A 481138-nucleotide genomic window follows, 5' to 3' on the forward strand; every position below is an offset into this window, starting at 1 on the left:
CATTTTGCTGTTTTGTTGAAGTGCAATTGAATACCATGAGTGGAATTACACTTGTATATTCATTTGACTCCATGTATGATTTATCTTTTGTACAAGTATAATTAAAGAGGGACACTAGGAAGTTAGCTGATTCTCTTGCTCCTCTTCTACCCAGAAAAATCCAATCTGCAACTATGTATAGAGAAGAAGTGAGGTAAATGGATGCATGCCTAATTTGACTACAGTGAAGATTTTTTAATTGGTATCAACACATAGTTCAATGATAGGGGTATCGTGGGGTATTGTGGTGGTACAGCTCAATCCTACCTTGACACAATGTAGTTTATTAATAAACTGCTCAAAAAAAAAAGAAAATCTTATTGCTTTATTCTGTTAGGACAGAGAAGAACTTATTTTTCAAAATCCTAAACTTTACTTTAGACTAGAGTTGCTTATTTCTCTACTGACATTTAGAACAAGTATAAGAAAATATCTTCATTCTTGCAGGTTACAGTCAACATCTGGGAATTTAAATGGCAGGAGCTTGAGTCTGTCACAAAAGCCGGTCCAGATACTGTCAAACTACTTTGCAACATCCGCCACAATATATGAAAGAGAGAGGGCTACTTCTTTGCATGTGCACAAATCAAACAGCTCCTTCCTCCTTCTCCAGTCACATAGCATGCATACGTGGTACTGCAAGAACTCTTATAGCAAAAATCATATTATGAAAGGACTTACTACGACAATCTGTGCAAGTATAATCTGGCAGAGAGGAAAGAGAAGGCCAGACAATGGACTATTCTAGAAACAGTAAGCTTTCTGAGAAGCGTCATTTTTCCAGTAATGATGAAGGCTAACTTTCCTGCCTCACTAAGAGGAACACGAAGGGTGTGAATGTTATTACGACAAAGAACTACAAACATCACAAAAGCTTGGGAAATGGCCAACTGGCACAGGAGAGCTTAGTTGCCTCTCTGGTGAATGCAGCTGCTGTTTCTTACTGTTATAGATATGTGCCACAGCTGTCACAAGTGGCACTTGATACAGTGAGGAGCTCAGTTTAGCGGGATCATTTTGTATCTGCAAACAGACTTCACTGATTTATTTCAGTGGAAGTTTGATTTCAGTGGACATTTGAGCATTATTTAATGCACTGAAAGAAATGGTTTAAAAACATTTGGACAAGCTTTTGCATTTAAATAAGCACTTTCTTTCTTTCCTAGATTTAACTGTTTCCAGAGGCAGAATATTATCTCAGACTAGTTGAAGTCATGTACAGACCACAATGCTTTTCCAGGCAATTGCATTCAGATGTTTGGGCTGCCTATTTCCCTTTCTGTTTCATCTGTTTAAATTGTTCAGGTGCATTGCATGAAGTGTAAACATCAGAATGGTTGGAATTAGTTTTCTTTCCTGGAAATTTTTGTTACTTAATCAACTCTTTGATCTACACAGTGGCTTCCACAATACTGTATGACCAAGAATAAAGCCAACTTACTGGGAACAAACAAGCCTTGCAACTCCAGTTTTGTTGGATGTCTATCTGCAACATGCTCCAACAGCCTTTTCTTGTGTGAACTGAGAAAGCGCAATCACTGAGGCTGTTTCTGCTAAAACTGACTTCTTAAAACATGTTAGATTTTGGAACATTCACGCAAACAGCTGGCATATGCCAACCTGACTCTAAAAAAGTCATGGCTTTAATGATAGTTGATGCAAATAACTCAAACAATATTTTCTAAGCAGAAATATTAGCTTGATCAACTTCATTTATTGCATTATTTGCATTTTTTTTCTGTCCCCATGTCCACTGTTCATACACTCAGAGTTTTATTTGAAAATGTTTTTCTGATTGCAGAAGGAAGCAAAAATTGGTTTATACATTAGAGATCTTAAGCAAGCTAGAGGAAGAATCAGCTTCCCATAATGTGAAATGGTAGAATAGATAGGCCACAGAATATCAATTTAAGTCTGAGAGAAAACATAGGACAGTAAGTCCTAGGTATGCATTATTCAGTGTTGTTACCCACTGACTTTTATTAACAAAGAAAACTGCAGCTTTTGTTTCCTTACCCCTGATGTTTTCTAGGCACTACTAGCAGAAGTTTAGTGGTAATGAATACTCCTGTTATATTTATGTAAGAGTTAAACAAAATGTTTCTTGTAGTGAGAAAGGAAAAATTGACAGAAACAATGAAAATTCAGCTGAATAGCAACTTAGACAGGGAAATAATCACTTAGTCCAAAAAAATATACAGACTTTTGGGTAAAAAATATAACAAAGGCATCCAGATGTTAACAAAGTGCCAGGAGGATTCTCATGTGTGTAACATAATTAATTTGAAAGTAGCAAGGCAAAAATTAATTCAAGGTCATGCAAAATGTGTCATGGCTTCACATGAATGTTTCTAATTGACTCTTTTTGTCAGAAACTTACAGAGAACTCTAAATTTAATCTTCATTTTAAGGACAATTTTGTAAAAAACCCCATATTTGCTATTTTATTTTTCTCTCAATTTTCCATTAACACCTTAACTTGAGAGTGCTATTTAACTATTTGTATTTTAAGAGGGCAGTATTTTTTGTGGTTAAAAGAACAGAAAGGGGAAAAGAGAAAGCAAGTTTCAGCTAAGAGCTAATGCATACAGAGGGCTGAAGATGGGTAAGAAAACAGCTTCCAAATCCTGGAAACAGAACTTGGAGTTCTCTAGACTTTTGAGTTAAAAACCTACAGGGTGGGTCAAGGCCTGATATTCTGCATCACCCCAAGCTTCAGGGAGTTCACTCAGGTCTCATTTCAAAGCTTAACTCTCATTAAAATAGGAATAAATAAACGGAGAGATTAAAAACTCCTCATTCTTATGTCACCCAAATGCTTGTGTTGGATTAGATAGCACTACTAGTGACGTAACACTACTAACACTTCTGCAGCTCTTATATGTGCATCCAGGAGACAGTCTGGCAGGCTTCTTTGTAAAAACGCTTTTAATTACTCACATACTGATATCAGTTATTTCTTAACTTCCATTTGATAACAATGTTTAGCTGTGACAGGAAAAATTGCCCTTTTTTATCTCAACCTTTTTTTGTTTTAGTGTTTATACTGCTTGTCATTTTTACAGCTCTTCCATATGCAAAATTATATGAGTAAAGAAAAAAATTAATGTAAGAAATGTAGTAAAATTGTATTTCTTTATGCTGAACTATCTTTAAAATAACAAGAGCCAACACATTTTTTCCCCAAGAGCATACTAGTTGGAGATTTTAAGTTTTGGTCATAATAAAAGCTAAAATTTTAATTAGTGTATTGGATATCTGCAGCAGCCAACAGACTACATTTGTTTATGTATAACCATATTTATCTGCTCAATACAGTCAGTGCTCAGACTCTTGCTGTACAAACTTTTGGCATCTACTTTGCTGCTTCTTTTAGGCTTACTTCTACCTGCACAACAAATTCAGATCTCCTTTGAGCATGTCATGGCTGTTTTGTTTAAATATGTGTTAGGAAAACAGTGGAACTGGTGAAAATTAAATCTCTGTTGGCTCAGAGTTGTGGTGGCCAAAGAAGTGTCTCATGAATCTTTGGAGCACCAACCTCAGGAAGACAAAACCAGGAAATATTTAAGGTACCAAATAAAGACAGCTCTGCTCTCAGGAGCTGGCAGCTGTCACCAGAAGCACCATGACAGACGCTTTGTCTCTGCTGGGCATAACACTAAGAAGCAGCAAGGGAATTAGCTGGAGAAACTTGCTCATGCCATGATTAAGGTTAGGGGAATAGGACTTTCTCTTGTTTTAGAGAGAGGGTTTTGATCCCATCTGCTTGTTCCCTGATTCCTCCCATGTGTGTAATCAAAAGAAAGATGACTGCGTGTCCTGAGAGACCTGATCTATTTCATAACAGTGATCAGTTCTGTAGTTTGTGCTGGTAGAAATCTGTAGGGAGATGGAAGCGGCTTATGGGTCCCTGCTGATTCACTGTGGGAAAGGGAAAATCATACTACTAATGTGCAACTTCAATGTAGGTGTGAAAGACATTAATGTTAAGGACAAAAACAAGTGAAGGACAATCGACCTGAATGGGTGTAATGTTACTCCTGTGGAATAATGCTGCTCTACGGGGCAGGCAGAGGTGACTGGGAGTAACCCCAGCAGGTAGGTTTTCCCTCCCCAGGTGAATGCAATATCCACTGACCTGCGCTGTTCACTTCCCATTTCCCATTGCCTTGTGCTGGCGGCATGTTTACCTCTTACAATGCATTGGGCATAATATAGAAAACAGCTACAGTTGCACCGGACCCCTATCTTTACTCTGTATTTTCTTCTTTTCATGTGTGGCTTCTTCTGACCCTTGCTAATTCATGGAATGGTGCATGAGATTCCTGAGTAACAGAGTCAGTAACAGCAAGGTTTTTCTTTTTAGTGAATTCCTTATTTTCATTTTTGAGCTAGAAAGAGGAACATTTCGTGCCGAGGGTCCTGCTCACAGCAGCAGCTGGAACAGCCAGGCCATGGCGGGTGGCTGAGATGTTGCCCTGGCTGGCCAAAGGCCAAGGCCGCACTGGCCTGCTCTGCACACACTGCTCTGCCAGAGCACAGAGGAAATGTCATGCTTGGACAGAGCTGGAGGGCAAAATCGCTGGCAAAGCTGGGAGGGGAACTGCAGCCGGGATCTCTGTCCCCTACCGTTGCTGGCTGCATCAGTTACAGGAACTGTCAGAGCATGAGAAGCAGACAGCATTTCCAAGTCGTTTTATGCACCCCTCACCCACATGCATACTATTTCCAGGTGACCGCCTCTATTCAAATTTCATGAATTGCTGTGAGCAGCTTAAAATGCCCCTTGCTGACTGGCACCCTTGGCTGTTATATTTACTTATAACAAGGAGCAGCCCACAACTAATTCCTCTGTCTCCTACGCTGTATCCAGAGTCCAGAGTCCATTCTCCACAGTGCTCCCAGTCCATCCCTCCTTCAGTGCTCTTGAGCTGTGCCTGTGGCCCCTGCATCCCTCCACACCTAGCCCCTTCCACATCTGGAGCTGTAGGACATACTTTTACCCTTGTTATGCAGAAGCTTGAATGACTTCAGCCCGCTCTGGTGGCTCTTCTCCTCCTCAACACTGCAGGGTCCCCACAAACTGCAGCATGTGTGAGGCAGGGGTGAGGGCAGGCACAAAGCCCACTTACCTGCTGGCTCTCTCATGCCAGCCAGAGGATTATCTAGCAGTTGTTCTTAGCCAATTTGATGTCTTTCAGAGAAGGCGCGGTGTTTGCTTGTGCCAATTATTGGGAAAGACTTCCCCAAAGTTTAACAAAAGAATCTGCCTCTTCAAAAGGCACGTAAGAGAAGTTTGCTAACAGGTTGTTCTCTGGTTCATGTCAATGGTTGAGACTGGTTTTAGAGGACATAGGTACATGTTAGTTTGGGAAAAAAAAAAATCACAGGATGTTTCCTTCAGCCATCAAATTACTGCAACATTTGAAGGTCAGTAAACTTTCCAACCCAACACAACACACATGCAGATTTCCTCATCAGGAACGCTTGATACAAACACTTCTAGGAAGCATAGCATTTCCTTTAGTAATATTTTCACTAGTGCTTCCAAAAAAAACTACGAAATAGGATGAGCAACTAAAATCTGCCAAACTAGCCTAGATTTTGAGTTTCCATACCTCGTGTGCTCCCCAAAGTGTGAGTAGGCTTAACAATTTATTTAGTCATGCTACATTTTCTTCAGGGAGCTAGATTTCTGTAGCTAGCGTCTTAGTGAAAGGTGCCCAGGTTAATTTTGTTAGTCCACAACACGTCACTTCTTACAGCATCACAGAATAGTTGAGGTTGGAAGAAACCTCTGGAGATCATCTAGTCCACTCCGCTGCCACTCAAAGCAAGATCAGCTAGAGCCAGTGGGACTGTGTCCAGCTAGGTTTTGAATATGTCCGAATGTGGAGACTTCACAACCTCTCTGGGAAACCTAGTCCAGTGTTTAACCACTCTCACAGTGGAAAAAAGTTTTTTCATATGTTTAGATGCTTTTTTTCCTGTATTTCATTTAATGTCTGCTGCTTCTTGTCCTGTCACTATGTAAGGTGTGCTCTGTCCCATCATGCAGGTTATTAATGAATGTATATTGGTCCCCGTATTGATCCCTGGGATACATCACAGATTACTGCCTCCAGCTAGGCTTCATGCTGCTGATCCCAAACCTTTGAGACCAACAGTTTAGCCAGTTTTAAATCAAGCTCACTGTGTAGTTATCTAGCATGTACGTCATAATTTTGTCAATTAAGTTGTTATAGGAGACAGTGGTGAAAGCCTTGCTAAAATTAAGAAGCGGGTCAAGCAGAGCAGGTCCTCTCTTCAGCTCCTCAATCACTTGTTATCAGTTATAGTCAGTTACTAGTACATCATCAGTGATGTATTCCAGAAACTACCTGTATTATTTGTCCCTGCTGTGTTGTCCCTCCAGGGGATATTGGGGTGGCTAAAGTCCTTCCTGAGGGCCACGGGCTGCACACAGTAAACTTCTTTCAGTGGTCCAAAGAAGGTCTCATCTACTTTTCCCTCTTCAAACAGCCTGTAGGAGACACCCACCACAACATTGTCCTCATGGATCTGCCTCTAATCCTAACCTGTAAACTCTCAACTGGCTTAAACTCCATCCCAAGGCAGAGCTCCATGCATGCTTGCTGCTGTCATGTACAGAACAATTCCACCTCCTTTCTGACCCAGTCTGTCTTTCCTGTAAAGCCTATATTCACTCAAGGCAGAACTCCAGTAATATGAGCTATCCCACAAACCCGTGATCCCAATGAGATCAGAGGCCTGCAATTGCACATAGACTTCCAATTCCTTTTATTCTCCCCTTAACTCCCACGCCAATGCATTAGGGAGCAGTTAATTTTTTCAGCAGGAAGTACGTGAGTATCCAACATTTAAAAGCAAAAAATGGAGGCGGTGAAATTTTTAATTCATTTCTAAAATTGGACTAGGAAGTAGATTGCTAAAATACTGTTATACTGTGATATTAAGTGAAGGGATCAAAGGTAAGTACAGGAAAACAGTGCTTTTTCACACCTCAGTTAACTGCCTTGAACTAACCCAAGGTCAGGTGTAAACGCAGTCAAGGTCTCTTGTCATTTTAGCACCTCCTGGCTGACATTCCTATTACAGAAATCATCATGTCTCTGCCCACTTTTACTGGCAATCTCAAAAAAAAGAAGGACAGTATCCTGGCCATTTATAGACCAAGTTTTTCCATTTGAAGAAATGAGGAGCAGTATATTTACAGAAGAGAGATTTATTACATTCAAGAAGCCTAAAGTATCTGGTTAATTGCAGTTAAATTCCTGGAATAAATTGACAATATTCCAAACAAGACTTTATCAGCTTCTTTGCAATACAGTCCATTTTACTGGCATGCTGTTCAAAGGTTTCTATTGCAACTCATATTTCGGAGAGTTACGTAAAACTTGATGTAGGAATGAGTGACAAAGGTTTTATTTATTTCATATTATTATCTGTTGACTTTTAAAGACCTAAGTAACAAGACAGGTTAAGCAACAAGTCAATGATTAAACTGATAAAATGAGTATCAACTATGCTAGCTTTAAAAGAGATATAGAAAGTATGAAGTATAAAAAATACAGTTCTCTGAGTTTTATGTAAATTGAAGTACTAAGATTTTTCTGTTCTACTGCTTATTTACAGTACTCTGATATCACAGTATTTACATACTCTGATATTTATTAATTATCCTCTTTCTCAGGAAATTTATTTTTGTATAATCTTTAATGTTGGAGGAGAGGCATATGTTTGGTAAATTTCATGTTTAGATCAACTTTACAACACGACAGGATTATGCTTTGTCAAATTTTTAAAAAAGATTTAAGAATTTATGTTTCTTCAGAGCAAACATTTTTTGAATATAGAGGGTATCATGCTATAGCAGTGGCACTAAGGTCTTGCATAGTTTAAGGTTATAGTTCATCACCTACTTGAATATCAGTTCTACCTCTGGGAAAAAAGCAGTTCCCTCACATTTCCTAATTTTGAGTTATCTTCCTTGGACTAAGTTGAAAGTGGTAAGAGCTTGGTATACCCTTCCTTGGCCCTCTCTGGAATGAATTGGATGTGTAGAACAAGTAATGTAGTTCCAGGGTTTATGTACATTTTCACTTTGATAGCACATATGCAAGAGAAAAATATTTTCTGTTTTTAAAACCTGATGTTGCTACATGCATTTTTTTCTTCCTCTATCAACTTTTTATTTGGCAGGATGTATGTTTACTGGCTGCACATTAATGAGACAATCTGAAATACAGAAATGTTTGCTAGTATCTGGGTAATTGCCATGCATACAGGAAGGAATCCCTTTTGTTGTGTTTACATGAGGGCGACTTTCTGTCAGCATGCATTACATGTTGGAAGTCGTCAGTTTAATAACATTAGAACAGCATCAGTTTTATCTAACATTCATACTAATACTCCAGTGTTTGATACCTTTGATGCTGCCATCAACTTCTACTGCTGTGTTTATCATCATCAGCCATTACAGTGGAAAGACAACTGGAAGAAAGAATAGGGCATGATTTTTGCCCCTCTGTTGCCAGTGATATTAATTTCTTTATTAATCACATGGACAGATTGGGTTTCCTTTGAGTAGAAATACCAACACCTACAAATAGGCACACATGTATGCTTCAGCCAAAAAAATATTTCATGTGTAAGTTTGCTGAAGCTAAGACCCAGCTGTAGTCCTCTCGATAACCAGAACAGCAGCTCCCTAGTTATCAATCACTGGTGCTGTCTTGTTCTAATTTTTCGCTCAAATTTAAAAGATTCATTCTCCACACTACATGGCAGCTGGTTCATGGCGGCTGGGGATGTTTTTGCTAGGTAGTTCTGCCTGGAGCTCACTTCCTTGCTGGTTCCTGCCAGACAAAACAGAGTTAACATCAGGGCTGGCTGCTTGGTCCATCCCTTGCTCCAAAGAACTTCCTAGCCAGTATTTCTGGTACAGTTAACACCTTTCTTTCTCCATTTGCCAGTGTGGTAATCAGTTTCTATGACCAAGAAATAGAAATATGGCTAAAATAGGCAGGTGAAATGCAGGGACTGATCCCACAGGCTCTTGAAGACTTATTTCATCATGGGTTAGCAGCTGAGAAAGAGCTGTTTTCTGTATGAATATGGCACATCCTCTGGGTGAGCAATTCCATTGCTCATGGGAAACATCAGTTTGGGGCCAACGTTTGTAAATTCGGAGTTACCCACCAGCTTGACACAATTTTGAGGAAACCTTGAGGGAACAGATAGAAACCTCTGAACAGGCTCCATATTTGTGAGGAGCCAGTTTGGAGGGAGGAACAATGACTTATGCTGCCAAGTAGGTGAACTGCCATACTTTGAACTGATTTTTGGCCTTTTTCACACAAATTTGTTCATCCTACACACCTATTTAAAGAAGCAGTTAAAGCCTAAAATTCATTACTTTGTAGGACTCCCTTCCTTGTGAAGGTTTGGCAGGAGAGATCATCAAAGACACGAAACAGAACTAGAAAAGTTTCCCATGCATGTTATCTACTCTATCACTATTCTCTAGATAACCTGTTTTTGTTACACTTTCTCTGTTGTGTGATGAGATGGGAACATAAAATGTATTTGCCAAGTGAGATTTGAGATAAATGAGGGATCTGCCAATGCAAATGATTCATATTTTGGCATATGACCCAATTTTGGACAAAAAGGGTATTCAGATTAGGTTCTGATAAATAAAGGTTTTTTTTAAAGTGAGCCCAAATTAATACTGCCCTGAGATAAGTAACCTCTCCATTTCCTGATATGTGTTTTTTAAATTAAATAAACTTTATACTTCATTTAATTTCTTTCTTCCAAAAAGGGAAGTAATTTGTTTTCAGAATGCAGTGATGTAAACTGAAGATTAGGAAAAAAAGGAAAATAAACTAATTCTCCTGAGGTCTATTGTTTAAAATCCCCTTAACTTTCTCTTCAACGACCACATTTTTCTTTGGCCTTCAAAGCTCTTTCTCTCCTCTGTACCGACTGTTTTCTAGGTGGAAACCAAGAGGATAATCTGACTAATCTGGGCCCTAGTACACGAATAAGAATTCTGTGCCCAGTTGTCTGTGGTCTTCCTCACTCTCCTCCATTCCACCTCTGTGTTTCCTACCCTCCACTACGTGGGCACTGCCTGTTCACTTGCTTGTTACTGCTAATTACGGCATTAAGTACCTTGTGCTTTGTTTGCACCTCCATGGCTAAGGAGAGGTTGTCCTAGGACAGCTGGGGCCGTTGCAAAGCTCTTTGCTATAATGTGCCTAGGAGCTGTGCAGTTAGGAGTGTGATGCAGTCATCCCACTGGCATCTTCCACAATGAAGTGGGAAGGGCCCCACCAACATAGTCATGTCTGACTTTGTTGGAATTAAGGTGGAGGAAATTGAAAGATAATATCTTTCTGAGTTTGACAGTATCTCAGCTATGTCCAGGACCCAATGTCACCTAATTTCTAGCCCCTTTCATTTTTCCTTAGCTGGGTGGAGACATGAGTACTCTTCAGCTGAACTTGTGATAATATATATAAAGACTGAGATATTTTTCATATCTCACTCTTTCCAGTGCAAGTTGGACATTAAGGGTCTAGTCCTGCTGCTGCTTCTCTTGCCTGCCACAGGTGACCATAACTGTGTCCATCGTTTGTCCAAATTCTGCTAGGGAACAAGGCAGAGCCAACAAAAGCTTTAAAAGCTGCTCTGCGTCAGGGTCCTAATAGGCTTTAACACTAATAGGCTTTAACAGTCCTGACCAGTCTCACCTGTGATCTCCCACACACCTTGCCCATGGGCTCAGGATGCTATTTAAGGGCAAGCCTGGGCCTGTGGTACTGGTCTGTGATAAACTGGAGGTGTGCTTGGCTCTGCCTTCTCATATCCTGGATTGCTGGTGGATTTTTCCTAGGTGAACTGTAGGTATAAGCTATAGCCTGCATTTTCTCTAATCCTGCCTCTGCTCTGTCTCCTGGATAGACCGCAGGCTGATGTTACAAGTACTGTGTCTCCAGTCCTGCATATGGCCTTATCTTTTCTTGCTGCTCTTGACTGATTCCTAGATGGCCTCTGCTTCTGATCCACCACCTTGCTTTCTCTCAGACTTGCCATCAGCACCCTGGTCCTACTTGGGTGCTGTGGGGCTATCCTCAGCTCCTGGGTAATCCTCCTTGTGGAGCAGCCTTGCTCCTGCTTAATGTAGTGGTCATGGACTTCTTGGGGCAGGACGGGGCAGTTCCCCTAGGCTTTACTCTGAGTATTTGCCTGGGGTCTGATGCCTGCTTCACAGCCATCCCTCTCAAAAAGGAATGACAGCAGTCATCTGCCTGCAATGCTTCACAGCATGGTAGGGCCTCCTTTAGAACAAAGAAGTATAGAACTGAGGGTTTAAAAAGTGAACAGTGACTGGCTTGCCAAATAACATTAACAGAGGCCATCTTGCACCTCCAATGACTTACACTATCCATTTCATTTGATGCCTAAACTAAACTTTCTCTCCCATCCTGAAAGAAATGGTTGGCTACTGAACTAGTCCTTTTAAACAGCTTTCTTTTTACCTTGATACTAGATCCAGTAAGAAAAACAAGTAGAGGTTTAAAAGTTTGCAGAATGTATTTAGTTAGTGTGAATATTTTAGCAATTCAAAAGCCCACCTAAAAATAACATTTATTAATAATACTTTACTCATCACCTTTGACATTTAGTTTAAAAGACTGACTTACTAATGAAAGGACAGTGCATTTATTTACTGGAATAGATCAACATTTCATAATATTTTAATCTCTTCAAATTTTACACAAATGAAGGCTAACCCTTATTGAACTCAATCACTGTCATACTGTATAGCATCAAATGTCAAGAGGAAAAAAATCGGAAGAATAAAGTATATATTTACTCTGAGGCCTCTAGGAGAATTTCTTATCAGCTAATGCTGTGCTAGCATGTTTAACTTAAAGCTGTGTTTCCTCTAGGAACTTTAAAGCTTGTAACCCCTAGCAGGAGGGGGGGGGGAAAGAGAGTGTAATATCAGTGCCTTAATTAAAATGTAAAATAATGTGGAGAGAATCCAATGTGGAATAACCATAACTTATTAATAGAAAAACACATTCTGGATTTCAGTTGAAGTCAGCTAGAGGAACATAGACCAAGTTCCCTATGCTGAAGCTTTGTATCTGGTACTGTAGCTGATTCCATATACACTCAGCTTTCCTCTTGCACCCAAGTAACTGTAAGATGCTATCTTGCTAATAACATATATGCTTTTGCTAGAGCATGTTGGCTAACTATTAACTGCCCGTCATCAGGAATTCCCCCACTTGGGACAGATAGTTCCGCTGTTGTTTTACCCTCATGACACTCCACTTTAAATATGTGAGTGATAGAGAGAATATTGGACTCATCAAGGCACAATATAAGATTGTTGAGCAAATTTTGCCCTGTTCAGAAACCAAATGATCAGAGAGCAACTTATAGTGGAGAGGCTCTGATTAATGAAAGGCTTATTTGATAAGCTAATCTAATCTTAAAAGTGGAGTTATTCCTCTGCTTTTGAAATGCAGCAGGAAAAAGAAAATCAACAGCTACTAGAGTTAACTCACTGAAACTTTGCACCCCATTTCTTCCCTATTTTTTTGTCTGTACAGAAGCAGCCTTATCTATTAAGATTGCTTGATTATCTTCATATGATAAAATTTATTGTAAGCTGGTGATAATTTTAGCCATCCTTCAAGAAATTAAAAGCTTCCTTTATTCATAAGAATAGTGAATAGTGGTATTTCTGAGAGTGCCCAAGAGTAAGAAATGGCTGGTCTGAGGAGATGGACTATGTCCCAAAGCGGTGCAGATGATGTGTCCCCTCTAGCACAGCAATAATAAATAAGTGGTGCTGCAGGTGATGCTGTTCAGTGGCAACTCTTTATAACCAAGTTGGGAACACTTTCCAAGCTGTAACTGATGGTTGGTGCTGAGGCGCAATTTGGATCAGATAAGCCCTCAGGTGTCTGCTGGAAGCTGTCAGCACAGGGGAAAGAGGTTCTTGTGCACAAGCAGATCTCAGTCAAGACACATGTCCCTTGGCCTATCAAACAAACACAGACCCAAGGTCTTCACTAGTTCTGACAGGTTGTCATCTGTCTCATGCTGCTGAAGCTCCAAGCAGGTGGCTGTGAGTAGGCAGAAAGATGTACAGCTGTTGACAAGATATTCCATGCAAAAAGGAGAAGGTACTGGACATTTGTGTGTAGCGTTTTTTTGTTGTTGTTGTTTTGGTTTTTTTTTTATGTGCAGTGATGCATTCATAGGGGTGTTCTTTACCCTAATGCTGAAGATGAATGCCCAACCTACCTTTTCTTCCTTTTCCCCTATCTCCTTCTGTGCTAGATTTTCCCATGCACACTTTTGATGACAAACTATTTTGTTGCCAGGATTTGTCTTGCCTTTCCATGGCTGAGGTCATGGAGCTACCTTGTCAGTGCAAGTGTGGGATGGCGATTATTTCAGTGGAGAAAAGGCAGGATATCAGGAGGAGAAGCAAACAAGTGCTACAACACCACCTCCAATTCGTTCATGGAGTTTGGAGTTTATGAAGCAAAAGGCCTTTATTTTCAAGGCAAAAAGATTTCTAGCCCTGAACATTTTTAATGTATATATATTCCTATTTTTGTAGCTGATTATGTATTTGCGCTGATGATGGCATGGATATGTTTTAGGACACGTGCTATTTGTCAGTTACAGAAGTAATGTTAGTACTGTCCAGAGAAGTTTTAGGATGTCAATTTTCTGAAATTTTACAAATTGCAGCATGCAATGCTATCTTTAAAAAAGCTACACTGTTTATAAGTAACTGGACTTGACACTTTTCCTTGCTCTTCTCTCCCTTGATGATGTGTATGTAGTCTCTTGTAACACTGCAGAAGATAAATTTGATTTGCTTTAATTCCTTCCTGTTCAATCTTCACTTGTACATCAACCGCAATAAAATATGAACACCTGGCTTGAAGTAGTAATGCCACATGTTGTTGTTACAGGCAACATCTTCTCTTTTGATCATGTGGAATCTTTCTTTGCTTTTTCCAATAATGTCTTGAAAATATTGATTGGTGGACCACCAAAGCAACACTTTCCTTTCCTTACAAAAATAGAGGCAAGTGGCAAAAATATTTCAATGCAACAAATTCAATAGTGAATAGAGAGATTAAGTTCAGTTTCCTTTGTGGTGAGCTCTTTGCTGTCTGGCAAACAGCATCCACACAGACGAAAATATTTTTTGGGGAAGACACTTTATAGAAGGTTGGTCTCTAGGGACTTCTAAACAGCAATTTCTCTGTGCCGTCAACTATTTAGGACCAATGCTGCAGGAGGCTGAAAGCTGAGAAAGAGATTTAAGGTCTTCAGAACTAGCCAAGAGATGGAAAGCTCCATGAGACACAATATGACGTTTGCTGGACTTCTTGGCTCAGCCTCCACTTCTTCATCTAGTAAGACATAAATCCTGTCACTGGCCTCAGGATGACCAAAGAGAGAGGGGTTTTTTTTTTTTCTGGCATATGTTTTCTAGGCCACACCGCTGAAGTGGACGTTTACTGGAAAGTGACAAATGGGATGTTGCCTTGGACTTGTGGAGACCACGTGTAGGGTAGGGTTATCTTGGAAGAATTCTCCTATTTGAAATTATTTTGTCTATTTTGCTAAACATGAATTTGTAAAACAGAAATCTCAATGCTTACAATAGTGATGGCTTTCAGAAAGTCAGAAATGAGGACTGAGAGAACCTTTGTCTTAAATGTATTTATATGGCTAGTGCCTGATGGAATAAACTGTAGGCATAAATTCCTGAAAACAGTACTCCCTTGGGAGTGCTGGTGTCCGGACAGCCTTATGGCATCTTTCTCACATTGATCTCTTCAGAAACCTGTCATACCATGCGTGTTTGGCTGGTTACCAGGTGAACTTTCAAGGGATAGAATACATGAGGAAGACCTTTTATTAATCACATTTTAAAGGATGGAGTTTGTTTCCTTTATATAAGCTTGAGGATGAATATACCTTTTTTGTTTGTTTGTTTTTCTCTTAAACTGGGGGAAAGCAAGTGAATTTTACTCTTGGTAATTTCAGGGCCAGCAGCTGTCACCTTTCTCCTAGAGAGGACTGTGTTTGCCCAATGCCTCTCTTTTTTGGAGGAGGAGGTACAGCTTGCGTCTCTGTATTCACTCTTGACCAGACAGTGCAAATATGTAGAGAAGGATGGAAAGCATATACCATGTGGCAGGCATGAACTTGCTTACCATGAGTGATGCTGCCAACTGTCCCCTCTGGCTGAAATTTGCCTCATCAGCTCATCCCCACTGGAAATGTTTAGCAATGCAAAACAGGGAATTATTACCCTCACTGTGTAGGTGGGATGTTGAAACAGAACAGCCTGGATTCATTGTGCTTTACTTTAAAATACTGGGTAAGTGGGGATGTAGAGGTTCAAGGTCCCCTTTCTGTCAGTGGCAAGAGATCAGCATTTTCAGATGCAGAGCAACCCACCCAGGATGTGATTCACCATCTACAGGTACTAACTTCTTTCCCTTGTGTATAAAAGGTGCGTTAAGTCTACTAGGTTTAAAGTTAAGGGCCTCAGTTCATGCCTAAATCTTCATAGGATGAGCCCAAATCAAAATGATGCTGTTTGTTCGAGTATGGCAGATCCAGAAACTGAACTTTAATGTCCCCAAACCCTGTGATGCTGTAATTTGTAGCCCATTCTGCTTCTTCAGCATTCAGTGTAATGTTCAGTTCCCCAAAAAAATGTAAATAACAGAAATACTTAAAAGTCAAGTATGTGTCTTGGAATGACATCTGTGCTCCTCAGGTAGGAAAGACAAGGAGGCTGAGAGTTTCATAAAAATGTACATGTGTAAGAAAAGTGTTACAATCAGCAAGAAGGTATTATCACCTTGAGCCAACTTCCCCCCTGCGCTCAGCCAGAGTATTAATGGGCATCTTGAGCTTCTGTGCTGATGGAAGAGCTGGGATTCACAATGTTTTAGTACAGCCTGTGTTTAGAGAGTTTCGCAAAGAAAGAATTGTTAATGAGTAATCTTTGTCCATTAGGGCACTGAGCCAAAGAGCCCAAGCTTTGATTCATTGTGTTATCACTACAGGCTTCTGCTAAACCTAAAAAAGAAAGAAAAACAAACCAAAACAAAAATTTCCTCTGTGAGAATCATTAGGATACTGAACTGAGCACAGAACTGTCTTACATCCTCCTATTCGCAGTCTTCCAGAAAAGAACAGTAAGTAATAATTCCTTAAACTGATAGCTCTTGCTGTTGGGTAGTATAAAAGCAGTTTTCCAACTTGAACTATTTAGTGGATGTTAATGGATTTTTGATCAGAAAAAAAAACCCAAAACATTTTTAATGCTGGTATTTTATTGAGGAATAATATAAGAAATCATTTCATCTACAAAATTGGCGCAAAAGCAGGAATTCCCCTTGGGAAAAAAATCTTAAGCTCATGAAAAATACTGACAATGCTGGAATTTGTCTTTAGAAAGCTGGCTATTGTGTATCACTGGTAAAAAAAGTGTAACTTTGATACTGAGTCTTTCCTGCAATAACACAATCTAGTTAATTATGTGCATCAGCTTTAAAATTGTACTCGTTTGTTACTTTTTTTATACTTTTAGGAACAGAAGCTGTTGTAAACATGATAAATGGGAGAAAACCAGGCAATCCACGAAGGGAATAGTTATATTTGTTTTATGTAATTTCTTTGGTTTTGCGTACAGACTCCAGATGCATCTTAAGAAGTCCAGTACTTTAGCACTTATTTCGCATGACTAGCACAAGCAAAAAGGGGTTTCACATTTCAAGTGATTACTATTTGAATCCATTACCAGTTTTTAAGAAAATGTCGGCTTATTCTGTATGTTTCTGCTAGCCATTTATCTTCAGAAAACTATAATCATGGTAGGACAACATTTGGCTTTTGTTAATTTTATCCCTAATTGCTTGTGTTACAAAGAACCTAGAGATCCCAAACTGTATTGTGATCCCACTAGGCTAGATGGGGATACAGCAATGGGTTAAGAAAGGAGGATTTGCAGTTTTATCAGGTGAGACATGAAAAAGATCCTGGAAAAAGGAAGACAGAAATGGTGTTCAGCAGGTCACCCTAGGGGCAGTCAGAAGCTGGCCCCACCCTTTGAAGTTGCTTGCCTACCTACAGAAGTGCCATTGAGGCTTCTAGTAGAATTTTCAGTTCTACTTTGACTGACTTAATTCTGAAATGCAAATAAATATCTTTAAGTTGTAAAAATATCTTATATTTTTTCCTGTGTCTCTTTGCTGCTCTGACTTTAAATGTTGTATTAAAAATCTAACCAGTAAATTTCAAACACAGTAGCACCAGTCCTGCCTCTGGTTCTCAAACTTGCTCATTTTGTTGCTTGTACTTTGCATCAGCTGCTGTGAAGCTGCCCGTGGTGCCATGCATGCCAGAATGATCTGGCAGCAAAAGGCTAGAAACGAGGAGCACAAATCTTCCTAATGCTTTCATGTCTCTTTGATACACTTTAAAACAAGCAAGCAAGCAAATAAAAAAGCCTCTCAAATAAGTGAGGCGCTGCATTAAATATTCTATAAAAAGGCTATGAGGCCAGATCAAAAGCCTGTGAACTAGATGGAAATCTTGCCATTGATGTTAACAGTGTTTGGATCAGTCCATAGATTAATGATGTTACTGAAATTTCTCTTTGAGCAGTCAGCAGCGAAACATGTAAAGAATAGGACAATATTATGGGGCAGAAGGAGGGAAATGAACCTCACTAATATTCGTGAAAAATGTTGCCAGTGCTTTGATATATCTTCCTTCACTGAGTAATTACAATAGATTCAATCATTCTTCTGAATGTCAATGCAATTAAACTATCATGGAGCTTTTCTGATGATTAAACGTATTTTTATTTTATCTGAAATTATGGGGCTATGATGCTTTTGTATTTCAGTTAATTTTAACTTTAGTTATTTAATTAAGAGGCTTGGCTTTGCTTAGACAGAAGCTAGGGTAAGCTTTACTGTTGCCATATGAGGGTCAGAGGCAGCCCACTGATAAGAGTCCACAAAGAATCTGAAACCTACACCCGCATGCATTGTGTACACATATATATTTGTATACTCCCATGAACATGTATCCTGTAAGAAAGCTGAATAAATATGCATGCATGCAAGTGCCACGTATATACATCTCAATTTTCCCAGTTAAACATAGAATATATGCATTGATTGACTGTCCTGAAGTATGCTAAAGGATACATTTAATAAAAATTTATGTAATTCAGAGCTCTTCATGATTATTTTGATGATACATACTGATCTCTCTTTTATTTGGCTGTACATTTTCAGCCTATGAAAATAATCTCAAAATGTGGTGGAGAAAATAGGTTTATTAACAAGTTAACTAAAACAGTTGTTTGGGGGGGGAAGTTATGTAACTTATCCCATGCTGCTTCATTTCTCTTGAGGGGGTCTTATTTTGGAGAACAATATTGATTTCTTGTGCACCTATTGCCTTTATTTCAGCTGTTACCTATCTATCTAATACTTTTTTTTTTTTTTTTGTTACATCTCAGAATGGAGCATCAGCCAATTTGTCTAAGGTAGTCTACATTCATCTTGATAGCAGTAGGTAAAAGGTACATTTCATATAAGGAAGCAAGTATGAGGTAGAAATACCTATGAATGTTTAGTCATGTCAAAGATGCCTGTGAATATCAAGAAGCATTCCACTATCGTGTGATTTTGGTGGATAAAGAAATCTGAATTGAGAGTGGTTACCAATCCCAGATCATGTAGATTGATTCTGGAAGCTGAGATGAAATAGTTTCATGTTACCAGCCAAAAAGATGCCTCAGGCTATCTTTGGAAGGAATACTTCTGTCAAGAGGTTCTGTGCACAGGTGCCGCACATGGCACCCTTCATCACCTGCCTATATTGCTACCAATTTGGATGCCTCTGTATGTCTTCTGGGTGTGACTATCCCACTGGCCAGAGCAATGCTTCTGCTCCATGGGAATTGCAGCCAGCTGGGACCACAGTTGTTTAACTAGGGGGATTAGGCTGAGAAGACACTGATGATGGGGTGTGCATTGCGGAACTGGCTCTCTGAAAGTAGAGTCCACCCCTGGGTCTGTGATGCCTTGTGACACTGGCTTATGATGACCTATTTTCCAGAACTGAACAATGTGTGGAATAAGTGGTGCTTAAATGCTCTATATTGTGTACCTGATGTAGGTCTGAAAGCCGGAAATCAGTAACTGTTGCTTTTAAATACTGGTGAAATTAATTGGATAAATTAATTGGATAAAACTAATGTAGGATAGATGGCTCACAGCAGGCTGGATTCAGAGGTGAATCAAAGCCAAATGTTAATTAGTATCTAATGAAGAGTTTCTTGTCCAGGCAAATTTACAGTAGCAAAGCTACATGTAATGACAAATATATTTCCAGCCTTTTTAATGGCGATCATGTTTTGTGCCTTGCAGAAATCTCCAGAAGATAGAATTAATTTCTTCTATGAAATCCAGTGAATGGTCTACATCAGCTGAATATATTAAGGAAAATGAAGTATTAAAAAAGGTGGGAACTGTAAAATCACCCTGAACATTTGACTCCATCAAGATCAAAATTAATGTTGCAGGAGGAGGAGAGTCACAGAATGTGTAATGTCCTACCATACTGGGAGGTTATGACAAATACATACTCAAGTTTCTTACTATAAGCAAGGCAGTATTAATAGCACCAAGGGTTTCTTTTGTGTGCGTGTAAACAATAATAGATTCTAAGATTTCTATCTTGAGGTTAAAGAGTGACATTACCTAATGACATGCTAAAAAATGGAATAGCCTCAAAGAAACAAGAAAGAAGTTTACAGACATTTCAAAGAGACTGTAAAAACACAGACACTTTATTAGTGTTTAAAAATAATATAGCTTGCTTGTTTTCTCCTTTATTTGCACCACAGACTAGACAGATGTGGGATATATCCTACAAGCTAAGAAGCTATGCATTGAAAATCTGGCTGTATACTGACAGTCTAACAAAATACTTGAAAATGGACGTCATCTTGGGACAATCTTTAAAGCATTTTGATATAACAACATTCCCTAGGAAGATAAGTTCTAGACTCTGTATGAACATACAGAAATTCACAGTCCCAAAGCTGACATGTTAGCTGTTGGCACTGTTAGCTTCTCATATGGGGCCTGAGGAGGAAACATGAGAAATACTAGTAGCGATGGAATGTAACCTTCAAGTCTGGCTGCAGGGAGAGGTAATCCTGCAAGGAAATCCCATGGGCTGTAAGAAAGTTATTGGAGGGCTTGAATAGAGTAGAGATGGCCCCTCTGTTCTGGTCTTTGGCAAGAAAATCCAGAGAAACATTCAGGAGCCCTCTGAAGATGCCTCATTTTGATGTTTCCCTTACTGACCATTACAAGGGTCCTGACTGTGCTGCTCTCTTCTCCCATCACAGAACCCTTCTAATGGGCTGTAAAAGGAACCCCCTTCCAGGGGTAGTTAATGAGAAAACTGGCTCTCGGGAGTTGTAAGACCTTTGCAGCCATGTGGGCAGCCCCACCTCTTGAGTCCAGCAGATACCTTCCCCAGCAAATGTGATGGTGAGGCAGTAAAATGGTTGGAAGTAGATGTGGGCCTGCTGGGGTGGCTGGGCTGGTTGCCAACCCACATCCCAAGACATGTGGAGAGTTTTGCTGTTGCAAAACTGTGTTTCTCTGCTAGATTTGCAACTGTGTGTTTACATGTTATTTGCCACAAGAACCTTATCTGGTCTGTGATACAAGTAGTTTTTGACATTTCTGAGTAAACTGTTTAAATTATCTGTGGGCAGACATTTAAAATGCATCTGTCTAATTAGAGGGCTTTTGTTTATGCTAAGGAATAACTTAACAAATCGTTACAGACAAATCTGAATATAATTACACAGTGTGCTTGCCACTCTTATGAGCTACTTCCTAGTCTGCTCAGCACTGAGGCCTCCTGCTGCATTCACGTTTTTGTCAGATGACTTCACTTCTGCTAGAGAAACATGCTGAGACCTCACTGGGAAGCAGGCTGGACTATAACTCTCAAATGCCTTCAGTGAGTGGAAACACAGCCCCAGGGACAGTCTCACTGGGAATAAAACTGAATAAAGAATTAAGACTAAATCAAAGCAAAACAGATTAACTGTCAACTTTGTGCAGAATCCTCTTGGTGTCTGCATAAACCCTTGAGCTGTCTCCTTTTTGGAGCTGTATGTTCTCCTGTTGCTGATGGTCCTGCCTCAACGCGGTCTTGAGTTGCCCCATTCCATCTACATGAGCCAGATGTGGGCAAGGGACCCTCAGGCACGCTTTCCTCTTGGATGCAGTGCTGCTCTAGTTATAGCCTCTGCTCGAGTAGGAAGCAATGGCTGATATTTTGCATCTTATTTAATAGCTATGTGGAAAGGAGAAGACCTGGGTACAGTGCTACTGCCAGCCTCAGGCAGTGGAAGCTGCTCCATCTGCCCACTAGCATACTTACCTGCTAGGAAAGCATACTAGTGAGAGGACATAAGCGTCTCCCAACCTCCCCAAGAAAGAGTTACGCAGCTGCTTGAGACCATAAAGGGAGTGGGTGGCAGAGCCTGGTTATTAGACCAAGGCTTTGCTTTCTTTTCTTGCCACCATTTGTCTTGTTCAGACAGTAATTACAGAAGGCAAGATAAAGAGCCAGTTGCTGGAAATTAAACTCAAGTTTCTTGGCATGATTCTTCTGACCTAACCATAAACTTACACCTTTTCAGGAAGCCAAACCGATGAAATGATGAAAGGGCATTCGAAAAATAATGCAAACAACTGGTATTCTCTGAAAGGGGCACTATGCCCTCAGCAGGTCAGGCCAGTGCTTCAGCCTGAATATTTGAATAAGGTTGAGTGTAAACTGCCATCGGTTTTAAATGAACAGCAGAAGGATGGCAAATATACCACAGCAAGAAAACAAACAAACAAAGTAGATGCAGCATTTTATGTAAGGGTTGAATTAGATCTTGTAACTTAAAGCGCGTGTTTATTACCACAAATACTGAAACAACCTCCTTAACACTGCCATACAATAGGTGCACAAAAATGTTTATCTTGTTTTAAATATTCTTTTTTGCTTTACATCTTTCAGGGTCTCCTTTCAACCTATTTCTTAGTTAGTATACTTCTCCTGAAGAATAAATGGGATCTGAAATGAATTTAATAGGACATCACCAGCTAGCCACTACTGATGGATTTTCTATTGCTGAAGGTCCTCATTTGTTTGGTAAGTCACCAAATTGGTTAAAATAGCAAGTTATCCTTTAGTCAGAAACCTAGAAGAAAATGTACTGAAATTTCAAGTCAAGGATGTGTGGTTGACATGTGCTAACCTTCTTGTATCTTTAACACCTATAGAAGGAATAAGAAACAAAGGGTCTGTGGTGTTAACGCAATCCTGCACACTATTGCTGTCATCATTGCTTATAGCAGAGCTCGTAGGTAGTTTTTGTAATGCTATTCTAATACCTGAAACCATTCTGTAATGACAGACTTTGTATGTAGGCTGGATGTTATCTTCATGTGATTCATTTAAATGAAGCTGAACAGATATATTTTCAGTTAATTTGCAATAAAATTATACTGCAATGTATCTGCAGTGCCATATTCTGCAAATTTATTTAACCTAAATTAAAACCATTGTCTTCTTGAGACCATTAAAAGCTTATGCTATTAACTTCAATGCACAAGAAAATTTATAATGAAGGCTGGAAAAATATCCTTGCTCCAGTTTCACTGAATTTTTCAAGGCTAAGCATGGGTTTGTTAATGAATGAAGTATTCTTGGTCAATATTTTAAAAGCATGGGGAAGCTGTCTTCTGTTATATGTACTGCCAAGAAAAAAAGAAAAATACATTTTCTCGCCTTTCTTTTGGCAGTAGAGGGGGACCTTCATTGAGTAACATGATACATTCAGGGCCTCACACACAATACGGACCTCCCCTGAAAGCTGAAACACTTCAGGAGTTTCCAGTCCAAATAAGACCAGAATTCTGTCTCTGAATTCAACACTGAAGAGTGCTGGAAAAATAGAAAACATTTCAGTTTCATCACCCTGAAACAAGAATAGTAGCTTGGGTATGGAGGGACTCTGACACTCACAGCCAGTCTTGCTGCAGAGCTCTTAGAAGTTGGAAGCATCTCTCCGAATCTGACCACTTCTAGTGTCCTGGCCCCATACAGCTGAACTGAAGCACAATCACTAATGATAAGCAAACCAAATTGCATTACTGTGTGTTATTGTGTTTGGTGGGGGTTTTTTTCCCTAAATGTTTTGGTGGTAGAAATGTTTTTGCAGTTGTCAAAGTAAGGGTAAATAGCTAAAATGTTTCCTTGCTACCTGTTAAATCCAACCTCAGGCTATGATACACAAAGAGGAAAATAACGATCAAATCTAGGGTTCCAAACTTTATATCGAGTCATCCCTTTGAAATTCCTGCATAACTGAACTTCTCCAGATTTTTGTCAAGGAGGTTTTCCCCCGACGTCTACTTTTTCACTAATTATTTTATTATTTTCAAAGAGTAATGATCAGGGAGCTTCAAAATTCAAGAAAGCATGTTAATGTAAGATATTTTCCCTCCATGCTGAAATCTTACTCACAGATTGCGAGGTGTTCAGAAGAGGGATTTTGTCTCCCATTATAGGTATTCAGAGTTTAGCACATGGAGATTTAATTCAAACTGACATTTCTGTAACAGAAATAATATATTAAGGGGTTGAATCAGGAGTCCCATTAGGAAAGAGACTTAGCACTCCTGTGTTTCACTTAAGCTGACTTCTGTTTTGTATAGCCTTGGTCTTGTTTTGCAGGATGTCACTCAAGTCTCAGAAGCAAACTCTTCACAAATTTGGTTTCTTTTGCTTTTATAGCTGGAAAAAACCAGAACTAATATGGAACTGTTTCCACAGAGAAAGTTACTCGTGAATATATGACTCTGTCTCTTCAGAATGCTTGTAGAAAATGATTTTGCCTCTCGATTTTATATTTGTAGACTTCTTGCACTTTTTGACATTCAGTTTTGGCAGGTAGAGACTTTGAACCCAAGGAAACAGGAAGAAAGCTTTTCTTTCAAATGACCCTTAGAATATACATTTCTTCAAGGACATTGCACATATTATAGCTCTGATGCAATACAGGTGAGAAATTGTTGGCTTACAAACATCACCCTTTATACAAAACAGTCTTCTTTTTTCAAAGATGCATACTCATATTCTGCAAAAAACCTTGGAGATATCTTTTCATTATGCTTCATTCAGCCTACAGGGAGAGTGTTCTTAGAACTTCAAAACCAAATCTAAGTGCACCTCCAAACATAATACCAGGTCCAGGTGTCTCAAAAGAAATGTCAGTTGTGAGCTCCTTGTGCTGTAAGCCTCATCACCATGGTAATTCCAGGGCAGTTCTACGTACCCACCCTCAAGATTTTTATTTGCAGCAGGTTTCAGAAGATCTTAAAAAAGAAAAGGTTTTCTACCTTTCAGTAGTTGCAAACTGTATGTTGTTATTTTAGCAGTATAAATCTAAGGTAAAGTATCTCTTCATGTCTTTGGAGTTGGTGTGTTTTAACTGTAGCTTTTCACTTCTGTAACTATGAGTCCTCAGAAAAAGGGGCTTCAAATGCAAATGAAGAAGAATCTTCATCCTAGCAGAAGTGAGCATCTTTCCCTTCCATCCTGTCTTCCTGGAAAACTGCTTCTATTTTTCTACCTCACTACTCAGGTGATTTGGAAACATCCTAGATCTCTTTTACAGAAAATATCTTTTTGATGAAATGGCTAAAACTGGATACATGAAATGATACATCCTTTATAGCATCTGCATGCAAGATCAACTTTTTCTTCCTTGAATCTCTTGTTTTCCCAGTGAGGGAAAGTGAGACTTGATGACAAGAAATCCTCGGTGTGCATGGGACATGTCCTGTTAAAATATTTCCCTTCTTCAGTCAAACCCTGGTTTTATTTTGCAAGCCCCACTGAGCTGAACAGGGCTAGCTATGTGAAGACTGGTCCAATTTCATGACCTGAACTAAGAGGAAATTACACACCTACCAATCTGCATTTTTGAACCCTTATAACAGGACCGAAATCCTGGTCTCTTTTAAAACCTTTGGAAGTTTTGTAGCTGACTGTGGAGCCATTAATTTAATTCATTCTGTGGATACTTCTACCATAATAGACATAGACTGACGTGAGCTCTTCTGCTTTGCTCCAAATTGACTGGACACAAACTGTGACCTAGAAGATGCTGAGGTGCATTAGCAGAGCATGGTGCTCATGCTGACAAGCCTTGCTCTAAGGCTTGGCAATTCAGCTGAGACAGCAAGACTTGCAAAAAGATATTTGATTATATCTTTCAATTGCCTTTGAAAATTTTTCATATTAGGGCCAACACAGGTTAAATACCTCTATCTCCATTATCTTCTTTCTTCTAATGGTTATCACATTTTTATAAGGGACTGAACTAAGCTTCAGACACCAAAGTGTCTTGTTCATATTTTAAATGTGGAGGGTGAGCTTATATATTTGTGCGGCATCTGAAGTATATATGGCATTTGTTTGTCATTTATATAAGTAAGCAGTGGTCCTTTAAAGTAATAGCCCCATTCTGTTTTCTGTGAAAGAATCTTGTAGAGGGGTTATTAATATGTATGATATTAAGTATGAAACTTCAGCTATCAGACATGGAATTATTTCTAAGAGTCTGGAAAGATAAGTCAGTACTATTATATGTTTTATTTGAATAAAGACCTATTTTAAGTATTTTTTGATGGCCTGACAATGTTTTCTTGTAAAGTGATATCAGAATACAAGAAGGCAATAAATTCTACCTTCATTGTACACGTCCCTAGCTGAGAAAGAAGATTTTGCAGTGAAAGCTGTATTGAAATGGACAAGGAAGAATAAACAAAAAATGACATGTAACAAAAGGGAAAACAAAGCCATACATCTAAACTTGTCTTTAATATTTGACAATGTAAGAATAATAAAATGCCACTGAAAATTGTTGTAGTCATAGAACAGTGCCTAAAATGAGCTTAAAAGTCTCTTCTTCCAGAAAGGTAGTAGGATCAAGTGTCCAGACTGATTAAACAGCTTCAAGATGATAAGATATGTTAAATAACTATTTGTCGTTAGCACTACCCGGCAGATGATGCAACATCTGGCTTCATCCCTGCGGAGAAGATAATTAGGCCTGTAACAAGCCCCCAAATCAAAATGAAACAAACCAACACAAATTAAAATAGAAAATGGTGTACGTACAATAATTACGAAGAGAGCCAAACCAAACAGAGTGGCAGTCTGAAGAAAAAAAATTTGCAAGAAAGCCAGGTTGGATGGGGCTTTGAGCAACTTCCTCTAGTGGAAGGTGTCCCTGCCCATAGCAGGGGGCGTTGAACCAGATGATCTTTATGGTTCCTTCAATCCAAACTGCTCTATGTTTCTATGAGAGGGAATGCAGATGAATGGGGCTCTGAGCATGAAGGTTGCACCACTGAGGAAGGCAAAACCAAAATGCATTTGTGGATCTTAGCCTGGAAAGGAAACTGTTTTGTGAAATGAAGGGAATCTTGCAGTCTGGGGCTTGATTGTCTGCCTATTTACTTCCAGGTGTGATTCTTAGACATCTGGTCACAAATTTGCTGTTGGGTCTTAGTGGGCTCATCCGCAGTGCTAAATGAAAGAGGCTGAAGACTGAAAGAGGCACAACACCCTTACTGTCCACCTTGACACTATTCAACTCTTATCTTTCTCTGGGGCTCTGTTTTGGATTGCTTTAGTAGGTGTCTTTAAGACATGGGCTTACTCTAGGGACTATTCCCAAAAAACCGGCATGGACAAGACTACAGTAGGTTTGGGTCCTTTTACCCTACACTGCCCTTTAACACTGGCTCAGCAGGGTTTGTATCTTCTGGCTTCATGCTGTCTCAGTAGTGCTGTGGTGCCATTCCACACAGCCCTCACAATGTTACCAATGCTTTGAACTGCAGTGCCATATATTAATAATATCTGAGAGCCACAGGGAGGATACATGGACCTTGAAGAGGTCAGCAACAAAGACTTACATAGTGCAGATGCATCCTGCCCACTCTAGAGTTAAGAATTACCTCTAATCTACACAGATGAGAATCGATCTGTGACATTTGGCCTTGGGACAAGGACAAATCTCTGGCACTCTTTTATCTTGTACAGATGTGTCCAGTACGGCCTGAGAACTTTGGTCTTTTTTTGAGAATACATTTCTGTGCTTAAAAACAATTGTTAATCCAGTCAGCTAAAACATGGTTCTTGTGATATTGAAGTAGTTAATCTATTGCACAGAATCACCTGACATTACTAAATATTTGCTGATAAAAATTTTGTTGTAAATAAACCACAATAGGTAAAAAAATTCTAATGGCTAGGCTACTTGAAGGCATCCCCTTGAATAGTCATCAAATTTTATCCAGTTAAATCCACACTGGGAACAGACATTTGTATTGTTTCAGACATTTACAAACAAGTTTCTCTGTAATGAAGTTAATCAGTAAACTATATAACCTCTGGCCTGTGTCACTCCTTCGCTAATCTTAAAGAAAGTTCTCACAGCAAAGGAGTCAACAGAATACAGACAAAGCAGAATTAAGAAGTACTATTTATATGTAGTCTTTGGGGCTGGGAAGAAAAAGAGAGGGAAAGGAGGACTGTGTGCCTTAAAGAGAGTATTTTTCTTCAAGAAATGATCAGACTGAAGACAGCCTAAGGTAGGATACTGTTGTGTTCTCACTTGGACATGTTTGCCGTCTATTCTTGCATTCTTCTTTGAAATGGGATGCTAGAAGGTTGTTTAAACCAAGTGATCTTTAAAGATCTGTGAATAATTTGTTTGGAATTAAATCAGGATTTCGTTAATGGTTATGCTATGCTTTCCAAATTACTTAATCCTGAATCTTGTTCTTATTTCTTTAGGTTCCTTCATTAATATTCTACAAAGAGCCAGAGGTTCATATTTTAAACCTGCTTAAGTTTTTTTCTCTTCAATTTTCTTTATATTAGTGGAACAATACATTTTAAATTAAAATGTGATTTCATTGTAATTTCTGTAATACACCTTCAGTCTGCACATAACCTCAGTATAATTTTGCAAACTGAAAACACTTTCTTTAGTTCTTACAAAGAAAATTCTCTTCCACTTCCATAAGTGTTTAAGCCTATGGCAAATATTTTTTCAAGTCTTATGTAAAATATTCTGTGTAAAATTTAAAGGAACAAGAGCAAAACTTTCTGAGTTTCAGTTGCAAGTGATATTGTGGAAAAAATATTTGTAAAATGATGACCATATCCATGTGAAGGTTTCACTTTGATATTAAGAAGCTTTCCAGATTTCTGTAAAATGTTTTTTATTGAAAAACATTTATTTGCAAAACATAATCTAGAAGATCTACATCTGCAAGTAACATCACATTTGTGTGTGCTTAAGCTGTCTTTCATCAAAAATATAAAACTATGCTTCCAAAAGAAAAAAAACCCAGATGTTTCAAAAGAGTTAAGACCACAAAAACATGAAGTATTTCTGTATTCCAGTAAGCTTTTTTCTGATTTCACTTTCACTGCTTATACTACTGCAACTCCTGTGATTTCACTGGGCTGGCTCATGCATTACAGTGGTGTGAGACCAGCCCATCTCAGACTTCTACTAGCATGTATCTGGGTAAAAGCATATGTACGTTCCGGTCGGCAAGATAAGATTAGTTTTCTTTTGAGATAAGAAACTCTTTGGTCTAGACTCACATGTACTTTGCAAAGCATAATTTCAAAAATCAATGTGGCTTTTAAATGTCATGCAGGGCAGAGAAGTGCACATTGTGCCCCTGAAAGTAGAACCCCTTCCGCTTTAGTTGGAAGCCTTGTGAATGCAGAGGGCTGGGTAACACAGCTCAAACCATACTTTTTGGATCAGGTCATAGAAATACTTTGTCCCAGTAATTTCAAAACATCTAGTTTCTGTTTCAGCCTCATCATTTGTTTTAGTTTTTTAAGATAAAATTTCAGAGTAAAAAGACATTACAAGTAAAAAACCTGAAACAGTTTAATTTTAAAATCAATTTTATGGAACACATCCTCAGTTTTAAACAATTACTTTTAGTGATTTAGATCACTAATTCTTTGGAGCAGACCATTTCTTGCAATGTTTAATACTAGACTCATAGTCAAAACAAATTGAAAACTGTTTTTGATCTGCTCTGGGTAGAGAATTGTGTCTCACTGAATCAGCCCAAGTTGGCTGCTTTCTAAGGATGAAATACAGATACTCACCAAGCCCCCAGTATCTGAGCACTTCCCAGAGTTTTAGCTGTAAACCTGTTTTACATAAAACAAGACTATGTTTTTTCAGTTTCTCTTGACCCTGTCCCTTTCCCCTTCCACTGCTCTGAGAATGGTCTTAATTCAGCTGAATTATTTAACTATGTGCCTGAGACAGAAGGAAAAAGGTTGGTTGTTTTTTTTTTTTCCCCCATATTTAACTTCGTACAGTAAGACTCAGATGCTTACTTCCCTCCAGAAACAGATGATTAATGATTGAGAAGATTTTACTAAATGTATCAGTAGCCCTAATGGATCCACAGTAGTTTAAATAAACACCCAATACTGTATCAGGATGTGCTGCAGCTCTTTAGAAGTCCTGAGTTTTTTAACAAGCCCTGAGATTATTTTTTTGCTGTCGAAGGAGTAGTTGCCTTCTCTTCGTGCTCTTTCAGAGGCCCAAGCAGTTCAGAAAGTTGTATAGAGCTTTTGTGGAATTTCCTGCGGATGGCATGAAGTTAAAAATCAAGTTTTTTTCCTTTCATTTTGGGATTGTCCCACTTTTCTTTAGCAAACTCAAGCAACTAAGTAATTACTAACTAGCAAATGGCTACTTAAGTCTCTGTGGTAAACAGATTCCTTTCAAAAGAGACTGAACGATTTGTATAATAATTGTGTATCTCACAGTTAACACCAGTTTTTGCACCTGAAGTACCTTAACCACTCTTAATGAGCAGCAGTCTCAAGAAACAGTAAATACAACTGAAAAAGACCACCCACTTATTAAACCTATACTGATCAATAATGGCCAGCATCAAATCATTGCTGTCCTCACCCTTTACGTGTTTTGTTTCTGCTGCAGTTGGCAGGCATCAGTGACAGCTTTCATTTGATGTATGAAGCTGTAACTTCTCCCCCAGGTTCTTCCATAGAGTTCCCAGATACCTGTATATTTTGCCTCATGTCTCTATACGTTTATGCTGTTTATTTAAAGGGCATGAATTTGGGTTTGGGGAGTGCATTCTGTTATTCTGCTTCTGCTAGAGTAGTACTTGGGGCCCTGGCCTCTGCTGCAGCAACTAAATGTGACCATAATTACACTAGTTGTTAACAATAAATGGCACAATTATTCTCATTTGGTTTTGTGTCACATTTTTCCAGACCTAGATCTTGCTGCTTATTCTGGAACCGGGACCTCAACATTTGTTACTGGCAAAGATGTGCTGTGGAAAACACAGCAATCACACAAATCCAAAGCACTTGTATGGCTTCTGCAGCACAGTAAAGTAGGAAGGGAGAAGGCTGTAGAGCAAAAGCATAAGACTTTGAAAGTGGAAAAAGTAGGTGAAATGAAAAGGTTCTCCTTTGTCTTGCTTCAGCACTAACTGAAGTGAGACAACGGAGAGTGAAGAATTCCCCGCTATAGATTTTAATTATCATTGTCATTACAGATGTTCCCTCTTCTTAACTGTTAGCATTTCTTCGTTGTTTCTGATTCCTCAGAAGTGAAGCAGACTTGCCAGGGAACCCATTTGGTGTCCGCAAAAATATATTTGGAGTGTTTCTGAAGCACTGTTAAGTAATGGTCACCAATGAACATCAGTCTGTGATTTCCTTGTAAATACTGCTGTTGACTCTAATATAAGTGGGACTCAGCATCTTCCTGGAAATATGTACTATCTTTCTCCTATTATCTTCTTGGAACTAATGAAGGAATTGTGTCAGTGTTTTCAGGAAACAGCAAGATGTGGCTTTCTCCAATAGAAAATATGAAGTAGTTTGCAAATAACTTTTAAATAACTCTTTTCAGCTGCTTTACATGAGCTTGATTTTAATTACACCATCCAGGGACTGCCAGATGTTGTACTTGTAGTATAGAAAAAAAAAACCCCAAACCAAAACTTATTTGCATTTTTAAACCTGATATTTAGTGGGCAAAGTTAAGGTAGCCTCCAGGTACTGTGTCAATCTCAATAGGAAAGTTTGCTGTTCCTTGTACCACTGCCAGGTTTGTTGTTGTCTCAGGGGTGAATAGTGCTGGTGTACAGAGGTTCTTCATATGTAAACCACACAACTTCACTGAGCGGCACAGGCCTTTAGGGCCTAGGGACCAGGCTGCAGAGGCTGGCTGGGTGGTCACTGGAGGCTGGATGGTGAGAAGGTCACATTTCACCACTTGTATTAGGAATAATTTCCCTGGTCCTTCACTTTCCACTTTCAGGCTTTTCTTGAAGGTTTATTTTATGTTCTTAGCCTTCTAATTAAGCCTAATTCTATTTGTCTTTCTCTAGTCCATCTTTTCCCTGTCGTGGTGTATTCATTCAGAATTAAATAAAACTAATACGATGTTTGAGTCTTGATCTAACTTCCACCACTCCCATAAGGTTTTCAGCTTTTGTTTTATTCTGTGAGACCTAATTTGGGTTGCTAGCTTCTCTGTGGTGTGGACTGTTCTTTCTTGTGAAGTGAACATTTGTATGATTAGCTGCATGGTATCTTTCAAGATTTTATTTTAATGTAAGCGCCAGCACCGTACATTTCTACCAATAACAAAGGAGTGGCTGAGAATGGCTAAGTTACTTTAAAAATATTTTGCAACGTATTTGCGTAGGACCAGGACCATGGGAAATCTAAGCTCATATAATACAATCTTTATGATTGTGCCTTGTTTTTGAGATGGATGTCTGGAAGTGGAAACTGTTCTGATAACTGTAGTTTCATAGTAGTAATAGAAATTGGTTTTGCGCTATTATTTTCCAGGTGTCCTTCCAGAGCCAATGAGTTCTCCAGTGCAAGAGGCAGATGTGTCACCTTACACGCAGTACAACAGTGTGCCATTTCCCCAAGTTCAGCCTCAGATCTCATCGCCGCCTTATTACTCCAACCTAGGGTTCTACCCTCCGCAGCATGAGGAGTGGTATTCCCCCGGAATGTATGAGCTCAGGAGAATACCCTCAGAGACCTTTTTCACAAGGGAGACAGAGATAATGGATATCCCTGCAGCCAAAAAGCCTAGACTGGGTCATTCCACGGGAAGAGTGAAAGGAGAAGAGCTCTGTGTGGTCTGCGGTGACAAAGCCTCTGGGTACCACTACAATGCTCTTACTTGTGAAGGATGCAAAGGTAGGATGAAATCAATTACAGAATGCAATTTAGCTAATAAGCACAGCAGTTTCTGAATATTTTTTTCTTTGTTGATAGTTTTATCTGAGTCATTAAGCGTTTTAGACATTTACATTTGGATCTGGTGTACACTATTCTGTATTTTCCCTAAAACAGATTAGCAGCATCATCCACCATTGTCCTTGCAATTATAGAGCACAGTTAGGCAATCTGCAGCTCCTGAGGCGCCATTAGCTCTTGTTAGACTGAAGAACAGCTTCCATGTGGGAGCCTGGCAGCCTCACTCTGCTGCCTTGGAGGCTGTTCATGCTGATCTCTGCCTGTGGAAGGAACCAAACCCATGGAGCCCCCTGGGAGTTCAGTCCGAGGCTGCCCTTGAAATCAGCTGCAAACTCAGCCCAAATACCTCCTGTAGTGTGCAGGTAGGAAGCGAAAAGGAAAGTGAAAGGAAGTGAAAGCTGTCAGCTCCCACCTGCAAGCTGTTCCCAGAGAATCTTTTCCCCAGCTCCCAAAGAATACGGTGGGTGTCTTCGGGTTTGTGAAATGAAAGGATTTCTAATTCTAGACTTTCTACTAGAGATAGCCCTTATTCCATGGGAGAGAACTTCAGGAAGCAGATGGTATCTGTAGGATAAAGATCTTGCTTCTTGGGAGAACAGTTTTTACAACTTGGTGTCAGGATAAAAGGGATATAGGAAATCATTGCCATTATTGGAAACAGGATTGCCAGCTATTTTAGCAGAGAGGGACAAAAGGTTATGCTGATGGAATAACTATTACACCTAAAGAAAATGCCCCAGTTTTTCATTCTATTCTGTGAATAAATATTTCATTATAATTTCTGTTCTAGGAGTAAAGCATGGACATTACTGAAGCACTAAAATATTTTAGTGGAACTCACTGTGATTGAGAGTAGACGTTGAACTAATTCGGGGGTTTTGTTTTATCTATTACAAATTCATTTCTGAGTGCACAACAGATCACACTGGTCAAGCACTCTAAACACAAACACAGTCGAGGGTCATACAGTTTATCTCAATAATTCCAACAAATGAGATTTGTTTCTTTCTGCTGTCTGTGTGAATAGTCTCAAAGTCAAAAATATGAACTAACTCATATGAAGGCCATAATTATAATCCAGATTAAACTCAATTTTCATGTGAAGATTCCAAGAAATGATACATTTGTTAGTAAACTATACCTATTCTTTATTAACTTAATGATTAAATGTCAGCAATTTTTCAAAGACTTACAATTGCAAACTATGGAATCTGTAAAGAATGTTTCTAGGAGAAAGGTTAAAACTACCAGGTAAATACTCAGACTACAACCCGTGGTGGAAGGAAATAAGTGTTCATCTCTCTGCTGATTCAGTTTGAATCACTCTATGTAACCATAATTTTACTGCTTTATTGGGATAATCTATTTTATGTTTTCACTCTGTTTCATGACTGCAACATCAATTACAAAGAGTAGTACCCTTGATCAAACATAGTAAAAGTTGAATTATTTAAAGATAATGCATTCTGTTTCTACAATAAACGTTAGAGGTGATTAAAGTATCAGCTGATTCAGTAAAAAGATGTGCTGAGGGTAGTAATTCTGTTTGACAAGGTGAAGGGGATACTATGTTTTCTAGATCCCTGATCATTCTTGTGTATCTGTGGTACTTTTTACATACATTATCCTCGAAGCACGGTGGCCAAAAGTGGGCTCGGTACTTCAGTTGTCTCTGATCATTGCAGTAGAAGAACTACCTCACATCCAAGAACTGTGAGACAGAAGAACTGTCTCACATCCAAGCATGAGATTAGCCTTTCTTTTTGGCAACAAGACTGTTAATTCATGCTCAATATGCACCCAGAGTAACATGCAGATCCCTTTCTGTAGGACTAGGGCTCACCTTGCAGCACCCCTGCTCCACTGATGCCATGGACACTCTTATTCAAAGCGGGAGGCTTTGCGCGTGTTTTTATGGGATTCAGTCCTCTGTGATGAGTATGTTGGGGTTTTTTTCATTTCTTTCTTGTGTAATGCATTCAGCAACACTCTCCATTCTTTTTGTCTTTCTTGAGCAGAAGGAGCAATACTAGATATTATTTCTCATCCCTCATGAGAATATTAATCTAAAGATATGGGCAGGAGTATATACTTCTATATATTCTTTTAATACATTACCATCCATCAAAAAGTAAGCATGAACGATTTCCTTAGTATTTTACATATTATGCAATGGCAGATTAAACGGAACATTTTTTCTCATACAGCATTTGCCCATGGTACTATATAAAAAGAAAATGTTTCTTTGAGACTTCTCTCACCTCTAATATATCACTTTAGAAAATGCTGCCTTGATTAACAATAATAATCAGTAACATTAGAACAGCTCTATCCATAATTAATCATACTCAAGAGTAGCCAAGAGAACAAAGCAAATTCAACATTTCCAGCCAACATGAGCTTTTTGTAATCTGGCAAGATCATATAAAAGTTAGACTGGGCCAGAAAAACCTTCAGCTTTGGGGGCTACCCTTTCATTAGTCTAACAGATGCCTTATACAATTTACCTCTGAATTTCTGCAAAACTCCTCCTGGTATAAAAGGTCACACATCAAATATTTTAGGCAGTTTAAGTTCATTTTGAATTATCAAGGAATAATATATATAGAAATTCCATTCATACCAAAAAGCTAATTTCAAAATTAGTTATGAAGAAGTCTGTTCAAGAACACAATGATTCAAGAGTCATTTTATGATAAAACTGAAGCAAGAGTAGTGTTATAACTACTTTTTGCCAGAAAAATTATTTCACTTTTCATTTCACATAATTTCACTTTTTCAGAAAATTTGTTTTCAAGAGAAAATATTTGATTGCTTGATTCCTGTTGATTCCTACCTTTTGCATCCATATTTTTGCATGCTTCTTTCACATTGTTACATACTTAAAAATTCATTTACTAAAGCTCTTTTCTTTGCTCCTCTATGTAAAAGCAAATGCACTTCTGGGGAGAGTGAGTGATAAAGTCACCAATCGGACTTAGAAGTCATAAATATTTGTACAGAGCTTTTCAACATTTACTATTAATTAATATGCCATAAATTACAGGATTTAAATTTAATAAATAGAATTCATAAATGATGTAAAGCTGATGCATTTGCCTTTAACTGACACTGAAAACTTACAGCTTAAATCCAGGCCTTTTTCTCTTTTCCCTGACCAGTAAACGTATTAACACATGAATGATGAATAAAAATAATGCCTGGGGCTGCTGGAGGTTCTAGGTAATCTGCATTTCAAAAGAGACTGATGCCAGTCAACTATATTTATCTGAAAAACAGCCAATAAAACTGACAACACAGAAAAGATTTCAAGCAGAAATTACAGTAGATTTAGAGAAATGACAGATTTTTTGTGGCTAGATGGTTGAATTGTTTTACTGGTAGTTACACCTTGGTGCTTGGATGAGATTATACAACTATAAAATCATGGGCCAAAGTTGGGAAATTGTCACCTGACAATAGCAAAATCATGATGTCGTCTGTTATCTTGGTAGATTCAGCAGGACAGTATCTTAACTGAATGTGTTCTGAAAACATAGACAAATCCTGCAATGGACACAAATTCAGATTCACATCCGAATTTGCTCTATGATTTGAGTATGGGAGACTGGGTCTTATCTGGTGCCTCTCTTAGTGCCTCAAAGTGCCAGGCTGGAAAACAATGGTGGTGTTATTATACCAGCCAGTGGCTATAAGAAAGCAAAAGCTATGTGAATAGCTCCAGTTAATGCAAATTTATGCAGAGCTCTAGTTTAAAGTGCACTATAAATCAGTGGTGTCCCAGTTGAAGCTCCCAGGAGCCTATTTCAGATACCTGCCCTCAGATGGGGAGGAGAACTGATTCCTTCTGTAGCTGACACTAAATAATCTCTGCCATATGAAAGACAATGTAAAAAGATTGTGATTGCACAATGATTTGCACTAAAAATTCAAAAACCATTCAAGTCATTCTTGGCAGCAAAGACTCAGTTGGTTTGTGATGACTCTTTTATTCAATTACATTTAATATCTTAAGCACTCCACATTTTGTCCACAGTGCCACTCTCAGAGGTGTGCTTGGCAACAGCCAAATAGGAGATTTGGACAGGGCAAGGAAAGGTCCTCCGAATTTCTTGTATCAGTTGCAATTTTGGAGTGAATCCAGTGACGATACCAGTAAAACTGCCTGCGCAGCTGAAATTAGGTGACTGCTTAACTCATCAAGTGGACAGTATTTAGTGAATGAGGCTGGAGTATCTTGTAAACAGGGGAGGAGGCCACATGTACAATAGGCAGATATGATACAGCTTCCATATTAAACCTGGGGGTGGGTAAGCAGACCAGTATGTGGAGCTTCTGCAGGTCCCAGGAGCTAAGGGAACAGTGACGAGTTATTCAACTCTGTGCATCCTGTACCTCGAGAGACTTGTAATTTTTCACCGGCTATTTGTGTGGTATCACCCTACAGCTCTAGTGCTGGTGCTCAACCTGTTCCTGGCAGGTTTCTGATTTGGATTGGAATTTTCCCAACATTCACAGTTCCAGAACCTTACTTTGGGCTAATGTCTAATGTTTGGGCCTGTAATTTATTATGTTGATTTATTAAATTATATGACTCTGATAATGTTGTCAATACAAATATCAAGAATATAGTAATCCAGGCACTGAAAGAAACTCATGGTACAGCACAACATGTGTCATTCAGAAAACCCAATGGAGATGGAGGTGCTCTTCAACTTGATTGTTTTTGCTTCTTTCAGTGTTTTCTTTCATCTATGTCACTGCTGTCTTGTACAGGGTTCTTCAGAAGAAGCATAACAAAAAATGCAGTATACAAGTGTAAAAATGGAGGCAACTGCGAGATGGACATGTACATGAGGAGAAAATGCCAGGAGTGCCGTCTAAGGAAATGCAAGCAAATGGGCATGTTGGCTGAATGTATGTATACAGGTATTTGCATCACATAGCCACAGTGTCCCTATTTGTTTGATTAAGCTGGTTTTAATAACAAAGCTGTAAAATATGTCATCTGGCAGGTGGAAGGCACATTAAAGATGATGCCATGCCTGTGCATCAAATCCTCTTGAAAACGTCATATGCATTTATAAGCAATGGGATTTAGTTGGTGGTCAGGGTCACAAGGGTGTACGAGCTGAGCAAATAGTGAAGGAAGGGCTGTTCTGCACTAGATAACAGACATTAGTCTGCTTGAGTGGGAACAAAAAGCAGGCAGGGAAAGCGAGTCTATGGGCGTCTCCCCAGGAGCTTGGAGTTTACAGTGTTGTAGAAGCCAGAGAAGGAAAATCCTGCCACTTTCCTTTGCTACTCTTTTTGGGGCTTTCCCTGTCAAGTTCTTGCTAGCCAAGTCCAAATTTTGACATTCAAACAATGTCATATTCAAGAAAAGAGGAGGAGTTCTGCTAGCAGGAAGTTTCTCTGGACTTGCTAAGTGTATGTTCCCAGACCTCACCCAGCAATCAGGCAAAGCCTGCTAAGGGCTAGCCCTTTTTTATAGTTTCATTAGCTCTTCTCGTGGCACTACAGATTTTCCTGAGTTGCATATAAGCATAGAAGTAGAACTGTCTCCAGAAATGAAGCTGAGGGACTTCAGTAATATTTCATATTAGTGAATATTTTATTGACACTAACAGCTTACAAACTTCATTGAGCTTCACACCTATAACATCAGGAATATTAGAGCGCAACTTTAAACACATTTAAAACTAATTTTTGAGTAAAATGTTGGCCAATCCATTATTTTTGCAAGCTTGTTCCTGAAAACAGTCTCTAAACATCTGCTCTTCTGCCTTCCACGAACAGGGCTACAATTTATTTTTCTTGATGGGTCCAATCATTTTAGCATACACATATGCGTGAAACCAATTTAGGTTCATACAGGAAATTAATCTACTTGGAATTTTTAATATACTTCTATCCCTCAATCTGATCAGAAGATGCTATATTAACTGTTGGTTTTGTGAGAAACAATAAGCTCCATCAATATTTGGAATGCATTGGCAGCATAATGTAATTAATCTTTCATTCTGCAAATTGAACAGACTACAGAGATCCTGAGATATGACATATTCTTGTGCAATATGTAAATATATGAGCAGACACCACCACTGTGATGACAGCTCTCAATGTGTCCCTAAGTATCAGAGGAAAATAACTCCCCTGTGGCGCTGATCCCAGATCCATTGTTCCAAAATTTGGAGGGTTCAAAATAGTCTGAGTGACTCACCAGACAAAAAAACAACCCACCAGTGCAAAAATAGGTCAGCGTAAATAATACTGACTGGGCACACATGAAACTTTTAAACTGGCCTATCACTTTCACAAACTGGCATATGTGAAATAAAAGCCAATGAGTGCCACTGCCATCTGACTCTCCCTCTGCAATGGAAACACTGGGTATCCTGTGTCGCTCATGACTTAACCATGTGTGCTCTAATGCACTGCAATGAGGATGTTTAGCAAAGTGCTATTTAACAGCTTTTAAGTAGGAGTGTGCTGTATAATTGCTTTTAGTTCAAGGCAATCTGGGACAGTAAAACACGAAGCTTCTTGTAGTATAGAGCATTTATTTGGAAAACAGTAGGAAATAAAAGGTTACCTTGAACTTTGTGTCACTTACTCATTTTGTAGGATTGTAATTGCAAGCTCTGTGGATTCTTTTTCCCCTGTGAACAAGGAGGTAAAGTCTTATAAATATTTATGGCATGGCTACTCAACAATCCTACTCCCACCCTTTATACACAAACTACGGACAAATCAAAATTACTAAACATCAATTTCAGCCATTTGCTGTCATTTTGATATAAACTGCAAGTTTCTTGGGTGAAATGTCTACCCAGGCTCTGCCACTCTTCCTGGAAGGTAATACCCATTTAATACCCATTGAAACCTAGCTATCGCTGAGGTAAAAACTAAAGTCCTGTCTCTCACACAAGTTTTCTAGCTAACTTAAATGGAGCCAGAAAAAGATGCCAAGGTAATAATCAGTAACAGAAAACATGAAAAATATCTGTCTTACTGCTTAAGGCAAATGTGAACCAGATTTTCCCTAGGAGGGTAGTAGACCAGATCATAAGCTGGTGGGAAACAGTACAAGGCCATTAACACCACCAAAAGATGCACTGAATAATTTAGAAAAAGAAATCTATGAAGCTGTGCAGCAGCACAAATTACATGGCTCGATACCAGTTATTATCTCCATCATTCCTATTCCCCCTTTTCAAGGTATTATTTGCAGGTCTTATTTTAATCATGTAAATTTCCTCTTCTCTCAGCAGTTCAGGTAGGTTATTTTATATAGTGCTTAAACAGGAAATTAAAAACATTCACAAAAAAAATCACTGTTTTCATGGTATCTTCCTCCACCATCACATACTCACTGAATGAGCCTCTATTCCTATTCTGCATTTTCAAAGGTGAAGAATGGGAAGGATACTTGAAAGAAGCTCAAAAAGAAAGAAAAAAGCCCTGTGCTGATAGGTTTATTTTTAGATGAATGCTTAGCTGTTTACTTTTTCGTTTGTGCTTTCTGGCTGTCTTCCACAGGTTGTGCAGGGTACCTATTGTCCCCGTCTTTTGTTAGCACAAGCAAATTGCTAGTTTTTATGATATCCACACAAGGATGCTCTCTGGTTCAAGCTACTGAAATGTAGTCTAGAACAAAACCAAACAAAAAACAAAACAAAAATAAACAAAAACCCCACCAAACACAAATGTAAAACTCCTTTCCTTGGGGCAAGTAAAACCAGGGCTTTATTCAGTCCTCTAATACAATGAAATGCAAAATAACTAGAACAACTGGGTAGCATTTTAAGTAAATACATTTTAAAGGTACGTTTTCCAGCCTGAGTTACTTCTGAGCCTATATTTTAAGCTGTTGGTTTATCTATATAGTGACACTGTAATGGCTAAAGCCCTGGATTCCTCTCTTCTGAGAAGGCTTTCTGTGCAAAGATTCTGCACTGCTTGTTGCTTAAGCATTACAGAAAACATCCAGTGTTCTTTTGGTAAGAACAGCTGCACCTTGGTTATTGTTTTGGATCAGATGAGGTGCACGCTTTTGATGACAGTCTTTCAGATGTTCCCATTTATTGCACTTTGGTTCAGGTCTTGGAACACATGAAGGGCTCTTCTTTTGGGTGAAACTAAACCAAAGACACACTCCAGCGCACTCCCATGGCTAATGGGTTTTCTAACTGTAAAACCAGATTAGAGCTGGTCAAAAACAAGACCCCTGACATGCATACTGTGTGGATGCTGGATCACCAGAACCAACCTTTTCACTCTGAAAATGGGCTCCTGCTGAACTAGACTACTCATTAGTGTGTATTTAGTGTCTCATTAGACTCACATCAAAAGATAATGACACATTCAGGAGATTATCTGCACAGGTAAATGGCTTTGTTAGTGTAAAGGGCATCCACAGGCATGTTTATGTACCTATTCAGTGCCTGGGGCATATATAAATCTAATTGCTATCTGTTGTATTATGTGTTCTAGGTCTGCTAACAGAAATACAATGCAAGTCAAAAAGACTACGGAAAAATGTGAAACAGCCCCCAGATCAGACAGTTAATGAAGATAACGAAGGCCATGACATGAAACAAGTGACATCTACAACTAAAATGTATAGGGTAAGAAAACTCTTGTAATAGTTCGTACAGTAGGGGTGATGTTTGAGCTAAATGTAGCTAGTACAGTGAATATAGAATAATTGCAAACTCTCTGGAGCTGTCTTTATTAATTAAAACTCCATCTCCCACCAAGCCGAGAGAATACCTTGAGTATAGAAGTAATTCTGATATTTTTAATGTAACTCAGTAAAAACACCAATAAAATCCATGAAGTACTTTTTGTCAGGTATATATCATATATGATGAGGTATGATATTAAAGTTTGAGCATACCTAGTTATTTGCTAAGCATTTCCTTATTTCTAGTAATAAACAATACAAACTCATCCAGTTTAGAAGCACTATACACCTCTCTTTGGTATACTTCTATAGAAATCTTAGTGACAAGCAAACATCTTGTCTGCTTGGTCTCCAAGTGTGAGAAATAGATGTATAGCTTTTGCCTAAAGCAGTAGATGCTAGATTATTTCTATGACTGCATTTTATGACGGGGTTTTTTTTTTTGCCAGTATAGGAGAAAGTAGAATTTACCCCAGAACAGCAGAACCTTCTTGATTACATCATGGATTCATACAGTAAACAACAAATACCGCAGGAGGTGTCAAAAAAACTAGTAAGTATGTTGATTAATTCATTTTTTTGATGTGATTAATGAAGCTGAGGATTACATAGCAGCAAACATTTGTACTTAGCATAAATAGTTGTAGTAAGTAGTAGAGCAAACCATGGGTAAAAGCTCACACTTAAGACATGCTGCAAGTGGGGCAGAATCTCTCCCATTCTGTCAACGGTTAGATCGTATGCTTGTTTCTCAAATGCTAAGAAAAAGCTTTCAACTCTGGAAATACACTTTTATGCTCAAATCTAAGTTTTGTTGATTGGAGGTTTGTTTTTCACATTGTCAGTATAGACAGTGATTTGAGATTGACTTGCAGCCGGGCTTCCTTTCCATAAGAACAGTAGCCTGGAAGCTTGAAAATATTTCTTTTTTTTTTTTTTTGTGAACCCAAATTCACAACATTTTTGTTTCATCCCTTCTTCTTTCCTTTCCCTCTCTACCTTTTAGAAATTTCATTTTCCCTTTAAGAGCTCCCCGTTTTCATGGTAAGATGGAAAAAAGGTTGGAAACAGGGAGAAAAGGAAAAAAGGGTTTAAAAGAGGTGGGGTTTTTTTACAAAACTCTCATGCTCAACCTTAAAAACAAACAAACAAACCCCAAACAACTGTAAAAAACTATTTCCTAAGTCATCAGCTTTGAAAACTAAAAGGAGGACACTTGCAGGGGAAGGGTTGAATCACCCGTAACTAATATGCAGAACTTATTTCCATGGGGGATTGAGGAGGTCAAAACCAAAAATATATTAAAAAAAAAAAAGAAAAGATAAATTCACGGATAACAAGGCTTTTGGTTAAATATTATGGTACACATAGAACTTCTAGCTCAGGACATGCCTAAATCATTGATTTGTAGACATGACACTGAAAGTGAGACAGATATTCCACAGGAAAGGACACTGTCTACTTCATTCACTTCTTACGTTGCCTTCTGCAAAATACCTGATTTTGACAACCATTGGAGACAAATTACAGTATTAGATGGACCTCTTGCCTGATCCAGTCTATAATTCTTGTACTTCATGCTCTTCACTGTGAAGTGACGATGAATATTAACAGATTTTGTTTGGTTTGATCTTTAACAGTTACAGGAGGAATTCAGTGCGGAAGGGAATTTTCTGATTTTAACAGAAATGGCTACCAGTCATGTGCAGGTTCTTGTGGAATTCACTAAAAAACTACCAGGTATATGCAGTGTGCTGGGGCAAATTTTGTTATTGCAAAGTTTACATGCCTTTTGGTTGCCATTTGGTTATTGTTGTGTGTATTTTGAAGACTATATAAAAATTCCTCCTCCTCTGACACATATGCATTCTTCAGACATTGTCTAAAGAAAAAGAACTTCGAGGAACGATAAGTTGAATAATTCAGACTCTGCCACCTTGAGATGTGGCACTCTTTACCTATTGACAAAAAAAAAATAAATGCTCAGAGAAGGGTTGTGTCTCTAGAGAGATTTTATTTGTATATATCACTGCAATGACAAATAGTCTGGCTCTAAATTGCCACTAACATTTGCCAGACTGCTTCACTCGCTTTGCAGCCTTTCTAGCAAAGTCTCTAGGTCATGACATCCACTGAATTGTGAGTCCTAAACAAGAACTTCCCTAGTTGGTGGCACCAATATTTATGGTCCTTGCATGGTGTGTTATTGACAAGCACTGAAAACCTGAGTTAATCGTTAGTATTTTTTTAATGCCCAAGTTCATGTTACCTCAAGAGGTAACGCTGGGCATGGTACAGATTCCTTTTTATTAAGGAAGGTGCATTGTGATGTTTAGCTGTATGAAAACATTATTTTCCTTGCACTCCCATCATATGGACCCTTCCTCTGTGTGTTACAGGCTTGCTTCAAAGCCTAGCACTGCAGTTGTAACTATATTTTTTATACTAACTGGGATGCTGGCTTGCAGGAAATGAAGAAAGGAGGAGCTTCGTAATTGAATAATCTACTATTTTCAGTGTTGACAGGATAGATCTTGCAGGATTTATCACTTTTTTTGTTTCGTTATCTGCTTTATCTTTCGCACTTCCTCATAGCATCAGGGGGTGGGTATAAAGTGGGCACCTGCATTGGCAAGTATGAGGAAAGTTTCTGATGATCTTTAGTTTCCCCTTCTTCAGAGGAGCAGATGTATATTCACACAAGTCACCAAATTTGTCCTGATTTCTTCAGTGGGTTTTAGAGTCTCTTCCCTCCAAAATAGGAAATACATATTTAAAACACAGCAGGAAACCTCTATGTAAAACAGTATATTAGTCCAAAGGCAAGACGAAATATTTAAAAATAGATGCTTCAAAGGCTTTTGTCGCCAGAGCATGGAAAGAACTGAAAGCAGCACAGCAGTGGGAAGTAATATAGAAAGCTCTGGTGGAAAGATGACAGAAGATGTTAGGGATCTGCATCAGGCTAGACAAAATTCCCACATTGGTTATGCTATGCCACTAGACTTCGCTTGTCATGTTCCTCTCAAAGTACTATGAACACTGAAACACAAGTCTAATTCTCATAAACTTTGTTGAGGTCCAAATCTGTGTCATTTTCCGGAATCTGGGTTTCAATTTCCCAACCATTTGGCAATCCTACTGACATCAACATTGAGATTATACAGATGTGTAGCACCTCACATGCAAGAACTTCAGGATGGATAGCATGGGGGATTTTTCTGTTGCTGCCTTTCTTATCTCCAACATTTCCCCAGGCTTCCAAACCCTTGACCATGAAGATCAGATTGCTTTGCTGAAGGGCTCAGCAGTAGAAGCTATGTTCCTCCGTTCAGCTGAGATCTTCAGCAGGAAACTTCCTACAGGACATACTGTCCTTTTAGAAGAAAGAATTCGCAATAGTGGTAAGTATCTTGTTTAACGAGGGAAAAACAAGCCACACCATTGTACGCCTGAGTCAGTAGTTTGCCCTTAGAAACCTAGTAAAATTGTTTATTAGCACTGAAACAGGTTTATCTGAATGGTGTTCTTTATATTAACTAGAACAAATCTAACTCAGCCTTGAGGCTAAAGGTCGTTAAGTAAAGGTTTATTTACAAATACATTGCAAGTATTACAAATAACACTGTATCAAACCCAGTGCAAGTCTCCAATGATAACAATGAAAGAACAATGATGAAGAAATACTGTAATTTCAATTTATTCACATAAAATAGCAATATTTATGCTTTCAAAGGTAATCCTTATGAGAAGGAAAGAAAAAAAAGATTTTAAGGTGTTACCGAACATGACTGAAGGGAATCACCTGTTCTTAGGGTCATTTTGGTAAAATTGAATCACTGCACACAGTGCATAGAAGAATTATAAATGTGGCATATTGTCAGTATGTTTTCTACTTCTTAAGGTACATCAAAGGCTCAGTGGCTATGATAAATTCTTCTGGTTCTGGACATAAATTTTTATAATTATGAAAGGCCAAACGGGGCTGGATATGGTTTGTTCCTTAAAGCAGGCAAAGCGGTGTATTCTCTGTGCTCCACTGATGCAATACTGAATGTTTTGCCTTCTTTATGTATTGACCTGCAAACTTTATCCAATCCATAGCTACCTATCATTCAAACTTCAGATGTAGCAACAATTCTGAATCAAAGAGTCTGTCTATAGCTTATGGCCTTCCTTTTTAATGGTCATAAGGAGAAGACACAAGAACATTAAACCTCAAGAGTAGAAATGGGCTTGAACTCATTTCTGAAACTCTAAAAATCAGTGACGTGAAGATACTACTGATGTATGTAAAATTAGGCCAATACTTCTATATTTAAAACCTGAAAAGGAATCTTGAGAATAACGCTCTTGCTGAATGTATATATTTGATTTGGCTTAACATACTAATTTCTAAGTTTCTCTTTTATATATTTTTTAATATTTCTTTCATTTTGATTTATTATAAGAGGCTATTGTTTCATGTATTGGAAATGGTGACTTCCAGAGTGATATGAATGGCTTCTGATCCAGAATCTGCAGGCAGAGAAGTATGCCAAGAAGGCCAGAAAAATTTCCTGGAAACTGTAATGAGTTGTCATGGATCCAAATGTCTTCATTAAGAGATTTTCTTTTGGATTATAACCTAAATTGTTGATAAAAATAGGTCTTAGAGAAATGAATCCATATGAATACATAATTACTGAAAGCTTCTCTAATCTATACAATGAATGTCACTCTTCTTGCTCAAGGTGTCAACTGTTCATAAAAAAATAGAAGTAGGAAATACTTCGATCCAGAACATTACAAAAGCCATTATGTCATACCAATAATTTTCATCTTAGTCAGACTTTTAAAATAGCTTGTTAATTCTCTGTAACTTTTGAGTCCAGATGAGATGTATTATTATTTTTCGCAAGTTTTCACTAGAATTAAAGGTAGCATTTCATATAATAACATGACTACGTGGAATATGACACTGTATCATGCAGTAATATTATTTACCTGTCATGCAACAGATTAAAAAAATAGCATTTTGTGTAGAAGAAAATTTTAACACAAGTAACAATTGTACATTTGGTATTATTTATTCCAAAGGAAGATTTCCTGCAATTCTTTTTTTTTCTGTGGGAAAAAAAACCCCTCTAAGGTAAATTAAACATGAGTTCTGGATCAGAAGAAAACCTGGGTTGAATAGTTCCCAAGCAATGAAACACAGTCACTTTTTTAGTGTGCATGTATACAAATATATATCTTATCACTCTTGTAAAAGGCACTCTAAAACATCTTCCCTCAAGCCAGGGTCAAGTTGGAAACATAAGAAGAAATACTGTTGCTAGATTTCTCCCAGCCTATACTACAGGAGGATAATATATTATCCAGCTTCCTTGCTTCTGGCTGCATTCTTTCCTTCCATTAATAGCCAGAATACGGGACAATATCCTTTCCCATGTATTTAATTTCTCTGCTTTGTGCAAATTCAAGCCTACTTAAAACACATTTTCCTTGGCTGCACTTCATAGGGCTGTGACAGTAAACAACAAATGCAGTTTGTAAATCTCTGTGGCAGTGTTAATTTAACTGCTGCTACTGATGCTATTTAACTGTTAGTGCTACTGCATTGGCCCAGAAGTCACTCAAAATTTTCAGAGTCTCTCATTTTGGACTGGCATTGCTGCATGCTGGAGTATATCTGTCAACCTGGCAATGTCCCTTGCATGAAAGGCTTAAATGTGTTTTTTAAACACCCATCTGCCTGTGTTTTCAGTACTGGTAACTGCCTGTCAGTTAGCGGTATTGCTCCCTTTGCACCGAAAATGCAAGTAGATTGGTTTATAAAAGGAAGGATTTTTACTAGGTAGGTTTGACTCTTTCATGCTTCCCAAGTGTATTTCTCAGCGTTCACTGAATTTTCATAGGAATCCTGTTCATCATCACACAAGCTACCAGAGTTTTTTGTTTTAAGAGCCCTCATTGGTGCAATTTTTCTGTGCATTTTGTCTTAGCTTAAGGTAAATTCCAGAATTATACAATCAGGCAAATCAAATAATTTCAAATTGTTTAAAAAATATGAATACCAAAACAGATTCTTTTTGTGGTTTAAATCCTGGTCATTTTCAGGTGTCCTGAGTTTAAACAAAAGAAAGGTATCCAAATTATTCTGTTATCATTGCTTATACATACAGCTTTCAAAAATATTAAATACGCACTTCATGCCTCTGCATGTCATAGGGCTCTAGGTTGAATAATAGCCTGTACCAACTGTGATACTACGGTAGAAACTTCAGCAGCCTCTTGCAGCCTTAACCACTAAGGACAAATGTTACTAAAAGCTGCAGCTGGCCCTTACCATGTTATAGACTGGTCCAAGAGCTAAGACTGGCCAGAAAAGATTAATCCCAAGATAAAGAAGAAAACCCTAAATGCAGCAAACTGAAACGCCCTGAAATGACAATAGAGAGCAGCAGAGGAAATGCAGTGACAGTTGAGTGAGAGTTTAGAAAATAAATTTATAGGTAATGAATAGCTTTTAGTGAGGTCCTAAACACTGTCAGGCCATCAGCCATATATTATTTCTGTTAGTCAGATCTTCTGTCCACATATTTTTAGGTGCAGACATATGTCTGAATGTCACATAAGACCTATTGTCAAGCCTTGATGTCTGTATCCATAAAATCAGGGAGGACAGTGCAGATGACATCCTGCCTAAAAGTCACAAGCTGTCCAGACTTTTGTCACCTGCCACCATGTCACTTTGAAGCTGCTCTCACCTATTAATATTTATGCCTTCTCCAGTCTGTTTTTATAGAATGGATTTTTTTTTTTTTCCCTTTCTTTTCTGATAAAGAAGCCAGAGATCTGGTGATGATGACCTTTGAGCATTAGCAAAATTCATTTTTATTCTCATGCTGATGAGGTGTATTTTTATTTCTTAGCTTGAGCATATTGCTCAAGTCCTGGTTCATCTCAGGGACTGCCTTTTTCTGTGCTCTGGTGGTCTGCCTTCATAAAGTGTTGTGGAAATTCTTTCATTAGCTTTCATTAGCTCCTGAGACTGGGATCCTCTTCTACTCACTTTAATACTGGGACTTAATGAGAAATACAGACATTTTATTTAATGTTAATGAGAGCTTATGCCACTTACTCATCTTGATGCTTCACTACGCATATACCATGTTGTGACTGATTGACTCATTCTGTGAAAGGCTGACATCCTAGTAATTTAATACTTAGTTTCTTTGTGTTATTTTGAAAGCAAACTATCCCCATTATTGAGCCGTACATTATTTTTAAAAGCGGTGCTGAGACACTGTTTTCTCAGAGAGCATTTATAGTTTTTATTCCTACAATATAGTTTTCAGCAGTCATGAAGAGACACAGATCTTTATTTCATCATTTTATTCTATAAAGCAGTTCTATTAATTTCAGTACTGGGGAATAAGATACTATCTAATATGAACAGAAACAGAAGAATCTGGATCCAAATTTTCAGTTAGCAGCAGGACACCTGACACACATAGTGAAATATACTTTTGTCTTCCTGGATGGGTTACAAGTGCTGAAGAACAGTCAGATCCAAGGAATATAAGAAAAAGCCACAATTTCAGAGCGTTGGCAAGAGGTCCCCTTTTGCCCTTGAATGTGATATACAAAGTTCCCGTTTATTTGGACAAGAGGCTCCTGCAACCAAAGGCAAAATCTGGAACCAGAACAGTGGAGACCTAATCACTTCTGTTGACTTTCGCTTTTATTATTTTATTATTAGTACTGAGTAACAGTAGTGCTTCAAAACCCCATTGTGCTGAAGTGTGTGCAAAAAACCAAAATGGAGTTATCTTCACTGCCAAGTCCGAAGTGTCTAACGCACCAAATGGTCACATGCATCCACGTGGAAGGAGACATCATCCTGTAACCTGACCCAAAACTAGCACACTGCCCCAAATATTTAGAAATTAGGAACACTTTCAATTGCAGAGTACAGGAAAGAACTTTTCTGTTTGCATACAGTCTTGCACAAACTACCACACTGAGTTATCCAGTGCCATGTTCCTGAATTACTAATGAAGTTGCTAAAAGTGTTTAAATCATATCTACAGAGTTAATTTATACCCATAAAAACAAGAACAGATGTCAGGGGATCCAATCTCTTCCACATAAGCGTACTGCTGCAGGCCAAAATCTTAGTTAGACTTGACCTGTGAAGTCTAGCTCAAGGCAGTGCAGGTGCTGCCGCTGTGTGCTAGACCGCACTTTGCTCCTGACTGCAGCCACCCAGGCCACCGCCAAAGGGTGGTGTGTGACAGTGTGGCAATGCCACTTGCATCCTCCTTGCAGGTCTGGTTTGTTTGTTGTTTGTTCTTTTTTTAACTGAGGATTCTTTGCTTTCAGTGATGGCTGCACAGTGGTCCTACTGATTGCTTTTGAGAAGGTGGGGTTTTTCTATCCTGATTGTGAGTTCTTGGCACATGCTAACCTCTCATTTAAGTTGGGCATTTAATCTCTACAAGATGATGACAAAAGAAAGGTCAAGTGCAGATGCTCTTGTGTATCTTCTCTACTGGCTCGACTTTCCCCTTTTTGACTCTCAGCATCAATAGGGTGAATTTGGTCAGTGTTCAAAGGGCTACTGATGCATTTCAACAGCTTAGCAGGGAGAGCTCATAAGCTGGTGAGAAAGCAGTTCTGGTAGGTGAAACACTGTGAAAGATAAGATGTAATTTTGTAAGTAATTAATATATTTTATTTTCATAAAACAACCCTTGGTTTCATATCCACTGGCACCTCCATGTTTATCAAGAAAAAAAGATCTCTATATCCATATTAATCACACAGTGCTAGTTACTGTTAATTAGTAATTACTCTCAAGCTTTCTTCTTGCAATAGATTAATCTACTCAGTTTTACTGAACAGCCAAAATAGAAGAGAGAATGCTGTCTCCAAAAGCTGGCAATACTGACTCAATATCACAGTAAAAACATTTATTTCAGGACTACATTAACCAGATAATTATTTACAGCCTGCAACTGCAAACCTTATGAAAGCAACAGTCACCTTCAGTGAGAAATCGTAGGAACAAAACCCTAAAAAAGGCAAGGTCTAAACCAATGCTCTGTCATGCTACGGACAGGAATGAAATTGTGCAAGAAGTGGTACTGAATTAATAATGCTCATGGGATTAAATCTGCTTCAGACTAATGCTGCAAGTACGCAGTAAAGCTAGTACTTCCCATTGACTACGCTGAGGTTTACAGCAAATTCTGCATCAACATAGTGAAATCAATCAAATGAATTGCAGTATCTTCTGCAGATGATAAGAGTTAGGCTGGTGGTTAGGTAGAAATTCATGTCATTCAGAATGATGCACACTGCAACGTGAAGGAGGAGCATGTTCTCATTGCTGTAATGCTGCATGAAACAAAGTTTGGAAACCTTTTAGCAAAAAGTTAAGAAGGAAGCACTGTTAACACTGACCAGGAAGCTCTGCCTAGCTGACACAGTACTCCGCAGGGCTCTTGTCTGATCTAAATAAAGAGGGTTAGACACGGTTAACTTTTTTGTTCACAGTAAGGCCAGGAATATAACTTTATCTATTCGGTTATTTTTTTCCACTTCTGCAGTGTGATTTGTAACAATGATATTTGAAAAGTCATAGAATTCATTTTTCCTCTAGCCTTTCCAGTTATGAGCACCAAATCACTTTTAATTCTTTTTCTAATAACCTGAATTGAAGTGACAACATCTTGTATAGTAGATAAGGGGGGGGAGGAAAAAAGCAAGAACTATAAACATCTGTTTCCTGCTTTTTTGCTTTTTGGTGTAGCTCATTAAATCCAAACTGAAGCGGTTTCAGTCATATTAGAAAACAGCCCCCTCTTGTGGTGGAACAGTGGTTTGTGGAACGTGCATACCAGATGATGAAGTAACAGGGAAAATCCCACACAGATGAAATGAGAGCAAAACTAGTAAGCAAGAAAAAAATCCACTACCCTAGTCTCAAAATTGCTCATTTTGCATGGTTTCATTCATAATTGTCCTGTAACATATTTCTGTTTAAAGATTTCAAAGTTCTGTTCTCTTTAGTAAATCAGTTGCATTGTTGAAACATTCCTTTTCACTCCTTTTCACTCCTTTTCACCTCTTCTGTTTTATTTCTCTCTTTGGAGTACAGTAATCCAGAGAGAAGTTCTCTGCTGTAATTTCATTTGCTTCCACATCTATACTAATTTTTTTGCTTCACTCATTCATGCTTTATTTTCTTAATGTTTGATTATAAGCTTTCTGGGCAAAGGATTGTTTTACTGCATGCTTATACAATGCCCGCACCAGTGAGGACCTGAATTAGTCATTCTATGACCTGTTCACCACCATCATTTTCATCTCACTTCTGCTATATTGACATCAGGACCTGAAGAGCTTTGCAGTCAGCAAAACAATAAATTCATCCAGCTGAAAACTAACCTCCCCCCACCCCCCCCAAAAAAAGGAGGGGGGGGGGTGAAAAATCAAACTATGAATATGCGAAACAAATGATGGGAGTCTTAGTCACAACTCACTTCCTTCCATTTCTTATCTGCTGCCAAGATGATCATGCCCAGTGGCATGATACCTTGCACAGACTCCTAAAAATATCCACTTTGTCTTGGACTTTTCTCATGTCATTGCTGAGCTACTCACTTCCATGAAAAAAAAATCATTTGCTCTGCTTTAGGGCTCAGCTAGGTGGGTTTTTTTTCCCTGTTTCTAGATTTATGTGAACTTTAAGACTTTGGTGTGTCACACGTATGTGTTCCTTACATACGTCACATTGTAAGGAGCTTAGCACTTATGTCTGCCTGAGAGAGACAGGCGGTTCCCCTAAAGTTAGCAATAACAAGTGTTTAAAATTTTAAATACTTCATGCTGATGACTAACAACATAAACCTCGTAGAACATTAGATGACTGTGCTATTGTTTGCTCTGTATAAAGCTCCAGATGTGTTACTAACTTCCACAGGATGAGCTGACCCGCATCATATATGCCTGCTTAACTGACTTAGACTCTTCTCAACAGTATTGAACTTGTTATAAAACCCAGATTTGTGGCTTGTAATTTGACATGAACATAGGTTGCTTATGTCACATGTTAAACACATCATCGAGCCACAAAATAAACCACACCCTGCAATACCATACTTTCACTGTTGGGACACATAACTATTCCACTGCCTGAAGTAAGTTCTCACTGTCAAAGCAAAATATGACTGTTTCATATTAAGTCAAGTTAAGTCAAGTGACTTTATGTTTCCTTTCCTTGAGTTCCACCTGCTGAGTTTCATTTTGAATCTCCCCTACTGGAGGAACTCCAAACCTCACCAGTCTGGGACTTCAGCTTTGTGTTTTATACAACACTCAAAACCGCATTATTTCATGTGGTTTCCACACCAAGTTATAAAGGCTCCTCCTAGAACAGTTCAAAATTAAAAGTAAAATTGCAAGAAATCCTATGGCCCTCATCTGTGAGAACGGAGGAGGTTTCCATCCTTTCAGCCAAGGAAGGCCAAAAGGCTCTTGCTGCAGAACCACTGGTTTGGATGTCTACACCCCATTGGTGCCACTGCTTCAGAGCTGCAAGCAGCCATTGCCAACGGTCTAGTGGCTGTTCTGAGTGACTTACACACAGCATTAAAAAAAAAAAAAATAATTGATGTCACAGGACCTACTTCTCTTTTACACCAAAAAGCAGAACGGAGTACATCTGTAATTTAAGGCTAAGAACGAACATCGTGACTTGATGACAAAGTCAGTAAGGGGAAGCCCCATCAGCATGCCCCAGTTTGGTAACCCCAAAGGGTTTCACTGATGGGAGGAGAATCACATGATCCCATCCTTAAATTGGGCTAGGTTTTATTTATGGCCCTGTACTTTATAACACACTAGTTTACACTTTAAGGTAGTAGCAGTTGCAAGCAAGTTGATCTGGGACTACAGGTAATCCTAGACCTAGCTAAAGTTTCAGGCTACATAAAAGGAGCAATTAAGTCTCTTTATGGAAACGACTGAAGCAACTGCCCAAGGCAGTCAGCTGTAGAGTTGGACTAGAATTAAACCATACACCCTGAGATGTTTACATATAACTAATGTAAAGATAGGAAGCATGGGGACTGTTTCACAAACTGCATCCTGGAAACAGAAGACAGCTAGAAAATCAGCAGACAGCAAGAAAACCACCTATGAGGCTTGCCCTGAAGAGCTAGATGGACAAACCTGTAGAGGAAAAGGAATTGCTTGAAAGAGAGACTTTGAAACCAAGTGAAATTTCCAGTGCTTGCCTGTTTCTACTCTGAACTGCAAAAAAAGGATGTACTTGCCGTTTTGTAACTGTCTTGCAACAGCCCTCATTTGTGTAGTAAATTTTCCCCACCAAGACAGCCAAGGCTTCAAGTACTAAATAATTGCTCTGTGGTAATAACCCAGATTATTTCAATAATTTCAAAATATTTTTTTTTTTCCCCTCTCACAGGTATCTCAGCTGAATTCATAACTCCCATGTTTAATTTTTATAAAAGCATTGGAGAGTTGAAGATGACACCGGAAGAATACGCACTGCTCACAGCCATAGTTATCTTGTCTCCAGGTAACTTCTCATCCAGAATTAAATATTAGTGGTTTGGGAAAGAAAGAAAGAAGAGTGTGACCTGAGACTTGTAAAATATTACATTCTACATAGCATAAGTGACCATACATGCTTATTCAGTATATTCAGTTGTTAAACCAGGAAACAAGCACACAAATCCAAGCTTCAAATGTCCTGCTACACCATCTGGTTTTGCATAGAAATCAAAAAGGTGCTTAAGTGCCATGCTTAAAAAAAATACTGGTATCTCTTTACTGCATACCATGACAGGCTTCTTCCTTCAGAAAATCCCAGATGTGGTTACATGCACACCACATTGTGGAATGTCACCATTTTTTAAAGGGAAATTGGGAAGCTCTGTAGCTTAGAATAGAGAATAGCGATGAAGGTCTTCAGCCTCTATCGAACAAACACTAGGTGTCAAGAGCAGGACGGTAGCAAGCTGGCCTCTCGACCATACAGTGTTGGAAACTGACATTTAAGAAGTGTCAGCACAATAGCATCTCAGCCCTGATTACAGGCTTTGCTGTAAAAACTAATTCTTTGACAACACAAAACTAATCAGCTCTACCTATGAAACATGGAGGAATTGTATAGTGACTCAAACAAATTGACTGTCATAAGAATGGGAGAAGCCGATGCCTCAGGACAAAAGACAGACACTGAGGTTTCCAAACCAGGTTTCACAGAAGATGGGATGGTGAAGCAATTCCATTGCTGTTTGAGTCAGTGTGGCTCAGGAAATTTTTTTTCATCAAAAATTTCAGTTCCTCCCTCTCCAAATACCCGAACACACACAAATCAGCAAAATAAAAGAACAATTTCTAATAAAGAAGTTTCACCAGAGGAAGAAGATGTTTGATTTTCCCTGGTGACCAGCATGTACACTTTTGTCTACTGGCCAAATTCCCCAGCTGTACTACACCTCCAAGAACTTATGCCATGCTGCTCAGTTGCTGCAATGCATTGCAGGACGTACTCAGCTGCAGAACTGCACTGGGAGATGACAATTCAACCCCAAAGAAACATTTCTGAGTTAAAACTCTTCGGTTTTTGACAAAGTTGAAAGTGTTCCCTAGCTAGAAGTGGGCAGTTTACGTGAAAACCCCAAACCTTAAAAACAATCTTAACTATTTTTATTACCCTTTAATTTGAATATAAATATTCTGTGTGAACATCGGTACCCAGTGTAAATACAGGAATATTTTTATATTCATTTACCAGTGTAAATATTTATATTGTATCAGAGCATATATTTGCTAATTACTTCTTTCCTTTTAAAACCATAACCAGATCGACAATACATAAGGGACAGGGAGTCCGTGGAAAGGCTTCAAGAACCACTGCTGGATATACTACAGAAATTCTGCAAACTTCACCACCCAGATAACCCTCAACACTTTGCTTGTCTTCTGGGCCGTCTGACAGAATTACGGACATTTAACCATCATCACGCAGAGATGCTGATGTCATGGAGAGTGAATGATCACAAATTCACACCTCTGCTCTGTGAGGTCTGGGATGTGCAGTGATGGATACTTTTATTTTAGGAGAAGTATCTTTTTAAAGGACCACATAGCGTTTATTTTCGTAGAAAGATATCCCACCGTACATTAAATTTTCTTTACTGCATTTTTATAGAAACATGCCATGGATTCATAAAAGTAATTTTGTTCACTGTACACAGAATATTGCATAGCTTTCAGAGCTTCATACGTAAGCACAACTTTCTCTGTATTTATATTCTCTGATCAGAAAGAGTCCACCAGCTCTTCAGAGGAACCCTGGTAATTCCTGCTGCAATTAAGCTGATTGGAGTTACAGTTCCTCTTGATGAATGGGGATAGCAGGTTTCCATTCATATTTTTTCATTGCAGTGTTTTTGTGCTTGGCCTCCACTATATTCCAGATACTTACTTAATAAACCAGCTGAAATGGTTAATGCCAGTCATTTACTGTTCAACTGTGAAATGTGTTCATGTAAGATGTGCAAGATGTTATTTCTCCATAAGATGAAAAATGATGTAATGGAGAAAAGCCACATACACACACAAAGAAACCCCAAACAACCTTCTCATGATATAAACGTGTAACTTCATTTCAATTATTATTTCAAAGTAAAAATTATACAGTATGTAAACTTTGTTAAAGTGCACCACAGGTTATTTTGCTTTAAGACTTTGATTGTTGGCGATTAGTGGCTCTGAACAATACCATCACCAACATCCCCAAACCAGGTAAGCGGTCTGAGTGCTGTGAGAGGCTGCAGGCAGGGTGGGTGGTTTCCTTGTGCCTGGCTCCGCTCGCAGAAACCCAGCTGGCTGGCATACTGGTGACCGTCCCCTCCTCCAAACGGTGGCCCTGCGCTGCCGGCACTGCGAGCTGCACGGTCAGGCGTTGGGCGCAGAAACAGCTCTTCGCCCTGCTGCCAAAAGGGCTCTCCGGATGCAAGCTCCCCCGCGGGCCGGCGCTTCCCCTGACCGCGGCGCAGCCAGCACCCTGCTCCCGCCACCCGTGACTAAGACCGCCACCCGGGGGAGCAGAGCTGCTTTCGAAGGCGGCTGGTGACATAAGGAGGGGACGCTGAGGCCAGTGATTTCACCACAGCTGGAGCGGCCGGTGGGCGGGAGGACCATCTGCCGCAGCGCCCGAGACAGCAGCCCTCCGGCCGTGCCGCTGCAGCGGGTGGGGCACCGACGCCTGAACCGGCCTCCGGGGAGGGGCTGACAGGGGGCCCTGGCTGCTAGCGGAGCCGTGACCTTCCGCCTCCCACCGCCTCCCACCGCCTACCCACCGCCTCCCACCGCCTCCCACCGCCTCCCACCGCCACCCACCGCCTCCCTGGGGAGGCCAGAGGGGCGGCCCCGCTACCCAGCGCCTTCACCCGAGCCGGCGCGGGCTGCGATGGAGACCCCGAGCTGCTCCCAGACAAATCGGGTACCGCGGGCAGGAGCGGGGCGTGCGCCACGACCCGCCTCAGGCGCAGCGGGCGGGCGGTGCCGCGGCCCAGCTCCAGGTGCGGCAGGCGCGGCCCGGCCTGGCCCGGCCCCGCCCCCCTGGCTCTGATTGGTCCTTTCGAACGGAGCGGCCGGCGCGGGGCAAGTGGGGGGATTGTCCTGGTGCGCGGCGCGGTGGCAGGTCGGTCCCGGTGAGTAGCGCGGTGCCACGGAGCAGGGCAGTGGCGGCAGAGGCAGGGGCAGTAGCAGCGCGCGGGTCTCCCCGCAGCGGGGTGTGGCCGGGGGGCGGCAGTACCGCAGCCGCGGCCCGCGGGGACTGTGAGGGGCGCCCGAGCGACGGCAGCTCTGTCCCCGCGTGGAGACCGGGGCGCTGGTGCTGCTGCAGGGTCCCGCTTGCTCCTGTGCATCGGGCGCGCAGGACCGGAGCGGTGGCACTCGGTCAGTTACGCCTATCTATAGAGGTAGCGCTGGAAACGGGTTGAGCATCGCTCGCCGTACGGGACGGACCTCGGTGTTGGGCTGAGGCTGTCACTGGGATCGGTCACCTTCCCGGGGGCAGCAGCTCTCGTCCGGCCGAGTCAGCCTCTCTGGCATGGGTGTTGGAAGTGAAGTGCCGTGAAACTTACCGTGGGGAAGGGAGAGGGGAGAGGTTTTGCATAACAGCCTTTAAACCAGTCTCTCCTGTGCCTCACACAAGCATTGAGGGTGCTGTGCTGTTTTTGTAGGAAATTTGCCCTAGTGCTGTTGACTAAAATACTCTTTCATATTGTTTAGTAAGCTAAAAAATGTCTGGCTCCTTTATTTGCCCAAAAGCTGGCTGTATTCCAGCGATACTGTGTCTCACCTTTGCCATAGTATAAGAGCAAGGGATGGGGAAAAAGGACGTATACATTTAGAACCTCTAAGGTATAGCTGGCCTATGCATTTGTAATTCTAAATGTACTGGGTGGGTCTTTCGTAATAAGATAGGATTTTATATTTAAGTCAAAATAAATTCTTCCTGATTATGGCCAGCCAGCAGCCTGTTGCCTGAACATCAAGTGATGCTCCCCTTGGTGTTGCTTTGCTGGAAGAAGTGTGAGGTGGAAATGGGAGGGAGAGGAGAGCTTGTCCGGGAGCACTGCTGAGTGGCAGGGGTAGCAAGGTGGCGTGTCTCTTGTTAACCAGCCTCTCCCCAGACTGGATGCTCCTGTGGTAAAGGAGCCGTCTGCACGTCTGCTGCGGAGATGGCAGCTGTTGCGATGAAGTGCTCCTCCCTGATTTCAAGTGGGTTTCTCTGCCCTGACAGGTGAATCAGGGCCTTTGCTACCTTTTGGAAGGGGAGAGTGGGCTCGCTGCCACGGAATGGTGCAGAAAGGCAGTACCGGAGGAGAGCAGTCAGCATGCCTTGATGTAAGTAGTTGGTTGCCACCTTAAAGCCCATCACCTTGGACTGACTAGTCTGGTTCTCTCTCTTTTGTGCCTTTGAGGCCTCCCCAAGGAAATAGAGCTCCTGCTGACTCAGTAATGCAACAAAAGGGCTCTATAATTGCTGTAGTGACAGAGAGAGTAGCGCTCTGCTCCAGGGATGTCTCTTGTGCCTACCTCTTTTCTTCTGCATGTTAGGATATGTGTATTAAAAAAAATCTTGGCTATCCTGTAGCAGGTTTCAACAGATGATACTGACTTGACAGCTTCTTTCATTTCAGAGTGTTTAAAAACGTGGTTTTCAGTAGGTACTATCAAAGCTAATCTACAGTTTCCAGCTGCTCTGGGTTAGTCTGTTGTGACTGCCTTTAGGTGTTGATGGAATAGAAGATGATATGTTATATATCTTAAATATAGGGTGAAGATGTAAAAGTGTTTCTACCTAAGTTTTTTTTAATGGGTCTGTGCATTCAAGGCCTTTTAATCAGTCTGTGAATCCCTTTAGGTTCCACTTAAGCTAAGTCAGTGGCTGCTTCATCTATGTTTTAGGTATCTCTGAGTTGTGGATTTTTTGTTTCTTTGTAAACTGCACAGCCAAATAAAATGGGACTTGGACTCAGTTCATGTTGTGCTACAGAATGGCTTGTAATTAGTGTAGCATGTCTTACTGGTTGGGCCCCAGTGAATGATCTGTAAAACCTGATACAACTGATACTAACCAGGCTATCTTCTGTAGCATCTAAGAGCATGTGTTTAGCACCCTGAAGTATTTGTATAAAGCGTTTTAGTATTCGCTGACTTTGCTGTTTCTCAGATTGCCTGATGGCAAAGTGGTGGTCATCCCTCTGGAGAGTAGAGGCAGACTATGGTCTTGCAAGGCTGTCCTGTGCAGGTTCATGTCCAGGGTGTGTCTGCACCCCTTTTTCTCTGGAATGCCTGTCCCTATGCCACATGTCTGTAGATAGCTACATTTTTCTGTCTTTCCTAATGTTGATCCATGGCTCTAGTCCTTTATTGGAAGTTTGGCAGTCAGCCAGACAAAGGCAGCTCCTGCCCTCCCTATTATATCATTTGAGGTCTGACCACCCATCTCGCAGTAAGTCAGTGTCGCTGTATTGATCTAGACATAAGGTGCCAACTAGGACTGGGCGGTGTTTCCGTTCTCCTCCCATCCCATGAAGCCTATTGGCAACAGAAGTACCAGCAGAAGTGAGGTGTTTTCTGAGAGTGGTGCTGCTGGGTGGCAGGGGAATTCTATGTTTGCTGAGGTTGGAGCTGGGCTGTTTGTCCCCCTGATTGGGTAATGCTTGCAAGTTTCTGGTGCTTCCCCTGTTTTAAGGGGTGAAGCAGGTAGAGACCCCTCCTAAGGACCTTCAGGACATCAGCTGGCTTGGAAATGGGAATGGTATGGCCTGAGGCTATGCACGGGACATGGTATGATGCAGTCCATTTTCATTCTGTGGTATTTTCTTTCACAGCTGTGATCCCTGAATACCAAATGCCTGTTGAGTGAAGGTGAGTTGATAAAACTGGCATGTGTAGAAACTGATACTGTTCTAGCTGGAGCTTCCTGAATTCAATATCAAATACTTGGTTCATTCATTATGTACAGCTTTTTGATGCAGGAAACCCAACTGGTTTTAGAGGTTGTCAGATTTGGTTATGACTCTACACAGTACTGCAGTATTCGCCTTACCACAGCACCTTCTGCACCCTTGCAGGCTGACTACTGGAAGGTGGCATACTTCTGGGTCTTCTCATCCCATTTGCTCTCCCTGTAAGTGATAAGGCTACATTAATCTGTATTCCCTGCAATCTCAGAGTTGGACTGTTCAGGATCTGAAAATAGGTAATTGTAACTATATTAATTTTTCAACTCAAAATTCGTGCAGGGTGGTCTATATCATCAGAGGGTTTTTTTGTTAAGTGTTATTCAGATGCCCTGATAAGTGAATCTGTTTGACTTTCTAGAGAGCCCTTTGGCATATGGGCTTACAAAATAACTTATTTTAGAAGAGCAGGCTCATAAAGTTCAAATGCTACAATTTTCCTCAATCTCCTTTAATTTTTCCTCTTTTTTTTTTTTTTTGCCTAGTTTTTGTTAGGCATGCCACAAAACTGCAGATGCTGAACATTCTTGTGATAGCTGCTGTGTGAATATTTTGCTTTGTTCGTGTTTTGAGTGCTCCCTGTGAATTAGGCTGCCTTTTGTTTTCCCTTGGCAGTTAGTATGCTAGAGCGCTTGTTAGCCTATATGGAGCTCCTCTTTTTAATGAGACCGACTTCTCTACTGGCTGTTCTGCTGTTGTTTTATTTATTTTTTTAATCAATGAAGCCTCTTATTGCGACTCCCTTGGGACAATAGCTTTCTTATGCTAAAGCAAAATGTATTGCCCTGGACAAAGCTGTTGGAAGCATAACATGCTCATTAGTAATGCTTGTTATATACACTGCCCTTCCCTTGTTCATTCATAGAAGGAAAAATGACATCAAGGAGATGATGTGTCTCTTCTTTTTTTTTTTTTTTTTTTCCCCTGGAAATAAAAGGAAGGGGAAAGATACCACTTGGAGTGTCCCTGATAAAGTTTGAGAAGCGCTAGCAGTCCTGATACAAGGAAGTGGTTTCAGGCCGAAACTAAACTGGTTGCTTGTTTGCTGGTCATAGGGGTAAGTTGGTTGAAATGCCTGACATGTGTGGTCCTGTGTAGCGTGAGCAGGAAAAATGGGAAGGAAACAGCACCATTCTGCTTTCTGAGTAAGAGGAAGGGGGAGAATTTTTACAAGAATGGGGTCTTCTGTGATGGGCTGTGGAGCCTGTTGTTATAGGAAGGCCAGGTTGTACATCAGATGGAGAAGAATGCCATCTACATATAAAGCTTAAACATCTGGGACAGGAGGGGGAAGTTATTTATTTTTAAAGGAAAACAGATGAGTTAAAACTGCCTGACAGTGTCTGCAATCTGGTTTCCAGCTTCATAAGCAAGATGAAGTTTTATTGCAGCTATTAAGCGATGGAGCAAGAAAGTTGTTTCTAAGTGGCTTTGGGACACAGATAGGTACATTTTGAGGTCATAATGCCTTCCACTACCACTGCGGATAATTATGCTGAGGAAATTCCTTCTGGTATGTGCATATGCAGCTAACCTAGACCTGGAGCCTACATAAGAGGCTTATTGATTGATCCCAAGCCCAGTGTAGAGTTTGTGCTGGGTTTTCCCATGATTGAAAGCATTGCTGGAAAATACTGTGTTGGCTTTAGGAGAGAAAAGTGTTGACCAAATTGCCCCTAAAACTTTCCTGGAGGATTGTTTTGCCAAGGAATTGTCCTGATAACCATATTGCTGCAATAGCTTGCAGCATTCTGTTGAAAACGTAGGTGTGTGCTAGTTGCCTGGAAAAACAAAATTCTAACAATATTAATATTGATTTCTCTCATGTGTCTATGCAAGAAGAAATCTCATTCTTCAAAATTATTCTTTGCTTTAAGATTTTCATAAACTTAAAAGTATTTACTATAAACTCAGGATACATAGATGTGTATGCATGCGTGTACAAGATACACTTGTGTGATAGCTTAGAAAGAAGGAACGTTGTTACATCCAAGAATGGTTTGGAGTATTTATATTTCTCTTTGGTAAAGTACATGTCTTACAGCTCCTTACATTCATGCAAACTTTTGACTGTTATTTATACATATGAAGTTAGTTGCTACTTTGTGCTGTAACAACTACCCATTTACTTAAGGGCACAGAACTCACATTGACTGAATACTGCATCAAAACGTTAGCTACTAAGATACTTCTCTCTTTCCTCTTCCATTCCCGATAAGACTTGTTCTTGTTTTACCAAAACAGCACTGATGGGTTTTACTTGAAAGCAGGAGGGACTGTATTAAAAATTCTCTTCTCTTTTTCTAGGGGGAGATTCTAAGGCAAATGCAGGTGACCATGCAGAATGCAGTTCAGGTAAATGGCTTTTTAATGTTTGAATCTCATATAATATTTTTTTTGTTTTAATGCAAAAATTAACCCTTAAGCAGATGAAATGCCAGAACCCCCAGAGTCATTTCTATTAAAAAAAAAGTAATAATTTTCCCATTTTGCTAATGGAGCAATGTGACAAGATATGTAACCCACTGTTCTCTTCCTAAATGCTGTTACCTAAGCTTTTGAAGTCAAATGCTAAGTTATTAAAGAACTTGCTTGTTGATTAAGAGGTGTTTTTAAAACTCCTATGTAAGCGTAAATAAATATCTTTTTTTATACACACACTGAACTGAAGAAAAGTATTTAAGAATACCAGAAGGATTCTTTGTCTTCAGGAACTTTGTGCATCAAATTTCAGTGTGGTACTTTTCTTGAAATGTAAGGTACCTCTCAAATACGAAAATATACAATCCTTAAGAGAAATGCTAAGGATTCATGTTCAAGAACTGTGCCATGTTCTTGCATGGAAATATGTTTCCTCTTAACATCATCATTTTAATGATTTAAACACTAAATGCTTCTGAAACGAGTGTTGGAGAAATCAGTAGTCTGTAGTAAATTATATGATAAACTGTAGATTTCATTACTTAAAGTGTGCTGAGGGAAAAAAAAAAACACACCACAGATTTAATGCACGTTTTCTTCATTTAATGTTCAGGAAAGCATGTTATTTTAAATCCAAAGAAGTCAAGAACATGAATGTAGTAGTACTTTTGATGCAGGAGTTATTAATGAGAGCTGCACCATTCATTACTACTGCTGTGTTGGTGTATCTGTCTGAAGGGGAATGAACACTTACTTACTCTTTGAATAGTCTTCAGCATAATTCAGAACTGCAAGTCTTTGCAATCTGCCTGCAAATACTAGAGCTTGCTGTCTGCAGCTTCCTGACGTCTTCTGCAGGTGTGGTTTGGAGATGACCTTCCCTTAAGTTCCCGAAGTCCTCTAACTCCCAGACATGGGCCAGGTTTGGCAGATGTGTGCCTGTATGACCGATGGATATCTGTGCGGCATGAAGCAACTTTGGTGCCTATGCAAGAAGATCTGTCAATCTGGCTGTCTGGCTTGCTGGGTGAGGTTAAAAGTCACTGTCTAACAAATTTCAAAGCACTTTCCAATGTTCCAGTCAATGCTGACACTTAATACCTCTGGTACTGTTAAGATCCGTGTATCTGAGCCTGAATGGCTAAGAGAATTGCATCAAAATGCATGTTTTGGTTTTGGATTTTATTAGCTGCCACTTCTTAGAGGTAGGATGATTAATCATTCTAATTTATTTGCTGAATCTTGGTAGTCTAATTAAAATCTAATTAAATGGATATTTGATTTTATCTTACTTGTATATTTCTATTAATTTTCAGTGTTTAACACTGGAATGCTATTTGAGTTGCCTCTAAGTTCATATGAAATTTCTTTACCTTCTTTGGAGTAACTCTAATATTGATGATTTATTTTTTTTTTTTTTTAGGAATAGAAGTCAAAGCAGAACAACTGCTAGAAGAACTTGATAATGGGGTACTACTCTGCCAATTGGTTGGTGTTCTTCAAAACACAATTAAAGAATGTTGTAGCTCAAATAATTTAAGGGTGAGCCATTGTGATTTTTTTTAATGCATATATATACTCTTTAATTGTAAGTATTAGTAAAAGAGACTGATTAACAGCAATGTGGCTTATAGATGGGTAAACTGGGTTTGTGCAAAAAATTACTTATATGCTTTGTTAATCAAATCCTAAAGTCCTTACCAGGGTTTTAGTTTGATTTCAGAAGTCTTGCCTGAAGAAGATCTAGTCTAAGACTGGAGTTTGCTCCCCTGACATCAGTGTGGGTTGGTAACAAGATATCCATTGGCACTTGGTGGTATGTTTTATGCCAGAAACTGGTGGCTAGACTCTAGTATGTAGGTCAGCCACCAAAATATCTGAACTGAGATGTACCTGGACATGGCTTTTTGTTAGGAACCAAGGCTGACTTAAACCATGAATCTCAAGCAACTTCCAGTCTGCGTTTGTACCATGAAAAATACCGAGCTGTCAATTTAAAGTATAAAGCCATGTAACACCGGTGTAGGTAGCGTATGTTCAACGTACAGGGATATAGCTACAAGCAGTGCCTGGATTTGTCAAACAGTAGGTCACCAGCTAATGTGCCCTGATGGGTAGTGTTTCCCTTGGGTGCAGGAGGAACTGTTTCACCATATCCAGACCATTTTGATTTTGTGGTTACCTTTTACTATTTTATTTAGTAAAACAATAGTTTTAAGTAATGGATATTTACCAGTAAGTAATATGATTACAAATATTAGAATTATTATTAACTGGGAGGGCAAGTCTTAGGATGCCAAAGGGTATTTATTCAAGAGCCGTATGAATGCTACAAATCCTTAGTTGCTTTTTTGTTGGCTTTTTTTTTTTTTAAAGGAAGACTAGATGCATAACTTGTGTATCTATAAACTGAATTTTTAGTTCTGAAGATACTAATTTAAAACCAAATAAGTACTGAATTCTTTTAAAGGAAACTGCCCTTTGTTCCCTTCTGATTCCCTCTGCTTTCTAGAACAGGCTCTAAAATGTTGAAGTCTGGCAACTGAGTATATTTTAGTTTAGTTGGAGTTCTTTATCTGTGCTCATTCTGCTGCTGTGAACAGAGCTTGGGAAGGGGGAATAATTATCCAAACTGGTGAAACCACCAGTAAGACTTCTACTCTAGCACGTGGGGAAACAGTGGAGCAACTGTACAGGCAGCTTTGGGAGAGGCTGCAGAGCTAAGGATCGTTCACTCCGTGACTGTTCATGATAGGGTGGAGTGCTTTCTACATTAGTGTCGCTTTTTTAATATAATGCATAGTGGGTTGCACACAAAATAGTTACTAACCACTGTTTCTGTACTCTGAATTGAGGGTTTATTTTCCTTTGCAAATATGCTTTGAAATCTGTTGGCAATGTTGATGTGCACAATGTACTTTTTGTTTTCTTCCCTTGCCAGAATTTTCCTATGAGAAAAGTTCCATGTAAGAAGGATGCTCCATCAGGATCTTTTTTTGCCAGAGATAATACAGCCAACTTTCTTAACTGGTGTAGGGCCATTGGAGTTGATGAGACTTATCTCTTTGAATCTGAAGGTTTAGGTAAATCTACCTTTTTGTAAGACTTGCTTTGATCTGTATGTGAATAACTATCTGGGCAGGGAGATCTCTTGTGTACAGTCTTTTGAAGCCTTTGTCACGACTATGTCTGTCTCATGCAAGCTATTAATGCTTTTACTTATTTTAAGGAAGTGTTCAAGTAGAAGCCTTGAAAAATCAGTTCAGTGACTGCTCTAACTCGCATGACGCTTTTCCAAACTTCTAAAAGTTGCTGTGTGGAATGAAGCTGGGAGTGACAGTTGTGCAGCAAACTTGCATGTTTTCCTTCAGTGAAAAGGCCATCTGAGAAACAGAGGAGAAAAGCGTGGTTTCACTTTCCCTGTGCAGGAAGACCACAAGGCCATGGATTCAACTCACAATAAGATCCTTTATTTGGAGTTAGAGCTCATTCTTGTTGCAGAAAGCCCTCAGAATTATGCATTCATGACTGCTAAATTTGGTAACTACAACAGGGCATTGTGCCTGAAGTGGCAACAGTCTGTTGGTAATTAACATTTACTTCAGGACCTACTTGACATAACTGCAAACCATTTGTGTTTTCCCATTTAATAAGATAGTTATAAAAAAAAATATTGCCAACTGTGTGTGTATGCCTGCCCCAATGCACAGTCTGTCCCTTATAACAAACAGCTTCTAGACTGATACTTCCAGATGGAATAAAACTTGCTTAACTGCTAATTAAGAGGAAGTGTGCTTTAATTGCATGGTAAATAATGAAATGCTTTTCTACCAGCTATTATGTCAGTAAAAATTAATTAATACAAACCTTTCTGTGGCAAGCCAAAGACTGGAGTTTTTTTGGCTGCTGCTTTTTCTTTTTTAAAGGCAAAATATCTGCCTTTCAGCAGAACAGCAAAAATTTGCAAAGTACCTTTTGTTTTCCGAAATCAGATGAAGTTGTCACAATGTTTACTAGATTTTCTCGAAGTCTTTATGACATTTAATGTAATTAATGTCATGTTTTCATTAACTGCTTTTCTTTCAAGCTCTCCTCCCAGCTAGTTGGACTGCCCATGCTTTCTCTATTGGATAAGACATCTTTTAGAATAGTTGCGAAAACATCCTCATTTGCATCTGTCTCAGTCTGATTTAATTAGTGAGTGTATCTCTTTTCAGTGCCATGAAATACATTTGAGTAGGAGAGCTGAGGTACAAGAAAATTAGTTTTAAATTTATTTTTTTTGCAGTGTAACTTGTATGAACTGCATTGCTTAAACATCTGTAAGTGGATGGGGAACTAGAACCTGTTTAGCCTCCCTGAGATAAGCAGACAGGATTTCCTAATGCTGTGGCTTTTGCTTATAGCTAAGAGGTGTTTTGAAGTCTGATTGTAACTCTTGACACAAGCTTGCTTTACGGCATAAATATCTTCTGTGCGCCTTTTTGGCAGTCGAAATGAGCAGACTTGCAGCCTCCCTGATGAAACATTCTTTCCACTGATGTTGTCCATCAAACTTTCAAGCCATTCTTTATGAATTAAATAGGGGAAAGACAATTTGACAATTGTCTTTTTCCCATCAGATACATAGAGTAATGCCTGCTGAAAAGCGTGGGTGGCGGTGAAGGTACTAAATCAAGTGCCTCCTGAAACTGCAGAAAGGGAGAGTAGCCATCATGGGGACCCGCTTTGACATCAAGCCAAAACGAATGTCTTGATCGCTCTTAGGGGTAAATTTGTATTTTTCTATTCTAGATTCAGGCAAATAATGCCATTTCTGTTACAGCTGACAAAAACACCAAATAATAAGGGATTAAATGATCTCTAGCACCTTTTATTTTATGGCTGTGTCAACTTTCTATTTTAGATTTACCTTTCATAATCAGATCTTCTAAAAACTAGACTTACAAACTGGTGTGGGTGATGTAAACAAGAACATCTGACTTTGTACTCTGCTTATACTTTAGGAAACACTTCAGTCTTATTTAAAGCAAAGTCATTTTAAATATAAAATTGAACATCAGAAAGATGTTAGATTTCATCTGCAAATATAGAACTGGCTCATGTTTCTCTTCAGAGTGAATTTCCAGTTTCTACTGAATATTGTTACTGCATATTGCAAAGAAAGTCAGACTTCTTAATATAAATGTTATACCACACGAAAATCGTATCTGCAGCTTTTCCCATTTCTTATACTTAATGCTGGTTGGGGAAAGAACAGTGCCATGTGTGTGGGTTGAGGGGAGCTGAATGACCTTTCTCCCAGCCTTTGGTTTCTGAGTTGTTAGGCAGTACTCCTAGTTGGCTAAAAAATTGCAGGGATGTTTTGGTTTTTTTTTTTTTTCCAAAGCACTCATATAACTGTTCTTAGAACATGTCGAAAGCACCTCAATTTTAAGGGTTGTATGGGGACAAAGGAGGAAGTAGTTACGTGGGGGTGAGATTTTAAACTATTTTCTTTCCCTGTTCATTGCCTTGCTGCTTTTTCCTTGTGCACCTAAAGATGGAAAGAAACCAAAACAGATATTGTTTTCCTTCTGCATCTTCCATTCTTCAGTGCAGCAGTAGAAATGATTGAATGTTTTCATTTCAAATCTGTCAAGAAAACCCAGAAGACCTGCCACAGTCATCTTCACACTGTTTGGTCATCACCTCACTCTTCCACCTCGTTCTTCAGCTCTCCTGATTGTCATTCCGTGTGCCTACATGGCCACGTACATGCAGCTACTAAAGCCTTTCTGAATTGAGGGGTGCAAAGCAGCCTCTGCATTGGGCACTAGCTGGGTTAATGTGGGAACAGTCTTTGAACAGCAAAGCCTAATGCAAAACTCAGTGCTACTAACATCTGAAATCGAGTTGCTGCTTCTCTGTGATCACAGCCGATATCTGATGTTTGAATCTGAGTATTTGTCTCTTAAACCAATGTCATTCTTACCTCCTTCTTACAATCAGGTGTTTTGACCATCCTTTTCAGATACAGCCTCACAAAGATATCAAATCCTGAAGCAAACCTCTGGGTAGATGGGTCAGGAGGTATAGGCTGATAGCGTGGGGTGAAATGTGGGTATAGCATGAGGTAAGGTAGCTGCCACTGGCAAAGCGGAACTGGGTGAATCTGCCAGCTCCTGCTGGCACCCAAAGCTCTTAAAGTGGTAAGAAAAGAGATGTGTCGCTTACTGAAATGGTAAGTCACCCAGATTATTCTTTCACAGCCATGGGTTTAAACCACTTAGGCTGACCAGCTGCATAGCCATCCACTTGTCAGCTAGGTCACTTGTATTCTACAGGTGTTCACCTTTAGAGTGTGTGGGCCTATCTGTGTCTGTAAGCACAAGCAAGAACAGATGGAGCATGTTTTCCTATTTGCAGTTGCTGAATACTCTTCATCTTTAAGACTGTGATAATGTATTTGGGGATAGCAAAGGGAAAGCTCTTGGATCAATTTCCTCCTAAGCATATTTCTCTTAGGAGGTAGAGAAGAATTTGATTTCAGGATTGCCAGGATGAGTTTAAACGTTTTATGGAATAGAAAATTAGAGCTGGAAAGCATATAGTGCTTTATCAATGATAATGTAGCTTGCTTCTGGGTAGAATGATGGCAAAGTTACAGTTATCTATTCCTTATCTTCCCTTCTTCATACTTAATTGCACAGGCCTCTCTACAGTAAATATGAGCTGTAACTCCCTTTTATTCTCTTCCCTTTTAGTTTTGCACAAGGATCCAAGACAAGTATATCTTTGTCTGTTGGAAATTGGGCGCATTGTATCCGGGTATGTAATCCGCACATGCTCCTAACTAGACATGGAAAAACACGTTCTATTAAGTAGAAGCTAAGACAAAGTTAAGACAGTCTGTGGTCATTAAGTGCAATGCAATAAATGTTAATTCCGCACAGAAAGTAGTGAAGAGTTCTTCTAGTACAATGTAAGTTTTTGTTTTGGGTTGTTTTTGGTTTTTTGTGTGTGATTTTTGGTTTTTTGGGTTGTTTTTTTTTTTTTGGGGGGGGTTGGTTTTTTTTTTGGGGGGGGGTTGTGGGGTTTTTTTTGTTTGTTTTTTTTGGGTTTTTTTTTTTTTTAAAAAATTCATCAGACTTTTTCCATGGAGAGATGCTGATCCACTGCTGTTTATAGCTGTATGTTTAAATGCTATGTTCAGCTTATAGATATGTCTACATCTTGGAAGAAACTCTCTGGACATTAAATACAGTTTTAAGGTTGTTACTTTTTAAGCTTTTTGGCAGGTATGTCTAGCATTCTCTAATTTTAGACTTTTATTTCAAGTGCAGAACTGGAAGCTTTAAGATAGTTTATCTAAATTGGATGTGACCTAAATTATGTAGTTTTGACTACATTTTTACTGTTTTCTTTGGTAGCTCCAAGACCATAGGGAGGGCTTCTAGTAGAAACTCAGAGCTGTTCCTTCTCTTTGGATTATCAAGGCAGTTATTCCTCTGACTGATTTAGTTCTGTTCCCTGTCAGTCAAGCCACTCAGAATTTTGCATGTTTGTTATCATCACTTTTTGGTTTCTTTAGTAAATTAGCATTTAAACTGTCTACTTATGTATTTGAGGTACGGAGTTGAACCTCCCGTGCTAGTAAAACTAGAGAAGGAAATTGAGCTAGAAGAAACACTGCTAATGACCTCTGGACCACCATCACCTATTAGCACAGCAAAGTCATGTTGTCACCATGGGGAGCTACATGAGGCAGTAAGTACTACTTATTTATTGTGTTCTGGGCTTTACATCAAATTCTAAGTTTGACACTTCTGTGATCTGACTCAGTAAGCATTTATTTTAAAGGTCCTCTATGTTGTAATGTAAAATGTCTGCTTCTTTGGGAGAGTCAGCCACGAGATCTTTGCTCACTCTGAAAACTCACTATTTTTCCTGCTTGGCAATTTAAGTTTCTAAGTGGCTGTAAGAGGCACATGTTTTCTAACCCTGGACTTATCTGGGGACCTTTTCTCCTTTTTTTTTAGTGGTTTCCTTCTTGGGTGTCACATAGAAGATTAACCTATAAAAAGTTAGGGAGAACTCTGAAGTACTCCTGGGTCAGGTGTAGCAATAGATTTGGTCAGAGGGGAAACCCAGGCACTTGTTTCAATTTCTAGAGACCATAAGAGTGTCTTTACAGGTTGTGGTTGGAATTGATGCTGCTATGCATAGTGTTATGAACAAACCTTGAAAGTGAAATTAGAAACAACTTAAAATTGAAGAAATTGTGAAAATTGGATTGGGACAACTATAAATGTTTGTGCGTGCAGTTTGTTCTTTTAATCTTTTATTCCACATTTTGAAGCTCTGTGTAGCTAAGATTTTATTGTGAGGGTACAGAATCCTAGGGTTATTTTAGATTATAGGATGAAGATAATGAACAGTGTCTTTTTGTGTATTAAATATCTCAAACTGTTAAACACATGCTTCTGTCAAAATACAAATGCTTTCATTTTTAATAACTAGGTTAAACATATAGCGGAAGATCCTCCCTGCAGTTGTTCCCATCGATTTTCAATTGAATACTTATCGGAGGGACGTTATAGACTGGGAGATAAAATACTCTTCATACGAGTAAGTACTTTCTCAGAATTCCAATTTATATTCATGTTGGGAAGAGAAATGCTTTTAAGCGACATACCTCATTCTGTGGTACTGTTTTAGAATTACAGAATGATTTAGGTTGGGACCCCATGCCATCCAATTCCCTATTCAGAGTAGGTGTAGCTACTTAGATCTTACAAACATTGATGTTACAGTCTCACTAAACGAAGTTAGTTATGCTTTTCTGTGCTGTTTCTTAAATTTCAGTAACAACTTGGAATATAAATAAGGACAATGCTATAGAATATTCTGAGAACATTGCTTTTTCAAAATCTGGACACTTGGGGTTTATAATTTGTAGGATACTTGATCACTCTTTTCAGCAGGCATAAGAGTTTGTGTTACAAGGACATACATCATTTGAACAAAACCTGTATCCAAAGCTCTATATACTAAATAAAGATGCTGACAGAATGGTTAAAGTGTCTTCTGAATATATGCTTTCATTATTTCCTGACATGTAACAACTGTCTCTGCAGGAGAAACTATCTAATAAAAGAATTGGGAAGCATAAACCTTATTTATCACATAATCGCTCTTTTTAAAAAAATGTTTCTCTGTAAGAAAGGAGGTCCTATTTCTGGTCAATTTCAATAAATGTTAATGTAATATGAAGACATAATGCTGCATAAAACAAGATCGAAACATCTCTTGTTCTTCTCCTGCTCTCCCCCCCGCCTCTTCCTCCATTGTCAGATGCTACATGGCAAGCATGTGATGGTCCGTGTTGGTGGAGGCTGGGACACTCTTCAAGGTTTTCTACTTAAATATGATCCATGCCGAGTGCTTCAGTTTGCAACTCTGGAACAAAAAATTCTGGCGTTTCAGAAAGGAGTCACCAGTGACAGTGTCCCCAGCTCATCAGCTAGAATTCAGGAGCCTCCTGTTATGAATCCAATGTCAGCTGTCAATATGTTTCAAAAGCAGCCATCAAAACCCCCGACTCCTGTTTCAACTCTTGGGGCCAGCGCCAAGAAGGCTTTACCTAAACGTCCTCAGTCCCCTGTCCTGGCATCACCAAAAGTGCCAGTGCTTCCATCCTCCACAGCCAAGTCCTTGACAGTCAGGTCCAAATTACAAGGGTCTTCAGCTCCAGGCGTGCAGTCTCCTCTCAAACCATTAGCTGGCACCTCAAAGAAACTGGAGTCTCCTACACACAGTTCACCAGCTTCTGCTCCTTCACAGCCTGTAAGCAAAAGCTCTTCATCTTCAGGAACGAGAACAGCTCTTGTTCATTCTGAAACATTGCGCAAACGTATTTGGTCCCCTGATGCTCCCAAGATGAAATTTACCCTGCCTCAGGGCTCCCCAGCACCAGTGCTGCATCCTGCCCTCTCATCCCCTAAAAAACAGCCATCTCCCTTGCCTGGGACAGCTGAAACCATCACTTCAAAACAGAAGCGTGTCCCTGCTAAATGCAAATCTGTATCTGCCACTAAAACCAACGTGAATTCAGTTGCTCCAAAGGCTGCTCAGCCACCTGCGACAAATCTGCGTGCTGTTGCCAAGTTTGCACAATCACAGCAGCTCCTTGCTAAACCTCATTCTGAAAATGCTATTCAGACCTCAGGAACTAGGTCTCAGCATCCTCAGAAAGCTCCACAAACAGCTACTGACCGGGCAAGGAACCTGAAAAGTCCTTCAGTCCTAAAACACTCAGCTTCTGCACCTTCCCTTGCAGTTAACAAAGCATTAAAGTCACCACCTATGCTGGTATCTACAAGCAAGAATATGTCATCAGCTGTCAATAAGCAGCCTAATGTCAGTAAACCCCCTCAGGTTGGACCCACTTCATCCAAGCCTCCTGAACGCACTCCCTTGTCCGTTGTACGGCTTCCTCAAACTTCAGCCAAAGAGGCAGTGACCAAAAAGCCAGTGCAGCCTTCAACAAAAAACTTGCAAGCAAACGAAAGCTTGGCCCCAGCAGCCAAGAAGCCTCTCTCTAAGGGAAAATCAGCAACGGCATGTAACAAAGGAATGCCTGGTGCATCAAAAAGTCCCCTTATGAAAAGCAGGCAAGATGATCACTATTTTGTTATGACAGGGAGTAAAAAACCCAGAAAGTAAATTTAATTGTTACTTTCTGTGGAAGTCTGAATTTTATTCATATGGGCCTCTTGTAACTGCTACGCTGAAGACAAGGAAAAAAGTTTAATAGCACTATATTTACCATGAAATATTAGGTATAACCTACATTTTGCTGCATAACTTAGAGTAAGAACTGTATGTATTTTGTGGGTTTGAAACTTCTAATCAGATATATTTAGAAGTGAGCTTGCTTGCTGTGTAGCACTGTGGAACAGAGAATAAGATCCCTGTTTGCTGCTAGCCTGACCTGCTGCAGAGAAGGTGGGAGAGCAGAAAGGGGAGCTAGGGCTGCTAATTTTGCTGCTGCTCATTTTCAAGGGAGCTAAGCCTGCCCCAGAAACATCTACCCAGGCCAGAGTCTGGGTGGTTCTGGCACATCTGCATTGAGGCCCTTGGCAAGCGATAGAGCTGTGCACAAGCTGTAGAATTTATAATACCTCAAACAAAACTGTGGGTTTTAGTTCACTGGTGTCCCAGAACACAAATTTGGGTCATCTGCATGTATTAGAAAGAAATTTCTAGTCATGTTTAGCTTTGACAACTGCCATTATCAGTGTTCACTGTGCCCCCCATATGCCTTAAAGTGGCTTCTGCTCACTTGGAAGTCGAGCCTTCCTAGTCTGTGTTATGTTGGATGTGGAAAATCATGGTGTTGGTTGCTTGCTCTCATTGTGCCTTAGCCTTTCAAATTCAGGACAGATCTCTTCAGCGAGCAATGCTGCTTTTAAAACCTGGGGCAGATAACCTTGCTTAGAGCCTAGTCTTTGCTAGAAAGCTCTTGCTACATGGAAAGAAGCGCCTGAGTTGCTGGGAGGATGCCTTCCCCTGGGATGGAGCCTGAAAGCAACACCTGCTCCAGCAACACAGAGTTGCCAGTACTGACCTGTACTGGCAGAGCCTTACTGCTCTGCAGGAGTGCCCTTTACATGTAAAAGTATTTAGTGATTCTAAATTTGGTTTTATCAGTGTTATAGGTTAATTTTTATGGGTAGTCTCAGTCTACAGTGGCTTTTTTTGTTTTATTATGGAGACCTTTTTACTGGCTCTCCTGTATTACTTTCTGGAGGTGAGGAATAGCTTCCCAAAGAGGCACCAAGGGACTGCGTTTGCCTTTAAACATCTGAAAGTGCCAGAAATCTATGCACTGTTTAGGCTTTCAACTCCTGAAGGCTTTCAGGTTTAAACATCTGTGGTGCTCAACACCTTTACCCTTAACAGAAGTGAGTTTAATGGTAGATTAATAAAAATTACTGTCCTTGGGAGTAGCATTGTTTGGGATATTTTGGGTTTAATGAACAGTTGTTCCTGCAAACACTGAGGAGCTCTCAAGATCTGTGAAGAGACACTGCTGACTTCCACAGATCATCACTTCTGCTCTCTGTTCCCAGGTTATTTACTTATGGGCAAGAGAAGACATGCATGGAAACTACAGTTTATGATGTTATACATTTAATTATATTTTTCCCCCTGGAACTAGCATAAGCAAGCATCATAAACTGAGTTCTCATGTGCAGTGGCAAAATGATTGAGCTGTCTTTCTGAGCACCTTGTTAGCTTTTTTTATTTATGATTCTATTTATGCATATCTACTGTGGAATACTGCTTACAACCTGCTGGGAGTAAACAGTAAATACCAATATCAAAACTGCATAAGGAAAACAGATCAGTTTTAATAACATGGACACAAGTCCCACAAGCAAAGTTGTATGTTTGGGGAAGGCCTTAGGCTTACTTGTTTTATAAATATACTGGTCAAAGCCACTACTGCAAGTGTTAAGAATGGTATTGACTGTAGTGGACTGCTTTCAGGTTTGATAAATTTGGCACACAGTTTCATATGCTGAAAGCATTTTACAGTAGTTGACTTGATTTTTACTTTGGGCTTCCAAATAGCGAGCTATGATGTGCTATATCTCATGCAGATTAACAGCTGAATTGTTGGGGTTTCTTTCTGTACTGGGTCTAGCTGAGATGGAGTTAACTTTCTTCATAGTATCACATATGGTGCTGTGTTTCAGATTTGTGACTAAAAACCAATGTCGATATCACACCAATGTTTTGGCTGTTGCTGAACAGTCCTTGCACAGGGTTAAGGCTTTCTCTTTTTCCTCTTCTGACCCCACAGCAAGTAGACTGGTGGTGGGCAAGAGACTGGGAGAGGCACGTCTGGGACAGCCAACCCTAACTGGCCAAAGGGTGATTCCATATTGCATATCGTCACCCTCAGCAATCAGAATAGGGTAGAAGAAGGACAAATGTGTAGAGGGATTGCTTTACAAGATGGCTATTGTTTGCAGACTTGGCTGGGCATTAGTCTGCCTGTGGAAGGTAGTGAGTGATTGCCTTTGCATCACCTGGTGGCTTGTTTTTGACTGTTTCCTTCACTTATTAAACTGGCTTTGTCCCAGCTGGTGAGTTTTCTTGCTTTTGTGCTGCTCTTCTCTTCCTTGTCTTGCTGGGGATGGAGGGGAGAGTGAGTGAGCAGCTGTGTGGGTGCTTGGCTGCTGGCTGGGGTCAACCCACACCTTTTGAATCATTTACAAGGGCTTTAGTAGTAATTTAAGCACTGAGACTCTTGGATCTGAGCATAAAGCTATCTCAACATCTCTTTTTGAACTATAAATTAAAGAGAAGATGAAGCAGATGGCTTCATCTTTGTGCTCCATTGTTTCATGTAATAGAGTGAAGGGTCTGGTTCAAAATTAAATAAAGAGTAAGCTTTTACAGTTGAAACCTTAATCAGCTAATCTAAAGATGGTTCGCCTGTTGCATGTGGGTAGGTTTGGGTTTATTACAAAAATAGTATATTTGAGCATGGACCAACTTCTGTGGATATTGCAGTTTCCAACTTTCATAGCCATATTCTAACTATGGGTGTCACGTAACATGAGGTGAGCCAAGAATTAAGATGTAACAAAGTACCTCCTAATGGAAATACATACTGGTTTTGCAACGTTGACATTGCCAAATAGCAAGTCTAATCTTCAGTTTGTATTGCTTTTTGTGAGGGAAAGATAACTTGGAGCAAGAATCTGACTGAATTCTCCATGTGTATCGATGCCCTTCTGTACGAGTACTTATTTTAAATAAACATACACTCTGCCTTTTTTTACGTGCACAAATTGGTTTTGTGCTGTCATCTTTTTGTGGGGAGGGAAAGAGAATTTTTTTCAGGTTTATATTTTCACTCTACCAACACATAAATAATAGCTTCTATCCCAGGCTATTATAAAGACATAAATAGCTGCTTCTAATCCATTGCTTTGTTAGGAGTCCAAGACCTCTTCACTCTGATCCTCGTTTCAGTGTGACTAATTGACTAGAAGGGGCTTCCTACTCTTCCCTAGGTGTGATACTGTGCCTGGGTAGTTTTGGATAAACCTCAGAGAGTTTTATTCTTTGCAGCTTTATTTGAAATACATTTGTGTACCAATATTTTCCATGCTTACATCATGTCAACAAACTTTAGACCCATTTAACAAACTTAATTGGTTTTACTAAGAGGAGAATTGGGTCGTCTCACTGGAGTCACCTAATTAACTTTTTTTTTCCTCCATATTTGATTTTTAAAAGATGTTTTAATAGCTGCAGTTCCCTGCATGTTCCAAAGTGGTTTCAGTTCCTGCCACTGATGCTGGTGCCTGATCAGATACATATACTAATCCTTCCACTTCTGCTTTGCCTAGTAAGTGCATTCTTGTGGCATCTACCATACTTGTTCATACAGGACCAAGCTCTGCAGAGATGTTAGTTACGACTTTCTTTTGAGACATGGCAGCATTACAGCTGGGCAATAAAATACAAAGACAGCCCAAGACTCGCTCAGGTAAGTATCTTAATAATCAAACTACAATGTCATACCTTATTGTTTCAGCGAATCTTAAATGACTTACTATCCATCAGTAAAGCTTTGATACGGAAGATGTTTTTTCCTCCTACTTCAAAACTGCCTTCATTGTTGGTAGATATTACATATTGTGGTGAAACTGCATGTTTTATTCTGAATGAGGATGAAGTTGAGATCTCCTCCTTCCTGGTCTAGCTTTCTAGCTATTAGACCTTAATAGAAAAGATGGGATCATTAGCACTTTTTGCCGGTAGGTATATAGGTTTGGTATTTGCTTTTTTGAAAAAAGGGCTTACTCCTAGTATCCACAGTCCAAAGCCATTCTTCTAACTCAGTGGAGAGGCATTCCTGAAGTCTTTAGTGCTTGCTTCTTAAACTCCATTGAAGAGTGTAATTTCAGGTTGTGGCCCTGCTTGCAACTAGGCAATGGGAAATTCTAAACCTATAGGTGCATCAAAATCAGAATAGCCTCTCTGGCATGTTCTAGATGCTTTAGTTAGGGCTCCATTTACTACTCCAACATGTTGTTTCTAACAGGGGGAAGCCAGGCTTTTCCGCACTTTTACCTTGTGCTGACAGTGTGCAACTCCCTTTCTAGAAGTATATTGTGCAGTGCAACTGTCATGCTCTTCACAAAGTTGTCCATATTTTTCTAGTAGTTGTGTGGCTGTTGTATTGTCTTGTGCTTCAACAGATTTTCTATAGTAGTCTCCAAAATGCCCTGTCCCTTATAGTACATATACTGTAAGTCTGGCTGTCAGAAAAGCACAATTTTTTATATTGTGACAATTTACTGCATGTACTCAATAGAACTTAATGGCTGGACTTGATAACCTTAAAGGTCTTTTCCTTTTTCTGTTTGTGGTTTGTTATTTTTTTTGTGTGTGTGTGTCTGTTTTCATTTGGTTTTGGTTGTTATGGTTTTTTGTTTGGGTTTTTGGTTTGTTTTTTTTTCTCCCCCAAAGCCCTACATATTTCACATGGTGAAATTTGGCTGTGCTACTAATTGGTGTTTTACTTGTAAAAGACAAAGCCAACTGGACTATCCTGTAGGCAAATTCCGTTCAGAACAAAGTGAACAAAAGGCAAAGGCCAGTCAAATGGATTTTTGGGCCCCATAGGAAGATGCCTTGAGATGGCTAAAATGTAACTCACTTAGGATTGACAGCAAAAAGCTCAAGAAACAGCAGGAAAGCCACTGAAAACCATAGTTTTCTGAGACTTTGTTGTGGCTGTTAGAAGAGCTCTGCAGAACTGGGCTGCTCTGTGGCACTTCAAAACTTCATTCTCCCTTCTATGCCAGTATCTGATATAGAAGAAACCCCAAAACAAGAGCACCATATATGTAGTAACATATGGAAAACTGAGTTTAGAGGGGTGAAGTACACATGCATGAATGCACAGTAAAATATGTATGCAGTCCAAAGATCTTCAGTTATATCCGAGCAATTTCATTCATATATATATATACAAACACACATATCTAAATCTGATAAAATCCAAGCCAGTTTTCTTTCTAAAACTTTAAGTAGCCATATCTTTGAGCATCAAGCTATACAGCTATTTCTTTATTTCCCTACAGGGAAACTGAAATCTATGTTAGATGAGTGAGTGCTATGGGGCCATATGGTGTCTGAATTTAATAGAGGCCACTCTGGCAATGGAAGACCTTTAACTTCTAAAATCCACAGGCAAAACCTTTCTCTTTGATTCAAATTAAACCTTTCAGCTAGCAAAATCCAGACATGGCATGCAATAAATAGTGCAAGAGATGCCTTATTTTGTAAGACCCTTTCATCTATTGCAAATGCAGTTTTGAAAGCCTCCTTTTCGTTGTTTCCTGAAGACCCAAGATTGAAGATCACTTCCTTACTAAAAGTTTTGAAAAATAAATTGTGTGAAATGTAAATAAGCTCAACACTTTTATACATTTCAGACATCTTAAGAGAAAGTAAAACATTAGAATATTTGAGAAATGAGATCTACTTACAGACAGATTAGCTAGCCAGTAATCCCCATTAACTCAGAAATGAACTTTCAGATATGTCACCTGGTGGGAATGACAGCAAAGGATGGCTTTCTAGTCGGGGAGGAGAACTGATGTTCTCTAAGTCAATGCTGCACTTCCTGCAAAGTATTGTGCTCCAGATGGAAGAAAAGCCTTTTAGGATGGGAGCAGCTCATTTCTCTGAGGAACATAGCTAGCCAGAAAATACTGACAGATTAGTTGTGCTAAGAGTTTTTAGGAATTGGGACTGTAGCATAGAACTTCAGTGCTGAGTTAGAAAGTATTGTGCAAAGCTGAGGTCCTACTAAACAAAGGCAAACTTGCATGTTCCCTCAAAAAAAGAGATCATGTTTGGATATTCACACAGGAAAAGTAGCATGCATTAGTTTTTGTTGAAGTACTTAAACACGGCACCTCACAGGAACACCTCACAAGTAACAAGATCAATTACATGCATATTTACAGCATGAAAGCACGTGCTTTAGCTCTCCTGCATTTGAAAATAAAATGAATTGTGGAAATTCTGGCTTAGAATCTTGTAATTTGGTGGTCTTTTATATAAGCATTATCATTTTTTTACTTTTCTGAAGGGAGACTGCTGTAACAGAGAGTTCCTTCTACTGGAACCTCTATTGCCAGAAGAACATAAATAATTACCATGGGGTGTCATAATGATGAACGGTATGCTTCCCCACAGCTTTTTTTCCTTTTTGCTGAGAACACTATTCTATAGACACCTGTGAAAGAAGACCATAATAAATTACTTTTATTGTGTACACACTGCAGCATTGACCCTTGCGGTACCTCGGCGTTTATTGATGCATCCAAAGAAAAGAGCAGTGGAATGAGTTTATTTAAAAATCAAACTTAACATACATGCTCTGGGTCTATAGTCCTGGAATTAGGCTCCTTTATAATACATCAGATTTGAGAGATTTTTTTTTTGAATACACAGTTGGTCTGTGTATGGTCTGGATTTTAACACATCCTCAGTTTTAGCAGGGTATTCAGCTATGTCATATTTTTTACACATATACACATGAGGAAGCATTTTTGGTATCCAGTAGTCTATATGAAAATGGTCATAGGATCATGTATACTAAACTATGGGTGGGTTTGATCGTGTAAAGAAAAATGTTTGGAAGTTTTGTTTTGTGGTTTCCTGCTTAAAAACCCACTAGTCTCCTCCAAGACCTCGGTCCTTAGTCATAGAATCATAGACTGGTTAGGGTTGGAAAGGACCTTAAAGCTCATCCAGTTCTAACCCCCCTGCCAGGGGCAGAGATGCCTTCCACTAGACCAGGTTGCTCCAACCCCCGTCCAACCTAGCCTTGGACACTGCCAGGGATGGGGCAGCCACAGCTTCTCTGGGCAACCTGTGCCAGTGTGTCACCACCCTCACAGTGAAGAACTTGTTTCTAATATCTAATCTAAATATACCCTCTTTCATTTAAAATCCTTTCCCCCTTGTCCTGTCACAACATGCCCTTGTAACAGGTCCCTCCAGCTTTCTTGTAGGCCCTTTAGTTGCCTTAAGTCACAGTCCATTTACATTGGAATATGAAAGTAACATATTATGACCTGTTGGAGCAAGTCCAGAGGAGGCCACGAAGATGATCTGAGGGCTGGAGCACCTCCTGTATGAAGACAGGCTGAGAAAGTTGGGGTTGTTCCAGTACCTAAAGGGGCCCTACAAGAAAGTTGAAATGGGGCTTTTTACAGCCCTCTCTCCTGGTGAACTAGGAAGAAGAGAGAAAGAAAAGAACAAAATATATAAATCTTGTTCCTAGGGGCTAAAATTATTTGCCTGAAGCAAGAGGTAAGAGAATTATCTGGCTTTCCTGTATTACCTAAGTGTGTTCATCCCTATCTAGCAATCCCATGGAAGTAGTACCTGTCTTCAGAATGTTACAGTTCATCTCATCTTAAATACACGTAAGAGATCTGAGTTGAGGAGCTGCAAGCAATTCTGACCAATTTAGTTTTGCTATTTACTAAATTTATAATGTTTGACTGCTTTACATTATTTATATTTTTTAATGTGGTTTTGTATGTTGCTTTATAGAATGAAACCTGAAGTATCTCTTCCACAAGCTCTGGATCACACTGTAAATAGTGTTGAACTAGGTGATTGTTGTAGATCCCTTCAGCTGAGCTGTTCTACTCCATATGTCACTGCCACAAGTGTTCCTGTTCAAATCAAGGAAAAGTAGGTTCTTGTGTTTGCGAAAGATTAAGCTTAACTCAGGCAGAGTTTGAGCTACTCAAATGGGTCTGGGCTATAAAGGGACAGTACAGTTCCTGTGCCAAAGGTGAAAGAAAGGAAATAATTAAGCAAGAGTAACTACATACAACACACAGCTGATGTTTTATTGTTTATCTTTTTTTGATTATTCATCTTCTTAGCCAGTGACTACCAGCTTAGTTGACAACCTTCTTGTGAACATTCTAATGGAAATTGATACCTGGAGAACTGTAATTAGTGAGAGATTAGTGCTCTTGCTGTGCCTGTGCAAAAAGGCATGATTGGTTTTCCAAGAACTGGCTTTTAGAGTGATTTATAAAGCTTAAAAAAAGCATGTAAACTTATTTTAGGCCTTACAATGAGTCCCACCTTTCACAGCAAAGCAGTTGTATTAATCAGTCACAAATTCACACCTATGGTCTCAAAATGCTATGTTGAGGTTTCTACAACAACATTGTTCAGCATTTGACTTCTCTCTTTTCACCCCCAAAACAACAGTCACAATCTACAACCACGTCAGCCACATAATGTGCTCTGCTCCCTGGGACAAGAAACATTGTCACACTTGGAAGATTAAAAAGCTGCATCTCTACAGCAACTCTCAAACCCCAAAAATAATAAACTAAGAAATTTTGACCAAGAAACCTGATGACTAGGTGACTGCCAATGGGCTGGATTAGAGGGACATTTTACTTCTCTGGGAAGACTCTTCTCTGGAAATGCTCATCATCAAATGTTCTAGTAGGTAATGAATTAAGATAGCATTTGACTTAGCTTGCCTTTCACTTGACACATAGATAAACACAAAAGAGTGTTTAAAAACAATGTAGCAACCTGGGTTTTGGAAAATATTGCAGTGTCTGTAAAAACAAATGAAGCAGTATTGTTGTGGCAATAAAGTGTTTGGTGTTAGCTGGGCAAGTACTGCCCTCAGTAAAATCTGATTCTGCAGAGACAGTCTAATAAAAATTCAAGGGCATGTGCTGTTACATCGCCTGAGTTTTCACAGATTTCTGCAATTCATACAGTATAAAACAAACATGAGATATAATGATGTTACTCGATGCTAGGTCAACCCAGTATTTTAAATGGAGCTGGATATAGAGTGGTGGTTTGATAGGCTCTTTGGAAGCAAGGCTCAGGCTCTTTGTCTGCATGCTTTATTCCTACACAGCAGGAATTCTCCAACTGTGCTCAGGCCAATGGGATCCTTTTGCGTGTAAAGTTAAGCACATGCTCAGGAGCTTGCAAAAATGTACCTTAATGAGCAATCTGTCAAGTGAGTCAGATTCTTTCTTTCATCTTTTTCACAGAAGAGATGCCTGTGCACTAAAATATAGTGAAAATTTAGGCTTGCATTAAATTCAACATGTACAAGTCAGTAACAGCAAATGAGAGCTTGTTAAGCTGAAAGCAACTATTGTTTACACCTGTTCTTTTGCTCCTAACCCTCTACCAATGACTAGAAAACAATCCCTCGATTTTATTTTTTTTTTTTAACCGTGAAAACTGCCTAAGACTCAATTTATTTTCATAAACCTGGGTGGTACCTTATAGAGCCTGCTGCATTCGGATGATGCTACTCTTGCAGAGAAGCAAGAAAGATTGTCCTACATTCAAACCGCAGGGTCTGCAATGTGGAGCAGACATGCCTGAGCCTTTGGAGGTAACAGAGACTGTTGGGAGCTTGTAGAGAGCTGTGCAGAGTCTATTGCAAGCCAGGGAATTGGTGAAAGTTGCTGGGCTGAGGAAAGGACTAATTCTACACTGGGCAACGGGAAGGCTTTATTTAGTCTGTCTCATGGGCAGAGCAAAGTGATCTCTCATCAAAGGCTTACCTTGTACTTCAGTCTCCTGCAATTTTTACAAGAAAACCTTGCTGTGCAATTCAAAGCTCCTGTGGATCTCTGGGTGTGCTTATTTTCAGGCAAAGGTAGGACCAATGGTGCCATGGGTCTTGGGACAGGACCCATGCTGGGAAAATGACTCTGAAACACTTCCATATCTGTCAGATATGGAAGGGCCTGAAGTGTAGAGTAAGTAAGGAAAGGGGGGAAGAGGATGATGCACAAGCAGGTGAGGAAGGAAAAAGAGGAGTCTCTTTCAAATAGGAGATAAGGAGACTCACCCATCTTTATAGGCAGATAAATTTAACATTTGGATCTAGTATCGATATTGTACCTTTAACCATCCCTTAAAGGTACAAAAATATGAAGGCTTCTGAAAAAAAAATAATAAATAAATGCTTCATTAGGCCTGATTACATTCTAAGCTTTTGCTCTTTATTTATTATTTTTAAACACTTGGGGTTATCAGAACTGGGCTAAAAATATGAAGGGAGGGCAGATCTCAATGAAAAGGGGCCAGAGGGGAAAAAAGTTGAAGAAGATAATTGCTCAAAGCACAGAAGAATTTATGCCAAGGTAGAATTTCTTCTCTTTAAGTAAAAAGTTAACTTTAAACTGATATTTAAATCATCTGTGATGATATTAGGTTATATATTTCAGGCACCTAGCACTCTGCATCTAACTCTTCTTTCCTGTTGACCGAATGCTTGAATTAGGGAGGTGCATTCATAACTTGCATCTAATCCACAGTGAGATTTCCCAAATAGATTGTGATTGATGTTATCACTTATTTTTTGCCAAGGTCTATAGCAAAGCCTTTGCTGTCCATTTTGCAGCACTTGCAACAGGGCTGTTTTCTGAACACAGGTTGGTTTTTTTTAGATCCGAAAACTTAGTTAGATAGAGAGGCCAGGGTGAATTTCCTGCTGCTGTGAAGTCTAATCTTTATTCTTTACTTCCATAGTAAAAAGTATAGTTTCTAGGATTTATTTACCTCTTATTCAGCTAGAATATCACAGTTACTGATGCAAAACTGTTGAGCATGTGCGTTTTGCTACTGTTAGATGTCAAAGCATTTAAAGCTTTCTTTCTGCATAGGCTACAGAATGCAGCAATCCTGTCTCTTCTTGAACTATTTGTCTTTTAATTAAAATACTAATATATTTTACCAATAAAATACATATATTTTTTAATTAATACAAATTACTTAAACCTTTATAACCAGCTACTGGAGAAGACAATGACTAATAATTTCTCATCTTCAGTCATCTCAATTCCAGACCCTCTGAATTCTTCCTGCTAGAGCCTGTCCCTCAGTGTCTTGGCCTTACTTGAATGCACCTAGCAAATATATGCCGATGTAAGAACATGAACAAGAGAGAATTACAATGAAATTAGTTGAATGCTTTTTGCTGTTAAATTCTTGAAAAAACATTAAACTGCAGGTGGAGTGATGACCAAAGAATGAAAGCTGTGTTCCTGCCTGGGCTCTAGCAAAATGCCTGGATTTGTACTTGGGACTATAGGTCAGAGAGGGGAAAAGTATTTGGAGGGAAACAGGAGTGAGAATATTTCATTCTGCCTGCAGTGCTGCAGACGTAAGTGCATTTTAGCTCCAGCATAGGAGAGTAAATGGCTTTTAGAGACTCTCTTAGGCAGTGATTTTGCTATCTCGGTGAGATATGAAAGATGTGAGTAAGAAGAACTCCATTAAGCTGTGCATTAAGCATCTTCAGGGATGTCTTTAATGATTGTTCTCCTGAGCTGCTTCTGCAGTGGGGATTTTAAATGAAGTCACAGTCCCTAGTGTAGATCTAAATTATTGCTGTAAATTAAATCTTTTCCTCATGCAGTATGCTCAAACTCTCCCCAGTCACTCTACTATGGTATGTCTGCAACAGTGATCTGCAGTGCTCCTACTGTATCTTGCGTAGCTAAACAGACTATCAAAAAAATCCATCCTGTCAATCCCACCACTGGTATAGTGGACATCCATTACAGTCTACTCCATTGTGCTAACATGAAAAGACTCACCAAGAGCTCTCAGTCAAGTTGAAGACATCTGGTAGATAAACAGTCTGATCTGATCAGCAGAAGACCAAAGCTTTTGTGTTACTGACATAGATCCTTCTGTGTAAGCAGAGCAGAAGTTTTTCTTTTAGATCTTTCTTTTAGATCTTTCTAGATCTAAAAATCGTTCTAAATTTTCTTTTAGTGTTTTCCAAACCTGCTATTTACACTCTCTCCTTCCACAGGATCAAAAATCCTTGGGTAAGGAGACAAGGAACTCTTTGAAACCTTTGGCTGTTCTGGCTTTGCCAGGTGATCTGTCCACTATTCTGCAGTGAGACCTGTAGAAACAACACCTTGTCCTTGATACCGTATTTTGCCTTGAGCTGTATAGCTAGCCAGCGTGACCTCCATCATCTACTTATGATTTGCACTCTGTCCTGATCTTGGTGTATCTCCTTTTCAGGGGACAACAAGCTGTGACAGTGGAGGCCGGTGCTGCTCTTTCCCTCAGAACTGGAAAATGCACTTGCGGAATTGCCTCTCTGCAAAAAACTCTTCAGTGCTTACTGAATCAGCAAAAATTGGAAGGAGACTGAATCACAAAATAGATACTTGGGGTCATTGTTTACACTGCCCATCTTCAGGACACTAATTTAGTCAGCTTAATTGGGTAGCTAGTTCCTTTGTGCTGCATCTGTACTTAATGAAGACAGAGAAAAGCTCTTACCAAGGATGATTCACAGATCACAGTTATGATCTTACTACAAATTAGTCATGAGTTGATCCTTGCTTTCTCCATTTATTAGAGGAATTTACGCAGACCAGCCATCTAGCTCAGCTAACTGAAGTTAGGCAGTGAGAATATGCCATTTTGCTGTGTGACATATGGTCTGCTGTCTGTCTCTTCTGTGGTCGAATGCAAAACTCTGTCCTTCGATGATGTGCACCATAGGAAACTACTCACATGACAGCGGGTGCAATGTGGCCAGTGTATACAATAATACTTTTTTTATCTGTTTGTTAAATATATGCATAAACAGCACTTAGCTCTTTAGTAAAGGAAATGTAAATTGCTGTGTGGCCACTGCTCCAGCTAGGCTGGAGCATAAATTTCAGTTCTTGTCTAGTCTAGGTGTGAAACAATTAACAAAAACAAGCCAGGGAAACCTGGCTCGCCCCTGAGAGCATGTATCCAAATGAGAGGCAGCTAAAGGATAATTCCATTTCCACAAAGGACAAAGGATAGAGTGATTGCCAAGATGATAGAAAATAAATTAGTCGCATCAAATCCCTGTTAACATAACATGGTGAAGTTGTTCTTTGTATCGGGTTTGGTGTTATTCAGTCTACCAGCTAACACCAGTATTTGAAAGCTGGGCAAGGAGATGTTAAGCTCAAAAGCTAGAACTGGGGCACATATAGACAGTATAAAGCTAAAAGCAGCTTTTCTGCTTAAACCAAACTTTGAAAAAATCCCACGTATGCACTTTCAGTTTTATGCTGCGTGCAAATGTCAAAAATGCTTAGCTGGAACAGAATTTCTTGGAAGTAATTATTGTCATCCCATGTGGCTAAATATATTTATATACATACCAGAAATATGCAAGACTAAAAAATGCTGATATAAGACTCATGGTTGATTGATTGATTGATTGATTTATTTAAAGACTAGTATTGTTGGGTCTGTTATTGTGATTTTTGTTGCCATGTTACCTATATGTCTTCTATTCCCAATATGTATCTTTTCAGTGGAAAGAAATAGAAAAGTTTATTTAGAACAAATTTTTTCAAAGAAGGAAACTAAAATTGGAAATGTGATGTCCCAACCCCTTTAACTGCTTAGAAGAATCAGAGAATATAGAGAATATTTCCTGGAGTAGGTACCCCTAGGAAGTATTTCAGGTCAGGTTTGTAAGCAAGCTTAGCAAGGAGCAAGGCAGGCTCTGATCCTAGACATGGTCCTACTCATGTTCTGCCTTACTTCCCTGCATTGCAGAGATTTTAATTAGCCTCCCGGGGCAACCCCAGAGCTGTTACCACAACTCGGGGAGTTTCATCCTAGTGGGTAAAAATAAAGGGGGTGCCCTGCCTCGCCTGGTCCAGCAGTGATAGGTCCTCCCCAGCATGTTGAGGCCTTTCAGAAGGTTACTCTGTTAGAGGGGTTCAGTGGGATAGTCTAAGAAGGTGTTTTAGGAGTTTCTAGCAAGCTGAGCACTCAGAGCCGGCCTTGAGCTTTTGCAGGAAAGCGGCAGGGTGTGAGACTCAGGTGGCCACTGTTTCCTTCCTGTGGCCAAAGAGGCTGGGTCGTGACCTTGACTAAACATCAGGCCCAGATAATCTGTTGTGCTTTCTGCCTACTGCTCTGAACAGGCGCAGGTGAGGTGGTAGAGCGTCTCAGGTGGTAATGCAGCAGTGAAACTTGTCACCCAAGCTCCCTGGACTCAGCTTCCTTTTACTGTAGTATGTACTAAGTGGGGGCTTTCTCCCTATGTATATGCATTTTTTTCAACATACTATCTTTTGTGCATATGTATTTGGCCCATGCTGCAGCAGCCTCGCTTCCCCATGCAAGGTGTCTGTGTCCGGTTATCCGTTACCACCGTGGCTCAGGGAAGGGTTTGAATATTGTAAAGGTGTTAGGTGAATAAATACATGTGTGTCTTTGCAAATCCTCCCACATGTAGTAGTGCCTTTTTCCACACACACCTCCCCCTCTCTCTGGGGGAGTTCAGTTCCCTGTGGAGCAGCTTGGCTTGAGCAGCAGCCACATGCACCACGTGAAGAGATAGCAGCTTGTGCTCCACCTCAGCTGCAGGAGGGGAAAGGTGTGCTTGATTGCTAAGATCAGGACTATCTGGAGAAGTGAAAGAGGAGAGGAGGGGAGAGGAAGCAGGAAAAAAAGGCTTTAAATGGCAAAAACGAGCCTATAGCATGTGGCCGGCATGGGTCATACAGGCTTCAGGAGGCAGCAGGAGCACACACAAGAGGAGGTTCTGGCTGGGCAGCAGCACAGAGAAGAGGTGTTGCAGGATGGGGGAGTCCCAGACACCAGCAGACAGGAAGGGTCTGCAGGCGCACCAGGCACGACTGACTGTCAGTTACCCTGCAGCAAACTCAGCCTGGAGCCCAGGTAGGGCAAGTGCATGGATCGTGTTTTGTATAAATTAATTTTTCATCTCTCTTAAATAGTTTTGGCTCATGATGTAGGGCAGAGGCAGGAGTGTACTGAGTTATGTGGTTGCTGTATGGCATTATTGTGTTTGTAAGGGAGGACGAATATTAGGGGATTGGTTTTGAGGATCACTGCTTCAGGAGGATATACAAAATTTTAGGTTTTCAGGGAGAGTCTCTGGGCATGGTGGCATCTGTTAGAAAACAAGCCTGGGCGCAATCCAAGCATAGCAGAGAGAAAACTCAGAGATGCAAATCAACCAGTTTACAGAAAACTGCAGAAGAAAGGGAAATATCTGTAACAGTCAAACAACTGCATATAAATGGATTGCCTGATAGAAAAATCTGAGAGACTGGGGTAGCCAGGTTTGTATCCATTTTCAAGCTCTAAGATTTGCTCCTTGGGGCATTGCATCTGCAAAGCTCTGAGGGATCATCAAGCCCCTTTCATTTCTCTTCACCAGGAGAAATGGCTCCAGGGTATTTAATTTCCATATTGCTAATAAAGGGTGCATGTGCTTGTTTTTCCACAAAGCATAATTGTATCTAAACAGCTGGGAACAGCATTGAGATTGCAGCAGGAATGCTGCCTGCAGATTCATAGGTGTCCCTGTGTTTCCAACTACATATTGTATTAGGCTGCTAAGCAGCCTCCTTGAGCTTATCTCAGCAACCCTTTCCCTGTGTTGCTGCTGAGAAGCTGTGTTGAAAGCTAGATAACTGCTTTTCTCTGCGGTTATAATTTTGAAACTCTTGGCACAACTTGAAAAGTATGGAATTGCTGCAGTAGTTTATTTTTTGCATGCTTTCTTCTGTTTCAGCTGCTGGGTTGCTATCAGCTGGTAAAGCAAGCAGGCAAAACCAGCTTATGCATGTATCGTGCAGTCAAGTGTATCTGTGTATAGTGTTGCGGGTTAGCTAGTGTTCCTTGCCTTTCACAATGATCCATGGTGTTGTGCTTACCTTGAAAGGTACAGTTTTGAACGCTGGCAACTCTTTAAAGTGGCTTTTGCTTTTTTTAAGTGAAACATCTTCATGGCCTCCCCTCCCCCCCCAAAACTCCAATCCTACTTGGCTTTGCAATTTAGTAATTTAAAACTATTACATTTATTTTCTGAGTGTCACAGCTTCTCATGCACATGTACACACTTTTGTGCTTGACTGAGGGTGTGTGTGTGCGTATATATATATTTTCATATCTAGGTACACATATATATCGTCAATATATATGCATTTCTGAATGTATTACTTTTATTAGACAATTATTTTAACGTGGATGCAAGAATTGGTTATGGTGAAAGCTGTTGTTAACAAGTGGGACTAATGAGATTAAACAAAGTCAGAAATCTGAAGAACTTGCCTTCACTCAAGAGTTCTGGGTAGTTTTATGTAAACTTTCTATAACCTGCCTTTAGTTTTTCTGTATGTTGTATGCTTAGAGCCGTAGCATATGCTCTCTTGCAGACAAAACAGAAAGTGAAGCTGGAGGTTTTAGCATAGGCAAAATAGCCTTGTACTGGTGAACAGATAAATGAGACAACTGATAGTCTCTTTGATACGATGCATCTGTGTTGGTTATTTTTTCTCAGAAATGTTCAATTCCGTGTACTTTCAGATGAATTTATGGAAAGACTATTGGTAAAAGTGAAAATCAATGTCTACTGGAAATGATAAGAAAGGAGTGACTGCAAGTGTATTTAAAAAGTCTGAACATAAAGTAGAACACTAGAAGTGCTTATGGATTTTTCATTATTATATCAACAGTTAAAAACGGCCATAAATGTCTTGTCTTATAGGCACAGGTACATACTAATGCTCTTGCTTCCCTGAGCATCCATGATCAAGGAGTCAGGCACTATGGGATAACTGTAGTCTTTAGTTAGTGGATATCTGTATATAGAGAAATCCAAATTACAAGCAGGAAACCTGAGTGGAAAGCTGTGTCCTTTTAGGTACAGCCAGCCAAAGCTACATGTTGTTAGCTCCACATTCAGTATTGTCAATACACTCAAATGCATTGTATATTGGCAGCTAACTCCCTAGAAAATCCATCAATTTTGTTTCCAAAAAGGCATGAGCCAAAGTTTCATATAAAGAAATGGATAAAAGTAGGAAGGGTGGGGGTTTGTTGTTTAACATGATGTCTATGGCAATACTGGCTAGTATTGAACAATATTTTATTACACTTCACTGAACATTCTGCAGTGCCACCCAGCTCTTTTTCTGGAGTGGACACACTTGAAAGTCCTTGATATATGTATCTGTCTGTCTAGTGGGAAGCTCAAATAACTCTTGTTGCGTGCACATTCATTTATCAGAGTTTATTTCTGAACTCCTAGAGGGTCCTCTTCTGGAAGATCTGATGAACAATTTCTGTTTTGTTCTCTTTTTAAGGCACCTACATTTAGACAACTAGCACTCTTCATGTGCGTTTGATTAGTTACAGTACCTGACAGAATTGTGTTTACAGCAATTAAAATGTGCATTAAATTAGTTGCTCTCATATTGCTCTTGCAGAAGTTATGAGCCAGTAGTATGGCTTACCAGTTCCATTCAGGCATGCTCTACTATTAAGTACTTAGTTTTCGGTAGAAGAATTCATTACATGATAATGTCTGAAGTCTGAGTTGTTGCATCATATTTCAGTGCTTGATGCAGCAGCACCGGTAGTCTCAAGTGAATGTTGCCATAATTGCCTGAGGGTGCTTGTAGGACCATCACAGATTTGAAGCATTTGTCTTCATTTGAAAGTCCAGTTTTGTGGATGTTCCCAGTCTTGCACATATCAAAAACCTGAAAGTTTTAAAATTAAGATAATACTTGTAGGAGAGACATATAGGAGTCCCCTTATTTTGCAGTTATAGGTAACCAGTGCTCCAAAGGTGTTGTCTTTTTTTTTTTTTTTTTTTTTTTTCCCCTACTGTCTTTTTTTTTGGGGGGGGGGGGGGCGGGGAGAGGCAGTGAAGGTGATATCACTTGCAGCCGAATGATCTCTACAGGGCAGCTCTCCTCCACAGTCTTGTGGCAAACTGACACAATAAACCCTGCTGTTTTGTGTCACAATGTCATACAAGTTGATCTATTACAGTAGATCTGTCTTACAGTAAGATGGAACATAGGTCTTCAGAAAGTGCAAAAATATTTAAAGAATGCAAAATAAAGAGTGATTTAAAGGAAATGTGAAACAGATTGAAAAAAATTCCAAGCCATTGGTTGGTGGATAAGAGAATTGGTGAGAACTGCAGCAGAACAGAGTTGTGTTCTGGCAAAGCCTATGCATCTAATGGCAGAGCAGGATCTGAAGTGGCAGTGGAGAGGCTGTGCCTCCCACTTCCGGATTTCCACTGAGCTGTGAAACTTGCAGGAGTCAGAAGTAAGATGCTGATTTAAAATAATAATTGAAAAAAAAAAAAAAATGCTTTCTAGTGTCACTGAGAAACCCTCAGGTTGTAATGTGTGAGCAAGGCCCTACAGAAATCTGGATATAAGCAAGACCACGACAAATTGTAGGTTCACATTAGAATTGTGCTGGCTTATGTCATGCTAAATGCTATTTTGTTCAGTACAAGGAGAATATGTGCTAAAAGTATACTTCCAGTGTTACACTAGCATTTAACAGCATTACTGATAGTGGATCAGAATAAAATATGGCATCCCTTTTCAGGGAACAGGCTAACTTAATGATCAAAATCGGAATTGATATTACCTTATTATAGCTTCCTTCTCCAAAATTATAAGCTGCTACAATACAAGGGCACAGATTTTAACTCCTCATGTTTGTTGTCAGGTTCTGATGCTGTTGGCCCTTTTGCGATAGGACAGCGTCGTTGGAAAAATCCGTATGCGTATGGGAACCCTCACCTCCCTCTCGCCTTCTCTGAAGATGCCTGTGTTCGTGTATTTCAGTATTTTGCTACACAAAATGACTTCTCACATCCATTATCCTGCCCAGCTTCACTTTCTATCACTCCAGTGCCTTCTTACAGCAGTAGTAGTCAAGAAACTTTGAGTCAAGACTCTACAGGTAAGTGATTATTTCTTTTTTACATGACAGGGCTTAGGTTAATCAGCAGTTTTTAGTGTTAAAGTTAAATAGCAGTTTCTGCTGCCAGACTGCTTTTACTGCTCTTAAGGAAGGATTAGACCACAGAACTTCATGAAAGAATTTATGCTTATGCCAGGTAATCCTTATTGAAACAATTTGCCTAATGGTTTAAAAAGTATCAGAAACAAAAAGCATGATGTTCTCTGCCGCAATAATATCATTAGTGTAGTGTGTGTTTGTGTTAAAACTGGCAGACCAACTCTTTGATGAGGGTGGATCTATGGGAGTGTACGGAGGCATTTGAGGATAGTATCCTCTCTTCTGTGCCTGTCATAAAACTTCACATGATGGAGGATACCCTGAAAAGTCCATCATTTATTCAAAATGCTGTAAGCACCTGGCTAATCACAAAATAGGATGTACAAGGAACATCCTACTACATCCATGGGAACGCATTTGTGCTCCCACCCTGTTAAAAGGCTTATGTTGGTAAAAAGCTATTAAGAGAGAGCAGCATGCTGGTCAGCAGCATGATGAGGCCCTTCCAGACTGGGGTTTGGAGGTCTCTCAGGGTCTGCAGGAAAGATGATGTTGTGGTGTGAGAACAAATCACTTGACCCAAGTCTACTCCCTTATGTCTCTTGAGAGTTTTTGATCGTGATGATTATAGGAAGTGGGTCATGAGCTCAGCAAATTTTTCTGGCTGGCAAATGAGGCCCTGATCTATATGCTTCCTAACTGAACCCCTATAATTATATTAATTTTAATTCATGCTGCATTTTTTTGTGTTGTTAAGTGGAATTAGCAAGGTTCTGCCTAAGTGCCAGGTAGCAGAAAGGTATGTATGAAGAATGGGGTTTTAGTAGATTCAGTACTGAGAAGGGTAATGCTAGAAAAAGATTGGTCTAAATATCTAGTGCTGACCTAGTTCTTAAAATTGTAGTAATTGCTGACAACAGTGGCTGAATATAATCTGTAGTAAAAACTATAATCAAATATCTCTATTACTTTTGGGGTTTATTGCTGCTTTTTTCAAGCTAGCACATTAATGTGATTTAGAGTAACTGACGTACTGATTACTGCATGTTGCCAAAAATAATGGACCTGAAACTCTGGCGGTGCTGAAATAAAAAAGAAAAATAATTGATTTCTCCCTTCCCAGAACCTTCTGATGTAATGGTGTATCATTCAGAGCTGGTTGGATGCTGATGGTAGCTGAAAGTTCTGGGCTCCTGCACTTCAAGTACCATTCTTAATGCCTGCTCTGATGTTGACACTTGCAATGCAAGAGTGTTAGGGCAAATGCTGAACAACTCATGCAAGGTTAAATGTTGTGATTTTCATTTATATTTTTTTCTGCTTCCAATTAAGAGCAGTGTAAATCTGCACCTCTTGCTCACAATCCAGTGTTCTTTGTATGATCTCTGTGACTATTCTGGCAGCTGAATTTGTATCATAGTATATCTCACCATCTATTTTAGTGATAGAAATACTGTATCTGCTGTGAGATACTTAATATTTTCCCCATATGAGAAGTGACAACTCTAGTTTTAATTGTGAAATTTTGGGACAGTGAGGTGGTGAGTGAGCCTTACTGTAATGTTTACAGGCACCTGCCACCTAGAGGTGATGTTGCCAGAGAAGGGGAGAAACGTTAGTTTAAAATAGTAGTATAAAATAATAAAACTAATTAATAAAAATAATAAAATAACTAATAAATAAAGTAATAAAATAATAAAACTTGTTAAGGAGATGCTAGCACTTCAGAACAATTTTCCAGTTCTAAAGTATGGATGCATATAGCCACAGGTGTGAGTATGGTGTTAGCAAGTCTCATACAAATGCTATAATTCTTGATCTTAGTTTAAGAATCTACAGGGTCTCTGAAGAGTTCACAGTGAGATGTTTATAAAAGTATTGAAGCATAGCAGCATGGTGACTGGTTAACACAGAATAAATGTCGATTTCCACAGGGCTGGGAGGTCCTGGTGCGAAGCATGATTCATAGCACAAGATACGGTCTTCATCCTGAGGATTTAATGTCCCCATTTCTATACCCAATGAAACAATTGATAATCTATGGGATTATTTTAAATGTAAATGTCTCCTGCAGCAGAGGAGAGGGTGCTGCATGTCAGAAAGGTTAAGTGTTTCATATGTATTGATTAGAAGTACTTCACCCTATTGCATAGGCGTATGAGAGTGTCGTCAGCGGCTTCTCTCTGTGACTGAGTGTTGTGTGTGCAAGAGCAGTATAATCCATATTGCCATTATAATGCTTCTAATGCAAAGATTCCTCAAATTTTTTAAACTTTATCAGTTTTCAGGGACTGTCTTGCCATGATTGAAAACTCACTGGCAGCAAAGATAACAGCTGTTCAGAAGCATACAGCATGGCTGTGGAAGCTCAGGCAAGAGTACTGTATCAGCTGAAATGGGGAAATCTCTGGAAAGACAGAGGGTAACTTAGAGGTTGATTAATGAGATAGGATATATCTTAAGGTTATATCCAGGCTTATTTATGTCTGAGACTACTTCATCAGCTCATTTACAGGAACTTGATATGCAGAAGAATACCATGTTACAGGCTTGCTGTGCTGTTTCTTGTGAATTTACAACAAACTATAACGTTTTAATAACAAATTCTTAAAAAACAAACTACGCTAAACCACCAGTATATAATGCAGACATTACGTATGTTGTAGTTTCAAAGAATTCTTTTTTAACTGCTAATGGTGGGAAAGTTCTGTCTGCTTCTTACTGAGCAGGGCATGTTCAGGGCCTTGTAATAAAACTGTTCTTGGGGATGTCTGAGCTTGAATTTTCATGTTCAGAGCAAGAAGACAGTGATGTGGAAAATAAGGCATTGACACAATAAAACTCCATGTATTAGGATACACAGTATGAAAGAACTGCAGCTAATAGTATTTGGGGAGCAGGTCTTAGTGGGTGTTTTGCATCCTTCTTGGAAATATTATTTTCAATTTAGTGCTTTTGCTGCTTTGCACCATTCTGACAATGCTTGATGATTTACAGAGTAGTGTCAAATTTTGTCCTTGGATATAGGAGTATAACTGACATCAGAATCAATCAGTTTCACTTACACTGGAAGGGAATTCTTGAACTTTTAATATTACGTGTGACTTGAAATAATGTGTTGTGCTAAGATTGCACTGGTTAATAAAAACCATGCTTCTGTTGAAAATGGGACAAAACATTATTCTGTACTGATTTTCTAACCTGGAAAATCTTGTGAGGGCATACCAGAGAAGAACGTAGTTTTGATAACTACTTCATAACTACCTATCAGTTCTTGAACTGAGCCTTGAAGTGTTCCTGTTGATTAACTTTGTCTCTTCTTATGATCATTATCCAATTCTTAATTACCTTGAGCAATATATTCCAGAATATCCAGAAGAATTTCCTAGATAAAATGGAATGAGATTAATAGATTTGCATTGGATAGGAATAAGTCAGGAACTGAACAATACCTGTCAAGGTTGTGTCATCTGCAAAACTTGAAACAAATATCACAATTCATTAAAATATTGAATATAGCAAATCTTCCTGAAAGAAATTCCCATTTTTACCAATAATAATCTGAATCATAGGATCACAGAATAGTTAGGGTTGGAAAGGACCTTAAGATCATCTAGTTCCAACCCTTCTGCCATGGGCAGGGACACTTTGCACTAAACCATGTCACCCAAGACTCCATCCACCCTGGCCTTGAACACTGCCAGGGATGGAGCGTTCACAAGTTCCTTGGGCAACCCATTCCAGTGCCTCACCACCCTCACAGTAAAGAACTTCTTCCTTATATCTAACCTAAACTTCTCCTGTTTAAGTTTGAACCCATTACCCCTTGTCCTATCACTACAGTCCCTAATGAAGAGTCCCTCCCCAGCATCCTGAATCTTTTCTTTCAACCATTTCTGACCTGAAATTAGTGCACCTACATCTAGACTGTATTTCTGTTGTTTGTTCCTTACAGGGACCTGTCTCTTTGTATGCCAGATCAGCTGTTTTGAAAGCAATTACATTGATTTGCCATGAATTGTTCCAGACAGATCTGTTGGCTGTTATCATCTTGTTTTCTTTGAGGTGCTTACAGACAGTTTGATTTATTGCTTGCTTACTAATTTGTCACCATCTCTTTTCAAATATCGATGTTACGCTGATTGAGCTGTAATTATGTGAAGTACTTTGCTTGCCCTACTCCACGGTTATGGGACCTTACTCCATCTTTACTTGGATGAAGTCCTCCTTATAATGTATTTCGGTTCCTAAATCCCAGCAAGGTAACTGAAATGTGAAGTAGGCAACTATCTGTCTTTTCTGGGTCTGTGCTTGATCTCTGGTGTGTGAATGTATGGAATAGATCTGTTCCAGGAGAACTTTTACTCCTGGCAGAGACAGGGAAAATGAAGAGAACTTGAGTCAGCTGGACCCTCTTCAGGGATGCAGCTGGGTCTGTCTTGTAGCTGGTCAGAAGAACATGCTTCTGGAAAAAACAGTATTCTTATGATTGTGATACACAAGTTTTTGCAAACTTAAGAAGATCTGAAAGAGTGTTCCAGCTTCATTGCTCAAATCTCTTGGAACTCTGGCTGCAGCTTGAGTCTTGAATTTTGTTTACATAAATTCCTGTGACCTCTCCATTTTATTTTGCTGGTGAAATCACAGCATCAGACCTTTCCCTTCTGTTTCTACACTGCAAGATATTGCAACCTGCTGTGATTGCTATATTTGACATGACAAAAACCAAATTCATTTGTTATGTATTACTTGATTTGTAAGTAGGTGCATACTTAAATTAATACTTAAATGGATTCTTTCATTCTGCAGCTTCCATATATTTTTTGACAGAGATGTCTTGTCTCATGCATTTTTCAAGACCTGTTTTAAATCACACAATAACAGTAAAAAGCTATATAGAGAGATTTGTGACATTGACAACTTTTTAGTAGAGTGTAGGACTCCAGTTGAATTTATTTCATAAGCTAGATGCAAAGAAAGTGAGTGCAATAGGTATAATGTTAGCTCAATTTTTTAAAATGAATGGTATTTGCCTGCCTAGCAGTTATTTGTTCACCTGGGGGAAAAAATGAGACTTAAAAGAATTATAATGTGAATAAGGAGATGATTGAGGGAGACATGACAAGAGTCTTGGGAGGGGGAGTACTAAATGGAAAGAAGATTAATAGTGTTTTCCCAGTACCGGTTTGGAAATAAGGTTAATATTTTTATGGATGACTTCTGCCTGGAAAGGAGGAGTGCATTGATGAGATGTGCTGATGGGTCTAAGCTGAGAGACACCATTACTACAGGGGAGAATCTGAATGTCAGGTAAGAAGAAATGGATGGCTTTTGGGAACAGAATAAGGGAAAACTGATGAAACACAATAGTGCAGGTTTCAAGACTGTGCATAACAGGATTTGATTTTTTTTTATGCCTCCTGTGAGCTGGGAGTCCTCAGCTGGAAACAGTAGAGAAAGATAAATCCAGCTACTAATCCAAAGTGTGCTGCAGCTGTGAAAAAGCAAATGGAAGCCTGGGATGTCTCAGGTGAAATATTTGCCACAGAGGGAGAGATTAAAGTTATTTACTCAAATTGACTGCTTATTTTCAAAAAGGACAGAGGTGTACTGGAGTTTAAGCAGAGAAGAACTACCAGAATGTCATGGGAGAGAAGAGCTCATCTAGTAAGAGGAGAGTAGAAAAGTTTGCTGGTTTTAGACTAGTAGAACAAAAGCTAGCTAAAAAAAAACAAACCCAAACCCCAAAAGAGTAGGTTACAGATTCTGTTTATTTAATAATTTAATGTTTGTAAAGTTTGGGAAATAGCTGGTTCTGAAAAATAGGCACCTGATCCCTTCACTTATCCTGACCAGCAAAGAAACTGATGGGCAACTCGGAGGTGCAGCTGCTGGTGTTAGCACTTAGAGTTAATGGGTTCCAGTTGCAAATCTTACAGAGTTTATGAGCCCTTCAAAGTAACTCCTGGGGACTGCATACAAAAATGAAAGCCACAAGATGGTGCTGACACTATTTACCATGCTTGAAAGCATTTATAAAGATGTAGAGTAACATACAGTGGCCTGGGTGTAACCAGACAAAGTTTTCACAGAGCTCAGTGTGTATTAACCTGTAAATAAGCAATAAAGTCAGTGGTTCAGTTTGGTTTACAGTTTATGGTTATGCACTGATTTTTGTTAAGGAGTCCTAATACACCCTGTATGTTGGAGGGGAAAAAGGGAGGTGAAGACAGAATGAAGGGAACTGGAAAGGTGATGGTTATTTCTGAGGCTGTACCCTCTTTTTACTTGTCTTTCAGCTGCAGAGGGATTGATGAAATTACAAAATTGACAAGTAGAAAGAAAACATCTGTGTTTTCTCTGATTAGAATCCTCATTTGAATTTCTGTGCTCTTCCAACTGCCAATGGCAAAATCTGCTGTACCTACCGTGTTGCTGACTGCATGTGCTTCTCTACCTATTTTCTTTTTATGGTTTCATCGAGGCAGGGACCATTTTGGGATGTTTGGTGTTTTCTGTACAGTGTCTTAAAAGATAGTGGAATAGAGATAAGACTTCTGCAGTTTATGTCTGACTAATAGAGAGCTTCCAGTGAGGTTTATAAAGAAGAAAAATATCATTGCAAAAATTTTACTTGGGACCTCTGAACTCAGCTGAATGCAAGAAATGATGCTGCCCATTCACAACTCCATAGATTTAACACAGTGCCCTGACTGCCAACAGCCTGCGTTTGCTACTGTCCTGTCATGTCTGCTAACACAGGCATATCGTGTCTCTGTTTGTTATTCAGTCTGGCCATGAAGAGGAGAGGTTTATCTTTCTCGGTTCTTTCATTCAGCCACCAGCAGAATCTCTCAGTGTATGAACAGCAACTGCTAACTACTTTTATTAAAATGAGGGCATGTGCAATTTGTTATGAAATGCTTATCCTGCAGTGCTGTGTCATCTTTTGCTCCTGATATGCAGTGTATGCGTTTTTTTTCCCCTGAATAAATTGAGACTATGTATATTTAAGTCTGAACCTAAAATGGCTAAAAAGCATGCTGCATTCAATAAGTATGATAAAGTAGGATCCTAAAAAGATCAGTAAGTATTTTGGTAACATTAGTGTCCTTGCTGACTCTTGGGACAGAGTGTGCCAGATACTTCCAAAGACCTAAATAAGTGTACTTAACCAATTTCAAGCCTCTTGCTACCAATAGGATTGTTTTTATGATTCAAAGATTTGTAATATCGTTTACTCAAAATTCTGGCTTATGTTAAGTACACAGATCATTCTAAAAGTCTCATGTTTAAAAGGAAGGAAATAAAAATTGTGAAACTTCTGTAGCCTTTTGACCGTATCATCGGATCAAGCCTAGAAGGTGCTGAGCTGCTTGGTTCTGATCCAGTAAAACAATTAAGTGTATGCTTAATTTTGGCCTTGAAAGCTGTGCCATTGAAATCAATTTATCTGATTATTTAATGGTTCTTACCAGTAAGAAACCAAATTTGTCTAGGCACAATGAGCTGGTATTTCCTGTTATAACATGTATTCAGAAATGCTAACTAGCTGTGATTGTGCTTTGTTTGTTGAAAGCATTTAGTACTGGCAGTGCTAACACATGCCTCCTGTAGTGCTGTATCAGTGTGCTTCAGTCTTGTCTTTAGAAAAGCATCTTTAGAGCTGGAAGTGCATTTCTCACCAGCCATCTCTTTCTGCTAATTTTGAAATTCAATACAAGCCCTGGCTTCTCTTTTTGTCTAGAATGTGGATATTTGTCCTTTTTTCTGATCTGAGGTTGGCACATTATTGCACAAATCTAAGCTGGAATCTGATACTATCACTATTTACTCATTGCTGTTGCTTCATGTGAACTTAAATTCAGGAGGGTCTGTAGTACGCAGTCTCCTTTTCAAATTGCTACTTAGCTAACACAGTCTTGGGTTTAGAAGTTTTCATTGGTTTTGGTTGCCTTATTCTTTCTTCAGTACACTTCAACAATGTCCATTTACTACAGTTGGTGCATCAAAAATTGATTTGAACATCAGATTTCCTTTTCTCTGGGTAATATTTTGGTTTTGTATGCTAGTCAGTTAATGCAGAAAGGGTTAGGGTGGAGTTCTGTTAAGTAACAGAAGAACTTCTTACGTCTGTACCACTCTTCCAACTGCAGCCTTCTAGTGCTAGAGAATCTTTAAGGCTTGGTGCAAGAAGGAAGTATTTAATTAGCTCTTTAAATCTAATATGGCTTTACTGATGCTGTGCATAGCAGCAATCTGTTTCACTCTTCTGTCAATTACATGCCTTAATTTGTGAACAATGTACTTATCTTGCATATTTTATAACCAAAATACTTGTGTATATTAAAAGACAAGCATTAAGTTATTAACTCTGTGTCGTCTTGTTCCTTCCTGCCCAGCCCTTTCTTCTGTGTAAATACTGTGAATCTCTCCTCCCTTTTTTACCTGTTAGTTTGCTTTCTTCATTTATCAGTTTCCAGTAAAAGGCACTTCCAGCTATGTACCGTATTGCCCTCGGCCTGCTTCTGCTCAGCTCTGATGAGGAGATAGCTAGAGGAAGGTTCGTGTAGATTTTCCTCTCATGCTGCTTGTTGCAAGAGAAGTGATTTCCCCACCTCTGGCTCATAGGCAAGGTGCTTTGCTTAGCTTGTGGCTTCAAGAAACTAAAAGGTGTTAAAAACTTAGACTAATAAGGAGAGCAAAGCAGGGTGTTACCTGTGACTCCCTTGGTTAGGAGGGATGTATATGGGCCTGTGGAGGTGGCTGGCTGCTGAACTGGCTGATTAGGGCTGAGGGGAGAGTAGATCACCATGCTCCAGAAAGCTGGTCTGTTCCCAGCTTCCAGCTACGAGCCTCTGTTTCTACAATAGGTAAGCAGGGGGCTTATTTGGCACTTACTCATCTAGTGTCTAGTAGATTATCTGCTGCTTTGTGCTTGTGCCTGATCAGTTTGAATATTTCCGTGGCATTTATGTCTAAGCAATGCCTGGGGCAGGGTGGGGGGGGGACGGGACAGGACGACGATGACCTCAGACAGAATTCCTAAGGCTACTGACATGCTCATAGTTGAATCCTAATTACCAGAGTGCAATTCAGGATTTTGTTTAAACTCCATTATAATCAATGGGAAGACCCTCTTGCACTGCAATATAAGGTAATGTAACTCAGGACGAACAAAACTGTTGTTCAAATATAGCATAACTTGTTTACACACATTTTAGAACCACCCCCTGCTGCCTCCTCTCTGTTCATGCATTTGCCTTTAGTATTACTGGGTTTATAGAATAAGCCCTATTTTGCTGTCACACAACTGCTCTCTCTCTCTCTCTCTCTCTCTCTGTGTGCAGTCTATGCTTCCTTTTGCTGTTGATTCCTACTCTCTTGTTTCCCTTCTATTCTGGGAATAAAGCTACAGAAATCCCCTGAAATGGGCACTTACTCCCTGTTGTCTGCATAGGAAACAATAAAAATGCATATATCAGATACCATTCTGGGGTTACAGAAGTAATTGCTGCTTTGCAAATGACAAGTTCTCAAAGCCCAGTTATCTTTTTCCATATCAAGACTAAAAACTCATGCTTAAATATCTACATGCTTCTTTCTTGTTTCTTTTAAATACATCCCCTGGGTGCTTTTTTCTCTCTTGACAAAAATACTGTCATTCACATCCTCGAAAAACTTCAGCCTTTCAGGTGAAAATCCTGCAGAGTGAAAATAAATTACTGGAGATTAAGGTTGTGAGGGAAGGGAGAGCATTAGTGCAGCTCCATATATAAAGAACATGCTGCACCTAAAGCTTGTTGAAAACAGGCCTTTATGTTTTTTTTCTTAGGCAGTTATTATACTATGCCGTTGTGGATGGTAGGTGAAGGAGGAAGAAACAGAAAGGTGGAGCCATTATCAAACTCTTCTGCAACGTCACAAGGGTAGTGTTTGATACAGTCAGAGCAGAAATCGGACCTCTCTAGGTGATTTTCAGGACAGCAGATTAAACAAGATATTATCTCTTCTGTTATTAGTAAAGCTGATAGTTTAAAACCTGCATTAGTAAGCATCCTCTGTCACACTGGAGTAAAAGGCATCTTTGTCATAAATTATGAGCAAGCAATGAAGCTGTAGCAGTAAAAAAACTTGAGCTGTATGTTTTGCTGGGTTGAGTTATATAATAGTCTTGAACTGAGAGTGTGAGAGGGTGAGAATGAAATTAAATGAGTCATTCTTAAAAATAGGATGTGGATCTGAATTACATGTTGAGTGTGCTGGGCAGATGAGTAGAGGATGCAGTTTTCTGTGAGGAATAGACTGTGTCTGTACTATATAACTTTTGAACTCTATGTGAACTCATAGTGATTAGGGGTAACTGGTGATTTTGGGCAGTTTAAAAACTACTTGGAAACTGAAATAGTCTGGGAATTGTGTGTACTGTTACAACTGCTGCTGTGGCGACAAGAAAGACATCTGACTGGTCCAGTGATCGGTGTTTCCTCCTATGCAAGGAGATGAGGCAGAACACTTTTTCTTTATGTTGAATATCGTAAGTGGCAAGTGGGGAAGTGACTATATAAGCCAAGTGGATATAGCAAAAGTAAAAAGCAGCTATGCTGGTGTATATGCTAGAAATCATGAGCTCGACTTGGTTTGAAGATGTAGCTAGTTAGAACGGTGTTTCTCTCATGGAGTATGGGTTTCTCTCTAGGAGTTTCTTTCATGGGTTTCTCTCTAGGAGTATCTGATGGTTCAGTTTATAGGGTGAGGGAAGAAGCGATGACTTTTAATGATGATGAAGATGACAAGGAATCACAACCTCTGGCTATTACCGGAGACAGCATGCTTCAGCAAATGGGCTAGAAGGCTTCTAATCTGACCCAGCACACCAAATTTTTAGGTTATGTTCCTAGGCTATTTAAGGCTGGAGCATGATGAGATTGAACAGAGTTCACCTGCTTGTCACTGTCATCCAGATGGCTTTAAAGAATTTTTTGACAAAACATTTTCATCAGCGTATTTACTAGTAACTATGTGGGATGGGTGAGTTTTCATAATCAGATCACATTGCTTTAGATAAAAAGCACCACGCATTATGGTGGTGCTGTGTGGGCATCTAAGTCCTATACTTGGTTTAGATATTGGAGGGGGGAAAAATATCACATTTCTCTGAGCTTATTTTGCATCCTAATTGTGGGGATGGGTGACACTAGAGAGCAAGGCCTTTAGAAAACAAAACAAAAATCAGAGGATGTGCTGGTCACCGTGGAAACCAGGCTTTTGATGGAGAGGTTGTATATTTGGTAATACTTTTATACTGAGTTCTGATTACAATAAAGATCTATGTTATTTTTTCAAATTCTTCCATTTCCTCTTCTGCTCTAAAGTTTACTTTTTAGATGATTAAAAAGGAGGAAACTGCAAAATATGGAGATTTGTCTAAGTACAATAAAATACTTATTTCAGCAAAATAGTAACTTATTTTGCTGAAACAAGGTTTTTATGTAGGGCTAGAACATGCAAATGGAAGATGGAAGCTATAGCTAAGGAATTCAGTGCTTAACAACTCTTTGGACATGCACCAAGTTTAAAGGCCAATTACTTAAAAGAAAATGTGGAAAAATCTGTCAGTAAAGCACTGGCTAAAATTGAACATTTGTAGAAATAATGCTTCTGCATTTGTAAACATCCAGATATCCAGTACAGCATTTCATGATCTCAGTGAAGTTATTCATGCATGTCTGCACACTTTGGGCTCCTAGTCCAGAAACACGATCTTTGTATAGCTTACCAAGCCTGAATTTTGTAGCTAGGCATTTTTATTAGAAACATTATTGAAACTGTCAGTCAAAGTTTTTCTGAACTCAGGTACAAGAATTTGGCAGTAAATATTTGGAAGCTGCGCCAGAACAACCATCAATGGCTGAATAAAAATGGCTTTAAGTAAAAATCTCAGGATTGACTGATGTAAGCTTCAGTGAAACAGCTTCTGAGACACTTCAGAATAACATCAGATAACCTTATCTTCACAGAAGTGGGCCCTCAAAATTCTCATTTAATGGCCTGATGTATATCGGAGAACTGATATAGGACTGAGGTAGCTTCAGTGCGTATTTTAGGATGCAGTCTTTCCATTGTCTGCCAGGTTCATGAGCACAGCAATACTGCTCTTGGATCACAAACACAGGGTTGGCTCTTATTTAGAGCAACTTACTAACTGAACATTAAAGTAATAGTAAATCCAATGCTGAAAAAATGTAAATGTAAATTTTAATGAATGTAAACTTGACTGGTAGAACACATACTTTTTTTTAAAACGTGGATTTTTTTATTATCAATTATCATCAATATTTATTCCTTATCCACATGTATTAAATTTATATCATAGTATAATTCTAATATGATACTTTTTAATATAGAATTTCCTGATCATGTGATAGTACTGCCAATTGGAATTGTATCGGACAGTGACACCATCTTCTTTCAGTCCTTCCTGTGTGCATTCGAAGTCTCATCTTCCTTCTTTAGCTGTGAGAAGTACTGTAGGATATTGCCACCCTATTCTTTCAAAATTGACAGGGTCTATTGAGGTTCTACTGAATAAGTTGCCTCCTGTGACCTCTAGCTCAAGAGTAATCAAACATATTCTTAATTTTTTATTGATACAATCCTTTCTTTAGTGGAAGACTATAGTACCTGGTTTCATAATTCTTTAAATATCTGTATGAGTCTCAGGCACATACAGAGGAGGGTTTGGCTCAGAGAAAAGAGCTTCATTTATTTGTTTACAGGCATACTGTTTAAAATTCTCTTTGGCAAATGAAGGGACATGACATAGAGTGTGGTAGGACTTAAAGTATTATATTCTTAACATTGTTTTACACTGATTTAGTTTTCATTATGAAGAAACTTAAAGATGCTTTATACTTCAAGCATGTCAGTTGTCTAGAAATTGTTTGCATGCATGATTATTTGAAGATTTTGATATTTCATTTAAAAAATTGTTTATACCTGTTTCAACAACCATGTGATAAACATTGATTTCACTCTGCAGGTCCTGTGCATGGCTGTCTTTAAAAAAATACACACACACATCCCTTAAGCTCTATATATACTAGTTATCTTTACAAAAGTATTTGTTTTATTGCAATTAAGGCACTTATTTTTGTGTTAAATTCCTCTCTTTCAGTCTGTTCCTTCATTATACAAAGTAAAGATGATCTTTCTTTTACAGTGCATTTACTGAACAAATTCAGGTTTTTTCTATGATCATGCCAAATGCATTGACTTAAAAAGCTGGGCTATCTTTCTGTATTAATATGTCTTTATGCAGAGCACATTGCGAATGTGTTAGTCAAACCAGTCTGAAAATACTAATATTTGATTATTCATCTTTACATTATTTAAAGTTATTAGAATAGTTGTTGTTTGTTTTTTTTAACCAAATTAAAACATAAGCATATTTGAATTCTAGACCTCATGTTCAGTCCTTTGAAGAGGCCCTTAGTTTTCTTAGATAAGTAAGCCAATTAAACAAACTGCTGAGACCATCATGGATGATCTAGCAAAATATTTTAGCAAATGTCTAGGTTTTAGCATCTGAATTATCTTTTCACTTCAGTGGTGCTTTCTTGTGCTTTAGGATTAATGTTAAAATGTTTTGGTCAATTAGGTCTTGAATGCTTAGTATCTTGGTTGGTGCCTCTCCAATGAGAGCATTTAGTTCTCTGTGCACATGATCTCTGATTGGAACTTTGCTAGTTGCAGGGAAACTTGTCAGTAGGAAACTTCTGGGAGGTTTTACTTATGAAAACTGTTTTGGCAGCTTGAGCAATAAAAGAATTTGGTCTGCATTGAAATAGAAACAAAGTCCTTTACTGATGCTACAAATTTTTGCCCAGAGGTTGGACTTAACGGTCTCAAAAGGCATTTATTATTAAGAAACTTTGATATTCTGTAATAATGGGTACCTGCAGAAACACTTGCAGGTATTCAAAAATCTTGAATCATAGAATGGTTTGGGTTGGAAGGAACCTTAAAGATCATCTAGTTCCAACCCCCTTGCCATGGACAGGGAAGTCTTCTGGTGATTGACTTCCACTCTCAGACTTCAGAAGGTTTTTCCTCTTCATTTTATTCAATAAGCAACTTGCAGTTGAGAAACTCTCCTGCTTTACTCCACTGTGCGTGAAGGGAGGTGTGCTGAGGAAATTGGTCTAACTTCTCCAAACTTTGATTCAGTGGGATAACTGGAACGCTCCTTTTGCATGCAAGACCTGTCCCCTGCATTTTTATTCTGCAGTGTGGTTGATCCCTGTAGAGGCTGAAAGCAAATCAGGCTGAAATGACAAATATTCCTAATGGTTTGTTATTTATGAAAAACAGGATGGTCCTGAGGGCACTGCAAGTACCTGAAAAGCTACCTAAGGTTGGAGAAACTTAGAAGAGAGCATGATAACACTATGTGATCAGAGGAACTGCAGGGGCAAGAGATCCTCACTCCTGTGCTTTTGTATTCCAGAGTCTGGGGATACAAAAGAGAGACCTGGAAAACAGTAGCCCCAGTTGTTGAAGAGGAACATGAAACCAGGAGTGGCTTTCCTGCTTCTTAAGAAAGCAGATAAGAGAAGCAACAGAAAGGCAGGAGACTTGAGTAAATGCAGGTACAAAGGAAGGATCTGTCATCTTATAAAACAGGTTTTGGTTCTTTTGTTCTCTGCAACTTTGTCATCAGGAACAAGCCTTTGGCTCTGACAGAATAAATTTGTGCTGCTTTCACCTTTTCAATCTTGTTATTAAAAATAAATCCCAATGAAGCTGGCAAACTTAATGTACGTTACTCTTCCAATTACAGTGAGTATGTATAGGCAGCCACTTGGGAGGTGTAAGGGAAGGGGATGGATGCCTGCTGCCAAGCTGCAAGGGCACTTTAAGGACTGGCACCATGAGAGGCCAAGTTACAGGGAGAAACTTTCTTGTCTTACATAGATTAGCATATCCTCACAAGAAGAAGTGGTGAGGGGAAAAAGCTCAATCCTTGGCTACCACATGTTGTGTTTGAATAAGGTGCTATAGAAGCTGAAATGGCTTCACTTCCATGCTCGTCTGTTGAGAGGCTTTGATTTTTGCACTGAGACACTTCTGCTGCCCTGCCACTGGCGTTGCAGTCTCTTCAGTGGGATTTGTGGTCTGCAGCCCTTGTCCCTGAGAAAGTGCTGCTGCCTCAGCAGAGCATCTGCCTAGACAGAGATGGCAGAAACATGCCGTTCAGCATGAGCATGTGGAAGGGGGAGAACAGCTCAGCTGAACCAAAGATGAGATCATGGGCATTGGGTTCAGCCTGCCTCTGTCCCATGGGGGAGCCCATGTGTAAGGATAAGGATCTTCTGCCCTGAAGTGGGGCAGCTGGAGGACATCAGGGCAGCCCTGGTCATAACGCATCTCTGTGGGAACAGGGATAGGGGCAGGCTGAGGCCAGGCTGGGATGTCAGCCCATAGTGATGACAGGATCAGGCCCGGTGAGGGCCATCTATAGGCTGATGGCCTGGCCCACCTTTGGCCCCTCTGTGACCCTCATGGTGGTTGTCTCCCAGTCACTTTCCTCACTGACCTAACTTGATGCCGGAGGGTGGTTTTGTAATTGCTTTAGTCAAATTTGGGCTGGAATCAGAAAATGGAGGTGTTTCATCTAGTCAGGAATTTATCACCTGAGCTAGCACCCCTAAAGGGGAAAACGGTGATAAATGGGAAGACACAGGGGAGCAAAATCCATCTTGCTTTCCTCTAGCCCGCTGCGTAGCAGCAGCGATCAGGTCAGCATGACCCCATGTCATCCTGGGGACAAGTAAAAGTGTGAATGTAAGCTGATTTTCTGACTTTTCTAACAAAATCTTCCTTTTTGACCCTCGGGCAATAAAGTGGCTGAAACATGAGGGAGGAAGGTGAAAGGAAAAAGAGTTTTACAGTGAAGTTGATATTAATCATTTGTTTGATTTATTGTCTGCATGCCATAGATTATTTTAGCCAATTGATCAATTTCGTTTGATTTTCCATATGTATAGGTGAAACATCTTTTTTTCTGGCTTATCATTACTTCTTACTAAACAGCTACTTATGGTGAACATTTTTCCTTAAATCAATCACTTCCTGATCATCTTTGTTTAGTGTGGAAATGGCCATCAATCTGAATAACAAAACAATTACTTCTCCCAGGGCCACACTAACATTTCAAATCCACAACCGTTAAGTGTAAACATGAGGCAAAACAGCAACATTAGAAAATGGTTGTTCTGAATCTGTGGCTTTAGGAAGCATGGAGCATGTCAAAAAGTCAGGCTGGGGAACCTGTTGGTTTAAGGAGCCTTTTTCAGGGTAAGACAGGAAAAGAGAACCAGACCGTGTCTGGGTAGGACACTTCTCCCTGCATTCAGGAGTGTCTTCAAATTGTGTTTTACTTCAGATGATAATAGTATTTAAGCTGAAAAAAATGTAACTGTAAATGGCAGCTACTACTTCCGAGTGTGTACTGGTCATTAATCAGTCTTTTGGTGGTATTGGGGAAGCTGAGGGTGGATCACAATAGGCACAGTGGTTTGGTTTGATTTGCATTGTATTTCTAGCCTCTCTTTGGCCAGTTATCTCCTGCATTTTGCACAGGACATTCCCCCCACAGCGTGCCCATGGGGAGCCGCAGAGGGATCATTGTGACATATCATTGGTGCCTGCTGGACACTGCTGCTTGCATGATGCTTTAGCAGCAGAGTAATCAGCTGCTAAAGATTGCTGGCCTAAGTTAGCAATCTTTCCACCCAGTCTTAGTTTCACGTAATAGCAGCAGTTATCAAATCTTTAAGTAACATAACAGCATTTTCCACCACGGATATTCATGCCCCATGAATCTTCTTTTCTTGCATATGATTTATTGGTCTTTCAGGCAACTTACTTAAGACCTAAAGCAACATTAATTCCAGATGTCAGTATCAATTCTTTAGAGTCAGCTACAGGAGCTGTTGGGCTACATCTGGATTTTCTTCCTGACTCTTTCTGCTGAACTGTGTAGGACTTTGTACTTTTACTGTCTTTCAGAGATGATGATGTCTTTCAGACATCAGTGTGCAGCTGTCTTCCATTTGACATTGCCAGCAAGTGTCCAAGACTGAACTGCTTCCTTTTCCTCACTGCAAATGAGAAGGCACTCTAGATTACATGAAATATTTTAAAATTAAACGTAACACCAGTTACAATCAAAATAATAAATTATAGGCTCACCACTAGCAGGGATTTGGATGGGGGAGGGTGGAATGGGAACTAAAACAGAGAATACAGGTCAAATTTAGTAAATAATCTTATTCAAGGAGAACTGTTACAATGTCAGTGCCTTTTTGCTTTTGAATTTTTCAGACTGGGTTGTTTGACTTGAGAAACGCTGGTATTTCCCAAGATCTTGATATTTTGGGTGCTTTTTTCGCTAGGTTAAAATTTTAGACATGTGGCAGAACTCACCAAACTTCCTCAACCGGTCCTGTGCATTTGAGCAGCAGCTCTATGATTACGTGCAGGACCTACTGCACTGCATATTTGGATTCTTGGTGTCCTGAGGTTATTAATTTCCCACCAGGCTCCCAGGGTAGGTGCTGAAGCTGTGTGGGCAGAGCACAGTGTTATATTACAGACATCATTTTTCAAGGTCTCTCTTCCAAAAATACATTTTGAAAATTTGAAACCCAGTTGTCAGCTGAAGAAACGGTTGTGTTGACATTTTTAGGCTCTTGCCTTTTTGTGACTTTCTACACTGGAGAATCAACAATGGTCTAAAAATATTAAATTGTGGTTTTTAGTTCACACATTTTTATGTGTCACTGTAGTATATAGAGGGATGGTCATCAGTAAACACCCACAAAATACTGAGTTCATCACAAACAGATACTCATGTTATTACATTTTGTCCATTATATTAGGTTTTAAGTGTCATATTATACCATTTATTTCTTGGTTGAGAGCCAGTTCTTTTGAGCTTTTTGCAAAAGATCTTTTAAAGGGGATGTGAGCTACTATTAAAAGGTTGTTTTGAAATACTGTTGTCAGTGGCTGTCAGTATTTATGAATGTGGCCTGGAGTGATGCATTTGTAAGTACAGTTCCAACCATACCAACCACTTCAGGATTTCTTTTCATTTCCTCTTGCTTTTGGTAGAGATCCAGAAAAATGAGTAAGAGTGACATTTCTGGAATTTCTGTTGCTTATATTACAATTCTATTAAAAGTTGTAAAGCTCAAGTAAATAATGAGTCTTTGTGCTCAATTTATGTCTGTTGCATTCCTAACGTTTCAAAGGTTGAATGTCCAAAAATAGAGCCGGTTTAAATGGTTTGTGCTTCTGAATGAGCTGACATAATGGACCAACTAAATAGGTAGTAAGTTAAGTAAAAAACCAGCTTCCCTTTCTAGGAAAATACCTAAAAATAATCCTATTACTTACGATGCCCTTGAAATATTTTTATAGAAGAAAAACTCCTTTAAACTTTGATAAAGGACTAGGACATGGGGAATTCGTCCCAGCCTTGGTAGGTGTGGTGGTATTTAGAAGGTTGTCATTAGATGGGGTCACTTTCCAGAGTCTGATCAGCTACATTTTGGAAATTCTTGGTATGGGGCCTTCTATATGAGTCCTTGCTGGGAGAACACAAGCTAAAATTCTGTTCTTTTCTTGATTCTGCCTGAAATACCAGTTAAAGATGTTCAGGCTCTTTGATTATGATGTATGTATGTTCATCAGTGGTTATGATTATGGTTGTTATTAGTGGCTGCTATTATCAATGTTGCTGCTGTTTTGTTTCTATTTGAAAGATTTCTTTGGTTGGGTTGCTTTTAGAGTTCATCTTGTTCAGTGTCTCAATGAAAACAGGGACAGCTTAGACCAGTTTCGATTTTGATTAGTTCAAATTAGATTCATATCCTTTAATTACAGGAATTGGTAAACCTCAAATCAAGAGTTAATAAAACACTTTGTCTCTTCACAGAGATGATGCATTCTTAGTTACTGTGTTTTATTTTAAATTATTCTTTATCTAAATCTCTTAAAAGTTAGCAGTGAAGGTGTCAAGTGTTTACATGCTCAGCAACACTGTCTACAATTGCAAACTCTCAAGTGTTTGTCACACATGCGCATGTGTGCACATTCGTCTCCTAATTGATAACGTTTTTGTGTTTGCTTCATCATGTCTGATCCCAATGGACCTGCTCTCCAAATTTGAATAGTCTGCCCTTGGCATCTAATGCTCTCTTCAGTATCCCTGTGCTAATGTTAATACTTTCTTTGCAATTCCGCTCACCATCTAGTTGCAAACAGCACTAGAAATAGGGCTGTATGCAGCTGTGAAATGGTATCACAGAACCGGTGGTGCACTGGTTACAGGGCACAATTTATTAGGTGATATTCTGTTGGGGCCATTCTGATGTATCTACCCATGCTGGGTCCTTCCTCTCTGCTTCAGCATTAACTTTAGTTCATGTTTCTGCTTTCATGAAGATGAATAATGATTAGCGTATGATCACCTCCGATTTGACTAATAGTCTGGCGCAGCTCTAAGCCACCTGCTTTAACAGTGGACTGGAAAGCTTTTGTGTGTGGGAGTATCTGGGGGCATGTCTGTTCCTGGCATCTGGCCCTATGCTTTCTAGGTGGCATTTTTCTCCTGATTCATCTTAGGAGCTCAGTATCACAGCCTCTACCTGCTGTGTGACCTGATGTAACATGCTTGTCTCCTTGCAGGTAAAAACATCCTACTCTGCTTTGGTCCGCAATCGAAAATTTAAAAGGGGATCAGTATGTGAAGAAAATATTTTATTACTTTTTTTTTCTTACATGCTTCACTGAAAGTTTGTCATGTTCATTCAGTGCAGCACACTGTTATCATCTCCAAATCTTCACCAACTTTTGCATCTTGACAGAGAAGGGCGAGGAAGCTGGTGAAGGGTTTAGAGCACAAGGCTTATGACGAGCAGCTGAAGGAACTGAGATTATTTATTCTGGAGAAGGCACAGGAAAGCCTTATCTCTCTCTACAGTTACCTGAAAGGAGGTTGTAGTGAGGTGGGGGTCGGTCTCTTTTCCCAAGTAACAAGTGATAGGACAAGAGGAAATGGCCTCAAGCTGCGCCAGGGGAGATTAAGATTGGATATTAGGAACAATTTCTTCACCAAAAGAGTACTCAGGAATTGGAACAGGCTGCCCAGAGAAGTGGTAGAATCACCGTCCCTGGAAGTGCTCAAAAAACATGTAGACAAGACCCTCAGTGACATGGTTTAGTGGTGGACTTGACAGTCCTGGGGTAACAGTTGGACTTGATGATCTTGAAGGTATTTTAGAAACTAGTTGATTCTATGATCTTCTTGTGCTGGTAATTTAGTGCTTAAAAACTTCCATGGAATCCACTCTTTGTTCTAAGGAAAAATTTTTTTTTTCCTTTGTGTTCACCCTAAATTTCTAGCCTGTTGACAGTGAATGTTGTCACAGGCTTTAGAATGTTCCTTTATTTTTCTCTTGGGGGGTAAGAAAGTAGGTCTAAGTTTTGGCATTATATATTCATTTGGGCATTGTATATTCAGATATATTCATTAAGTATTCCTGTTCTGCATTTGGAGGGAAAACGATATCATAACCTGAAATACTTTATTCCAGTAATCACAATAGTTTCAAACTTGAAACCACAAATTAAATTACCTTAGAATCAGCAGAAAGATATCTTCTTCTAATGTGTTTTAAAAGAATTGGTTACATTCCTACTTGACCAAAAAAAAAAAAAACAAAAACAAAAAAACAAAAAAAAACAACTTTCTTGAAAAATTGCAAAAGAACCATGTCACAGACTAATAGACCAGAAAACATCTAAGTGTACCAAAGCAGCAACTAAGGAGAGATTTTTGTCACTGCTCAATAGATCAGTGTAGAGGTTAAAAATCTGATAAACTGAAAGCACTTCAATCTAATGGATAATAAAAATAGCAAAATCAGAAAGTTGAAGGATGTTCAAACTGAGTAGTAGCAAGCACTGATTTTCCTCAGTCACCTTCAGCCAAGATAAAGGTAGCAGAAACTTTTCTGCTTTTTTTGCTCTCATCAAGCTCCTCAATACTGGGCACCAGAGCTGTGCTTGAACACCCTGGGGAGGCTCACAAGCACTCTGACCAAACAGGGAAGAAATGTTTTACGCATTTCTTACCTTCTTGCTTTTACTGTCTCATTCTTGTCTGTTTCATTTAGTTCAGAGCATGGAAATTTTCTTCTGCATGCAGGAGTCATCCTGACAGCATGGAGAAACAAAACACTTGCACCTAAATTACCCATTGAAAATTTAAACACCTCTCCCTGAAATTTATGTTTTATTCCTTTATACTGTCTGCAGTGTGTCCTGTTCACACATTCACCTGCTGAGCTGGGATGCACACACTAGCAGAATCCATCGTCCTTGTACCTTCCTAAATCTTTCTGAGCAGTTGTCAGTTCATTTGAGGTTCCAGTAGTGAGAACAGAGCTTTATTAAATTCTGGGTATCACCTTTAACTTCCAGCTCAGGAATGCTGATTTCAACTGTTGTCCCATAAATTATTGGATAGGAATAGAGAGAACAGCTGTGGAACACCTAGTCCTGAGTTTGTTTTGCTTTTCTGGATGAACAGGTAGAGAGGTAGGACAGAACCAGTCCCAGTTTTGACTGGCAGCATGCTCTTGGCTCTCACAAAAAAAAAAAAACCAACCCAAAAAACAAACAAACAAACAAAACCAAAAAAGAAAAACTCAGTGAGCTTTTTCTCTTAACTAGATATAGAACGGCTGGTTTCAATAATTTTTTTTTCAGGTAGCAGTTGTTTTACTGAAATGGAAGAGAGAATTATCTTCTTTCTGGGGACATATTGGCGTTTTCCTCCCCCATTATCCCTAACCCCTGAAATGGTTTGAAAGATAACACTTAAGTAGGTTGCCAGTGTCCCTGGCACGTGGCTACAGCCTCACCAAACACAGTTTGAGGCATATTGAGAGGACCGTCTGCAAATGAAGGAAAGAAAAAATTGGGTTTCCAAAGGGATTTACTACCATTCCCTCAGCTATTCCACAAAATATTTGGGAACTTTTTTTCACCAGAAACATAGACCCCCACACCCACTGTCAGAGACTTCGTACAAATTCTCAGAGGTGGTCTCAATAGGAGCTTAAACCTAAATTACTTGAGTGTTCAATCCTCTGCTTTTAGCTGAAAGCCTGAATTAATTACTCTATTAGCCTTTCTTCATATCTTTTGGTTCATTCTAGCTGTCACCAGAGAGAGTGATGATGGAATCACAGCAGCTTTTCCTACTTTTGTAGGTGGAGCCTCTTCTCATGCATTTTAAATGGCAACATTAGAGACCCCCTCCCAATCCCTTCCTTTTTACAGAGTTTGGGTCCAGGTTTCTTTGCTATGAGACTCATCACAAAATATTCATGGCATTGTCCACTAAATTCTGCCTATGATGTTGCTTTCTTCTCCCCAGGGAGCTGCTATGCCAATGTTTGGCGTTTTTTTTCATGCATCCTTATAGGAAAAAAGGGGAATTGAGAGTTTTGTTTACAAGGGATTTATCTCTGATTTCTTCTCTGTTTATTGCCTAGTTCAGGATCTTGACTATAAACGTAGAGAAAAACACTATTACTGTTTGGCTGTGGAATTAATATAAAACATGATCTGAGCGGTGCGTGTAGACAGGCTCCTGTAATGAGTATCTTAAGAAATTTTTTGAAGGTCTCCCATACTCAGTTTCCTGAAACAGAAACTACCTACTTCACCAAGGATGTGGTGTGTCAAATAGTAATCTTTCTGCTAGCACTGCAGTATGTTTTGAAAGCTTACTGCAGAGTTTAAATGTATTTTCTTCTGCTGCTTCCTCCTTTTCTTGTGCTCAGTCCTGTATTGGCTATATTTTAGATTTCAGTTATCTATATGTATATGTGCTATTACCTGTATACATCTCATGTTCATTATTTGTATATGGTAATTGCCCTCTTTTGTTATTTATTATTTTCATCTGTCCTTCACCTGTGCCTTCCACCTCTCATACCAGTTACCTTGTGTTTTTTGAACCGATAATGTTTATGAAAAGGGAGGAATAAATACCATACATGTTCTGTTGATAGAGTGAAACAAGCCTATTAAAACCTAAATGGAATGAGAGAATGTAATGGACCTTCCACTGTCCTGTCATCTGAGGAGATACTTTTATTTTTTTTTTAAGTAAGAAGAAAGAGATAATTTTGGTTATGACCAACATGGTGTATCAGCCTGGTGTTCCATTAAAGTCGCTGCTGCCAGCTAGCGGAATGTGTATGCTCTTGCACTATATTCACACTTTCAAACATTTCAGAATACATTAGTTGTATTGCACTTTAGATTGCTAGTCTTCAGGTCATAGAAGCATCTGATTTTGTTGTTTGTTTGCTTGCTTCGTTTGGGGGTTTTGTTTGGTTGGTTTTGTTTTCTTATCCCCCACCCTGCTTATGTTCTTACCTGGTATGTTCTACAAATACTTGATACTGACCAAATAATACGGGTACCACTACTGGGAATGCTTTGAGGTTTGTTCTCCCCACATTCTCCCCTTTACATTACATAGCCTTTTCATCTTCTGCAATATGACTATCAGATGGATGATATTCATGTTTACTTTGTGATACGGCAGAAATCCAGGACTGACTGTTTAAAAAATGTTTTGGAAAGGTAAGCATCTAACTTTCTCTACTGAGAGAATGTCTGCTTTAAGTAAATGCAAATTTGCATGCTGCATTTAGGTTTCCTCCACTGTGGACTGCATTGTGCAATAGGACCAGAAGAGTTTCTTCCCCGTAGTCAAATGCAGTAAATGTATTTTAGAATCAGGAGCATCCCCTGGAAGTTATGGTGTTTGGCAGCTTTAATGTTAACTGCATCACTTTCTTGTGCAGAGTGTTTGATGGGTTAAATGCCATAGGAAGGTTTGTCTACAGATCCTGGATATCGTTATTACAAATTAAGTTGAAGTCTTCTCCCCCCCCCCCCCCCCCCCCTTTTTTTTTTTGTTGTCCAATAGTATGGTAGATGACAGCACAAACATTTAATCCATTTGTCATCCTGGCGGGTGGGGGGAGAGGGACCTTGGTTGTATATTTTCTGTGGATCTGATGCCGTCAGGGGTCTATGATGTAATGTCAAAACCAGCACTGGCTCTAACAAGGCAGTTCACAGCAGCGGGGCTGCCTGTAAAATCTCTAAGACTTCTTTCTTCTCCAGAAAGAAATCTCTGAAGTGGAAGCGATGGTTAATGTATGTTTTATATAGGGAAGCTGCTGGATAATAAATTGCAAGTTAAATGGTGCTGATATTTAAACCTCCAAACTTTTCTTGCTTTTGTACTGTTGCACAGATGTAGAAAACAGCCTGTCAGAGCAGCAACACAGAAAAGCTTGTAGTTTTCAAAGCACTGCTCTTTGGAGAAGAAGACAGTGCATGAAGATACTGCTTGTGTCTGGGCACAGAAAACCTTGCTGGGGTTAAGAAGCAGATTAGCCCCATCAGTGGTCTTGTGCAAGCCAGGAATGCACTGGCAGCTGGCGCGCCAGGCTGCCCTGTGTTGGACAACTGTCACGCTGGCACCACTCAGTTCCTCTGATTGGGTACTGCCAGCGCCTGATTAAAAATGCTGATGCTGTTTCTGCGCTTCTTTCCACTTGGAGGAGAAATCTCTTTTCCCCACCCCCAAGCCCACCTCTAGGATGTAAGTAATGGTGAGAAGATGAAGATGAAAACAGTGCGGTCGGAGTGACTGAAAATACAGCAGTCTGTTTTAGCTGCAGTGTTATATAGGAGTCGTGTTCAGACTTCTTGTCTTTGGTTTTTCAGCACAAACTGCTTGCAGGCTTTGGAAGGCTGTGAAACGACTTACCATTTGTGTGTTAGTGTTCTCTGTGTATCATCATATTACCTTGCTTTTCCCTGGACAGCTGTGTTCAGAGCTTCATGTGGAAATCTTTCTATTGAAGAGAGATAAAAGGGATCCTTAATCTGATTCTCTTTGGATCTTTCTATTTTTATGGTAAGTGCCAGCATGTATTGGCTGAGCATAGCTTCTTTGCTGCAGTGCTCGTGCGTTCTCTCTCTCTCCCCCTCCCTCCCCCTTCCCCCGTCTGTTTTTCTCCCCCTATATTCTTAGATAAGCCTCGTGACCTTCAGTCAATATCTAGTCATCATTTTTAGCATCTTCATAGCAGATGTTAGCTAACTACATCCAAGTTTTCTCTTTATTTTGTTCTTTCCCCTCTCTGACCCAGAGCTCTGAAGTACTGATTGCAATCTGAGTGCTTCCTCTTTGTCCTTGAGATGGGAGGCTTGAGTATTGCTCTCTATTGCCGGTGGCAGCAATAGGATGAGGTTCTGGGGAACTGGAATTACAGATGTGCTAAAGGTGACTTATTTCTGTAGGTCTGTACCACTGTGCTGGAGGGGCACAGAAAACCCCTGCTTGACTAGCATCTAGAAAACTCTGAAGCCCCTCAGTGCTCGAGTGTGGGGCATACATGTGGTTTCAGCTGCTATTTGCTGTCATTGGCATGGGAAGGATGGGCTCTTTAAGCAACTTTCAATATAAGCCTATGTCATCAGGTGTTTGTAAGTTGGACCTTTTGCATCTTACAAGTGCAGACTGGTTGGGACAAGAAGTTACAGAATAGGCAGCCTAATAACCCTTGTCTGTGTCTGGTCTATACATTTGCAAATTCTTAGCCTTTTGAAGTGCTTTTACAATTCTGCAGTAGAAAAGAAGTGCATTTAAATGTTTGAAAATCTGTGCTTGCGTAATTCGTGCTCTAAGCTATTTCAACAGCTCTGATTTTGTAAATAGGAAAGGTCATTGTTTAGTCCACAGTAAACTGTGCCCTTAGATAGGCTTCCCCCCCACCCCCCTAGTTAGTTGCATGGATTTAAAGTAAATGCAAATATATGATTTCTGACAGATAGCTACATTCCTCAGTATGAGAGAACTACAGAAATATTTATTTTAACTTAAATGTGTTTCATGTTATGTATCCATTATGTGGATTGACTATGCATAGCCCTTACACACTGCAGGAGTAAAAAAGACTTTACTAAATTTTCAAAGGTCCGCTGAGGGCATAGGTACAACACTAGCTCAAGCTCATCACAGGCTGGTTTCCCTTCAAACCAAGGCAAAGAGGTGATGTGTTCTTATACCTTTGTTTTACTGAGGTAGGATGAGAATAAAGCTTTTATTCTGTGTCTGCATTGCCTTTACTGGGTTTAAGCAAGAGATATGCTGATGTCTGGAAATTGTTTTCTTTGTTTAATGTGTCTTACATTTGTGTGGCTTAATAAAATAATTTTGTTCCTGATTTATCCTGTAATTCAGAGGGTTTTGCTTCACATGAGCTGTTTAGTTCAGCGGAGTTTGTGTACCTCCTTCCCCCTCCCAAAAACTTTAAAACACTGCTGTTATTTTTAATACCCTTCATTTCTTTTCTGTGCTTGAGTGTAATGTCTAGTTATATCGATATCATGTATGTATGTGCTGGGGGAGGAAGCCCAGATTAGGCAATTGCAGAACGTGCTGGGGGGAGGAGGAGGCTTACACAGATCTGCATATAGAGGACTTCATGGTGCAGTGAGGTACCTGCTGCATTGCCTTCACCAAAAAGCAGTAGTGGCCAGCACATGGTCCAGATGTCAGTGGTCCAAGTCATTTATCCCATCAGACTATGCGTTTTGGCATCATGTTGCGCCTCCTGGTGCAGCTGATCTGGAGACCCGTTTCCCTTCTCACTGTCGCGGTGAGGGCACGCTGCAAACCTGCCTCCCTCCCACTCTCTCATAGGGAGCAGGTCTGGCACCTGTGCATCGCAGTGAACTGTTTAAAATCATGGACCTCTACAGCAGTCCTCCCCACTGTCTGTTACAGAAAGGCTTTGGCACTTTGTAGGGTCTATACGTTACTTAGTTTGTTAAAATCAGTAATGAAGGTACCTGAGTTTGTTCTCTTCCAGTTTCAGTAAGTGCTGACACAGTGACAGCAGCAAAGAAACTTTTTGCTGTGAAAGGAAACCAGCAGGGGTCTTGTTAACACACATAGGGAAGTGGTCCCAAGTGGCTGCAGGTTTTACAGCGCCTTGGGGAGACCAGGCTTAGGCTTTTCTTAATTAAAGTAATTGTGCCTGTCATCTGAATGTAGAACTGTTTACTGTACCATTTTGTTCCATATGAAATTACTGTAAACTTAAAAAACCAAGAGGGTTTGCAAAATAGATGCATAACCTAAATAACTCTGAAGATCACACATTTAAGTATGGTACAGCATGTTTTTATTTTTAAAATGAGTATTATAAAGTCAGACATTTCTGTGCCTTAAAATAATGTGCATTCTTGCCTCACATTTAATTGAAAGGACTGTTTTCACCCAAAAAATATTCATGTCTAAGTAAGACTATCTTACAAAAGCTAATTTTAACCTAATTATAATATATTCGTAATTATATCTGTCTTTTTCAATAAAAGTTTTAAATCCAAAGTGTATAATGTCACGTCCTTTCTAAATAGCCTTAAGGCAAAAAAAAGGGAGGAAAACCAATAATCCTGAAGTATTTTCTCCAGTTTAAACTACAAGAGTTTGCAATGGGATGTTTACTTTTGGAACCTGACGTCTATGTACAGCAACTGAGAAGTCTATGCGTCTAAAATCCTTGTCAACACATCCTGTTGCAGGCCAAAGGCTTAAAAAATAAAGATTTGATCCTCTGTAAAAGCCTTGAGAGGTAGAGAGAAGAGCAAAATCCCCCAAATAACATCAAGTTCAAGTAGCTAGATGTGCTTTTCATTTCTTGGGAATCCTATGAATGCTCTGGTAGGGGAATGCATGCATAGCACTTCCTTGTTTCACAGCATGGTGTCATGTTAATTCCTTTGCAAGGTGGCTGAAGACTGCATAGAAAACAACTGCAGGGGGGAAAAAAAAAAAAAGCTCTGTTCCTTAGCCAGCCAAAATCACCCAATGGTCTGATGAAGTCACTGCATTATTTTTTTCCTGTGTATGTTCAGTATGCATTCTTCACTCGACTTGTCCACAGAAGCAGGTTCTTTAAAGCTTTGTACTCCACAAGTATTTAACTATTTACATGTATGTTGCAATATAAATGGGTATGTTTTTACAGAAAGCTTACTCATTTTCCATACTGCTTCAATAGTTTTATGTTTTTTATCTGCTCATATCCTTTCCAATAAAATCTCTGCAGGCAGCTATTAATTATCACTGGCTGAAGAATCCAAGTGGTGGTGGATGAGCCATGCCCCAACTTCCCTCTCTGCCCCAGACTGGAAAGTGATACTGGGATATGCATGATGCAGAGCTGAAGTCATCAGTACAGGCAGTGCTCTGGCTAGTAATTTTAGTTTTGTTTTTTTTTTTTTTCTTCAAAGCTCCTTCTGAAAACTGTTTACAAATGTTTTCAAAGGTAATGTACTACATCATATTTTTACAATGTACATGTAATCGTAAGTTATAGTATACGTAATCTATGTACGTATCGCATGTTATGTTAATTCTGGTTTTACCTGGCTGTTTCTTCATACATAGTTGAACCAACCCAGAAGCACACATGGATTATGAAAGTTAACTGCAATTTCTCCTAACTCTTACGGTTTTCCTGGACACATTCTCTTGTTTAGTCTGCAGATTTTGTCCAGGATGATTTCAAGGACTTTATAGCTCTAACGTTGCAAATACTACAAATCTGTCCCTGTATGTTTGGTGACTTTAACAGGTGAGCTGTCTTCAGTCCAGCTGTTGCTTTTGCAGTTCATGGATGTCTGGAAGTCCTGTGTGTGAACACTGCTGCATAACCAGTCAGAAGAAGTTTGGTGCTCTGGGGAAATACTGGCCAGGGTGTTAGTGTGCTACATGCTTTCTCTGTATCTAGCAAAGGATTAGCTTTCAGGCATTGTTAAATGTGTCTCATGTCTTCTGTGCATCTGCTGCCCTTTTAGTAAATGCTTGCATTATACACCAGTCATATCATGGGGAGTCATATTTTCTGCATTTGTACAACTGCATAGTGCTTGTGTACATCTGTCTGATTCTTCGTGGAAACTGTGGCCTTTCAGTTCATGCCAGGCAGATTTTCTCATACAATTTCTGCATGGGAAATACTGGACAATAAGGTGAGAGGTCTTCTGTACGGTAAAGAACTTTCTCCTGCATAGTGTAGGTCACATTTATGTTGCTCCAGATTCAATGTGGTAATAATAGAACAGCATTAGGCCCGCTTGCTTTGGGAAATATCAATGAGCTGAAGCATTCCCAGGGGATCACTGTCTTGTAGACTTCTTTAGCACCTGAACATAAGATTAAATGAAAAATTTTAAAGGTAAAGTGTGTAATTTCAAGTGATTGTGGAAATATTCATAGCCTTTTTTGGTGGCAGATGTGGAGAGGGCAAAACTCTATCCTAAATTGACTCAACCAGCTTTAAGTGGTCCAATTCTGGTAATCTAAAATTACTAGAATTAAGAACTTTACATTGTTCTGTTTGCAGTATAAAGCAAAATAAGAATCTGGTTTAAAGTTATGGGCTAGTTCGTTAGCATCTCAGTGGCAGGGATCATGGCACTGGATCAGGTAATGCAAATGTTCAATCTCTATGAGCAACACCTCTGAACAGGAAGAATATCCCTGAAGCTGCAATTAAATCCCCAAACAGGGGAGCTAATGGCACAGAGCTTTCTGCCCATTGGATGGATTTTACTCCAGGAGAGGACAAGTCTGAGAGAATATTTTAAGGAAAGCCTCATGTTTCTAAGAGGTTTATAACAGTAGACACTTAAAATGCTGCAAGGCCCATCTCTCAAAATAGCTTCCCTTTACCAGCTCAGGAGGAGCTACAGCAAGCAAACCCCTACATGTGCCTCCAAATTCAGCCTTGAGAGATCATTGGTCCCCACCAGATGGTGAAGTTTGAACACAAGTTCACAGATTTCCAGTGTTTACAATCTGACTGTCCAAAGGCAGGCTTGCTGTCCAAGAATTTTGCACAACTTGGTCCTTCAGGACCACATACTACCCATAGCTAAATATTTTTAAAAAGACAAACCTAATGAATTATTGAAGTCACTTCAGTATTGGTGTTAGGTTTTTTGTAGTGTTTGTTCCATATCAGGTCATCCACACGAGATTAGAGCCACCAGCACATTGCGGCACTAGTGTGGCACCATAAACCCAACAATTTTCAAACAGTCGATATCCAGATGACACCCACCAGGATTACACCCATGTCAAGTGTGCTCTAAGATTCCAAGACTATGAAGGTATTGAAGATGATCATGGGAGCTGGGCTCCTCATGCTTTCTGCAGAGGTAGAATAAAGAAGTTAGAGCTTCTAGAGCATGGTTTGAAAGACATCTAAGGTAGATGTCCCAGATCTCCTTTAGAAGCCTATTACTGTTTGATATGAAGCTAGGAAGAGTAGACTTCTGTATAATTTAGTTTATCTGTAGGGTTCATATCACTACTGCTGGGAGATGATTGAAATAGATGCCTGTTTTAGGTCAACTTTTTTAACTTCAACCATTTACGTTTGTTTGTAGTTTCCTGCAGTATTTACATTCATTCCTTATTTTATATGGTGCTTACAGCCTTCAAGTATAGAAAAATGATTGTGCCTCCCTTCATTTTTGGAGGAAGAAGTTAATTAACAAAATCACTTGAGAAGAGCAAGACTGAATCTCCTTTGAGCCACTTTGCTGTAGGGAAAAGCTAGCATGGTGATTAGTTGTTTTGGATCACCGGGAGATATATTCTCATTTCAGACAATTTTATTTGACAAAACCGTTTTTCATTAAATTCAAGCATAATACTTTAACACATGCTGTATTAGACTCCTGGAGACTTCTAAATGAGCTTGGTGCTTCTTGGAGAACCACTGCTTATGAAATGCCAGCTGAAACACACAGCTTTGTGAAGTCCATTAAGTATGTCTCCATTTATCCTGGCAGATATGCAGCCTCTGACATGTTGTTCATCTATCCCCCCAGGCTCATATTTTCTTGTTTGCGCTCTGAGTCACACTCTCTCTCACCTTTTTGTCTCTTCACATATTGATTTGCCTTCATGTTTTTCTTAGTTTTGGTTTTCTTTTGTTGGTGGTTCTTTGTTCTTCACAGAGATGATATCTGTGTTAGGTTGATTGTTTGTTGGGTTTTTTTTTTTCATACTGATTATCTTCTTACTGTTTATGTTGTTGTTCATTTTTTCTACCATACTAGATGCCACCCTGTACTGTGTTCAGTCTACGCACAGCCCTGTTCTGATTCAGTGCCTTGGGAACAGCAAATACTGTCTTTTCTAAATGATGCACTTGGCCTGCAGTCCCAATATATTGTGAAGCTTGTAAAGAAAAATGGAGGACAGAAGGCAGTGATAAGCAGGCTTAGCAGGACAAAAGGGATGGAACCTAAGAGCCAAATAAAATGTCAGCCTCGTTAGGATGAATACTCTTTTCCTGAATCTGCTAGGAGAATAATCTATTCTGTAGTGTTGGAATCTGAGGTCAAAGAACCCGAGTGAAAAAGAATTAGGCAAGTGATACTGGTCAAAGTTGTTTCAAGCTCTCTGCAGTTTCATGCAGGCAACACTGCTTTGGTTTATGCTTAATGTTTTTGAGGTTACTGCCATAAAAATTCTTTATTTTAGGTAAGAAGGGGAAAATGAATGAAGTTGAAGGCTGCTTGCTCTCAGGAGAAGGAAAAGAATTCCTCTTCTAATTTCTTATTATCCTTTGTTCCCATAGAAACACCTGCAGTATTTGATTTCTAACCTATGGCATTCAGATAATGAACTCTTCCAGAAATAGATTGGGGGAAATTCCTTATCTTGTTTAACTTAAATGTAGGGTAGTCAAGTTTCTACCCATAGACTTATTTTTGGTTTGTATGATGCTGAGTGTTGATAATATCCTGGTTTTTGATCTCTGCATCTTTATGTTGACCACCAACTCAGATTAAGTTCTTTCTCACCGGCCACACTGATATTCCTGTTGAGCCATAGACAGGATTTCCTTATTTCCCTTGTTAATGCAGAATGTGTGGGGTGTGGGTTTCAGAAATGAGTTGGCAAAAGATTGCATAACTGTCTGCTTCAGCATGCTTCATAAAGTTTACTTAGTTTACTAAGTAATAATAGACTCTGAACCATTCTGTTAATATATTATGGTAAATTCTGGCTATACAAACAACTTTCATGAAGCTTACATCAGTACTCAGTGTTACTGCAACTTATCATTGTGCTGTTGTCACCAGAAACAGTTCTGCAAACAATCTAAACATTCTTGTGTAAGAAAATATGAATTTATTTTCCTTTTCACCTGAAAAGCAACATGACTCAATTCTTTTTTTATTAGTACAGAGCCTTATATATGAACATACCACACCTAATTTATTTGTGACAAACTTTTAGGCCTAAATTATCTGCTTTTTTTCCTTAAAGCTCAATCAGACCAGCATTCAGATAACTCTTTCTCTACAGTATTTATTCTGTCTCTTCTTTTTCAGCTTCTCTCTGATCTTATTGCTTCTAATTCTCTGTTCTGTGCTTCTGCCACTTGCTGGGCCCTCCTGTCCTTTGACTCTTCTAGGCTCTGCTCCGTTCCCCATCTAGCATTTCTCTTTCTGCTCCTTCTGTTCTTTACCTGCACCTCAAGGCTATTTCTGTGTCCAGGTGTCCCACTCGCACACCAGTGTTTATTTTTCCCCTGAAGTTCTGAGCTGTGAGAAAATGAACTCAGGCCACTGAGTCATGGAACTTCAGCAGTGCTTGTTGAGCAGGTTAGCTTTCTTCGCAACGGCAGTAGCAACTTTCTGTTAATTATATGTGAAACAATGCAATGAGGGAGTTAAAGCTGACATTAACAATGCAGAGGCATATGAGAGCAGAAGTGTGGTGACAGATTTCAATATGATAATTTTATTTCCTGAGCTTAAGGTAAAATGTTCACATTGAAACTTAATATATATTATGGTGAGGATGGATGATAGACCTGTGCTTATCCTGATGCTCACCATGTGAGACTGGCTGCTGAATGGTGTCACCTCTGCTCATGAGTTATGTTAAAAAGGAAAATAGAGAGGGAAAAGGGAGATAGGCTTAGGATATGTGCATCATTTCAGTCCTAAGAGGGAGAAGAGTGAGAAGCAGCAAGATGGATGTGGCAAAGATTCACAGATTTTTGTTTGTTTGTTTTGTGGGTGGTTGGGGGTTTTTTGGTGGGGCTTTTCTTTTTTTGGTGGGGTTTTTCTGGTTTTGGGGGTTTTTTTGTTTTGGGTTTTTTTTTTTGTTTGTTTGTTTTGTTTTGCTTCAAGATCATGTTGTGATGAAAAAAACTTTGTACCTCTGGGAGTTGCTATGTGCTTTCAGGTATCATCTGATAGAATGACAACTACTTCAGAGAAACTTGCTCATTGTCAGAGATTTAAGTGTCTCACTCAAGATCATACAGAAATGTATGTTTTAGTTCAACCCAAGACTCTTGAAACCCACGCCAGGCTAGCCTATTTCTCCTGTGGGGACAGTATAGAGAAAAAGAGAATTCTAATACTAATAGATAATAATAAATAAGCTACATTGTAATGCACAAGGTAAAAAAGAAAACTTAGAGGTTCAAAACCAAGTGAAAGTCCTCAAATAAATTTTAACAAGAAAAAATTGCCATAGTGTTGCAGAATGTATATATTTAATGAGTAATATTTAGGGTATTCGCTAATTAACTTTGATATCATTGCTGCTTGTCATTGCCTATCTGAAAATTCCCAGTCGTTTGCTTTGTAGGGCTTACCATGAAGTCTGGTTAGATTTTGATGTGCTCTGATTGCATAACACTCCGGGCTAAGTAGCTTGCAATTCATGTGGTGTTTCTCCTTCACTGTTGTCAAACATATGTCCTCTTCGCTTTATAGACGGCAGGGGAAAAGCATGTTCTGGGGGCACACTGTCAGCACTAATATCTTTTGAACTGCATTTTTAGAAACATCTGTAAGCCCGCAAATAGGTTTTAAACCTTGGGTATGGCTTTGTGAGTACTTCATTGCATTGTTGAGTACTAGCACTGTACAATCTAGAGATGTTTTATTATACTAAAAAGCCTGGGAGGGTGCAGCTTTGAGCACATTTATTAATTTAAGAATTATTAAATGCCAGAATTTTGTTTGGCTGCATTTAAGCATTATCCTGGATACTTTAGTCATATGCTCACATGCTGTGTTTTTCATTGAGTTGTTTCTCTTTATTTTCTTTGTGAAGTATTTTTGTTATGTCTCATAGTTATTGTATATGATTCAAACATGCTCCAAATGAAAAACAAACAAGTATTTCTCAATAGATATATTTTTATGGCAATCACCGCAACTTCTGCTAATGTCCAGATGGCAAATAATTATTCTCCATGGAAACTATGAATTGAGATGATATTATTTCAACATGCTGATGTTATCCGTTGTTACTACTTCATAGATAAGGGGCTGAGGTTTGGCATGAAAGAGAAATGCTCATTAGCTTAGGGTGCTGAATGTGAAATGCCAAGGACATGGCTTTTTCTATGTCTTTAGCACATCATAGCATTTCATATAATCAGAAAAGGCTTGAATTGACAGTGACTGCAGCTATGACTGCCATAACTTTGATTAATCAGATGTTGTAAGCTGGATACTTGGACACTGACCCACACCCACTGAAGCCATTTCCTTAACATCACTGAAGGCAGAGGTGGGTATGCAATCAAGTACCTTAAATTACAATTCAAATTCTTAAATCATGAGACCAACATTGCTCTTCCTGCAGTTTCAAACTGTGCTTCTGTACAGCTTCCTTCTGCACCAAGGCTGGGGAGAGGACATGCAGAGCTGATGTTAATAACAGAAATGTCTGTCTGAAGCGCACACTGAGGATAAAAATTGTGTGGTCTGGAATGAAAACCCATACTGTATTGCATAAGCACAAAAGTGCTGAGCATATTTCACGGATGAAGCCTTAATCCTGGCACTTCTCAGGCACTTGATACTGCAAACTCAACAGCCTTCTGATACAGTTGTATGTCTACGCCTAAATATTTTAAAAGACAATATAAAATCTGGAAATTTCATACTCTGATATTGAAAAAAAAAAGTTGTCTATATATGAAGGATATCTAAGAGCTTCAGTTTTCTCCATTATGTGGAGTCAGCCTGGTATCTGTGACTTGTCGTTCCACAGCTGGTAGACTACTCAGAAGGGGCTCATCTTTTGCTACAGAGCTCCCTAATAACCTGTTGAGAGTAGTTTAGTGGAAAAACATGTCCTCTACTGCCATAGACCTTTCTACCTTGCCATTACGGTAATTCTTCCTTCTTTATGATGCGATGTGGCTGCTAGCCATGGGATCCCAGCATAGAGGTTCTCTGCTCTTCTGCAGTTGCAGTGACACCCCTGAGCTATAAAAGGGACAAATGCAGGAAAAACCAGTAATTTGCCACATCTGTTGCTGAGGGGAAAAAAAAAATTAGGTAGCCTGTAAGTTCAGGTAATCTTATTTCGTTTACAATAATATCTATCTCTCTAGATAAAGATATGTAGATATTGATAGCATACATCTTCAAAATTGACTAATGCTTTTCTGTGGCTAGGATGTTCTAAAATAACCAGAAATATTTAAAGTTCTCCCTCCGAATGTCAGGGAAGCTGCTTTTAATTTGTCAAAGCAGATGTCACGAGACAGAAATGGCATTTAAAATTTTGAGGTGCCTCTGTTTGTATCTTTGTTGCTAGTGATTTTATGGCATATTCACTGATGTGGTTAATACTTTAAAGCTGTTTTAATGCTGATTAGCTATTATGTGAGCACAAATTCTATCTTTACAGTTTCAGTGTTATAAGTAAATCCAATTAGATTGTGAAAATGTTTTCATTCTACCTTATTAGCATAGTTTTTAGTAAAAGTCATAATATAAATAGTATAATTGCAATCAGTCAAGAAAAAAAACTCAAGAAATATTCTCCTGTCCTGCTTTAAGAGCTGTGAATAAAGCAACTAGTCCTTTCCTCGTGTGCCCTTGGAAATAGCATAGGCACTGCCTTGTTTCAGGTGCTTTGCCAGAGGGTCTGGCCTGTGAGCCAAGGTTACAGGAATGCAGGTTTTAAATCAGCAATGCCCGCTAAATGCTGCTGGAATGCTGTTGGCAGGAAGATGTCACAGCATGGTGTTCTACAATGCCTGTGGCTTTGTGGTGATTTGTCACCTGCACTTTGCTGTCCCAGGGCAAGAACAAGAATTGCAGTTAATGCATAATCCCAGGAAAGGACCTGAATTTATCATCTCTGCCTGTTGGGCTTCAGTATATACCTTACTCTGACTTCAGCTGCAGGGAAACCATGAGTTAGATTTTCCATGCTTTAAAATAATGTCTTTCAACAACTTTCTACATTGAGATATATCAGTGGGTATACCATGGGCTTAATATACTCTGAGCCAATTGCAGAACTTGGGGACCAGTACTAAGGATGTTCGTCTAATCATCGTTTATCACTTAAAATTATAACTTGAATGTATCATTTAAATGTTTTTATATGTAATCACATTTACAGTTGTGTGCTAAAAATACTGACACTCAGGAGGTGAAGGCAGCCATTTGCATAAATAGAAGCATAGAGAGCAAGATGGTAGGTTTAGTTACTCTACATGGCAGTTTTAAGGCAGTAAGTACCTAATTTTGTGTCAAGGAAATTAGAGACTTATTAATTTCCACTGAAGGATATACAAAATGCTCATTTTCCCACAAAGACCATTTCCTTTCCGCATAAGGAGGTACATATTAGTTGATCAAGGAAAAGTCAGGTTTGCAACCTTCAATACCTATGCAAAGGGTCACTGTTGTGTTGAATTTTACACTTTGGGAAAGTCTGGAGAAGTTCTTCCTTACCCTTCATATGAAGTCTGACACATCACTAATATATCCTGTTAGCTGTCAGATGCTGAGCACTTTGGTGCAATGTTAATCCTTCTGGGTTTAGTATTGCTATTCTGCTGAGCAAACTCAGACTGCAAGTGCGATAAAATTATTCAGAGGTGCTTTCGATAAATGGAGTCATGCAAGAGACGTTGCAGATCTTCTGATCTCACATAAGAACATCAGTAGGAATTGATGTAATTGAAAATCTTTGAAAGAGTGAAATAGAATCTAGTGCTTCAGTTTGTCAGGAAATCAATTATAAGTAAAAATGCATGCTTTCCATTTTCGTTCTGCTCTTGCACCCGCCTATTGCCTGGCTCAGGCAGAAGCTGCTGTTCAGAAGCTGGAATTTGCAGCTTGCAGTAATAGCTGTCCAGTTGATTTTAGAATAAATTTTTTTAAAAACTTTAAAATTCAAAGCCTGATTTGGTGCAATATTGTAGTTGCATCTGCCTGAATGGATTGATATTAGTTTTTATAAGACACATCTTATTATTTCATAAGCTTTAGTAAATGGTCCGTGCAATTAACAGTAGCAGGGAATAAGTGAGAGCAAACTAGGTTTGTTCCAATTCCTGCTTATCACATTAAGTGCATCCTAGTTTCACTCTTTTACTTATTTTATCTGCTTTATACAAAGACAATAAGCATTTGAGACAAGGGATTTTTGTTTTTTAAAAGCATGTGATATCTAGCACCTGGGATTGTGGCATCCTGAATGATGCGGGAATAATCTTTTGTGCCCCTTGCAGATTTCTAAAAGATCCTAAATTTTTTTAGCCTATTTTGGGTAATTTCAATGTTTTGAGAGAGAAATAAATCTCCACTGCTTACTGAAAGCCCCCCGTAATACACAGGTCAGCAGCCTGTGCAGTGGAGACAGGGATCAAGACACTGTGCCTGCTTTGGACAATGGATGGTTGACTTAACTAGAAATTCTTTGTAGAGCTGAAATGTGAAAGATCTCCTTTCTATGCAAATTTTTTACTAATTCTGATTCCTGGTGTTTAAAGAAGCACTGCTGTTGAAGGCAGTAACAAGTGGAAGTGTGAACAATAAGTAGCAGGGTCAAGGGTTTTCTCAGCAGTTTGCAGTTTGTGAACGACACAGATGTATTGAGCTTGGAGCTGGATCTTACTGAGGATGTTCAAGAAATCAGGTAGGTGGGAAACAGGCAGTTGTTTTGAGGATTTTTAATTTATCTTGCCCATGCTGGAAGGATAACTTGTTGCTAATTGACATTTACTCATGATTATGACTGGGTCTCACTCCATAGGTCATCTGGCCTCCTGGAGTCTCTGGGGTTCCTCCAGGGATAAAAGAATCAACCCAGCCTTCTGTGCAGCCCTGGAGGCAGGACTCTTTTGGGTGCATAGCAGCACAGGCTGCATGGAGCAGTTACGCACTGTAGGGAAAATGCATAAGGCCAAGAATTCTGAAACTGTGTGTTTTGTGTTTGTTTAGGCTTTTATATTTCTCAGGGTTAAAAAAGAAAAGGGCAAGGATGGTCTGTACTTTTCCCCCCTTCTCTTCCTTTAGAAAGAAACAGGTTTTGTTTTAAAGGGAAATTGAAGGTAGAGAATAATGAACTAGGATAGCAAGTATGGTTTAGATGCTGCATTAGCACAGAAAAATTGCAGTGTGAATGAAGATAAGATAAAGTTTACTGAAACTTGCATTGTTCACTGCTGTGAAGTTCTCACTTTTCCTTGAGGTACATTTTGTCTCTTTCAGAAACATACTAAAGCCAGCACAGAGGTTATTACCATCAAATAAATGGTCTACATCTTCATGTTATAATCACCGAAGGCCCATGGATTTTATGGGCTCTAAATTCTATATTGAGTTTGAAGGTTAAATTACTAGAAATTAACAATGCTTTGCTTAAAGTTTATGGAATGAGCAACTAAGAAAAAGAAAAAAAAAAAGCTGTTTAATAATATTATTTCCAGACCATTGTATAGAAAGAGCCCTGAATTAGTAAACAGTTTAATTTGGCAATTAATTTTTAATGTGAGACATTCATTTGCAGACATATAAGGCTCCTTGACTCTAGCTAGCTGATTTCCTGGAAGGAATTCCCATAGTTGTGTTACAGTTTACAGGAGATTAACATGGGGCAATGCCTAGTTCAGGATTGAAGTGGGGAGTGTTTCTTGCCATGGATAAATGTGTGAGCAGCCAAGGACTGCCTGGTTTGTAACAGTGGAGCCTGAGGAGCTTTTATGAGGACTATAGTGTTTAGGAGTTGCAAACAAATGAAAGAGCTGATTCTACCACAACATCAGACTGAGGAGAAAGGTGTCCATCTCTAGAACTATTGATGTCAGCTATGGTTAGGTGAGGCAGTCCTGGAGTGTGTTGGCAACCCATGAGTGAAGCTACTTTAGAGTGAGCAAAACACCATTCAAGCTAGGCAAACTTAGTGCTAATTCTATCCTGTGTAAACCAGCATTCAACTTGTACAGAATTAATTTGAACACAATTTAAGTAGTATCATGAGGAGGCTCTTTTTTGTTGTTACTGTTTGTTTGTTTGTTTTTTCCCCATGGTAATTTTTCAACATTATCTAAAACAAGATTTGACTGTACCTCTCACTTTGTTTAGTGTTTTCATTTTTATACTGTCAGTTGTGAAAATAAATATGTAGGGGCCAACCTGACACTAAAAAATTGTGATAAATAGAATCAATTAGAAAACATTTTCTTTCCATAAACAGCTCAAAGTATCTGGAGATGAGCTTATACATTTTTATATCTCTGCTTATGCAGTGAATAAACTAAAAAAGGGAGAAAAGTGAACGTCCATTTTATAGTTTTAAAAGATATCACAGGTCCCACACCATGACTTTATCACAATCATAACAAGATGGTATAAGAAATATAAAATATAGTGGTAGTTTCAAGACAAAAGGTCTTAACAAAGTGAATGTTCTTGAAAATCTAAATTAGGTGAGTTTTAGTTCTCTAGCATGTCACAGAGCAGTTCTGATAAAAATTTTTTTATTTCAAGCTTCTCTTTTTGACTATAAGAAATAGTTTGGGATGATAATATATAAATAAAATTTCCATGGATATGATGCTGACTTGCAACTTTCAAAAAAACCCCAAAATATTGACATTTAGGCAAGGAATATAGGTTGTGGTGAAAGAGTTTTTGAACCTCTTAATGAAACTCCCTGTGTCTAGATGTATAGGGTTTTGGAGGAAAATCCAATATCCACCAGGGTGTGATATATTCAACAATCAAAGAGGCCCATCAGTGGGACGCAGCGATGGGTACACTCTTATGAGAGTAACTAATCTGTCATTCAGTAATTCATCCCTAAGTGTATCAAGAAATTAGTATGATTTGAATCAGTTTCAATAGAGTTTTTAGTGTGTGTTCAGTTCTGAACAGCTGCAGTGCAAAGCAACCATAATTTTTATCCTCCTCTTGAAACCCAGACCAAGAGGAGCTGCAGGGACACTGCACAGGCAGCCTGCAGAGTAAGGGAGAAAAACACTGGCTTGGTGGAGATCTGGCCACTTTGGGAACCTTATTGTTATGCAGAGGTAATTTATTCAGGTTCTGTTAGCCGGAGATAATGAACATAAAGACAGTGTCCATTGCTGTGGATCACTAGATTTCATGATGAACTCAGAAAAAAACTCCTTCAGTTATATATATATATATATATATATATATATATATATATATAAACCACAGTTATATCAAACAGCATGGAACTATGTCAGTAACAGGATAGTGACAAAACCATCCTAGTATTTCTGCAGGTGCAGCAAAATCCTGATTTTTGTAAGCACGGGCTTCCTTGGGCTACTTTAATAGAAAGCAACTACTTTTAGCCACATGCATTGTTGGTAGATTTTTCTAGATTGATTTCCCATTACAATGAGATTAGTGTTTTGAACTACAGTGAATCACTGTGGTTTTTCCTTAACTATATAACTGCTCTTTGATTTTAAATATTTATTCTAGAGAGAAACAGAAAATGAGGTAGTGGCCTGATCTCAGCATAGTATAGCTGATGGGTGGGGACATCCTTACTGATTCTGCCAGTATTTTGCAGTTTGAGTTCTGGTCAAATTACTTGGGCCTTGCTTTACTGCTTTGCTGATTAAGCTCAGTTATAGCCATTGCCATAACTGCACCAGGTCCATATAGGAAAGAGCAGCACATACAGGCAAGATTCAGCTTTTCCTGCTCATCTTGTGAGGATACATCAACACTGATGACTGAAACATAAGCAGCCCTTCATATCTTATCTTCTTTCTTGTGTGTGAAATAAAGTTTGTCTTGTGGGAGAGGTTTGAAAGATGGATTATCCAAAGTTTGGAAACAGATGATAAATGTATACATTCAAAGTTGTTAATTTCTGTTGAAATGTACTTTGGTTCTAAATTGAGAACAAAATAGCACAAGTTTGCTGAATTTAATTATCTGACTACAGGCATGGTTATCTGTAATAAGTTTACCTGATCAGAATTTAGCATCTGAAGTAGAGTGTGCGAATGAGAGTCAAAAGCAGGACATTGGTGGTGAAGTATACTCAGCGTGCAGATTCAGCACTGTATGCTGTGCCAATCGTTGCATTTAAACTAGAGTTTATCACCTCACTTTCAGTGCACTTTCACTGATGTTTGCAAATGAGTTAGAGAAATGCTCTGCCACACTGTCAAACCAATGACATCCAAGAACTTACTGAGCTTCTAATAAAAAGAAATTGGAGGTCACTTCTTCAGATCAGTGGGTTTATCTCTAATCCAGTGCGGTAAACTAAATGGACTGCGTATTTTGCAGCAACAGCAAAAGTTTCAGAAGAGCTGGAGCGTAGTGTCTCATCCATTTCTACAGTAATACACATTTGAGAGAACCACAAGGAAAGGCCATAGGATTTCCATGAAGTCTTAAAACTAATGAGCCTCCAGGAGTATGAGCATTTGATTTGACTTTCAACTTAATGTCTGATCTGTTCTGACAAATTCACTTAAAGTCAGATGCTGTTTATGGCCATATTGTTGCCAAGATCTCTGTCACTACACTATTCTTACTGAGGAATATAGGAAGATATTGAAGGTTCTCTCTTTATCATACTGTCGTATTCTGAAAAATATGTTCAGGGGCACAAGCAAGCAAAGTGTCTTTTAGAGCTGCAGCCTGTTGCTAAAGTGTGAACAGATTCCTGTCTTCCTAAGGAGAAATATTTAAAGTATTGGTCCAGATTTTCTCAAGTCCCATTCTTTGCTTGGCAGAGGGGTAAAACCAGTTGGAACAACAGTTCCCAGTTCTTGCACTGCCCCATCCTGATACCTGACTTAGCAGGTTCCTCCGTTTCGTCAGCAGCAGCAAACTGCAGGCAAGGATGTCTGCCTTCTGCTGGAATCCCTTGCCTCTGCCCAGTCTGTGCAGGGCATAGCTTTGGCTATGTTCCTGCCCTCTGAGCATTCCCCTCCATTGCTGCTGATCTCCATTTGGCAGCTAGGACCAAGTTATGTCCTATTTGTACTTTTTCCATGATGCAGAGGGGAAAGAACTGAGACTGAGGATTTATGCTTTAGTTTGGTCAGGACCACTGCAAAGCCTGCCATTTCTGTTTGTTGACAAGACTAATGAGAGGGGTTTATTCCACAGGGAAGTGCTGCTACCCTAGGGGCTGATCCAAAACGTTTCTTATTCATTCCCAAAGTCAATTAAAAATTAACATCATGGGTCTTATCAGTGCATGCACACAAAAAATTAAAATCACTTGGAACATGGTGCAGTTAGCTGCTATCTGACTTCCCTTTCTGTGATTAAAAGGGTAAGCAAAACAAAGGAGCACGTTTACAGCCTCTGGTTGAGTATAACACACATGGTAAGCTTATTTTTCAGTTTGGATAGGAGTTTGTGGTTATTGCATTTGTATTTCTGAAGCTTTGCTGATCAGCAAGGAAGCACTGGCAAAATTTTGAAACAAGGCTGCTCCCCTGGGAAATAGGTCCTCGTGTCAAACATTGGCAGGGCAGCAAGAAAAGGGAGTTATGTGCAGTAAAATAAGGAGAAATTGACTCAGTTATGCTTTGAATCGTTTTATTCACATTTAGTTTTGTCAAAAATTGTTGTGAAGCTTCAGGAAAAATGGTCTGTGATTTTTATCCTTCTTGGTTACTTTTGCTGGTTTGGATGTTTCAATGTGTTGCTTTAGGGGCAAAGATGGTTGGAGGCATTTATATCGTAGTACCTATGAAAGCATCCGCAGCGTAAAGAGCAGTCTTCTAAGCCAGTTCACAAAAATGAGTGGACCTTTTTGCTATTTGGTTGTGCATTGTAGCCTGGCCAAGGCTGGGGTTCACCTTCCTACTGGTAGATGAGAAATGAGCTGGTGGTATTAACACTGCTCCAGTTATGTTTAGTACGTGTGTGGTCTATACCAAGAACTTGAAAGGTGCCTGAATGTTGGCATGTCTCTAGATTAGAACCAATGAATTTGAGCATTGGTGCTTATACTGCAGTGTTTAATCTGTGACAGCTTTGACATCACTGGAAATTGCTGACAGGAGGGAGACTGCAGTGAAGCAAATGCCCCATCTATTTCCGTCTGGATTGTTCGACTGCTCAGAAATGCAAGGCAACTGGTTTGGATACTGTAAGATAACAATCCCTTTTGCTTCATGGGGTATTTGGGCCTGTTTATAAGCTCTGGGAGTAAGTTCTGCAAGCACTTGATAAAGCTTCAATTAAGTGTTCATCTTGCAGCCAAGCACTAAATTACCTGTATTTCCAGGTCACTAGCTATTTGCTGATTAAGCGCTGTTCTCCATTTTGAAAGGATTGCTGTCACTGAAACAACTGCTATATCTCCCAGTAGCTGACATAGCACCTTCTCCCGTCCCTATGCTCTGCTCAGGTCGAAGCAGGGAAACCACAGGAGCTGGTGGGGAGAGAGAACAAGAAACATGCTTATCTGATATGCTGCTGGGCAATGAGGATGCATCCTCCCACCTAACTTGCTTCCTGACTCCCCTATGCGTAGTGAGGTGCAAGGAATCACTTCCATATAATAAAGCTTGTGCTTGGTGCATAAGTATTACAACATACATAAAAATTTCATACAGGCACAAATTCAAAAAATCATTTTGCTAAATGAGAGGACTGCATCCAGCTGTATCCTATCCAGGGTAGCTGCAGCTGTGCTGGGAAGACAGGACTCTTGAGATCACAAAGTGGGATTCATGAGAACAGATAGTGAAAAAAGGAGTCAGCACCACTGGGAAACTAGCAATACACAGAGGGCCATTCAGTGCAAATAGAATAAACCTGCTGACTAGACAGAAAATATTGTTTCCTTCCTCTAATCATGCTCATCTTCAGTAATCCTCCAAAACCCAAGGTCCTGATGGAAAACCTGAGATTATCAAGTCAGTACAGCAGATTAAGCAAATCTATGAATGATTACAAAGTAGAGCAGCAAGTGCTAAATCAGACCATTTCTTCAACTACTGCACTGCATTAGCAATGGGTTGTTCTTAATGCTATAGAGAACAATGAAGCTTCCTCAGGATACATGTGATTAACACCATATGATGGTGATACTCAGAAAAATAAGGCCCTTTTTAACCCTTTGAGGTAGTTTATTTCTCTGAAGGACAAGGTCTATTTTCCCATGTGACATTGTCAGGACTTGCAGAATTGCTAATAACATTGAAGTGATCCAGTGCACATAGAAATTGGTTTGTGCTGTTGGTGCTTGTTTCTCAGTGAGTCCTGCAGGTTGTTAGTGTAATGGATTTAAAATGAGACAAAACCTCCCTATTGATCCCAGTGGCTTCAAGCAGCAGTTTTTAGTGTCATCAGAATCAAGATGGGGAAAGGAGAACAAATAATAGGGAATGGCTGATATGAGCTGTCCTACATTTTCCTCAGCTGGCAGGACTCCTTTTTTTAATGAAGTCTTTGCTCAGTGCTCAGAAGAAGGTGGGTTTCTCTCTTCTTCTTTTCTTCTCCTTATGCTTCTCCAAGATTTCTAAAGAGTCCTGGGACTTTTTCTTCCTGCTGTCGTGCACTGAGCTGAAAACAGTATTCCTTCTGCCACCACCCATCCCTGGGTGAGAGAGATGGGGGAAACTCTTCCCACCTGAAAGCCCAGCCCAGGGTGGAATGTGGCCCCTTCCACCCCACCAGCCCTGCAGAAAGCCATAAAAAGGAGACAAGAGCTAATGCCTAGGATCTCAGAACAAGCATTTCCATGCAGGGAGTTATTTTGGGAAGAGCTGTTCTTCCTCAGTAGAAGAGCTCCCATGATGTGCGTTTATGAAAAGAAATGATCATCTGAAGTCTGTAGGGCTACTTTTATAAGTCTTCAGCTGCAAACATTTAGGTTGCACTGCCTATCAATTTTTGTCTAGTAGCTGCCAGGCCTGGAGTCAATCTTGCATTAAGCATCTTTTGGTTGATTTTTCTTGCTATTATGTTTCCTATGCTACTTATTTGAACATCAAAATTGAATGTAGTGCTGTGAACAGAATAAGGTATTCTGCTACAAGGAACTTGTAGTCTAATTCAGGCACAGTGACGCACAGGCATACATAATATACAGGATAAGGATGCAAATTCAAAGTAATAGAGGTGTCTGGGGAAAAATCAGTGCTGCAGGCTAATTTACTAGTCCTGAAGAGCTACTAGGCTGCAGAACACAGAGAAAATATTGAACAATAAAAAAGATGTCTTTTCCCTTCTTTTTTTTTTTTTTCCTTCCCAATATGTTGATACCTAGCATGTCATCAGGTAGAGGGGAAATGCCCAAATAAAACAGGGAGAGAATAAGATAGGGATCTATCTGTGTTCCTGTTTTCCAAACAAAGAGCCCAGGAAAAAAAATTGGAGATTTCTTTTCTTGAGCCTGCCTTGTAGAAGAACTGCATTTAAAAAAAAAAAAAAAATAAAAAATGGATTGAACCTGAATTATAAACCACTATTGATGTAAATAGAGATGTGTTGATAACATACTGTGAGCTTTTCAGAAAATATTTAGTCTGTATTCATCTCTGTACGTACCTGTAAAATTGAGACATTGGCCATTGCTTTTCTTGCAGAGTAAAGCTGCAGACTGATGAGATAATGATCATAAAAGGTAGATACCAGGGGTACACAAAGTCAACGAATCCAGATTTGAATCTGCTCCCAATCTAAATGTCCAGTGGAGATCCAGGCAGTTCCACACACAAGCAAAACGTGGGAAGCAGCGATCCTACTGAATTTGCTGGCAGTCTCTTACTTTGCATTTACTTTCTTGTCCAAGCCTTGATTTTGTGCCATTTATGGTTCTTCAGGAGTGATATCAAACATTTCTTAGGCCCAGTGCATAGCCTTTCAGTACTGAAAGGGTTGGTTGGTCTAATCTGCCTTTCATTTAAATGGACAGTGATGGCAGTGAAGGAATTTGTGCACCAAACTCAGTAACATCTGTGGCAATTTTGTCACTGGTACTGATTCTTCAAACTACAGCCCTGTCTACCAGTGACTAGAAGGTCAGAAGAAGCAGAAGGAACACAGATGAAATGTGCACAGACAGAGAATTTCTTTGCAAATTTGCAGGTGGTGGCTGCAAGTCCTGACACCAGCTCCAACTCTGACATGCAGTGTGGTCTCAAACAAACCACCTAGCTTCTCAGGAAATACATTCAGGTAAAGAAAAATACTAATCTCAGGACAGTTTTTGAAGGGCAATCACTTGAAATGCAAGCGGAGTTATGCACACACAGACATGCAAGCACGTGTGTACCTGTGAGTTATTTAAACGCAGAAGCACAAATTAACTTAGTTAATTCCAAAGAATTAACTAATTATTTCTAGTGAGATCAAGTGTAGTGGTTTATTAGTGTTTCGATAATGAGATACGCTGGGAGTTGAGCTGCTTTAATTGTGTTGGTGGGCTTGCAACTGACTCTTGTGGTAGATGAGCAATTAGCATCACAGCCTTGAACTTTTTAATTTTTCAGAATATTTTTATTCTTCTAGATCTATGCTTTGAAAATAATGCATTTGAGGAAGCTGGGTGGACAGTATTTACAGTAGCTGTTTCTGGACTGCCTGTAGTCTTCTAGTGTGACCAGAGGGTTATCACAGAGGCTGTGTGTATCTAGTAGGATAAGGTCAGTAAATTTTCTGTCTCATGTTTTCTTTATGAGGATGTACCCATTAAAGACTTTGAGACATTCAGATCCTGTAGGGCTGAGTCATATACCTCTTTAAGATAGATTAATGCTGGGAACATAAGCAGTGTATCTTTCTCTGGCATCATTTCATGAGGTTGCAGTAATTCTTTGTTATCTTTTTAAAATGTAGTTAACGTAGGTTATTAGAAACCCCACAAGGTATCTTGTCTATTCATATTTTCTTATATGCACTTGACAAATACCACGTGGTCAGTGAAGTACTCTCGTCTTTCCTCAGGAGTGAGAGTTTTTATGGCACTCTGGTCAACAAATGCCAGATGCCAAATACTGATGTGAAAGTATTCATTTTCTTTTGTACTTCCAGCACAAGTGGCAGCATCACACCATTGCGTTTTTTCTCTTAATGCACTGGTAAGTATTTTAGCACTGTGAAAACTGGAGATTGAAGAACAAGTGCATAAATCTTTATAAATACCTTTGAAAAGAGCAGAGTTGTCTTCCTTTTATTTGATTAAACCAGCATTTTGAAAAGCAGAGCTCCCACGTCTGTATCTTTGGAGATTATGCAAATGGTCCAGTTCTCATAAGAGCCGAGCACTTGCCCGCAGACTTCTGCAAGACAGCAGTTAGCTCTGTACTGAGGGCATTTCAAAGACCTAGTCTTGCAGTCTGAAAACACTGTTCTTGGCAAATTTGGGCTGCAAAAAAAGTTTTTTAAGCAAGAACAAGATAATAACAACAATAAAAAATTGTTATTGTAATAATAAACATAACGACAATAATAAACAACAAGCACAGACCTTTTAGCAGCCAAACAAACGTCCATCTGGCTCTTTGCATTGTGTGAGAGCAGCATGCTGTAATTTTGTAAGCAGAACATTTTTATTATTTAATTAGCCTCAAAAGCTAAGTGATTCAAAGAAATAAAGTGAGTTTATGAAAAAGAAAAAAAATAGTAACAGAAGGCCCAGTGCCTAAGGGCCTTACTCATGAATGTAAAGATGACTGGTTTTGTTACCAGCTGTGTACTCTGGTAAATAATGGGCTTGACCTTGCAATTCCCTATTTATGTGAATATTTCCTCTGCTTCTCTATTAGCTAAAATTACTCATGTGTTTATAAGTTTGCAAGACCAAGCCTATTAGAAAGCTGAACATGATGGGAGATCATAAGCATCCAAAACCTCTTTGCCTGGCACTGTGGAGTTCTGGGTTTCTGCTTTCTGTTGCGGTCCCTCTTTTGCTGTGAGCCTGTCTGCCCTACTTAGCGTGTGAAGGCAATGCCTCTGTGAGGAGTTAATATGCTGGAATAGGTAACCCAAGGAATTATCAGTCTTCTAGGTTTTGAGGTGAGAGTCAGGTTCCAAGAAAGAAAAATTCGACTTACATATGTATATGGAAAGTCCATCAGGGTAGAGGGTCAATAGGGGTCTTAGTGGAAATAGTTAATTGTCTTCAAGGCAAATAGCATGGCCATTGTGAAGCTAGTAGGTTTAGGTACCTACTGCCTGGTTTGCAGCATGTGTGGAAAATGCAGTATCAGTTCTTCTCTCAGATTAGGAATCCTTCTGGAAGTATTTTTTTCATTTGCAACTTCAGTGTCAGTTTCAGGGATTGATGTGACACTTCCATGTTTGAGCTGTTTGCTTATAGTAATGAGGTTTGGATCTGCTGAGGTTACTCTCCTAAGCAAGTTGTAAATTAAGAAGGAAAAAAATAAAAAGGCAATTTGTTTTCTGTCTTAGGCTGTTCCTGCTGTGAGATGTTGCAGGCTTAGGCAAGTTGGAAAATGCCTGCTGCTTTTTTACCAAATATTAATGATGTACTTTCTCCTTGATCACCCACACTCAAGAGAAGTGACCTGATGACCTTCTTCAAGAACTGGAGACAAAATCTGAAGTAGTAGTGGCAGCACAGGAAAGGGGATTTCCTTAACCCTCTATAGCAAATGCTCTCAGGCTACTTTCTGAAAGTCTTGTCTCTTGTACATTAGCACCAAAATTATTTTCAGGTAGTGGTTGCGAGGGTCCAAGTGTGGCAGCTGCTGTCAGCAGTGGACTCTGAGTTAAGTAGTGGCTGGTTCTGCGTGTGGAGGCTGGTGCAGGGCTATTCCCAGTTGCTCCCAGAGAGGAGGGCAGGGCACTGAACGTGGGGCTGGGCTTAGCAGCTGCTGCTCCTATTGACTGCAACCACAGATGGGAGGTGGTTTCCATCTTCCTCTCTGTTTTGACTTCCCTGTGAATTTATCCACTGCATTGCTCCAAAATGCCTTTTCAACCTCTGTGGTTTTACAGCAATTTACTTTATCTGGCTGTTGTATCCAGGGAAAAAATACTAACAGAAAATTTGGATAAAGAAAGAAATTAGATAAAAATTGCAGGCAAGCTACAAATAAGTACTAGAAATACTTGAGCTGTTGTTAATATTGAATATAATACATACCTGGTGCAGAAGGTCACAGGGCTGGAAAAGCATCTAAATAGCAATCATGGAGGTGCTTAAATGATGTTATTATGAGTAACTTAGCAGCAACTGCTGGAAGAGAGAGCTTTTTCTTTGCAGTAGAAATTTTTAGATTTGGATACTGCTTATATTATTTTCAGTACAGTATTTTTGAATCCCAAGTGACCCTACCATATGCTGTGAGCAGATCATATATTTGTTGGAGGATTGAGGAAAACTAGTGGTAATTTGAATAAACTGGAAACAAAAATGTCTTTAAACATTTATTTAGAACTTGAAGATATTCATCTTTTTGGATGTAAAGGAATGGCACCATAATTCATCAGAGCTCCCTCTCACCACTACTCCATAGCAAAACAAATGCTGATGATATGAAGTGGGCTGAAATACAGCAGAAAGGCAGAGAGTTTAATTAGCATGTTGTTCCTCTGCTCCTCTAGTTCCAGCAGCAGGGACTTACCTTGCTACGCCAACTTCTTTTGCCGTTGGGGCTTCCTGAGTTGTAACACCATTTGGTGAGGCAGAACGGTGCTTGCAGGGAAAGGCCACAAGTTATCAAGGGGAGAACCCAGCAAAAGCTGGCACTGCTGATGTGTCTCTTACACCCTTTACAAGCTGCTCCTTTCTTTTTTTTTTTTTTAATGATCATTAAAACTTGTATTGAAAATTCAGGAACTTTTGAAAATACTTTCTTTCTTTACTTTAAGAAGACCAGATTTCTTACTCTTTTCTTTGTGCAGATGTAACTGGTGAAAAATAACATCCTGTCTCAGAAACTCTAATTTTCTAGTACATTATATATCACCCTAATCAATAGTTTTATCTCTTTTTTGGAAGAAATGTGAATGTAACTATATGCTTCGTCCATCACAACAGTAATCATACTGCTGGTAGACTGTATCTGTTATTCCTTTCTTGTCTACCAAGTGCCATCATCTAATCTCATTCATTCTTTTTCTCCATTCACTTTTTTAGTTTTGCTCCCCCCAACTCCCATACCAAGGAGTATTCCATGACATTCCAGCTTAATGATCAATATAAGGCATGTTCATAATAAGCTGGTCATACTGCAGTCCATTATGATCTTTGGCAACAGAGCTGAGTATTGCTGAAGTCTTCTCCTCACCCTGTGAGAACATTTCCATATTTGAATTGACACAAAATAATTTGTTCTCCTACAAGCTGTCCTAAGGAAATACGGAAATACTTTGGAAATATTTACAACTGATTTAATTTTTCATTGTGAATACCTGAATAAAATGTTTATAGTTTTTTTGCACAGTCCTGAAAACTTGTAATTATAGTACTAATTTTGTCAGTTAAATGGGCTGTGTACTGAAGAGTGCCTGTATGTCTTCCCAGAGGAACAAGAATTTATTTCCTGAATACAGCTTGGCTGTAAATAAATATAAGGTTATATATAACATTGCAGGAGGCAAGCAGAATCCAATTTAGTCAGTGAGAAGTAAAATAAATAAATAGGGAAGACCATTAGCTCTTTGGCAATATATTTGTATAATTTTAAGTTAATATGATGTAATGAGAATGAAAATTACTTGGGAGGGAAGCTGTGCAAAACCAGGCACTTTCAGACCACAGAATTAAAATGTCTGGTGAAAAAGATTAATGCAAAGTATCTGAGCTAATCCACTATTTACTAGGAAAATTCAGGTCAAACTCGGGGACTAGTGCTTTGTGTTCTCTACTGATAGCCTTGATATTTCTCTACGTACTTATCTCACTCTTGTATAGTTACTTCAGCCCCATATTTTTTATATTAAGAAAGAAACCCACCTGTCTCTTACAGCTGATACCTGCTCTGTTAGCACTGACAGAACAGTGCTAGCCTTGGTGCCCTGAAATTTTGGTGGAAAAAGCTTCAGATGAGTAAATATCAGAGATGGCACTGAACAGCTGCTTCTCTGGGTAAAATTCATCTGTGCATCTGTGAGTAGTTGGGCTCTTTGTTATCTGACATCTGAGCAGCAGTTGCAAAATGGGAGAGAAGGAAAACATTACAAAAAAATCCTTCTGATTTTTTGTCAGATATTTTTACACCTCCAAAGTTTCTGCTAAAGTATTTATCTTATGTACTATTATAAAAATATTGTTTTGCTAATGTTAATAAGATCTTAATAATAATTCTGTTGAGCAGCTTTTGCAAGTCTTTGCTTTGTAACAAATCTTTGTTTTGCAACAAATGCCTTTTGACTGGGTGTGATGTCCTTGCTGTTTTGACAAAAAAATTTCCATGTGCTAAGATATAAAACCTTATAAAAATCACAATTCATAGGCAAAGAAAAAGTGATAAAATTGTGCTTTGAGACAGAAAACAGGGACACAAAGCAAACACTCCAGCTTATTTGCCCCAAAATAAACGATAACATGTAATTTTAGGCTGCTTTAAATGATTTGCAAACTTAAGTCAAATTCAGCACTTACAGCTTCATGAAACTATGAAAATATTTGAGGTGGAGTCAGTGCCTTGTCTCAACAGAAGTGAGGCCCTTCAGCGTTACCTCATTCACTTCCTCATCAGAGTGGCGCTATGTTCTCAAGTGGAACAAAAATAATCTCAAAACCCTCCCCAAATTCCCAAACCCGGCGCTCATACAAGAAGGTTACATTAGAAGGCAAATTGCATATTCAGGAAACCACACGTCTCTCTTCCCAATGCCTGCATTGCAAAATTCCAGACTGAATTGTAAAGACTGAAATGTAAATCAAGTACAGAAAACTCAGAGCAAATCACAGTTAAGTCAGGATAAAGTGCCATGATAATGGAAGCTCTGGGTATATGCAGGTACAGCAGCAAATGGGCAAAACTCAACCTGTCAGCCCCACCAGCCCTGTCTAAAAGCTGTCTGCTGCTTTTCTAGGTGTTTCAAACCAAGCAGCCTTCTACTGCAGAGTCCTGAGTAGAAAGGGGTTACATTTTAAGAAACTAGGAGAGAGACATTTTCAAAGGCAGAAAGAACAGAAAGAGGAGAGGCTGGCTTAAAAAGTCCTATTTAGGGTAATGAGAGGGAGAGCACAATGCTGCAAAGGCAGCTTGCCTGTCTTACAGTGCAGGCAGAGGAGTTAAATGGACTTTGATGTGTTAAAGAGGAATTACGGTCCATCAGGACAGCACAGGAGTGTTTTACTAGAATGAAAAAAGGGGGAAAAAATAGCGCCTTTATGGAGGAAACAAAAAGGGAGCCAGGAAATTACTGACTAGTTAGTTTAGCATTAATCCCTGAAAAAAAAGCAATACACCCCCCGCCCAAAAAAAAAACCAACCAAACAATGGGAGAAGCTACTAAGCAAGTAAGCTTTTGACACATATTTAGAAGATAACAAGGAGATGAGCAGCAGCCATCAGACTATGTCAAGGAGAAATTGTGTGAAAGCCATCTGATTTTTTCCTGTGACAGAGGAACATGTTTTCTGAATATGGGAAGAATAGCGGCTATTTTCTTGGCTTCGGGGATGGATTTTGATGAAGCCTTTCATAATGCTCTCGTTTGTAAACTGCTGAATACTCATGAAACTCTTACAGGGTAGGTACAACATTGTTCTGAAAAAAACAGGTACAAGATAGATATTAAACCTATTAACCTGAAAGGCTGTGTAGTACAGGACATCTTAGGGAGGTCACCTGGTGTTTGGTACTATACAATAATTTTTTTAGAAACTGGGGTGATAGAATATGATGTACTCTATTTATGCATGACACAAACCTGTCAAATATGCTGCAGATACTTTGAAGGGCAGGAGTCAAACTCAAAATGGTCATGCTAAACTGGAAAAATTGTCTGGAAAAAATAGGATGCTGTTCAGTTGGGATGACCACATTTAGGCAGAAAAAAAAAATCAACTGCAACTGTGGAGGATGAAGAACAGGAAGTGGCTGTTTTCTGGAGAAAGATCTGGGGGAGTGAGAGTTACAGTGACACAAAAACTGAGTGTGAGCCAGTAATGTTGTATTGCTGCAAAACTGGCAACATACAGCGATGTAGGAGGAGGATAGCTATCTGGAAGATACCTGGAGAAATCCTCCTTCTGTTGCTGAAGGAAGATCTCAGCTGCAGTGTTTTGCCTAATTTGGGGCAGTACTTTTCTAGGAGAAGGTGGAAAAGCTGTGGAAAGAAATTCTGGGAGAGAGCAGCAAGAGAAGTCAAGATCTGGAAAACAAGGTGTGTAAAAGCACGGCTAAGAAGCCGCTGGTGCTCAGTCTGGCAGAGAAAAGACTGAGACTGTCCTTTTGGTTATGGCACATTAAAGGTGTTGGCAGACAGGAAAGAAATAGTCTGTTCTTTCTCTCTACAGAGAGCAGATCAAGAAGAGACCTTAACCTGCAGCAAAGGAGCTTTGGACATTAAGGAAAACATTCTAATTGTGAGGAGAGTGAGACACTGGAGGAGACTGAGAATGGGGCAGGGGCTTGTGTGAGCTCTTCTAGATTTCCAGGGTGGGTTAAAGTGGCTTGTCTCCTGCATAACCTCGGTGTCCCAGTATAGAAGCTAGAGGAGAAATTGGGTGGCCTTGCAAGCCCCTTTGTGCCCTGTTTCTCATGTTGCTGTGGCACTTGCCCTGATGAAGCAGGGTTTGTACTTCCCTGGAGTGCCAAGTTGACTGCTGAGCCCTGCAGTGAGGCATCTCAATGCAAGCATCACCCCACCTGGTGCTGTTGGGGGCATTATAGTACCAGGTTTTGGGCACCATTTTAATGTCATTACCTGCTCCTATTAAGCAAACGAGGTTTCAGGGGATCTTTTGTAGTGCTGCAAAGCACCTTTACATCAGACCTTTTGAATCCAGACAAGTAGGAGGACTCCGAGCTAGGTGAACTTTCATTCTTGTGGCCCTTGTGATGAGTTGTGCCCATTATGATTAGGACTCTGCTAATGTTTCAGGTTTGCAAGGCTACATGTGACTTCTTTTAGGATGCATGTCTCCATGTAATACTTTAAAAGAGCTCCAGTTACTGTGTAACCTCATTTCACATAATGAGGTTTATCTTTCTTTTGCCTTCTTAAATGTCTCTGCTACACCTGAGAACAGCCGTGGGCTAAGAAATTGTTTCTTCCTGAAGTATTGCAGTGGAACACCTCAGTGAGAGCTTGGCTGCCCCTGCTGTTACTTGCACCTCGTTGCTGAACCACTGTACAACAATCTGCTGCTATTTGAGCAAATATCACTCAGTGTTTCAAAAGAGCTTGTATGGTTGACAGTGGTCATATTTTAACTGAAAATTTTAAAAAGTTCATCATCCAATAAAAGCTGGTCATAGCGTATCGTCAGTAAAACTGAGTAGGTTTAAGCAAAATTATTGGTAATACTTTAAACGAGAAGTGGGATAGATTCTAAGGCTACAAGGTGGTAAGTGACATAAAACCTAGTGCAGTGAACTTGTGATGACATTTTAGATCTGTGCTGATCTAAAACAGAGATAAGCTTACTTGCCATTTCTTTCCTGCCTCCAACTCTTGTATAGGCTCAGTATCTACTATCAACTCTGTCTTGCTATTGTGAATCTGAAGGAAAGTTTTATAACATGTATAGAATTAGATAAGCAATGCACTGATGATTTCAAGAACTGTATAGCAAATCATGCTAGAGGCAATCCAGGTGGTAATTATGTAGTCAAAAATCACTCCAGTCAAATTAAAATTAATCTTCCTCTCTAAGACAGCTGATGACTGAAGAAGGCTCCACTAGTTCATTGTTTCATAGCCTCCAGATAACAGTATTTTTCACAAGGAAACTTGAACTTTGTTGCAAAGGATTTGAGAATAGTCATTTTTAATCTGTTTACAGTAGAAACAGTAGTGCTAGAGAAAAAGATGTACTCAAGAAGGGATGTTGTATAAAAATGATCCTTTTTCCCAGATTCTTTAGTGCACAACAAGTGGCTTTTATTATGTCATTTCAAACCCTACATCTGTAAGTCAAAGAAAACATTAAAAGACAGAAAAAGTTGGGGGTGGAGGTGGTGGGGTGGTGTGCGTGTGTGTCATTTTGGGGGGAGTTTTTTGTCTGGTTGGGCTTTTTTATTTGGTTGGTTTCTTTTTTCTTTTTTTAGTGAAGGCCAGATCATCCTGGGCTTCCACAGTCAAAAGCAAAGAAAAATAAGATGTCATGACACTCATGTTGTGAGATATTGTGATATCTTTGAGGGCTTTGCATGTTGTTTCCAGGTTCCTGTGAAAATATTTGGTGAGAATTCGGCAGCTCCACATGCATGACCAGTATTGCTGATGATGTGGTCGAGGGCTTTGCAGCATATGTTGCATTGGTATCACAGTTTTCATGTGGTAAAATAAAGCACTAAGTGAAAAATGAAATGTAATATGGACAGATAATATTTGTGATTGTGGCAGGACAGGAACCAGGTAACTATGAGACTGACTGAGGCTTAGTTGGTTTATACTGAAATTAGTATTCCTGAAGTCACTTCATTTGCTGGCATTTTAAACCTTTTATTTCATTCACCTCTGAGTAATAGGTCTGTAGATAGGTATATTCTCCTCAGTTTATTCTAAAGAGGAAAGTTTTTTCACATTTATATAATAAAAATAAGAAATTCATGCTACAGTATTACTGCAAACACATTAAAAGTCAATATACTTTGGGAGTTTGCTAAAAACAGAAGATTCAGAAGAGCAATCTCTTTTTCATGACTTCCTCACAAATAAAAGGTATTTTGAAAATAAGTAAGGTGCTATTGTGCTCAGCCACAGAATGTAGTAGCTGATTCTTTGGTTGTTCAGTTGCTAACTAGCTCACCGTTAGAAAAGCAGAAAACAGGATTAGGAAATAAATCACAGATAGTATGTTACCATCAAAATAAAAGCTGTGCTTAGACTGAAAGATTCACTTTGAAGAGAAAGATAGATTCACCTAGGCTCTGGATTATCAGAGCATGCTAATATTAGATTTTCTGTTGTGCTTTTAATGTGTGAATGAAGAGTTGATCTTATGGAAACGTGGGATCTTCGAGTTTTCACGGTGGTGCTTCTAAATGCACTCTCTAGTTTTGTGGTTTTGGTAGACTGTGCAATGTTTATCTACATTATCTGTGGCCCACAGTGGTGTTGGTTTCCACCTCGCAGCATACACTTCAGACTCATCCTGCGTATCTCCTAACACTGCAGGGCAACAGTTGAGTTGAAGCTTGGTTTTATTCACTTGGGCTGTTCATTTGCCTCCCTGACTTCTCTTAGACTTTATACTTTTTATTAGCCTATGTGAGCTCAATTACACACCGCATATTTTTCTGTCTTGAACTTACTATTGTTGCAGTTGATTGCTCAACAACCATGTGTTGAATATACCTGTGTCGTTAGAAACGGTGTGCTTTGCCAAGCACCACACAAATTAACAACCCCATACATAATCTTCAGCTCTGTTATCCTATTTAGTTTTGTTTGGAAGTGTTGCTCTGTCTTCCTTGTCATTATTTTTGCAACCTTTTTTGAAACATATTGCCCTGAGGGAATTGTGCCGTACTGCTATATTTTACTGAAGCCTGGAAGATCTTCTTTCTTGCCATACTGTTCCCTAGGGAAAACAGGAATGTTAATGTTGTTAGATTTAGAATATCATTATGACTGTATTTTGCAGAGATGGCAAGTATGACTGCTGCTGTAGTAATACTTATGATGACTGATGGCTTGTTAAATATATAGGTGTGGGGGATTCCAAAAGTAAGTAAAAATATATGCATAGAAAGAGAGAGGCAGAAAAATCCTTGTTCTGCACATTCAGTTTGGTGTGGTTTTCCAATTAATTTCCTATGGGCTGGACAGAGACTTCTAGTAGATTATTTTTAATCTCTAGTCTTTTTGTTTTGTTTTGTTTTTCAGCTGGGTCTTTATTGCTTTCATTTAAAGAAATGTCAGTAGTGTGAGTTTTTTCTGGAAGCCAGATATGTAAACCTCTCCAGTAGTTTTGAAGATAACTCCCAAATCAAACATGTTGTGGCTGGATTTCTCTGGAGCACCACAGTCAGGGAAGACTGTAATATTGTTCTATCTTAGATGTTGCTAATTCAAGCAATGACTGTGAAACATTTTAGTTGGTTGCAAGAGACTGAAATGATTTCTGTCTGTAGCGCCAGAGACTGCTATGGCATTTTGCTGAAAAATAAGGGTTGTGCAGTCTCAGCCCCTGGGAATGAACTGAATGGAGAAGGCAGAGATAAGGGAGGATGAACATGGCATGGAAGCCATGAATGAAAACTACTGAAATTTGTCTGATGCCTTGTCAATTCGGGATTGCTTTTCTAGGAAAGAGAGATGGTTTGCAGTGAAAGGGCAAACCAAAAATACACGTTTCCAAGGTAGTTTGGGGCAGAGTAGAAGGTGCATGGCAGGGGGAGATTAGTCATAACTGGATGGCAGAGGCTGTAACGCGCACATGGGGAAGCAGAAAAGAGAGCAGATACTGCAGTCTCTGTGTGCGGTGAACACAGCAACATTTGCATACAATAAAGAATTATTTAGATAAGGCAAAACTAAAAAAGACTCTACAAATCTCTAATAGGATGCAACAGAATAAAGTTAATGGGCAGCATGCTGGTAGATGGAATTCAAAGTAGATAGACCCTGAATTATGTATATAGAACATTAAATAGTTTGAATTATTTGCAAGAAGGGATGTGCTAAGTCAACTATAATTAGTGCTTTTAAAGTACTACAAGGCAAGTTTATTTTTCTTGGGTTTTAATTTCTTTTGCTTTTTTAAATACTAATTTTCTTTACCATAAGGATACCCTGGCCTTAAGATCCCAAGTAGAATTTGATGTTTAAATGAGGAGTCTGCACTGAATTGCAGAAATCTGGCCTACTAGAATAACTGATGCATTAGGCAATCCAAATGCAAGCTGGTATGAAATATACACAAACCTGTAGGCCTAAAGTATTTGTTAAATTTGCATTTATATCTTTCAACTCGTGTAAGCTTCCAGCTAGTAACCAGAATGACAGTGTTGGCAAAGGAGTCCTGCAGCTGGAATCTATAAGGTTGTATTATATTAATCCTTTTGTGTATATATTTGTCTGCAGCTGTGGAGAAGGTGTTCTAGTGGATAAATTAATTTACCTAATCTAGTCAATAGCAACACATCAGAAAGAAAATAACGGTGGTCTCTGATCTTCTCTGCAGCCTGAGGTAGAAATATGTTGCATATGGATTCGCTATGTAAGGATTGCTCTGCGTGCCAGGACAGCAGGACAGTGGTGCCAGTGTGGGCCACAGAAGCTGCAGAAAAGACTTTTGTCCTGTCTTATGCCGGTCCCAGCAGTGCTATTTCCCAGCTGCTAGAGAAGAAGCAGGGGTTCAATTCATTAAATACTATACCTAAATACCATTTGGCATACTGGAATATTCATGAATGACATACAGTTTGCCACCTGCTGGAACAATTTTTCTGAATACTGATTTTGAAATATAATTAATGGATAATTTTAGTGGGTGCAATTATATGAAGATGTTTTTGTTTTCTTTGGGAGTAAATTGGTTTTACTATGTTTTACTACCTTCATGGTGTTGGCATTTAGGTGTTGTTCATGCCCGGATGTAAGAGTTAAACAGTGGATTAAATCCACAGCATATTTCAATGCCACTTTCATAATGACAGCTTCATTTACAGCACAGTCTAAAAACCTTCCTATAATTATATGACATCCTGTAAATAAGCCATCTCCAGAAGGCTTTAGAGAATAAAACAAGGCGATATACTGTACAGAAAATAGTGCTGCAGAGGCATCGTACTTCGCTTGAACAAATGAAACCAGATTAATTAACAGATCAAAGATAGAGGAAAAGGAGGAAAGTGCATTATAATGGAACTGAAAGGAGGTGGAAAGTAAGTGAAATGGGGGACTTTTTTACAAAGAAGGGGAATCTTTTGAGTGACAGATGAGATTGGGTAGGGAAAGGCTGGCAGGGTCCCAAGATAGGGAGCTGTGGAGGAAGCCTAAGTAGCCCCAGAGGTGATGCAGCATGGGCTGGAATTGAGCAAAGCCAGGGTCTAAGTGCCAGGAGGTCAGAGCTGGCTCCTGGCAGAGGTACCCTTGGCAGCTGTAGGAGGGAGCAGCCAGCCTTGCTTTTTTGTGCTTGTGCCAGAGTCCTGGTGAGGCAGTCTGGGAGCAACATGAGAGGATGTGAAGCAGCAGCATTTGAGGTTGAGATGTCTTCTCAGGAGTGAGGTGGTTGTTACTCCACCCCTTTATCCTCTAGGCCACAGCAGAGGGACAGACCTCAGCTCTTCCTGTTTCGGGACTGGTTTGACAGTCCCTTGGCCCAGCCCAAGGTCACATCAGGGATGGCATCAGTCTGGAGCCAGGGCTGCACAACGCTGTTTGCAGCTCATTGCAATGCCTATGCTACATGTGATGGCTTGTTTCTTAGCGGTAGTGGCCAGTGAGCCCACCAGAATGGCACTTCTAACGTCACTTTTTAAACAGCATTACTCAGGTCTGGGGTGGCTAACAAGAGGCGGCATCATTAACAGCAGGAGCAGAGCCTTTTCTGGGAAACATGTCTACTTCCTAAAGTGATCATTTGCCCATGATTTACTGCTTTCTTTTTATCTTGTAAAAACCACAGGTCAACATTATTGTACCATTTGCACGATGTAGGTCAGTATGAAACAGTAAATGTCTGCATTCAGAGCAAAACAGTGTGTCAGTGGTGCTACATGATCTGTTACAATGTGACATTGCTTATGGCATAGCACTGCTGAGGAAAATAACTTCAGGACTGAAAAATGATTAACAAGCTCTCAGACAAGTGAAATTTCTTAACAAAACATGTAATTGCAGGAGATTTTGCTTTTGTTCAAGGTTACTCACTATTTGTGGGGATGGGTTCTCCCCCTCTTGGCTTAGAAGGTGGATGACATTTTCATAAGGAGATCTGTGAGACACTGTTAGATACCTTCATCATTGTCACTTCTCTTGTTGTTTCCTAAGTAATTTTACAGTAAGTTTTCTGTTTCTTGTGATTCCAGTTAAATCTGGGGAAGAGAGTCCATGGTGACTAGAATCTACATCTGTTCTTTATTTTTCTGTGGTGCTGTGTAGTATTAATGATAATTCTAATAATTAATATGAGAAAGTTTATTCTTGCTCTCTCTCTGACATTATATGTCGTTGCAAGTTGTTGTATTTAGTATTGCTGTTTCTGTTCTGTGGCTATCTGACAACTGCTCTTGGACTGGCACATCTGGCCTTTGTCGTCCTGTTGTAACAGTCCATCTGCCCAACAGCTGTTCTCCTGCCTGTTCCTGTGGCATGTGCTCCACAGCTCAGCACACTGCCTGCCTGCCAGCAGCCTTACTTCAGCTGGTGGTGGGCTGCTGTGCAGTTCCTGGGAGTCTGCAGTGGAGTCATCCAGCTTTGAAAGATGTTGATTCCTTCCTACTTGCCTTACCTTTGCTACTAAGCTCTTTTTATTGCTGAATATGTGTAAAGATGATGTGTGCATAAATTTCTGGGGTTGAGCTGCTTTATACTGGTGTGACGTATTTTGGCTTGTCTTTTAACTCTTTAGTATGTTGGATAGTACACCACCTGCTTCTGTTTACATGTGATAATGCTGATGCCTTTGCATAGCCCAAGGCTCAGAATTTGGAGGAATCGTGCTGTGGTTACATGCTTCCTGCCCCTGAAAGTAAACAGACCCTTTCCATTTTCTCCTACGCTGATGAATCCCTTTTCTGCTCTGTTCCTCAGCTTGCACTGTATGACTCAGGCATACATTATGCCCCAGAACTGGTAACTTGACATACTACTTTGCTTTTCTCTGTCCTTTCATGTGAAAGTGGTGTTCATCTCAGCATGTCATTCCTTAATTCTGCTGGGACAGTATGGAAATCCCCTCAAACAAAAACCAGCCTTGAGGGGGGCCTCATCTCTCAGCTGGCAGGAGGAGGTGCAGTAGGTACATTTTGCCCCTTGAAATCTGCCTAGTCATGCAGTGTGCATAATTTTTGAGTGCACATAATAACTCTTCATTTTCACTATTTGCCTAGACTGCCTTTAGCTTTCTGCAAGACATGTTAAGTTATTGACAGAGGCTGAAGTCTTTATCTTCTGCTCCAAAGAACTATTGGTGTGGCAATGTAGAAAGTACATGCTGTTTGGTATTTCTACTGGCAACAGTGAGCAAGGTGTTTTCAGTCTCTGTATAATGCCTTCTGTATTGTCAGGACTCCTATCATGTATGCTGAGCTACTGGCACTGTGCTAAGGCTGCTGTGGTTGACCTCTCGGACAGAGTGGTGCAGTTCTGGCTAGTTATGGAGGACTCACAGTGTTAATCATAAAGTAATATGCTAGGATTACTGCTTTGCTTATTTCTTTACTTACCCAGACATATGCCTGGTGCCAGGTTTTGGACCACCCCCACTATTCACTAGCATGTGCTAGCTGCCTTGAGCACCCTCAGGGTTTGCTAAGCTATGTGAAGGATGTGGAGGTATAACTGATAGTTACCTGAGTCCTTTTGTCTTCGTGGTCAGAGCATTTCCTGGATGGCTCAGCTCAGGAGTCATTCAGATGTCCTCAGATATTTGATGTTTGATGGGATAGACAGCCCCCACCCTCCTTGGTGTTCTGCTCCAAGTACTTGTTAAGAATTGGATGTAGCCTAATGTTACTGGATTGTCTTTACTTCAGCTCCATTTCTCCTACAAGAATGTCCTTGATGAAGCTTCGACACTTGGTTCAGTTTAGACTTCACCTCTAGACCCTGGCTGGTGCTTGCAACAGATCAACAGTACTTATGATCTCTGTGACAAATATACTGAGGAACCTCATCACCTTCTCCATTATGATGGAACTTCTCAATGCCACACGAAGCAGTAATTTTGTTGTAGGGTAAATGGATTTTTTTGTCCTTGACAGGTACTAAATAGAAATTATTCCTACTAAGTAGCAATTTATATTCAGTGCTTTGGTCCATCGTTTTAGGCCCATACAGACTTTCTGCCAGAGGGCTTCCTCCCTGAAACTAGGCTGCTGACTGTTTCAGTAGGAGCAATTGCATTACAGTCAGTTAGTTTTTCAATAACTCCACTGTCATTAACACAATCGAATATTTCAGGAAGCTTGGGGCTGGATAGAGCAAAACCAGAAGACTTACTGCTTGAGCTTTAAGCATCCAGCACCTGAGGGGCACTGTGTTGCCTTTGTCTCCCAAAACTGCTCTCAGACCTCAACTTACCCTGCATTTCTGCCATGCAGTGTGGAGGATGTCCCTCATGTCTACTTCCACAGACTCTGAATGTGGCAATGTCTGCTCTTTTATGCATTTCCTACGGGGCCATACGTTTGTGTAGCAGTCATAGATTGCTTCTGTGGCGTATTAATGGCACTTGGCCACAATCCTTCAGCCTAATGGTGCCACAGCAGTGCTGCAGGAGATTACATTGCAGTGGCTCACGCATCCACCTGGAACTGAATTGGTCATATTGATGTAGTAGCAAAGTTGCAAATTTAGCAGCTGAATTGCTAGCAGCTTGTTCTGATAGTGCGGAATATGAGACGTTTGCTACATTCACACAGCAGCTCACTCTCATCTGGAAATGATGGGGATAGGTACAATTATGGTCTGGATTGGAAAGGGAGAGATTAACCAGTCACACTGGCTAGTGCTAATGAGAAGTGCACTGGGAGAAGGGAACAAGCTGTATTTTAGTTCTCCCTTTCATTTTTGGGTTTTGTTAGTTAAAGACTGATTTCCTTGTTCTACTAGCTACTCATTTTGATTCAGTGCCAGGGTGGCTCAGCTGGCCTTCCTATCTGGAAGCATTTCTTTATGTTTAGATCTGCAGTGCCTTCTTGTAAGCTGGAAACATCCATTTAAGTTTTGCCTCTAATTAAATAATTCCTTTATGTTTCCAAGATTACCTATAGCATGGAATTTCCAAGATTATAATGAAAGCATCTATTCCACATACTGACTCTTCCCCTCTTTTCAAGAGGAGGGTAAAAAAAACCAGTATCTTTATTCCCATTCTGTGCAAGATCAAAAATTCTCCAAAAATTTTTCTGTGTTCAAATATTTCAGCCACTGTACTCAGCTATGGTGTCTTCATTTGCTTCTTACTTTTATTTCCAGGTGGGCAAGCTCCTGGGGAGACCTGAGATGTGTTTTAGGGAGGGAAGGGAGATATCAACACAGTTCTGAGCTGGCATATGCCTGCATGTGGTGGCCTGGGGATCTCTCTGGCTGGTTCCCTAGCAACCTGCCCCCAGGTGCCATTCTCCCCTCCTTTATGTGCTGGGATCTCTTGCATTGGTTTTTTGGGGGTTTTTTTTTGTGGTACAAGGAGTTGGTTGTAACACATTGGTGAAGTCATGAGGGAAATATCACCTGCTTGAGCAAGGATGTTGAAGGAGAAGGTTCACCTAAAACTACAGCATTTTCCTTTGGTTTATTTGGTTCATTTAGCCTTGTCATAGCTGAAAAACACACTTCCAACTCCAGGCAACTTTTATGAGATCCTGCTCTTTCATAGTGTCAAGAATTAGCCAGTTGTGCTCTCCTTACCAGCCAGCATCCTTCATAGTATGTTTGTGTATTGCCTGCTTCTTCTGAATGCTGACACCACCCTAGTGAAGGACAAAAGGCCAACACTCAGGTTTCATCTACATTCAAAAGCAGATAGATACCAGATGCTTAACTGCTTCTATAATCTTCTCTCTGTGTATCTTTGCCTCTTTAAAGACAACAGTAGCAATTAGATTAAGTTCTAAATTAAAGCTTTCTGGGCATTATTATTATTTATAAAACCCTGTACAAATTAAAAGTAGAGGATTATTACACAGAATGTGTTTATTGATTTTTAATCTACATATTCTATTGCATGCCAAAGCTTAAACAGGTCAGCACTGGTTTTGTCCATTGAAAGGATTGTCTTATCCTCTCAATACACAACAGGTTCACAGCTCTATGTGGGGGCCTGAAAAAGCCTCCACTTCTTCTTCTGGCCGTTTTTAGCGTTAGCTCCAAAACTTGCAGGAGTCCCAATCCAGCAGGTAAGGCCTGATCTCTCTCTCTTTCACTCTCCTTCACTGCCAACTAGTGCAGCTTGCTTGACCACCAATACACTTTCAAGTGCTTTCTCTACAAGTTGTAATTTTGAATTTGTATATCATCTGATGCCTGTTGCAGACATGCTGTTGTCTTTGAAATGAAGTAACTGTAACAGGCTTTGCTGGTCTTTTTATTGACCAGTATTTGGACTAGTTCCCACCTTGCTTATACTCCTCCTAAGCAATGGTGTTTCCAAAGCAATTCACAAACACTCTACTTAGGAAAAAACTGTTCTGCAATTTGCTACAAGTGAGTAAATCAGAAGCAAGTCAAAGGAAAGAAAACAGAGAGAAAAGGAAAGAAGAGAGGTACAAAGGACATGAATGATGCTTCACTGCTGTTCTTAGTTAGCTTAGCTTACTTCTGAACACAACATTAGTATTAGCTTTCAAAGACACATCATGGAGCAATTTAGCTCTGGTCATTCTCAGCTTTGTTCTGAACTAAAAGGTGCTACATGGAGACCTCCAGCAACTTCTTTGCTCCCACGTAGAGTTTGACCTTTGTATTTCGAAGCAGCAGGCAAGGGCTGAATGGGCTTTTAGACCACTGAAAATGGTTATAGAGGAATATTAGTAATGCACAACGCTCCTTGCCACCTCACCTCAGTTTCATCCAGTAACATACAGAGTCTGGACATTCGTATCTTTAAATGAAGATAAACCAAGAACACAGAAGTTGATCTTTGGCTGTGAGTAGCGAAGATGAGGAGTGGTTGGAGTCCTTTATCTCCTTTTGGCATTTTTTTTCCTCAGTTCCACAAGTTCTGAGCCCAGCAGGGGTACTCTGTGCGCCTGGAGTTTAAAAGCATATGATGGTAGCTGCATGGGATTGCTGATATCTCTGAAAAGTTATGCTGAGACTTCCTGGGACAAATATAATCTTAATCAAGAAGAAAACAGAGCAACGTGCTTTTTCAGACAAGCAGCCTCTGAGAATATGCCACCTCTTGCAGTTTGAAGGAGTTAATATTTCAAATTCCTGCCTGGTTTTCACAGATCTCAACTTTTTTGTTTCTGGAGCTTTGTATGATTTAGAAGTCTTGCACTTGTTAAATCTGTAGTTTTGCTTCTGTTTGTGAACAGGCACTCCTGAAATGACCTTTTGACCTTGTTTGTGGTTTTTTTTTTTTTTCCCCAGGTTGAAATCTGTGTACATGATTTCAGGTCTAGGAGCAAAATCTCTTATGAAAATCATGGCAGGAAGATGAAGGGATGAGCTTGCTGTTTTTTCTTAACTGTCTTTAATAATCTTGAAGACTTCTGGGCTTATTTTCAAAAAAGTAGAGGAACACTGGAAACTGTGAACAACTACAGAGATTTAGGAATTCCTAAGTTTGGGTTTCTGGAGCATGGTTTGTTTCCATAGTTCTTAAAAAGACTTATTCAGGACTCTGTATGAGGAATAGTTACAATTTCATCTATTTACTTTTTCTATAAAAATTATTGTGAAAAAAATTAACTTACCTGTTAATGACATAGATAACAATGTTGAAATGCTTGTACCGGTTTAGCTGTTTGCACTTTGGACTCCAGTTTTCTCCTTGCTCAGCAAATAAGTTTTTTATCAGTTAAACTCCGTGTGCTGCAAAATTGATTCTCTGGGACTTCTTGTATATTGAAACCAAACTGGACTTTCTTTAGTGAGCAAGGAGTTGCTGATAGGTGTGATCCTTGCCTGTAAGTGGAGACAAAAAGGCATGAGGACTAGTAATTTAGGAGCAGTGTTGCTGTTCTCGGGGCTGAGGAAAGATATGATGACTATTTCCTACCCAACTTTCATTGTGTTAATATCTGTAACTCTGATGCCATCCAGATAACAGTTTTTCCCCTAGACGTCCTAATGACAGAGCAGCAGTAGTAGATATTTGTGCATTCTGCCATTTTTAGAAAGGTGATTTCTTTCACTGTCATCATGACCTTGTCTGTGTAAAATAATTTCATGTAACTTAGAACATCTTACAGTAACCATGATTGATGTGGTAGCAGATCAAGTAAAGAGTCTTTCTTGGGTAGTCATTCAAGGTAAAATGAATGACACCCAGACACTGCACCACATGAGTTTCATCATGTTTTTCCTTCTGTCCTTTTAAACCATAGAGATTTAAGGGCAAGCAGGTCTCTGAAACAAATTTGATTGATTGTATTAAAATCAGCTCTGTCTACATCAGACATTTGAATTGTGCTTGTATAGAAACTTCTATCTAGAGAAATAAAATATTAAACAGATAATGAATAATGCAGGTGTCTCACAATACTATGAGCTTTCTGTGAATGAGGAAATCATAAATTGCCTGGGTATTGAACTGGCACAACACTTGCTATTATTTCTGCAGTGACAGCTTATACAGTGACAGGTTGCATGATGTAATGTCGAACATTGTATGTTTTTTTGAGAAGAAATGGTACTTTTCCATCTCTCACTACAGGAAGAGAGCTGTGCATTTGTTTGCTCCCTGGCAGCTAACACAGTTGTGTGGAAAGCCAAGGTTTAACATAGCTCTGCACAGCATTGTGCGGAGAAGTCAATAGATAGGAGACATCCATGTGAAATTGCATCTTGAACCATGGAAAGAAAACTGAAGATGCCTTAGGTAAAGAGCTGTTCATTAGTGACCTTTGGCTTCTAGACTCTTTCTTTGGGGATGCAGTTCTCTTCTCTCTCTTGCCATGCAATGATACTATCTCAGCTGAGTCTACTTTGCTGGTTTTCTGCTGAGCCCCAGCTACCACTACCATTCCCTCCTTGACTTTCCTCCTTCCTTTCACCAGTATAATCTGGCCTGCTGGCTTACTACTGGAAGATGTTGCTTTTGTCCCTCAGTTCTTTCTCCCATGGATGTATTTTTCTTTCATTTTTAGGTAAAGATATATATTTTTCTGAAAGTGTCTCTGTTGCTGAAGTTTCAGTTATATACAGGCTAATTCCTGTAATCTTCAAGATTAAGATAGGATTTTCATTCCCATTTGCCTTGCTGAGGACTAGGCCCTAGCATGGAACATTTCTTCTTTAAAGAAAAAACTTTAAAAGGAGAGAATTTCACTTTTAAAATTAATCACCATGGCAACCTCTACAGTGAATTTCCAAACATAGGAAGTTGCCTTTAAGAAGCATACTCGTCTAAGAGAAAGGTGAGTTTTTACAGCTTCTAAAATTGTTCCCAAAGAATATAAGATTTTATAAGAATCAGTTAGAGGGTCTTTTGTGTGCAGAAGGGAAAAGTTATATGATCTTGATTATTTTGGGGTTTTTTAAGGATGCTGCGTGCTAACTAAGCTCATAACGCTGGCTTAAAATAGATTTGGAGAACTAGATAGAGCCTGGCACTAATACTTGTGGTATCGCTAGATATCATCTAGGTGAATTTATGGTTAGCAATTTGATAATGTTTCTCTCATATTTAAAACATTATTTTTCCTTTTCCTGTTTCTGGGCTACGTTTTCACACATATTCAGAATCTTATTGGAAAACACTTTTTTTTTTCTTTTAATAAAAAAAGAAAGTGAGGTTACAAAAGGGGGGGGGGAGAAAAGTTGCTGATGCATTAGAAGAAGAAAATCCCTCACGCATTACAGTTCAGTGAAATGTAACTGTAGCACTCATCTCTGTGTTCCTTAGATTGCTTTCAGGACTCAGCTGGATTATTATATATCCTGTTATCTGTGTGTATTAGGGCCAAGGAACATGGAATTTGTTTTCCCACTGGAAATTCCACAGTGAAAATATTGTACATCAGATGAAATCCCGATTGTTTCCCTGAAATGGGAACTCTGGTGTTTCATTTTGAAATTGCCAAAATAAAAGCATTTTAGAATGAAACTTTCCATGTCCAAAGGAGGTGGGAGACTGGGAGAAGGCCTCTACAGAGAACTTCAGTCTCAGTGCAGGTTTTGGAGGGTGGTGGGGAGGCTGATGAACTGGCAAGAGACAGCTGCTTTTAATCGAATTGCAAAAATACCATGGAAAACCTTCTGCTAAAAAATTCCAGTTGGCTCCACTGAGGTTGAATATAATGATTCTGAAGTTTATCAGGGTGCGGAGGAGTGTTCCCACACTGCACACAGCAGGCAAGAGTGCAGGTCAGTAGCGGACTTTCCTTTTCTCCTTCCATGCCATCTGTGATTGTAATTGCGAGGTCCTGAGCTGCCCGCGGGTGGCTGGCTGAGCCACACTGCTGACATCTAGAGCCACGTGGTAGGCTTCAGCTGGGAGCTCACCACTTGGCTTTATTTAGCTGTATGGCCACAGTTCATTTGTATTTCACTAGTCTTGTCCCCAGCTTGGAGAAAGCAAGGCAGTTCTGCTGGAATTAGGGCTGGACGATGCATGTCAGCACTCCAGAGGTATTTCTCTGTGCAGTGCATATCTGAAAGAAACAGATTATAAAGCACCTTTTAGCAGGGGAAACTTTCCGAAAGACTTTTCAAAATTTATTTTATTAATCTAACAAGTCATTTAAAGGTGACAGCCTTAAGTTCAATACCTCAGTAATTCAATTAAAAGTGCAGTTAAAAATAAGCTCAATTACTGAATTATTCATGTTATGTAACATCTTCAGAAAAGTTTAACTTTTAGAGCAAAGTTAGCAGTCAAGTTAGTAACAGTTATCTGAAGTGTGTGTTCTTTTGAGATGTCTCTGCCATCATGCAGTGATATTTTTATTTTATGTGAAATGTGGGTAAGTAAAAGATTGCCATTTGTGCTTTTGTAATGGAGGATAGGATCAGTGAGATCTGAAAGGCTGTTTTTTTGTCATGAATACAGGGTCCTGTCAGGAACTTCATTTTAAATTCCAAAGGCAGCTGAAAGCTTGACAAGGTGTTTGGTCAGCGAGCAGTTCAGCAGGCAGTACATTTACAAAATACCACTGAGGCATGGGATAGTGTCTGCAGGAAAACTGATCGCAGGTCATGCCAAGTGATTGCATGTTGAACAAGGATCTTTCAAAAGAGAAGAGACTGTTGTGAATTACCATGACTGAGTTTCTGAAAAATTGGCTGCAAGTTGTCAGATGCTTTCCTTCCCCAACGCTTCTGATAGATGGGATTATAGCCAGGTCAAAATATTTCTCATACTATCTATCAGCACACAGCAAAACCTAGTACATAGTCTTTTTACTGAGAAAGTTGGGTTTGGGATTTGCAGCTGTCAAAGGTGCATCTTTATTGATATGTTTTTACAGACAGCATACGTTCATTTCTATAGAAAGGGTGAACAGTAGTTTTAAAATTAAGGAGAAGAGCTGTGGCACAGTGCAATAAGAGAGGGAGAAAAGAACTTTGTTTCATACATTTAGAGTCTCTTGCACATGTATAAATCAGAAAGCAAGCAATCAGGGATCTATCACTATGCGTGAATTAAGTACTTACATAGTCTTTGTACTCACTGAATGTGAATTTAGTGTCAGGGAGAATAATCACTGAATTCTAAATTGTGGATATTCACAGAGATTGGATTAAAGTATCTGCTTTGAGATTTTTATTTTTTTTTAATTGAATATAATATATAAAACATTTTGACATTCACTGTTAAATTCTAAGAAGGAAGAAGCAGTTATGGAACCAATAAAAGCACCAAGTATCTCAAGCACATTTGGACCGCAATTTTTAGAACTTATGAACCATCATTTTATTTGGTTTAATATTTAGGTTGTGGTGTTTCTCTGGATAGCTTCCCATCCCTTGGGCATGTCAACTGCACCACTCAGCTTGGTGTCATCTGCAAACTTGCTGACAGTGCGCTCAATCCCACTATGTCATTGATGAAGATATTAAAAAGTACTGGTCCCAGTACAGACCCCTGAGGGATGCCACTTGTCACTGGTGTCCATTCAGAAAATGAGCCATTGACGACTGCCCTCTGGATACGACCATCCAGCCAATCCCTCATCCACCAAACAGTTCACCCATTAAATCCGTATCTCCCCAATTTAGAGAGAAAGATGTTGTGGGGGACTGTGCCAAAGACTTTACAGAAGTCCAGATAGACAACATCTCTTGTATATCTTGATTGGTTTAGATTTACTTTTTTTAAGTCCAGGTGGAGACACATAATTGAAAAATGCCTTATGAGAGGAATAAGGTTGACAGTTGCAAAGGCAGGAGTAAAACCAAAATCTAGCAGTTTATGAAAAAGGGAGAGAGTGTAACAATCGTTTCCTTGCTGTGACTTGATCACTGAAGAAGGTATTGTCAGTAGCCTTAAAATTAAGACCATGCCCAATTTTCTTCAAGGAGAAATGTTGCATAAGGAGACTGAAACATTGTGAATGTTATCAGGATTTGAGAGGAAATACTCTCTAACAGATTTTATTCTTATCTGTTCATTTTTTCTTATCATTTCTTATCAATCTGATCATTTATTCTTATCATTCAAAATGTTCATTTTCTCCCAAACCTTCATGCACTCCAATTCTAACTCATCTAATGCTTTCACTCCTGGGCACATATTGATTGAGGCATTAAAATAATCTTTGGAAATCTATTTCCAGATTGCTGTTCATGCAATTGTGATTATGACTGCTATGATCCATTAATAGTCTTTGGAAACAGGCTCGTATTGCTTTGCAAATGAAGAAAAATGTTTCTGGTTGGTGGTTAACTCTTCATAGAAATTTAACAAGAACATTGTCTCTAAATCCAGCCTTACCAGGTTTTAGGCTTGTGTTCCTACAGAATTATGAAGGAACAGATGAGTCTAGTGGGACCCATGATTTTCAGTGCCATTTTGATTCTGAGGCTTAGATTTAATGTGAAGAGGTACACATTGTTCTTTCTTTCAGGGAGTATGTAAGACAGCTTTCTGTAGTTATGTCTAACCAGGCACTTACCCAGGGAAGGAATAAGATAGGTGGGTTGGTTTGTTTTCATGTTGTTGGGTGGGTTTTTTTTTTTTTTTTGGTGGGGGGGGTTGGTTTTGTTTTGGGGTTTTTTTTTTTTTTTTGTGGGGTTTGGTTTGGTTTTTCTTTTACATGAAAAAGGGTTTTGCATTTGGAAAGCTTTGATGGTTTTTTTGTGTTTGTGGTTTTTTTTCATTGACTAGGCTGCTCATCAGGGTTTTTTTGATGTTTAAGTGCCCTGTTGATGGACTTTACTATTGCCTTGGTTTCTTAATACACTGCTGCTCCTGTATGGCTCAAATACGGGATGGTATATCATCGTAGGAGCAGAGTTCACAACCATCTTTAATTGTTCAGATACTGTGTATTGCTCAAAGGCAGTTCCAGTTAATGACATGTTAAAGCTCTTCTCAGAATCATTGCTAACAAGTTTCAGTATTGTATAGGTAGTTCTCGTGATGAGATTTCAGTTTAGGAAGTGTTCATAAAAATTGTGTCGTATGCATCTGTTGAACTGCATGTTCTTGACTCTTAAGAAAATGGTATCTGTGAAGAGAAACAGTCTCTCTTCCTTAACTGTCTAGTTGTTTTGAATTCTCTGATATTCGGAACAAATTCAGCATCATTCTTTGACTGGTATGTTTTTACAAATATAATCTACAATACATTTGCAATACTTGAAAATACAGCTTACAAATATTTGCAGTATTTGTTACGTATATAATTTTTTTAGGTTTTTTGTTTCTTTGGGGTTTTTTTGTTTGTTTCTTTGTTTTTTGTTTTACTTTCTGTTCATGGTTTTGAAAATGAATGAACAATACTGGGACAGTGAGGGTCAGAGAGATGAGCGAAGAAAGGGGAAGTTTTATAAAAGAGTATTTGTGAATGTCCTTTTCTTGAGAAGACATCAGTCACAGGAGCTAAATTTTGACATATGTTTCAATTTATAGGTTCTTTCTATAGTTAAACTGGTTTAGGTGTATTCAGACAATTTGGGTGCCTACTTTGCCTCATCTTAACCTTTAGGAACATCCAACTAACACCCAGTGTCATATGTTGTGCATAAAACATGGCTTAAGGTCTATCTTGCATACTTTACATGTTTTTCTGAATTGCTAATGTGTCAGAGAATTATTTGTACGTGAAGGAGCGGTGGACCTTGCCCTTGCACAAGGCTGTTATTCAGTAAATGGGATGCCTTGTACAGAAATGAATCTGTATGTTATAGACCTTACATCCTCAAATGTAGTTACTGTGTTTTTATAGCCTCCTACAATTTCTTCTGATTCTGCTATAAAGAGATAGAGAAATTAAAATGGTATTGATCAGTAGAGCACTTCTTTCCATCTCTATGTGCTTGTCTGCCAAATTCAATCGTTATGTGATTACTGTTGTCTTTCAGACTTTATTGGTCTTTGATCAGAAATGCAATCTAGCTCAGAATTGAAATAAACAAGACCTGAGCTTTGTTCAATCCAGATCACCATAAGTTGTGAATGATCAATTGGATCCCTATGAGGAGCATATGAATGAACATAGCAGGTTTGCATATTCTTTTCAATAGCATCTTGTTATTGTTAATTGCCTGGAGTCTTGCCAGAAAGATGAGGTGGCAGATGAACACAGATTTTCACTGGCATCTGCTGCATACTACAGCTGCCATCTCCTCTGGGGATCACCCTCACTTTTTGGCCATTTAGAAAGCTTGGCACCATAGGCTTTATGACAACCAAAAGCATTATTTGCCAAGAGAGAGTCTGCTGGAAATTAATGATGCAATAAAGAAAGACAAGTAGTACACATGCCTCAGAATTTCTGACACAACTGGCCCTTGTTAACATGTCTTTTCCACAGAAGAGGCTGATGGCAGACTTAGGTGTTTCAGTAAGCGTGACTGTGGAGGCTGGTGCGTCTTCCTTACAGAGTGATGCTTGTCCAAGCTCTCCTAGAGCATACCACAGCACATCATTCTAGCCTACACAAGAGCCCCTTCCCCAGGCAGGGGTGGGAGATTCTGGGCCTCCCTCCAGCTGGTGTCCCATGTCAGACCCTGGACATGTGAGGTGCTGGGACCTGGGATGTGCCCATGGGACCCAGGCTGTAGGAACAGCCTGTATATCCATGATGGGTGTTTGTTTCAGAGGGCAAAAACCCTGCTAGGTATTTGACTTGACGCAGCACTTGTGACCTGTTCAGTCAGATATACATCTGTCCAGATGCACGTTTACTTTAAAGGTATTTTATTCACGTAATATATCCCATATTGCAGCAAAATATAAGATGGTTTTTGCCATTTGGGGGAGGGAGGAGAAGTAACTTTCATTGTCTTGGGACCTGCCTCTGAAGACATTGGCTGATAATTAAAATTATCATCAAAGTAAAAACCAATTGATAGTTAATAAAACTATCTGCAGGCAGAGAGCATTTTGACACCAAGCCTGTAAAAGGTCCTGTAGCTGGGACATAGGCTGGGTGAAGGCAGGAGCTTATGTTTGACCTGCTGCTTATGGGTTCCCTGGAGAGCATGGCTGGGGCTGGCCTGGTGCTGGAGCAGCAAGAGAGTACCAATGGTGAACTAGGCCCCTGAAACAGGACGCAGAAAGAAAAAGTTAAATCAAGCCTAGTTGCTGTGCTGAAAATCATTACTGTCTGAGCCATGGAGGCAGACACATTGTATCCTGAGCCTTTTTTCCCATCTGTGAAGCCTCCTGGGTCTTTTCCTGTTTCACAAATGATGTTTCAGATTGATTGCACTGTTCTGTATTACAGAAAATATCTGATTAAATGAGGGAAAATGAGACTTCTGGTATTTGTAATGTAGCAGTTGACATTCAGACAGCACAATTAAGATGTAGGAAAAAAAATATCATTTTCTGCTTTTAAATCTACCTACACTCAAAATATACCTGCATGTCTAGTGCTTCACTTCATTCTTCAGCCAGCAAAAAGAATCTGGGACTTGACTTGGTGTTTCGTTTCACAGGGCATTCTGGTTTGCCCTGGTGTTTGTACCACATATCACTGCTGTGTGTGCAGTTAGCTTTTACTATATGTATATAGACAAAAGGTGCAAAATTAGTGCAGATGTGATGAGAATGCTCTTGATTTTGAAAATCGGAGTAATAGCTAGTTGTTAAGAAAGAAACCAATTTTGAACGCCATGCTTAACACAAGTGAAAGTAAGTTTTAAATCATCTCTTTGTTCCAAGTCTATTTTTGGCTAGTAAATGCTCTGCATTTATAGTAAAATGAATTAGACAAGAGTTACTGCATAATTTCCAAATCAGTAAGTGCCACTTAAGAAGACAGACCCAATCTTCCAATTTTTTTTTTTTTTTTTTGAAGAAATAGATATTGCCTCAAAAAAAAAAAAAAAAAAAAAGAAATGCTGACACGGTGTTATTTATTGTGGCAGAAACTGAGACATGAATCTGTTGGGTTTTTTATGAACCTACATTCATTCTAGCACTTGGTTATAGAAATGGCCAGTCAAAAGCCAGAATATCTAATCCACAGAAATTCCAATATTCTTGAATTTTTTTTCCCCTTTGAATCTCTTTAAAGCACTTTCTGAAGTCACTTTTCAACAGAATCCTTAAAAATATTTCTATCAGAATTTGCTTCTGGATAGTCAAAGTACTTCATCTTGGCTGGACCTCTTGTTTTCACTGTATTTTGTTTAACTGTTTTTCTGGATTTAATTTTTATGTTTTGAATTATTTCTTACTATTTGGATATTACAGTAACATTAATTGATGATTGGTGTTACAGATGGTATTTTAGCAATTGAAATGATAATTGTTTTTTGGCTTGCTCAGAGGCAACTGGTATTCTAATTGATAATTTGTATTATATTTGCTGTGTTAGATTATATTTTTCAAAGTGTCAAGTAATTACAAAATAAAAATCCAGGATATTCCAGTCCAGATAATAACAGATTTATTTTTCTAGACAAAATTTTTGACAGCAACTCTTGACTTTGAAACACTTTCTTTTCTGCTAACAAATTGACTTTTTTTTTCTTTTCACAAAGAAACATTCTACTGAAAATGTTTTATATCAGCTTCATTTTTTTATTTCTATTATATCTGTTAGATTTCAGTACAAAATATTTTCTCACTTTTGTTTTCATAACTTTTTAAAATTTTTTATTTTTTTTAATTAGTCATCAGAATGTGGTTCTAGTACTATCAAAAGTCCAGTTGTAGCAATAAAGTAAATCAAAGTAGATAGATACTAAAGGAACAAAAACCGAAAAGTAATAAACACAACAACAGAAATGCAGGCAGCCCCAGTAAGAATTCAGTCAAGTGGGATGGTGACAGGTAACACTACTTGTAGCTTGTGGGTGAACTGAAAGGTATATTTTACACACAATTTTTAGGCATTTATCCCAATAGCCTAGAAAATATAGCAGCATATATGCACTATACTGTGTGTTTTCTTTTTGTAGAGAGGAACTAAATAATGAGGTGTCAGACATATAAAAATACAAGATTTATAATCAGATTAGGTATCTCAGGGAAAAACCTTCCATTTATTCACCTGGGCTGGCTCATACAATTTGTGTAGGCAGCACCTTGTATTTGGCAAGATGGTCCTGTAACATGTCCATGACAATCACCGATGAGTCAACAGCAGCCAAAACCAGCTTTATATTCACTTAACTAAGCTTTTCTCTTCACTCATGCCTGAGGAAGATAAGTCATTTTTCAGACTGTCCTGTAGACCATTAAAGTAGGATTATTATGACTCTCTCCAAGATATTTTCATGGCTTCAGGTTATCTTGCATCTCTGTGAGCACTATGGGAGTTTTTCAGTCATGCTAAATAATCGTTGTTGAATGCTAGCTTGTAATTTAATAAACCACCTTCGGGGCTATAAAAACAACCCTTCGATGGTGGGCCTAAGGTAAGAATGATTGTTTTATTCATTAGGACTTTTATCAGATTTAAATTAACACTGACTTTGGATGCAGTTATGCCACAGGTAATGTAGCCACTTCTGTAGGGCAGAATAAGCTATTCTGGCCTAACGAGCATTTGCAAGTGTAAACACATGTCCCCCTGGAGTCTATGGGTCCTTAACCATTCATTTCTAAATCAGTGCAGATAAAGCTGCATAAAGCCAGTGTGTACACAAGCCCCTTCTTCAAGGGTCCTGGTTCTAGTTCAGACATGCCTGTGATCACAGTTCGCAATGCAGATCCTAACACCACCAGTGGCTGGCAGGCACAGGATGATGCTACCCTCCTCCCATTGAAGGAGGGTAATCGGGGAAAAAAAAAAAAAAAATGTAGTGACAAGTAATACGCTTTTGTGAAGATTTGTTTTGCTGATACAAAATGGCTGTATGGTGATGCTCTTACAGAAGTGATCAACATGAGACCTAGAAAGCAACTGAAGTGGAAAAAGGTGTGATATACAAATGAATGAAACAATGAAGTATTGTTTCCTGCAGACTTTGCTTGACATAGGGACCTCAAGCAAGTGGGTGAGGAGGGAGATCCCTGTTTCACTGGAAAATTACCTGAAGTGCTGGTAAATGTGACAGGGAGGCAGAGTCCGCTTACAAGTATCTTGAGGCAATTGAAATTGCAAGGGACAAAACAAAACTAGATACATCATTTTGCCGCTGTGTAAATCCTTGTTAAAGGCACAGCCTGAACATCATGGGCATTTCTGGTGTTACTTCTTGAAACTTTCTTAACGTACATTTCAGGTCTTCATTTCTTGAAAAAGCAAAGGAACAGAGAAGGACTGACGAGGGATGACTGGAAGCATACAATAGCTATATTGGTGAAGACCAACAGTGCAAACCAGGTCTCTTAAACTTGGGAGAGAGGGGATAGGATAGAGCTCTGGTATCATGAGTGGAATAAAGCGGTAAAAGGAAGTAGCTGTTCACCATCTCTTTAAATACAAGACTTTGGGGATGATATGGTTTAGGCAAAGAAAAAGAGCTATTCCTTCACAGCCTGTATATTTAAGCTTTGTGGTTTCTTTTCATGGAAAATTAAATATGCTAAAAAAATATGTAAGTTCAGAAGCCAGCCAGACAAAATTTTTGATAGAAAATAGAGGGGGGAAGTAGTATTTTTGGAATAGTTTCTGAAACTACTGTGTGTCTTGAAAATCTTGTCACCTCTCCAACATTTGGGAGGGAGTGGTGGGGAAGAGCATGCAAAGCTCAGAAAACTGAACACATGTAATGTGTCAAGGTGCACAGGTTAGTCTTGCTTTCCAGCCAGTCCAGTTTCAGGAAAGTTCTATAACTAGTAGCATTTCTATTTGCTTATTTGAATGTTTGCATTTGTGGAGATTTTTTTTACATCTGATGTGTAGTCAGAAGTATTTCAACATTTTCAAAGATATACTTGAAGCATAATCTGTGCTTAGATACGATTTCATGAATCACTTGTTTCCAATGGCAAGGGACTTGATACTGTGTTAGAGAGGTGATACTTAAACTTCTGAAAAATAATTTAATCTAACGTGAGAATCCTAACGCTGTTGTAACATTTTTCCCTGAAGTGTGGAGAGGCAAAGCCACACTTTTCTGGATGTATTTGTTAAGTAAAGCATAGAGTGGGGGGAAAAAAATGGAACTGCCTTTAGACTGTACTTTCAGGCATGTGTACAGAGGGCAGCAGATGAGTTTTTCTCTTGTGCTCATTCATTTCCACCTAGGATTCAGAGCAAGCCCACCATGGCATCAAGCATAACTATCTCTGCTGAGTCTCAGATGAAACTGGGTTTGCATGAGAAACCTTTTATGTTGCTTGCTTTTTTTGAGCTTCCCTTTACCAAGTCTAGCTTCAAAAAGAAAAAGCTGAATCTGCCTGCAGAGTGTCATTGACTTTAAGGGGAAATGTGGCAGTTTGCACAAGGTGAGGGAAGGATGCTTAACTTCTTAAGGTGGACAAATTAGGTCACTTTCTCCTTTCCTGGGTATAAAGGTTGAAAGGAACTAAATATGTAGTGTGCCCATTTATATACCACACCTTAAAACCTCATTTTCCGCTCCCTGCCCATGCTTCCAAAGTGCTTCTTTATGACCTTGCTTATCTGTGCCTTGATGACTACAAGCTTTCCAGAGCTACTTTACTTGTCAAGGCCCTACATGACACTGCAGCTGAGATTTTCTTCCTCGCTTCTTGCTCTGTGCTCCCCTGACGTCCTCTGATCTGAAAAATGCTTTGAAGAAGGGTCTATCTCAGTCTTCTCCTAAGGCCTCCACATAGGGCTGAAATATAATAAAAGAACCACATAGAAGTGAGAAATAGCTGGAGTCATTTGTCTACAACATGAGCACTGGCATTCTAATGATACCAAATCAAAATGACTTAACTGCACCTGCCAGCAGCAGTTTATTATCCTAGAGAAGGTCTACAAAGCAGGTCAGGGCGCTTGAGGCTAATTAAGCACTATTAGCTAATGGATTGTTTATACAGTGTAACTCTGCATTGCATTATTATTGCTTATTCATGTTCATATTGTCTCTGCATAGAGACAGACACACCAAGAGGGAATCTACAACAGGAAGTAACCTATAAATAGGTTACCAAAGTCATACAGGGTGGAGCAGAACTGGAGCTGACCCAAACCTGACAGTCACTGCAGGGGGTGTCTCCCTAAGCGGAGAGGTGTCTCAGTCCCAGCACAGTATAATTTAGATACAGTGCCTTGCTGGCCGCGGTTCTGGTGTTAGTGCCATCTCCACCAGTACCAGAGCCACTGCACTATGCCCAGATGAATACCACAGGCATGCTGGATGAGGTCCACTGAGTGCAGGTGTTGCTCCATGCAGAGGTGTGTGGTGCGCAACACCTACTAGCCATGGATCAGACAAGACCAAAACAGGTGCCTTTGCATGCAGTCAAACTGTAGCATTTTCTACTTTTAGTAATTTCTCCCTCCTTTTTCTTCTTTATGTTTGATTTTATTGCTTTTTGACTTGGCAGTACTTTAATACTTCACTTTTAATGTTCTCCTATGCAGGTTTGATGTGGAGCTTTATAAACTCTTCAATGTCATAAGTATACTACCACTTCATAAGAGGCAAAATATGTTAAATGGAAAATAAATGCTGCTTTGGAAAATTTATAGTAAAAAGACAAAGCTGGGAACAATAAAAGTTAGCCAGAGGCAGGATAGAGGCGGCTTCTCCCTGCTGGCAGACTGCACAGCAGAGGTGTGTTGGTAGGAAAGGAGCGAAGGTGTTTCTCTTACATGAACCTGCAAGCTCAAACAGAAGCATCAGTGGGAGAGCTGAAGAGCACCAAGAAGAGCAGCTCCTCATGGAGACAAGAAGCTTATATGAGAAAAAAAAAAAAAAAAGATAGAAACATAAGTAAGGAAGAGAAAACCATATGAAGATTTGAAAATACAAACTATTTTTGCATGCAAGAAAGGAAAAGAGCTCAGTGATACATATAATACTTGAAGGCTCAAATCTTGTCCAGCTTCAAAACACTAAACTTCTACTTCCCACTCTGCAAGATTTGGTTTGCAGCCAACCAAGTGCAGGTGACTGAGCCCTGTCTAGAAGTCATTCCTCCAAAGCGAACAGTCAGCTGTGGCTACTGGCCAGCGTTAAGTCTTTCGCTTGAATTCGCACTGCAGCCCTGGGTCAAAATGGTGCTCGTGAGACGCTGTATTTTACTCTAGAATCTGTTAATGCCGATAGTTCACCAAGTTTTCCTCTCCCATAAGCTACGTGTGCTATTCCCAATAGCTTTTCTACTTCTGATTCCCCCTCTCTTTGTCTCTGCTTTTCTGCATGTTAACTGGGGATGTATTTTCAACTGCCAATATTTGTTTCAAGAGGACTTTCGCCCACATGAAAACAAGGTATTACTGCAGCTTCCTGCAATATTACTGTCTTACATTTTTGAAGACTTTTAGTTTAAGAATAGAAATGTTCAAAGAAAAGCAAGATCTAGACTCTCTCTGGAAAAATCTGAAATGGTAGTTAAATAAGGATACGTGCATCTTTGTCCTGTACCTGGTTCTTACGAAAATAATGGAAATTCATTCTCCTAGTCAAGAGAATGTCTTCTGAGAAGGAAATAACTGCAGTGGCAGGGAGAGTGGGATGGAGAACCCCCAATTATGTTGAATATATTGGCGACATACCTTTGGTGTAAAATATAGTAATTTTTGAGAACTTCTAAGTTTTAAATATGTCCAAAAGATAAAATGTAAAAATAGCAATAATGCTGGCACATTCTTTCTCTTGTAGCTTGGTGTTATAATTTTATAGTACCTCTCCTTACTGAAAGAAACAAAAGGTTGCATATAACCAGAGTCAAGCTGTTGATTGTGCATAATTTTTTATGTGATCCATCTGAAAATTTTGCAGTTCTTAATGGTCTGGCTGCAGTATCCTTTATTTTGATGTCTGAAAAAAAAAGTGCTGCAGAAACTGTTTAGGAAGCTGAGTCACAGCTGCTTTAGAGTTTATAGACTGTTTTCAGAACATGAAGAAGCAATTGAACCTCAGAGAAATGTAGCAGTCAGTTTATGTTTGGAACCAGTTCCTAAAATATATCACTCATTTCATGACCAAATGAAAGCACAGCCTTACTGAGATGAAGCTAGTAAGTATGTGCCCATGCCAGATTCATGTTTAACATTGGCAGAGTAACTTAGTGAGGCCATTGTAAGCTTCCAAGGGATGATCGTTTTAAATTATATGACAACCAGTGATGATAAAAGGAAATAGTTATGGTTGATTTTTTAATACCTTGGGGATAATTGAACAATATTTTGAGCATCACGAGTTTTAGTGACTGCACAAGAAATAAAGAGCTCATTTTATAGCTGGGGCTTAGCTTCTTGCTGTTTGAAGCCCCTTATGGCTAAGCTATATGGCTAACATGATCAAAGAAATGTGTTGTTGACTAACATTCACAAAATGTGTTGTCCAGGCATGCTCATTGTCATTCTGCTCACATGGATTACTATGCTGCCTTTCCCAAGATGGGAAAAAAAATGGGATTTGCTGGCCGTGCTGACGGAGATGTGATATCAAGAGTTTTTAGAAACCAATGACAGTCACATTAGCTCTGTAACCAGGAGGTATCTGAGCAGTTGCTGCAGGAGAGTCCTTATCCCTTCACACTTCCTGCAGGAGATCAGCTCTGCTGAAGCGCAGCAAGGTCAGGTAGCAAGTATGCAGTTTCGGTTCTGAATGAACAAAGTCATCTTAAAGAAGACCAATTTGCACAGCTTTTCCTCATGTGTGCAGCCCCACTGCGCTCACAATTTGCCTACAGAAGTGTCAGCTCTCTTTCCCTTGGTAGTATATTATGGGTAGAAGTGTATTAATATTTCAGAGATTGAAAATCTCTTTGGTGACCTAGAGGTCCATTGGCTTTCAGTGTAACTGGAAGAGCAGAGTCATTAAGGCATTCTTGGACATTTCAGTGAGTGACCCCTTTCTCAGAAATGAGCAATCTAATCGATGATGTCTTATGATTTTGAGTGACTGCAACTTACAATGTGCTTACATCCACATTTCCAGTTTTTAGGATCTACTTTTTTCTCAGTTTGCCCATTTATATCTAGTTAGGGTTTTTCAGTTTGTTTTTTAAAACAAAGAGTGGTTGATGATAAAAGCAGTAAGAGTCACAATTAAACTAAGCATAAAACATTAGCATAGAATTATCATTCAGCTTTGTTACCCAAAAGAGATTGTCTAAATATTTTCACCAGAGTATGTTGAGAGTAATTAAAATAAAGTTGGAGCAGTTGCATCAATGTGAATGTAAGGAAGTCGGAAACAGCATTTTTTACTATAAGATGGTGTTTCTTTCTAAGACTGTACAATAAATAGACATATAGGAAATGTCAACTTTGCTTTTCTCTTTGGAAAAGTAAAGCCTGTTTTTTCATCACAATTTCTATTTAAAAATTGGCTATGTGACAAAATTGAGAATGTTTGGTGCGAAAGACGGTTTCCAGTGTTGTAGATAATGTTTCACAGGACTGATGAAAGTGGAATTGTTTTTCAAGCTTAAGGTCATGTTCTTGTTGCTTGTAGCCTTACTGTTTTTCACAAAATAGACCTTAATTTTTTCCCTAAAAACTAGTTACCACATGAAGTGTAGCATCTTTTCCATATGATGAGACTTCCTAATACTTGTGAATGCTCAGAAGAAAAGAAGCCATTATTGCCAGATTCTGGTCCATCAATCAGAACACTGTCATTTAATAAACTCTGTGGTAGTTACCTCAGTAATATCGTCCTGTGTAAGCTGCGTGGTGTTTTTGAAGGAATGGAAGATAATTCCTCCTGCAGGCCAGTAATGCAGTAAACCATGACTGTGTATTAATTTAAATATCTATTAGCGTGGCTGACTGATGTCTGCAGCACAGGAGCAAAGATGTTCACATTCTTAATTTTCATAGAAAGTTCATGGTTTTATAGTTTGGTTTGTTTTGCTTTTTTCCTTCAAGAAGGCTGTTACAGCTCCATTTTAAACCATGGCAATTTTTATATTTTAGTTATTCCATGCTGGGCTCTTGTATCTAACAGTACTAATTCTTATTCCTGTCAGGTATAAGTTTATCTATTCATGGGGCTGACAAGCGTGTGCAAATCTATCAGAGGAGAACTGCAGCAAGCTACCCAGTGTCACAGCGTCTGCCTGTGGTTGGGCATCCTTCACTCTCACAAGTCAGAGGGTCAATAAAAATGGAAGCCTCATCTTCTGGATCTAGTATTTTGGCAGTCACTGGTGGAAAAGCAAAAACGCATCAGCCAGGTAACAGATTTGCCTTGACACCTTTTTCAGTTCCGTTTCTTGTGTGATGTGCCATGATGTTGTGAAGTGGTATTAATAGCATCAGATCATGCTTGCATGGAGATCAATCTTTTGATTGTCAGAGCTAGCGATCAATGTTTTTTCTACATTCGGTATGTTTTTGTCAGTTATGGATTATAGGGAGCAACGACAGTTGGGACATCTGAAAGTGGGAAATAAAAATGTAAGTTTAATCATAAAAGACCCCATACAACATGTAGTGCTATCCAAAATGTCAAAGCAGAGAGAGCATCAGGCTACTATTTTTTTAATACTGCTCCCCCTTATATATGTTTAATTCTGATAAGCCCTGAGCTAATGGCAATGCTCTAGAGGCTGCAGGCATCCCCGTTGGAACTCGGTAATTGACACTAGTGTTGGTTTTGAACAAAGGCACAATCCAGGGCGCAGATCAAAGTCATGCTGCTAGAATGCAAACAAAAACTCTAGATCTGAAGGAGATTTTACAACATACGTTAACTGGTTAACAAAATTAAGCTTTTTAAAAGAAAGCCAGAATCTCCTGGGAACCATCAAATTCTAATTGACATCTTGAGTTCATTCCTTGTTATGTTAATTGCCAGAGCTATTTTAGAAGTATCTTTTCTTATAACAGGGGTCTACATTTATGCTGGCCATGTTCAGTCATTCTTCATGGTGAAAATTAAACTCTGAATTTCTTTCCTGAGTAGAGCAAATTACAGCTGTTCATGAAGTCAGTTTTGTAGCTTCTATATTGAAGGTTGTCAATAATCTTCCAGGGTTTCTGCCCAGGAAAGGGCATGATGAACCCTGTGTGCAGCTAGTTGGGTGCCATGGAGCAGAGTCTATTTGTGTGAGATGGACAGTTCTGTATGCAAACCCTTAGTGTACTTCTATTGCCTTGCAGGTCTAGTAAATGGCTTAATTTTTGTAGAAGTTGAAAATTTAGGTTATTTATTGTGGGTTGCTATGCAGGTCTACTGCCATGAGTTTCATGTACACATGCTATTTAGTCACCATCATCTTTGTCAATATAGATTAATTAAGAATTTACAGTGACTCATAACCATATGCTTTGTTTATTTCAGTTCTTCTGTTCACTTGTTTGTCCTATTTTTTCAGCTTCTACGTTTTTTCTTTTAGTACAGAAATTAGTACTACTACTCCAAAAGTGTTGTTGTTGCTACAGATATATAATCATAACTGCAGCATGCTGAAAGATTGAAAAAGAAAAAACCCCTGCATCAGTTTGTGAAAAAAAGTATCTTGAATGTGCACAATAACTATATTCATTTTGAGCTGCTACACATTCTATGTCTATGTGTTGACAGATGTGGCCTGTGCTTTAATACTGAATAATGTACAGGCAATATATGCTGGGTTCTGATTGAGAAAAAGATCCCCTTTCTACTAGACCCCAGAGGATTTCTAAAATGGAGCTCATTAGTGAGCATCATTTGGATGATGATTCTCTGAGGAATTTAGCTTTCGGTACAGTCTTATAAGATTACTTTTTCTGCTCTTTAGACAATAACAGCATCTATGACCTGCAGAGAACATGCTTGGAGGCTTGGCGCAAGGAGCCATTTAGTATTGTGAGCTTCAATGAAGTCAAGAGGAGTTAGTAGTACCCAGAGCCTTAAAGGGTGCAGATTTTTAGAAGTATGTTGTATGATAAGAGTCTTCTCTTAACCAACTTACAGTGTCATTGTTTCATCTGGAATGAAGTAATGTTTTTATTATTTGGGTCTGACTTTAATTCTATATAGGAACATGAAATTTGTCTCTGTGTCCAGGTTAAATTGCAACCATTTGAGCTGTACGTGAGTCTAAGAAAGATTATGGTCAGGCAGCAATAGTAAGAAGTAGTATTCCTAAGAGAAAATTTTAATTTAAATCTAAAATCATATGTTATTCATTCTTACTCAGCCACAAATTAACAGCTGTGTCTTCGTAATTAGCCTTATACGCTAGTTGACCAATGGCAATACCTCATCTAAGACATATAAACATTATAAACAGTTATGGTATTTTAGAAAGAAAATGTTCTGACATACATTAATTATTCAGGCAACAGATCTTGCACCACCATTTTCCAATCTTGGCTCCTGCTGTTGCATACGGTAAATTTCTCTGGTTTTTGTTTGGTCTAATTTTAAACAGTTCATACAATTTGGGTTCTTCTATTGGAGTGCTGTTATCACAATCAAGCAGGTCTCACTGTTGGAGTAGTATACATTATATTTAGTCTGAAGTTTCCTTTGTCCAGTTAACAAATACTCTGAACATGAAGACAGTCCAGCATAATAGGTTGTACAGAAAGGCATTTCTAATTCTTATCAATTGGAGTGGCTAGAACCCTGGAAAGATGTGAATTTTTTCCCTCTAGTAGCTTATCACTTCTATTTTCTGCACACTACTTTGTTTCCCTTGGCCACTTCTTTCCAGAATGACACCTTTTATTATTTATCATTAATTCTTTTTAATTGAGAGCTGTTTCTTTTGAATGAAGTTCATAGGTAGTTTCCCACTAAGGAGGAGAGACTATGGATATCATTCAGTGTTACAGCTCTCCTTTTCAGCTTGCTTCCCTGCCAGTTTTATTTCTAGCTGGTAAGGAGCCTGAGGCTGATGACTTCTGCTGTTACTTTGTGTGTTAGAGTGGCTAATGAGCAGTATGTTTTCTGTAATGTGCCTTATATTAAAAAAAAAAAAAAAAAGGAAAAACAAAAAACACAAAAAAAACCAAACCAAAAAAAAAAACCCCTCTAAAAAAAATTGTGTTGTGCAAGCTTGCAAAGAAGTACTGCTCAGCCAGGAGAATCTAAACTTCTGAGCTCTAATTTTAAGCAGATCAGAAGGTGTCAAGTAACAGAAACAAAACACAGGAAAATGGAGAAATGAGTGGAAGAAAATGGTTATTAACGGTGAAGACTCCTGATACCTTTGCAGGTGCACCTGTATGAGGGAACTTCCTCTTAGAAAGGAGAAAAGCAAAGAAAAATAAAGCAATTAGATGGTAAATTTAGATGCAATGATAGTAAGAAAAATACACATTCCTTACAGAATCAGGGGGTACTTTAAGTTTTGAGAAACCTCCAGTTATCATCTCCCAGTTATGCAAGCAGTTGTGGTATACTGTGGCTAATGGGATACAAGGCTACTGAAGCCCAGGGTTTGAAGCACCTGAGGCAAAATTTTGGAAGCTGTAAATTGTTACAACCCCCTGAAGGCAGTTTATGATCAATGTGCCTGTATTGCACACAGGAGGCTTATTTTGAAAGCAATAGTAATCAGCATTTTGGCAGTCTGTAAGAGTAGCAGAACCAAGTACTGAACAAGCCTTGAGGAGGTTCAACTGTCATCCGGGTTTGTTCCCGCAGTGTTGGGGTTAGGCAAATCTGGGAACAAAAAAATGCTTGCCTCACTTCTGATGGCATTGCTGCTTTGCTATGGAGTAAGCAGGACTTTTCTGCCTGCCCTTTCCACTGATTTCAAATCAGGACAATGTTACCGTACTTCTTCCCATTGGTGATGAATCGCTTTATTCTCAGACTCTGCAGAACTTGTCAAACCTAGTTTCTCTAGAAGTCACTAATTTTGCCGGCTGTGGCAAAAATTGCCTTATTTAATATGTACAGGCAGCCTCAAAGTGAATTCTTTCATTGTGTGAAACTCTGAAATCATCTTAGGTCTTCTCTACTTGCAATGCTTGCTAACAGCTGTTACCTATTTTATAGTAACAGGGATTCAAAGGTTCCTCAGCAAGATTTTTTTTCTCTGTGCTTCCTGTAAAGGCCTCTGGTTAATCCTTAATGTGTTTTGAGTTTATATAGGAGTGTATATATAATAACATAGTTACACAGTTATATCACTTGTACAAATTAGATCTGCAGGCAATCTACACATACAACAGGGAAGAGTTATTTGTGAAGCCATTTATTTCCAGAATTTAGTAAATATGTAAAGAGTCTTCAGGAAATGCAGAAAAATATTCTAGAAATTTCTGCTTTCAAGAGGTTACTGTTTAAAATACCTCCTTTAGAGCCAAAGGACAGTACATTTTGGAATGGAGATTCCTTGCCACCTGAAATGATATAGGCATATCCATGATATTTGAAAGAACTTTATATTCAATGGCAAGGAAACATTTACTGAAAGGCCTGGTTTCTGGCATTACAGTGGAAATCTAGTAGAGTCATTGGAATTCAGTGAGAATCCTTTTCTTGGCAGTCTCTTGCTTTTTATGACAAATAGTACCTGATGTGTTACAAATGTTAAAGGAAGATGTATTTGCATTAGGCATGCTTTTCTTTAATTTTGGATTATTTTTTCTTTTAATTGCTCATCAAACTGTAGCATTTTTATTAGTTCCTCTAGATATTAAGTGTGAAAAAAAGAAAGAAGAGCTAATGGTGTTGACCAAAAGAACACTTGACTTTAGGAGGCAAGGAAAAAAATATGGTTCTTGAAACTGTGGCAATCTAAAGGAAAAAAGGAAATGTATGTTTAATGAGCTTAGTCACAACTTAATGAACTTAGAATCATCAAACAAGCTAGAACTGAATCCTTCAAAAAAGAAAATTTACTGTGCAAAAGATACTCTTTTCTCATCACAAAATGTGCACATGCTTGTCAGCATTCACATTTGGTTGTGAATGATCGTTGGAAGATCTGTATCAGTTAGATGTGATTTGTTGGTTAAAACACATTCTCTTTTCTTTGCTGACTGGCAGGATGTGTGGCATACATCTCTCTCATTAAAAGAATAAATTCCTGCAAATAATTCTACCAGAAAGCTCTGTCATTCAGATATTTCATAGCAGGAAACTCTTGCATGGTCTATGAATGGCTGATGTAAACTCACCTGAAAATTTGAATTCACACTGACAGCAGTGCTATATTTTACCTATCTAACATTATTAGGGGAGCAGTCCTTTTCAATATGCCTTCTGCTGGGTGTATATAGAACTTCCTCCCATGAGGAATGAAGCATGGAAAAAGCAAACAGATTTAAAAGAAGTTTATTATTCCCTTCATTAAGCTGATTTTCTTATTACTAAAGAATAGATTTACAAGAAATATCCGAATGCAGAAGGGACATTAATGTCAAAGAAACCATCCTGCATACTTAACTTTTCTCTAGCTGCAGCCTGTGTACAAATGCAAGTTCGATGCACCAAATAAAATTTCTCTCATGTTTGTACCTCAAGCGTGAGCTGGAAATACCTCCCTGCTGAACACAGAGACAGTTCATTCGCCTGAGTGCTGATCCTCTAGAGCCTCTGCAAAGCTCCTAATGAGAAGAACAGTTTGCCTCAATTACAATGAAGACCTTTTTTTCACTGGGCTGAGTGACAGGTTGTCACATGATGATTATGCAGTACTTTGAAATTAAGAGCTGAACTAGATAACAGATGATGCAGAGCCTGAAATCTTCTATCCCTTTGCTTAGTCATTCAGCTTATTTCATTCATCACTTTTCTAGGACAAAAGTCACTTCTTTGAAAATTCCTATTCCTAAGCTAAAGTCTCCTAAAATGTTCATTCTAGCACTTTGGCAAACAACTTGTAAAAAAAATAAATTCTAGAGGACAATGCACTATTTTTTCAATGCTAGCTATCTTCTTTACTTTAAAAGTATTTGATTTGGCAGAAATGGCATCCCTCTGTATCGATTTCTGCTGCACATGGCACACAAGTACTGAACCTACCTGGGACCTGTGCACACTCTCAATAAAGGGCTTCAAAAATAATACTAATAATTTTAAGTGGTAGCTTCAAGGGTGTTCTACTTTTCTGGGGAGTATATATTTTTAAACTCATCTCTTTACAAAGACTTATTTTTCTTTCCTTCCCGCTTTGATCAATCTCCTCTTTGCTGTTGTAATATGATCTTTCATTCACTCTTGCAATCAATTACTTATGGTTACTTTAAAATCAGTACAGCTCACCCTCAGATTTCAGCTCTCCTGGCTGTTGTTAGTTTACAACCATGTAGTCACCTAATAAAGCCTGCTACTCTCTGTGGATGTTCTAGATTATTCCACCATCAGAAAGTTTCCTCACAAGGGGAAAATTGTCTAAAATAGGAGCAGGCAGCCAGATGTGGCTTTACATCAAACAGGGAATATTACTGATCCCAAAGCAAGGTTATAATGTCCTGAGACCAGTCTACCATAATTGTCTTAAAACAGTTAAGAAAGTTCTTGATCACTCTAGCTTATGCTGAAGAAAATAGATAATATACACAAAATTTTGCAAAGTTTCTGAGAAAGTAATGACCCATTTTATTTTAAAAATAGCCTATAATTTCAGAAGCAATGAGAGAGACTTTGAATAGTCAGTTATTATGTTCCTGTAATGGTCGACTGAAAAAATGTGGCTTTTTCTTAGCGCTACAGTTCTTCCTTAAAGGGGGCTTAGTATTATGTAAGCCTCAGTTCCTAATATATTTCATATATTCCAATGAAAGATTCTTGCAGGTAGACTGTCAAAAGATGGAACAAACTAGCTTCTACTTTGGCAAAAGTGCTTTTAAGATCAGAAGAGGGATTTGACTGCAATAGGGCTGCATGGTGTTACTAATTTCCACAAAAGGGTTGTTCGAGTCTAAAAGATAGCCAGACCTCTTTTCTAACACCAAGACTGCTGGTTCATTCTGAAATCTCAAAATTAAGAGAGACCTTTCATTATAATTAAAAAAAAAAAAAAAAAAAAAAGGAAGTGGTGGGGGCTTGCTCCTTAGGTGAGTAAATATGATACAGGTAAGTGCATTTAGGCTTCAGAACCCACTAGAAACTCCAGCTAATGAAATGTACGGTGGTGCCAAAAAAGCCCCAAAGACCAAAAGAATTGCATAAAGCTCAACATCACAGCTTACAGCAGGCATATGAAGAAAAGGTGGCACCATTTTTGATCTGTTCCTTTTTCCAGAAGACAGCTCCCATTGGGTCAAACAGATATCTGCTTTTCCTTGTTCATGAGTGGCTGGATGTTTCAGGAAAGCAGATGTGCTCTCTGTATTTTGCCTCCACAGAGGCAAAATATTTGCTGGTCACATCTTTCGGGTGTGCAGTTCCGTACCTTATGCTTCAGAAGCCCAATGGAGGACAAAGCATATGCATTTTTGAGGTCTTCATTACTGATAACATGCAGGGTACTTAAAATAGAAAAAGAGAGATAATCCCACAGTTTAGTACATTATTTAGACCTTGCTTTAGGAACAGCCTAGCACAGGAAAGGAATTCAGGACCTGATAGACTGATGTTATAAAGAAGTAACTTCTATTTCCATAGGACTGTGGAAGGTTTTTAAGAGTCATCAAAACTGCACATATTTTCGAGGTCCTTTGTGTTGCCAGAATGCCTGAAAATGACATCCCTTACTATTCAGATACTCTCCTACTGCTTGCAAAGGAGACTCTGCTTAATACCAGTTACTGGAAATCTCTTTTGGACTGGCATCCTGTGTGAACAGCCCAAAACTAGTCTATGCATTTTAATGGTAAAATGTTCTATTTCTCCTTAGTGGGTCTTAATAATTATAGTAGGTTGCAGGGCTTTGTAAGAAAGGTCAACAGCACTGGTATTAGGGGCAGGGTTCCTGCTCTCAAAGAGCAGGTACTCAAAGGTACTCTCAAAGACCAATTGAAAATCTGAGAAAGAACATTTTTACATAATCAATATATAAATATTGCCTCCATTCCTCAGCTCCAATTAGTAACTGAAATATGATAGTTATCTTAACGTCTCCCTAATTAGGTCTCCACACACACTGGTAGGCTGGAACCATATCCTTTCTCTGTGATAGACAAGGGTGAAATTCACTGCTCCATGTTTAGTTTCTGTACAGGAGGGCGTATTTCATGGAGTCAGCATGATAGCTTTTGCCTGAGACTAAAGAAGGAAAGGCTTTGCGGTGACACCATATTTCTGAGCTTCATGGCCCTAATGTGCATGTTAGGGTTTATGATGACACTAGCTGAGGAGCAGATCCACCAGCTCACGAAGGCTGGAGACAAGAGTAAGGGAGGAATATGATGGCTACCTTTCAGCTCGCAAGTGACAGTGAGTATAAAAGGAACAGATTTGTACAGGAAAGGGGCATTAGTAGCCATGAATCATTATCATCTTGATGAAACCTTCCACTCAGAAATTTCTAAATCTCTGCAAGCTGAAAGGGACATACTGGTGATAGACTGGATTTGCTTGTCCTGTTCATATTCCCTTTGCCTAAGCATCTGCTGTTAGAAATAGACCTCTGTTCTGCTATCCCATCTTTAGGATAACCATTTTCACATTCCTATGCTATGTTTGTTCCTCAGCAGTCTCAGGACAGCTGAAGTTCCCAAAATGGTTTAGCTGCTTGTACTTTCTACACGAATGAATTACCAGGATGTGTTTAGACTGCGAAGGCAGCGATAGGCTATGGTATAATGTGAGCCTGTGAAACTGGTTGTTACATTAAAATCCACCCAGAAGAGACACCTGGTATCTTGTAAAAACTGTCTTGATGTCCCATGCTATAATGAAGTAAGTCTTTGTTGCCCTGAAGTTATCTGCTAGGTCATGCCTCTCATCCCCATGGCTTTTCTGCTTGTCTCACCAGTAAACTGATGACTTGAGAACTGGGCAATAGTTTTGCAATAAACAGTTTATTCAGCAAATATTTTCTTTCTTTCCTCTTTATGAATTGCCTGCTAACAACCCCAGATATTGTTAAATGTAGATGATAACTAAAGGATTTGTCATCCACAAGTAGTTAGATTTTTTCAAACAGGACAAATGTTTGAACATATGCGATAGTGATCTTGATAGCTATGTTTATATGTGCACTCACAGTGTAAGAGGAAGAAGGTAGAACTAAAATACAATCATTCTTACTGTTATTTTTACATAATAGGAAATGGGCTGAATTGTTCGGTCCATTTAGATCTCATACTTCTTTCTAGATTCTCATTTGCAACATACAATCGTGCAGAAATATCTCAGCTTAGTTATACATTGTGGCTTTGTGCCATTTTCAGACTGCCTCCTGTGGATTTCTGTCCCAAGTATTATGACACTTTGAAAGGATAGCTTTGTCTCCAGTAGGAGAGAATACACTTCAGTGCCCTGTCTCTTTATGTTGTCAGTGAAGAGAAGTGCTTCCAGGGGGTAATTCTAAAGGCTCATTGTGCAATACTGTCCCTCTACTGATCATGTAAGGATCGGCACAGGGGCCATGCAGAGCCAGGTAATTGGTAATATTAGTCAAAGGAATATGTGACATGCTATGCTTGGGGCTTCTGCATGGACACTGGGTCCTTTCAAGCCTCAGGACATTGGGGCATCCTCTGGGCATAGATGGGAAATGAAGAAAGAGGTTGTGTGCTTTTGCACAGCAGTCCAGTGATTTGGGTGCTTATCCATGTGGGAGATGTGGATTGTTAGTTTTTCCCATCTGTTGTCACATCTGAACTCACTGTTTAAGAGATGCTTCTCTCTTGATGATCAGAGCACAGTGTTGGTGGGTTTCACTGTCCCCATGCCCACAGTTCATTCTGGGCAGTGACCAAATTAGAAATGCAAGAATTGAGGCCTAGCAGAACCCCGTCCCCATAGCCTGGTGTTTGGGCTATTTTGGCTGCCGGTTGATTTTTAAGGTATGACTTTGCACCTAGGGCTATCAATCCATTTTGTCTGTCAGTGGTGGAAAAGACAAACATAGCATGACAGAGGTAAAGAATAAGAGCTGAATGCAGGACTCCCCACTTCTCTGTAGTTAATTGTCTGATGCCAGCCATGGTTTAATGTAGAGAAGAATGGACACCATATGTCTTCAAAATATCTTAGTCTGTGATAAATTAGTAATATTAAGTGTTTAGAAATCCCCACTACTGCTGCTTCTGGAAGATAAGAAAAGAGTTTCTATTAACATAATTAAACATACGTCATGCCTTACAGTGTATTGCAATACAAAGGAAAACTATTTTTAAATTGCCTTTCAAAAATAATTCCAGTATTGTTATTACCATACCCTTGACATGACCATGCACAGAGACGGCTATAGCATAGGTTCTTCATGCTAAACAGAATGATTTGGATTTTGAATTATTTTTTTTTCCTAACATTCATTGCACTTTCTCATGAAAAATTAAGTAGCCCTATGTATTTCTTCCAATAACTTTCAAAACTGACTTGGCATTTTTGTGCTATTACTCTCAGCTTTTGAGTCTAGGACACTACCATGCAGGCACATTATCCATAGTCAGTGCGAAAGCCATTAAGATAAATGGTGTTTTCTGCATAGTGGAACATTTGATTAGCTATGCTGAATATCTGACAGAGTATACACTTTTTTTTTAAGGTAATCGGTAAACTAATTAAGAGTATCAAGAGTTATATCCAAGTCCTTACGTATTTATAGACATGTATGGCAATCTACCAGGTCAGAGGTTTTTCAAAGGTCTGCAAATATTTATGCAGGGTACCCAATATTTTCAGTCTTAGAAGCACATTGCGTATTGTTGCTGTTATGATGGAGTGCTTTGACTTAAATCAAAAGTCTCTAAAGGTCTTTCTTTCAATGTGTATCATTACCTATAATTTACAATAATTTCAAAACTGTGGATGTACTCCGTAGATACATGGGGAAAAATCCTGTGACCTATACAGGTAAAAGTAAGTACCTCAAATTAGGGAAAACTGGGGCCTTTAAGATACTCTCAGTTTGTCAATACAGGTACATATGTGCCAGCACTGGTATGCCACACAGAAATTCCTGCAGATGTGGCAGGCAGCTCGTCTTACCCTGGTATGTTGCAATATCTTAAATATACAAATATGTCAACAGGTTCTCATAGAGAATTAAACACATTACTTTTCCTGTCCTTATCCCCGCTGCCATTTTCAGAAGGAACCCAAGACTGGAAAGAAGAATAGAATCATAGAATCATAGAATCATAGAATCGTAAGGGTTGGAAAGGACCTTAAGATCATTTAGTTCCAACCCCCCTGCCATGGGCAGGGACACCTTGCCCTAAACCATGTGGCTCAAGGCTCTGTCCAACCTGGCCTTGAACACTGCCAGGGATGGAGCATCCACAACCTCCCTGGGCAACCCATTCCAGTGCTTCACCACCCTCACTGTAAAGAACTTCTTCCTTATATCTAATCTAAACTTCCTCTGTTTAAGTTTGAACCCATTACCCCTTGTCCTACCACTACAGTCCCTAAGGAAGAGTCCCTCCCCAGCATCCTTGTAGACCCCCTTCAGATACTGGAAGGCTGCTATGAGGTCACCACGCAGCCTTCTCTTCTCCAGGCTGAACAGCCCCAACTTTCTCAGCCTATCTTCATATGGGAGGTGCTCCAGCCCTCTTATCATCCTCGTGGCCCTCCTCTGGACTCGCTCCAACAGCTCCATGTCCTTTTTATGTTGAGGACACCAGAACTGTACGCAGTACTCCAAGTGGGGTCTCACAAGAGCAGAGTAGAGGGGCAGGATCACCTCCTTCGACCTGCTGGTCACGCTTCTTTTGATGCAGCCCAGGATACGGTTGGCTTTCTGGGCTGCGAGCGCACACTGCCGGCTCATGTTAAGCTTCTCGTCAACCAACACCCCCAAGTCCTTTTCTGCAGGGCTGCTCTGAATCTCTTCTCTGCCCAGCCTGTAGCAGTGCCTGGGGTTGCCCCGACCCAGGTGTAGGACCTTGCACTTGCCTTGGTTAAACTTCATAAGGTTGTCATCGGCCCACCTCACAAGCGTGTCAAGGTCCCTCTGGATGGCATCCCTTCCCTCCAGCGTATCAACCGAACCACACAGCTTGGTGTCATCGGCAAACTTGCTGAGGGCGCACTCAATCCCACTGTCCATGTCGCCGACAAAGATGTTGAACAGGACCGGTCCCAACACCGATCCCTGAGGGACACCACTCGTTACAGGTTTCCAACTGGACATCGAGCCATTTACCACAACTCTTTGCGTGCGGCCATCGAGCCAGTTTTTTATCCACCGAGTGGTCCATCTATCAAATTGATGTCTCTCCAATTTAGAGACAAGGATGTCATGTGGGACAGTGTCGAATGCTTTGCACAAGTCCAGGTAGATGACATCAACTGCTCTGCCGCTGTCCATCAGTTCCGTGGCTCCATCATAGAAGGCCACCAAATTGGTCAGGCAGGATTTCCCCTTAGTGAAGCCATGTTGGCTGTCACCAACCACCTCGTTGTTTTTCATGTGCCTTAGCATGTTTTCCAGGAGAAACTGTTCCAAGATTTTGCCAGGCACAGAGGTGAGACTGACTGGTCTGTAGTTCCCCGGGTCTTCCACCTTCCCCTTCTTGAAAATGGGGGTTATATTACCCTTCTTCCAGTCATTGGGAACTTCACCTGACTGCCAGGATTTTTCGAATATGATGGACAGTGGCTTAGCAACTTCATTCGCCAGCTCCTTCAGGACCCGTGGATGGATTTCATCAGGTCCCATGGACTTGTGCACGTTCAGGTTCTTAAGACGGTCTCGAACCTGATCCTCTCCTACAGTGGGCCTAAGGTCTTTGTTCTCACAGTCCCTGCATTTGCTTTCCAAGACTTGGGTTGTGTGAATCAAAATGAAAGCATAAAGGAACCTGTCTCATACGCACACTCGTAGAAATCTGAATGTTGAAGCTGTAAGGTAGAGGAAGCTTAGTAGTAAGGAGCAAGGGCAGAAGGAAAGCTTCTAGGTAATAGCTGATCTTGTTTCGGGGAAGAGTCAAGTGCTGGGCTGGTGGGCCAAAATGTGGCAGGTTGGAAAAAAGAACCTTTTTCTGCTGCGTGGAGAAGGAGCAGCTCAAGGCAGGACAGAGGATACGTTTCTGCATCGTATGCTGAGAAGGTATTTGTGAAAGAAGACATGAAGCCTTTGCCCTGACTTAAGTGAGGCTTTTGTTGGGAAACTGTGCAGGTCTGAGGAAACTGCCCTCTTGTATGGGTGCATTTGCAGCTGGTGTGTGGTAGCTCAGCTGGGAGTGAATGAGAAGCACTCATGCCAGAGAGCAAGGACCGCAGGAGAAAGGTGAGCATAACTCGCCAGTGGTACTGCCCTGTGCACTGGTGGCTTGCAGATCATCAGTGTTGACCTCCCAAAAGACCTTTTGACATTTCCGAAGATTCTTGTTCTTAAATTGCTGTGGGGAGGGGAAAAATAGGTCTTGAAAAATGCTGATATTACACCTTTTCTTATCTGTTCAAGAGGAAAACAAGACACTGAAAGACAGTTATCCTTCATGATGCAAAACTCATTTCTATGTGGACTCAGCCTATACTTTTAGGAACTTTTAGTTGTACATAGACAGGACAAACCCTTCCACCTGGACAAGAGTTCTAAGGAAAAAACTCTAAAACATCCTCGTTTTTGTTTCCTCTTTTTTATTTCCATTGAGGAGGGCGAGAAGTTCTTTACTGTGAGGGTGGTGAGGCACTGGAACAGGCTGCCCAAAGAAGGAGTGAATGCTCCATCCCTGGCAGTGTTCGAGGCCAGGCTGGACAGAGCCTTGGGCAACATGGTCTAGAGTGAGGTGTCCCTGCCCATGGCAGGGGGATTGGAACTAGATGGTCTTAAGGTCCTTTCCAACTCTAACCATTCTGATTTTGTGATTCTATATCTACACTAGAGTTAGTGAATGGGAAACAATGTTTCATCTTTGATATGAAGCTGACCAGGATGAAATCAAATGATCCTGCTGATAGTAAATGTTGGGCCTTTGTAATTACAGACCCATAAAATTAAAATTGATTATGTTTTCAGTATGTGGCTGCTGACCACGTGTATTTTAAACATACCTAGTATTTCCTTCTCCTGCAACTATATTTCTTTATTCTTCTGTTTCTTCTCCTACATTTCTTTATTCTTCTGTTACATGATATTTTGTCATATCATCAATACTTTCCCAGTGTGAACCTCTGTATATGACAGTTTTAAGAGCAGCAATGAGAAATCAAATAATTTTAATATAGGAATATATATCTAATATAATCACTGCAATAAGATTGATGCACAAAGTAACACTGGCATCCAGTTTATGCTTCAGGAGAGAAAATTGCTTAGGCAGAAATATTATTACAATACTTCACTGGTTAGTGAAGAACAAAACAGATTACGGTCTAGGATTTCTTACAGAAAACAATCTGAGATTTTCTGACCAGTGTAACAAAAGCAGCTCTAAAAGACTTGTTATGAAACATGTCAGCCTTCCACCTAATTATTCATAATTAGCTATCTCTGAGCCACTGCTTTCAGGCCAACTTTATCTTGCTAGGAAGACTTGTGTGTTTTGATGCATATATTTGCATATATTTTATGACTCAGAGAATAGCTTCTTTTTTTCTGGTGCAGTAACTGAACCAATATGGTTTTCATCCATTGAGATGTGTTGTCCAATGTAGTCATGGGATGGATGCCAAAAAGACCCACTATGGTGTACGTTTTTATTTCATTCCTGTCACAGAAATGAGAAATGTCAGAATTATGATTAGTTATACCTATGGATTTTACATGTGAACATAGCCCTAACTAGCATGTATAGGTAAAGCTTTAGACATTGTCCATTTGAAACTGTGCTTTTGTTGTAAATGACCTGTCTAGAACTCACAGTGGGAAGTCAATAGAAAACATATCCAGAAGGGTGATCCTTTGACCCACGTTGACCTGAGTTTGCCTTTAGTGAAAAGGCTACCATGTGCAGCAGCCTTCTGTTTGCTTTGAAGAAGAGGCTCTAGTAAAAATGAGCAACTTCTCTGTAGAAACTGCAGGCAGTACTTAATGTAGCAAAACAAACCTGTTCATATGAGAATTTATATTTGCTTTTGCTAAGTACTGCCCTGTTAGACGGCCCTGGGATAGGAGCATCTACCTGAATAGCATACTAGTTATTTGCTACTCCTATTTAATGTTCATGCAGCCATTGTGAAAGTACATGTTTGCTGCCAAAATGATTTTTTAATATTTTTTTTTAAAATAAGAAATCAACTCACTGTACTGATAGAAGTTGCTGGTGCTGCCTTTTCAGGAAGGTCATTTGAAGCTGTAAATTTTTCTCTACAGAAACTTCTAGAACTGTAGACAAAACATTTGTTTTCACTTGCTGAGTTAATTGGAAGTGAGAGAGGGCAAAGAAAAGAGGCTGCACTTTCAGAAAGCAACTGAGTCGAGTATTTCTATTCTGACCAACAAGCAGAACCTAAGTGGTAAAACTCTTCAAGAAGCCCTGGCTGCCGCAGTGAATCACAAAGATCAGTTCTGTTCTCATACTTCCATTCAAAAATATGGAGTAAACATGAGCCCTTTATTGTCTATTGAGAAACAACAACACTTGTTCCATCAGCTTAATTTTATATTCTTTATTTGGGTACCAAATACTGAAACTGCGCATTTTTATGTGCACTCAAATGCTCATGACAATTTCAGACCGCAGTGTGAGGTTACCCATCTATAAATATGATTTGCACATCACAACACATATATAAAAATGTGCAGGATTTCAAAAATCTGGCTCGAGGTGTTTACTATGCAAGAAAATAGGCTTCAGCTTGTAAAGTTCATGCCTAAAAACCTGATTGTGATAATTGGCTAAACACCAGATGCATGTAACAGGGTCTCATCCAGCAAGAACCTGAGTGTGTCCTTAATTTTAAGCTGACACAGTCTCTCTCACTATTCTCTCACACTGGGAATTACCTTATTTAACACTAGTTCCACATTAACTACCTTGCTACATAATTTGTTTCTCTGATTAATGCAATCATTTTAATATTTAGAGGTATGTTAAAATTCTGGTTTAGAACAAGCCATCTCATTCAGCCTCTGAAAGTGAAATGCCTTGTTGAAATCTCGTTTTCCTTTACTAATAGTAGACATCCTTCAAAGCAAATAAAGGGGGAAATATGCTATTTTATGCATCAATGAGTAAATCAGAGTGAATGCTATGAGCTAATTTAAAATTACTTCAGTTGAACTAAAACATCTCAGTAAGCTGAGAAAAACCTGACTGATCTTTTAATAAAATCACATAAAAATTGATAAATCTGATATTTACTTCACTTTTATTTGATTTTGTTTATTTCTCACGTTTCTATGGAAAGAGGTTCTTTCCCTCCCAACCTCGCAGTCAGTGGGACATGTCACTGATAAAACATAAATCAGCAGCTGCTAAAGCAAGAAGGAAGTGCTAAAGCCAGGCTAGTGATCCTTCAGTAGCAACAGTGACACCAAATACTATCTTGGTTTGTGGTATCAGAGATCTGTAGTAAGATACAGAAAATATCTCTGGGATATGGGAGAGAACACTGGGTTTTTTCCAAAGGGCTGCTAGGCTAAAACCTCTGTCCACCAATGAATCCGCAATCATTAGTTTGGCCAGTCCATGACCCATCACATAGGGGTTGTTTCAGCCAAAAAAATGCAGCGTTCCCTCCTGCAAAGCGGGTGCTGAGGGAGATGGAGAAGGGTAGAAGCAAGTGTGCCGTGTTTCAAGTCTGTTTATTGACACAATTAAGATCATGGGAAGAGTGTTCCTGCAACCACTTATTTAAACGCTATGTTGTTGGCAGATACATTTCTTTTTCCCCTTCTCTCAGTGAAAGCAAGTCTGCAATTAGCCATATATTATATCACAAATAATTGGTAGAAGATTATGCCTACAACTTCAAGTGAAGTCAGACTGGATGGTGTTGTAGATCTGATACTTGTGCAGTGAGGCCAGATATTAAGGCTACTGTGAATCAGAGAAGTATGTAAGGCTGTTGTGTGTGGATTGCTGGAAATTCCCCATACTGCAAATGGGCCAAATACAGGAGCAGAGATTTGAATGCAGCAAAACTTGTCTTGGCTTCATAGGCTAAACAGCAGCCAGGCTTAGGCTGGGCATTTTGTGATCACTTTCTAGACAGCACTTTTCATTAATTAAAAAGTAGCTTTGAAATTGAACATGTACATTCTCCAACAGCTTCATTTTATTAACAGGCCTGTGGTTAGATAGTCCATCAGATACCAGTGCTTCAGGACCTCCATTGCTGGCTGACTGTCACTTCCTTTCTCCCTGGCCCAATTCAGCTTTGTTGGAGATGCTGCAGGGATCCTGCTACCTTCATATGTTCTGAGGAGCAGTGATTTGGGTGTAAACAAGGATGGAGGGTTTCAGGGAGAGAAGGTATTTTATATTTGTCACTATTGTCATTATTTTGCTCAAACTAGGGTTGAAATGGTGGATTTAAGTTGGATTTAGGGATGCAGATATGTAATGGTTTATGTTACAAGTTGTAGCTGAGTATTTAACAAGAAACTGAATGACATCAGCTGCAAAGTTGCTTAACTGAGTTGCTGGCCATTGCTTACTTCTCTACTGCCATCCTACTGTTTATATGTCTTTTCTAGCAGCTGCAGTATTTTTCCATGGTCCTTAGAACTCTCTTCTGGGGCTAATCCTAGGCTCCCACCTCTGTGGCCATCTGCATATTTCCTTAGGCTGCTGTTATATGCATAAGCAGCTGTCTCACTTAAGAAATTCTTTTTGTTCTACACCATTAAGTGCTGACTCCTGCTGCTACTATGACAGATCACTTTTCAGGAATCTACAAGGGGAGCTGTCTCTGATGTTAACAATGGGGTTTTGCTGTGGAACAAAAGAATACGCTGGGGCAAGCATGAGATGGTTTGAATTTATAATATTTTAGCATTGGGAAATAAAAAAGGCTGAAGCTGGTGTTTGTATACCCATTTTAAGATCTGTATTTCCAAAAAATGAAGAAGGATCTTTAAAATAGCGTTAAGTGATTTTGTGCCCAGGAATATAATTCATGGCTCTCATCAAGGCAGTAGTGAGATAATCATTTGGTGAGGGGAGGGGGAAATATAGGAGAGAATTCAAAATAAGACCAGTTTGTTATAGGCAGACTGTAGAAGAAAGATGCTTCCATCAAAAGCATGAGTGATAGCCTCTAGTTAGGCACAGTAATGGACTAAATAACCTGAAGGTTTCTTCTTTCACCATGGCTTTTTTGTTGTGAAGAGCACATCTTGAACAGATGCCTTTGTGAAAGGTTTTGTTGCCATTCTTTAAAAACCAGCCATATGCCCAGTAGCTCCCTCTTTTTCTCTGGCTGTATCCCAGCACCCTGTAGCCAGAAGCATGAGGCTGTTTGCCCAGTACCTTTTCCTGTCTACTCTTGATGCACAGCTATCTTTCTCTGCATGGAAAGGGTACGCTTTCAAAACTTTGGGCTTTCTTTGCTCATGTTGAAAGAACACTGAAATTGGCAAATATTGTGCCTGTTTACATGTGCAAATAGGTTTAAAATAGTGACTTACTAGCAGTTTCGTTCTGCAGTGCTTTTAAACAGCAACCATTGCATACAATTGCAACCCCCTTCGAAACTGACCGCAGTACTGGTGTGCTTCCTAGACCATGGCATGCCATCAACTTGGCATGTGAGAACTTATGGTGTCCTGTGGCTGAAATATGCTGTCCATGCTCTTTTTGTCCAAAAAGTTGTTTTCTGTCTTGAGACTTAATTCATCCTTAATTCATCCTTAATTCATCCTGTGTTTTATTTTAGCCTGATTGTTCGTGTAGTGCTGTGTCATTTGTAACAACAGGTCTTGTCTGTTTTCACATTTTGGAGTTAGTTTTGTAGATGGTATGGTGAGGTGATGCTCATGGCATGGTGGCACGTGTTCCTCTGAATGAGGGACTTGCCATTGGTGACTGATCATTACTGATAGCAGAGAATGTTGTTGTTTCATTCTATTTAGCTTTAAGTCAGTCCATGTTTTATCTAAAGCTGCTTGGTTTGAAGAAAAATTGGTTCTGCCGGGGCGGGGGGAAATTAAGTAGCTTTATTCAGTGTGTATGTTCCCTCACCTCAAAGCCTCTTGGCTGGATTTTCTACTGCCCTGTCACAAACCCCATCAATCTCTTCAATTTCTTCAGAAGGAAGAGAGGATTTGCAGGTTAACCGACTGGAAACGCAAATATGGATAAAACCAGATATACAGAAGACAGATGTGGACTTTTCAGAAATTCTTAATGCAATACAAGAAAGTAAGTTATTCCTTGGATGCAAAGTTTGGTTTATGGTAGAAGAATCAATTGAGATGCATTGAGATTATAACCAAAGGAACATACAGAGTGTTGAACTGAATGAGAAGTATGTATTACTATAATCTCTGAGAAAGTTCAATGGGTTATTGAAGGCCAGTAAGAAATCTTACTATCTGAGAAGTTATGGTAAGATTTGAATTATTATGTGCCTAAGGATTCCAGCAGTACTTATTTACAATGCAGAAACAGTCAGAAATACTAAGATTCCAGTTACTTTAATCCATTTTTTATACTCTTGAATGTCTGTGTGAACTCATAATGCAATGCAAATGCTGCAGTCTGGGATCTAAGACTGGATTTGAAGTTCCAGCTGTTTGGATATATTCACATTTTTGCAGCTGGTAATTATTGGGAGTGGAAGTGTCACAACAACTGAATGTCTGCATGTCTTCGATACAAGTGAAAAGACATGGGTTTATGCAGTATCTGTGACTGCTGTGGACTAAGAATTGATCGGTCCACCCTTTTTAAATCCAACTGCAGAATAAACTGAAGACTTGTGCTAGAAGAATTACTACTGTTAACATGAGTGGAAGACACGCCCCCTACTCAACACTGATGCAACTCTGGAATCCAAAAGAATCTGTAATTTCAGAGGAAATTTTCCATAATAGTTTGAAAACTCTTATGCAGGCAAAGAATCAAAATGCATGGCATGGCTTTCTGGTTTCCTTCTTTTCCGATTTCATTTTAATCTGGGTGCTTTGTGTAGCAATTTTCTAAAGTGAGAAACAGCAACTTACATTCTTGAATGACAAAAGATGTATAAGAACATATAAAACTCTGCACTCCACCCTGTTTTCGTCATATGAATAAAGAACAATACAATGGTAGCATCAAGTTGTTTGGTGGTAGTATTAGTTTGGAGGTGGAAGGAAAACTCTCAGGTTAGCATGATGACAGAGATAATTGAATCACCTTGTTATTTAAACTGTAAGTTTAGGGTCAACCTTGTGTTTTGTAACTTTAAAAGCTTTTCCTATCAGGAAATCTTAATATGAGATTTTGCCTTCTCGTCTATTCTCTGCACCCATACAGCCCAGATACAGGCCTGGGTGCTGCTGGGGTGTGGACTAGAGAGGCTGAAAAGGCACTAGTTTTTCAGAGGCTGAATAGACAAGATAGCTAAATAGGATAAGAAAATTCAAGTTGGGAATAGACCATTTTGGCATACAGGAAACAGTTATCTTCTCCGTTTCAAGCATATGACTGAGGAGAATAAAAATGGATGATTTGTTTAAAACAATTAGATGTCAAGATTAGATGATTACTGGTGTTTGTCCAAAATAGCTTCTTTTTTAAACATGACCATATCGAAATTCCATTGGTATTGCATCATATCTCAATGTCATACACTCTGTTTATATCCCTGTACTGAATAACCCCAAATTTTCATTCAACAGGGCATAGGTTTGCTTATAACTTCAAATGTTAAACTTCTATATGAAATCCCTAGTTTCTTTTAAAAGTAGGCTAATTTTCTGTGGCCATGAAGAAGGCATTCATCTGACTTGAACAAAGGGGTTTGCAGTGAAGGTATTGAGATCTGAACTCCTTGTCTAAGCTCCCTTTGCAATGAACAGAATGTAACTAGCATGTCTACAGCCCAGTTTGCCTCATTTTAAAGTAGGCGTCTAATCTAGAAGAGATGACCTGAAAGTTGAAAGTGGCCATTTGCCGCTGTTGCAAATTTAGACAGAATTTAGGGAGATAAGCTAGCTTGAATCGCTACCACCCCTTAGACACAAACATCCGTGCTGCGGATGTGTAAATGTGAGTGATTCCTACCCTAAGTGAAACAAATATTTGCAAGTGATTAATGGATATAAACTGAATAGAAGTAGGCTCCCAAACAGTTTTAGCAATTTTAATATAATTTCAAAACTAAATAGCATTAAATAAGAAGTCTTTTAAGAATTGATTCCTTGATTTATAGATGATTATTCAAGCCATTGTACAGTTTTTACAGCCTTGGAGACTGTTTCTAATTTATCCAGACCAGACCCAGTTGCTGTTGGGAAGTTCATCTCTATGTACTTCAGCTACATTTTCTTCTGGAGAGACAAAAGGATTGCTATGACTGTACAATCTAGTTTGCAAAGGCTTGTTATGGGTCTAGGGGAGTGTCTTGTCACCTGCACACTCTTGTGAATATCGAATACTTAGGATAAACATTCCTAAATACTCTTTCTAGGGTGATTGCTCTGAATAGTCATTTTATTCCCAGTTTTTGTTAACATTGAATGAAAATTTAAAAAGGCTAATGATGCTTCTAAAGGCTACGTTGGTTTTCTTCCTTGCTAATGTGTGTTTCCTGAGTATTTCCCTATTCAGGACCTGCCTTGTGCTAGCTTTCTGGGCTTTCTGGGCTGCAAGCGAACACTGCTGATGCATGTTCAGTTTCTCGCCGACCTGATGTTGCCTACTCACAGCCTCTGTCCATGCCACCATCCCAGCCAGGAGCAGAGTAGCCAGAGGTCACTGGGGGCAGCCCTGGCCCTGATCATCAGGTACCTCCCTGGTGCAGTGGGGTCATGGCCAGACAGAGCAGGGCTGTGGGGAGCTGGAGGCTGACCCTGCTGTGGTATCAGTGGAGCAGTGTCTGGTCCTGGGGGGCTGAAATGGTCCTGGGTTCTGGCCAGAGTGGGAGAAACCTGGTGGTCCATGCAGGGACAGTCAGAGCTGGGGGTGCCCTCAGGGACACGGCAAAAGCTAACAAAGGTTTTCATGGCTTTTTTTCCTAGTTATTACACTGAGAAGATGGATTTCTTGTGGAAAAGCAGTAAATAGCTTTATTAAAAAAAAAAAGTGCTCAGGTTTCAAACTTTTTTCATGGATTTCTATAGTTTGCTTCAACATATGAAACTTGCCATTGTAGTAAAATGCTAAGAAATCTGTGGCTTTCTAGAATATTTTTCAAAATCCAGTTTACATTGACTGTCACTGGACTTAATAAAAAATAATTTGATTCTCTCAAGAATCAGAAGCCAGAAATCAGTGAGCTTCCTGAGGCAGGGTTGTTGATCCACTGTGTAGTTACTGAATTTAGCATTGAACATGACAAAAAGTTCTGGGCTGTGTGGCATCTGTAGGATAGCCTTCTTGGAGCAAAGATTTGTGAATTGTACCTGCCAACCTTACTAAGTGCAGAAAAATGTTTGTATCAAGAAGCCCAAACGGGTGCTGTAAAAACATAACATGTGAAACAAGATACAGAAAGGTTCTTGTTTTTTCATACTCAAAGTATTCTGCTTTGCAAGTCTCTGTTAAATATATTTTCTACTCAGTATTTTTATTAAGGAGATTCTCCAATATCAGTGCTTTTAAACCCAATCATTTTTCCACCACTATTAATATGTAAAAATTCCAGTAAGAATTCTTAAGGAAGTTCACTTTTCAATGTTACTGATAATCCTAAAAACTTCCAAAGAGCAGTTTCTGGAATATTTATCTTCAGCTTGCATTATCCAAAACTAGGGTATGCTTGATGGCATGGTGTGACAATTGGTAATAGAATGACCATTAACAAACAGCAACATGATCTCTGAGCATGCTTCCATATTGCCACACGAAACCGCAGTGAGGTCCCATTTTTAAATTAAAATTCTTTTTTTTAGGCACCTCAGTTTTTGAGCATCCATCTTCAGAAAGGTAAAGGGGTTATCTTTGAGCCCTACCTAAATCAGCCTCTTGGTCCAAAGTGGATTGTGGAACCACTGAAATTATGTAGGGACTCTCACCTAGAATTTCCCAGCATTCAGTTTTCAGAATATGTGGTTTTACTATATTTGGGATGAAAATATCTGTATATCCACTTTTTTTTCAAATCCTCAAGGGATTCTGAATTATCAAGTCTTTTAAAGTTTTTCCACAAAATAGAACATGAAGGGGAGAAAAGAGCTGAAATATTTAAGCTGATCTAAACCCAGAGAGAATTCTTAATATCTCTTGTAGCAATGTGCGTGATGCTCTGTATTCCTGTTAAATTTCACTGCTTAAAAAGACATGTCTATACACTAGCACCAGTCCGTCTCCAGCATATATATGATAAAATTACTATATATCATTCTGTTAAGGTCATTTGTGGATATATGCATCTCATGATCTGAAGCGACAGAAAAGCTGGAGCCCTGATTATTCCTTTAGCAACATTTGACTGTGTAGGTATTCATGCCTATTGGAGTGGAGTGGCTGAGCTAGCTACAGGCTGCAGAAGAGTTGGCTAGGAAGTACCATCAACCTTATTAAAGGAAACAGGGTTTGTTTTTTTAATTATTTGTTTATATTTGCAGAACAGTATTTTATGATTTTTTTTTTTTTTTTTTTTTTATGTATCCAATGAGACTTGGGGTAGAAAAATGGTCTCAGCAAATGTTAGGTCTCCATGTTTGGTGTCAGTGACTGCAATACTTTGAGTGTATTGTCAAAAACACACACAGCAAGGCAATTGCGTAAAAAAAACTGTGTAAAGAGCTCAACTTTCTCACCAGCAGCACACCTTTACTGCAAGGTGAGAAAGGTGACAGACACCTTTAACGCTGATGAGGTAGTTCAGTATGTCTCTTTACTAGCTACCCTACTTGCTGAAGCTAGCAACCAGGTTACCAGTTGCTAGCTTGGTTTATGTGATGGGGAGAGCCAACAGCTCCTCAGTGTCACTGTGGCTGTATCCAATCTGGTTTAGGACAAACTACAGAGGTTTTAGGAAACTTAGAAGGCAAAAACCAGACTCCAATTTTTAACTTGCCTGTGTACTTCTGATAGAAGCAGTTTTCTGCTGCAGGCTATCTGGACAGGTCCTGTAGCTAATTTCACTAATGCTGTGATTCATTGCTTCCACAACTTCTAGTGACTGCTGAGATGGGTTGGATTTTAACGTGACCTTGAGATAAGATTTTTTGCTCCTCACAAGTCTTCAGAATAATTTGGTAATTGTCTGCTTGAAACCCCCAGACACATTCACTTTCTTACACACCAAGTTGGGTACTGCAAAACACCCACTTAGCATATTTTGCAACCTAAAGCATTACTGGCATTTCAGGAAGCAGCAATTCTAATATCTCAAAGTCCTCATCTTTATTACCAAGGCAGTCTTAATGGCAGGTAAAAGCTAATTCAAATTCCCTTGGGCATAGCATGCAGGCAAAACTTTCATTTTTACATCTTCCATTGCCTCTGCAACAGATATATATCATGCATAATCTTTAGAAAGCTTCACTATTTAATTTTTTTTGTATTTTCCACAGTTGTTTTCAGACTATATTGAGGTGTTGCTCATATACAGGATCATGCGTTGCTCTCATGGAGGCGTTCTGCTGGGTTTCATTTCAGTGAAGTTTTGGGTCATTCAAAATGTTTTCTGTTTCAGTAGTTCTTTCGGTTGCATATTCAGATGAATTCTTCTCATGTGAACTTGTATGCAAAAGCTGATCACAATCTACATCCAGGTTATTATCTGATAGAGTGGAATGCTTCTAGTCTTGCCCTTTGAAACAATGGGGATGGTGAAGGGCAAGCAGTTAGACTGTGCTGCCTTGCAGCAGTTCCCCTGTATTTTAGGAGGATCTCTAGAATGAGATTTTGTGAGTTAAAATGGGTCAGAGTGGAAAATAATTCTTTAATATTATTGCTGCATGTGTTAAAAATTGGAGTCTGGTTTTTGCCTTCTAAGTTTCCTAAAACCTCTGTAGTTTGTCCTAAGACAGATTGGATACAGCCACAGTGACACTGAGGAGCTGTTGGCTCTCCCCATCACATAAACCAAAACACTAGGATGCTCTTCTCCAGGCCTGTCAGTAAGCACACCCTTGGCTGGGAATAGGATGGCGTGAGGCTAAAGATAGTTTTAAAGTGAAAAACTCCATCATGGATGGAGTCTCTAATGGTATTCCGGCACTTTTCACAAAAGATAAGTAAAATAAATGGACCGCTAGTCAAAACAGCCTTAAAATGGCAAGAAAAAATTGGTAGCTGCAAAAAAAGGAGGTTTTAGATCTCTGCTCTGTTCACAGACTATGATGTTACGCACAATATAAAAGAGAATGAAGTGGGTGAAGCTATTAGTGCCAATAACTCTGTAAAAGCTGGTTGGGATCCTGCAGAACAGAGGGTGCTATCTAAAACTGATTAATTATGATATGAAGTGTTAAGTAGGGATTAATTATTGTGCAATACTAATACTGAGATACAAAGAATGATAGCTAGGTTAGTCAGTATGCAACCCCAAAATTACTAAACACAAGGAGTAGTATATTATCCTGAAAACTGTTAATTTGGTGCAGAATTTCTTATTGTTATGCTGTCTACATAAAAATAAAAATACTGTTAAAAGTATTAAAACTCAGAATCTCTAGTAAAAATTATGTTGCTTAGGTTAGCTCATTTGCCTAGCATCTAGAGTGGATTAATTTGACATGAAGACTTTTCTGTTATTTCTGAAATTTTTAGTGGCTTTCTAAGCAAAAGTATTGCAACCAGAAATACAACGCATGTCATTAACCTGGTCCTTATTTTATGCATGAAAATGAAGAAGAAGAGTTCTTGAATATCTTGATAGAGTTTTCTTTTTTTATCTCTCTACAGCTGTAATAACACATTTAAGATACTGTAACAGATATACAAAAAGGGAGCAATCTCTTCCCTGTGTTTGTGATTGACAGGAAAGGAATAATATATTTAAATTGCAGCATAGGTGCATATTTAGGACGAATATTATGAAGAAAACTTTCTCCTGCTTCTGATAGTGAAAAATAGGCCACCTGTACAGACTGTGGAGTCAGTAGCACCAGCGATCTTTTAAAAGATTTCTTAAACTGAGCTATAGCCCCTGAAGAAGGGAAAGGTGAAAAGGAGGTCACAAAATGCTCATGGTGGCTGGCAACAGTTAATGGTTGTTAATTTCTGGCAGCTATTTGGTCTCTCCACAGCGGGGGGATGGATTTTTATACCTTCAGTAGTTAGAAACGGAACTAAGCTGCGATCAGCAATTAGAGATTTTTGTCTGTTCCTTGGTAATATAAATCTTGTCTGCAGGAATTACAACTGTCTGTCACTAAGTTAAGGAGGCTGCAAAAGGATCAGAAGGTTATTGCACAAAAGAAGTATGATTCCAAAAGCCAGTCAAGTTTGCTAAAACATGAGGCATAGTGTGTTAGACAAATTTCTGTCAAGAATAATAGGTATTAAATCCTACTCTGGTCAGGGGAGGAGGCTCAGTAGCTGGCTTTTGGGGGTCCCTTCAAACAGTTACAACTCTGCTGTCGTAATTCTGGATTTTGCTAATTAAACATGATGTTGGAGAGATGAAATCTGTCCACAGCTGAAGCTTGATCCTCAGCCAACACATTTCTCTTCTCCTCACACACACCTGCTCACACCGCTCGCACCAGATGTGCAGCAGCGTATGGGGTGCAAAGGTGGATCTCACTGCCTGCAACCTGCACACCCTGCATCTCCCATCCAGCAGCCACTAGGTCAGCAGATCAATGGTCCTTGTGTGGGACCCTAGGCTTGCACAGCAGCGCTGCCCACAGCTTCTCATTGCCTCCTTGCTCAGCAGAGCAAGGAATGTCACCCTAAGGCTAACGCTGCTCTAATCTTGAGTATGCTGCCAACCTTTAACTCATTCCTTCCATTGCATGAAAGGTGGAGGAAATTCAACCCATTTGCTAAAGCAGATATTTCCCTTCAGGGCACCACTGTGGCCAGGGGTTCCCCATGGCGATAGCAGAGGAGGGCCTGGCAGCCTGGATCTGTTGACTGCCTGAGTCAGGGGGAAGGCTTGAGCAGTAGGACACTAGACCACATCCCTGAATGCTACATGCTACATCTGCATGTCTTTTAAATACCTCTGGGGACAGTGACTCCACCACTTCCATGGGCAGCCTGTTCCAATGCTTGATGATCCTTTTGGTGAAGAAATTGTTCCTAATATCCAATCTAAACCCCTCCTGGCTCAGCTTGAGACCATTTCCCCTTGTCCTATCACTTGTTACTTGGGAGAAGAGACTGACCACCACCTCACTACAACCTCCTTTCAGGTAGTTGTAGAGAGCAACAAGGTCCCCCCTGAGCCTTCTCTTTTCCAGACTAAACCCCAGTTCCTTCAGCTGTTCCTCATAAGACTTGTGCTCCAGATCCTTCACCAGCTTTGCTGCCCTTCTCTGGACACGGTCCAGTGCTTCCGCCTCTTCCTTGTAGTGGTTTGTTGCAGTGCAGTCTTCATGCACGACTCAGGGCTGTGCAGTAGGTGGATCTGAATGTGTCAGATCTATATGCATCAAAACATGCCAGACTGTGCAAAGACAAACTTCTGCCCAGCCTCATTTATTGAATGTGTTTCAAGTAACAGTGTTTATTTGACATCTTCTGCCTCTGGCTGCCCCACAGGTCGGTGTGACTTCTAACTTGATATTTTGTGTCCTAGGTTAAAAATATGTTTCTTTATAATTAGAACTTTTCAGAGACTATACTAATCCAGAAGTATCAGCTTAAGCCTTTTAACCCAAGAGAAGCTAGGAGATACTAATGTATCAAGAAGATTGCTTATTTGTCATCAGAGAGGTGGTGTGGTAGCCTAGATATTTAAGTGTCTCACTGGTGAAAAAGCACTCTGCCAACGTGCATCAGATTTTAAACTTACATAGTGTATATTTATACCAGAACTAAAAAGCGTAATTGTTGGTAAATGTTACACTGGGTGTCTTCATTTGGTTCTGTGGTGATTTGAATGTATATTTTTATTTTTGTTTTTAGTAGCTAAGGATGTCAACATTTTTTTTGACGAGTTAGAAGGTGTGAACAGCCCTTCCAAAGATGATGACTCCCTGCTTCACCATGGTAACTTGACCAGTACCTCTGATGATGCCAGCAGGTTGGAAGTTGTGGGAGAGGTAAGAATAATTAATATAATAATTATTCATGTCCATTACAGAAAAGGAATAATTGTAATTTTATTTAAAATTGTATTAAATTAAAATTAATACTCATTTATTGCAAGTCAGCATGTGTCTGACCTTTCCCATAGGGACTGGTTTTCCCTTCTAAGATTATAATGCTGAAATATAAAATATCTCAAGTTAAAAGGACGTTATGGTGATTTCATGCACCCCCAGTGAAAAGTCTGTGCATGCCTTTGTTGTCTGCTTGTTTTTTGAAACATCCAAGTCTAATGCTTCACTGCTTCTGAAAATAAATGAAAAGTTTTTCCTATATTAATCATCTGGGAGGAAGGAGGGTAGTTTATCATAAAACTCATAAGCATTGGGTGTCAGGTATGAGACACATTCCCTTCCAGTGAAGAACAAATGACTTGATGGTGCATAATGGTGATTCAGAGAACATGCCAGAGAGGAATCATTCAGCACATAGTCCCTTTTAAATTATGTCTTAAAGCAGGCAAAGTATCATGGATCTATGGTGGAAATTTGGGCCAAAATTCCCTTTAGTGTCCTTTGTGCAGAAAGGAACATGATACCCTTTATCTTTGCTTCCAGCTGCTCTACAACCCATGGATATTAGGGCTATCTCTTCAGGGAGTGGAGGTACCAGGGACTTGTCTCCTTTCCCCCACATCAGGCATGCAGCTGTATCCAGACTACTTACTGGGGCGCTCTGATCTTACCTGCAATCTGTGCCTGGGGATTTTTTGGCAGAGGGCTGACCAGCACAGATCAGAACTGACAGGAACCATACTAACAATGAAAAAGTGTGGGAAACCATAAGATATTGCAGAAACATCTGCCCTGACCCTGCTTGTTTACTAGTTCAGACAAAGTTTAGACAATGTAATTACAGATTATGCGCTTTTCAGGAGCTAAAGGGTTTTGTGGTGCAAGTTCTTATGTGAAACACTGCTGAGGGTTTCACATAAGAACTGCTGAGGAGAGTCAGATTTTCCTTGTGCTAGAAATTCAGCCTATAGAGAACTGCACTTCTGGAATGTTTGGACAGATAATTAAAGCAGCAAAATTCAGGGCACCTAGAGATATGTTTGACCTTGCTCACAGTTTATCTCCACCTTAACTCATTGCTCTTCTCCAGCTTCCCATACAGCTTACAGAGGGCCCCCTTTGCCTGTTTGAGTTACAATAGGTTAATCTGACAAGATATTCCTGTGTTACATTTTGGGATGTACTGTATGGTCTTTAACAAAAGGGCACAGGTGAAAGGCACACGATCTTTCCAAGTTTAAGAGGAAAATGGTCAGAAACACAGAGAATGATATAGAGCAATATATGTGCTGTTAGTTTAGCAATACTGCAAAAAAAAAAACAATACTGCAAAAGCTTTTTTCCCTCTTTCATGTGGGTTTTTTTTGGGGTTTTTTAAGGGAAAGGGAAAATGTCTGTGGAATATTTTCCTAGTTGAACAGATTCACTTTTTTTTCCTGCATAACCATAACTGAGGAAAATAGCAGTGTAGGCCACTTATATGTATGGGGGGTGGAGGGAAGGGGGAGAAGAAAATTGAAATTCCTAATGGGAGCTGGGGGATGCTGTAGCCTACAAAAAAAAAAAAAAAAAAAAACAAAATAACAAAGTAGTTCAAAGTACTTGACCCCTCCTTAATTTCAGAAGGAAAAGATACACTGTTTTGATGTTGATTGGTTTGTATGGATAATATGGAAGCACAACTGTACCGTGGTGGGGCAAACTCTGATGCTTCAAGCTTCCTTTCAGTCTTTCAGTTTAGTTTAGTAGCTACGAGAGCCCATAGATTCCCCTTAATGTCATCAGGACAGGGGATTTGGCCCCAGTGAAATTCTCTCTGAATGTGATGGTGTTTGCTTGGCTTTGCTTTGAAGGTAACATTGCAGCAGAATAATTTAATGTGATTTCTGGCTGAATCTGTTAAAATGAATTTACAATTAAAAAAAAAAATTGCAAGGACATACCTAAGGTTTCTTATCACTTTTGTTTAGCTGACAAGTTGAAGTATTGTTTGCTTCAACCTTTAGTTGTTCATGCTTAACCAGAAAAACAATGAAGACTTTATGCATGGAACTGTATCAACAGTTCCTTAACAGATGCAGAGCCAGATTGAGATTCAGCTTGTTCTTTGGCTAAAGATGTTTTTTATTGTTGTTGTTCCATTCAAACACAGTGACAGTTTGAGCAAATTGAAATTCACATTTCCCTTTTTGTGCATTGATTGAAATACTTTTAACCTATGCCAATATAACAATTAGGTATACACTTCACAATTTAAATCCAGGGGCATATTATCACTAAAATATTGTGTTATTTTCACTGAAGTTTCATTTTCTAATAGAATCATAGAATCATAGAATAGTAAGGGCTGGAAAGGACCTTAAGATCATCTAGTTCCAACCCCCCTGCCATGGGCAGGGACGCCTTGCCCTGGTCCAAGGCTCTGTCCAACCTGGCCTTGAACACCGCCAGGGATGGAGCATCCACAACCTGCCTGGGCAACCCATTCCAGTGCTTCACCACTCTCACTGTAAAGAACTTCTTCCTTATATCTAATCTAAACTTCCCCTGTTTAAGTTTGAACCCATTACCCCTTGTCCTACCACTACAGTCCCTAAGGAAGAGTCCCTCCCCAGCATCCTTATAGACCCCCTTCAGATACTGGAAGGCTGCTATGAGGTCTCCATGCAGCCTTCTCTTCTCCAGGCTGAACAGCCCCAACTCTCTCAGCCTGTCTTCATAAAAATAAATGGAGTAGCAGCAGAAAGAAGGTAAAAATTAAAAGAAAAATTATTTAGGAGCTGTATTCTAGGTATGCATCCATTCTGCCTTTCTTTCTATGGAGTAATAGCTAAGTCTTCTTTATGGAAACAAGGGAGAATGGTGGGGCTGGGACAAAATTTGACTTCTTCTTAAACGAGTTTATATGGCCCATACTTGACATTCCAGCAAATGTATGCAGTTTTGAAATTAAATTTGTAGGAGTCAATCCTGCAGTCTTCACTTTAAGCATACAACTCTGTTGATATTTGGAGGCAGTGTTTTTAACATTATGCACAATAGAGTTTGTTTTAACAATGTCTTTTATAAATTGCAACTTGCATTGAAGATTATGGCAGAAAAAATAAAAATTAATGTTGCAAAATAAGAATTCTGACATTCTTTATGGCACTTATAATAGCTTGTGCAATTTCAGCTGTTTTCCTGTGTGTATTTACAAGAATACAAGCTAGCTGCATAATTTTTTTCCACCAAATCCCTGTCCTCCTCAATGATCGGGATGGATATGGAAAGAGATTATGTAAGATTTCAGAGAAAACTATAAATCTGTTGCTTCCTAACTTTTGAGCACTTCCTTTTTCAGCCTAGATAATTTCCTTATTGGAGAAGTTCAATGTAATTAAATATATTATGGTATCAAGAAAAATATAACAACCAGTGAAGATACATGAAAAAAAATAAAGTTGCAGCTTCCTCAAAATTATAATCTAAATGGGAAAAAGGATATTAGGAACAAAAGAATACAGAGACAAAATATACTTGTTCTTGATTAGAGCTGTGCCTTAAAAACTAGGTGGTTCTGGGTTCCTCTTTTCTGCATAAGTTCATAATGTATTAACCCTCTCCACCAGCTGTGAAGCATGCAGGGGACTCTAGTTTCAAGTAACCACAAACAATAGGAAAAGACAAACTTTTTAGAATCCAAAGATCCTATCTTCATTGAGCATCCCTACTGATAATAACCAGGTACTGAAATTGGGAATGAAGAAAGAATTTAATCTGTCATTACATTAGAGACCCTTCTGAATTATTTTTTTAAAGGCCTGCAGGTAAAGTTTCACATTTCATTTATTTTCCTAAATGCACTTTTGTTTTAAAGTTTCATGTAAATTCTTTATAGCTGTTAGGGTTACGAATCCCCTCATTTTTGGTAGTGAAACATTTGGGTAAGCCCTTTAGCCTAAAGCTCTCCTAGTGTGTATGTGTGTATGAGTCATCAATATTCAGTGAGTCATCATTGAATATTGATGTCTCCCAGTTGTGGGTCTGAGAATATGAACACTACTACATTCCTTGGAAAAGAATTCCCAATTATACAACTTCAAACGCACTATTACAAATAAAGCTGCAAAGATAGCCAGAAATGCTAAGCTTCTTGCTAGGATGAAGTCTTCCCTATTCTTCCACTTTCTTCCAGCATCCTTTTTCAATTGAAGGAATGGAGATTTGTCATACATGACTAGACTACTTTCCCACTAAAAACTGCAGTCAGACATGATTCTAGATATATATTTTTAACCAGTTTAGGAAAACTGAATTTTGAAGTCATAACACAGGGAATCGAGATGCAATGTCTGGAGAAGGGTCAGCGAAGCTCAAGGTAGGAGAGTAGTCTCTGTCTAGAATAGCGTAAGCCTGGAAGGCTGTGGACAGTGCAAAAGCCCTGCAGCTGGTATTTCCTGACACTGCAGGGCCAGCCCTTACTGTCTCTTTATCATGAGTTCTTGTAAGTCCAGGCTCAGTCTATAAAGTTGCCTTATAGGCTAAATCAGAAGACAACAGAAAGGGTTCCTTCTCAGAGCCCTTACCACTCTGATAGAGTTTATCAGTCTGGATTTGACACACTGTGTTCCTAAAATGAAAAGGACCTCCAAGTACAAAAATTACAATACTGTAGTTGGGAGTGCTTCACAAGTGCAAGAGAAAGTAGTTGTCTCAGGATGTCATATTTGTGGGGCAAGAAGTCCTAGAAGTCAAATAATTCAGCTAAAGCTCATAGATGCTCTTTAATATAATATTGTACATGCACTGTAGTCAGTGTAGGGCAACCCAAGTTTCTTGGGTTAGGAAGCATAAAGTTTCTTGGGTTATAGGAAGCATAAAGAGCAAAACTATTTTTCCAGTGGGGTCACTGCTGCACACAGAGAAAGGCACGTTCCAAGTCCTACTCTCTGGATGGGTCTGTGCTAACATTTTAGTTCAGTTCAAGAGTGTACATTTGAAATGAATCTCTCAGTTACCCCTTCCTATGCTTTGTTTGCATTCCAGAGCAGTGTTGGATTTTAAACCTGGGTTTCTTCTGGATGCAAATAAATTGTGAGATGTAAGCCTTCAAGCCTAAATAGTGTGGACAGCAGATCCTCAGCACAGATTGTTTTGTTGTACGGATCCTTTCCTATTACATCACTTCATTTGCTAAAATACATGTAGTGACTTTGGGACCTACAAAACAGGAAGGATGGCTCATCAGGAGGCTTAGAAATTAGAATGGGACCACCAGGCTGACCCACTGCCTCTAAATCTCCTACTGCACCCTTCCTTTATTTAAATAACCTTAAATACCCTTTTGGGGGTTTTTATATCTTCTCAACATCGATTTTTTTTTTAATAGAAAAAATAAACTGTGCTTCCTGAGCTGCTTTCATATTTAATGCTCTCTGAAAAATATTTTTGATATCTTGATAATATTATTTGTCAGCATGATATGCAGTATAGATATAAATGGATTGTTACTGTTATTTCCTTAGGGCTTAAATCTTTTTTCTTGCCTTCTTTTTCAGCTCAGAGAACTGTTCTACTATATCAGGTCTGCGTTAAGCTGTGTCAGAAGTCAGGCACTGTAATAACAAAATTGTAGAAAAATTGCACTTTCTGCCTTCAGTAAACTTGATGTACCATGGGGATGGGACATTTGGGATGCTTTCATTGGTTTTTCCATTTAATCAAAATGCCTGCTGAGAATCAGGAAGATAGTTTACTCTAAACAATTTGAATGGGAACATTGGTGGGGGGAGGTTCTGTAAGAATAATTTGTCCTATTACTATGTTCACTTCTTGCAATTTAAATTCAGAAGCAGTTCTGCTATGGAGAAAGCACTTTGAGAATTCCCTACTTTTCCCAGATGTGAAAAGTAAAATATTCCTTTTTTTTTTTTTTCCCTCTGAGATTTGATCATACATTATAAGGCATGGCTATTTCTGGTAGGAATGTTTAAGAAATTCTAGAAAAACTGAGAAATTAGCTTAACCCTCCCTTCAGGTTGGAGCTGGACTGATCCTGAGGCCCCTGAAGGTCCCTGCTGACAACACCACTCTGAGAGAAAGCTGCTTGTTCCCATATGTCATTCACAGTGTACAATTTTTGTACAAAACACTCCAACCTACAAACAGCTGCACAAATTCAGCTTGTCTGAAAGTGAAAGCTTAAACCCTGGTCAGGGCTTGTATTACATGGAAGTGCTGTTAAATTGTGAGGAGGATCTGTAGAGAGTTTCATCTCATGAATTTCTGGAAGAAGACCAACAGTTTGATCTTTTAGATCTCGGAAGAGGGACCTGCTTGACCTCTTATTAATAGTGAAATCAAATTGTTTCTTTCTATCGGAGCAAACATTGGAACAGGCACGCTCTTTGCAAAAAATAGCCAAGAAACTATCTTTATTGCATTTACATACTGCTAGACCAAACACCAGGAATTATTTTCAAATAAATCCAGTGGTTTTTCTCAACTGTTCTTTAAGCAAAGGATATTTTGCACTTAGTCTAATAAGGGGTAGTGAGGTAGGTACAGGATCTTCATATTGTTATCTCCTGTGAGACAAAGGTACTAGAGTTTTCGAAAAGTGATGAGAATCTCTGCACCAGGTTCTGGTGTTTCTTGGTATATAGTAAATGCTGTTGGTTTCTATTCTTTTCATGTGTACAAAGACATTCTACCATACTAAGCTCTTAATTTAAAATTTATGCTTCAGTAACACTATTTTCTTCTTTATTTTATACATGAGAAGTTATTCCGAATTTTATGGAGGGTGGTGAGGAAGGAATGTTGGCTTATGTTCTCTATTCTCTCCTATCCCAAGCCTATATGACCAAATAGCTGCCTAAGACAGCCTCCTGGTTTTGACGTCTGTAATCCTTTCAGAGGACTTTAGAGGCACTGTGTGTAAAGCACTGAAAAACTTGAACAGCTTGTTGTGATTCCTTCTCTTTTCCTTGGAGTATTACTGAAAAATGATGTGCAAACAGCAGTGCAGCAATTACAAAGGTAAATTAACATTAGCGGAATGTTTGACTTTCTCTTTGCAGGAAGTACCTGATAAGAACAAAACCAATGGACTGTATTTTAGAGATGGGAAATGTCGAATTGACTACATTCTGGTGTATAGAAAATCCAATCCACAGACAGAAAAGAGGGAAGTATTTGAGAGAAATATTAGAGCAGAAGGACTTCAAATGGAGAAAGAGGTAAGAAAGGTTCCTTGAAAAAAAATTCAACATTTAAAGCTGTGTAGAATCTGAGGCTATGAGTTTTGTTTACTCTGAAACCGCTTTACTCTGTCGTAGCAGTGCCAAAATGCTTTTAAGCATGCCTAAATATAGACTATTTATTGCCAGAGCAGTGGGAAAGCATAGCCTAAAGAAAAATCAGACACATGGATTGAAGGCCAAAATAGGCCATTACAGTCATCTTTTTCAACCTCATGCACAAGTAAGCCAAAGAATTTCATCCACTGTGCTGTGCAATAGAGAAAACAAGTACTGGGTTTGGGTGGCCTAATTTCTACTGAGTGCGGTCCACATTTCTGCACCTATTCCTTTTAGTTGCCTGCTCCAATCATTGCTCAGACTCTTGGTACTCTTTCCAGAGGCCTTACTAGACCCTGCCTTCCTTTTCTTGTCAGCTTAGGCGCAGGGACTTGAGCAGTATTTTGGTAGTTTGAACAGAGCCTGAAGTCTCTCCTTCTATCTTAATCCTAAACATTGAAATAATTGGACAGTGGATGTGAATCATTTATATCGATGTTATTTCCAGCACAGTGTCCTAAAACAGTGAATCTTTTCTGGACAAGAGTGCAAAAGTGAATGTAAAGTGTCTAAAGATGCATTGATATGATAAGCAGCAGGAGCAAGGCTTACAGACCATCTCTTTTGCCTACGTTATGTTCTTTCTTAAACTTTTAAAAGTGTACTTAAACATGGCTTAAGTCTCACTTCTGGGCAGAATAGATACTGCTGAGTGTATATCTTTACCTGTGCTTGCTCAACTCACACTCATGCTTACAGGCATTGTCAAGCTGCCACTGATGGAAATAGTAGAGGAATTTTCAGGTTACAGGCCTTGGTCAATTGTGTAGGTGCTGTGTATTATCACTGAATTCCCAGTACACGTGTAGATATTCTGCCTGTGTACTTGAAAAGCATGGTTCTGCGGAGAACACTGGAGAGGAAAAAAAATAGAAGCTCTTTCTCTCCAGAACAATGAAAATGTTTCCTTTATGTAAGTGCTTTTGAATGAACATGGGTACTTGTGGATATTAGAGTATGAGTGTATCACTGGTTACACCAATCAGTTACCATAAACTGTTCTGTCAAATAACCTTGAAGTTAGCATCTTTAGTGCTGCTGTAGATGATGTTTTTGATAGCAGCCATTGTTCATTTATTCCTGTAAACACACCATTGTCTGTAAGAGTTGTAATGTGACACAACATCTAAAAACATGAGAGGGTTGCTGCAGCTGTTCAGCTTCACATCCTAGAATCCTGCCCTGCTTCCACCAGGAGAGATGCTGAAGAAGTCTCTGAAGTTTGGGCACTGTAGAAAATGAATGTGAAATGAATCCTCCCTATTGATACCCCTGCCCAATGGTCTCGAACCTATTTCTTTCTACTTTGTGATTTTCGCAGTTTTGTTACTGTGCTAAGGTCAATAGTATAAGCTATGAAATCACTTTATATTTTAAATATTATGAAACTTATTGCAACATTCTATGCAAAAATCTTTTTCAAGTTGGTGATTCAAGTTCTTACTATAGAATTTTCCTGTCACTTTCAAGCCCATTTATTTGGACTTTGCTGCCTAGACTGCATTAATGTTCTGCCCATTTGATTATTCATTTCAGTTTCTATTATGCTACTGACATGCAGTTTTATTTCTTATTAATCCCATTTGGCCTTGGTGTGACTTCTTGGCAGCATCAGTAATTGTACATTTTCTAAACTCAGAACAATCAAAATGAGGTTTTATTACATGACTCAGCCTAATTTTTTTTAAAATCTAGGGTAGCAATCTTCTTTAACATACGATTCTGACCTAAAATTAAACCCTAGCATGCATATTTTATGATCACATTAGTTTCCAAATTGAATTATAATCCTGAAGGAAATAACTACATTCTTGGTACACTCCATCCCCCTCCCCACAAAGTGACAACTGTGCTGCGTAACACTTAGGTTTAAACTAAGCAGCGTGATTGATTAATGACTAGATTATTTCTCGTTATTTTTACTTCTCTCTTTGGTGAGACTACACATCATTCTGAGTTACAATTCTGGAATATTTTAACAGAAGGTCTGTTTTCTTGTTCTTCAGGTATAATATATTGCTTCCACTGGGAAAAGTTTGCTCCCAGATAAAACAAGATAATTGTTTGTGGCTTTGGTCACAGAACTAATACAGAGGCAAAAGGCTGTGACTGCTGGACTGAAAGAAACTTTCTGCCTTCTTTGAATTTTGTGTGGTTGTTGGTGCATTCTCTTTTGACTACTGGCTGTTCATATACCGACATTCAGTTGTGTTAGTCCTGTCTTTTTAATGTGAAATCAGTGGCAGACAGGAAAACTTACAGAGCTGTTCACACTCTAGTTTCAAACCCATATTGCTCTGCACACTGCAGAAAGAGAAAAATGCACTGCAGTGGCTTACTGACAAGTGTAGCACAACAAAATACCCAGGAAGTGGTGAGTGCAGGGCACAAAGCATTCACTTAACAGCATGAAATGAGAAAGTGAATCTGAAATGAATTCATAAATGTTGAGATAACTTCAGGCATGGTGTCAAGATCATGTAGCTGAGAAAGGTACATTTCTAATTCTATAAAAAGGTGATAATGTTTTGCAGGTAATTCCCCAATGAATTCACGCTCACATTTTTTAGCTATACCACAGCACTCTGCCGTGGAAGTTCTGCCAGGTTTGGTGCTCTGTATGTTCAGTAGTAAGCAATGAAGAGATCCCAAACCAAGGAACAGATCATTGAATTAGTGAAAGCATGGATAGCAGAGCTCTGAGAGAGAATGCTAATTGAGTGGAACACCTAATTTTCTGACCCTTTTCAATGCTTTTCAGTGTATTTTGGATCTGGGTAGCATGACAGTGTTGTCCCAGTCCAACATGGATCACATCCAACACATGTGATCATATGCATAGAAACTCTAGATAAGTTAATTGAAAATACAGGTCATTCCAGGAAAAGAGACTGTATTTTCTATCCAGCCAGATATAAAATTTCCTATGTTGATTTATACTTTTTTACAATATCTCACAAGTGAGAGAAATAAGTATGATATCCTGGCTGTGGCATTCTCAATGACCCCACTGTTTTCATCTTTTAATAATCTTTGAAACACATTTATGTGTTGGGTAAAATGGAGAGGGCAGTCTCCAAATGGAACAAGTTTTTATCATGGATGAGATACCAACAGCATTGCTGGTTTGTAGGACTGATACCTTCTGCAAATATTATACAAAACTTGTAACTTCCAGAGTTGACTGACAGATGGTTACAGAGACAAAGTACTACTATCTGAGGTTATGTTTCATATTTATCCAAATGCAAGAGAAACCTGAGACTAAGATCAGCCCACTGACGCTTAGAAAAAAATAACTTAGGATCACTTTTATGGGAAAAAAAATGAATACAGATAGCATCTGTCATTTCAAATGTTGTGTTCATCCCTCTAGGACAGTAGAAAACCAGCAGTTTTCTGGAAAACCTATCTTTTCAGGAGAGAGTGAAGAGTCAGAATAACATTGGGACAATCGTATTTTTCACAAGAATAAAGATTTATAAATTCAACCTTTTGGCCAAAACCAAGCTAAGTCCCCTTATCACAAATTATTCTTATATCTTCAATTAATGTATTTTAATCCCTGTCCTAAATGGCCAGGTAGAACTAAGTCGCTGTAAACAGTAACTATATTGTGCTGGTACATGTATACAGTATTACAGACAACTTTCAGTAAGGTACTTTAAATTATGCTACGCTCATAGAACATGCACGGAGGTAGCTAGCGTGGAGCAGTTAACATAATAACTTGTTCACTTGTGACATATTTAAGCTGGATTTTAATGCAATGCAAATGCAGGATAGATGTAAGGTAGTTCAAGGAAATCTATGCTGGATGAATAAACACAGACCATCCTTGGACCTGTAATTTATGAAAGAGAAGGAGGTCATCTTAAATTTAGGTAAATACTGTGTATCCAAAATGAATCTGATGTTCAGTAGGATCTTATCACGTAGCCCTAGGAATAGACTGCATTTAGTTTGAACTTGCCATGGGTTTTGGGAGGGTTTTTTTGTTCAGTTGGTTGTTTTTATTTTTCTTCTCATGTCTGTACTAAATTCATATGGAGTAGTTCTGCTACTAAAAGTATTTGATACATTTTCCTTAATGGTTGTATCCAAACTTTTTAATTCATAATTTGTATTTTGATTTGATAGAGTTTATTTAAAAAGGCATTTGGCATGCCAGTAGAAATGGAGAGACAGTAGTATTTAGGTCCTTTATTATATATCTTTGCATATGTATGTATGCTAATGTTTCATTATAAATACAATGAACATTCTTTACTTAAAAGCAATAGCATTCCTTACTGCCTTAAAAAGCAGGTCTTCTCACAGCTACTGGATGTGAAGTATGTTTCAGGAACTAATTTCAGATATTTTGCAGAAAGCAGTCAATCCATTTGGTCTTCTGCCTGCACACTGATCTTTGCATCTCCCAGATAAAAGAAGATATTAGCATAGTGTACTGGTCCAGTCTTCAGGACTGGTTTTTGTGTTATGTGCCTGATTAAAAATTTAAACATTGCCACCATAAGTGTCAAGCTGTCACCAGGGCATCTGTAATTGCATTCAGTCCCTGCCTCAAGCAGCAGCTGATGTTTCTGGGGCAACATCTGGCAGCTGATAAGCAGCCAATGTATACAATAGGCAGTAGAAACATGCCATACGTATTCTCTGGAGAAACCCCAAAATGCTAGGGAAGAAAAGCACAGTATAAGTTTCACTTTTGTTGTATGAACAAGTATCTACTAGCGGGTATAGCCTGACTCTGAAAGTTATGTTAATCTGAGCCTGAAAGTTATGTTTAGAGATCTTTTTCAGTAGTTGATGTAATATAATTAGAGAATACTATTATTTCATGACTTTTCAAATTTGCAAGCAGATGGAGATAGGTTCATAGCAAAGTAGTAGGAGTTCCACAAAGCAGTTTTTCTTAATGTGGCTGTAACTTTGCACTAATGGGAGAGGACTTCAGAGATTAGAAATGTATATTCAGTAAAAGAATTATATTTAGCAGCAACTTGAAGTGTTTTAAAATGATGAATGTTGAGAGAAATTACAGATGACAGAAAGAGCACACAATATAGCTTCTCCGTGATTCTTGGCTGATCCCTGAGTGTAAAACCAAAATAGACTTATGATCATGTCAAAGTGAAGTAAAAGTTAGAAATAAAGAGTATGAAAAAAACTTCGAAGACTGAAACTTTTGTGCTCAGAAAGTGATGATGTAAAAGAGATGTTACAATCAACAACTATTGGTCCAGAGCATAGTCAAGTATTATTATCTTTCTTTCTGGCAAAAATGACATCTAATACTTTTTGTTGTTGTTGTCAGTACTGCAGAACCAAAACAGTTATATGAGACCAATCTGCTTTTTTCTGGTTTGTGCGTCATCACTGCAATTGTTCGTGAGACTCCTGTTACATAAATGTTATTGCTGATTGTGATTCATGGGCAGAAAAGAATTAAGTTGAGTTCCAGACCCCAAGTGGCATTTGCAGATCTGAGCGAGGAAAGGTGTTTTATAAACAGCTTATGTAATTTTGTTTTCTGAGAAGCAGTGCACAATAAAATCTCAGTGCCTTTGGAGTTGACTTAAATTTTATTTTTCAGTTATGACTTCAGTTTATTCAGTTATTGAAAGAACAGTAACTTGTTTGTAACTTATTGCTGCTGTAGGTGTTAATTTAATCAACCAGGCATATAGTTTATAATAGACTGCTCAGCCTATTTGCAACTTGACAGGACAGTTTGTGTTGGTGGCCAGGAGCAAGCTGCAGGTCAGATGGGGAATCTTTTTCTGGCTGCTGGTTTTCCTTTGGTGCTCATACCCTTTCCCCGTCATTTTCTCTCCCTTGTCCAGCTGAAGAGAGGAGTGATAGAGCTGCTTTGATGGGCACCTGGTGTCCAGCTCAGGTCAACCCACCACAGATGTAGTTCAATGTTTAATCCACTACTGTAACTAATATCAAGTATCCAGTAGCTTTCATGCACTCTTGTACGTGGTTGCAGTCTCTCACTTTTCTGATCCTATTATTCAATATGTAAATATCTACAACTAATGAACTTACAATACAAATTATGCAGTCTGCAGGAGCTGTGGTTTCACAAACAGCATAGTATTCTGTTATTAGCAGGTGCAGATTGTTTTTTAATGTTTGAGCACCGTGTCTGATTGCATCCACAAATCATGGATAGAGACATCAAAGTGACATAAACTATGCCTGCAAAAAGGGAACCAGACTGAAATGCAAGCCCACCACATGCATAAGTGAAAGTGCTTACAGCTATTTAATTTAAAACATCAGGCTGTTCATTTCATCCAAATTCAGCCAAAACAAGTTAAAAAAAGGCTTACTGTTAGTTTATTGTCTAATGCGTCTAGCAAGTGGAGTCTTTTTTCAGCAGTGTTTTACAGAAAAATATACAGGTAGAAATAGAGCAACATCCTTCTCCAGAATGCTCCGTACAAAAATGCGTTGTCACTAAACAGTGGAGGAATTTCCAGCATGGGCTTTGGGGGGAAAATGTTTCATATTGCAGATACAATGTCCAGTGTACAGCACAGTGGCAATTCAGAGAATTTTAAGGAGGTACATGAAAGTCTAGATGGATAGAATCTGAACTCAAATTTAAGTGTGCAGTTTTTAAAAGTAAACTTCATTGTCTGAGGGAGTCCAGAAATAAATATTTCTGAGCTGACAAATTTCAGCCTTTAGCAGGACTTTGTAAAGCTGGTAGGCTAAGAAACTATAGCTGAAAAATTGGTCTACATTTTAAAAATGTTGATCAAAATATAGCTTTTTTGTGGAGTATGGAGGTAATGCAGAAAATATATAGATAACTGAAAAGGGATAAAAAGCCTCTGAGATACTTTTTTTCCTTCAGGAATTACTAGTAGGATTTTTTTGTCAAAGAGTTTCCTGTCATCAGTCTCCACAAATCAGAATGTCAAAAAGCCTTTTGAAGGACACCAGGCCCATGGAAGAACCATAGAGGCAATAGATTTTAAAAAAGATGAAGGTTACATATGAGATGTCCCCTATATGACAAAAGCCGCCTTCCCCTTTACAATAATTGGTCTTAAACTGCAATTATTTTTGAGATGTTTGCCTGCCAGTCCCATCAGGAACAAACGTAATGCATAAGGCTACAATCACTTACTTCACAGTGAGCATCTTCATTGCCCAGAGGTGACATGACTGGTTTGCTGCAACATGCCCTGATGATACTGGCTTAATGAGCAGAAATCTAGAGTTGTCTGTAGGGAACAGAAAGATAGAGTATATAGAATTACCAGCAGTACATTGTACATTCTCATTTCACGTTGATGATTTTGGTGTTGAACTTGTTTTGAAAAGACAGTATTGTATTTACAGTAATGTGCTTCTGAAACAAATAGTAATGGTTTCAAATGGCTGCAGTGCCTTCTTAGCCTAGGGGACATTTGCATCTTCACCCGCAGCATGGAACACTGTGGGGCTACCCTCCCTGAAAGTAGTCCCAGGATGGAAACATGAATCTGGAAAGGACAGCTCTCACCAGCTCTTGGCACAAGGTCTCCAGGCCCTCTTGTCATCTGTTTATTTTCTTTGTTATACTAGGTTAATTTGGTCATGGAGCAAGTGGAGCATTGGCACTGTGTGCCTTGGATTAACTGTATTTTAATTGTGGTAAGAGCCTCACAAATAGAGCTACTCAAATTACTTCAGTGCTCAAACTTTATTGAAAAAGATGTTTCAGTTTATGGCTGTCTGGGTGCAAATTAAATGCAGCATTATCCACTGCATATTTACATATTTGTTTCTTGCTGTTTGAGTAGTAACGAAGTGATGTTTTAAATGAAATTTAATAAAGCCTAACCTGAGGAAAAATACTCCTGAGATAGCCACGTTGACTGAAATCTCTGTCAGCCCATCAGTCGTATTCCCTTGTTTAAAGTCTTATATGGTTTACAAAACCCTCTTCTGTGCACAAATATCTTTTGTATTCTTGTATGAAAGCTTTTAAAAGGGTCTCTGAAAGCACCTTAGGCAAAACAGGGTAAAGGCTTTTCTTTCCTCTTGGTCTACATGGTATTATACTTACTACTTTTCTTAGTGTCATGGCTTAAACCACTGCTTAAATGACTGCTAGAGCTGAACCCAGGACACTTAGATACAGCTTGTTGTTGTTTCTGTTAACAGACTGAGATAGATCTTTCCATTTATAACAAATACGATCAACTCCCCTTTCTGAAGTCTCCACTGTCAAGCACTAATATAAGAACTTTGTGCCTACTTTTTTAAACAGTCATCTCTTCTACCTTTTTAAAATTCAAAACCTTTCATAAAGGAGAAAACCTCTGCAGTAAAAATGTAGTAAGGAGAAGAACAGAATGGAGACATGTGAATCTGGAAACCATGACTCTATACTTTGTGTTACAATATGCTAAATTCATGTTATTTTTTATGTCTGCTAGATTTGGAGACATGTCCTCTTCATTTCCAATGCGTTTATTTGACCTCCTTTCAGGTTAGTTTATAAATGTCATGTTTTGAAAAACTGCCATTGTAGGCTAGTAATAATGGTAGAATATTCAGGGATTTTCACAGTCACATACTTCTACACATAAGAACTATATATAGTTCTCTGTATATATATATACACACATATATGTCTGTATAGTTTTCCTATATCTTTCTGTGTCTGTAATAACGTATCTACATAATTTCCTTGTGTAGAAATTTAGCAGTTTGGATTTAGGCATTAGGTTTTAAATTTCAATTGGTTGGAAAGTTATCTCCCATAATAAGCTGTTACAACCCATCCATCTAATTTTAGAATCACAGACTGGTTTGGGTTGGAAGGGACCTTAGAGATCATCCAGTTCCAACCCTCCTTGCCATGGGTAGGAACACCTTCCACTAGACCGGGTTGCTCAAAGACATCAAAAGTTTCAGCAGACCTGTCACCAATGCTAGATCAGGATGGCCATGGCTTTTATTCTTCTGTATCTGTAGTTAAGTGAGGGTTAAAGCCTGACCCTTCAAGTCTAGAGTTCTTGTGTTTATACCGTGAGTGCTATTGCTATTGGAAACTGACTTTCTGAGACTGGATTGGATTAAACAAATGTTCTGAAACAGTAGTTAGGCAGAGGGAAGTTGTGGAATGTAAAACATCCTAGGTCAACAGTCTTGTGCAAATTTATGGATTTTATCATTAGCTTCAGAGATTCACGAGAGAAGAATTCCAGTGATAAAATACAGAAAGTACTGACCAAAATCAAGAGGCATTTTAAAGTGCAGAGGACACTAGTGGGAGGCTTTGTTATTTTTCTGTGTGTTCTTCGTGGGCAGAATGAATAAGGTGGGATGGGGGAAGTGAATGGCAGCCAAGGCCGTGTCAGCAAGGCAGCAGAAGCTGCTTTAATCCCAGGGTTTGATCTTTAGTTGTACAGGGTGTCCCTTCCAACCCTAATGATTCTATGATTCTAAAATGTTCTGGATCACTTGCAGTCATTGTGATGTGTCCCACACAGCTAAGCAGTGAACTAGAGCCACCCATGAAGAGGCAGTTGTAGGAGGTAATGTGTCTGTACTACTGCAGAAGTTGGGGTGGGTGGTGAGGAAGGTAACAGAAGTCCAGGGAAAATAAGGTGACTGTACTGCAGAGCTCCAAGAGGGAAAAGAACCATCTTATTGATTGTAGCTGTTTGCAATGTAGATCTCTGGCCTGGAACAAGCCCTTCTGGGCAGCAATTCCTCTCAACCTGAGGAAAGTAGAACAAAAGAATTGTACCCTGAAGGTGCCTGTTCCTCTCCATTGCAGACATCTAAACATAGTTGCCCTGAATCACACCTGTGATGTCTGCTCCTTGGGAGTAAGCCTTCAGGCAACTTCTCAGGATCAGTAGGCTTAAAGCCATGATAGTGTCAGTGTTTTGATATAAATATAGCAGCCTGCCAGTGTCCAGCAGGGGAAAATGGGTCAGATATATGGAACACACCATATCTATAAACTGCTAAAGATAAGTGTTTGTCCTGTGCTCAAGTGATAGCTATGGACTTACATAAGTAGATCTGTGGATTGCAGGATCAACCCCATTACTGGTGGAGTGTAAAGCAAGCAGAATTGTGTAAAGAAACTGTAGAGCGAACTAACAGGATTGTGTGACAATTGTAAAGTTCAATCCTAAAACTCCCGAGCTATGGAATAGATTAATGCTTCTGCAGATTTTCCATTATTTGACATCTTCCATTCTTTGCTGTTTTGATTGTGAATTGATGAGTGCTTCCTATGCCAACTTACATTTACATCTTGGCCTGGTTTTTGTCTCTGTTGTGAAAGGAAACAGAATTCTTGTATCTTACTAATGCATTATTCCAGTCAAAAGGCACAATGTAAAAATTATATGGGGTAGGTGAGCACACAGGAGTTTTGGGAAAGAGGGAAAGGAGGAGGATAATGGTCAGAAGGCATTAAGAGGAAGCTAGTATCAAGATATGGAGACATATCCACTTTAAATCATGGCAGACAAGTAAGAAAAGACCCCTTTTCACTGTATAACTTCCCCTATAAAAATCTGAGTGTAAAATCTCTTTAGAAATACAACAAGCCTGTAACATCTTGAAACAAATATTTTGTATTTATGGAGGGTAACTTATCAGAAGGCAGGGAAGGAGAAAAGCAAGGAATTAATAGTCATAAAGTAATAAAGATGAGACTCATCAAACAGTTTTAGTGGAGGAAAGAGAGAAATATTTTAAAAATGTGAAAACGCTTCATTTAAACAGATTCAAAATTAAATGTTTGCTATTAAAATGCCATGCTGGTTGATAAGAAATGCTTAGCTTTACAAACGAGAAAACAAAACAAACCAACCAAACAAAGAAGAAATGCGAATGTTCAGACATGATTATATAATCCAGTAATACACCAAAACATGCTACTTTGTGTGGACAATATTTAAGCTTAAATCAAATTGAAGTTTTTTGTATGTTTACCTAAAAATTTTTAGAAATCTAGTTCAACTTGCTCCATTTTCATATAATCAGTTTGGTATTGAAACAAAATGCATTTGTCTCTTAAATGGCATCACAGCTGATTACTGAAATGTTCATATAGTGCTAGCTATGCCTAGCTAGCAAAAACTTTCATTTGCTGATTCTGTTCTTAATTTATTTCTTAGACTATTTGTAAGGCATCAAGGATATTTTCCATTAGATACTGTGTAAGATAAAAGAAAACCTCATTTCCTAAACTCGTTACTAGATTCCTGATGTAGAAATGAGCTGACAGCAGCCTTTGCAGTCAGGTCTACTGCACGGGTATTTTATTTCCTTTGACTACAGCAAAGAAAAATTAGATAAGCCAGAGACACAGTGCCAGGCCCACAACTGGGTTCAGATCTCATCAGGATATACATGGAAGTGAATGGATTACTTGCATTTTACATTTTTTATCCCATGTTCAGACATTATCACAGTTGGATCCTTAAAAATTTGCAGCGGGACCATGAATATGTTTCAGGTTTTCGAGAATACCTAGAATTTGGATTTTCTAGAAAGTGCATAGGTGCCTCTCAAATACCTGACATTCTCCATAACTTTAGCATTAAAGCCCCAGAGCACTCTGAACAAACTATTACCGATATCCAAAAGCACTGATCTGTTTCATTGTGTTACTCTTGAGTTCCTAAATTAAATTGTTCTAAGTTAAGTGTATGTCTTTAAAAAAGGGAAGACATGTTTCTAATGTACTTAACCACTTAATTTTTATCTTGAAGCCTATAGAACCTGAAGATATCAGAAATAAATTTTAAGTAGAATAACATATATCACAGTAAGTGCTGCGTACAAATACTGTCCTAAAATTATCTCTGAGAGAAATTGGATAAGTTTCAAGAAACTTACATTTAAATACCACTTTTCCTGAATCATCTTTAGTTTTTATCAAATAGCTCTTTATTTCTTTATAGATTTTAGTGTGCTGAAAGCACAATGGGAGGGGGCATGGAGGAGTGGAGGGATGGGTTTAATTTTTCCAAAGTTGGGAACCATCTCTCCACTGTCGCCTTCTTGCCAGAGATTATTACAGTAACATCCACATAGACTAGACTCAGTCAGCCCCCCCCCGTATGATTCTTACAGCCCCACATCCCAACTCCTGGAATCCTAGGCCGGTGTTAGATGGGATCTGTGGACCCGTGTTAGTTGCATCTGTAACCTTTGAGATGATGTTATGCCTTGGTCTTTTCATATTCACCTGAGGTTAGTATAAGCGCCAAAAAAGTTTAATGTGCAAACAAGCCTTGTTTTAGCAAAAGGTTAGGTACCAGAACTAAAGAAGAAAATATGGCAAGCAACACTTCTAGCTTATACGTAACACTTAAAGCTCTCCCTGCTTGAACCACTGTCTCAGCCACACTGGAGGAACTAAGAAAGTCCTGTTTGTCTTGCTTCTCCTGCTCCAAGTCTCCCAGGACTGACTTGATCTGTGGTTTTGAGATTGCTTCTTAACCCTGCCTTTTCCCCAAGGCTGAACCCCCCATCCTCTTTCAAACATCTCCAAGTATCTCATCTAGAATCTGTCGTAGTAGGACTGCCAGTGATTTATGCCAAATACACATATGATGTCTCAGTCCCCAGCCCTGCTTTTTATTGTTCCGATCCCTCTTCAGAAGTTTCTTTTATTTTCCCTTGCCAATGTAATTCCTAATTCAGTCCTAACACTGTTGTGCTGAGCATAGGACCACTCTTCGAGATCTGTGGCTTTTAAAAATGAAGTGACACTATTATTTGCTCTTTGAATTTCCCTGTCTGTTTTTTTTTTTTTTTTCATAGTAAGTGGTTCATGCTATGCTTATATTTCTTAGTGTGTTGTCTCTTAAGATGAAATACTCTGGTTTTTGGATCAGGTATTATCATATATTCCAGAGCAGACTGAAGGTGAACTCTGCGAAATAAGGGAGGTTTGATTTGATTTCATAGTGGTTTACAATTACTTGATTCTCTTGCAAATCATAATAGAGGAGACTGGGGGGATGTGGGAGTCTCTAGAGGATAGGAGTCCCTTTTAGGGCCCCAAGGGCAGGCGAGCTACGTACTGCCAATTGTTTATCCAGCCTTTTCTTCAAAAGGAATCCTTTTAAAAGGATCCTTTTCAAAAAAGGATCCTTTTAAAAAAGCCTTCTTGCCAGATCACTCTAATGTTTCGTTATTGTTCAGCTTGATTTTTTTTTTTAACGTATCTGACCTAAATCTTTTTTGTTACAATTTAATCCTGCTATTTCTTGCCTGATTCAGAAGTAACAGGGAGAGCAGTTCATTCCCTTGCTATTCACGACTGTTACTTATTTTTAAAATGTTACTGCATTATCTGCTTAGCATTTTCTTCTGTATTTTGAATCACCCTGGCTCTGTCAATTTTTTCCTCTAGGTCAAGTTTCCCAAAACTCTGGATCATTCTTATTGTCCTGCTCCAATCTGTCTTTAATTGTTCCATACATTTCTTACTCAGGCTGGACTTTAGCCCCTGCTGAATAGCTATACGAAATAAAGGACTACGGAATTTAAGCCCTGTATGCTCTTATTTTTTTAATAACTTTTTTTTTCTCTTCATGCACCTTACCCTACTCTGTCTTCTTTTGCTAACTTCTCTTGATCTTAACAGTGACATTTTGTGTGTTTATCTTTTCCGCACTTTTTTACCTTTCAGCCTCCTCACTACCTTCTGTGCTACGATACTGTGTTTGTCAGACCTAGAGTTTCATATGAGGGAAGCCATTTCCCTAAGCACAGAACATGATTTTTCCCCCTTTTTTCTCTATTTTTCATTATACATTAAAAAATTTCATATGCTGAGGTAAGTTCATCACTTTAGGCACTTAGTGACATTTCCAACATTAGACTTTCTATTTTCTTGTCAGTGTTGCTGTCACTGCACTTTCCACCAACTATGTTCAGTGGTGGTGATCACTCAGTTTTTACCCAGAGCTCCAGAGCTCTTTCCTTATTAGTATTTTGATATTTTCCTGTTAACCTTTCATGTTTTGGAAGGGAAGATGGCATCTGTGTAAGATGGGCCCTTCATTTAAGTGCTGCCAGAAAATTAAAAAAAAAAAAAAAGGTGTTCAAAACTTTTAATTTGCTCCATTTTGTGCTTAAATACCATCTGGGCAAATCAAAAATTCCCACATTCTTTTTCCATTGGTAGTCTGCAGAATTTTATAAATATTTATTTTACACAAGGTTTGTCCAGTTCAGAGGTTAAGATTACTTCCTTTCAAATTCAAGTTTGAAAAAATACAGATATCTGTAATATGTTGTGCTCCAGATGTTGTCATTGGTAGAGCTCTGACATTGGAAGTGCATCCATTGTGCATCATACACAGTCACTGAGTGATGGGTAGGACTAGTTGCCTTCCGTGATTGTGTGAGGGAACCTGGTAAGGAACAAGTGACATTGAAGTGGAGGAGACAAGCAGACAGACAGATGAGATTCTGGAGGAGGAAACAAATATATCCCTGGGAGAAGTTTGTCAGTTGTGTGTCTGTGTATAAGACAAAAAGGTGGAGGGGAAACTGTTTTTAAAGATTATACTGCAGAATTCAGTTGGTTTTGTGGGGATTTTTAAAATTTTTCTTTCCTCTTTGTAAAGCAATATGGCAATTGTGGACAGCAGGGCAAAGAAATTCAGTTGTGTTACTATGTAGTAACTAGTAGCAAGAACATAGATACGCATATGCCATATGTTTTTAATACCACTTTTTCCCTAACCAATTCACCACTCTTGAAAGAGGTTATGCATGAGGGTGTATTTGTACAGCAGAAGTAACTATAGTGACTCTGTAAAGTTGCATTAGATAATGCAAAGCACATTTCTACACTACATGTCTTGGACATGCTAGGTGTTATATTTTAAGTATTTGACAGGAACTACAGCCTGCAGTGTATGAACAATTGTAATTCCCTAAGTGGTGTTTTTTTGAGAAAGTGCTCTGCAATTTGGATATTTTTTCCCATTGTCTAGTGATGTAACATTAATGGAATTTCCCCCCATCTTTAAAATAGCTTTTCTAATATTCATTGAGCGTTTCAAGAAAATGATTGAATTGTAGCTATAAAGCCCTTGATACATGAGCCATATTGATTTTTTTTTCTAAAATGATCTAATGGAATTATTTTCGTGTCAGGAAATCTTTGTAATAGAAGAAAAAGTCTATAATAATGCATCTACAAAGTGTCAGAGAAACTGAGATTATTGAGTGAGATTTTATATTTTATTTTATTTTATTTTATTTTATTTGTATGTTGCATTTTTACACTTCCCCATATAAAAGACTGAAACAGATTGCTGTAAATATACTAGTTCCAGAGATATGATAGGTGAGAATTTCAAAGCTACACTGAAGTTTTACACTGAATAAAAGTATCTCAATAGTACTACAGAGCTAAAAAATACTTTGGTAACTTCTGTTTCACCTTTGGACTGTGAATTCTCTGCTGCAGCTCTTGGAGGCATAGCCCCTCCATGAAAAGTGGGCAAAATAAAAAATTCTAGAAATGTTTACACATTGATGGAAATGTTATTTCCATCAATAGAAAACAAAGATTTCTGCAATTTTCTAAGCTGAACAATCCACCTTTTTCTAGCTGGGGTCTTAAAAAGAAGTAATATTTCTTCATCTCTAGAGAAAGATAATACTGTCTACTAAGCAAAAATCATTATAGCGGTTTCCATGGTGCAAGTAAATTTGGAGAGGGGAATTCTTTGCCAGTATATGTGTTACTTCTGGCCTTAGTTTCAGACCATCGTAGGGATCTCAAATTTCAATATTATTCAGCAAACTATTTCAGGATTAGTACCATCACTTTGCAACATATACAGCCAGATCAAAACTAATGTTGCCTCATGTGATTGTGATGTTGGCCATCAAGCAAAAGAAGACTCACTTGTTTTCTTAACTCGTTATATCTTCATGTAAGTGCTCTGAACTAGGAGAGCAAATCACCTTTATATGAACCATTAAAATATTGAGCTCCATCTGGTGCTGCTTTGCTTTTCCGTGTCATACAAGATATGTTTTCATCCAGCACCTTATGTCAGTAGACACATTGGGAACAGCAATAATTGATCAATAGTGGAGCTCACATTTAGGCGTCTGCTTTGTCAGTACATTGTGCCAGGTATAGGCATTGCTTTATCACAACAAATTAGAACAGTCCAAATAATTTGCCCTTGTCGTATATTGACCTCGTTTCATTTAAAGCACATCTAACAAATGAAAGGATTTGTACAAAGATGCACAAAGGATCCAGTATTCTCCCTTCTTAGTTTAGAGATATTATTATGTATTTCAATTTCCTCTTGTCTCCAGTTAAACTCTAATTATGGTAGCTTTGCTTAAGAAACTTATTTTTTCCTCTATTTCTGTATGTGTTTTCTAACATCAGATGATCTAATAAGATACAGAAGTCAAATTACTTTGAACTAAGCTGAGCAGAGACAGAAAAATCATGTAGACAATCAATTATTAGGAATTTCTTCTCTGCACTGGACCATAACATTTCATTTCATGATGAACCTGAAACTATGACTTCGTGAAGCCAGCACATGAAGATGGATTTGCATTTCTCTCTTATTGTTTTGCATATTTAGTTTTTTGTGGAAGCCTTACACAGTCAGAGCTCTGGACTTTTTCCAGCAGGTCCGTATCCTTCTTATGTTGGTGGCCCCAGAGCTGAACGCAGGTGTCCCTCCAAGTGAGGTCTTACAAGGGTAGAGGGGGAGAATCACCTCCCTCCACCTGCTGGTCATAGCACAGAAAACTGAGATGTGAGTCAAGGGAACAGGCATTTGAGTCTCCCAGACGGTCAGAGTTTATGGGGAACTATAATTGATAGAGTTGAATGATTGATGTTTTTCACATGCATCTTTCCCCTTCATTTAAATGGGTCTTGAGTTTTCTTTGGTGCCTTTCCTTTCCTGGAAAATGGGGACCTTCATTAAGTCTGAGAAGGTGGTGTCAGAATGATTTTCTGTGACTTTCCCTGTCCTGCAGAGCAGTTGCACATGTGTGTCCTGCATAACCAGGCATGGTGCAGAGGCATCCCACCCTCCCCATCCTCCCCAAAAGTGTTGCTGAGTGATTTAGCAGGTATTACAGTCATGTCAGCATTGGATAGCACCTGACCTAATCAGCCAAGCTGACATGACTGCATTAACCCCACGACTCCCTCTACAGACACAGCTAACATGTCTGCCTGTAATTCCTAAAGTTTTTGATATGTAGCTGACTTGAAGAACTTAGGGCTTCATTGTGTCATGTAGACTGAACTAAAGCCTCTCCCCTGATAGCTTTATTTGGAGTAGGCTCTTCCTCAGCCATGGTCTTATTGAGTTCACTGGTATCTCTTTTTATAAAGAGTTTTGCACTACACTGTCAAATACAGAGGTATACAGACTGTAACAGACAGCTACAGGACAGTTCACTGCATCGTGGAAAGTGTTGACACTGAAAAGACTTTGGATTCTAGGTTGATAGAATCATATAAATATTTTTGGTCTTCCTTGATTGTATGAGCTGAGAATCAAGACTGTCAAGAGGGGGATGAACAACCAAATCACTTCATCTTGCTGGAGCATAAGCAGGTGGTCAAAACCTGGGCTGTGCAAAAGCTTCTGTGTCCATGTGGGAGGTCAGTGGTGGCCTTTCTGTCCAGAAATGCTGTGGTGCCCAGAGAGTGTGCATGTCTCCACCAACGGAGATATTCAAGACCCCACAAACTACTCTAGTTGACCCTACTTTGAGCAGGGGTTTGGACTAGATGACTTCCAGAAGTCCCTTCCAACCTCTATTATTTTTGGACAATATGGTAAGGAGCTTATTCAGTTCTTCTAGGTTATTTGTATGCAACAGCTATAATGAGCCTGCCTTCACATTTTGTGTGTTTGATTGATTATTAAATTTGTGAAATTAACTGTTGGACAAAAAATGAATTGCCTTTTTCTCTGCCAAAGCAATGTTTCTCTAATAAGCCTCCAAAAGCAAACCTGAGTATTTAATAGACAATTCATTAAATGTAAGTATTTTCTACTTCAAAAAAAATATTAATGAGACATAAATCTGTACTGGAAAAATATTAGTTTTATATTTTACCCTTGAGATAAATCACAAAGGAAGCTGCTCGATAAAATGTAATTCAATTGTATGATGTATTTTTAACAGCTGTGATGCCAAAAGTAAAATATTGTATGTAAGAGACCTTTTTTGGCCCATGGTGCATTCAAAAAGGTTTGATGATCTTAATTATCACTGTATAAAATACTAACATTTTAATCTAAAATTGCGGTGTGTAACTGACGCCTCATGTAAAGAGAGTTCATGTCAAATAATGTGTGCATAAATAAAAATACATTATTCTGCTGAGAGGTTTTAGCTATCTGCATTTTAAAATCTGCAAATAATTAATTTCACACATTTATAGTAATTTTCCAGTCCAGAGGAATTAAAAGATGCATCCTATTTCTTTGTCAGATTAAATCCATATGAAAAGGTATTTTGTCACCAAAATATTAGCCAGATGGGTCAAATCCGTATTCATTTGGTATTTGCTAATGGGATTATCAAGAGATGTTTTATCTTTGCCTCACAGTCAGATCAACTTATTCTATTAAGTTGGAAATATTGTATTGCAAATATTTTTAATATTTCTGGATATTGTTTCCGTGGTTGATTTACTATTTCTAGGTTACTGTACTGTGAGATCAGAATCCTGTGGATTCAGATGACATTAGTTAAAATTAAAGGCATCCTTTCTTATGGTGTTTCTTATCTCAGAGGAATTTGTATCTCTCCATTGCAGATTGTAAACTCATCGTTGCACAGCAAACTTGAGCAGTGAGGTAGTATTTGCATTTTCCTTCTACTCACGTAACCTACCCTGTTCTTTAAGTTGCCCTCCCACTCACACATTTTTGTCTATATGAAAGGACATTTGCAAACATTTTCCCCTTGTTACTAACTCAGTCCTGTTCCAGCATTGAGAACCTGTCAATTGCTGCCAGAAATTAAGCACTGTAACAATGACACCTGCTTTGAGCTGGATTAGATGACACATTGCCTGAATGCTAGCAATAGGCAGCCACCTGCCTGCATTACTAACTCCACTGGAGCTGAACCTCTGGAAGTATTTTCAAAAGTAAAAATAAAGCTTTACCCCATCATCAAATTCTGCCTTGAGATTTCATATAGAAATAACTTTAAATTGTAATCATGTGACTGTCCCCTTCTATCAAGTTATTCTGTATTTTATATGTCAACATCTTCTTACGTCAAAATTGTTTTGACAACAGCTCCCTATTTATTAGTCAGGGCTTTCTTTTTTTACTCTTCATTCTTTCTGCTTTTGCCCTCCACTTTCTTTAAAGTCAAAAGCTTCTTAAAATCCTAATCTAAATGTAAGCAGTGTATTCCCGTTTTTCACTAAAACTGTACTTTGTACTGTATATGTGAAAGATACTGGCACTATTAATGACTAGATTCCTCTGATCTATGAACATGGAGGTTAATGCGTATGAGTATGTAATATTTTCCCTCAAACTGGACATATATTGACAGTATCTAAGTAATTACCCTGTGGTAATGTACGCACTTTTGAAAAGTATTGGCAGCATATTACTGCTGCTTTTCCAGCTGTATGGAATTACCCTTGTGAATTTACATTTACTTTAGTTTTGCAGAGGAATAATGGTTTAATCAACTAAAATTTACTGGGTTTTGTTTTTCCACTTAGTTCACTCCACATGGCAAATCAATCTGCGCTATTAACATAACAGCGGAACCTGAAGCAGTTACTGTTTACTACTCTGCATTCAGACGTCATACGGAGCTTGATTATAGAGAGAATTCTTGCTAGATGAAGGATGTTGATTTTATCTCCTTTTCTGGCTTTTCCTGCATTATGGTCTTCACCTTACGTTTGCCAAAAATTAAAGAACTCTTCCCATTCTGGGTTTTTAACTTGTCTTGCAGCATCTTGCTAAAGTAGTCAAGGTCAAATTCTAGTTGCTGGATCTGTTTCAAAATCTTATTTGTCTCCTTTTACTTGTATGAGGAAGGCTTTAAAATGTAAGGAGAGCCATGATTTTGAGTATTTTTTCTTAAATGATGATAGGGAAAACACCTTAGTGGTAAATCCTGCTTGCTTTTCCCTATTGTTATGCATACATAAATGAAAGCATTGGTTTTTTGCAGTTCCCTCCCTAGTAGCCTCAAGGCAAATAAACAATTACACCATTCAACTGGAGACACTGTAATTTTATACTTCTTCAAGGTTATATGCTGTGAATCTCTTTTCTCAACTTTCTTAACTTTTAGACTCAAGAAATGCTTGTATTAAGGTGAGTCCTACAGGGTGGTTTTTTTTTTGTCTTAAAATGACTTCACAATTTTTTTTATGAAAAAACCCAAAAAAAAGTCTTTGTTGAATGAGAATGTTCAAGATGGTACTTGACAAAAGATTCTAATCTCTAGCCTTGATCCTGGAAGGCTGCCTGCAAATACAGCAAACTGTGGGCTTTTCAAGAGACATTCAATGTCAGCATAACTTTGCTTCCATTCAGACTAACAATGATAACTTCAGAACAGGCAGAGTCAGGTTAATAGTGAATATAACTATTTAAATCCTGCCATCAAAAGGAGTTAGAATGCCTGCATGAGTACATGTGAGTTTAGTAGCCAGGACTTAAATTAAATAGCAGTTAACACCACTCTGTGTCCATGTTCAGGAGAATAATAACGTGCCCTTTACAAGGTTTCCTTGGCCTAGCTGATGACTGCAACTCACCAAAGCGGGTGTTTATGCTTTTGGAGTTACATAAATGGTCCCTGCTTTAGTCTCTTCCACTCCTTATATAGCAATACTGGAGAAGAATATGGAACTTCGTTTTTAAACATGTTTGTGGTTAATTTGTTTTTGTGGGAAGTACTATGTCTGTATAAACTTAATGGTAGTCTCGCCAGAAAGGCAAGTCTGTAATATGTGGATCTATAGTCTAGGACTGGCAGCATTGTTGTGGTACTAAAGTGGTTTGTCAGTGAAGCCAGAAAATTTGGGAATTAGTGAATATCTCCAGTACAGAGATAAGGGCTATAGAAACTTCTGATTATCAAATACTGATCTAATATTTTCAGGAACTGTGGAATATGATTTCCATCTGTAGAAGGGGGTTGGGGAGTGGAAAACAGGAGGAGGGGAAAATTACAGACTGTGAAAAACAGTAGATTAATGGCACTGAACACTGCAACTCATTGTATATTGACTATCTGTAACGCAGCCTCTGAACTCTGGTAACCTGAATTCTGCCATACAAACCGGTTTTGAGGATCAGGGTTCAGTTAAGCTATATACACCTTGCTACTGCTTCTCAATCAGAAAAATAATTAAAAGAAATATCTTGTAAAACCAAGTTGTTTAATGAAGAATGCCATCTTTGCGCTGGATATTTTGAATTTTCATGTATTTTCACATCCAGGTGCTTGTAGTTTTCAACAAGCATTTCTCTAGAGAAGAGTGCAGTTCTTCCATAGAAAATATTCTTTTCTCCAGCCCAATTCAGTAAGTGTGTTGCCCAGAGGCTGTGAAATCTCTGCCTGTGGGGAAATTCAGGACTCAATGAGACAACCCCCTGAGCAACCTGATCTCAGTTGGACCTGCTTTAGCTAGTGTTAGCCCAGATGATACCCAGAGGTCCCTTCCAACCTAGATTAGTCTGCAATTCTCTGATTTTGTCTCTTGTCACACTGGTGCACTGCTCTGAAGACCAGCAAAGATGTTATTATTGACCAGAAGAAAATCTGGTTTGCTATGGATATTCCTTCTCAAGAAATCAGTTTGAAACAACCAATTTATTTGAATGCTGGTGGCCTGCCACCTATCGTATGGTGATAACTCTACAGGCACTGGTGCTGCAGGTCAATTTCAAACGCTTATTCCTTTTTTGTGTTTGCGAAGTGTTTTATCTCATTGTCTGTCCCTTCGATTCCTCTGTCTGTCTTTCTTCATCATCTAGACATCACTTTCTCGCAGATTGCTCATGTCAATAGTCATCTTACTTGAATTTCCAGGGGGAGCAATGTTACATTGATTTTCATTTGCATGTTCCCATAATGTGAAATTGAGTTTACTTCTCCAAACCATTTAATGAGCCAAGCCTCAAAAGCCAATTACAACAGAAGAATGCTCCTCTCCTCTCAATGAAATATTTAGAAGCTGAAGGAGACTGTGTCTAAATACTAACCTAGCAAAGAGAGGTTAGGAGATTCCATTCACTAGAGATTTTTGTAACTAAGATGGTGTTCTTGATATTTATCTTTTTTTAGGTATTTTGATTAGCTATTTTCTCTGTAGATTAAGTGAATGTGACATTTCATTCACTTACTTCTCCATCTGGATTTGTTCTTCTCTTTCCAGTCTTGTTTTTCTCAGGTTTTCTTAATGCTTTCCTTTGTGAACACTTAACATGAGCAAGCCCAAGAGAAATGGATTTCCATATTAATAATTTAGCATTATTATCTCTTTCTTCTGAAAATAACTGAATCTCTCAAATGTATTTTGGTTAGATCTTCTGTTGAGAGAGCTGATAAAAAAATATTACAAGATGTTGAGTAAAAGCTATTCTTTAAATATCTGTATTGTAGTAACTATATTGAAGTTTTTCATGTTTCCATGTGACAACACCTAGCACATAAGAAATCAAATTTAGATTAAGACGATGTTCACTTTTGAAACAGCATTTCCACAAGTCATGTTACTGTGGCTGCCATATCTAGTGAGGTTTAAACTACAGTGTGCTAGAAAATGCCTGTAAGCTTTCTTTAAAAGAAAAGCCTATAAACTGTTTAACAGCCATCACTAAATTTACAGGCTGTTTTTAATAAATTTCCTCCATTTCTAAATGTCAAGTATGTCAGGACCATAGTTTCCTTCTGCATACTGGGCTTATTAGATAGTTCTTTTGAGTTTTGATGTTTTTATGATTTTTTGGTTTTTATCTGAGCTGCTTATGACAAAATTACCAGTCCATTGCTGACTTACTTAACCTCAGCTTTGAGAGAGGAGTTTCCAGGAAATTTTTAGAATAACAGAACTTAGCCTTGGTTTTGTGATATCTACTTGCTAAATTCTCATGGGAAAATAAAAACCTAATTTGTGAAATGTACCTATAAAGAAAAACATCATTACAGGCCTGATTTAGAATCCGTAAAAGTCAATGAAAAGAGTACAACTGAATTTATCGTTTCTGAAGCAAGTCTTTTCGGGGCATTTTGTTGCTGTTCAGTCATTTCATGTTGAAATATTTTTTCAGAAAGTCATCAGCAGAAGAGCAGCAAGACTTTTTCTGCAGTTTTTAATACCAGAAAGGCACTTGTTCCATTATGTGCTAAATCCATTTTTTCATGCAGCCTTACAGTACTTTGGGGGCAAATATTTTTCTGTGTTCATTTTTGAGGATTACAATATGCTATTTGTTTAAAATAATGTTAATTCTGTAGCGGCCGGGTTGGGGGTTCTGTTTGTTTGTTTGTTTGGGTTTTTTGTGGGTTTTTTATGTACTAAAGAAAATCATATGCATATATATGTCTTAACTGTTGGAGCTTTCATTCCTGTCACATCAAAAACTGGTAATAATGTTTTAGCTGCTCTAAGGACATGAACATGCTATAGCAATTTCAATAATCTCAGCATCTGTCAGGATAGTGGTGGAGAATCAAACAGGTATCAAAAGTATAAATGTCAGCCTCCCACCCAGGTAATCACTGTAGCTTCCAGATGAACAAAACTAGATTTATGAACTTCTAGTGAATTATGTTAAGCAAGGATTAATGTGAGAAACATTGAATATACTACAGTGTATAAAAAACTAAGAAATCATCCCTAAAGCCAAGTAACAATTTTCTTGCCCTGTTTTCTCAGTCTTCACACTTGCCTGTTCTCATAGCCTGTACACCTTTACCCATCTCCTGGGTATTCCTTGAACTCAGCCTGTAGTAGTTGTCCCTGTTAATGTCATCCATGAAGTTGTCTAAAGCTGTATTGTATGCATTTTTATGAGAATTTCATGTATTTTTATTAGAATTTGAACAATTCATCTTCCAGTGTTAACATGTGGCTGTCTGTGTTCTCACATTGGCTTCAGCCAACCCTGCTTTCTTGTAAAGCACTATTCTCCTCCTGACAGAAAACATAAATTTCTCTCCTTCTCCTCTTTACTGCATATTTCCATTCTTCACCAGACAGTCTTCCCTTAGGTAACAGCCATTCTGGTGCACATACCCTACAAAAAGCTCTCTTCATGCTGCACACAACCCATGGAAAAGAACATGGTAGCACTGCGAAGAGATCTTACTGGAACAGTCATGGCCCTCAACCTTCCTGTGCAACAAATCTGTGCAATATTATGCTATAGGGAGCATCAGATTTCCTTTCTCCCTGCTGGCTTAACTTCTAACATTTAGAATTCATGTCACGAAGAGGGAAGCTGGAAGAAGGGAAGCTGGAGACCATGGCTCTGTAGCTGGAACTTCATTATTTGTCCACGTAAGACAACAACAATAAGACCACACTGTTGTACGAACTTTCCTTGATTGCTAGATTTGCCTCCACACATCTACACTTCTGTGCAAGTGCAGAAAACCAGGTGAATTGGCAGAATCAGGTCCTGACTTGCCATTTAGCTTTTAGCTGAAGTTCAGAACCAAGCTTCCAGACCCAGATTTACCCACCAACCCTTTTCCACCCCATACTTGAATAACCCACAGCTGCATGTCAGCGTCCCTTCCATGTCATCTTTTCCATTTGAAGGAAATGCACATGCACGCCAGAAGGGAATCACAGCATGGCTTTTAGGAAACTAGAAGGAAAATGGGTGAACAAAATGCTAATAGAACTACACATACTTGAGGAAGAATGAGAAGTGAGAGGGGTGACACAAGACCAGAAAAAATACGTGTTGACCACTGACCACAGTTTCTTTCTTTTTTACTTGAAAATGTAAGCCCTGGTGCGTGTTTCATTTTTCTTTTGCAGTCATCTCTAACAAACAGTGACATCATCTTTGTGAAGTTGCATGCACCTTGGGAGGTCCTGGGCAAATATGCTGAACTAATGAATGTAAGAATGCCTTTCAGGTAGGTGTAGTTCTATTTTGTCTCAACCTCCAAAGTCACACAATACTGTAAAACTAATGTAATAATAACACCAAAATGCACATGGAAAAGCTCTTCTATAAGATACCACACATCTTCAGAAAATATAAATGGGGTACCTTAGATACCATACTCATTGCTCTTTCATGTTAATGACTGCAATTTCAATACAATACTGGTTTGAAAATAAGATGAGCTGTAGTAGTGCAGCTGTTTTCATGGGGTATTCTATCCTTAGGCCCTTTAACCCCTTCAATGCTGGAGCCCCCTGCATACTTGTGCGTTGCTGTTTTTTAAATGGACATTTCATTGAAATCAATGGGAGGTCAAGAAGATCCAGGTACGTAAGGCTGCACGGAAGGTGCATGTCTGTTGGACGTATCTGGTATGTTCAGCACCTGTAAATTGCTTGTATAGTGTGTAATTATGGAAATACAGATTATAAATAAGTATCCCATCTAATAGGAGAACAATTCAGACTGTAAATGCTTTTTTCTGTGGAGAAATTAAAGTACTTATATTAAATGCTACTGATAACCAAATTCATTCCACATAGTCATTCAGATTTTTTTTTTATTATTTATTTATTATTATTTGCATGTTGGGCTATGAAATTTTCTATGTAAAATACTGATCTTACTCTGCTGGTTATCAGAACTGTTAAAATAGCATAAAGACTTCCACTGGAACTGGCCAAAACCCATAGACTGTGAGCTCTTGAATCTTCTTTCAATTAGCAGATCTTACAAATGTAAAACTCCATTGATTTTAATGGAATTACTCCTAAGCAAGAAAAGCATCGGACCCAGAACATGCAGCTAGTGAGCTGGTGTCCTTTGTAGGATTTCTTCTGTTTTCTTCTTACTTAAGGATGAAATATGCCTCTGGTATGAGACAAGCTGTAGCAGTATAGAACTTGCTAGGAAAAATGGATGTGAATTAAGGACAAAATTGCAGGCTTATTGTGTACATATTTTGGTTTTAATTTTCACAGCAGATCTTCAACTGTCCTTTCTTGTGCTTTTAGTGCTAAAGAGAAAAATTTAAAAGCTATCACAAGTCATTGCAAGATTATATTATTTTTAAAAAGCGTTCTAGCCATAGAAACAATGGGCCGGACCAAAAGTGTACCTGCTTTGAATTCTGTGTCATTACTTGAGATGAACCTACTCCAGTAGTCGGATAAGGTCTCATGATTAAGAAATACACAAGGAACTCAGATTTTAGTCACTGTGAGAAGCTTGTTCTTTCCTGATCTGAAGTCCCTTTTTTGAAATCTTTCTTCCCTGATCTGAAGTCCCTTTTTTGAAATATATCTCTCAGCAGATGGCAAAGTAGATGCCATTCAGATTATACAGAAAGCATTGAAAATACTGACGGTTTCTTGACCTGCTTCAAGTCCACAGCTTCATTCTTTCCACACCCACAAAGAGAATTATTACATTACTGTTAAGAGAAAATCATGGTGATTTACTAATGTCTGCTGGGTCGGCTCTTAAATTTGATTTTAAGAGCAACAGTACTGTTTACCAATTAAAAACAAGGACCAGCATTTTACAAAATGTCTACTAGTCTAGACTGCCTGTTTCCAGGTGCCCTTGTCTAACCCCCTGATTTAAGGGCTACCGATTGCTTACAGCTCCCAATATTTTAGGTTGGAATTGTCCAAGGTCCATGCATCAGTGAATAAAATCCTTGCTGTTTCAAAGCAGGAATGACAAAACAGTGGATATTTGAAGGAATATCAAGAAGTGGATGGCATCTTCAGAAACACTTGGCTTTGACCCTTGTCTATTCCTGCTGAGTAGATCAAGATAAATAACACTATCTTGTGGAGCAGTTGGCTAAAGGGGGCTGGCCACCATGAAACTGTTTTGAAAATTTCACTTCACCAGCACAATATGGACACTGAAAACAAAAATAATGTCAAAATTGTATGTGTTACGTAAATTGTAAGTTCTGAAAATTAACCTGGAATACTAACCAGGGTTTTTTTCTATCGTTTATAAAGCATCAGTGCTGTGTTATTTTAGAAAGCTCCCAACCATGCTTGTTTCTAAGGCACTAAGAGCATTCCTACAGTACATTTAATATACATGAATATTCACAATTTGTGTAGTGTGAACCCTTCGCTCTCCAGAAGTGGTACAGTTCAGCCTTACACAATGGAACCTCTCAGGATACACAGAAACCACCTTGATTTAGCAATGACCTTCAGTGGATAACAAAGTCAGCCTCTGAAATCTTCCAGTAAGGAGTATCAGTCCCAAGCCCACACCTAAAACCCCTCAGATTTTCTTAACTTTCATGAAGACGTGATCTCTCTGCTGAAGGCAGTGGGTCAAGTCCTGATGGCTGTGGTGTTATAGGCACATGCAAGGAGAGCAAGAGCTGCTAGAAGCAGAGTGGGATGGGAGGTGGACTCCCAGTTCTGGATCTACACTAAATGGTTAGGGGGCCACCCTGCCCTATAGGTCTGGTCGGGAAGCAGGCCAAGAGCATGATCAGCATGTGTCTGCTCGTGCACCCTTGTCTGCTCACTTGTTCCCCATGTGCACTCCCACACAGCTTATTGCACTGACAACAGAAATCAGCTGTGCCTGTATGAGGGGCGGAGGGAGTGGCTGCATACTTGGGGGGGGTGTCAAGCACATGCTCAATTGCTTGCATAGCCTATATTCTGTTTCAAAGGATGTTACCCTAAGACCAAGCAGTGGTCCCAGTCGGTACTGCATGTGTTACAGCATATTGAAGCATCAGGTACTGCTTTCCTAAGTGATTCCCCCTTGTGTTTCACCAACTACAGCTTTTTATCTTTGGGTCCCTGTCATTCACACATGACAAATAGCAGAAAAGGAGAAGACAATGGGAAAAGTATGACCCTCTTGCAATTCAAATGCCACCAGAGTCTCTGTGGCTTCCTGTGACAGTTCTGTTAATCTCTCTTTTAGTCTCTTCCTCCACCTCTTACAGGCTTCTGTCTTCAATCTCCTTTCCTTCCTTGCTAGTTCATACTGTAACTGACGATGGGTTTTCTTCTCGACTGGCTTCATTTTTGCTGTTCTTCCAGGAGAAAAATCTATTACCTGCACCGTCGATACAAGTTCATGAATAGGTGAGTATGATTCTTATGCCAGTCCAGTTTATTTTCGTTTGGGCCGAATAAAAATAGTGGTTAAGGTCAAGCTGGAAGAAAAAGTTTATTAGCCATGTTTGTAGGAAGGAAGAAGGGAGCAATTACACACTAGGACATCTGCAAAAACAAATACAGAAGTTGCATTTTTAAGGTATCTGCAATGTGAAGGAGGTAATTCATCTTATCAGTGTTGCCTTTTTTAGGAATAAGGAAATATTTCTCAGTCAATGGAGTCTTTTAAAGAAGAAGCAGTGTGTTAGAGTAAACACTATCTCTTTCTTTTCATGTAGGTCATTAGGGAGTTTCTTGGGGTTAAAATACCTCAGTTTTTTTGGGGGTTTTTCTTGTTCTTTTTTTTTTTTTTTTTTTTGTATTTCCATCATTTCCATGCACCTTGCTTATTGGTAATAGTGATGTCATTATTTTTTTATTGCTTCCTCTGTGGGGATGCTTAGTACTTCGTTAATAAATAGGAAAGCAATGAACCAAGTTCATCTCTGGTGTAACTTTATTGAGCTTGAGAGAAGAGTATTTTTCAAGAATCTTTGAAGTGCTTTCACTCAATTATTAAGTATTTTCAAGGTTATGTTTGATGCCTAGTTTATGTCTGACTTAATGCAGTGAAAAACTTCTAATGCTGCAATTTGCATTTTCTTTTTGATACCTTAGACAATTAAATTAAAATATCTCTAAAAAGCCTAAAAAATACACGTGCTTGGCAAAGACCACATCATATGTTACCATTTAACAGCACAGTGTTGCTGATGTACCTTTTAAAAGGGTCTAGCATTTGCTTTACTGTGTCACTCTGAGGTCAGTGGAAATATTCTCATGAACCTCTGAGGGAAGAATTACATTTGAAAAATCTGCATTTTGGAGTAAACATCTGTATCGCTTTGCAGATAATGTCATTACATGAATATGCATGGGAAAATAAATCACCTATTATCACTCTGATGTATAAGCATATTAAAAAGTAATTTGCGTATTAAATTCCATCACAGTGTGCTGGTAACTTGAGAGCATCAGTGTTGATCTTGCATTACAGTTTTTGCTTCTTATATTAGTAAGCACCAAATGAGCACTTTGTGGAGTTAAGGCATTTTACCTAGTCAGCCCAGGCTAAAAGATGCACACCATTCTTCTAAAGCTTGTTGATCGTCCCCCACTTTCCATTCCCACCTGACAATAAATACTATAGCGGCTGTTAACTTTGGAATTTGTCTTGATTTTAATTAAGACATGGCTGCTTTGACTAAAGCAATAGATAGGAAGGAGTAGGTGAAGATTCTAACATTTATATATGTCGTATGAAATTTTCTTTTCCATTCCTTTTCTTACAAGCCAGGATGTGATTTTAAATCATTATGGCAAGAGGTATGATCTTTTTCTGGTATTTTAGTTCCTGAGTGATGAGAACACTTGGCTAAATTCAATTTTTATGTTCAGGTCTATACATAGCTACTTGAGGTGGAAAAGCTGTGACTGAATAGTCCCAGTGGGAAAAAAAGAAAACATATTCAGCTTTATTTTCATTTTTGTGAAACTCAAATGTACAGCTTCAATAAAACTATTTCCTCTACTCCTAGTTCAGTGAAGATTACAAGTAACTGAAGTCTTAGTCCATTTTTTTGAGCTTAGCCAAGCATTATATTGATGTTTGGGCAAAATTTATTTTAAAGAGGACTTTTGTTACAAGGCAAAGCCCAGAGCTGGTCACTTGCAACTTGTCAACCTGACTTGAATTTTCTCTCTTAAAAATTCTAGTGACCTCAAAGTTTCAAATAACGAAATTCCGTTCATACATATTAGAGGAAAGGAAGAGTATGGTACCTACACAGTACCTGCATTCTGGTTAAAAACTAAGTTAAGACAGTATCTAGCTCTACAATATGTGTAAAGCTCTATGAAAGCTGACCAGCAGATCAAAATCAGTCTCAATTCAAAATATTTTTATTTTCTTAACTTCCTTTGAAAAAATGATTCAATCCCTACCCCACTTCCTAGTGAGAAGATAGTTTCTTTGAAATTATTTGAGAAAACTTTTTTGTGAGTTAAGCAGAATATGTATTTTCAGAAAGAGGATACTGAGTAGAGACTTGACTTGGAGAGCAGGGGCAGGACTAAAGTTGAAGAGGCTCTGTGTTTGAGATACTGTGAATCAAGAGAATAATTTTTTTTTTCCTTATGAGGCTAACAAATGTTTTTAATGAAGGAATTTAAGAAGGATATAATTTTTAGATCTTCCTCTCTGCTCTTTCATTGCAGGTAACTCTACAGTGCCTCATCACTTCATGCACTCTGTTGTTCTTGTGTAGGGTATTCTGCTTTCCAAACAATATTCCCCTATTCAGCTGAGCATATAAACTTCATTATAAGGGAAAATAAGGCATGCATTAGCCTTGGAAAAGTGATAAAACACAGTAGATTTTTAACACTGTGTGTCTGTGTTTGTTAGCATCAACACCACTTTTTCAGCTTTTTTTTTAAAACAGATTTTCCAGTAGAGTACAAAGCCTATGCTGATGGCTGATGACGCTGTTGGAGTGAGCTGGAGGCAACTTAGGAATTTGGTCATTTTTCTTTTCCAAAGAGATAAATAGGTTGTGTTTATTTCTTTTCTGTCTAGGGATGGCTGTACTGTATGTTCTGGGCCTTGCAGAAAGGCTTTGCAACCTTCTCAGACCTGTTTGACAGCGGGCTCCCTGATCGTGCCAAGTAATCTAAGCCTTGGGAATAGCAAACCAGTCAAACTCTGGGTACAGTCCATGAGAAGCCAACATGAATAATGCATTTTTCTTAAGTGGGGAAATCACTCTGTGCCTGTGTGCGTGCATGTGTGGTGTGATAAAACTGCAGCACGCATATCTCAAACATGCACATTGACTTGAAGGACGAATGGGAAAGGATTGCAGATTAGCAAGAGTGTTAGCTTGGAGAATTCAAACGATTTTAGTTAACAAATAAGCATGGAACAGGATATTTAGAAAACCCTTCTGCCTGATTCCTCTTTCTTTTTCATACCCAGAGTCACTAAGCCCACTGAATACACAGGAACGTAGAGCTTGTGTCCTTTACAGAGGAAAAACTGGAGGTCAAGAGACAGGGAATTCCCCTGTACAGAACTTACTTTTCCCTTGTCATTCCTATCAGTGCCTGCACATATTTGCTCAAAGCTGTCAGGCTAGATGCTACAGTTCCAGAGTTACAGTTGGTCAGGCCCTTTACAGCCCTGGGAGCAGACATTGCCTGCACTTGGCAAACCGCCTCCTCCTGTGTTCTGTACTGCTGGGCCAGTGCAAACACTGCCCATGAGGAGTTGATAATTAATTTAGTGTCTTATGTCATGTTTGCATGCACATTCCAGTTCTTCCAAGCAGTCCTGAGGGTAAGTTTGCACACCTCCCCATGCTATTCCCAGACTGGAAATACACAAATGGTACCAAACAAGTAGACTAATTTGGTTACAATTTTGAAATGTGTCCATGTTTAAAAATTAGCATTAGCTCTCTTACTAAAAAAAGCTCTCTCTGATGGGAGAGGGTTCTATATCCCAGGACATTTTGTATGTATTTTAAATGAAAGTTTTTAATAATTTCAAGTCACTTTCCCACATGCTTGGCTGCTTGGGTATAGATTGCACTCCCTCAAAATGACTGTGCAGAGCTCACAGCATCTGCTGGGCATAGAGTTATTGTGCTGACTTCTGTCAAAAAAAAGAAACAACTACATTTCCAGTCCTTGAGCTTCACCCAGAGCTGGAGTTAAAGTTTAAAGGATGTCAATTCATGCATGCCCTTTAGCTCCACTTCTAGAAAGAGCCAGTTACTGAAGTATGTGCATAGTCTATAATTTGTAGTCTATTATTTTTGCAGGCAGGGATCACTTGAAGATGTTAAGAAATGAGACAGTAGGGCTCATTGTGCCAGACATATCTCATCTTTCTTATGTGTGATTATAATATTTTAGTTTTGATTTGAATTTGGTTTAGATTGTCTTCTCCAATGAGCTCTGGTTCTTCTCTCTTCCTTTTTCTACATTTCAGTGTGCATCTCTGAATGAGTGAACTTGCAGTTAAATCTGCCCTTTCTCCATCTTGATCTTAGTTTGCTTTCACATTCTAAATGTAAAAATCTGTGTGATAGTCACCTATTAATCTAGACACTGAAATATTCTGGTTTCATGAAGGTTGTAGTATTGTAAGACACTACAATTGAACAAAATGAACAAAGTAGCCTATTTTTTATAGTATCAATTGTGAGGTAAGAATCCATATAGACAGCAGTAAAGGGATGTAACTTGCTGGGTTTAGCTGCCAAAGCTGTCTGTTACAGTCTCTGCTGTTCTAAAATTTATATGTCCAAAGCCTAATATGTCACTTAAGCCTGAAATTTAAATTAACTGAAAAGCTGAGAAATAAAGGCTTACAGAGTTGCCAAGAGTCTACTGGGCTTAATAAGTTTTATAGCAGCATGTACCATCACAATTGCTTTTCTGTTTAGACAAAATAAGATGCTCTTCTCATGAAAGCTGGTTATTAATAAAGTTCAGCATGTATAAGTTGGTCTGCCTCAAGAAAACCCCAATGACATTGCATCTTTTCTAGTTGTAAATATTAGGTGACTTGGTTTGCCAGCATGTGTTCTTTGTAAGTGCTCTGTAAAGTAATGAAAAGCCACCATCTATCTCAAATGCTCATACTTCTCATCTGCTGCAGGATCGAGAAACAAATAAGCAGGTTTCGAGGATGGTTACCTAGAAAGCCAATGAAACTGGACAAGGAGACACTGCCAGATCTGGAGGAGAATGACTGCTATACTGCTCCATTCAGTCAACAAAGGATCCATCAGTGAGTGTTTTATTACATCTTAATTACAAAATGAAAACTTATCCTTCTGGATTCACCTTGGAAAAAATCAATTCATGTCTTAGTGCCTTCGAATTAGTGCTTTGTCACAAAAAGAGAGAGGTAGAGTCCTGAGAGAGCATAAAGTCCAGCTACGCTGCTAATAATTAAAGGTCCAGCTCAAAACTAAAGGAAATCAATGGAAGAGTTCCTTTTAATTCACCGGAATTTCAGTTACATCCTTAGAGTTGTCAAATGGCTAATTCTTGGGTCAGTATTTCAGTTATTCTTTGTCTCTTAAAGATGTGATTAAAACTTCTTTTTTCAGCATTTCTATGTCTTTAGCATAATCAAAATTAGTCCTAACACTGATGGTTGGAATAAATCTGATACTGCATTTCATACTTACTTACAACTGTAGAATAAACAGAATTCTGAGGAAAGCAGAGACTGTCATTTGTTTTTCACCATCTTTTAGGGAAGCAAAACTGCTTGCAAAATGGCAGTGTTAAGACCTATCAATGACATTTGTCCAAGCATACCAATATCACTGGTGTTGCACCAATGTCGCTTTGACAACTAGAAGCCTTTATTCACTTGGAAAATGCAAAAGAGAAAAAGCCCCAAATGGCTCTCAGATCCCATGCTGAATTTCAAGGCTGTTAAATTTTGGAGGAAGAGGATGTCTTATGGGTAGTTACAATATTTGTGATACGGGAAACAGTCATTGACTAACTGAGAATAAAATCACAAAGAATAGGCAGCACTGACCAGGGTGCTAACAGAAGACACAGAATGAATTGCAGGCAGCTCAAAATCTAAAAATCTGAAATATGTGATTTTATTCAGAGAGAAGCCAAGATGATGTAATGCTCTTAAATGCCTCACTTTAAATGAACAGTTTTTCAGGGACTGGATTTATTAGCTGCAACAGGAATGAATAAAATAGACCTCCTCTGCTATAAGTAGTGTTTTTCCAAATACAGCAGAAAACCAAAATCAGGTGCAAATCTCCTGATTTTGCACCTGATTTTGCACCAGGGAAAGTTCAGTAGAAGTCTGCTCCTAGCACCAGTCACCAGCCAGGGTTATCTCCACTAATGTCTGTGCCCTGAATAGACATCAGGTTCAGACTAGAGACTCTTCTGATACTTGAACAAAAAGATGGGTCAGTTATTGTGCCCTGCAAGATGAATAGTAGGTGCAAATTAGTTTTAGAATAGACCAGTGATAATAAAAAATTAAGAAATTGGAACTTCCTGGTTGGTATTTTTGATAATACTAATATTAACTATTAACTTCCCTGAAGATTACAGCACATAAGGAGGAGAATCAGCATATATGAACAAGAGTAATTTTTCATTCTGCCTTGCTCTTGTTTGCATTGGTAAGCTGATAGGAAGGGTTTTTTAAATGCTGTGGTAGTTCAGTTAACATTCCCTCTGTTGTTTGGCACTTCTTTTACATCCTTGCAGACTGAAGCTATACTCCCCAGCAGGCCTGACATTTTCTCTTTCGCTTTCTTTGTCGTCTTCCTTTCCTTTTGTGTGAGAACTGATAAAATGCTGCCTGAGCTGCCCTCCTTCTCCCAAAAGGTCCTGGCTCTGACAGGATTCTTGTGTTCCTGTCACGCTCTAGCCTGTTGGCTGTGTGTGTTTTATTCTGCTTCACTAGAATTTTGAAACATAATGACTTGTTCAATATTCGTCTAGCGAGTTGTATGCAGGTGTTTTAATTGTTTCAAGAATTTCAGGGTATGTTGGTAAGCAGAGCATTTCATGAACATCTTTAGTGCGTGCTTTTAATCTGTGATTGTGGAGTGCATGTATCAAATAATTGGAAATGTAGAGTTTAAAAGAATCATTTTATTAGTATCAGAAGTGTATTATGTTGGGGTTCACTGATTTTGTACAAATTGCTGCTTGCTTTCAGCAAATTGCAGCTTCATCCAAGAAATACATAAACATTCTGTTGAAAGCCTATATATAATGAGCCAGTAGTAAAGATGCTCACCTGTCCCCAAACATGTGGAAAGTATGAGTAGAAATGGATTTTTTTATTTGTCTTTATCCCAACACATATTAACTGATGTATCAATTACTGTGACTTGCACCTTCATTTGTCTGAATCAGTTGTGCCAGTGGAGGGTTTGATCACTGAGGAGATGATTTCTCTTTCACCTCTGCCCGATGCTAAGTGTAGTAACCTTCACAATTGCAATGCAATCGCAGTGGAGGCTATGTAATAGTCATGGTCACTTACTTGTGGAGTTCACATTGTCTTCAACAAGTACATCATCCTGTATGCTAGAATAACAGTGACAGTCTCTTCTCTACTTTTGGGCTTTTAGATGTGGCTCTGCATCTGCTTCCATCACACAGTTGTGCCAAAACCGATTCAGACAGAACATGTACAGGGACAAGGAGGGTCCCAGGCCCACATTGATTCTCAGCTGGCTGACCTCAGTGTTGTTTAAGACTTCAGCCAAATTAGGGACATTTCCGAAAAAGGAAAATGTTTGTAACATATTGAGTTCTTGAAGTCCTCAGAGAATTGAAAATAAATGCAGTGCTTTCAGTCCTTGTGCACTGTGTTAAGTTGGTAGCTGAAAAATGTCACTATCGTCTGCTTTTTATCAGATCTTATGTTTAGATTTTGAGTTTCAGGTTTATAGTAAAAAAGATAAAATTTTCTTGATATCTGGGATCCTAACTGAGAAGAAGAGGTGACTGGGAAGTACATTAAACTGTTCTTTAAGAAATAGCCACAGGAGCCTAAAGCATATAATCAGTCTTCTAATTACACTAACAAGGATTTTTCTGGCTATTGAACAAGTATTTCTAGAGAGCAAGATAATGTGCTTTTTCCAGTTGAACATATCTAGGATTTCTGTGTTGTCATAAATAATATTTCTACAAGACACACTGAACAATTTCTTACTGGCCATGTAGTAAGTCATTTCACAAATACAACTTGGAATTATAAATCTCCATAAACTGAGTTTTCAGGTAAGATCTCTGTGTCCTCACTGTAAGTTTTACACATACATAGTCACAGTTTTCACATCCAGGTCTCCAATATGATACAGATGTTGTTTGTAACATAGTCTAAGTACAGTCTTCACTTGTGATAGCTGCTTTCAAAAGTGTAAAAAGACAGATGACTGACAATACTTACAATACAGACTTTGGGGAGGAAAATAGTTAAAACCAAAACCAGCAAGGCCTGATCAGACCTTTTGTCAATAGGAATGAATATCTTTGAAATATTGATGTACAATGAGCATGTGAACTGTAGTAGATCATGTTGATGGTCTTTTTCTTTCTTGCATTTTTCTTCCCATTCAGGTGGCAAAGGCCAGATGTGGACAAAGGCTAGCTTTCAGAAAAAAACCTACATTTGTTCTCAGGGGCACAGCTAAGCATCTGCCTTCCTTCCCAAACAGGCAAAGAAATGCAAGAATCACATTAGTAAGATGTGCTTGTAACTTTTGCAGCCTGGCTTCAGGGTTTTTTTTAAAGAGATTATGGTATATCACAAAGTTATCAGTACAAGAGAAGACCAAAATTCATTTTATTTCCTAAGTAATAGGAAATCTCTTTTTGGAGGAAAGAAGCTCTGCGTGGCTGAGGCAAGCATTTTTTTGAAATTGTGTGGAATGCAAAATGATACTTTTCAAGATAGACTTCTGAGTAGTATGTGTCTTCTGCAGCCACAGCTTGGGAAGGACTTTATTTATGCCAAAGCATTTCTTCTGAAAATTATCAGTTACAAGAATACAGAGTTCACAATGTGTGAAAAAATGTTTTCCATCAGACAATGATGATAATTAGTTATTTTTCTACTACTACTTAGTTATTTCATGTAGTGAGATGCTCATCAGCTGGGAATAGGAACAGTAATAATTAGCTGCAATTTCTCAGCTGTATACTAGCTACGAAAATGCTTTTAATTGCTATTTAGAGATTTCAACCTTTATATCAGGAGCTATTTCTCCCCTCTTTTTTTTTTTCTCTTCCAAAGGCAACATTCTCTGGTTAGATATTAATCTAATATATAATTGAATAAACCACTTAAAATAAACGTTTATTACTTCAGTGAAAATTAGATTAAAAAATTTACACAATTAGGAGGACTAGGACAGTATCTGGATTAATTAAACAAAGATGCCCTGCATACCAGAGGTTAATGGAGTTATTCTCATTTGTAAGATATCCCCTTGTGGTACATGAGGATGTCATCCTGTATCTTTGTCAGATTTCCAAGATATGGAACACTCAGGCTGGAGTTACTTTTAAAGCTTTCTCTGATGCTCGGTTTGGCCCTAATAAATTCCATCCCTACCAAGATTATCTGTGCCCATGTTCCTCTGAGCTGCTTCACCCCAAGATTATGCATGGGTCAGGGAGCTGCTACCACTGCAGATGAGGCACAGGGCTCTGTGGACACTTATTCATTTTGAACCAGAATGGTCATTCTTGTGTTTAAATGCATCTGTGGTATAATAAATACACATATTCAAATTTTTGAAAACAGGGAATCATTTCTGTCAGATTCTTGCTCTTAAACAAATCTTCGTGCAACCAAACTTGGAAATGCCCTGGTGCTTTAAATTCTCTTTGTTTCTGGAAGTTTTAATTGCCTTGAAAACTGAATGAAACAGGACATCCTTGAAAAATACATAAAGTTTGTTCTATCTCAGATGAATATTCCTGAGTGAACTAATTTAAACTAAGAAGTGATCTGGGTGGCAGGGTGATTTGGGGGGGAAGGGCAGAGGAAAGCAGACGAGAGATTCTGCACTTTCACGACTCTGTTTTACTTTAACAGTTTTGAGGCTGTGATGTGCCAAATCTGAAATAGACAAAGCCACTAATACATACCAAAGTGATCCTGGTTTAGACACATGATGTGAAAAATCCCTTAACCATTAATAAACATTGTCTTTTAGATAAACAAAAAAGTCAGCTGCAGCCTTAAAAGTCAGGCAAAGTTAAAATAAACAGAAAGTGATAATTATATACCCATTTTCAAACAAACTACAGGCATGTGTGCTGATATTCTCACTGGAATGCTGCAGGCTCATCTTGTTGCTGCTACTACAGCTGATGATTTTCTTTGATGTTAAATGAGGTAAAAACCTGCTATTGCTTCAGCCAACAACAGCTAGCTACCATGTCTGGTTTACCTGGGAGTGCAGAGTGTTGGACATTTTTCCTGTACTAAAGAATATACTTCTCATATGGTGATTACTACTTCGGATGACACCTGTGCTTTTAGTTGGTTCTGCTTCCAGCAATTGGCATTTGCTTGGAACATACATTTTAACATGGTGAATATCAGACATAAAAGCATAGAATAGTTAAGGCTGGAAGGGACCTGAAAGATCATCTAGTTCCAACCCCTCTGCCATAGGCAGGGACACCTTTTACTAGACCAGGTTACTCAAAGACATCAAGTGTTTCATTGTCTGGAGATCTTGTGGAGCAAAGATGGACATTCGTACGTGCATGCATACATCCTTAGTTTGTGGCTTTGCAACTAGGCCATGGGTGTTCAGCTTTCAGCTTGTACATCTTACCAGCAGAGGAGAAAATAGCCTTTCCCTGCCTTTGCTCCTCAAAAAAAAAAAAAAAAAAAAAAAAAAATTGAAAAGTAATCTTTTTTTTTTTTTTTCAAATGAGCGTTAGACAAAGATTCAAGAGCTGAATTTACCCTGAAGGGTTTGTACAACCTGCAAAATTACCAAAGAGAATGTATGAACAGGAATTCATTGGTCATTTGGTTTTGGCTGAATTCACATTAGAGGGTCTTCTTTAGATGACAGTTAGCTTTGCAGTGCTTTGTTATCCATGGAAAGATAGTTTGAAATCTCCAGTTCAGAGTCTAACTAAGAAAGCTACAAACAGAATTTCAAAGCAATTAACCTTCACTGACTCGTCACGTCGCCTACAGTATGAATGTAAGAGCAATATTTCCACAATGACATTTTAAAAAGGGGCTTTAATTAAGGATCAGCTCTGGAACCTTTCCTGCCAGAAGTGCTCTCATTATCTTCATTTGGATTTTCCTTTTGAGTAAGGACAGCTCACACAAAGAAGACTTACAGGACCAGGCCAGTGGTTATAGCTGTTGTGGAACAAATCACTGGCTTTATTATCTACTATACATTAACTTCATGGGTAATAAAAATAATAGTGTGTTAATCCTTACTTATTCTTTATCTTACAAATGAGGTGACAAAGTGATCAAAACCTTCAATGGACTAAACTCTTACTAAGCCTGGAAACAAGCTCTTTGCTCTTAGGAACTTTCAAACCCTGTTATGTATTGACATTCTAACAAGGACAGCAGAAACAGAACAGGTGAGGAAACTTCCATCTGAAAGCAACAAGGATTAAAAACCTCTCTAGAAAGCCTCTGCCTTATGCAGTTTGTAGCTCAGTAATGTCTGATGAATGTTTATCTGCAGCTAGCTTGGAAATGTCTTCAGCTCTGGCCCCTGTGAACTGAAATTTGAAGGGTGAGATTCTCCATAGACTGAGGAAGTCTCTGAATTCCTCATTGGATGCTGGAGACCATGAAATAGCCTTGATGGCTGTTCTATGCATATGTATTTACCACCCACATTCTGAAATAAGACAACCTGGAGCACAAATATTTTGGAGGAAGAAATGTCTGTGAAGCATAGGAGAGAAGGGTAGTGGGAAAAAAGGAAGTCTTACACCGAAGTGCATGATACTCACCTGACAAGAGCAACTCGTGTGATTTTTGAGATAAACTTAAACCTCCCTGGCATTGTCCTTATTTATGTCAACATCCAATTGGGATGTTGTGACACACAGTTACTGTTGCTTGAGATATTCTCCACCTTTCAATGTCTCCAATTCATGTCTGCCTGTTCTTGTTTCCTGTGCCAGATCTCCCTTTCAGCTTGGTTATGGCAATACTGCTCTTTCTGGGGCTACTCTACAGACAATTTCACAGAAATTTGAGTTAAACCCTGTGGTTTTTATATTAAAAAATTAGGTGAGGATTATTTTTAACCTTTGCCACATGTAATTCCACCCCAAAACTCCTTTTTGGTGAACTGTAGCATCTCTTCTGCACCCATGTCTCCATGAATAATGTTGGAAAACACTGAAGAACATGCTTTTGGCCCACTCTAGTCATGAATTCTCCCTCTCCTCTTCCCCTCCTGCCATCTCATGCCTATTACTGGCACAAGAATAGGCAGGGCAAAACCTCTGCAGCTCTTATACATGTGTTTTAGGACTGCTTTAGCTTGTTCTGGCAGTTATTATACTGAGGTGTTGATATCTGCTTCACAGACACATGTGGTTATTCCTTCTTGGCCGTGTGAAATCAAAAGCTATAACAACATAATTGCTAAATTTACAAATGAAAGCAAATGACAAAAATGTTTCTTTAAACAGGTAAGTGGGGTTTTTTAGTAATATTGCATAGTGTTTGATTTTTTGCCCTTTTTTCATTCATGACTCATGAAAATAGAAGTGACTAAATGCAGAAAAACCATTAACCTACTTGTCTGAAAAAGTTTTGAAATCACTACCTATAGTTGCAGTATAACATAGCCATGATTAACAGGTGGAAAATATAACTTTATATCACAAGGAAAATAGATTAACATTATTGATGCTAGCTGGACCAATGTTACTAGTTTCCCAGATAAGGTGATTCAATTCTCAGTTCAATCCTACAAGAACTCGTAGCTAAGTCAGAATGAAAAACTGCTGTGCTGTTTTGATTTCATAAGTTATCTTTACAGTTCTTTAACATTCAGTCCAGTCTGGGAGGTGAGATCTTGGAGACAAAAGTCAGACATTAAAAGAAAATGAAACAAAGTGGGAAAACCACTAACTGTTCATTTCTGGTTTATTACTGACTTTCAGTTTGTTTGTGCTGCTACTAAAACAACCTATACTAAAACAACTAATACAGAGCTCCATCTTCAGCTGGAAATAATGCTATTCTATATGCTTTAGAGTTTAGGTTTGCTTTTTATCTGATTAAGCATTAAGATTTGTGTGATGACAGTATTTCCTTATCAAAATCCTTCTAATAGTTATTATTTTACATACTGATCCCTTTCAAATAAATTTGGTTCAGATGTAGCTGTCTCAAAGAGAAGCAGAGTCTTACTTTATGAGTATCAGCAGCTTGAAATGGAATAGTGGCCCAAAATTGTGCTTATGCAGAAAAGGCAGCAGCCAGTGCACACAAACATTGTATGCTGTTTGGTAGCAGTTCATTGGTAAATTGGCACACACATGAGGGTGAGCCAATATGCATAAATCAAATCACCTTCACTGTAGGATACTGTAGGACACCTGTAGGACTTTGGGATTAGTAGGGATGTGGAGGAAGCAAGAAGTACAGTACTGAGTAGATTGTGGACACAGAAATGACCTTGTAAGTATCTGGGGTGGAGTGGGAAAAGAGACACAAGATAGTACCTCTAAATAACAGTCTTTTATACCTCTAGTTTGGGAATTTTTTTACTATCTGCCTTTGAAGCCAAACATAAGGAATTTACAGATTGTCTTGTATGGAAAATTTAGCAGAGAAGGAAGCATATGGATTCCCCAAAGTCCAGAGGTTGGACTTCTTGCCTGTATTTACAAATGACAGGAGCTGCAAAGCCATGTATGATTTCCCAGTCTATCCTGAAGCCCTACACACCTCAAGCAACTGTAAGACTTCTTTAGCAGTATTTAATTGACAAGTTAAAACAATATCTCTAAACACTTAAATTTTTTGCCTTTTTACAGTAATTATGGTGATATGCTAAAATATCTTGTTTGCCTTGAGTATGTATATTGGGATTAAGAAATCTATTTAAAATATACTATGCCAACCAATGTAATCAATACAATATATTCTGTGGCTTTTTAATTTTTAAATTTCCTAGACTCATCACAATTCTGGCTAAGCTATTAAACCTGCATTCATACATAACTCTGTATGTAGCTTCCAAAAGCTAATTTTCTACTCTATTTTAACTTCCAGGACCAAACATAGAAGGAAATAATATTTTCGTTTCTAACATAGTATTTGATTTTCAGTAAGAGGGGCTTACCAAGTAGATATTTCCATCTGACTCTTAATCATAAAGCATGATAAAAAAGCCTGAAATAGAAATCAAATGCGAATTTCTACAGCTGCACCTATAAATCTTATTCTTTTGCAAATTTTTGTGCAAGTGCTTTCTAGTTTTCAGTGAATTATCTAAAAGTGATGTTTAACATAATGAATGCTTAAGTATTTTTGATATTTCTTTGGACTTCTCCATGTAATTCTTTGTTAGGGAATGAATACTGTTACTGACATCATCTCATTTAACCTGGTGTCCTTTAATCGTCCTTGCACTTGCTCTATAGTGTGCTATAGAATGTAATGGAACTCAGTATTTGTTTTCAACATGATACTGTATATTCCTGAGATGCCTTTTGTTTGTATTTTTATATAGCTTCATCATACACAACAAAGAAACTTTCTTCAATAATGCTACAAGAAGTAGAATTGTACACCATATCTTACAAAGAGTGAAATATGAAGAAGGAAAGAACAAAATTGGTAAGTGCTGAGCAATGTGCTTTTAAATATGGATACTAAGTCCCACTGAAAAAAAAGAGGAAAAGTCTGCCTGGGCTCATAACAGACTATTCTGCTTCCTTTTTAATCACCTCAGTTTTGAGCTGTTTACATCTCACCCACTGCTGTGGTAGGGGCTTTGCCTGCAAGACCTAATCATTTCCCTGTAATATCAGGCTGTTTTCACAGGCACGTATGTCACCACATGGGATTTATCACCTCTGCAAGGAAAGAGACTGACTTAAGCAAGAAATATTTATGGATTAAGGACCCTGGAGAAGCAGATGATAGACTCATGCAGAAAAGCCTTTATTCCTTCATAAAAACGTGTTTGAAAGGATAGCAAGATTTGTGCTGCTGTACACCTCAGTCTGTAGTGCTTCTCCTGGATACCTGTCCATCCGTAAGGGAGATGGAAGGTTCTGCATCTCTGTAGCTACTGTAGGCCAAAAGGGAGTTAACCAGTGAACGTCCTCAGGATGCCACATGTAACAGTGGCAACACTTTCAGATAGAAGGTGGAGTGGACCTTTGGAGAGGTACGTATGCAGGTCTACGAGAGCAGGCAGTAGCAGAAGAGGGATGGAGTACAAAACATTGGCCCTCTTCTGTCTTGTGATACAGAGGACATACTGTTTTGAGTACCACATAGAGACTGGGGCATCACAGAGAGGCAGTCCCCATAAAACTATGCAGCCTATTTAATTTGCTTGCTGTTTAAACCCTGTCTCCTTCCTCAAGCTGTAGAGAAACATCCCAGAAATTGTTTCTTTCTCAGTTCCTGGGATCAGGGCTGCAATAGCTCTGAGAATGACACTGAGCAAAAGGGAGAGATGAAAGAGAAGAATTCATGCATGCTTGCAGACATTTCATCTAGCACACACACTAGCAGTCCCTGCCTTCCTTAAGCTCCCAGACTTCCTCACATATCTACTTGTGTTGTACCTGTCATGAACACAAGTTTGTGCTGATGACTGGGCAGAGCAAAGCTCTGTACAAGTTTTGGTTTTCTGCCAGAGACTGTGGGAGAAAGCATATTCTGCAAGCAGATCCTAATGCAATCACTGAAAGTTGAATTAGTACTTCTCATTGCTGTGTTCTTGTTGCTATCATTCCCCTATGAATTAGAAAAGGAATCAGGACTCTTTGCCTCTCAGTCAATGGGGTTCAAATGCCTTCAGGGTGTTAGTACCAGTATTTAGTTTTGCATTGCCTGATAGTTGTTCAGTCCTATTTTGGTGACTTTCCAAGTGACAAGTGCCCACATCTCAGCAATCATTCATTATTTCTTTCAAGGTTCTCATTAAAGAGGGACAAGGCCTGACCGAATAGGGTGTATGATTACTTTTTTTGTGCCAAATAGCAGTCCTTTTGGCTCAGGTTCAAGTATATTTTCTGGTCTTATACTACTGCAGCCTGTGTTTTTCCTGTTCTATCTCTTAGTCCAGCAGATTTTATAAGACATAAACTAAACATGTTTTACAATGTTGCTATCAGATTAAGAGTTCCAATTGCTTTACTGTCCTGCAGTTCAAAAATGTAAAGATCTTCTCTGAAGTTTTTGGTTCCCAAGAAAAACAGTGTTTCATCTAAACAGCTTCTTGAGACCATGATTTATGGGGTCAAACTTCAATCCTGGTGTGAGGTCTTGATTTCACCGAAATTACTCTAAAGATGGATTTGGCAAATGAATCTTTAAACTTCTGACATAATAAATGATAAAAGATGATTAATATTTGAACAAATCTTTGCTTGTATTATATCTTAGTTCATCAAAATTTATAACAGATTAACTTTTCTACATTTATCTTTTACTGTCAATGGGCTTCAAGCTTCATTTAGCCAGCTTATTATGAAAATGTGTTTTGTTTTTTTTGCTTAGTAGTTTTTCTGGTCCTATTGGTAAATAATTGAATACTTTTGATTCTTAGGTCTGAATCGATTGCTCAGTAATGGCTCCTATGAAGCTGCATTTCCTCTTCATGAGGTATTTTTCTCAGTTTTTTTTCTTTCTGAACAGACATTTCCCACAAAAATTCTTAGTTGTGTAATCATTTCTTCTCAATCTTATTAATGTTATTACTCTCTTGCATTCTGTGTCTGGCTCTGACATCCATCCCATTTAGTAATGCTTTTTTCTTGGAATTTTTTTTTCTTGCAAAAAGAGATGAGAGTGTTGTTCTAGATCTGTTCTGTAAAAAGTATTTGGGTTTGCTAAATCAGTATGTTTTCACAGCGAAAAATATCATGCTGTGGTTTTCTCTTTGAGGTTCTCCAGTTCATAGCCTTTGACTTGAACACCATTTATCATAAATTTCTTAGGAAGAATAATCTCAAATCTTACAGAGGTCAGAGGAAATTCTCCTTTTAATGTCGTACCTAGCTTTTGGAGCACAAGTATGGAGCTTGCATAACTTGTGTTATCCATACTGCTAGTGAGAGAGATTTCTTAGATTTTTTTTTTTTGCTGCTACTGTTCATTAATGTCCAGATTTGTGTTGTAGGGAAGTTACAGAAGTAAGAATTCAATAAGAACCCACGGGGCAGAAAACCACAGACACCTGCTCTATGAGTGCTGGGCTTCCTGGGGAGTGTGGTATAAATACCAACCACTGGATCTCGTGAGGTAAGACTTTCCTGCTGTTAGTATGTCCCATTATAGGTGCTTTGAGCATAAGTTATCTCTTATGAAAAAAAACCCATGAAAAGCTCAGTTGATTCATGTTGTTTTTAAAAACTGATCCTGAGGTCATGGGAATTCATTGGTGCCACTACATTCAAAGAAGGATCTATAGAGGAGCCTGTAGAAGGAATTGAAAGTGAAGTAGGTTTCCATCTAGAATTCCTTGACACCATGACTTCCAATGTAGGGTTTGCAGAATATTTAAGAGAAGAAAAGGAAGAGAGAAATCTGTGGAGGCTGGGTAGACTTGGTTGCATGTCTGTCCACTGCAGTAGTTCTTCCTCCTCAGAGCATGGCTTGGTGAAAAACAGGCTCTTAATGACTAGACCTTCTTTTTTACTAAAAAGCAGCCACAGAAAGAGCCCTAGATGAAATTTAGTGATGCTTACAAATGGTGTGGAGCAGAGCTTACAGAGTGTACTGCTGAGTTCAGCAGCAATAGTGGTAGGTGGGTGGAAGTCTCTTCAGTTCCACCTCTCTTAAACCCAGCCCAGCTACATCACCACAGCCTGGATTTGTGTTCATCTTAGAAGTAGCCTGAAAAGAAGAAACACTGAGAAAGCCCAAAAGTGACTCCAAATTCTTATAGCCCTTTTAAATAATATTTTCAAATAGGCTTGCATGTGCTAATAGAGGATTACATATTTTTTTATGCATATATAGAGGGCCAGAACCTTTACTGATCATGTTGGCAGAAGTACTATTGGGCATCAGTGGGCTTTTTCTACTTGAAGAGAGGAATATGAAGCTACAAGGGCCTGTTAATAAAGTCTTAAGATGTATGGAGGTCACTGAAAACATTAATATATTGGCCATTGGAAAGGGTAATACAGAGCATGCAAATGGTCCAGCATATTAATTTCCTCTTTTATAAGTCCTGTAACTGACAGATACCTTTGTTTTTATTGATTCTCAAAATTGTTTCCATATGAAAGTTTTGTAGAGGGTGGCCCTGGAGATGGACAGTGTTACTGATTAAGGCCATATAAAACCTCTCCATTTCATTAAATAGGAGATGTTCAATTTCCATGGATAAAAAGTTCACAGAGCACTGTAATTAAAAAATTTTACTGAGTCATATAATCTTTAAAATGCTTTCGAAAACAAAGTATTTGAACCTCATAATTTAATCCTGAAAGCTTCTTATTTCTTTTTTAATACACTGGCCTGTACAGAAATATGGAATTTGTGTCAAATTACACTATGGAAATTGCTGGCTTACAAAGGAGCCAAAAGTTACAATGAAGTTTTTATGTTTAATTTTGCAGTAAGGTATTAATGTCACAGGTGTAAACAACTTATCTCTAAAGCGTTTTTTAATCATTTGTCCATGGTGGTCAAGGCTACTGTTCTTCAACATTTCTTGTTTTTGAAAGTGCTGTTGAGCCAGTATCTGGGATTTAGTTGGTTCACATCTGGAAGGTTTTTTAAGCATGAGAATAAGTAGTAACAGAAGGAGCAAAGTTAGACACATGATTGTTCTGGACCTTGGTAGCAGCCTTCTTGAGTTGCCTGGGTTTGATGTTTAAGATTTTGTAAGATGCTTTAGTTTTTCATCAGACAGTGACATCCACAGATTTTTACACAACCATTTTATAAAACAAAAACAGCAATCAAAATAGCAGACTCTCTAGCTGAGGTCATGGTGGCCTGTGCCTGTGGTGGTTCAGAATAGGTGTTTACCCAAAGAGGAGGGGGGCAGGGGAAGCTGTGAGGCTGCCTGAGCATTGGCAGCAACATGAGTCTCAGTAGCCTGCTGTTTGCTGCCTGGAGCGCACCCGTAGCTGTAATGAATTCACTGAAAGAGGGGTGACAGGAAAGGAGAGGGAATGCCTTTTTCTTCTCACTTCACAGGTGCTAGATCCCTCTCATTTCCTTAGCTCCTGTTGAATATTTTGTGTCTACTGCAACTCTCAGCAGCTTACATGTCTAGTGAGCTGGAGATTTTTCCTTGAAGAGCTGTCAACACTAGCAAGACCTGTTGTTCATTTGATTCTGAAGTATCTCAACATGCATACTTTAAACAGAAGATTTTTTAGTACCAATTTTGCAGCAGGAGTAACTTTTTCTTTTTCCCCCTGTGTGAACAGCTATGTGGGGTGTGCTTGAAGGCAGTAGTGTTGCCATCTGTACAAAAGGAGTGGATGGATGTTAGTTCTTCCACAGACATCGGGCCAGAATTTACTGCTGCTAGCTGACATTCCCCTTTATTACATGCTTTAGAAAGCCTAAGGAGTACACTAGGTAAATTATCACATTAATAGATATGATATTTCCATCTTAAAGTCAAGTTGCCACAATGGGAAGAGAAATTGTTCATACTTTAGTGCTGTTTTATTTTTCCCTTAGCTGTTAAAAAGAGGCCTTAGATCTCTGGTGCTGTCAATTTGGTGCCTCCCAGATTTCATTTAATCTCATCAGCTGGCTGTTATGAGATGCTAGTCACTAGAAATAAATGGGAAAAAGTCATTTGAGGGGAATTGCATGATTCTGCTTTCACTGTGCTTTGAAACATGTGGCAGCATGAAGGCACAGACTTGGCATATTTGCAAAGGCACTTTTATTAATCAACAGATGTGGTACCATGATTTTAATTACACTTCTGTTAGAATTTAGTATCCATAGTTACTTTAAAAGAATGATTTAAGATCCTTAGAATTGATAGCAGTTGGAAAGAGGCAGGACTTCGTATGCTCTGGGACAACCTGAATCAAAGGAAGAAGTTGCAGTGATTCCTGGACACTTTGGATCACTGCTGCTTTCCTCTAGGTTGCGCACAAATTGCTCCTCCTGCTGTTTGTGCATGTTATTTACAGGAGAAAAAGGGAGGGAAAAACTATAATTATAAAGTGATTGTAAAGCTACCTAAATGAACCTGCAGGCAAAACTAATGCCTGAGTAATTTTCATTTAACTCCATGTTTACATTAAATTACTTGTTTGTAAGCTGACAACTCCCTTTCAACCTGCTGCCATGAGAGCTTCATGTGACCAGGATACCTGTTGGAAAGCTCTAGCTCCCTCATGGCTTGTTTCTGTAATGTAAAAAGTTCTGTATAGGGTTTCATTCTAACCTGCAAAAGGATTAATGAAGATAGATTAATGAAGATAGATATGTTTTTAGCTTGAATCCAAACCTGCCTGTGTTCTAGTTCCGTGACTTCCTTCTAGGCATCCTGAAAGCAAAAGATTATATAATGAAAGTCATTAAATACAGAATATCCAATATCACATTTCATGGGTCTGAAATCAGACTTTGTAGCTTAATACTTTTCAAGAATGTGCCTTATTGATAAACACTGAGATTGAAATCTTGGCCCAGTTGAGTCAATGATAGTTCTACCATTGGAATGGGGTGAGGGGACAGACAGTTCATCATTAAGGTAGGTGATAGGCTAGCATAAAATTGAGAAGCTCAATTTATTTTTTTATTTTAGAATATATGAGGGTAGGAGAGATGGATTGTTCTATTAGGTGCTTGGGGGTTTATGTCTGTTTTTTAGGTTAGCTGTGGAGGAAATTTTCTGTAGGAGAACAATCAAAGATACAAATCATTTTTTCCTATTCTTATTAGCAAGCTGAAAAATTGGATGGTAATAAGTCAAAAAAGTTAACAAAAATGCGAATGTTTATTAGTGTTGGAAAAATTCAAAGAGGCTTTCAAAGAGCAAAGTGATAACAGGTGAAATTTAGGTATAAATAATGCACAGTGATGCACCCTAGAATTCTTTACATACAGTACTGATTTCTGGCTAAAGCACCAGCATGAAGGTAAAAGAACTGCCATCGCTGTCGAGAGGTATGTGAAATTTCTGTTCTGTATGTAGTGACAGAGAAGAAACAGAACTTGTTTTTGTATTCGGTGCAACTTCAATGGAATGAGAGCCAAAGGTATCTCTCAACCATCTTCGTCTCCTGAGGGTCATGATGGTCCAGGCTAACTCAATTATGGAGCGGAATTAATGTGGAACTGCTCTGAACATGGCACCTAGCAAGGTCTCCAATGACCTTGTTACTGCCATAGTTTGTTTCTGTAGCACTCAGCTCATGAGCACTCTGCTCATATTTTTTCTGAGCAGAGATTTACAGAAAAAATATGCTAACTATGGGGTCATAAGAAATTAAATATTAACTTGATCCTGGTGCAAATTACAGTAGTACAGCCTGCGGAATACCAGTTGTGAAGCAAAGGGCAACTCACAAATGTCCTCCGATGCCTTTTCCTTACATTGCAGAGATTTGGGTTGCTCCCCATCATGTCCATTCTTCTTTATGCAGATACCAAACTTTGCTTGGGCCTTCATTTAGGATGAAGCTGTTCGATCTCTAGATCAAAAAAGAGTACTATGATTTGCACCATTTAGAAGGAAAGGCCCAAGAGGATAGGTGATGAAGTTTGTCACGAATGTCTGTTGGCTTAGGGGTGGAACAAGGAAGGATGCATCCTTGAATCTACAGAACAAAATAAAACAATAAATCTTGATGTTGTTAGGTTTACTTCACTGATTTGAACTATGTTTATGGAGAAAAAGAGATCATAAACATTCAATGGAAGTAAGCTCAAAATGTGAGCCTGTCTTTTCAGTGAAGCAGGCAGTTTGACATCCTAGGTGTCAGGAAAATAACTAGGCCAAAGGGTTCACTAACACTCTAAAGTGGGGACTCAAAAAGCAGTTTCCAGTGTGTCTTTTTACGACCATACCTGTTGCCCTGAGCTGAGTATGTTATCATTAGCTTATCACCTCTTTATCCTGTAAATCTGAATATCTGTTGAATGACAGAAAAATAAAAACAACGTGATTTGGCTTCTCATACAGACCTGGTAAATTCAAATGATAATAGTGTAGGTCACTATCGTTCAAGGGAGCATGAGCTCAGCCCAGACAGATATTGCTCACAATGGAAAAACTTTTTTTTTTGTTTGAAAACTGATGATTTTGTCTGTTAGAGACCAAGCTTTTCCACTGCCTCCAGCCCTAAAGCCCATCATGGCTCTTTTCCTCCTCATTGTGAAAGTTTGACCAAAGATGCTGGCTCTCTGAATTCTTTGTCTCTGGACAAATCAGAAGTTGCATCATTAGTGTAAAAGTGGGTCTTCAGCAGCAGCTATTCTCAAATTCCATTGATGTGCGTGCTTAAGTTTTCTGCAAAGTCCCTGACGTGCACGAATATCATCCTGCCTCATTCTTGCAAACTAATCTTGCAAATAATCTACTAAAATGTTAATTGTAATTATGATAATTGCATATTGATTTGCAAAGCATCCTAATCTAATCATCAGCCCGCTGCGCGCAAGACCATCAAACACAAGACAATGCATGAGCCTGTTCCTATGCTGATAAGTTCAGCAGGTTTTTGTGTGTTTGATGTATTGTTTAACACATAAATAAAGTTTGGTTGTGTTTGGGAGGAGGAAGAAAGCTAATGAATATTTAGCAAATAGGAGCTTCCTGGCCACTTTGCTATTAGTTTTTAAGCAATATAGCTAACAAATCAGGATTAATTTAGACTACTTTCCTCAAATCTGTGCAAGATGATACATAAAGATATTTGCTGGACCTCACTTGCACTTTATTTTCCTTCTTCCTGTGGCAGAATCATAAGATTAACTTTGCATGAACTGAGCTAGGAAATGAAATAATCAAATGGAAATAAACTGGACTGGAGAATAACCTCTGGTTAGCTAATTTCTTAGAAATAATTTAGGCCCAAATAATTTTTGCTGTTATACCTGTTTTAGGGATGAAATTTATTTCAGTGCATTTATTTGGGAAGTACAGTTACACAGCCAAAAGGCAAAGAGAGCCATCAATTTCCTAAATACAAAGAACTAGCTTTTTAACATTAACTCAGTGTTTATTTCTGAAGTCTCACTCATCTCACTATAAACTCTGGTTAGTGAATTTTTAAATTCGTTTTTTAAGGTCATTCATGAGGCAGGTCTTTCAGTGTGGATTTAGAAGCCTAGTTGCAGGCTTTATCTTCAGAAAATTCAGACTGCTTTCTAATCTACTCTTCAGATATGATATAAATATTTACTTTCTATTAACAAGCAAGATTAAGCAGATTTATTCTAATTAGCAGGTAACTTCATTGTGTTGTGTTTTGTAACAGACGGTACTTCGGTGAGAAAATTGGGCTGTACTTTGCCTGGTTAGGCTGGTACACGGGGATGCTCTTCCCAGCTGCCTTCATTGGATTATTTGTCTTTTTGTATGGAGTCACCACTTTGAACCACTGCCAAGTCAGGTAACGTGGGCAGTTTTATAAGGGAAATTACAGTAGTGGGTTATTATGAATAATTTAAGAGATCTTCATGTGAATTGTTAATTATTTCATTTTGAATTGTTGAATAAATACTCAGGAAAAGACTCTGCTTGTTTCTCATAAGCTACCCAGTATCGAGCTTCCCTTGTTTTGTGCTCTGGAATTGGGATGAAAGGCAATGTTTCTTGCACAGCTCCATCTGTTGATGGCGCTGGCAACTCAGCATGAAGCAGGGAAAAAGTAGGGCTCCTCCATTACTGTAGTAACAGACCAGCAGAAGAGTGGGAGATTTTTCGGTCTTTAAGGCCTTTTCCAAAGATCCACCACAGGGAGGCATTCTTCAGGTGAAGAACTCCCGAGGCCTTCTGCTGAGTGCTGCATCTATACGTTCTTGCACACTTAAGACAAATGACAAGAATAAGCCAAACTTAACTTCATCTGCGGTCATACTCACCCTCCTCCTACCAAAGGCCACTTCTGACTGAAGAAGAAGCTGGAAATGGTAAAGAGATACTGCTAGGCTAGGCTATCCCTGAAGAGCTGTCGTCTGCAGTTAGGACTGTAAACTCTGCAGTCTTAGACAGTCAGCAAATATAAATTATACACATGCAGTTATGAAGATCTTGGCTTCAGTTACAGAACTAGTATTGTTCAATAAGTAACTATTCGTGAAACTTATCAATCAATTCTAAGACTGATTGTTGTGCATCAAGCTACTGATTTTTATCTTTTCTATTTTTCCAGTAAAGAAGTCTGCCAAGCTACAGATATCATAATGTGTCCTATATGTGATAAATACTGTCCCTTCATGAGGTTGTCAGACAGCTGTGTTTATGCCAAGGTACATTTTAAACTAACCAATTAAAAATGCTTTCCTGGTAAAAGCATTAATTTTGCCTTTGCATTTGTCTTTAGTGAGCTTGGGTATATAAAATCTTGAAAGGACAGATCAAGTTCAGCCAATATTAACATTCATTGTCTTTTACCAAGACTTAGTTTAGGTTTTAAAACACTTGAATTCAATTTGCACTTAGAGAATCAGCAGTCCCAGAGGTCATGTCCTAGATGCATGTGCTACAGTCTCCTTGGCATCAACCTTTATCTTATGCTCCATCCTTTTACATGGCTCCTTAAAATGAATGCTTTGGGTCGTTCCCATGCCGGGCTGGGAAATAGTCCTGTCAACTGGTAGGTGCATTTCACATGTCAAGGGAAGGATCCTCAGGATTGTCAGGCCAGTTACACTCATGATCACATTCATTTTATTAGGTCAAAATAGAAAAGAAAGCCATATCACAAATTGATCACACTATTAATATATCCTTTAGGTAACCCACCTTTTTGACAATGGAGCTACTGTCTTTTTTGCTGTTTTCATGGCAGTGTGGGGTAAGTTTTTGTTTTGATATTCAGTAATTGCACAATCTTTTTCTTAAAGATTATGATGCAACGCAGGCCTTTGTAATTTCCAGCACACTTTTTTTTCAGACACTGAGAAAAACAATATAGGCTTGATTCTTTTCTGTTTTTGCAAAGGGAAGGTGGAAGTGGTTGAAATCAGATTTTTATGTGATAATTTTAATTAAAATAAAAACATTAATGCAGTATGTAGTGTCTGTGTAGATATATTCTGGAGGGGTTGTAATTATTTTTCAGTCTGTTGGCACTGAGGCCTTTTCTCTGTTACTGTTCAGGGCTTCTTTTAGCTTAGGGCAGCTCAGTTTAGTGTCTGTACTAAAATGAATTAATATATTGGTTTTCCCACTTTGCAGAAAGGCAGTAAACCTTAAATACATGTAAGCTGGTTGTAATTTAAGCAAAACTGATGAAATTAATGAGAGATTTAGTTGAATGACAAATTGATGCAAGAGCAGTCTAACTGTTGCCATGGAGGCTGATTTTTGCCTATAGGACAGTTCTATTTCAGCCTCCACTATTTTTCCTACTGTGGTCTCATGGGCAAAATTGAAGGGAAGAGGAAACAATAATTTCTGGCAGCACAAAAGGTCTTTCAAACATGCCCTGAGCATGCCCAGGCTCTTAGCTGCTACCATGCCATTCTGAGAGGTTAACACCGTTAGAAAATGGATTGATGAGGTGCCTCAAAAATGGCATCCATCTCACAGCTCCAGAGCTTGAGCTAATCTGATTTAGCCATTGTTCTCCTGTTATTACTCACACACCTCCAACTGCTTTGGAAAGCTGTCCAAGTAATCCTTATAATCTGCATTTTAAACTGCAGATCTCTTTACTGGTCCACAAGAAATGTCCGGGAGGCAACATTCGAGCCATCAGACAACACAGATTAGCCTACCTGTCTGTCGCAGTTCCCTCCTGCAAAACTATGGTTTTGCCTTAGTTAACTAATTAAATTATGTCATACACCAATCAAGCCTATTGGTAGACGACCTGTGTAATATTGACAGTATTAAAATATCACAAATGACCTTAAAGAAAAAACCCACAGATCTTACAGTTTTTATGTTTTTCCTTGGTATTTTACCTCTGTTTTAGGGCTACACCAGAGCTGAGAATCACCAAAAATTTCTAAGTCTTAAAGATTTTTTAGATGTTTACTCAGCTTTTCCAAACTTTTTCTCAATGTGCTGACTGAAGTTGAGAATTTCCAAGACAGTTTAGAGGTGGGGACTTCCATCTCAGCTAGGAAAATTGATGGGTTAACATTGTTGAATATTTATGTCACTGTTTCTAACTGCTGGTGCGCATCTCTTTGGAGTGCAGCTTTTGGTACCAGTGCTTTTGTTCCTTCTAAAGAGTAACACTGCTTTCAGGAAACAGCTGTACTCACAGTGTTGCACCTGTGTCTTCGCATTGCCCAGAACCAGGGCTGTAGGAAAAGCAGCTCTAGTAAGGGGAGTCCCTCACTCAGGTAACCATGCCTGGTCCTGCCTTGTGGTTGTTGTGCGGGAGAAGGCTAAGCTATCCCTAGCTGACAGGAGCTGCACCTCACTTTGCACCTCACCTCACTTAGCCTCTCATTCCTCCCCCTCTTTCAGCATCCCTGTCAGACTCCCAGACTCAATTGTCCCCATGAATATCGCCCCACCAGTGGGCCAGGACTGTACATCCATGCATCTCCAGTACCTAAGCCCACAGAGATGATTTAGCTAGTAGAGACGAGACTATAGGATAGCAGCTGCGCTGAGAGATTTCCTCACCACTTTTTTGGCTTATACTGTGCTTTTGTGCTTGCTGCCAAGAGGGATGTAGGGACAGGAACAGGAAAAAGATTGTGAGTGTAGGTAATGGCTTGGGGAATCAGGCAATCCTATGCCTCTACCCAGACTGTAGTTTCTTAAATAAGACTTTGCTGAGACAACAGTGAGATTGTGGAGATATTTTCCATAGTTAGGGCTAAACCAGTGTTAGAACAAGAAAAGCCACACTTCCTAGGGATTTTCTGGTACTGCATATATAAGTTGGCTTACTGCCTGTCCTAAATGGATTTTCAGGCTGCAGTAGGCCTATTGGCAGGTGCAGGCATTACCATCATCTCAGTAAATCGTAGGGGAAGAGAAGAAACAATGATAGCAGTTTAACTGTGGGAATGCTTTTTTTCGGTCAGCATGAAACAACTGGCAAGTGCATGGCAAATTGGCTGTGAAAACTTCAGCCTTCTAGATGCTTCAGTTTGACAGACACTAGCATATAAAAAATTATAGCAGTGCTTTTAGAAAAAGAGAATGAAAGAAAAAAAAGGCAGCTAGTACTGTGTTACCTCTTGAGCCTGAACTTGGTCACTGTCTTATACCTTCTTCACTGTCTTTAAATCCATTAGTCAACTCCCATCTTGAAGGAGAAGCCTCAGTCATTTGCCTGATGTTTTCAAAACCAGACGTGTTCAGGTTAGGCTTTCCATTAAGAGGTAATCCGTATGGAGGTTTCCTCTTTCTACTCTAAAGACATCTTTAATTGATGCAGAAAGAGGGTTACTCACTTTTTAAATAGAAACAAAATGTTTCTCCAGATGATGAGCAAACTGCTGTGGCCAGGCTAGGGAGAGGAATTGCCATGACAAATATCAGTATGAGCTGCTTTATTTGTGGAGCAGCAATAAGCCTGGCTGCAGGACTCTGAAGCAGAGGGACCCATCTTTTATAGTGCTTCATTGAGGGATAAGTCAGTCCCATCAAAGGAAGGTTGGAATTATCAAGTGCGCCAGGAGACACTGGAATAGAGAAACACTTCAAAAAATATATTGGCCCATCATCTCACTTACTGTATTTCTGCCTGGTTTAAGCAAAGTTCTGTATAAGAATAAAAGTAATTGATACAAAAAGGAAAAGAATATTATACTTATTAATGTATTCCCAAAAGACATAGGACTTCAGACAACTTTCATTTTAAACTGATGTAGCAAAGGACAAAAGGTAGTCTCCCTTAGGTACACTGATGATATTTGCTGGTAGTTTGTATAAACTTCTCTGTATTGGAGCTTCTGCTGAAGGGAAAAACTCTTTCAAAAGGATTGAAGCTATGAAGCGCTGTGGTTTATAGGAAACAACAACTCCCTATAAACGCTAATTTTTTTTTTTATTGGTGAACAGATTGTTGTTGATGCTTACTGAGATGTCGTCATCTCAGAAGCTGGAAAAGAATTCTTCCTTTTGTAAATCTCTAATCCTCGATGATATTTTCCAGACATTCAAAGCTTTCAAAAAGAGGAGAGCAATAGCATTTTTTGCGTTTCTGTGGTAGAGGGAAACACCTACACTTTGCTCTTTATGTATACTTTGAGATATGTCAAGCCTGATGAAAAGGTAGGTCCCATTTCTAGGAAAAACTCCTCTTTTTACTGTCTGAATTGGATTTTTGCCAAAGACAGAAAATGAAAGATGTCAGTTCTATGTAAATGTTGACATTTAAAATTCAGCAAAAATTCATTCTCGGAGACAAATCTAGGTAAATTTGGTAATCAGTTGATTCCCTGTATGTTGCTGTAAAGCCAAATGGAATTGTAGCTTTTGCTTTTCCAGTTGAAGTACTGGGGGAAGTTAGTGCAAAGATGTCACTGTCTAGATGTTTCCTGAAGCTCACTAGCAAAGTTCTGTAACTGTCCAGTAGGAGAATCCAGCTATTCATGATTTCTAATGCTTTGCTAGAGACAAGGTGGTCTGATGGTCGTTTCTCTGTCTCTGCATATCTTTGGGGGACTAAGGGACACAAGAAAAGTGCTTTTTGACATTTCTTCTTGTCTACCTAGAAGCATATTTCCTTCACTACAGGAAGTAGCTTTAGAACACTTGCTGAAAGGCAAAGTTGGGAGGGGAAAAAAGGCCTGGCATGAATAATTTAACACTTTTTTTTTTTTTTCCAAGCAATAAGAAATGCCAACATAAAACATATTTTTCTAATTATATCAGTTAGTCTAATAGAAGATATTACTTACCTACAAACCTTGCCTCTAGCATAAAACTTTCACATTGATTTGATCCCTGAGAAGACAGAATTTAAGGAGGTTCTTCAGCAATATTCCTGGTGTACAGAATATATTCTGTAAGTCAGGATGGATATATTAAATTAAATACAATAAAGAAAGGATTTTTGAGAGAAGGTCAGGATTAAGCTATTTGCTGTGAGAGGTCATTTGCATAACTAAATAAGATCACGACTTGTTTCAAAAGTGTCTGAAGAAGTGATGTTCTGACAGCTGTTTGTACAAGTGGATGTTGTACTGCTGAGCTGTAAGGCTGAGCTCTGAAGCAGGATAAGTACAGTATAGAAAAAGCTAAAAAAAGGCCTGTGAACTAAGGCCAATGAGAAATTCAAAATTCCAAGCAGGATTTTTTTTAGAACTCTCAGCATCTGATTTAAACATATCAATTGGAAAATGGGAGAAGGGTAAGTACAACTGTGTCCTGTTGAGCTGTCAAAGTCAGAAAAGAACATTGCAGTGTGATGTAGGGTATTAGTGATTACTTGAGTAGAGAAGAAGCAGAGATATTTCAAAATGCAGTACTTTTTAGAAGACCTCAGTAGTACAGTGAATCAATCAAAGATGGTTATTTATAACACATTTTAAAATATGTAGCAAGGGAAGAGTGCATACTGACCTGGATAGAGGAAAAAAGGTGTAGCACAGTAAAAGCTAAAACAGCACTGTGTAGATCATCCTATTTGCTACTTAATGATTTGAAAAATAGCTTTGTAAAGAAGCTTCAGGAACTGCACATACTTACTCTAGCAGGTGCTAAATATACTAAATATAATAAATATAATATGTATAGTTTTCTCGCTCCAGGTGTGTGAAAAAAAAAGAAGAAAAGAAGCACAGACATATCTGAGATGTTCATGACTGTGGACACATATGTCCACTTCAGTCCTGCTTCCAGCTGTTTTTTGGAATGGAAACAGAGTGGTAGTAATCAATCAGGCTTGTTTCTCCAGGGTCTCTGAAAAGTGCAGGGCTGCTTGTTTAGCCTGTACAAAATAATTCAATATGTGCTGATAGGAAAGAAGCAGCTCCACCAGAAGACAAGTTGCAGAATGAATAATGTGGTGGTTCAGCAGCAGTAGAGCCTCATTTGTACTTACTACTTTTGCTGATCCAAACCAATCATACTGCAGTTATTATGAAAAGTCATAGAAACATTAGGCCTGTGAGATTGAATTGACTTTCTTTATTAGATTAAATCAAAGCAGCTGGTTACCTGGTGTAACATAACTCCAGCTTTCAGACAAAGGATAACGTGATGTATGAAAATGCCATCAAGCCACATAGCTGCCTCCTTAGACATGCTTTTGATCTCTTATCTTACCTGCTCACAGTGTTTGTTTTCTAAGCATATCTTAGCTGCATTGGCATGCATTACAGTATAATGATTCTTACTGGCTAAAAATTCACTTTGCTAAACTGATGCCAGTGCATAGTATCATGCCACGTCATCATCAATATGCTGCAGTAGGGCAGATAGTCCATTGAGGAGATGTTTTTAGGGCTGTATGTGGAACATACAGCCAGGTTATTGTGACACTGTTACAGCTGATAATGTGTTAGCTCATGAACAAAGAGGCTTATGTTTTCTGTGGTTATCAGCCTGATGCTTTTCAGTGAGCAATAAAGACCCAAACCTCACAGTGTGAGAGGAAGTCTTTCGTATGATTTCTGTTAGCTTTAGACAGCTTCTCCATTCTTCTAACAAAGCCAATAATAATAATTAAAAAATAAACATAAACAGACTCAGTATTAATCTCCAGAATATGAACATATTGTTTTATGACTGAATGCTTCCTTGATTGTCCTTTCCATCACAAAATGGAAACACAGTCATGTATAGGCATATTACACTATTTTGAATTCTGTCAATAAGGGCTGTGCAGCACAGAATGTTTTGAATGCCACACCACATATACACACTCATGTAGTGTAAAAGAAATGGTCTGGATTAGAAAGGTGTAAGACAAGAGTTCCCATTTCCTCAATAGTACTCTACAGATTTGCACATGCATTGGAATGTGCTTCCTCTGCGTTCTGGTTTCTGTGTATTGTAAATGGTCTTCAAATAAGGAAAGTTACTGCTTTGTCTACAATAGCCCCAGGAAACTTTCAGCTTCATCAGAAATCTGCTGTATCTAGTAATGATGACTCACAGGAACAATTTTATTCTTTGAGAATCCTCCCTTGGTTGGTTAGAAATGAAACATTTTCATTTAGCACTAAATGAAATCTTTAAAGCCTCAATCATACTCGAAGAAAGTAAAGTAATCCTTAGAAAGCAATGCTTTTTGAAAGCACTTTTGATCAGCATGATTTGCTGTTCGAAGGAATCTATTTTTGCAAAGAAACGAAAATAATGTAACAGCTTCATTCAACAGTTTTGTGATAATTGTTAACACTTTCTTGACTAAAAACCAGGTTTGTATTATTTTTCTATTTGCTCCAGCAACTGTTTTTCTGGAATTTTGGAAGAGAAGGCGAGCAGTAATTGCTTATGACTGGGACTTGATAGACTGGGAAGAAGAAGAGGTTTGTAAAAAAAAAAAAAAGTATTCTTTAATCTTTAGTACAAAAAGATTTGGTTAAATACATAAGCATGTTTTTCTTTTGGATATATTTTCAAGTCACTCTTCAGATCTTCATCAACTAGGAAATAAGTATTTTTCTCCTCAGGTATTTTCTTTGGAATGTGAAGAAACTTTCCTCAGGTCAAACTGTCCTTTCTTTTTGCACCTTTGTAAATCTAAATTAATTTCAACATCTCAGTGGCTTTCACTGTGGGAGATTTCAGTAAAAAAATACACTTTGGGGGAAGCTAACAAATTTTGCTTTTGAATTCAAAGAGATTATTGGACAGCTCAGGGTACCATGAACTTCAGCAAATGAGCTTTTATCTGTTAGTTTAGATAGCCACTAAGAATATTGATGGAGAGAAAGTCTTGTGAGACTTGTACCAGCTTCTGAATATTCAGGTGTTGGTTACCTAAATATACCAGAGACAGAGGGAGATGAACCAACTCAAAGTACTTAATTCATCCTCTGTTGGTAGAGTAAATGCCCTCAGGGAATGAAACTGAACAAGCAGAAATAGGCTTAACCTTTTGCTATGGTGGTTAACAGAAAAAAAGAGCATGTTTGGGGGACTGAGCACTGAGGTCTAAATGGAACTAGAAGGTTCGATTATGCTGCAAAAAAGCCACTGCTGCTGGTGACAAATGTACCAAATTGCAATTTCCAATTCAGAATTTTAGCTCAGTGTCCCCAGAATGAGAAGGAACCTTTAAATTAACAAAATACATAAGCAGGTACAGTATGAGGCCCTTTTTATGTTTTTCCCAGGAAGCCTGGTCTTGCAGATGTTTATAGTTTGGGATATTACATGTCTGCACCCTTCACCATTTAACCTACCTCAGTCAGGTGCCCTGCGACAGTGGTGAGTGTACCTGCTCTAGACCTATTCATTCCACCTTCTTACAGTTGTAGAGGGAGTTTTGTAAGTCTCTACAGCAGGAGGTCTACAGCAGTCTTTTCAGAAGCAGTGAGCCAGATGGTACCTTTATCTGTCACATTAAAGATGCCAATAGGAACTCACCTAGCTGATTCTCAAAAATTTATGTGATCAGTCATCAGAGCATCCGTATCTCACTGGCATTTGAGGTATCAGTTCCTCCTTTGTTCAGCGTTCAGTGAGATCCCAAGAGTGGGAGCTGATGCCTCCCAGAGGTGTCTTCCCTGAAGATGCTACAGTTGCCAGTACCCATACCTACTGCACAACGCAAGTACGTCCTTGCTTTAAGATCATCTCAATGGAACACTGCCTCCTCTTCTTGAGTATCAAATGCTGCACTTTTCTGTTGGCACTGGGGTCTTTGAAGGACTTTGCCGCTATGACAGTCACAGTTTGGAAGCAGGTGTCCCAGGTGAAAAATTGTTTTCCCATTTCCCTGTTTTGTGGTTCAAAGTTCATCAGTTTGCCATTGCCTTCAGGGGCAAGCAGGATGACCTGCAAACCACAAGCTTTGCAAGAAGACTTACTTCTTGGGGTGCTATCATTGTCCCAGTGATCAAGATTCAGATTTTCAGTCTTTTACAAATCCTTTTTTGTACATCTGGGATATAGAGGACAATATATCTTTGGACTAGGCAAGATAGGAATCTTGCTAGAATTCACCTGTTGGAGGATTCAGAAACCTCCAGAAAGAAAAGGATATATTTCACAAAGAAATTTAGAGTACTTCTTCTAGTGCAGAAGGGCATTGCACATTAATCCATATTTAATATTCCAGAAATCAGTACGCTTTCTCCTGTGAGTAAAGAGTTGGAATGATCCGTGTTTGAGAAGCAGGCAGGAAGGAGAACAGTCAGTTTTATGTAGATTGAAAAAGACACACCCTGTGGAGTTCGATCATGAAGTTGTACATGTCAGTCAGATGCCAGTGAGAATTTTTTCTCCGTAGAGTGAAAATTTACTCATAAAAGTGCTGCTTTCTCATACAATCGCTGCTAATTAAATTTGCTCTCTACATTCCATTCAGTTATCACCGGACAAAATCAGATGATTTCTTTTAGTAGTTATTTCAAAGAAATCAATTAAAGAGTTCTAATCACCATTTTAAGTCACAAGATTTTGATGATAAAGGTTTTTATTTGTATTAACATTATCTGCCATGTCTAGTTTTTGCTTGCTTTAATTTTCATTGTCAAATTGAAAAATAAGGTTTTGCTACAGAGAGAAATTTATTAATTCCTGCCAAAAATAGATTAAAAAAAAAAAAAATACAAAACATTTGTAAGGCTTCCTATCACTTCATCATCATTTTTCTGTTCTAAATGAGGAGACAAAGAAATGAAGCAATGAAGACAAAGGGAAGGAGAATTAAATTTCTTCAGACATGCAACCTTGTGAATTCCTCACCACTTTAGATTTTCACCTAAGGAGGGCATGCAGCAGTCCCTGCAGTGCCCAGGTCTCCCAGCCTGGAGACATAGGCTAAATATTTCTGGCTTTTTCATCCCTGCGTGTCTGGATTTCCTTTTCTTGTAAATCAGGTGCAAGGTGGCAGACGTGGAGAGTAACTTGGTCTTGGCTGAGTGTGCAACAAGAAACCAACTGTGCAGAGTTCCTAGCACTCCCAGCTGAAATATAGCTCTGTTGCTATTTACAGCATACTTTTTAAATTTTTCTTCAGTGTCACTTTATAGCATTAACCTCAGCCAGATACAATACTGTTCACTTCCTGCTCCAAACTGCGCTCAGCATTGCTGGGTGTCATTAAACAGGCCCACGCCAAAGTGTCAGTTTTGTGTGAAGAGTATCTGTAAAAATAGCACTTGCATTATCTGAATTGGCTGGAGATTGTAGGAGATACCTAGACTCATGAATGGGTGGATATGATAAGGACTTCCCTATAGTGCAGATTATAAAAGGTAATCGAAACTTGGCTTAGAGAGAGCTGCAGAAAAGAAAGGGTTTCTTGTATATGGCTCGGTAAGCCAGCTGGCAGAGTCCTGTAGTGGTTTAACCCCAGCTGGGGTGCCATTCTCAAGCACCCTGCTTCAATGCTATCACACTCTGTCCTTTTGCATGTCCTTGGGCACACAGGAATACTACTTGCATTGTTTCTCTTGCTAGATTATGGTCTGCTTGGCAGCTTTCAGCCCTGATATGGCAGGAACAGCTGGAGCAAGGTAGAATAAGAGCCCCCTCAGAAACATGCTTAGCCTCTGTAAACAGATAATATAGGGCTGGTTCCCTTAAGCACATAGTTACTTACACTGGCATTGCAGCTGAGCATACATGCATCTTAATTTTTTGTGATACCATATTATCAGGTTGCTGCTCAAATTTGGAAATTAACTGTATTGAGAAAGTACCTTCAGAACTTGAGAAAATGAGAATGGGACAGGACTTTTCCCCCCATCCCCCAGGGGAATTTTAAAAAAGGATGTAGGATTTTAGGATATCTTATTTTTATTCACATTTTAGAGACTTGTATGAGCAGTTAACATTCACCTATTTCAATGCAGTCATTTAAGGTCTGGGCATTTACAACTTTCAGTCAATTAAATGCAGGTTGAGGGATGGAAGTCACTGAAGCTGGGTTCTTGGCTTTTACAAAGAAATGTGCAGCATTTTTCCTGGTGGAAAAGCTGGAGACAGGCCATAACTGCCTTTGTTCTCCCTTGTAGCCAGCTGTACCATGGGCCAGTTCTCCAGTAATGCATCAGAGCATCGTAAAACTTGACCTAATGCATATAGAATGCCAGCAGCTGTGAGAGTCCACCTTTGCTTTCTCTCTGGGGCTTTCTCTCAACTCTGACAGCATCCTCAATGTCAGACTTGGGTGAGGCGGCACAGGACACACGGCTGTTCATGAACCTCCTGGATGGCAAGGCAGTGTAGTAGCCCTACTGCAGCTGAAAACCATGAGGTCTTACCTGAACTAGGGGTGAACCCTGTCTTCTGATAAGGCTGTAAACAGATGTAACAAAGTGTCTCCCAAAGAAATTCCCAGGTTTCATTTCAGAAGAGAGTTTTTATGACAAAGTAGGACTTCAAATAATGTTGTCCAAGTTGGGAAGGAATTGAACAGTATTAGATGGCATAGCTCCTTCTTCAAATGCTGAGAAACTTTTGATAATAATGGGAAGATAACCAGTTACCTAGCAAACAGCAGTTGGGTTTGGAGAAAGGAATTTGGTTTTGTGTTGGGCTTTTATTTTTTGGGTTTTGGGGTTTTTTTGCTTTTTGGTTTGTTGTAGAATTCCAATATCGATATCAATTCCAGGTTGGAAAACTCTGTGGTATCAGCCTTAAAATTGTTTGGCTTGCAGCCATATAATTAGAATTAGTTATACTGTTTAGATGAGTAGCTAATTGGGGAGTTTACTAAATATTCAAAATATGGTTTTATGGGTCCAGTGATTTATTCTAGTTCTCATGAGGGAGACCTGATTTCCCAGCTCGGCTGCGCTAGTTGCTGAATTCAAAGATGTACTTCCCAATAATGATATTGGTTATCTGATAAACAATCTGAAGTTTCCTACAGAAACTTTCCTAGTTGTGCTGTATGTGAACACTGTCTGTCTATTCTTTAGGAGGAAATACGTCCGCAGTTTGAAGCCAAGTACTCCAAGAAAGAACGAATGAACCCCATATCTGGGAAGCCAGAGCCTTATCAAGCATTTGCAGATAAATGCAGCAGACTCATTGTTTCTGCATCTGGAATATTTTTTATGGTTTGAGAACTTTTACTTATTTACCAGTTGAAAAAATACAAAATAGCATTATCTCTGGTGAGAGAGCATAAACATACTGGATATGAGTGCTTGAAAGTACAATAACCTCTAGCATGTTTACTGCAGGCTGAAAAATATGTACAAAGCAAATTGCCTAAGATTTAAAGTCCTACACAGATTTACTCTTCACCAAGTCTCACAGATCGTTAAGTCCTTCCTTCAAGGGTTATACACATAACACTATATGTAGCAACACACCTGCTGGAATAGTAGTGCTATCACATTTAGGCACCTACTTCAGCTGACTGAATCAGCTCATTGATTTCCTTGCCTTCCCCGTGTAGACTGTGCAAAGTAATGAGAAATGATGCCACAGAATAGGCAGCTGTTCTTTGTAAATTCTACAGAGAACCCAACTAAGATGCCTACAGTGCTTAATCATGTTAATATGTCCCAGTTTTTCAGAGTGTTGAGGAGGTAAGGAAGAAGAGTTCATATTGCTAGTGCAATTGAAACGGAAAACTCAATGTTCCTTGCCTAAAACGAGGCATCTCTCCCGCTTCCAAAGTGCGAAACTAAACGCAGCAGCAAAATCTCTCCTAAAGAAAGCTGCCTGCATTTCTGCTGAAATGCCCCCATATTTCAACTTCACTGAAACTGTTATGCACATGACAACAGCAGTGGTAGACTGGTCTTGAAAACACAACTGGCATCAATTCAGACCCTCATGGAATTTACTAGGGCTTTCCCAGGAGGCTAGAAAATTATATATGTATAATTTCAGGAGTTGTAAAGAGCCAGGTGGGTGAGCTAGCCCAGCAACTTTTGTGCTTGAATGAGATGGAAGGGAACAGGTCAGGGGGCTTGTAAGAACCTGATGACTTCAAAATTGTCCAATGCAGTCTTGGACAAGAAAGGCAAGAGCATTATTGAGATGAACTGTGCTCTGGTATGTCAGGAGGATGGACAGACACACAGAGAAACACTGGGCATGAGGAGCCAACATGCTGTCTGACTCAGTCTTTGAAGACTTTTACATCTGCTCAGGACTGTAGTCTCCGCTCAGAAATTATTCCACACCTGCAACATTTTGTATATTTTCCCTATATTTATTTCTTGAAGGGGGACAGTTTTCACTCCCTACCCTTTGCAAACATAGTCATTAATCTTCTCAGCCTAGTGGTAGATCTTGCTCAAAGTGCCAGAGAGTAGTCTTGCTCTGAGTTGTGTGCACCACAAATTGTCCCCATAAAAGTCCTTGAAACAGGTCAAGGATTATTTTCACTGAAGGTGTTTTTTTGCTGGCATAGTGCAGGCTTCCAATGACTTAGGAAAACTCAGAATTTCCCCTCATTTAGGTAAAAATATTCCTTAAAAATTATAGCTTTAAGCATAGGAGATAGACACTTACCAAAACTTGAAGTTAGAGCTGTTCTCAAAGTTTCACAGCATTGACCCTCACAGTGCAGATAGCTTGAACTGTGTTAGTGGTTCCTTATTAACAAAGGAAAGTGGTCCTTCTTCCCCTCCATACTATGCAGGGAATTCAGACACAATCCTTCACATTCACACACTTTTTTCTTCTTCACTAGGATTATGTCAATCAATTTTGTAACTAATAAAATATGAAACTAACTTGATTAGCATTCAGTGTTTTCAAAATCATTTTGCCCGTTCAATTAGCTTAGATGTACTTCAGTTGTGATGGGCTTAAGTTGTCTGTGAATAACCTTGGAATACACCTATCTTTTGCAAATAATCATGTCTTGTACTGAAGAAACTTTCTCTCCTTATCTAATAAGGTGGCTAATGGGTACTGTTTCTGAGTTTCTACGAGATGAGTCACCCATGCTGATCCCCAACTGTTTGTCCTTTAAATGGCTTCTCTCTGATTTTTTCCTTCCTTCAGATCTGTGTGGTGATTGCTGCTGTTTTTGGCATTGTTATTTACCGTGTTGTGACTGTCAGCACTTTTGCTGCCTTTAAGTGGGCTTTAATCAGGAATAACTCTCAGGTTGCAACTACAGGGACTGCAGTATGCATCAACTTTTGCATCATCATGCTACTGAATGTGGTGAGTAACATATACAAAGATATGCTTAAGCCATCAGACCAGTAGATATCTCAGTCTGCAGACCACCAAATGCTTTTGGTTCCTGTTTCATCAGAAATGGAATGTCTTGCTAAGCCATGACATTATTGTTTATGGACACAATTCACTGTTTATGTAATGTACAATTCCAAATCCAAAACTTTGTGTCTGAATGTTTTAAAAAATATTTTAGGGAGACATGTCCCTACTCCTGTTTTATCATCTGCCTCTTTTTTTCTTTTCATATATTTGCAGGTTTCAGTCCATTTCATTAATATTATTCTTTTTAATTAGTGTTTTGATGTTATTTTTTTAAATACAGTGGCCAAGCTTAATTCTAATTTATACTAATTTCAGTAATTCCAGGTTCAGTTTTCACAGTAGTTTACCAGTGAGGATAGCATATAGAGACACAATGTTCATATGCAGGAGGAATGCCTTGGGCTGAAAACTTCACGACGCTTGAGCAGACATGGCTTGCTCATGAGCTGTCAATAGACTTTGCCAGAGTGCACCGGAGACATGGGCTGGGAGAGCGGGGGGGAGCTGGCTGAGGTCAGATTGTTGTTGTGAACTCGTTTGGAACCAGACTTGGGACAAATTAAAAACTGGAAATTTCCATGTGCTAAGAGCCACAGTAAGACAGTATATCATAGGTTATATGGGGAATGAGTTCCATCCTTCCATCGAGATACAGGTACTCCTGTATATTGCTGTGATAGCAGTGTGTCTTAGTTGCTGTTAGCAAGAGGTTTACTATCAGGGTTTTGTCAATTGGCATGATAAGAGTATGGTTTAAGGAAGAGAAGGGATCAACCTACAAACATCCAGGTACTGGAGCCAGGGTGGAGTATCTCTACTCACTCAGTAATAGCAAGATTTTTCTGCAAAAAGCATGTTAGTTTTTGCTCCAGGAGATATGCTAACTTATCTCCTAGGGGACATAAGAGATGTTATTTCAGGCCTGCATATTTCCAAGTGCTGGCTTGGAGACCACTTTCTTTCCTGTGCAATACCCATGCATTTCCATCATCTTAAAATTCATTTTAACAGCCCCTCATTTATATAAAAGGAAAGCCTTCTGAGAGGCTTTGCTCCCTTTCACATAGGCAAGACTGGATTGGTGACTAGGACATTCTGTCAAGAACTGTTTACTTTCCTATATTTTCCCTAAGGTGGGATATAGGCTGAGAAAGAAAAGAAATAAGAGGTGGAAGCTGTTATTCTGTCTGAATTTGTACTGAGGGTTCTCTTCTTTTATGTTATTTTGATTTATTGTTTCCCATCTGGAGCTTTTGGATGTTTTCTTTAATCCACCTAGAGCACACAATAAGCATAGAAGAAATAAAAAGAAAACTATATGTATCTGTCAGTACACCCATTTCCAAGCTCTCAGTAGAAGTCATTGTATATGCAGTGAAGCAGCAACAAAGAATTACGGCACAAACAAAATTATTTGGTTCTCAAAGAGTTATACAGCTTAAAGAAATTTTTAAAATAATGGAAGATGGCTTGAAGGTGCCTTTTGAGAAACTTTGTTTTCTTTCCTAAAATACATCAAATAAGTAGAGCACAGCAAAGATGGATTTCTTAAGCCTTACACTCATTACCATGCAATAAATACCACAGCCTTAGATCTGGATATAGCTCATGGAAACAAAAGATCCCCAAAATATGAAACTGTAGGAGCTTTTGAAAGAAAGGATTTAAGTACATAATCACTCACTTCCCACAGTGGACTAATATAGTTAATGCTGAAGGACAGTAATGGGATTTTTTTTTTTTTTTTTTTTTTTTTTTTGGAAAAATATTTCCCCAGGAACAATTCAGGTAGTTGAATTCTCTACAGTGACTTAAGAAAAGTAGCAAGAGAGCAAGCAAGGATACAGTAATAAAACCAGAATAGACCCAGATGTATATAACAGTAGGGAATTCACTGCTAGGAAGCCTGGAAAACCGCCAGTGATTCTGATAGGGGTTGACAATCTCTCTAAGCATCAGGGCGAAGGTCTAGACCACAAGTAACTTCTAGACCGGATGCTCTGAGAGCTAGGCACATACGCTGACACATCCACCATGACAAAACAAAATGACCTTCGAAGCATAATGTCTCCCAGATAATCCTCCAGCCTGATTTGGGAAGAGGTAACCTTTACCTAGGTTAATAAAACCTGTTAATTCTAGTGATATCACCCACAAAAAGTATGAACGCAGAACAAATATTATCCTAAACAATGCCCCTTGTGACTAGTAGTGATAAACTTCAGTAGCCGATAATTACATCCAAACATTGTTAACAGAATCTCTAACACAGTCTTACTGTTCCAGGAGGAATAGCAACAAAATACAGTTTTGATACCCTCTTCTGCAGAGCAATATACATTTGTAAAATAGCACGCTCCCTGCTGGGATTGGGATATAAAATACCCAGACATTTAGCACTTTTACAGTTGTCCTTATTAGATCCTTTTAAAACTAAAAGAAATCACCTTTTTCATTACTTGAAGCAAAACTGTTTACTCCAAAGGCAGCAAAAAGCTTTCCTAAGCAAGAAGTGTTTGTTAACATGGATGAGATGATAATTCAGGGTGACTTCAGTTCTTAAGCAGGCAGTTTGATCTGTAAATTGTGCATAACTCAATTTAATCTAGAGTTTATAAGGATAACTGCAAATGAAAAGAAACATTGCTGGTACGCATTTCAGGAATAAGTAAGTACTTGAGCCTGAAATATGAGGAGCTTTGTATCCCTGTAGGCATCAGTGAGAGTTAAGGACATTTAGCATTTTGTGGGAACAGGCTCCAGACTCATTTAAAGCAAATGGAAATTGTATTAATTTACACTAATACTGATGTTCGTGGTAATGTATTTTATAGCTTAAAAACCCTTTGCAAACACTAAATGTGAAAACCTTCCAAGTTATTTTTCGTAAGCTTTATGAAGTTATCGTTCTCCCAGTGAGTTTGAGAGCACGGTATCTGCTAAGCACAGAAAGTACCACTTTGGGATCTAGAACAGTGTCACTGACTCATTGTAAAAAATGTGTCTGGTGGTGGGGATTACTAAAGACTTCCTCTGAAGCAACCCTGTCTCCCCAGTGTTTTTCCTTTCAGCACCAAAAAAATTCCCAACAAAACCAGAAAGCCCAAAATACCCAACATACCAGTGCATGTTCTTACTACGGTGATCTTTTTTATTTTTTTTTTTTTTAATGTGAGATAAATATTCCATAAGTAACTAAATAAAAAATCCGAGTTGTGCTATTGTTCTGCTTTGTTTTTTCAGAAAAGTTATCTTACCCTTTTTCACTTTGTATGTAAAATAGGGACAGTGACAGCATTTTTTTCTCCATATGTTGTGGATGAAAAGAGCTGAGTATTAGCTTTAAAAATATTACTATTCCTTGTTTGATTATATCATTACTGTATTATTACTACATAGTTTTATTAGCATCATTATCAGAGCATCACAGAGACCATTTGGGTGTCAGATTTAACACGTAGGAGAAGTTACTCTACCTAGAAAACAGTTCTAAATTTTTGAGCTGGTCATATACCTAAGAGGCTGTTTCTTCTCTGTTACAGCTGTATGAAAAGGTTGCTCTTTTCCTGACAAATTTAGGTAAGGAATGTTAAATACAAAATTGAATGATACTGTATTTTTTGGCCCATATACTGTGATAGCATTCAAACTGTCTGTACAAATATGAAAAATCCTGATTAATTTGCAATCTATAAGAATTTATGTTTTTCTTAAGTTTATAATACGGGAGCATATAAACAGCTATAGTACCATTCAGTCAGTGGCGACAACAGTCACTGACCTGCCATTCCTGGTTCTTGTACCAACCACTTACCTTGTAAGAACTTCAACAAATTGCTACCTTTGTGAAAAAAAACCATGAGTTTTCAGAGAAACTGAGCACTCACAACCCCCAGGCTTTGTGAAGACCTAGAAATGGGGGAATCACATCTAGAAGCCAAAATTATAGCTTGAAACTAAGGTGCTTATTGACTACCAAACACACACATTTAAGAGGGGCAGTAATTCGGAGGGAAAATAATTGACTCATCAACTCTACCAACACCTAAACTCAAATGTTGTACGTACATTGTACGTTGTAAGTTCACCCAAAAGGTGATCTTTATGCTAGAGTAAAGACAACGTGTTTTCTAAGGACATCGCTGTGGCAGCAGTAGGCTATCACTCATACATCCATAGTTCAGGCAGAGTCTCTGGAGATCCTGATCATGCTGCTGTAGTTGGAGGCAATTGGCAAGTGCTCCTTAGGGTCAGGAAGCCTGAAATGAGACTCTTGCTGAAGGCCTATTAAGCAAACCATATTATGGCTCAAGTGGTTGAGTAGAAGTGGTTTGAGGATATTATTTTGAGCTTCTGGATACCTGTGTACATTGATGATGTTCAGTAAGGTATTTTGGGCAGATAGATAGATTTGGGTGTGTGCTCAGAGGAAACAAACAGCTGATTTTAGATAGTGTCAGGACTTTTCTACATCTGGGAAGTCATAGGTGATGTGTTCAAAGCACATCTATGTAAAATAGCATTTTATTCTGTTTTTTCTTATTAGACTGAGAGTCCTCATATGTATGCTGTAGATGTAAAAATATTTTTGCCATCCTGTATCCATGAGAAAGATACCTGCTAGAGAAACATGACTTTCAAGTATGTGGTTTGTACAGGCTGTACCTTTTACTCCCTGTGACACCCCAGGGACAGTAAGACATGGTCTACAGACTTTGAAGTTTGGTTACTTTCTGCCAGGTTATCATCAAATAGGCCTGCTTCTTTTAGCCTCTGCAGAAAGCACTTGAATGAGAGCTCAGTGGGTCAAGCTATTCTGACCATGTTCAAACTGTTTTGTGGTATTTACTCTGACAGCCTAAGTAGCTGATTTAGTTTGCTTGATCTTTATCAGTGTAATAAGCTCAGAGTGGTATTGGCAGCAAAGCTACACTCAGGATGTCCTTCTTCAGACTTTATATGACCTTTTTCAGAGCTCATGTCCACACTCCTCCAGAGTATCGCCATTGTCTCTGACAGGCATATGAGCACAGCTTCAGCTGCAGCAGCCTTGTTAAAGTCAAACTTCTCCTTCCACAAACTAGCATCAAAAATCAATGATGCTTTATTTCTTTCTGCTCAACTAAATATGTATGCACTGGCGTACACAAAAACTTGGGTTTCTTGACAGGCATTTGCAAATCATTAACACAGTTGTTAATTTATGGTCTGTTTTATGCTTTTGTTGATGCATCTCTTTGAAATTTCCTCATGGGTAGGGCAGCTCTAATTAAAGAGAATCTAGTTTATCATTGTTTCTGTACTTCCAGTACTTTACTGGAGGCTCCTTTGGAAGTAGCATATGAGTACTACCACTATGATATTCAGAATTGCCATTAGCACCTCCACTTCTCTGATTGCTCCTATTCACAGCAATGGTTGTCTAATAACAAGCTCCTGCCAGCTGTAAAGTAGTTCCAGGACATGGTACTGGTGTGTTGGCACAGAAGTTGTTTTGTTAATTTCTGTCACAATATCTTTTTAGGTGAAGATTAAGGGCCTACCTGACGGGAAGAATATGCCTTCCTCTTTCCCACTGGCCTTAACCCATCCATTGCAAAATATTTTTTCCCAGTCTTCTGCAATGAGTTCCCTGGGACAAGGAAAGGGAGTCAGGCAGTAACACTCCACTGACACCTTTGTAGAGTCCTTAGGTGCCAGCATGGTGGCAAATCCATTAAATGGAATTAAAAGGAGGATTTGATCCAGTTCAGTGTGTCATTTCTAACAAAAAGGCACTTACATAGTCGTAGTGGGGTGCTTTCTGGCAATGTCATTGTGGTAGGATGTAGAAAAGTGAACAAGAGGAGCCTGAGCCTGTAAAACACACGGGAATCCAGGAGGATGTTTAATATACACATTATTTCAGCCACTTTCTTACAGTCTCCTGAGAATATACATATCCAGATATCAAAAGAGATTTCTAAGTCTTTACAAGCTCGCTTGCTGTGTGCTGCTTTTGGGTATAATTTCTTCTGTCATCTTATATTTTGAAATCAGCAGGCTAATTTACAAATACATTGCCAGGTCTGATAGGTGTGTGCAGCCTTTGTGCCAAGGGAAATTGTTAATCTGACTAAATGCCTGAAACTCTGCTCTCTTTCTTCACAGAGCAGCCTCGTACTGAATCCGAGTGGGAGAACAGCTTCACTCTGAAAATGTTTCTTTTTCAGTTTGTCAATCTGAACAGCTCTACCTTTTATATAGCATTCTTTCTTGGAAGGTAGGATTGATGTCTGCACCCTCATATGTACAAAATGAAGTAGAGAGAAGAAATAAAATTGTCTGTAATGGAACAAAATGGGACCATATTATCACACATCTCAAAATGCAAATTCCATACTAGCAAAGCAGGACAGATCGCAGTTTTATTTTCCTTTCAAAAGCCCAGAAACAAGACACAGTTTTCATTTCCACGTTGGCTCAGTACTAACTTTTAACAATTTCACTACTGGGAACTGATACGTCCCATAATACTATACATGCAGGTCACTTCACTCTGTCTTTATGTCTGTAATTTGTACAGGTAAGTAAATAATACTGTGTCTTTTCCTTTCAGAAAAGAATAGAACAGTTCTGTTGGAAGGGACCTACAACGTCATCTGGTCCAACTGCCTGAATACTTTGCTGCTTCTATTACATTATTTGGACTATTAAAAGTGAATTATGAGCTATCAGTTGATAGCTCATAATCAGAAAATGAAATACATATTTATTTGTAATCCTCTGCAAGTCCCCTAAAATCAAACAAAGAGCCTTTGAGTAGAGAAAGCTTGACTAAAAGAATTCACCAGTGTGGTTTATTTGCATGTGGATACTATGTGGGGAGAAAACACAGGAGAAAGATAAGAAAAATATTTTTTCCTAAGGAAAACTAGTATTTTCATTGATTTCACAGAAAGGTGGATATCACAGCCCAGATTAAGGTGTAAGGAAATAGACTGGCAGTTGAAAGCCATTTTCCAAACTGACATGAACAGTTCTATTCAGATTTTCTCTCTTTTCTGCATAAGCTGAATATCCAACAGCAGAGTATTTGGTATTGAAATAAAACTGCAAGTAAAAATATACTTAGCCCTTCATGGAAATTATTGCAGAAATCCCCCAAAATGTTTTACAGCATAAGATCTCTTACGGTTTTATCAATCACACTAAGGTAACATTAGATTAAAACTACAGTGTGAGCTTTCTTCTACTGCTGTGAACAGACTGCTTACACAATATAGTTGATGTATATTCCTGTGTTAAAGATTTACAGGACACCCTGGTGCCTACTTAAGGCTGATAAACCGATGGAGACTGGAAGAGGTGAGTGTTCGCTAACTACACACTGATTTATCTGCTGCCCACGGAAGCAATAAATGCAAATAGAGGCAGACACATAACTCTGTCTAGGTATTTTTGAGTGTTACTGAGTTTTCACTTGCTGTCTAACTCCACACTGCTGACGATACCATCTGCCACAAAAACATCTACATATTGATGTATACACCCTTTCCAATATTAGCAGTTTCAGTGTGTGCATGACATTTGGATAGTGGTATCAAACGGTTTAGGCATTAGTCAGATTTTTACACTGGAAATATTTCATCCTTGAAATAAATCAAAGTCAGACATAAAACTAACAATATCTTGCTTCTAAAAAAATCGTTCCTTCTCAGGTTTTCTCTCCTTGCTGACCAGGGAGCTAAAATAATAAAATAATAACTTAGCACTAGCTACTAAGAAGGAGAAAAATGACTGTTACAGCTGAACCCAGGACATCCACACACCTAAAATGGACTTGAAACTTGACCCAAACAACTGAAGTTCCCACAAGAGCTACTGGCATAATCTTCCATGTCTATAAAACCAAATGTGTTTGGAGAATAATGAGAGGTTGTCACTGCAAGTCACTCAAGGACCAGCCCCATTTTTTCGGCAAATACATTGAGAATTCAAAACCCATTTGACAGTTACTGGAGGTGAACAGCAGCAGTTTCTGGACCAGACATGTAGTTTTCAGTGCTGCCATTTGCACATCCAAGTCTTATGGTTTCTTTCCTGCTTCACAACTGAACTACTGAAACAAGTTTTCAAGTACCTGACAAATGGCAAGAGAGAAATACAGGTCTTACATTGCCAACATGAATTTACAAACACTTCCAGATAAAATATTTTGGTTAATAGAGGTCATCCAAATACTAGCAAAAAATGAATAATTTGAAAAAGACATCCTAATTTTGAAGTAGTGAATTCTGTACATTCAAAAAAAGAATACTTGATAAATGGGCAGACAGAAATTTACTGCATATCACTTCAAAGTCTCAGAGGGGCTGAGCTCATCTAACAGCTTGCTGCTGCCAAAAGGAGATAGTTTTGCTCTTCCTTTGAGCCTTGCCCCAGAAGTTTGCTCCTTCCATTTCCTCTGCATTGGCTCTGGCTTATCCAACCATGTGAGGAGCATATTCAGTTCCCTGTATCAGCAGGAAACTCTTTCTTTTTCTGGCTAAATTATTTTTCTGATGGATTACTGGGCTGAATCATCTCGCAGAGGGATCAGAGAACCGGGAAAGAACCTCATCTCTCTGCAGGAGCACAGATAGGAAGAAGAAAGAACTGGGTTTGGGAGGGAAGTGCAACAGCAAGGTGATACAGGTTGGATCAGTTGCTGGTGGAAGCTACTGTTTTGCTTTTCTCAGAGGAAAAAAAGAAGTCTAATAATAAAAGAAATGTCTAATAAAAAAGGTCTTAACTTTATTGACCATATCTCTGCTAGGTGTTATTAGGAACATAATTTGGAATATAATGCCCAGATGCACCTCCAATAGCCCTCTCTTCACCTGTTGGATGAGGCCAAGTCTAAGACACTTAATAACATGATACAGTCTAGTCCAGTGTCTGTGGAGCTATCTAGACAATTTACTTATTAGTGATGTTACTATAAGCATCACTGCTACTTCATTAATACTGCACCTATCTCTCTCAGGTTATATTGTGGAATAACATAACTTAGTGCTATCTGAGTATCTCCCCCAAAAGCAGCACCACTTCTTCAAGGTCTGGAGCCCCTGCTAAAGCAAGCAAGCACTCAGCAAGAGTGCTTAACTGTTGTTTAAGAAGAGAATAGCTTTGCATGAGTCACTCAGTCATGTACATTAAATAGTACTCAATAAACAGTATTAGGTCTATTCTCTAGACATAAACTGTTTGCCTGTGCAAACAGGAGGAATTTTCTCTTCATTCTTTGACTTGATGTAGTCAACCTCCCCCAGTACTATTGAAATCGCTAGAGAAACTTGGTAGTGTCTGCCTCTGTGCCACCCACAGTTTCACAATACATTAGAGGCACTAATGTGAAATCTGCACTGGTTTCATCTGATTCTGACCTCTGCAGAGAATTAGATTATAGGCTTAAAAGGCTGATGGTATGATATAGTCTCATATTTTCCCATGAGTTTATATTAATAAAAAATAGAAAGAGAATGGCATTTAATTTCCTTGAAGTAAATTAGCTAATATCCATTTCTAGTTTTAAAGAAATGCTTTGAAACTGTTTCTATTTAATCTTTTGTTTCTTTTTTTCTATAGTGCCACCCTAGTGGATGCCTTATCGATCTTTGTATGCAGATGGGTATTATAATGGTGTTAAAGCAGACCTGGAATAATTTCATGGAATTGGGCTACCCGTAAGTAAATATAATGCCTATGCTTCTGTAGGTCACAGAAGAATACTAAGTTTATGCTTTCCTTATGACCACTTACATAAAAGCAAGATACAGTCCCCGTTCCAGGGTGGTGAAACTAGATGATAATATACGAGAAGTACTTCATTTCATGAAATTGCATTCCATGTTTTAAAACTCTTTAAAAATAACTGTAGGTCCGCTGTATTCCTTACACAGGAAATATTATATGTATCATTTTTTAGCTATGCCAGGAAGTTCTAAATTGGATTTCTCCTTACTGGGTGATAAAAGATGCCTGAAAGGGCAGGTATGAGCTGGAAAAATGCACTACTGGCAGAGTTGCAGTAGTGCAACTACTCTATTTCACTTGCAGAGATAGATAGAAAAATATGTACTGTAGCTGTGCCCTAGCTAACAATTAGCTGACAATTATTCAGTTCCTGTTGGTTTATTTCTTATCCATTGGTATTTAATGAGCATGTTTAATATGATTAATATAGACAGTTGATGCTAGAGACAGTGTGGCAAGTCATCAAGGGAAATTAGCAAGTGTGAAAATATAAGAGCTGACATTATCAGAAAGTTTGCCCTTGCAAAGTTCAGAGGGATTTGCTTCACTGCAGGATCCACAGCAGAGCTAGTGCAGAGTTTGGTCCCTTAGCTACAGAAACATGTTGCAGAAGCGATTTCATGCAGCCTCAGTGCTGATCACATCTGGCTGTAGTGAGAACGGAGTAAATGGTTTAAATGCACAGAGTAATTGGCAATCGAGGTACTCAAAGCTCGCAATCTCTGTCTTCCCAGGTTTGTGCCTAGCACTGCTTGCCAGGATTTTGCAGCTGTTAGGGCTGGAGGAATTAGCTGGGGTGGAGAGGAGGGAACAGTGGCAGCAACAGTATTGATCCTCTCTTTCCACTCCTGCCTTTTTTGTCAGTTCTCATTAGAGCTTTCTGCTACCTATTAATAGGGATTTTGAAACCTAATAAAGAGCACAGAAAGGGATTAGAGAAGGTGACTGAAGGAGATAGAAGGAGATTGTTTAAGAACAAGTGATTTAATAGGAATAAACTGCTTCTCTTTAGAGTTACAATGAAAGTCACAACACAAAAACAGTCACAACAATGTGAGATACTTCAACTCATATTTACTCTCCAGACCTTTCAGTCCACCTTCTAGCCCTGAAATGCTGCAGGCAAGTGCATTTCCTTTTTGTGTGGAAAAAACCCCATGATCATTCCTGCTAAGAACATGATCAGAGCCAACACCATATGGACAGCCAGAGGATTTGGAGGCAATCCTATAGTCTTTTGTAGAACATCACTGTGCCTCCACCCATGTGCTGGCTGTTGCCTGCTGAGACCCAGGCAGAGCCAGCACTGCACAGTGCCAGAGCTCAAAAGCTCATAGCAGAGAATATTTCCCCATGAGACAGCCCTAGGAGAGAAGCACCAGCATCCTGTTTAGAGGAGGTTTTTTACACCATTTCAGGGTGGCAGCCCAGCTCTGACACAGGCATGTGCTCCCTGCATCTCTTCAGTCCCCGTGGGTGGGAAAGGCATTTCTTGGTGACAGGAACCCCAGCACCTGTTGTCGCTGGTACATGTGGCATTGGCTTCTCCTCTGAAATTTCTTCCTGAAAGTTAAAAACTAGGTTGCAAAAATACCAAAGAGAGGACCTAGGTTGTGTGCTAGAGGATCGGTTGTTTAGTGTTTACATTTTTAATACAAATTGCTGCCTTTGCAGGAATTCAGTACTCAGCCCTCTCACTTTGTCATGAGCAGGACATGAGAGACCAAGTCTCAAAGGATGCTGTGGACTGCAAAGATGTGCCCTTAACTGTCCCACAGTTCATCAATCACAACCATGGCCATTCACAGGAAAGGCCTTTTTAGGCTTTTTACACATTAGTGACTGGCTGTGAGCTGCTAAAACCAAATATTTTAATAATTTCTTGTACTTACAAATTTTGGCTTGAAATCCATGCTTGTACTGCTAAATTTTTTCCTTGCACTTTTAAACTCTAGATTTTAATGTCCTACAGTCAGTTACACCTACACTTCTTTAAGGGAGACAGGAAAAGCTATAAACTCTCTGGTAAATGGCTTGAATGGAGAAATAATCTGTAAGCTTTAAGAAAACAAACAATTGGCCAAACCCTTATCCCCTTATCTAAATCCAATGTTCATTTGCCTACTATGCAGACCAGACCAGATCACTGTGAAGGCAAGAAGCAAAGCAGCATCAGGGAAAGGGTTGAATTATTTGGGTGAGCCATCACCTTCTATGTTGCTGAGATGCAGGGGCCAACCGCAACTTTGGGGAAAATCTCTGTCTTTTTTCTTTTTGTCCTCTATATTAACTGTAATATTAACTGTAATTCATGTTCTTTGTTGGCCAAACCAGTGCAACTCCCTGACCTGGAGAGGCAAAAGTGTTTGTTTCAAACGTGAGCACTCATTTCTCTTCTGGCTCAGTGCCTTCCATGGTGCTCCTACACACACGTTTCTTCAGGAACGGTAACTTCCCCCTGAAATCCAATAGAGCTCCCCCATTTCCTGAGATGGAGATAGCTCTCATGTCAGCCATACACCTCTCTCGACCACCATGTGATGTCAGTAGTCCACACACTTCTTTCTGCCTTTTGTTCCTCTGAATATTTGGCTGCAGACACCATTCAAGGTTGCTTTTTCCCTTCCAGGATTGCCTGAGGACTATTATCCTGAACACTGTAGAGCTGTGTAGAGATGCTAGCTCACACACAGGAAGGGATCAAGCAGCATTAGCACTCTATTTACTGATTTCTCAATAATAGCTCAACTATCTCCACACAGCACTGCCTTCTGCCATACAAACAGGCCCTGAAGAAATTTTCTATTCTGTGTAGGGAAACGGATGATAAATAAATAAAGAAAAGATGTCAAAATCCCTTCATCACTTTAACAACTCCTAAGCCTGGATTACGGCCCATCAGCCGTAACTGGTTTTATACCTATTATGCTGTGTCATCAGCCACATGTATTAAGAATGCTCTATTTTCCTGTGCATTTGGAAATTAATTTTGCAAGATATGTTGTGCACACTTAGCCTTTTCCAATTTTGTGTTAAATAGCCACTAATATTATTTACCTCGTTTCTTTAATTTATTTGAAAATGTAGGCTAATTCAAAACTGGTGGACCAGGAGAAAACTACGACAAGAGTATGGCACACAGAGAAAAACAAGCTTCCCACAGTGGGAAAAGGATTACAATCTACAACCTATGAATGCTTATGGACTCTTTGATGAATACCTAGAAATGAGTATGGCAGTGACCTTTGTTCTCTCTCTTTCACTGGATTTTAATGTTGGTGGTTTTTTGTTGATGTGGGCTGGTGTATTCTTTTAATTATTGCTGTATGAAGCTAAAGATGTACAGATGAGAAGGTAATTGCTCAAAGTTACTGCTCAAAGTAGTGTTAAAGAACAAGAACTTTTGCCCTATGTGGCTGAACTGATAATGTCATGATTGTTTTTTTCTTTTCTCCCTCACACAATTCTTTTTGAATTAATGGGAAATTTGACAGTCTAAAAACTCTAGAAACTTCCACAGAGTTTCAAAATGCCGCCCATCAGTAGTATTATAAAGAAACGTATTCAGCCCTAATCTTTGCAGGTATTGAGACATCGTAGTTGACACTGGTGTAAAAAAGTCCCTTTATAAAAGCACAGTTTGTCTACCTCCAGACTTGTCCAAGCTCCAAATTACAAAATCTAGATGTTGCTATGCATCCTAAGAACAAAGTGGTTTTGTTCTTGTCATCCTGTTCTGAACTTTTGACAAGGAATTGTCGTCTAAGTGTCACTAGACTATTGTGTGGTATGGCATAAGAAGAAATGTTTGTATATTTATACATAATGTTTGAATGCATATACTATTTGGTGTCCTTAGACATTGGGATTAGATCTTAACAATTATATTGTGGCCTTTCTTTTTTTTTATCTAGTTCTCCAATTTGGGTTCACAACCATTTTTGTGGCAGCTTTTCCACTGGCACCGCTCCTGGCCTTACTTAACAATATTATTGAAATTAGGCTTGATGCTTACAAATTTGTAACCCAGTGGAGAAGACCTTTAGCTTCAAGAGCCAAAGACATAGGTGAGTTCTTTGTATATGTGTTTGTTATGCATGTGTGTTATTTTTAAGGCAAAGCACTGAACACTTCAAGAGCACATTAGGGTATTTTCAGTAGTCTTTCCTATTAAGAGCACACTATTTGATTGTTCAAAAAAACTTCAAGTATCTGATACCAATCTACTTATGCAATTAAGAGTCTATATTGGAAAATGTCTTTTAATTATTTTCTGGGTGACTTAACAGCCAGGATGTTCTAATGAAGTGATCAGTGTTCTCTGCAGATTTTTCCTTGTGGCAGACACTGTGTGTGAACACATGCTACTGCTCGGTTTGAACATAATAACCAGACAGAGCAGCTGAAACATGAAAGTCAAGTTAAAGCGGCCACCCTCCTGTAAGGGATCCATGTGGTTTATATTTACCTGGCCAAAACCAAGCTCTCTTGAGACTTAGGGGCTATGCCCAGTGGGTCACTGATGCATCAAACGGTGGATCTAGATCCCAAGAGACAACTTGCTCTCAGTGAGGCACACCTACATTGCTAAACGCAGGGTTCACATAAGAGGTCACACAGCTACACACTACTGCAAGGGCTCTCTGTGCATATTTTGACTATAAATCTCCTCTATCCTTGTAGTCTGCAAAAGCAGAACACCTTTAGGAAGGACTCTGTAAAAACAAGTCATCTGCCAAACACTGAATCCCTGGTGTCTGTGGAAGGGTAAATAGAATGCCTCACTGCCCATCTGCATTGCAAAAACCAGTAGCCCGCACCATGAAATAGCAGAAACCCAGGCTTTGTGCTCTCAGAATGATCTACCGTGTACCTGAAGTCTGTGTCTGAGTACAGTTTTTTATGTGAGCAGTGTGGATCTGTGAGCTTAGGTACAAACGGGAACATCAGCCAGTACACAGCATACACGGCAGTCATAATCTCTGAAAAAAGTTATATAATGTAAATAATAAAGGCACAGAAAAATACATATTTTTTTCAGGCCGATTCAGGTGTGCTTTCTCAAAATAAGTTGCATTCAATCCCTATTCAGCAAAGCTTTCAGGGACAGTTTGATGCCTCATTAAAATCAATGGCTATGTCTAACCTGCCTTTGATGCGTTTCTTGTTGATGGTCCTCATGACTAGAGTTGCTGTGTGCCTGTACCACAAGATCTGTCAGATCTGTCAGACTGAGGATGAGCCAAAAAGCGCAGGTGATGCCTAGGGGCTGTGTACCATTGTATAGCATTAGGATGCCATGAAGATTTTGATGCCAGTAAGTACATACTGACCAGCTAGGCACGAGTTACACACAAGGCACCTGCGAAAGGCAGATCGTGGATTGCATGTGTTCATGGCTGCCCTGCCAGACCCTCCTCAAAGACTGGGTAGCCATCATCATAAGCAGGGAGTCTTAAAGCGTTTCTTAAAACCAACTCCATGGTTATGTGGCTCAAGGCCTCCATAAGCATTTTTGCGGCTTCCTTGAGATTATTTGCAGGATCAACAAAATTCCCACCCAGTGGGAACAGAAATCTGGTCCACTGAAGTCTTGCTGTTCAATAAGAACAATTATTTTTACTCAGTGACTCTCAGATGGAAACTAAAAGACTTTGGGTGGTGTAGACAAGTGCTTCAGAGCATGCAGTATCTCAGGCACTTTGGTTCTTGTTTTTCATGGAGCTAACATACCCTCCTTGTTGAACAGGAATCTGGTACGGGATCCTGGAAGGCATTGGAATTCTTTCTGTTATCACAAATGCATTTGTCATAGCTGTGACATCAGATTTCATCCCTCGCCTTGTTTATGCTTACAAGTATGGACCTTGTGCTGGCCAAGGAGAAGCTGGACAAAAGTAAGCTTTTCTTTGGGAAAACAGATGCGCATGAAAATCACTTACTGCTTGAATAAATAGAGCTGTACTTCTGTGATTGTGCTGATTCCACTAACCCAAATTTATTGTTGTGTTTAGGTAACACTTATCTGCCATAGATATTGATGCTTTGTATATCCACAGAGTGGGTTGCTGAGTGACTAAAATTTATGACGTTAATTCAAAGAAAACATGGCAGAGTTGTTACAGAGATTGGTGTGTGTAACAGTATGTTGCACAAGCTGCACTTGCCAGCTGGTATACAGGAATATAACCCTCTTATCATTCTGAAGCAATGCTGATATTTATCAGTTATGGATTTAATGAGCATTTTAAACTCATTCACTAGGCTTCTTTTTTTCCTGTTGTACTATTCACCATGTATTGTTCAGAAAAATTACTGTCTAACAAAAGGAAGCAATTCCCAACTAATAAATCAAGACATACTTACAGAGCAAAGTAATTTGGTTTTCTTCTAAAACTAGAGTCCTCATGTTAGCAGACATTTGTGAACTGAATCCCTGCTGCCTAAGTGAATTTTCTTTCAGTGTTGCTAAACACTGAGATTATATTAGTGTGTGCACACTATCTGTACAATTTAGGCAGTTGGGCTCAGGGAAGGTCATTGAATCCAGCTGAACACAAATAGACACATTTGCAAATGATCTCCTAGCAATTCCATTAGCAAGGACCCTACTGTTCAAGGAAACCCAGGCTAAACACTAGACATTAATGGCAATCTAAATTCTGCTATTAGACGTATGGCAGATCATTTTTTTTCCCCTGCTACAGAGAGTAACTTCTTCTGTTGCTGCTTTTTTGCCACGTTTTGGTTGTCAATACTGTTTAATCATACTGATGGAAGAATGGCAGCAGGTATGGCAGCTCCTGATTAGCAGTGCTGCTAACTTGCTGTCCTGCAAGGACGCCCTCAGCAAGTTTGCCAACAACACCAAGCTGTGTGGTTCAGTTGATACACTGGAGGGAAGGGATGCCATCCAGAGGGACCTTCACCCACTTGAGAGGTGAGCCAGTGCCAACCTCATGAAGTTCAACAAGGCCAAGTGTAAGGTCCTACACCTGGGTCAGAGTAATCCCAGGCACAGCTACAGGTTGGGTGGAGAAGTGATTCAGAGCAGCCCTGCAGAGAAGGACTTGGGGGTGTTGGTCGACAAGAAACTGAACATGAGCTGGCTTCAGTGTGCACTCGCATCCCAGAAACCAACTGTATACTAGGCTGCAACAAAAGGAGCGTGACCAGCAGGTCACACTCGTGAGACCCCACTGCAGTACTGTGTGGAGTTCTGGTGTCCCCAACTTAAGAAGGACATGGAGCTCTTGGTGCAAGTCCAGAGGAGGGCCATGAGGATGATCAGGGGCTGGAGAACCTCCCATATGAAGACAGGCTGAGAGAGTTGGGGCTGTTCAGCCTGGAGAAGAGAAGGCTGCATAGAGACCTGATAGCAGCCTTCCAGTATCTGAAGGGGGCCTACAAGGATGCTGGAGAGGGACTCTTCTTCAGGTATTGTAGCAATAGAACAAGGGTTAATGGTTTAAACTTAAACAGGAGAAGTTTAGGTTGGATATAAGGAAGAAGTTCTTTACTGTGAGGGTGGTGAGGCACAGGAACAGGTTGCCTAGAGAAGTGGTGAATGCTCCATCCCTGGCAGCATTCAAGGCCAGGTTGGACAGAGCTTTGGGAGACATGGTCTAGTGTGAGGTGTCCCTGCCCATGGCAGGGGGGTTGGAACTAGATGTTCTTAAGGTCCTTTCCAACCTTAACCATTCTGTGATTCTGTGACTTTGGCATTTTAGTTGGTGGCAAGGGAACTGTTCCATTTATTTGCATGAAGAGTTTAAGTACCTTCATGGGTGAAGTGTTTGGTCTGGCGCCAGTAACTCCCGAGAATGTGCCTCTGCTTGTGCCGTTATGAAGACCCATAGGACATTGAGGCACTGTCAGCAACTTTCCTTGCTACTGATTTTCTCAGGACCACTGTGCATGAAAAGAAACACCTTTAGAAGCTTTATTTTTATGAAGACTCAAATATGACTCAGTGGCTTTGAAACTAGCTCAGCACAGGGGAAGTAGCTTAGCTCACAGGGGAAGCTCTTATCATCTTTTCAAAAACCTCTTGTACAGTGTTTCCACACTTCTGCTGCTTTTCTGAATTTCTAGATGAAACCATTCGATAGTAATTCTTTGAAGGAGCCAACTTGAATTAAAACTATCTATGTCAGCATTATGGATATTATTATTAATAAGCACTGTTACAAAAGCCAGAAGCTATTCAAAATCCACAGGAATACTGAGTTTTCTCAAATTAAGGAGTCAAAAACATCTGCTATTGAATAACTTAAGAGACAGGTTTTTCTTTCTTTCAAAAATCATCTGTAGATATTAGATCTATATGACACCCAGAAATACAAGAAAAATATTGTAATTAAATAAAGTTCCAAATTAAGTTCCAAATCCAATCAGTATGGAAATTTTGAGACAAAGCCAGATGGTGTCTACATGTAATTTCTCAAAGACTGTAAAATCCATAGCTAAAAAAAAAAAAAACAACAAAAACAAAAAACCAAAAAGCCCCAACCCTTTCTCGCTTGCTTTCCATTATACTCTGCAGCAAGCTGAGCAGTGTGCCAAGACTCACTTGTGCTTGGGCAGTGCAGAGTTAACAGCACAGTACACTTGCTGTCTCTCTCCTCAGCTTTATTAACACCACACTTGAGTCTTCTAGTGACTCCCACAGCCCTTCCACATACATTCTCCTACTCAATGTTCTCCAAACTCTATCTGACCCAGTGCTCAGCCACCCTGAGATCTTAGTACTGTGTTCCTCTGATTAACTGGACGTTTTTTAAAAAGCTGTTTTAAGTGTATTGCCTTCTGTCTGATTTAATGTCCCTTTGTGATAGTACCATGAGGGTAACAGTGGGAATATTCTGACTGTCTTCCTAATGCTACTCATTATTTTCTCTACTTCTACTTTGTCACCTATTAGGTAACTTTTCTCTTCAAAAGTAACCAGTCCCAGTCTTCACCATTTATTCTCCCACAGAAATCTATAATCGCTTCACTTTTATTGTCCATCTGACCTACTTGAGTATCTCTTTTATATCACCTCAACATCTTTTTCAGATTTTAATAAGCATCACAGTTATACTGTGGATTTCATGATACTCAGAGAATATGCTCCTGAGTACAACAGTTAATGGAAAAACCTTTCTCTGTCCTGACTACAGGATTTTTTCCCCCTCTAGGTGTATGGTTGGGTATGTTAATGCCAGTTTATCAGTATTTCTGGTGTCTGACTTTGAAAATCGTTCGGAGCCAACATCAAATGGAAGTGAATTCTCTGGTTCACCATTAAAATATTGCAGGTAAGTATCTGATCAAAATAACTCATTGCAAGGAAGAAGCATCAGGATAAATTTGGGATTGGAACTAGTTTTCAGAACTTAAAAAACAGGAATGGAAAGAAATAACTGTCCTGTTCAGGGACATGCTTGTGACACTGCTGATTCCTTCCTTAGATACAGGAGAAGCCAGAAGTATCTGGCAGGTGTTCCTAATTCAGGATTTCTATGGTGACATGGCTTGAATCACACAGAAGCATCATGGAGAAATATGGCATTAAATGGTCAATAATAAGTGACTGATTACTTAGGTATCAGTGAAATGAAACTTCAATCAAATTATATCATAGCACATGCACAAGGAAGTCAAGGTTGCACAGTGAGTTATTTCACAGGGTCTGTGCTAAGCTACCTTTACGAAACCTCAAATCTAGCACTTCCTAATTGTTGAATGGATAATATGTTTATGTCATTGCTTACAGGTGTAATTATTAGTAATACTCATATGCTTGTGGTTTGAATCAAAATAAAATGAGCAGTTAATTACCTGTATGTCTTTGTCCTTAGCCAACAGATTGGAGAAATAGCAGTCTGAGACTAGTCTGTAGTGATAGATTTGCATCTGATTGATTTTAATGGTCCAAAGAATCAAGGATCTACATAGAAGTCTTATATGAGGTCCCAACCAAAAATATCAAACAAAAATTACAGCTACCATTTTTTTATTGCAACCGTGGTTTACAAGCATGGGTCCTGGTAGCTGCAGATACACTTAGTCCCAGTATTTTTCACCGTGAAGAATTAAAATATCATTTCATAAGTGCCTAAAGAACAAAAGATATACTGTGATACAAAAAAAGTCAGTAATACTGCATGATATTGTGACATTTTTATTAATAATAAGTTTGAGTGGTATAGCATAACAAACAGGGGTGGGGTGGGATGTGGCATTAATGTTTTCATTCAATTAACAGATATTTAAGACTGTTGTAATTTATTTGGCAAAAAGAACATCCCAATGTTGAATCCATAGATAACATTTTCTGTGGAGCAGAACCACAGTGAGAATATTTCATTCCACATTGTTTGCCATAGCACCATTTAATAATGTATTGTAATTCTGATCATTCTCTTCCCCCTCTTTAATTCCTTTCTTCCCCAACTTCAAGCATGAGGTTGATGCTGCTTAAAGCTGATGGTGGAAATCCCATAAATAAAAAAAAGTTGTCCCTTTGATATCGCAAAAAGAGAACATTTAAAATTGGTGTCATAAATCTTCAGAAGATAAATCTGTTCTTTTGGGGGACACTGAATTGTTATGTATATGTAACCTTGAAAGAAAATGAACATCTTTCTTTAGCTGAGTTTATCAGCTAGTTATCTCACCTCTGCTAAAACATCAGTCATTTTAATTGCACTTCAAGCCAGCTATTGATAGTAAGGTAAGGAAATAGTATGGTCTACTGTGCAATAGTGTAGGCATTTTCCCAGGAAGACAGTCTGAACAAAAAAAGGTGGCCATATTCAGTTAACTTCTGCTTGTCTGGAACCCAGATGGTGCCATGTTATTCTGTTTTTTTATAAAAAGTTTCCCCATTCTTATGTGTAGTGCTTGGTTCCTAGCAAGTACAAAGAAAGGAGACATACTCTACTGACCTACGGCTTGGTCCAGGGACTTCTGTTTTCAGGATTCTTAGGATATCGTAAAACATCCTAAACTATGAAGTCAGAATGCTGCTTGCAGAGGGAAGATCACCTCAGTTTTAAGGACTTGCACTAGAGATAACTGCAATTTAAGAGAGGTTTGTTGCTGACTAAGATGTCAAGACATGGTTTATTTCATATTGTGTAGCAGCCTCTGAAATCTAAGGTGATGAAGAGAAATACAGATTATCACAGAGATGAAATAACTGTTTAGTTCTTTTGCTCACCTGAGTTCTGTAGTTTCTTAAAACTAACTCAGAGATCAAGCTGAAGTGTATTATTTACTATGGCATTTTCAGTATTTTTTAAAATAGGATTTCTGTCCCACCTAAGAAAGACATTAAGGAGAAAAAAATTTTTACGCTACTTTGAAATGAATTTTCTGCAATAGTATTTTGGAATTAACATCCTGCTAGTAGAAATGGTGTCCAGAATGTGTGACTTAAATAGATTCATGATTTCTTAATGTAATTTTGGAGTCTTCCTGGATCCAGTGTTCCCAATAGATATCTCAAGTTATGTTATTGAGACCTAAAGTGTTTAAAGAAACATTCTGTGAGACAAGCCGCTAGATCCCTTTCTTACACAGCCCTTGCCCTATTGGTATACCAAGACGTGTAATTCTGGCTCCATTAAAGCCAGGATGAGTCATGCTTTACTCCAGGGATGGCAAGTTAATTGATCAAGAGCCAGATGGAGCCCCTGAGGCAGTTTTATATGGATTTTGGGAGGGCTGTCAGGCTGATGAAACTGGGGACATTTATGGGTTTAAAATTACCTTGTAGTGGGAAGAAAATGGCCCTGAAAACACCAGGGTATCCCACCCTGCTCCATGTTCTGAGGAGGTGCCTGCAAGGCACTTGTTGCTTGGCCAAAGGGGATGCTGTAGGGTCAAAGTGCTGGTGCTGAGCAACCCACATCCGCTGTATTTGGTTCAGCAGTTTCACTTCATACAGGCACTGGCTTGGTCCTTTGCACTGAATTTCCATTAGCAGCTAGAGCACAAAGTGCACTCCTGGAGTGTACCTTATCTTTATGTTTCATCTGAAACAAACCCATTTGGGTGAACCAAAGCATGGCAAGTGGGGGTGATCAGGACATTTGCTTCAAAACCATGCACCTGATCTGAAATGAAACACTAGTGTAGCCTAGCCTAAGAAGTGAGCAGAAAATGCAGCGAACAAGAGCAGTTGGGCTTTGGCTTTGCCTTCCTCCCAGCCACCAGGGCAGGAGCTTGCTAACTACCGTACTCTGCTTGCCTTTCAGATACAGGGACTACCGAGACCCTCCTCACTCCCCAGTGCCCTATGGTTACACGCTGCAGTTCTGGCATGTCTTAGCAGCGCGGTTGGCTTTCATTATTGTATTTGAGGTATGTGACCATTCAGGTGGCAAAACAAAACCAACAAAATGAAACAAATTTCCCTTTGAAGCTTTTTCATTGTGTTGATCTACAATGGAAGCTGTTGAGCTTTTTGTCTTAAGTTTCTGGTATTTATATTGTGCTTTGTATTCTCAGATCTGTTTTCTGAACAGTCACAGGTATTTAGGTTCTAACAAAACGGGGAATGCAGCACTTTGAAAACTATAACTGTGACTTGCCAACAGGGCAAATAAATGAAGCTTTTGTTAACTTTCTGAGGTCTGGCATTCATAACCTGTCTAAGCTGGGAAGCTGTATTCTGACCAGTGTGTGAGGAATGGGAGAAGGAACATGAGAAGAAAAGATGAAATCTGAACAACTGAAAAATGAAAATAGTTTAAGATACAGTATTTACACATCTAGCTTTTTTTCTTTTTTTTTTAATACCATTTTCCAGAGTGATTAGCATCACAAAGATGATGCTTATGAAGAGGATTCAATACCTTAGCCAATGTTCAGAATAATGGTATTTACTGTCAGTATCTTAGAAAACTTTAAGACAAACCAGAGAAGGTAATACCAACTTCACATGATGGGTATTCCCATGCTGATTTTGAAAAAGAGAGACATTAGGGTAGATAAATAGGATGAGATGATTTGCAAAACAAAATGCAGCTCTTAAGGCCTGAATTTCAGGTGCCTGAATATCCCTGCCAGAAACCAGGGCTCAGCATCTCTCCAGCACAAGCAGTTTGAAATGCCTTTTACACTGTGAAGAAGCCAAACAGGGAACAAACAATTTTTAAAACTTTACTCAATCTTCTGCTCTGAAATCATAGCAACAATGCATCCAGCACAGATATGGAAGCTGTAATCACCATAAATTATGGGCATAATGTTCATGAGCACATAACTGCATTTCTGGTTCACATTACTGCGTAAATTCATTCTGAACTGGGTTTCTGAAGCCCCTCTTTGGATCACAGAACAGAAGCATTTGAATTAGAGGAAAAGTGAAGAGGAAACTTTTTCTAGATTATTTCTTGTGTAAGGATGACTTGGTGGCTCAGCAAAACCATGAGGTCTGCAGCAAATTCCCCCTGACTGTCATTTTCAGCCCTTCCCAGGTGAAGGGAGAATATGCCACTGCAGGTTGGACTCTCTCCTTCCTTTACAGTGGCCTAACTCATTAGAGGGTGGTCCTAAAGAGATCGGCTCTTCCATAATCTCTGCCACACTCATTGAAACATTAAGGGAAAGAAAGAAAGAAAGATTGGATAGAGTCTTGCTGGGCTTGATCTCTTCTTTGTTTCTTGTGCTGCCAGTACTGAGAGCCAGGGTATCTGTCTCCAAAAAGGACTACAAGAATGGCCTTGGCAGGTCAGCCTGAGCAGTTTTAAGTCTGAAGATAGCCTGGCCTTTAGATACACACTTGGCATAAAGGCAGCACAGCATAAGGGCAAAGATAACTGGGGCAAGAAAAATCAGCACTGCTCAAGTCTCAGTGCCCAGCCAAATTTTCAGCCTGCTGTGGAATAGCTTTTTTTGTTTGCCCAATGCCTGCACGAGAGGTTTGACTTTGCCCCAACCAAAGCCATAGGCTGGCTCACAGCTGTCTCCCTCAACAGGGGCCATTCTGTTTATTTGCACTGCAAACTGTTTTCTTAACTCTATCTATGAAATTTAAAAGGCAATTGAAGAAGAAATCATGAAAGAGCTCTGGACATTTGAAATGTCAGAATCATGTCTTTGGAGAACACTAATGGTGTATTGTGATTGCTACAGCAATTACAGTAAAAGATTGCACTAAGATAAGTCATTCAAGGTAGAGGGGTTTTTTTCCATAAATTGACTACTTAAGCTCAGACACATTTTTCATAGAATCACAGAATGGTGTGGGTTGGAAGGGACCTTGAATATCATCTAGTTCCAACACCCCTGCCATGGGCAGGGCACCATACAGTAGAACAGGTTGCTCAAAGCCCCGTCCAACCTTGCACTTTGCACTGTTGAACTTCCTGAGGTTCGCACGGGCCCGCCTCTCAAGCCTATCAAGTTCCCTCTGGGTTCTATCCCTTCCCTCCAGCATGTCGACCACACCACACAGCTTGGTGTCGTCGGCAAACTTGCTGAGGGTGCACTCAATCCCACTGTCCATGTCACTGACAAAGATGTTGAACAGCACTGGTCCCGGTAGCAACCCCTGAGGAATGACACTCATCACCGTTCTCCACTTCGACATTGAGCCATTGATCACAACTCTATGAGTGTGACCATTCAGCCAATTCGCTACCCACTGAGTGGTCCATCCACTGAATCCATGTCTCTCCAGTTTAGAGACAAGGGTGTTGTACAAATGCTTTGCACAAGTCCAGGTAGTGCTCTTCCCTTACTCACCAACACTTTAAACCCATCATAGAAGATCAGCAAATTTTTCGCTCTGCGGGATGGTTAATTTGGCTGTCTTGTCCTCCCCCAAAAACAAACAGAAGTGTTTCCTATCACTGCAGAATTAATTATTTGTCCAGGCTAAACTGACAGAATCTTTTTCATTATTATTATTTTAGGTTTGGCAAAAAAAGCGCAACAATTAGAGTATTGTGTGTTTATTTCTCATGAGGGAAGAATACATGGGAAAACACATTGCATTCTCTTTTCAGTGGTTTTCACAGGAAAGGTTCTGCTCAGAGAAGAAGAGATACCTTTATTTCTCCAATCTACAATGAGTGTCCTTTATGAGATGGAGGATTTTTCTGTTTCTCTGCTCCTCCTCTCAAGTGGAGTACCTAAATCTCAAAGCAGCATCTTTGATCAAACAAAAAAAGGTCACTCAAGCAGTCCTCCCCCATCATACCCAAGCTTTGCTGTAGCATGCCTAAAACAGGAGGGACAAAGGGTTAGTTACCTGGTATTTAATTGTGATATTTAGTAATTGGGAATATGTATTTGGACGAGAGACACAGTACAAGGAAAAATATTTTGTTTTGCATGGGTAATTCATTGGTTCTGATACTGATGCAAGGATTTTCTGGCAACAGGAAAGTGTATCATTTGATCCACCTCTTCCTGCAAAGTAATCCACTAATACCAGGCCCTGCCAAAGTAATCTTGGAGCAAATCATGACCTCAGGGGTTTGAACACACAGGTCATGCAACAGTTTTGAGGCCTTACTTGAGCCAGCTGCTCATAACCTTTGCAGCCATCCATGCTCACTGACTTTGCCTGAGTTTTTTGTGGGAGAAAAGAACCTCATAGTTTATTTTCTTTAAATTTAGTAATGGATTTAGTTCTAACACAGGAACTTCTTGTGAATTGGAAATGGAGGGGTTTCGGGAAATACGGTACTTGTTTTCTTCCTAAGATTTTGATTTTTCATTCCTTTTTGTTTCCACAGCATCTTGTCTTTTGCATAAAGCACCTGATTTCCTACTTAATCCCAGATCTCCCAAAAGATCTGAGAGATCGGATGAGGAGAGAAAAGTACCTGATTCAGGAAATGATGTATGAAGCTGAATTAGAACGTCTGCAGAAAGAGCGGAAGGAAAGGAAGAAGAATGGAAAATCTTATCACAATGAGTGGCCATGATGGGGTGAGGAAGAAACCACTTAAAAGAAGATAGGAATTCTGTTTATAAAAGCCATTTTCTACAGTGGGGAGTACACTGAAAGGAATAGCCAGCCAATGTTTTGTGCTCTTACAAGTGCGCCCATGTTTAAAAGGGCGCATATTGTCATAAGCCTTTTGAAATTAGAGGTCTTAGTCTTCTCCAGACCTAATGCCAGCCTGAGCAGATCAGACCTATGCTTAAGCGTCTGAACTCTTTCCAGGAGGCTCCCAGGCCCTGACTTAGATTCAAGGCCATGAACTTCAAAGCAATTATATATCTTACAGTGCTATACAGAACTCGGTGATCTTACGGCTTGTTCTCATAGACAAGTTGCTACTTCATAACCATGGGCACCTTGGGCAACATGGCAGTACTTTTCCATGTGTGTGGCCACCACCTGCAGCACGTGCATGGCGGTGTTGGTGTGTGCCCTCTTCCACAGTGGACTAAGCTGCGTTAGCTTGCATTTACAAGGTAAAGTCACATATGTGGACCACTTCCATTACTCCAACACTACCAAAGTATTTTTTAGGAGGAAATGCTTGATCGTCAGTTTAACCAGCTGGTCTAACAAAGCTGAAAATTTAGGTGTGCAGAAGTGATGACAGATAGGCAAGCATCTAAATGTGGCCAGAGGTGCCTGACTGTAGCGTCATTCATTTGGAAATGATACTGTAAAACATTGGTAATATATTTTACAGTTTTGAACAGTGCCTTTTCAGTTATAGGACTGTCTGCCCTCTGAAGCTAAAAAATCAGGCTAGGGCACCTTGCCCAGAACTGTCTGTGTATTTGTATTGCAAGATCACATTGAGGTCTCAGCAGGAACTAGGGTGTATTATACACATAACAGAAGACAGACTGTGTCTTAAAGACCTATCTATCTGCATAAGTGAAAACAAAAAAAGCCAACAGATGAACAAGGTCAGCAGAGCAAAAGAACAGTCATCCAGAATCTCTACATTTGTAACATTTTCTTTATTCATCCTTCTATTATCTGTAAAGGGGTGGAGGGGAAAAATAGAACAATAGACTTTAGTATGAAACAGCTTGAGATTTTAATCCTTCATGCAGAGCAATTCTACACAGGATGCAGAATTAGATGTAGGTGAAATGGGCCACTGTGTATATCTTTCTGAAAATTCTTTAGCGTTGAGAAATTAAGAATTTCCTAGATCATTAACCCAAAATAGTGGAGTTGTAGGCCTAAAGACTGCAGCAGAGCTGGATAAAGCAACATGAATCAAAATGCTGAGTGTTGTGAAAGCTCTACCACCTCTTGCCTCAAAGTGATAACACTGCAATTCTCGCAGAACATGCAGTGGCATAATCAGCCAGAATGAAGAAGGAAGTTCAGAAGACAAGACTGTAAGAAGCCAGGTGGAATCAACCCTATGCCCAGCTAGATACAAGATATTGGAGCTGAACCATTTACTTAACCCTTTTACAAATAACTGGAGCTCCATAAAAATATCAGTTTTGCATAAGTCTTAAGTAATTCTGACCTTGTTAGTTTGAAGATATTTAAGAAGGAGGAAAATTCAGCAAGTTATTTCTGCAAGTTTTCCTGGAAATCATTTGATAGAAGGGCTAGAATTTGCCTTTCTGGACAGACCACACAATGCAAGACTCTATGGATGGATGCCTCAAGCTCCACAAGACATCAGGACCACTTGCACCAGGACCCCATATTGCCAAATTAGATCTACTAACTTCTTTCCACTGCAAAGGAGAACTGTTGCTATTTCCATGATGGGGGAAGGTGTTAATGAAAGGTAATACGTACGGCTTGAGGAATGAGAGGGGTGGAATAAAATATATGCACCCTCATCTCTGTAGCTACTACCTGCCTACACTTTGCTTACTTGCAGCAAGGAACCTCCTCCAGTAGTGGCATATCATCCTAAATGAAGAGGATAAATGGCACAGCAGTTCCCATTTATCAGGTGCTCCTGTCGCAAGTCTGAAGGTCATTTGAGGCAACATAAGCACTGAAGGAATTTCAGAATTAATCCATTTCGGTTGACATGGTGCCAAACTGAGTGGGGAGCATGACTAGTGGTTGTGGGGTGCATTCCTGCCTAATGGGGAAATGAACTTGTTCATCTTTGCTTCAGCTTACAGCAGCTGTGGACACATCCCATGTGGGCAGTGGAGAAATAGGGGTATTTCTACCTTTGTAAATAGCAGGTGGGGATTAGGCAATGTCATCCTGCAATGCACACATTCCAGATGGGTCAGTATTTACCATCCGCCACCTACGGGTGTATACTGCACCCCACAGTCTGAGGACTCTCGGGCAGGATCACTGTGCAAAATCCCATTCAGGCCAAATTCACATGAGCAGTTGGATGTTTGCATACCTTCTGTTTAATATCTAAACCACCAGATGACAAAACTTAGAAACTGTTTGCTAAGTAGTAAAGAGAGACATGAGTCATGCATAAAATCAGTGTCACCCGCCTGGGTGTGAACCTTTGCAAACTCCTGCAGTAAAATACAGCTTTGTCAATGTAGATCTCAGTAACTTCCAAGAACTGAACTGAAACCTACTAGAATATAAACTGACTTCCAGTCTGGAGGAACCACTGCAGTATAATGTGCCAAAACAAATAAAGTGCGGCAGAAATACAATAGATAATAACTGCTTTTGAGACTACTTTTCAACATAGCTCATCACGATGAATTTTCATGACAATGCATTGCTAGAAGTTGTGCCCCATTCTCCTCTAAATGAGAACACGAGTTGGCCGCTTACCAAGCTTGTGCTGAGTATGATGCTGAAAGGGGCTCTGACCTCCCTGGCAGATCCTGAGTATATTTCTGCCACTTAATGTTGACCAGTTAACCCACGGAGGTTTCTGTGCTGCTGGTCTGCTGAACAGATTTCCCTTGAGTCCTTCAGAGCTATATAGTGGAACACTCAGGAAAGATGACCCCTTTCTCACTTATTTTATTTATTAGGAAGATATAATACAAATAATAAGCTAATAATAAACAGAATTTTAATGGTCTCTAGATAGCAAATGTATGCCATTCCATTCTTTCTGATCTGATGATGGGTTTTGTTTAAACCTCCAGGTGACCATCTTATATGTTGTTTACTTATTCCAGCTCCACAAAAGCACTACCTTCAAGGGAATGAGAAAAAATGCAACCTCAATGCATGCCACAGACATTTTACATAGCAAGCAGAACAGCACACATCAAAGGATTTACTGTGAAATCATCTTGCAATCAGCGTAGGATTGATCTCCATAGACCATTCTTGGCAGCAAGCATGTACTTCATGAGCAGTTACACGCCAGTTTTTAAAACCAAGGAACAAAATTGTATATTGGGACTGTTTTTCAGCCTGTTTGCTACGTTTTTTGCATTCTGTCCCATGTTGGTTTTACAGATCTTAGAATAAAAAGTGTAAATGAACAACCTGGATACTCTGACAGAAGAAAAATCCTAGGTATAGAACATCATCTGTGTTCAAGCCACCAAATACTACAACAGAAACCGTGTTTACAAATCAGTTCTTTTTTATTTTAAATCTTTCTGAGGGGAGTTATGTTATTTACCATATATATAATATATATATAAAGTATATAGAGAGATTGTTTATTTGTAAATAGAAAAATCCTATGGAGAAGAATGTCAAGTTTTCACACTTTAAAAAAAAAAATCATCAACATAAAGCCATGTTTAGTGCTTGTATAATGTGATGCAATAAACTTTAAAATAAATTATGCATATGAAATATTTGCTGCTTGGCATTCATAAGTTATTTTCTGTTTACCTTATTTGTTCAGCAACCAAAGAGGCCAGTCAGATGGAAGCAAATTTAAATGTAGACCAAAGTCTTGTCTCTACTGTCTCACTGTGGATTCTTTGTGCATTCCTATAGTCCAACATTGCTCCTGTTGTGGTTTTAGTTCTTTTTTTAATGTTCCTACTTGTTTTACCTCTTGACCCTGCCAGATGCAGCATGTTATTTGGACGGCACAGAGTGCTCCCATTCCCATGGAATTCGTCAGTTTTGAGCATCCTGCATTTCTTTGTCAGGTGAGCTTTTAGCTCGGAGGGACGAAGGATTAGGGTGCAGGAGTGTGATGGAGACACCAAGAATTATCTTGCTGCTCTTACACAGACAAGGCCCTGCCTGAGAATCCAGCTAGCAGAGGACAGTATATGATCTCAGAGAAAATAATATTCAAAATTAATTAATTGCTTTAATTAATGATGCCAATTAAAACAAGAAGTATATAGAAAAAAGTAAAGCAGAAAGAGTCACTTTGTAGCTGTGCAGCAATCATGGGAGGTTAGTTAGCAAGATATGGGGTATTTACTGGTGTCATTTGCAAAGCTTAAGAACGTTTGCCTCTAAACTCCTTAAAGCAAGATACTCTCCCCTGTGAAAACTCATCTTGATGTTGTGATTGTGGACCAATAGATATCACTTGGCCTAAACTTTCACTTATATCAAAATTAGAGTTCAATGAGTGTTCAGTGCTCAAATAGCGACTTCAAGCAATAAGTGAAGATCAGTTGGTCATTTGCATGTTTTCTCTGTTTTAAACAATTATGTGAAATCAAAGCACTGAGAAAAAAAAAAACCCAAACAACTCTGTGGTGCTACATTTTTTAACTATGATAACTGGGAAGATGAGTCTTCAGTCCACAAACAGAACAGGAAGAAGTCACAGATCATCACAGACAGTTTGAGGCAGTATCAATTACAGTGCAAACAGTGATCTCAGCACAGAGTGGTGCCACAAAGGTCACGTTGATGCTGCTTAACACAGCAGAGATCAGTCACCCTCCTGAGAAGAACATTCAGATAAGAGTTCATCATTTGTGTTGGGAGGACTGTAGCCATACCAGCAGGCACACCAGTCAAGGGCTTGCTACAGGCTTCTGTTCTCTCTGTCCACTGCATACTCTGTTCCATAAAGCACAGGTACACAGAGGCATATCAGCCCTCTTTGTTTCAGCACTCTGCAGCAGCATGGAGATACCAGGACTTACCCTTTTTCAGATTTGTGGGCTGAAAGTACCTGGTAAGTACAAATTATTATATTCCAAGGCTCAAGAACTATTCCTTAACACAAAATGCAGTATCTATTTCTGTGTCATGAAGACAAGGCACAAGGCTGAATGAGCTGCATGTATCTTCTGAGACCTGAGAAGCATAGCCAGCTCATTCAGTCAGTGAACTAGTTGTCTCAGAGTGACTAGGATAGTTCCAGAACAGAGACCCCTGTCCTGAATCCTAGAAGACTTTATTCAGGATGCTATTGTTTGTCTCAGATTTTAGATATAGGAACACAAGATACAATTCATGGGATCTCTCCAGCTCACTCACAGCCCTTCCACATAGTGTTTTCAGCACTTACAGAGCTGCAGCAGAGGAGTGGGAGACAAGGGTCTGGCCCTAAATTCTGGATTGGACCATGCAAACCAGTGCTTCAGGAGGCAAAAGGAAAACCTGCCTCCGTCACATAGTTTTGCGCTGGGTTAACTGATGGAGACATGCCCCTGGTGGCAACCCATGCAGTGTCTGTCTGGCCTGTACTCTTCTAGTACAGTCTTGCTCCTCAGACTCCATTTTTAATTCCTTATTTTTTCTGATCCTGTCAGTTCATCTTATGCAGTAGATCACCAAATGCCCTCTGTCACAGGTGCACAGAATAAATTGATTTAGATGCTAAAGGGCCCCAGTCAAGATAGTTAAGCTAGCATTGTGTCATATTCCAAGTTAAAGCAGCTCAGCGCTGGCACAAATGCAGCATAACTTTTAGAAAGCATTTAAGACACGCAGTCAGTTTTTCATTTGATTCTCAAGCATGACTGCTTTATAAGCTTCACAGCTTGACTTTACTGCAATAGCTTTTATTTCCCAACTTGATACTGCTGTAGAGGAGTTTTAAACTCCCATGTAAAGCCATAGCAAAAAAGTCTGCAGTACAAAAGCACCACAGTGGGTCAGCATCTATTCCCTGCTGTACCAGAAAGCACACAGGGGGTGTGAACGAATTGGGGGGTTTCACCCTCCAAAACGACCTGTACCGTGGTCTGGAGTGGATGTGCTGTTCAGCTTCTCTTGGCAGCCTAGCCAGAGGATAAGCCATCCCATGCCTTCCAGCCCTGGAGAAGCCTTCACCAAATGACATCCTCTGCAATCCCTTCCCTGTCCTGGGGGACTGCGCAGTGGACTCTGCCTGCCTGCCAAAACACACAATGTGCTTTAGCCTGATCTGGACCAAAGTTGAACATGAATCCCCACAGTGACAACAGGGACTGCATGAATACAAATGGCTACAGGAGGTTTCAGCTCACAGCTCCACAGATAACAGCAGTGGCAACTGCAGATGCAGTCTTCCCTTTTGTCCAATAGAGCAAAGAGGGCCCTGTTCTTGCATTAACATTTCTACTGCGCTATGCCCAGCCCAGTGCAAGACCAGTCCTAGGCCAGCATACTGAGCATGAAGTAGAAGACTACTGTGGTTCTGCTGTATGGCACTAAATAAAAAGCCCAAATAGCTCTTTTCCTTCATGACAACCAGCTCTGTAAGGGCAAGATAGGGCAGATGAGGGAGATGGGGAATGAAGGGAGGTATGTTACCGACTTTTGCCTCTACCCATCACCAAAGACACTCTTGTAGTTTCCAGCAGTGAGCACAGACAAGGAGATGCCAGAAACCAGGGAAGAAATAGCTTAATAAAACCAAACATATACAAACAACCAGCAAAATAAATACATTCTCAGTTCTACAAATGAATCAGATGGCATTATATGCACCTCCTGTATTAAAAAAAGCCCCACTGTTTCTTGCAACCTGTTAAGGTCCCACAGCCCTAATTTCTTCGTACTTTCAATGCCTTAAAAGAAAAAAAGAAAAAAAAAAAAGAAACCAGAAAACCAGCCATGTCTGGGGGAACAGCGCTCTTACCAAATAAAAAATTTACTCTGAGAGTGAACTGAGATTAAATGCAGATATTTTCCAGGAAGCTGAAGAATATCAGGTAAATATTTCACATATAAACATTGCCTTAAGCCCTGTCACCAAGATCCAGAGTGAGAAAAAGAGGGTGAGGAAATGCAAGAAAGACCTGATTCCTTTCTTGACTAATATCAAGGTCATGCAAGGGTGACAGTGCAACGAAGCTCAGCAAACAGCTGCCCATAACCCCTGCAGGGCTGGTAACTGACCCGGCAACAGGACTGTCAGTAGTGCCTTATATGAACAAAACTGTCCTCGTGGGCTGACGTGGGCTCATGTCATATATGAAGGCCATTGCCTTTGTTCTTATTGCTTGCAACATCCATTTCAATGTGGCTGAAAGCAGGGTTGTCAGTTCCTTCAGCTGCCACGGTAAATGGTTTCCAGTTCAACACTTCCACTTTCTCTGGCTAAAAAACAAAAGACAAAAGCCATGCTGTGAAGTGGAAGAAATAGTCTTCCTCTCTTTGACCTGCATGCAAGCAGAGTCAGGCCTGACATACAGGATGCCTTGCAGGACATTGCTGACAGAGCATAAATAGTTATTCATTGAAGTAGCTGGTATTTTTCTAGGGGCACGGAAAGTTTCTTATTGCATAAGGTACTAGTTGTGGGAAATGTTCTCGTCACGTAAAATGTTCTTGTCCTGAAAATTGTCTAAAGTATTTTTGGTTGTGCAAAGTTCTAATTGCTGTTTTCATGTCTAGAGGCCTGTCATCACCGGGTCCTTGAGCAACTGACTCCCAATCCCTGGTGCTTGCCCCATCTTTGACATAAAGAGCAGATTAACATATGTCATGGCTTTGATGATCCATCTCTATTAAACATAATGAGATGTCGAACTTTTTATGTGCAGGAAGTGCTCAATTCTCCCTGATTTTTTTTTCTCACCAACTTTCTGCATTATTTGTGATGCCAGTCACTAGCTCCTAGGTGTAGAACCATGCAGACACTTGTTTCTGAATCCAGGCATAAAATAGCATGGCTGTGGACATTAGCTTCCATGTGGGTGGATTTTTTTTGGTTTAGTTTTGGTTGGTTGGTTGGTTTGGTGGTGGTGGTTTGGTTTTTGCTCATTTGGGGCATTTGGGGGTTTTGTTTGTTTGTTTGTTTTTCAAAAGATTTCAGGGTTTAAATTCACAGACAGTGAAAACAGATGTTGGCCCACTAAAGGCAGTGAGCGACAATAACTGGATAGCTGGTTGCTAGTCCTAACATGGGCAAACAGCATTACAATAACGTTGTAAAAATCTCTTTCTCTCCCTGGTGTTCATATCCAGAAGCTGAAATACATGAGATCATACTAAAAGGAGTTGTCATCATGAAGTAAAAACATTTTGCAAACTGAACCATCTCGAAGACAAGATCATTGACTATACTGCAGCACTTGAAAAACACTGAACAAAGCTGAGCTTCAGCATCCTGATGATACTAACTGAAAAGTGATCTATAGTTTATTTAAAACAAACATATTTCCCCTATATTTTCTCTTTGAAGGGTTGTTATTACCTAATAATGTCTCTCCTTATATCTTAGAGAGGGTGCTAGGAAACAGATACGCTGACTAGAAATGTTTTCTCTCAAACAGTAGCTAAAGTTGCAAAAAAATCCAGACTTTAAAGAACACATGTTTACAAACAAAGGAAGCTTTGCTGAGCCTAAAGTGTGCCTTGGGCCAGTTTCCAAGAGACTAGTGAGGGAGTATTTTGGCAGAAACCTGGAGAACAACTGTCCCTTGTCTCAGCTTCTCCTCTATTGTTCACTGAAGTCAAGCTGTGGCCAAACATAGCTTCCCTGCCTATGCCAGCTGCTTTATTCCTACCCACCTTGTGCTCTGATACTGCCTTAAAGCAGTCATATCAGGCAGCATCAGGTGCTATTCATTCTGGTGGGAAAAAATAAGCCAGGAGCCCTTTGTTCCCAGGAGGAAAGATTGATTTAAATCATAGATGCACAATTACACTTACTGTCTCAGGTTTAGACTGTGAGAAGTTGGACAGGAAATCTTCCTTGGTCAGCAGGAATTTACGATCTGTGTTCTGCTTAAGTCCTCCTGCAAAATAGGCAGGTTTCAATCAGCCAGGGTTCCACATGCAAATGATATGTCAGAGCCCAGTCATGGGCACCAGGCCAGGTGAGTAGGAGAGAGTCGTATAGCAAAAGCCATCAAGCAATCACAGGCCTTAGGGATTGTTTCCTTACAATCATGCATACCCTGCACCTCTCAAAATATAAAAATGATCCTTCAAGGTCTATTTGAAATGCCTTAGCCATTTCTCAGAGTTTCCTCAAGCCTTCTCAGATTTCTTATTGTGTAAAAAAGACTGAGACAATCATCAGAAGAGGATGAATCTCATACAATGATATCTGGGACCACCCTGCCCAGGAGATGTGGACCAAGTACTGACAGGGAGCTTGAGCCCCAGTCCTTAGCTCCCTGTCAGCAAGACTCCTATCTCCAAAGCCACCAGCAATTTTCATAGTAAGTTATTTAAAGGCAGCCCCAAGCTAGGGGGCATGAGGGTTAGAGGGACATTTGGTCATTTTTAAGGCATGGAAGATTAACTTACCCTTGTGGGGGAATGTGTGTGGGAAAGAAAGGAGATGCAGGTGCTGGGCATTAGCTCTGATGATCACCACACAGGGATTAAATGGGATCTTGTGCCACAGAAAGTGGGGAGATGGTGTTGTTTTGTAGGATTTTTAGTTTGTTGGGCTGATGATTTCTTATCTGGCCTTACTGAGTTGCCCAGTTTTTATACTTTGCTTCATGGCCTGTGGGTAAACTGATTCCCAACCAGGTAAGAAGAAAAATTTGTCTATGAGTGTCACTATAGCAATGGGCTGTCATAGGAGCCTGGCTGGGCATACTGGGGAAAGCTGTGAGAGTTGCTGCTTTTGTGTTATTTCTGCCATGCATGAGGTATACTTTGCATCTTACCTAGATGCAAAAATAGTGAGGCCATGGGCTGGAACTAGAGTTCTTACCTGTGGGGTGCTGCTTTTTGCCCCTTGCACAAATAGTGCAGGGAAACTGAGAAAGAAGCTAATGTAGCCATGCACAGGGTCTGCAGCTCTTAAGCATGTGAATGGGGTGAAAAGCATGCACTGTACAGGTGCAGACAAAAACCCTTGAGTGCTCTGAACTCACTTGAAGTAAAACTGCTTTTGTTCTCTAGAAGCATGGGTGTACCTCCTTGCTTGGGGTTCTTGCCATGTTCAGGGACAACCCTTAAACCTTCAGCCCCCATTGATATCTAATAAAATGGGAAAGACACATGTCTTATTTATTTATTTATTTCCCTCAGGTGAAGAAACTGCTGAAACTTCTTTCTCCTTAGAAATTTGAAGTAATTTTTGCTATAAGCAGAGACCAAGAGGGGGATGCAGAAGGGCTGGCGTAGGAAATGAGATTTAGGGTAGTAACCTTTACAGTGTTTGCAATAGGGTCACCAGCACTTCCTGTGGGTATGACAGCTCTTTGCTCATCTTAGTTTGTAAGCAATCTAAGATACATTCAATCACAGCTCTGGAACTAGTACCTGTTAGGAGGCTGATAATTATTCCCACAGCTACTGTGATAAGCGTCCCAACCGTGCTGAAGTAGAGGTAAGACAAGGAATACCAGTTGTCTGCCAGGGCAGGCCTGAAAAAGAGCAGAAAAAGGATAAATCTGCTTTCCTATTCCAAGCAACCTGAAGATGTTTTCTGTTCCCAGACAGCATATAAATACAGAGTTATTTCTGAACCAAGCAACCTGGTAGTCTTGAACTACTTCCATACAATAAAATCTGCACTGAAAGTTTGTTCTGAAATTTGCAGGACAAGTTCCTTGATATGGGAGGAAACAGGTCAGTACAGTGAGGTAGCACATGGGACAGAGCAGGTAAAAGAGGAGAGCCTGTCTCTACTAGGAATCTAGCGCAGAGCTGAGCACTCCAGCCATCCAGAGGAAGGGATAACTTCTTTAGAAGGGGAGACGTTATTTAAAGGAGGGGACACAAAAAAAAAAAAAAAAAAAAAAAAAAAAGAAAGAATAGTAGGAAATCAGCCACTATGCAGCTCTAAACAGCCAGAAAAAACAGGGCAACTGTCACACCTCAGGTTACACCTTATTTTGTTCTCCCTGACAATGTGCTCTCTTGCAACAGTTGCTTCCCAGCCATAAGCAATGCTGGAGGTCTCATGTGAGAGGTGTAGTATATGACACTGGATATTGGTCATCCATGTGTGCACCAGGGTGTCTGTTGATTGTACAATGCTCTAAAGTGTAAGGATTGGTAATCCCTAGAAATGTGTTTGTTCAGCTTCTTTCTGTTCCTGCTGTTCCCTATACTGTCGTTCATAACTGTTACACTTAACTGTGATTGTCCAAAGTAAGACATATGGTAATTGCAGAGGGGAGAAAATCCTTACATTTTGCACATCATACAGGTTACGTTCTCTTCTGAATTTCCTGAATAGACCTATTTCTGCACAGACAAGCTGTTGTAGGTGGAGCTGTTCAACTGGCAAATTGCCCTTTAACTGCCTACTACTTTAATTCATAAGACAGACTGTGGAAGTTAATCCAATAACTACAAATGTTATGCTTTCTTTAACACTATGCTTTCCAGTAAGGCATATCCAAGCCTTTAGACTCAAATATTGAACTGAAGCTTTTCAGGTCAATAGGATGATTCACTTTGACTTCTCTTCTGGGATAACCCATACAAATTCTGACAGGGAAAAATATGCTTCATCTTAAGCAGCCTCACAGGTGAACCAGAGAGGGATAGTTATAGTAACCCAGTTGCTAGGCAGATGTTTGCCTTACTTTAAAACAAATACATGCTTTGTTGATTGCACATGATGAACTTGTATACCTCTCTGCACTTGGTGTGCTGAAGACTGTTGTTAATGGGTTTTCTGTTGCCGTCAAATTTCCTGAGGATATATTACAGCCTATAGTTGAGAGAGGTAGTGGCTTGGTCCTCTCTGGGAGTGGAGGATAAATCTGAGATCCAATTCCAACCCAAAGTGAAATAGCAAAACCACTGACAAGACCCACAAATGCACCCTGCAAAACAGGAAATACAATTTTACATGAAAAGCAAAAGGATATTTGAAAAAGCCAATGCCTAGATGAGTAAGAAACAGTAAGATAATCTAAACCGTAAGAAACAAGATAATCTAAACTGTAGGTTCCCTAGCAAAAATGAAATATACAGCTGGGGAGAGCTGGGGAGTTTACTTTATTCCCCTTTTGGGAAATACAGTGTTTACTCACAGTTCCTGAGCATACCTCTCTTTATTTTTCCACTATGCCTTTTCAATCAAAGGATAGCTCTGGGCTGCATGGTATATGGGAAAATACTGCTTCATTTGAGGCCCTCCTTGAGCAAATACGGAAGCATTTTTCCTTCTTCTTATGTGGTCTGTTTTTGCAAAAGTTTCTTCTACTTCAGGGTGGGGGGATTTTGGGTTGACAGCTAGTGGGTTTTTTGGGGTTTGGGGTTTTTTTGTTGTTGTTTTTGGGGTGTTTTTTAGTATATACATAAAATTTGCAACTGCAGAAAGGTAAAGGTTAATGTTTAGTGAACCTTAGTAAACAGCAATCCTGACAGACTAACCCAAGGACCATGTTCCCAAAGTTTGTAAAATCCATTTTTTGATGGAATAGGTTTTTCCTTTGGAAATTATAATGTTGTGATGCTGGAGCACACCTGGAACACCCCAACTCAGTCTGCAAATGCTTGGGCCCCATTTTCCCAGCCTGACCTCCTTTTGCTCAGACAGGCTAGTATCCTCAAAGTCCACTGATTGTTCAGCTACATCTTAAGACACATTGCTCCCTGCTTCTAAAACTGTGTTTTCCAGAAATCCTTGCCATAGTTTCATTTGTACCCAGAATTTTTCCCCTGCTCTGGTCAGGTAAAATCTCTTCATGGGATGGAAATTCAAGTTCCTATACACCCCTGTCCTTGGGATAAGGAGGAAAGGGAGCAAGGGGAAATGTCTTAGATACTTTATGTGAGGACATCTCCCTTGCTACCCAACATAAAATTACTGGGGGTGGTGGGGAAGGCAGAAGGAGATGCCTCAAATTATCAACATTTTTGGATGAATAGGGCTTTCAATTTCTACTTACAATTCCATTTGCAAAGGAGCAGAGGATTCCCAAGGCAAACAGTCCTAAAAGGGGGCCACCAACCATGCCAAAAATGCTGAGTGCTGCCTGAGGAAGGAAGAGAGTCTGCTATCAGGTGCTGTGTAAGAAAGTTAAAACCCCCAAAAGGGCAAGAAGGCAAGACGTTGAGAAGGAAAGTATGATTTTAACTGGTGTGTACTCAGCTGGCAGGACTTGGTATAGTTACATGGGTGCTTAAAGCAAAGGCTGAGCCATGGGCTGTTTGAGGTCAGTACCCAACAGAGAATTGAAACTAATCTCATAATGGTATCCAGCAATTATTTGCTTACATAATTCATTCTGGGTGATTCAACATGGGCATGAAAAAAGCCTGGCACCTACCTGCAACAAGGCTCCCAGGAGAGATGCCAGTGCAGCCATAGCAATGCAAACTCCACCATAAAACAGGCCTGTGTGGAAAAGGCAGAATGATGCGTAAATCTGCCAGATTTTGAAAATCACTAATGGAAATGCTTCCATCTAACCTAGCATGGCCCTGACATCTCCAAAACAAACCTGCTAGCATCTGGGCTTTTATTAAGAGAGCCTGAATTGGACAAAAGATCAGGTTTCTGTTTACATCGAGTTCATGCAAACTTGACAAAATCCTCTTCCTGTATATCAGTAAAGAGTGGTTACTAGGCGGCAGCCATGCGGATTAGCCATAGTGGCAATGCCACATGTACTGTTCATATTTCTCAACTAATCTCTGGTGTCATAGTCCTTATTTTGAGGGAATGATTTCTGCTTCTTAGTCTAAAGTCCTTGGAGCAAGAAAGTAAATGCTGGCAGATTACTGGGGACTGGCACTGTGACAAAGAACATCCCAGGTCGCCATGATGTAGCATCTGCTCCCAGGAACCCTAACACTGGCTTATTTGTTTTTTCCAGCTCCACCCCTCTGGAGTGGAGTTTTACTGCACAAGCAATAGGTTAATCTCACTGTTTAATGTGACATGTCAGGCAACTCATGATAAGACCAACAACAAGTTTGGTGTAAACATTGTTTGGGATAATGCCTAAGAAACTGCTCTCAGGTGAAAATATCATACTTGTGACCTGCCATCAGTCTGCTGTGTTCGCAGGTATGAGCTATGACACTATGTTGGGACTGTGATTTTTCCACACTTACTGCAGATACTGTCTTGGGCTACACCTGCAGCTGGTCACAGGGCAGTACAAATAGCAGAGACAGCTACTGCGCTTCAGAGATTTAAGCCATCTGCTCAGCCTAGTTCTGACCCTCTTCTTTGAGCTACGTGAAACAGAGGAGCTAAACAGGCTGAGAGTCTGAGAGTATATCAGAGAAGATGTGAAGTTTCTTGTTCTCTGGAATATTATTGCGACACAATGCTACTGCTCATGTATCACTCAGTTCAAAAGGTTTGTTACAAAATTTTTTCCCATGCTTCTAATTTTTGTCAGATGAACAAAAAACAACATGTTTTGGCTTTGTAGTATTGCAAATCAATATTGAATTCAGATGCAATGCATCTTTCCCACTTAAAGATCAAAAACATTGGCTTCTTTTTTTCCTTATGCTCACTTCAAATAGTTTGTCCCTCACTCTGTGTAAAACCTATGCAGCTGATCTCGTATCCCCGAAGTATTGCATCAGTGTGGTCCTATTGATGTGAATGCACTTATTCTTGACTTACACTGCTGTTGGCAGGATCTGAATCAAGCCCTCACTTTGTAAAGCAAAAGTGGAAAGATATTTTCCAGACATACTCATCCCCATGGAAATCCATGACAACTTCTTTTCAGAGAGGGATCTGAAGTATGGCCTAATGAGGTCTTCGACAGTCACAGCAGCCAAAGCATTGATGCTGGAGGACACTGTACTACAGAAGGCAAGATTTATACAGATTTTTATCTTAGAAACTGAAATTCTAGATAACAGATGCGTTACTGGCAGAGAGAAACTGCCACTGTCCAGAACAGTGTCAGAAAACTAATGTAACAGCTGTACTGGTTGAAATAATTTATTCTTCCAGGTGATGCAGTTAATAGCTTACAAAAACTGTTTAAAATAATAGCTCCTAGTGAAGACAAAGCAAATCTTGATGAAAAGGTTGACCTGGAGAGATCAATGAAAATATCTATTACATGTGGCTAAGCTGTAAATACTACTGGCATATGTGATACCTTAACAAGTCATCTACACAGTATGTATCTGGGTGGGTAAAATTCCTACATGCAGGTCACTGATTACTTTGAATGCACCCTCGGAGGAGGATTCGGATAATCTAATTAGAGTAATCTAAAAATTAGGCAACTAGTCTGAACTAAACTATTCCAGGCTCCCTGTGGGGTCAGAGAAACCAGCGCTCCAAAGGCACAAAGCCACTCAAGTGATCCTGTTTCTGTGTGTACCTTACTCTGTCAAGCCACCCGCTTTTCTTCAGTGTGTGAAAAACAAATACCCTGGCTGTTCCCTCTATTTGTGTAGCTACAAGTACTCAGAACAAAATATTCTGGTGTCACATTCTTAAGTTTCCTCATTTCTATCTGCTTACTATTGTTCAGAGCTTTCCTCGAGAGAGAGGTCCTAAAAGATGCTCCTTGGGAAAGCTGAACAAAACTCTCCCCACTATTGGATAGAAGGGAACTGATTTCTCTCCTTCAGTAAAAATATTACTGTAATTGTTGTTTTCATGGAGTTCATCCAAGACAACTGGAAGTCCAGGAACAATTTTTTAAACAATTCTCGAAAGATCAGGGGTGAGGAAAGGGAGATGGCTTTAATGTTACGCAGGTTCGAAACTGGAAAATTAAAGGTGAGCAATAGGAAATTCCCCCAACTGTAACTATTTTGTGTAACCACTCACTTATAATAAAGCAGAGGGGATTTGTTAGATAAAAAACACACAGAGGAGGATTTGCTAGTGTTGTACATCTTGTGTGGCTAGCTGTTTCCTCACATTTCTAGTAGGGAACATTAAACTGTCTTGAGTCCTAGGACCTCAGAGTACCACTGTTGGAAACTATGTATATTTAAGCTTCATCATGAAAGATCTTACAGTACTTTTTTTTTTTTAAAGAACAAAACTTAGCTAGACAAAGAAATGAAATGCAAAAGTTTTAGTATAAATGCAACTTTAGCTCTAACAAAAAAGAAACAAAAAAGAAAGACAAGTTCCAAATTTTTAAATTACCTTAATGTTCCACTGTAGGCACTAGCCACAAAAAGCCCTGGCACTCCTGGAAAATCGTGGAGAATATCCAGCACTAGGTATGGCATTAGCTGAAAAATTCAGAGCAAGAAATATTATTATCTTGCCCTAATATTTCTTTTTGTCACTGTATTGTTTTTGTATAGCCTTCTCACTGGCATTCTGCCCAGCTGGTCTAATTTTCAATGTCCCACCTTGCACTATTTTTTGATTTCTACAGAGAAAACGAATCCTAAAACATCCACTCAAGATACAGCAAAGTAGAGCACCTAGCAAAGGTGAGCTGGGCTGTCAGGCTCGGTTTCCAGTGAGGGTGGTACAGAAAGCTAACACTAGGCAGTAGGTATTCTCTATTGTACATCACTCTGTTGGGGTTGGGTCTCACAGCAGATGTTTATGTCTGCTGTTGACTTCACAAGAAGTTTTTAGATACAGTTCAATAACCTCAGGGTAAGCAAGAACAATTTCCTTGTTGGAAACCATGAATCATTTGTTGACCTTTGCAAGATCTGAGTGCTGGAAAGACAGGAATCTTGAGATCTTCTTCCTGTGAATCATTTTTTTCACAGACAAGTTGGTCATTTTAGTATCTTGCTTCCAGTTTCCACCAAAAGAATTCAACTGACAGCAACAACTTCATTTCATTTGGATTTCCACCTCAGCTTTCCGTGTCTCATGTTATTCTACCCTTCAAGACCAGGTGGTCCTGCCTCAGGATTGTGTTCTTCTGGCTTCACAGTCCATCGGGTGTTACCCAGAGCCTATGATTATTCCAGGGCATAAAAATACCAAAAAATAGACTTGCATGATTTCCTTGGGCCCTGACTCTGGCCAGTCTATATGATCCCAGAGCTGTTGTTCCTCAGGCAAATCTGCTGCTCGGGGCCTATCTAGGGAGAGGTCACCATCAGTTACAAGGTGGTTTCTCCACAGCATGGTACTACATGGTTTGACTGCCCAGCTCTCCTCCAAAGGAGGGAAGGGTGCACCACCACCACCAAAGCACTACCTCCTGGTAACCTTCTTTCAGGTGTACGCTTTGGGTATGACTATGTTCTGAACCTGAAAAGGCTTTCACCTCTCTTAGCACAGAGCAGGTTAGGTGGGGTGATACAAAGCAGCTTGGTAGAGCCTGCAGTCACTCACACAGGCACTGCTGTTTCAGCCGTCCCTGGCAGCAGCCTCTTCCCCTCACTTCTCTCTGAGGTGGTTTCATGCGATGCTGGCACTCACAGGCCCATTTTGGGTGGAAATCCCAAGTACCTGCAGAGGCGGGTGGAATGAGCACGCTCCACACCACTGCTCTCCCTGCTGCCCTCCTTACCTGGCGCTGAGAGACCTGAGCTCCGGGACAGCTGGGCACACTGAACAGTGCTGAGGAGAGGTCTGCCACTTTCTCCAGGGTATTCCCTCCAGCCATGGTCTCAGCTTAGCCCCTCAGTGTTACAGACTCAACTAATGCAGGACTGGAGCACGTCATTATTCCCACTCCCCTGACTCTTGAACACCCATCTGGTTATCATGGCTGCAGAGGAAAGGATACCCCTCACCAACTTCCCCTGAAACACGGGGCCCTACCTGGTCAAATGCCGACACCTGCTTTGATGTCCATGGGTCACAGTCCTTGTAAATGGAGTAGAGGGCCAGGCCACACAGCGCTGCACAGGCCAGTATCACCCAGAGGCCCACCAGGTTGACGTAGAGAGACCTGAACCAAAACACATGGAAACACGATGTTAGAGCTCCATGTCCTGCAAGAACCTGCCAGGGCCAAGCGAGCAAGTGCCCACACCAGCACAGAGGAGACTTCCTGGTCATGGTGACTGCCCACCAGAAAGGGAATCACCATATACCTCCCAGCATCTCACCCAGTGTGAGAGCATGTTTTTAAATATACAAATTACACTTCAGATGGTGGTGGTACAGTCTGAGTGCCTGTCTCCTGACAAAGTCTTGCTCTGGAGATGATGGGAGCCATATGGAAATCCCCACATTTCAACACGTGGGTGAGGTTTACGTTGCAGGCAACTGGCAAGAAGACACTCTCCTGCCCTTGCCTCACACTTTGGTAAAGACAAATGCAGATAGATTTGCAAGGTGGGGTGCCCCAAATCAAAGTGCAGGGTACCTCTTAGCACCAGCACTCCTCTCTCTCTGGAGCTGCAGTGCCACACTCACATAGCATTGGAGTTGCCCTTGTCAAAAAACTAATCCCCCATTTCCTTCTGAGACAGTCTCCATGGGAGGCAGCAACAAGGCACTGAGACCTGACATCTGGTCTGTAGCACCTAAAACTGCCACTTCCAGAGAGCAGGTCCAGTAACCCCATCGCCTTCCCGCCTCCTGACGCAAGTTTCAGTTTAATGCTGAGAGCAGAAATGGGTTTTCATCAGTTATTAATGCTACTTTTGCCACACACAACAGGCAGCCTGTGTTGGCAGTGAAAAAACAAGCGTTCTCCTCCCCCTGTAAGGATTTTTCCCTTCCACCTAACTTTCTGATCTTCTCAAATGTTTCTCAGCTCTTGATGACTCCCGGGTCACAAAGTTCTTCTCACCTGTGGTGGTCAGTACAAGCAAACACACCCATGGGGAGGTTGGCCTTGAAAAACAGCGTTCCTTTCCAGCAGTTGCCTCCCGGTTATCTGTGTACCACCCATAGATAGTGATTTAACTGCCTGACAGATCACATACTCTGGACCTGTGCCAACTGCTAAGACCTCCACTGGGAGGACCTTTGGTTTCTGAGCAAATATATCCATGCTTTCAATGCTTCAGGAGGCCTTTTGGTGCTTTAAGTTGCCAAGAAGGTAAGGGGCATATAGGGCACCAGCCTTTGGACTTCTAGAGCAGGATGGATAAAGAAGTAAACCTAACTTTATAGATCTTGTTGGGAACTGAAAGGGATGTTTTCAGAAGGGCATGACGTAGACTAACAAATCAAACTATGAGTTTTATACTACAGAAAAATTATTCACAAGCACAATGTAAATCCTTAAAAAAGACCCATATAAATAAAAGCTGATTTACACACAGTAGGGGAAACTCTGCATTTATGTTTTGTAGGGGTCGACTAAACACAGAACCAGCAGCACTTTAAATTTCTTTCTAGACTAAGTAAAAACGAAGTAGTCCTCTTCTTATAGATGCTTACATATTGGTTGGTTGTCTTGCATCCATTTAGCTGAAGCTGTTCCTGTATTAGCATAATCTACCTATAAGGCACTCAGAAGCCAATTTAGCACAAAATTTAACCAATGAGTTAAATCAATTCAACTCTTTTGAACAGATGTAATAGCAGTATTAGCCTAGAGCCTCTAGTAAAGGTTAGAAAGTCAAGAGAAACACACGGAAGCAACAGAAATTGTTTGTCTGAATCTGTCAATTTTTGTTTTTAAACTGCATCCGTGTTTGACAGTGAAAAGAAAGCTGGTTTTTTCCACTGATTTAAATCCCAGCTCATGGTACACCGTATGACTAAACACTGGAATATAATACTTGTAGCACTATCGTATGGAGGTGTTCCCATTAATCCTGGGTGTGTAACATGGGGTGGAGTTTGGGTGAAGTAGGCACTGTGACTGTGCAAGGCTTATTTTCAGTTGTTTGTTTCAGGTTGGCTGTAAGATTTTAGCACTGAAACATCCTAGAGATTGACCTTGAAAGGAAAGTAGAAAAAAATGTGTTAGTAGCGTGTATTTTTCTGAAAGCGTAGCTCTCCCCTGAGTGCCTGTTTTTCATATATGCGTTCAGTTTGCCTAGTTACTGTTTGAGGATGGCAGTGTGTGCTCCTACCTCCTGGTATGTTTCATGAATTGTGTGGAATCCTTTCCCAAAGCCGAAGAAAATTCCTACTCTTGTGCCACTGTTAAATGCCTTCCCAAAAACTACAAGCTGGAATCTATGAAAGAATTGTTTTCTCAGCTCTGATTTATCATTGTGCCGTCTCTTATAAAATCTTACAGTAAATGCCATGGGGGTACAAAACCCTATTAGTTTGACCTGATGACATTTTACACTTCTTTACACAGGTTAAATGGCAAGAAGAGGTGCAAGTCATGAATGTGACTTGCAGATGTGTCTAATTATATTTGCAAGTGAACTGAATAGTTACCACAGAATTTATAATTGCAACCACAATTATAAACACCACAGTGTTTATAATTGCGACAAGTTGCAATCATTATACAGAATGATTTCTCCATGCAGAGGAAATAGCCTGCATGAGCAAGATGCAACGAAGTCCAACCACCCACACCAGCAGGAAGGGACCCTACTGATTAAGGCTATGCCACCACTAAAATTGCATGAGCTACAAATCCATCCAAACCACTCCAGAACCAGATAGCCTTCAGCCCTGGTCAAAGCTGCTACAACAGCTCAGAAAATCTGATTCCCCTTGGCCACACTCTGTTTCTGTGACACCCTGAAGGCATCCCTCCCTACAAAACAGGGTTGGGAGAGTGTAGGAAAGGAGCACAGCCCGAAGGGGAGCAGGTGCTCAGGAAGAACAGTCGCACTGGCACACAAATCTGGCACAATGTATGCAGCATTACAGATGTGGGATGGACCTCCTGCCTCTGCAGTGCCAGGAACCTGGAACCCAGCCACATGCCAGAGATTGCAGAGAAGCCATGTGGTGTGCTGGAGATGTGGCTGGTGATGAGCACCAGCTCATTCCCATCTGCAGCCTAAGTGGCTGAAAAGTAGATTTTCTTTATTGACATAACCAAAATATTTCAAACTGTGCATGATTTTGTAGGTATTATGCTAACTTTATGAAGTGAAATCCTTCATAAACTCCGTCTCTGTATGTCACTGTATGACAGAACTTATAGGGACTATAGTCATGATGTGCATTTATATATTTCTCCTATAAATGGACTTTATGAGCTTGCTAATAATTCTTAAATCCTGAGTTGTGAGCTACTGGAATGGTACTAGAGAAAAGGTAAGATTACAGACTTAGTAAATAATACTCCACTTTAGAGTAAAAACTGATAATAAATGTTTAAAGTAAAAAACTTCCGCTTTTTCCATAGTGAATTCCTAAAAAAAAAAAAAAAAAAAAAAAAAAGTAATGATTATTATGAAAACAAAATATATGGCTCCTCAGCAACTTTATCACTGAACAAAATATTTCTTCATTTTCTCATGCCTATACTTATTGGTATGGAAAAATCTTTTAGTCTTTACTTACACAAAATTTATGTTTAGTAGAGTAGCAATTCAAGATGCTGTCTTGATGTGGCTTCAGCACGTGTACTATATTATTTGATCTTTAGGTTGCATATAAACTTAATGCAGCTATTTATATGCAAGAATACTGCCACAGTGAAACATTCTGGCACAAAGTTCAATGTTACAGCAATTATATGTAATTTAAATGTCAGTATTTATTTCACCGATTTGTCTTCTACCTGAAGACAAATCAAAAAGAAAAAGAGAAAGCAAACATTTTTACCCTTTACAAACATGTTTTATATAGACAAAAAGCATTCCTTTAAAAAAAAATGTCCATGACAAAGAACAGTGACTGCTAAATTCAGACATTAAGAGTTACTGTAGGCAGACTTACATTTTTGCATGGAACCTGCTTTTGCACGCAATGTATCTCTGTACTTGAGACTGGTTGACCCCATATATGCCAGTCCATGTGAAAGTCCCACCTATAACAATCGTCCAGAAGGTGTGCCTTTGCAAAGGATTGGGATCGAAGCTACAATGAAGGGAACAAGAAAACAAATTCAGAATATGAAAATCTTCTCATTATGAGAAGACCTTAATGCCTAGGAGAAAAAAAAAAAAATCAAGGAGAAAAAAAAGACCAAACTGAATATTTGTTCTAATACAAACTCTCTTAATTTGGCAAGATTTTGAACATTCAGATACTCCAACTTTATGTGAAATCATGAAAAGGAAATTTTAAACCTCAGAGCTGAAAAGCTGAAATCCTGATCCAGTGAAATCTGTGCTAAGGTGAAGCTTTTAGGTTTATTGCCTATAAACTACAGTCTTAAGTAAAGTTATATGATGCCTGTGACTGTTGTGATGAAATGATGCTCCGGTAAAAAGTCAAATATGACTGCTTATCTAAAGGGACATCAGTATAACACCAATATAAAGGTGTGTTTGCATGCCCAGCCTTTGTGGACAGAGCCTCTGTAAAACATTCTGCCGGTTTAGCTCTAAGTGAATTACAGATTTTAGATGGCCACACACCATTACTTTTTTTAAAACACACTTTAATATAGCAATAAATTATGCTTATCTTAGAATCATAGAATAGTTATGGTTGGAAACGACCTTAAGATCATCTAGTTCCAACCCCCCTGCCATGGGCAGGGACATCTCCCACTAAACCATGTTGCCCAAGGCTCTGTCCAACCTGGCCTTGAACACTGCCAGGGATGGAGCATTCACAACTTCCTTGGGCAACTCATTCCAGTGCCTCACCACCCTCACTGTAAAGAACTTCTTCCTTATATCCAACCTAAACTTCTCCTGTTTAAGTTTAAACCATTAACCCTTATCCTATTGCTACAATCCCTGAAGAAGAGTCCCTCTCCAGCATCCTTGTAGGCCCCCTTCAGATACTGGAAGGCTCCTGTGAGGTCTCCACGCAGCCTTCTCTTCTCCAGGCTGAACAGCCCCAACTCTCTCTGCCTGTCTTTGTACGGGAGGTGCTCCAGCCCTCTTATCATCCTCGTGGCCCTCCTCTGGACTCGCTCCAACTGCTCCATGTCCTTTTTATGTTGAGGACACCCGAACTGTACACAATACTCCAAGTGAGGTCTCACGAGAGCAGAGTAGAGGGGCAGGATCACCTCCTTCGACCTGCTGGTCACGCTTCTTTTGATGCAGCCCAGGATACGGTTGGCTTTCGGGGCTGCAAGCGCACACTGAAGCCAGCTCATGTTAAGCTTCTCATCAACCAACACCCCCAAGTCCTCCTCTGCAGGGCTGCTCTGAATCTCTTCTCTGCCCAACCTGTAGCAGTGCCTGGGATTGCCCCAACCCAGGTGTAGGACCTTACACTTGGCTTGGTTAAACTTCATAAGGTTGGCATCGGTCCACCTCACAAGCGTGTCAAGGTCCCTCTGGATGGCATCCCTTCCCTCCAGCGTTATCAACCGAACCACACAGCTTGGTGTCATCGGCAAACTTGGTGAACAATGTAATATTATTTCACCTATTACATGCCTTTATTTCTTTTCTTTTTCTACCTGTGAGCTCTATGACTGGGGGGAAAAGCAATACAGTATAACCACTGCAAATCAACCTAACAGATTGAAAAAAATGACTGTTCACGAGGAGAAAAAAAATACCCACAGATGAATTATTTACCAAAGAACTTGGTAAAGAATTGAAGAAGAACCTTCTTAATATCATGAACTGATAGACAAAAGGACAAATGACTTACAATTTGCAAATTGTAAGTATAAATACGATTGTCTTCTATTCACCGTTCACTTTCAGTGGGATCAAAAATGTATCCTTAAAACACCCACTTGGCAAAGTAAAAAGGTTTTTCTCTTTACAAGATTTTGCATGGTGTAGAACCTAAAAAATATCCCTCACACTAGGTGAGCTTGTTTAAAAATATATAAAAACTGGGTCACAACTTCTCCCCCCTCCTCCTTCAGTAGCAATTTAATTTCACAGTTAGTCACATGGGGTCTATTTGTAGGAGTAAAGAGGCACATCATCTGCAAGTACAAACTCACTCCCAGAAATTTAATCTTCCTCCGTAGTAGGAGTCGTTTACAATGCGTCCAATTCCCTCCTGAACCACTGCAGCTCGTATAATGACAGCTGAAAATCCAGCGACCATGATTCCAACCTGGAAAACATCTGTCCACACCACTGCCTTCAGACCGCCCTGCATGAGGAACAGCATGTATCAGGTACAACAGGGCAGCAGCACTCTTCCTTTGCACTCGCATTCCACTAAGAGAAATGTTACGATCTGTATTATGCTTAATAGATTAATTTCATCTTCTTCTTTAATGGAAATAATTCTATACTGGAGTGTTTAGGAATTGCAACCTGGAACCTATTCAGGTTCCTTTTTTGAAGTGCACTAGAATTTACTTTGGCCATACGCATAATTTAATCCAGTATTTCCTTTATCACATAATCTGATGTGGAAGTTTGTATCAGAAGATAAATTGGCAGACAGTGCTCACCTTACACATGTACAGTACCACTAACTGCAGAAGGCATACCATTCCAGTGAATAAAAATAAACATGATTTAATCCAACATATAAAAATAAATTTGTCAGTGAGGTTCCCTTTAATGATTTCTAGACACTTGCTCAATTAACACTAACCGAAAGAACAATCTGTTCATGTGGCACTTGCTATTTTCAGTGGCTCTATTCAGTGACAGGACTACTATAGTTACAGTAAGCAGGTGCTTGACAAATTACACAGCTGACCCCTTCTACATTAGAAAAAAAAAAAAAAAAAATCCCAGGAGGATTTTCAGGAAGGGAAATCTGTCTTTTTCCTGTTCTTTCTGCAATAACAGAAGTTTGAATGTATCAAAAGAGAAAAGAGTTGAGTCATATAGTGGCTACCTTTGCATCCAGAGAAGTCCCTGGGTGAATACGGCCCTGTGGCTACACCTAAACTGTGAAATGCACTCCCATGGGGTAACCTGGTTATTAGGCTACTTTTTAATAAATTACATATTTTACGTAAATAGTGAAAGGAACAGAGATTCTTCTCAGCCAAAAGGCCCACATACCAGTGTGCAATAGAAAGTGCAGACCACGCCAGTTGCCACCACTGCACCCCACAAGTCAAAGCCAGTGACTAAAAAAGAGGAAAATGGCACCAGTGTGAATGAAGCATTGGGGACAAAAAACTGAAGATCAATTTTCCACCCCCAATCAGGTTGCTGGGAAAAAAATAGAAATAAGTTAAATGCCAAAGTAGGGAGTAAAAATGGCAATGAAAAGAATAGTGTGTCTAAACCTGGGGATTCGCACTGACAAGTCCTAAAAATGAAACAGTTGTTACAGACATTGGAAACTGCTAGGAAGGTAGATACATTTCAGGATCTAGGAAACTATTTGTCTGTAATGTGAATGCTGCCAAAAAACACATCCAACATGCTTCTAGGCCCCAACTCAGGAAGGTTTCCAAATACATGTCCTTCCTTGAAGCACCTTGGTGTCCCACAGAGTCCTTAGGCAGAGATTTAAGCAAGTAAACAGCATGGGAATGCTCCATGGAGGGAAGGTGGTTCAACCATGGCCTGGAATAAATGTTTCAGACTAAAAGCCTTTCTTTTATTCTTCTTTCTTTTAGGGAAATATGATACTATGTCTACACCAGACAACACAGTGCTGTGGCTGACATGCAGGCTGCCACTGCCCCAGCTTGGCATGCTCATGTCCTGCCAGGCAGGGTGTTTGAGGGCTCCCCGACAGATAGCTCATGGTAATGAGAAACACTGCAACAAAACTAATGAAAAACATTGCTTCTAGTTGGGAGCCAGCTAGGTCATAGCTTGGTGTAGTGTGTATTTGCAGAGCAAATATAAACATCAAGGACATAAAACCTCTAAGACTTCTATCCAAAGGAGACCAATGCAGACAGTGTTGTGTTTTTTCTTCCTTTTTGTTCAATGAACAAGCCAAAAAAATCCAAACCAAACAACAAAACCAATGAACAGAACAAGTACGATTTTCATTCTAGCCAAAATGATTAAGTTTTATTTGCATTTTGTTATTGTCTTTTCTTGCCAAGTGGACAAATTAATTCTGTCAGATTAAAAGTTTCATTTGGCTCCACATAAAAGCTTTTTTCCCCCTCTAAAAATAAATGTGGCTAATTTTCAAAGCAAAGAGTCATTCTGAAGTATGAAATAAAACATTTCATTTTGTAAACATAACAAACATCTTAAGTTGAAGATCTCTTTGCTGTTGATTTGGTTTTCCTGGCAAAAAAAAAAAAAAAAAAAAAAAAAAAAAAAAAAAAAAAGATAGGCTGAATTAAACAGTTCCAGGCAGCCCAAAGCCATATTTACAGAACTTTTGCCTCGCTCTCCTCTTGAAGTAGAGCACTTAACCAGGGGAACTAAATGTGTGTTTAGTCTGTGTTACCTTCAAAATTTACTTAAGTCCTCTTAACTTTTCAGAATGTAGCCATTACCTAAGAATATTGCATGAGAGGTAGAGTAATTGAGATCAGGGTTTCCCTTCGAGCCTCTTCTGTAATTCTTTACAGGTGGGGATTAAGGGACTAGGATTACAAATGGGCAGCCTTCTGAGTTCCCATCCGGATCAACAGAAATCTTAGAAGATTTCTTAGAAGATTTCATAGCTAAGCCTTGAGCTATATTTTCAGGTGTGTGTTACCAAAAAAAAGCATACCAGTACTCTATGCAGAAAAAATATAACAGTAGAACAGTTGCAGTATGCTCATCTTACCTTGATTTAGCGCTAAAGCTGGAGCATAGATGACAATACCAGTGTATAAAGTCTAGAAGGGGAAAAAAGATGAAAGATCAAAATAAACGTAAATTCCTTGAAAGGTGATAGCTTTCTGGGATGATTTCTTTTCAAGCATTTATGCAGTCTATATTTCCTAAATTCGTAACAGTTGAGAAATAATTCCAATTGTTAGAAGATGAATGCCTGAGACTAACCAGCACTGCAGTCTCACGGCCTAGTGTTCTTAACATAAATACCAGGCACTCTTAAATACCAAATCCCTCTTCAGCTTCTCCTAGCTTTTATAATTAACTTATCTTATTGCTTTAAAATTGCCATCATTTTAAAGCAGAAGGCAGAAACAAGAGCAAAAGGAAGTTGATGAGGTTTACACACTGTTTGTCAAAGAATCTATTACAATTTATTTTCTCGTCTTGGAATCAATATGCCTCTCAGTATGCAACTATAATACATGTGAGTAAAAACAAGGAATACAGCATTAGTTAGTCATCATAAGATGAAGCCATGCATGATTATCAGATTTGTATTTTCACCCAATACCGTAAAGACATAGACAAATCAAGGAGCTACTCCATCCACTTTTTGTGGGCACAATGGGATTCATACACTGATATCCTCTATAATTTCTTTGTGTATATTTTTAAATCCTGTTTAATTTTTTTACCACTGTTCTTACTTCATTTTACTACTAGAACAAGTTCAGCTATGACATAGTGCAGGGGAATACAGCTTGCAATATGCAGTTGACTTCTGTGAAGGTCAGTGATCTTAACTCAAAGAGTCACAGTCAGGTCCTAAACTGACTTACATCAGCTTTTCACAGCTCAACTCTTCAGGCTCCTTGATTTACAGGGGTGGGACTTGGGCATGGAAAAGCAGCAGAATCAGATGTCATCCAGCATTCAGCAAGCCTTCGCCCCTCCCACAAGAAGTCTGCCCTAGGCAGAGGTGATAAACCAGGGCAGGATGGCTAACCACTGGATTACTCACTCTAGCTTTTGAGCAGGTCAAATCCTCAGTGGTGGTGGTGCAAACTCTTCTGCAGTAAATGGCAGCTCCCAACAGCTTGTTTTCTTACCTTTCACAGTGTCTTCAGAATTAGTCAGACTCCCCAGATCCATGCACCAGAGGATGAAAACGGCTGATATAGATAACTGGGGTATGTTTACATTTTGAACCCATTATGGGTTTCTCCAGCAGGTGGGCAAAGGGCTGCTCTTCACACTGCTACCCTGCAGTGAAGGGTTGCTCATCTCTTGGTATGGCACTGATGCCAAGTGACTGCTCTGGCCACTCAACAAAGCACAGAGACCCAAGGGGCAGGTAGCCCATCATCTGCTCACTACCTCATTGCTCTGGAGCAGAAAGAGTTTTGTTTCTCTCACTCCCAGCTGCCCATGCACTGTGGTAACCTCAACAACCACTTGGAGAAAACAGCCAGTTACACTGAGCTGTTTTCAGTTACACCACTTCAGAGTTACACCACTGAAGAATCCTGGTGATTACAAGGACCACCGACAGCTTGAGATTTACTTGCCGTTTGTATAATGAAGAGGAGTGTTCCACAGAGGCGCAGGTATTTATTAAATCGAAGCTCTAAATACTGCAAAAGACAAGAAAAAACAATGTTTATGCCAAAACTTGGCGCTATTGGTAGGACTAGAGTGAAGCGATGAGCAATACAGAAAGGGCATAACGTTGTTTTTACATTTTCATGAATGGCCAAAACTCCTAGAGTCACCTTCATTGGTATCTCTTTCAACTTGATTTGCTATTTATTTCCTTACAGACCTCACCACTGGGTAATAACACATGAGCAAGTGAAATAGACATAAGCTAGTCAGTATACGATGGAGTCTGCAAAATGGAAACTGGTGCTACCCAGCTGCCTCAAGGCACTTGGTAGGGAAGGACCTATGCACTGTGATCTGGCAAAGACCTGCATGTATTATCACATGATCACTGAATATCCTGAATGGGAAGAGACTTATGGGGATCATTGAGTCCAACTCTTGACTTCACACAGAATAACCTAAAATTTCACAGTGACATACCAGCAATCAACAGAACCCAGCTGCATTGTGAAATCAGAGAGAAAAATAAAACATGATGGCTATTCTTAAGCCTTAGTTGATTTGGAAACTCTGGTATTCTGTGCATCCATCTGAACCGCTTTGAGAGAGGGCAGAAGGTTTTCAATGGTCAACAGTCTCCTCCCACGGTAACCTCACCTTCTGCACTGCCCAAAGCAGTTCACCATATTCTACTGGTAAGTGGAAATCTAGCCTTCTGCAAAACAGAAACCCTCCCTCACTTTTATATCTAGCGTGAGAGAGCACAACCTCTAAATGAATTTGCCATGCTATAGGGCAGATTTCTTCCCACCATCTGTCCTAACAACCCTCTAGGGCGTGTGGTTGTACAAAAGGGATCTCCTTTGCTTCCCAATCTGTTCAGTCGACACAGACAAGCACTGAAGTGTCTCAAAGCACTCAGTCATGAATTAAGCATTTAAAACATGGTCTGTGAGCATGTCCATGCAAGGAAGGAGTGCTGAACCCCTGGAAAGAGACAATAAGTAAGTTGTTTAGTCTCTGAACTCTGTCCACAAATAGAAGATACATCTTTTATAGGTGTATTACTCTGATTTGACCCCAAGATTATCAGTGAATTTCCAGTCATAATTAAAAGTCTATTTTAAAAAGTCCTATTTTAAGTATCATCACAACTGACAATCCAAAAATTCGTAGTTTAAAACACACTGGAAGCCACCAGAGATTTCTGTTGGTGAATTCTTATCTAAATCTACCAACAGAAACCTTGTTTTCAGCCTTCGGTGCTGCAACGCCTCTGTTCAGTGTAATAAAATGCTAAAGACCAAAGTAGCTAGCCAGGGACTTTCACCTGCACTGATGTCCCCTTCCCAATGTCCTCTGTGAAAAGAGCAATTTGTCTCCAAATCCTCAGCTAGGAACTATCTCCATGCAGGAAGATAAACAGGCTGCACAGACCTTCTAAATCAAAAGTCCTGACCAGATCCTTCCTCACCCCAAACCAGCCAGTCTTGACCTGTGATTGCCCCACCACCCCAGATGTCTCTGCGCTACTAGCTATAGCTTTAACTTACATGCCGAGCTGAAGACCAGCTCAGCCATATTTTGGTGGAAGTAAGAAAACTCTCAGAGCACTTGCTGACCTCCCTGTACAGGCATGATAGAGAAGACATTCACGAGTGTGAACAGCCTCAGGTGGAAAGAGTGTATTCCACCTGAAGAGAACTCTGGTTCCTATGTCAGATGCTTTTGCACTCTGCTTTTGGTGTATTAATTATACATCATTAACCACATGTTATCATCCAAGCTGCACGAGAATTAATCCATCTGCTGAACTGAGTACCTGGAGTGAGGAAACAAACCTGGCATGGTGCACAGCTCCTGAGCCAAGACAGCAGGGTTGAGCACCTCCTCTCTGCCGAGGCAGTGTAGGAAGACCTGGGACAGAGCAGGTTGTAGCCTGCTCTTGGGAGTGTGGAGATATGGGGCAGCACAGAGTACAGGGTGATGCGGGAAGAGAGTGCAGGGACACATGTAGAAAGCAGCCATGAGAAGCCCCCCAGCTCCCTGAAGACTGTGGAAAGACTTCTTCAGCTCCACCTTACCTCGTAGGTGCTGGTAATGCCCAGCCTGTAGAAGACAGGCAGGAAGATCTCAGCACTGCACAGCACCACCAGTGCGTAGGTGATGGCAAAGATGCAGAAGACGGCACCGTAGCGGTAGATCTCGGCAGGGGTGCCCAGCACGGTGACAGCTGACATGAAGCTGGCGGTGAGAGAGAGTGCAACAGGGAGGGCGCTCATGCTGCGGCCCCCCATGAGGAAGTCCTTAGATGTCTTCTGCCCCTCTCCCACGAACGCGTAGTAGACCCCGATGACAGCCGAGACCAGCAGCATGGCCGCAAAGATCACGTAGTCCCAGACGGTGAAGCCCGCCATGCTATCGGAGAGATTTGCCCTTGGTGCCAAGGATCTGCCCTAAAATCAGAGGGGCAGCTGCTGCCCCCGCAGGGCCGGCACGAGGCGGCCGGCGCAGGAGGAACGAGATGAGGACGGGACCCCACGGGGGCAGGGGCGGTACCGCGCTATCCGCCGGGGCAGATGCAGAGCGGTGCGGTGCGCCCCGCTGGAGCAGGTGCGGAGCGGAGCGGTGCTCCCCGTCGGGGCAGGTGCGGTGTGGTGCGGTGCTTCCCGCCAGGGCAGGTGCCTCCGGGGGGCGGGAGCGGCAGTGCGAGTGCAGGAGCTGGGACGGCGGGCGGGCCTTTTACAGTGTCTGTGCCCGCTCCTCCCCAGCGGTGAGCGCCCCCGCGGAGCGGGAAGGGGCGGCGATGCCCGCGGCGCGGCCCGGGCCGGGCCATCCCGGGCTATTGCCGCCCGCCCCGTGCCTCCGGGCCCTGCGGCCCCAGGGCTGGCGGGACGGTCCCACTGCAGAGTCCTTCCTGAACAGGGTTACCCTGCAAACACGGGTGGCGTTCCAGCGATTTTGGAGGGAAGGCAATTCACCCGACAATTTCCCAGGTTGGTATTTCCTACCCTTCTTCACTAGCATATGCCACCATCTCCCCAAACAACGAAGGTGAAAATACGGTTTAAGATATATATTTCTGTTGGTTGAGCAAGCTGGCAGATAACTCGCTGAATCAGATAACATAGCAGATTTGCCAAGTTGAGTTGCTGAACCCCCTGCTTAACCTGCAGTTAATGTGACAGAGAAGCCCCGCTACCTGCACTGTGCTCACGGAAGTTTTGTCAACTAAGCACAGGTTCAAGATTCAAAGTGCACAGGAATACCACAGATGAAGCTTCACATATCTTATCTGCAGGGGAATGCGAACATGGGAAACCTATGGGATTTCAAGGCCATGGGTGCCAAGCAGTGGAGATGTGCCTGTTTCTACAGCTAGCAGCACACACAGGACTAACATAGCAAATACCATCTCTGGCCACGTTGCTGTATCTTAGCAACCCCAGATGGGGGATTAAGATAAAAGGATGCCAAAACTGACTAAATTGGGCCTAACAGCAGCACAGCTGCACACAGCACACCTTGCAGCAGGGCTCAACAGTGGTGAGCATGTGAAAGCACGGTGGCTTTCTGGCTTGAACTATGCTTGCATAGCGCTTGGCAGTGCTATGCTGGAGGTGACTTCCTAGTACAAATCAGCACCAGCCTGAGGATTAAAAATACCCCAGTTTCCCTTCATGGCAGGTATACAAGATTATTTCTTGCCCAGTGTCACCTGGCTCTCATCCACAGCCAGATTTGCGGGAAGCGGTCTTTGGTGCTTGGGCAAGTGCTTGGGCACTCTGACCTGCCTGCATCTGACCAATTTGAGACATGGCTTCCAGCAGCCTTCTGTATGCTTGACAGAAATGACTGACCAGACACCCACCAACCAAACCCAGCTCACAGAGCACTTTCATCTCCTTGGGAGCTCTGGATCTGGCAGGCCATTTGGATGTATTTCTGACAGCATATTGGAAGGAGGGGATGCAGGTGGAAGTCTGGTCTGGCAGGGTTATTAAGTTGAGGTGTGGAATCATGCCTGTGTTGGTCTGGCCTTTAAATAGCCATCTCAGAGTATAAATGTCCCTGAACACACAGAAGTGGCATGTTCTAATCTCACCACAGTAGAATAGTGTGTTGGTCTTCCTGGCCCAATTACTCTTTAATTAATTACACAACAAGTAACAGCTTCCAAATGTCCTGCTGAGGAAGAGCAAGAAAGAAACTTATTCCATACACCTACCAATTAGGCTATTGAGCTATTGATTTTCTGAGGTGATTGATTTTTTTATTGAGCTACTGATTTTCGGTTTGCTATCAGCTTTTGACCACATGAAAGCTGAGAAACCCTTACACAAAGCTTCAGTCAAAGTCACCATCTTCCCACACAGTGCAATGAACTGATGTTGTCCAGCAAAAATATGTGTTGTCAAAAAATATCACCCACTTTTCACAGGACAGACATAAGCAGCCTCCTGCCCAGACCTACAGTTTGTGCTGCTCAGAGCTCCATGCTTGGTGTCGCTTGTTTGCATTCTTTCAACAGATTATGTTGCTCAACCCATTCAAACAATAACATGCATTTGAAGTATTAACTACATAGGATTAAAGCAGTTTTGATTATGCTTCTTCATCATTTTTGACATAATGTAAACACAGCAAGTGATAACATGTATTGGAAAACAAATAACATTTCTTAACTGAAATACAAGTAGCTATGAGAAAATACATGTCACTCTGGCCTCAGGTGGCATCTTTGGTTCTTTCTACAAGGATGTTAAGCAAATTGTCTTTCAAATGTCATCATGACAGATAGAGCAAGAAAGGCTGGATCCTCCCATTCAGATGTTTCCATCTTAGGAACCAGCAGTGAATCTGTATGATGCCCATGTCCTAAATCACAGTAAGTGGACCTGGAGAACAAGGCTAAATGTTTTTCTTTTGGATTTTTCACACATTAAATCAAATTAGCTCCATAGAACACAATGGGCTTGTGCTGTGTAACAAAGACAGAATCGCACGTGTTTGCTTTTTCTCATTGCTGCAATAGATATTTAAACGTCTTCCAAACTCAGAAAGCATATTTAATTGTTTTCTTGTAGCATCTTGCCCCATCTCCATCAGGTTTTATGTGATCTCTTATCTCACAGGCTCTGGACTCTGTTCTTGTGAGATCCACTGGCATCAGTAGGATTTGGTGTTTAATAGCAGGAAGTGTAAGACTAACATCTTTGCAGCACCCTCAAGTTAAAAAGGGCAAGAATCTGCTTAAACAAACCCAAGACTGCCCTATGGGGTCCAGAGAGTTCCTTCCTTGTGCTGGTATTAGGCCCATTTCTATTTTCATTCATTCCTCATTCTGTGAGATGTTACTGGAAGTGTCTGTATTGCTTGGAAAGACAGTCCCTCCCTGCTCCTTTTCATGTGGATGGGCCACAGCTCTAGGAGATTGGTGGGATCATTTTCTTTCTATAGATGAGACAAATACATCAAGCCCTGCTCTTGGAGAGATGCTGCCCACCTCTCTGAACTAAGCTGTGGAAATACACTTTGAGGGGTTCTCCTGCTTGTAGACAAATGTGGGCATGGGCAAAGCAACTGGAAGTTGGAGGAAGAGGTAGGAGAGCACTGGAGGCCCAGTGAATGCTGTTCAGCATTGATGCAAGTCCCTTTGCAACTTGCCCTGGCAGCCCGGGACTTCCAGTGGTTCCTTGCTTGAGTGTGCAGTTTCAGACTGTGTGGTGTGCAACTGTACCTACACCAGCTGAGCTGAGTTTGCAGATGAAGAGCAGTTCATGCTCAATGGCACTCCTGTGTAGTGCCAGGACTGGGCTCAGAAGTCTGAGCTCTGTTCTGCTTACATAGGAATCAGTTTGGAAACCTTATGGGAGAATGGCTGGCCATTGGTAAAATTAAACAAATAAACAAAAAAACATTTCAAACCAAAACCTGCAAAAACTAATGTTTAGCCTTTTTGTAGTCAATTTGGCCTTTTCTGGGAACAGTTATGATTTGTCATTTTGAAAAACTCTTTTTTTGTTTGGATGATTTGCTTAGGAAATCAAGGGTGTGAGATCTCACTCTGTGTGTATACATACATGCATGTATGTGGAAGACGTTTGCCATCTATCCAACAACAATTGAACACTGTAACCAAATTTACAGAGGGGTAGAGGCCTCAGAGATATTAAGATGCTACTAGCTTCATGAAAGTAGATGGGAAAGAAATAGGGAATCCATAAACGTTCTTGTTAAAAGGAAGACTGCAGCAGGAGCTGAACCTCCGTAACACTGAAATCATAAGAGAGAAAGACCTGAAAAACACTCATCTGCAGGCAAAGCTTCTCATCTTCTTAAATACACAGAAGACAGAGCTATGGGATTCCAGGTTCCATTTACTCTTCTGTACATGGAGTTACCTGTTCAATTTCTTCTTGGTCATTATTATTAAGAATGATAGATCAAAATTAATGATGGACTCTTCATTAGACCATATGATTTTTCTCCCAGTGCAGTGCTTCAAGTAAAAATGCACTTTTTTTACATCTGGAAGATTTTGATTCCAGCAAAATTAGTAAAACTGCAACTGCTTCCTGCACAGCAGCACTTATCACCTTGAAAAGCCTGCTTGGATTTTGGTGTAATGGAAGTTCATTGCTCATGGTGTTTTATATTTTCGAAGATCAGTTAGTGTTTGACTTCACACTAATCTCTCCTGCATGCTGTGCTTGTCCACACACTGCTGTTTTGAATTGCTGGGCTTAGTATAGCCAGCTACCTGACTGTCATCCTCACTGACTGCTTCCCCTGGCTTAATGCTACCTTAGAGAAATCTTCACAGTGTTATTTAGTGATGTTCTTAGCTGTCTGTTTAATTTTTGGTTTTGTCAGCTCCTTTTCTGTTAATAGTGTTTGGACATGACAGAATGACCCTACAAGGATATTCAGAAGAGCAGTATCATTATCAATATTCCTTGTGAAATTCGGATGAGTTCTTTAGAAACAGTTACATGGCACCCATATTTTGAGGACTGGGATGTTCTTGTACAGAGATGTCCTGCAATTGTCACCTCTTTATTTTCAAGAATATCACTGGAGTACATTTCCTAGCATACTTTTAGAAACTTCTTTCCAGCTAGTTGGATTTGCAGTGTCCAAACCATAGAATCACATATTCAGAAACCCCTCTTGCTCAAACTGTGTGTTGTTTGTGGGCAATAGCAAGAATGTGATGCAATTTGCAAGTGCCATGCCTTAAAACCTCACCATAAACTTAACAAGTTAAGTACTTCAAGAAGCATAGTTCCTTAATTCTTTGTCTGTAGCATTTCCAATCCTCATCCTATCCAAATCCTAAATTTTAAGGCGCATAGGTTTGCAAAAGGTCTTTGCTTCAGACCTTAATCATGGGAAGTCTTTCAGGGTAGCATCTTGTTTGCCTGAAGTGCTTGTCCTCTCATGCTTAGCTTGTTTGGGACACAAAGAGAGGAGTTACTTACAAAGAAAGATATCAATATGGGGGGAAAGAGCCAGAGAGATGTACAAAAGTCCTAGAAACAAATCATGTTTATATTGACGTTTCGAAGTAAACCTCCTTGGTTGGTTGTTTTTTTCTGGCTTTGCATTCCACAGAAATCTGAACGAATGCAATTTGCAAGCAAAATAATTTAAACATGAGTGCTTAATCGTCTTGAGTAGGAAACTTCAGATTGTGTAACTCCTAATACCAACACACCTTTTTAAATCAATAGTCAGTGCCTCAGGATTGAAGGAAGTACTTACGTTAGCCTAGAATACTGAGCATTTAAATCTGAATGCTTTGGAGATTACAATGAATTTGCTGGATAATTCTATTCACTTAAAAGAGCAGATTTCAAAATGTATTTATGGACTGTCCATGCAGTGAGATGTGGCATGCATAACTATTTGCTTAAGAGAACAATTATTATGGGAATAAAATTGTGGTACAGATTTTACTTCTTTAACTCAAATGGATAAATAAGTTACATGCTTGAACTTTATTCTCAGGGCTTTGGGATCTTTTGTTTATTTAAGGTGTTCAATTTTGCATCAAGAGAATTACAATTCAACTAGTTTGCTTACTTTCAGTTAATGTATGAGAAAGTGCTGTCAAGTGTTCACCAGAACAATCTACAAAAATTTGTGGGTTTTTTCCTAGTAGACTTTTTCTGAATTTCCTTCTTTTATCTCTGTTGTTTTCCCTTTTTCCACTACCTGCTGTCCAAACTATCTCTGTTCACATGTTCTAGTTGGTGTTACTTTGAGATGTGTTTGTTTTAGGTGTACAGTGTAAGTACTTTAGTTATGCAGCTTGGCTCCCTACATTTCCTCTCTACCGAAGGAGAGAGACGGGCTCTTCAGAAAGAAACTTTGATGCTTTGATATGCTCCCTGGAGGAGCCTGTCTCTCCATTTTCTCCAGAGGAAGCCTCTGGAAATGTGCCTGCTAACTTTGGCACTTAAAAATGCTCTGAAAAATATTCCCTGCCACTGCCTCAGTGCCCTAACTAGCTCTTCTCTTTGATTATTTTGATTTATTCTTCCATTCATACTGCGGAGTGTCTATCACGAGTTTTGACATTTTCCTTGTTATCTGCCTCCCATCCTTCTTTGTAATTCCTACTGCTAAATCTCTTGTGCTCCCTCACTCCTTTCATCCCTCCATCTCCTTATATTAAGAAATTCTCTCATTCTTCTCCCTCTCACATTTTTTCTGCCAGAATCCCTTCTTTTCAGGACTTCCAGTCCCAAAAGACATTTCCCCACAAATTGCTGTTTGGTATTCAGTTAATTCTTCCATTTTTCAAGTGTCTCTATGAACTGACTGCCTTGCCTTTCTTTTAAACCCCTTTCTGATCCTCTTCAAACTCTCTTCTGCACTCTGTCAAGGCTGCCCACGCTGGAGATCACACAGACGCATACATTGCTTGGAAACGTTTCAAGGCAGTTATGCATATTTGCACCAGCTCTATACGTCTAACTGGTTTGCTTGTCAGACACCCTCAAAGTGACATTCATCACCGATGTACATGGCAAAGGAGGTTTTTCCTCATGTCTAACTGTCTGCAGCTGCTGACTTTGCTTTGGTTTGTTTCTTCTGTTTTCTTCTATAGCATGGAACTCATTACACCTATATCCAACATTATCTAGACATTTGAAATAGCAAATCCCTGTTTTTTCAGAGAGTGGAAACACTGCCAGCACCCTTGGTCTCCCCCAGTGTGCTGCTGGGACACACTACAGTTTTTGTGGCCTCTTGGACTACAGTCTTATAGCTGTTGCAGGATGCAGGGGCGTGGTGGGTGATCTGAGGTGGGTGAGGGATAGTGAGCATGCATTATGTGGATTTTCATGACCAAACTCTGTGGAGGGGGGACTTTACTAATCCAGGCACAAGGGGAATCTTACAGTAAATGTGTTTATTATCATAGTATTGGTATCCAGCTTTAGTAGGCATTCAAATAGGCTATTGAGGGGGTTTTGATGAAAATGTGGCTGGTGGGCTAAGGCAAAGGGGAAGAAATAATAACTTTAACATGCATTTCTGAAGGTGAAAGAAGAACAGTGCAGATCCAGCATCATAAAGCCCCCACAGCTTCTGCACAGTCAGATTAATACCTATAATGGAAATGCCATGTGACAGTCCTAGCAATTTGCAAAATCAGTGAATGCTGTTATGTACAAGGAAACATGGAGGTAGAAATGTCAGTAGAGGAGAAATACTTTGGTAGCAGCTGGTTTTAAGGGAAACCATCTCTTGACACAGTAGACACCCTGTATCTGCATAGTAGCATTAGCTGATCACCATTTTAAGGGGGCTCATTTCATCTCAGTTTGAAACAGACACTGGTGGAGCACCTGTTAACTCATCTATGCGGCACTCTTTAAGTACCCATCTTCTTCCACTGGCTATGAACACCAGGTCAGATACAGCCCTCTGTGCAGCAGGTGGCTGTAGCCAAAGAGGTGAACTGCACCCTTGTGGCAAGTGCCTGCCCAGTACAGGCAACGACGACTTTCCCTGCTTCAGTGTCTTTTTTTTTTAACTCACTTGGATGTTGATGCTTATTTCCATTTTCTCAGTTTCAACCTGGATATCTTTTGCACAGGGATTTATTATTTCTTCTATCACTTGTTTTATTTGTTCTGATCATAACTTAGGCCCACAAGTCAGTATTAGAAGCAGCAGCGAGGTCCGAAAGCTTATTTCAGTTTTGTGGAAAAAAAGGGCAGCCTTGTTTCTTTCCTTAGCGTTATCAGCATCTCTACTCAGAGCATCGATAAAATTTTTCATCTCTTCCTTCACAGATAATTCTTTTCCAAGCAAAGTGCAATTGTATCTCCTTGTAAGTTTTTTATCACAGACAGGGAGTCATTGACTTGCAGCAACCTGGGAGTTAAGGAGTTAAGAACACATACCTGAGGTGTCCCTAAAATTCTTACTGCTGTATGACTAGGGACATTGTATAAAAGTGGAATTGATTTTGGTGGCAAATCCTTCTTCAGGTAACACGGAGTTTTGGAAACCAGCCAAAGAATCTAGTCATGATTGTTTGGGGCAGTTTTTATAGAGCAATTCTGGAACTTTCTCATGGATATCTACGATTTAGCAGCCAGTACCAACAGTTGATAATACAGTGGAAACAGAAAGAAGGGCTGCTTTTTCTCTTGATGCTGTATAAGTTCTTCCATTTTTCTAAGCTACCCACAAATATGTCATCAAGCAGTACACACCAAAATTAGACTGCTTCATAAAAGTCTCAGTTTAAGCATATGTATCAGTTTAAATGTGGTTTGGTTGTTTGCCTTTTTTTCCCTAAAGGGCTCTGCAGTGCTGAGGTTTTTAGGCCTTGAGAGTTTCAGCTTTCGTACGCTATGCCTCTTGGATCTATAGGTCCAGGTATGGTTAACCGAGGTACTGTTTCTGCTGGAACCTGAGAGCAAAGTTAGAATTGCATGAATATTAGGACGTCTCAACCTTCAAATAAGGAAAAAAAAACCCAACCCCAACAAACAAACCAAAACAACAACAACAACCAACCAAAAACCCAAAACAAACAAAAAAACACCAAAAAAACCAACCAACCAAACAAACAAAAAAACCACCACAAGAAAAAAAAAACCAAAAACAAACTACCAAGAAAAAGAAGTCACCAAAACCTCAAATCTAGGTACTTACATTTTGGATGTATCTTGTATGAATGAGACGGATGCAGAGACATGGAGAATAGTATCAATCGCTTTGTATGTTACCTTCTGTTCAGTAGCAGCAACATCCATTCCTTTCAGTAACAAAATGCTGAGCCTGGCCTTATTTGCCCCTGGATGTCATGCATAACTGACTTGGCAAGTTTGAAGGCAGAAACTATTTGAGAAAAGAAATATCCTTGACCCCATTTTCCTATGATTTTGTGTTTTTTACTTACAATTAGCTTCTCAAAATCATTGTGAGAAATTGGTGTCTTGGATTTCTGATTTATTGATTATTATTCTTCAGTGGCTTTTTACAGATAAAGGGACCAATAAAGACAGCAAGAGGACAAAAGAAAGAAAATTGTATATGGGAGATGGCAATGATTTTGAGGGAAGCATTCTCTTGTGTGCACTTGTTTCTAAGAGATTTTTACAATTTTCCATCTTCCCTTTTCTTGAAGATTTAACTTTACCTTAAAACAGTTGTGATCCCTCAGCCCCAGATCACCATCTTACACTGTCATTTCCAGCTTCCAAACAAACAAGAGGGATTTGGGGTGAGGTGGAAGCAGAGATTTGGAGGCATACCTTCAGATTAACTGCTAAAGGCTTTATGCTTCCTTCCTAGACATGCCAAATAGTCAGGTTTTGGGACAGTTGTCAGAAATCTGAGTTAGACTATAATCAGACATTTACTAGTCCCAGGCAGCTGACAGACAGCCTGGAATCCAGATGGTCTCTGTCAAACCCAGATGCCCCTTGTTCTAATGGTGAGAGTGAAACGCAGGAGAGAATTCACAACCCTTTTGGGGGACAAGACTCTATCCTTCCTGTATATTTTCCTTTCCCCTGCTTCCTCTGTGAGTCCTCCTCCTGCTGCCCCTGTTGCTTGCTTTCAGCAATGCTGATGCCAGTTCTGCTTCTGCCGCTGTGGCAGAGCAGTGGGATGAAGAACAGCAGCAGCAGTGACGACTACTGCAAAAGCCTCCTGTCGAATGGCCATCTGTACAAATGCTGTCTAGAAATAGAGCTAGTACAGCCCACCTCTTCCAGTTTTGCAGCAGGACCCTGACGTGCAATAGAGAAGCCACAAGCCTAGATGTCTCAAGGGGCTGTCAGAGTCCCTTTCTGTAAGGGAAGTCCATAAGGTCAGGATATTTCAGGCATGATTGCTCACTCCCCCAGCCAAATAGCTGCTAATATCTGGGATCTATATTCCAGCTCCTTCTCCATAACCCTCTCTGATCTGCAAAGCTAAGGGTAGATGAAATTCTCTCCAGGACTCAGCTAGCATTGACCTGGAGCTGCATTATGTGCAGAATCACTGTGCTTCAGGCATATTAGAAAAAAAATGTGGCCAAACAGTCCCACCAGTTTGCAGAACAGGATTCCAGTGTCTTGTCTGCTTTGATTTTGAAAATGCAAGTGCTCTTGACAACATCCTACATAAACTTGTGGGGGTGGGGTTACCCGCAAGGCAAGGCAAAATGCCAGCTAGAAGCTGAGGAGGATCTCACTGGCAGTGAAAATATGTCATTGTGTTCAAACTTCCTACTTTCCAGAGAAATAGAAATAGAAAAAAAAAAAAAGAAACCTGTTTGCTTTGGTTGAGAGTACACCAAAGACGTCATGCATTTGTACGAGCTGCCTTCAAACTCATGCCAGCTTCCCCCTCTATGAGGATTTTGGAGAGCTCCTATGATGCAGTGGAGTTCCAGTCACGTGCACCCCAAGTTGTTCTGTGGGGTGACTCAAGACAGGCAAAGAGAAGGACTTCTGGGTTCACAACCAAGGCAGGTAACTTTCACCACTTCAAGACTCCACTTATTTATTTAGTGTCTTTAATACTGATTGAGGAACCTACCTTTGGGCACCCAAACTTGGAAGGTGTTTGGCTAAATTAATGGGTGTTCCTGTTAATCTATTTGCCTATTAATCTATTTTTAAAATAATCTGTTTCTATTAACCTATTTTCAAAAGCAAGATCTTCTCCCAATGAAATTCTCTATGCAAACTCCTTTCCTGGCACATCTCCACCATGCTCATATGAATATAGTAGAAATCTTACACCTGTGCACCTATGCAATCTACAATATTCTGTCCTGGCTACTCATTGGCTTGTACCAGATAGCATGTCCTTTAGTTAGAAACAGAGTCTTGCACAGGCTTCAGGAATGTTATGCTTGTGATGAGTACACATAAAATTATGATGGAAGTAGGGCAACTCTACAATAATTTGAATACTGTGTATTTAGGTTGTTACTGAGCCATGTCATGGGGGGCATTCACAGGATCAGTTGCAGATATGCACGTATAATGGGGTCATGTAGACTCTCTGAGACTACCAATTCTAAATCATGATTCATTTCATTCTAACAACACAGATGTCTCGAGTACAAGAATGTGCCTAGATCTGCACTGAATATAAACGGAGCCTAAAGTGATTGCTAAGAGGCAGACATGTGCATTGTAAATGCTGCAGGTTATACAAGATGAATTCTGCCCTGTGAGACCATCCTGGGTTAAATATTGAGGTATTTTACTCCAATTTACTACTATTAGGCTAAATTGACAGTGCTCATTTAAGACATAAACCAAAACCAAACCAAAGAAAACAAAAGGAAAGTGGAACATTGACTCAAGGTGAGCCACAGTAGCAGAGGACAAGACTGCTTCGCTTCTACATAGAGTGGCTCCGGCTTTTGCTGAGTCCTGCAAATAATTTTGAACAGCAGGACTAGAAAGGCCAGAAATGGAGAAGACATTGGAATCTTAGCCCTGCCCCAGAAGTGCTGATGAGTTACTGGCAGGGATGGCGGTTGTAGTCTGCAGCAAGTGTTTGAAGAAGTCAGATCTGCATAGGTGACTCCTTTGATAGACGTGCATGTGCTGTTTTACCACTACCTCTACGTGCCTCTACTGGTATTACTACCAATAAGCCATCATTCTTCAGAAGGCCATCTGCTTGCTGTCAGCATGGATTTCTGAAGGAGACCTGCTGGCAGCTGGGCCCACCAGATTATCACAGGGTGTTGGAGCTGGGGCCTGCCCAGAGATGGGAGAGCTGCATCTCTTCCTGGAACAGTAAAAGAATAAGGCCTGAGGCTGGAAGCATTGCAGTCAGAGAGGAGTGTATGTACAAAAGATTTTGTTGACATATCTGTAACTCATACAGAAGTGGGGAAGTACCTTCTGGGTCAATGATCCTTCCCAGCTGAAATGCCAGACCTACTGTCTTGGCCATACCGGTTTTGATACCTGCGCTACTACTCTGAGGCTCACTCAGATGTATCTCCAAGGGCTGTATTCAGTGCTAGCTGAAATGCAGTCCACCAGTATTTCTTGTGGGCAGAAGCTCTTATGAACATCAACAGCTGCAGGTCTAGCACTCTTTGGAGAAGTTGTCAGTTTATAAACATAAAGAAGCATTTGTAACCTTTTAAAAACGTCCTCCAATGTATTTTATTTTTGCTGGTGACTCCTCTTCTACAACAGGCAGAGCGCACCTGAGCTCTTCTCCCTGTTGTTTTCCATGAATGTTAGATTTCGCTCATTCCCTTGGATTATTTTGGAGCACATGCATCCCAGGAAGTTCCACAACTCATCAAGATGCTATTTGTAATGAAAAAAAGATGTTGTGGACTGTTTTTTTGCAAGTTCACAATATGTAGGAAACGAACTAGGTGCATTTACTAATCATGTATGGAGAGGTGTTTGTGCTCTTAAACAGTTGCAATTGGTGCCTAAGCTCTTTTGTGGATCTAGACCCTTCCACATGCAGTTAGCCGCACTTTCTCACAGAGCTTGAAAACACTTAAGCCAACCTTTTTGAACAAGAGTGCATGCTTTTCCCACTTAATGCCAAGTGCCAGAAGTCCTTTCTATTCCAGCAGCAGAACAGCAAGCTTTAAAGCTAACAGCTGTCTCTGTAGTTCTCAGACTTCACAGCTGCTGCAGTGAGCACGTCCCCCTGCCTGTCCAGATGCTATCATGTTAATGGCTTATTGCTTGCCCATGGGCAACTTTTCTGGATGCACCTGGCAGCGTTTAACCTGTTGGGTCTGTTCAAAGTTGTGGTTCCCTACGTGCTCTTAATAGTGAACTTCAGCCACACTTAAATGCAACTTTGTGTCTGAATAACCTGCACGCCTGGTTTCTGAGAGTGGCCTTGAGCTGCTTGTAACAGGCAGGACAGGCAGGCTAGTGCAGGACAAACTCCCAAGCCTTGTAAGCTGCAACCCAAAATGGTCATGTTGTTCTGAGCTGCTCATACTGCACCTGCCCAAACCAAAGCTTCATCCAGCTTTTATTTCACCTCCCATCTCCCCCCCCACACCCTTCACTTCCCACAACTGCAGCCACAAAGGCAGAAGCTCCCACCCGCCCTGGTACTACTGTAAGCACAGCAGTGAATGGTGATCAGTCTATAATCATTTGCTCTTGTGCAAATTAAATCTGGCCAGGGATGTCAAGGGCAACAAGGAAAAATTCTATGGGTACATCTGTGATAAAAGGAAAACTAGGGAAAATGTGGGCCCTCTCTCAAAGGAAATCCCAGGTAAGACCTGCTTACCCGGGATATTGAGAAGCCTGAGGTACTCAACTACTTCTTTGTCTCGATCTTCACTGGCAAGTGCTCCAGCCACACCACCCAAGTCACAGAAGGCAAAGTCAGGGACTGGAAGGATGAAGAACCGCCCACTGTAGGAGAAGATCAGGTTCAAGACCATCTAGGGAACCTGACAATGCACAAGTCCATGGGACCTGATGAGATGTATCCGTGGGTCCTGAGAGAACCAGCGGATGAAGTGGCTAACCCACTATCAATCATATTTGAAAAATCATAGCAGTCCAGCCAAGTTCACACTGACTGGAAAAGGGGAAATATAACCCCCATTTTTAAAAGGCTGAAAAAAGGAAGACCTGGGGAACTACAGGCTGGTCAGTCTCACCTCAATGCCCAGCAAGATCATGGAGCAGATCCTCCTGAAAACTATGCTAAAGCACATGGAAAATGATGAGGTGATTGTTGACAGCCAACATGGCTTCACTAAGGGCACACTGTGCCTGAAAAATGTGGCAGCATTCTACGATGGGGTTACAGCATTGGTGGATAAGGGACGAGCAACTAATCTCATCTACCTGGACTTGTGCAAAGCATTTGACACTGTCCCACACAACATCCTTGTCTCTAAACTGGAGAGACATGGATTTGACAGAATGGACCATTCAGTGGATAAGGAACTGGCTGGATGGTTGCACTCAAAATGTTGTGGCCAACAGCTCAATGTCCAAGTGGAGACCAGTGACAAGTGGCATTCCGCAGGGGTCAGTGTTGGGACTGGTGCTGTTCAACATCTTTGTCGGCAACATGGACAGTGGGATTGAGTGCATAGCAAGTCTGCCAATGACACCTGCAGTGCTGCATTCAGCTCTGGGGCCCCCAACATAAGAAGGACATGGACTTGTTGGAGCAAGTCCAGAGGAGGCCCACGAAGATGATCCAAGGGCCGGAGCACCTCTCCTATGAAGACAAGCTGAGAGAGTTTGTTTTTTTCAGCCTGGAAATGAGAAGGTTCTGGGGAGACCTTACAGCAGCCTTCCAATACCTAAACGGGGCGTATGAGAAATCTGGAGAATGACTTCTTACAAGGGCGTGTAGTGAGAGGACAAGGCTTTAAATTGAAAGAGGATAGATTTACATGAGGTATTAAGAAAAAATTCTTCACTGTGAGGGTGCTGAGGCGCTGGCACAGGTTGCCCAGAGAAGCTGTGGCTGCCCCATCCCTGGCAGTGTTCAAGGCCAGGCTGGACGGGGCTTGGAGCAACCTGGTCTCGTGGAAGGTGTCCTTGCCTGTGGCAGGGAAGTAAGAACTAGATGAGGATCTTTAAGGTCCCTTCCAACCCAAACCCTTCTATGATGCTGTGGTTCAGTCTGCATGTTCTTTGTCAGGGATGAGCTTTTTTGAGGTCTGGACTAAAGCCTGCACTAAAATCGGGGCTGCAATAGGTGTGCAGTGGCCGTTTCAGGCCGTGCCTCCTCCGCTTCCGCGGAGGTGCCGCAGCCCTGCGCCCTACCCCAGACCGCACAGACGAGGCCGGACATGGGCTGCTCTGCCCAGACTCCTCAAGAAAACGCCGCAGTGAGATGGGAGCAGGTATCGACGCCATCCTTTCCGGATCCTAACTTCGGCCCCGCTCAGCACTTACACTCCGGGCCGATCCCGGCAGCCGTCGCCCGCCCCTTCCGCCGGCGGGCCCGCCTCCTGCTCCCGGCAGCCCGCGGCCGGTATGGCGGCCCCCAGCGAGTAGGGTCGCACGTGTGGTTGTCGGTGTGGGGTTGCGGGGCCCGGGGCTGCCCCACCGGCACCGCCGCCGCCATGAAGAGCAAGTCCTCAGCCCACAAGTCGGGGAACACGCACCGGGTGAGCGCCCGTCCGGTCCCGCCGGGTTTCCGCGGCTGGTAGCCGCGGGAAGGGTCATGGGGGCTTCATCCTCGGTGTTAGTTCAGGAATAGTGCCCGGCTCCTGAAGAGGTGCTGGGGGAGGAGGCGAGAGGGCGGGTGGTGTGGTGGAGCCGCGTCGGTTGCCTGCAGCGCTGCGGGGGGACCCTGGCCGAGACACCGGCGCCGGAGCGCGGCTTCTCCCCTTTCCCGGCTCGGGGGCGCCAGGCACGCCACAACCTTAACGTAGAAAATGACATGATTTAATAAAAAAGTAATATCCAGTGCGGATATTACCCTAGGCGCTGTTTCAGGAAACAAGAGCTGGGCAGTTTGTTGACACCCCGTGGATTTCATAGAATCATGGAATTGTTTGGGTTGGAAGGGACCTTAAAGCTCATCTAGTTCCAACCCCCCTGCCACGGGCAGGGACACCTTCCACTAAACCAGGTTGCTCCAAGCCCCGTCCAACCTGGCCTTGAACACGGCCAGGGATGGGGCAGCCACAGCTCTGGGCACCCTGTGCCAGTGTCTCACCACCTTCATAGTAAAGAGGTTCTTCCTTATAGTTAATCTAAATTTACCCTCTTTCAGTTTAAAGCCACTATCCCCTGTCCAGTCACTACATGTCCTTGTAATTTTTTGCATCTTTTTCTCTGTGTTGTGAAGACTTGTGGGCTGCGAGTCTTGGTTGTGCAGAGCAAGGGGAGAGAGGGCTGTTCATGGGCATTTTAAGCATTTTTTTTGCCTTAAAAGTTGGGTAGGACTATTTACAGATTGATGGGTGCTATCTGACAGCCTGTCTTTAAAAGCAGGGTTTCTGTTTTTAGAGAGTGTGCAGAGACTATTCTCAGAACTGAGCAAGAAACAAATATGTCCTTTTGTTTTACAGTTTCTTACCTTTTCGGAGCGTTTAAGCAATGTTAATATCGATATTATTCATCGGATTGACAAAACTGGAAGCTATGCTGAGGTGAGAACAATAGTTGTGATCATTTTCTAAAATCATATCACAAGTAGCTACACTCCATGAAAGATTCCCTTAAGACATTTATTCAGGAGGAATTTGGAAAGAAGCTCCTTCAAGAGTTGCCTTTCCTGGGGCCTTATTTAGTGCTTTGTTCCCCTTTACTCTTTTACCTACTTAGTAGTATTGTAATAGGGACTGTTTGGCCATCCTGATGGCTTCCATGGGGCTGGGCCTGTGGGTGTTTCTGAAGATGCTGCTGTGGCAGTCAGCAGTCCTAGGTCTGGACCTGCAAAGATTTACAGGTGCTGAGCAGTTGCAATACTCACAGCGTATGTATAAAGCATGAGCATGTGTCTTTATAGATCATAAAGAAGGGTCATTTACATGTGTCTTATAGATCATCATTGTGATTCTAGTGCTTTGCAAGTTATTATCTCCTGGCCTGCTGGATTGTTCTTCTGAACTTCCCACTCCGTAGGTGTGAAGATGCCAAAAGAAATCCCAAAGAATGCTGGCTGGGCTGTGGCTCAACATCTTATATTATCAAGGCCAGTCAACAGAGGTCTAAAAAGCAGTTACATAAACAAGTCCTGTCACCAGAAAATATTTTCAAATGTGTTTTGGACATAGAAAGAGAAGTCTTATTTTCAGGGAAATTCCATAGCACCTTTTGAAATGAAGTCATCAAGATTTCTTGAAATACTCTTAAAATATTTGAGGCATTTAATAGTTTTCTTCATTCGAACCTTTCATCTTTATAGGCTACATTCATTAGGCTTGATAGCTGTTATTTTATCTTTGTTTTGACAGGAGGTCGAAACATACTTTTTTGAAGGACTGCGGAAATGGAGGGAACTGAACCTCACTCAGCATTTTGGTATGTCATTTTTATTCAGGTCTCCTGCTTTCCTTAAAATGTTAAAATTTAAAATGCATTTCGTCTGCATCCAGAGCCCAGTGAGAGATTTTCTGTTGATTGTTTTTTTTAATCAAGCACTGGACAGCTATTATTCTTTGACATCCTACATCCAACTGGCCTCATTTTCAGGGTTTTTCTTTTGTGCTTTGAACAGTGCAATTCTACAGTGAAGTGGCCAACAAATGCCAGTCCTTCAATCAGCTGGTCTATTACCAGAGTGCCATTGTGCAAAGCTTGAAGACACATTTGCAAGTTGAAGGCAGTCTTGCTTATCAACCCCTATTAGAGTAAGTATATGGTAAACAAAATGTAGTCAGAAGTCTTGATGGTATTAAAAGTAAGCATGACTCCTGTTGTGAGTGGTCTCTGTTTTTACTATACCTGAAGAAACTATAGCAATGAGATGCCCTAAATGGTCATATTTTCCTGACAGAGCTTTATGTCTTCAAAAAGTCTTAAAGAAAAACCCAGCTCCAAAAAACTATGACAAGGCAAGCAAATTAGCCTGAGTGCTTACTGAGTGTTGGAATAATAATGTTTTTGTTTGATGTTAATAATTTCTATCTTCTTGTTTACTGTTACCTGCTTGTTTTTTTAAAAATCTTAAGATTTTTGCCATCCACAGCTGCCTTATAGGTGATACTTAAATAAAAGCGAGAAGTAAATTTGATGCTGTCTTTCTTTCCAAAGAGAATGTGCTGGATTATGTAACGTTTGACTAGGTTTTTGTTGGATTGTTTTTGCAATGCACTAACATTTGTGTATTTTCTGAAAAACAGTCTAGTGGTGCAGCTGGCTCGAGATCTTCAGGCTGACTTCTATCCTCACTTTCATGACTTTTTCCTGGCCATCACCAAGTTACTGGATACACAGGACACAGACCTGCTGGAATGGGCTTTCACTTCTCTTTCCTATCTCTACAAATACTTGTGGAGATTGATGGTGAAGGACATACACAACATATACAGGTAAAAGTTGTGTTTAATGACCGTGTTGATCAGCAGTTATTAGGTGCTTTAGAAATGTAAATGCCACATGAATACAGAGCTTAAGGCTTCAGTATACTTGTTAGCATGCTTTCCCATCTTTCTGAGAGACTCTGAGCCTTTTTATCATACACAGCTCTGTTTGAGATCCTACTGAGTTTTATGGGCCACTGTACTGGAGGAGGGATACGGGTTGGGCTGCACATTTGGGCTTTTGGTCTCCTTTTCTCCTGTGGGAATAGGAGAAGCAGCATCCACCTCAGCTGGGTGAACAAAGCTCAGAAAGACACTGGATTGTCAGAGTCCTCTTGGATATCTGTGATCAAGTGTAAATTCAACACAGGTCTCCTAAGTATCTGTCAAGTACCTCTGTCATAGTTACATCATTTCTGTCTTTTCCAGTTGCAGACACCTGGACTTATGACATTGAATGAATTCCTCTGAGTCTTTAATCATTCCTTTCCCAGTATTTTCCCGTTTATGTTTTTCACTTCTTCCTGTCTGTTTAGTGAGAACAGATGAGATAGGCAGTTTTGTATGCTTTGAAACTCCTTGCCACAGGATGCTGTGCATGTGGAAGGTCATTGTAGAGAACCTGACCCAGTTGGAGGGAGTTACCAGATGCATAGGAGGCACTGCTGGCTTGAGGAGTCCCTGAGCTGTAGGTGGTCGAAGGCTGATTTTGCATGTGCTTGTCTTGTTTTTAAACATTTTCCAGGCATCTGTTTCTGGCTGTTTTAGACTGATTACAGGGCTGGATGGACCTGTGGCCTGCCCCAGTATGACTGCTTGTTCAATCTTACATTGCTGTGGTAGCAGTGCTCTTGGTTTTGTCATAGCCAGTTTGTCCGTGTTGCTTCCTCCCGGTTTTGATTGGGAGCAGATGGAGCAAAAAAGGAGTTACAGATTTCCTCCCCAGCCCAGCGAAAGCTGTCAAGCATATTGAAAAAGCTTCTGCTTGGTTGTAAATCTGAGGCACCACTTGCTCTGCACTGAATGTGTGGTGAGCCACATGCAACTGTTACTGATACTTACCAGCAACATGCAAATATTTATCACCCCTGTAAATTGTATCTGCAGAAACTTCTAAATGCACAGGCGAGCCTATGGCTTATCAAATCAGTTTTGGTTTACTTACTGCTGATGAGTATATATATATTGAAAATCTCAATGCTGCATTTGAATCTGTGTGGATCCAGAGACTTTAGTGGTATTTCTGAGTGTGGCTTAATTTGCCTGGTATTGTCATTTGACCTTCTTTACAAAACTCTGTTCTTTATCCAGGGAAAGTGGGAAGGAATTGGGTCGGGGAAGGTATTTGACCTCACTAGGAGGACAGATTCTTAGTTTGTTAAAAGTGGCAATGTAAACTGAAAACATTTCAAACCCAATTGGTGGCAATTTTTGCATTGCCTTTAAGACAGTGGATTATTTTGTGTCTTTGTAGCCTGTACAGCACCCTGCTGGCTCATCACAAACTTCACATCAGAAACTTTGCTGCTGAAAGTTTTGTCTTTCTAATGAGAAAGGTAAGCGAGGTGTTTGTACTTTGAAGCTATCTCCAGTCTGTGGTTGCTCTTGGATTCAATGCATAATACTGGGTTTTCACCAAAGAAGGGTTAACAAGGCCTGAAGTGGCATCCAGCATGTCCTGAGTTGTGATTTTTAGTGAGTATTTTACGGAGAGTGTCATGCAGTTTCTATCAGCAGTGGTAAATAGATGTCTTGGTGTGCTCTGTTTTAAGAGCAGTTAAACCACATGTCTGTGGTTGGTTTATCTAAAATGACTAGAAATGGTAGGGTAATCTTGCAGAAGGGAGGCTTTAGTTTATAAATGCATATTTACTCACTGACATTTTCTGAATGTTTTAAGGCCTTTGTAGAAATGAAATACTCATGACAACCTTTTTGCGCTCCTGAAAATCAAAGTATATAAGGTTCCCAGGGAGATCAATCAAGACTAGACAGCAGCTTTTCATGGAGTAAGGAAAGGGAGTAGTAGTTGTTTATTTTTATTTAGTCAAAATATACAAAAGCCAGGATTTCTGAGACTGGCTAGCAAATTTGGGTATCCTCATTTTTGTCTAAGTTGAGAGACCTTAATAAAGCACATGTGTTTGGTTGTTTTCAGAAATTGCTGAACTTCAAATCAAATCCTCAGAAATGGAGGGCTTTAAAATCTTGGGCCAGAAGTCCTCGCAGTATTTCCAAGTGTGGTTACAGTTTTGGATTACTGGATTCTCTGATCAGCTGATACATGTCTCTTTCCACACCAGTGCAGCAACCTTTGTGTTTCAGTTCGGATCAGTTTAATGGTGCATTTATGCTCACGTTTAAAATCATACGAATAGTCAAACCCACGTATTTCAGCTGCAGTGACCTAAGTAGACCTGTGTACATCTTGGGGCCAGAGGTGCTGTAGTAACTGAATAGCTGATCATTTTTCTCCTTTCAATTTCCTTGTGTGGTTGCAGAAACAATGAGTTTGAACTGTTATGGGAAGGCAGGACTCAGAGATTAAAGTGGTGCTGTGGAGCCATTTAATTGCTTCTATCTATCTGGCAGCTTTGAATAGAAGATAACTGGTTTTTTCTCCTTATGTTTTGTAGGTGTCTGATAAAAATGCGATCTTCAATTTAATGTTTGGTGACCTGGGGGAGCACCCGGAGAAGGTGGAAGGTGTAGGACAACTACTTTTTGAGATGTGCAAGGGTGTTCGAAACATGTTCCACTCCTGTGCAGAGATGGTAAAGACAAGAAAAGATTGCTGATTTAAATGTTGCTGTAATGGAGCCTTAGGCAGCGATCAGTGAAACCACTGAGTGTTGTCTTGTTCACCTCAGTGGATCCTTGGTGATACGCATGCTCTTCATTGCTTAACAGGATCTGAAAGCTGCCTTCTAAGAATATTCTTTGAGGTAGAAAGGTTATTTTTAGAAATTCCTGTGCAGTATTCTTTTATATTAAAATAGAACTGCTTGCTGATACTTCAGATTTTAAGTCATAGCTTTTTTTTTTTTTCCTGTAATCGTTCTACAAAGAATCAAAATCACTGGAATACTTTAGCAGTATATGCACTAATTAATTTTAGGATTGCTAGATTTATTTTTTAAGTATAAGGATGTGATATGCTCTTTTCCTGTGCAGGCTATGAAATTAATTCTGTCAAAGCTGGGGCCTATTACTGAAGAAGAGCTTGAACTCCCTTGGGTTGCTGTAGGAGAAGCCTTTGAGCAGATGATCAGATCAGCTGTAGTGCACATCCATAAGGAGCATTTTGACATTGTCTTCAAGTGCCTGGAGGTACATTGATTTTTTTTGTTATTATTTTCTTTTTTTTTTTTTTTAATTCATCAGATTGAAAAAATCCTGTGCACTTATCAAGAAAAATATTTGTTTAGATCCTCTGGACAGAAAGGGACACTAATGGGAGCGATCCAGAACAGTTCCATTTATGTATAAGGTAGTGATATGAGTAATCTCACAGCATCCATATCAGCATAATGATGCTTTAAAAAGTACTTAAGTTCTGATAATTCCAGTGAAAGCTGGGTGCTTCCATGCCATGGGCCAAGTACTTTTTCCTAATTCGTGTGTCATCTGTTGGCCTTTCAGGAGACCTTTGTCTAATGAGATATTTGTGTTTCTGTCCAAGGAATCTGAGATGTGTGTTTTTACATAATGGGAATCACATAGTGTTTCTGCAAGATTTAAGTTGTTGAACATGAACGAGAGTCAGCAGTAGTTTGGGCAGATGAAATGTTGATTCTTCAGAATGCCTTTCAAATAACAATAAGTGAAACAGGGTCTGATAATTTCTCTGAAACATTTTGCTTTCCTTTTTATTTAAACAGGGGTCACTCTTAGACTTGCAGAGGAAAATAACTAAGGCCAATTGCTGTATAGTTTCAGAGCAGATGCAGAGGATTCTGCAAGCTTATCTGATCCTAGTGGAACATGCAAACGGATCCAAAATCTCACTGCCTGAAGATGTCTGTCAGGTAAGTCAGACCATCCCTTTGGCTGATGTGCCGGAGAAGCATCAATTGGTACGAAAAGGTCTGGTCAGCTGAAGCACTTGTGCACATTTCTGATGCATCATTTTGCTTAGTATTTGAGTTGAGCGAACAGAGACAGTTGTTCTGAGTATTGCTACCTCTCCAATCCACTGAGAATTTACCTCTGTACTATAATTCTGATGCAGTCTTTTAAATGAGCAAGGCTGCTGCTTCCAGAGACCACTTCCTGCTTCTTTGGAGGAGACCTAGATCCCCCTATCAGTCATTAGAACAGTTCTAACAGATACACATATGTTTGACCCCATTGGGTTCAAATGTAAGTTTAGTGCCTTCAAACTTCAACAGGACTATTAGGTTTCATTTCTGTGAAATAGTTCTTTAGAAAACTGTCCTCCTGCTCCAGGGACTGTCCAGGTCATTCAGACCAGACAGTCACTGTCTTCACAGATGAATTTCAGTTCTATCTCTTTCATTTCAGATTTTAATAAAAATGTTACAAACACCAGATCTCTCATCATCTTGCTGCAAGACCCTGCTGAGGACCATTTCTTCATTCTTGCTGGCCGAGAATGTTTTCTTGCCTGACTCTTTGGCCAAGGAAGCTATTGAGAAGGTAACAAGGACTGCTGCTTACAGCAGAAATCCCAGAGTTTAAGTTCCATAGAGCAGACATTCAGGACATTCTACTTCAGGCTGGGAAATATACTGTAAGGTTCTCTTTAACCATTTTGCACAGATCAGGGAGAAGCTGCCTAATGTCTTACCTAATGTCTGCTGAGGTCTTGGGGACTCCTTGACAGTCTTACACAAACACTGTCAGTGCAGCAGTGCCACTGTGGCAGACATCTTTGCAATGAAAACTAGGTTCTGATTCAAACACCTACAGCCTCTGTAGAGAATGGAGGGAGAACAGAGAAGGGACATGTTCTGCCTTAGTAGGTCACTGAGTTGGACTTACTGAAAAAGGTACGTTTTTGCATGAAGTTGCCAAGCATTTAGTGAGCTTGGGTTAGTTTTGTGAACAAGGTTCAGGTAAGTGGTTTGATTTAGAAAGTACAGAGGTAGGCACATTTCAGTAGTACCATTGCTCCTGAAGCATTGACAGGATTACCTGTATATGTGCCTGTCAAATGCAGCCTTGCAAGGATTAATAGGAGATGCTACTATGGAGTCTGATTCTTCAGTTTTCCTGTTACATTATAATTTTGGTCCATAGTTGTACTGTTTATGTAAACAATATTTGAAAGAAAAGATGTCATGTGATTATCAATGTGAAAACAAGGCTGTTGCAATTGTTTAAAAAAGATCAAATTTCACCTGGTCTTCAGTGTTGGCTTGTGTTGAAGTAAGATTGGTTCTGCCTGTGGTACGAGTCCAGTTTTGCTCAGGAAACATGGTCCTTCAAATATTTGAGGGTTTTTGTGTGGGCTTCTGTTAAACCAGAGGAGGCTTAAAGCTGTCCTTGTCTTATGAAGGGTCCGGGGAAGGAAGATCTGGGTGTATATTTCTATGTTGCACGTCTTAGCATTGAGGAGCACTGATCCTGGGTATCTCAAAGGGCTGTTCCTGTCTTGGGTCTTTCAGAAGCACAGAGGTTGGCTCTGACCATGAGGTGGTAGACTTTCTGCAACCTACTGCACAGAAAAAATGCTGAATTGAAAGATCTTTTGGACCTAAGCTTTTTTATAACAGTTGGTGTGTCTAAAGTCTTAGAACTTTCAGCTTACATTTTCCACATCACACTAAAGAGATACATAAACTGACTTTGCACAGAGGCAGCTTGGATCCAGCAGGGTTTGTTAAAAATGACTGTGCTTGTCTGTACCTGAACCATCACTGGAAATAGTACTGCTGTGTGTGCCTGAACTGACAAACCCTGTTAGCTGTGAACAGAGAGCCAGGCTGGATGTCTCAGAATTCAAAGCATGGTTGATTCATAAACCGGAAGAAATGTCCCATGGGTAATGGAGAGTTTACTATGAAATGTCTTGTGCTAATGTGTTCTTGTCAACCTTTCGTTTGCATCTTGCAGGTATTTGCAAGTGGATTTGAATGGCGCTTTCTTTTGGACTTCTCCGAAGCAATGTTTACAATGGAGCAATTTGAGAGGGTACGTGGAGGCTTTTGTGCATTAGTTTATTTTCATTGTCAAAGGGAAATCCATAGCATATTTACCTGCCTTGTAAGCTGAAGCATTTTTGTGTATTGACACGATGTTTATTTGAACTTCTGGCATACCCTGATAAGAATAAAAGAGATTACTTATGCCATTGTGTTGAAGTTTAGTAGTGGTGCTCAGGGTTGGAGAAGGTGACAAGTATCTGTACTCACAAAGAGAAGCTTGTCTGTTGGGAATTAAAGGGGTGGCCTTGTTATGGGTGGGATGAAGAGAAGGAGTCCGGGAGAAGCTAAGTGGAAATGAAGAAAAGGGATGGCTGTAGGTCAGGCCTGGAACTGGTGACCTAGGAGAAATCAAATTAATGAAACAGAGCGGGAGGTGAAAGTAAAGTCAGGGATTGGGAATGTCCTGATGAGACTAGATTTGGGGCAGACTGAGTTTTTACATCAAATCACTGTACCTGCTGGAGTGAGAGGACAAGGATGTCTGTGTGCTGGCCGGTGTCTTGGGGCACCAGGACTGACACATCTGGCGCTTTGCAAGTGCTCATTTGTCAGTGTTTGGATTTCTCTGCTGCTGGTGTCATGTGGGTTTGGATTTGATCATGATTGAAGAAACTTACCAATCCTTGACTGTTTTTGTTTGGTTTTTTGTTTTGTTTTTTTGTTTGTTTGTTTGGTTGGTTGGTTTTTTTTTGTTTTGGTTTGTTTGTTTGTTTGTTTTGGTTTTGTCCATTCAGCATTTTCTTCCATACTTTCTGGAGTATATTGAGCATTGCTTCTCTGGCACAGATGCCCTTGCAAAGGATGAGGCAATGGCAATTCTGGCTAAACTCATTCTGGTGAAAGCAGAGCCTCCTACCATTGGTTCAATGCCATTTGAGAAGTATCCTCTCGTTTTCACTGAATCATCTGTCAGGTGAGACTTCTCCAGTTTATTAAACGCTAGATGTGTCTGCATGGCTGCAGGCCTGAAGGCAATGCAGACCTATGTATAAGTTGTTCCACAGTTTAGCCCAAGTGGTGTAAATGTCAGTATTGCTGGTAGATTTGCAAACCAAGTGATACAGTAGGATCCCTTTTTTTTTTTTTTTTTTGAGATTATTCGAGAAGAGATACTACTCTGAAGAGGTTATCACTGATATAAAAAGACTAGCAAGTGTTGCAGTAGGTGTGTGATGGGGATTTGTTACACCAACATGCATGCTGCATCCTTGGGCAGTTAATCTTTGTAGTGAGTGCTGCAGTCCAGGTTCTTATCATTACTAACCTGTTGCCTGTAGCCCATCTTTCTTCCCTGTATGCATATGTCTTGTCCAGGAGCTTTCTTGGCAGTAGTAGTATAATCTTAACATAGAGCACAGCTGGGTACCAAAGGGCATGTAATTAAACCAGATATGGCATTGTGCTGGCACGGCTTGACTGCTAGTTGCAAAGCTATTTTTATTGCAATGAAGTGGTTGCTTTCCCCCTGGAGGCTCTATGGAAAGATTTGCAGTAACCATTGTCAAGCACAGAATGACTGTTGCTAATCTACTGGTAATGATTGTTTTAATCATTCTAGCTCAGATAATTCAAAACGGTTGCCTGCAGAGTGGTGATTTGTATTGCCTTTTATGTAAGGTTTTATCTTTCCTAAAAGCAATGACTCTGTAGGTTTTCTTAGCTTTATTTAATAGAGTGAGGACAGAAGGTTGAATCAGAATAATTGCATTTGGTTTTCTTCCCTTGTTTTCTTTGTCTGTTGATTTGTGTGGATTTCCGGTGGTATGGAGTACTTAGCTGAGAGGACCTTGGTCCTACCTGGGACTTCTTTGTGCTCCTGCGGTGTCAGTGGCAGAAATTAGGGCTACGAGACACCTCAAGAGTTGCATACCTCATCTCCTGCCTAGGATGGAATTAGCAAGTCCTGAACCAGTCCTGAAAGATGTCTGAGCAAATTGTTATTAAGTACTCCAAATCTGGAGGTTCCAAAGCTGTCCCTGGCAGTCTGTGCCAACACTTTACTGCCTTTATGATTACACAGGTGTTTGGATTTTTTTCCCAGTCCTAAGTGTATGAACTAAACTTCCTTTACTGCAGTTTAAATCCATTGGTGTTTATCTGCTGGGAACACAAAAATCAGAATATTTCTTCTCTTTGTATGCAACTTTTACAAATAACAGGCTTTGATCATCAGGAGCATCTGAAATCTTCTTTCTCCAGACCACAACCCTAATTCCTTGAGGTTTCACTCATAAATTTTGTTTCTGAAACCTCTGATGGTTCTTGATGTCATCTCCTTTTTGTTAGCTTCTGTTTTTCTTGAAGGGTGGATCCTATGCAGCCTTCTAACTGCAGTCTTGCAAGCACACTGGGTGGCAAGATTGCTATCCATGAGGTGTGAAGTACTCTTCTTCATATGTCTCAGTATGGTGTTAACCCTCTCTGCCTGCAGATGGGCTTGTTGATTTGAGCTCAGCTTGTGACTCCTTTTAAGTCATCAGACTTTTACCTCACTGATTGTTTTCTGTCATTCATTAGCCTATGTCAGTGTGATCATGGTTTATTAACGATAATCTCAGAGATGACTCTTAGGTGCTTCTAAAGGCTATATGTCCTGGTTGGGAGGGTGTCCAATTGACAACTAGTGTCTTTCCTTCTAGAAATATTATTTGAACTTGAAATAAAGTCCTGACATTTCCTGTGGGCCATGTTTGGTGCTTCTCAGCATGACTACTTAATGTTTTGTGCTGTGGAGGACATTAAAAATTAAAATCCCTTAGGTTGTCCAAGTGCTTTTTGCTAGAAGTAGCAAACATAACTTTGAATATCATGGGAAGAAGTGGTTACTAAAAAGTTTGCTTTTATTTTTAGCTCTAATACAAGGCAACAAACAAGTAAAAGACAAGGAGGAAAGGCAGAAGAATTGGTGTTGGATCATGTACTGTCTTTAATCCATTTACCAGAGAAAGAAGACATCACTGACCTTTCACAGCCTTGGGTTGCCTTGGTTGTACTGCCACATATTAGGTAAGGGGTATTCTAAGGTACTATTGTTATGTATTTATGTAATACTGTGTAGTTGAAATTGCTGTCTGTCAGAAATCATTGTACTAAGGGAAGGACAATCATTACTGACCTTAGTTTGGGGAAACTGGGGTTAGAAGGCAACAAAATGCTGTGTGTAAATGCCATGAGTCAGTAGTAAAGTCAGGAATATGATATCCATTTCTTGATTGCCTACTCCCTAAATTTAGTACTTTAGTACATAGAAATGTTCATGACATGTTTCAGTTTCTGTGTTTTAAGCACTGATCTCTAGAAGGTGCAATGAATGCTACAAGTTAAATTGTGAATTGGAAATAGCAAAAATAGTTTGCTGGTTGTTTCAGGCTTGGAGTGAGCTATCTGTAACTTAATACAAGATAGATGTCAAAAGAAAGCTTTCCTATGTGTGTAGCTGTCAGTGTCACATAGAGGTAAATGTCTTCCCATTTATTTTGGACAGACCAATGGACAAAGCAAACACTCTGTGCCGTGTGACAAATTTCATAGACTCTCTCTTCACAGCCATTGACAAAGGAAGCCTCTGCAAAGGTCAGTTACGGTTATTTCCTCTTTATTTGCTTTTTGTTGATATATAAAAATATGTAAAGCAGTTCTTCTGATGACATAAAGCATGAAAATGAATAGTGGTAGTATCATGTCCAAATTTATTGACAAGCTCAAGTGAAACCAGAACAGCACAGCTTGGGAGGAAATTCCCTCCAGGAAAGGATTCTGCATTTGCTTTTGATGGTAATAATGGGACAGCAGATGTTTTGCGAAGTGGAACACAGATAGTTGGGAAGGAAAAGAAGAAAGTGAGAAAAAAAGAGGGTGGAGAGCAATCTAAACCAGAAGCAGTCAAGTGAAGGAGAGACTATTGACTGACAAACTCCAACTAGACTATTCCATACCTATAGTGCAAAGTTTGGGACATTACCATCTCTGACCTCAGTGACAGCACCAGTTCTAAAATGCTGCATCTTTCCTCCAGGCATTGGTGGTCACTGGTTGTCTTCCCTCTCTGGCTGGGAAGAAAAAAGTTTTAACCGTGCTTGCATTGTACAGCACAGTTGCTACTGTATTGGAAAACCCCTGTTTCACTGTTCATTGTTCCTTAGTTTGAAAGGGCTTTTCCAGAGTCTGGTCTTTTCCCTTTATAATGCCTTTATTAACATTCCTAAACATATCTGCCAACTGACTCTGTTGCTTTTCCTTCTCGTCTTTGTCAAGCATGGTCCCTTTTGATTTAGCCCTTTCTTCTAATCTGTTTGCAGGGTTTGTGTGCTGTCATGATTATTTTAGTGGCAATGTACTTATTCTAAAAAAGGAATACCCAAGCTTTCTTTTCTTGGATCTCATCTCAGCTCTGCACCAGCTCTCTGTGCATGCAAGAGGCACACTGTTGTTTCTTCCTTTGCCCATAAGAGAAAACAAATGCAACCTCATTCCTACAATCCTGCATCCTGTTGTCCCATCCTACACTTCTTTGCTTGATTTTCCTCACCTTCCTCCCACACTTTCTTCATCCTCTGGACACTTTCTTCATCCTCTGCCATTCTTTCCAGCTCCATGATCTCTGCAGTTCCTTCACGTTCTACTAGGACTCCAGTCTCCTCCCACACTGCCCGTGCAAGGCACACGCCAGCCCTGTGCTCCCTGTTTGACTTGCCTGGCCTCTGAGGCAAAATGCAACGCCCAGAACCGAGTGTTTTTCTACAGTTATAGAATCATAGAATAGTTAGGGTTGGAAAGGACCTTAAGATCATTTAGTTCCAACCCCCCTGCCATGGGCAGGGACACCTTGCACTAAACCATGTGGTCCAAGGCTCTGTCCAACCTGGCCTTGAACACCGCCAGGGATGGAGCATCCACAACCTCCCTGGGCAACCCATTCCAGTGCTGCACCACCCTCACTGTAAAGAACTTCTTCCTTACATCTAATCTAAACTTCCCCTGTTTAAGTTTGAACCCATTACCCCTTGTCCTACCACCACAGTCCCTAAGGAAGAGTCCCTCCCCACCATCCTTGTAGACCCCCTTCAGATACTGGAAGGCTGCTATGAGGTCTCCACGCAGCCTTCTCTTCTCCAGGCTGAACAGCCCCAACTCTCTCAGCCTGTCTTCATACGGGAGGTGCTCCAGCCCTCTTATCATCCTCGTGGCCCTCCTCTGGACTCGCTCCAACAGCTCCATGTCCTTTTTATGTTGAGGACACCCGAACTGTACACAATACTCCCAAGTGAGGTCTCATGAGAGCAGAGTAGAGGGGCAGGATCACCTCCTTCGACCTGCTGGTCATGCCTCTTTTGATGCAGCCCAGGATACGGTTGACTTTCTGGGCTGCAAGCGCACACTGCCGGCTCATGTTAAGGTTCTTGTCAACCAACACCCCCAAGTCCTCCTCTGCAGGGCTGCTCTGAATCTCTTCTCCACCCAACCTGTAGCAGTGCCTGAGATTGCCCCAACCCAGGTGTAGGACCTTACACTTGGCTTGGTTAAACTTCATAAGGTTGTCATCGGCCCACCTCACAAGCGTGTCAAGGTCCCTCTGGATGGCATCCCTTCCCTCCAGCCTATCAACCGAACCACACTTGCTGAGGGTGCACTCAATCCCACTGTCCATGTCACCGACAAATATGTTGAACAGGACCGGTCCCAACACTGATCCCTGAGGGACACCACTTGTTACAGGTTTCCAACTGGACATCGAGCCATTTACCACAACTCTTTGCGTGCGGCCATCGAGCCAGTTCTTTATCCACTGAGTGGTCCATCTATCAAATTGGTGTCTCTCCAATTTAGAGACAAGTTGCTGTGGAGTGCAGGGAAGCTGGCTTGCGAACTGGGACAGAGCAGCAGCAAGTTAACCCTGGCAGCTGTTCAGGGGTAACTGCCTGTATGGGAGTGGTTGCCCTATTGATCATATAAGTGTGTCTATAATGAGGCAGGAGCTGCCATCTTTGTCCAGCATAGACATACTACTACTAGAGGGTATGAATATTGCACTTCGGGAACCTGTGCCCTTACACTAAGAAGCTTCATCCTGCCATTACTTGCTGTTCTCCTCTCTTTGAGGAGCTCCATGTGGACGTTAATAGTGAGCAGGATTCAGCACATACCTGGCGAATTGAGCAACTTGGAATAGAGGGACATTTTCAAAGGAATAAATGGGAAATGAATGCTCACTTCCCCTTCTTTTCCATGGCAGTTAGCAGTGTGTAAGAAAATTATATCCTTTAAAAACTTTATTAAATTCGCTTGGTTTGGGAACAGTGTTCAGCTTGGGAAGAGGTAAAGAAAAAGGAGATTTTTTTTTATTTATTTTTTTTTTTTAAACAACCTATTTGCTAACTTAGGAGTGTCAGAGGAAAGGAATTGCCCTTCCCCTTTCTTACCTAGAAGGGCTTTTGCTCTTCTGGAAAACCCTCGATCCCTAAAGGAGGCAAAGAGGTTTAGGAAGGAGACGTGATCGCTGTAACCAAGTTCAGTAGACCCTCCTTCCATTCACTAACAAATATTCAGTCTTTAAGTGTATGGAACAGCTTTGTAGATCTCGTACTGTATAGTGCATTGCTGAAGTGCCAGAGTTTATAGGCACCTATGTGGTAGCATCAGTATATGTTTTTGCTTCTCTTTTTCTGCATTCATATCAATTTGGGCAGCATTTCTTAATTTCTGAGTATCATTTATAGCATAGAGTTGTCCGAAACTCCTGCAACAGCGCTTACCTCCAGATCTCTATTCTCTGTGTATGCAGGTGTGATGGAAACAGATGCAAAACTGGGAGCTGCTCATAGCTTTCAACGCTGGCTTGCAAAAATAAGTAGACACTTATTTTGATAGTCAGAGGAACATTTCCTTTGCGGGTTATGATAATGGTCAGAAAATACACATGCCATTTCTGGGATCCATATATCATCCTATTTCTGTGACTCCAGCCATTTCAGGATGGGCAAGCACCATACAAACACAAGTCATTGAGAGCTGAGTAAATATACAGGCTGTTCTTCTTTTCTCTCTACTCCAGGAAGCCTGTTTGTGGCCTGCCAAGCTGTAAGTACTCTCCTTAGTTTGGCAGAGTCTTCTGAAATACTCCATTTGTTACCTGTGGAGCGTGTCAAGGGCTTGGTGACGTAAGTAAACTCTGCCCGTTCTGTGATCTTTCCTGATTTTCCAAGGTGCAGCGAGTTGACTTTGCCTTTATGTAGGGGCTTGTTAAATGCCTCTTTGTGTGTTGCCCATTCTGTTACGCCAGTGCATTGCTTCAGTATTGTTGTTATGTAAGATAGCAATGCTGTAGGCACTGTTTGTTTGAAAAACCAGGTAGATGTAGTGCCTGTTCAGTGATATTTTTTCTGCAAACTGTAGTTTTCTTAGACAGCTGCAGGGTAGTGTGCCAGATATGGTGGTTCTAGTTTCACCTGGGATCGCCAAGCTTAGTAATGGTATGTCACATTATAATGAATGAAAGAGACAGGAAAGTGCTTTCTGAGTTGTGTCAGAAGCTTGAACTGCTGCAATCTGGTAGTGGTGTTGGGATTCCACCGTGCCTTTACATACTCATGCATGTGCTTGCTGCACAGTGGGAGGAGGTTTTGTATCCTTCATTTTATTTATTGTAACTCTATTCGGCTTATAATTAGCACACATAACTGAGTGGCTGGAGGGATCGAGGGAGATTGTTGGTCTCTCTCCAGCAAATCCTGCTGAACTTGTCGCCTCCCATTGTTGTTGGGATGGAGCATCTCCAAGTCTTCGGTGGCTTGAGCTTCCAAACATCCTGTTCAGTTAGGAAATCATGGTGCCCATGTCTGAGGCATGATGGAAATGAAACAGCTTGCCCAGATCAAACAGGAAGTCTTGGCAGGGAGCTTCAGTCTAGTGCTTTTCTGCCAGCTTTGGGCTGGGGGTGAAACCCACTTGAAGCAAGGGATGTAAGGCAGCAGAAGGAGGTTTCCCTGTGGGCAGGCAGGATTCTTGCTGTCTCACCTAGGCCTGGATTATTTCCTTTCAGTCAAAGTTGATCACTGACTGGGTACCTGGGCAGTAGCAGCAGCCCTTGTCTGACCTACGAAGGTTTGTTTCCTGCAGGTGCGAGGGGAAGGAGGGAGTCCAGCCTGTTAGCCTGAGGTGAACAAGCCTGATTAATACAAAGGAGGAATCTTGGCCTCTTGGGCTCTCATGGTTATTGGGCTTTGAGGCAGCAAGCCAGTGTGCTGGTGAAGTCTGGCTTCACTGGCCTGCTGGTGCCAGCAGAGTCTCAAGTCACGTGGAATTTTCCCTTAATATTATTATCATCACTGCTGCCTTATTTTCAAATATTTACATCGTTGCGGTGCTCTCTGTATGCTAATAAAACACTGTTGTTCTAGCACTTTCCCTTCAGACCCCTCTGTGCTGCTATTGGCTGATCTCTATTACACGAGGTTGGCATTCTGTGGCTGCCAGGAACCCCTTTCCCAAGGGAACCTAATGGACTTGTTTGAGAAGTTGCATCCTAATATTTCCACTGGTGTTTCCAAGGTAATCTGCTTTTTTGAGCACATGCAAGATAATTTGTATTTTAACAATGTAATTTAAGTAAACTGAGTTAAATGACAAAGACTGAAAGGAAGAACATGAAATTGTGTAAAGCTTTACTTCTGTGGTATCTGTAGGGTGCCATAGGGTATGAGTTAACAGAGGTTAACTTATAGACCTGCAAGGCTTGTCTCTTCCCTCAGGGTGAATCAGAGCAGGAGCCTAATGTATTCATTTTGAATTGCCTGCTGGACTACTGGACCTCATCCATTTCTCAACTCTAGGAGGAACCTAGTGAAATCAGCCTCCTGTACAAAACATTAACCTCTGTGTAGATATGTATGTGTCTGCATATATAGCCTGCATTCTCCTGCATGCTTCTGACATATGTTTCCACTTTGGATAGGTCCGGCTGTTGACTGTTCGAATTCTAAACCATTTTGAGAATCTGCCTTCTACACAGATTGAGGTAGGGCTAAAGCTTTTCTTTTAACATTTTAAAGCCATCTCTGTTTGATGTTGTTTGTGAACTGTTTTTGCAGTTCACAGAAACAAAGAATGTGTCTGGTAGAGGTTGTCCTGTGCTTTTGTGCTTTCACATTCCAGTTTTTTCTCTTTGTCCCCTTGCCTCCTGATAGTTTCTAATGTGTGAGTTTTGATGCCTAAGTGGTGGAACCAGAGCACACCCATTGACTTTGTTCTCTGGTCCAAAAATGGCTGCTACTCTGTACAGTTTTGTTGAAATACCTATCAATGAGAAAAGGATACTCTTAACAAATTGCATGTCACTTGTTTGTTCAGGGTGACAGCACAGGCAAACTCCAGACAGTATTTGCCATATTGCTTCAAGCAGAACTTGTGCCAGCAACAGTGAATGATTACAGAGAGAAACTTCTCTACTTGAGAAAACTAAGATGTGATATAGTGCAGTCTGCAATACCAAGTGGATCTTTGCAGGAGGTAAGTAGTTAGAGTCAAAAAGCAGTTGTCTCATTCCTTTATTCCAAGAGAGCATTCTTACTCCATCACATGGATTGCAGAGTTTTTAATGAGTTCATTGAAAAATCAGTGTGCTCCCAGATTATGTTTTAGAATACTTAGTAGAGATCACAGCTCCCATTGTATTTGGGACTGTTGTGTTTTCTTGGATGTTTAGTAGAACAACAGTAGCATCTTGATAAATGGCTCACAACCAGATTAATCAGGTCTTAATATGAACTCACATGTGTGAACTCCCATTGGACGTTGCAGATCCTAGCTTCTGGATCTTACTGCAGAATGAAAATCTTGTGCACCTGTGACTGTTGAATCTTCTCTGCTGCTGAGCTAAAGGGGACTTCACTTTCTAGATGTTGGAAAGGTCACAATTTTACTAGTTAATCATGGGTTTGGTGGGAGGGGTTGGTTGGGGTTTTTTTATTATTATTTTTCTGGCTGTTGCTGTAGCTGTATAATTTTTTTACACTGACTTGTAAGCTCCTGTGAACAAGGGCTGTAGGTCAGTCCTACTGCATGTAGGTGAGCAAGGAGCCAGTCCAGAGGCCATGCTTCTAGCCCTAGTTCAATGAAGACTCCTCAGGGCAAACTTTCGTCTTTCTGAGGTCCCTAATGCTGCTGTGGCAGCCCTGAAGTTTGAGAGGGAGGCAGGCAAGCCATATCATCTGCTGCGCTGATCTGGTTTTTGCACATTCACAGTGTGTAGGTATGGTGACAGGATCTCAGTAGAGCTTACAGTAAAAGCTCTAGATTTCCTCATGCAGCTATGAAACAATGAGTGATGCTGTGTGTGACTTGCTTCATTACTTGTGGCACTTCTGAGAAGGTCTTTGGTCAAAGTTTCCTCTTTGAGAGGAAAAAAGGTTAGAGAAGGTTGGTTGGACTTCAAGATACTGGTTTTTTGCACCTCAACAAGATGGTATTGTATGTCATTCTAGGTGCCTCTTCGGTATTTACTAGGAATGCTTTATATTAACTTCAGCCCTCTCTGGGATCCTGTAATTGAACTCATAACGTGAGTATATGCAGTTGGATTCTGCAGTCGGTGGTTGTCTTACAGAACATTCTTTCCATTGTTTTGTGAACAAAAGCTTAGCTAAAAATGTCCAATTTGAAGAGATTTGTGCAGGAGAACCTTCATGTGAAATGTTCTGAAACTAGTTTGATCTCAAATAAATCACGGTTTGTGTAGACCAGTACTTCTTAACTTAGTTTCTGATACACCTTACTATTAAAGGGAACTCACAATGAATATAGTCAAATAGCAGCAGAGTTTTCAAAGGTAGCAGGATTTGATTAGTGTTTCACAAATGCTTAAAGGAGCAAGAAGTCTCTCTCAGTTTCCTCTCTCTGACTTTTGTGTCCTTACTGGAAAACCTCTAAATCCTTCTAACGAGGAGGGAAGACTTACCATGGTGACAGCTGAGCTAAATATCGACATCAGTGTCTGCTTTCAGCATGACTTTATCTTCTTGTTTTTTCCCCTCTATTGTATGATTAAAGAGGATGGGATTTTCTTTTTCAAACTAGAGAATTAATAATTAAAAATATGTTAAACCAGCTCTTTGAAAGATATGCCCATGCTAATTCTTCTGTTAGTTCTAAATGATGTTACTTTACAGAAGCCAGTAGAAATCTTGAGAACATTTTTACTCAATTTAAGTTCATTTGAAGTCATGAGATACAACCAGATTATTTTAATAACGGTTGACATTTGGGATCCATGAGTTGACATTTGGGATCCATGAGTAATGGCAAGAAAGTGCTGCATCTGTATTGTGCAGATGTCCTCTCTTCGGACACCCACATTAAAGCAGTGATCAAAGTGTGTGATTGTACTAGTGATGCATGGCTTTTTTATTTTCCTTTTAATTTCATGCTGTCTTATGCTTTGTTAGTTCTCATGCAAAGGAAATGGAGAATAAACAATTCTGGAAAGTCTTCTATGAACATTTGGAGAGGGCTGCTACCTATGCTGGTAAGTCACAGTGTTATTGTGACAGTAACACAGCTAACTGTGAATGACATGACTTTTTTATGTGCCCCAAATTTATGTGTGATGGGGGAATTCGGAACCAGGACTCTTGACTACCAGCATCATGTCCAGGGCAATTTGGGAGAAAACTATGTCTCCTTCTGTCCTAAACACCAAGAAGGAGGTAGAAAAGGCACCCGCATTTCAGGAGGGAGTTGTAGATTGTGAGAAGCCATGCAGCAGCATTGTCCCTGCATAAGGTGACTCTGCCCAGACTGATCAGAAGCAATGACAAAACCTCTATAGTGGGCCTGACTATCTTTCTGCTCCATAGGTTGAGTGGAAGTCCTGCAGTGTCTTTTTGGGGTGTACTCTTGAGATTTACCTATGGGTGTATGGAATCTATGATTTCATGATAGAGCCATGAGCACAGAGCCATTTGTGGGCTTCTGTTGTTCAAGAGAACTGAGGCTGTAAGGCATCCTAGAATATTTTCTAAGCAGCGCAGATCTTTCAGGTCAGCATTAAGTACATGTGTCTAAACAATTACATGTCACCAAAAGTATTACTTACATAATGGGGGGCTGATCCCTTGCTACTGGCAATTATGAAGTAACCCGAAGAGCTTTTCTTCATCTGTTCTATAGAAATGGAGCTGCAAAATGAACTAGATGAACAGGAGGAAAGCATTGCTGAAACAGAAAGTGAGAAGATGCCAGAAGGAGGGGTGGGGACTGTCTTCCTGGAGCAGCTGAGGACTAGAACAGATTGCAGTGAGCGGCTGGACCACACAAACTTCCGTTTTCTATTGTGGAAAGCACTGGATAAGTTTCCAGACAGAGTGGAGCCTAGGTCAAGGGAACTTTCCCCACTTCTTTTGAGATTTATTAGGTAAGTAAGATTTATTTTTCAATTGAGAGGACACTTTGCTTTCAATGTGTTCTGAGCTTTAAGACTACGGCTGTCCCATTATAGACTTTATTTCCTGAGTGCATGGCTGATGAGATGTCTGTTTCCAGTTAAGACAACCTTTTGATTGGAATGTGGATTCTTTTAGAAACATCACACAAGAAGCAGGCTGAAAATAACTGGCAGTTTCTGCTGCTCAGTCTCTTCATTTATTGACTTGCCTCTGTCACAGCCTCATTACTCCATTAGGGAGTGATTTCAGTGGAAATACAGTTCCTTTTTTTTAATTAAAAAAAAAAGGCATTTTAATTTGGAATCACAGAAGAGCAAAATATTTTCCCCAAGATGGGGAAAATACTGGGTTTGTTAGAGGCTGATTCAGTTTCCTGCCCCAGGAGGGAGAGCAGTGGTGGGTTTGCATGTGTGCACATATCAGATAGTATGATGCACATGGAGTAGGTGTGATCTCATGGTAGGGAAAGGTTTCTGATATTCACTTCCTATGATTAGAAAACCTACGTTTTGCTTCCCTTCCTGGAAAAATTGAACCATGCTGTAGTAGGTTAGTTTCCTCACTTACTCTCACACTGCTATACTCACTGTTCATCTGCCCACTTGAGCAAACGCAACCCCCGTGCCCTCCATATAACTTTACAAACTTCTACTGTCTCAGTGATTCGTGTCTCTCTTCTCTCCACCAGGTACCTCCAGTCTCCTTTAGTGTACTTGGTCACTGCCTTATATCCTGCAACTTCTAAGCAAAGCAGCATACACATGCTGAAATATACTTCTTTGGGAATTTTTAGCCGTACAGTGTCCCAAGACACAGTGCCATTAATAATGAGAATGGTGGATTGTGGGGGTTTTAGTTGTTCTTGCCCTGAAACCCTGAGAAATGCTGTGCATTGTAATCCCTTCCTTTTTTTTTCAAACACAGAAATGAGTACTACCCCGCAGATTCATTGGTGGCTCCATCTCAGGATCTCAGAAAGAGAACTAGTGGTACAGTAGCAGCAAAAGAAATACCTGGTGAAGAGGTGAATGATGTTGCTATGGAGGAGGAGGAAGAAGAAGAAGAAAAGGAAGAAGGGGAACCGTTTACTGTGGGACTACCAAAAAGGAAAACAAGAAGAGCTGCTGCGAAGTAAGTATTTTTAGTTTTCTCTTGCCCTTTTTTCACAGAAAGGTGAATTCAGCAAATTTCTTTATCTCAACTCATGTTGAGATAAAAGCTATGTTTTTATGTATTCGTTTTTCTTCTTTTGCTTGCACTTCATTATTTTTCAGTGGACTATAAGCACTTAGAGTCAGAAACTCTGCCTGCACGGTATTAGATATCCAAAGACCCTGCCCAGGCTTTATCATTATCTCATTACCTGCTGACAGTCTATGGTTTATGTTACTTTAAGCTGAAATTATGTGGTATTTTGAAGTTTTTGGAGGCTATTATATCTGCATTCCCCTGGCTTCTCTGTGTGTATCTGTTGGTCTTTTAAAACCATGGGTATTGCCAAACACTTTGAAAAATGAGACTCTTCATACTATGATTCTGCCATTGCCTACCTGTTGTAAATCTTGGTCCTGGTTTTCTTCTTAGGGACAAAAGGTTTTATTAGGTGGTGGTTTAGACTGAAGCTACATGCTGTTGTAATGTCATTGCAGTGCTGAATACATGCAGAAAGTGACTCTTTGTCTGAAGTCTCCACAATTTGCCTAATCTGAGTCTTTTTACCCCGATGACCTCTGTCAAATGTCCGTTACAAATATGCCACAAGGGTTTGTATTTTGCCACGTTTCTGGAAAAGATGGGCCTTGTAATGACAGAGAACTTTAAAATGTCACCTTACGTGTTGGAACACATTTGATATATAATCTGAATTGTCATTTAATCCCAGGTGCTTTATAGGTGTTTCATTTTATTCCCAGATTCTAGCTTGTAACTGAGCAAATGAGCAGCAGTTCAAACACAGTGACAGTCCAAGATTTATGTTTTGGTTTGTTTCTTTTTTCAATCTCCATCTCAAAATTTCCATGTACTTAAGTGGAAACATTAGTGCTGGTAGCAGTAACGAAGGCATGAAAGATTTACTGGAGGTGTATTATTGAGTTCTGGAGTGACCTCCCTTTGTCTTTGCCCTGCTCGGTTCATGCAGTCGGGCTTGTGCCGCAGTAGGAGAGGCCTCAGCCCACGAGGTCTGGCTGAGGCAGCGGGAGGACCTATGCCTGCCCCAGGCTCAGCTTGGGGTGTCGGGAGGTGTCCTACTTGTGGTTTGGCTGAGTCCAGCCATGGAGGAGAGTGGCCCAGCCAAAGTGTCTGGAGAGTTCAGTGTAGGCTACCAAAGGGTGCAGCTGGATGCGGAAAGTCTCTACTAGCCCCACAGTGCATCTGGTAGAGGAGGTCTCACACCTTCCTTGTCCTGGTCATCTTTCTCTGCTCCCACATAGTGGAGGTGGAGCAGATGTGGGGTGACACAGCCACTTCTAGAAGAACTGACTCCCATCTGCGCTTGCATGGCATAAGTCCAGCACAGTCTGTTGCTAAAGGCAGCCTTTCGTGTTGATAGGAGCAAACTGGGCACCAGTTAAGGACAAGTGAATAAATAAAGAGGTAGATTCATCTGTTGGTGTTCCGGGCTGGTCTGGCAGAGAGAAGGAAGCTGCATTCTGATTGACTGTATTCCTTTGGCATCAAAAGCTGAGCTGTCTAGTGCTACTGAGGAAATGGCCCTCGCTATGCCATGAAATTATGTCTGGAAGGAGGTGCTTAGGAGACGAACAAGATACCTCTTGCTGTGTCTCTGAAATGGAGGCCTGTAGAGTAGGGATCCTCTTGTGTTGTGTTGGCTTTGGGTTGGTTTTTTTTCTCTTTCTTGTTAATTTTAATAAAAGTTCCCAAATTGTTTATAATAATGCAGGATTATCTCTTCTGGTCATTTTAAACGATAATTCTTTTGTTTTCTTTTACAGGCAACTAATAGCCCACTTACAAGTTTTCTCTAAATTCTCAAATCCTCGTGCATTGTATCTGGAACAGAAGTTGAATGCATTATATACCCAGGTGATGCTTGCCTGTATTCTTAGTAAAATACTGAACAGATGTGTACAGAATAGTGTGTGAAGAACAGCCTGACATAAGAGAGGTTACTTCCTCACTTACTGTTTGCCATTTCTGTGTCTTAGCATATGTATTTTCATGGCTCGTGTGTCCGTCTGCCATAGGGACATCATGGTGAAGTGACCTTTGATTTTGGTCTGTGCTGTTTGGTAGCAGATAAAAGAACTGATAGGGATGCTATTTGGGGAGATGATTTGCATATCTTAGTGCCTAGGTTATGAGGATTCATCTTTAAGAGCGGGCAAATCTCAGTGAGACTTTGCATATCAAATCTTAAGAGTATTTTGTGTTTGTCACAGGAAAGAAATATGGGTGTCTTTGGATGGTTTGGGTAGTCTGTTTTTTAATCTAGTCTTCCCAGATACACAACTAGTAACTGGTTTGGAAGTTGAAAGTGCAAGCTGACAGTCCAAAAGACAATTATGAAAAAACAAATGTTATAACTATCGTATGTACATGGTGTGTGTGTGTATGTATTAACTACCAGCAACCATGTCCACTTTTTTCAAGTGGCAGGTGTGTATTTGCATCTTGGCTGTATACTGGCAATACATACATTCTGTTTCCAATTTGATAAGTTAGTCCAAAACCTGCTTGAGCTTTAGGTTGTTTTGCTATTTTCAGTAAGTGCTTCTGTCTTCTAGATAGGGACTCATTTTCTTTCTTTTGACATTTGCAGTTACTGTCACATCAAGACCAAAATGTACAGAGAATAGCTCTTGATTGTATAATGACATACAAGCATCCTCATCTACTGCCATACAGGTAAAAGCTTTTATATTATTTTAGCATCTGTGAATGAGCTTCCTGTCATATCAGAAGCCTGCTTGGGGTCAGTTCCCTCAGAGAGAGCGCCTTTCTTGTATTTGTTGAAGATAAATGAATAAATTTTAATTTTAGCCAGCTGTATATTTCCTATCTATAACAGGAAATAAGGTCTTGAGGTTGGTCAGTGTCTCTTTTTTGTTTACAGGAAAATGGCAACACTTCATTCTGTCCCAGAATAGTGTGTGCTTAGTAGTTGCATCATTTTCAAAGAGGTCTTTGTTCTGGTGATTTATAACCATGCAGAGAAAGTGACAGCATAAAACTGTAGTTTGTGGTTGAATAATCTCTTCAGAATGTGTCCAGCAGGTAATTTTCTAAATAAGTAGTTTGAACTTGCTGCCTTTTAAATATTTTTTTATTAAAGGGTGGGAGCATAGTACTTTAATATTTTATATACAGCATAGGTTAGATAAGTAGGTAATTAGATACAGATGTGTGTGTGTTTCTGTTTATTTTTATAACCCTACCTGCCTTCAAATAATGCTTATTTCTCTCAGAGAGAACTTGCAAAGGCTGCTGGAGGACAAGAGTTTTAAAGAAGAAATAGTCCATTTCAGTATTTCTGAGAAGACCGCAGTTGTCCAAACGGAGCATCGGCCCGATCTCATCCCTGTTCTTATGAGGTATGTCATGGAGTGAGGATTTAAGCTTCATATCAAAGTAGCATGAACGGAAATGTAATGCTGCTGCTTCTTATTTTAAACAGTTGAGATAAACCTATGGTTAATGGTGTAGTTTGACAACTTAGTTTGTGATGTTCAGTATGGCCTCCTTATTAACACATTTATGTAGTGCATTACGCAGATGGTGTTTTCTTTAAAACCACCTTTTTGGTAAATACTGTTTCTGTTAAGGCTTACAGAGAACTGTAAGAACATTTCAGTTCACTGAGAATTGCCGCTTATTTTTATTAAGATAAGTGATGGAAGTTGTTGTGTAGATAACTTGTTTTATACCTGAAGTCTCCAGCAAAGCTTCCATTGCAGTAGTAGAAGCTGGTCTTTCACTGGGATGTTTTCTGAGTGATGTGTAGTAATTCAGTGGAGACCCTGAAGGGGGGACCTGCATTCAGCTTGTGCTCACTAAAGAATATTTTTAAATAGAGTTTCTCCTGCAGAATAAGAGGCTAGGAAACAGATGGCTTGCTGAAAGCTAATGCAATCTCTTTTTTGGCTCTTGAAGAATTCTCTATGGCAGGATGAGAAACAAAACAGGGAGCAAAACACAGGGCAAGTCTTCAGCAGGCACTCGCATGTCAATCGTTCTGCGATTTCTTGCCGGCTCACTGCCAGAAGAGATACGGATGTTCTTGGATCTGCTCTTTGAAGCTGTGAAACAATTCAGTGATGGTAGGTATGGACAGTAGAACCTGCGATATGGCACTTTCTGGCCTGTAGAGATGTAGGAGGATAAATACTGTTATGTGCTTCAGTTTGTCTCTAACAGTGCCTTGGAAGGATGAAAGGATGAAAGTAAACATTTAATATGGATGGGAATTCCCCTGAGTTTTTCCTTACAAAATAGGATTGCTCTGTTCTACAGGTCTAAGGTCAGAAAACTTAATGACTTGCTACGGCTGTGCTAGTAAGTTGTAGCAGACCAAGAATGAGCAATCACTGGCATCATAGGTTAGCCTGCATATGATGGCTATAAACAGAGGTTGTGAAGTGCTCTGATACTGTAGCAGTGGGAGATGTCTGAGTGTCACAGAGAGATGGAGACCCGAGGTTGTGCTTATTTAAAAAGAAGAATGTGAGGATCTGCAATTTAGGGCTGGATTATGCTGTTTTTCATTGAAAATTGTTTTCGGTAGTAGATATCTTCATGGTACTTCTCTAGATAAGTTGCTGTCCCTTTGCTTATCACAGGGCCTTGTCAGACTGCAGTGCTTCGAAGTATGTCAGAGCTGGATTTAGCTAAAGTCCTGCCACTTGGGCGTCAGCATAGCCTCTTCAATGGTCTCGAAGTTGTGTTGAAAAACATGGGACATTTGATCCATCAGTACCTGCCTGAAATTCTACAGATTCTGCTCTGCATGACAGCTGTGGTATCCTGCATCCTCCAGCAAAGAGAAAAGGTACAAAATATGCAAACGATATCAAAAAAAAGTGTAAATTAAATTCTTTTCTCTCCTCCTCCCCTTAGCTTGCACATGTACACACACCTTCACTGGCTCAGGTAAAGATAAGTTTAATGCCAGCATGGAGTGAAGCTTAGCCAATTAGATGTCAGTCAAAATAGACGCCACTGATATTTGTCTGAAAGTGTGACAGGGCTCAGGCAGTGCAGGTGGAGTTAATGTATTTAGAAAGCTGCTTTGGACTGCATTTTTGTTTGAGTTATTGAAGAGAGAGTTGGAGGTGATCTCTATGCATTGCTACCTGCCTGCTCTGTGGAGAGATGAGCATGAGGGAGAGGTAAATGATTTGTTGTAAGGACGTAACAAGATCTTATGGCAGGAAGTTGAAATTGGCCTCAAAGGTGTAGTTTCTTGGCTGCAAGGATGAAACATTTGAACAGGGGAAGGAGAGGATTTAAAGTTCCTTACCTGGGGACTTTAGATCAAAACTTGTTTTTGAGATGTTTTGTGGCAGTACTACACCCCAGGATGATCACTGTGTAGATGATCACAGTACTACACCTACAGATGATCACACCTGTAGGTGTGGATCCTACACCCACAGGATGATCACTGCAGACAATCACTGATTATCTGCAGTGATTGTCTCTTGTCATGGTACACAGGGAGAACACGGCTAGAAGCCATGCTTTTAGCGCTCTAGGATTGTGTTCAGCTCTGTATCAGCAGTAGTCATTTGGGTCTCAGCCAGGTATCTGTAGAGCACTGTGAATGTTTTTTCCCTTGCTGTGCAACGGTTGTACATGCAGAAGGGGTCAGGTGAGGAAAACATTCTGTTAAAGATTGGCTGCACCTAAAGATGTGGCATGTTGGCTCCTGCTGCACAGGAGAGCAGTGCAGAGGTCCCTTGGCTCTAGCCCAGCTAGCTCAAGGGGTCTGTTGCCAGCTGTTAGGAAACTGACATTGAGCCAGGCTTTTCTGTCTTTCTGAAACCAGTACTTTGCCAGGCTTCAGTCCAAATAGGAAAAGGAAAGCTCAAGTCAGGTCTGGTACATAGCCTGCTCATACTTCAGGTGTGAAACAAGCAAAACTGCACAGTCATCATCATCACTGCGGTGTTGAAAGGAATTACGAGATGATAGACTTGAGCAAGTGGTGTGTTGAAAGGAATTATGTGATGACAGACTGAGCAAGTGGTGTTAGGTAATGAATCTTTTGTCACCATGCGCTTGTGTTCTTGCCAAGACTCATCTGTGAGCATTCGAGGTTAGAACTTGGCTTGAAAGCAATCCATCAGACAAAGCAAGCCATTGCAGTCAGATGGCATCCAAGGTCCCATAGCTGCCTGCAGGCTGCACATACGTAACTGTCTTCACTTATGAAGGGCATGAACAAATTTTAGAACAGCAGCATCCCACAGTCTGACTTAAGCATTGGATTGCATGTGCCTACATGTTTTAAACTGAGAAAGGAGTTTTAAAAGCTGCTTCATTCATTGCTGGGATAGTCACATTTTGCCAGGGTTACTCTAGTAATCCTGTCAACATGTAACGTGCAGAGTGGCAGTCTGTCATTTGTCTGGACTTAATTTAGCACTTCATTAGCCCATGAGATGTTAAAAGCTCAGGAAGAGTGTGAAAAATCTGTTTATCTTGGCTAATGGTTAGAAGACATTCATGGAGTTTGAGAGTAATTTATTGCAGGCCAGCACTGCCTGGAGAGTTAAACATCAACTTCGACCATTTTAAGACAAGTTATTCATTTACCATTTCTTACTGATTGTGTTCAGTACTGAGTTTCTTTGTCCTCTCAAAGACTTGATCTCTGAGGACTACTGTTATGGCGATTGAACAGTGGGGGACCTAAAATTATTTAGCTTAGGGGTCACCATTAGCAATAGCAGCCTGGTTTGTGCTTTCTTTGTCCCTTCAGGCAGCTCATTTGCTGCCTGGAAGCTCATTGCACGCTGTTCGTACACATTCAGCACAGCTTGGGAGGTCCTGGGCAAGAGCACATTTGGTTCCTTTTCCACTATTTCCTCTTTTTACCTAGGGTGCAAAGGGAGTATAAAAGTGTATTGCATGGTAGCAGGTAGTGTCTTCAGAAGTCTGTAGGGTATATCAAATAAAAAAATGATGATGTCTTTTAGTGAGGCTTTGACACAAAGCTGATTTGTAAAATAAGAGGTACAAGTGTTTATTCTGTGTGGTGAATCATGATGTGTTCTGGTGACCCTGAGGAACCCAAGACGTAACTTCAGTCTTGGACTGTGACCTTTATTTGCTCTGACATGACTCTCTTGTATCTGAGGCTGAAGTTCAGTACCTCTGCACTGTGGAGCTGCCTCATGTATTTGTGCTGTGAGCTGCATTGCACAGTAAGGAAATCATTTAGGTTACTCAAGTCAAGGCTCTTCTCAGGGAGAAGAGTGAGAATGCAGCAATGCATGAATAACCTCATGATTAGCTGTGTGGCTGATTTCCTTACTGAAATGTTTTCCCCAAGAAAGGCTATGGAACATAACTGCTGACTGGGTACAGGAAACATCCTCCTGTAACCAAATGCTATACTCCCCCCCATGCTGTTGGAGGAGGTGATTCACATTCTTGCCTGCCTTATTCCTTCCCCTGCTCTTTGTCTGTTGATTTCTTTTCTTCCCAGTAGATCTCAGTGTGCAACGTACAATTTTGCTTTCAAGAGCTGATTTGGGTCCTTTCCTGTGTAGAACAGAATTATTTAAGTGTCAGGGCTGGAAATGTAACTGTGGTGTAGCTGTCTGCATTTTGTCCTAAAAGGGCAGATGCTACTTGAAACCTGTCAGCATGGATTTTCATGAGCTGAAGGAGTCCTGTGTAACTGACTCAGTGCAGGAACAGGCAACTTTTACTAAAATTTAGGTCTGTGAGAGGTAGATTACTACTGTGAACACGTTACAGTAGAAGACAAAACATTGTGTTAGTTCCAGCAAAAGTTTTATCTGTGGTCAATTAATTGCTGTATTTAATTTCAGAGCAAGTAGTTAATACTTGTTCTGCGAAGATCTTACTGGTTTTTTGTTTGGTTGGTTTGTTTTGTTTTTTACAGGTCCAGCCTAGGTTGATTAATCCACTGAAGAATTTGAGACGTCTTGGACTCAAGCTTGTGGTGGAGTTTTTTTCTGATCATGAAACTTACAGCTTTAGTACAGAAGAGATTGATGCAGTTTTCCATGCAGTGGTATGGCCTCAGGTAAGTATTTCTTGTTCTTCCAAACAGCTTGTGTGTAACATGTACTGGAGTCCATCGTGTCAGCTATGTCTGTCATAAGATTAGATACAGCCTCAGATAGATTCTGGCATTCTGATGTGTCTGTGCAAGGCCAGTTTCTTGGCTCATGTCTGATTAGTCCTGGAATAATCAAGTCACAGGCTAAAGTACAAATTAGTTCATCCGAATAAAATGGATGCCATTTCTTTGTTCTTAACCACAGAAGCAGACTTCTTCCCTGGATGCTTCAGGGAAGCAAAATAATACTAGTCGCTTCTGGGTGCACTTTGCTACTTTTCTGTGTGCCAGTTATTTGGCCTGTGGTAGAGGACTGCAGAAGCAACGCTGCTGCAGCGAAGGAAGAACCCAGCAGGATCTGTCAGTGGGCTGTGTGCTCTTGTGCCTGCCTGCTGGGAGTCCCCTGAGAGCACAGAGACAAAGCACAGGGTTGTAGCCTTCATCAATCACCTATGAGGTGGGAAAATGCAGTATTGTGAGAGGAAGAGAGAACGCAGTATTTAAAATGAAATTGTGCTGGCTGTCTCAGTGCGCTGGGCTCTGAGGTTACCAGGGAATGCCTGTACCAGGTGCTGGGTTGTCTGCTCTAAAAACAGTCACCTTCACCCGCAGGGTAACTGAGCAAGATGGGTTGACTCCAACAGAGCTCTTCCGCTGGGGTTTTTGAGGTATCCAAATGTCCAACTTCCTTGCAGGAGTAACTGCTACGCTCTATGAAACCTCACATCTGCTTCTGTAGACATTGTGTTTGTTTACTTCTACCCTCTTTCTCTGCTCTACGAGTAACAATATGTGATGTGTAGTATGTGTGTGTGGACAACAGTAGATAAAATAGTTTCAGGCAGTGCATATGGCTCTGTATTTCACTGGGCTGAGTTCAGTGCTCCTGGTTTGTCTGTTTAGTCTTGTCCTGGTTTCAGCTGGGATAGTTAATTTTCTTCCTAGTAGCTACTACAGTATTGTGGTTTGGATTTTGTATGAGAATAATGTTGATAATACACTGATGTTGCTAAATTGTGCTTACTCTAAGTCAAGGACTTTTTAGTCTCTCATGCTCGGACAGTGAGGAGAGGCATAAGAAGCTGGGAGGGAGCAGAGACAGGACAGCTGACCTGAACTAGCGAAAGGGATATTCCATACCACAGCACGTCACGCCCAGTATAGCAACTGGTGGGAGTTGGGCAGGAGGGGCCGATCACTGCTTATGATGGGCTGGACATCCATCAGCAGGCGATGAGCAATTGTGTTGTGCATCACTTGTTTTTCTTTAGATTTAATTCCTCTCTCTTTTTGTTATCTCCTTTTTCATTATATTATCAGTAGTATTAGTATTATATTTTACTTTATCTCAATTATTAAAACTGTTGTTATCGCAGCCCACGGGCTTTACCCTTTTCCAGTTCTCCCCATCCCACCAGCAGGGAGTGAGCAAGTGGCTGCGTGGTACTTAGTTGCTGGTTGGGGTTAAACCATGACAGTTCTTTTCAAGGCCAGAATGCCACGTGAGCAAAGCAGTGAACATTTACTGCAGTCCCGGAGCAGTTCACACATGTGGTTCAGGCTTTAAGTCAGCAATGCAGTTAGTGTTTTCGGGGAGCATTGTGTTTGGAAGCACTGAGTAAATCTGAACAAGATGTAAAATTATTATTAAATAGTTAGAATTCCTGTTGTCCTTACAGATGTCAGGAAGACAGAGCTGGTTTTGGAGCTTGAAGGGTAGTGTGATCCAGAAGCTCCCTCTAGAGGGAGTCTCCTCTAGGGAACTCCATGAAGATTTGGTTTTGGGAGAAGAGTCGTTGGTCTCGTGTGCTTTCCTTTTTAAGGCTATGGAACTGAGATGTATAAAAACTCATGGAGAGGGCAAATTAGTTTAAGCTTGTTGTACTTGGAACTGGAGTTTTCTGCTCTTCATTTCCCAGGAGTTTGCTGCACAGGCTCAATATCTTTAGCCTGCACAGCAGCATTCCTGCAGGTTTGGATTAACAGTTTACTCTTCATTGTACATTCTTCAGAAGAGCTTTGTTTCATGTAGAGCAATAATATTACCCACCCCTGGAGGCAGAAGGAGCTTTCTAAGACCTTGGCTATGATGGTCTGACCTGCCTTCTTTTCTGTTATGCTCAGGTTCTGAGCCCAGACTGAGCTAGTCCAGCCCCTGCATGCACCATCCTGACTATTGCCCTTCAATACACTGGAGCCTTCCCTGCCTGTGTGCTCACTAACAGTGCCCTGCTCACAGTCCAGCTGTGGTCAGGGTGGAAAACCAGCTGTGTGACTTGCATGCAGCCTGTTGGGTTGCAGAGTGGCAGAGACGTGCCACTAGGTTTCTTTTACCTGTATCCAGTCATGTGAAAGAGCAGCAGCTACTGTGTAGGGCTTAGGCTGAGCAGCTCTTAGGTGGGGTTGTTTAGGGGACAGAACCCTGTAAGGAGATCCCGTTCTTGGCACATGGTGCAGTGCTCGAGCCTCTCCCTGAGCAGAGAGGGTGCTTTTATAGCAGCGAGACTGTGGAGGCGTAGGACAGATACTGCAATGGCGGGTGCTGCGGCCAGGGCATAGGAATTACGGGAGAAGTGAGTCTTGGGTGTTGCACTTCAGATCTCATACATATGTTCCGGAGAGGTTGCTAGGTCTCTGCAGCAAATGTGAGGATCCATGTGAGCCAGTTTCAAGGGGAGGACAAAAGTGATAGCTGGAATAATGTATAAATAGGAGTAAGATAATCTAAGAGTGATTCCACAAATATGGAGGAAGCTGGAAAAATTTTGATGAAATTACTTTCTAAAAAGAGGTAAACTATAGATTGCAGTGAGGTCTTTGTTAGAGGTGACAGTTTTAAGTGTGTTTACCTACTCGTGTTGCAGTGGTATCTGATTTTTATCTGCTTTAGATCTGCAGATTGGCTTCAGAGAGTCAGTATTCTCCAACTTTTCTGCTCAAACTCATTCACACCTGGAGTAAGAATCCCAGGTAAGTGTTCTCCTTGCAAAGAAGCATACATACTCTGAATTCTGAATACACAGAATTCAAGGAAAAAAAGGCACACTAGCAGATTATGAATAATTGTGTCAAAACCCATATTTTCTTTTTCTGTTAGACTGTTATTCTTTTGAAGGCAGTCCAAATGCAGTCGGGAAGCTTTCCAATTTATGCAATTATTCTCTTTTTAGTGGGCTGCTTTTCCCATATATTAGCAATTAAGCACATGTGTAGTCCAAATCCTGATGACAGGTGAGAAAAGGGCTGCCGCCTTAGAATATGTCTGCATTTTGACCAATGACTTCTTAGTCCTGGGAGGTGGGAAGTCAGTTTCACAGTAGATCATTTCATTCCTGTTTTTTGATTCCTTATTTCTTTCTATATTATGAAAGAATATGGGCAGGTTCAGCATGGAATCCGTGACTGAGACTGCAAGTTGTAAAGGAGGGGTTTTTTCATGGAAACACTGAGAAATTCCAACTCAGCTGTCTTGAGTGGTTTTTGCCTCTTCCACAAACTCACTGCTTGTCCTTTGCCTCAAGTATCCAGTATCTGGTTTAAGACAGATCATTTGTAGGCATGAACTTATATATGAACTTCTGTAAGAAATGGTATTGGATCATTAGATTAGGAGCAGACTAACAGTAGACTTGGACAAGCATCTTGGAGAAAGGATTATGTTTAGATGATGCTATCTGAAGAAGGAAAAGGGACTTGATGACTTCTCAACCTCCATTCATTCTATTTACCCAACCTTTTTAATAATCTTTCTCTCAGGTATTTCCCCTTGCTGGCCAAGCAGCAGCCAGATCACCCAGAGTGTGATATACTGTCAAATGTGTTTGCGGTTCTGTCAGCCAAGAATCTGTCTGAGGCCACATCCAGTCTTGTGATGGACATAGCTGACAGTCTTCTCAACAGCCCAGATTTTGAACCCGCGGAGAAGGTTTCCAGTTTGAGCGTAACTGACTGTGCTGTTACGATCACTAGAGACGTGACAGAAGGTATGCCTGCAAAGTAGTTTTGAGGGACATGTTTGGTGCTTTGGATGGAGGTGTTAGATTATTATGAGGTTGTCTTTTCACTGGCTGGGAATACCAGGGAAGGAGACCTCCCAGTGGAGATGGAATTGTCAATGTACAAATTTGTCTTGGCATGCTCAAAAACTGTAAGGTGCTGCTTGTCTGATGACTGCTGAGATTCACATTTGAACGTCAGAGTCCTGAGCATGGAACAATTCCTTTTGAAGAAGGAAGATGTTTGTGGTGTTGACCTGTTTTGTCTGTGAAGCTTTGACTGATGTGGTAACTTCAAGAACTCTGTTGCTGACTTGACTGAGCCTAACATCAAGTTTTATATAATGGCCCACTCCCTATATGTGCGTGGTCATGTATCACTTTGATGTTCAATCTGTGATTCCTGACAAGAAAGACCTGTCACTGATTCTTTTTATCTTTGAGTAGTAGTAGACAGGAGGGGTGGTATGGTGTGTTTGATGCTGTGGAGCCATCTTTCACCTGTAGCACTCAAAGGTAGTGGGAAGGAGATCACTTGATTGCTGTGCCCTTGTTATGGCAGCTTTATTTGACCAAGAGGTCAGTGGTAGAATAAAGAAAGCTACACCTAAAAAATGTTCCAGATGGTTACTACCTCTGAGGAATGCCCTTGGTATCTTTTGATGAGCCCAAATTTACCAGGGCTATTACTGAAATCTGCGAGGAGAGCTTTTATTGTCTGCATGTGTTTTCTTTGATTCCAGCTTGGACATGTTAGACTTGGTCTCAGCAAGTGCTGGTGCATATTCCCAGCGGCCTGCTGCCCTGCACATTCATAGCTCCCACTGATTTTCTTTCTTTCACTGATGAAACAAAGAAACCTCCTTTGTGTTTCTCCCTTTGTTTGTTTAGGGTTGGATCTCCTTTCTATTGCTTGCAGCACAGAGTTGGGTGTTGCTAACTGTTGTATCCCTTACAGAGACCCTCACCCTAGGTTGCCGCTTGGTTATGCCTCATGTTCCTGCCATACTTCAGTACTTCAGCAAAACAATGTTAAATGTGGAGAAGGTGAAAAAGAAGAAGTATAGAGCTCAAGTCAGCAAAGAGCTGAGTATACTTTCTAAGTAAGTGACTTTTTAGAGCTCAAAAGAATTAAAAAGTTGGAAGGTGGGAGGAAGAAAGAGGCTTTTCATAATAGATTCCAAATCAAAACACATTATGTCTCAAACTATTTAAATTTAGAACAGTTGAAAGTACCTGGATCTGTCATTGACCATTGGCCAAGTTGCTGGTGGCTGAGGCAAAAAGTTTACAGAAATTGATTCTAGCTGTTTCTGTTCCTGGTACTCAGAATCAATGCCTCGGGGGTAGGAAAAGGTACAGAAATGCCTGCAGTCATATGGAACTAAATACTTGATCTGATACCATGATTTTGGTGGGTACGCTCTATTAGCCTGGATGGGCTGACAAAGCCCTGTGATATGGCAGTAGTGCTGACCGAGGAGTTCTTTGCTCTAGACTGGTTATTGGATTGATGTAAAATAGTAAATTACCTTGTCTCATTGTGCAGGATCAGCAAATTTATACAAGAAAAGAGTCAGAATTCAGTGCTTGTGAGCCTTCTCCTACCTTTCCTTTATCAGAGTAACATGGAGCAGGTAGGTAGAAATTACTTTTCCCCCCTATTAAACATACGTTGGTTTTTTTTTAATGAAGTATGTTTGTTTAAGATGCCATTTCCTATGATTAGCCTGAAATCACATCTTCATGTGTTTGTAGCCTGCTCAGAATGCTATGCCATTGCGGGTACAAGTCATTGGATTCTTTTCAGGAATGCCAGTGCCAAGGCTGACTCCGTTCCCCCTTTTCATGGGGAAGGTCTGCAGGATTTTTTTATACCATCTTTACCTCCTTTGCCACTCTAGTCAATCCACCAAAACCCTTACACTGTTCTTCACTGTGAATTTTATGCACCCCAAAGCCACCGCATTTGGACAGCAATATGAATACATATGATTGAATATGTGTGTAGTACATGCTGTGTAATGGGCAGTGCTACACTGCTCTGTTGCAGGATGAAAGGCAAACATTATACAGTACTATTAACATGCTCCCCTATCTCCTGCTTCCATTTTGTTCTCCTTCCATTCTTAAGGAATCTATCTCTGGGTACCGAAGTGTGCCTCGGAACTGAAACTTCCCTAAAAGCCTAAATTCCTCAGGCATGCAAAGCATATGGGCTGCACTTGAAGGAAGCAGAGCTCTTCATTGCTTAGGCTTTTGTAAACTATTAAGTAAATCAAGCACTGAGGATATTGGTAGACTATTTTGTCTGTGTTTCCCTCGCTGCCAAACCTTGTTTTCAGAACTACAGTCCCATCTGCGATGGATGAATCTGTTGTTTATTCAGCTTGATTGCCTGAATCCTTGGATCAAGATTTTGTTTCTCTTAAAAGACGTGCAGCTGCTCAGTGAGAGATTTTAGGCTTGCAGAAAGACCTGCTCGGCAGAAACCTGTAGCTTCTCCTTTGCAAGTGGTCATTCAGTTGTTCACAGAGGATTCTTGGGTTTTCAATCTCTGAGTTACTAGGGGACCACATATGATTTCCATCCAGGGAGATCATACAAGTATATATTCACAGGTTAAAGACAGACTGCTTTTTAAAGCTCTATTAGTTCTCCTGATCTTTGAGTCATTTGAGGAAAGACACACAAAAGAAGTGTTCATGATGATGGCACTCCTCTCTAACACTGCTGTGTCTAATTGAAAGGTTGCAAGTGCTTCTGAGAGATTCGATGATTGCATTGAGTGTGTCCTTATCTGTCTCTTTCAGGGTACAGAGGTTGATATTCTGGAGACAGTACAGAACTTGCTGCAGCATTGCTCAAACCCTGCAAGCTTTCTTAAACCACTGGCAAAGCTTTTTTCTGTCATCCAGAACAAACTGTCTCGACATAAGTTGTGCTTGGTATTTCAGGTATTGCATTTTTATGTGTCTTTCTGTGCTTTTTTTCACTTGTTGTAAGCAGTCAAGGACAAAATAAGTAGCAGTGTTTTGTCTTTGTTGTACATGAGCTTAAAAACCTTTTTAATCTACATTGTCTGTTAAGTAGCAGAATTGTATATAATAGAAATTAATGAGCTGCACAGAGACGTATAAAAGTTTTGGCTTAAGCCTGGTTGACGTGAGCATCACCAGGGTTCTTTTATGTAAGAGAAGCTAAATAAAGCACACTTCCTCCGTAAAAAATCTTGTATTTTATGAAATAAGAATGGATTTTAGCATCCTGCAGATGATTTGTTTTTGTATTCTTCTCTCACAGATTTGTAGCAGTCAGGCTGTTTTGTACTTGTGAAGTGACTTTTATAACTTGATTTTCAGCAGGAAAATTCAGGAAACACTCTGTAGATACTTAAAAATGTACAATCTTGAAACCCACATCTTCCAAGTTATGAAAGAATAACTGTTAGTAAGCTTCTAAAAGGAGAAAGATTGATGCTGTTGCATTATTTTTTGTCTTGAGTGGTCAAGTCTTGAGTTCTCCAAAATTTTAACAACTCTAGCAGTTAAACTATAATGTTTTATGTTTCTTTTTAGACTTTATCCGATTTGGACAGTGAATTGAAGTACATTACTGATGTTGTTAAGGTATGCACAGTTTCTTTGTTCGCTTTTTTCCCCAACATTGTATTGTCATGTTTCTGGCTGCCTTCATGAAAAACTTGTTGCGCTCTCGTAGCTGAATGCCTTTGATCAACGACATCTGGATGATATCGACTTTGATGTACGTCTGTCAGCATTCCAGTCAATCACAGCACGCATCAAGGAAATGCAAAGAGCGGATGTCAACTTCCTCATCCCTGTTCTGCACAACTGCTTCTATACCATCCAGGTTGGCTGAATTTTCCTTCTCTTGCTTTGTGCACCATGTGTCCATGATGAATCTCATTTCCAAATTATTTCCATTGGCTGATTTTTAACACTAGAAAACATTCACAGAGCACATTTGAGTCTTCTTACAAACATCTGGTTTTAAGATTTTTCTGCTTGCCTTTTCAGCTGTGTGTCTAGAAGGGTGAATACAGTGCAGCAAGAAGGCTCACAGTGCAGTGCACCTTTCTATCAGTGAGCCCTGGAACTGTTCAGTCAATTTGTACTGTGTAAAAGGCATATTACAGTCTTGAAAGGCTGCATTTCTCTTTGTTGCAGCATGTTCTGGATGTGTGGGCCTGCTGGTAAATCTAAAAGAATTTTTCCTGTCTGGAAGGGTGGGCATTAATTCAGGGCTAGAACTTCTATAGGAAAGGGTCAAGAGTTACTGTTACAGGCCTTGTTATGTTGTGTCCAGTGGTACAGTTCAGTCCAGTCTTCCAGGGAGAAAAAGGTGTCATATCCAGACTCATGTGCTACAATTTCTTCATCCACTCAGCTAGGGGATATGGCTCTTAGTGACAACGCAAGCCTTTGCTTGACAAGTTTTATCCACCGACTGGCAGAAATCGACCACGCAGATGATGACTACAAGGAGCTAATCCAGCATACTCTCCTGGAATCTGTGAGAAGGGGTCTGAAGAGTAAGACTGAGGTAAGGCAGTGCTATCTGATTACACATCTCCAGCTGTCTTCAGGACATCAGGGTATATGAGACTTTTTATTGATGAATTCTCTAGAGTCCCTTGCTGGGATAAGAAGTGCAGGTACCTGCTGTGAACTTACCCTTCATTTGAAATCTTACAAAAACCTAAAAAGTTATAGAACTCAGCTGCCTTGTGTTTCTTTGCCGTTGTTCAGCTTTTCTTAGTTGTAGCTCGTTCCTTGAAGGGGAGACTTTATGTGCAGTCCAAAATACAGGTGCATTTGCTGTTACGAAAGAATAGGATTTGTTGGCCTAAATCACTTGCAAATGACAGCACTGCTCTTCTGAGCAGTGTGTAGCCACCTCTCCGAGAGGTACTTAACCATTTGCTGCTTGCTGTTTGCAGAACATCCAGCAGGACTACACATCATTGCTTTCCTGCCTCATTCAAACGTTCCCAGCAAATCCTGAATTCCGGGATTTGGTCCAGTTGACCAACCGCCATGATCCCGACATGGACTTCTTTGAGAACATGAAACACATGCAGGTAAAAGGCAACAGACATTCCCTAGTGCATGTCCCCCCTCTGCCAAAGTAAAAGCATTTTACTGTGGGGTAGTGTTTTCCAAAGCATCTGTGCCCTGTCTTTACAGAGAAATTAAATCTGTGTCATTAGATATTGTTAAAAAAAAGGGATATGGCCATCATCACAAGGGCGATTATGAGTCAAAGTCATATTTTATCTAGAAATTTCTTGATTTTATGATTTAGCAGCATTTTTTTTTACCTCTTCCTAATTTAGCTGAAAGAACTGATTTCATTTTAGATGATCGTTCATGATCTTGAGCAGGCAACTCCACTTTACAACCTTTGTGTGACCCAGCCCACAATCAGCAACGGTGTCCTGAAAATCCCTCTGACATAGACAGGGAACAGGTCTTTTTGTTTTTTTTGTAGCCTATTCTCAGCTACTTTCTCTCTGGAGGTTCTGCAGCCCCTTTTCATTCACAGACCTTTGCAATTTAAATGTTGCACAAAGCCTGGTCTCTTGTTTTTTCTCTTGCAGTATGAAAATACAGCGTTTCTCCTGCTTTCAGAGACACAATAAGAGAGAACCTTTGTTACATCTGTAGTTACATGTAGAGCCTAATTTTTTTCCTTGTAGTTTTATCAGGCCTTCTCATCTTTTATCGGTTGCCTCCCTCGTCTGATACCTGAAGAGGGTACAGTCTTATGATTGTGAATTGACCATGAAATATCCTGTTGAGTTGGAATATTTATTGAGGCAAAAGGCTAGTGAAAGCCCAGAGACTGAAAGAAAAGAGAATGGCCTATCCTTGGAAATGACCATAATATGTTTATGTAATTATTTAAAATAGAGGCATTTTCAGAACTGCTGAGTGTATGTACTCCTCATGCTATCTGACTAAAGGACCACCTCATTATCTGTCTCTCATGTTTGACTCAGATCCACAGGAGAGCACGAGCTCTGAGGAAACTGGCTAAGCAGCTCACTGAAAGAAAGCTTGTGCTGTCTTCTAAATCCCTGCAGAACTACATCATGCCTTATGCTACTACTGCCATTTTTAATGAAAAAATGCTGAAGGTAGGCTTTTAAATTGAATGCATCCATTTTAATACTGTCACCTTTCTTGTATACCATTCTCCGCAGAAGACTTTAAAAGGCTGAGAGGTTTGTAGAGTGAGTGTTCCCCTTTCAGACAAGAGTGCTGTGCTGCTTCTGGTGGCAGAAAGAGGGTTTGCAAGGTGCAGATGCAGTCTGGGCCCATTCCTTTATCTGCTAAACCTGTCCTGTTTCTTAAAGGTGGATCTCTTTAACTGTTTGGGGATTCGGGGTTTTTTTGTTATTTTGGTTTGGGTTTTTTTTATTTGGGGTTATATTTGTTTGCATTTTTTATAATCGGGGTTTTTTTTTTTTCCTCTATCTCCAAACTTCTGTCTTCCTGTTCAGTTGTGAGATTAGTTACTGTTTGGCAGTGGAATGTGTGTGTTAGGCAGCCTGGGCTGTGCCTAGTAACTGAGGTGGAAATAAATACTATTTTCTCTGCAGTTACAGGGGAACTGCAGGCATCAGCTGAAAACCTCTGAAATCATTAGCAGCTTTGTAATTAGAGTTTGAAGGGTGACATTTTGTAGTCACTTTCCAGACATTTATTGAAAATACATGTGCTGAAATTACTGGTGATGTCAATATGGTTATACTTTCTGCTTGTGACTTGGAAAAGCAAGGTTTCACACCTCTGTAGTTCCCTGCACGCTATCAGGAGAACAGCAGAGCTGCTTATGTCAGACCAAGCAAATATCTAATTTGCTTACTGTGAGAAATATTCTTCTGAAGCAGAAACAATTAGAGCACAGGACCCAGCACCTGCAGCTGTACAGGCTGTGCCCAGCAGTAGGGTGACTGCAGTTGCTTTTTGACCAACGGGAGGTAAAATGTGTTGATTGAAACCTTGGTGAAGAAACAAACACATTTTATTTCGTATCAGAAGAGGGTTAATGATGTGCATTTCTAATTGACCAGCGTAGCCCAGCAATGTCCCATGTGTCTGTGGTTAGATACCTTGGCTGGTTTTTCATTCTTCATGCAAGTGATCCAATAGATGTAGTTATGTGAGAAAAGTTTTTATGCGTGCAGAAATACTTGGAGGATGTGGGTCTGGAGATCTGCTTGGTGAGCTGTGACTTTTTGTTTTGGTTTTTTTACCTGGTGCTCAGGAGGAGATCTAAAAGAGCTGAATTCCGAACGTCTCTACTAGACAGACATTACATCTGGATCTTGTTGCTCTTGAGTAAAGTATGCCTTAGAGACATGTTCCTCATGAATGCTAACAGCAACTCAATTTCTATCTTTTGAGCAGCATGAAAATATGGTAACAGCCTCAGTTGAAGTTGTTGGAGCTGTCTGCCATCATCTCTCATGGTCAGCGTACTTGTACCACTTAAAGCATTTCATCCATGTCCTGCAAACAGGACAGATCAGTCCAAAGCTGGGAGTCAGGTAGGTACTGTGAGCAATGCTGCTCTAAGTTGCTCCAGAGACTGCTAAGGCAAAATTCAGTGTCAAATGGATTTTAGCCTCTTCCCTGGAATGAGAGATTGCTGACTTTGAGGTGGGCATGTGCAAGTGAAAGTGGACGTGGTCTTGCAGCCTGCAACTACGAAGGATTAACAGGTCATTACTTTCCCATGCTGTGTCTCACTGGGTGCATGCCACTGTTAGCAGCCTCTGCTTCTGTCAGGCTGTCCCTACTCCTGGGACATGTCCAGCACTCCAGTACCACTGTTTGTGAGGTTTCATTGAGCTAGGTGACAGAATGCATCTAGCTGAAAAGCAACCAGTTTTTATTTCCTGGATTGTTATTTCAGGATAAACCTCCTTATGCTGCTGCAGTGTCACTGAGTCTGAAGTGTTCCAAAAAGCGGTTGTTTAGATTTTCTGTGTGTTTGTGTATGCAGCCTCTCCTTTTTGTGCAGAGAGCTGATCAATCTTCATGTTTTCTTTCCGCAGCTTGTTAGAGACAGTGCTGGAAGCCTTTCACTTTGACTATGAAACGCTTGAAAAACAGCTTGTGATCATTGACAACCAAGGTGAGCTTTCTGCTCCTGACTGTAGAAACACTGACTGCTCAATGTGCAGGGAATCAGCCTAGCCCTGAGGGGTGGTTATCAGAAACCAGCATTCCAGAGCTTTTTTCCCAGTAAAACAACTCTGATTGTTTGCTATCACTGATAATAAGTAGCAGCTTTGTCCAGAACAAAGCTATCACAAGAGCCTCTTATAAGGGCTAGATTTTTTGGCCTCCTGTGTTTACCTATGCTTTGGCAATTACTTGACAGAAGCTGCTGCCATGGACCTTGAGCCAGCAGTGGAAGCTGAAGAAGCCATGGAGCTGGAGCAGAGTGAAGGGGAAGAAGAAGTGGTTGAAGAAAAGAAAGGCAAGAATCTCCCTGAGCAGCCAGCAGAACCTGAGCAAGCAGCTGAGACATCTGAAGATGCTGAGCAAGTGACCAAACCTGTTTCTTTCTTACCCCGAAATAAAGAGGAGCTGGAGTGTCTGATCAAACACATTCAAGATACAGTTACAGTCAACATCTTGCCTAAATTGCACAGGTGTATTGTTGCAAAGGTGAGGAGTTGGCATTGGAAAGATGTTTTACAGGCTGTGCTGCTACTATAAAGGTTGGGATGCTAATTCAGAGCCAGTGGAAATGCAGCACGTGAAAAAAAGTAGACACGAACTGGAGAGAAACCACCTGAAAGCACAAAAGAGGCTTCACCCGCTTTGTTGTGCCATGAGTATTGCTGACAGACTCTCTGGACAGTGTGGGTGTGGTGTCTTTACGTCCCTGCTGAGAACTGGCTTGAACTGCACGAGTAGAACATTTCACTTTGTGCAGCCTATTGAAAAGTTCTCAGCCACTTACTAGCACCCAGCTGAGCTTCTGAATTGAAAACACAGGGATTCATGTCACCTGTCTTTTAGATGTCTGGGTTTTTTCCATAGTCAGATGAGGATTGGAGCTTGCCTTGTTGGCCTCATCTAGAGTATGTTGAGAAAAAGCCAAATTTGTTTATGTATATTAAAAGTGCATTGTGTCTTGCTCTCAAAAAGGTTAAAAGAGACGAGGAACACAAGCTTGTGAAATCCAACGTTGTGAATGATGATGAGGTAGTTCGTATTCCGTTAGCTTTTGCAATGGTCAGGATGATGCAGTGTCTTCCCAAAGAAGTGATGGAAGCCAACCTGCCGAGGTAAATCCTTTTGGAGCAACGTAAATGCTGTTCATTGTTCTGGGAATGACTGCAGGCACCTTTCTCAAGCTGTACTTAAGTACAAAGCTAAATCCAAGAGGGGCATTCTAACAATTAAATACTTATCTTGGAAACTTGTTTTCCTAGTTTTCCCCTCTGTCAGCATTTGACTTCTGTAAAGCTTAAGTTTGAAAGGAACTTGATAAATCCTTAAATAAGAGCAGAGGTGTGAAGCAAGGTGCAGAGGTAGGGGTGGCAGAGCTGGGGAAAGAATAGTGTACAGAAAGAAAGGACAACTGGTAAAATGTCTTGAAGGACAGTAAGTGTGTGTATGGCTATAAGGCCATTCTGCAAGGCTGTCTGTGGTATAGCTCAGGTTGTGAAACAGCCCTGAAAAGCGGTTTCCTTAGCTAGCAGTGTAATTAGTTTCACTCTCTTTGGGGGTGAACTAAGCTGTCTGTCTCTGTTTCCAGCATCCTGCTGAAAGTCTGCACATTTCTGAGGAACAAATTTCAAGAAATCCGGGACATTGCCCGTAACACCCTCACTAAAATCATGGAAGTGCTGGGAGTGCAGTACCTTCTGTACGTCTTAAAAGAAATGCAGTCCACTCTTGTCCATGGATACCAGGTAATGCTGAAATTCTTCCTCTTCTGCTCTCTGTAGGGTTTTTTTAATGTGTTAGGAGAATCCAAAGTGCTACTTAAATTGTTTTGCACTGGTAGAATAGCTTGGTATAATATGACTAAATGCTATTGCCAGTGCCTACTGATGTCTTCGTAATGCCAAGTGGCAGATGAAGGTTTGTACCCAAAGAACTTGGAGTCTAAGCAGGGAAGAAGTGAAGATCTCCATTTTTTTCAATTAAGAGTTTAGGTATGGAGGTGAAGGATGACTTTCTAATTCCCATAAGAATTAGTGGAAATCTTTCCAGTAAGGTCATTAGGACTAAGCATCATCTGAGGTGAGTTGCCACAGAGACTGCACAGACAGTATGTGGTGATGCTAATTGAAGTCTTGCTTCCTAGATCCAGAGCCAAGGCTTTATTAATTCATATTTCCTCTTTCCACAGTGGTTGGAGTTAAGAATAATTTTCTGTGTGAATTACCACAGTGGAACAGTGTGAGCTTCTAGCTGCTATAACAGTGAAAGTGCTGATTAGCCCAGCCTAAAAATACCAGTAAGAGCACTGAGGAAAGAGGAGATTCCAACTCTTCTGCCTCTGAAGGGGCAGGTGTCCTCTTCCTGCTGCCAGTATATGGATTCTTGTCCTCCCAGTGACTTTTTTTTCCTATAATGGCAGCTCAAGTGCAGTGTGTGAGTTGTGATGTCTCTGCTATGGTATTTTCCCCATACAGTATTATTAAAGAGTTCTATGCATGGGTTTGGAAGTATGATCTGTTCTTTTTTTTTCTCTAGCTCCACGTGCTGACTTTCACTGTGAACCTGTTATTGAAGGGCCTTACTACCAGGCTCAGTGCTGGTGATTTGGACCCCTGCTTAGATATCCTCATTGAGGTAAAAATTATTCAAGATTGAAGGGAAGAGCATCATGAAGTGCCTGGGGCAGGTTCTACGAGGAGAAGGTTTTGTGTAGATTTTCTCAGACTTAGCAGCAAACAGGGCTGATTATGTGTGTGTACTGCAAAGAAAGAGGCATCAGCAGACCCCTTGTAGAGATGCAGAGTGTATCTGGGGCTGTATCTTGAGCCCTGCATACTGGGAGGGAATGGGTTCAAGATTCAGGTACCTGACTATGTTTCTCTGTACTCTAAATGGCTGAACAAGTCAACAGACATCTAGTCAATGTGGTTGAGGGAGCCCAGGAGCTCAGATGACCGCCCAAATGGGGTATATTTGAATGTTTTGGTCTGACTGCAGTCAGACCCCCTTGTATCACACCACCACAGGTAAGCATTCTCATCTGGTGTGCTTGAACTGGGGTGTTCAATGTTGACAAAAGAAATGTAGGCATGATTTGTGGGAAACCTGGAGAATTTTTTTTTCTGTTAATGTGGAAAAATCATGGTGTTCTGCTGCTACTGGAGAATCTGGCTTTGCTTTCCGTTCCTCTCATTCACTTCTCTTGCCTGTTTTCCAAAGATTTTCAACCAAGAGTTGTTTGGGAATGTAGCTGAAGAGAAGGAAGTGAAGGGAATTGTCTCCAAGGTCATGGAAGCGCGCAAGAACAAGAGTTATGATTCCTATGAAATACTTGGAAAGTTTGTAGGAAAGGGACAGATGACAAAACTTATTCTGCCACTGAAAGAGGTAAGGAAAAGTCAGCCAGTGTCTTTCTTAACTCTGAGCACGCTAAATTCTGTATGGTGTAAAAGAAACTCTAGAGCCTCCAGGTGGCTACTGTGAAATTACCTATATAATCCTGCTTTAAGTTCCCATTTTTCATTTGGAAAGCAGTAATGCACCCAGCTCATAAGATGAAAATGGCATTCTGGGAAGCTTTCAACCCCTGCTAGAGAGGAGAAATCCCACTATGAGTTCTCCATGCCCTTTCCCTCTGCCAACTATTGTTTCCTCTGGAACTCCAGAGTCCTACAGGGCTGCTCTCTGGTTTGATCTTCAAGGAAGTGTCACCAAAATGTATTCAGGGTCTGTCCATGTGCAATAATTACTTTTCAGAGTTGAGTTTTTTTAAGTAGAATGCAAGCTCACACAAAAATGGAGTCCAATGGTTTGCTTATGAGCTCTGGAGTGTCCTGGTGGCCATAGATAAACTGGCTGAAGGCTGAGAGGAGGCTGGAGAGAAAGGGAGACATGCTGGGGTGGAGCTGAGATGATGGGATGTTGTTCATCTAGAGTGCTGGGGACTTAGGACAGCATGTGACGAGAGACGAATTGTTCTGGCTTTTCCCGTAACTTCTGAATACAGATCACAAACCATTGCCCTCATGTTGCCCTCCTGACTCTCATGGTTGTGCCTTTGCAGATTCTGGAGAGCACCACAAGCTTGAAGATAGTCCGGAAGGTGCATGAGGCACTGCGTCACATCATGCAAGGGCTGATCTTCAATACAGACATGAATGCAGAGTCCCTTCTCCTGCTTAGTCATGGTCTCATCAGTGAAAACTTGCCTCTGCTCACTGAGAAGGCCAAGTGAGTTCCAGGATGTTATCCGGGTGGTCTGTTGTCAGTTGGGAGGTTTGCTTGCAGAAATCAAATCCAACCTCTCAAATGTGTGAGAGTTTCCTTGCTTTTGTTTGCTTTTTGTTTTCGATGTAAGTGAATTATTTAGGCAGTCAGTGGGCAAGGAGAAGGCTTGGAAATGGGAGTAAGCACTTGCTGAACTCATGGAAGTCTGTTCTTGCAAGTGTTCAGGACCTTCAGTAAGGCTTTTTCACCATCTGGTAAGCTGGTATGTGCGTTTGGGTGTTTGGATGAAGGGATGAGGATCAGTGTTTACAAGTGAGCTACAAACAGCTATGTAAGAGGTGTTTGGGATCCTGGACATTTTCATGGAGTCAGGAATGAAAGGAACTGTGGGCTGACACTTGATCACTTTGGTGTTGGTGAAGTCAAGGAGAACCATTGGATTTCCTCTCTGTCTGGTGGTGTCACTGCTCAGGGCTGGGTCTGGGTGTCTTGCATTTCCTATGTTGTTTGGACCGGCTTGCTCAAGGATCTGACAGCTGTTTGCAGACTTCTTGGGGTTTTATAAGCCATCAGAAATTGAAGTAAATATCAGTAGAAGAAGTGCAATGGGCAGTGGCAGGAAGCACATTTGCTTGAAGGATCTGCCAAAGCTGGTCTGTCCACTGAGGGGAAAAAAAAGTGGGAATGTTATGCAAATCAGTGTTACCTTCATAATAGTGATACTGTTCTCAAGTCTGAGAGTCCCATCTGTCACGCTGCTCTCAAGGTTGTTTTATTTCATTGTGTTCTGGCTGTAACTTCCTTTTGCTTGCTGTGTGGGTAGCAGCTGAGCACAATCCAGCTCTCTTCACTCCCAACAGCAAGCTTGTTGTGGAGAGGGTTGAAATCTGAATATTCTGCTTTTCAGAAAACAAGTTGCCCCTCCTCCAGATCCTCGTCTGCAACCCGAGAGCTGCCTGCTGCTCCAGCCCACTCCCACGAGAGGGGGGCAGAAAGCACGCGTCAGCAGCAGGACTAACACATACATCTTGGTTGATTCAGGGCTTCGGGTAAGGCTCTCCTCAGATAGAAAGCTTTGCAATCAGAATTGTTGTTAAGAGTATTCACAGGAAGGCGTTGTGGATATATTGCATTAACAACACAGCCACTAGACTTAACTTTGTTTTGCATGTGGTAACTCCAGTGGTGCCTCTTAGAGTGCTCAGCTTGTTGCAGATACTAGAATGGGATATGGCATTAATTCTACCATAACCTGAAAATATGCAGGACCTTACTTGACTTATTTGAGTCCCAGCCTGACTTTGAGATTAACGTCCTGTGTTTTCTATGCTAGCTGCTGCACATGAGCCTGAAGAGGTCCAAAGTAAATTCTTCTGAGGAGCATGCTTTGGAAATGTTAGACCCTTTTGTTCAGCTGCTTCTAGACTGCCTGAAATCTATGGATGTCAAGGTACAGTTCTGAGCTGGAGTCCGCTATTCTGTCTGTTCTACTAAGAAAGGTCCTGCCCACAAGTGTCATCTTGCAGTTGATCTGCAAGAGAAGAGAAAACCACCCAGTTTTCAAAGCTGATTTCACAGATGTGCAGATTGTTTGAGGACATGTTATCCCAAGAGGGAGAAAGGATTGTTGCTGGTGGAGGACTGAATGGTATGCCCCTAGTGTTGCAGATTCAAGTATGGACCAGTTCTCCTGGTTCATACAAGGACTTTGCAGACTTTGTAGGCTATCTGTGAAGGAGGTTCATGAAGTCCTGTGGCTGCTGCCAGCAGTGTTGTCACAACTGTGGGGTTTTTTGATCCAGCTCCAATGTCTTTATTCCCAGCACCATAGGCACCCTCCTTTTTGGGCAGTTTTAGGTCTGAGTGAGAGCCTAGGAGTGGATCTGTTAAACCTCGAGTTACCTTGGAATGGAAGGCATGCCTCATATGCTATCAGATACCTGGAGCAGGGATTTCAGGTGACCTGGGTTTTTGGCAGAGCGACTTCTATGCTTTGAAAGCACCTCTGCTTCAGGAAGAGTTGCTGCCATCAGCACTATGTTAATGTAAAATCAAATTTAGAGGATTAGGGAGTGGTAAATAGTGTTTTTAGAACTGAGCAACCTTTGTATTACATACAAGTCGTTTGAAAGAGGTTGATTTTGTTCGCTAATTGCCTTTTACCACAGTTGCAGATAGCCTGCCCTGTCTATAACAGAGTGAGGGAAGTGTTCTTTCACTGTCATTGTGCCCATGTGCTCTCCTTTGGCTCTTTCTTACAGGTAATAACTGGGGCTCTGCAGTCCTTGGTATGGATTTTGAAGTTCCCTTTGCCTTCTATCAGTACAAATCTGGAGCCACTGATCAAGCAGCTTTTCCTCTTGCTGAAAGAATTTGCCAAGACAGGAATAGCCAAAGGCCAGAATTTCCACCTGGTTGTGAGCTGTTTCAAAGTAAGTCAGACCCAGCTCTGGTCTTTCCTACTTTAGGATTAACTTTGTAGAATGAGATTCTTCCAACTGCAGATCCCTCCTACAGCTGTCTCTGGAGGAGGTGGTCTGGAGATCCCAAGGTAGTGAGGGAAGTGTGGCCTTGCTGATTCTTTCCCAAGTGCAGACTTAAAGAAAGTTACCCCCAATAAATGCACAGCTTGGATCTGAAGAAGTGTTTTTATAGAAGCATATTTGCCTTCTTTCTTCTTTTATAATAGTATCTTGTTACCACCCTGTCTTTTGAGAGGCGTCAGTATTGTACTTGAATAGCTTGCTTTTAACATGATTCGTTGGAGTATGCCCTGGCAAACTGAAGTGAGACAAGGGAAGGGGGCAACTAGTAGTAGTAATAACTACACTTACAGTATGCAGTGTCTTCCTGTAGATATCTTCTAAATGCTTTGCTGAATTAGGTACAGCTTCGTGATCATAAGGGAAAGTTACAGTAATTCGTGCTGAATGCCAGTGCCAGAAGAATTTTTTCTCTTCCTAGCTGTGTTCCTGCATCATGGCTCATGTCTGTGAGCATCTCCAGTCATTTCAAGGACAAGTCTGAATTTGTGTATTTGCTTGCATTCAGTTTTTGTCTCAAAATTGCCAGCTGAAAAGAAAATGTGATGAGAACAGTGTTAGCTGTATGTTTCAGAGCAGCAGTTTGTCTTTTCAAGCTTAAGTGGTACAAACAAGTCAGGCTTTGGTGTAGGCTTGTGTTTTATGGCACTGCATATGTATTGACAATGTACAATTTGATTTTGTAGTGTGTAACAATACTTGTGAAGAACGCAAAGAGTCAGATAACAAGCAAACAGCTCCAAGTGTTGCTTGGCTTTGCTGAAGAAGACATTTATGATTCATCGCGCCAAACCACTGCCTTTGGCCTTCTTAAGGTATTTCTGTGCAGCAGATGTATGGGTTCTGTGAGTCACTGGACTGGCAGGGATTCTGCCTCCTATCTCGTGTCAGGAACAGGCCACAGAATGCTGTTAAAGCTCTCTGTTACGAGGAGGAGGGAGCAGCAAAGCTTTCCTCTTTGGCTTGTCACTCTCAAATTCTTTGGGAGGCTATTTTATACACATGCATATGAGGGTCTATTTGGATCTGGGGATGTTTTTACGAAAGAATCCATATCTGTGATCATTAGACAGTGTATTCTGTGTCAGCCAAAAGAAACAGGAACAGATATGGATTTATAAACCATCTTTTCGTTTTTTTAAAGTTGCTCTGGCTGTTTGGAGGTGTGAAAAAGTCAGTGTTAATGTACTACCTGGGACCAGTGCAGCACCAGTTTATAGTACTCTGTCTCGTGCTGTGCAAGCAAAATGACATGACTCCAGCTGTGCTTTCACATTTCTAGGCTATTTTATCCAGGAAGCTGATTGTCCCTGAAATTGATGATGTGCTGAAGAAAGTTGCCCAGCTGGCCATCACAGGTCAGAGTGAGCCAGTACGAGTCCAGTGCAGACAGGTTGGTAGAACAGAGTCATCTTATATTCTTTCCAGCTTTCCGACAGGCTAGAGAGCTTAATGTGTCCATCCTAGCTCTCACAGACATGTGCCCTAGCCCTGCTGAAACCCCAACCCCATTTTCCCTCCTTCTTACTAATCCTTATTTCCCAGGTTACCTGTCTGGCTTTATTTCTTGTGACTGGTCCATAGCAGAATCACAGACTGTTTGCCTATAGCACCACAGACTGTTTGCCTATAGCACCACATCTACACATCCTTTAAATACTCTAGGAATGGTGATGCAACCACGCCTCTGGGCAGCCTGTTCCAATGCTTGACAGCTGTTTAGGTGAAGAAATGTTTCCTAATATCCAATCTAAACTTGCCCTGGCACAACTTGAGGCCATTTTCTCTTGCCTTATTGCCTGTTACTTGAAAGGAAAGAATGACACCCACCTCACTACGATCTCCTTTCAGTTAGTTGTGGAGAGCAACAAAGTCTCCCCTGAGCCTCCTTTTCTCCAGGCTAAACAACCCCAGTTCCCGCAGCCATTCCTCACAGGACTTGTGCTCCAGACTCTTCACCAGCTCCATTGCCCTTCTCAGGACGTGCTCCAGCACCTCAATGTATTTCTGGTAGTGAGGGAGTCAAAACCAAACACAGTATTCAAGGTGCAGCCTCACCAGTGCCAAGTACAGGGCGAGAGCTGCTTGGCAGCAGTGACATGGTACATCCTTTGGAGGCTTTTAGGCCCATGTAATGATGAGCCATGCCCTTTTCTGAATCCCAGCAGAAGAGAATTTGCCACAAATCCGTGATTCCTTCGTACTACTTCTTCATTCTTTACAAGCTAAAAGCAATCAAAAGGGCAGAATTGGTTGCTTCACTTCAAGCATTGGGATACAGATGCAGCAGGAGCAGTGCATAACCAAATAGAGCATTTCCACAGTTACAGGATGAATTCTGAAGGATGCAGAACCTCTCTTAACAGAAGCCTGTGCAAATCACGGTAATACTCTAAAGACTGATCTGGCAGATGTCAAACACCTGCAGGTCCTGTTCCGAACACAGAGCTTGAAAGCAGTTGTTGGCCCCTTGTGTAATAGGAACAGGATGAAAGGGATGATTCTCATAAACTTGTTACTCCATGACTAAATTTTCTTCATAACCTTTATACAAGCTTTTGTGAATGTTTCTTGTAACTCCTTTCTGTGGTGGTGTTTTTTCCTTTCCAGATTTACTTAAAATATATTCTGGACTACCCCCTTGGTGACAAGCTGAAACCCAATCTGGATTTCATACTCGCACAACTGGAGTGAGTTTATACTCCCAACATATCTGGCAGAACAGAACCTTATTGCTTAAATATGACTTTAGTGGCCACTTATGTGTGCCAAAGGGCTGTTGATGAGGAGACAGAGACAGCTTGTTTGATAAAGCAAGTGCTGTTTCGCTTCCCTATTTCGCAGCTGGTTTTGTTGTTCTTTGAAAGCAAAGGTTCCGTTGTTTCTTAGTGGTTAACCAGTTCCACTGCTTGTGAACCAGGTGAACTGGAAAATCCAGAAAGAACAGTTGAAGGTGTGCTTATTTGACGGCTGTCCCATGGCAGTGGTCTCAGCTGCAGTTGCAGGCACAGCTGAGATCAACTGCACCAGTTCAGCAGGAGCAGTGTGCCTGAAACCTCCCCCTCAGCATGACCCCTCCCTTGCTCACGGTGACAGTAGCTGACCATGTTCCCCAGCAGCATAGCACCGTGCAGCTGTGCTGGCTCAAGTTAGCTGGAGCCCTTTTTGGCCTGTTTGTCTCCCTGCGCCTATTCTCTGAGAGATGGAGCTGATGGGCCTGCTGCTTCTCTTCTCCTAAGTATCAAACCAGGTCTGGTAGCTGTTGTAGAAAGATCCCTATCAGTGTGTGTTACTGGCATAGGGCATTCTTGTAAATTGTTAGCAACTTTCTAGAGTATTAACCCAGCCTTAACCGTTAATTGTTTCCTTACAGGTACGAATATGAAACTGGAAGGGAATCTGCACTGGAGATGATTGCATACCTCCTTGACACATTCCCAAAGGTAACAAGCACCTCTCAGTGTTACAAGCATCAAGCAGTTACTGCAGCTTTCAGTAAGAGTGTTTTCAGAACAGTTTAGTTTGGAAGCACTTGGTAGTTCCTGCAATCTCTTATCATGAGCAGAACGTTCACTTATCTCTAAAGAACCCGGCTTTGCTCCAAAAGAGAAATGACATGCTGGAAAGTCTGCAGTTCTTTATCGAATATGCTCAGTCTGCTATTAAAATAAAGCTCAGTCAACTGGGGTTTGGATAAACTTGATGGTGATTTAAGGAAGAAACACAACCAGTTTAGGAAGTGGGGCATGAATAGAAAGTGAAGTCTAGAGTTTTCTCATTGTGGGGGGGGTTTCAGCGTTGGTGAGAGATGGTTGACTGAACTGGTATGTGAGGTACCGTATCTGTTTGTTGGCCTGACTGGTGAGAGAGAGCTTCTCAGTGGGGTGGGTCAAAAAGAAAGCTAAAAAATAACCATGATCTATGCAGGATAACATATGCAAAATGCTAAACTGCCTTGAAGCTCTTCAGCTGGAGCTTGACTGTGTGCATTCAGGAGGCTGAGAGAAGTGCAATCAAGCAAGAATGTGGGAGGAAGGAAGAGAAATTCTGCACAGTAAGCTGTGCTTCACCACCATCTGATTAGATTTAGTATCTCAACTTGGTTCCTTGGCAACTCTGTCAAGTAGCAAAGAGCTGCTATCTCTGAGAGAAGGACCTTTGGGCTGATTGCTGCAGTGCTGAGGGGCTGCTTCAGTGAGAGCTGGGCATGAAAATGCTCTCTAAGTTTTGACACGTTGCTGTCCCAGGGATGTGTTAGCAACTGAGAGTCAGAGCAGGGCTGGGCAGGGCTGGGGCTGCTGTACCACTCCCTCTGTGCTCCAACAATTGGATCAACCTGTCCTTTAAGTTCATCTTAAAGGAGTGGTGTGTACCCTACTCAGGGCTGACATTGTTCCTGTATGTGATGCAACAAATACCCCTCTTTTCCCCTTTAAATACCAGAAGCTCCTTTGGGATCTGCGGTTGACTAATGGTTGTTTCTTTCTAGGATCTCCTCCACAAATACTGCGGGCTGTTTTTTCTCTCTCTTTGTATGATGATGATAAATGATGACTCTGCCAAATGCAAAAAGATGGCGGCTTTGACATGTAAATCCCTCCTGAGTAAGATAAACAATGAAAAAGAAGATCTGATGTTTTCACTGGTCACAGAGTGGTTTCACAGCAAGAAGGTATTCTTTGGGTCTGACCTCTGTTTGGGGCTAAGGTTAAGGCAAGTGAGAGATCCCTAGTGCCAGGTCTGGTGGATTGGTGGGTTCAGTTGTGCCTGATGTAGTAGTTGTAGGAAAGGAGTATGGGCAAGACTCAGCTTAGAATAAAAGCTCTTTAAATCTCATAGTGCCATAGCTCTTGCTAGTAAGAAGAGCTTCCTAAAGCTACAGAAATGCTGGGAACTGCTGGTGCTGTAGGTCAGCCTACAGACTTCTCAGCTGCACTGTGCTGCTTTCCAGCAGTTCCTCTTTTGGGTCCGGTGTTTCACCAGGTGTAGTCTTTGCTCAGGGTAAAGGTTTGAGCAAATCCTTAAAGCTCTTCTGATTGCAGTAATTGGCTTTTTGTGCTGTCTTGAGCTCAGACTTGCTTCATTCTGTCACCAGCAGCTAGAAGGTGGCAAACCTGGTCTTACAGATCTCCTATTTTGATCTGGTACCTGGGTGTTTAGTTATTCTCAGACTGCACTCATGTTCTGTCCCTCTACACTAGTGGAGTAAGTGTTCTGCAACACTTCATCCTTTTCATCTCTAGTATGTTCAGTTCTGGTTTATAGTTGTGAGACGCCTGTGGCATTGTGAAGAACCAAAAAGTGCAAAGTAGCCCCCAGAGCTTTGCAGCTGGGAACTGGACTGGAAAAGGCCTTTCAGCATTCAGCTTTAGGGTGTGCTGCCGCGGATAACTTGAGCTGCCACACAAGTTCCCTGGCAGCAACTCCTTTCTCACTAGTACTCTGAAAACCAGCTTCTCTCAAGATGCTGTTGCTACAGGCAAAAGTAAAGGTTGCTGCCAGATCCTGTGCATGGGAGCTTCAGGATTTATTATCAAGAAGTAACAAGGGCTGTTACCCTTTCTTTCGGCAGAGCTCCCACAGGAGGTTGGCTGCCCAGGCATGTGGTTTGTTTGTTGAAGTGGACGGGGTAATGTTTGAACGGCGGCTTGAAGCTGTCCTCACCTTGATTGAAAAAGAAATCAACCCAGTTAAATTTGAAGACGTAAGTACCCTTCCCATGTGTGAGTCTTTGGGAAAGACAACTAAATAAATGGAAGAAAGGGAAGAAGTGTAGGTGAGATTTAACAGTTGGACCTGCTGTTTGGGACTGAGGAAAGACATGGAAGGCAACCATTTGATCTGAAGAGGACTTCACTGGTCTAGAACTGTATTTTTTTTGTCTGTAAGCCCAAATTTGATGTCATGTGTCACAACACAAGGGGCAAAGGAACTTTGCAAAGCCACCTGGCCTGAGCCTACAGCTATACTGTGTAACCAGCAGATACATTACTCCTTGGCCCAGGTTCTGTCAGGTCTCTGTGGAGATGAAGAGTTCTTGACATAGCCCTCAAGTCTCAGGCTTTTAGTTTTTACCTGTATGACTTGGTGGGTTGACAGCATGTAGCATCACATAGTTTTCCCTGCTTCTGGTCTTTCCGGCATTGGCAGAGGAGGGACTTCTGTTTGTTGTTTAAAGTGGAGTTACAAAAACCACCATTAGAAAGAACAGCGGGGTGCACAGGTGCATTGGGATGGGTTAGAGTGCATTTAGCTGGAAAACAGCCAGATGATTACACTGACAGCATTTGGTTTGTGTAAGCGTGTAAGGTCAGGAGTGCATCGCTTGTGACTATCTGCTTTGTTCAGTATTATCTACAGCTTTAACTTTCAAAGGAGTTCCCTTCCTGTACTTCAGACCATGGTTTTGTTTTATGGAAAACGTTTTTAGTGCACATGATTAACTAGGTATAACAAAGCTGCTTCAGACTTGCTTGGCAAGTGATAATCCCAAAGGGATCCCAGTGCTGCACCTGGGGAGTGGCCCCATATGTTACTAATGTGCAAGGATGACATGCTGAACAAGAGAGAAGAACCTTGGGGTGTGTAAATTGACAAGGGATGAAAATAAAGTGGCTGCAGTGTGGAGAAATTCAGTGTAATCATCCCCTGTGCTGAGACATGTAGGTAAAGCACTGACCAGTTCTGTCAAGCCAGCAGGTGATTGCAGGCAGGGCGAGGGAGGACCTGAAGGCGATTTAGTAAACCACAGTGCACAGGGTGTTGTCTTAATAATTTGGGGCTTCCCAGGTGACACGGGCTAATCTCGCTCAGCTTGGCTCTAGTAGTGAGAATCAAATGTGCACAAATACACATATAGACATAAATGATACAGAAGGTGTGCAATTGCTTGCATTTAGACACATAATAGTTTGTTACAGCAGCGTCTATATAGAAACTAAGAAGAATGATTCTAATAACAATTTCCTACAGAGGTTCAGTCTCCAGAAGAAATGCTTTAGTGGAGCTGCTTCTCTTCTGGTTATTTTGGGAACTGGGTACAAGAACTGGGTACAAAGAAACAGTCTTCCGTTTCTTTGCAGGGTAGATCTGAAATTTATCTAGTAGGGTAAATAAGTACTGTCTTCAGGTTCTCATAAGCATCTTTCTTAACTTGCTGATTTTATTAGATAACTGCAGAGGAGGAGGAGAAGGCTGCAGATAGGCTGCTATTCAGCTTTCTTGTGCTGGTAACAAAGCTAATCACAGAGTGCAACTTGATTCACTTAACCAAGAACAGTGATGTTCTGAGCAATATCTGGGGTAAGTATCAAGAATTATTATGGCTGTGTTATAAAGAAGATTCTTTGTGTGATACGTGGTTTTTCACACCCCAGTATAAACAACCAGACTTTGTCCTACAAGGGTTGCGTGCTGCACAGTGCTAATACACAGCAGTTACTGGGCAGTGAAAGAGAAGATGTTAATGGAAAAGGTTACATGGTTGATGAAAACAAGACACCCTCTGTCTCAGTTGCTGAGAAGTATTTTCTATTATCTCAAGAGCAAATAGTTGCAAACTGCTGCATGTTTGACCATAATTACATCCTCTTGGATGAAAACATTCAGTTCTCCTGGGAAGATGAGATTTTCTCGATGAGATCATACATACCAGCCAGCAGGCGATGGCACATGGTAGTGGTGCAGTAAATACTGTGTGTCTGCCAGGATGTTAAAGCCTGGAGGTTGTTTTGATTCAAGCAGTTTCCCTGTGACTGAGATTGTACAATGTCAGACTGGCTTATTGGCATTTTGTTGCCTTGTTTTTAATTGCTTCATTTGCTGCTATCAGGCAGCCTGGATCTCGCTGGTTAATGTCTTCAAAGAGTTGAGCCTGCCAGGTGCCTTTAGTGAGACAGGAGATAACCCTTACAAATCCTGGATTGCCTGGTGATGTGCAGCTTGGACAGAGGCAAGACAAGAAGGCAACTCCATCTCTTCTCTGGAGCACCCTCAGCCTCTGTCCAGGGGTTTGATCTGTTCATCTGCAGCAGGGTCAGCTCACCCGAGTCTCACAGCAGCCAGTCCCCAGACATCATGGGCAGGTGAGCTGTGGCACCGAGTCCCTGAGGGGGCCACAGTTGCTGCAGAAACAGGACTTGTCAGCCAGGATCAGAGCAATTATCTTTTTGTGCCGTGCCCGCTTTTCCTGCCCAGTTGCCACCACTTTCCAGCAATGGCTCTGTCTTTGGATGCTTGGAAGTGCTGTGGGTGCATTCAAGAAGGCCTGGTCACAGTGGAGACATTCGGTTATCTGTAGCTTTTAGCCACTCTGCTTTGGCTGGATAGAGTTGCTATGAAGTCTTCGCGTATGTTCCATACAGATGAGCATGGTTCATTTCCTTCCCCTTTTTACTGTAGTATGTGCTGTGGTAATTCTTGAGGGACCTGGTTATTTTTGTGCTCTCACTGGAGCTGTGCTAAAGAGGTTTTGTTTGCTCCAGGTCATGTCCAGTCTCACCTCTGGTATCCTCACAGCTGGGTTTGGCTTACCGCTACTGAGATCTTTGGCTTGTTGTTTGCATCTTACAAGCCAGAAGATCTTGTTAACAAGTGGAGGGAAAGAAAAGCAGGGAAGAGGAAAAAAACATCAGCAGAGCTCTCTGCGTCAACAGTCTTCTTGACTGCTGAATTGGACAGAAAGGTAATGATGTCTGTACTGCTCCTTCCCCCCTGCCCATGCCCATTCCCTGGCTGGGACATTAAAATAGTGTTACAGTTTGGCACGCACTTTTCTTTTAGTTGCTTGCCTGCTGCCTAATCTTGATCACAGAGGAGGTGTCTCTGCTGCTGTGAAGGGGCTTCTGTGGTGTCTTATTCTCAGCAGCACAAAGGTTCCTCTCTAGGCTGCAAGGTGCAGACAGGAGCTGTGCTGAGACAATCCCTTGGCTTCCCCTGGGAACTGCCTTTGGTGACTGCAAAACATTGCTTTGAGTTTCTGCTACTGGCTCCCTCTCATGGAGTAATTTCCTTCTCCTTTTTCTTGTCTCCAGATGAAGGAACTCGCGTTTGCATTCTGCCATCAGCTGCAGTCCAAGTTCCTGGACCTGTCTCTGGGAGAGCAGGTAAGAGCAGGAGCAGGTTTGGGGCTGCAGGGGGGCACAGCACAGGTCCTGGCCTGTGAATGAGGGAGTCTAATGTCCTGATCAGGATAGCAGCACTGTGACTGGTGGTGGCTCAGGACACATATACAGTGCGGGGCCTGCTGCTCTGTGCTGAGGGCATCTGAGCAGGTCTCTGTCTCAGAGGTGCCCAGCAAAGTCTCCCTTGTGGTGTCAGCCTGCTGGAAGGGCTGAGGGGTGGCAGGGACAGGAAGGGGAGGCGCCATGCAGGGCCTCACCATTACAGGGGTCCCTTCCATCAGGGAGAGTGTGGCTCTGCAGCCCAGACTGGAGCAGGTTGGGCAGCCACATTCTGGAGCAGGGGTCCAGGTCTCTGGTGCTGGGTCCATGCAGCTGCTCTGGAGCCCTGGCTCTTTGCTGGGAGTGTGTAGTCCAGCTTTATGCTGTTGCTTGATGGTTTGGGGGTTGGAACTAGATGATCTTAAGGCCCTTTCCAGCCCTAACTATTCTATGATCCTATGGTCTGTCTCCACTGTCAGCCTGGTCAGAGATCTCCTTGTGGAGAGCTGGGGGCTGTCAGATGTGGAGAAGACAAAAAGAAGCAGCCCTGCCTCAGGAAGTGCTGAGGCCCAAAAGGCACAGTAGCACAGAGGGAAAGACTTACCCGAACTGTAGGAGGATATTGAGGTGGCCTTCCTGTTAAGAGCAACATGGTCTGTCAAATATGGCAGTGGGGGAAGCTGTTACAGCCTCCTGTGTTGGCAGGTTCCTCTTTCAGATCTAGCCTTGGCTCTTATATGCCCTGGTGTCATGGTTTAGACCCAGCTGATAACTCAGCACCATGCAGCCATTTGCTCACCCCCTCCCTGGGCAGGATGGGGAGGAGAGTCAAAAGAATGTAAACATTGAGGTAAGAACAGTCCAATAACTAAAGTATAATACGAAACTACTAGTACTACTACTGCTACTGATGATGATGGAAATAACAAGGGGAGAAAATATAAAACTAAAAGAGGAAAAGAAAAAAAACAAGAAACACAAGTGATGCACAATCCAATTGCTCACCACCCGCCGGCCGATACCCAGCCTGGCCTCAGCAGCAATTGGTCCCTCCCAGCCAACTCCCCCCAGTTTATATACTGGGCATGACATGCTGTGGTATGGAATATCCCTTTGGCTAGTTTGGGTCAGGTGTATTGTCTTCTCCCTCCCGGCTTCTTGTGCCCCTCCTCACTGCCAGAGCATGAGAAACTGAAAAGTCCTTCATCAGGGTGAGTGCTACTGAGCAACAACTAAAACATCAGTTTGTTATCAGCGTTGTTCTCACAGCACTGCACCAGCTACTAGGAAGAAAATTAGCTCTATCCCAGCTAGAACCAGGACACCTGGTGCTGACATTGCAGGAACCTGCAGTGACGGACTACTCTGCTTTCACACTTCAGGTTATAAAGAATTTGCTTTTTGTGGCCAAAGTTCTTTACTTGCTAGCCCCTGCCTCAGAAGGTGGTAAAGAGGCCAAAGGAGAACTCGGCTGTGAATTGGAAGAGCGGGAGGCCTCCGAGGATGAGGGAGAGAAAGACATTTCTGCTCAAGGGGAGGAAGAAAAAGAAGACAAAGGAGAGAAAGGCCAGCCAGCCACATTGCTGTGGTTAATGAAGAAGCTCTCTCTCATAGCAAAGCGAGAAGCGGCATATTCCCCTAAGGTCCCTTTAAAGGTAAGAACAGGGTTAGACCAAGTGCTGTTGATGTGGAAGTGTTTCCACAGGACAGTGTTGCTCTGGCTTTTCGCTCCCTGGGGACCAGCTGCAGAGAGTGCTGGGAGCTGGTGCTGAAGCGAGGATTAGTAGGTGCCAAAGAAACAACAAGCGTTTCAGTTCAGGATTCTCTAGATAGGCCTATGTCAGTCTGCTGCTCCTTGCTGGTGCTCCAGCCTTCTTGTGGGGCAAGAGTGATAAACCCAAAGGCACCGGGCTGAAGGGGGCAGAGCACTGCCTTCAAGAGCCCAAGAGTGCTAGGTTTATGCAGGCAGGGAATGGCAGTGCGGAGTTACTTGCTGGGAGAAAGGGAGGATGTGGAAAGGGTCAGAAAAAGCACTGCGGTTCTCCATGGTGCAGTTAGAGAGAGTGAGCTTTCATGTCTTCAGCTGCCTCAGTACAACACAGCGAGAACAAGCCTGTTGTTCAAAGTGTTAACAGCTGCCAGCCCAGTGGAGTCACAGCTCACATGTTTACAGATCCCATGGGACTGTGTCTTATCTAAAGGCTGTACTTGGCAGCAGTAAGACCTTGTAAGAGCAGTGAGTTTCTGACTCAGGTGTCTGAGGCAATGGCTTGTACATGGAGCAGTGACACGTAGCTCTCTTCTAGCAGTTCAGTTCAGCAGTTTCCTTCCACCCTTCCTTCCTTCATGTCCCACACACTCATTTTCAGAGAAGCTGCATCTTTAAGTTCCTGGGAGCCATCTCAGTGGATCTGGGAAAAGACAGGATCAAGCCCTACCTTCCAACAGTTCTGACCCCTCTGTACCGGGAGCTGAACAGCACCTATGCAGAGCAAGGTAAGTGGTTTCCCTCACAAAAAGCTAGTAAAGAGAAAAGCGTGTCAAAGCTGTGCCTTGGCACGAACACCACCCCTCATTCCTTTTGTCTGTTGAGGCACAGATACTGTCATCAGTGAACTTCACCTACTTGCAGACTAACCAAAATATCAGGAAAGGAGGGGTGTATGACAGCTGAAACAAAAATACATGTGTTGACAAAGCCTGGAAGAAGGTTACACAGGCTCCTGCATGCAAGCGGATACAGCTTGGGCATGTTTCATAGTGGAAAAAGTCACTCACAGTGGCAAGACTCATGGAGTCCTTGCTGAGGAGAGGAACAGAGTGTGGCTCTTAAGGAAGCCAGAACAAGGCTGTTGCCAAGTGTCATTTTTTGAATTGCCATGTTAGATGTGCTGTGAGGCTTAGGGTGTGAAGATCCATGCCCTGTGGTTAGAAGCATACTTCAGCTGTAATGATGTAAAACAGGGTGTGTTTTATGGCAGCTTGGGTTACTGTAGTGCCAAGGAGTGTACAAGTTGGAATTGCAGGTTGGTGGTGGTTGCTTGATGTTTTCCCCAAGCTCCCCCTTTTGGCATAGAGAAAATGACCTTCAGTGTGTGGCATGTGTGCCCTGACTGAAAGAGAGTGACCTCTGCAGGGAGGGAAAGAAAGAGAGCTGTGTGCCAAGGGAATACAGCACATGGTGTGTGCAGGCAGGCGCACACCCATCGAGCTGTGCACAGAACATCTCCCTTCCTCCTGAATGAGTCCACGTCACTCTCTCCTGCTAGATACTACCTGAGCAACACCACTTGCTTCTCCCTGGAGAGCCATGTTTGTTAAAAAGATCAGAATCACACCTGGCAGGGGAAAGACAAACCAACTTCTGTTTAACAGAGGAGACTCTTGGCTTAAGAGCAAGACACTGGTGTTTAGATAGTTCATGAAGATGTGTTAAGTCAAGCAAAATCCAATGTCAGGAAAAGAACAAACAAAATGTTATATTAGTCTAAATCTGTGGTTTGTATATACCATGAAAATCCAGTGTGCAGCACTGGGTCCACACATCTCAAAAGGGATAGAAAAGTACTTGAAAACAGCTGCCTTGGCTACCACTTGTTTTCTAGGTAGAGAGACTTGGAAGAGGTAGAGTGAAGATTGACAGTATCGTGAGTGGATCAAGATCACCTTTTTGCTTTCTCTGCCAGCAGAAGGACCAGGGCCCTTCCAGTGATTTTTTGGAAATAACTGCAGAGATGTTTTCTCACATGATGGGGGGTGTAGGCCCAGGGAACGTGTTGCTGAAGGATGTGCAGGCAGGCAGCTTACACCAGCTTTTCTGGAGGCTGTACAAGCACTTGGAAGAGGCATCTGTTGGAAAACTGAGACATTTGCCCTGCTCTGTTTTCCCTTAGCATCTTTTTGTAGCCTTCCCTCCCCCAATGTTGTCTTTTTTTTCAGTGATTGCAGTTAATGCACTCTAACTAGTGATCCGAGCCATTACCAGCCCTTACTGTACTTACTGGACTGAGATGCTGACTGACAAGGCTGGAACCCACCTCTATTTCTAATAAAGCCTACCCCAAGGAGCCCTGGTGGCTACATACAGCAAGCCACTTCTAATAACCTCTGCCATACTATTACCCTTCTGAAAAAAAAGCAAACCTTTTTGCTTCTCAGAAGCATTATTTCAAGCGCACGTCTTGCCTGTGTGAAGTGCCACTTGTGGTCCTCAGAAAAGCTGGTGAAGAAGCAGCAGATTTCACAAGTGCCTTTGCTCTAATCTCTACAGTCTATTGGGCAAGATGAATCAGTGCAGTCGTTCTTTAGTAAAGAAAGAGGAATCCTTACTCTTTGGCTTTCATTCCATATTGCTGAAAAGATTAAGCAAGTTAATTTTGTTTTATTAGATCCAACACTGAAGAACCTTTCCCAAGAAATCATAGAACTGCTCAAGAAGTTGGTCGGACTGGAGGCTTTTTCACTTGCCTTTTCTTCTGTGCAGAAACAGGCCAACCAGAAAAGAGCCATGAGGAAAAAGCAGAGGGCTTTGCAGGTAAGATTCTGCTTTATCTTCTTGGAAAATGCAATAGGGTTTCTCTGAAGGCTTGAGAGCTGACCAGGAAGGTGAGTTTGGGGAAGAAGTTCATCCTAAACTGGGAGTTTTGTTGTTTCATTTCTGAAATTTCATCAGAAACTGTTACAAGAGCAGCCTCCTGGGCAGGTTCTGGCTGACGGCAGTGCTGTGCTTTCCCACTTACCTGAAGAGCAGTGGTAAACTTGGGCAGAACTGTCACAACAGCCTCCGTTTTGCAAAGCCGTAAGAACACCCATGTACTGTCTTGGCAGTCAGTGGTTTCTTAGGAAGTACCTGATGTCTACCGCGACAGTTGTTTGTTCAGTTACAAGTAACCAGTGTGTTGTTTTTCCCTAGACTGTAGCAAACCCCGACATCGCTGCACGGCGGAAGCTGAAGAGACATAAGAATAAAGCAGAAACCCGGAAGAGAAAAATAGAATCCCTGCGCCCTGCCTACAAGGCCAAGAGAGCTCGAAGTCATGCACTGAAAGATTTAGCAATGGTGGAATGAAAAGGCTTTTCCTTCCTGGAGGATTAATTTATAGTGATTTCAAGCTAAAGAACTAATTAGTAATTGACCTAATTACTAATTCAGTTCAAACTAAAGAACTAATACTAATTAGTATTTCCATATTTTAATTGTATTTATTAGTATTTTTCCATGTCCTCTTTTCATCTAGGATCTCAGGTAAAAGCTTTTCAATTTTCTCCAAGCCTGTATATTTACCAGAGCATGTACAGTTGAATGGACAACCACCATGATCTTTTATATTAAATATGACTTCCTTTTTAAGAGGTGGGTTGATGTGATGACTCTGTTCATGCCTGTGAACACCTACGCTCCTGGGGAGAAGGCAGATGCCTCCTGCCACTGATTTGTCTTTCAGTTTCTGCAGCTGTACCAAGCGACTTAACTGTCATTTCTGGCTAAGCTGAGAGTACAGGAATAACAGCTCCTGAGGGTGGCAGTTAAATTCAAATTATGGCCCTGGCACGTCAGGGCAGTACGTGGTGACTGAAGACGTTTTATTTTCTCTTCAGAAAAGCAATGGTACGCTAACAGCTGGAGGTACCCTCTTACCTCTGTCACTGCACGTCACTGTCACAGCGTATCTGCACTGAAGGCTGCTGAAGTGCAACATCAGCTTAAGGAAATCGTTTTAAGTGTTCAGCTCTGTGGCTGTTTGAACTGGCAGCAGTTGGACTTGTTCCTGTAAGCAAGCAGCCTCGAGCAAGCAACACACCTATGAGTACACGTGACAGTTCCAGATTTTATTAGTGTTTTAATTACACAAATACAGTAGCCACTCAAACCACCAAAGGGAGGGGACAAGGGGTGCCAAAAAAAACCTCCCAGCCAGTAAGAGTTTCATACAAATTAACATAAGTACATCCTTTAAACAGAGAGACAGAAAGAAATGGAGTATCATAATGTACACATTCACTTGGTTCAGTTTTACAATTCAAGAGAAGCATCCACATTACAGGAGTCAAACTCAAATCTGTCCTATTTACAAGGTTTTGTGGCCTGAAAATACCCAACGACAGAAAGAGGGATGATGGATATAGCTGAAACTGCTCTGCAATGGTCACTGTGTATCACTGCCTGCTCTTCAAGGCCTCCACCAACCTAGGAAAAAGGTTATGGCAGTTTACTGAAAAGTCATTTCAATTATGCTGAAATACTTCTAAGAGAAAGCTTCTCTTTCTTCCACTGTGGGCGCCTGTGTTACGTCAGACATACTTTCCACACATCCAAGTCTTAATAAGTACAGTAAAAGACACTTTTATAATGAAGCATAGTTAGGCTGTTACTCACCATTCCATTGCTTCATCAAGCCCCGTGCCTTTAGTTGCAGAGGTTTTGAATATCTGCCATTTTCGGTCCTTCAGAGCCGGTAAGCCAAGCGCATTCGCCATTTCTGTGGGAGTCATGGCCTGCTCCATGTCCTGCTTATTTGCAAACACCACCAAAATGGCTTTCTTCAGCTCTTCTTCCTAAAAAAAGGGGAATCATGCAAGTTGCTGCGGAGACTTTTACTCAGTTTAAGCATCAAAACCCCATAGAATGAAAAGAAACTTCAGCAGCTCACACTGATTTTCAATTTGCTGATTTCTGTTCTTCAGAAAATTCTTCAGTGGAAGAACAGTATTTCCTTTCAATTCCAGCATGATACCACATGGGATCAATTTCAAAATATGGCTGGTTAGGCCTTATACCTTATGAAACAAGCTGGTAGTTGGATTTAACAGGGCATATCAAAGAACTTGCAGGAATTGGAAAGGGGGGTGATAAATAAAGTAGTAACATTTTGCTCAACTCGTCGTCTTGCTCACATTACCTGTTCTACATCTGCTCTTCAGCTTCAAAACACAGTAGGATACTAATTACTGTTAATCCTTCAGGGCCTGAATTTTGCCACCACTATGGTACTGAGCAGCTGTCCCTGCAGACAAATACATTTTTGCATGACCAAATGGCTAGGTGGAACTAACTGGAACTAACTACTGCCCAGGCGCTGCTGCTCGGAACTATGAAATATCTGCAGCATGTTTAGTGCTTTTCAGTCACAAGTGCTGAGGGCTCAGGGCCTATGCTGAGAGCTGAAGTTTCACAAGTGAAGGTCAATTTCACTCAATTCACTATATGAAATATCACATTTGCTCCAAACAAAGGTTTAGTTTTTCAATTTCTGTTTCAATGCTTTTTTTCTTACCTCTAACATAGCAACGAGCTCTGATTTTGAAGTGCCAATTCTGTCTCGATCACAGCTGTCCACTACATAGATGACTGCATCTGTATTTGAATAGTAACACCGCCAGTATGGCCTGCAGAAGAAAGGTAAGTCCCAGTCATGTAATTTGCAGGTTTAGCAGCGATTTTTAGCCAGATAATGAAAACCAGATTACCCAGAGGAAGTAAAAACTGGGGGAAAGGAAGCACATAGAAGGTATTCTTAAGAGGCTACAAAAAGGAACAGACAGAACAAGTACTCAGGGCCGAGGAGGGAGGAGATGTGGTTAAAAAAAAAACGCAGTTTGAAAACCGGAAAAGAAGTGCTGGGGACAGATTTATTTGGGAGTCAGCCTGCAGGACATCAGGTCCATAACTAAGGGACAGGAAAGCAAACAACATTTAAACACAGAGAAATCCGAAATGACTAATTCACACAGGCAAGTAATCAACAAGGAACAAAACAAACCACCTTCTTCAGGATTATCTTACTGAAACTACAAAGGGAAGGAATCTGCACGTTACTTACTAACTGTGCTGCACCCCACTACCTAGTGCTCAGAAAGCATTCATGAAAAGGTCATGCCGGGGTACTGAAGAGCTCACTACAATTATGCACATAACGACTCATTGCAAAACTTGCAAAGCTCGCTAAAAATGTTACTGTCCATACCTAAATTCAACTTCCTTGGTTTGCACTAAGAACATTTAAGTATCTCTTGGGGTTTGCATCACTCATTTCCCTCTTAGAATGCTACACAATTGCCAACTACACAAGTAAACTCGTTTTTCAAAGCAAAACTGTATATAAGTGAAAATGTTCACTTTTTCCTTTCCAACCTGTAGTCCAAACCAGGTTTCACTGAGTGAATGCTGTCAGATGAAAGTGCTCTCCTGACAATGGGCTGTTTTTAAAAAAGAACCAATTTTCAGATGTGCCAGCTATGAGAATTCCAAGAACTTTGCACTTCTGAGACATATTTAATTGTATCTTTTGATTTCAAGAGATCTTTTACCTTATGCTTGTCTGTCCTCCCAAGTCCCAGACTTGAAATTTCAGATTCTTGTATGTCACTGTCTCAACATTGAAGCCAATGGCTGAAACAAAGTTAAACAGTTTCACAGTTGGTGATTTTTCTTTATGCCTCTGAAGAACGTTACAGCACTTGGTTTACAGTTTTCAGGCCTAAGAATTCTCAGTAGCTCCATAATGAAGTTCATGCCCTTTGCAAAGTTACCCCAACAAACATCTATGGCTCAAAATAATGCAGCCATTTTTTCTTTGAACAATAAAAACACATTGCAAACACATTGTAGAGATTTTTAACAAATGCTAAGGTTGTTAAAAAATGAGCAGAAGTGTGCCTGAAATCACCAAAAGAAACAGAGCAAGTGTTAAAGGAAAGGCCTGTTTTGATAACCAAGTACACAACCAACAGCAATAAACCACTAAGAAATGTGTCCTTCGTGTCAACACATCACCTCATAAGACCACAGTAGAACTAACTTCTCAGGAAATGACACTGTGGTATCTGGCAGATGGCAGTAACATTACAGCACATCACATATGTGATCCTTCTTCCTGCCAGCCCAGAGAAACCCAGCATAGGGACGTGAACGATGGATGCAGACTACCTAACATTCATGGAGGCTGAAATAAGCAAAACCCTAGGGCAAAAGGATTCTGACACGGTAAACTGCTAGCTTCTAAAGGGTGAAAAAGACCTGACTAAAGTCAGTTTATCACGGCCATTCAAAAGGAACCCAAGAGACATGACAGGGACTGAAAAGCCAAGTGTCTCTTGCCTTTCAAGTTACTCAGAGTGATCCCACCGAAGCACTTTTGCGCACACACTCGGGTGGTTGTTACAGGTGGGTGCAGCTGCATGAATGCTGTGGCAATTGGGGAAATCAGTTACAGTTTTTTAAGCAAGCACCATCTGCGTTTTGTTACACTTCAGACCCTTGTCAAAAAACCAACAAACTAAACAGGTACAATTCACTGACACCATCCTATGCACAATAATAATCTCTATAATTCTCATTAGAGCTCTATTTGGAGACAAAAGACTTACCCAGTCAACAGTCAGCATTTACTGAACATGTACCTTCCAAATCGCAGTAACAACCTTTAGGTCAAATACATTTTGCGTTCAGCAGGGCAGCATAAAATACCCCTTTATGCAGCACTTCTATAGCACGCTGTAATACTGTTGTGCAAAAAGTTGTTAAATACACCAGTGCAAGGCTCCCACAGTATAAGGTGCTTTCTGAAGGAAGCGTACAGCAAATTCAGCTGGCAAAGCTTATGTGTTAGAGCTACAGGCAACCTGGCTGTTTTCACTTACTTGGAATGGTGGTAACAACTTCTCCGACTTGTAACCTGTAGAGAATGGTTGTTTTTCCTGCTCCGTCCAGTCCCAGGATGAGAATCCTCATCTCTCGAGTTCCAAACAGACTGGAAAAGATGGTGGAGAAAAAGCCCCCTACAAAAAACAGGACAGAAGGATGTTTCAATGTCAGCTTGGAATATGGAGGCTATGGAAAGGCAGACAGATCCACCTCATTTTTTACTGAGATATAGAGTTTCTTTGCTCCAGTGATAATAGACAAGTTCAGGCTGTTGCCCAGATACCTGTGTGCTGAATCACATTACAGCTTCCTGGCTTTACACTGTTACTTTATGGTAGCTCAACCCAGCAAAATCACGTTGCAGCAGCATCAAGCTTCCTCACTGTGGTTACAACTTTGTTTTTCCTCTTCTCTCATTTGCCAGAATCTGAGACAGCTTCTTTTTTGCTTGTATTGGACTCTACCTGTTCAATGCAAGAGGCTATACACGGACATGCCGCAGCCTGAAAGAATTCTTTCTGATGTTTATGGACTCCCACAGGAACATCCACTTCTTTCTTCTTAAAATTAAGTATAAAACAGTAGGTACGTGTTAAATCACAGTCCATTACAAAATACAAAGCCTATTCTATTTTATTTTTTTCCAAAACTGGCTTGCCCCAAACTCATTTATTCTTTAAATTCCTGTAAGACTGCTTGTGGCTAGACTAATATCTGATTTGTACCTATCAGATGTTTAAGCGTAGAACGTGCTAAGCCAGTAACAATGACATTTTTACCAGTTATTTTTGTAACAAATACATCTGATGCTAAATAATAATGTTGTAAATCCACCTAAACCCTGTAAAAGGTAGTGAAACACCAAACAAGCTAGAATCACATTTGATAACATGAAGGGATGCCATCCAGCAGAACCCTGACACGCCTGAGAGGTGGGCCTGTGTAAACCTCATGAAGTTCAACAAGGCCAAGTGTAAGGTCCTGCACCTGGGTCAGGGCAATCCCAACCACAAACACAGGCTGGGCAGAGAATGGACTGGGAGCAGCCCTAGGGAGGGGGATGTGGGGGTGCTGGTTGATGAGAAGCTCAATGTGACCCAGCAGTGTGCGCTCGCAACCCACAGAGCCAACCGTATCCTGGGCTGCAGCAAAAGAAGCATGACCAGCAGGTCAAAGGGGGTGATCCTGCCCCTCTGCTCTGCTCTCGTGAGACCCCACCTGGAGTACTGTGTTCAGCTCTGGGGCCCCCAACACAAGAGGGACATGGACCTGCTTGAGCAAGTACAGAGCAAGGCCACAAAGATGCTCAAAGGGCTGGAGCATCTCTCCTATGAAGACAGGCTGAGAGAGTTGGGGTTGTTCAGCCTGGAGAAGACTCAGGGAATCCCCTGAGTCCTTCTACCTTACCTTATAGCAGCCTTCCAGTACCTGAAGGGGGCCTACAAGAAAGCTGGAGAGGGACATTTTACAAGGGCATGCAGGGACAGGACAGCAGGGAATGGATTTAAACTGAAAGAGGGTAGGTTTAGATTCGACATTAGGAAAAAATTCTTCACTGAGAGGGAGGTGAGGCCCTGGCACAGGTCACCCAGAGAAGCTGTGGCTGCCCCATCCCTGGCAGCGTTCAAGGCCAGGTTGGACGGGGCTTGGAGCAACCTGGTCTAGTGCAAGGTGTCCCTGTCCATGGCAGGGGGTTGGAATTAGATGAGCTTTAAGGTCCTTTCCAAGACAAAGTGTTCTATGATAAACATATCAGAGAAGAAACAAATTAGAGGAGATTTGCAACCAAAATCTTATTGGAAGAGGTTCTAATAATTACTCCCTGTGTTTGCTTTTCTAGGCATCTGTGATGCCTTTCCAGGGAAAGGAGAGAGCAATGAGCTGCATGCTTGTGCATAAGAAGGAATTAAAACTGATAACAGGTTGCTTTACTTCTTCTAAGCCCATCCTATCACAGAAGCCATGCACACTACAGACCCGGAAAACAAAGAGAAGGTACAAGGGACCATCTGTTGGCATTCTGCATAGTGCTGCTCCGGGCACTGTTTATTGTGAGACAGGCAAACAACCTTAGCAGAACTTAGCTGCAAAAGGTATTTCAGTGTTAATATTTCAAGTAGAAGGCTACTATGTGATCCATGGAGGCCAAAGAGATGGTAACTCTCTCCCCTCAGTCAGTAACTTTACTCACTGCCAGCCACTTTTCATTCCTTCTTATATTCTGTGTGGTTTTCCCACACTAAGACACTGCCCAAACACCACCTGCAAGAGGACGGATTTATGCTAATCACTTAACCCCTTGATTCAGAGCCTCTTACTATTCCCTCTACTTTACTTACTATTCTAAAAAACCTCTTTTCATAATTAATTCCTTATTAGCAACCCATGACACAGGTGAGCCACAGTTACTTTAGCCAAGTCTCAGGCATACAGAACCATTGCGGCCTCTGCCCAAACGCACGCCCCAGGAGCAGCGCCGCAGGACGGCCGCAACCGGCGCTGGCCGCACGGCCGCCGGCAGCGACCGCTCCGGCCGGGCCCGCTCCGCGGTAGGAGCTCAGGCTGAGGGCGGGCGGGCACCGACCGCTGCCGCCGCGGGGCAGAGCCGGCCGGTGACCCCCTCCCCGCACCCGCGCGGCGGTGCCGCTCCCGCGGGCCCCTTTTCCCCTCACATCTCCCCAGGCCGCCTCCCCCCGCCCCGCCGCGGCGGGTGCCGCCGCCCGCCCCTCCTCACCCATGTCGAGCCGGTAGGCCGCGCCGCGGCACCCGCTCCGCTCCGCTCCGCTGGCCCTGCCGCCGCCGCCGCCGCCGCCGCGCCGGGCTCCACGTCGCACGCTGCGGCGAGTAAACGAGGCGCGGCCTCCCCTCTCGCAGTTTCGACACGGAGCCGGGAGGCGCCCGCCCGCCCCGGCTGAGGAAGGGAACGGAAGGGCAGGGCAAAGCTGGTCGCTGGGCTCCTGTGCCCCCCCTGCACGGGTGCACCCGCACGGGAAGGAGAAACGGAGGAAATCGTTTATGAATAAAGAAGCGGGACGGGGCTGAAACGTGGCGAATCTGCGGCGGCAGCGGAAGCGCGGCGCCGGCTGCGGGGCGGGGCGCGGCCACGCGCGTGTCGGGGGAGGGAAGGGGGGGTGCGTCCTCGCCGTTCCACCCCGCTGCTAGGGTGAACACATACACACACACACACACACACATACATCCCCCCCACTGCCAGCTGTACGTACTGCTGCTGAGGGGACGCCAGGCTGCGGGGGGTTATACCCGCTTGTGGTACATTGAGGGGCTGGCGGGTTCATTATTGTTTCTCACTGAAATGGTGGAGAAACAAGAAAAACCCCTGTTGAGAACCGAAGTGCAACCATGTGAACCATTAACACCCAGCCGCTCCTGTGGAATAGGTAATAACCAGCACCTGATAGCAGGGCTGTCCTCATCCCCGCGTAAGAGATGATGTAATTAGTTTGTGCAGCTGAGTTGGGATTGTTCAGCCTGGAGAAAGCCCTGGGGAGACCTTAGAGCAGCCTTCCAGTGCCTAAAGGTGGCTACAAGGAATCTGGAGAGGGACATTTTACAATTGCATGCAGGGACAGGACAAGGGGGAATGAATTTAAACTGGAAGAGGGTAGATTTAGATTAGGCATTAGGAAGAAATTCTTCACTGTGAGGGCGATGAGACACTGGCACAGGTTGCCCAGAGAAGCTGTGGCTGCCCCATCCCTGGCAGTGTTCAAGGCCAGGTTGGACAGGGCTTGGAGCAACCTGGTCTAGTGGAAGGTGTCCCTGCCCGTGGCAGAGGGATTGGAACCAGATTATGTTTAAGGTCCCTTCCAACCCAAGCTATTCTGTGATTCTATGAACGAATATAAAATTGCAAAGGATGTGATGAAAGTGCAGGGGAGACAGAATCTACAATGCACACATGGAGAATTGGAAGAAACCCAACACAGCTCATGTCAAAGATCAGTTGTTATGCTATTTTTTTTCTCTTGCATGAGACAAGGAGATATGAGTATCTCTTATGAGAACAATCTGTAACTACAGAACCAATTTACCACTCAAGCATGTTGGCTTCCTCCTCATGCATTTTATTCTGGTTTTATACTCCTGTTCCAGCAAGAACAGCACAGAAAACTTTACTCCCCCTTCTCTCTGAAAGCATCCATAACTGTAAGACCATCACAGCTGCAGAACTTCTTTTGTTTCCTTTATGTCCTCCATTAGAATTCTTCCTTGCTTGAAATTTTACATTAATCATAAGTCAGTTAAAAACAATCCTTTATTTTTCCTGTCAATTTGGGAGCAGTAGGAAAGAATACACAAAACTGAGCTATAGGGATAAGAAAAAAAAAAAGTAACAAAATATTTTTGACATTAATTAGAAAATGTATGATCTATAAAATCTGATGATCCAGAAGGCCTGCCCGGGTACATTTTCGCTTGCTTCAGGGGGCAAATGGCATGTATCAGTCTTTTAGGTCCTTGATATCCTTAGGAGACCACGGATACGTCTGACAAGAGCTTGAATAAAGGTGTATCGTGACCGAACCTTAGAATATAACCCTTCGATGTCCAGAAGCTTCTTCTGCAGAGATTCGCCAAAGCTGTTCGCGGTTTCAATCTGAAGCTAAGGAACAGAGATTTGTTGCAGTCATCAATACAGAACCTTCTGGAATGTCAGTTTATCATCAACTACCTGTCATCTCTTTCACCATGACTGATTCTCTAAACCACTTCTCAAAAGTACGTTTTTTCTGACTCCCCTAATGAATACTGTGAACGTTCTTCCCTTACATTTTTCTCTCTATATTATATAATGGATGGTCTTTTTATGGAGGTTTTTGGGTGACTCTGAACATTTACAGATGATCCAAATACCACCACCTTACACTCTTTCTACATTTTAGGGATTAAATTCCTTAATTTTAGGGATTAAAACAGTTTTATATAATTTAGCTTCTTCAGTTATAGTCATACAAACGCTTCTTCCAACTGAAATGTTCCTAGTCCTTTAAGGACTGTTTAGAAGTTAGAGTCCAATATGCACAGACAACATTTTTTCATTAATATGTACATAATCAATCACTGAAAAAATTAATTACATTCTGAAGTATTTTAGCAAGATGTTACTGTGTATTTTACATTTGAACAAATGAAACAAAAGACTGGTGCACATACATACACATACAACTGTTCTTGTAATTCTAGATCTTATAAAGGTACTTGAGATTGCACAGGTTTTTGAGAACATCTTTTTCCTGCACAAACAGCAGTAGATTTATCAGTGGGGCTTATTAATAAAAATTATCATTTTTTGCCACCTATGCATCGAATTTACACAAACTGCATCTTTTGAACTGGCCGGAGTCATAAACCACCACTAAAATGAAAGTCCAGAAAACTGCCTCTGAAGTTACACACCTAGGAACAGTTTTTCTTGTCAATATAATTAATAAAACAAATGCACAGCCAAGGTGGCACATCTTCAAATTTGAAACAACTAATCAGTAATTCTGAGAATATCCCTCAGCTCCTCTGCATTTTGTTTGACTTGCAAGTTATGCTGCAAATACTGAACTCACATCTAATAAATGGAACACGCTAAAATCTTCCTCCCTTGTTGGCTTTTTCTTAGGTCTTTTAATTCTGCTTATCACTTTAGCTCTATCAATTTCTGGCATATTTTCAGTGGTGCGTTTTCAGCTGGATTTGTTTGTGTGGAACTAAGTTACTAGAACCAGTTCTGAATGATATAAATATACCACCTGGAGTCTAGTCTCAAGTAGATCTGAAAGAATAGCATGGATGCGGCCATTACTGATGCCAGAATTTTATCTGGGTTGTTTAACACATTAATACACACAAGTGCATAGTTAGCTCTAAGTTTTAGATTTTTTAAACTTTTTTCTTTAAATGAACAATTAAACTCTTTGTGTTTAATTTGCACATGTGATTCTATTTCTATAGCAGGATCTCCAAAGAATCCAATTGTGTGATACCAAAAGTAGTAAAACAGAGAATGACTGTGTGGTTGCAGCCTATTTTGAGCTCAGTTTGAGAAAAGCTGATCTATACTGTGCTTTGTATGTAAACCTTCGAATAAAAGTTTGTGCAGTAGCTTCTTGATAAGATTCTTATCTGTGTATGTACATGTGTTATTCTCTTTTTTTTTTTACCCCCTCCCCCCGAAAAGAACACATACATCAAACAGAGTCTTTCGTATTAAGCTTTTGGGCAGTCTGTTGTGCAGTTTGTATTTTACTGTAAAAATCTGAAACAAGTAACTTAGACTTGCACAGAAAGAATGGGTGTTGGAAGAGGACTATTACACCATTGCTTGAAATAAAACCTCGAAGCTACAAAGCTGTAGGATTTAATCCTTCATATCTACTGTGTGCATGCTTTGTTTTATTAACAATTACCAATCAGGCTTTCTGTTGCAATAATTATTGTGATAGTTGCTGGGGTCAAGCGATAAGACAAGGGCAACAGTTTTAAACTAAAAGAGAGGAGATTCAGGCTGAATGTGAGGAAAAAAGTCTTTATAATGAGGGCAGTAAAATCCTGGCACAAGTTGCCCAGAGAGGTGGTGGATGCACCATCCCTAGAGACATTCAAGGCCAGGCTTGGTGCGGTTCTGAGCAACCTGATATAGTTGAAGATGTCTCTGCTCATTGAAGGGGGGTTGGACTAGATGACCTTTGAAGGTCCCTTCCAACCCAGACTGTTCTGTGACTCTATAAACTATGAAATTGCTGTGTAAGCAGAAATCACTTCTTTGCTAGCATTCACATTTTATAGTCTCTTCAGTTTCTGTTGCCCTTTTTGATCTCATTTCTCTACAGCCTAGCTACAGCTGACCTGTAGTAAACAGCTCTAAGATCACAGAAAATTGGGAGTCCTGCCCTCATACTGTGAGGCTTTCAAGGATAACTGATGTTTTCAGAAAGCTATTGTTAAAAAATACATACTGTTTGGTTTATAAAAAAAAAAGTCTTTTACTAAATCTAGCCGATTTTTCATTTAACTTATTAAGACTTGAAATCACATGTGCAGCAGCACAACTGCTAACTGCTTCATAATACCTTCAAAAAACTGAAAAGAATCTGCAATGTTTCATTAATCCTAAACTCAGTTATACCCTGTTGGTGTTACCCCAGGTTGTTCAGAGGTGGGAAAGCTACAGTCAGACTGCTCTGGAGAGATGGCTGTAGGGTAATAAAGTACATTCTGTACTTCTCAGTAGACCATCATATCTCACCTGCTCTATATCGTGCTGGCTCACTCGATTCAGTCCGCTACTGAAATCCAAGCTAGGCTCTGAACCAAAGGAATCTAGTGGTAGAAAATGAGACATTAAAATTACGTTGGCTGCTCCCCACTATCTTCTCCACATCAAGTTATAAAATGACATTAAAACACTGTGTTTCAAATTGGTTGGTAAACTTGCATGTCAGAAAATGATACTTTTTTTTTTTATTTAAATGATTTAGAGAATGTATGTTAATGCCATAAATAATTTTGATCACACAACATGGCACTTTAAGCATAAAGCTCCTCCCCAGATCACTTCTCCTTTTCTGATTTCCTTCTATTCCTAATTTTTTTAAGAATACAAAATCCTACAAACTTCAAATCTTCTGGTGAATCAATGGTGCCTACAATTCTAAAAATAATCTTAAAGCCATCAATATTGATTTGAGTTCTTAATTTCATTTTAGATTATTATATTATTTTCCTATCAATTGTTTTGAATCACTGATCTGATTATATTATTTGAACTTCACTTGGTTTGAACAACAAAAATAATAAAAAAGTAGTTAATTTTACTTTCCTTTGCAGGTTGTGTGTAACAGACAAAACCCAAGATCTGTGACTTTGCAATATTTGTATTGCCAATTCTCTAGCAGAAAATCCAAAGGTATGCCAAATCCAAACAAAATCTCTTATTAAATATGAATGACATAAGATTAATAGTAGTGAATCTACTTTTTTAAGTAGATTTTAAGAATCTACTTTTTAATCCACAGTTTTAAAGTTAACCATAAGAATTTATTCAAATGCACTTTGAAGTTTGAGAAAGTTTACCTTGCAGCCTTCCTTTCTGAAAGGACATCCTGGAGGACATCAGTGGGTCTTGAGAGTCAGTGGGTGTGCAGTGCAGCAGATAGTGTTCCAGATGACGCCAAAGAACGAAGAGACACGTTTCTATAATATCTGTAGACACATCTAAGTGAAGGAGTCTAATTTTGTTGTTTCGAAGTTGCACATTTACCATATGAACTTATTTACGCACTTGGAAGAAGCTGAAGATGTTAACCGTCTGTCGCCCCCAGTAGAAGCTTCTCACCCCCACTGCTATGGCCTGGTCATGGATCGCTTGCACCCTCCTTACCCGCTTTAGTGTGATGCTGGCTTGGTTACTTTAAATGACTGCTACTCACAACAGGCAAGGCTGCAAGAGCACATCTTTCCCAAAGCAGGTTTCAGAGGAATCAGCTGCAGACAATTATTTTGCATGACTAGTTACTTCCACAGAATTACTGATGTTTGTGATATTACGCTTATGCAAGGTTAGCTATAAGACTGGCAATTCCAGTTGCTCTGATAGGCACCTCAAAATTATTTTTCAAAACATTTCTTCTGCCACACTTGTACATATGTGAATGCTTAGTGGGTCTGGATGCTGAATTGAAGAGCTGGGCTGTAATAACTCCTCCATTATAACGTTGCAGAATGTCGTAGCAGGGTCTCCATGATGGAAATTAATAACCTGAAAATATTTACATTCTGACAATAGCAGAACAATACACACTTACTAATTTAATTTTCAGTATTTCAAATTTCCCTTTTGCAAAATACATTGTTTGAAATGGTCAAAAATCTAGGTTAAAAGAATCTGTTCCTATTTCTCTGCTTTTCTGGAGCATCACCTTGAGGGTCGTTTCAATTTTAGGATACAACAACAGAGAGAAAGCAGCTTGGCTCGGTTGTTTATTAGCTTCACCAGGCGTCGCCTTGCCAAAACGTATTTTTGGGAAGTGGAGATTTTGTCAACCCCAGCTGGCATAACTGACTGACACAGCTGTGGTAAGAAGAGGAAAAACAAGAAGACTGTATCAAATCACAGAACATCAAAAGACATAAGCAAACAAAATTACCTATCAATATGTAGAACTTCCTTGTCAGCTACTGTTTCTTCAAAACTGTGCTGTTTTGAATTTGCATAACCTTGCTGACCAAAAGCAGAGAAATAAATGTGTCCCCAAGCAACTATAACGAAAATCACAACATTTACAAAGTTAAGCCAAATATTTTCCCCAAAGTTATTCCATGGACCTTCCTTCATCAACAGTAGAAAGGAATACGCACAAGAACTGGAACTATTTACTTACCTAAGATGCTTTGAGTCTCTGTTACAGCTATGTCTAAGTTACAAACAATACAGGGACTACAGAGTCAGAACTATTACCTCTTTTATTTCATCTGGTGGGAGTTGCTCCACATTTTGCAGCTTGTTAACACTCTGACGATGGCTATCATAGTAACTGAAAAAATCACTAGTGCTCTGTTTCAGCAGGTAGACAATAATGCCCAAGCCAGGCAAGTGCCAGTATGGGACCACTGGTGCTTGCGTATCTAGAAAAGATGATGAACAATTCATAATTGAAAAATAAAAATAAAAAAGAACAAGAAACCAATAATGTATGCTCTCTGTCAATAAAGCAGTGAAAGACATGAAAGTTTATCTTTTATACTTCTGTGTCAGAAGTAATACCAATGAAACACAAGGCAAAAAGTTCCGCAGCTGCAGCACTAGAAGGCAGTCAGCATAGTACAGTACTGAATGTAACATGCAAAATGTAACTAGCCCAGAAGATTTACTATTTAAAGATTTTAACCACTCAGCTGCATAATAGCACACTGTAAATTCCTGCCATGTGGCGTAATGAATAGCTCTGCTCAGCATCAGAACACATCTTACATGTCACGAATGAGGTCCTAGTTTCACATACTGTAATCCAGCACAGATGCTGAAAAAAAGAAATGCTCACTTTCTCCTGTCTTGTGCTATTTATTTACACACACTTTTTTTATTTATATGTGTGTCAGAGGCTGCCATGGAAAGTGAATTAAAAAGGATTTTTTGGTCACGTCTGTTTTAACTTGGATTAGTTTCCTGATTTGGCTTAGCACAAGACATCGCAAGCATGAGTTCCAGAATTAGAAAATAGGTGCCTACAGTACTGGCATAAAGTGACTTAAAGTGTATGTGATACTACAGCCTCTGGTTCACTATCTTCTACTAGCCCAAAGTCACACCATTCAGTCTCACAAAATAGCACGCCAAAAATCTCACCCTGACGAGGCCCATCTCGGTTGGTTGATTCTGACAGGCTAGGAGTAAACAGACAAACAGTGTGCTGAAAACTGGGGGCGCTTTGCAACATAAGTGACTCACAGTATTCCATCACGTTTGCACAGATCTGCCAAAAGAAAACGACAGCATGTCACTTATGCTATCTACAGGCTCCAGAGCATTAACTTTTAAACGGATAAATGTCAATAAACAACATGTTTAGTTCCCTCTCTCCTCACCAAAATGTGATGATTCAATTTTCTGATCAGTTATAGCCTCTCTTGTATTTCAAGTCTAGAACTTGCAACCTTGCCTCTTTTCCAACCTGCCAGTTAAAATTTCTGGTGAATTTTAAGTCCCCTTTGGCTTTAACTTACTGTTAGCCATTGCCCTCTATACCCAACCTTCCTTTTGAAAATTTCTGATCAGTTTAAGGTTTCAAAGTTCACAGAATTTGTACCCAAAATGCTAATGGCTGCTTATGAAAATTTAAGTAACCAAATTTTCAAGGTTTACTGTAAATAGAAATAAAATGTGTGATCCTATATGAGACTAAAACCAGTGTAGAGCATTACCACTATTGTATGAAAGCATGACAACTAAACACATTTGCACAGCAGGTAAAACGTCACAATTTGAGACTGAAGGTTCTAACAGCTTCTTGTGTCCTTACCTGTTGCATGGCCAACTCAATTTCATCCCTTTTGTTCACCCTGTCCCCCTGTGAGTTATCATCTTGAAGTTTAAACTGACGTAGTCTTTCTGAACCACCAAACCGACTTAGAAGTCCTAAGCACTGGCGCTGCCAAAAGAAATGAACATTTCAATTAGTATCTCAACAAATGAAGTGCATGATTCTTTTCACTTAAGTGATACGTATCTCTTAAAACACAACAGCAAAAGAGCAATGCAGATAAAACTTTTTGTGAATTATTTTATTAATTATATTAATTAAATTTTTAAAACACGTTTTAACTCACCTTTAATTAATTTAAAGGTTAATGGCACCCTAAAACAGTTCATTGAGAAACAAATGCAATTCAAATGTACACAACTTATGTCTCTTGCAGACTGACTAGCATCAATGACAGTTCAGATTCACCCATTCCCGCTTTCAACACCTTTACCTATATAGACAAACCAACAAAATCTGGATATGAAGATAATAAACTCCATAAAAATAAGAGTGCAAAAACCAATTCAATAGCTTCATAAAAAGAAGTAGCAATCAATAAATTTGGTTTTAGTTTACATGTGGCATGTTAAGATCACCAAAGTGCCTCAGGCTGCAAGTCAAATTTGCATGGAACAGCAAAAAAAAAAATAGATATTAAAGATTTATTGGTAATTACTTTTGGGGAAGGGTAAAACACTTAAATCCTTTTATTGTAACTGGATAAAAATAACAGGACAAACTAGAGAGAAAAGCTACAATAACAGATGACTGATTCTATAATTCTATGCTGTGATTCTATGATTCACTCAGTTTTGCTCAGAACAGCTCAGTTTTCAAATTAACTAATTAAAATTCCCTACAATTAAAAAAACCCCCAACTTTTTGTTTTTCCACAGGAATTTCTTACTGACACGATTCAGCAGAACACCAAGTAACCCAGCCTTACAGCAATCAGTTACAGCTCGCTACTTTGCTTCAGCCTGGCAGCCTGATAGTTACTATCAAAGTATTCAGAGAACACATCCTTCTCTTGCAACCAGAAGAATTTGGTAGGGCAGACCTTTCTACAAATAGTTTTCAGCTAATGATTTCTTTATGAAAGCCCTTGCACACATGACCCACAAAGCTTCAAAAACATTGCTGGATGCTGAATGCTGAGCTGTAAAGAGGTCTGCAATGCTAGCTTTCGAGTAAGACTTTATCTTGGCTTTCATTCTGGTTTCCAAGTCAGGGTTATTTTTAAAAGGGAAGGAAAGGAATAAAACAGCAGCATGTCTGATATTCCAAATTGCTGAGCTGGAGACATGCTTGTAGCAAAAGTGGCAACAGAGTATTTCTGCATTACTTCACATGCTTTGGTGTTAACCTCAAATTCTTCTCCTCCACATAAGATGAATCATAAGCCAGGGAGGGAAACAAAGTTCCTGATGCAAATCGGATGTTGCCAAATGCTATTTTTTTCTACTTGGTTGGAAGAATAAAAAGAAAAAAGAAAAAAAAAAACCCGAAAAAACCCCAAACCACCAAACACACACAGAGCACACAAACCACCATATCACACACAATCCAGCTCTACCCCGCCAAACCACCATGGTGGAAAACATCCCTTCCATACTGCTACTAGTCAAAGTACAAAACCAGGAAGAAACTCATCTACATACACAATTCTAAAAGGACAAGTGTTAAATATAAAACTTTATTACCTGAAATCGGCCTATATGTCCTTGTAGCTCCATCTGCACCCCTTCATTAACATCAATGTCCAGCTCACTTAGCACTCCTGATAAAAGATACAGGCATTAACTGTTGTTGTTCGGGTTTTTTTCCTTTCAAAATAAAAAAGATTTGTGCAGTACATACATTTAAATATTGGCATTGATCAGAAAAATTTCAGCAAGAAATACAACTTATAGTTTGCACACTGTTTGAGGAAAACATTTAGATATGAGAACAGCTAATAGGAGATGCACAACAGTGTAGCTTACTGTTCTGCTAACTAATTAAAAGGCGGAGGGAGGAAGGAAGGGAGGTCAGCATGAAAATTGTAGCTGTTGTGCAAAGCCCAGTATATTGTAAGCAAACAAACATTTGGGCTCAACCTACAGCTTTGCACTCCTTTCTATTCTAGTCAGACATCTCTCTTGAACAAAGAAAGCCATTAAATTAAAATAGAGAGGTTATTGTGAAATGGTAAGCAAGTTTTCTAGCACACAGAAGAAATCACTATATCCATCACAATAATTGTTAGTCCTCTGTGAAGATAAGACACCCATGAGAGAAATGTTAGTATGCTAATCCACAGTGCTTCTTCCTGAAAGCTTTCTTTTTTAAATAAATAAAATTGGAGAAGACATTAACAAAGATATGGGTATGCAGACAATTTTCTCTCTTCATTTCCTCACTCATAGAATTTGCTGAATGAAAATTCTTTTTAAGATACCACATGCACTTTGAACACTACTATTTGCAGGTCATGTCAAAGACAAAAATACTTACTGACATGTAGCACAATGAAAAGAAAATGGGAAGTCAAATGCATGCTGATAAGGGCACTTTGTCCACTGCAAATCCACCATACTTACTTCAAGAACAATTACTTAGCATTTTTTCATTTTCCCCAGAGCTATACATGTTAAGAAAATTCTGTACTGGAGTAGGTATTCCCTTATATGTCTTACAATTTCTTTATAGAAAACAAAGCCTGAGATTCATGCAGATGGGGCAAAGAGATTTCAAAACTGCAGTTCCTACCAGGCAAAGCTGCCTTGCTGATTATTCCTGTCAGGGAGGCCAGCTCCTGGAGAGATCCAACACTAACATCTTGACACCTCAGGATTGCCTGAATAGTATCTGAATGGGAAATTAAAAACTGCAAAACCTGTATCACGAGAAGAAAAGGGAAAATATGAACAACCCACAATTTAGCAGAGAGGATGCAATGCTTTTTTCTTTTGGAGAATTTTAAAGTGATCTCCCATACCGGTGAGGATGGGATTTTAAAAAACACTTACTTTCAGAGCAAAAGGACATGATTTCTTTGAATGAGCAGTAGCAGTGATACTTTAGCATCTTTGGGAACTTACCTGTCCCGCTGCTTGCAGGTGTTGTGCCATGCTGGATGTGAGGATCACTTGGCACAGTTGAAGAGCTGGAAGAAGAATCTGGCGATAACGTTCCACTGGAGCAGGAATGAAGACAGGGGGATCTCTCATGCCATACATTCTTAGGAGGTTTAAAAAGAAGAAAGAAAAAAGATAAATAATGCAAGAAAAGTGAAGCCCACTAGTGAGGCAGAGCCTCAGCCTGCAATCGCCCTCATGAACCTGCAAACATTTGTATTTCAATAACAGATCTGTACTTGAACTGAGTTTATATTGGAAAAGCAACACATTTATGATACATAGCTGCTGCAATTTGCCTAGAAAGCTGCTGCCAGGCATTTTCTCTAAGCAGAGAAAATTACTTCTTTGTACTACACTACATTAAGTCAGATTACTTCGTGGTAGAAATATGACATCTGTTTACTTATATATAAAACTAAATATTCTCAAATACTTTAGGAAGAGGTGTGCTTAAACTAAAGCAACTGATAAACACAGTCCTCTACAAAAGCCCTGTAGGTTTCTTACAATCTTATACACCTCATTGGCACTTTTAAACTGAGTACTTGTCTAAGTCTGGAATTTTTCCACAGTGTTTGAACCCCCATTATGTTACTAAGAACTGTAAATTTAAAGCAACGACTGAGGTTTGAAAGCAACCAAAGTGATTTCCCTAATTACACATTTTCCTTCTCTGAGATCTCTCAGTCATCTCACAATGACTAACAATGTGGAAACACATCAAGAAACTTGTCAAGCAACACATAACTGTGATTTTACTGGGTTTTTTTTAACTCATCATGAAACATTTCTGAAATAACATTTACTTCACTGCTCTCTCATTAGTGCTTTATGAGGGAGGACGAACTGTGCACTTTTTGTTCACCAACTGCAAAGTTCCCAAAATAAGTTTACAGTGCAGACTGTTTTTCAAACACCACAGTCCAAATTATTTAACAATAGTAATACATAGACCATTCCTTTCTAAGGTATCAAACAAGTAAGTTTTTACACAGTCTAAGTAACTGGGCATGCAAGTACAACTTCACATTCACTTATTTGGACTTTTTCTCTCAACAAAAGGTAGTTTTAAACTGAACTGATAGGTTAAAGAAACACCCACACACAAAACCAATAACCCCACAAATAATTACTCAAAAGACTTGTGAATATCAAAAGACATCATTTGCTTCCAAGCTTACATTACAATTTCAAAAAAATCAGCTAGGGAATCAACACTTACCCCTGATGGTCTGTTTCAGGTCGCATGTCATACACTTGACACTGCGCCAGCCTCACAATCACTCCAGACCGCAACAGCTCTAATGCCCCTTGCTGACTTTTAGCAACTCTAGTGAGGAATGCCTAGAGAAGAGAAAGATCAGTATTGAAGATGCACAATGAGACTTATGACATCTCTTGGATTTTTAGCATGATTTCAAATAGTAGTATTTTACTAAAATATCTCTGAGTAAAATCAATGTGAAGTATAGACAAACAACTTTTATTTAGAAAAAAAACCAAAACCCACTATGCCACAAAATCATTTCTGAAGTACTATTACCATTTTGGACTCATAGGTGTATAGCGCTTTAAGTAATGGGGGCTGAGGTGTGAGCAAGCTCTGAAGAGTCAGATCATCATCTGCTAGGCTATCCACAAGCACCTTCAGGTAGCCGCTATTGGAGAGATACAACAGCCACTGCTGCTGCTTGTCTACTGAAACAATGCGATCGAGTAAAGCCAATGCCAGCATCTGGGATGAGGGAAGAACAAACAAACAAACAAGCAAACAAACAAGAATAGAAAAATCAAAACATAGTTAAATCTATGAGATCAATGAGATTTTTAACAAATATGAAATGCTAAGCAGTTGCTTCTAACGGTTTCTTTAAAACAGAATGCGTTTCTGCATGAGAATGCAATCCTTTATGCTAAAAATATTGTAAGATTTCTTGATGGTTTAGTATAGTATGAACCAGTTACTTTTCCTCTATTATTAACAAAATATTACAGATATTGTTGACCAATAACTATGCCAAAATATTTTAATGAAGTATTGCTACAAGCGCTATTACTACTTAAGACTAGTTTGCATTCCTATCTACTGAAGTTAATATAAAAAAGTATTTCTTCCTGAAATCACAAGTCTTCCCAAAGTGAGAAAACAAACCAGTAAGTCAACGATTTAAAAATACAAACAAATAAATGTCACAGCAGTTCATGTCTACAGTCTTTTGCAGCAGTGTTTGCTACCCTTTAACAACAGGACACATAGCCTTTTTGAGAAAAGAAGTTAATATAGATGTATGGTCCTACTTTATACAGCTTGAAGGGTAAGTGGGAGGACAGAAACATGAAAGAGATTAATTATCTATAAAAAATGTTCTAGTTCTACCTCATGAAATTTCCCTTCTCTGCACAGTAGTAAGGTGTTCTTTAAACAAACAGAACAGCAATTGCAAAGGATTAGATTGGTTTACCCGGCCTATCTCATGACCATCACAAGCATCACGACAGACCACCTCCATGAGAGCTGCCCCGTAACTCTCAATAGTTGCCATGTTTTCCCGTTGCAATTTACTGAACACATCTTCAGGAGCTGTCAGACGTTCCCACATTGTTTTTTTAGCTGTAAAGAGAAAATAAAACAAAAGATTAAAAATGCAAAGATGGGCAGCTTAGCATCAGCTTAGCTACACTACAGCTGAGGCTACATCCCCCAGGGCATTCTCTATGCCTTGCAACAGAAATGTCCCGAACAATGGACAGGGGTTTTTAATTGAACTGCTTTCCTAAAAATCTACTCTTTCCTGAATATCACACACAGGCCAGCCAGAACAAAAAAAGGTGTGTGCCTGTATACATCCACCACCCTTATAAACAGTACACTTAAAGTAATTCTAAGATTCAGTACATGTAACAGAGTATCTGTTAGGCCTAAGAATTTTCACCAGGACCAAAACACGTAGTTTGAGGGAAGTAAACAAGGTTACTCTAAGTGGGAAACAGCTGAATCCAAAGCCAGTAATAAACTACAAAGGGGTCATAATAAATTAATAGACTGGGGTTTGTTTACTGCTGTAGCTTAAAATGCTGAGTACTAGCCCCAAGTTTGTTTTTCAATCCTTGTCCAAGTTCTAAGATGAATCAATCATTAGAAACACTGATGAATCAAATATTTAAGCCATTAACAGAGAAAACGCGGTATTTACCATCAGCTCTCTTGGTTAAGCAGCAGCTCTGGTTGGCTTATGTTTTGGGGGTAGGGGTGATGCTATTTTGTTTGTTTTCCGCTTCAGCTAAAGGATCCGAAAGAATATGAAGTAATCTGGGGGGGGGGAGGGTTGGTAGGTTGGTTGGGTTTTTTGGGGGGGGAGCTGGTTGGTTTTGGTTTCATTGTTGTTGTTTTCTTTTTTTAACAGGAGCCTATGGTATGAGTGTACGTACAGATGTGGAGGAAATATACTTCTACAGTTGGACCTACTTGAGAACAGTTAGTTACAAGTAATCTCCAGTCCTTTGACAATTTGGTAGCCATGATGCATAGCTTTAAATGGACACAAATGACATATCTTCTTTGATATATTCAAGAATTCTGCTGGAGGTCAGAAATTTAATATCCTCATCCAGAACAATGTATTTTGAATGTGTATGTAGCTAGACGGGTCACAGTAGAGGAAGATTTGTATCATTTAGCATAAGCAACTAATTTCAGAGGCTCTTGGAGCAAGATGATTTCTATCTATATAATCTACCTATTTCCGGAAGACAACTGTATGCAGGAACTGTACTGTTCAGGGTTTAATAACATTTTTTGTTTATTTTCCATAACATGGTTGGACCATACCTGCTTCTAAAGTGTCTGGTTCATCTGGTCTCTGGGCAATCTGCAAATAATAAAGCAGTGATCCGTAAAGGTGCGTCCTCACTCTCTGGAAGCCACCACCTGTTAACAAGAAACACTCACAATTAAAACCAAATAGATGTAAATTCCATAACACCATCTTCCACTGGCACTTAATTTAACTTTCTTATGTCAGTGCTGCCAGAAATGAATAAAACAACTAGATTTCTTAAGTCAGAGTTCTATTGTTTGCATAAAAGTGTAAATAAGTACATTCAACAAGTTAATGCTGTTCCAAAAGCGTGGCAATATGAAATTCTGCTTGTTGTTGAGATTAAAAAATAATAACAATATGCCTTTATTAATTTTTTTCTTGTTAGTAACATCACTTAGATCTATATTAATCATGCTAGATCTACCTAATTGATCATAATAAAAATCTTCACTGCAGTAACAGGAAGCAGCTCAATCTCTCTTTTTACTCTTGGTGGTTGGATTTTCCACATACACACTGAGAGGGTCAACACACCTGTCTTCAAAATGAAATCCAGCAGCTTTTTTAAGATGATGTGGAGGGAGGAGTCACCAATGGAAGCAAAACCCATGGATATGCTCTCAGAGCTAGGTGATGAGGTAAAAGAACCATCCAGCATCAAGGCGTATTGGGATTGTCCTGCCATAGAGAGGGCAAGTGGCTGTTTCTGCTCAGTTTTCATGGACTGGCTCAGGTGAGCAGTCAGGGTGAACACAGCCCCTGCCACCACCGGCATCAACTCCTGAGCTGCATCATCATCAAGGATCTTAATACAGGAGAAGGAAGGAAAGAAGAACAGAAAAAAAAAAAAAAAAAGAAGAAAAATTAAGAAGTAGAAAAGTGTCTGATTTCATGAGCTATTAAAGCAATTAATTTAGCTTCTCAACTGTTTCATTTACGTATGCCTAAGGATTTCATTAACATGTCACTATTTAACACACATCAAAATCATTAGTGTCATAAACTTGTTCAGAAAGATGAGTTGAACACATTTTAATTGAGAAGATCATTAGTATTCTGGGGTTTATTTACACAAGTCACAAGCAGGATGATAATTAAATCTGGATGGGGAAAAGGGAAGAAATGCGCTGACATTTGAGTTGTTGTATTAGTAAAATATCTAAACCTAAGCTAGGGAAAGAACAACTGACACCCTCTTGGCTCTACAGCTATTTAAGAAAACTATTACTATTAAAAATGTGAATATGTAATTTCAAAAACTCAAGGGGTGAGCATCAAAGAAGCATTTAAGACAACGTGGAGAAACACTAACGAGAAGGTAGCACATACTATTCACTTCATCATTTAAAAGGTAAACCTGGTACCTTTATCACTGACACTCAAGGAGCTTTTCTTTTAAGCAATATAGTCATCTAGTACAGTAACTGAATTGTTTTCAAGAGACAATAACAGTAATTTTATTCTCAATTTAACAAAAATCTACACTGAAGTATTACAGAAAATTAGAGTCTGAAATTTCCACTCTGTAAAGATTTTGGGAAAGAAAAATTCCTTTGGCTAGTAAATGCCTCCCTTGTTTCCCTTTTTTTGTAATTTTGTCGACATAAAAAACAAAACCAGGACCCCACTAAAAAAGGTTTTAGGTAACTCCTACAGAAGAAAAGAAACCCAATGTAAATAGCAACAACAACAAACCCTCAAATGGTTAATTTTTTCTTGAAAAAAATACAACATTTCAATATCTATTTCTGAAAACACAACTCGTCTAATCAGGAAAACTACAAACAGCACAGCTCTTACAATAAATAAATAAAACAAACCATAACGCCCCAGCAGTCTAAACAACGCAAGGACCTTTCATTAAACTTTGTCTTTGAGAACGGCTGGCTCAGTACTAACTGCCTAGTCTCTCAAAAATTATCAGCAGTAAAACATTTAGACTCCCAATATTTTAAGACAAAGCAAACTCTCCCATTTCCAAAAGTCCTTCTAATTGTAAAATCTTTATTTTTTCTACTGTGAAGCTTCATTCCACTCATTTTTCAAAAGAAGCAGCAGTATGATTTGCAGTGAGTCTAAACACAGTTGCAGTTCTGTCTGCTTTCATCCTTCCAGTGAGTTCTTCTATGTTCCTCATCAAAACGGGCTGTTTCCTTTTCACACACCCTTTCCAGACTACGGTCATACCAGATTATACTGAAATGTCTTTTAAATTTGTCAATATATGGTTCATAGTTCAACAGTAGCTATGGAAGAATACTGAGTATCCCCTCTGTCCACAGCGCATTCAACTTCAGCACAGTAACAATCAGAAAACTAAAAAGAATACTAGAAGCAGACAAATTTTGGAGGGATCACAATCAAGAATGCTACTTGATAAGTAATTTCTGTCACGTAAAAAGATACGGCAACAAATTTCAAGGAGATGGTTGATTTCCGGTACAAAATTACCTTGTCATGAACATCCTGCAATAGTTCACGGATAATCAGTTGCCTGTCCTCAGCCTGTATGAGATCCTGGGGGCAGGCAGTGAGTATGATTTCTACCAGTTGTCTCCATGACTCCAGAGCATGCCTCTTAGCATGGAGGCACTGCAGCAGCTTGTTCCGCTCCACTACATAATGCAATATAGTGTTGATCTCCTGAATACCAATGACAAAGAAGTTGAAATAAAATAAGTTAATGGCAAAGACAGATTTCAGGATGACAATTTTATCTACTAGTAATAATCTTTAGGAGGTGGGGGGAGGGTAAGGTTTCAGCATCTCAGAAACAAGCTGCTATTAATGATTTTAATAAGATAGGCCAATCCATTTCTGAGCAGCTTTTCACAAGGCCTTTCCATCATGAATGTCTCATGCTTGGGGGAGGGGGGGATGTGTATGGAAATTAAACAGGGAAATTCTTTTCTAACATACACTTGAAAATCAAAACAAAAACAAATGTGAAAAATCTCTTTGTGCCTTTTCTTTGTATTTTAGCCTGACTCATTTCTCCTTCATCCTTCAACTTTCAAATCCATTTAGACAATTTCATCTAATTTAAAAGATGTCAGGAAGTACAGAAAATAATTAAGCTCTGTGTTCAGTGAAACTATAGCTGTGCAGAAGAAAGAAAAAATAAATCAGCATTCCCTGAGCCCAGTGTGGCTGCTACACTCTGCACTTATGAACAGCCAGTCTTAACATTAGTATGTACTTCTTTCTGTTCGGTGAGGTGGGAGCTGCAATTATCAGCAATGGCAAGGGAAAAGGTCAAAGAAAAAAAGACTCCAGTTCTGCTATTTATGGAACAGTATGTTAAGACATAATTTATCTTACCAAATTTTTAATGTCTTTTTTTTAATTCTTTCAGGAATTACTAACTCAAAGTTAGGGCTCAAATCCACAAGCTTTCATGGTAAAAAGCTTACTGCTTGACAGTAAATGAAATCCACCAAGAACAACAACAAACAGTATTTACTCTTCCTATACTTACCTCCATAAATAAAGGCCTCTGGCCTATTGCTGCCATTCCTTGAAGGGCATTGATTTCTGCAACCAGAACTCTGTGAAGGTACTGAAATTAAAAAGTTAAAAAAGAAAGTGTAACGGTGTTGTGGAACGAAGGAGAGAATTGGGTAAAAAACCCTACTGTGTCTCCTCCCAGCTTCTTGTGCACCCCAGCCTACCTCTTGGTGGGGTGGTATGAGCAGCTGAAAAGTCCTTGATTTAGTGTAAACACTACTTAAAAACAACTAAAACATCAACGTGTTATGAACATTATTCTCATCCCAAATCCAAAATACAGCACTACACCAGCTACTAGGAAGAAAATTAACCCTATCCCAGCTGAAACCAGGACAAATGACAAGGAACATGTATTTGTCTCTCCTCGAAGTATTTAGAATATGGATACATAATGACAGATGCAAGCAAAGGACTGAGATTCAAACAAGTTTTACTCTTTTTTTTTTAGGTTTCTCCCATACTTCATTCTCTAACTGCAGCACTTTTAGCTGTCTAGTCTCTCTCCCTACTCGCTGCACTTCTCTTTTTTGCACTTACTCATTTCCTTCTGGTCCTAAGTTGTTCTGTCCTTTCATGAGCTCTTCTAACAGATCACACTCCTTTTTCTCTTCAACCTCCACTATAGTCTTCTGGCACAGAAGGAAGGGTTTGTTTCAAGTCTAAAACAAATTTTCCAGTACAGAATAGCTGGTTCCAAATAAGGAATAGCTGCATTCCTATCACCATAATGATAAATTTTACTTTACATTCTGCTCCTGCTCTGTCTCTTGTCTCTCAGATGACAAGTTTTTCAGGACTATTATCATACACTTGTCAAGTACCCATCACAACGTGGTACTATCTTAACTAAAGCCTCTAAGAACTACTGCAGTATACAACAATGTTGTGTATGTAATTGTGTACACATATGTAGTACTACACGATTGTGTATACTGGAGATCAACTAAATATGTAAGGTAGATGTCATATCTGCAATATCACTTAGGTGTTACAAGATGGGAAAAATAATAAGATAAATATTTCCTGAAAGCGTCTTAAACTGATGCATCTGTCTAGTGCAGACAAGAAATCAGTGTGTGCAATGCAGAAGAAATAAACTAATCCACACAGTTTGCATAAATTATGCACATATCTGAAACAGGTACACTTTTTATCTGAAAGCAATTTTCTAAGTATTATTAATTCACTGATCATTTTTATTAAGGTATAAAATAGCACATTTGAGACCACAGACCACTGCACACCTTGACATTGCAGACCACTTGCCCACGTGCATTCTTGTGCTCACAATTAGCAATGACTTGCTCAATCTGACCCCGGTCAAAAAAATCCAGTTGTAAAGGCTCTGGTATGTCCTGACTGAAGTCAATTGAATCCAGGATACTTAAGATCTTCCTGCGTACTGGAAATGCAAATGAATTCAAACTGTATTCAGCAATATCAAGGGGAAAACAACAAAAATTCACAATAGAAGCCTAACTTACATTTGTAAATCCAATCTTAATGTGTAAAATTTCAAAACAAAACATTAAATATTCAGAAAGTGCTATCAATCTATACAAGGGGTTTAAAAACATTTTCTAGAGCCTTAAATTCTGTGTTACACTGCATCATTCTCCTGTTATGTATGCATGTAATCCAATATTTAGAAATACAAGATTCAAATTTCTTCTAATTAAAAGCAGGTTGGTTTTCAATGAGAACCACGCAGTCTTTCGTTGAGACTCAGAAACATTGTAAGGAATCTGAAGTTACTTAGCTTTTATACTCTTTGCTAAAGCTAAACATGTGTAGCTTTAGCAACAGTCTCACTGTTACAGACTGCAACCCTGCCATGCTGCCCTTCCACAGATACTTAAACACAGACTCTTCTAACTCCCTTTCCAGTTCAGAATTTTCCACTCATTCCAACCATCTACATCAAGATTCTAAAATTAATTTTTTATTTACACTAAATAAAATTGTTCCAGGTACTGCTGCTGTTTAGAAAGTCTATTATTGTCTTTTTCAAAGTGTTCCTTCTAAAGTTGGCCCTCCCCCTATTCAGAAAAACTTTACTGAGAAATAATCGACAGTCATAATGTTTACCTTTGGAAGCAGTATCAAAGTGGAGAAACCCACTGACTGATCGACTTTCATCTTCCATTCCTCCTTCACCATCAGCTGAACGTAATGAAACATAATAAGTAATTTTTTAAAAAAATACCACCTACTATATTAATACTGAAAAAGACAGAGAGAGCACACGCTGACAGGCCCTTCACATGAAAGTCTTCTAATCCAGCTTTGATTCTTAATAAAATGAAAACAATACTTATCTCACAGAAGTTGGCCAATTATCAGATACAGATTAGACAGTACTAGAAATGCCTAAAAGGACATCCCACCCTCCAGTATGAATAATGCAGTTGGATGAACACTGTAAAATAAGTAGGGTATTTAGACACAGTTTCCCATACTAAGATGTCCACAAAGATGAAAAGACAGTGTTCAGACCTATAAAAGTGAGGGAAAACACCATATTGCTGCAGCCCATTATCTTCTAGTTTTTCTGCTTATTTTCTTCATGTAAAGAGTTTTATTGCCATGTGTTTCTATTCCCATTGATTCACTTTTTCTCTGCTCTGAAACTCTGAAGTCTTGCCTTGTTATTTAACGTTGTATTTTACGTCATATTGGGATGAAATATGCTTTTTGTGATGTTATAATGTCAAAAGCCAAACTGACCTCTAGCTACTATCTACTATCTGAGAGAGGGTTGGAAATGTGTAACAGACAGACCGAAGTTAGGACTGAGAAAACTTTGTCTAAAACCATTTACTAAGGAAGACCTTCCACCTCTACACAGTAACAACACACCCTAATTTCTCTCACTTTAGAGTCTAAAACACCATTACCTTTCTTTCCATCTCTCCAGTGGCAATTCCAGACCTGATACCACAAATGAACTGTCACAAGCTTACAGAGAAAAAAATAAAGCCTCTCACACTTGCATTTATTCAAGCTTATTTACCCTCACAACAAATTCCTCTTACCCAAGTATGGTTTCACAGGCATGTCATCAAGCAGCAGATGCAGCAGTCTCTGCGTGTGGGAGCGCTGGCGGTTCAGCGATGTCACTCGCATTTCTATGGCTGCAGTCTTCATCAGCCAAGACATTTGGTTCAGTGTTGAAATCTCGTGTTCTGGGTGGAGATAAGGAAACAGTTACAAAATTGAACATAAATAATATTACTTACTCCATAGGAAAACATTTTTAATTTGGGAAAGGTTTTAGAGGATGTTATTACTTGTTATTTGCTCACCATTTGTTTATGGGACAAAATGAACATGTGGTTATTGTGAAAACAAATCATATGCACACATGCAATTAAGAGTATACACATACACAAAAAACTTGGATATAACCTGTACTAACAGTCATTGTGGAGAGTGCAGTGCTTCATGAGCAAATAGGGTCAGTTACAATTTCAGTGAAAAACTGAACTACCCAAAATGAACTACAACTTTCATCAAAGTTGATAAGGCTTGAATGTAGGTCTCCAAGAATCTTCGTATTCTATATTCATCTAATTTAGATTCTTAAGTTACAACAGAATCATCTAAAGTGCTTTAACCATGCTGGATACATGTATTCGAATGCTAAGTTTACTATCATTTAACAAAGGATTAGTGGTCAAGCATCTGACAAAGTGAATAAGTACATTTATTCAGCTTAAGACACCTGAGAAATGTTGTTCTGAGACATTAAAAACACATCTATTAGCTTAAAAATTAATGCTGTCACTAAATAAAGTTACTTTATTCAAAGGAAAGGAAGACACAGATTGTTATAACCACCAGCCTTCTGTTCCTTCACTTCTTCAAGCATTCTTACTTTTCAAAAATATTTTGTTCTGTAGCATAATCTAACAAAGCTAAAATGATAACTGAAATATCAATTTGGTTTTGCTTCTGTAGACTTGATGCATTTGAAAACTTAGCATTCTTTTACAAAAGTTCAGTGCTAACAATCTAAACTTTCTAAACAGCAGAGTTTAATTTCTACAGAATTAAAAGGTTAGCAGAGGCAATAATTAATTCAGTTTAGTAATGCTGTGTTTCTTCTGTGTTCCTAGGGAGTCAAAAGATAAATTGGATTTTAAACATGTACAATCTTATCTTAGTATAAAATTACCTTTGACAGAAAACGGCAAATACTGCAGCTGAGTGAATAAGAAATCCTGGCTGGTCCTCAGGTATCTCATAGTTGGACCTGATGTGTCAGAGCATGCACACAACTGATAGATCACCTGACAACCAAAGACAGCAGATAGCCATTTATGGAATTTACTTTAAAAACAAACTAACTACCAAATCAAAATACGCATAACACTGTTTTACTGCTCAAATATTATTACCTGTATTTACAGTAAGTTTTCCACTCCAAAGCTGAACATATTATGTATAATAGACATTGAATTATGGCATTAAAGGAGTACCAGTTTGTGGATGATTCCAATGGCTATTTGCTCACAACATGACCCTATGTAAGTCTTTCTGTTTGCTCAGTTCACTTAAAACTGAATGTCTTTTTCAATCTCCAGGTTCACCAAGACAGGAAATATAATCGGTTTTTTTTTTCCTCCTTCTGCAGCATGGCCTCTTTCACTTTTAATAGTGTTTAAAATCCTTTCTAGCTTTCACAGATTTTCAACATGATATAGGTGTGTAATCATATGGCTATATGATCTAAAGCTAAAAATCAGCTACCTTGCACATACGTCTAATTCAGCTGTCTTCCCCATCTCATCTCCTTAGACATAGATAGGTACATTCTGTCACTGCTACAGAATAAAGAGAAGAATTTTATTGCCTTATTTGGAACTATTTGTTATCTGACTCGCTGGCAAACTGCAGTTCCAAAATTAAAAAAAAAAATAAAAAAAAAATTGGTATATGGTCACAACAGATTCAAGGCCTTGCCAGAAACTTTTAGAACATTAGTTATATGAGTATATCCCACTTCAAAATGCTGACATGAATGCAGATTCTTTATTTTCTCAGCTGCTAGAAGAGAATACTTTTTCACACAGGAAAAGGTAGAATAGAAAGAGTTCAAGGTATATAAAAACCTGACACATGCATCTTAAAAATGAAACAATTATCAAAATCAACAGCGATCTGTGTTCACCAACCAAGAAGTAGCTAATCTTATTTAGAGCCTATTTTCACTATAAGTAAACAGAAAATACGCTGAATACCTGGTAACAGAGTTCTGCAAGATGAGGAGATTCCTGAACTGCTGTAGGCCCATTCCTTGTTTCAGTACCCTTCTCTAGTATGTTCAAAATAGCATGAAGGCAAGTGCGCGGGCAACCCAAGACACCTTAAAATAGAAGAGTAATTTCTTAACATTCTGGATCTTACTAGCCCCACAGCAAATGTAGGTTAGTACACAGAATTACAGAAGCTAAATTGTTCAGATACCTTGTGCTGCACTATACTGCTCCACAGAGCTGCAGCAAAAATACCTGGCCGAGTTTTTTTCTCCATTAATTAAAATGAAAGAAGGAACTGTGTTTCAGCAAAATTCTAATGAAAACCTTTACTGTTAGCCTGCAGGCTTCTGAGATGCTGGTGAAAGAGGATAAATTATGCAATCAAAACTTGAGAAGTTTTCCTTCAGTTCTATGAAAAAAAAGATTCAATTATTCTTTAATATTCTGCATGAAAATACAAATTCTTGCTCTTAAACTTTTAACTGAATACTCAGTTGACAATTTCAAAGAAGAGCTTTAAATTCCTGTCTTTATTTTACAATTACAGCCATTTTATGACTAATGCTCCTAGAGGCACCTGATACTGCAACCAAGGGGAACGGGGAGAAGATTTTAATACTGAAGTCAAAATCCTGTCTTCTTGCTTTCTTCCTTTAGCCAATTAATTCTTTAATCAACCCAGAAAGATGTCCTGAAGCAGTAAAGGCATCAATAATTGCAGTTCTTACAGGGGAAATCATCTTCTCTGTTTGGCACATATAATTTATGCTTTAGTAGGAAATTATTATCTCGTGGCAAATGGCTTATGGTCATTATTTTTTCACATTATGAATGGGATAATTCAAAGAGGTGCACATGGCTCTCTCATGGCTTTGAGACAAAGTCCCCTATCACTGACCTAACATATGAGAGCCTGTAAAATTGTGTGGGTGCAGATGAGTTACCTGTATCATTTAACTATGGAATTTCAAAATACCCAAAACATGAACCGCAATTGAAAGCTCCTTTGCAGATGAAAAAAATAAGCTGGCATCTATTTTTCATCTTTCTGATATATCAAATAACTTTAAGACTTCTTTCCCCTACCCTAGACCCTCCCCCCCACAAAATCCAGGTCCTATCTACCCTTCATTTATAACTATGAAAGACCAAAAATTGCTGGGCCACAGCATCCAATATAAACCTAATGAGAAATATTTTTCTCTAAGTAACTAAAATTAAACGTTTGTTCAAACATGTTCATATAAAACATCCTTTAAAACAGTTGAGAAAATCTCAAACTTTAGATTAGAAGGGATTCCATGATGTCTGAACTCCAAACTACTGCTCAGTTACGATATCAGACCAGATTGTTCATGGCTTTATACAGCTGGGTCTTGAATACTTCCAAGTATGAAGACTCCTTGACCTCTCTGGCCAACCCACTCCAAGCTTCACTGTCTTCATGGTGAAAAAGTTTCTACGATATCCAGTTGGAGCCTCTTGTTTCAACTTATGCCCACTGTCTCTCCCTGCCACACACCTCTGAAGAGTCTGGCTTCATCCTCTCATTAACCTCTTCGTAGGTATTCAAAGACTACTATTGGGTTCCCCCAAAGCCTTCTCTTTTCCAGGCTGAAGAAGTCCCACTCCCTCAGCTTCTCCTCATAGGCTCAGCGTTCCAGCCCCCTGACTAGATCTGCTGAACTTGCTCAAGTTTACCAATGTCTGTCTTGTACTGAATACAAGTTAGAAGCTGAGGAGGCAAACAAAACACATACTAACATACTATTTTTCTCACCAATACAAGAAACATTACGAATGTCACTTCTGTTGCTTTAAAGTTCATATTACCATATATATATTTATACATATGAATATATATTAATAGATACATCTATTTTTATATTTGTTATATTCATAATTACTATAAGTAAATAGACATAAATATAATGAATATATTATTAGTATATAAAGATATTAATAAAAAGTTTTCTTCTACAATGTTAAACAACAAAACTTTTTCTTCCCTATAATTAATTTTAAACAGGAGTTTGTGGAGGGTCAGGATAGTAGTCAAGTAGTACAACTAGTTCAAAGTCACAATCTGCTTTGTAGATTCCCATGTTGTCTTATAGAAGTACTTCTTGAATCATCAAATCAATTTCTTTATACTATGAACACAACCACAGTGCATAAAATAGTAAATAAACTAATGTTTCACATCTAAATTATCATTTCTCCCTACAACTTTAATTTCAAGTCTGTTCCAAAATCCAATTTAAACAAAGGATCAAATCCTGATGCTGTTTAAATGCTGCATTTGGTAGCAACATATCTTTTAATTTAGCTTTTGAGGATCTGAAAAAGGCCTGTTTTATTATTCTTAACATGAAGAGGAACTGCTTCTCCCCACTAATTTTCCAATCAATATTCTCAATGTTGGTAACAAAACGGATTAAATGCCAGATCAGCATTTCCTCTTCATACCTGGATCTTGCAGATTTGTGGTGCTGACAGGTTTCTTCAGTTCATATCCCAGGAGATACAGAGCAAGGCTGGGAGGACTACACTCCAGAGAGGTGATAAGGAGATTCAGAATATGGATCCTTGTTTCATGATGGATTCGTGCCTGCTTCTTTTCAGACTCCAGCTCTTGAGTAAAAAAAAAAAAAAAAAAAAAAAAAAAAAAAAATAAATAAATAAATAAATAAAAGAAGAAATCCATTTAATGGAATAACCCTCAGAGCCTTCTAGTTAAATAGAAGAAAGCAAAAGCACCAATTTTTATTAGTATAAAGGGATACGAGACCAAAATTTCAAATTACTCTTAATACAGCTTTAAACAATACATCCAGAGCAATGCTGTCTTCTGCAAACACACTCAGTTTCTAGTTAGCTCATCATACTGTGGACATACATTAACAAGACATTGGTGCTTTTCATTCACTTAAAGGTCCAGTTCTACAGAAAACAACACAAGAAATAGGCTTGCTGACTTAAAAGCACTTTCTTCACCTCTCATTAACTTCATTCTATGCAAAAGACAAGTATATGAGCCATTTCTAAGAAGCCTTTTACATACCCTCATCTGGATTAATTAATTCTTCTGCATCTTCATTGTCCAAACATTCCACAAACCCAGCCATCAGCTTCTGGCTAATACTCTGCATTCAACAACGGAAAGATGAAAATGAAGAGGATTTTAAGTGTATTAAAAAGAATACCTTTCATAACTCCCTGCATATAAGTTAACAGAAGTCCTAGACAAAAATTATATAACCTAGTTAATAAGCAGGAGTTAAGAGTCATAGCTGTTCGAAACATAGGTTAGTAATTAGCCACTGAAAAAAATCTACTCTTGATACATAGGCTAGGTTATCCTCAAAGGTTGAAGACTATGAAGTCAAGAAAAAGTCTTACTATCTCAAAGAACATTGTCCTTTCCCTTCTCGCAAACATTCATGATTTTGGGTTTGGGTTTTTGTTTAGGGTTTTTGTTTTTTGGTTTTTTTTTTTTTTTTCAATTATTGCAGTTGCTTTTCACAGTGCCACAGTAAAAGACTTTTTAGAGGTAAGTAAACATAAGACATATACAGTTTTAATATACTTGATCTAGAACTCTATCCTTTCAAGTAACACTATGGAACACCAGTATTTCTCCACCAGTTTCTCTTTCCAGATCCAAAGAAACCGCCACTTACCTGATCATGTGTGAAATCACCAACTAGCTTTATTTGGATGTTGGAATTATAAGAAATACAGCACAAAATCTTGGCACTTTCAAAAGCCAGTTCAGGATTGCTGTTTCCATGACAAAGATACCTTGAAAAATATAAGATTACCGTATTGAATTGTTGAGAATTTTACTATTTCAAGATGGTAAGGCACAGATGAGAAATTAAACAACATTTAGAACTAAAACATTCACAAATCAAACTACATGAGATAATGCTAAAGCTACAAATAAAATTTCACTCTACATGAAACACTTAACACTCCTCCATCAAAAGAAGGGTAGTAGGCTGAGTAGGGATAGTCATCTCTTCTGGAATTTTTACCATTCTTTTTATCCAAAATCTAGCACAAACACTACAGGGTAAGTTAAAACAACTGGTCACACACTCAAACAAGAAACATGGGGAAAATAACTCCAGATCACACAGAAATGCATGTCACTGAAGAACCAAAACTAGCTAAAATCAACTACTGCATGGATCCAAAATGCGCAAGATAAAAAAAATTAAATGTAAAAGCATCTTAAAAGGCATGCTTTTTTTTTTTAACTATTTGCCAACTACTGTTATGTGAAAAAAGTAATACAATTGAAAGACAAAAACATGTATATAGGAGTTCAATTATTTAGTGCATTCATGGTCAGAATATCACTGCATCTTATCACTGCACTCAATTCCACTATTCATCAGTGTTGGTTTGTCCCTAATGTTACTAGAAAATGAAACAGAAAGTGTCTGTGTGAAGTGGAAATCATAAAAGTTTCACATTTGAAACAGAGTTTCAGGTTACTAGTCTGGTATTTTTAATACAGTAACTAATGGTCAATACTGTAAAACTTATAAGTGCCCAATAGCAACCAAATGAAGTTTTACTCTCCCACTCTGTGACAACCAATGTCTGGGCAAACTGAAAATTATATGCAAGGGAACCACTGCACATAAGGCAACCAGTAAGAAATCATGAGGAGAAAAAAAAAAAAAAATCAGAAAGAAAAACTATAAATACAGATCCCAATCTTGCACTAGACAATACACAGATCATAGCACCTGTGAAGACACCTCCCCCACCAAAAAAAATTTCAAAGATGCTCTGTGCAAAAAGCAGCATTGGATAGTAAAATTAATGAAAGGACCAGGACCCAAACACTTTCTGTGCCTCTGAAACTCCTCCCTTCTCAGTACTTTGCACATACCGAGCGATATTCACCACATGATCTGCTTTTTTAGTGCGAGGATTGATTCCTTGAAGCAGCTGCTCCAATGGTGTGACGATAAGGGAAAGGTGACTCTCCCGCAACAGATCCATAAAAAGATTCTCCTTCTGTAGGGTTAAGTTTAGAAGTGCAAGGCAATACTGCACAGCTTTCTCTAAATGCTTCTTCCCTGCAGTGCACAAACAACAAAGAACCATAAGACAACCAAAGAAGCAGTTAAATAGACTGCATTCATAAACCTCATTCATTGAGCTTTGCACCAAGAAAGAACTTGTCAGTTGTCTACTACTAGGAAAATCCTCCCCAAACCACAATTTTTATATGCAAGAGAAACAACATCACGTTGAAGGTATGTAATGTCGGCTTTAAATCCTACTCAGTGTGCATTTTAACTTCACATGGAAAAAAAATTCTAGGCACATACCAGGAAACGGAGCATAAGTATCAAGCTGCTTAATCCCTTCTTCCAGCAAACAAAAGGACAGTTCCAGCATTGGGGACTCATTCAAGAGATGATACATCAAATTGAATCCAGGTGGTTTGTATGCTATTATTTCTTCTCCTAAACAAAGTAGGGGAAAAAAATTATTATCTAATACAAAAGACTTCCATTACTTTAGCTAGCCTGAGCTACAAAATGTAACAGTCCCTGTCATTGCAAGCAACATCTATACAGATAAAACATACTGCAAAGTCCTCAGAGGTTTTCTTTACACGTAAGCCATTTAGGGAAATTTAAAAGTTTGGGAAGAATTGGCAATTACCAATTCTTTTCAGTACCTAATAGCACAATTTCAATTTCATCCAGTTAAGACTTTCCCTAAGTGGATTTGACCTTGGATTCAAATCAATGATAAGACTTTATACCACACTGGAGCTACATTAAAAGGTTTTGCAAGATTGAAAAGTAACTGGGAGAAGTTTGCATCCCCCCCCAACTCTGTATAAAGACCCTGGATGAGGGAAAAAGCACTTCCAGAAATCAAAGCTGGGAAGGTCCACTGAATCCCTGATGCTCATAGTGTACAGATGCTTGCATGTCTGTTGCAACAGTCTATGCAAAAACAAAACTACTTGCCTAAAATTCAAAGGCCCTCATAAATCAGAAGTCAAGGCTAATGTTTATCTCATCTTCTAGTAAATTATAATTTACTATAAATTCTAGTATAGGATAAAAGCAAGACAGCAGTAAGAATCATTTTTCATATGCAAGTAAGAATGTGGGTGAAGTTTCTTTTTAGCATCAGCTTAAACAATCCCCTTGTCCTTCCATTCACATCGTGTCTGTACTGCTGCCTAAAACACCAATAGACACACCATGCCACTGTGCAGACACACACTGAATCAGTTCAAGAAATGGATCTAGTCAAAAAGATTGAGTTTAACCCATTTTTCCAACATACCACGTAACCCACAAATAATCATACAAGCTGAAAGACTAGCTGAGGACAGGAATTGCTCACGCCAGTTAGGCTGTCAAGAACTGTTTGTCAGAGTACAGGGCACAGAGGCCTCTCTGATTGAGGCAAGCTCACTGGAGAGGTACACCTTAAAGTTGTCATTCACTTATGAAGTGGTTCTTGCAGCTTTCTACTGCTACAAGCCAATCCACAGGCATTCAATGTTAAGAAGAAACTCTGTATTAAAAAAAAATCCTGCAGCCCAAATAAGCCTTAAATTTCCTATAATGAGGCAACTGCCATCTACTTCAGCCTTTTAAAGAACAGTTGTCCAGAATTAAATGACTTCAGATCATAATTCTATTACTACTGTCTGCTCTGAATAATTAATATATGAATAATATTAGAGGATATATCAAAAATACTGACACCTTTAAATTAACCCTGTGAATATTGGTGATTTAGATGGAGACCAAAGAAATAGAGGAAGAAGCCCAAACCCAAGGTGCTTTTTAAGTACCAAATGCTGTTCTTTAATCAAATCAGCAATGCAAGAGACAGAAGTCATCCTCCTAGTAGAGCTATGGAAATAGGAAATAGTGTACATGAAGCCCTACTGACTCAACAACATAACTTCTGATAGCATGTGGATATTTTTTGGATGTTTTTCTATCTTAAAGCCTTGGTCTAGCTTTCTACCAGCCTACTTGCAATATTAAACAAGATCACCAGATAGAGGCAAGAAAGCAAAGCAAGTTACAGTTCTGTTGGTCAGTGAACAAATGAACAAGTTAACCTTGTAACTCCACATATTGGTCCACAAAGTCTTCAAGTTGAGGTTCATAGTCCCGCAGCAATTTGTAAAACACTTCCAGAACTACCTCAGCTACTTCCCACTGTAGGTAACCACAAAATGAGGAAGAAGTCATACACTGATTAAGACTGACACTGCAGCAACAAGACCAGGAAACAAAGAATACAACAGGTAGTGCAGTGATGTACTGGATCACAATTATGGCACGGTTATCTGATTCTGAAATAGTATCCAACAACACTTATAATTCATCATGTCAAATACTGTGAAAGGCCAAGCTTTCTTTCTGAAGTGAAATGCAACACTGAAACAGATTTATTGCCTATTTTAGGCTCTATTAAACAATATACATATCAGTATATTGAAACTACAAGGAATAAAGAGTCTTATTAGGTATGCAGCTAATAACAGATCATTAAAAGCTTCCAAGATACAGTTTAGCATGCACTTTCATCAAAAGTATCATAAAGGAAACTCAAATGCCTTGGTTCAGCAAGTCAGAAATATTCTCTAAGTAACAATGAGGAAAGAACAAATCTGACTCGTAGATTTGGCCATGCGATGCACAGAAGTCATTAGCCATGTAGTAGCATTGCAGATCCTGTATAGCAAATCCAAATTTAGCAAAAATATAAACTATTTTTTATTAAGGATACTTTATACAGGCCCCTTACAAGCAGCCCATAGATCCTGATGACCCAAGAGTTGAAAAATCACCTGTTCACAGAATCAAAACACTGTGAGGTTAACTCTGCTGCATCAAACTTGCACAGCGTCTCAAATAGATCTAAGCCACATCAGCAGCGCCAAATCAGTTTAACTACATTTAAAAAAAAAAAAAAAAAAAAAAATAAGAAGAAGAAAATAGAAAATCAAACAAGAATTACTTTCTCAGCAGCTCTCCGGTAAGCTCTGGTGCGGAATCGGAGAAACACAGAATCCCTGAGGAACTGGAGATAGGGATCAAAGCCTGGTGGACGGAGACCTGCTCCCAAGTTAGAGGGGAATGAACTCTCCACTAGAGTGCTGATGAGTCGACAGAAGGCACGGGTTAAAGGATATTCCTCACATCGGGACTCAATCTCATTCAGTTCAACCTTCCCAAGAGGAGAGCAAAAACAGAGAAAAATCAAAGATTTTGAAGGTGGAATAAACATTTGAGAACAAATACTATAAGGGCATCATCTGTGAATTATTTTACAATGAATTGACTTTGCTGCATTTCTGTCTTATGGTACACCAGAAGCAAAGCAAAAGCAGCAGAGCAACAGTAGTTATTTCAGTTTAGTGATACATTCTTCATTAATTTCTGAGCTACTATAAGATATGACTCAACATTTACATACTTTGCTTTTATTTACCACTATTATTAGAACTGAAGTGAGCTGTACTAAGACGTAACAAAAAGTGAAGCCTGTTCAGGGAAACAGGAAAATCTTAATAAGAAGTGCTCATTAGAAATTTGAGGGTTTATATGCTGCTCTGTTACTAGCATAAGGCTGCACTAGATTCATAAATAGATAAAGTTTCCAGAAATTACAAGCAGGCTTGAGAGTAAATTAAGAAGCAGCGAGATGACAGTCCATACTCAAAGGCTTTCCTGTGGACACAGCAGCAGATGCAGCCTCTGCAAGTGTTTCTCGAACTCATACGCAAATAGTCAGAGAGGCTGCCTAAGTACAGAGAAACCCTTACCTCAATACCAATTGCTTGCCTCTGGCCTGGACTTCTCACAGTTTGTAGTATCTTCAAAACAGGAAGAGAAATGAAAACAGACATGAAACAATACATTACAAATCATCAAAGCGCACCTCCATCATTTCCATCAGGACTAAAAGGTATTCATCACTTTTCAGCTGTAAGAAGAGGTTTCCTAAATTCTCCTTTTTCACCTTTTGGTAAAAAGCTAAGATTTCTCTGTCTGAAAGGCTGGATTGTATGTTGTAGATTTATATGCTTCTAGCTTTGCATCCTCAAAGATCTGCATCATGTTTATTGTTAAATAAAGCACATAAATACTTTCACATTAATGATTTTTGTCTCATATTGGCTAGGGGAAAGACGTTTCCTTGTTATCTCTTACAACAGTATATTTTAAGGAATATCCTAAATTAGGCAGCAAAGGTGATGAGCACTTAAAATACTATTGCAAGATGACATTATTGTCATGGTCTTTTTATTAGTGATTAATAAACCAGCATTTGCAGGTCAAATGCCTCAAGTTTTTCCAAAGAAAACAGCAACTAGTCTGACTATAAAATAAACCCATCCCATGATGATTTTTTAATTAACAATACCAAGAACATTTTGATTTGATACGCATCTTCCTTAGGATTCATATTTCAAGTTTTTCTGTGAAATCAAGACAGCAGGGAAAAACACTTTTTTAAAAGGTAGAGCTTTTAATCCATATCTGACTTTTGTCATCTAAACGTGAAAGCTGGCAACAATATCTAGTAAATTACCATTAACTTCCTCTGAGAACTAAATGCCTGAAAGTGGAGCTTTTTTGCCTGTCCTCTCTTTCTATGAGCATGACTCACACTAGAACAATGTTACGAACAAAAAAAACCTCAGAAAAACTCTGCAGAACACTAATTACTGATGCCATACACTGAAGAAAAACCACACCAAATGCACAGGACTGTCTGTTAGGAAACCTTCATTTATGTAAAATAAGCACAGCCAATGAGACATCTGAGGCATAAAACCATATTGTCATTTTCAAGATCATTTCAAAGTAAGAACTGCATTAACTAAGTGAAAAAAATATATATTCAACAATGGCAACAAGAAAATTTAGGAGGAAATGCAACACTGTTTCAAATCTACTGACAATTTCAACAGATTGGGATGCTATAGTTCAAAGCACTGAAAACCTAAAATACCTGTGTATATTCCAGAGATTGCCAGAGTGAAGCAGCTATTTCAGGAGATCTTCCAAAAGCAGTAAGGGTTTCTAATAGCTCCGCTTTCAAGACAGGAGGAATGCTGCACTGCAGAAGTCCCAGAATGACCACTACTGGTGTCCACTGAGGGTGCTCACAAAGAGCCAAGCGAGCATTCTCACTCTATGGAGTTCAACAGACAACAAAACTGCAGATTATTACTTTGAAGATTATTCATGTTTTACAATCTCTACCCCAAAGTTCAGTATCAGTGACACTGCTTGATAGGTGTCACTTGAAGGTACACAAAACATCAGATAAATAGCAGACCATTTCAAAGCAAACAATTTTCATTTAACAATTGTGCCTATCCATATAGAAGAATTATGTGCACAACCTGAGCAACCCAGTCCAGCGGAAGATTGTTGTCCAAGATTGTCCAAGATCATCTTTAAGGTCCCTTCTAACCCCAACCATTCTATCATTCTGTGATAATATAAGCTTCTTATAACCACCCATTTTTTGTTTGTTTGTTTTTTAGTAGATACACATTCATGGAATTAGTCTTAAACAGATTTAAGTCCTTACACTGCGGACAGCTTCCTCAAGCATCAGTACAGGGACTTCAATCAATACTTCTATTATGAACCTAAACTGTATTTGTACATTGACTAGGAACTTACATGAATTTGTTTAAGTCTAAGAGCAGGGTCATCACCAGTGTAAGTTCATTTGAGACTCTCTGATGAAATACTGGACAGGAACAAGCCTCTAGCCTCATCAAATCATAATTCCCTGCACCTTTAGAACAAATTTACTTCTTCCCAGGTTATGATTTGATGACGCCAGGAAACACTAGTTTTAAAAGTTCCTTTTTCCCCACGCTTATCCAATGCTGACACAATAGCTCACATAGGAACCCCATAATCACCACCACCAAGGATGATTTTTAAAAAACTTAATTAGTTTCACTGATCTGTCTTGTGTTTGTGCCAACAAAATCACAGGTATCTCACTACAAGGCAGAGTTTTTGTGCTGGACAGTCTGGTTGGTACTGAAGAGCTGAATTCCACACTATCCAGAATTACCCAGACAACTCACCATAAAACATCTGCATTGCAGTTTTATTCTCTCGGAATCCTCTTCCACTCAATTCATGGCACATTTTGCACTCTTGGTTTGGGGATATTTTAAATCTAACTCTGGAGGCAAGTTCCACAATTGATCAGTTTTGTTGCCAACCTTCTACCACTTCCTTTTAAATTCATCTATTATTTTTACCTTTTCAAACTCATAATTAAATGCAAAGAACTTTCCTACTCTGCAGTCATTTCTTCTGAAAGACATCTCCATGACACCGAAGTGTCAGGAAAGCAAGAAAATCAGTAACAGCAGCAACACAGGAAAAGGTGTTATCTCTTCCGGCTTCCCCGCAGACTGTGTATGTTTGGTCATAGCAGTTATTCCTGATGCCTCTCATACTTTTAAAGTTCACTAGTCAAATGACAACTGCTAGGTAAATTTGCCCTACATACCTTTTTGCTCAAGTGAATTTCTCAGCTGAATGATGATGTTTTGCTAGAAAAAAGATATATTAACAAAGAAAACCAAGTAAAAGGTTACTTACCCAATTTACTATAACACTGGTCAGCTGTAAAAATACTATTAATCCATCCTGTTCTTTCTGTGTGATTCCTCGGAGAGGCAGGTGACGATACTGGACACTGTCTGCACTTGGCAAGTCTTTCCTTAAGTGCTCATGATAAAGCATCAAAGAGTGGAAGAAATGCTCCCAGGAGACAGGGCTGCCACCTGCTCCTTGGATGTTTTCCGCTAGGAAAATAACAAAGAGGTGACAAGATTTTCTTTCTACTCTTTTCAAGAGATGACAAGCAGGGTTGTTAAATTTAAAACGAAAACTTTCTTTTCTGAAGGAAAAAAAGTAAAGTTCAAAGTAAAGCTACCGTTGCCAAAAACAGTGGTTCTGATTTAGGGTTGGGGTTTCTTTGTTGTTGTTGTTGGGTTTTTCTGTTTGAGTTTTTTGGTGTTTTAACAGAGACAGAAAGGTGCTAATATAAAAAGCCAGTACAAATAAGTTTTCCATTTTATGAATCAGAATGTTTGCAGCATTACTTTTATCTTCAAAGTAGGGTGGGGTATTTTCCCAAGTTGATCAATGCAAAATACAGGACTGACCAGCATTTCTTACTTTGAGAAAGTGCTATTATATTACATATATAAAAGAATTCTACCAGAACAAAGTCCTTCTGGAAAAAAGTTAGCTCAGGAAAGGTAACTATTTACAGAATATACAACTTGACATGACTCTTTATATTTTACAATACGCAATATTGATATTAATCTCTTACATTGTTAGGTCACAGCTTTTAAAAAAATGTATTACTTCATTATGTGAATTATTTGCTAAGGTGCTCACATGTTTAATTACCTAATCAGTTGGGTTGGTTTTTTTTTCCCAGATTACACTTTCAAGTGAAGCCTTCCAATTTCATCTTTGTACTAATAATGAAATGTTAAAAGCATGAAGCCACAATTCATCTCAAATGAGTCTTTGTACTTTTCTAAAAGAAGAAGAGTTGAGAAAGAGCTGAAGTGTCACTTTTCTTACCATGACTACTGCCATTGACTTTTAGCAAACTAAAGCAGTAATGAGCACACTGAGGCCCACTAGCCAGTCCCCGCAGCATTTTCAAGTATGGGATGTAAATTGTGGAAGGAAGTAGATCTCCCATTTGCCTAACAAACTTTGACAAGACAACCTAGAACAAATAAAGATCAATGTTTAAAAAAAAAATAAAATAAAATAAAAATCTGAGTATTTTAGGAACACAACAGGCAGCCAACAGAAACTCATGTAACCAGGGTAGGGTAAAGGGGTGGAATCACAACTCGTATTAAAAAAAAAAAAATCCTCTGTGGACTGGCCTATTCAGTTTCCCTGAAGGTGGAAAACATGTTTCAAAGAGGAAATAAAACATTTCGAGTGATCGCAAAGTATACTAACTCTCCATTTCTAGTGATAAAATTTACTTCAGCTCACAAATGCTGCATAGCAATATTACTAACACATCTCACAGTGCAAGTTAAGCGACATTGGGAAAAATTCACCATGCTTGTCATATCCACAAGTAACATAAGCACAGTAACTCACACACACAGTGGGTCCTCCCATGGTCAAATTAGGGTGTTTGCAGATTGCACCACCCCTAACTTAAGTTGTCTCTACTCTGGCTGAGTCTTGGGATGTGCCCGATATGTCTTGCACTAGGTTTCGCCTAACACTGCACAGTCCTTCAAGAAGCACTGAAGGCTGACAGCATCCCAGGTATCTAGGGAGTTTTGGAACATCTGCTTCATCTGTTTAGATTGCTTTTTCATTCTGATTTTAAGTTCTGTCTCTTATGGGTTGTAAGCTTTGGGCTTTAAACAATTACAACACTTTTATGGATTCCTCTCCCCCTAAAATATCATCACCTACAGTTAATAAAGATTTTTTATAATTACAGAATTTAAGTTTTCAGTTACACCAAAAAGGTATGAAGAGGTCGTCAGACAGAAAACACAAGAGCACTGTTATCAGAATTCATTTGGCAACTGCCACAAATGCAGACCTGAACAACGTTTTCAAAGAGCTTTGTTTAGGACTCTTTCTTAATAAGCTTATTGAAAATCATGAATGACTGGCAGTAGCTCATTTTAGCGTAAGCAACAATAACCATGTTCTGCAGAGCAGGACACATGCAGATGAACCACTGATAAAAGATGTATTTTTAGAGGCTAGCTGTGATAAGGATACCAAACACTTTTGCTGCCTGTTTTTTTACTTTAAAGTTACTAATAATTACTCAAGAAAAGCTAGATAACCTGGCGTTGAGGGGGTCGCTGATGAGCTACTCCAAGGTAGGACCCCATGATGGTAGATGTCTGCAAAGGCTCTGATGGACACCAGTATTCAAGGGCAAGTTCCAGATTAAAGGGGTCTTTCCTATACAATTCAGCAATCTATCAGAGAAAAGATGATGTTAAAAAGCATCAACTATATTAAGATTACTTCAACAAAAGCACTGCTTCCAGATAAACTAAACACTTCTGAGAGGCAACGCATCCCACGGTTGGTGTTCCATTCCTTAAAAATCTTTGAAAATGACAGCTTTTACATAGCAATATCAGAACAAATGACAGCCAGATGCACAGATAAGTGAAATTTTCATAACTTTCTATTTAATTATTACAGATTACATTGCTAAGAAAACAGTGTAATTTCTCCTTAAATAACCATTCATGTACCTCAATTTGAAGACTTACAGAAACATAAAACACCATGTAACCATTGAGGTCTACATACACAAAGGTGTTCCATTCCAAAGAACATCCATTCATTTAGACTGATCTCAACTCCAGTGATAGCCTGTAGCCTTAAAATTCTAAGTTACATTAAAATAAGATAGCTTAAAATAATAGATATGTTAAGATAATTTTTATAATAACTTAAACTTTAGATAGGTAAGTATTTTGTAAAATAACTTCAGGTCAAAAGTTCTTCAAACATAGAAACAATGCAGTAGTTACTTACTAAACAAGAATTAAATGACACTTCATTAACATCAGAAGCCAAGGCAGTAGATTAATTCCTTTACATGAAGTTAAAGAAAGTGTCTATATTTGAGAGAAAAAAACTAAACAATCCCTCTAACCCAGAAAAGCAAAGATTCAGCACTGTATGGTACCATTCAGAGATGAGTTTTCAGATGAAGAAGAAAAGTCATACTCACTTTTTGCCACAGTAATGTAAAAGAAAATAGAGCTTACCAAAAGCATTAAATGCTCCAGATCCCGCCGAAGGGAAATAGGTGGATCATTACCCATCTGAATGCTCATGTGGATCATGCGAGCATCTTCATCAGCACGGTTTCTCAGCTGTTTCACCTACACAATTTATGAAACGGAAAAAAACCCACTGGTCTGTATTTAGCCAAGAATAAAACAGAACAGGCGTAAGAGTTGTCTAAACAGACTGTTAGAAACTAAGAAAGGAAATGAACTTGCACATACATGACAAGAATATTCAATTTCTTTTTTTCTAATCCCCTTTCCCCAAGATCTCACAATCAAAGGTATATTCAGACACTTTCTTGTCACGAACTGAAGAGTTCATAGCAAAAGCCCTGAACTTATGCCATGGGAGTTTTTCCCAACTGACTTCACCAGATCCTCTGGTTTTGCTCCAAAAGGCGGAGCATTTTCCTTTTTTTAATTCAAAAGCTAGATGGGTTAGCTTCAAAGGAAGTTAGACCATTATCCACGAAGAGTGAAAAGAAACAGGAAAAAATGTTTTCTCTATATAGATCTGGGATCACCCCTTTTTTAGCCATTTAAGGCTACTTCCAGTTACAGCTACTTTACAGTTTGAAAAGTTTTGGATTAATGGAATTATTTTGGACCCAGTCTGTCGCAGCTAAAAGCATTAGCACGTGCCAGTAAGTACAACAGGAAAAAAGAAAAACAGAAACAGAAAAAAGCAACCAATGCAACGCACCAAAACCTAAAACATGGTGATGGGCAATACAGACCAGTTCAAGGTCTACAATATATTTTAATTTGCAAAATTGAATGTGCAGCAAAATAATTGTCTCACGAAGAAAAAATAGTTAAAAACTAGAAATAGTGGAGGAAAGGGTCAGAGCAATCTAGCCAAATTAGTATACTAAAAAAATTAATACAGGGAAAAAATTGCACATTGATAAATGAAATAATGAATTATCTGAGCTACTGAAGCTAATTATCAAGTTCTGAATGTAATGCAGTCAACAAAAAGATTTACCCAAATCATCACTGTCAAGCAGCATAAATGTTAGAACTATACAGAAGAGTTAAATAAAATGCTGACTTACAGATTTAAATAAAACTGAACAAAGGTTCAGACACTTCTCTTTACTTAAAATTTGAGATTCAGTAGAAATAGCTGAGTACAAAAGCCAACCACTAACCAACAGCACTTTAGAAATTCCTTTGTAGGATTGTATCCCAGGTGCCTGCTAACAGTCTTTCCTATAAAACAACTAGTAGTGGCCTCTATCAAACTGGAACACACGTCAACAGCCAGATTTTTCCTTATATGTATTACAAAATCCTACTTGTAATGAAAAATCTCTCTCTTCATCTTTAGATATTAGCTATGATCAACTCCAGATCTGAACCAAAGCCAGGAAGAAAAAAAAAATGAAATGGAAGAGAAATACTCTTCCAGAGATAAAGCCTCCATTTCCATCATGCAATGAAGATGAGAGAGGTACCAGTGAATCAACCAATAGCCTTGGGATTTTTCAAGCAGTTCTGCAGATACAGGAGACAGCATCATATCTGTTCTAAATCCAGCATGGCAGCAACCTCGGCCTGGGCCAGCCTCCAGCTCTTCAACCTTCATTCAAAAAGCTACCTTGTGTCTCTCATAAAAAATGGTATCGTTATAGGGAGACATTTAATCTTTCATAAAGCATCCACTATTCAACGAAGAACTACCACATAAAGAAGTTACCAGTTCCAAACCTGCTTGCACTTGATTGTTAAGGAATTTCCATAAAATACACTTCACATATTCCTAATATATTCAAAAGATTCCTAAGAGATACTGTGTCTGTATTACAGAAAACACCATTGTGTGCACCTTCAAAGGATGTCCAAGGCCTGCTAACAGTGTGGTGTTGTATGCAGGCAGCCACTGCAGCAGAAATACAGCTGTACAGTTATCAACATGAACTTGTTCGAACTGACACTATACTTTCTATGGATATTGTCTCGGTTAAAAAGACAGCTTGAGAAAACAACATGGAACATCAACAGATTATAAATAAATTAGGATTAAACCTAAAAGCTGTCTACAACATGTTCATATATGCCCTCAAAGATTCTTAAGCCTAAAATATTGTTTTTCCTGACAATATTGTTCTCATTCTGGAGATGTTACAATGAACAAAATATATTTTAAAATCCTTCTTTTGCACACTGAAAAAAGTAATTATTTGGCAACTCCAACTACAGCTCAACACAACAAAGGTCACAAAATAAAGCCTCCACCAATTAAATAAAACCCTTTTCACAGAATTTTAATTTTCCATGTCTAGATACAAGCTCTTGCACAAATGAAACTGTTGTAATTGCTTCAAACTTTCTTTTTTTAAAATCCTTTTGCAGAATTTCTGCTGTTCTACTGAAAACCACTGCTCATTTTCCCAACAATTGATACTAGTGAAAAAGCAGAATCCCTTCCCTTAAATATGGAAAATATCACTACTAAAAGAATAAATTCAGAACAAGAGACAAAAGCTGTAAGTAAATTTAGGTTACACTACTGTCTGTATGAAAAGAAAACAAAAAAAAATCAATACCCACATTCACTGCCATCAATTTCTGCATTCATTTAAATTTCAATCATATAAAACAAAACAAAACTAAACCACTGCTGCCACAAAAACTTGTTCTGCAAATCTCGCCACCCTGAAGTGTTTTAAGAACCACATTCTACTTCAGTGTGGAAAACAAACCCCAAACCACATGGGTTCCATAAACTCAACAAATTTTGTGAACTGCAGAGCCTCCAGCCGAGGGTCATATCTGAATCTTTATGCTGTATGTCCTAATGTTAGAAATACAGAAGAACTGCTATTCATACAGACAGCTTACTTTCATTGGCATGAGTGCAAGGAAGTCTGTGATGAGGTTATGAATTTTGCGAATGTAAAATTCTTCCTGGTAGAAATTTTCAGACCCCACAACAGATTCAGTCAGGAACAGGAAGACGTTATCAGCAACTGCCAGCTCTGCCATCGCTTCATCTGCCTCAGTGAATTCTGCAAGAGCTGGGTCACAAAAATCACAAGAGGGGAAAAAAGAAATTACAGTTACCTGTTACCAAAGAAAACATATTTCAGAATACCTGGCTGACATGCAAACTGACATGCTTCTAGCAACTATGGCTTTTTCTACCATACAGGAAAACACTAGACTGGAATATACAAGTTAATGTTTGGTGATGATCTCAACTTTCTTCTTTTGTAAGTGGTAAAGTACATAACCCATTTATCCAATCAAATCTAAGGCTGTGAACCAAGAATCACAAACCAACCTTAATTAAACATTAATTATAATGTTTACGTTTTCTTTAAATATATATTCTGGAGTAGGCACAATTCTGACCTAGTAGGGAGCCTGGGAAGCTTATGAAGTACACAGATTAAAAAAAAAAACAAACAAACAAACAAACAAAAAACCAAAACCAAAAAAAAAACCCCAAAACATTAAAATAGATTTGTCCTCTCAAGATACTGAGGTTTAACATTTCCACGTGTAAAAAGTCATAAGCATGAATCTATTCTTAATTATTCTCTATTTAAATGTTCAAATAATACTAAAGCTGCTAAAATGCAATCTTTCACATTTCCAGTACATTAAAATACCTTTCACTTCAATGGGACATTATGCAATATTACTAACAACTAAATATTTCTAAATCTGTGTACATTTCAGAGCAATTCAATTCTCAACAACTAAACTCACATACTGTGAAAGCTTTAAAGGAGTGTCAACTGTAATTTTATCATAAAGGCAAATACTAACACTTCAAAAAGGTAACAGATACTTTGACTTCTACCTCTTGCAAGCTCTGAATACTAATGTGCAGCAACTGCACTTTAGGGTAATTTACCTGTCACATCGGATAATTGGGATATTCCTCGTAATGCCAGCGCCCAGGCTAATCTAACAGTAGCTTGCAGGCCTGGTAATTTCCAAGGCTGAGACTCCTGAAGATGAGTGTGTATTGTTGCTATATACTGTCTTTCTGCTAGCAGAGGGAGCCGCTGCACCAAATCTTGAAAAACAACAAAAACAAACACAACACCAACACCCAGTAAATGAATGTGAAAACAAACATGAAAAATCCTACCAATTTGTTACCGATCAGTAACAAAATTGATTAAATGACACTTCACCCATCTGCACAATATAAGGTCTTTGGGAAACCTGCTAGCATTACCTTCACGATCTTCTGTGCCTTGTTCCAAAGAGCTGACATCAAAGCAGTAAAGGAGAGCCATGAGAAGAGACAAGTTCACGCCATCCAATGAGCCATCAGCTTCCACTGTTACCTTCTCCAGATAACTTATGAGGATGAGAGTGTCGTCTTTACTCAGTGGTGACTGGCAGGACCACACAAACAGACTCTCAGCCAAGGACTGTCGGCATTCTTTAATGAGGTCAGAAACCTTTAAAAGAAAAACCAAACAAAAACTCTGAATATAAATATTCTGGTAACATGTTCAGTTTGTCCTTCACAGTCAATCAGGATGACTAGGTTAAATTTAAAATTACTCTAAAGACAACAGCTACGGAAAATGTTGGGGGTTTTAATTGCTAAACAACAAAAGGCACACTTCTGCTTGTTAAATGCATTCATATTCCCATGTATTTCATATAAGGTTTGAGTAGATATCCTGGAATATGACTAATCAGCATCTCTGTTAAGGTCAGGAGACACGAGTTGATACAGAACATTTGTGACTGTAAATGTACCATACAGAAGTCACATTGCGTCTGTGATACACAACTACACTGGTAGTTATAGCCAGATAAGGTCATAGTCTTCTCCTTCTCCCAAAAGAGATGACCTCAGCTGACTACACAAATGCAAAACTTTTAGGATGCTGAGAAACATGAAAGACAATTAAAGTTAGAACTTTCTTCCCCCAGACAAAATATTTGTATCAACTTCAGAATACAAATATAACTTAAATCTATCATCCCCAATTACATATGGAACAAATATCATGCCCAACATAAAGGCTACCAAGCCTTGTCATATTAAAAGTATTTAATTTTCTTTTTGTTTGGGAAAATATTGCATGCTATGATACAATTAAGTGCAATGGCTATTGAAAACAAAATTTGTCTTTTTTTCTAACAGTTGCAACAAAAGCTACCTGTTTTCAAACAAGGACATTCATTTAATTTGTTAACTTCAGTCCTCCCCCTCAGTTTTAACTGCCACTAATGGCCTTTCATAATTATCTTTGTAAAACCGTATTTTATTTAGCTAAATCGTGAGCTTCCGATAATGTTCTTGCCCTGTTTCTATTGTACCTGGTTAAATAAAAAATAGCTAGCTATAAGCATTCTGTTTCCAGTAAAATCACATATATGGTGATAAAAACTTTTCAACATTTAACACAGCAAGAGATTTGTGCACAGACTCCAGCAGAATAATAGTTCTAATGAATACAAAGGGAAATATGGTAGTCCACCTAAAATATAAAAAAAAACCCCAAAAAAACTTCTAACATTAAGCATTAAATGAATTTTAATGTTAAATAAAGGTAACTTAAGGTAAATCAGAAGGATATCCTTTGTACAGTTTCTAGATTAATAGCAAAAGTGTAAAACTAGTTTATTTGGTAGAAAACAAATTGACTGATTATAACATAGAATAATTTTCAGACAGATCACCCATTAGAAAGAAGTAGAAAATAATTATGTAGAAAATTATGTAGAAAATAAACCAATAATGTTTAAAATCTTCCTACTAGAAACATACTCTGCAGATAGTCACAGACTCAATTAAGTTCAAGGATTACAAAAATGAGAACTCATTTTCAAGCAATTCTCACTTCAGTATTAATGCTTCAGCTCATATGAACACACTGAATTATTAAAAAGAGCATTATTTTCCTGACTTGGTTTCAATCTCTTATACTAATCTGTGAATTGTAGTTTGCTATTTTTACTCCAATGGTGCTGATAACGATGGTGCTGAGAGCAGATGATTTAATACAAGCTTTAGAATAAAATCTAAAAAAAAAAAAAAAAAAAAAAGAAGAAATTTACACATAATATAAATATTTAGGTTACTTTCTTGCTGTCCTTGATTACACTTCTTCACTGAAAACAAGGTATGCCCTAGCATCAGGGAGCAACAACAAAACTGAAATGCAGGAAGAAATCTGGATTCCACACTGGTACAGCACAAGCTGTGGAGTAGTTACTATGACCCCTCAGCCAGTAACAGAGCTTGCAACGGTAGAGAACAGAAACTAGAAAGTAAAAATTAAAAAAAGGAAAAATCACTCCTTGTCTCTTGGCAGTCTTCCTGTATTCTAGTCTGTGCAGCAATTCAGAAGAATATTCACACCCAGTGAATATTTACCTCTTTGCGATGTTTCTCACTGCCCAACCCTCGCTCTCTCTGGAGTTTATCAAATTCATTGTTCAAATCAATGTGTGACACAAGAGTGAGGATCTTCTGAGTCAAACCCTGCTCCATTAGGTCATCTGTAAAGCGCGTTGTCATGGATATTAACTCTTGACTATATTGGAAAGAATATAAATTTAACAATTAATCATACTATTTCCAGTCACAGAGATGGTCTAATATCATGAATCCCATCAAATGTATTTGTTGATGGAAAATGTACAACTACATTATATACATAAAGTAACTAAATGTGCATGGCTAATCAGCAAGCAGTGCCCTCTCAAAACATTCCGAAGAATGGATACAAAGTCTCTAGATAACTGTAGGTACAAGAACATGGAATATGAGAATACAACTTGTATCAGCTAATTAAGATTTCTATCAAAGGAAAAAGTACTATACATAACATGCACTAATGAGCCTAATTAGTCCTAAAAGAACTCAAAGCAAAGAACTTTGATGAGCTCATCACCCTAATACAGACCTGAGGTCAAACGTCCACGTCTTGCCTTGGCGTGACTGGATGAGGGTTCGGAGTGAATTGGCAATGCATCTTTTTCCATCCCAGTATAACAGAACAGCCACTAGACCTCTTGTAAGGCCAGGAAAATTAGGTTGCTGGTGTTCTCCTGTTGAATGAAAATGCATAGAATAGTCAGAGAAAGTCTACCTTGCACACTTTGATAACAGCTCTATGTTTTTGCATTTCCAATTGAAATACAAGTGTAGAATTCAAAGCAACCATGATTATTCACTATCACTTTGTTTTGTTTCAGGCACTTAAAAGATATCACAGATCTTTTGAGTGCTATTATTTAAACTGAAATTCAATTATTAAAACATCCAAAAATTCAGAAGAAATAGAAGTGAATGTCCATAAATACCCTAGTCCAAACGGTATTTGCAACTTGTATCTACCCATCTGAATAATCAATTCAAGCTGATGATGAGCAAAGTATCTTTTCTTTATTCAAAATGAAATTTTCTGTCTGAATTTATATTGAAAATTCAAGTTCAAAATAGAAAGTGAGGTTGATTTGAAGATGGCTTTCCAAAGGTGACAAATTTGCAAGCTACTTCTTTAATGAATTATTAAAAAGTTGATGATGAACAGTAGCTAGTAGTGATAACTAGCAATTATATTTTAACAACTCTGAAATCAATTTTCTACATGCAAAGCATGTGTCACTTTCTAGAATACTTCTCATAATCTAATCAGTTACTAGATTATGTTCCAAACAGAGCCACACGCCAGTGTATAACTAATACATACTTTGAAGAACCAAGATCTATGACACTGCTTTATGGAAAAACTCTCAATCAACTACTTTTAAACTATTTTCAAACTCAGTAATAGAGAAAGTAAATCATAAAACCCCCTCAAATCATTCTCCCTTTTGCAATAGCTGCATGAAATATGAACATTAGGCTTAGAACACTGTTACTGTAGTACATTACAGTGACAGCAGATTTTTTTTTAAGAACATTCTATGTTCTAAGGCCCTGACTGAATCACGCATTCATGTTAAGCATACACTTAAATAAGAAGGCCCTATTTAAGCTGTATTTCTCCAGCTCTTAAATATTTTCCCTTCTCACCAGCTAGAAGGAGCTCAACAGCTGCCAACTCTCCAATATCAAAGAGGTCACTGAGGATAAAGGCTTCTCTGATGAGTTGCTCTGGTAAAAGCTTAGTTCCCTGCTGACCCTGGATAGCAACCCCTTCTGTACTTGCTTTCTGAACTTTCTCATGCTGCTGGACATTCTTTGGCTGCAAGAAGAACAAGCATCATAAGTTATTCAAAATGGCAAGATCAAATACTGAATAAAGCTTTACATATTAATCCTCACGAATATAGTTCTGACAGGTTAGGCTGTCAACATAAAAACAAAGGCAATGTTTTTAAACACAGAAATAGTAAAGGCATCCTAAAAATGCTGTACACTCACACAGCAATGGTCTCTTTGTGGAGACATACCAAAAATAATCTTATACAATTGGTGTTGACACTTAATTTACTCAGAATAAAGGAGACAAAGTAAATTTTGATACAACTCTCAAGAGGAATTTGTATCAGCTCAAGAAAAGGCACCTGTGTTGTTGATCAGATCTGTTGCATTACTCCAAAGCACTGTTTTCTACATCATTCTTTTTTCTATTAAACTCTAAAATATACTAACATAGTGTTCTATTAAACACTAAAATATACTTACAAAACTCTATAACTGACTGTTAAATTTTCCATCTTATCCATTTAAAAAGCCATATACTATTGCAGAAGTAACACCACTGAAAGAAGAATATTTCTAGTTGCTACCTTGTGATCCATCACCCAAGAAATAGCAAGGTTTTCCACATCATCTCACATTCCTAACAAGACACAATCTATATCTTGTAAATTCATGTGCTCCCCTGTTCTTTTGTTCATTAACCTGGCTGAAGCATGAGCATGGACAAAAACCAGACAAAATAGTTTTGTGCTTTATTTCAGAAATACAAGAGTAGTAAAAAAAGCTCATACTTGACTGATGGATTATCAGATACTTTTACTATTCCGTTCAAAATAGCATTCAAATAATGAGAGGGAAAAAGAAGTTTTAAAGAAAATTATCCTGTGCAAGACAGAAAATAATACATATCATTCAAGCTACTTGATTCTTAGAGCAGAACAAGATTGTTGTAACACATTTGTGTTATGTACTGTAATAACGTATAATGAAAAGGATGGTTAGGTATATAAACACTATGTCATGCAACAGTACGATACAGAGTAAATCGTCAGCTCTCCAACTCATTCCACAAGAGAGCATTAACACAGTACCGGATTTCTGAAGAGAGAAATGAAGTCCGATTTGTGTTTCTTTAAAACCTGGTCGAGGCGATGAATAGCTTCAGGTTGCCTTTTCCAAATGGCATTCATTACAGTCTGCCATATGTCCTTATATGGACCCCACAAGCTGGCAGCTAGAAGAAATAAAACAATGTATTTTGAATGGAGAAAGAAAGAAAAAAATGTATTTGTACACTATTTCCAATAAGTAGACTTTTTAAACTTACTGTTACTCTCAGCATGACATTATAGACTGTTATGTCCATCAAGCAAAGTATATTTTCCTTTCTTAAGGCACAAAAAAATTACAACAGTGGTTCAGTATAAAACCTAATTGCATTTAGGGAGCTAGAGAAGCAGAAAAGATGACGTATGAAGCTACGTTCTGAGGCTGAAAGTCATCTTATAAAGATATTTGATACAAGCTCTGTAATTTTTCTATCTTATATGCCTACGAAATTCCATCACTTGGGTAAGATTAAAGGATAACTAAGACCCACATAGCAGACCTTGAATCTGAATGTAACTTGGCAAGACCGGCTTCCTGCTTTCCATTTCTGACACAAAAATCCAAAACAGAGAAATACCTAATGTATGAGGGACTGAAAATGAACAGCAGTGCTACCGGAATCTGTCACATCATTGCATCAGTCTGTAGAATAAAATAAATTAGAAACCAAAACCCTAAGGTTAAAGGCAATATTACATAAGTAACAAAAATCGTAAACCTAAGGACACTTTCTTTCACATCTACTCATCTTTCTCATTTTGATTTAAAAAACAACATACATGTACTTTTGATCCCTAAGACATATTTGCTGCTAACATTCTGTACAAGAACTTCATAAAGATACGAATTTCTAGAGCTAGAAAGAGACAGATGAATATAAATCATTACCTGACTATGTTTAGAAGAGATCAGATTATTTCTGATAGCTAGCAAGCACAAATATATTATTCAAGAGAAGTCTGACCCTACTCTAGGAATACAGTCTCCTCTTCCTCAACACTGAACGAATTTCCTTTGCATATAGAATCATAGAACCAACTCGGTTGCAATAGACCTTTAAGATCATCAAGTCCAACCGTTACCCCAGGACTGCCAATATGTCAAAACTGAAGTTAGTCCAACAACTAGAAGATGTATAATTCAGAACTCAAAGTCTGTAGTATGAAGACTGCACTAGAAGTTTCCTTACGATCAGGTCTCATGAAAACAGTGTACCAAACTAGTCTTCAGACTTCAGCCAGAATCATTGTCTAAACTGAAAACCTTACAGTTGGAAAATTACTCTTACCACCTAGTATTAACATTCCATTAAAAAAAAAAAAATTACAAAAAATAAAATTAATGACCCACACTAAACACAAGTACCAAAATGTTTCCCTTGCTAGATTTCATTTGTATTTGTGAAAGTTTCAGATTCTACACACAAGTCACTGCTAAATAAATACCAGATAAATGTATTACCAACTGCATTGTTTGCCTGGAAGCTACCACAGAACAACCACTGCCTGACTGCAGGTAGCTTTCTGTGTTTCTGAGCATCTACTGAGTCTCTGACTCAAAGATATTATAAGCTAGCAGTGTTTTTTGTGTGCTACAACTTTGCTAGCAGAAAAGCTACTTTAAGAAGCTGCTGCCCTCCTTCATTCAGAGTCGCTTGTTCCCAAACCGTTCACATGCCTGCTCCATTCATTAACACTGACGCACTGATGATCCAAATCAAAGAAGTGGGGGTGGGGGAAAAGCAAGCAACATTTTCCAGAGTTCTTCCAATCTTGTTTTTAAAAATCAGAGTATTTCATTAACACAGATTACAAAGTGTCCCTGTTAAATCATAACAACAAGTGAAAGAGCAATGCCTGAAACACAGAAAGAATGAGTCGATAGTGAATGGCAGAGACCTCTGAAACCAGCTTTGTTTCTGGAGAAAGATAAAACAGAACTATGCCTTGCAGTGTAGCCTACATACACAAAATACTAGCATTTCACCTAAAACTGGTTAAACTTCCCCCCTCCCTCCCTTCTTCTTTTTAATGTACAAGTTAACACGGTGGTATAAAATCAAGTACAGAGGCAACATTTTAACTTCTCGTAGCTCGTTCTGACCTAACCCTTAAGGGGTTATGAAGGCCTAACCCTTAAGGTAAACCTGACTAGATGCATCCAAGTCAAACATATCCACACCTCATCTTGAGCAGGCTGCTCACATTAAGATAGCAAGCAAGAGGTACCTACTCTGATGTGAAGGTGCCCTCTTTTTCATACAACCAAGACATCACCTCAAAGTAAGGCAATATGCTACAGGAATGCCCTGAATAATAAGGCAGCATAAGCCAAATCAAAATGTAGTGAGTGAGCACGGAGACAAGAGCATGTCTCAGAGTAAGACCACTGGTTTCAGTCAATTTTACCACTACCTAAGGTGTCTTGGAAGTGGCAAACCAAGTAAAACTTTGTCAGTTTTATTCTGTTGCAAAGGAAGAAACCACACAAAACAAGAATAAAAACAAAACAAACCCTCTCACCCAAACTCGACACTAACAAAAACTATACCCATTTACAACGTAATTAGCAGTGCCAATAGAGCTGCATCAGAGTGGACAGATTTGTTAAAAAAGGACAAATGCTCTCTCTTTTTTAAGAACCAGAGTGTTTTAATCATACAGTATTACCCCTGCCTAGACAAATTCACTAAAAATAGCTACTATTGGATGAACAGTTTCACACTCCGGACTGTAACTGGCTCTCCCACATAACCTCAGAGTTCAGAGATTTACTTCCACTCAGAACTGTCTTTTCATTCTTATTAAATTACTGAGTCCACTAAACACGAGCAGCAACCCACAGTGCCTGCCAAAAGCTGTTCAACTATTTTCCTGGCCTATTTGTTTGCTCTTGTCCCTACAACCTAATTGCTTTGCACCAGCCCAAATACTGTAAGGCACTAAGACATTCCCATCGTGACAGCAAGGAAGGAGAGGTTGGGTTGCCTCTTTCGGCAATAACAGCAGTTGACACTTATGCCTGAAGTTTTTGCCAAGTTATAGACTTAACCACGCTATGTCTGTCCCCGCAAATAATACACTATAACCTAAAGCAAAATCTTCGTTAGTTCTAGTGCCACATCTGCTTTAAATTTTATCTCATCTTTCATATATAAAACTCCTTCTTCCATTATTTTTTAATTATAAGGCTACAGAATCTCTTGCCATGTAATTTACACAATAAAGTGTGTATTCTCATTCGAACTACTTCAATTTTCACTTTAACAAAGTCACATTTCAAATGAAGGGTCTTTGCTTCATCGCTGCTATTCTGTGAGGGGATAGGGAAGTAACTGATTCACTTAGATCAAAATATACTATCTGTAAAATTTACTCCTTGCTTAACACAGGAATTGAGCTTTTCATTTTATTAACTAGTCAGTATGACATACACTGTCATGGTTTAAGCCTAGCCAGTAACTCAGAACCATCCAGCTGCTAGCTCACTCCCCCCCATAAACAAGTGATAGTTTACGCATGCCCAAGAGTCCTTCACTCCAGTACTATGCCCAGTTTTGGGCTCCCAGAGCAAGACACTGAAATAGGGAGCCGGAGAACAGGATTAATGAGAAGAGGCTGAAAAAACTAACCTTGTTCAGTCTTAAGAAAACAGATCTAAAGAGAAATAGGAGTTTTATTATATTCAACTACTGAATGGCAGTATACACAGGGAAAAGACAAGAGGTACCTCCCCGGAGAAGATGAGCAGCAACTGACACAAACTGCAATACCAAAGCTTCTAATTAGCCATCAGGAAAAAAAAACCCACTACTGTGAGGGTGGTCACACATTGGAACAGAGGTCCAGAGAGGCCGCTGGGAGGATCTTTGTCCACACGAGTATTCAAAACTAGCTTAGATAAGGACCTGAGCCACCTGATTGAGCTGGCCTTGCTTTAAGGGGGTGGGAAAGGCGAGGTGTTGGGCCAAATGACCTCCTAGGTTATCCTCTGATTATCTAGTAATTTCCTTTTGTATTAGATTTATTTCCCTAGTTATACTAGGTAGATGCTGCCTTAGTAACGCAAACTGCAACTTGCGATGGGCTCTGAAAGGACCACAGCTGATCCTGAGGCTAATCCTTAGCAACACTCAATGCAAGAGAAACCAGCTCAACACTTCCAGACTCTTTGTGGTAACACTCCGCAACATTCAGGACGCATTTCTTGTTTTACCTTTTATTGCACGCAGCATTAAGAGACGAAGCCAATAGAGCAGTGATGCTTAATCACACACACGCTGAGCTACCACAGTCCTCTCGAACCACGGTGGCCGTTGCTCCCTCATGTCACCACCTTCATGCGCTCCTGGCCGGGACCAGCCAGGCACGGCGCAGCTCCGACCGCGGAGCTCCATCACACGGCTGCCGTGCGCGGCCTGAGCGCCCCGGGTACCGCCGCTCGGAGGCCGCTCTCCCCACCGCCTGCCAGCACCACCGCGGCCCCCGCCGCCCGCTCGGGCTGCGCCGCCGCCTCACGCCGGCCTTCCCCGTGCCGCCGCCGCCCCCGGCCTCACGGGCTTTGAGGAGGGGCGCGGGGCCGGCCCCCCCCGATCGGCTGGCGGGGAAAACAGCGAGCGGCGCCGCCGCCAGGAGAAGGAAGAGCCGCGGCCCCGCGCTCACGTTCCTCTTACCCGAATTTACCGCCAACGGCGCCGCCATCTTGCCGAGAGGGAGGCGCGGCGCGGCGCCGCCGCTTGAGAAAGGCCCGACACAGCCCGGGCTGCCCGCGGCGGCGCCTCCCGAGGAGGCGGAAACGTCCCTCCGGCTCCTCCCGCCGCGCAGGACGGGGATGGGGTCCCGCGGCTCCCCGCTTCCGGCTCTAGGGCAGCCCGACCGGCCAAAGTTAAGCAGCAGCCGGTTCCGCGCCGGCGCTCCCGCAGGGTTAGCGCAGGGCGGCGCGGCGGGTCCTGCGCCGCGGGCTGACGGGGGCTGTAGTCGCAGAGGGGCGCGGAGCCCCCGCTGCGGGTACTCGGCTGTTGCTGGTGTCAGTCGGCTTCGTGATCAAACCTTCTCGAGGCGGCTGCGGCAAAGGGAGAGCACCGGGGTTCTGCGCTCCCTGCTCACTCCTCTTGTACACAGCACAACAGTTCTGTGACGTTCAGTTTCTCTTTTCCCCCTTCCTTTTCCAGATCACGCTGAAGGGAGTCTTTGCTTTCAAACCCTGCCCTAAAAGCCGTATTTACTGAATAAGGCAAAATGCCTGAAGGCAGATGCTGCACCGGGAAATAGATTTATTAAAGATCTTCAGTTTCTGTGGTTTCAGACTGAAGTCTCCAAAAAAACCGAAATCAGCTATTTGTAAATCTTTCAATGGAAAAAAGTGCCCAGATTGAAGACAAGCAAGCAGAAAGGGATGTTTGTACATGTACGTATCTGGAGCTAAGGAACAAATATATGTATCTTAGAAGTATCCCTTATCTAAAGCCAATTTACCACCCCGTGTCCCTGTAGTAGTTAGGTCTCCAGAAATTCCCTCCTGTATTGCCTTAAAGATAAAAGATTCCACTAAAAGTGTGTATTCATTTTGAATGCCCATGGTTTCCCGTCTTGAACTTTATCAAAACAATATTTCATGGTTGCAAAACCATGTCCAATGAACTAGACCCACGGGAAATTGGCAAAATAACTACCTGTGCTTCTCTAGGTCTTCCCTATAGTGGCGTGGCAGAGGGGACAATATAGAGAGAGTAGTCCTGGGGTGAGAGTGAATTGGCAAGGCAGCTATAAGGGAGAAAAAGAGACAAACCAAAAAAACAGTTTCACAAGGATTAGTCAGAAGAGAAAGAGGAGAGAGAAAAAGAAATTAAAAAGAAAGGGGGGGGAGAGGGGGAAGAGGGAGGGAAGAGTTCGTCCTGACAAGAACAGCTCCTCTCAGAGTTCAGTAGTTTAATCCATTCTAATTAGTTTAGCCTAATTTGTTCATTTAGTCAAAGGGACCCTATTTCCTTGAGATTTCTCTTTTTCTGGTCTTAGCCATGAACCAGAACAGATCTATTGCAGTCAGAATGATAGACAGTGAATTATTTATTTTATTCTAGGAAAGGAAGAGTGCCAGGCAAGAGGTGAGAATAGAAATAAGTGTAGTTATTCCACAAGCAGCTGAACTAAAACAGCCTCAGCACCTGTATATAGCATTCCTGTATCTTCTCCCACATACCCGTCACTGTGAAGCCAGAGCTCTGCTCCCACACTGCCCACATGCCATCCCAAGACCATGAAAGGTAGGTATCATGATAAATTTGGAGGCACATATGCTGGTCACTTGGCCACAGCAAACATAATGGTTAGCTCGAGGTTTTGCTTCAGCCCTTCCAACCACACAGATCATAATTTTGATAATTTTCTTTTATATATGCCCTGAATTTCACAAAGTTTGTGAGGACATGTTTTTGAGTCCTTTAGCCCTTGATCAGATTAGGTTGGAATTGGCTCAGGAATTGGTTCAGGAATTCAAAAATTACTGAAAAATTTTGGCAGACAGAGTGTGATTTCCTAAGCCTTGTTTCCTTAAGAAATAAGACCTGTTGTGGGTTTTTTTGTTGGTAGTTTTTTGGTTATTGGGGGGGGGGGGGGGTGTGTTGGGTTTTTTTTTGTTGGTTTTTTTTTTTTTTTTTTTTTTAAAGAAAAGCCTTTCCCAGGCACTATAAGCTGTCATATTTCTTTTGGCATTCAGATGCAGCCAGATTGCACACACTTTTTTTTTCCCAATCTCTGTTGGAGGAAAAAAATCCTTTCAAACCACTGCAGATTTAATATTTTAAATTTCCAGATAATTCATTCCTCTCCTTGCCAATTGGCCAATGGTCACATAGCAATATGAAGGAAAAACACCACCTTGAAAAGAGTGAATTGCATGGGGTATGTCATTGGGCAGCTGAACTTCAGAAGAAAAATATCATGTTTAGCTCCAGCTGCGTAGCATTTATTATACTGTTTCTTAGGTGGCAGTGTGATATTTTAATGCAAAATAGTTGTGACAGTACAGGCTCCTAGCATGGATGAAGTAAGAGAGGTGTCTAGATACACCATGCCATACATTCTACACATATTTATATTGGCATAACTGCATCCATCTATGCTTTGATGAGTAGGCAAGTTCATGAATAGTAATTCTTTGCTTATTCTCAGTTTATTTGCTGTCCTTTAATTTAGGATCTTATTGTTTACCTGGGATCGCTGGCTGATTTGTTAGACTATTTTTGCCAAGTCACTACAGGGAAAGAATACCTCATTCCTCTTCCTAACAGCTCTTAGCAAGTTCTCCAGCACAGCTGGGTTCAAGTGAGGGACACCAGCTTCTTTCATCCTTAATTACTAGACAGAAATCTGTGAAGTATCAAAGGTAGGCTGACACTAAATACCTGGGATGGATATTAATTCCTCTGGATTCCAGGGAAAGGAGGTCCCAGATCGCCTGTGGGGTAGCGAATTCTGCTTGTGCATTGAGAGACCTTCATGTGAGAGATGCTATTTTATACAGGCGGAAATAACTACTAGTAGTAATTAAAATGAGCTGCACAATGGGAACCTGCTCTTTGACTGCAACTTCTAGGTGGTTTGTGATGTACATCTATATAATACTAAATTCAGTCACTGTGGTTCGTAGCCAAATCACACATCAAGATACTAAGATAATGATGATAAAATTAATTTTTCTTTACATTTTATTATGATCGGAAGAATAATTATTAGCAAAAAAGTATTATTCAAATGGCCAAGAGGCCGTGCTTAATTTCCTACCTTTAATCTTGAATGTCATTGTGATCACATCATGCATGATGGAGTAAAATGAGAATTAAAAGGCTTTTCTGCATTACAGCTGAAAAAGATGCCTTCTAGAAGTGCATTTACATAAATAGACCAGTATTTACATTGTGAAATATGCCTCTTTCCGAAAAAGTCAAAAGCATTTTCAGCTACTCATTAGACCGTAAAACTTCCTTGAGCTCTTATTTTGACTGACACTAGCTCTACACATTTCAACTTCCTGGTGTGTAAAAGTGAGTATAAAATTTTGCAGTAGGCCTGGAATGCCAATTGACTGGATCTTTAGCCTGGCCCTGTCTGAAGAGAGAAAAAGAATGTGGGTTTGGGTTACATTAAATTGGCAGAGTAAAAATCCCTGAATTCTCTTACTATACTGGCTAATTTTTCTGAAAACTTCTTAGCTAGCTATAATCCTGTCTTTGTGGCAAAAAGTGTGTTTTATACACTGAGATAGTTAGCTCGGCATCAAATCTTAGAAGAAAGTCTGAGATCTTTCCCTGCAGCAATTCTCAACAAAATAACTTTGTGATTTGTCTTCCATCCTAGATATTTCTACTGTCACCATGGTATCTAAGCTCAGCAGAGAAACTGCATGAGGTAAGTGGTTAATCTAGTCCAAGGCAACAAAGAGCTAAACGTTCTCAAAGTTATATGAATGCCTCCCTCAGGGTCCGGAAGGAGGAGGAGAGGACCTGAACACGGGTGAGTGTTGCCTTTCCCATATAGGTGAGGACAATTATTGATTGTAGGCATCTGACCAGAAATGAATGCCTTGATAAAACAGTATCAGTAATTTTCCTGCTTGACAACTGGGTCTTTAGGATTCCTGTTCAGGCTTTAGACGTAAAATGAAAATAGTGGTCTTGGCCATGTGGTGTGTTGTGAATTAATTTTTTCCTGCTTTGCGACCCCTTTTACTATCTGTCTTGTCATTCTTTCTTCTCTATCATAGAATAAAGAATAGCTTTTCTTTTTTTGGTAAGAATTTCTCCATTCAACTTCTGAAGGAAATGAGGCCTTGACTAGCCTGGGAGATGATAATCTGATTATTGTACTGATGTAGCTGCTAGTAATTGGCAAGAGGTAGAGAAACATGCAACAGGGGAAATGATGGGAAGGCAAAGTAGGAGCAAAGTGGAAATACTTGATACAGTAAGTAGAAGTGTTGGCACATCAACTGCCTTATTGATACTCATTCTGTTCAGTGATTTCTGTATCAGATTTATGACTGGTTGATGTTTTTGCAATTTGCCAGTCCCACAAATTCAGGCTTTATCCTGAAATTCATGCTGAGCTATTTCTGAAGCATGTCATGTATATTCTGAAGGCTGAATTATACACTTACTGCATCCTTTTGGGTTCCCATCAGAGAACGGATGTGTTTGAATAGATGTAAAGCTACAGAAGTGTAATGAGGTCATTTGGGCAACACTGAAGGTGTATAAAGTTGCGTACAGTAAAAAACTCTGTGCTAATCATGTAAAGCACAGGCTTTCTGTAAGTGGGTATAATAGAGGAAATGGGAGAGAAAGTATCTTGACAGTCAATCTGAGCCAAAGTGGAAGAAGTCATTACTTTATTTTTACAAACTGAGTGAATTTGATATGGGAACCAGTGACATGCAGGGAAAAGGGCATGTCACTATGCCATCTCTACTGCAATGTAAAATTGTTTTACAAATTGTACTACCATTATGTTAATTATCTTCCCAGCACTGTCCACTTCTTTGGAGTTCTCTGTGTTAAAGATAAGAAGCTCCTGTACACCAGAGATGTGTGCAGAATTTCCCCAGCCTTATGCTCTGAGATATCTTATTTGAAGGAAAGCCCTGTTTGAATAGGTAGCATTTGAATAGGTAGGACTGCTTTCTGCTGCAGTCCATTTTTGTTTTGTTGAAGTTGCCTGAGGGTTGGGGAGAATTATCTTCAAGAGCAAGAATCTGAAGAATATGGACTGAACAAATCCAGTTTCTGGAATATGCAACTGTGTTAATTGGCTCTGCTGTCAAAATATTTCACTGGAAGTCACATGTCTATTAAAGTCTCCTCCAGCCTTATTTGGTTATGACTGTGCTGCAGAAGGATAATAAGAAGCAATATTAGCTGTTCACAATTAATGGTGCAATTGTTAAGACCACATGCTCAGTAACTCCTGCCAAGGTGACACCTTAGGCATTGGAGCACTGAACTATATTATGTGCTTGAGTGATCAAGGCTGGAGTTTATGGCTTGTGCTCATTCAGTTGCTTGAGTGCTTAAGAGTAGGGTTGTGTAAAACCTTTATCTTATATACAGGTTTCTGAGCTGCATATACTTTTCTTCTCAATGGTGTCAGACGGTCAAAATTAATTTCCCTCATCATTCAAGAGCATTCCTATTCTAAATCAGACAAATCTAAACCTCTGCCTTTGAAATGTAGTGCTGAGAAACACCTGGTCAGCTAATCTGAACTCTCATAAAATGAGACCTAATCAATGGAGAAGAAAAAGTTCTCAGAGTTAATTGTGTGTGTCTGTAGATGTCCAGCATGGTGGAATGGTAATCCTTTAGGTCCTTCTGCAAGCCAAAACTACTACTATTGTATATTAACTTTAGCAGAATTACAATGAAGCATACTTTGGAGAACAGTTCTATCCAAAGTTAATAACCTATTGAAAGCATGCATACAAGAAATACTGATTTGAAGAACAGAAATTCAAAGGTCAGGACCTACATTCATTATTATGGTTGGTATCTGCATGAAGGGTCATACCAGTTCTCTTAAGTAGACACCAGTGAATTATGATTATGATCTCAGGATAGCTTTACATCTTGTGCTATCTCTTTACAAATTACAATCAATATTTGCTTGGAAAGAACACTCAGAATGTGTCACTCAGCTGCATTCCTAGGCACCTAGCTATTAATGATATAATTTTGTTTTTCTTATGCATCACTCTCAGTCTTGTTTAATGTACAGTCTGTCTGCAGAAACAAGTAGTTGCACTGAGGTCCAGCCCAGGAGAAGCTTGAGGTACTGACTCATTCTGAGACACTGAGGGAAAGGTTTGCTTGCAGGTATATTTAGACTATAACTACACAAGGACAGTGAGCTATGAGAAACCCCTAAAAATTAGGTGGCCTTATTTTTAATGAAGATTTTATTGTGCCTTTTGGGTGGCTTAGTTTCACATTGGTTTATACTGGCAGATGATAAGCATGTTTCAGAGTGTGATATCCCAGAATTTCTAGTGTCAATTTTGAGGTAAGATCCAAACAGCATTACAGGAAAGATTAATTCCTCCGTTTCACTGAAGGAGTTCAGATCACTTGTCCAGGTTGTGAGAGGCTTGCTAAGTTCTGTCCTCCCCAGCTTAACATACATCTCCTACTTCACATCAAGGTTGGAGAGGACTTTGGCATTGTATGCTCTCAATGTCTCATTAGTGCTGCTTCATTTTGCAAAACTAATTAAACTTTCACAAGATATGGAACTAGAACCTGTCAGGGAATGGGGTATTGATAATCCTACCATTCAGAAAACTAACCTGACCACCAGATAGAGAATATTTCTCCTCCAATTTCTCTTGATGATAAAGTCTTTTGGACAAAAGCATCAGCACCAACCAAAAGACCTCAAGTGCCTAGAGCTCTTACTCAAGTAATGTGAGACTCAAATACTAATTTACTTTCTGCCTAAATCACGATGAAATGTAACTTAAAGTATCAACTAGATTGGACAGGTCTTGAAAGCCTGAGCCATATGTAAAAGGGACACCATTTCCACCAGCTCTGTCAACCTGACCAGCTGTAGCCTTTTTTTTTCTTTACAGATATTCCAAACTAAGGCAATCTGTAGTCTAAGGGCAGATTTTTAGGGGTGTTTTCCTGATCTCAGCAAGAATCAAAACATATTTTTATTTTTATTGTTCAGAGCCATTCTTTTAATAATTCCTAGTTTGTTTGTCTACAGATAGATCGGTGAGTCATATAGCCCCAGTGCTCTCAATAAACTGATTTCTTGTCTGAAAGCTCTGTGCCTTTTCTCTTTAATCATGGTTCCATAAAATAAATCTCAAAATAAGACTCAAGTCTTACCTCACACCAACTTTCCTGCATAACACCAGAAAAAAGACTTTTTGAGGAGTTCGTCTCCCTCTAGAATTAACAGCCTTTTGCATTCTAAGGCTTCCTGCTCATAAACAACTTACCTCCTCTAAGTTTGTGGAAACACAAACTTAGCAAAAGTTAAGCGGATAATAATAATTGTTGGTATTTAAAATTAAGGGGAAAAAATAGGAGTAAGTACACACACAGCTAATATCACCTAGGGTAGCATATGTTCTTATTCAAATGATGCTCCTCTGCCCACATCCTTCTCTTATCCAAATCATGGCTGGTGTCAGCCACACCATAGTAACAAGTTTTTCAATGGAAGCCTGGCTGCCATCGCTAAAGCCAGTTGACACAAGCACTGCTGTGGTAGGACAAGAGTAATTTACTTTCTGGCAACCTTTTGTCACATGCTGTGACATGAACAAACTGCCCGAGCTCAGCCTTTTCCCAGTGGGGCACACCTCACAGGTAATTGTGCTGTCAGTCTGCTCCACAG

The 481138-nt window shown here is 39.9% G+C and overlaps 7 protein-coding genes across 21 annotated transcripts; 4 read left to right on the top strand and 3 right to left on the bottom strand.

Moving 5' to 3' along the window:
- The first annotated feature begins 16177 nt into the window (after positions 1-16177).
- Positions 16178-56050, top strand: NR1H4 (nuclear receptor subfamily 1 group H member 4). 5 transcript variants are annotated; one of them, XM_030478479.1, is made up of 11 exons: positions 16178-16334; positions 19587-19680; positions 22258-22392; positions 32212-32574; positions 37411-37563; positions 41131-41264; positions 41778-41876; positions 42964-43063; positions 44581-44727; positions 53805-53918; positions 55212-56050. In XM_030478479.1, the coding sequence occupies exons 3-11, from the start codon at positions 22308-22310 to the stop codon at positions 55448-55450; spliced, it is 1434 nt and encodes a 477-aa protein (XP_030334339.1). In that variant the 5' UTR covers positions 16178-16334; positions 19587-19680; positions 22258-22307; the 3' UTR covers positions 55451-56050. The 5 variants fall into 5 exon arrangements, with proteins under 5 accessions (XP_030334339.1, XP_030334342.1, XP_030334341.1 ...); XM_030478482.1 differs by having other exon boundaries at positions 37411-37551; XM_030478480.1 differs by lacking the exon at positions 16178-16334 and adding an exon at positions 18450-18471.
- Positions 56051-56998: 948 nt separating this feature from the next.
- GAS2L3 (growth arrest specific 2 like 3) lies at positions 56999-76163 on the top strand. 6 transcript variants are annotated; one of them, XM_030478490.1, is made up of 13 exons: positions 56999-57066; positions 58164-58267; positions 59761-59797; positions 60004-60131; positions 60830-60949; positions 62200-62247; positions 63172-63340; positions 63737-63855; positions 65255-65396; positions 69060-69123; positions 69924-70062; positions 70816-70923; positions 71650-76163. In XM_030478490.1, the coding sequence occupies exons 6-13, from the start codon at positions 62218-62220 to the stop codon at positions 73018-73020; spliced, it is 2142 nt and encodes a 713-aa protein (XP_030334350.1). In that variant the 5' UTR covers positions 56999-57066; positions 58164-58267; positions 59761-59797; positions 60004-60131; positions 60830-60949; positions 62200-62217; the 3' UTR covers positions 73021-76163. The 6 variants fall into 6 exon arrangements, with proteins under 6 accessions (XP_030334350.1, XP_030334355.1, XP_030334353.1 ...); XM_030478495.1 differs by lacking the exon at positions 60830-60949; XM_030478493.1 differs by having other exon boundaries at positions 60004-60059; positions 60830-62247.
- Positions 76164-76763: 600 nt separating this feature from the next.
- Positions 76764-308216, top strand: ANO4 (anoctamin 4). Of its 4 annotated transcripts, XM_030478489.1 has the most exons (30): positions 76764-76867; positions 91960-92196; positions 175391-175597; positions 194571-194681; positions 203496-203632; positions 210757-210915; positions 236096-236196; positions 236453-236554; positions 239285-239329; positions 244068-244199; positions 253687-253793; positions 255742-255797; positions 256315-256436; positions 262607-262741; positions 263504-263600; positions 264088-264148; positions 270664-270746; positions 275316-275456; positions 277366-277530; positions 281133-281169; positions 283741-283852; positions 284880-284937; positions 287200-287297; positions 290455-290597; positions 291282-291434; positions 293117-293264; positions 296550-296669; positions 299616-299721; positions 303108-303303; positions 306403-308216. In XM_030478489.1, the coding sequence occupies exons 1-29, from the start codon at positions 76813-76815 to the stop codon at positions 303297-303299; spliced, it is 3420 nt and encodes a 1139-aa protein (XP_030334349.1). In that variant the 5' UTR covers positions 76764-76812; the 3' UTR covers positions 303300-303303; positions 306403-308216. The 4 variants fall into 4 exon arrangements, with proteins under 4 accessions (XP_030334349.1, XP_030334344.1, XP_030334345.1 ...); XM_030478484.1 differs by lacking the exon at positions 236453-236554; XM_030478485.1 differs by lacking the exon at positions 236453-236554 and having other exon boundaries at positions 306436-308216.
- A 1845-nt stretch (positions 308217-310061) lies between these two features.
- SLC5A8 (solute carrier family 5 member 8) lies at positions 310062-334138 on the bottom strand. 2 transcript variants are annotated; one of them, XM_030479123.1, is made up of 15 exons: positions 333784-334138; positions 331663-331728; positions 330102-330153; positions 328412-328479; positions 327385-327539; positions 325236-325376; positions 321237-321366; positions 319641-319729; positions 318214-318326; positions 316825-316892; positions 316444-316530; positions 315179-315372; positions 313856-313959; positions 312281-312366; positions 310062-310723 (listed from the first exon to the last, which is right to left on the bottom strand). In XM_030479123.1, the coding sequence occupies exons 1-15, from the start codon at positions 334114-334116 to the stop codon at positions 310592-310594; spliced, it is 1818 nt and encodes a 605-aa protein (XP_030334983.1). In that variant the 5' UTR covers positions 334117-334138; the 3' UTR covers positions 310062-310591. The 2 variants fall into 2 exon arrangements, with proteins under 2 accessions (XP_030334983.1, XP_030334984.1); XM_030479124.1 differs by having other exon boundaries at positions 310062-310707; positions 312277-312366.
- Positions 334139-349182: 15044 nt separating this feature from the next.
- Positions 349183-413583, top strand: UTP20 (UTP20 small subunit processome component). Of its 2 annotated transcripts, XM_030478430.1 has the most exons (62): positions 349183-349322; positions 350232-350312; positions 351120-351186; positions 351383-351515; positions 352008-352196; positions 353662-353743; positions 354824-354961; positions 355362-355517; positions 356069-356215; positions 356712-356846; positions 358266-358343; positions 359092-359270; positions 361208-361363; positions 361842-361930; positions 365409-365514; positions 366754-366904; positions 367308-367370; positions 367703-367861; positions 368836-368912; positions 369796-369875; positions 370520-370763; positions 371719-371925; positions 373749-373839; positions 374576-374661; positions 375222-375347; positions 375907-376073; positions 376593-376801; positions 379889-380032; positions 382959-383038; positions 383825-384051; positions 385022-385166; positions 385613-385700; positions 386877-387020; positions 387642-387692; positions 387784-387936; positions 388474-388629; positions 389027-389167; positions 390089-390226; positions 391503-391642; positions 392153-392232; positions 392482-392771; positions 393258-393397; positions 393871-394027; positions 394818-394916; positions 395502-395669; positions 396346-396512; positions 397417-397558; positions 397843-397959; positions 398771-398941; positions 399739-399867; positions 400335-400445; positions 401663-401742; positions 402426-402495; positions 403542-403724; positions 404625-404756; positions 406222-406354; positions 407536-407735; positions 408085-408156; positions 409596-409868; positions 410583-410709; positions 412602-412747; positions 413126-413583. In XM_030478430.1, exons 1-62 carry the CDS (start codon positions 349278-349280, stop codon positions 413279-413281), a joined length of 8391 nt encoding a protein of 2796 aa, XP_030334290.1. In that variant the 5' UTR covers positions 349183-349277; the 3' UTR covers positions 413282-413583. The 2 variants fall into 2 exon arrangements, with proteins under 2 accessions (XP_030334290.1, XP_030334291.1); XM_030478431.1 differs by lacking the exons at positions 349183-349322; positions 350232-350312; positions 351120-351186; positions 351383-351515; positions 353662-353743 and having other exon boundaries at positions 352022-352196; positions 413126-413563.
- Positions 413584-414021: 438 nt separating this feature from the next.
- Positions 414022-420947, bottom strand: ARL1 (ADP ribosylation factor like GTPase 1). Its single transcript, XM_030478434.1, has 6 exons — positions 420591-420947; positions 417853-417990; positions 416521-416602; positions 415488-415599; positions 414590-414768; positions 414022-414400 (listed from the first exon to the last, which is right to left on the bottom strand). The coding sequence occupies exons 1-6, from the start codon at positions 420592-420594 to the stop codon at positions 414370-414372; spliced, it is 546 nt and encodes a 181-aa protein (XP_030334294.1). The 5' UTR covers positions 420595-420947; the 3' UTR covers positions 414022-414369.
- Positions 420948-421920: 973 nt separating this feature from the next.
- On the bottom strand, positions 421921-473576 carry NUP205 (nucleoporin 205). The gene is made up of 43 exons (XM_030478433.1): positions 473413-473576; positions 468722-468864; positions 467499-467670; positions 466384-466528; positions 465852-466011; positions 463689-463917; positions 463359-463523; positions 462338-462513; positions 459467-459583; positions 458522-458659; positions 457266-457416; positions 456264-456469; positions 454636-454818; positions 453443-453493; positions 452635-452844; positions 451730-451829; positions 449958-450095; positions 449513-449702; positions 448287-448407; positions 447668-447749; positions 447073-447237; positions 444586-444710; positions 443520-443634; positions 442378-442527; positions 441431-441505; positions 440587-440744; positions 439311-439391; positions 438284-438475; positions 436367-436637; positions 435841-435939; positions 434474-434622; positions 433555-433746; positions 433234-433355; positions 431973-432111; positions 431641-431767; positions 430593-430669; positions 428887-429015; positions 428214-428340; positions 427326-427492; positions 426815-426938; positions 425942-426070; positions 425115-425188; positions 421921-422480 (listed from the first exon to the last, which is right to left on the bottom strand). The coding sequence occupies exons 1-43, from the start codon at positions 473438-473440 to the stop codon at positions 422328-422330; spliced, it is 6045 nt and encodes a 2014-aa protein (XP_030334293.1). The 5' UTR covers positions 473441-473576; the 3' UTR covers positions 421921-422327.
- Positions 473577-481138: the final 7562 nt, after the last annotated feature.

Source organism: Strigops habroptila, chromosome 3, assembly GCF_004027225.2.
Source record: "Strigops habroptila isolate Jane chromosome 3, bStrHab1.2.pri, whole genome shotgun sequence".
Taxonomy (NCBI): domain Eukaryota; kingdom Metazoa; phylum Chordata; class Aves; order Psittaciformes; family Psittacidae; genus Strigops; species Strigops habroptila.

What these genes read in the sequence shown, in the direction of transcription:
- NUP205 (XM_030478433.1), bottom strand. Translation starts at nt 473,440, where the DNA reads ATGGCGGCGCCGTTGGCGGTAAATTCGG. An exon ending in TGTTGAGCTCCTTCTAGCTG is followed by an intron (nt 466,529 to 467,498) that starts GTGAGAAGGGAA and finishes TTCATTCAACAG; the next exon opens with GAGAACACCAGCAACCTAAT. An exon ending in CACAAATCTGCAAGATCCAG is followed by an intron (nt 444,711 to 447,072) that starts GTATGAAGAGGA and finishes TTCTATTTTAAG; the next exon opens with GTGTCTTGGGTTGCCCGCGC.
- NR1H4 (XM_030478479.1), top strand. Translation starts at nt 22,308, where the DNA reads ATGGGATCTGAAATGAATTTAATAGGACATCACCAGCTAGCCACTACT. An exon ending in CTACAACTAAAATGTATAGG is followed by an intron (nt 41,265 to 41,777) that starts GTAAGAAAACTC and finishes TTGCCAGTATAG; the next exon opens with GAGAAAGTAGAATTTACCCC. An exon ending in AGAAAGAATTCGCAATAGTG is followed by an intron (nt 44,728 to 53,804) that starts GTAAGTATCTTG and finishes CCCCTCTCACAG; the next exon opens with GTATCTCAGCTGAATTCATA.
- GAS2L3 (XM_030478490.1), top strand. Translation starts at nt 62,218, where the DNA reads ATGCAGGTGACCATGCAGAATGCAGTTCAG. An exon ending in CTTTGAATCTGAAGGTTTAG is followed by an intron (nt 65,397 to 69,059) that starts GTAAATCTACCT and finishes CTTCCCTTTTAG; the next exon opens with TTTTGCACAAGGATCCAAGA. An exon ending in ATTGGGCGCATTGTATCCGG is followed by an intron (nt 69,124 to 69,923) that starts GTATGTAATCCG and finishes TATGTATTTGAG; the next exon opens with GTACGGAGTTGAACCTCCCG.
- ANO4 (XM_030478489.1), top strand. Translation starts at nt 76,813, where the DNA reads ATGGCAGCATTACAGCTGGGCAATAAAATACAAAGACAGCCCAAGACT. An exon ending in GACTTCAAATGGAGAAAGAG is followed by an intron (nt 210,916 to 236,095) that starts GTAAGAAAGGTT and finishes TTTCTTTTGCAG; the next exon opens with TCATCTCTAACAAACAGTGA. An exon ending in TCATCATGCTACTGAATGTG is followed by an intron (nt 277,531 to 281,132) that starts GTGAGTAACATA and finishes TCTCTGTTACAG; the next exon opens with CTGTATGAAAAGGTTGCTCT.
- SLC5A8 (XM_030479123.1), bottom strand. Translation starts at nt 334,116, where the DNA reads ATGGCGGGCTTCACCGTCTGGGACTACGTGATCTTTGCGGCCATGCTG. An exon ending in ATGGATTTCCATGGGGATGA is followed by an intron (nt 316,893 to 318,213) that starts GTATGTCTGGAA and finishes TTTTCCACACAG; the next exon opens with GCCTGTTTTATGGTGGAGTT. An exon ending in AGCACACCAAGTGCAGAGAG is followed by an intron (nt 313,960 to 315,178) that starts GTATACAAGTTC and finishes GCTCTTTTTCAG; the next exon opens with GCCTGCCCTGGCAGACAACT.
- ARL1 (XM_030478434.1), bottom strand. An exon ending in AGTTGTTACCACCATTCCAA is followed by an intron (nt 416,603 to 417,852) that starts GTAAGTGAAAAC and finishes ACTTTGTTTCAG; the next exon opens with CCATTGGCTTCAATGTTGAG. An exon ending in GGAGGACAGACAAGCATAAG is followed by an intron (nt 415,600 to 416,520) that starts GTAAAAGATCTC and finishes TTTCTTCTGCAG; the next exon opens with GCCATACTGGCGGTGTTACT.
- UTP20 (XM_030478430.1), top strand. Translation starts at nt 349,278, where the DNA reads ATGAAGAGCAAGTCCTCAGCCCACAAGTCGGGGAACACGCACCGG. An exon ending in CAATGGAGCAATTTGAGAGG is followed by an intron (nt 358,344 to 359,091) that starts GTACGTGGAGGC and finishes TTGTCCATTCAG; the next exon opens with CATTTTCTTCCATACTTTCT. An exon ending in CAAAGGAAGCCTCTGCAAAG is followed by an intron (nt 361,931 to 365,408) that starts GTCAGTTACGGT and finishes TCTCTACTCCAG; the next exon opens with GAAGCCTGTTTGTGGCCTGC.